This window comes from Triturus cristatus, chromosome 7 (assembly GCF_964204655.1).
Source record: "Triturus cristatus chromosome 7, aTriCri1.1, whole genome shotgun sequence".
NCBI lineage: Eukaryota > Metazoa > Chordata > Amphibia > Caudata > Salamandridae > Triturus > Triturus cristatus.
This window is the reverse complement of record NC_140590.1, coordinates 893,843,045-894,419,760: the sequence shown is the minus strand read 5'-3', so window position 1 is coordinate 894,419,760 and position 576,716 is coordinate 893,843,045.

Here is a 576,716-nt window from a genome sequence, read left to right as displayed (position 1 = left end):
AATCAAAGTCGCGTTGGCCATCCCTGGACACGTGTTTCGAGGTTATTACCTCTCGTCAGCAGGGAATAGGCATGTGTGTAGGGTTGCTGCGTAGGCTGCCAAAAATTGTTCTCAGGTCCGGTACCGCTCGTGGCACACAGGTGCGTAACCGTGAGCTCGTCAGCCCCACCGGCTCAAGGGAGCCTGAATATAAACACAAATCCAATCGGTCGCACACTGCTCGTCCTACCAGCGTGTTATCCCAAAGCATTGTGGTCCATGAAGTCAGCATCAGCGAGTGCACCTCTGCCAGAGTATTAAGCAAAATCAAAGTCGCGTTGGCCATCCCTGGACACGTGTTTCGAGGTTATTACCTCTCGTCAGCATGGAATAGGCATGTGTGTAGGGTTGCTGCGTAGGCTGCCAAAAATTGTTCTCAGATCCGGTACCACTCGTGGCACGCAAGTGCGTAACCGTGAGCTCGTCAGCCCCACCGGCTCAAGGGAGCCTGAATATGAACACAAATCCAATCGGTCGCACACTGCTGGTCCTACCAGCGTGTTATCCCAAAGCATTGTGGTCCATGAAGTCAGCATCAGCGAGTGCGCCTCTGCCAGAGTATTAAGCAAAATCAAAGTCGCGTTGGCCATCCCTGGACACGTGTTTCGATGTTATTACCTCTCGTCAGCAGGGAATAGGCATGTGTGTAGGGTTGCTGCGTAGGCTGCCAAACATTGTTCTCAGGTCCGGTACCGCTCGTTGCACGCAGGTGCGTAACCGTGAGCTCGTCAGCCCCACCGGCTAATGGGAGCCTGAATATACACACAGATCCAATTGGTCGCACACTGCTCGTCCTTCCAGCTTGTTATCCCAAAGCATTGTGGTCCATGAAGTCAGCATCAGCGAGTGCGCCTCTGCCAGAGTATTAAGCAAAATCAAAGTTGCGTTGGCCATCCCTTGACAAGTGTTTCGAGGTTATTACCTCTCGTCAGCAGGGAATAGGCATGCGTGTAGGGTTGCTGCGTAGGCTGCCAAAAATTGTTCTCAGGTCCGGTACTGCTCGTGGCATGCAGGTGCGTAACCGTGAGCTCGTCAGCCCCACCGGCTCAAGGGAGCCTGAATATAAACACAAATCCAATCGGTCGCACTCTGCTCGTCCTACCAGCGTGTTATCCTAAAGCATTGTGGTCCATAAAGTCAGCATCAGCGAGTGCGCCTCTGCCAGAGTATTAAGCAAAATCAAAGTCACGTTGGCCATTCCTGGACATGTGTTTCGAGGTTATTACCTCTCGTCAGCAGGGAATACGCATGTGTGTAGGGTTGCTGCATAGGCTGCCAAAAATTGTTCTCAGGTCCGGTACCGCTCGTGGCACGCAGGTGCGTAACCGTGAGCTCGTCAGCCCCACCGGCTCAAGGGAGCCTGAATATAAACACAAATCCAATCGGTCGCACACTGCTCGTCCTACCAGCGTGTTATCCAAAAGCATTGTGGTCCATGAAGTCAGCATCAGCGAGTGCGCCTCTGCCAGAGTATTAAGCAAAATCAAAGTCGCGTTGGCCATCCCTGGACACGTGTTTCGAGGTTATTACCTCTCGTCAGCAGGGAATAGGCATGTGTGTAGGGTTGCTGCGTACGCTGCCAAAAATTGTTCTCAGGTCCGGTACCGCTCGTGGCACGCAGGTGCGTAACCGTGAGCTCGTCAGCCCCACCGGCTCAAGGGAGCCTGAATATACACACAAATCCAATCGGTCGCACACTTCTCTTCCTACCAGCGTGTTATCCCAAAGCATTGTGGTCCATGAAGTCAGCATCAGCGAGTGCGCCTCTGCCAGAGTATTAAGCAAAATCAAAGTCGCGTTGGCCATCCCTGGACACGTGTTTCGAGGTTATTACCTCTCGTCAGCAGGGAATAGGCATGTGTGTAGGGTTGCTGCGTAGGCTGCCATAAATTGTTCTCAGGTCCGGTACCGTAAGTGGCACGCAGGTGCGTAACTGTGAGCTCGTCAGCCCCACCGGCTCAAGGGAGCCTGAATATAAACACAAATCCAATCGGTCGCACACTGCTCGTCCTTCTAGCTTGTTATCCCAAAGCATTGTGGTCCATGAAGTCAGCATCAGCGAGTGCGCCTCTGCCAGAGTATTAAGTAAAATCAAAGTCGCGTTGGCCATCCCTGGACACGTGTTTCGAGGTTATTACCTCTCGTCAGCAGGGAATAGGCATGTGTGTAGGGTTGCTGCGTAGGCTGCCAAAAATTGTTCTCAGGTCCGGTACCGCTCGTGGCACGCAGATGCGTAACCGTGAGCTCGTCAGCCCCACCGGCTCAAGGGAGCCTGAATATAAACACAAATCCAATCGGTCGCACACTGCTCATCCTACCAGCGTGTTATCCCAAAGCATTGTGGTCCATGAAGTCAGCATCAGCGAGTGCGCCTCTGCCAGAGTATTAAGCAAAATCAGAGTCGCGTTGGCCATCCCTGGACACGTGTTTCGAGGTTATTACCTCTCGTCAGCAGGGAATAGGCATGTGTGTAGGGTTGCTGCGTAGGCTGCCAAAAATTGTTCTCAGGTCCGGTACCGCTCGTGGCATGCAGGTGTGTAACCGTGAGCTCGTCAGTCCCACCGGCTCAAGGGAGCCTGAATATAAACACAAATCCAATCGGTCGCACACTGCTCGTCCTACCAGCGTGTTACCCCAAAGCATTGTGGTCCATGAAGTCAGCATCAGCGAGTTCGCCTCTGCCAGAGTATTAAGCAAAATCAAAGTCCCGTTGGCCATCCCTGGACACGTGTTTCGAGGTTATTACCTCTCGTCAGCAGGGAATAGGCATGTGTGTAGGGTTGCTGCGTAGGCTGCCAAAAATTGTTCTCATGCTGACTTCAAGGACCACAATGCTTTGGGGTAACACGCTGGTAGGACGAGCAGTGTGCAACCAATTGGATTCATGTTTATATTCAGGCTCCCTTGAGTCGGTGGGGTTGACGAGCTTATTGTTACGCACCTGCGTGCCACGAGCGGTACCGGACCTGAGAACAATTTTTGGCAGCCTACGCAGCAACCCTACACACATGCCTATTCCCTGCTGACGAGAGGTAATGACCTCGAAACACGTGTCCAGGGATGGCCAACGCGACTTTGATTCTTGCTCAATACCCTTGCAGAGGCGCACTCGCTGATGCTGACTTCATGGACCACAATGCTTTGGGGTAACACGCTGGTTGGACGAGCAGTGTGCGACCAATTGGATTCCTGTTTATATTCAGGGTCCCTTGAGTCGGTGGGGCTGACGAGCTCATGGTTACGCACCTACGTGCCACGAGCGGTACCGGACCTGAGAACAATTTTTGGCAGCCTATGCAGCAACCCTAAACACATGCCTATTCCCTGCTGACGAGAGGTAATGACCTCGAAACACGTGTCCAGGGATGGCCAACGCGACTTTGATTCTTGCTCAGTACCCTGGCAGAGGCGCACTCGCTGATGCTGACTTCATGGACCACAATGCTTTGGGGTAACACGCTGGTAGGACGAGCCGTGTGCGACCAATTGGATTCATGTTTATATTCAGGCTACCTTGAGTCGGTGGGGCTGACGAGCTCCTGGTTACGCACCTGCGTGCCACGAGCGGTACCGGACCTGAGAACAATTTTTGGCAGGCTATGCAGCAACCCTACACACATGCCTATTCCCTGCTGACGAGAGGTAATGACCTCAAAACACGTGTCCAGGGATGGCCAACGCGACTTTGATTCTTGCTCAATACCCTGGCAGAGGCGCACTCGCTGATGCTGACTTCATGGACCACAATGCTTTGGGGTAACACGCTGGTAGGACGAGCAGTGTGCGACCAATTGGATTCATGTTTATATTCAGGCTCCCTTGAGTCGGTGGGGCTGACAAGCTCATGGTTACGCACCTGTGTGCCACGAGCGGTACCGGACCTGAGAACAATTTTTGGCAGCCTACGCTGCAACCCTACACACATGCCTATTCCCTGCTGACGAGAGGTAATGACCTCGAAACACGTGTCCAGGGATGGCCAACGCGACTTTGATTCTTGCTCAATACCCTGGCAGAGGCGCACTCGCTGATGCTGACTTCATGGACCACAATGCTTTGGGGTAACAAGCTGGTAGGACGAGCAGTGTGCGACCAATTGGATTCATGTTTATATTCAGGCTCCCTTGAGTCGGTGGGGCTGACGAGCTCATAGTTACGCACCTACGTGCCACGAGCGGTACCGGACCTGAGAACAATTATTGGCAGCCTACGCAGCAACCCTACACACATGCCTATTCCCTGCTGACGAGAGGTAATGACCTTGAAACACGTGTCCAGGGATGGCCAACGCGACTTTGATTCTTGCTCAATACCCTGGCAGAGGCGCACTCGCTGATGCTGACTTCATGGACCACAATGCTTTGGTGTAACACGCTGGTAGGACGAGCAGTGTGCGACCAATTGGATTTATGTTTTTATTCAGGCTCCCTTGAGTCGGTGGGGCTGACGAACTCATGGTTACGCACCTGCGTGCCACGAGCGGAACCGGACCTGAGAACAATTTTTGGCAGCCCACGCAGCAACCCTACACACATGCCTATTCCCTGCTGACGAGAGGTAATGACCTCGAAACACGTGTCCAGGAATGGCCAACGCGACTTTGATTCTTGCTCAATACCCTGGCAGAGGTGCACTCGCTGATGCTGACTTCATGGACCACAATGCTTTGGGGTAACAAGCTGGTAGGACGAGCAGTGTGCGACCAATTGGATTCATGTTCATATTTAGGCTCCCTTGAGTCGGTGGGGCTGACGAGCTCATGGTTACGCACGTGCGTGCCACGAGCGGTACCGGACCTGAGAACAATTTTTGGCAGCCTACGCAGCAACCCTACACACATGCCTATTCCTTGCTGATGAGAGGTAATGACTTCGAAACACGTGTCCAGGGATGGCCAACGCGACTTTGATTCTTGCTCAATACCCTGGCAGAGGTGCACTCGCTGATGCTGACTTCATGGACCACAATGCTTTGGGGTAACACGCTGGTAGGACGAGCAGTGTGCGACCAATTGGATTCATGTTTTTATTCAGGCTCCCTTGAGTCGGTGGGGCTGACGAGCTCATGGTTACGCACCTGCGTGCCACGAGTGGTACTGGACCTGAGAACAATTTTTGGCAGCCTATGCAGCAACCATACACACATGCCTATTCCCTGCTGACGAGAAGTAATGACATCGAAACATGTGTCCAGGGATGGCCAACGCGACTTTGATTCTTGCTCAATACCCTGGCAGAGGCGCACTCGCTGATGCTGACTTCATGGACCACAATGCTTTGGGGTAACACGCTGGTAGGACGAGCAGTGTGCGACCAATTGGATTCATGTTTATATTCAGACTCCCTTGAGTCAGTGGGGCTGACGAGCTCATGGTTACGCACCTGCGTGCCATGAGCGGTACCGGACCTGAGAACAATTTTTGGCAGCATACGCAGCAACCCTACACACATGCCTATTCCCTGCTGACGAGAAGTAATGACCTCGAAACACGTGTCCAGGGATGGCCAACGTGACTTTGATTCTTGCTCAATACCCTGGCAGAGGCGCACTCGCTGATGCTGACTTCATGGACCACAATGCTTTGGGGTAACACGCTGGTAGGACGAGCAGTGTGCGACCAATTGGATTCAAGTCTGGCACAAGAATTGGATTTTTTAGTGTTCGACAGAAGACAAACACTGAGGCCGAGACCGCCGCGGAAGCAAAAAACAAACGTACCAGACGGAGAAGGGAAAGGAAAAAGCTCAGAAAAGCCCAAACAAGAAAACAGGAGAAGAGGCAACTGGAGGAGAAGGAAAACATGCTTTCTGACACCAAAACCATTATCAATAACCCTGGGCTTCGTGCTCCGCTTCATCCACGGAGTGCACGTAGCGCTGCCTGCTTCACCGTTTACAAAGTAGGCGTAGCAGGCAGCGCTACGTACACACCGTAGCGAAGCAGAGCTGCCCGCCACCTGCCTCCCGCCCGCTCTAATTTAAAAATAATTTAAAGAAGGGTAAAGGTAAATAAACCTCCTTACCTTGTGCGCGGCGTCCCAGGGCTCCCTCTTCTTGCTGACAGTAACTTCTTCATGCAAATGCGCATGCGCGGACGCCCGCGCAAGCACATTTCTCGCGAGAAATGCGTATGCGCGGGCGTCCGCGCATGCGCATTTGCGTGAAGAAGTTACCATCAGAAAGAAGAGGGAGCCCCGGGACGCCGCGTTCAAGGTAAGGAGGTTTATATTTACTTTTAACCTCCTTTAAATTATTTTTAAATTAGGGCGGGTGGGAGGCAGGCGGCGCGTAGTGGGGCTACGTGGAGCGCGCAAGTGTGCGTAGATTTTGCCACACTACGCGCTGCTCCACGTAGCCCCACTACGCACACTACGCCCAGGCCTGATTATCAACATGAGCAATATATCCCTATCCGAGGCGGAAAAACAGTTACTGGCGCTTGGCCTAACTTACTGTCCTGAGAGCTCCTTCAACTACTGCAACACACGCATTGATGTTTTTAGGTTCATTAAGAAACTAAAACGTATCAAATTCTTTAAACTGAAACAAAACAATGCGGCCTCTCAATCGAATGCTGTCTCCATCCCTGACAATGTGACCAACAGTACTAACACAGGGCTCTGTGTCTCGGACATAGCAACCATACGCACCCTTACTGAGTTACAGGCGCCAGATGGAACAACCACCACACAGCAACTCTTACTAGATGTGGGCATTGACAATGCCACCAAAGTTACCAGCCTATTCAGACCCACCTCCACGTTTACTCCGATGATGCCTAGAGATGCCATAGACATTTTCAGTGACGTCATCACGGATGAACTAAAGACATTGCATCTCAAAACTGCTAGGAACTACAGCAGACGCCACTTACTGAAACACAAAAAATACCAAGACCTCATCACTAAACTACAGAATGAAAACAAGGTAATCATCAATAAGGCAGATAAGGGTGGTAACATCGTCCTATGGCCCCGTGAACTATATTTGGAGGAAGCCAAGAGACACTTGACAGACAGTAATTGCTACGGAACATCAAATCACAACGGGCCCGATTCACAGAACTAACTTAAGACAAAATCCTAAACTTACTACCATTTTCGTATTCACAGAAGGCACTTACTCATTTTGGTATTCACAGAAGACACTTACTCACTTCGGTATTCACAGAAGTTAGGAGTCCTAACTTTAGGACTCCTAAATGCCTTCTGTGAATACCGATAGTAATAAAATTAGGATTTTTCTCAGTTTAGGAGTCCTAAAGTTAGGACTCCTAACTTTACTACAACTAAACTGAGAAAAATCCTAATTTTAAGGCTTTCGGTATTCACAGAAGGCATTTAGGAGTCCTAAAGTTAGGAGTCCTAACTTTACTACTGCTAAATTGGGAAAAATCCTCATTTTAAGACTTTCGGTATTCACAGAAGGCATTTAGGAGTCCTAAAGTTAGGAGTCCTAACTATACTACTGCTAAACTGAGAAAAATCCTAATTTTAAGGCTTTCGGTATTCACAGAAGGCATTTAGGAGTCCTAAAGTTAGGACTCCTAACTTCTGTGAATACCGAAATGAGTAAGTGCCTTCTGTGAATACCAAAATATTTAAGTGCCTTCTGTGAATACCAAAATGGTAGTAAGTTTAGGACTTTGTCTTAAGTTAGTTCTGTGAATCGGGCCCAAAGAGATCAACATCAGCTATAAAGAGCTCAAAAAACACCTAAATTCATTCAGGATGCAAGGTATCATCAATAAAGAGGAACATGCATTTCTTAACATTGAATTCCCAATACTGCCTATACTGTACTTCCTACCAAAGGTGCATAAGAACACCAGCCCAGTACCAGGACGTCCAATAATATCAGCTATAAAAAACGTATGCGAAAATGTTTCTAAATATGTTGATTTTTATCTTCAGGATTATGTGGTTACCCTGCCATCCTACCTTAGAGACACGAGTGTCTTTTTGCTGAAAACCGGAGAAATCAAGTGGCAGAACGATTATGTACTTATGTCTCTTGATATAACTTCACTATACACCAGTATACGCCACGCAGACGGAATCAAAGCTTGTAAACACTTTCGAGACAAAAGACCGATCCACTGCTTCAAACACAATGCCATGCTATTGTTCCTCATTGAGTGGTGCTTAACACATAACTATTTTATGCTCAATAATGCTGTCTACCAACAACTCAGGGGAGTGGCCATGGGTGCTTGCTTCTCCCCCAGCTACTCATGTCTACATGTGGGCTGGTGGGAGGAGTGGGTCCTCAGGGACACCCTCTCCGTGACTTGGATCAACAACATGGTATCCTGGCTAAGGTACATAGATGACCTTTTTGTTATCTGGAGGGGGGATGTGGAAAGTGCTAAGGAATTCATCAATGTACTTAACCATAATCAGTTTAACCTTGAATTCAATGCTAGCATCAGTACCACCTCCATTGATTTTCTTGATGTGACTGTATACATTGCTAATAAGGAAATACATTCTAAACTGCACAGAAAAACCACGGCAGGGAATTCCACACTCCATGCCTCAAGCTTTCACCCACGTCACTTGATTGCCAGTATCCCTTACCGTGAGATGCTGCACTTGCGCAGGATATGCAGCTCAGAGAGTGACCTCAAAATGTCGCAGGAGGAGGTCTTTCAAAGGTTTAGAGCTAGGGGGTACACAAAAGCTTGCATCAAAAAAGCAATCAACAAAGCCAACAACATTCCCAGGGAAGAACTTCTCACAGGGGTACCTACGTCAGATCCCTGAACCGCCACCAGTGAACTTGCTGCACAGGAACACCCAGTAACCACAAGGTTAATAATTACCTATAACACGCAGGAAAGAGCTATAAGATCTGCCATTAACAAGCACTGGGGGATAATTAGATCAGATCCCACACTGGGCTCCATGGTAGCCCAACGCCCCAACATCACGTACAGGCGTGCGGCCTCTATGCATGACGCCCTGGTAAAAAATAGCCCTGAAGTCACTGCTAAAACTAACTGACACTTGAACATCAAATGCTTTACTAAATGCAATAGTTAAAGGGCTTGCAAATTTGGCATGAATAGAACAGAGGTGGACTCAGAGTTCAGAAAACAGCCCCTTGTAATAAAACATAAACTCACATGCAGAACAGAGTTTGCTATTTACCTGCTCGAATGTAAATGTGGCCTGCGATACATCGGAAGCACTAAGCTTCAAGCACACGCACGCATCCTGCAGCACATACGGGCAATTGTAAATAACGACCCAGCCTGTCCTGTAGCCAGGCACTTCAGGGAAAAACATCTGAACAATCTTGATCATTTGTAATACTCTGTTATTGACTGCATACCGATCTCCAAAAGAGGACGCAACAGAGAAAAACTGCTAAGACAGCTTGAAAGTAGATACATCATTGAATTCAATACCAAGGCACCGGCAGGGCTTAATGCCAGTGAGGACTTACACCACTTCCTATGAGACATCCTTGATACCCTAGGCTAATCTAGTTTTTGATACACTGACTACTGGCCTCCTCCTCCCTTCTACTGATTTCTGTGCACATACATATGCTATACTTTACCGCTATCTGTATTCTTCATTGTATATATATGGATTTGTTCACTATTATGTATTCATCTTAGATACCTGTATATACACCCCCTGTGTACTACCAGCTATACCTCTTTTTTGTACCATCTTACAATTTCATTTTGTTGCGTCTTGTAAAGCCATTGCGCACTATCGCTGTGATCTCTACTTTAACGCTATTCTGCTCCTTAGCATGGTAGACCTATTTCCATGCTTAACTAAGGGAGACCTATGTCGATTGCAATCACTTGTTAATGCTTCCAATTCCTTTAAGTTCATTGAGATATGTGACACAACCTTGGTCTCACGTGGGGTGAGCCTTAAACCCCTTCCTTGGATACATAACGTTTTCTTTATTTCTAATATCCCCCGCTTTCTCTTTATATTTATTTTTCATTTATTATTTCTTGCTAGGTAAGGTTGTATATCCGAAACTATAATAGTAAAGACTGGCTCCATTTATCTATAACCCTGACTTTGGTCTTCTTAGGGTTCGTTATCCTGACTTCTTACATTTACATTCACTCATAAATTGAACCACACCCTTCACCTTCCCACTCCCCTCTCTCCCTTTACTACACTTATTTAACACATAATGACTCATTTACTAATCACCATCTATGTGTAACATTACATTTGCCAGCATTAAGTAGACGCTCTTTTTCTAAATAATTAATTAAATATTTTTTTATATATATATATCCTTTTTGACCAGCGCTCGCTCACTATTTTTCACATGCGATTCCCCATACTTTGACTCACACGTGCTATACTAAGATCTCCATCTATACTTAGCTTTGGCCAGGTTAAATAGTACTCATGTTTGCCTGCTATATAGTACATCTCTTTTCATAGTGTAAAAGATCTGAGCTTACCGCAACTGAGCATTATATTGGCAACTTTGCCTCTGGAGCTCCATAGTCCTTAGCCGCAGGCACATAGCATACCTTGTTGCACTGCCATCAATCGTCTAACTCACACTAGTACTTCCTTTATTAGCCTCTAGTGCCACATGGCACAGTTAGTCTTTTTTCCATATCGCTTGATGAGTTACAATCCTGGACTTACCGCAATCTCTGACTGTAAAGCATTTCTTCTGCTGTAAAAACGCACGGTCATGTTGCAAAACATCTACTCACTGCATGAACATAGTAAAGTTACTATTCGTTTTATGTGTCACCATGTATGTGTATAAATGTTACTCACTGCTATGCAGCCCAATGTGTGAACAAGGCCACATGTCTGGCGGCCGAAACGTGTCACTTTTGGATATCTTTATGTTGGAATAAAGACACTTGATTCATCATCGCTTGTGGAGTCTGTGCCTTGGTGTTGCGCCGGTGTTACTGGACCAGCCCTAGGATTTTCTTTGGATATATGTATGTATATATATATATATTCACTGAAAAAACCATAGGCTTCACACACGTTATAGTTAGGAATTAGCATTTAAAAAACCTTGCAAATTCACTGAAAAAACCATAGGTTTCACACATGTTATAGTTAGCTGGACATTTTACTGATAAAAAAACAATGAAATTCCCCCGTTATAGTTAGTGCAGGCAACTATAACTCACGCGACCGCAATCCTCTGCTGATGACATATGTGTCTTTATGAAAAAAAAATATTTGTAATATATGTATAGCTAAAATTTGTCTAAATACAGTACTGTGCGCACCGTGCGCGCACAGTGAGCACGCGGTGCGCTTCGCGCACCGCGCGCCCACTTTACGCAGTTAGTGCCGTGCATGCACGGTGGGCACGCGGTGCGCTACGTGCACCGCGTGCCCACGTTACGCTGGATGGGCCATGTACTCACGATGCGCTTCGCGCACCGTGCGCACATGGAGGACATATTATGCGCATCGTTGTGAAAGGTAATGTTTGATTTTTTAAAAAGCAGTTATATATGCCATGCACAAATGGTGCCCTTCAGGCGCTATTTGCACACGGCGTGTGGGGAGTGTGGATAATTTTTTTTGGTTTATATTTTTTTACCGTACGCGTACGGTAAGCGTAATCGGCGATTTTTCTAAAAAAATTAAAATTGAATTTTTTGCCTTGGGGGTTCCTAGGGGACACCTTCATCATGGCTAGGTGGTTGGGAGCAGTCTTAACAGCCCCTTTATATGTTTTTTGCCTTTGTTTTTCCTCCTCCCCCTCAGAGTGCGAGATAGAAAATGGCGGCCGCCGCTTCCTGGTTTCGACAGATTCGAATGTTTACTAAGATGTAACAGCCAATCAGAATCGCGCTCGCGCACGTCACCGTACGCGTACGGTAAGCTTACCGTAAGCGCACGGTAAGCGCACCGTAAGCTGCCACAGATATATATATTGATTTAAAGGCTTTTTTCTCAGGATCTACTGAACAGATTTACACCAAACCTACAAAAGGCACTTCCTTGACCTGTAGACTACCTCTCTGCCAAATTTCAAGTAACTCTGTTCAGCCGTTCGGTCTGTAGCTGTGTCTAAAGGTCCTATGGAAAAATGCATGGGAAAAACGCGTTTTGGGACCCCCCTTTTTTCTCAGCTCCCGCTTGACGAATCCCCCCGAGACTTTCAGGGTAGGAGCGGAGCATAGCGCCCCACCTATTTTGAAAATTTCGCAAGGATTCGTCGACCGGCGCCACAGTTATTCCAAATAGAATGTTGCGGACTTCCTATGGAAACGTGGTCCTAACTATAACTATCTACTGGCGACCGCCAGTAGATAATATATATATATATATATATATATATATATATATATATATATATATATATATATATATATATATATATTCACTGAAAAAACCATAGGTTTCACACATGTTATAGTTAGCTGGACATTTTACTGATAAAAAACCAATGAAATTCCACCGTTATAGTTACTGTAGGCAACTATAACTCACGCGACCGTAATCCTCTGCTGATGCTAATACTGTATTTAGACACTTATTTGCCCATGTCTTCTTCCATTAAATTTTAGCTATACATATATTACAAATATTTTTTTTTCATAAAGACACATATGTCATCAGCAGAGGATTACGGTTGCGTGAGTTATAGTTGCCTACAGTAACTATAACGGGGGAATTTCATTGGTTTTTTATCAGTAAAATGTCCAGCTAACTATAACATGTGTGAAACCTATGGTTTTTTTCAGTGAATTTGCAAGGTTTTTTAAATGCTAATTCCTAACTATAACGTGTGTGAAACCTATGGTTTTTTCAGTGAATTTGTACGGTTTTTTAAATGCTAAGTTACTTTACGCCATTTGTGGCGTGCGCGCCCACTTAACGCAGTTCGTTCCGTGCGCACACGGTGCGCTTCGCGCACCGTGCGCGCACAGTGAGCATGCGGTGCGCTTCATGGCTAGATGGGCCATGAACGCACGATGCGCTTCGCGCACCGTGCGCACATGGAGGTCATATGATGAGCATCGTTGTGACAGGTAAAATATAGGTTTTGTTTATCTCTGATGAGCCATGCACAAAAGGTGCCCTTCGGGCACCTTTTGCAAACGGGGTGGGGAGAATGTGGATATTTTTTTATTTTTTTATTATTTCTTACCGTACGCGTACGGTAAGCGTGATCGGCGAAATTTTTGAAAAAATTAAAATTGCCTTTTTTCACTTGAGGGATCGTTGGGGACTCCCTCGACATGGCTAGGTGCTTGGGAGCTGTGTAAACAGCCCCTTTACATGATTTGCACTTTGTTTTTCAACCCCCTGTCAGAGTGCGAGAGAGAAAATGGCGGCCGCCGCTTCCTGGTTTCGACCGATTCGAATGTTTACTAAGATCTAAGGGCCAATCAGAATCGCGCTCGCGCACGCCACCGTACGCGTACGGTAAGCGCACCGTAAGCGCACCGTACGCTGGCTCAGATATATATATTGATTTAAAGGCTATTTTCTCAGAATCTACTGAACAGATTTACACCAAACCTACAAAAGGCACTTCCTTGACCTGAGGACTACCTCTCTGCCAAATTTCAAGTAATTCTGTTCAGCCGTTCGGGCTGTAGCTGTGTCTAAAGGTCCTATGGAAAAATGCATGGGAAAAACGCGTTTTGGGACCCCCCTTTTATCTCAGCCCCCGCTTGACGAATCCCCCCGAGACTTTCAGGGTAGGAGTGGAGCGTAGCGCCCCACCTATTTTGAAAAATTCGCGAGGATTCGTCAACCGGCGCCAAAGTTATTCAAAATAGAATGTTGCGGATTTCCTATGGAAACGTGGTCCTAACTATAACTACCTACTGGCGACCGCCAGTAGGTAATATATATATTCTTTCCACCATTTCCACCAGTGCCACTGCCGAACTCCAAAACAGGTGCCTCCTTCAATCGCCAGGGTGAGACTCGCCTGTTACACAACAACTAGTCCAAGTAAGGAGTTCTCATGGGGTAATTCAAGCAAATACGAAATACATGGCAGATGCATTTTGGCGATAAGACTTCATCTGTGCCTTACATTAAATTAAATTAAACAATGTGCCACAGTCTCTGGTTGATTTAAATTCTGTCATCCTCCTTCCTATTGGTGAATATGTGGCCAATGGAAGAGCTTCAATTTTTAGATGACTCCTATTATGATTTATTCAGCCGCCATGGATGTTGTATGTATATTCACTTTGATATTGTGAAAATGTTACCACGTTCACAATTTATTCTATAATGTAGGAAATTCTGTGATTTACGGGCCTTGATTGCCTCCTTATGTCTTTTTAGGTGCTAAGCAGCTCCCGATTTCAATTCTGCAATCACTTCCTGTTGCAGGTCTACTGAAAGTGGAATCAAGCTCGCCAATCTACTGTTGTCATCGAGAACGATAAATGTCTGCATATTTCACCAAGATGCAAATTAGTCTAGTAGAGGATACCAGATTACTTTCTGCCCATTCACAGAGCATCTCTGGATTAGGGTTTTCAAAACGAGGTGCCAGAAGAATTGGTAGACCTCAAGGAATGCTTTCCACTTCAAGGTATTTCGTGAGGGATTTTCCCATCATTTTGTTTGTTCAGCTTTTTTGAGGTTTTTCCACACACATAATTTGTTTTGAATATCATTATTAGTGTTTGTTCTGTCTGCTTCGACTACAGATGCCATCTCTGCAAGTGGTGTTTGATCATCATACATTTTATCTGCAGCAACCTCCCACAGCATTGTGGCAGACATAATGATTAGGAAAATGTAAAACTGACTTCTACTTGAGCGTGATGATGTGTGCCCAAGACAAAGGGAACCCGTATTCCTCCTCTCATTGTGCTGCTCCTTACCTGATCCGTTATTGGATAGTCATGCATGTCCTTGGACTCTCCGTGGCACTCTGTCACAAACCAGTCTTTCTCATACAGGGCGGTCCGCCAACTGCTTCTGAGTGCTGGTGAGTTAGGACTCACTGGATCACCAGTGAGCCCGAATACAGATGCGTAAAAAACAACAAAAGATCTCAACCGGTCTCATTCAGAGGCAATTATATATGCATGTCTATAACATTGCAAGCAAAGAAAAGGAAGACTCTCAAACTGTAAAAGTTGTTTTAGCAAAAAACATCATGTATTAAATACGATTCATACAAAAAGAGAGGTTTAAGGATTTGAACCAATCATAAAAGGAAGAAAGTTACAGTTATATCAGCACTGCAAGCAGGATCAATTAGCATAAAACAACCCGAAATTGTACTTGGTGCTGGGAAGTGTACGTGACACAAAAAGACAGCGACACAAGTTACAAAGTGAAGTCAGTAAGGGGACGGCGCAAGGTGAAGTGAAGGTGAATATATACAATATAATACACTCGATGGTTCTAGTCTCAGTTTAAACCATGAAGTTGAATATGTTTCATTTCTCATACTCCTTCGCACTCCGGCTGATTCAGACGCCCTTCCTATTTAATAGAATTTCCAAAGTTCTGCGTTTCGCTCACACTTGGAACACGCATTGATTCAGAATTCCCCCCCGTCTGGATTCATTCCTGCAATTACACTTCCAGGAGCACATTTATACCGGTTCATTTCCTTCAGCACCGCCTGATTTTCACGACCCGGTCCTGATGATGATCCTAAATCACGTGGATCGAAACGCCGTCGACTTGTCAGCTTAATTGATGGCACTACCTTGTCATATGGTTCTATGAAAAATTATCAATACTGCAACTCCCGTTGGGAGTTGTCCCCCTGCGCACCACATGATATTACCCGTCGGTATATCCAAATAAATACAAACTCCAAACGAAATTTTGAAGAAAATCTTTAGTACTCCATTTCAATTTAAGTTCATTGAAAATGTATTCAACTTATTTTTTCATTCCATCCAAAGGATTAATGCAACATATCCCTATGCATTTTGGGCATAACTTGCCCTTCGTCAGGGGTACATTCTGCGGAAATGTAAAAATATGGGCTAATTAGGATAACATGTCAAGTGTTTCTACATCGGAGTCATATAAAACGGGAAGGGAAATGTGAGAACGCCTCTACTGATAATATCTTCATAGCGTGTGAAAGGATAGTCCCAAATAACCAAAGAAAATAGTCCCAATTAACCAAGACAACAATGTCCGATTACAAACAGAATATACAAGAAACCATAACATGTTCGCCTCGCCGAAATGCGACCGTTAGAGAAAAAACGTGTAATAGTTCTACACGACATCACCATGAATTACACGCAATTTATCGACCTAAGTATTCAAAATGTGCGGGCATGATGTGAGAGCACCCACGCTCCGAGTACTTACAATTAGATGGATCAACCACAGGACGCATACGAACACGCGTTCCGAAAACATGTGCAACTTTCACTCAGTGCTCCTCGAACAAAATCACAGTGATAGTAGAAACAGAAGATGGACTAAACGTGCTGACGCGGAGCGCCATTTTGGATAAGTCATGAGGCTAAACAGTAAAGTAAAGTAGATTGTGATGGTAGACATAATGTAATGAGCAAAACTAATCAAGACAAAACATCATAAAGAAAATATGAATCAAACAGTGATGAATGACACCCATGATGTTCCATGAGACTCAAAGTCAAAAGTTTAGAGATAGCACATAAATTCCATGCGGTCATTAAGCCCTGTAGGCTGCATCGTGCTGAGGAATCTGATCCAGAAGTTTTCACGCTGCAGCAGTCTGTTTTTGGGGTTCACCCCCTCAACGATGTTCACGTTCTCCAGAACAGTAAACTGCAGTTGAGCAACATTGTGTCTACGATCACAAAAATGGGCAGCCACAGTGGATCTCATGTTTGCAGTGCGAATATTACTCTTATGCTCCAAGATTCTTATTCTTAACTTGCGTTCAGTGTGTCCAACATAGCAGAGGCCACATGGACACTTGAGTAAATAGATGACATTCATACTGTTACATGTGGCGTTGACCCTTAGTTTAATGTTGTGACCCTTCATGTGGTGATGTAAAGAGTTTCCTTTGATTGCGTTGTTACAGTTACTACAGTTGAAACACGGTTGCATACCACGGTATTTGGTGACAACACTGCCCTGTTTGGGCTTGGTTAGTAGTTCTTTTATGTTGGGCCCTCTAGTGTGTGCAAAGATGGGAGTTTTTTCAAACAGACCTTTGAAGTCAGGTTCCTTACTGAGTAGATGTCAATGTCGAAGTACAATTTTTTTGTAAGCTTTGCTGATGATGGAATATTTAGAAACAACGATCATGCGCTTGTTATCCGTTTTTGGTCTGGTTATCAACAGTTCTTCCCTTTCCAATGTTTCACATTTCTGTTCAGCAGCCGTCACAACCTCCACTGGGTATCGGCGCTCATGAAATCTTTGGCACATTTCCCTCATGTGTTTCTGACGTTCATTAGGATCAGAGACGATCCGTTTAACCCTCATTAGTTGTGATAAGGGCAAGTTGTTCTTTAAGTTCTGTCTGTGAAAACTATGGTAGTGCAAAGTACTATTGCGGTCAGTTGTTTTTCTGTACAAAGTGGTTTGAATAGAATTGTTCATGATGTTGACCTGTATGTAAGAGAAGGTTTTCCCCAAAAAGACTTTTAGGCTCAAGAGGGGGGAAAAAACAAAATTTTAAAGAGAAGTGACCTCTATGACGGCCTATATTTCTTTCTTATCCTGGCAAATACTCTAATTAAATCTTAATAAACATGCACACCTACAGTGACGACCCATAAATACAATGTATACACACACAATTTTTTACTTTTTATCTTTGTTTATTTTGTTTGATAAGCAAGAGCATTTTTTTGTATCAAAAAGTGATTATAAACATTTCATTTCAGTGTTATAATTTCTAATAATTCCCAAATATACTGAAAAACAAATAAGTGCAATTGGACAAAATATTAGACATATCTAAAATGACATAAACACAAAATATTTAGCCCCTCGATAGGCCAATTAAATCCCTACATTCATATCTTGCATACTAATCTTGCATACAAACACTCATACCACAGACAAATCACTACGAAAGAAAGAAAAACCAATAAGAAAATGTACAACTGGGAAAGTCAATTTGTCTAAAAACAATCCGAAAATTTTCACATTTGACTGTAAAGTTTACAATAACAGACTTGATTTCCTCTTATTCGTTAGTCTGAGTATGTCCAGATAAGCTTTCTTGTCCAGTTGTGGCGAAGCTGATCTACGCACGTTTCGGTGAGAGATAATTTAAATTCACCTTCATCAGGACCAATAAAGAGAGAAAACTTTTCTGTGCACAATCGGGGGGACAGATCTCTGAAATAGTAAATACATTGTATATAAGGTATGGGTCTCACTGATGTACGTCTTTTCTTTAAGAATCTATTTTGTGAATTTCTATTCGGATGGCCTATACATGCACGTCTCAGAGCAAAAAAAGAAACCAGGGAAGGAGACGAAAGAAAAGAGGAAGAAAGTAAAAGAGGAGTGAACTGAGGGTTGAATTACACGCCTTAATGTAAAAAAGGGGAGAGTTACAACTATGTGGCAGAGATACGCTAAGTGTGCAGTTACCCAATTAATGAAGGCACTAAACAATACAGAGCTTCAACAAGGGATAGATATGATGGAAAACTACCTGCTAGGGGTAAGTCATATTTTCAAGCTTTTATAATTCTGTTGCAATCCTCAGCGACTCTTCTTTCAAAGTGAGGTGGATCTCTTGTTGGATTAATCTATTAATTAGAAAGACAAGTAAAACAGCTATCGGACTTAGTTTGAAAAGAGTTTTAGTGTAAAACTAATTAAAGCCCCTAGGTCATTACTGTTGATAGACCCTAGTCTCTTACCATAAAAGACTGTTAGTTTGCCACGAAGTATAGGTATGGACAGGCCTGTATGTGATATCTCCAAATGAAGTTGTTCTGTCCTAGAGGTATGCCTGAAGTGACAAAGATATACATTTATTTATTCTAAGGGAATAGAACATAGATCGCTCACTCTATTTTAGACATCGAATAAATGCTTCTTACCTTCGTAAGAAAATGTATGGACAGAAGATATTTTAATCTTCAATTCTGGCTGAAGTCAAGGCCATAGCATGTGTCAATATCAGGTCCAAAGGAGTTTGTAAACTGTTGATTCTAGGAGTAAATTAAAAGAGGTTCGTTTTATATATGATGTAATTAAACCGACTTACATATATAGATGTAGTATGCAAACACCGGAGTAATTTAAAACGTTGCCGCGTGCTTTAACATGAGCGAGCTCCATTCTCTACGTGGAACCTGTAGTGTGAGTTTTTATGTCTTCAGTGCTATAAGTTATCTAATGTAATATTCCTGAACCTAGACCGAATCTAAGTCTAGCTAAGTCACATGTATAAGGGTGAAATACTATAACTTCATGGACATGTATGTTAACTTGTCTATGCGTGGGACATAAAAGCGATATTTGGGACCAAGATTGTGCCTTCAGTCAGCCGTGTATTATGGCCGTTAAATGCATCTACCGATTTAAGATCGTAAGCGGTATAGTGGCAATGCTACCTGGTATCTAAAAGATAAAGCTGTAATGTCCATAGCCATCGCGAAAGACTAACGTAACTGTCTGGAAGTATTCAGCGCTCTCGCAAGTAACATTACCTTAATTTTCAACAAGCCGCGCCGTATTCTCCATAGTCGTCAGATTCGAGGCTGGGATGAAGCAATAGTTTTAGGCGCGTTTAAATAACACGTCAAAAGTAACGAACTACCGCGATATTTCAAGGTCTGTCATTAAAGACTCACCACTTCAGGAAGTAGCCGGCGACATGTTGGAATGGTGCTGTAACGATATAACATGCCATATCAAGAATCTGTAACGGTATAGTATGCCATATCATAGCGATATCTATATCTCTGATGTGCCGGTAATTATGAGAATTGACTAAAAGACCTACAACAATCTTATCATTCAGTACTGATATATCGTTGAGGTATGACCGTTCTCATATGATTTATGTTCTCAAAAAACCGCGCCATATTGGTATGGGGATAATAGTGTGAAACAGCCAGCGCCATCTTTAAACGACCAAAGATAAAGTCGTGAGTTGAAAATTGGCACGAGGTGTAGAATAGTTAACAATATAAGGAGAATCAAATCTAAATTACGGTTGGATATGATGAAATGATATTTAAGTATGTGTAATTAGATAAAATCCTCATGGATTTCAAGGTCTGTGATTAAAGACTCCCTACTTAAGGAAATAACCGGCGACATGTTGGAATGGTGCTATATCGGTGTACCCTGCCATATTATGGCCCTGTAACGGTATAGCATGCCATATCATAGCAATATCTATGTCTCTGATATGCCGGTAATTATGAGAATTGAATAAAAAAACCTACAACAATATTATCATTCAGTACTGATATATCGTTGGGGTATAACCGTTCTCATGTGATTTATGTTCTCAAAAGACCGCGCCATGTTGGTATGGGGATAATAGAATGAAGCAGCCAGCGCCATCTATAAATGACCAAAGATGAGGTCGTAAGTTAAAAAATGGCACGAAGTGTAGAATAGTTAGCCAAATAAGGAGAATCAAATCTAAATTACGGTGGGATATGATGGAATAATATATAAGTATATGTATTTAGGTAAAGTCCTCATGGCCCTCAAATTGTGATGTAACGCCGTAGGATGTCCGGGCGCTGTATTAGAATGATCAATCCTATTGTAAACGCCATCAGAATATGGTCAATTCAATAATGTTAAGACTAACAAAGTGTTAAATGTGTCAAGGTGTAAGTATGTAATAGTATGTTGTATAGATGCTAACTTGTTTGTTAATGGGATGATATAAATATACAAAGGACCTACCATTCTAGTGGTGATTGTAGAAAGGAAACTAGTTTGTAGGTATTTGTATATTGTTAATAGTGTGGAAACTCTGAATGTTCCTCAACATCTTGGGGAGCATGGAGGTGCCAAAATGAAGATGTAGATTTATAGGGTAGGGTACGGAATAGACCCTAGCTATCAATCATACTGCACCTACAGAAGGTCATCTGATTAAATACACATACAACACTATGTGTAGCAAGTTAGCCACGTTGGGATCAAAGACTGGAGCAGGTGGTTCATATTCTAATCAGAAAACTTCTAAGAAGAGAGATGTTAGCTGGTATGGCCCCGACACGAAATGAAACTCAGGAACAGCCGTTGTGACTAAGTTGGCTTAAGATGTAACAAGCCATACAATTTCTTCATTTAGGCCTTTGTTCACTGTGTCTAAAAGGAAAATCCAAAAAGTTTCTCGCTGTTTGCGGGTTTTGGTGGGATCCCTCCCAGGTGTGGTTGTGACCTGCTCTAGAATGACCCAACGGAGATCTGCTTCTGTGTGTTGACACTCTTCGTAGTGTTTCACTAAAGGTGCTTGTATTTTGCCTGTTCTAATGGCAGATTTGTGTTCGGAGAGACGGATGCGGAATTCTCTAGATGTTTCGCCTATGTACCCAAAATCACATGGACATAGTATCATGAAAACTACATTGGAGCTTCTGCAATTCGTCATGGATTTTAATGTGCCTGTTTTGCCTCTGTATGTCCAGGTCTTTGTTATGATGGCTGATGAACATGCGTGGCAATTGCCACAGCTATAGTTACCTATAGGTAGGGGCAGTCCATCCATGGTCGATTGTCTCAAAGGTGCACGCAATTTATCTCTGCTATGTACTAGCTTGTTTTTAAGATTTCGGTTCCTTCTAAAGGCTACTAGCGGTTTCTGGGTAGGTGCTCAAAAATTGTGTGTGTATACATTGTATTTATGGGTCGTCACTGTAGGTGCGCATGTTTATTAAGATTTAATTAGAGTATTTGCCAGGATAAGAAAGAAATATAGGCCGTCATAGAGGTCACTTCTCTTTAAAATCATGATGTTGACCTGTACATCCAGATAGTTCACTGTCTTGTAGTCGACAGTCCAGGTGAATTGTATCCGATCGTCGATAAAGTTGCAGTGATTCACAAATTCCAACAGTTTATCCTTTGATCCTGACCATAGCAGGAAAATGTCATCAATGTACCTGATATACAGCTTACAGTGTTCCAACCATAAAGGTAAACTCAAAATGTTGCTCTGCTCAAAATAATGCATGAACAAATTAGCGTAGACGGGCGCGGCACATTTGGCCATAGAAGTTCCGTTCAGTTGCAAGTAGCAAGTATCCTGCCAAATGTAATAGCTCTGGTAAAGTGTGAAATCCAGTAGTTCCATGAGAAAAAGTTGTAAATCAGTATCAATTTCTGAATTCAAGATTGCATGTTCAATAGCCTCTATGCTAGATTATGCGGGATGGAAGTATATAACGCTTTGACATCAATCGTGCATAGCAGATAATTCTCCTTGGGTGATATTTGAATTTCAGACAATCTGTTGAGAAAGTGTGTAGTGTCTCTGACGTACGTGGGAGTTTTAACCACCAAAGGTTGTAAATGTTTGTCGAGTAGTTTACCCACAGGCTCGTGTATGCTCCCCCTTGTGGCGTCTATAGGTCTAAATGGAGGTCTTCTTAAATCTTTATGGACCTTCGGAAGCCTGTACAATGTCGGTGTCCTTGGATATTAACTTCCCCCCTTGGTATGTTCCGCCCACCCCTCCCCTTTACCACACCATGGTACAGTCGTGGAATGTTGGAATGAAGTCGACCTTAGAATGTTGACAAGCTTGACTTCTGTTCAGAGAGATGCTGTAACTGACAAGCTGAGGATGCGTCTATGGTTTCAACTAATAAAGAAGTTTAACTTATCCACTTACCTGCGTGGTCACTTGCTACATTTGGCGGCGAGTTACAAGGGATGCTGTGACAGGGACGGCGATGCATCCTCCCCTGTAGTTTTGCAGCTTGCAGTTGGTGATGACAAAGACTTGACAGCATCTGGGACGTGAGTAAAGAGATACAGCAACAGCGGTTAGGCGGATAAAATTTGACCTGTCACCGTGGATGTTGTTGGTGTCGATAGCTGAATTGTGGAAGTGTGTCACAGAAGTACGGCACGTTGGAGGACTTAAGGGTGCTCACAGGGGGTGGAGAAAGAAAACCCTCATGTTAAGCGTTTCGAGGTGGCTTTGAGGCTGAAGAATTAAGAGAGCCCGGGGCGGTTTGAATGGAGTGAAAAGCGGAACTCAAGTGATCGCTTTACCAAGCTGGTGGCAGACGTTCGTGACACCACGAAAAGAAGCATAAAATACAAAGAGCCGGAATTGTGAGTGAGCGTGTCAGTGTAGCGTGATGGCGCAACAGCGGATAAACAGTAATTGAGGTGGCGTGAGGCACGGTGCGTCGGTTAGGTGAGCGACGGACTTTTGCCCACTGTTTAAGCTGATTCAACGGGGCAGTGAATCGGGCTGAGCATACATTAAAAAAATGAGGAGTGAGTAATTCTGAGAGGACGGGGGCATTTACCTCGTGAGGAACGGAGCGAATATCCTTCCCGGCGTGAGGCGGCTTCGATCTCCTGTGAGGTGTTTCCTGTCAGCGGCGGAGGCGACGCCCTTCACAACGCAGGCCAACCAGAATGAGGAGGAGGCGGTGATTCCTCGGAAAGAACACAGTCACAGAAACAGGACTGTTACCGCTCAGAGGTTGTTTTTTTTATTTTCGTTTTTAACGGATTTGAAAGACTACAACCACAGAAAAAGGACTGTTTGTTCTACCGGTATTTACAGTGAGTTAAGCACGAATTCAGTGGGAATAAATGGGAAGAGGTTTTTAAAGGGTGATCTATCTGAGTATATGAAAGGTAAAAAGCATATTGGAACAGTATAAACATTTCCAAGACATTTCAAACTGTCACCTTGGAGAAAATTTGAATTATACAACGGGCTTGCTGAATGAGTGTGGTAACAAATTCAGGGGTATTTAAGAGTGATAAGGCGTATAGATTGTATTCAGGGAGACATGGCGGGAGCTGGAATGAGTCAACCTCCCCCATTTTTGAATGATCTAGGAGAACCAGAAATTCCGTGGAAGAGATGGGTTGGAATTTTTAAGTCATATTTGATTGCAATAGGGGGAGGAAAATTTTCTAACATACGGAAGCAGCATATTTTGTTGCACAACTTGGGCATACAAGGTAGAAAGGTGTATGAGGATGTGACAGGGAGGTCGGTTGAGGATGATCCCCTGGAGGAAGAGGAAGGTGTTGATGTGTATGAGTATACGTTGAGGAAGTTGGAGGCGCACTTCAAAGTAAAAATAAATGTGGTTTTGGAGAGACACAAGTTTTTCAAGCGCAATCAAAAGAAAGATGAGAAAGTGTCCTCCTATGTAGCAGTGTTACGTGGGATGGCTGCCACATGTGAGTTTGGGGCACTCACTGACTCCCTTATAAGGGACCAATTGGTGAGATGTACAAATGACGAGAAGGTGCAAGAAGAACTCACAAGGAATCCGGATCTAGAGGAGGCCATTAATATAGCTAAAGGTCTAGAGCACACGGCACAGTGTATGAGAGAAATGAAAATTGGGGTGGCAGTAAAAGATAAGTTGGAATGCAAAGAAGGAACCAACAGTGAGGCGGTGTGTATAGTGGATGTAAAACAAAAAGAAGGAACAAACAAGAGAACAAGTAATTTACAATGTTTTAGCGAACAATTGGAAGTGTCCAGCAAGAAGTATTGTATGTAGAGAATGCAATAAGAAGGGGCATTATTCAAAAGTTTGTAATGTATTTATGCCAAAAGTACACATGATTGAGCAGAATGAGGATGGAGAAGATACAAATAAGAATTTCATTTTCCAGATAGATGAGGAGGACACGGAGAAAAATACAGGGTATCCCATGTGTGAAATCAAGATGGATGACGAATGTTTTAAAGTGTATGCAGACTCTTGTTCCCCATTCACACTGGTGGATAAGAAATTATTTGATGAGAAATTTGCTAAACATGACATTAATATAGAGAAGGCAGACATTTCTCCGTCAGGGTACAACAAAGTTCCCATACCCTTAGAAGGCATGGTGAGAATGAGGATTTCATTCAAAGACAGACACACGGTGGGGAAGGTATATATTTCTAAAGAGGGGTCAAGCTTGTTGGGTTGGAAACATCAGAAGGAGCTTGGCATAAAGCTTGATCCCAACAACAGGTTCTACTCATGGAGACCCCAGGGGTTGGGGCCACGCTAATTGAGAGTTATCCGGAGGTATTCAATGAGGAGTTAGGGCTGCTCAAGAATTACATGCACAAAATTGTACTTAAAGATGGGGAAAGGCCAGTCATTCACAGGACAAGATCAGTACCCTTATTGATGAGGGAACCATTGAGATTAGAGTTGGAGAAACTGGTGAGACAAGGGGTGATACAAGAAATTTAGAGCTCAGCGTGGTTGGCACCCATCGTGATCACAACTAAGGATGGGGGCAAGAGCATTAGGCTCTGTGTGGATTTGAGAGCGCTTAACGGAAACATTGTGGTAGACAGACACCCCTTGCCAAGAATTCATGAGATGCTGAGCACCTTGCAAGGTGCTAAAGTGTTTAGCGTTCTAGACCTATCGTCAGCATACTATCAAGTGAAACTACATCCAGAGTCACAACCGTTGACGGCATTTACTACCCCTTTTGGCAATTACAAATTCTTAAGAATGACATTTGGACTAGCTTCTGCAGCCTCAGCCTTCCAAAGAGCCATGCAGCATGTGCTCAAAGATTGTAAAAAATCCAGGTGCTTCCAATATGACATACTCATATATGGCACAAGCGAAGAGGAGCATAAGGTTAATGCAGAGAGGGTGTTGGAAAGGTTGAAAGAAGTAGGGTTTACCACTAAAGAGAGTAAGTGTAAGGTAGGAGTCACCTCCGTAGAATATTTGGGGCACATAATCTCGGAAGAGGGAATCAAACCGAAACATAGTCTAGTAGAAGCAGTGATGAAAGCGCCCACACCTACTAGCAAGGAAGAAGTGCTGTCATTTCTAGGCCTAGCAGAGTACATGGCAAAGTTCATTAGGAATTTTGCAATGATGGCTCAACCCTTAAGGGAAATGCTAAAGAAAAAATGTGAATTCACTTGGGGTAGAGAACAGGAAGAGGCAACAGAACGTATAAAAGAAGCCATTTCCAAGGCACCTTACATAGGCAACTTTGATGTTAATAAGGATACCATAATTACCACGGATGCCAGTAGCAAAGGGATTGGGGCAATGCTATCACAGAGTACGGAGGAGGGTATAAATGTGGTAGCGTTTGCTTCAAGAACATTGTCAGCAGCCGAGTCTAATTATTCTACTATTGAGAAAGAGGCTTTGGCGGTGTACTGGGCAATCCAACACTTCAATTTATATGTGTGGGGCATGCCGTTCTCTGTGCACACGGACCACAAACCCTTAGTGGGGTTGTTCGGGAAAAAAGAATTGGAAAATTTGACGCCCCGTATTGCTAAATGGATCCTGGGCTTACAAAGCTTCAACTTTAAAGTGGGTTTTCTACCTGGTCACCAAAACAAGGTGGCAGATTTTCTGTCTAGATCACCATTAGAGAAAGGTTTAGAATCAGAGTCGGAAGAGAAAAAAGTTATGGAAATAAAGATACCTGCAGTTACGAAAGAAGTATGGGATGTGCATTCGGAACAGGATGCAAATCTGGCGGAAGTGAGAAGGAGGGTGGCCAAAGGGTGGCCCAATAAGTGCAAGGATCTGGCGGAAGACATCCAACCGTACTGGAATGTACGCAATGACTTGTCTATAGATGGGAAATTTCTTCTCAAGTCGGGAAAGATCGTACCCCCGGAGATCGAAGATTATTGATCTCACTCATGAGGGTCACATGGGCAGGAGTATGTGTAAGGCACGTTTAAGAGCTGTGTACTGGTTCCCAGGTATGGATCAGCTGATGGAGGACAAAGTGAAGGACTGCTATTCATGCAGTATCAGTGACAAGTCTAGAAGCATAAGACACTCACCGCTCATACCGGTGGAAGTCCCTATGGTCCCATGGGACAAACTAGATTGGACATTACAGGGCCCATCCGGTCGAAAGGACCTCAAGACAGGTACCTTTTGGTTCTAATTGACTATTACTCAAGTTGGATATCTTGCAAATTTGTGAACACAATAAATACAAAGACACTTATAGAGTTCATGAGCGAAATATTCTCGAGAGAAGGAATTCCCTCAACCTTGGTTACTGACAACGGGGTACAGTTCGTGTTGGAGGAGATGAGGGAGTTCCTTAAAGACATGTCCATATCACATGTACGCACACCCCTACATTGTCCTAAAGCTAATGGGAAGGTGGAGAGGGCAAATAGGATGATGAAGGAGTGCATACAACTGGCAAATAAGTCAGGGATAGCGATTGAGCCTGCAATTAGAGACATGCTATGGGCATACCACACAACACCAAGTCTGTCAACGGGACAGTCACCCTTTGAATTATTGAGGGGAAGGAAGGCAGGCACAAAGTTGTCCCCCAACTGGTTGGGTCCGAAGGAGAGGGTATTGGTCAACTTGAGTGAATTCAAAGCTAGGACTGATACCCGGCAGAGGAAGTACCAGGAGTGGTATGACAGGAGGTGGGGGGTACAGGAGAAATCCCTCAGTCCAGGGCAAACAGTGTACATCAGGAAACCTGAGATACAGGGTGGTAGTGGAGGTAAATACTATCCTCCGGGTAGAATCAAGGAGGTCAAAAGAAACGTGGTAATCATGGAGGATGGAAAGAAATGGAGCATGGACAGGGTGGCGTTGGATGAGAGTGGGGGTATCCACAGAGAGGACAACAGGGGTCATGGACAAGGTGCTGGTGTGGTGAAGACACAAATCAGGAGAGGGTACCGCCAAAGGTACACTCCATGCTGGCACAAGGATTTTAGTATGGGAGACCCAAGTCAAGCAGAATGTTCATATACTTAGGTCCACATCAAACATAGGGCACCAAGGGAGGTATGTAGCGTGGTCTTCTCATCCCCGTGGTGAGTTCTTTCCCCCCCGCCCCTCTTCCCTCTATTGACTGTTAGGGAAGGAAGATGTGTTGTAACTTCCCCCCTTGGTATGTTCCGCCCACCCCTCCCCTTTACCACACCATGGTACAGTCGTGGAATGTTGGAATGAAGTCGAACTTAGAATGTTGACAAGCTTGACTTCTGTTCAGAGAGATGCTGTAACTGACAAGCTGAGGATGCGTCTATGGTTTCAACTAATAAAGAAGTTTAACTTATCCACTTACCTGCGTGGTCACTTGCTACAGTTTGGTTTTGTCAGAAATGATTTTGTTCTCCACAGCTCTCATAAGTATCTCATCTAGAGTGGATTTAAATGCTTCTGTTGGATTAGTTGCCAATGGTGCATAGGTGGAAGTATCAGATATGTGCTCGTTGACACTTGTTAAGTAAAAAGTTTGATCCATGATTACTAATGCTCCACCATTGTCCGCTTTCTGACAGACAATCTCCGAGTTCTCAGCTATCTTTTTAAGTATGCATCTTTCTTTCATGGTAAGATTATGATATTTCAATTTCGACTGAAATGGTAGAGCTGCAATATCCTGTTTAACCAAATTTTCGTTGTACATGCTTCCGAATGTCCATAAAGATTTAAGAAGACCTCCATTTAGACCTATAGTCTCCAGAAGGGGGAGCATACACGAGCCTGTGGGTAAACTACTCGACAAACATTTACAACCTTTGGTGGTTAAAACTCCCACGTACGTCAGAGACACTACACACTTTCTCAACAGATTGTCTGAAATTCAAATATCACCCGAGGAGAATTATCTGCTATGCACGATTGATGTCAAAGCGTTATATACTTCCATCCCGCATAATCTAGGCATAGAGGCTATTGAACATGCAATCTTGAATTCAGAAATTGATACTGATTTACAACCTTTTCTCATGGAACTACTGGATTTCACACTTTACCAGAGCTATTTCATTTGGCAGGATACTTGCTACTTGCAACTGAACGGAACTTCTATGGGCAACTGTGCCGCGCCCGTCTACGCTAATTTGTTCATGCATTATTTTGAGCAGAGCAACATTTTGAGTTTACCTTTATGGTTGGAACACGGTAAGCTGTATATCAGGTACATTGACAACATTTTCCTGCTATGGTCAGGATCAAAGGATAAACTGTTGGAATTTTTGAATCACTGCAACACTATCAACGATCGGATACAATTCACTTGGACTGTCGACTACAAGACAGTGAACTATCTGGATGTACAGGTCAACATCATGAACAATTCTATTCAAACCACTTTGTACAGAAAAACAACTGACCGCAATAGTACTTTGCACTACCATAGTTTTCACAGACAGAACTTGAAGAACAACTTGCCCTTATCACAACTAATGAGGGGTAAACGGATCGTCTCTGATCCTAATGAACGTCAGAAACACATGAGGGAAATGTGCCAAAGATTTCATGAGCGCCGATACCCAGTGGAGGTTGTGACGGCTGCTGAACAGAAATGTGAAACATTGAAAAGGGAAGAACTGTTGATATCCAGACCAAAAACGCATAACAAGCGCATGATCGTTGTTTCTAAATATTCCATCATCAGCAAAGCTTACAAAAAAATTGTACTTCGACATTGGCATCTACTCAGTAAGGAACCTGACTTCAAAGGTCTGTTTGAAAAAACTCCCATCTTTGCACACACTAGAGGGCCCAACATAAAAGAACTATTAACCAAGCCCAAACAGGGCAGTGTTTTCACCAGATACCGTGGTATGCAACCGTGTTTCAACTGTAGTAACTGTAACAACGCAATCAAAGGAAACTCTTTACATCACCCCATGAAGGGTCACAACATTAAACTAAGGGTCAACGGCACATGTAACAGTATGAATGTCATCTATTTACTCAAGTGTCCATGTGGCCTCTGCTATGTTGGACACACTGAACGCAAGTTAAGAATAATAATCTTGGAGCATAAGAGTAATATTCGCACTGCAAACATGAGATCCACTGTGGCTGCCCATTTTTGTGATCGTAGACACAATGTTGCTCAACTGCAATTTACTGTTCTGGAGAACGTGAACATCGTTGAGGGGGTGAATCCCAAAAACAGACTGTTGCAGCGTGAAAACTTCTGGATCAGATTCCTCAGCACGATGCAGCCTACAGGGCTTAATGACCACATGGAATTTCTGTGCTATCTCTAAACTTTTGACTTTGAGTCTCATGGAACATCATTGGTATCATTCATCACTGTTTGATTCATATTTTCTGTATGATGTTTTGTCTTGATTAGTTGTGCTCATTACATTATGTATACCATCACAATCTACTTTACTTTACTGTTTAGCCTCATGACTTATGCAAAATGGCGCTCCGCGTCAGCACGTTTAGTCCATCTTCTGTTTCTACTATCACTGTGATTTTGTTCGAGGAGCACTGAGTGAAAGTTGCACATGTTTTCAGAATGCGTGTTCGTATGTGTCCTGTGGTTGATCCATCTAATTGTAAGTACTCGGAGCGTGGGTGCTCTCACATCATGCCCACACGTTTTGAATACTTAGGTCGATAAATTGCGTGTAATTCACGGTGATGTCGTGTAGAACTATTACACGTTTTTTCTCTAACGGTCGCATTTCGGCGAGGCGAACATGTTATGGTTTCTTGTATATTCTGTTTGTAATCGGACATTGTTGTCTTGGTTAATTGGGACTATTTTCTTTGGTTATTTGGGACTATCCTTTCACACGCTATGAAGATATTATCAGTAGAGGCATTCTCACATTTCCCTTCCCGTTTTATATGACTCCGATGTAGACACACTTGACATATTATCCTAATTAGCCCATATTTTTACATTTCCGCAGAATGTACCCCTGACGAAGGGCAAATTATGCCCGAAATGCATAGGGACATGTTGCATTAATCCTTTGGATGGAATGAAAAAATAAGTTGAATACATTTTCAATGAACTTAAATTGAAATGGAGTACTAAAGATTTTCTTCAAAATTTCGTTTGGAGTTTGTATTTATTTGGATATACCGATGGGTAATATCATGTGGTGCACAGAGGGACAACTCCCAACGGGAGTTGCAGTATTGATGTTCATTTGAATCGCTGAGTTGTCTAGACAGCGAAGCCCCAGCTTGCACACAACAACTGTTTGAACTGTTTAAACATTGACTGACCAAGTGGTGGTGCGTGCCCAAAACTTTATTGATCTATGAAAAATTAAACATATTCAACTTCATGGTTTAAACTGAGACTAGAACCATCGCGTGTATTATATTGTATATATTCACCTTCATTTCACCTTGCGCCGTCCCCTTGCTGACTTCACTTTGTCACTTGTGTCGCTGTCTTTTTGTGTCACGTACACTTCCCAGCACCAAGTACAATTTCGAGTTGTTTTATGCTAATTGATCCTGCTTGCAGTGCTGATATAACTGTAACTTTCTTCCTTTGATGATTGGTTCAAATCCTTATACCTCTCTTTTTGTATGAATCGTATTTAATACAGGATGTTTTTTGCAAAACAACTTTTATAGTTTGAGAGTCTTCCTTTTCTTTGCTTGCAATGTTATAGACATGCATATATAATTGCCTCTGAATGAGACCGGTTGAGATCTTTTGTTGTTTTTTACTCACTTACCCTAATCTCTACAAGGTTTATGGGTTTACGCTCCTGTTGTTTGTTACACGAATACAGATGCAGCGGGTCTTCTCGGAGGGGTCTGCATCACGGAGGCAGCTACTCCATCAAACAATGCTTGTTAGTCAATCCTCCGTGCTGCACTTCGTTTCACTGAATTGACACAGACCACCAATGATGCTCCAAAAAAGTTTATTCGGTAACCATGCAAGCCATAATGTTTTTCGGCTCAGCCTTGATCACATGTGTGGGACGGATCCCTACGGTTGAACTTTTCATTGAAAATTCGCATTTACATAGACCAAACACTATGGACAGTTTTTTTCACAAATGTGGAAATGTCGAATCTCAATGCATATTGAAATACAGTGTGAGCAATATAAAATAGCATTCATATATTGTGATATACATTTCTACATGTCATGTTATATAAATACTCCTCACTGTTTAAACCATTGGGCGATCTAGAATCAAGATTCAATATATACATGGTCTCCAATTTTCTAAGGGCTTTAACCCAATCCCACCCCTCTTACTGTGTGGCACTGAGTCAATCACAAAATATGTAATTTGCTCTGAGATATCTCGGCACATTGCCTGGCTACTGCATATGTCAAATCAACATTTTTATATATGTATATGTGTGTGTTTAAGCATATATGTATATATATATAAATATGTATAAATTATCTACTGGCGGTCGCCAATAGATAGTTATAGTTAGGACCGTGTTTCCATAGGAAATCCACAACATTCTATTTGGAATAACTTTAGCGCCGATTGACGAATCCTCGCGAAATTTTCAAAATAGGTGGGGCGTGCCGCTCCTTCCCTGAAAGTCTCGGGGGGATTCGTCAAGCGGTGGCTGAGAAAAAGGGGGGGTCCCAAAACGCATTTTCCCCATGCATTTTTTCATAGGACCTTTAGTCCAAGCTACAGCCCGAACGGCTGCACAGAATTTCTTGAAATTTGGCAGAGAGGTAGTCCTCAGGTCAGGGATGTGCCTTTTGCAGGTCTGGTGTAAATCTGTTTGGTATTTGCTGAGAAAATAGCATTTAAAAGCATATATATATCTATAGGCGCGCTCCGTGCGCGTACGGTAAAACTTACCGTACGCGCACGCTGTCGTGCGCGAGCGCGATTCTGATTGGTTGTTAGATCTTAGTAAACATTCGAATCGGTCGAAACCAGGAAGTGTCGGCTGCCATTTTGTCTCTCGCAGTGTGAGGGGATAAAAAACAAAGGTGGAGAACGTGAAAAGGGGGCAGGGTGGACAGTTCCTGACCCCCTAGCCTTTGTCAGGGGGTCCCAAAAAGACCCCTAAGGGCCAAAATGTTTTTAATGTTTTTTTACGAAAAATCGCGGAGTACGCGTAGCGTGCGCGTACGGTGTAAACGGAAAAATTCCGCAAATCGCGTAACGTGTGCGCTCGGTGCGCAAGGCGCACCGAGCGCACGGAGCGCGCACGGTGAAAAACCTTAAAAAAATACATAACTTAGCATTTCAAAAACCGTACAAATTCACTGAAAAAACCATAGGTTTCACACACGTTATAGTTAGGAATTAGCATTTAAAAAACCTTGCAAATTCACTTAAAAAACCATAGGTTTCACACATGTTATAGTTAGCTGGACATTTCACTCGTGAAAAACCATTGAAATTCCCCCGTTATAGTTAGTGCAGGCAACTATAACTCACGCGACCGCAATCCTCTGCTGATGACGTCAGATATTACATCACTGATGACATATGTGTCTTTCTTAAAAAAAAATATTTGTAATATATGTATAGCTAAAAATTAATGGAAGAAGACATGGGTAAATAAGTGTCTAAATACAGTGATGTAATATCTGACGTCATCAGCAGAGGATTGCGGTCGAGTGAGTTATAGTTGCCTGCACTAACTATAACGGGGCAATTTCAATGGTTTTTCACGAGTGAAATGTCCAGCTAACTATAACATGTGTGAAACCTATGGTTTTTTAAGTGAATTTGCAAGGTTTTTTAAAATGCTAATTCCTAACTATAACGTGTGTGAAACCTATGGTTTTTTCAGTGAATATAAATATGTATATTTGCACATGTACACACACATATATATACATATATATATAAAAACATATATATATATCGATATATATATACATATATATATTCACTAAAAAGACATAGGTTTCAGGGACTTTATGGTTAGAAATTAGCATTTAAAAAACCTTAGAAATTCACTAAAAAAAGCCATAGGTTTCAGAGACGTTATAGTTAGTTGGACATTTGACTCATATAAAACAAGAGAAATTACCCTGGTATAGTTAGTTGAGCTAACTATTACTCGCACGCTCGCAATGCACTGCTGATGATGTCACATATTACATCACTCATGACATGGTCAGTGACATCACTGATGACATCACTGATGACATCCCAAATGACATCACTGATGACATCATCCAGTGAATGTGTTTTTCTGTAAACTGTAAATATTTTTCTTATATATCTATGCCAAGGTCTATTGAAGAATGAGTTGATGTATTAGTGCCTGAATTGATTATTTAGTAGATGCATGACTGACCCTATAAGTCACTGAATGAACGTATGTTACTGAATGCATGGATTAGTGACTAAACTGTGTGAATGTCTCTATTAGTCTCTCAGTTGGTGTGTAAGCAGGTGCATGGGTTGGTGAGTAGCTACATCAGTGTCTACATGGGTTATTGATTGTTTGTATGAGTATCTGTACGGGTGTCTGAGTTTCTATCTGAGTGGGTGGGAGGTGTCTGACTCTGTGCATACATGTCTGAATAGCTGTTTCACTGGTTCTATACATTTAAAACTGCATCTCGGAAGGGCTGTATGAGTAGCTAACTGTGTGTACAGGTGTGTTGATTAGTGAATTTCTATTCCACTTTGATGCGGTTAAGCATAAAATACACTTTCCTTAATAGTTATAGAAAGGTAATGAATCAAAGTGTGGAAGAATGTAAGGATTTGCAGCTACTGGTAATTATTCCCCCACCCCAAAAGAACAATTCTAATGAACAAATGTAAAGATGAAAAGCACACTTTAGGTCTGATTACTTTTAGTTTGGTAGTCCAACCGCCCAAAAACCATGTCTGCAGCCACCTGAATTACAAGATTACCACGGGCCTGTGGTGTACCTGCAGCAGTCTAGCAGCTGTGGGGAATAGCTGTCCGTATCTATCAATGCATGTGTGTACATTTCAACTATACATGTTGAATACCACCTACCCATTTGCCAGAGCCTGGCCCATATATGGCCAGTCCAGCAATTGGTATATGTTGCAAAAAGGACTCACCTGTAAATCCACCCAAGGGTCATATTCTTTAGGGTGAAGATGCTGCTGTAAAGGAGGGACCTAGAGAAAGGGATCCACATCAAACTCTACCTGGAAGAATAGGAGATGGGTGAGTATGCACCCCAAATCCTTTGTTACCGCCAACTCCAAACTGGCAGTGGGACCACTGTGGTCAGTTCATCGGAAAGCAACTCATAAATAATACGGATGGCAGTGGAGCTTTTCAGTACCGCCCTATGGTAGCTGCCTTTCCCCGACCCGATGGTCAGTGGTGTGCTGGTGGTGTCGTAATATGGTGGTCAGACCGCTGAGCTTGCCACTGTCGGACCACCAAAGTTGTAATAAGGCCCTTACTTTAAGTACATTGCTAATTTGCTATGTCAAATGGTGACATATGGCAATGCTCATCTACAGATTCACCAGGACACTTGCAGAAACATATAAACACTTTTTCATTTTGGCAGGTTACCAGTTTTACAGAAATTAAACCTCAACATAAAACACTTACAAACATGAACATAAAAGGTGAACCAGATGAGACATATTTCTGATTCCCCCAAAAATTATTGAATGTAATAAAGGCATTGCATTAATTGCAATCACTTTTGTTTTGGATGTGAGGCCAAAGGGAATATTGTGTTCCCAACTCTTCACCTGATCTGAGTGTTGAGCAGATAGTTCCAACTTTCTGTCCCTTCAGTAAATTGAAGGTTCCTTGATTATCTACAAGACATGCCCTCTTTCCTTGCCATTGTTGTTGCTTTACAGAAGTTTAGAAAAAGCTTTTGATAGGCCAGCAGGTTTCAGGGTCAAACCTATTGGCTTTGCCAATTCTGAATTCCATTCCGTCTGTGCAGCAGGACATAGTGGTTGTATTATCTACTGGTATGCCAAAGTCATAGCTTGCTTCTGATTATTTGCTTTAATGCTTCTACTGGTCACCATTCAAATTAATGTTAATGATCATTATCATGAGGCTGATGCTAAGCTGATATATGTGGGGTCAGTCGTAACTGTTTTTATTTTATTTGAGAGTGTTTTATAAAGCGGGCACATAGTCCAAGGGTATCAGAGTGCTATACATAGGGTTGAATTAACAAAATGATAGGAATGGACAGGTACATCAAAAGCAAAGAGCCACGATAGGCTGTTGCAACAGATATCACATTAAACGACTGTCATTCCATTAATATTCCATTACTCCACATTTATCTAGCAACTTCATGGTGGGTATTTGCTGCTGATCTGAACTATTCAGATCCAGAACTGTTGTACCAGAGTCACACGTCCAAGTATTAAATCAATGAGCACTGCCAGCAAGTCTAGCCCTGCTCCTTTCAAAATGTTGTCATATAAGGGATATATTCCATTTGAAAAGTTCTGGAGCAGTTTTTGCTTCATGACGATGAGCAGGTCGTCCAGTATCTGGATCCTAACAGCTATCTGCTGCTGCCCCTGCAGGTCTGTTGGGCACTGGAGCAGCCTCTCAAGACAAGTCTAACACATCTCTGCGGTCTGAAGCTTGTTATAACTCAGGGACACACACATCTGTGTGAAGCAGGCCAAGTTCAGGGCGTTCATGTTCTAAACATGGGTACAAATACATATTTACTACTACTAAGTGTGGCGCTGAAATTATTTGAGCAGACACTGCAGTTCATTATATTTGTTTATAAAACACAGGTGTCACTGATCACAATGTCATTGTTACCTGTAAGACTGTCTGGACAGTCAGTCTTCTCCCACAGATAAAGCTCATCTTGTTCACTTACATCTTTAGAAACAGCCAGGATTTTATTGCCATTTGATAAGATATTTCTTAATTTTGACTATTGTTTGTCCATGACTATATAGAGGACATCTGTGAACGAAGGTCCTTGATCTTTGCACACTTTCTCTCTGTTTTTCTCCTTACTCCTTACAGTGTGGTATATATGTTTTTCCTACCCAATACAATATATTTTATCAAATGACACACTTCCTTTCAGTAGAGTTTGGCTGAAGTTAGATGGGACGGTTAATTAACAGTTCGTTTTTATATTTTCTTTAAGTTTTAGCCCACCCATAATGGCATGACACTGATGTGAGTTGATGGACTTCAGGGGCTTTGCATCCCCACCCATTACAACACACTTCATTGTATCATTCACGTCTCAACTGTCCTATGAAAATTCCTTGCTTTTGTTCCTAAGCCCTTTTATTTCAAAGCAGCCTGGTGAGAGGTTATATTGTTTACGCTGGGCCTATTTAGGGTTTGCCTGACAGGTATTTACTCTATCACAGCAATGGAGTAAAAATACCCCTCAAAATTCTGAGATTTCCGCCGGCCCAGCAGACATTTCTTACATTTATGGAAATGGCCTATAAATACATTGAAAGTTTGACCGATGGCTCCATCAACATCCATCCATTTATTTTTTTAAATAAAACAAAAACAATTACCCTCTTGCTGTGAGAGTTTTCTCCAATGGTCTAAAGGTCGGTTTACAGTTCTCCCTGTCCCTTTCCATCAGGTTCTACCTGGCAGTGATGGATAGCAAAACTGGCCATTTGTCCACCCATTCTAAATAGAGAGGGTTAACAAATAGCCAAACCTCTGACAGCACTTACTCTGTTGGGTCATCGGAGGATTATATCAGCTGCAAAGACAGAGGATTCTCCGCTGTCATCATACTGACTGTCCAGTTGAGTCTTAATGAGGTGGGCACACTTTCAGTTTGGTGAAGAAGGTACTTTATCTCTATTGTGACTGACTATCCCCTCAGCCAAACTATAACTTCATTTCCCCGGAGACTCACAAAATGTGTTGATCCACCCCCATCCAGCTTTTGGCTGCATCCCAACTAGCTGTAAACTCTGAAGTTCTTTCTGTGAGCCAAGGAAATACAATCTTGTGGTTTTAGGAGATAACAGCTAATGTGTTGGACTATATTAGTGTAAACATAAAAAATGTGGGTCACCGACAATGGTCCAGGCTGAGGGGAAGTTCTGCTTCGTTTCTGCTTGTCAGCAAATTATAAATATTGATGAGAAAGACTTTTATGCAATTTAGGCTGAGGTCAGATGGGCATTTTATACAAGAACTGGAGTGGCTAAAGTATCAGTATAGGCAGTTGATTAAAGAGAAAAAGTCCACTTTCTACCGCAATAAGTGCGATAATATGCTGAATATAGAGTCAGGGGTAAAGCGTGAGTTCTGGTTGAAAGTGAATGAATCTTGCAGTCCTCATGAGGGCACCCTAACATGTAAGATTGCTGGGGATATTTGGGCTACGACCTAGAGGGTCTATATGGTGCTTCATCAAGTTCACCCAGCCCTAAACATGGCCCCTCTAAGAATATGCCCCCCAGCTGGTTTTCTGCGAAAGAAAGAAGTAAGGGCAGTAATTGATCATATTATGTTAGCAAGAGCATCACGCCCTAACAATATGCCAGCAGTTTTAATTAAGTCAAACAGTGGCTGGTGAGCGAAGGTGAATTCTCCTATGTTCTGTTAGATAGCCGCAATGGGCTAATATCCCTTATTATGAAAGGGGTCAATAGTGAAACCCGTATTAAAATGGGAATGGCTCGCATCCATCACATTATAGATTGATCAGACTCCTGGACATCTCAAAGAAGGTGTTCTCAAAATTCTTACTGTCTCATTTGGATGATTGGGTACAAAAGTATGAGATCATACCGTTTGAGCAAGGAGGATTCCGGGAAGGTCTCTCAGCGACAGATCATTGTTTTACTCTTTTGTCCATCATTTGGAAATCCCTGGAAGTGACCCAAAATCTTCGTTGCTGTTTTACTGATTTTCGTACCGCCTTTGATAAAGGAGACAGGGGACTTCCATGGGAGAAACTCAGCTCTTGGAGGATCCCAGTTGACCGTGTTAGTGCAATATAAGCATTACACACTGATAATTGGGCACAGGTTGAACTTTCTAAATCTGACAGACTATCGCAAAAGATCCCAATCCAGAATGGCCTACAACAGGGGTGCAATTCAGCCCCCTTGCTTTTTAGCATATTATTGGCAGACCGTCCAGCAGCCATAAATGTGTCAAATGTATTCTCCCCCACAGTTGGGAAAAGGCATATCCACTGTCTGTTATATGCAGATGATTTGGTTCTGCTAGATTATACTCCTATTGGTCAGCAAAGAAAATTGGATTCCCTGGAGGCTTAAAGAAAATAGAATTTGCTGGAAATAAACTTAGAAGAAACAAAGGTAGTGGTCTTTGGGAAGAAAGTGAATAATTTTAAATGGTTTCTGCATGCCTGACAGGTGAAAGTGGTAAACCCTTATAAATACCTTGGGCTGACCTTCTATAGGAACTTAAATTGGGATTCTAATATGGGGAACGACAAGCAGAGGTCCATGCTGCAAGCAGGTTGTCCTATTAAATTCAACCAAAGATATGGGGACATGGCCTTACTCCTCTAATAAAGGCCTATGAAGGCAAATATCCCTCTGGGGATGTACGAAGCTGAGGTCCTTGCTCTTAACCCATCTTATATTTGGGATTGGTTTGAGGGGGCCATCCTTAGGAGGTTACTATCCCTCCCACCGGGAAAATGAGGGAACTGAATCAGGTACCTTGGAATCTGCTGGCGAACTCCTGTCTTCTGAGAATTCTCAATAAGTTATCGGTTGATTGTGAAGTTTCAAAGGTTTCTAGATTTTATTGGGAAGAAATACTTGGAAGTGAATGTAGGTGGGGTAGAGAAGCTAGTTACAGAATAAGTGACTTCAAGAAATGCATTCTCTCTGGGGTATAACATGGTCTCCTTTTCCAAGTAAAGAAGCTTTGAGAGAACTGTTGGGAAAGGTTGAGGATCCGTTGAACCTGGCCTATCTGAGGGAGAAACCTTCCATCAGCTTCTCATTAAACACTCTTGGCCAGCATACGGTTTTCCCCTATTTGGCCCAGGTTCCTGATCCTAGGCAATCAGAATGACATTTTAAAAGTGAGACTTGGGTGCCCTAAATGGTGTAATGCTGTACCAGATGGTAAAGGATTTTGCATGTCCTCCCTCAAGGTAAAATGCACCTTGTCACACGTCCTTATGGAACGTGTATTTTATATTTCTGTCCGTATCAAGTTTTGAATGACTTTATTTTTAAAATCCCAAACACTTTCAAGGTTGGAGGCATTGGGGCTCCTATTTGAAATGTCCCATTTTGATAATGACTTAGGAATTGCATGCTTTATATCTATGGTTAAGCAGAGTTTTAAGCATTGGTTTGAATAAGCTGCATTACTGGGTGGGTCTGTGGGTTTTAAGCTGATGTTATGCAATTGTTTTCTTGTTTTAGCATATTCTATGGACAAGTCTCCCAATAAACTTTTTTAACTAAACGAGTTTAAAAGGGGCCTTCTGTCTAACATTAATGAATGGTAGGTGTAACAAAAACAAATATGTTAATAGACGGCAGTCAAGTGCAAAGCCTTAACATTGACATTGCTGGTCACCTGTCAAGTCCCTTGGTAATCTCCAGTCACACAATCACACCCCCACTCAAACACAAAACACAAGGATGCACACATATACAACCCTATGATAAATGCACATACACACTGATGATTTGGGTGTAATATGTGGTACGGCTATGCAGCCTTACCGTGGAATACACTCTCAAAAACTATCTTGAGTCTAGTTAGGCTTGTTTGTACAACCTTAAAATCAATCCTGGGTGTTGATTGCTTCAAGCACCAATGCTTGAATGAAAGAACTCATGTAAAGCATTTAACAGTACCAAACAACAAAAAAAGAAAGTCACACAACATGAGAGAAACACAACTTCAATTTATAAAACAGATTAGCAAAATCCACCAGAAGGCTCTCGGAGATACAGGTTTTTAAAGAGAACGTAATCTTTAATCCAACCACAAACAAGCAGTGGTAACCGAAATGTTTTGAAATTTTTAAAAAGTTTGGAAAAATTAATTTGGATACTCTGGCCTGGCTTGGGTGACACAATCTGACAGTGACAAGGTCTTGGGGGCCGATGGGGTAGATCTGGACAGTTATTGGCCACCAGAGCGTTGTCCAGTCTAGTTCCATATTTTACAGCACGACCGCCATAGACTTCGATTGACTGGTCCTGTTGCTGCAGGTTCAGGAGATGAAGATGCTCAAGGATGTTCTGGGTGCTGTGCAGTCGATGAGGGTGCCTTTACAGTTATTCCTCAGTCCACGGGTCAGGTAGGGCGACTTTGGCCACAGAGGTTGGGTTTCCTCTAAGTCCTCTTTGAGACCATAGAATGCCAGCGGCGACTGGGCTACCGGTCTCTTTCCACTGCTGTCCCAGCGATATTATTTAGTGGGGGCTGGTGTCCCTCTTGGGAGACCAATATGGACTCAGACAGAACTCCCAGGTCTAGGTGACTTGGGTGTAACGTTTGGATAGTCGAGGATCTTTCAGTTCGGGTGCCCATCTGTGGCTATAAGCCAATCGTCCATAGTGGTTACTAACTTGTTGATGTGGGCTACTTCAGTTGTGCCGGGGTTAGTCCATTGTTCCTTTGAGGCTGCCATGAAACCTCCCTCCTGGTGATGGATTTCCAGATATGTGTGGCATCTAGCAATTTCAGATTGCACCACTCTGCCCACTCTCCAAATGTCGAGACCCTCCCTCTGATGTTAGGAGCTTGGCCACCCATCCTAGAGGTGTGGTTACATGTGTGCTACATGCCCACAGGAGCACTGATTAGGGCAATTGTCTCATCTCCCTGTCCCTGTCTCCTGCCCGTCTACCTGAAAAAAGTGCAGCCCCTCAGCAGTGTGAATGGCATGTTCCCACCAAAGGTGGCTTTGACTTTGAAGCTCCCCTTGTTGCCAAACACCCTGAGTGACTTCCTGCAAAGGGGAGGTAACACCTAACCCTGCAGCAGGATGCTATTGCTCCTAAGCTTCGGAGTCATTCACAGTACTCCCCAGGAGGGAAGCAAGCTTTCTGATGGCCAGTGACCCTGTGAGGCCACTGGACAAAATTGGTCACAGAATGGCAACTTCCTAAAAATTGCATTTCTTTAACATTCAATTTAACTTATGCGTCAAGTCTGATTTAATGCCGCAATTAATTTGATACCTTACAGTACCCATCTGAGTAGTCCCATTCAGGAGTTACCCGGGCTGAGTGGTCAGCGGGTAGCCTGTGTTAGCCAATAGGGCTACTAACTCTCCCACAGCAAAACGACAATCTGGAAGTGTTGCTGCTAAGACATATATAAAAATATATGTCCTACTTAATATTATAAAGCTCCCTGCCTTACGGGTTGAGAGGCCTTCTTTGGGGGAGACCTACATATATTTTTAAGGGAAGTGGGAGATTTGCAATTATTTTGAACAGCAAAGCCAAACTAGTTGTATGACTACTGCTCTTCCAGGCTGCAGGGGCAGGCTGGGAATCATTTTGTACAATGTCACACACAGGTTGGCAAAGTCAGTACTTCAGGCTAGGGTGGACACTCTCCCTTACATGCCTTGGCTACCCTGTGTACCATATACTAGGGACTTATAAGTGAATCAGTCTTTGCCAATTGGCGATAGTCAATTCAACATACATTTTGTAAAGGGTTAGAACACTGGCACTGAGGTCTGGCTAGAAGGCCTCGGTGCACTCTCAGAGTCCAAAAAACAGCAGCTAGTAGTCCAAATAGGGGCAAAAAGTGAGGGGAAATCTGTAAAAAGCATGTTTCTGTACACAATACATTCACAAACAGCAAAACACACACACATACATACACCATTACATGAATGCACACAAACACAGATACACACATAAGACACCGAAAAGGTAAACAACACACACACACTCAGACACACTTCCTTGGCTTTCATTTAAAACACTGTGCTTGTGAAATCAATATAACAGTATATGTCACTTGTAAAAAAAAAGGTGAAGTTGTAGCAAACATGTAATGGGGAGGGGTGGATGATATGAAGCCATAGTTTCCTTATCTATTGAAAGTTCGATTATAATTTACAATGAAATGTATTTTGGCAATGGGTGAAATCTGTTATACAGGATTTACAGTTACGGGAAGACTGTGATTCAAATAAAAAAACACCAGCCCTGTGCCTGACCATCAGGAGATAAAATGTAAATCAGGGACACAAGCACTACAGAGAGGCCTTTAATCAAACGAGAGATGATGGAAAACTAATGAAAAAGACTGAACGGATCTGAGGCCTGAGAATAGCCATCAAATCTAGATGAGCCTCATCTTCCATTACGCGGAAATTTGCAATTATGGGATTGTGGTAGTAAAAATGTGCTATCATCCGCCTTTTTGCTTAAGCATATCTGAACGGTATGATAAGACCTTTGTGCGCCATCAAGCAAACTTGTAGATTACCACGCACCTTTGACAGTTCTTTATATCAGATCTGATATGTACTGAAGTGAATTCAACCAATGACAATGCACATATCCTCTTTAAAGCATGCAGCATAAATACCTGTAATACATAAATCCCATTTTCATCCTCTCTGCCAGAAGATACCCCCTTGATAATTAGATGTAATTCATAGCAAGTGAAAGTTGATGTGATTAGTTCTGGTAGTTTTGATTGGAGGAGAGTATCCCTTTTCTCACGACATTGGCACATGAAAATCAAGCCGCTCTTCTCTCAAGAGCAATCATCATTACATTATGGGGTTAAGGAGAGATGTGTTTTTTTTGTTTTTCCTCTCATTCACTTATATTGCATTATTGATAGAAAATTCATCATACATTATCACTAGCAAAATGCTGGTGATAGTGGAAGGGTAAAATGCACAAACCAGCATTGTAATTGCATTGCTGTACATTAGGACAATTTTAGAGCAGCTAAATTTAAAATCCAGCGTTAAAGCATAAAATATTCTGAAACAGTCCTTTGTTTTAGGTTCATTGCTCCTTGTCGACACTGCATCCTAAATCCTCATAGGAATGCAGGAAACACCACTGGGCTCAAGTTGTTCCTGCATCGTGATTTTAGCAGATCTTTGGGGTTAAGTCTGTGGCTCATCAGTGTTAGCACTCAAAATCTTTTTCTAGCTTTGGGATCACTACTAGGCTGAGCTGACAAGGTCTGGATCACAGGATATTGTGAGCTCCAAGATGTCTTCAAGGTCTTCTTTGAACTTCTAGTACATTTTACTACACAAGTGATGCCTTGTGATCATTTAGAGATTGTTAAGAATACGTAGGAAATTGATGAACATTGACCACAACCACCTTCTTTCATAGGTGGCGTCATTATCACTTGTTACCTCCTCACACACTGTGTGTTGGTTTGATCCTCTTCCAGTCAGGAAACCTTGCAATATTCCTAAAAATGTTTTTCTAAAATGTATTAGGATTCACTGGTTTCCCATAGATGCAATGACTTCAGGGACAGAATCAGGGCATGTTAAAGCATAGCTGGCAAAACGTACTTAAAGTTACAAAACAAAATTCAGCAGAGAGCCAGAGCTGCATGGTTCAGATGGCCAAGAGCACAACAACAAGCAAAGATATGAGCATTAGCAATGTGTGAGAGGGGTGGCTATAGCCAATGTCGGTTTTGCATCGGTGGTCCTAAGTTTTTATTTATGAAGGCAGAAGCAAGTAAGTGTGAGGTAACTCAGCAAATGTGACAGTGGGTTAGTGCTCAGAGAAGAGAAGGCACATTTAGAGCCATTTTCTCCCCATAACAGTAACAAGCTTAGGCAGACCCTTTCTAGGAAACAGGCAATTCATTATCAGCAGCCATTTTGGAGGTATCCCTGTAAAGGGCTTGTGGGTGAAAAGGAAGATTATTCTTAGACTTTGGAAAGAAGGACTTACCAATGAGTGTTTATTCCAGTCTTTCTTCCTCGGGGAGTAGTCTACTAAAGCAAAACCCATGTGAAACATTCCTCAATAAGGCAACAGGAAGCAGGTGTGTAGATTGAAGTAGGTTTATTCCATAAAGAGATCCCATCCATCCAACTCTTGTCATCAGTAACTCCCAGTTTATTTCTGAATCCCCAACCTAGAATTCAGTGACATCGCAGATGACACTATTAACCTTCTACAGCTTCCAACCAATCCCAGATAAGAAAGTCTAATTGTATGTCATGCTTATTACATACTACACACCTCCCTACGTCACACAAAATTCAGAATACACTGTCAAAATATTACCACATAAAACATTAAGTACTAAATCCCTAGATATAGTCCAACAAATAAAATGTATGCTCTAAACATAGTCCAACAGATAAGATGGCTTCTTACAACTCCTAGTAGAAGCACAAATCTTGCCACTTTCAGATATACTCGGATTAGCCACATCAAGATGGCAGCCATCCACTTTCTTTTTCACCACCACAACCCTGTTCAAATTCCAAATTCTTTGATCTTGTGTCTTCACAGCATTCTTAAAGATCTTAATGACCTTCATAGGTTCCATGAATTTGGAAACAGTACCACCCAACAAACCTGGGCGTTTGATCATGACCAAATCTCCAACCATAACTTTGGTTACCTTTACAGCTTTTTTTTCATCAAAGTAACGCTTCCTCAAGTTACTTTGTTCTTCTTCTCTCTTTTGAATCATTTCACTATCACATTTCCTTTCTTTACCCTTTTCCACTTCATATCTATTAACCCATGCAGGTTTTACTTTAGTATTTGGAACTCTCCCACGGAATAATAGAAAAGGTGTTTTACCAGTAGTGGAATGAGGAGTTAACCTATATTCTTCAACTTTCTTCAACACTTCATCTTTCCAATTCAAGGACATGGATTTGGATAAAGCAATTGTCTCTTTAATCACTCTGTTAAATCTCTCCACCATCCCATTTGCCTCGGGGTGGTATAGAGAGCACATTTTATGTGTAATCCCCTTGGATGCTGGAAAATTCTTCATCTCATTATACACTAGCTGCACCCCATTATCTGTTAATATAGAATCAGGGATTCCCTCTTCAGAGAATAGATTTTTCAAACATTTAATAATGTGAGTTGAGCTAATGCTTGACAAATAGAAAACTACCGGCCAACGTGAGAACATGTCAATTATCACCAAAACAAATATCTGAGATTCATTCGAGTGAATAGGACCAAGGATGTCCAAAGCAATGTCCTGCCAAGGATTCAAAGGACGCCTTCTTATTACCATAGGTTGGACACGCGTGTTTTTAGACTTATCACTCAAAGCACATGGCACACAATCTCGAATTACATGTTCCACTTCTATATCCATGCCCGGCCACCAATACAACATCCTTAAGCGTTCTTTAGACTTAGTAATGCCTGCATGAGAGGAATGAACCAGATCTATAAGTTCCTTCCTAAGAGTACAGGGAGGAATCAATCTCGTTCCCCGAAACAAAAGCATATTCTCTACAGACAATTCATTACGTACCGCCCAGAATTTCTTTGTGTCTAGCGATCCTTGTTTGTTACTGTTCCAACCCCTCCTAAGTAAATCCATAACTTCATTTAGAACAGAATCCATAACCATTTCATTGCCCCATCTCTCTTCGCTAATCATATTTTGATCAATGACACAAACCAATCCTTCTGAACCTTCCCAATCATCCTCTTCAGATGATTTCATGGGAGTAAGCCGTGACAGTACATCCGCCACATTATTCTCAATCCCTGGTATGTACTTTATTTCAAAATTAAATTCTTGCAAGCCTATTACCCACCTGGTAATTCTACTAGATATTGAATCCAGGCCCTTCTTGCTAAATATTTCTACCAACGGTTTATGATCTGTCCTCACCTCGAAATTTATACCCCAAAGAAACTTCTTCAATTTTTTGATAGCCCAATACACTTCAAGAGATTCCCGTTCTACAACAGAATATCTCGTCTCAGGGTCCTTGAGGCTACGTGACAAGCACATAATGGTATGAATGCCATCTTTACCATGTTGTTGCAAGACGGCCCCCAAACCCTTTTCACTGGCATCAGTGATGAGAATTGGTTTGATCATAGGATCAAAGCTAGCAAGAGAAGGGGCTGCTTTAAGTTTATTCTTGATCTCCTTAAATTCTTGTTCACAACTTTCATTCCACTGAAAGTCCACTCCCTTCCTCAGTAAATGTCTCATGCTTGCCGCACAATCTGCAAAATTCCTTACAAATTTAGAGTAATATTCAACTACCCCTAAGAACTTCATCAGTTCGCTTTTGTTCGAGGGCGAGCTCATTTCTTGGATTGTGTTGATTAAATCTTTTTTAGGTTTTACACCATCACAAGTTATGTTATGCTCTAAATAATCTATGGAAATAGTACCAAATCTACATTTTTCCGCCTTAATAGTTAAATTATGTTCAGACAGTCTTCTTAAGGCTGACCTCAAACGAATATTGTGCTGATTAGTATCTTGCCCAAAAATTAAAATATCATCTTGGTAAACATGAATCCCAGGTAAACCTTGAAGTATGTTCTCCATAACTCTTTGAAAGACAGAAGAGGCCGACACTAACCCAAAGGGCATGCGTATAAATCTAAAAGTACCGAATGGTGTTATGAACGAAGTGTAGTCTCTACACGACTCTTCTAACTCTATTTGGTGGTACGCTGAAGTTAAGTCAATCGTACTAAAGACTTTAGTTCCACCCAACAGAGACAGCAACTCATTTATGTTAGGCAGGGGATACTTGTCAATCACTACGCACTTATTCAACTGTCTCAAGTCAATGCAGAGTCTCAGGTCCCCATTAGGTTTGCGTGCAGCTACAACTGGTGCCAACCACTCAGTTCCTTCAACTTTTTCTATGATACCTCCCTTTTTTAACTTCTCAATTTCCTCTTGCATGTCATCCCTTACAGAAATTGGAACATTTCTCACCTTGCAACATACCGGAGTTGAATCCTTTTTAAGTAATATTTTATGCTTGTATCCTTTGGGACAACCTAGCTCCTTTCTGAAAACACCTGGATAATCTCTTTGAGACTATCCATTAGATTCATATCTCCAGCCTTCTCAACGGAGTTCACCTCGCTCCTTAATTGAATGGGAGGGTCAATAAATACACCAAGATCTCCCTGATGAATCCAACTGATGATGCTATCACCCTTCGTAGATACGTAAATCTTACCTGAGATTAATCTCCCTTTATACTCAATAACCCCAATGAAGAATCCATGTAATTTGATGGGCTCCCCACGGTATGCCAAAGGTATTATATCTGGTTTTAAAATCTGAACCTTGCTTTTTAAATTAGACATGTAGAATTCGCTAGAGACAATGGTGATTTTAGCCCCTGAATCAAATAGAACTTTGGTTTTTGCTCCTTCAACTAAGATATCATCAAACGGGGAATTTCTCTTCTTTTCCCCGGTCACAACCTGGACCACAATTTGACCACATTCATATTCGTCCGAGTTTACCATATCATCACTGTCATCATCAACTTGAACTTCTTTAACTTTAGAATTTTTTTTACTATTGCACATAGGAGCAAAATGACCTTTCTTTTTACACTTGGGACACAATGAGCCCAGAGCTGGACACTTTGGATTGTTGGCTAAGTGTCCTAACTTCCCACATCTGAAACACTTGCCATTAAACGATCTCTCACTTAACTTTCCTTTTGTTGACATAGTTTCCTTTTTAGTCATTTCTTTATTCCTCACATCCCCTCTATTCTTACTCTTCACCTCTTGAACCATGCATTCATTCGAAGTATCTTTCTTTCAAACAGCCACACATTTGATAGAATGCTCTATCCTTTTAGCTACGACCAGAACCTTATCTAAAGTGGGTTCATCGCGTAACCACAATTCCTCTCTAACTTTTTCTATATTACACCCAAACATGAACTGATCACAAATGCGTTCATCAGTTTTCCCTTCAAATTTACACGAAGATGCAAGCTTTCTTAAAATGGTTATGTATCCCTCCACCGTTTCTTCACCTGCTTGCATCCTCTTAGCAAAAGTATACCTTTCTAGAATGGTACTTACTTTTGGTAAGTAATGCTTATCTAGTTTCTTAATGCAAATTTCATAGTCATTGAGCCCATTTGCCTCTTCGAGAGATAAATCCGGAAGGTGGTCAAATACGTCTTGTCCTTCTGACCCTAAACAGTGTAGTAACAAAGCAGATCTCCTCTCCGCACTGAGTGAAGGGCCACATACTCAAGCATAACGCTCGAAAACTACTTTCCACTTTTTCCACTTAATATTAGGCTCACCCGGCTCAGATAAGAAAAATGGCGCCGCAGTGACATTTTGCATCTTCACAGAAATAGTATTAATCTTGAAATATATATACAACTTATATATATATATATATATATATAAATTACAAAATGAAGTACAATAAAGCCCTTATATCAATTAAATAAGCACACCAGAAGATAAACACACCTGTAGCATAATTAACTGAAAACTATCACATATATTGAGGAAAACGCTGTGTATCCTAGTGTGAAAGGTTCTAATTTCATGTTAAATCATTGCATCAACCAGTAAACGATGCATGATGCAACTCGAAAGCCGTGTGCATCGGCGAAATATTCTTGGATGCCTGAATATTAGAGCCGTGCGTATCGGCGAATGTATTATGTTGCCAGTATACACAAGTTTTCATAAGGCCCCATATACTTGCCAGGATACGCGAGTTTTAGCAAAGCCCCATTTACTTGCGAGAGTATACTGTTGCCAGGATGCACAAGATTGTCTGGGAAAGCCGTGCGTATCGGCGAGTGTATTCTGTTGCTATGATACGCATCAAAGGTTCAGCGCAACACGTAGAGATCTCTCCGGCACGTAATGACTTCACACGTAAATCAAGATGGTCAGAGAAAGCCGTGCGTATCGGCGAGTGTATTCCGTTGCCAGGATACGCAACAATGCTTCAGCGCAACTATGTAGAGGCTTCAGACATGTGATGACTTCACGCGTACAAAGAGTTCGGAAGAGAAGGACGAGGATTCCTATCCAATGTAGATGGCCGCTCCTTACACGGGCAAGAGGACGAGAATTCCTCACCAGGCAACGCAGCTAGCCGCTCCTCGAGACACTGCTGACAGGTAAAGTTCGTTGAGTAATGGCTTTGTTGTTCCTTGAATGTCTTCGTCAATTTGGAGCGAGGGTTGACGTTATGTGAAAACCATTCAGTTGTTGAGCACCAAGATAAAAGAAGCAATCCACATGAAATTTAAACGATGCACTTTGCACGTGTCCTTCTCCCTTCTTATCTTTTTTTTTTTTAAACGTGAAAAACGAAACGAAATCCACGTGAGGGAGAGTCTTCAGTCTTCAGAAACCTTACAAACAGCCTCATTAATAAAGAGAATGGAATCCAGAAGTAATAAAGCTTTGAATCCAGAAGTAATAAAGCTTTTGGTATCCAACTTGACCCCCTCAATCCAGCTTAGAGATACAATTGGAGAGAGATTCACCCAAAATTACGCAAAATAACGCAAAAAAAACTCTAAAAGTTCCAATTAATGGCACTAAATCCAGATTAGAGATCATTAGTGTTCAAGTGAATTAAAGTTAGCGAGTCACTGTCCAAGAGTTCATTGAAAGTTGGTTAAATTCTCACCAAAGTTCCATGTGTCGTGTTGGGATCTCAAATGGGTATTCTCAGCCGACTACGCCAGTGAAGCATTCCTCAATAAGGCAACAGGAAGCAGGTGTGTAGATTGAAGTAGGTTTATTCCATAAAGAGATCCCATCCATCCAACTCTTGTCATCAGTAACTCCCAGTTTATTTCTGAATCCCCAACCTAGAATTCAGTGACATCGCAGATGACACTATTAACATTCTACAGCTTCCAACCAATCCCAGATAAGACAGTCTAATTGTATGTCATGCTTATGACATACTACACCATGGGAACGTAAATTATAAGACATTTAGCAATGTGTTGAAAACTAAAACGGCGATATGATTAAGCATTCACTGAAGACATGAGTTCTCTACAGTCAAAACGTGTTTCTTGTCTTATGTTGACTAATGTCCGGACTCCATTTTGTATTGTCATGTCTCCACGTGCTTTGCCCGAGAGGAGTCCTACCTTTTCGCTAGTTGCTCTTGTAATCTGCCTAGTGACAGTCTATAAATAGCTCCTTTGTCCGTCTGGCGCATGCCCAGACTTGACCACATCTGTTATCAGTTAGTCCTTGTTTGACCATGTTTTCGCGGGCTCAGGAAATTGTTAACTCCGCCCATATATTGATCCTGTATTGAAAATGTCCATAAATGGTAATGAATTTTGCTATATGTTGTATCCACCCACTTATGAGCCCCTCTGTTGTGTATAAAAGGGGACCGTGTACGCAAGTTCTTTGTGCTACTCTATGCAATACTGAAGAGTGTTGTGTAGGTTGTAGGACCACCCTTAAGGGTTAATAAACTCTGTCTTTGTATTTGCAGTTTCCGTGCCAACTTCCTTCTAGCTTTCGTTACAGGAGGGCGAACCCTTGTATTTTGCAGGCCTAGCTGGGGCCTGTATTCATCAATTGGCGCCCGTCACGTGGGGCTCATTGGCGACTCGGATGCTCGAAGAACTGGTTGTGATGAAGGTGAGGAATTTGGCCGGGGATGTGATCACTGCCAGCGACGTCTTTTAGTCCTGGCATCCCGAGGTTTCTTCCTTCCCTTCCGAGCTGACCATCTGGGTGGCGCCGGTCCTCGACTGAGACCTCTTCTGTCGGTTTGCCGCGTGATAGCCGTTTGGGCGAATTTTCGAACTTGGCAGTTGGAATCTGGACGCTCTTGAATGGTAAGAACCGTTGTACGGTACTTGCTCCGAGTTTTTTGAAGCCTGGGTTGGCTATTTGAGTTTGATTTGTGATGACCGGTCATATTTTGTATTGATTACTGTGGGAATATATGCGTTGCAACACATATAGGCAGGTAATGTGGAGATATTTCTCCGGAGTTGTTTAAATTTGAATGGCGCAACGTTTAAGTGCCATTTTTGATAATACTGCATATTTTGCATTATTTTTGAGCATGCCTGCTTTTAGCGCACTTCGTAAGTGGTGCTGCTGCTTTGGAAACCGGTGAAAACTCGAGGAATCTGCTCCAGCCCCCCCAGAGGTCACTCCTAATAGGGATATGTATGTGAAGCATGGTCTTTCCTCTATAATGTACAGCACAGTGTGGAGGAAATACACCAAAAAGGATCCTGAGTTACGATGGCCTTTGTATGGATCGTTTGATATGCGTAAGATTGAGTATGTGGAACAGTGTATGTGTAAACGGCGTGCTCGGCAAGACATGTTTGAATGTGTACGGTTATGGGTGAAGGAAGTGCGTGAGCGGGAGAAACGTGAGAAAGCGCTGATTGATAAAGAGCAACGGAAAAATGATCATGTGAGAGCGCAGGAAGCGAAGCGTCGGGAGGAAAGAGAACTGGCGGAGAGACAAGAGAAAGAGCGTAGGCTGCAAGTATCGGGTCAATATGCTGTCTGCCAGCCACTTTATCCTGTCCTTACTAATCTTGAAGATGATTTTCATTTATTAGATCGCTCTCCACCCCCTTATGTTGGCGCGTCTGCCCCGAGGTCACAGGATTCTGGATCGGTTTCGGATAAGGTAGACACGCGGTCCATGTTATCAGCTGATCGTATGGGTGAGCTTCGGAAAATTTCTTTTCGTGCGCTTAAGGGCAAGCTATCTCTTACTGAATTATTGGCATCTTTGGACAGTTGGCAGAATAGGGAAAAGTTATATTTTGTTGAAACTTTTTCTGATGAAGTGGTTACTGCCTTTTGGAAATATTCTGATGTTTTTGAGCCTGATGATATAGTATTAGATTCTAAAGCATTACGTAACGGTGTTTTTTCTCCCTCTAAGGTACCCGATGCGGTCCGACGGCTGTTTACATTGCGGGACGCGATGCTTGAACTTAAAGAGAAAGCGCGCCAAAAGACAGGGGAGGAGGAGCAATCGAATCCACATGTCGGCGGGAAACAGTCGTCTACCTCCCATTCAGATAAGAGTGAACTAGTGCATGCTAAACCGAGAGGCGGCACCTTTGTATGTTCCTCCTAAAGGAGCGGGTACTAGTTCAGACATGTCTTCCCCCGATGCTAGGGTATACTTCGTGTATAATTGGGTTTATACTCCCTGGCATCGGACTGATGTCATGGCATTGAAGAATGCATTGCCTGACTCCCGCAAGAATCCAGCGGCCTTTTATGAAGAGGTCGAAGGGGCCTTGAATTCTTGTACTATGACTTTAGCAGATATAGATTTGTTCTTTGGACTTATTTTACCGCCGGATATGTGGTGATCTGTGCGGAAGGTGGATGATCAAGCTGTTTTTAAGGCCAAATGGTCTGAGATTGAGGATGAGGATAGGGAGAGAAAGCCCGCGCAAAAACCGCCCAGCTTATTTTAGATCTTCCTGCTGCTATCTTGACTAAGTTGAAAACGATTATTCCCCCTAAAAAGATTGACTGGAATATGTTAGCCTCGTGTAAACAGAAGGCTGATGAATCAGTTTCAGACTTCTTTACGCGTTTTGGGGAAACATTTCATGATTTCAGTGGTCAGTCACTTACGGATGATACGGGTCGACATCTTTTTGTTGATAAATATGTGGCGAATTTATTACCGGGAATAGCAGCTCGATTAAAAGCGAGTGAAAGTTCTTGGTCCACCTCGTCATCCCTCCTGACTATGGCTCAGTATTATGAGCGTCAGGAACAAGAAGCGAAGGGGCATGAGGAGAAGAAATCGAAAGATTTGTAAACTAAGGTGATGTTAGCGCAGGTGTATGGTCCGCCTCGTCGGGGTGTTGAAAGAGGTAGAGGAGGATTTTATGGTCCCCCTTCGGGTCGGTCGGATGTTAATAGAAATCAATGTGCGTATTGCAAACAGTTGGGTCATTGGGCCAGGGATTGTCCGGTATTACATGCACCCCGTCAGGGACGTGGTCAGGGACCGCCGAGAGGAAGAGGGGGCTTTTCAAATTTTAGAGGGAATTCCAATGATCGTGCTCGCTTTGAGCCTACCGTGCAGCAACGAGATAGACCTAATGTGTTTGATCGGCAAAATCAGTATCAAATGTCTGGGAATGACCGCTCTGGGTACCATGATTCGCAACATGCGTAGGATTGCGTTGGGTGGGGGTTGGAATCAGTTGAAGTGCCAGTTGATCAGGAGGGTCCTTATGTTACAGCAAATGTTCTGGGTTCTACTGATCGGTTCCTAGTTGATACAGGAGCTACTCGCAGTGCGCTGTCCAAACAATTGGTTCCGAGGGCTCCCCCATCTGGCTTAATGGTTACATCGGTAGGGTTTGATGGTACACTCTCTCGAAGCCCTCTATCCCAACCCCTTGCATTTCATGTTGACCAACTTTCTGCACCCTGTCCGTTTTTGCTTGCCCTGAACACGCCTGACAACATTATGGGTCTTGATATGCTTAAGCACTTCAGAGCTACGATCCGCTGCTCCCCTACTGGAGTACGTGTGATATTAAATGACAATCACCCTATGACAGAACGGATGTGTGTGGTTGCAGAGGATACTGTATTGGCTTCTCTCCCTGGTACTTTGTGGGCCACTTCGGATACTGATGTGGGACAGATGGTGATTCCGCCTGTCCACATTAGTGTCCAGGAGGGTGCTGTGTTACCACGCCTCCCTCAATATCGTATTTCCCAGGAGGGGGAGGAGGCACTCATACAGATTGTGCAGGATTTGATCAAGGTGGGAGTAGTGGAGGAAGTTCCCTACAATGTCTGCAACAGTCCTATTTTACCCATTTTGAAGAAAGATACCGATACTAGGGTTTATTGTTTTATTATTGACTTAAGGGAGGTGAATAAGATAGTGATACCTCAGTATCCAGTGGTTTCTGATATCACGACGCTGCTTACTCTGGTCCCGCCAATGGCGACCACATTTTCGGTTATCGATTTGAAAAATGCTTTCTTTTCGATTCCTATTCATCCTGATAGCCGGTATCTTTTCAGCTTCACTTTGAATAATCGGTCCTACAGATTTTGTAGAGTCCCTCAGGGTTATACAGAGAGTCCTAGCATTTACAGTCAAGCATTGAAAAGACAATTGGATTCCTTTGTTCTGCCTGATGGTGTAGCCCTTATACAATATGTCGACGACATCTTGTTGGCGGCCGACACTCCTGAGCTGTGTGAGAAGTGCACGTTATCCTTGCTTTCCTTTTTGGCATCTCACAATCACAAAGTGTCGAAGAAGAAATTGCAATTTTGTAGACCAAAGGTGACTTACTTGGGTCACCTTTTGTCTAAGGAGGGGCGTGCACTCACACCAGATCGTATACAAGCAATTTTGGACACGCCAGTACCTTCCACACAGAAGAACGTGCGTGCATTTTTGGGTCTTGCTTCTTTTTGTAGGCAATGGATATTGGGGTTTTCACATATAGTTAAGCCATTGTTAGCACTAGCAAAAGATACCCCAATTCCTCTTCCCTGATCAAATAGTTGTGAAATTGCCTTTCAGCAATTGCGACAAGCCCTTTGCTCAGCACCAGTGTTAGGTACCCCTGATTATACGAAGCCTTTTACATTGTATGTACATGAGAAAGATGGATGTGCATTATCAGTTTTAGTGCAGATGCACGGCGACAAGCAGCGCCCTTGTGCATATTTTTCGGCCGTACTTGATCCTGTTGCCGGAGCATTGCCTGGTTGTTTTCGCTCTGTTGCGGCGACAGCTGTTTCAATACGCCAAAGTGAGGGAATTGTGTTATCTCATAAGCTGTTGGTATTGGTTCCCCATGCTGTTGATGCCCTGCTTAATCAGACAAAGACGCAGCATTTGACCAGTGCTCGTCTAACGGGATATAAATTGATGCTTTTGGCTCCTCATATTACGTTGAAGAGGTGTGCAACGTTAAATCCAGCCACATTGTTGCCGTTCCCGGAAACTCAGTCTGAAGCACGAAAAGCACATGACTGTATTCTTGTGACTGAGGAACAGACAAAGGGTCGTATTGATCTCCAGGATACGCCCTTTACAGATGTTGATGGAGAACTATGGGTGGACGGATCATGCCTGAAGCTACCAGATGGTACGACTTCAGCAGCGTATGCAATTACCACATTACAAACAATAGTGGAGACAGCACGCATACCGCAGAAATCAGCTCAAGCAGCGGAACTGATAGCATTAACACGAGCATGTGAGCTCAGTGCAGGATTGTGTGTGAATGTTTATACAGATAGCCGCTATGCCTTCGGAGTAGCGCATAACTTTGGCCTGCTCTGGAAGGAGAGAGGGTTTCTAACGTCACATGGAGCACAGATAATGTATGGAGAGTTAGTTCACAACCTTTTGACTGTATTAACATATCCAAAGAAGATTGCTATAGTTAAATGTAGTGCCCATAAAAAGGTGGTTGATAAAGTTGGAGAAGGGAATGCTTTGGCAGACCGGGTGTCACGAGAGACTGCGATGCAGCCTGACTCTACTGCAATGTATGTTGTGAAGTCACAGGCAGAAAGATGGCACGATGCTAGGAGAGAAGTGCTGGAGATACAGAGGACCGCTTTCGATAAGGAACGGGAGCAATGGTCCAATGATGGAGAATTAGATGATGAAGGGTGTTGGAGAAATAAGCAGATGGACAAATGGAAGTTACCCACAGCTTTCGTACAACCTATGGTTCAGATGGCACATGGACTAGCGCATGTCGGAGCTTCCGCAATTGTAAAATTACTCACACGAGTTTGGGAGCATCCGGAGATCGCTAGTACGGCAAAGAGGGTAGTGCAGACTTGCATGATTTGCCTGAAGTATAACCCAGGAAAGGGTACACGAACTCCAGCAGGAGGATTTGCAACACCTACTGCACCCTTTGAGGTTTTGCAGATGGATTACATTCAGCTTGAGCGCTGTAACAATCTGAAGTATGTTCTAGTAGTGGTTTGTGCCTTCAGTAAATGGGTGTGAGGCATACCCTACGAAAGACAATACTGCAATGAATACAGCCAAGATGCTATTGAAGGAGTTCTTCCCTCGATATGGTGTTTGTAGATTGTTGTGGAGTGATAACGGACCTCATTTTATAGCAGACGTTATCAAGTATGTCCTGAAAGGACTGGGAATTACCCAGAAATTTCATGCAGTGTTTCACCCTCAGTCTGCGGGATTGGTTGAGAAATATAACGGTACTTTGAAGCTTAAGATCGCTAAGATCCAAACTTCGACTTCTTTGACTTGGCCAGACGCTTTACCGCTGGCATTATTGTCAATTAGATCGATACCGCATTCTCGGACCGGTCTCACGCCATATGAGATCGTGTTCGGACGCCCAATGAATATTTGGGGTCCACCGAAACCGAAGTCAGTGTATGATGTACCTTGTGTAATGATGAATGATTATCTGGCACAGTTAACGGATAATTTGGTTTCTATTCATCAACAGGTTCGAGAAGCGCTCCCTGATCGGTCCACAGGTGAAGGACATAACCTCCGGCCTGGAGACCATGTTATGATCAAGGTGTTTGAAAGGACGAACAGTCTGGAGCCGAGATGGGTTGGTCCTGAGCAAGTCTTGCTCGCAACGAGGACAGCTGTGCGAGTCTCCAATCGGAAGAACTGGATCCACTCCTTGCACTGTCATAAAGTGCCACCTGGATTAGTGGAGCCTGCTGTATTGACAGACCATCGAGAAATCCTGACTGCAGAGAAAGGCCGTGCTGTGAAACCGAACAACACTGAGGAGCTCTTTCCGGACCAAGCGATTCCTGGAGGAAGAAGATATCATCTCAGACCGAGGAAGTGATTTCTTTCTGTATCAGGACACGTTGTCAGAACGGCCCTTAGGTTAGTGAAATGGAGAGCCAATGAGGCAAGGGGGGGATCAGCCCTGCATTAGTGTAGTGACAACCGTCTTGGCCCGCTGGTGAAGAAATCAACAGCTGCCTAAGGGGAAGAGTTCTGACAACCTTTTAGTTTCAGGAAGATATTGACTTTTACTACAAAATGGAGAAGAAGAAGATTTTTTGTGCGACAAGTTTTATTATCATTATAACTATTGTTGGTATAACCACGTGGTTTGTTGAGGATGTGACTCCTGCCCGTGAGTTGCTTGTTTTGACTACTCCAGTGACTGAGGAGCACTACTTTTACACCCTTCCGTAACAAGAATTGAAGCATCGTCAGTCTTATTTGAATAATACTTTTATCCAGATGTTGCATCATACCCACGTTGCTACAAATGCTACAAACTGTTGGATATGTGGTATGATGCCAGCTCATCAGAAGAAAGGAGGAACGCCGTTTATACCTCTTTCTCTCATAATGGCTCTTGTAGAGCATGGTATACTTTGCTTTTTTGCCACACGGAAACCTACAGTGGGACGACTACTTTTTAGACTTAATAAGGAATGTCATCAAGATGAAGAAGGCTATCCACAAGCGAATGGGACAATATGGGAGTGGGAAGAATATCAACCAGATAATGAATCAATCCCCTACATCTTCACGAACACTAGAGACATTGTCGGAAATGAGAAATTTGTAATTCAAGTGGCACAAGCTCAAGCGGACCTGTGTGTTCAGAGTGTGGGTCATATTCCTGTTGGTGTTAGTGACTGTATTATTGTTTTGAATATAAATGGATTAAATATTAGTACTTTCTTAGCTTCCCATAATACGTACTTCGTATGTGGGAATAAGGGTTATTATCGCTTACCAGCCGGCTGGTCCGGAGTATGTTATGTAGCGTTCTTATTACCCCCTGTATTCTTAGCGCCTGCATCCTATCATAAAGACTTGAAGTTATTGAACAATGTAACTGTAAATAGGTATAAACGTACTCTATCTATTGATAATGTTGACCAAACTGACACTAGCTTACAGCAGTATGTTGATTTTAACTTAGGATTGTTTTTGTTTGTTGGAGCTGCTCTAAATAGTAGGAAGGTTCGACGATTAACGAGAGTTGTAGAGGCTGTAACAAATCAAGCTGCTGCTGCTCTTGGGAATCTTACGGAAGAATTACAAATCACTAGAATTGTTGCGTTACAGAATCGTATGGTATTAGATGTTATGTTAGCAGACAGGGGTGGAGCATGTAGGATTATCGGAAGTAGTTGTTGTGTATTTATTCCTGACCACACACCGTCAGTCTATAACGCTATTAATAAATTGCATAAAATCGCAGCTGAGATTCATACAGAAAATGGCACTTGGACCTTTTCTGGATGGTTTTGGGCATTGATCACTACATGGGGATGGAAAGTTTTAACTAGTCTCTGTATTATTGTGGCAGTTCTGTTTTCCTGCTGCATCTGTGTTCAGTTTGGTCCTTTACTCTGTTCTTTGCGTGTGTCATTTTGTATTCCTGATAAGAAAGCTATTGCCAATGTCACCTATCAGAAACACTTAAACAAGGAGGTGGAAGAGATGATGAAAATTGACATATATGATGATTATCCTAATAAGCCGAATGTCTTCAGTAAATGCTGAAAGGGTCGTCTGTTGAAAACTAAAACGGCGATATGATTAAGCATTCACTGAAGACATGAGTTCTCTACAGTCAAAACGTGTTTCTTGTCTTATGTTGACTAATGTCCGGACTCCATTTTGTATTGTCATGTCTCCACGTGCTTTGCACGAGAAGAGTCCTACCTTTTCACTAGTTGCTCTTGTAATCTGCCCAGTAACAGTCTATAAATAGCTCCTTTGTCCGTCTGGCGCATGCCCAGACTTGACCACATCTGTTATCAGTTAGTCCTTGTTTGACCATGTTTTCGCGGGCTCAGAAAATTGTTAACTCCACCCATATATTGATCCTGTATTGAAAATGTCCATAAATGGTAATGAATTTTGCTATATGTTGTATCCACCCACTTATGAGCCCCTCTGTTGTGTATAAAAGGGGACCGTGTACGCAAGTTCTTTGTGCTACTCTATGCAATACTGAAGAGTGTTGTGTAGGTTGTAGGACCACCCTTAAGGGTTAATAAACTCTGACTTTGTATTTGCAGTTTCCGTGCCAACTTCCTTCTAGCTTTCGTTGCAGGAGGGCGAACCCTTGTATTTTGCAGGCCTAGCTGGGGCCTGTATTCATCAAATGGACAGGACCAACATTTGTCTTGCCGAATGATATGTAACTATTTCTTTCAGTGGGCACAAATGAGGTAGTTCTTAGACTTGAGTAATGTGAGACTCCCATTGCACAAATCCATAATGGAGGTCACACTAAGGGAATGGAAGTTGCCAGAAAAAATGATGCTGCTTGGGTTCATATAACAAATATATCCTTTGCAAGGCACACAACTCTGTCTACTATAGGCAGTGCAGGGGCCCTATTATGTATAGTGTGCACTTTCCCTGTTTGCGCAGGGCGCACCTTAAAACAGGTGCGCTGGGTGCAAATAGAGAAAGTGCACCCTATTACATAGAATGTGCTGCCCCAAGGGCAGTCACGAACATGTGCTGTCCTGGGGCAGCGCATTCAGGTGAAAAACCGAGCAACTTTGAAGCAGCTGCTTTATGTTTCACTGTGCCTGCAACAACCCAGCTGCACTTTTATAGAGGATTAGAGATTGCCTTGCAGGTGGGTGCAGTGTGTGACCGCACCTCCCTGCAAGGGGATATCTGGGGGTCCACAGGACCCTTTTACCTCCTCCAGGGGGCTGCTACCAGGGGGCACATGTGCTAAACCCCCTGTCAGCTTCTTTGCCTCTGCTGCTCCCACATCCATAACATGGCGCAGGCAAAGGGATTCCCTCATTTGCATTGACCCACGCTCCTATGCAAATGAAGAAACACCCTCTTGAGAAATTGCTGTCGCTGTATGTGCTCCAGTGATTTCAGTATTACAGAAGGGGCAGCAGAAGCATCTGAGTCCCCTTCTGTAATAGAAATGTGACCTGGTGGCAGGCAAAGCAGGCGCTAACGTCCATTGCACCCACGAGGAAGAAGTCCAGCCATGTCAGTAGATGAAACTGTTCCATGGGATGCAGTCTACAAAAGGGCTGAAGAGCATTGAAGGAATCCTTTGTTCGTAGGGAAATACCTATTCATCTCATGACCCAGTCCCTGCTGATGGACATAGAGAATAAGTTCAGTCCAGTTTAAGAAGTCTTAGTTTGTAGAGATTTGATAGCGACCACAGAAAAACAGTTGATCAATAATCCAACACAATGGAGTGATAAAATCAACCTTAGTGCCACAATCATGTTGTGAAGCCTAACTAATACCTGCATCAGCAAATTTGGAGAAAACAAATTCAAGACAATGGAATGCTGCCTTTACCCTCCCTACCCAGCCTCCTTGGCCTAAATGAGGTGTTAAAGAAGTATGAAAACTACTCCCAGATTGAAGACAGTGGCTTGAGTGAAGGGAGGTGTTTTCTTCCTCTTTCAGGTAAACCAGTCAGGGTGGACCAAGGAACTTCATTAACTTCAAAGATGCCAGCCTTGTAATAAGCAAATGTAGGGCAGCACACGCAAAGATTCAGCCATTGTCAGACTGGCACCAATGCCAGTGGGAAGAAAGCTACCATCAGAACCAATTTTGAGTGACCACAGATGAGTGGGCACACAGGCTTTGCACAAAAGATAAATATTTTTTCCATAATGAATTTTGAGAGTGTGGGGGACAGTGGGAATATTTGCAGTAGGGCAAACAGGAGCTTCCGAAAAAGTGGGTAGGGTTGCTACTGGGAACATTAACCCAACTGGTTAGAGAATACCCAACCAGTCATAAATGTGGCACCCCCAGGCATAGCCTCAGACTACATTCTGGGCGGACGAAAGATCAGAACAGGACTTGGCCTACTATGTGTGACCTGAGAGGAATTCCCCTGATGGACCGGACATGCTGCCCCTTGTATTTAAGACAAAGAAGTGGACTCCAAGGGTCAGTTGGCTGACCTCCTGTGTGGGTAAAGGGATACACCAAGCTGCAGGAGGCCTTTTCACACAAATGCTTAGCTGACCAGTGGCAACAGGACCAGGAATGGACTTTGCTGTGGCGCTGTGTCTGATACCATGAAAGACTATAACTGCCTTCCTCAGAGGTCCTTGGAGGCCTTAGAATTGTACTCCTGTGATTCTTTGGGCACTAAATAGAAAGTTTTGAAACTTTTGAAAACATTTCCTCCAGAGGTTCAGCTGAACTTCCCAATTAAAGATTCCAACCAATAGATGTCTGGCGCTGGATTTAATTTCAGCTTTGTTTCACTCAAGGGTCCCTCACCTGCCTTTCTGCATTGGGAAAGTTTCAGCTAAAAATCTCCAAATCACTAGATCACCAGCAAGACTAATCTTCTTCAGATATCGAGCCTTCAGTACCTTGGCAGCGTCTACAGTTTCAGTGGGGTTCTGTGCGAGAAGGTCTTTTCTTCTCAAAAAGTGAAAATTCTTAATTGGAACTTGGAAGAAATGCGCTTTTAACTTCCAGACTTTCAACAGGACCATTCACTTGCTTCATGCGATAAGGGCTCCATTGCGATTGGTCTCAAATCGTGCCTAGGTCACAGTCTACTCCTCCCGTGGTCTATCATTATTTATTTGTGCGATTTGGTGCTATCTCTACCTAACACTTTAAAATCTCATATTTCCTGTACATTTTTTTCATTTTGGTGTCATTTTTTTATTACATTTTCCTCTATTTTACTTGTTTGGATTGGAATTTTTATTTCTTAATGTTTTGACTTTATTACTGTTTTGGTATTGCATACATATTTTTACACATTGCCAGATTGTTAGCCTTTCAACTCTGTGTCAGCGCTACCAGAAGGTTGAGCTCAGGTTAAGTTAGTGACTTTGAGGGTTTATACTGACTTGAAGTATTATAATTCTTTGAGGTGGACTGGCACCCACCTCGAATATTAATCTATTTTCCTATAGCTATGTTTGAGCTTGTGCGAGGGGTTAACCAGCAACTATTTTTTAGATGATTTACAGGAGTCCATTACAAAGCTTTAGGTCCGGTAAGAAGTTCAAGGAGTGTATTGAATAGAGTTTGCATCTTAGTCTCTGGAGTGATAACTTATGCAACACCATTCTCTTGGGTCTCAATAAAGTGAGACTATAGCTCTTCAATAGAAGCTGCAATTCACCCAGGCTCCCAAGGCAGAAAGAAGTTGTGGTTGTTACACCCACCTGAATCCGTTGTGCAGAACCTCAATATGCTGCTGATTCCACGAGGGAAGGCAGTTCCTAAATCCCGGCTTGAGAGGCAACTACAACTCCCAGCAGCCTTGAGTGGGGAAACAACAATTACCTCCTCGTCAGCCCTCCCCGTCCCAGTCCTAACTACTTGAGCATAGCTCCTCCCACCAGAAACTCCCAAGCAACTTAAAACCCATCCCTTCCCTCCAGGCCACACCCATACCCTGAGGCATATAACCCTGTGACCCGCCAATCCACATCCTGTTTGTTTTTTCTGCGGAATCCCTTCCGGGCAGACTTCGTCGTGGGGGGTGCTGGAGCTGGCCTCCTTTCTGGTAAGTGTGAAACGGGATGTTAAGCGCCCGTTTAAACCCCTTATGTGCCTGTTTGTAATTATGTGCATATGCTTTGAGTCCCTGCTTTATCGGGACCATGGGGTTGGGGGGTCCGGACCGCTTGGTGTGGAGTGGTGACTCCCTGCTGCGGCCTCCCCTCTTCCGGGTTCGTTCCCTGCTCTAGCGGGAACACCCGTGGAGGGAGGGGAGGTGTGTTGGGCGCAGCAGGCTTTTCTGCGCGCCGAGGGCGTGTCGGTTTGGCTTCTCCATGGATTACCTGTCACGGTGCTCGTTTCGTTTCGAGCCCGCATTTTCCCGTTTTTTGTTTCCTGCTATCCTTAGCGGAATCTTGGGTTTAGTCTGTTCAGTGGCGGCCCGAAGTTTGTGGTTTCAATCCTGCTTCTACTGTTATTATCTGCTGAATAAAATTTCAAGCCGCTGCGTTTATTTTGAGAAGAGCTCATTCTACTTGCGGACCATTATAAGAATTGCCGTGTTGAGTTGCTGGTGGAGAGTTGCTGGGGCTTAATGGTTCAGGTCTTAGACTCTTGCTATCATGGTTAGGTGTTCGACTCCTAGTGATTCAATGTATCTGCTTTTGAGGGCGCCCTGGTCTGTCTCTGCTGACTGTGGGGTTCATGTGGTGTTTTTGTGGCTCTACTCCCCTGCAGATCTGCTGGTGCATTGGGGAGTTTCTTACCTCTGTGTTCGCTGGTTCCTGGGGCGGGGGCTTTTGGGTTCCTTCGTATCCTTACAGTTGGGCCCTGTTCAGTCTTTTCCTTTTGTATATTTGTAGTTGTCTCTGATTGGCCGGTTTGAAGGCTGGCCTTCAGTCCTGTTTGGGGATTGGCTGTGGTTCCGAGTGGCATTCCCTGGTTGGCCCTTGGGGATTTTTTCTTTGATTGGTCTGGGTATTTCTTGGGGTCTGGTTCTCTGTTCCCCTGTTCACAACATGGAGGGTAGAGGTGCGGACGTACGTGAGCTTGGATGTGAGGATGAGGTGGTGTTCGCTGGAACTTTCACTGCTCCTTTCTTGGTGGATATTCAAAAGATGATTGAGGCTGCTGTGGCGGCGGCCTTTGTGGCTCGTGATCCCAAAGGGCCTAAGAAACAGAAATTGGATGCCTCGGCGGAGGTCGATCCAGACATTGACTCTGATGAGGAGGTGAAGGGTCGTTTTGTTCAGGGGACAGACCTTCGCTGTGTTCTGCAGCATGTTCGAGACAATTTGGGGTTCCCTGGTCCCGTGGAGGGTGGAGAGTCTGAAGACTTATTCGCAAATTACCTGAAGAAGGAACCTGAAAGCCTCCCCATTCATTCATCTCTGGGGAGTGTGCTGGAGGGGGAGTGGAAGGATGTTGACAAACATGCCTTTGCCCGGTTTCTGGCTAAGAGATATCCCTTACAGGGATTCACTAAGGAATTTCCAGCCGTGGTGAAGGTGGATTCCCTGCTTGCTGGTATGGCGTCTCAGAGCCTGGTGGTGTCTGAGGATGCGGTTCCTTCTTATCCTGGGGACAAGCGAGTTGAGGGGGCCTTGAAGCAGTCCTTTGCTGCCTCTGATCTTGCAGTTAGGTCTGCAGCTTACACCAGCTATCTTGTTCAGGCACTTCTAAAGGACTGTCAGGGTATTTCTCAGCAGCTCATGCAGGATGAGGATCCCTCAGAGTCTTTGTCCATGTTGGAACAACAGTTGCGTTTCATGGCAGATTTGTCCTTCGACTCCCTTAGCGCTGCGGCGGCAGCTGCTGGTGCCTCTGTTGCTGCTAGGAGGCAGTTGTGGCTTTAGTCTTGGAAGGCGGAGGCTGCTCAGAAGGCGGCCGCGATGAAGATTCCCTTCATGGGCTCTAAGCTGTTTGGGGAGGCATTTCATTCTAAGATGGCTGCCCAGCCCTTTCATGGTAGGGGACGTGGCTGGGGTGTCCCTTCCTTCCACATGTCCCTGGATCAACAGGGTGATTTCTCTTCTGCAGGTCCCTCCAAGTCATGACTATGTGGTGAGTTCCTTGGGGGTCGCCTCACATCTTTTTTTCCTGTCTGGGAGGAGTTTGTTCGGGATCAGTGGGTCCTGCAGGTGGTCCGGCTGGGCTACAGAATAGAATTTGGACCTCCTCCGGTGGATGTGTTCAGGACTACCCCTGTTCCCAGGTCTCAGGCAAGATGTTGTGCTCTGTTGGACAGAGTTCGGCACTTGGGGTCAAAGGGGGCTGTGGTGAAGGTGCCTGTGAGTCAACAGGGTTGGGGGGTTTACTCAATCCTATTTTTGATCCAGAAGCCAAATGGGGACTTCCGTCCTGTCCAGGATCTGAAGGTGGTGAACTTGTGTATCCCTCATCGGTCCTTCAGAATGGTGACTCTACAGTTCATTCCTCCCTTCCTGTCGGTGGGGGATTTCCTGGCTTCTCTCGATATCCGGGATGCCTATTGTCATGTGCCGGTGCACGCGGATTCGCAGAGGTTCCTGCGTTTCTGTGTAGGGGTGGATCATTACCAGTTCCAGGTATTACCGTTTAGCCTGACTGCCTCTCCAAGGGTGTTTACTAAAGTGTTGGCACCCTTGGTGGGTTTGTTGCATGTGATGGAGCGCGTAGTACAAAATTTTGTATACCCCCTATTCTGCATGTATATACTAATAAAATAATCTATTAATTGTAATATTATTAAATGAGTTTGCATGTTATTAATCAATATTACTAATATATGAAATACACGTGGGATTTGCAATTTGCATGGCTAATTAATGTTATAACTAAAAACTGTACGCATACTAACCATAGCATATGTATTGAATAGAATATTGCATGATATATGTGGCTTTTGTGATGTTTTCGTAATTTGCCCCAGATGACATCGAATAGGTGAATATAAATGCTTTAAATGTTGCTATATGCTAGATACTTACAAGCAAATAGAGGGATTAGTAAGGGTTTACATTTTAGTCATTATTGCTATGTATTAATTACTTCTTTGTGTTTGTCTCGCTCAAGTTGTCCTTTGGGCCTAAAAACAAGATGGCCGCCAACGTAACACGACATGAAGGCCACCATACCACGCGGTTTCTGGAGAAGTGCAACTGCGCCATAGTTTGTTCCTGTGGCCTCGTCATGACCCTTGTCACACTGTGCCTGAACAAGGCCACGGTGGGAAGCCAGCCAAGCACCAAACAAAGGACAGTTACAAGAAACCGGAAAGGATTAAAACCGATGACATAACCTCTTGAACTGTGTGAAACCTCACCGGACGATCTCTACCGACCAATCAGGAGAGCCCAAAATGTGAAAATGTTACATCTTGACTTTACTTTTATAATAAAAATGAGGATAGAATAGGGAGGCTTGCTACTTCTTTTTCCCCTTTACCTTTTGCTGATGAAGACGACGGTGACGCTACATGACGAATGACTGCTGCGTTCCTGAGTCCTTGACAATCTGAATGCTGCCCTTTTTTCAATGAACTTCGAACTTTATAAAATTTATGGGCACTGATAGATGCTTGCACGTTTCTGTTCCATGCCCCATCTTTGGGACTGTAGCGTGCTGCATGAAGAACTTTTGATTTCTGATCTACTATTGACTGATTGACGACCATTTGATGACTTAGAGGACGACCTATAGCCAGATTAGGTAAATATGGTGTTCTGTGATTTACATAAAAATTCATATAAACTTTCTAAATGTCAGTCTAATATTCTGCGATGAATAGATAAACAAATATTGATTAACATGAAAGTGCGTCTGTCATTTATTTAGGGAGGAAAGATCTAATCTTAAGTGTGTTTTAGCTGGCTCTAAATCACCATTAAACTGATCCAAATGAATGATCCATCGATCGCGTGGGAGGAGTACCTTAATGATTAGGATTGAGATCTGTAGGTGCCAGAAAATGAATGTATAAATATGTAATATAACTTATTCTCTTAGGTTAAAGGGTATTCCTTTCATGTCAGCGCTTGAACCGCTTATCTCTCCTGTAAGTGCAGACCAGTGTGAAATGACGTGTGAATATTGGTGTAAAGGGCCCCACCAATGACTGTATGTGTGAAAGTGTTAAGGTGATGTTTGGTCTGTAAGTAAGGGAGGATATTTTGTACGGGTCACGTCCATTTCCCTGTTACCCAGGTTTTTGCGCTGCAACAGTTTTTCTGGTAGCAGAGTTATGGTTTTTATTGTTTTGGTTTGGTGATTATTGTTTGTAAATTGCTTATTGATTATTGATTGGTATTGATTTATGTATTAACACTCTATGTTGAGTCACGTCGAGTTCTATGTTGTTTGCACTACTTCTGGGATGTAGGAAGTCAGAAGTTTGTAACGGTTCCATAGTAGATCACAGGTAAGCGCTGCTCTCGGGAAAGACGGAATTGTTGTTGCCCTGTAGGTACACAGGGAAAACGTGTGACGATTGGAGTTGCATGACGCATTGTCTCGGTCCGATTCGGTAGCATCGTCGTGTGTTGCCATTAGAGACATTTTCTGTATGAGAGAGGTGTATGGTAGCGAAGGTCACCTGTGAAATTTTGGTCTTAGGTACCAGGAGTCCAGAAGGTACTCTGTTTACGCTTATCACTGGAAAGGTAATAGGTGTTCCCTAAGCTTGCAAGAAGGATAAAGTAGAGGGAAGTGCTACTTTGCTATCGAGTGTTATAATTCTGTAGTAGAGCAGACTGTTCGCTGCTCTCAGGAAAGACAGAATTATGTGTGAATGAACTACATTTTCCGTGCGACAGTGCGTGAATGAAAGGGCATTCGGGTTAATTGCGAAACGCTGGTTTTATTTCTCAGGAGCATTAGGTCTCCAACCAAGTGTCTTAATTCTGGAGAAACAATTGGCTAATGCTTGCTAGAAGGGTAAGGTAGAGGGATGTGCTACTTTATCAACGGAAGTAACGATTCCGTAGTAGGGCAGAGGTAAGCGCTGCTCTCGAGAAAGACAGAATTCTTGTGAAAAAGGTCATTAACTATTCTTTGGTTAGCGAAGCGGACAATGGTGGTGTTTTAATGTCGTTACTAACAGATTTGTAAGTAGAAAGAAAGTAAGAAAAGTTACCGATAACATTTTGTAAAGGAGGGGCCCGCAGAAGCAGGAGCAGGAGCTGCAAAAGCGAGTAAGGCTGACGTCAGAAAAGCCGCGCTGGGATTGGCTAGCAGTAAAAGAATTCAAACGTTCCTGGTTGGTGCGTTAGTGTACACCACGCTAGGATTCGGGAATTACAGGGTGACGTCAACGCTCCGGATTGGTGCGTTAGTGTGAGTCACACTAGGATTGGAAAATTACAGAAGTGACATAGACGCTCCGGATTGGTGCGTTAGTGTGAGTCGCGCTACGATTGGTTATAACCACAGAATAGTCGTAGGAGAAAACAAGCGATACACAGAATAGACAACATTATGTATTACGATCCACCTGAGAAGGAAAAGAAGTCCTGGTTTGGGAAAATCAAGAAATTGTTTTAAAAGGATAAACCGATTGTGACTAGGGAAGGATAGTTGCTTCACCCACCAAAAACTCCTGCATCCTTTAAGGTTGCGAAATACGGATATCATACTTGTATTTGGTTAGACAATTGGGTAAAATACATGAAGAATGATGGAGTTTTGGCATTTCCAGAGCACGGTTTAATTTAGCGGTTTTGAGAAATTTGAGAGAGAAAATTATGAATCTAGAACCAAGATCTAGACCAACACAGTTTGAAGCACTGACAGAGTGGAAAGATGAGATGCATGACAGAGAGAGACAGAGGAGTGGCAGAAGATATAGATACATGTTTGGTAGATATGGTCGTGAAAATCATGATGACAGAATGAGGAGGTGGCGGAATGCAATCATGACTGAAGGTTTATTTCCTGTAAGAAATGCTGAAGAAGTTGGTGGTAGAAAATGTACGGAAAAAAGACTAGGGTGCCGATTCCGATCCTGGAAAAACCGGGTACGAACCGTCGGTCGGAGGGTTTTCTCCGTCCGACTCGTACCCGGTAAAAAAACATTACAAACATGGAAGTACGATTCGCACGGAAACACCATTTCCGTACGAATCGTAAAAAACACCGACCGACGAAAATATACATACAAATGTGATCCGGGAAAGCGCCGACGTGACGTCGGGACGCAGTCAGGCTCCGTTTCATGAACAAGGAAGTACGATTCGAACCGACACCAGTCCGGCCGGCAACATTTTTACGGCAAAGCGAAGTACGGCGCGATGCGAGTTGAATTGGGGGCCCGATACGCGCCGAACCCCCCCGACCCCATGTATGTATGAGTCGAACCCCCACCCGTGTATGTACACCTGTGTATGTATGAGTCGTACCCCCACCCGTGTATGTACGAGTCGTACCCCCACCCGTGTATGTACGAGTCGTATCCCCACCCGTGTATGTACACCCGTGTATGTACGAGTCAAACCTCCACCCGTGTATGTACACCCGTGTATGTACAAGTCGTACCCCCACCCGTGTATGTACGGTGCGTACCCCCAGCGCTACGACTCATACATACACGGGTGTATTCCTTTTCGTAAAGTACCTCTATGGTAGGCCCAAGGTACCCCCTTGGGCAGGATGTAGTGTATGTGAAAGGTAGGACATGTACTGGTGTGTGTGACATGTCCCTAGTGAAATACTACCAATTTTGTTTCTAACTATTGAAAGGCTAACTTGCCCCATAAGATTGAATGGAAAAAGCTTTGTAACATTTTACAAGTATAAATTCACATTGAGACAAGGTATAGAAATACATTTCAGGCTCTCTGAACTCAGAATTTAATAGCACATATTTTAGTAAATATGTTTTTTAAATTGTGTGTTTAAAAATGCCACTTTTAGAAAGTAGGCATTTTCTTGTTTAAACATTATGGGGCCGATTCCGATCCGTTAAAAATATTCCCCGTACGAATCGTATCCGTTTTTTTTTACGTACGAATCGTACAAGTCCCGTACAAACTGGCAAGTACGATTCGTATGTGAAAAAATCTATACGAATCGCATTGGGAAAATTCCCCGACACGTCCTCGGGTCGGAAAAAGTGTCCGACACGTCCCCGGACAGTTTTACGTACGAATCGGTAAACTGAAGTCCGAGCGCGCAAGTACGATCCGTCCCGTCCGTCCGAATGCACAACCACATGGAAAAAACACCGTAACTCCCATAGCAACCATGGAGATGTACAAACATGTGGCCGCATACGTGCCGAACACCCCCCCAGCCCACCCCGTCCCAAGTACGCGCCGTACCCCCAGCCCCCCCATGTACGCGCTGTACCCCCACCCCACCCCATGTAGGTACGGTGCGTACCCCGTGTATGTACGATGCGTACCCCCACCCCGTGTATGTACAGTGCGGACCCCCACCCTGTGTATGTACGGTGCGTACCCCCACCCCGTGTATGTACGGTGCGTACCCCCACCCCGTGTATGTACGGTGCGTACCCCCACCCCGTGTATGTACGGTGCGGACCCCCACCCTGTGTATGTACGGTGCGGACCCCCACCCCCGCGTATGTACGGTGCGGACCCCCACCCCTGTGTATGTACGGTGCGGACCCCCACCCCGTGTATGTACGGTGCAGACCCCCACCCCCATGTAGGTATGGTGCGGACCCCCACCCCGTGTAGGTACAGTGCGTACCCCCACCCCGTGTATGTACGGTGCAGACCCCCACCCCGTGTAGGTACAGTGCGGACCCCCACCCCGTGCAGGTCCGGTGCGTACCCCCACCCCATGTATGTACGGTGCGGACCACCAGCGTGTAGGATTGCATTTCCAAGGGCTAACAGCCTTCACCTGTGGGCTCCTTCCCCTGTTCCATATCCCAGGTTGCCTATTTCAAAGCGGAATACTCTGCTAAAACAGTTTCCATTGATTTAAGGCTGAAAATGAATGATTATGAGTAAAATAAAGTGCTGCAAAAATGCCGCTAAACTGCCATATTTGTGCCGCTAAATTTCCATATTTGTGCCGCTAAATTTGCTAATCAATGCTGCTATATCCTGAGGGGGCTGAATGAGAACCACTTGTTACCAGTTCAACCCTCATATGTTTATCTTTATGTAAATAAACCTGCAAAAGTGTGCAAATGATGTGCCCCCACATCAATATTCTGAACTAGTAATTACTGACCCCTCCTCCTTAAAACATCCTCGCCCCAAAAGCAAAACAGTTACACAGAAAAAACTGCATGCATAGCGTCGCACTTCTAGCCAATACTCCGTGAATGTGCTTCGTACTACGTATGTGTGAAAACTCACCTTTACGTAAATCAGAGAGTGTGCATGTAGCAAAACAGTGCAGTGCAACAACATAAACATCTTTATAAATGTGTCAGAACTTCAGGAATTAAATAAAACTCCATAAAATATGGAAAACATGCACTCCCAACCATCTGTGCGTGCTCTGAAAATACCACCAAAGTGCTACAGATGCTTGTGAGTGCTGTCACGTGATGAAACCATATTACATGACACGCCATCTGATGAGAACATGAACGAGATACTTTTCATAATGTGTGCCCTGTGACACTAAAACTCAACCATTCGAAAAACATAAATTAATTAACACAACCTTCCTAATTAAAATTCACTATGAAATTAAACCATACAAAATAAAATTGCGCAATTTTAAACAAATGAACACCAATGTCTACAATTCTAAGTAAATGTTGCTGGAAACTTAAAACATGATGAAAAATCCATTGCTTTTCTCAATACATTAAGTTATGACTTAAAAATGAACCTCTAATGCCCTGTATCCATCTATCATATGTTTTCACGAAAACTATCCATGCTGTACATTAATCTTCTAGCGAGGATACAAACTAAACCGTGGATGGAAAAGGGTAATTGCTTCATTTCAAAATTGGTAGAATGCACGCCAACAAAGAGTGTCCTTCAAAATAGTTTTTATAATGCTCAAAGCAACAATTAGTGCGTGCGACCCTGGAACGAGCTCCATCCTTGCAGTGATAATCCATTTGTCAACCAGACGTTTTCATACTCAACTCTTTTACAAAGGTTCAACGAGTGCCTGTACAGGCTTTGCTCATAGACAGTTAGAGGTTCAAAATTCCTCATATTGCAATGTGGAAATTGTAGTCCCAATGCAATGTGGGCAAAATTGCCCTTCCTCAGGGGTAACTGTAATAAAAAGTAAAAAGAGAAACACATGATACCAGCTCAACTCTCAAATGGTTATCTTTATGTAAACAAACCTGCAAAAGTGTGCAAATGCTGTGCCCCCACATCAATAATCTCAACTAGTAATCAGTGACACCTCCTTCTTAAAAAGCCTTGCCCCCAAACAAAAAGAGTTACACAAAAAGCAACTGCAGGCATATCCCCATAACTATTGCCAATACTCTGTGAATGTGCACGGTACTACTTACGCGTGAAATCTCAACTTTACATAAAACAGAGCGCGAACATGTAGCAAAACAGCACTGTGCAACCAAATAAAACATCTTTATAAATGTACCAGAACTTAAAGAATTAAACATACCTCCACGAATAGGTAAACTGCGCACTGGTGAGGGAATGGTAATTTTTACCCCTCCGCTATCTAACAATTTCCCTACCATTGCACTCACTGGAGTGGGAATATAAATGTTTACGCCTCCGCTATCCAACACTTTCCCTACATTTGCACTCAGTGGAGTGGGAATAGTAATTTTTACCCCTCCGCTATCCAACACTTTCTCTACTGTTGCACTCACTGGAGTGGGAATAGTAATTTGTACCCCTGCGCTATCCAACACTTACCCTACTGTTGCACTCACTGGAGTGAGAATAGTAATTTCTACCCATCCTCTATCAAACACTATCCCTACTGTTGCACTCACTGGAGTGGGAAATTTAAGTTTGAATGAAGATTTTTAAATAGTTTAATGCTTTCATAATTATAATAATTGTTTTATTAGATTTTATGTTATTGGCACACACACATATATATACATTTGTAAATCTGTGTATAATTTAAAATTATTAAATCAATTAAAATTAATAGTTTATTTATTGTTTTATAATAAATATAAATGAATTATTATTTATGTGTGTTTAACTTTTTTAATTACACGTATTTTAGTATATTTTAAAAATGTATATTAAATCTACTTTATTCTTTATATTAATTTTATTATTTAACATATTTAATATTTATTATTTTATTTTACATATATTTAACATTGATATTTTGTACAACCATATTTTTTACATCAATATTTTTTCCCCGATATTTTTGTACTTACCAATTTGAGTATAGGGAGTCAATATTTTTGCATTCTATATTTTTTCATCAATGTTTTTTACTTCTGTATTTTTTACATCGATATTTTGTCAGAGAACCCGCTTAAACGGTAATAATGTAGAAATACGAGACAAGAATAATCCCACACCAATTTAGAAAAAACGGAGTACATTTTAATAAATTATTTCACACCAAGATGATTAAAAGATTAAGTGCCAACCACAGACATCTAGTCACGCAATACCATGTCAAAGTAAAAAATATATGGCTAATGGAGCGAAGAGTGAGCGACAATAATTGGATTGGGCCCAGTCAATGCTTACCTTTGGCCTTAGAAGAAATTGTGAAGAAAATGTTCTGACAAACGTCAGTGCTGCAAGGCTGCAGGTGGTGTCCGAGGAGGGGGCATGATCGTCGGGGAGCTGCTCGATGAAGTTGTAGTGAAGCTTTCTACCTTTGGGCTTAGTCACTTTATTTAATTTGAAAATCTCCAGCGGGACTAGGGAGGATGATGTGGCCACCAAGAGTTCCAGGAGGCCTGAAGCCCCTTTGTCAAAAGACCACTATACAGTATATTATGCTGTGGAGAAGAATATAGCGGGAGGTGCTGCATTGTCAGTCCAACAAATGATGCACCTTGGGTGGATAGACAGGCAAATTGGTCCCAATCTTCTAAAGGTTCTGAGAGCAGTTTTTGACCAACATTTTTATAAGTCCCAAGGTGTGGATTTTGGCTATCTGGGCACACTTAACACCACCATCAAGGGTCCAGGACTGGAGAGGCGTCACTTGGGGAATTATGACTCTTTCAGCCAGGGTCCAGGTGTGGGTTCAAGATGGTGGGAGCCTGTTATGTCCCTGTGGCTCTGAACAAAAGGGATATTCTGGTAGTTCTGGGATCAGTTGAAGAAGCCGGGATCAAGAAACAGGGCATGCATCTGAGGCTTACAGGCTCCAGGCATAAAAACACCCCTTCCAGATGCAACAAAGCAGTCTTTTCCAGGCCACAGGCCAAACAGCAGATCGTCCTCTCAAAGATCTTCTGCTGGTCCAGAAAGTGAACTGAAGAGTGGGTCAGAGAACTCTATTTTTATACCTAGTACCTTTGTTGAAGTAGGAGAAGTTTCTATAAGTTTCTCTTTGAAGTTCTTGGAATTTCCTGACTTCCCTGCCCTGGTGCCACGCTGGCTGCAGGAACAATGCAGTGATCACAAGCTCTTTGTGTGACGGCAGAGTACAGCCTATTCAGTTGCAAGTGGGGTTGTGCCCAGCTGCGCCCCCATCCTTCCAGCAGGCCTCCCATTCAGGCACACTCAATCCCTCTATCGCATCAAATTGCAAAGGGCAACAAAATTCCAACATTCTAAAAGTAGCATTCTCTAAATTGTGATTTAAAATCTGACTTTGCCATTCAAAAGGTTTTGTAATTAAAATTTCATTGATACCCAACATGAAATGTATACCTGTCCTCAATTAAAGGTTAACACTTATTAAGGGGCCGGTTCCGACCCTGTATTTTTTTTTCCCGTACGACTCGTATCCGTATTTTTTTCCGTACAAATCGTACAAGTCACGTCCGACCCGTGAAGTACGATTCGTACGGGAAAAAGTACATACGGATCGGCCCGATCCGTACGAATCGTAGTGGGAAAAGTTGTACGAGACGGCCCCGGACACTTTTCCGTACGAATCGTAAAAATACAGTCCGAGCGTACAAGTACGATCCGGACCGGCTTTCCGATTTACGATTCGTACAGAAAACGTCCTGTACATGGGGAATGACTTGTCCATATGCAATGTCGGTGTACGCACCAAACATACGCAATGTCGGTGTACGCATCGTACATATACAATGTCGGCGTACGCACCGTACATACGTAATGTCGGTGTACGCACCGTACATAGCAATGGCGGTGTACGCACCGTACATACGCAATGGCGGTGTACACACCGTACCTAGCAATGTCGCTGCATGCACCGTACATAGCAATGACTCTCACAACACCACAAAACACGTCTACAGTGCACCAAAAATGGAAATGACTGACCTGGACACATCCAAACAGGCAAACAGAGGGGCAAACTCACTACCACCCCTTATAACACACCCACCAAAAATTCAACCTGAGGCCAACCCACAAATGGACCAATAAAAAGGGCCCACACACACAAACCATGAGCCTTTTGCAACAGACTCACTGCAGCTACAGAGCACACACCAACAACTGCACCCATCCACCTTAACATATACACCTTCACACAACCTCCTTCACACATACCCCCTCTTCACATTCACACCCACACCGTCACATTCAGACCCACAAACCCACAACCATCCACACCCTCACCCCACACCATGCCCACAGACAAGAATCCAAGGTTCACAAGGGAGGAGCTAGACATCCTTGTCAAGGAAGTCATCAGAGTCGAGCCACAGCTGTTTGGAACATTGGTCAGACAGACCAGCATAGCCGAAAAAACATGCCTGTGGCAGAGGATCGTCGATAGGGTGAATGCTGTTGCACCCATCCCAATGAATGCCAAGCCAGGTGGTACGATCTGCGGAGGGCGGTAAAGCGCAAAATGAATGATGACTACGCCCAGAGCAACATCACTGGAGGTGGTGCGCCCCGCAGACCAGTACATTTCCATCCCTGGGAGGAGAAGGTGATGGCCCTGCTTCCGCCGGTGGGAGTACATGGACTGCAAAGTTTCCAGAGCCTGGTGAGTACACAAACAACTTAGGTAACATGGGGGTAATGGCATCCACACCCCAACTACACTAAATGCATGCAACTACCCCCAAGCCCTCACCGGCCATAACCACAGTCAAAAACAACGCTAATGCCACTAACATGTGTATGCTCCATTGAGAAAGCAAGGCCATGCTATGTCCCATGCTACAGGAAGCAGCAACCCAAGAATGGATGGCCGTTATGCTGGGAGGGTGGGTGGCACAAAACACATTGTTGAACTTCAAATCAGACACAATTGCCCTCATCCCATATGGCCCAGGTACATACCCATGAGCCATGCGCAATTCACAGGATTGGGAAAGTACTGACAAGATAGCTCACACTCGGCCCGGGTGTAGGCAGCACAAGGCCCTCCTGTGACCAGTGCAAACACAAACACCAAGACAACCAGGTCAGATATCTAGCACAGGAACTCACACTCACTGTCATGGCAGCATGCTCCATGGGGAGACAGCTACATCACCTGGGAGCCCCACTGCCAAATCACACTACACCCACCAGCAGGCCCTGTCACACACACCCCTTACAGAAGCAGACACCCCCGGGACAGGCAATGGATTTGCCCACTGTCACAATGGACATGTAACACAACAACACCAATACATTGCCGACGAAGCATCCAAGCCAAAAATCTACATGTCAAAGACTCGGGAGAACATATCTATCTGTCCCCCGCAACGTACCCATCCACAAGTGAACATTGAGGAGAATGCTAGGTACATACAACTACCTGGAGGAACAGTGCCAACTTGAATGTGTATGATACATGCATGTTGCATGAAACAGCATTAACATTGTCTGTCTCTCACACACAGGGCAACGTGATGAATCAACCCCCAACAATGGGGGTGCAGATTCACAGTCCCTGGCCTGGGAGGAACCTGATCCCACCGGCAGCGACGCCTCTCAACACTCCGCGGATGACCCCGAACGACCTGGACCCTCTGGTGTCCAAGCCCCTGCAGAACCTGTTTCAGGACCATCTGTGCCAACCACCACCCCCATTCCTGCCACAACCCAGGAGACACCGAGGAGCCCTGCCCGCAGTGAACAACAGAGCCAGTCTGACCAGGAGGGACAAGGAGCGCCGGGCAACCAGGAGGAGGCAGACAACACCGCCACTGCCATCCCTCAGGGGTCCCGTAGACCCGATGTGCCCAGAACGGCAGGCCAGGCTCGTGTGGGCTGGGGTGGTGGGAGTGGAGGCAGGCGGAGGCGAGAACCTGACCAGCCAGCTGAAGGGACCGGTATTTCACACATACACTACATCATGGAGGCATACCGGCATGACACCAGGGAGATCAGCCAGGTAGTGGTGACCCTCACAGAGATCAAGAACCAGCAGGCCGAGCAACACGTCAATCAACAAGAACACCAAGGACTGATGGAGGCAAGACTGGTTGAGCTCCTGGCGGTGCAAAGGGACATAAGCCATTCACTCCGTCGGATCGCCGACAACATGGGCAGCCCGCCCTGTGCTACCAGGCGAAGATCACCACCAGCCACAGGGAGGGAGGAGGAGGAGGATTCGTCAGACGGAGCGTCCCAAGTATCATCAAGGCCTGCATCTGAGGGTCCCCCGAGGAAGGTGGGTCTTCCACGGAAAAGACCGTGAGAGGCAGCAGCACATCCACATCTCCCAGGTCACCTGGCCTGGCACCTGGCCTTCATGTGCGACAGCATCACCTCATTGACTGACATCATCTGCCACATGGACCTGCTGGTCACAGTCTGACTAATGATGCCAAACACTGTGGTCTGGACTCTGATGACTTCAAATGGCAAGAATCCCATCTCCCCCTGTGAACTTTGGAGTCTATGGTCCCTGCATTGCACCTTTTTCAGTGCACAAATCACGCCCCAGAGCTATAATTAAATAATTATTTTGTGAACTTTTATGTTGCAGTCATTTAGCATGAGTCCACAACATACGTGTGGGTATATGTCAAAGTATGCCTGAGTGTGGAAATAACTCGAGCCATCCATACATTTGGATGTGAGTCCGGTCGAGGACACACATGTGTCTTAATGTATCACCAAATCCAGACATGGAGGCCAAAACTCACCTGTGATGGCCTCAAGCTGCTGAGGGGGGGCTTGCAATACTGCACAGACAGACCAATTTGAAAGAGTATCATGAAGGTGTAGAGGTCATGGGTCATGTTGATGTGCCCGGGGAGGGAGTCCCAGGTCTGTTTGGCGAGGTGGGAGAACTATCTCCTGCATGCAGTTTTATGTGGATGTGATGAATGGTGGCCAGGGCAAAGGGGGCTGCATGGAGTTGGGCCAACGGGGTGTTGGATGACAGACGTCCAAGGTTTGTTTTGGGTCTAGGGTTGTGGACTGCCTCCTGAGTGTGGCTGAGGAGTCTGAAGGTGATCCTGCAGCAGACAGTGAGCCATTCTAGCTATCTCAGCTGGACGGTGATGGGGCTGGGGCTGGGGATGTTGAAGATGAGGTGTGCGGATGCACCCTGGATGTGGACAAGTTCTCCTGCAGTTTTGCTGTCGTTCTACGTAGAGGCCGGTGCTGTATCTGAGCCGGCTGGTGTCGTCGACCTGGGGGACGGTCTGTCTTGCCTTGGAGTGGATCTATCTGTGGATCATTTGCAGCATGCAGAGGGTGTTGCAGCATGAGGTACAGATGGTGGTGAGTTGCATGGTAATTGTGAGCGATGGGTCCATGATGAACACCAGCTTGCGTGCGTGGCCACTGGGTGCTGGTGCGGTGCCCAGACCAGTGGGACACAAGGAGTTGACCCAGCCATAAAAGGAAAATCCTCAGATGATGACCTCAGTCCTGTCCTAGTCCAGCCTCAGGTGGCTGATGTTCAGCCATTTGTCAACAGATCTCATGCCTTCTTGAAGGTTGGAGATGGCAATGGCTGGCTCTTTGGTGAGTTTGAGGAGCAGCAGGGTGTCAATTGCATACGAGATGATGATGAGGTCGTGTTCGCATGTGATGGTGAAGAGGGGGGTCATGGAGACATTGAAGATCGTCACGCTAAGAGAAGAGCCCTGGGGCATGTGCCGCATGACCCCAGTGTACTACATGCTGCAGGGTGGAGGCCGACTCCCTGGGCCTTGCTGGTGAGCTACTTTCTGATTTAATCCTGGGCCCTCCTCTGGATACCAGTGTTGGAGATGTGTGAGCTGACAGTGTGTTAGCACATGGTGTACAATGCCGTTGAGAGGTCAAGGGGGGTGGGCTTACCATTGTTGAGCAGGGCAAAGTTGTTGTTGGTGGTGGCAATGATGACGGTTACTGTGGAATGTGGTCTGGTGCCGGTTGCCTTGAGCTGGTTGCGTGGAGGAAATTTGTCAGTTGCTTGTTGAGTGTCTTCCGGATGACATTTGCTGGGTAGGGAAGCAGGGTGATGTACCAGGAGATCCTGCGGTACTGCCGTCCGTTGTTTAAGAAGGGCCTGGGTCTCTGCATGCCTCCAGCACCCATGGAATGTGGCTAACTCAAAGGAGACATTCATGACGCGCTGGACGTGGGCTTCAAGGATGGGGAATGATTTGGTTGAGATGTTGTGTGGAAAGGGGCCTGATGGAGAGCCAGAGTGGATGGTGCACATGAGCCAGGTGGTGTACTTGCTGCTGACGGGAGTCCAGAACCTGAGGGGGGTTTGTCCTGCGGATAATAGTGCTGTCTGCCTCTGTGTGCCACGGCTGTTGTGTATGGCCATGAGCTAGCAGTGGTACAAAGTTGCAAAGGATGTGATCTGCCTTGCAAGAGTGGGGTGTCTTGGATGGAGATCTGCTGTCAGTTCACTCACAATGCTGATGAGCTCCTTGATGTTGTGTGTTTTGGTGTCTCAGCACTATCTAAAGGATCTCCACTTGTCCTTGCTGATGATATGGTGATGGCTGTGTGTGGTCTTTTCTAGGCCTGTAAGGTAAATGATGGCTCTTTGGGTTGCAAGGTATGCACAAGAGTCCGGCTAGGTCTGAAGGAGTCCAGTAGGTCTGCCTTGTCCCAGGTGCATTAACTATTGTTGTGCTTCACAGGAAAGTCCGTCAATGTGGCAAGATTGTTGGATCAGTTGCTGATCCAGTGAGTGAGGTTTCAGGGTGTTGGGTTGGTGTTGTTTTGAGTGTCCCACACAGCTTGTCTGTGGTGACTTACATCAAGCATCTTTGGGGGATTGTTAGCAGGGTGTGGGGCACTGTGTTGCTTGTCGGAGACATCGATTAAAATTTTGATGGACCAATGATGGATGGTGGTGTGGTTCTCCTCCAGCCAGAAGTTACTGGCCCCCAGCCACATGTAGCCTGTGGAGGTGAGGGCGTGCGTGCAGATGTACGTGTTGATGGCTTAGCGTAATTGTGGATGTAGGCCTGGATATCTGTAGATGAGTGTTACTCTGAGGGTTGCCTGGGAGTTGCTGCAAACCCGGATTTGTGACACTGAGGGTGTACTTGAGAATAAATTGCAATTCATCCTCCGGGATTGTTGGTGCCGTCCCTGCGAGTGATCCTGTATCCGTCTGAGATGGCAATGAAGAAGTCATGTGCTGAGGATGCTTATGTCCAGGTTACTGTCATGAAGGTGATGTGTGGGGCTGTTGTGTTGAGGAGGTAACAGAGTCCAATGGCGTGCTGGTGGACGGAGCGGGTGTGGAGTAGGAGGCACATGACCTGGTTGTTCTGACAGGGTCTGGTAGGCTGGGCAGCGCTGTGTAGGCAGTTGGAGTTGCACACTCAGCATGCAAAGATGTTGTGTGTGCGCTTAGGGGTTGCCTGATAGCAGGCGGATAATTGTCTGGAGGACATTGCTTGGAGGTTGGCCGCAGCATGAGCCTGTTGTGTGACGTGGGTCATGCAAAGACCAGAGGCTCATGCACTGTGCACGTTGCAGGTGCAGAAGGTCCTGCCTTTGGCACGGCGTTGGCACAACAGTGGTACAGACAAGCTGCTGGCTGCATTAAGAATGGGTGGAGGGGGAAGGGAGGAGCATTTTGTGGCGTTTGGGTTGCAGAATCAGGGCACTCGGCGGGGCGGTGCCGCAGGTGACGCAGCAGCAGGCAAAAGGGGTGAGAAACTAGGCAAAAAGTAGCACACAAAGACAAGGAGGTCAGAAAGGCACAGTGCAACAGGTGTATGTAAAGGAAGGAGTGTCAGGTAACTCATGGGTCACTACGAGAAAATGTATGACCAATCAACAAAAATGACGGTCACAGGGTCAGGCAACAAAATGCAGAGCTGCGCACAGGAGACGCACCATCAGCATGTGTTCACGTCCCGTTGTGGGGAGCAACATGCACAAATACATACACAACCAGGGACTTCATGCACAATAGATATTATTAGCCATGAAGAACTGCATGCATGTTGCCGAAGTACAGATACACATATGCTCAATATTTGACAAGTATGCCATAGATGACGCATGCAAACTGGCAAGAGAGCTGTAGTGACAGAGAAGAGGCAATTTGGATTGTGCTGAACACCTTTATTCCACATACACACACAGAGGGAAATGCATCCATGTGAACAGACTCACAGGTCAGTTGACAGAACATGTGGGACATACGCTGGACCCCCCCTTCACGACACGGATAATGTCAATCCCAATGAACTGGCACACAAGTCAAATGGATGAGCCAAACACATCCTGCTGCACACGGAGAGGCTGCAATTCCCCATAGAGCCTGTTGTTGTGATGTCCCACACTATGTCCACTTGTAGCATCCGCAATGTTTCAGAGGCAAGGTTAACACACATTGATGCCTTCATCAGACGCCACTCTCCACTACAGATGACAGTCAAGAAGGGTGACTATCATGTCATGGGAGTGATGCTACATATTATATGCTCCATGGTGAGAAGACATGTATGCATGGTACCACAACATGCACAGAAGCAGGCCCACACATTCCCAACCCTTTCCACCACCAAAAAGCCTTGCTGCAATCCTTACCCAAACTGACATTTCCACATGTCCGTGCATGGAACGCTGATTCAGCACATGTTGAAATCCTCATGAGGAATGGCCGGAGGACAACGATGACACGAGCAGACAACATGCGCAAAAACCTGGGATGACAGACACACAAGAAGTCACCTAAAACAATTCTCGCCGCACACATGGACATTTACAAAACATGAACAATGTTGGACACATGTAAATTTCAAAGAAAGTCTCTCCGCAAAACTGTGTGGCATGACATCATCACTTGAGTGACACATCAGAACACACATCAAAGTCACTTTGCATTCAGTCAGCTGGACACACACATTGCAACACATTCCACACAATGCTACAAGCTTGCACACTCATACCCAGTGACTCACCATTATGAGAAGTTGCGTATGAGCTGACTCCGGATATCATCCTCCTCCTCCTCATAACTAGTCTCGTGAGCAAGCCCTTGATCCTCCACGGGTGGATGTTCCTGCTCATCCGGATCCAGGATGAGTGGCACTGCCTTCTCAACTGCCATGTTGTGAAGCATGCAGCACACGAGGAAGATTCGGCAGACCTTCCCTGGGTCATAAGGGAGGGACCCGCCTGTCTTGTCCAGGCACCGGAATTGGCTCTTCAGGAGTCCAAACGTCTTCTCAATCACTCGCCTGGTCTACCCGTGTGCATTGTTGTACCGGTGATCTGCAGCTGTTCTTGGGTTGCGGAGAGGTGTCAGCAGCCATGGCATGTTGGGATATCCAGAGTCCCCTACATGGAAACATCATGTAAAAAAGGGGGTCAGGAGATGCCGTAAGAGCCAAAGATACCGCAACACACAGGACAAACAGAGTATACCCACCAACAAGACATGCTCATTCGTTGTGCAGCCACAGCATCATTTGTGGCACCCTGCTACGCCTCATGATGTAGGCATTGTGTGCTGATCCTGGAAAACGTGCACAGACATGGCAAATCAGCATGTTAGCAAGACACACCACAAGGGCATTTATCGAGTGGTAATGTTTTCTATTGCGATAGGCTTGTTCCTGTGCCTGTGGTGGTACCAAAGCCACATGTGTACCATCAATGGACCCAATTACATGGAGCATCCCTCCCAGGGCATAGAAATTACCCTTGACATCTGTCAACTCCTCAGGAGTAGGAAATTGGATGAAATAGTTCGTACCCGTACGTGTGAACTAGTACAAATCCGTACGTGTCTCACGCACTGTACTACTAATGCGTACCTGTACGTGTGAACTAATGCGTACCCGTACGTGTCTAACGCACTGTACTACTAGTGCATACCCGTACGTGTGAACTAGTGCGTACCCATACGTGTCAAACGCACTGTACTACTAGTGCGTACCAATGCATGTGAACTAGTGCGTACCCGTACGTGTGAAAAGCACCGTACACCTGCTATCATCGCGTGTGTACGCTTCGTTTCACAATTGTACTTGTGCCGTAGGGGTACGTGTGAAACGCACCGTACACCCGCTATCATTGCGTGTGTACGCTTCGTTTCACCATTGTACTTGTGCCGTAGGGGTACTTGTGAAACGCACCGTACACCCGCTATCATCGCATGTGTACGGTTCATTTCACCATTGTACTTGTGCTGTAGGGGTACGTGTGAAACGCACCGTACCTGTGTGTGGATTTCAAAATTACATAGGGGACACATAAGGGACAAGTATTAGGCCCTAAATGCATGCTGGTTGTCATGGAGACAGAGGGCCCGATTCACAGAACAAACTTAAGACAAAATCCTAAACTTAGTACCATTTTGGTATTCACAGAATGCACTTACTACTTCTGGTATTCACAGAATGAACTTACTACTTTTGCGATTCACAGAATAAACTTACTACTTTTGCTATTCACAGAATGGATTTACGACTCCTAACTTTACGTCCGCACTCGGGCCGGAAATTCCGGCCCGGAGGCGGAGCTTCCGGCCCGGAGGCGGGGCTTCCGGGCCGGAGGCGGAGCTTCCGGCCCGGAAGGTGGGGATTCCGGGCCGGAGGCGGAGCTTCCGGCCCGGAAGGTGGGGATTCTGGCCAGTGGCGGAGATCCGCCACTGGCCGGAATCCCCCACCTCCGGGCCGGAAGCTCCGCCTCCAGCCTGGAAGCCCCGCCTCCGGCCCGGAAGCCCCGCCTCCGGGCCAGAAGCTCCGCCTCCGGGCCGGAATTTCCGGCCCGAGTGCGGACGTAAAGTTAGGAGTCGTAAATCCATTCTTTGAATAGCAAAAGTAGTAAGTTTATTCTGTGAATCGCAAAAGTAGTAAGTTCATTCTGTGAATACCAGAAGTAGTAAGTGCATTCTGTGAATACCAAAATGGTACTAAGTTTAGGATTTTGTCTTAAGTTTGTTCTGTGAATCGGGCCCAGAGTTTTCAGTTGAAAAGTGTTGATCATGTGTCCTGGAACACTCAGTTGGCCACAAAATACAATGTTGCAAAGTGGTTGTTGACTTGACATGATGCTCAAAATTTGAACGATTTGAATGCTGTCATTGGTGTATGTTTAAAGTCATTGGTGTATGTTTAAAGGGATTGGAGTAAACGTAGGATGCAAATGAGTCTGACCAATCCCTATGTACTCCTCTAAATGAAAGCCCCTCAGCAAGACAGATATAAGGCAGCCAGAACCCATGAGAGGGCACTTGCCTACACAACTTTCCAGTCGACCGCACTGCTGCTGTCTCTGCTTCCTCTGGACCATGTCACATACTGTGGAGAGGGCCCAGCCATTCACCCAGGAGGAGAATGAAGCCTTGCTGGACGTCCTCCTCCCACAGTACACCAAGCTGTATTGGAGACCAGGGGAGCAGGTGAGTGCTGAGTCCACTAACTTTGCCTATGCACCTGTTGTGTGACTGTCAATATTGTGTCCAGGTGGGAGAGACATGCAATGTTGTTTAGAGTGGGTCCCAGGGGGGGACATGCTGATGTCTCTCATGCAGAGCATGATGTAGTTCCTGTGTGCACTCCTCACTTGCATTGTGCTTACTGTGACTTTCACTGCATAGTGCATGACACTTTCAGCCTGGCAAATCCTTGGTGTTTTTTTTTCCTATTGTCATGAGGTGATTCAGTGGTCTCCCCGGTGTGACAGGTGACTGTACCCACAGATGTGTATGAGTTGAGTGGCCCTGTAGTGAGAGTGTCCAAATGATGTGTACGACCTCATGGACAGTGATGTGTGTGAATGTTCCTTGTCATGTGGGTGAGTGTCTATGTGAAGTGTTGCACCACAGCTGCATGGAGGAGGCAACAGATCAACCCATCTGATGTGACAAGTAAGCCGTTCTGTGTGTCTGACTTGCAGAGCTAGCATGACACCTGTGACACCCCACTGGCAAGTGGCACATGTGCAGGGTGAGGGTTGTATCCGCTGTTGTCAATGACAGGTGAGTGATCTGTGCTTGGGTGTGTCTGTCTAGTATGCTGATGGTGCGTCAGTGGAGTGGGACATGTGACTGCTTGGCACGTGCTGGCCTTCAGCCTGCTGTTGCATGTGCTGCACAGTGTGTGGCATGATCAGTGAGTGTGTCGCACCCCTCATGCCAACCTGTGGACTTTCAATGCCATGTAGTGCATTGGGCTTGCACACAGGCCAATTTCTTATTGTGTATGATGTAATTCCTGTCTGCATCCTATGCCCTGTTCAACATTTCAATGATGTTCAAATGTGTGTCTCTGGGACATGGAGCAGGTGTATTGATGTTGTGTCACTTTGTCATCCTGACAGGTAACTGCCTATGAGAAGGGCGTGATCTGGAAAAACATCATCAGGGCCGTGAGATATGAGGGGGAGCGTAGTCGGCAGCTGCCACAGGTCCGCAAGAGGTGGCAGGACATCCGGTGCTAGACCGGGCGGATCGCCCGGGTCCAGCTGGGGCTCAACAGTCCTCGCCCCCACGGCGGCCGCCGACACCTGACCCCCCACATGAAACGTGTCCTGGCGGTGGTATTCCCTAAGCTCAATAGGCAGTTACAGGAGAGACTGCAGCAAGGAGGGGGTAGGTACATGGCTGTTTGTCGTGTTATGTGTCGCCAGCTTTTGGAAGTGCTCTGTAGCCTGGATACACTCCCAGAGTTAATATGTGCAGTGCATTTTTGGTTCCCCAATGTCACCTGGTGCTCTTTTTCATCCCTTCCCCTCCTTGACATGTGTCCCCTGGTCTGTGTGTAATCACATTTGCACATGGTCATCTAGGGTACCAGTAAATCTAAGTGCACATTGCTTTCTGCATCATGTGGGAGGGTGGTCTGTGAATTGTGTTGGTACCTTGCCTGTGCCATGACCTGTTCACTATGTTGGGGGTCCACATTTGTTGGCACTGATGATGATTCTCAACATAGGAGTTGGGGGCGAGTTGAACCAATCTGGGCTGAATAACACGGACAGTGCGCTCTTTTCCCTACCTGATCCTGGTGCAGATAAGACCTCTCCACGTTTCCTGCCGCTGCCGCAGTTACGTTCTTTGCGGCCGCTGTGAGCAGGACTACACTACCCAGGAGCCTTAGCGGCGGAAGTCCGCTCCCATCCCCACCACCGCGCACGGAGGCGCTTAAATTCGAACAGAGCCCCGGCAAAGCGGGCGAGTTGAACCAATCTGGGCTGAATAACACGGACAGTGCGCTCTTTTCCCTACCTGATCCTGGTGCAGATAAGACCTCTCCACGTTTCCTGCCGCTGCCGCAGTTACGTTCTTTGCGGCCGCTTTGAGCAGGACTACACTACCCAGGAGCCTTAGCGGCGGAAGTCCGCTCCCACCACCACCACCGCGCACGGAGGCGCTTAAATTCGAACAGAGCCCCCGCGTCGCGGGACGCGCGCGGGCGGCGCCTGGAGAAGCCCGGGACAAGGGCGGGACCGTTTGTGGCCGTTAGTGGCCGGAAGAGGCTGGGCTGGGCTATCCCTCTGAGCCCTACTCTCTTGAGCATGTACAGTACAAAAGGTCTGTTGAAATCACTCGTAAACTCTGGTTATTGGTGTAGTACCTGTAATTTGTGTTATAGCAAATTGTGATAGTGAAGTGGAAAATACATATTGTAGTTCACTTGCTGTGCATACCTATATGGCTGCCTAGCTGGTCTATAACCCTGTATAATATGCTTTAGGTTTGTATCACCTATTAGAACTCGTAAAATGGGAAAGCGCAATACCCATAAAACCCCACTTGTTCACAACCAAAATGCTATTACACCACAGCTTCCTAGTTTAACAGCGATAGACCGTATGTTACAAAGAACGATTGGCGTGGTGGCAAATGCCATTGAAAGTACGGAACGTCGCTTGTCATTGCCCACGGGTTGTCTCCCTCCCCTCCCAAATCCCGATCTGTCATTGTTTACTACTAATTCTCAGGATTCCACCCTATTACCTTCCTTTGCATTACTTCCAATGATTCGTCAGGCTCCCGACACTATAGTTGTGTCCTCCATGGATAATAATGTGTCCCCTAATCCTCCCCCTCTGCCATCCCATCCAAGGCTTTCCCAGTCGCCGATCATATCATCATCTCCTCCAGATGGTTCCCAATTAATTATTAATTGTTCGAGGCCACTTAATTCGTCTGGGATTTCAGAAGATCCCCAAAACATAAGTTCGCCTCATGTAATCACCCGAGGTCAGTCTGCTAGGCTTAGATCTGAGTTACCTCATAGGGTAAATTCCTTCGACTTAAGATCTAGTGGGGGTAGAGGAATTGCAAAAAACAAAAAGCGCCAAAAATCCAAGAAGCGCAAGATAACTGTTGGACAGGCCACATGAAGGGCTTGATCCCTCCCCGCATGACAGGGCCCGAGCCCCGGCCCTCCAGGTGTTACCCACAGAAGCAACCCGCACCCCGTCTCAAGACGGGACTCCTGCCCCCGGACATCTCTGTATCATGGGGCCGAACCACTACCGGCTCCCTCGCCCGGCCGCCATCTTGGACACTGCACCACGAGGCCGCGTGGCCTCAGCTCGACCCTAACCCTGGGCCTGGCCAGGCCCGACATCCCGGCACCACCATCCACCGAGGAGGTGAACGGACCACTTGGCAGGTCAATGGGAGAAAGAAGTGTCGATGGCTCTCCCCCGCCAGGTGCCGATCGCCCCCCAGCTCCCCCGGGCGCTGGCTCCACCCCCCTGCTGGGTGTCTGGACTCCCTCATCCCGGACCTCCCAACCTCCAAGTGCGAGGGTCCGGACATCAAAGGGCGCCAGACCTATAACTGGGGCAGCTCCAGAGCAGGAAGGCAGTTGTATCCTGGAGTCGAGAGACACCGTGAAGAACTCATCCTTGACGGACTACCGGCGCTGCCGTAGCCCTGCCTTGTGAACTATCGTCCTGCCTGCTGGCGCTGCCGCGGCCTTCTGCATCCTCCATCCTCGTCGGGACCTGCTGGCGCTGCCGCGGACCGTTGTAACGACCACCTTCACCGGGTCCTGCTGGCGCTGCCGCGGACCGTTGTAACGACCACCTTCACCGGGACCTGCTGGCGCTGCCGCGGCCCGTCCATCTAGAACACCGAGCTCGAGGATTGTGAGCTATCCATCATATCATCGCATCTACCAGATTGGTAACAAGACTGTCCCGCTACCCTCTTTCCCAACCAAGAGACTAGAATCGAGGGGACCCCTGAGTCCTGACCTCCTTGTACCATTCTATCGTACCTAAAGATCACTTATAAAGAACGTTAAACCTTATCTTTGTGTGGTGTACATCTGTGGGGGGGAAGTTACTCGTCTGTACGATCGCTGGAGACGGCTCTCCCCGGAGACCTCTCCCCTTGTCCTCGGCCGACCCTCCCGGTTCGTCTAACATTGGTGGCCAGCGGCGTGATCCGAATCAACGCGTAATCGTACAGAGAGTAGCTCACCCCACGACGAAAACCACAATGACAACCAAAGAGAGCGGATCCACCGAGAAATTCCAAATGGAGAAATTGGAAGAGTACAGCCATCGTGAGTTGAAACAATTCTGCATTGAACTAGGCATTGCTACCACCGGTCTGAGTACTAAAGACGATTTCAAGCACGCCATTGAGTCGTGGGCAGAAACCGGGGCCGCCAGACCTCCGGACCAAAACATTGCAGCATCAGAGAGGAACACCACGGCTCCCGAGGAGCGAAGAACGGGCCTCTCGCAGGAAGAGATCCAAGAGAGAGAAAAAAACAGACTACATGAGTTAGAAATGGCACGGCTCAAAATGGACGGTGAACTAAAATTAGCCGAACAAAAACTGAACCTAGAACATCTGCGGCTCCGAGAAGAACGGGAAGAAAAACAGAGACAGAGAGAGCTCGAAGAAAAGAGATTAGCGTACGAACACGAGCGCAAACTGGCAGAAATAGACCTACGGAAGCAGAACAAAGAATTGGAAGTGCCCGAGCGACCGCGCACCCCAGGAGCGACAGAAAAGAAAGTCCACATCCCCAAGGATGTCGTTCGAGAGTATGTCCGAGAGGACGACATACAACAGTGGTTCAAGGCCTACGAGATCGCCATGACCTCCCACCGGATCGATCGAAGTGACTGGGGAGCCGGTCTATGGGGGAGGTTCGTCAATGAAGGCCGCGATGCCCTGTTACAGCTCCCAGACCATCTGATGTCATCTTATGACCACATGAAGGCTGCCCTCCTCACCCGATATGGGCTCACACCCGAAATGTACCGCCAGAGGTTCCGAGACTGCACCCGGATCCCGGGTACAACTTGGGTGGAATATGTCAACTATTTCAGCCGAGCCTTCGAGGGTTGGATCAAGGGAAGCCACGTAACGACCTACGAGCAACTTTTTAATCTCATGGTGTGGGAGCACCTCTCTAACAACTGCTTCGTCGAGCTCAGGCAGCACCTCCTCGACAGTAAATTGACTGACCCACAGCAACTCGCCGCCGAAGCTGACCGGTGGGAAAGCACCCGAGTAGGCCGGAGAGGGCCGCACGAACAGAACCGGAACAATCCAGGTCAGCACCGTCCCCGAGGAGGAGGAGGAGGCCAGGGACGAGGAAGAGACACCGTCCCGGCTGCTCCCGCTGCCAGCACCCCGCCCCCGGCCAGCCGGGGCAACCCCCCGATGCGCCCGGGGTTCCGAGCCAATGTCACGTGTCACCGATGCCAGCGAGTCGGCCACTACGCCAATGACCCGAACTGTCCACAGAACCAAACTCCGAGACCCCGCCAGGTAGCTGCCGCCGCCCTGGGGGGAGAACAAATCTCCGAAGAACAGGAAGAATGCGAACAGGAACAACAAGAGTGGGAACCGGCCGCCATGGTTCTAGCGTGCCTAGGGGGAAGAGACATGGTCCCGCGGGCTCCCCTACCCGCCAACACCAGAAAATATAGTCAGTGGGTGAACATTAATGGACGCCGGGCCGAAGCACTACGTGACACGGGGGCCAGTGTGACGGCCGTCCGCTGTCACCTGGTAAAACCAGAGCAGATCCTGCCGAACATTCTCTGCCCCGTCCGTTCAGCCGACAATTCGGAGAGTCTATGTCGGATGGCCTGCGTCCCCTTCGAATGGGGAGGAGTCTCCGGCATGTTGAAGGTGACGGTCCGAGATGATGCCCCCGTGGACTGTCTCCTGGGGAATGATCTCGAGAGTTCCCCGTGGGCCGCCGTAGAAAGAAGAGAGCACCTGGGGATGTTGGGCCTCCCGGACTGGGCGTGCGTAACCACCCGGTCCATGGCCGCCCGGGCCATCCCCCGACAAGAAGAACCAGAATGGCCAGCACCTCCTCCCCCGATCGCCCCAGTAGAGGACACCGACCATACCGACCCCCCAGAGCAAACCCCCGAAGGGCTCGCTCAGCCCCAGGACCTTCCCGACCTGGCTCAGTGGCGTCAAGAAGGGGGGCCCACCCAGGAACAGTTCCGTCAAGAACAGAAGACCTGTCCCTCCCTCAAGGGACTCCGCCAGCAAGCCCTCGCCCAGAGCGCAGGGGACACCACCGGAGCCCATTGGATCTATTGGGACAACGACCTATTGTACAGTGAACAGAGAATCGCGGAGTTAGGGGCCAGTCGAGTGCTGGTGGTGCCCCTCCGTTTTAGAGACTTCCTGTTAAATTTGGCCCACGATGTCCCTCTGGCTGGACACCTGGGCCAGGACAAAACCTACAGTCGCCTGGTGACCCACTTTTTCTGGCCAAAAATGAGAAACGACGTCCTCAACCACTGCCGGTCCTGCCCCACGTGCCAGGCCAGCGGGAAGAGCGGCCACAAACTCAAAGCACCTCTGCAACCCTTCCCAGTTGTCACCACCCCGTTCGAGAGGGTGGGAATAGACATTGTGGGGCCCCTGGACCCCCGTACAGCACAAGGACATCGGTTCATCCTGGTGGACCACGCCAACCGCTACCCCGAGGCTGTGCCCCTGCGAACTGTAACAGCCCCAGTGGTCGGCCGGGCCTTAATGGGGATCTTCTCCCGGGTGGGCTTCCCCCGAGAAATCGTCAGCGACAGAGGCACAAACTTTATTTCGAAATATATGAAGTCCCTCTGGCAACAGTGCGGGGTCACCTACCGATTCACGACCCCCTATCACCCTCAAGGAAACGGACTAGTCGAGCGGTTCAACCGCACGCTCAAGGGAATGATTGGGGGGTTGGGAGAGCCCCTCCGTCGCCAGTGGGATGTACTACTTCCGTGCCTCCTCTTCGCATATCGAGAAGTCCCCCAGAAGTCCCTCGGCTTTAGCCCTTTCGAACTCTTGTACGGGCACCCTGTGCGAGGGCCCCTCAGCCTAGTCAAAGAAGGTTGGGAGATGGCCCCCCTAAAGACCCCTCCAGACGTCTTCAAGTACCTCCTGACCCTACGCAATCAGACCAGGCGATTCAGAGAAATTGCGAAAGCGAAACTTGAGGCCAGTCAGGAGGACATGAAAAAATGGTACGATCAAAATGCCTCCTCCATCGAATTCGAACCTGGCCAACAAGTGTGGGTGATGTCCCCCACCGAACCATGTGCCTTGCAGGACAAGTGGACGGGGCCCTTCAAAGTGGTCGAGCGCAAGAGCCCCGTCACCTATCTCATCGATATGGAATCTCCACGGAACCCCCTCCGGGTCCTCCACACCAACAGACTCAAACCCCACTTTGTGCGCTCGGAGCTCAGCCTCCTGATGGCTACAGACAGTGGAGCGGAAGAAGACTCCGAGCCTCTCCCTGATCTCCTGAAGACTCGTGAGAAAGATGGTTCCGTGGACGAGGTCCGACTCTCAGATGCCCTCAACCCAGAACAGCGCCAAGACTGCCGGGACGTCCTGCTGCAGTTTGCGACCTTGTTTTCCCTCACCCCAGGGGTCACCCCCTGGTGCTTGCACGACGCGGACACTGGGGACAGTCCCCCTATCAGACACCGGGCGTACCGCGTACCAGATCGGGTACGGGCCTGCATCCAAGAGGAGGTATCAAAGATGCTCACGCTCGGGGTCATGGAGCCCTCGGACAGCCTTGGCCAGCCCGGTCATGCTGGTCCCCAAAGCTGCTGCCCCCGGCACCACTCCTGAGCTCCGATTCTGCGTCGACTATTGGGGCTTGAATGCTGTCACCAGAACCGACGCTCATCCCATTCCCCGAGCGGATGAACTGATCGACCGCATGGGGGCTGCCCGCTACCTCAGCATCTTCGACCTGACAGCGGGCTACTGGCAGATCGGTCTCACACCCCGGGCCCAAGAACGATCCGCCTTTTCTACCCCCGATTGCCACTACCACTTCAAAGTCATGCCATTCGGCATGAAGAATGCCCCAGCTACTTTTCAGCGACTAGTGAACCAGGTCTTGGCGGGACTCGAGGAGTTCAGCGCCGCCTACCTGGACGATATCACTGTGTACAGCCGCCACTGGTCCGACCACCTCCACCACCTCCGAGAGGTCCTGCAGGCCCTCCAACGGGCCGGCCTCACAATCAAGGCCAGCAAGTGCCAAATTGGTCAGGGGTCCGTGACCTATCTCGGACACCAGATGGGAAGCGGTCTGGTGGCCCCTCTACAACTCAAGATCGCTGCCATCCAGTCCTGGCAGCCTCCAGTCACGCAGACCGAGGTCCGAGCCTTCTTGGGGCTCACCGGCTACTACCGGCGGTTCGTGAGGGACTATGGCAGCATTGTGGGGCCCCTCACGGGACTCACATCCAAAAACCACCCGAAGAAGGTCAACTGGACCCCAGACTGTCAAGCGGCCTTCGAGAAGCTGAAAGCCGCCATGTGCACTGCCCCTGTACTCCAGGCCCCCGACTACAGTCGGGAATTCATCGTACAAACAGATGCCTCCGACCATGGCATCGGGGCGGTCCTCTCCCAGTTGAACTCCGAGGGACTTGACCAACCGGTGGCCTTCATCAGCAGACGCCTCCTGGCCCGAGAACAGCGCTGGAGCACCATCGAGAGGGAGGCCTTCGCAGTGGTGTGGGCCCTCAAAAAGCTCCGGCCCTATCTCTTCGGGACCCACTTCCGGGTGCAAACAGATCATCGACCCCTGCAGTGGCTAATGCAGATGCGGGGGGAAAACCCCAAACTATTGCGTTGGTCCATCTCCCTGCAGGGGATGGACTTCACTGTGGAACATCGACCGGGCCAAGACCACGCCAACGCGGATGGCCTGTCACGCTTTTTCCGCCTCGACGAGGAGAGTCCCCAAGAGGATGGGTGACTCTCCCCGCCTTCAGCTGGGGGGGACGCATGTTGGACAGGCCACATGAAAGGCTTGATCCCTCCCCGCATGACAGGGCCCGAGCCCCGGCCCTCCAGGTGTTACCCACAGAAGCAACCCGCACCCCGTCTCAAGACGGGACTCCTGCCCCCGGACATCTCTGTATCATGGGGCCGAACCACTACCGGCTCCCTCGCCCGGCCCGGCCGCCATCTTGGACACTGCACCACGAGGCCACGTGGCCTCAGCTCGACCCTAACCCTGGGCCTGGCCAGGCCCCGACATCCCGGCACCACCATCCACCCAGGAGGTGAACGGACCACTTGGCAGGTCAATGGGAGAAAGAAGTGTCGATGGCTCTCCCCCGCCAGGTGCCGATCGCCCCCCAGCTCCCCCGGGCGCTGGCTCCACCCCCCTGCTGGGTGTCTGGACTCCCTCATCCCGGACCTCCCGACCTCCAAGTGCGAGGGTCCGGACATCAAAGGGCGCCAGACCTATAACTGGGGCAGCTCCAGAGCAGGAAGGCAGTTGTATCCTGGAGTCGAGAGACACCGTGAAGAACTCATCCTTGACGGACTACCGGCGCTGCCGTAGCCCTGCCTTGTGAACTATCGTCCTGCCTGCTGGCGCTGCCGCGGCCTTCTGCATCCTCCATCCTCGTCGGGACCTGCTGGCGCTGCCGCGGACCGTTGTAACGACCACCTTCACCGGGTCCTGCTGGCGCTGCCGCGGACCGTTGTAACGACCACCTTCACTGGGACCTGCTGGCGCTGCCGCGGCCCGTCCATCTAGAACACCGAGCTCGAGGATTGTGAGCTATCCATCATATCATCGCATCTACCAGATTGGTAACAAGACTGTCCCGCTACCCCCTTTCCCAACCAAGAGACTAGAATCGAGGGGACCCCTGAGTCCTGACCTCCTTGTACCATTCTATCGTACCTAAAGATCGCTTATAAAGAACGTTAAACCTTATCTTTGTGTGGTGTACATCCGTGGGGGGGAAGTTACTCGTCTGTACGATCGCTGGAGGCGGCTCTCCCCGGAGACCTCTCCCCTTGTCCTCGGCCGACCCTCCCGGTCCGTCTAACAATAACTCTTGAAAACTCTGATGTTAGTCATTTATTCGACACCTCTGTTATAATATCGGAATCTGGTGGTGCTACTTCTGGAGACTTACCCTCACATAGGCTTGAAGCATTGGCAGGAAGACTCCCGGTACAATCCAATAATGAAACTACTAATACTGGTTCCATATTACCCCAGAGTGACATCTCAAACCAGAAACACTCTTTAAGCCGTGCTCAAGAGATTCCTCTAATTGACTGTATGGAACAAACTATGAAGTCTCTCCTACTTCCGGTCAATGAGAGGCTTAAAGCTTTATCAACTAGGTTGGATAGGCTTGAGCAAGATATCCTCGACAACTTTTTTTCTTTAAAATCTCTTATTAAATTGCACGCAAAAAATAGTTCTATTTCAAAGGAACAGAAGCCGCAAGATCCATTGCCAATGCATACTGTTGCTATTTTAGGAAATAATGATGTCGCCCCTGGGAATGTGGGTAGTGATAATTCTTCTGCATTAAGCTCAAAAAAGGGAAACAAAACGAGCAAAAGTTTAGTAACAAAAACTAGTAAGATGTCAAGAGCCGATCAAGCTTCCCGACCTAAGGCCACTCTTAACATCCCTAATAATGGAGCTATTGCGGGAAGTGAGAGAGCTAGTCTTGCCACATCTCCGCAAAATTCTGGTGATAAATCCACTAATAAGAATGGAATCGAAGATGGGGCAAAGTTGTCAAATGGTGTGAACAGCGGTGACAATGAGCAGTCCAGTCCCCCCAATATTCACCTACCTTCAGCCAGTATGCCCTATGTGATAGTATTGGTAGGAGTACCTCAGCTGCCATCTGGCAAGACTGAAACATACTCGGAACTAAAAAATAAAACCATCTATCACTTGAACAAAACCTGTCCCCTTCCTAGACAGCTAGATGGGAAGGTTTTGTTTGTCAGAAGGGTTGGCTGGATAGGCAATAGACGCAAGGAGGCCCTTGGTGACTGTATTATAGTTAATTTTCGCGATGCACAGGCCGTGAAGTTTATTTGTAACCACCAAAATGAGTCCCCTAGCAGTACAATTAGAGTAGTTGGTTTAGATTTCTTTTATCCCTGTCAAGTTCCCCAAAACCAATGGCTAGCTCAGAGCAATAGATTTTGGGGTAGGCATATGAATGAGTATCACCCTTGTGCTACCTCTACTTATGGCTACAAGGGGGCTTTTCTTGATCACAATCAAGGGTTTTGACGTACCCATTATTGCCCCCTGTATTCTCAAATTAACCCCACTGATCCTTTCTTTTTGGCGCCTCCCTCAGTGGATATAAGAAGCACTCTGGATCTAGAAACATCCTCCCATTATACTACCATTCCTAATCAAATCAATGTAGTGGCTAATCCCCCTAGAGATCAATCTAATTTAACATTGAGTTGTATTCGTCCTATTGTGGAACCACTTAAAATTATTAGTTGGAACTTGGCCGGCATAAATAGGAAGTTGGGCCTGCCAGAATGGAATTCACTGGTAGAGGATCATAAGATCTGTATTTTCCAGGAGACCTGGAGCCTGAAGCCCGTCCATAAAGTCGGGTATGTCACCTTCTCTTTGCCCGCAATACCTTCAAGTATAGGGAAGGGCCGTCCCTCCGGGAGTCTCCTCATATGGGTAAGCATTACGCTTGGATGTAATATCTCGCAAAAAAATACTAATTGCCCTGATATATTGAGAATTTTACTGAGAGGTCCTAATAGGGGGGGAGCCCTGGAAATAATTAATGTTTATGCCAGGGGTTCAAAAAATGGGTCCATCTCCCCTACAGTAACCTTACTCGAAGATGAACTCAGAGCCTGCAGGGATGGGGCTCAGTTTTTGGTTGCGGGAGATTTTAATTGCTCATATGAGCCCCTCGCGACCGAAGACATTTTGGACTTGGTAGAAGATGATCTAAAAAGAGGTATACCACCACTAACAATTAAACCGATTAAAAAGTGGTCCCAAAGGGTGATACAGCTAAATGCATTGACTATGGAGTTTGGATTGAGAGCTGTAAATGGTCGCACTGTTTCAGACCCAATGGGTGCTGACACTTATAACAGGGTGAATTGCTCCTCACGGATCGACTATATCCTTCTTGATTTTTCACTTTGGAAATCGGTTCAGGATATGTCGGTCCTATCCACTATTGAGAGTGATCATAACCCGCTGTCTTTAATCCTTAATGATCTATGGCCAAGTAAGATGAATGGATTAGCTCATAAGCCTGCCCCTAAAGTTATTCTATCCAATTGTGGGCGGCGTTTAAAGTGGAACAAAATAGCTCTAGATGAAATCAAACTCAATTCTATAGATCAAACCCTATTAACCTCTCAATCAGAGTTTGACGCTATCTCTCAAAGTCCCCTTGAAATAGGTAGGGTAACATTAATTTTTGAAGAAGCAATTAAAAATATAGGAGAAGTTTTCCTTGTACAAGTGCACCAAGGTAAACCTATAACGAATTCGCAGCCGAAGGGCACTCATGATTGGTTTACTCCTGCATGTAGGCAGGCAAAAACAGCATTAATTAAAGCAATCAAGGGTAAAACACAATCCCTAATACAGTTCAACAGGATGAATTACAAACGGGTGATAGCCAGTGCTAAAAAGGATTGGGAGGATGAGTATTGGTATACCCTGAAAAAGGCTAGCTCTGCTAAGGACCCCAGACTTTTTTGGGATACCATCAGAGCTAGGAATAGACCTGATAGTAACCATATCACATGCAGTATCACCAGTCAAGCATGGTTTACCCATTTCTCCTAACTGTATACTTGTCCACAGGGGTCTGACATTGGAGCACCATTTGATTACTCTGTTTTAGAGGGTGATATGTCCGAGCCCGATTTCACATTTAAAGAAGTTGAGTCTGCTATCAATACTATCCTGCCCCAAAAAGCGGCTGGGCGTGATGGTATTCCTGGCGACTTACTTCGCCATGATATTCCAAAGTGGGGGAAGTTTATACATTCCCTGCTTGTTGCCATTCATAAAGGTGCGGCAGTCCCCGACTCATGGAAGGGAGCAGAGGTCGTCCCTATTTTTAAAAAGGGTTTAAGGGACGACCCTTCTAACTACCGCCCTATAAGCCTATTGGATACAACCCAGAAGGTAGTTGGGAAGGTCTTATTGGGGAGGATCCAACAATGGATTGAAGATAATGATATCCTCTCCAATTATCAAGCGGGGTTCAGAACAGGCACAGGAACAATTGAGCAAGTTTTTAGATTAATGCTGATCTATTGGAAGGTTGTGGTTATAGGCAAAGGCAGTCTTTATCTCGCTTTCATTGACCTAAAGACTGCCTTTGACCTTGTGCCTAGGGAAATCTTGTGGAAAGTCCTTCATAAAATGGGCCTCCCACGCTATATCCTTTCAATGTTGATGAGGCTTCATGAAGGTAATTTTGCCCAAATTAGATGGGGTACGCAGGGTGAGAAAACAAACAAAATCCCAGTGGATAGAGGAGTCCGTCAGGGATGTGTTCTTGCTCCCACCCTCTTCTCTTTATATGTCAACGGTGTGGTCGAGCACCTGTTAAAGGACCCTTCTGATGAACCATCCCTGGCGGGCCAGCGTGTCCCCACTCTTCTTTTTGCGGATGACACACTTTTGTTATCCAAATCCCCAATGGGCCTCCAGAAGCTCCTCAACAATTTTCAGAACTTTTGTTCCGAACGGGGATTGGTCATTAATACTAACAAAACCAAATACTTGGTGATGAATCCCCCCAAAAAACTTGCCCGACCCCCTGCCTTGAACTTAGTTCCTTTAGGAAGGGAGAGGGTATTTGACTATTTGGGAATACGCATCTCACAAACAATGCAATGGACTCCCCATTTAACCAAAATGCTCCTAAACCATAAGAGGGTGACAGGGGCCCTACTAAAGGAACAACGTCTCTGCTCAATAAGACCAATAGCTCCAGTTGTAGACATCTATAAGGCAAGAGGAGTTAGTTCTGCTCTTTATGGAGCAGAACTATGGGGTACCTACAATATAGACGAACTTTCCAAGTCAGAAAACAAATTTTGCAGATCACTGATGTTGCTCCCCCAGGGCACCCCAACTCTACCGTTGATGCTTGATTTAGGCTGTCGTTCCATAGCTGATCTTGCAAAACTCCGGCCATTGCTTTTATGGGCCCGGATGTGGCGAGTCCCAGAACTCGCCAAATACGCTAAAGGGTTGTCCGAAATAATGGCATCACCGGGATGGCATAAAATAAAGTGGTTGAGAGATGTAAAAGCCTTACTTAGCGCTCTCGGACTAAGTGAAGCATGAGATAATAGATCATCCCCACCAAAGGCAACTCTAAAGATTTTATATTGGAATTGGGTTATGTCCCGAACATATGTTGACCAGTCATTGGGAAAACATACGGAGGACTTCTTGAAGTTCAAGGACTTACCCATACGGGAACTATATCTGGACATTATTGAGAAACCGTTCGATAGAGCTCTCTTTTTCAAGTTTAGAGTTGGGACTCTCCCACTAAGAGCGTTTACAGCACGATGGAAACCTCCGGCACAGACAACTGCCTTTTGTCCTTTTTGTATAACTAGCATCGAGTCCCTAGCGCATTTCTTGTTCCAATGCCCGGAGTATGTAAAACCCAGGAAAAAGTGGCTCAAAGCTCTGTGCCGGCTCTTAGGCACTAGATCACATATTGAGGCCTTGCGTATTTTAAAGTCAGATTCACGCCCACTCTATGTCTGTGGTTTGTCTAAATTTTTATCATGGGCCTGGTATTTACGTAGCAAAAGGCTTAAGTTTAATGTTTAATTCTTTTTTAAATTGTATAAATTGCTTTTAACCAGTGTAGAATGTATTCACTCCTCGCTGAAAATTTATGTAATTTAGTGGTTGTTGCAAATGCTTTTTAAAAAAAAGGAAAATTTATTTATATTCAGCTTTTATGATATGTTTTTATCGAAATAAAGCCTTTTTGACTTGACAACATAGGAGTATGAGCTTTCAACTGAACACCTTTGCAGCATGCATGACCAATTTTGTGGCCTCAGACATGATGTGCATGAGTGGGAGATATGCATATTGCCATGACGGTTGAACATGGTACAGTCAGCTCATTCCAGGACCACGGAGCAGTGTGCCCACTACAGTCCCCTGAGACACCCTGGCCTCCTAATCATGTGTGTCATCCAACACTGTGCACATTCTCTGTGTGTTCAGCATAGGTCTGCCTCTGTGGCATTGTTCCCTGGCCTAGTTAGTATTTTGCAAATGTGTGCTACATGTGTCCACTGGACAGGGATACACAATTTTGCTTGTGCATACTCACACTGGGCAGTGCCTGTGTGGCTATTCACAACAATCTGTTGATGGTTGTTTGTCACAAATATGTGTTGCCAGCCCCACGAGGTGATGTTGTGTAAATGAAGCTATTTTTCCAGCACAGTTATTGTAACCCTGAATAAGAGGTGTCACTTCTTGATCTGTATCAATCACATTGACTCAGGCATCAGGTGGGGTGTGCGGGAGAGGCATACATGTGCAACCCTGATTTTTCATTGCCAGGTCTGACTTGTGTGTGAGACTTGGCTGTACAAAGAATCGCCGTGCAGTGCCCCTGTGATGCTGGCCAGTGCTTAATCGTCCTGCTTTGCAGCCTGTGTCAGTTTTTTAAAAACATGATTCCTGCTCATACATTTTTAGCACCTGTGTGTGGTTCAGATGCAACGCTGTTTGGACTTTGTGTGCTGACATCTGTGTGTACATTCTGGCTTGCCATGAGGGTGTCCCCACAGTACAGCTAGGCTTTTTTTCTAACCAATTGGAGGCCCATTAGCTTATGCATTGTCCTGGGTGTGGACATGTGTGCCACTCAAGGTGACAGGCAGTAGGTCATATGTGTAGCCAACTGTGTAATCAGGTGACGGATGGCCATGTGACAACTGACATAATTCAAGTTGTTACTCTTAAAAAATTGTACCTTGGCACTCACAGCACTTGTCAACAGTTCTTCATGTTTTAAATGTGGAAATTTGATGATTTGTGTTAAGAACACTGATGTGCCTGCATGAAAAAAGTCGCCCAAGGAAGTGCACACCAAACGACATTTCCACTTTCATGGAACACACTGGCACATTTTCTAAGAACCCACTGTTAGAATTAAATGGTGTTGCAGATTCTCCATATACATGTTCCCACAGTGCTCTTGATTTTATGAGACTCCTTTGTTGTTGGTGATACAAACTGACAAGTCTCAAGACATCAAGACCTCCGTGGGCCCATGTATATGTACTTTCTGCAACACCATTAATTTCTAACAGTGGCTTCTTAGAAATGGTGCCAGCTTCTTCAATGACAGTGTAAATGTACTTTTGTGTGCACTGCCTTGTGCGACATATTTCATGCAGGCACATGAGTGTTCTTTTCACAAAATGGCGAATTGGCACATTCAAAACATGTAGATTGTGTAAAGTATTGTGAGTCCCAAGGTAGCAAAATGTTTTCGTTTTGTGTTCCAAAGTACTTACAGGTCTCTGAGTGTGGTGACACCTTGAGTATTGAGGTGTGTCAGTTTACGTTGGGTGCACCACTACTGTTTCTTTCAAGGTAAACAAGAGTTGGCATGACTTCATTGTATTGATGTGCTCACGGGTTCACAGACACTAGCTTCTCAGTGTATTTCTCATTCAAGTTGTGGCCTTTTGTGTTCTTTTTTTCCTGGTGTCCAAGTGGCATAGTGGGTCTACCAACTGGGCAGTACAGGGCTTACATATGTGCGGAGTTATCTAGCTGTTACTCATGATGCATTGCCTGATATGCACTGTGACCAATTGTTCTTGTGTTCATGTGTCAGATGTATACAAGTTACTGATGCATTTTGGTTTCTTCTCCTTGCCCACAGCATCATCATTCGCAACCGAGGGAGACACCTGCATGGACCTGGAGGAGGAACCCAGCGACAGTGCCACCAGTGCTGGGGAGTCAGAAGGAGCCAGTGGCACGGAGGGCGAGGGGAGTCAGTTGGAGGACCTGTCTGGAGGCGAGAGCAGCTATGACGCCGACGGGTCCGAGGCTGAACTCCCTGAGGAGGCGGAGGCTCCAACACCAACTGGCAGCATCCCCACATCTGTCCCCGCCTCCTCTATTACCATCTCCGCCCTCCCAGTTGCTCCCGTCCCTTCTGTCCGTGCAGAGTCCCAACATGTCTCCTTCGGCCCAGGCACCGCACCCCCTGCCCCTGTCACCCCTGCTGCCCTCAGTGAAGAGTCTGTGGACATACTGCGGCAGTTGCAGGTTGGGCAGGCATCGGTGCTGACTGTCCTCCATGGACACACTAAACTGCTCACACAGATGGTGTCGTTCATGGAGGACATGTCAGCAACGATGTCTGACCAACGCAGGTTTCTGCGGTCCATGGACTCTTCCCTGACGGCAGCAGTTTCTCTCCTGCAGCGCTCAATCCCCCCCTACCCCAGCCCCATTCACACTGCCCTCTTCCATGCCTGCCCAACGCACACCCGGACAGTCACGGGCACGCACTCCACCAGACACATCCAGCACACCCCCAAGTAAGGCACAGCGCACACCTCCTGGCAAGCACACTCAGGGGGATGTAGGCACACCCACAGGGGCTGGGGGCAGACGACATACACGCAGCCACAGTTGCAGTCCGCAGTCCTCACAACCCTGTTCCTCCAAAACCACTCCCCTTAGCTCCCCTGCCAAACTCTCACCCAAGGAGACCTATATGGTTGAGCTGGGCCTCGCCCTCACTGAGCCACCACCCCACAAGCGGGCGAGGAAGTCCCCGGGCACGGGAGTTGAGTCCCCCACCATGTCCACCCCCTCCCCCAAGATCGCTGCACCCCATCCCTTGCCCACCACACCCTCCGTTGGCCCTGGGGTATCTTCAGGTGCAGGGGTTATGATGGAGGCCCTAGCAGCAGTGTGCAGCGCCGAGCTCACCTCCACCTTTGGTGCTGCCCCACCCCCTGTGGTGGTGACGTCCACCCCTGCACCCACCACACCTACCCATCCCCCTCATGTCCTTGCGGTGCCTGGTCCTGCCACAGATGATGCCCTCCCCCCCCCCCCGGTTGACAAACCTTGAGGTTCCTTAGTGCAGGCAAGGTAGGGGTGGACGCGGTCCCCTACGTCCACCCTTGGACTTGAGAAATGGACTGGCCATTGGCCTTTGTACATAGTATCTTTTACATTTATTTATTTTTGGTGCTGAATAAAGCCTTTTCTTTTACTTTCAACCCTATTGCATTTCAGGTACTTGATGTTGGTGATGAGGCTCCTGGAGTTGGTGTTCTGGTAATGTGTTAGGGTTCTGAGAAATGTTTTTGTATGATGGTCCTGAGGTGGACCATGGTATCTGTGTGCCATCACAATGTCTCTGCAAAGAATCATTGGTAGTGTTTGTTCATTTAGTTTGGAGACATTGTCCCAAAGAGTGTTCCTTCCTCTGTGGCACCTGACATCTTTCCTGCAAACAGTTGCACAATTGTTGTGCTGACCTGTGTCCACATTTCCTTTGCTGGTGACGGATCCCTTCAACAATGGCCATGCCTGCTCACCGATGTCTCCTGCTGAATTGTCTGTGCCATCCTTGCTAGTCACTGTACTTGTGTTTTTGGTATGTAGGAATGCCTTCAGGGACAAATTGGCCCTTTTCTGCACTATGCATGTGTGTAATCACTGCCTACCACACACATGGTACTTGTTATGCAGGGTATTTGGGCACCTGACTCACAATTGTGGGCATTGTATCTAGTGGAATTGAACCCTATTCCTTCCATGAGAGACATCTTGGTGGCTGGACCAGCACCTGTACATTCCTATCACTCCTGGGATGTGCGTGACAGTGTGTTTCCCTTTGGCTATCTTAGTTTTGTATGCCGTTACATGACTATACAGTCTGTTGACATGAAATCAGGGTGTGTATTGTACTGCATCTGCCACGGGTGGGTATGCATGTGTTATATGTCCTCACACCCACATGTGGTGTGTCATGCAGTGTGTGACAGACATCCATCGTCCTGGGAGTGGGACCCTGCTGTCAGTGATGTGTTGTAATAGCACTAAAATCATAGTCCAAAGTTAGGGATGCGTCCATACCACCATGTAGGTGTGGTCATCTGATGATGATGTACACCCCCCATATCTCTGTCCACTGCTGGGAGTCCTCTGCACCCACCCCTCATAGGTCTGGACACTGCTGGGAGTCATATGCACCCACCCCTCATATGTCTGGACACTACTGGGAGTCATATGCACCCACCCCTCATATGTCTGGACACTGCTGGTAGTCATATGCACCCACCCCTCATATCTCTGACCACTGCTGGGAGTCATATGCACTCACCCCTCATATCTCTGACCACTGCTGTGAGTCATATGCACCCACCCCTCATATTTCTGGACACTGCTGGTAGTCATATGCACCCACCCCTCAACTCTGTCCACTGCTGGGAGTCATATGGACCCACCCCTCATATGTCTGTCCATTGCTGGTAGTCATATGCACCCACCCCTCATATTGCAGGCCACTGCTGGCAGTCATATACACCCACCCCTCATATGTCTGGACACTGCTGGTAGTCATATGCACCCACCCCTCATATTGCAGGCAATTGCTGGTAGTCATATGCACCCACCCCTCATATTTCTGGACACTGCTGGGAGTCATATGCACCCACCCCTCATATGTCTGGACACTGCTGGGAGTCATATGCACCCACCCCTCATATCTCTGACCACTGCTGGTAGTCATATGCACCCACCCCTCATATCTCTGTCCACTGCTGGGAGTCATATGCACCCATCCCTCATATGTCTGTACATTGCTGGTGGTCATATGCACCCACCACTCATATTGCAGGCCACTGCTGGTAGTCATATGCACCCACCCCTCATATTTCTGGACACTGTTGGGAGTCATATGCACCCACCCCTCATATGTCTGGACACTGCTGGGAGTCATATGCACCCACCCCTCATATCTCTGACCACTGCTGGGAGTCATATGCACCCACCCCTCATATGTCTGGACACTGCTGGGAGTCATATGCACCCACCCCTCATATGTCTGGACACTGCTGGTAGTCATATGCACCCACCCCTCATATCTCTGACCACTGCTGGGAGTCATATGCACCCACCCCTCATATCTCTGACCACTGCTGGGAGTCATATGCACCCACCCCTCATATTTCTGGACACTGCTGGTAGTCATATGCACCCACCCCTCATCTCTGTCCACTGCTGGGAGTCATATGGACCCACCCCTCATATGTCTGTCCACTGCTGGTAGTGATATGCACCCACCCCTCATATTGCAGGCCACTGCTGGTAGTCATATGCACTCACCCCTCATATTGCAGGCCACTGCTGGTAGTCATATGCACCCACCCCTCATATTTCTGGACACTGCTGGGAGTCATATGCACCCACCCCACATATGTCTGGACACTGCTGGGAGTCATATGCACCCACCCCTCATATCTCTGACCACTGCTGGTAGTCATATGCACCCATCCCTCATATGTCTGTACATTGCTGGTAGTCATAAGCACCCAGCCCTCATGTTGCAGGCCACTGCTGGTAGTCATATGCACCCACCCCTCATATGTCTGGACACTGCTGGGAGTCATATGCACCCACCCCTCATATGTCTGTCCACTGCTGGGAGTCATATGCACCCACCCCTCATATCTCTGACCACTGCTGGGAGTCATATGCACCCACCCCTCATATGTCTGGACACTGCTGGGAGTCATATGCACCCACCCCTCATATGTCTGGACACTGCTGGTAGTCATATGCACCCACCCCTCATATCTCTGACCACTGCTGGGAGTCATATGCACCCACCCCTCATATCTCTGACCACTGCTGGGAGTCATATGCACCCACCCCTCATATGTCTGGACACTGCTGGTAGTCATATGGACCCACCCCTCATATCTCTGTCCACTGCTGGGAGTCATATGGACCAACCCCTCATATGTCTGTCCACTGCTGGTAGTCATATGCACCCACCCCTCATATTGCAGGCCACTGCTGGTAGTCATATACACCCACCCCTCATATGTCTGACCACTGCTGAAAGTCATATGCACCCACCCCTCAGATGTCTGTACATTGCTGGTAGTCATATGCACCCACCCCTCATATTGCAGGCCACTGCTGGTAGTCATATGCACCCACCCCTCATATTTCTGGACACTGCTGGGAGTCATATGCACCCACCCCTCATATGTCTGGACACTGCTGGGAGTCATATGCACCCACCCCTCATATCTCTGACCACTGCTGGGAGTCATATGCACCCACCCCTCAAATGTCTGGACACTGCAGGGAGTCATATGCACCCACCCCTCATATCTCTGACCACTGCTGGTAGTCATATGCACCCACCCCTCATATGTCTGTCCACTGCTGGTAGTCATATGCACCCACCCCTCATATTGCAGGCCACTGCTGGTAGTCATATTCACCCACCCCTCATATGTCTGGACACTGCTGGGAGTCATATGCACCCACCCCTCATATGTCTGGACACTGCTGGTAGTCATATGCACCCACCCCTCATATCTCTGACCACTGCTGGGAGTCATATGCACCCACCCCTCATATCTCTGACCACTGCTGGGAGTCATATGCACCCACCCCTCATATTTCTGGACACTGCTTGTTAGAAAGGATAGACGGACCGGGAGGGTCGGCCGGGGTCAGGAGGAGAGGTCTCCGGGGAGAGCCGTCTCCAGCGATCGTACAGACAAGTAACTTCCCCCCCACAGACAGATACCACACACGGATAAGGTTCAGTGTTCTTTATAAGCACTTCTTAAGGTACGGTTGAATGGTACAAGGAGGACTGGACTCAGGGGTCCCCTCGATTCAAGTCTCTCAAAGCAGGGTAAGGGGTAGCGGGACAGTCTGTCTACCAGTCAGGTAGTTTGGATGAGATGATGATCAGCTCACAATCCTCGAGCTCAGTTGGTGCGGGCCGCGGCAGCGCCAGCAGGTCCCGGAAAGATGGTCGATGTACGGTCCGCGGCAGCGCCAGCAGGTCCCGGTGAGGATGGTCGTTACAACGGGCCGCGGCAGCGCCAGCAGGTCCCGGAAAGATGGTCGATGTACGGTCCGCGGCAGCGCCAGCAGGTCCCGGTGAGGATGGTCGTTACAACGGGCCGCGGCAGCGCCAGCAGGTCCCGACGAGGATGGATGTTGTAGAAGGCAGCGCCAGCAGGCAGGACGATGGTTCACAAGAGCGGGCTACGGCAGCGCCAGTAGTCCGTCAAGGCTGAGTTCTCTCGGTGTCTCTCGACTCCAGGATACAACTGCCTTCCTGCTCCGGAGTTGCCCCAGTTATAGGGCAGGCGCTCTTTGATGTCCGGACCCTCGCACTTGGAGGTCGGAGGGCCCGGAATGAAGGTGTCCAGACACCCAGCAGGGGGTGGGGCCAGCGCCTGGGGGAGCTGGAGGCGATCGGCACCTGGCGGGGGAAGAGCTCTTGACACTTCGTCCTCCCATTGACCTGCCAAGTGGTCCGCTCACCTCCCGGGTGGATGGTGGTGCCGGGATGTCGGGGCCGGTCAGGCCCGGGGTTAGGGTCGGGGCGAGGCCACGCGGCCTCGTGGTGCAGGGCCCAAGATGGCGGCTTGAACCGGCCGGGGGAGCCGGTGGGGCTGGGCCCCGTGATGAGTAGAGGTCCGAGGGCAGAAGATCCGTCGGGGGACGGGGTACGGGTGCTTTTCGTGGGTTATGCCTGGGGGGCCGGAGCTCGGGCCCTGTCGTGCGGGGAGGGAGCAAGCCCTTCGTGTGGCCTGTCCAACATGCGTCCCCCCCAGCTGAAGGCGGGGAGAGTCACCCATCTCCTTGGGGACTCTCTTCGTCGAGGCGGAAAAAGCGGGACAGGCCATCCGCATTGGCGTGGTCTTGGCCTGGTCGGTGCTCCACAGTGAAGTCCATTCCCTGCAGGGAAATGGACCAGCGCAAGAGTTTTGGGTTCTCCCCCCGCATCTGCATCAGCCACTGCAGGGGTCGATGGTCGGTTTGTGCCCGGAAGTGGGTACCGAAGAGATAGGGCCGGAGCTTTTTGAGGGCCCACACCACTGCGAAGGCCTCCCTCTCGATGGTGCTCCAGCGCTGTTCCCGGGCCAGGAGACGTCGACTGATGAAGGCCACCAGTTGGTCATGACCTTCGGGGTTTAACTGAGAAAGGACGGCTCCGATGCCGTGGTCGGAGGCGTCGGTCTGTACCATGAATTCCCGACTGTAATCGGGGGCCTGGAGCACGGGGGCGGTGCATAGAGCGGCCTTCAGCTTCTCGAAGGCCGCTTGACAATCGGGGGTCCAGTTAATCCGCTTCGGCTGGTTCTTGGACGTGAGACCCGTGAGGGGCCCCACGATGTTGCCGTAGTCCTTCACGAACCGCCGGTAGTAGCCGGTGAGCCCCAAGAAGGCTCGGACCTCGGTCTGGGTGACGGGGGGCTGCCAGGACTGGATGGCAGCAATCTTAAGTTGTAGCGGGGCCACCAGCCCGCTTCCCACTTGGTGCCCAAGGTAGGTCACAGACCCTTGGCCAATTTGGCACTTGCCGGCCTTAATTGTGAGGCCGGCCCGCTGGAGGGCCTGTAGGACTTCTTGGAGGTGACGGAGGTGGTCGGGCCAGTGGTGGCTGTACACAGCGATATCGTCCAGGTAGGCAGCGCTGAACTCTTCGAGCCCCGCCAAGACCTGGTTCACGAGGCGTTGAAACGTGGCGGGGGCATTCTTCATGCCGAAGGGCATGACCTTGAATTGGTAGTGGCCATCGGGGGTAGAGAAGGCTGACCGTTCCTGAGCCCTGGGTGTGAGGCCGATCTGCCAGTAGCCCGCTGTTAGGTCGAAGATACTGAGGTAGCGGGCGGCCCCCAGCCGGTCGATCAGCTCGTCGGCTCGGGGGATCGGATGAGCGTCGGTCCGGGTGACAGCGTTCAAGCCCCGGTAGTCGACGCAGAATCTCAGTTCAGGTGCGGTGCCGGGGGCAGCGGCTTTGGGGACCAATACAACCGGACTGGCCCAGGGACTGTCCGAGGGCTCGATGACCCCGATTGTGAGCATCTTGGCCACCTCCTCCTGTATGCAGGCCCGTACCCGATCTGGTACGCGGTAGGCCCGGTGTCGGACAGGGGGACTGTCCCCGGTGTCCACGTCGTGCAAACACCAAGGGGTGACCCCGGGGGTGAGGGAGAACAGGGTAGCGAACTGCAGCAGGAGGTTCCGGCAGCCCTGGCGTTGCTCCGAAGTGAGGGCTTCAGAGAGCCGGACCCCGTCCACGGAGCCGTCATTCTCCTGAGTCTTCAGAAGATCCGGGAGGGGTTCGGAGTCTTCCTCTGCCCCACTGTCCGTAGCCATCAGGAGGCTGAGTTCTGAGCGCACAAAGTGTGGTTTGAGTCGGTTGGTGTGGAGGACCCGAAGGGGGTTCCGGGAGGTCCCCAGGTCGATGAGGTAAGTGACGGGGCTTTTGCGCTCGACCACTTTGAAGGGCCCCGTCCACTTATCTTGCAAGGCACATGGTTCGGTGGGGGACATCACCCATACTTGTTGTCCAGGCTCGAACTCAACGGAGGAGGCATTGTGATCATACCACTTCTTCATGTCCTCCTGGCTGGCCTCGAGGTTCGTCTTGGCCATCTCTCTGAAGCGCCGGGTCTGATTGCGTAGGGCCAGGAGGTATTTGAAGACGTCTGGAGGGGTCTTTAGGGGGGCCATCTCCCAACCTTCTTTTACTAGGCTGAGGGGCCCTCGCACAGGGTGCCCGTACAGGAGTTCGAAAGGGCTAAAACCGAGGGACTTCTGGGGAACTTCGCGGTAGGCGAAGAGGAGGCACGGGAGTAGTACATCCCACTGGCGACGGAGGGGCTCTTCCAACCCCCCAATCATCCCCTTGAGGGTGCGGTTAAAACGCTCCACTAGTCCGTTCCCTTGGGGGTGATAGGGGGTCGTGAATCTGTAGGTGACCCCGCATTGTTGCCAGAGGGACTTCATGTATTTGGATATAAAGTTCGTGCCTCGGTCGCTGATGACTTCTCGGGGGAAGCCTACCCGGGAGAAGATCCCCATTAGGGCCCGGCCAACCACCGGAGCTGTCACGGTCCGTAGGGGCACCGCCTCGGGGTAGCGGGTGGCATGGTCCACCAGTACTAAGATGAACCTGTGTCCTTGTGCCGTGCGGGGGTCCAAAGGCCCCACGATGTCTATCCCCACCCTCTCGAATGGGGTGGTGACCACAGGGAAGGGTTGCAGAGGGGCTTTCAGCTTCCGACCACTCTTCCCGCTGGCTTGGCATGTGGGGCAAGATCGGCAGTGGTTCAGGACGTCGTTCCTCATCTTCGGCCAGAAAAAGTGGGTCACTAGGCGGCTGTACGTTTTATCTTGGCCCAGGTGTCCAGCCAGGGGGACATCATGGGCCAGGTTGAGCAGAAAGTCTCTGAAGCGGAGAGGTACCACCAGTACTCGACCGGCCCCCAGCTCGGCGATTCTTTGCTCGCTGTATAGCAGGTCGTTATCCCAGTAGACCCAGTGAGTTCCGGTGGAGTCCCCTGCGTTCTGGGCGCTGGCTTGTTGGCGGAGTCCCTCGAGGGAGGGACAGGTCTTTTGTTCCTGGCGGAACTGTGCTTGGGTGGGCCCCCCCTCTTGACGCCACTGAGCCAGGTCAGGAAGGTCCTGGGGTTGCGCGTCCCCTTCGGCCGTCGGGTCTGGGAGGCTGGCCTCGTCGTTGTCTTCTACTGGGGCGACTGGGGGCGGAGGTGCTGGCCATTCTGGTTCTTCTGATCGAGGGACGGCACGGGCGGCCATGGACCGGGTGGTTACGCAGGCCCAGTCCGGGAGGCCCAGCATCCCCAGGTGCTCTCTTCTCTCAACGGTGGCCCACGGGGAACTCTCGAGGTCATTCCCCAGGAGGCAGTCCACGGGGGCATCGTCCCGGACCGTCACCTTCAACAGGCCGGAGACCCCTCCCCATTCGAATGGAACGCAGGCCATTTGACACATACTTTCAGAGTTGTCTGCCGAGCGGACGGGGCAGAGAATGTTCGGCAGGATCTGCTCGGGCTTCACCAGGTGACAGCGGACGGCCGTCACACTGGCGCCTGTGTTACGCAAGGCCTCGGCTCGCTGTCCATTAATGGTCACCCACTGACCGTATTTCCTGGTGTTAGCGGGTAGGGGAGCCCGCGGGACCATGTCTCTTCCCCCTAAGCATGCCAGGACCATGGCGGCCGGTTCCCACTCTTGCTGGGCCGGCTCATACTCCTCTGGTTCCTCCAATGATCGCTCTTCCCCCAGGGCGGCGGCAGCTACCTGGCGGGGCTTTTGTGTTTGGTTCTGCGGGCAGCTCGGGTCATTGGCGTAGTGGCCGACTCGCTGGCATCGGTGGCACGTGACGTTGGCTCGGACCCCAGGACGCCACGGGGGGTTGCCCCGACCGGCCGGAGCCGGGGTGCTGGCCACGGGTGTTGCGGGCAAGGCGTCTCTCCCTCGCCCCTGGCCCCCTCCTCCTCCCCGAGGACGGTGCTGGCCTTGGTTGTTTCTGTTCTGTTCGTGTGGCCCCCTCCGGCCCACTCGGGTGCTTTCCCATCGGTCAGCTTCGGCGGCGAGCTGCCGGGGGTCAGTCAGCTTACTGTCGAGGAGGTGCTGCCTGAGCTTGACGAAGCAGTTGTTCGACAGGTGCTCCCATACCATCAGGTTAAAGAGTTGTTCGTAGGTGGTGACCTGGCTCCCCTTTATCCAACCCTCGAAGGCACGGCTGAAATAGTTCACGTATTCCACCCAAGTTGTACCTGGGATCCGGGTGCAATCTCTGAACCTCTGGCGGTACATCTCGGGTGTGAGGCCGTAGCGGGTGAGGAGGGCAGCCTTCATGTGGTCGTAGGACGACATTTGGTGATCTGGGAGCTGCAGTAGGGCATCGCGCCCCTCGTTGATAAACCTCCCCCAGAGTCCGGCTCCCCAATCACTCCGGTCGATCCGGTGGGAGGTCATGGCGATCTCGTAGGCTTTAAACCACTGTTGTATGTCGTCTTCTCGGACATACTCGCGGACAACATCCTTGGGGATGTGGACTTTTTTCTCGATTGGCCCCGGGGTGTGTGGTCGCTCAGGCACCCCCAGTTCTTTATTCTGTTTCCGAAGTTCTATTTCCGCCAGTTTGCGCTCGTGCTCGAGCGTTATTTTTTTCTCCTCCAGTTCTCTCTGTCTCTGCTTCTCTTCTCGTTCATCTCGGAGCCGCATGTGCTCGAGGTTGAGTTTCTGTTCAGCTAACTTGAGTTCCCCATCCATCTTGAGTCGTGCCATTTCCAACTCGTGCAATCTGGTTCTTTCTCTTTCTCGGATCTCCTCCTGCGAGAGGCCCGTTCCCCGCTCCTCGGGAGCCGTGGCGTTCCCCTCTGGTGTGATGCTGCTTTGGTCGGAGGGTCCGGCGACCCCCGTTTCTGTCCACGACTCTAGGGCGTGCTTTAGATCATCTTTGGTACTCAGGCCGGTGGTGGCAATGCCAAGTTCTATGCAGAATTGTCTCAGTTCGCGGTGGTTGTATTCTTCTAATTTATCCATTTGGAATTTCTCGGTGGAGTTGCTATCTTTGGCTGACATCGTGTTGTTGTCGTGGGGTGAGCTACTCTCTGTACGATTACGCGTTGATTCGGATCGCGCCGCTGGCCACCAATGTTAGAAAGGATAGACGGACCGGGAGGGTCGGCCGGGGTCAGGAGGAGAGGTCTCCGGGGAGAGCCGTCTTCAGCGATCGTACAGACAAGTAACTTCCCCCCCACAGACAGATACCACACACGGATAAGGTTTAGTGTTCTTTATAAGCACTTCTTAAGGTACGGTTGAATGGTACAAGGAGGACTGGACTCAGGGGTCCCCTCGATTCAAGTCTCTCAAAGCAGGGTAAGGGGTAGCGGGACAGTCTGTCTACCAGTCAGGTAGTTTGGATGAGATGATGATCAGCTCACAATCCTCGAGCTCAGTTGGTGCGGGCCGCGGCAGCGCCAGCAGGTCCCGGAAAGATGGTCGATGTACGGTCCGCGGCAGCGCCAGCAGGTCCCGGTGAGGATGGTCGTTACAACGGGCCGCGGCAGCGCCAGCAGGTCCCGGAAAGATGGTCGATGTACGGTCCGCGGCAGCGCCAGCAGGTCCCGGTGAGGATGGTCGTTACAACGGGCCGCGGCAGCGCCAGCAGGTCCCGACGAGGATGGATGTTGTAGAAGGCCGCGGCAGCGCCAGCAGGCAGGACGATGGTTCACAAGAGCGGGCTACGGCAGCGCCAGTAGTCCGTCAAGGCTGAGTTCTCTCGGTGTCTCTCGACTCCAGGATACAACTGCCTTCCTGCTCCGGAGTTGCCCCAGTTATAGGGCAGGCGCTCTTTGATGTCCGGACCCTCGCACTTGGAGGTCGGTGGGCCCGGAATGAAGGTGTCCAGACACCCAGCAGGGGGTGGGGCCAGCGCCTGGGGGAGCTGGAGGCGATCGGCACCTGGCGGGGGAAGAGCTCTTGACACTTCGTCCTCCCATTGACCTGCCAAGTGGTCCGCTCACCTCCCGGGTGGATGGTGGTGCCGGGATGTCGGGGCCGGTCAGGCCCGGGGTTAGGGTCGGGGCGAGGCCACGCGGCCTCGTGGTGCAGGGCCCAAGATGGCGGCTTGAACCGGCCGGGGGAGCCGGTGGGGCTGGGCCCCGTGATGAGTAGAGGTCCGAGGGCAGAAGATCCGTCGGGGGACGGGGTACGGGTGCTTTTCGTGGGTTATGCCTGGGGGGCCGGAGCTCGGGCCCTGTCGTGCGGGGAGGGAGCAAGCCCTTCGTGTGGCCTGTCCAACACTGCTGGTAGTCATATGCACCCACCCCTCATCTCTGTCCACTGCTGGGAGTCATATGGACCCACCCCTCATATGTCTGTCCACTGCTGGTAGTCATATGCACCCACTTCTCATATTGCAGGCCACTGCTGGTAGTCATATACACCCACCCCTCATATGTCTGGACACTGCTGGGAGTCATATGCACCCACCCCTTATATGTCTGGACACTGCTGGGAGTCATATGCACCCACCCCTCATATGTCTGGATACTGCTGGTAGTCATATGCACCCTCCCCTCATATCTCTGACCACTGCTGGGAATCATATGCACCCACCCCTCATATTTCTGGACAATGCTGGTAGTCATATGCACCCACCCCTAATATCTCTGTCCACTGCTTGGAGTCATATGGACCCACCCCTCATATGTCTGTCCACTGCTGGTAGTCATATGCACCCACCCCTCATATTGCAGGCCACTGCTGGTAGTCATATGCACCCACCCCTCATATTTCTGGACACTGCTGGGAGTCATATGCACCCACCCCTCATATGTCTGGACACTGCTGGGAGTCATATGCACCCACCCCTCATATCTCTGACCACTGCTGGTAGTCATATGCACCCACCCCTCATATCTCTGTCCACTGCTGGGAGTCATATGCACCCACCCCTCATATGTCTGTACATTGCTGGTAGTCATATGCACCCACCCCTCATATTGCAGGCCACTGCTGGTAGTCATATGCACCCACCCCTCATAGTTCTGGACACTGCTGGGAGTCATATACACCCAACCCTCATTTTTCTGGACACTGCTGGTAGTCATATGCACCCACCCCTCATCTCTGTCCACTGCTGGGAGTCATATGGACCCACCCCTCATATGTCTGTCCACTGCTGGTAGTCATATGCACCCACCCCTCATATTGCAGGCCACTGTTGGTAGTCATATACACCCACCCCTCATATGTCTGGACACTGCTGGTAGTCATATGCACCCACCCCTCATATTGCAGGCCACTGCTGGTAGTCATATGCACCCATCCCTCATATTTCTGGACACTGCTGGGAGTCATATGCACCCACCCCTCATATGTCTGGACACTGCTGGGAGTCATATGCACCCACCCCTCATATCTCTGACCACTGCTGGTAGTCATATGCACCCACCCCTCATATCTCTGTCCACTGCTGGGAGTCATATGCACCCACCCCTCATATGTCTGTACATTGCTGGTAGTCATATGCACCCACCCCTCATATTGCAGGCCACTGCTGGTAGTGATATGCACCCAACCCTCATATTTCTGGACACTGCTGGGAGTCATATGCACCCACCCCTCATATGTCTGGACACTGCTGGGAGTCATATGCACCCACCCCTCATATCTCAGACCACTGCTGTTAGTCATATGCACCCACCCCTCATATGTCTGTCCACTGCTGGGAGTCATATGCACCCACCCCTCATATCAATGACCACTGCTGGGAGTCATATGCACCCACCCCTCAAATGTCTGGACACTGCAGGGAGTCATATGCACCCACCCCTCATATGTCTGGACACTGCTGGTAGTCATATGCACCCACCCCTCATATCTCTGACCACTGCTGGGAGTCATATGCACCCACCCCTCATATCTCTGACCACTGCTGGGAGTCATATGCACCCACCCCTCATATTTCTAGACACTGCTGGTAGTCATATACACCCACCCCTCATATCTCTGTCCACTGCTGGGAGTCATATGCACCCACCCCTCATATGTCTGTACATTGCTGGTAGTCATTGCAGGCCACTGCTGGTAGTCATATGCACCCACCCCTCATAGTTCTGGACACTTCTGGGAGTCATATGCACCCAACCCTCATATGTCTGGACACTGCTGGGAGTCATATGCACCCACCCCTCATATCTCTGACCACTGCTGGGTCATATGCACCCACCCCTCATATTGCAGGCCACTGCTGGTAGTTATATGCACCTCCCCTCATATGTCTGGACACTGCTGGGAGTCATATGCACCCACCCCTCATTTGTCTTGACACTGCTGGTAGTCATATGCACCCACCCCTCATATCTCTGACCACTGCTGGGAGTCATATGCACCCACCCCTCATATCACTGACCACTGCTGGGAGTCCTATGCACCCACCCCTCATATTTCTGGACACTGCTGGTAGTCATATGCACCCACCCCTCATCTCTGTCCACTGCTGGGAGTCATATAGACCCACCCCTCATATGTCTGTCCACTGCTGGTAGTCATATGCACCCACCCCTCATATTGCAGGCCACTGCTGGTAGTCATATACACCCACCCCTCATATGTCTGGACACTGCTGGTAGTCATATGCACCCACCCCTCATATTGCAGGCCACTGCTGGTAGTCATATGCACCCACCCCTCATATTTCTGGACACAGTTGGGAGTCATATGCACCCACCCCTCATATGTCTGGACACTGCTGGGAGTCATATGCACCCACCCCTCATATCTCTGACCACTGCTGGTAGTCATATGCACCCACCCCTCATATCTCTGTCCACTGCTGGGAGTCATATGCACCCACCCCTCATATGTCTGTACATTGCTGGTAGTCATATGCACCCACCCCTCATATTGCAGGCCACTGCTGGTAGTCATATGCACCCACCCCTCATATTTCTGGACACTGCTGGGAGTCATATGCACCCACCCCTCATATGTCTGGACACTGCTGGGAGTCATATGCACCCACCCCTCATATCTCAGACCACTGCTGTTAGTCATATGCACCCACCCCTCATATGTCTGTCCACTGCTGGGAGTCATATGCACCCACCCCTCATATCTCTGACCACTGCTGGGAGTCATATGCACCCACCCCTCAAATGTCTGGACACTGCAGGGAGTCATAGGCACCCACCCCTCATATGTCTGGACACTGCTGGTAGTCATATGCACCCACCCCTCATATCTCTGACCACTGCTGGGAGTCATATGCACCCACCCCTCATATTTCCGGACACTGCTGGTAGTCATATGCACCCACCCCTCATATCTATGTCCACTGCTGGGAGTCATATGGACCCACCCCTCATATGTCTGTCCACTGCTGGTAGTCATATGCACCCACCCCTCATATTGCAGGCCACTGCTGGTAGTCATATGCACCCACCTCTCATATGTCTGGACACTGCTGGTAGTCATATGCACCCACCCCTCATATTGCAGGCCACTGCTGGTAGTCATATGCACCCACCCCTCATATTTCTGGACACTGCTGGGAGTCATATTCACCCACCCCTCATATGTCTGGACACTGCTGGGAGTCATATGCACCCACCCCTCATATCTCTGACCACTGCTGGTAGTCATATGCACCCACCCCTCATATCTCTGTCCACTGCTGGGAGTCATATGCACCCACCCCTCATATGTCTGTACATTGCTGGTAGTCATATGCACCCACCCCTCATATTGCAGGTCACTGCTGGTAGTCATATGCACCCACCCCTCATATTTCTGGACACTGCTGGGAGTCATATGCACCCACCCCTCATATGTCTGGACACTGCTGGGAGTCATATGCACCCACCCCTCATATCTCTGACCACTGCTGGGAGTCATATGCACCCACCCCTCAAATGTCTGGACACTGCAGGGAGTCATATGCACCCACCCCTCATATGTCTGGACACTGCTGGTAGTCATATGCACCCACCCCTCATATCTCTGACCACTGCTGGGAGTCATATGCACCCACCCCTCATATCTCTGACCACTGCTGGGAGTTATATGCACCCACCCCTCATATTTCTGGACACTGCTGGTAGTCATATGCACCCACCCCTCATATCTATGTCCACTGCTGGGAGTCATATGGACCCACCCCTCATATGTCTGTCCACTGCTGGTAGTCATATGCACCCACCCCTCATATTGCAGGCCACTGCTGGTAGTCATATACACCCACCCCTCATATGTCTGGACACTGCTGGTAGTCATATGCACCCACCCCTCATATCTCTGACCACTGCTGGGAGTCATATGCACCCACCCCTCAAATGTCTGGACACTGCAGGGAGTCATATGCACCCACCCCTCATATGTCTGGACACTGCTGGTAGTCATATGCACCCACCCCTCATATGTCTGACCACTGCTGGGAGTCATATGCACCCACCCCTCATATCTCTGACCACTGCTTGGAGTCATATGCACCCACCCCTCATATTTCTGGACACTGCTGGTAGTCATATGCACCCACCCCTCATATCTATGTCCACTGCTGGGAGTCATATTGACCCACCCCTCATATGTCTGTCCACTGCTGGTAGTCATATGCACCCACCCCTCATATTGCAGGCCACTGCTGGTAGTCATATACACCCACCCCTCATATGTCTGGACACTGCTGGTAGTCATATGCACCCACCCCTCATATTGCAGGCCACTGCTGGTAGTCATATGCACCGACCCCTCATATTTCTGGACACTGCTGGGAGTCATATTCACCCACCCCTCATATGTCTGGACACTGCTGGGAGTCACATGCACCCACCCCTCATATGTCTGGACACTGCTGGTAGTCATATGCACCCACCCCTCATATCTCTGACCACTGCTGGTAGTCATATGCACCCACCCCTCATATCTCTGTCCACTGCTGGGAGTCATATGCACCCACCCCTCATATGTCTGTACATTGCTGGTAGTCATATGCACCCACCCCTCATATTGCAGGTCACTGCTGGTAGTCATATGCACCCACCCCTCATATTTCTGGACACTGCTGGGAGTCATATGCACCCACCCCTCATATGTCTGGACACTGCTGGGAGTCATATGCACCCACCCCTCATATCTCTGACCACTGCTGGTAGTCATATGCACCCACCCCTCATATGTCTGTCCTCTGCTGGTAGTCATATGCACCCACCCCTCATATTGCAGGCCACTGCTGGTAGTCACATGCACCCACCCCTTAAATGTCTGGACACTGCTGGTAGTCATATGCACCCACCCCTCATATTGCAGGCCACTGCTTGTAGTCATATGCACGCACCCCTCATATTTCTGGACACTGCTGGGAGTCATATGCACCCACCCCTCATATGTCTGGACACTGCTGGGGGTCATATGCACCCACCCCTCATATGTCTGGACACTACTGGGAGTCATATGCACCCACCCCTCATATCTCTGTCCACTGCTGGGAGTCATATGCACTAACCCCTCATATCTCTGACCACTGCTGTGAGTCATATGCACCCACCCCTCATATGTCTGGACACTGCTGGGAGTCATATACACCCACCCCTTATATCTCTGACCACTGCTGGGAGTCATATGCACCCACCCCTCATATCTCTGACCACTGCTGGGAGTCATATGCACCCATCCCTCATATTTCTGGACACTGCTGGTAGTCATATGCACCCACCCCTCGTATTGCAGGCCACTGCTTGTAGTCATATGCACGCACCCCTCATATTTCTTGACACTGCTGGGAGTCATATGCACCCACCCCTCATATGTCTGGACACTGCTGGGAGTCATATGCACCCACCCCTCATATGTCTGGACACTACTGGGAGTCATATGCACCCACCTCTCATATCTCTGTCCACTGCTGGGAGTCATATGCACTAACCCCTCATATCTCTGACCACTGCTGGGAGTCATATGCACCCACCCCTCATATCTCTGACCACTGCTGCTAGTCATATGCACCCACCCCTCATATCTCTGTCCACTGCTGGGAGTCATATGCACCCACCCCTCATATGTCTGTAGATTGCTGGTAGTCATATGCACCCACCCCTCATATTGCAGGCCACTGCTGGTAGTCATATGCACCCGCCCCTCATATTTCTGGACACTGCTGGGAGTCATATGCACCCACCTCTCATATGTCTGGACACTGCTGGGAGTCATATGCACCCACCCCTCATATCTCAGACCACTGCTGTTAGTCATATGCACCCACCCCTTATATGTCTGTCCACTGCTGGGAGTCATTATGCACCCACCCCTCATATCTCTGACCACTGCTGGGAGTCATATGCACCCACCCCTCATATCTCTGACCACTGCTGGGAGTCATATGCACCCACCCCTCATATTTCTGGACACTGCTGGTTGCCATATGCACCCACCCCTCATATCTCTGTCCACTGCTGGGAGTCATATGGACCCACCCCTCATATATCTGTCCACTGCTGGTAGTCATATGCACCCACCCCTCATATTGCAGGCCACTGCTGGTAGTCATATGCACCCGCCCCTCATATTTCTGGACACTGCTGGTAGTCATATTCACCCACCCCTCATATGTCTGGACACTGCTGGGAGTCATATGCACCCACCCCTCATATCTCTGACCACTGCGGGTAGTCATATGCACCCAATCCTCATATCTCTGTCCACTGCTGGGAGTCATATGCACCCACCCCTCATATGTCTGTACATTGCTGGTAGTCATATGCACCCACCCCTCATATTGCAGGTCACTGCTGGTAGTCATATGCACCCACCCCTCATATTTCTGGACACTGCTGGGAGTCATATGCACCCACCCCTCATATGTCTGGACACTGCTGGGAGTCATATGCACCCACCCCTCATATCTCTGACCACTGCTGGTAGTCAAAGGCACCCACCCCTCATATGTCTGTCCACTGCTGGTAGTCATATGCACCCACCCCTCATATTGCAGGCCACTGCTGGTAGTCATATGCACCCACCCCTCATATGTCTGGACACTGCTGGTAGTCATATGCACCCACCCCTCATATTGCAGGCCACTGCTTGTAGTCATATGCACGCACCCCTCGTATTTCTGGACACTGCTGGGAGTCATATGCACCCTCCCCTCATATGTCTGGACACTGCTGGGAGTCATATGCACCCACCCCTCATATGTCTGGACACTACTGGGAGTCATATGCACCCACCCCTCATATCTCTGTCCACTGCTGGGAGTCATATGCACTAACCCCTCATATCTCTGACCACTGCTGTGAGTCATATGCACCCACCCCTCATATGTCTGGACACTGCTGGGAGTCATATACACCCACCCCTCATATCTCTGACCACTGCTGGGAGTCATATGCACCCACTCCTCATATCTCTGACCACTGCTGGGAGTCATATGCACCCATCCCTCATATTTCTGGACACTGCTGGTAGTCATATGCACCCACCCCTCATATTGCAGGCCACTGCAGGTAGTCATATGCACCCACCCCTCATATCTCTGACCACTGCTGGTAGTCATATGCACCCACCCCTCATATCTCTGTCCACTGCTGGGAGTCATATGCACCCACCCCTCATATGTCTGTACATTGCTGGTAGTCATATGCACCCACCCCTCATATTGCAGGTCACTGCTGGTAGTCATATGCACCCACCCCTCATATTTCTGGCCACTGCTGGGAGTCATATGCACCCACCCCTCATATGTCTGGACACTGCTGGGAGTCATATGCACCCACCTCTCATATCTCTGACCACTGCTGGTAGTCATATGCACCCACCCCTCATATGTCTGTCCACTGCTGGTAGTCATATGCACCCACCCCATATATTGCAACCCACTGCTGGTAGTCATATGCACCCACCCCTCATATGTCTGGACACTGCTGGTAGTCATATGCACCCACCCCTCATATTGCAGGCCACTGAGTGTAGTCATATGCACGCACCCCTCATATTTCTGGACACTGCTGGGAGTCATATGCACCCACCCCTCATATGTCTGGACACTGCTGGGAGTCACATGCACCCACCCCTCATATGTCTGGACACTACTGGGAGTCATATGCACCCACCCCTCATATCTCTGTCCACTGCTGGGAGTCATATGCACTAACCCCTCATATCTCTGACCACTGCTGTGAGTCATATGCACCCACCCCTCATATGTCTGGACACTGCTGGGAGTCATATACACCCACCCCTCATATCTCTGACCACTGCTGGGAGTCATATGCACCCACCCCTCATATCTCTGACCACTGCTGGGAGTCATATGCACCCATCCCTCATATTTCTGGACACTGCTTGTAGTCATATGCACCCACCCCTCATATTGCAGGCCACTGCAGGTAGTCATATGCACCCACCCCTCATATTTCTGAACACTGCTGGGAGTCATATGCACCCAACCCTCATATCTCTGACCACTGCTGGTAGTCATATGCACCCACCCCTCATATCTCTGTCCACTGCTGGGAGTCATATGCACCCACCCCTCATATCTCTGACCACACCTGGTAGTCATATGCACCCACTCTTCTTATGTCTGGACACTGCTGGGAGTCATATGCACCCACCCTTCATATGTCTGAACACTTCTGGGAGTCATATGCACCCACCCCTCATATCTCTGTCCACTGCTGGGAGTCATATGCACCCACCCCTCATATCTCTGACCACTACTGGGAGTCATATGCTCCCAACCCTCATATGTCTGGACACTGCTGTGAGTCATATGCACCCACCCCTCATATCTCTGACCACTGCTGGGAGTCATATGCACCCACCCCTCATATATCTGACCACTGCTGGGAGTCATATGCACCCACCCCTCAAATGTCTGGACACTGCTGGGAGTCATATGCACCCACCCCTCATATTGCAGGCCACTGCTGGTAGTCATATGCACCCACCCCTCATATTTCTGGACACTGCTGGGAGTCATATGCACCCACCCCACATATGTCTGGACACTGCTGGGAGTATTATGCACCCACCCCTCATATTGCAGGCCACTGCTGGGAGTCATATGCACCCACCCACGCACCCCCTTGGAGCAGTACACTGCTGGCCTGGACCTACACACACACCAATATGAAGGTAACATGCTGGGCCAGTCCTCTAAGCCCACATTCCTGGCGTGTGTACGCCTCGTATCCCAAATGTACTGGTGCCGTAATGGGGTACGTGTGACACGCACCGTACCCACGCATTCATTGCGTCCGTATCACTGTTCTAATGGTGCCATAGGGGTACGTGTGACACGCACCGTACCCACGCATTCATTGCATATGTACAGTCCGTATCACTGTTCTACTGGTGCCGTAGGGGTACGTGTGACACGCACCGTATCCACGCATTCATTGAGTGTGTACGGTCCGTATCACAGTTCTACTGTGCCGTAGGGGTACGTGTGGTACGCACCGTACCCACGCATTCATTGCGTGTGTACGGTCCATATCACTGTTCTAATGGTGCCGTAGGGGTACATGTGACATGCACCGTACCCACGCATTCATTGCGTGTGTACGGTCCGTATCAATGTTCTAATGGTACCGTATGGGTACGTGTGACACGCACTGTACCCATGCATTCATTGCATGTGTATGGCCCATATCACTGTTCTACAGGTGCCGTAGGGGTACGTGTGACATGCACCTTTAACCACACATTCATTGCGTGTGTACGGTCCATATCACAGTTCTACTGTGCCGTAGGTGTACGTGTGGTACGTACCATACCCACGCATTCATTGCGTGTGTACGGTCCATATCAGTGGTCTAATGGTGCCGTAGGGCTACGTGTGACACGCACCGTAACCACACATTCATTGCGTGTGTACGGTCCGTATCACTGTCCTAATGGTGCTGTAGGGGTACATGTGACACGCACCGTACCCACGCATTCATTGCGTGTGTGCGGTCCGTATCACTGTTCGAATGGTGCCATAGGGGTACGTGTGACACGCACCGTACCCATGCATTCATTGCATATGTACGGTCCGTATCACAGTTCTACTGTGCCGTAGGGGTACGTGTGGTACGCACCGTACCCATGCATTCATTGCGTGTGTACGGTCCGTATCACTGTTCTAATGGTGCCTTAGGGGTACATGTGACACGCACCGTACCCACGCATTCATTGCTTGTGTACAGTCCGTACACTTTCGCATTTGCGTTGCCCGAGCGAGTCGTTATTGACGTGGCCTCGGAATCCTATTCTCTCACCAATTTGAGACGATCTTTGAATTTGTACCGTGACCTGCACTCCCGGAACCCCTAACCCGCATTGCCCTACTACCCTTGAAATTAGACACGCGTCCCCTAGGATTAATCTGGTTTTACCACCCGTCCTAGACGCCCCCCTAAGTATCCAGTTCGTACACTGAGGCTTTTGAACATGGGCAATTTGATTGATTAGTCCTGATGATGATCCGTTATCCCCCTGATATGGATCGAAACGCCGTCGACACAGTTGTCTACCTTACACATTGTATTCTTTGTATATAACGTACTGTGAAGGTGACAGTATATGTACCAGATGTTTCGCTATTCTATATATTTTTCAGATAGAAACATCCTTGAAATTGCCTGAACGTCTTTCACATGTTGTCCTTACGATATGTAAGTCTTAGGATACAGGCTTGTATCCCACTAAGACTGTACTTACATTCTCTGGATTATTGTTAAACATTTCAATTTATTAAAGGTGCCTCTGTCCGGCTGGACACTGGCTGCAATATAGTACCAACTTTGGCTATATTCATTGTATTGCTTATCTTTCTGTTTTCAGGGACCATTGTTTCCTGTAATATATAACTTCCCAAGGTCCCTGTCTAATTCCTTTGGGTGCCCTTGTGTTTTTTCACACTGTGTACAGTCCGTATCACTGTTCTAATGGTGCCGTATGGGTACGTGTGCAACGCACCGTACACGTCCACTTCCATTGTTGCAGTATGCAGGCGTTGCTGGCCACGCCCCCCCAAGTGACCAGACCCTGGTGGTAATGTATGGCCTCCATATTATAGGTCTGGCTTTGGGTATGGGGTTTGTTTCCTGCCCCTCACCCCCACCCTGGCCCCTGGGTGTTGTTCTCACCTTCTGCGGCGTGTGCGTCGGGTGCGGTGCACCAGGTCGTAGGCCAAGAGAACCGGGATGACACATACGACGGGGTTCATGGCGTGTACGTGAAGTACCGGGGCTCCGTTGCGTAGGGGTTCGCGTCGGACTCTGCTTTTCCGGCTGTGTTTGACTCCCGTAAAAAAAAGACCCGTACGGAGTGACGTAGGGACGAATCGTACTTGCTGGGCCGGAAACCGCTGCCTGAATACGTCCGGACGTCGCGTACAAGCTGTTCTGGATCAGAATCACAGTTTTTTTTTACCCGTACGGGCTTTTTTACTAAACGTACAGAAATAGGCTTTCTGTACGAATCGTATTTCCTAGGTTGAACGGAAAGTTTACCGGGTACGAGTCGTACGGGTTATACGCTCCATACAACGAATCGTACAGCCCTTTTACAGGATCGGAATCGGCCCCCAAATGTAATAAGGCATCCTAATGTTATCCAATGGCACAGGTAAGCCTCACAGTAGGCAACAACGAATGTAGGAGCTTTTCATTACTAGGACATGTAGATCTTAAACATACATACCCAGCCTTTCAATTACAATGAACCCTGTCCTATTGGCTACCTAGGTCCTAATGTAGAGGTGACTTATATGCAATAAAAGGGGATTTTAAGGTTTGGCAAAGGGGTTATATTACCATGGTTAATCGGCAGTTTATAACTGCATTCAGACTGGAATGGCAGACCTTGGACATGTTTTAAGGGGCTACTTAAGTGGGTGGCATAATAAGTGCTGCTGGCCTACTACCCGCATTTAATTTTCAGGCCCTGTGTATTTGGTATACCACTCTACAAAGACTTATAAGTATATTAACTGTGTCAATCAGGTGTAAGCCAATGTTACCATGTTTAGAGATGTGAGCACAAGCAGTTTACCACTGGTTAGCAATGGTAAAGTGAACAGAGTCCTAAGGTCAGCAAAAATGAATTTAGAAAAAATGGAGGCAAAGGGGCAAAATGTATGTGGGAAGTCCACCCCAAGGCTGACAGACTCCCACTCCAAGAGGACCCAACTGATCGCAGAGGACTAGGCCCTGCAGAACATTTGGCTGTAGGAAGAGCTTGTGCCTAGAAATCTGCTCTGAGGAACCTGGGCTGCAGGACCGACCAGAGGAAATTTGGCTAGCTGTTGGAAAAATGAAGTACTCAGGGCACTTGGTAAAGATACTGAGGCTTGCCCAGGAAATTACACTCTAGGCAAGCAAAACAACTCTGCTCACCCTGATCAAAGCATTTTGACATGATAAAAAACGGGTACAAGGGGACCTCTCAGTAAAGATATCCGGCCTTGTCGAGCCATGTCCAGCTACTACTTTGAGCCTTTTCTCAGCTGGAGAAATTTGATTTCCTAAAAAGTGACTGAGCCGAAAGGGAAAACCTTGGACTGAGAAGAAACAGCAGATTTATCAAACTGGCATAACACCCTCAGTGGCTATGAAATCAAGCTTTTACCTGCTCTTAACTTTTCACATGAAAATCAACAGCTTCAGAGGAAGCTCAATTACAACATATCCAACTTCAAAAGGACTATCAACAGCCACAGCCTTGGATGTTGCCACACTAGAAGGTTTTGATTTCTCTTTTACTTGGTCTATGACAATCCACTTGATGTCTTTGACCAAGGTTACCCTGTGATTCCTGGCTAACTGCAAGCTGCTGTTTTGCAAGGACACCTTTTGTCTCAAAGCTTTAAAAATTCATATTTCCTGTTTCCTTGAGCATATTTTAATGGTCTTAACATCTCTTTGTTCATTACATTTTACATAATGTTATGGTGTTGTGTTATTTACTTGAAAACTGTTGGTACTGGTCGAACTTAAAGCAAGCAGGATTAACGGCGGACTCCAATGACTGCACCTCCTTACTGAGTTCCCAATGTGTATAGAATAGTATTAGTTGACGGTGTGCATACTAACACCCCTGCATCCACCGTTAATGGATGCCAACTGCCAAGCAGATCAATGAGAATTTGAAAGGGGTTTGGGGTGGTGCACCACCAAGTAAGTTTGTCAGTAAATTACACCAAGTGGTCTGTAGTTGATATACAAACAAAGTCACACGGGACACTCCCAGGGGAGAACACGGACTACCGTCTCGTTACAGATACGTGCACAGTGCCCTTATCAAGGTGGTACTGGATGACTGAAAAGGACTGTTTACCCAACACAATTTACAACGGTTTCGTAACCTATTGAGAGACGACTTCTGGTCTACACGAACCCCGGCTTTATTGGATTGCACTTGCATTGTCACTCATGCCCTGACGAAGTTCATTCTGAACGAAACGCGTTGGCTGAGGCTTTGTTTCAACAACTGAATTAAAATAAAGACTTTGTTTGTATATCAACTACAGACCACTTGGTGTAATTTACTGACAAACTTACTTGGTGGTGCACCACCCCAAACCCCTTTCAAATACTGGTCGAACTTAAGGCACACTTTTCTGGAGATTTTCCGCTGTGAGTGCCATAGCTACCAGAGCTTGAGAAGAGATCCTCTCAGAACTATGTTTTGAGCTGAGCAGATTGTGTTTATTTAGTTGGTAAATTAATAACTCAGTGTCTGTCATGAAGCTTTATAGAAGCATGAGGACAAGTAGAGGGGAATACGATCAGGAATGAAATGGTGAAATACATAGCTGGATATCACATAAAGAGAAAACCATAGGTACAAGTTATATCTAAGAATACATCTTAGGGGATTGGAAGTCTTGTTGAAAAAATAGCAGGTGAGGCATTTTCCAAAGACATAGAAACAAACCAAGGGAAAACTGGTAGGTGAGAGGAGGGCAAAGCGCTTTCAGTAGAAGATTGTCAGGAATTCTGAGGCCGGCTCGGTGGGCATCATTATGATCATGAGCAGAAGGGAAATGGTAATGAGGATTAATCATTACAGATGGATTAAGAAGAACAATTGTTCACAGTAATTAGGTTTCAGACATGTTTACACTTGCCTTAACTCCAAATATCTAGTACAAAATAATGATTTACTTCTTAAACTTGGATATATGTGTTATACCAGTAAACACTCTCAAGAGACATGCAGGCATAAAATATTGGAAGAACATTATCCTTATACAACAGGGTGGATATATTATCACAAAATCATGTGAATGGGAATTTAATAATGGCGACTATTTTAAGTGTTTTTAGATGCACCAATATTGAGTTCAAATGCTTCCAATTTTTTTGACTTCTGATCAGCTTTTCACAATTGAATTTAACGGAATTTGAACTGTTGGAACTCATTGTTGTACTCGTTCAGAGTGTTGGATTGATTTCTGTAGTGGCATTGTCATGTCGGTGTCATTAAACATTTCAATGCTTGACTTGAGAGGCTAAAGGATAATTTGCCTACCTAACTACTGAGAATTAGCAGGTGAAAACAGATGCCCTTCTAATTACCTAGATTGCATTGTAGGAAAATTTGATGTATCCGAATTTTATAACATTTTCTTGAGTGGAGTTTATATACTCTTAGCACCTAGTATTTCATTGAGTATCACATTTTTGTAAATGCATTTAGTAACAAAGAGAACGATAACTTGTTGTGTATTACAGTTGATCTATATGTGTACACAGAGAACACTAGGTGAAGAAAGAAAGTTCTAGATAAGATAACACTTTTTTCATTTGCGGCCAGTAATTATTTGCAAAGAAATAGCTGTTATCATAATCTCCCATATGCATTTTTAGGTTATGAGGTTGCTATTGCTAAGCAGCAGTTCAAACCCTCGGTGGTCTAAGTTGAAGCCTATAGCCTCAGCTGATGGTTCTCTTCCTAGTTCCTCGTTACCCCTAGTGTTCTCGCGTGTCAAGAGGGCAAGGTTAGCAAGATGGAGAAGCTTCTGACTCCTGACATTCATGCAGACATAGTTAGTTGTAACAAAAATGAACAGTGGTTTATGTCTCCATACATCATTCTGGTGAAGTAAATACAGGGCCGGACTGGCCTCAGCGGGCACCAGGCATTTCTCCGGTGGGCCACCAGGGTGGAGGCCGGTTTTGGGATGCTGGGGGGTTATTTTTGTTACAGGGCTGTTTTGCAGTATAGCTGCAATATCAGCCCCAGTAACAAAATTGGCTGAAACCGGCACTGGCAAACATCTGGGCTGCACCCCCAACCCCTGAGGGGACAGCCAAGCACTTTGCCAGGGCCAGTTTTGGTTCCCAGTCTGGCCCGGAGTAAATACCCGGAGTGGTCATATTGCAGAAGCAGTGCACCTCTCTGAAAATATTAGAGGAACTAGTATTTTCTGGGTACATCTTACAATGGCAGATTTTGCTGAAACGCTAAAAGGAGGAATGAGCTATACAGGTCATTAAACACAGAGTCCTCTGTTTCTCAATTGAAGGCTTATGCTGACTCTAGTGTGTGGCACTACAACCAGGCCACCAACGTTGATTCACTGGTCACAGCTGGCTGCTTAGCTGTGCTAAAAGTATGCAGGGTACTGTCCACAAGGTCAGTAACTACTGTTTAAGCAACAGAGAGAGGACGAGACCTAGCTCAGGTGTATGTGGCTTTTTTAAATGCAAATAATAGATTAGTCCCTTTCTCATGGTCTCAGTTATCCATACGCATTAAATAAGAAAAGCATATTAAATGTCAGGGAGAGGTTCTTATCAGAGTATAACTTTTGCAGCTATCTTAACAGGGAAACACTTCTATTTGAGATGTGAAAGTGATTTCAGAATAATGGGTGCCACTTTAAAGAAGCGCAAATAATATTCTATAGCAGGAATTTGGTATCTGACATACTAACATTTATTGAGAAAAATAAAATTCTTGTCTTTTTATTCAGACAATGGCTGAAAAGGGCTGACCTAATGAAGCCAAACGCACAAGGTTTTAGGACAAAAGGGCTTGACTGTAGACCTAAATAAACCTAGATGCCCCTTTCTTGGAATGGTTGCTTTCCCTACAAAAACCAACATAAATCACATCTAAAATAAATGTTTTGTGAAAGTGCTGTATCTATATGAATTTAAACTATTATTTATCCATTCATATTTTTCAATAAATTCGTTAATATTTTCGATGAAACATTCTTTTGCACACAAGCCATATGGTTACCAAAAATAACCCTCACAAATATCTTAGTGCATTCGAATTTTCATATCAACTTCAATAAAAAAGGTGGGTAGCATGTAGGCTTTAATATGGGAAGCCTTTTTATGATGGCTTCAGCAGTCAGCAGATAGTTCCGGCCAGTTGCTGCATTTTCTGAAAGCAATGCACCTTATGCACTGCAGTGAAAGCACTCCTCACTTAGGTTGAATAATACACTCACTTGTCAATAGCGTGAGTCATATGTTATGTTTTTGTTTAGAGCAGGCCTTTAACAGTAACAAGACTTGCAGTTTTTTCTGCTTAGTTATGATTTAGTTGTACAGATATTTTCTTAAGAGCGTTCGGAAAGCAACATGCTTGTTGTTCACAAATGATTGTATTTTTGTAAATAAATATTCCTCTGCCTCTATCCAAAATGTGAACAACATTTTGAAAGCAAAAGCAGGAGTGTTACCCAAATAAGCCATTGCTTGAAGGGAGCTGATCTAAAGCTTCTCCTAGATGGAAGACATGAGCTCAGGCAGGTGGCTAAAGCTGACTATAGCTAGATTTGAGAAGAATAGAATTCCAAAGATAGGTGACAAATAGGTCGAACCATTTGCAGGGCATGAAAACAAAAGTCTCATCATATTAAGAGCCTTATTATAAGTATATACTCGTGGAGGTGGTCCGACCACCGCCACACTGACGGTCCACCCGCTGTATTATGAGTTTAGTGGGCAGAGCACCATGAGACTGCCAGCTCCATCTGGATCAAGGATCCCGGTCGACCAATGGTCTGGGAATGCCAGGAAAATGCTGGTGGTACCATGCCGGCACCGCTGAGCATATTCTGATTTGAATGTACCCCGCCCACTGCATGGCAGTGAGCCAGCCTTGAAAAGGGTGGCAAACATTCAAGGAATTGGGCCCTAACAGGGACCCTAGCTGTTTCTGGTCCTGGGGGTGCATGCAGGGGGGCACATGTTGTGCCCCCCATGGAATTGTACCCCTGTTCCTGCACAGTGTGGCATGCATGACATAGTACATTTGACACCATGCAGGAATGTGTTACAGGCACTGTCACAGCAGTGGTCTGCTGTTAAGGCTCTCCTATGAGCCTAGCAGACCACTGCCATGAGACCACCGCAGCACCACTCGCCCGCCATGGATTACACTCGGAATCCAGCAGGAGGGGGCACTACCAGCTTAGCGGTCCTCCTGTCAGCGCAGCGGTGGCAGGCCGATAGCAGGACCACCAAACTTGTAATTAAGCCCTAAATATTACTCAGAAGAAAGTCTTTCATAGAGGACAGTTTTGGAAATGAAATGAGAAAATATGTTGCACCGGACCTAATGCAAAATTCAAAATATAATTTTAATCAATGGTCGATGGTAGTATGGAATCGGAATGATGCCACAGAGGTATTTCATTTTTCCAACCCAAATGTAATGAAATAGTTATGAAACTATTAGCAGCCCATCACCAAACTATTAACTGTTTTCAAACAATTTTATCTACAAGTCTAGTGAAGGTGATTAGAATTTTGATGGAAATATTCAGACTATTGAGAATAGCTTTACTCCAAGGGACATCATAATTCTAACAGGAAGGTGTCCCACCATAATACCATTTCAAAAATATCATATTAAACACACATTGGTGCCGATTAGGATCCTGGAAAAAATTTCCCCAACCGAATTGAATCTGGACTTTTTTCCTTACAAATGGTAAAAGCGCCGTACAAACTGCCAATTACGATTCGTATGGGAAAAAGTCCCTACAAATCGCATTGGGAAAATTCCACCACACGTCCTCGGGTCGGGAAAAGTCTCCGACACGTCCCCGGACATTTTTACGTACAAATGGGAAAACTGAAGTCCCAATGCGCAATTACGATCCGTCCCATCCGTCCGATTGTACAACTGTATGGAAAAAAGACCGTCCGGAGCGAACTCCCATAGCAACCATGGAGATGTCCAAACAAGTGCCTGGTACGCGCCGTACTCCCCCCCGTCCCCCGTATGTTCGCGCCGTACCCCCAGCCCCCCCCGCGGATGGGCGCGCCGTACCCCCAGCCCCCCGTATGTATGGAGCGTACCCCCACCCCCATATGTACGGAGCGTACCCCCCAGCCCCCCGTATGTACGGAGCGTACCCCCACCCCCACCCCATATGTACGGAGCGTACCCCCCAGCCCCCCGTATGTACGGAGCGTACCCCCACCCCCCCGTATGTACGGAGCGTACCCCCACCCCCACCCCATATGTACGGAGCGTACCCCCCAGCCCCCCGTATGTACGGAGCGTACCCCCACCCCCATATGTACGGAGTGTACCCCCCAGCCCCCCGTATGTACGGAGCGTACCCCCACCCCCACCCCCATATGTACGGTGCGGACCCCCAGCGCGTAGCGCTGGGGGTCCACACCGTACATACGGGGGTGGGGGTACGCTCCGTACATACGGGGGGCTGGGGGGTACGGGGGTACGCTCCGTACATACGGGGGGGTACGGGGGTACGCTCCGTACATACGGGGGGGTACGGGGGTACGCTCCGTACATACGGGGGGCTGGGGGGTACGGGGGTACGCTCCATACATATGGGGGGCTGGGGGGTTTGCTCCGTACATACGGGGGGCTGGGGGGTACGGGGGTACGCTCCATACATATGGGGGGCTGGGGGGTACGCTCCGTACATACGGGGGGTACGGGGGTACGCTCCGTACATATGGGGGGCTGGGGGGTACGCTCCATACATACGGGGGGCTGGGGGGTACGCTCCGTACATATGGGGGTGGGGGTACGCTCCGTACATATGGGGGTGGGAGTACGCTCCGTACATACGGGGGGCGGGGGGGGTACGGCGCGTACCGGGCCCCCTAATCAGCTCGCATCGCTGCGTACTTAGCTTTTCCGGCACTTTTTAGGTGCCGTAAAAATTTTCCCTTCCGGACTGCAGTCGGTGCGAATCGTAATTGCTGGTACGTAAAAACATGCCTAACTCCGTCCGGACGTCACGTCCGCGGTGTCCCAGATCACATTTGTATGTATTTTTCTGTCGGTTGGTCTTTTTTCCGAATCGTACGGGAATGGTGTTTCCGAACGAATCGTAATTGCATGTTTGTAAAGTTTTACAACCCGGTACGAGTCGGACGGAGAAAAAGCTCCGACCCACGGTTTGTACCGGGTTTTTCCAGGATCGTAATCGGCCCCATTGTGTGTAAAATATTGTAATGTCAAGAATACTGTAGGATTGGGTATTGCAGGTAAGAATATTATTTTTAAAATCATTTTATTAAAGTTAAATATAATTGAGCTTAATATTCTTGTAATGTATATTGTTATTATATGTATAGTTAGTATATATTTTCAATGCTTTGAAATATTTTTGTATTTTTTGATTGCATGTTATATTTTGTATTTTAATTTTAAGACCATTATGTTGGGTTTGCAGAACAATATGGTGAGGTGGTTTGTATTTTTGTGTTGTTGATGTATTTTCTTTTTAAACAAAAAATGTCGAAATTATTTAAAGATAATTGAATATATCTTTTACATTGTTTATGTTTTTATAAAAAATACTTTGGAAAAAATTTTATGGTAGTGAAGAAAATTAGATATGGTGCTTATATTACGATGCTGTGCTTTTTTGGTATAATTTTTCTTACGTAGTTGTACGTTATTTTTATTTGGCTAATTAATTTATGTTTTTGTATTTTTATGTTTGTTGTAGTAGCACTTCACGAAGCTATGCAAAGTGCAGTTCACACTACGCGAGGTACGCGTAGCACTTCGCGAACTGCGTAGTACCTTGTTTGCACTGTGCCAGATGTCGTTTTCAATGATTGCACAGTGCGGACAAGCAACCGGCACTGTGCAATCATTGAAAATGGCATCTTGCACAGTGCGAGCTGTAGTTTTCTGCTGCTCGAGTAGATTTTTACTCGAGCGTCAGCTTTCTCAACGCGAACTGGTAGTTTCTCATCGCGAGCGGTCGCGAGCATACGCGACCACTCGCAATGAGAAACCTGACCTCCTCGCGTTGGGAATCTCGCCGGGAGGTTTATTTTCCATGCTCGCGATCGCCAACTTGATGTTGCTGATCGCGAACAAGGAAAAAGTCTCGCTGGGATGTCATTTTGCTTGCTCGCGGTCGCCAACAAAAATGTCCGCAGCACTACGCAACACTACGCTACGCGTGTTCGCACTGTGCTACGTGCAATTCGCGTAGTGCGAAGTAGCGCGAACTTCACAAACTACGCGAGCGTAGCGTAGTGCTTTGCCCAGGCTTAATATATAAGCCATGATGGAAACTCAGCTGATTAGCTGTGCTAGGTGATCGTTTGACTCTGCACTCCTCACATATTGAACAATGCTAAATACACAACCAAGCTGTGCGTTTGCCTGTATTATGCACAATTAGGCCTTACAATGGACAAATACACATGTTATGACTACACTGTGTTTGTAGCAGTGTTTTGGAGATGTAATTACTAAAGCAAAAATGCCACACATCTGCACATCTAATGAGGTGACAAAATCTACTACATCTATTGAATTTCTTCACATGTCTAGTAACTAACTTCAACTCAATGCAAATAGATGACAATACTAAGCTCTTTCTATTTTGGTCCATTCTAATTCCCCATTGACACAAACAACATGGATTTAGATAGCTCACTTTCACCAAAAACAGAGGGGGATATTCTCAAGAATGTGTGATAATTACCACAAAATCAGCTTAAAGCAACTCTTCACATCGCAGTCTATTGCCGGAAAATAACTCTGTGTCAACGTGGTATTCTCAACCCAGCGGCACCATGCAATAGTCCAACGATAACGCGTCAAATGACCGTGATAAAGTCAACGCGACGCCGCAAAAATGCGAAACACGAACGCAAAAAAAGCTGCGATGAGGCCAATCGCGATATAGAAATCAGCGAAGCCCAATGGAGGTAGCCGGAGCAAGTTCAGAGGACAACCAAAACCCCACAAGCCCCCCGGAGGACCAGCCTGGGACTTCGGGGTCAGGGAAGGGCAAGTACACGAAGAGTAGGAAGAAAAGGTTCAGTCCGCAGGAAAACAGGATCCTGATAACAGAGGTGATAGAACACCATCAACTACTGTTCGTCACCCCCACCGTGTCACTGGCAACTAAAAAGGGAATATGGCAGACCATTGTGGACAAGGTGAATGCAGAGTGCTGAAGAGGACAATAGAAGAGGTCAAGAGGTGCTGGAATGATGTCAAGCGCAAAACCAAGCAGAAACTTGCAAACAACCGGAAGGCAGCAATGCAGACTGGAGGTGGGAGTCCAGCGCCACAGGAGGAGCTGGACGGGATGGAGGAAATGGTGTCCACAGTCATCAGTGGGGAGATGGTGGCTGGAGTTGGGGGCCCGGCAACAACAGCAACATGGTGAGTAACGACCAGGGACTGGGGGGACGGGGGAGATGGGCACAATGGAACACATGCACAAGTAAGCATAGCACATCTACGGACAAACCATGCCTCAGACCCCCAACTCCCACCAAGAGATCAATGCACCCAATTATGCAACATTCCAGCATTGCAGAAGCACAGCAGCCAGAGGCACACCTCATTTAGGGGCCATGGGGCAGCAAACTTAGAGCTGTAGGGGTGACTCCCCCAAAATGCGGCACACACACATCACATGCAGAGCACATCAACATTGAAAGCGATGTGGCACAATCTGCAACACGTCCACAACAGAACAGAGGACACAACTGGTGCCGCTTGTTTGCAGAAACTGGCCAATCACATATAGCATCGCAGGGAAATGTGAGTTGACAAATGTGCAAGTATAAAAACACATCCGTGATCTTGTCGAAATGTCCACTGTCCCGCATCATATAGGCAGCTCCCCACACTGTCATTCACTCTGAATGTAAACATGTACAATGCATCAACATATATATGAAAACAATGTTAAACTGCATCTCCCCTTCACATTGCAAAGGGAAATTCAACACCTCCTGCAGAGCAGTCCCAACATCTCTTCTCTGATGACGAAGAGGACCACCACACTTTCAACTCCGACACCCTCAAACAGCTCGTGGAGAACCTCCGCAGCCCACTTCCAGGAGCAGGGCAGCCCAGCTGCTATGCGGAGAACCCACCCCCTGCAAAGGACACAAGGCAGGCAGCACCCACCACCATGGCTGCCTCCCAGGACCCCCACGACAAACACATGGCCTTCCAAAGCCGTGTGTTGGAGTGCCAGTCAGGGACCACTCACAGTCCCTAACAGACACCCACAGTCTGCTCCATGCCCTCCAATGAACCATGGCTGAGATCGCCAGAGTCCTGACTCTGAGACAAGAATGACTGTCCAGTCAGAGTGGCTCCAGCGAGCTTGCCTGGGAGTTGGGACTCATGCAGAGGCTCACGGAGAACATGGAGCAGACACGGACAGAAAGAGCGGCTGGCATGGCTGCACACCAGCAAGATGTAGCTGGGTCCCTCAATGCCATAAAGACCCTCCTCATGGCATTGCAGCCACAAGGCCTGGCACTGATGCATGCTGCTGCTACCACTCTATCCACATCTCTGGCCCCTGATGTGTCAATGCCACACAGTGCGGCACACATTCCACCTCTGGCCCCTGATGTGAGAGTGCCACACAGTGCGGCACGCATTCCACCTCCGACCCCTGAGGTGTCACTGCCACACAGTGCTGGAGACAGAACCCCACCACCCACATGTGAGGCACTTGAAACAGCAGAGGACGAAGATGGGGATAAATCTGCCTTTGTGGTGAGAAGGAAGCAGGAGCATTCATCTCCGCCCTATGGCCTGTTTCTGCTTGGTTCTACCCTCTGCATCATCCCCTTTCACTGTCAACCGATGCGCTCTGCGGCACTCACCTTGGACCTTGACATGGACTGCCATATTCTGTTTGGTTACCAATGACACAGCTATTCGACTACAGACTGAACTCGTCCTCTTCTGATGTACCTGTCATTCCCTGAAGGACTCTGGCTGGCCCTACATGGGCCAACAATGTAAAGTGGGGTCTGCATGGCCCTGTACTGCTCCGGCTTCAAACCTCTACTGAATGTGCAATAACCATTCGTGGTCACACCGATGTGTCACGCCTATGATCTTTCAAGTGTGGAAGTATGGATGAATGTAGGGTCAGTGATTCCCCCTTACGTCCATGTTGCTCATGTTGTGGGACTTGGGTCATGGGTGACACATTGCAGATTGCGGCACGGGTGGCACCGACACTACAACGGGGACACACTCATTAGTTACTTCCTTGTCCATCCCAGGACAGAACCACACCCAGCGCCCCAGGGTCATTGTTCGCACCCTTACGCTGGACTGGCATACACCAGGCCAGCCCACTTGGCTTACGCTCACAGGGGGGGACAATGCTACATGTCCCAGGTCTTCACTGTAGGGATCTGCTGCTCACAGGTCTAGTTGTCAGCATGCCAAGGTCACTCCCTCACGGCTGGTTTACACCCCCACCACACCCATCCAGCACAGCCGTCACAGGACTTGTAACCCAGCCAATATAAAGGGCCTGGCGCACTTGCTGGATGCCATTTCCACTCTGTAACGTTATGCCTGAGGGCCTAGGGCCCTGCCACAGCATGTTGGCCAGTGCCGGGGGTGACATGATGGCGTCTGCACCACAAGACTCAATCATAAAGTGTCCATGGCTTGTGGTGCACAGACTTGGTGGCACTGGATACACTGCGACAGGCCCAGGCACACCGCCACGGGATGGTGTCTTGGGGTGCAGTGAGATAGGGGCACCTGAACTACTGAGCGGGTGTGCAGCCTGCAATGATGAGCTGTCCTGACAGTCAGGACTGGTGGGGATAATTGTGCGCCCTGCTGGACCGCAGTGTAGGCCTGAGCCAGCGGGCAGTGCGTGACTCCCACCACGTGGCATTGCCTCATGGTTCACAGAGTTAGTGGCACCTATAGGGCTGAGCGGGTGTGCAGCCTGCGATGATGCCATGTACACTGATATGGTCTCTGCTATTGCGTAATCAAGACCCAGAATCAAGTGTGTGACCTGATGGCCCACGGTGCCGGGATGCATGATGTGGAGGGTGCCATGGTCACGGGCCCCGGGCTTGGTGCTCCCACCGGCACATGGTGGGCCCTCTTGGAGACACGACGATGCCGGAAGGTGAGCAGTGAGGCCTGGTTGAACAGGGGCAGGCAATCCCCGCTTGGTGGTGGGAGGGGCTGGGGTGCAGCAGCCTGTGTGCGCAGGGGCAGGCAAGCGATGATGGCGTGTGCAACTGTATGGACTTTGCCATTCATGTCTCTATGAAGTGTTTCAGATGACGGACCTGGGGGACTGCTGTGTATACCGGCACGTGGTTGGAGACACACCGGTGGCAGCAGGTGAGCAGTGAGGCCTGAGTCCGCTGTGTCGGCACTCTCTCTCCCTCTCTTTGTCTCCCTCTTTCTCTCTCTTTTGTTCTCTTTCTCTCTCCCTCTCTTTCTCTCTCTATCTCTCCCCCTCTCTCTCTCCCTCTCTTTCTCTCTCTTTCTATCTCCCTCTCTCCCCCTCTCTCTCTCTTTCGCTCTCTCTCTCTGTATTTTGATGGGCGCATGACACACCTTCTTATCTGTATTTCTGTCTTGCAGTCTGTAACTTACAGAATGCCCAGAGAAGAGCCGCCGTGCCTCTTGAATTGTTGTTTTTTTTTTGATCTGTATTAAACGTTTTATTTGGATTATATGATATGAATGTATGATTTCCCGTTTTCTGGCCACACCTGTGTGTTATGTGTTGTGATTGTGCGACTTCAGGCGATTTGTTAGGTTCATGGTTTCGTGAAGTTGATGTGCATTCTCTTTGTCCAAAGGGGGTGGGTGGTTGTGGGGGTGATGGCAGTGGGTGTTGTTGCCCTATTTGGGCTGCGGGCGGCATGTTCAGTTGCTCGGGTGCATCTATTGTTCTTTTTGTTTGGCTATGGGCTGTGCTCCCTTGGCTGCTGCAGGTTGTCGTCCGACTTTACACCAGGGCAGAGCAGATGTTAAAATCCTGCTGCAAACGCGCCTTCTCACATGTTTTGTGATCTTATCACCGATCTGGCTGGTCGTTGAGATTGTTGTGGAGTGGTGTTGTCACGGCTTTTTGCTCGGGAACGCCTACTCTGCATATCATTAGCGTTAGTTTCCGGGGTCATCTGTGGCAATGTTTTTTGAGACTGCTATTGCAGGTAAACTGGTGATATGGGCTGATAGCACTAGCTTGTGAATGGGGCGTTACATTTGTTGTGACTTTGGCTGCTCTAAAGTGCCGATAACTCGGCGATAGATCCTTGAGAATATGTCCCTCTGTTCTCTATTTTTCTATAGGTGGATCCAACGCAGCACTTACACAGAGGTTACCTCTCCAACCTAGGATGAAGCCCTCAGTGTGGACAACTCTCCTGAAGAGATGGAAGTGGATGACAGACCTAGCCCATCTGTTCAGCCTGGGCAGACAGCAAGAGTGGGGCTCACTGTGCCCACAACAGAACCTCCCACCACAGCTGCAACAGTACAGCCAACCGCTGCACCCCCAACCTGTGCACCTACCACAGTCAGTACCATCCTGTGCCCCCACTCTTGGTTCTGAGCTATCACTATCCCAGTCACTGAGGAACCAGGATCCAGTGGGAAGGTGCAGTCTGTGCCATTGGCACCAGCCTGTGGGGTAGGCCTAATGGCACTGTAACTGTCAGCCTGAAGAGTGAGCCCACAGGTACCATGGGCACCGAGGCTGCCATCACCAACGTCCTGGGAGTCTACTAGGACTCCCAAAGTGTCATGGGCCAGGTATTGACTGAAATTGGGGAAATGAAGGAGCTACAGGGGGACACATGCTAGGAGACTGCCGGCATACACACATAGTATGCCCAGAATACACACTGAGGTGGCCCGCATCAACACCAACATGGCCTCGCTTGTTGGGGTGCTGCGGGACATCAATACCACCCTCTGCAGGGTTTTTCTACCTGCATCTACCTCTTTCTGTGATCAAAGAATATCCATGCTGTCGACATCTGCCGTAGCCACAGGAAGGAAGGCCCTGTCAGAGGAGGACATGCCTACCCGCGCTCATATTTCACCAGCTTAGGATCCCCCATCTAGCAAAAAGAGGGAACATCTACCCAAAAATCCAGGATGTGGGGATGGCAAGACACCCACCACCACCAGGAAGAAGCCTTACCCCTAATGTCCTCCAGAGTGTGCTACACATTCACTTTGCGGAATATTCCTGCCTATTTTTCCATATCTGTTGGGAGGAATATGTTGGACTTTAGACTCAATAAGGTTTGGCCTCTGATACAATGGTTTCATCCACCATGATGGAAGATTTCGACTTTTGTTTGCAGTGTGTAATTTTTTGTTAATTTCTTGATCTTATCCTTGTTCACTTTATTAAAAACACATAACACTAAATCATTGTCTCCTGTTGTAATTCTCACATATAACAATGTGAATGTACTACCATGTGAACATTGCAATATCAAAACTAGGGACTTCTGGAAGCATGGATATGTTGTATGTAAACAATGTCCAACTCAGGATCACTACCATGTAATGGCAAGACATACATACACGTATCTAGTCCAATAACATCTTTATTACATTGTTCGAATCATAGGCTGACATGATGTCAGAAACATAGCAATGAAGTCAAGACTCAGTTATTCTGTGTCAGTGATCACATAATCAGTTGCAGGGTTTCATAACATGGAAGGAGGGGATACATCTGACAATATCCTACACAAGAGGCAACAATAAAGTAGGTCTATATCATCAGCTGGAACCATATTGCCAACCTCACAAAAGGAATCCTACATCAAATAAACAAATAAACAGAAACATGTTGGTAAAAGCGTTTCTGACCAAAGGATCATTTCAATCCAGTGTTGCTTGCATATGGTGCAATGTCGCAAAAACATCTCCGTGATGTGCCACATCTTTGGCCTGCAATGAGGAGACACATCAACAGCTCCATACAGTTCATTCACAATGTGAAGGGAGACAAGCATAAATTTGGCCCAACACAACATTGTGTTGGATCACATAATGACACACATATTGCATTAGAACCAACACACCACAAGGATCAAGTCAAATGGAAGCTAAGTAACTTCCATCCTATCACTGTGCATGCTATCTTTGTATCAGCTTTATACACCTAACTCTGTGACAGACATTCCCAGAGCCAATTCATGTCCACATTATACCTATGAACAGCATCACATGCCTGCTAAATCACAATTATGAAACCTCCAAATGAAGATGCCATGGTGAAGGTACCTAAAACAGACCAACACAAAGAGATTAGCTTAGAAGCTATACTTATGGCACACATCACATTGTAAACTTCTAGAGAACACATTCCAAGACAACATTTGCACCTGAACAAAGCTACACTTAGAATACAAACACCTTTCCCCAGATATTTCCAGACCTATATATTCCGAGTAGGTAGCATTAACACCCTCCTCACAATATCACTACAAGACTACAATAGTAGTCAAAGTCATCACATCTCACACCATATTTACAATCAGGACAAACAGTTTCATATGAGATCTTGATGCAAGGCAGCCGCTTCCTCTTCTCCACTATCATTATCATAATTTTGTATTTCAGGTTCCTCACCCAGTGACTCTTTATGGCATTCATCCTATGCGATGTAGGGGATGTTGCATTGCAGGGCAATGTTGTGGAGTAACCAGCAGGCCAGGGTGATCCTACACACCTTCCAGGGTGGGGAGAGGAGAGCTCTCCCAGTCTTTCCAAGACTTCTGAGTCTGGCTTTCAGGAGACCAAAAACCCACTCCACTGGCCGCTGTGTACTTCCATGGGCCTCATCGGAGTGTACTTCCACTGGCATAGTAGGATTCCTCAATGGTGTCAACAACCATAGGTAGTTGGGATACACTGAGTCTCCTAGATGGGATAGAGACAGAAGTGCAACCATGAGTTACACATTTTCAGATCATACTACCTGACATCACCCACACAAAGTTATGACAGATCACACTCACCTAGAAGCCAGGTCCTATCTGGAAGTGGATGTGACATCAGCTGAGGTATGGTACTGTTCCACAGTATGAAGGAATCCTAGGCATATCCTAGGCACCAATGTTTGTGATTTACAAATTGCTATGCAGACAACTTACACGTTGATAGAGCGGAAGTGCTTCCTGGTGTGGTACACTTACTCCCTGGCTGGTGGTTCTACTAAGGCAATCTGTGTGCTATCAATGGATCCAATCACATGTGGGATATGACCAAAAGCATAGAAATCTGCATTCAAAGTGGCTAAATCCTGATGTCTGGGGAACTGGATGTAGCTGTCCATGTGTTTCAAAAGTACTGTAAGCACCTCTTGGAGTACTCGACTGAACATATATTGTGACATTCCACCTGAAATAGCAACAGTGAATTAAAACGAACCTGTAGCGAAAAAATGCAACACAGACCTGCCTTTTCACAAGTGGTGGAATTGATTTAGGACAAGTGATATGAGGTATGAGGGCAAACTCCAACTGATGACATATGTCTAGTATTGTTTGACGATTCAAAAGCAACGTCTGGATCACGTGTCGCCCTTACATTGTCTGAAGGTCTGGAAATGGGCAGTACACGGAGACTGGTGTCTCCTCCCTCTTCCAAGGTACCTATGTGAAGAGCAACACAAAAATGTATTTTGGTCACAGTGTGCAAAGTAACATAAGTTAAGATTAAGGCAAAAGTCATGTGTCTGAACATTAATGCTGATGACCGCGTACGTGGTGTACATGTACTGTTGTGGGGATTCTTCACATATACAGAACTATGCACAGGATGACGGGACCGCAGTGAATAGGGGGTGTACCAACCTACCACATTTGTACCCAAAATCCCAAACCGTCTAGCTATAGTCTCTCATTTCTTCTCCATCTACAGCCACAGTTGGAAAAAGAACTTGAAAAAGAACTCGATGGCCTCCTGACACTGCTGCTGTCAACTAACCCTGGGCGGACAACTACCCTACGCTACCAAGGTCTACAAAAACTCCTTTCTCATATGTAAGCCATGGTATATTGAGGCCCTTTTTACATCATAGGCAATCATTAATAATATAATTGTTTAAGCTAGCTTGAGGATTTAGCTGAACTGAAAGACAGAAGATAAAGGGTGCCAATTTAATAAAATCCTATAAAAATCGGTTATCCAATTTCTAGTGACACACATAACTAGGGTAGGAGGGGAAGACACAAAAAATGGCAGATCCTCCTCCAATTGCAGAGTGTTAGCGAACCATAAATTTCAGCCCCATATAAAGCCACTGGCACACACTGCCAGTTATAGATTTCGATCATAGGACAAAGTGGCCTACTACCTATAACCAATGAAATGAAATGTTAAAGAGGGCACACACAGATTGCCTAAACTTTTGACATTGAATAGAATGGTTACTACTCCAAGAATTAGAACCATCGAAAGAAATCCTCAAGTAGGGAAAATTAATATATCCTCTGTAAACTACTGCCTGTGATGGTGAAAGTTCTCAGACTTTTCCAAGTGGAGCTACAAGGCCTGCACACCTTAATTTGAGATTTAAGCACATTAGTTTCCAAATCTAAACCAGACATAAAAACAGAGAAAGTTGGCACCAAGTGTTCCAAGTTCCTCGGGGAAAGCGCAAATAATACTGCATCTTCCACATAGAGAAGAGCTGGAATTGGATTACCATTGACTCTAGATCAGTCCAGGTCACTGTGTACTAGAATCTTATTCAAGTTATTAATGAAGAGCAAGAACAAAATTGCTGCCAATATACGTCCCCTCACTTACTTCACGCTCTAACCTGATAAGAGAAGAATATTGCCCTTCAGCCCATATCGCACACAGGGCTCTAGGGCCCACGTAGGTCCGAAAGGAAGTGCACCAAAGGAGCATCGAGACCCAACTCCAAAAGAATTGTCCATAATTTAGATTGGTTAACCTTGTCAAATGCACAGGATAGGTCCATCTGGTCAGGTATAGGGAACAATGCATGACAACAACATATTTCCCTAAAATTATTTGAGGCATTGTTCCACAGTAACTAGGCCTTCACTGAACCCTTACTGGCAGAGATGGATCATATCATTATCCTTCATCCAGCTTCTAAACCTATTAAAAATGACCCAGCCCAAGATTTTAACCATAGAGTCAATGAGGAAGATAGGCTTATGACAACCTGGTTGTAAAAAGTCCCTCTTTATTAGGAATAGGTATAATTATAGATGAGGACCATGAATTTTGGGACGTGATGCATAGAGATGTTATTAAAAACTCCCGGGTGCTTTGCTGGAAGTACATACCTGCAAAACTTCGAAGAACGTCCTCCACTTGCAAAGTAAGATAGGAGCAAAGACTTCAGACATAGAAGCAATAATGGAAGTATTGTCACTAGGATTCTGGGAAGTGGGTGACTCGATGTTTGGGGGTAATGTGGTACTTATCCAAGTAGCGATTACTTGTGTTTGTTGAGTAATGAAGTGCATGATTTTATAAGAGAACATAATGAAAAAGGAATGAAAATTGTGAGAAATGTGGAAGTACAGAAGGTTTCTTTGGAAAGAAATAAAGGAAGAATAGAGGTTTTCAAGTTTACATCATAGGTTGAAAATGAATCAGGCAAGAAAAATTGAAATGTGTATGATAAAACTTAGTGCTATGGAAGGAGAAATGGTGGAATTTCTGGGTGAAAGTGTGTGTAACAAATTCCTCAACATTAGTGGACATCTTTGTCTGGAAGAGAACCCATTACGAGGGGAATTTGTTATGTTGGTGGAAAAACTGCTTACTTTAACCTGCCAATAAATTGGGTGGGTTCATGTTACTTGGCCTTTGTTTTCCCTATGATTTATAATGTGCAAGAGATGGATGAAGAACATAGTTTGAGGAGAGTGAATGAAGTTTTCAAGTGGTTTTAACTATTTTAGGATCTATTTTCTTCAATGGGAGTAGCAATGAATTATGTGAAGATTAGACGTGTGTTTACAGTAGACAGATTGAATTGCTGTAGATACAGCAGCATCTTTTAAGTTAGTGAATGTAGAGATGATAGCAATAAGAGCAATGGAAACGCAAAACCATCTTGCCATAGATATTCTTTTGGTAAAAGAGGGTGAAGTTTGTAAGGTAAATAAAGCTAAGAGGTGTTGTACTTACATACCAGCGCATAATGGATGAACGGATTCTATCATGACTAATATAACTAAATTAAATCATGAGATAAGATTGTTGGAGGAACCAGGATTGTGAGAGGCTAGAGACTATAAGATCCTGGATAAGGAAGTTAGGAAGTATTTTGGTAAAGTAGGTGAATTGTTAGGCAATATTCTTGGTGTCTTTTAATCAGTTTTACCTCCTGTATTTATTATTATGATGTGTACAATTACTCTATTTATTTTATTAAAATTGATCGATTGCATAATTAGTAAACATAACAGCAAGAGTAAGTGCAACAATAAATTTAGAAAAAGGAAAAGAGCAATGGATTTAGAAATGGACGGCCACAGGGATCGAGTGTATCAACAATTGAAGCAAAAGGAGGAGAGTGTTCAATTATCCAATGAGATGAAGTTTGAACAAACTAATGGCTGATTAATAAAGTTTATTAAGGGGGTTTTAGTGAATATTTAAAAATAATCAGAGGCGGAGGTCGTGAAAGCTTTTTCTGAAGTAAAATTGTGTGTGACATTTTACTTGTGCAAATCCGTCATTTGAATGATGCATGTAGTCGTAACCAATGAATTAATATTGCTGCGCTTGAAACAATTTCATTATTTTGTTCAGAAGAGTGATTAATAATGAAGTCTAGTTATGCCACATTTTCATGTAATGCAAAAACAACAGTTGATTAACAGAATGCAGAACAATGTCATACATTCACCCCAGTACAGAGATCTGGGCCTAAATCCATCATTTTTTTGCTCACCATGCAATTCCAGTTTTAACCCAGCCATATGCAAATCCGTCTTGACCCTGTGCCTCATGGGAACAGTCCAGCCTGAACTGCCAAGCCAGGTCCTCTCTGGACTGGAAACAAGCATCCTAGGACCGGTTTCGGGGTTTCACCCCTCTTCAGCCAGGATAGCTTGATTCCAGTGGCATGGAGAGCACGGGACCCACGTCTGGGCATACCCGTCTCACTCGGGGTGACAAATGCAAAAACAACAGTTGATGGACAGAATGCAGAACAATGTCATACATTCAGCCCAGTACAGAGATCTGGGCCTAAATCCATCGTTTTTTTGCTCACCATGCCATTCCAGTTTGAACCCAGCCATATGCAAATCAGTCTTGACCCTGTGCCTCATGGGAACAGTCAAGCCCGAACTGCCAAGCCAGGTCCTCCCTGGACTGGAAACAAGCATCCTAGGACCGTTTTCGGGGTGTCACCCCTCTTCAGCCAGGATAGCTAGATTCCAGTGGCATGGAGAGCATGGGACCCACGTCTGGGCATACCCGTCTCAATCGGGGTGACAAATGCAAAAACAATAGTTGATGGACAGAATGCAGATCAATGTCCTAAATTCACCCCAGTACAGAGATCTGGGCCTAAATCCATCGTTTTTTGCTCACCATGCCATTCCAGTTTGAACCCAGCCATCTGCAAATCAGTCTTGACCCTATGCCTCATGGGAACAGTCCAGCCCGACCTGCCAAGCCAGGTCCTCTTTGGACTGGAAACAAGCATCCTAGGACCGATTTCGGAGTTTCACCCCTCTACAGCCAGGATAGCTTGATTCCAGTGGTATGGAGAGCACGGGACCCACATCTGGGCATACCCGTCTCACTCGGGGTGACAAATGCAAAAACAACAGTTGATGGACAGAATGCAGAACAATGTCATACATTCACCCCAGTACAGAGATTTGGGCCTAAATCCATCGTTTTTTTGCTCACCATGCCATTCCAGTTTGAACCCAGCCATATGCATGTAAGACACCATTTATTAAAAATGGATGCAGTTTCTGGTGTTTAGCTCACTTTACTCCTGTTATTCCCTTTCCCAATCAGTAACCCACTGCAAGTTATCTCACCCCACAGTATTCGTGGAGCATAATATGCCATAAATCGGGTTGATTACATTAGAAAACATTTAAGTGAATGAGGCTTTCCATTGTATACCTAACGTATTGTTTTAAAAGATTTAAACTGTTATGCATGAATTGTGTATAAAAACTCCTCGTTTTGGGGGTTCCTGGGTGACTTTCAATTTTCCTCCCAAGACTCTGTCAGATTATTTTGAGACTTTTCCCCTCTTAGGATGCTGTCAGGACTCTATCTTAGTTGGACATTGATTTGGATACATTTTTTGCTATGTTTTGTGATTCCTGATTTCTGTATCTGAGCCTTCATCTGAGCAGATGTATATATTCTTTTGTATCATTCTAGATCCTAGCTTCATTCAGACTTCAACTCTGCTAAAATTAATGTTTCATGGATGGGCAGTGCAGTGGCCAGTGCTGTCACAGGAAAGCCGGCAGTAATTAACAGAAATATAAGAGCAGGTGAAAACTTGAGGGGGCATGTTACAGATGACTGACTTTTAAAACATGTGTGATTGAACCTTAGCTTGTTGGCATCATAAACAAAATATTGTCTGACAGAAATATCATGTCCTAAATATAATTTGCGAACATTTCACTGCATTAGAGCTAAGACTTAACCCCTTTGTCCAATGGAACAATACTTTTATAAGCGATATTTAGGCATTTATACTTCTGTAAAACAATACTTTTGCTGACATACGCCCAGTTTCAACATTCATCATTGAAAAGAGCTTTTGAACTCACTATCTGGATACCATTATAGCTGAATCCTGTTGATAAGGCCATCTTAGATCTGCATCGGATTTCTGCTTGTTACTCAGCTCTGAATGGTTTTATATATCTATGGCAAGGCAACATTTTGTTTACGTCAGCATAATCTCATCAGTTTGCATTATTTAGATTTAATTTGGGTCAAAGTCCTACCACAGGAACAGAAGAAGAATGTGCTTTTTTTTTCAAGTGCAAAATGCATCCTCTCATGCAAAATGGACACAGGAATGGATTTTGTGGCAAAAGTTTTTTCGCAGAGTACTAGATCAGCATTTCATGTAATAATGAGTTATTTCCTGTATTTTTTGGCAGTTTCGCTCAATTTTTACAAATAAATTTTGCCCAAGCCCAATAATGTTCTGACCTCCAAATGACTACCATCAGTTGGCCTAAGAAGCTGTCCATTGATGTAAAAAAGAATATTTATGAAGTATTCATTGCTTTTGTGAGGTATGTGAAACCAGATATTCTGCTCATGCAAATCTACTGCACCTTGGCCATATTATATTATACCTTACATTGGATATTTCAACAAAGTTTCATTTTTTTCCTCTTCATGTCTTAAAACTTAAGGTGTGTTTATAGAGAAGCACATTGTGTTCTTTAAATACCCCTCACACACCAAAAGGGCCCTTGGTGTCATGCTTCATCATAGGTGTCTTCGCGCCCCTCTACGGAACGCGGCGTGCTACTAACCAGCGGATACGCGGGAGCACTGATGTAGTGTGAGAGGGGGTGAAGGATAGGGTCAGGAGTGGAAGGTGAGTGAGTGTTAAAAAATACCTAGCAAGTGAGGAGTAAAAGGAATTTTAATAAACTTCAGTGCCGTTTATTAAAATTCCTTTTACTCCTCACTTGCTAGGAATTTTTTATTAACACTTACTCACCATCCACCCATGTAGGAAATACATCCAACCAAAGACCATCTATATTTTTTCGGCTATCTTGTGTGAGTGGATTCAACCTGTTTGTTAGTTATAGCTAGGGGAGATCAAATCCACTCCCTGTGTCTGCCCAGACACACTCTCTCTCCACTCCCTCCTTTGGTATTTATGATGTTTATAGAGAGACAGTTTATTTGAGTTTAGAAAGCTTTATTAAATATCATAATCCAAGTAAAACATCAGTACAGAGAAAAAACAAAGGCAATGTAATAGAACAATAGAAAAAAAAACGAAATCATACAGTCTGAAAAAATGCCAATAGAAAGGTAGGGAATATAGTTAGGTAAAAAGCATTTTAAGGTTTTGATTAATGGGCAGGGAGGGAGAGAAGAGAGGAGGAGAGAAGAAGGGGAAGGGAGGGGGAAATGCAACCATTATACAGGATAAGCATCATATAAATACCTTAAGCTAGTAAATGAATAAATACACTAGATGAAGCTGTATGTAGAACATGAACAAAAAAAAAGAAATAAAAACAGCTATTTAAGGGACAGTTTGAGAGAGAAAATTAGTTAATGGCAACCATAACAAATCTTTTTTGATCAAAAGAGGTACAGTGGTGGCAAAAGCACGATCCAGCCGGTGGTGATGGCATAATAGATTCCACCATGCATTATATGAGATCTTGGAGGTATCTTTCCAATTGGTCGTAATTATCTGTAGAGAAATGGCTATATACAAATCTATAAATTTACGTACATTAGCAGAAACATTCCAAATAGGAGCCAAACCACCCAAAAAGATATGGACAATCTCAAAAGTGTGGTCAGTGGCTAAGATATCGTTCAGTTTAGACCAAATACGGGACCAAAGGGATTTAACCAATGGGCAGTGAAAAAACATATGAAAAAAGTCACTATTGTCAGAGGGGCAAGACCAACATTTTTTAGAGTCAGTTAATTTGAAACTATATAAATCAGAAGGAGTAAAAAAAAGTTTATTGTAAAAAAAATACAAAGTCTGTGTGGTGCTAGCAGAACGTGAAGCAGTGTGCAACTTTGACCACAAGGAATTCCAAACTTGAAGGGGAAACTCTTGGGCTAGATCCGTTTCCCAGGATAGTTCAAGTTTGGATTTGGTTCTTACTACAGGGGAACAGGAAAGTAGCTTGTAGATAGCCGCAGCTTTAAGGGGAATAGAGAAGTCAGGCAGAGGGAAAATGGTTGAGTCAATAGTAGAGAGTGAGGCGCCCTGAGAAATAAAGAGATCTAAAGAGTTTTTGAGCAAGGGATATTGGGAGGAGTGGGCATTGGAGAGGTGAAAAGAGGCACGAATGTCGGAGAAGTCGCGCAGGGAATTATTGCTAAGTAAGGAATCGAAAGTAATGATGCCTTTATCTATCCATTCTTTCCAAAAAAGTGCTCTGTGATTAATCTTAACGGATTTGTTATACCAAATTGGGATTGAGGAATGAAACTCCAACTGCGAGAGGGAAGAGCGAAAGACAGAAAGGGCAAGTGCCTTAGAGTGTCTAAAGATAGGAGTAAGAAAACGTTGTGGAGGATGAGATAGCCGGGCAGCCGTAACAAATGAGAAAGGCGAGAGCTGCGCAAGTTCAATAGCACTCCAGGCTGTTAGAGGGGGGTCAGACAAATCAGATAGAAAAGGCCAAATCTGTTTCAGAGTAAAAGCCGAGTGAAATCGAACAATGTTGGGGAAATTAACTCCACCCAGATCTTTAGGTTGTTGAAGACGGGAGAGAGAAATCCTCGCCTTACGTTTATTCCATAAAAAGGTGGTAAAAATACGGGTTATAGTTTTAAAAAAATAGAGTGGAAGGGAGATTGGAAGCATTGAAAGGTAAAAATTGACTATAGGAAGAAGCATCATTTTAATAGTGGCAAGCCTCCCCCACCAGGATAAGAAAAGGGGGGACCAACGATCTATAAGGGAAGAGAGCTTTTTAACTATATCCTTCTGATTAAGCTTAACAGTATCTCTAATAGTGCTAGCATACAGAATACATAAACATTTAATATTTCTTGAGTTCCATTCAAAACCCGAACCCTGAAACATATGAGGAAGGCAAAATTTGTTAAGTAGTAGAACCTCAGATTTATCTATATTAAGTTTATACCCAGAAACCAGAGAATATTCTTGTAACAAGGAAAAGAGTGTGGGCAAAGAAGTGGACGGGTTAGAAATATAAAGCAAAATATCATTAGCATAGGCCGTAAACTTAATATCAATGTTTTGAAATATGAAGCCAGTATACGATGATGAACGTTGAATTTTTTCCAAAAAGGGTTCTAACGCAAGAATAAAAAGAAGAGGAGAGAGAGGACAACCTTGTCTTGTGCCTCTAGGCAAAGAAAAATAAGAGGATTGAGACCCGTTAACCCAAATAGGAGTGGAGGGAGCAGAATATAACAATTTAACATAATGAATGAAGGGAGGACTAAAGCCATGCCACCGCAAAGCACCAAACATAAAATCCCAACAAACTCTGTCAAACGCTTTCTCAGCATCTAAGGTAATGGCAGCGATTGGGGAGTCCATCTTTGAGGCCAGGTGAATAATGTTAAGGAAGGTTCTCGAGTTTTCAGTAATGGCTCTACCTATAACAAACCCGGATTGATAAATGTTGGTGAGATCAGGAGTAACTTTATTAATACGAGAGGCCAAAACTTTAGCGTAAATTTTACAGTCCGTGTTAATTAAAGAAATGGGTCGATAATTTTTGCAAAGGGAGGGATCTTTATCTTTTTTAGGGATTAAGAATAACATAGACTGAGTGAAAGAACCTTGGGACCTCCCTTGAGCAACAAAGGAATTAATCAAAGAAAATAAATGTGGTAACAGGATATCTTTAAAGTGGAGATAAACACGAACCGTGAAACCATCTGGGCCCGGAGTTTTATCTTTGGGAAGAAGAGTAATAGCATTAAGTAGCTCTTTCTCTGAAAGAGGAACGTCCAGTGATGAGAGATCCACAGAACTATCCGAGGACCTAGGGAGAGACTGAAAGAAGGAGTCAATTTGAGAAGGCGAGGGAACAGATTCGGGCGTATAAAGTGTGGAATAATATTGAACAAAACAATCGAGAATTTTATCATCAGTATGCTGAGGATTCCCATGTGAGTCAGTAATAGTTATTATTTTAGATTTTTGTTTTTTAATTTTTAGATAAGTAGCGAGAGACTTACCAGCCTTATTGCGTCTCCCATACATTTTGGAATGAAAATTGAGAAGAATATTACTCGCAGAGTCCCAAGAGTGCTTGTTATATTGCATTTTTGCTTTGATGAGGGAAGAGAGCGATTCTGAAGAATTAGTGGTATAGTAGAGATGCTCGAGGTCTTTGATTTGTTTAAGAATTTGGGCCGACTTTGATAGAGCTGTTTTCCTTTTCCGTGAGACAAATGCAATAATAAAACCTCTAGCAGCAGCCTTGAAGGAATCCCAAATAGAGTGAAAGTGAGAAGTAGAATGAAGATTATTTATAAAAAAATCCTTTGCAAAAAATATAAATTGCTCAACAAACTGTGAATCTAGGAGGAGCGAATTATTGAAGCGCCACCGCCTAGAGATGGGAGTAGGTGAGGGAAAGTCCAGATCAGTAATAACCAGAGCATGGTCAGATATAAGAATTGAGCCTATTTCTGAATTAGTCATAAATTGGAATGAATGCTGTGTGAGAAAAATATAATCTATACGGAAATGTGAAAAGTGCACTGGAGAAAAAAAGGAAAATTCTAAAGTATCGGGATGAGAAAGTCTCCATGAGTCAATAAGACCTCTAGAGGAGATAGCATTAAAAAAGGACTTTTGCATTTTATTGGGGACATATCTGGTGTGTGATTTACGATCTAAAAATGGGTCCATTAGCTGGTTACAGTCACCACCCACAATCAAATTATCACTCGCATGAGAGGAAAGAAGCTTAGAGAAATCCCTCCAAAAGGATAAATCTACACCGTTAGGGCCATAAACATTACAGAAGGAAAATTGTGTATTATTAACAGTAACATCTAAAAATAGCCACCTACCACAAGTATCATGGAATTCATTGTGCAACTGAACAGATAATGACTTATGAAACAAAATAAGAACACCATTTTTGCTATTTACTGCTGAGAACAAAATGCCTCTCCAACCCATTGTCTACGCAGCGAAGACAAATCTTGAGAGTTAAGGTGGGTTTCTTGTAACAGTGCAACATGACATTTCAACCTTGCTAAATGAGATAAGACACGTTGTTTTTTAACAGGGTTGCGAACGCCTTTAACATTCCAAGAAGTAACACGAAGACCATTCATTTCTGGAAATAAAGTAAAGATAAGCAGAAAGGAGTATGGAATTTAAGACAGGGTAGAGAATGAGAAGTAAACTGAAAATAGAAGTTAAATGAATATGAAACTGAATAAATAGTAGGAAGCAGAGAAATTAAAGGAGGCAACCACCGCAAATACGGTGATAAAGATATAAAAGAGAAGAAAAACAAAGAAGTACCATGATCAGAAAAAGAAAAAAAGGAAGTGTGGTGCGTATCAGATAGTGAAGAGGTTGCCAAAAGAGTAGAGATGACAGGGATAAAAAGGGATGAGGAAAGGGAGGACAAACAGCAAAAAGGGGGAAGAAGCGAAGAGAAAAAGGGGAAAAATAGAGAGAAAGGTGCAGGGGTACAGAAACCCCCAAAAGGCATCCAAAGGAGGGTGACAAAAAGCCAATAGACTTTAGCCACAGAAAGCAATTGAACAAAAAACATTACTGTGAGAGGGGGGCGACGAAGAACAAAACAGCCGCACTAAAAGGAGCATATAGGAGAACAGACTACCACAGAGATAGAAAAAACTGAAAGACGAAAGACTATAAATTGGAAAACTAGAACAATATATCAAGCAAATAGGACAAGTGAAGGAACTTACCAAACAACTAGGGAAAGAAACAGCAACAGAAAGGGGTAAACACTGTAAACAGCAGGATGGTACAAAGGGTGACCTTGACAAGAACACCACATAGGGGAATCCTGCAAAACAAAAGGAAAAACAAGGAATGAGCAAAGGAAGTACAGGAACTATCCAACATATAACAAAATATTTTAGCAGAACAAAGTAGTCATATACTTAAAAAACGAAAAACAACTAGGGTTTGCTCAATTCCATGAGTTCTCCCTTGTGACTATGAATGAACTTCCGCAAGTCAGCAGGATTCTCAAAACTAAAAGTTCTCTCCTTATAGGTCACTTTGAAAAAACAAGGGTGTATTAAACCGTAGCGTGCATTCATAGATCTCAAGGCAGGTCTGAGGTCCAAAAATTCCTTTCGACGGGAAGCCGTAGGCTTGGAAACGTCCTGAGTGAAAAAGACCTTGTGCCCAGACCAGATCATTTGCTTATGTTGCTTGGCGGCCTGGAGAATCGCCATAAGATCTGAGTAGAGGAGGAAATATGCTATGATTCCACGAGGTTTAGATGCAGAAGAAGTATTCCTAGGCCCCAGATGATGAGCACGTTGTATGTTAAAGTCTGAGGATTTAGGGAGGCCAACAATTTGAAGAACTTGAGGTTTTAGGAATTGGATAATATCCGACCCCTCCGAACCTTCCGGAATACCATAAATGCGCAGGTTGTTGCGCCTATTGCGGTTTTCCAAATCCTCCGCTACCTTCTTGAGCTGGCCGACCTCTTTGGTGAGAGTGTCAACTTTAGTAACAGCATCCTGTGCATCACTGATCCTCTGTTCCACCTCAGACAGTCTCGTATCCAAACTAGACCATTTACCATCTAACCTCTGAAGCGTAGCAACAGTGTCTGTCATAAAAGGACGAATAAGGCGCAACTCTTCCATAATATCTTCAAGAGTGAGGGGCAGCGGAGACTTGTTTGGGGAAGGCGGGTCTTTTTTGGTACGCTTGACAGAAGGGTTACTTGAGTCCTTCCTTCCCCCAGTGGAACCACCGTGAGGTTTAGTTGAATGTACGCCCTCCATACTGATGGTATCGCAACCAATTATGACAAAAACAACCAATGGCGGAATGCAGGCAGGACAGCAGTGATACTGCTTAGTCAGCAGCAAGAGGAGGCGTAGCAAACGATGAAAGTGCCAAGATACAACACAGCGAAGGGTACTGGGACGCTGGAAACACAACAGGCTCCCTCTAAAGTAATTGCTAGGGATACAGTCCGAGGAAACCACAAAAGCAGCTAAAGAGACCAACCACTAACAAATACTTGCGCAAAAAGATGGCATAATGTGAACCAACGCATCCACCGCCGTAGTGCCACAAGAGAACAACAGGGAATTGGCAAAAAGACTCAGTGGCAGCAAAAAAATTGAAGAAAAACGCTGCAGAAAAAACAAAATGGCGGCCGCCATCTGAGGGGAGCAGAAAATGCGCAATTAAAGTGACAAAAAGACCGCATTTCGGTCAAAAAAACTTGCCAAAACAGTCTCTGCAGTGTCCCATAACCGAATCCATGCTCGAAGCGAAGCTCCGTTGCATTAATGAGGTGCCTTCACGCTCGAGTCGGCTTTGTTCGAGCGGAGCTCCTCACCCGGCGGCCATCTTGAATCGTCGCGCCGCGCGCTCCCAGAGAGAGACAGTTTATGACTAAATTCTGAGAAAATATTTTCTCCAAGATCAACAGAAGTGGTGGTACTAGGTATTCTATTTTAACTGCTTTTATTGGTATGCTCAGGCTTCAAAACAGTACAAGCCATTCTTGATTAATCCCATGGTTGTGGGCTGTTAGTCAACTTTGTGGATCCATCCGTCAAACTTTTAATACGTTGACAGGAACCACTGTGACTGACCCAGCGGACATCTCTAGTTTCATAGCACAGCTACTCTGCCCTCTAAATCAGTCCCTTAATTATGTGTTAGGTGCCTGCAAGCTCACAAGTTCCTTGGCACTATGATATTCTCGGAGGAACTGAAGCATAGGTCCACTGAATGCTCAGATGAGGTATCAAGACAGCTTTTGTTAAGCCAATTGGCAGAATTGTTTTGCTTCTGGGAACATGGGGACATATTTCCAAGCCCCTTGCGCCACTTTTGCGTCACTTTTAACATGGGAAAAGTGAAGCCAAAGTGACGCAAGGGGCTTGTAAATCTTGCCCCATGGTTACTAACTTCTATTGTAGTTTCACATAACTTACCAAAGTTGTTTTTGGTGTAGATTAATGGCTCTATTATATCTGTGAGGCACAACAACAGGATTATAACGCAGCAATGTCCACTTTTGAACCTGGCATTTTGCTTAAACTTGTAACCGCTCAGAAACGTGAAACAGACCTATGGACAACATATGCTTGTGATAGCTTCCATTAGCCTGGGTAGAAAACATGTCTGCAACTGAAAATACAATGTTGCTGTTCTACCACCTAACAATAAAACACAGCAGTTAGAAGACCAAAAATGTGCTGTTTCTTTGAGGTCGTTTGATTAGTTACACTCATAGATAAATAGAATAATGCATGACCAGAGAGCAAATGCTCCGGTTTCACTCTCTCCCTAAGCTCAATGTCAAAATAGTATATGCCGTCTTTGGAATCTCAGGGGTTTTCACAGTGGCAAAGGGACATTGTTCATTGATTTTTTTCAGCAACACAATTATACAGGAATGTGTCAGGGAATCACAATAATATCATCCTTGGAAGGTATTTTTGTTCTTGAGTCAAAGTGCTCCCTACTTTCACCTTCTGTAATCACTTAAGATGCTTAAAACAAAACCCATTTCCTCATTTTAATCAATTCTACCACTCTGGGCCTGTTTATGACTCAGATGAGGCAATATCCTCAGGTTGGGCATAGCTTTGCCTGACCACGACTGGCTCAGTGTTCCAGCACCTGTTTTTTTCTGGATGCAGCTACACTGGACCCAGGTTTTACTACCAGTAGTTCAAGCCGGAAAAACTGCATGAGGTTTAGCCTACAACAGCCTCATTCCACCGAAAGGGTTTTCTCTGGCAAGGAAGGAGCATTCAGCTCTCCCACCCACCAGCACTAATCTTCCATTTCCCTCCCATATACCTCTGCCCCTTGCAGAAGCCCTCATCTACCACCTGCTCAGAGCAGGTTGTAAATGCTACTGTTAGGCCACTCAGAAAAGGGAATACAGCGAGCACCTCTGTGCAGTAATTCCATGTTTATGCAGGTATTCTCCATTCTGCGGGATTTAACTCGTAAATGCACGCAACCGGCAGGGGGATTGCCAGTCTTCAGCGGTATATATGGGTGCAGTTTGCACCCTGCCAGCACCATGCAACTGGTAATCCGTTCCTCCATCGGCATTTAGCATTCGCAAAATAGCAACACCCTCCTTTTCCCTGAATAGCGCCACCATTAAGTTGTAGATAAGAATGCGCACTGCTGAGTAGTTGCTATGGTAGTTTCGGTAATCTCTTCACTTGTGTGTCTCTCTGTTAGCTGTCTGCTTTTTCGAACTTAAAGTGGTTATGATTCTTCAGAAATTAATTGTATTTAAGCGATGCTGTGGCCCCAGAAATTTGGGTGCATTTCCCCCTCCCCCAGGGACAAGTAATACCATGGTGTGGAAGATCAAGACCATCATGAGCTGCACAATGAGGTTCACCAAGAAAGGTCGAAATATAAAGCGAATCTGTCATTCTGAGTCCAGTTTCCACAATAAATCTTCATTTCCCCCACAATTCCTCCAGAGTTTATTGCTGCTTTCAGCGGAGGAACTCTCAGTGTGAAGGCATTTTTTGTAAACTCTGTTGGGGCTGGTAACTGCTCTTACGGGTCCTATCGGAACTAACAAGACACTGCATAGTGCCGAGGTGTGTTCACTGTGAGAACGTCTTGCTACTTCATGCTTGACTACACTAGAGGCGAGTCAGGTTGTTATCTTAAAATCGGATGCTTTCTCTTAGAATCTTAATAAAATCATTTTGGAAAAAATGATTGTCGGGCTTTTTTGTCACCATCACTAGTATGCAGTGCCCAGTCTGTCTGCTATTGTTGGGCATTGTCTTAGTCACACCTGGAGGACTGCTGTTTTGTATCAGCCTCAGTTACGATTTTTGTCACTAAAATACAAGCATCCATTTTTGCATTCCTACTACCCATCTTCCTCACATCCTTCATGTATTTCAGAAAGTACCCGATGGGGCACGTTTCACATGAGGGGCTTTGTGCGCTGCTTTCTCTACTGTGCATGATGCGGCTGCACATTGTTCACCCATGCAATTTCCAAGAGGACATTCCCATATTGGCATGAAGGTTTGACTCCCATCTAAAAGAGGGAACGCCTTTGACCTTCAGTTCATGCCATATAATAGACAAAGACGCAGGGGTAAAGAGTCCCTCGGGAGGTGCACCGATCAGCACATATAAGATGGCGCACAATGAGTGCCCCTAAGTGCCTCCGTTGGGATAGACTCAAGGGTGTCCAAGGAACCCCAACGTTTCCCTCCTCAAGTGGTTGCACTGCATTGGCCTGTAGGGGGACCCCTACATCCTGTTGAAAATGTGAGTTGGTCCTCTGAGAGTGAAAGGTGAAAGGTGAAGGGTATGCCTTTACTGATACTCCACAGAGCGATGATAAGGAGTCCCAGAGTTTGTGCCGGTGCTGGGGAAAGTGCAGTTCCTTCTGTAATAAGAGTGCAATCTGAAACAGTGATCCTGATAGCTAATAAAATCCCTGTAGCTTCCATCCGGTGTCAATAACGCCCCGGAAACTATACAAACTGAAATTCAGCACTTTATGTTTGATATGATTCTGATACAATAAAATAGCTCCGTAAAGTACACCCATTTTTCTTTAAGCTATATATGACTATATCATACAAAATACCTAAAATAACTTTGTCACCTAGAAAAACATCCTGTTTACGTTGTAATTTGCATTCATTTGAAGAAAAGAACAACTCTGGGGCTGAACCGTGCAGGGCCAGCACTTACTGTGAATGGATGCTTCTGATGACACATGTCCTTCGAATCCTTTGCAACTAAAGCGAGCTTTGTTTAGTCTTTGGTACAAGTGTCCTAGTCCTTTATGCTGTGAGCAACTTTGCAGGTGGTGACATCATGCCTTAAAAGTATTCAGTGCGGGTAAAACATATATTTAAAAAAAAGTATTCAGTGCGGGTATTTCAGCCACAGAAATGCCATCACTTATAAGAAGAAAAACAGATTTTCAGTAAAGAATTAAGTACCAATAACGCACGTCAAAAGAGACAGCCTGTGGAGTTTACCATCTGACCGCCTGCAAAAGGAAGCTCTTAGCGCGGGCCACCTGTGGCGCTACCTTTTCTGCTGTAGAATTTGCTAACCCTGTCGATCTGCTACTTTTGCAAATGAATCTGAAGAAGATTTATGGAGCAACCTCAAGTGCTCAATTAACTTTATCCACAACGAGCATTTTATTGTACAGGCATGAACACCTGTAAAGCCACTGATGATTAATTTGCCTCTGCGGTTACATTTGTATGCATGGAATTGATATTTTCAGATGCTATTTTGGAAGAAAAGGATTCTTAGGGGACTTCAATAATTGAGAAATTGAAGAAACTGTGCCTATTATTTAAATCAAGCACCTTATGTTTGAAAAAATATGCAAAACCACGCTTCTTTCCAGCCTTGTTGAACACTTTTAACAGATTACATTTTTGGAATGCATTTCCTATACATTATTAGCAGCCTTTTTTGTGTTCTTGATTGGTACTCCACTCTGCTTTCGCATGCCTTAAATCCCACACTTACAGTGCTTAAATCAAAACACATTTCTATGTTTTAATTCACTCTACTATTCCATAGGCATACAAAGTTCTCAAAAATAATTTACATTTCTGTTCTTCATAGACTTGATGAAGAGAGTGCTACCTGCATTATGATTCCTTATGTGATGTCACAGTCTGAATCCCAGTGGCCGCTGGTGATCTTTGAAAGAGTTGGGATTTTCTACTTGCGCCAGGCTTCTTCTAGGGTGTTTGTGGGGAGGAGGGGTTCTTACCCTCAGAACATTTTGAAAAAAATAGATAAACTCACAATGTTCACATACATGTGTTCAAAAGCCATTAACTATCTAAACCGATGAAGCCTGGTGCTCACCAGGAGTTGACTCAATTTTTTAAAAATGTGCAGTGTGTGCCCTATATATCAATTGTTGCCTTGCGTATGCCAGGTCCAGCATTTTGTCATGGGAACTAATATGTGCAATTGGTGCCCCCTTATGCCAAGAACCATGAGAGACCTAATTGCCAAAAAGTTTTTCTAGTGATATTAGGAAAAGCATTTTGTCATGTTTGCCAGAGTTCTGTGCCATACCTTCGGCACGCAGGTGCCAGCATTTTGCCAAGGTGTGGTGAATGCCAACAATATTTCCAGTATGCCAGTGCTATTCTTTTTGGCCGGATGGCCAATATCTCAAGTATTACATTCAATATATCAGTTCCAACATTTTTCAATGGGTACACCATGGTACAGGTATGCCAAGAATTACTTCCATAATTCCGGCACAAAGCTATCTCTACTTGAATATGCTAACTCAAAGGGCCAATAGACAATGCTCAAACAACTTACATGGCCCAGGACACCATTGTAGAACATACAAAACACTTACATTGAGATTTGCAATGTAAATAATGAAAAAAATCTATTGAAAGAGTAATAGTCATGCTTTCATTCACATTAGATTACATTAATATTCTGTACATTGGAGTGTCTCGGTGTCTAAAACTCTGCCTGCATTGAGTTCTAAATGCTGCAACTGACCTGCTGTCAGCAATTTCCGGACAGGATCATTTGTCACCTGCTCTCACAATGTGTCTAATATTAGGAGGCCTATAGGATGAATTTCCTGGAGAAGAACGAAAGGCTTTATGCTTCTTTTCCTAGCTTCATTTTTAACAGCAGCCAAGATAACAGAACTACATTTCCCAGTCACCCCTTTAAACGAAAAATGAAAAATACACAGAAATGAAGCTAATTATTTTCCTGCTGCTTCAATTAAGTTCCACAAATATTTTTATGGTTTCATCTTTCAGTTTACACATTAAATGGGTTTGGGCCTATATTTTGTTACATTGTACCTTCGTTTGAAATGTTACCCTAGTTCAAGGCTGATCCATATTCTACTTGTTTTTCACATTGTATTTCATCTTTGCACATTTTCAGTTTGTCCTGTAGGGCTGCTGCTGGGAGGGGCAGGCTGGTATTTCCAGCTACCTTCTTTGGCACAGGCAGCCTATACGACAGGTGCATCTTGGAGTTTGTACTCCTGATGCAGACTTGCCATTCGCAGACACACGTGCAACATTTCTATTATGACATCACTATAGCGCCCGACTCTCTGTGGGGACGCGTGCTTCTTTGTTGCTAGATGTGTTATTGATATAGTATTACCTTATTATTTCTGAAGGTGATACAAAGTATTTGGTCTCATATTTGGGAAATAGAAAGTATATTCTCTGTGGACGCCAGGGTACTTATAATAGGTTGTGAGTGGGGAGTTTCACCAGAGGGCAGCATTGAGTAATCATGCAGAGATGAGTAGGATGAATATGGATTATTGTGGGTGGATTCAAGAAATCAGTATCCTCTTCTTCGAGAAAAGTATATCCTTCAATGTACATTGTTACGAACAGCACCAATGTTTCTGTGGTGCAGGACTTTTTCATTTTTCATTAATGAGCCAAGAACAGCTACTGATTGGATGTCCAAAACCTTTTCCAATTGATACATTTAATTTTACATGGGTTTTTTCTTATGATACTTCGATGGAATGTATCCAAGACCCTGTACATTTCTCTGAAAAGCAAGCTGCATTAGCGTTGGTTCACAAGAAACTGGCCTGCTTTTTCTGAGCCCAACATTCTGGAGAATTGAGATGCATTGAGTCATTGCAGCAACTTAGTCATATTCAACGACACTTGAAGCACCCTTACATAGAGATAGAGAAGAAGGAACATAGAAGAGACATGGAGGTATATTTACAAGGACTTAACACCGATGTAGCAAGTTTTCGATGTTATGGCAGCATTTTTTCATCACTATATTTACATGTCACTGCTAACGACAGTTAGCTGCACTTTTCCGGCGTAAACGTGAATTTTTAAGATCACCACTTCTGTTAGCGGGAGTTATTGAAAATGAGATGCAAGGTGAGCGTTCCTGTGTAAAAACAGCCGCTAACCCCACTGCGCTACATTTACAATGAATTCCTTGAATGGTGAAAACCCCCCAAAACTGCCTCTAACTCCAGTTGGAGGCAGTTTTTTAAGACAAGAAAATAGCTGGTCTTAAAATTGGTGCAATCACTTGGGGCCTCAATTCAGAAAGTTTTGGTGTTCGACAGCACTGCAAGGAATGTTGCTGCGCTGCTCTACGACAAAACAAAAGGGCAGGAATGCACACTATCAAGAAGATAGGGCCCAATTCCTGGACCTCATCCATGAAAAGTGTCGCAGAGCTGCGCCAAAACAGCGTTGCAACACTTGTTATGTTTTCACAGCGCTCTTCTTGCGACACCCTGGATGTGCTGTATTCACTGTACGGTGCTCCGTGTCGCAATTAATGACAGATATGTATGGAATCCTGGAGACATGTTGCTGACCTGTGTGAGAAGTCCACCTAGCGCCCCTTGGAGGTGTGAATGGTAGAGGCGCTCCTGCGCACCAACATATGAAGGTTTGCATTGCATACCACACATCACATCTACACCAGGGTGCATGGAAGAGATTAATAATAGTGGGCCGCCCGTCTCTGAATCACAGGCCAGAGGATATGATGTTGCAAGAAAGCTGTGGAGGGTGATGCCTAAGAGGGCCCTGTTGCATAACCTGCATCAGGAGGTTCCCCAGCGGACTTAGCTGCAACAGCTGTACCTAGGCTTTTGAAATCCCACCTGGGTTAGGCTCCTGCTGGCTGAATCACAGATTTGGAGAGAGAGCAGTGCATTGAGCCCTGGTGTCAATGTCCAGGTGAGGAGAAGGTGGGACGCATAGCGGAGGAGGCCCAGGGGCGAGTCTGGCCCAGGCCTAGCACCTGTGGGTGACTCACACAGTGCCCCGAGAAATCCATGTGCTTCGGCTGACCTACATCACTGAGGGCATCGCACAAGACTTGTGGGGACTCCATTAACTGGCTTGAGTCGCTGACATTGGCAATGGGTGGCAGTGGGTGCCAGGGGCATGGGGCCAGTTCTGGTCCAGGCACTTGGGTATGAAGCTTGATCTGCCGTTACTCGCTGGGGAACACAGAATCTGGTCACCACTGTCAGATCAGAAGAGGCAACTGGGTTGTGATAACTTTACTTGACCCCTGTTAGTTTGTTTTTAAGTGTACAAGTGACTAACCCTTAGTGGACATCCTCTTCCCACAGAACCACACAGTCTGGTTGCTGCTGCTGCTGTCCCCATCTGCTGCTGCTGGTTCCTCTGACACAGAGGTCAGGTGTTCAAGTCCCTCTTCCACCAGCAGGCATGACCCTTTGCCTCATCCCTGGTGGTCCAGTGGTAGAGCATCAATGCTCTGTAGCTTGACTGCCCTACTGTCCCTCTCTTCTGCTGTTCTTGTTCATCTTTCTGTTCTACTCTGTTGCCTTCCTACCTTCTTCTTTTTTTATCTTTGCTGGTTTGGCTTTGTTTTTCCTGTACTTTTTTTGCAGTTCCTTTTTCCCTCCACTCCCCCTCATTGCCACTGCGATCCCCACGTCCCCGCCCTTCCAGTGTCCTTTCCAGCGTTTCCCGCCTCCCAGCTATCCAGACACCCTGCAGCACTACTTAATGGCAGACGCTGTGTGGCCATGCAGAGCCAGCGTGCCACCGGTGCACCGAAGGGAAGCCAAAGGCTAGCCCCTATGTGTCCGTCTGCCCCTGTACCATGCCCAGCACCTGGGACCCTGCCTCTCGGACACTTCACCACTACGACACCAGCACCCTCAGAGCCCTCAGCCCTCGACGATCCTCTGCCTGCAATCTAGCATCATCAAAGAATACCCTTGCACTCTGTGCCTGTCGAAACTGCAAACGCACCTTCTACCACATCAGCACACCAGTGCCTCTTGCTGCCCAGCCGACCAACAGCACACCTGACCAGCTCAACTACATTCTCCTCAATGTGCGGTCCCTCCACACCTCTTCAGACATCACCTTCTTCACAGAAACCTGCAGCAACCTCTGCTCCAGACCGAACATCGCCATTGCCACCCTTGACGGCTACAAAATCAGCCACAATGACCACCCCAACCATCCAGGAGGAGGCATTGCCATCATCTACAAAAGCTCACTCTGACTGACCATGCACTCTAATGACCCAACGGTGACCATGGAACACCTACACTACCAGATCCAGACTAACCCCAACACCACCCTCCATGGCTCCCTCGTCTACAGGCCCCCGGGCCATGAACCCACATTCAATGATGCCATTGTAGACCTCATTGCACCCCAGGCTCTCCCATTCACTGACAAGATTCTACTCGGAGACCTCAAGTTCCAGCTGTACAAGCCCAGTGACCAGAACACCACCCCATCCTGGAGAACCTCACCAACATTGGACTCAAGCAGCTAGTCACTGCACCAACCCACATAGCCGGACACACAATTGAGCCTGTCTTCTTCTCCAGTGGGAATTTCAACTGCAGCCACACCACTGAACTCTCCTGGACCAACCATCATTGTATACATCACGACTTCACCATGCCCACTGCACACCAACACCATCATCGCCCCCGTCACAGCTGGATCAAGGCCACAGAAGAACTTTTTGTCAACTCCCTCAGCACCACGACTCTGCAAATGCTTACAGACGACATCATCGCAGCACGCAACATCCGCCGATGTATCTACAACTATGCTGACACCTTGGTACCCCTCAAGTAAGGAACGGGCAAACAACACTCCAAGAAGGACAACTGAAAACTCCAGCCCTTCACTAGTCCAGACCCACATGCAGACGTCTCGAGAAGAGATGGAGCCACAACAATACCCCTGAAACTCACACAACTTTCAAATCCACCATCAACACACACCACGCAGAGGAAGAGGAAATCCCCTGGATTGATAGGTTTTGTGCAGGTAAGTGTCCTTTCCTGCACAACATCAATCAGCTCTGCTACACCGTGGCGCAAGGGTGTCTGAGTTGATGCATGGTAGCCATTGTGCATCAATGTAGAGGAAAAATACAGGGGGGGCTCATTTATGAGCCCCTGCCGACAGTTTAAAACTGCTGGTGAATATTTTTCTTGACATACTTGCAGCATTAATTTTGCACCACATTGAGCCATATTTACAAAGTGACGCATCTAGGCATATGCGTGACCTTGGGAAGCCATGTGCCACATTATACCTGCGTCAGCTATGATGTATGCAGAGTGGGCGTTCCCACGCAATCAAGCCTCAAAGGAGTGTTGCAGTGTAATACATCAAATTTCAGTGTGAAAATTCTAGGATGCCACTACATCAGAACCAAGGGTTCATAAAGGTGACACAGTGCCACAGAGATAGGCTGGCCCCATGCATTGCTGGTGTTGCATCATGCTTGTGACACAACTGCAGCAATGCGTGACTTTAGCGCTGACAGATACGTCAGGATTCTAGATGTATCTGTTATTAATTGCGACATGGAGCGCTGTACAGGGAATGCAGCACATGCATGGTGTTGTAAGAAGAGGGCAGTGAAAAGTGTTGCAACGCTGTTTCGTCACAGCGCTGCAACACTTTTCATGTATGAGGCCCAGGAATGTGCCCCATCTTAATAATAGTGCACATTCCTGCCCTTTTGTTTTGTCGCAGGGCAACGCAGCAACATTCCTTGCAGTACTGTCCAGCACCAAATCCTTCTGAAATGAGGCCCCAAATCTTTGCACGTATTTAAAGACCAGCTATTTTCTGGTCTTAAAAAACGGCCTCTAACTGGAGTTAGATGCAGTTTTTTGGGGGTTTGTACCATACAAGGAAATCCTTGTAAATATAACGAAGTGGGGATAGCGGCAGTTTTTGCACCGGAATGCCCACCTTCCATCTCTTTTTCGTTAACACCTGCTAACAGAAGTATAGATCTTAAAAATTCACTTTACGACGGAAAAGTGCCGCTAACTACAGTTACCAGCAACTTGTGAATACTGCAATGAAAAAAAAGCCCTGTCAGCTGCACACTCAAGGCATGGGAAGATAATGTCACCTATGGACTACAGCACTATTGCGCCACCCACTAGTGTGGCAAGATGAACTTGACTCGAGCCCACCATTGTAGCCTGGCTGCTGCAGTTTTAAAACTGTGACTTAACCTGTCAAAATAAATCCTTTAAAGAGGTAAACCCCCTTTTCAAATATTAATAGGTCAGCCCTATGTAGGCCTTCTAGGCCATGAGGCAGGGTGCATGATATGTAAAGCAGGACTGAAATGTAAATTTAACATGTCCTCACAGTGACTGGCACTCAAAATCTATTTTCACTGAAGTAAGGCTGGTTGGCCCATTAGGAAACAATGGGTTGAAATATTTTATATTAATTCTGCTATCTTATATTTGGGGTCAACTAGAAAAATGATTCAATTACTATTTTTAATATTTATCTTAAACCCAATTTAAAGTGTGAAGTCAGATTATTAATAAATATTAAGGAAAATGTGCTTTAAGAAAGTTACCTTTTTCATGCCTGAAGACACTGGAGGCTAGTTTACATTAGCCTCCAACTGTCACCCAGCTGGTGAATAGCTCTGATGAGATGTGTATATTTCCCCCAGAGCAGAGACACTGGCCTGGGGGTGGGGAGGTGTTTTGTTCCACAGGAAGACCAGTTGGGCTATGCACAGGAACTTATTTTATAAACCCCCTATTCTCTATTTTTTGTATTTTTTTGTCTCTATACCCAAACAACCGCTGACTAAGTTTCATCTTTTGCAAATTAGTTCATTTGGAAAAATAGCTACTTATACTGAATATACTCACAAAAGATAAAATTGCTATTTGTTGCATCTATTTTGCTAATCTAGAACACATGTGCCTATCTATGTATTTACCTTACTGTTTGAAGTATTGAATAAATACTTTACAGATTGCCTCAAAGTTGAGCCTGACTGCTATGTGCCAAGCTATAAGGGGGGGATCGCAGGTTCATTTGGACTTGCTTGTGCCTTACCGTGACGGGGATTGTGGTTGCTGCTTGACCTGGGCTCACACCTCAGCCAACCAGTAACCCAACTTCTAACAGAGACAAGACTGCCAAGCTGATCCGGCGAAAAAAAGTTGCTATTAGGCTAAAGAAAAAAGCTTCCTCAACTCTGAGCTTATCCACAGCAGCAAATCAGATTCAACATGATTTTGTCCTTGTGGAGCCTATTTCTGAAGATAAAAATCTCGACCAGGCAAAGAAACTAAAAGTATCTGGCTAATGAGAAGACTTCCCTAAGTGCAAAATTGTAATTCCTCCCGCTCTAATCTTTCCTGGTCAGCTTTACCAGGAGCTGTCCAACACCTATCCGACCTTGTGGAGTCCTCTTCGGACACAGCAGCGGCCTTGCTATGTTGAAGAATTTAGATTTTCAGAAAAAAGATAGAGGACCGGATTTATATCTTGGTCAGAACCATACTACTGCCTGATGTACATTTTGGCAGTTTGACAGGCCAAAGTCCGTCAGGGCCCCACCATCTTCATCGCATGCAGGCTCCTCCGTTGATGGAGTCAAAAAGACAAAAAAACAACAAACAGAGGGATAACAGTTATAACTCTACCCTCACAGTCACGATAATGCTTTCCATTTGTCTTACCATTGCCAAGAATTCTCCACACTTGAGCTGGCGGTGTACCACTAATAAAAGCGGAAAAGCAACCACTACAAACTTTTGCTTTGTTCGAGGCACTATGAACCAGCGGTTGGGAGATGCAGCCTATCTGCTCATAGATGACGTTGACTAGCCACCATGTCTGCACCATCATAGGAGGTATGTACATATATATGCATGTAATAAGAGCAGTCCACATTACTATGGTCGTCTGTTTTCTTTTGATAAATCTTCACCAGAAAATGTAAAAATAAAAGCTCACTATCCTTATGTGGCTGTCCCAAAGAAAACTGTAGTGTCCAAAGCAATTTCAATCTAAATGTAGTGTGGATATATGCCAATACATTCTGGACATATCAAATGTACTCAAAACCATGCTTGTTGTACTTCTGTTTGTCATCAAGGAGATACTGAGTGATGGGAAGCTAGTATAGCTTCTAACATTGGCTTCCCATACTATTAAGAAAAAATCTTAAGGAAAACCTAAATGTGATAGACTCCTTCAATTGTAAGTGCATGTCATAAACACCTGACCTTACATTTGTTCTAACAATAGCTTCCATACAATAAAAATGTTTAACACCTCTCAACACATATATGAGGGTGCAGTTCATTGTAATATAAATACTGTTGTCCATATTACAAATTCCTGGCCCCTTCTGAAGACCGAGCAAAATAAAAGATCACAATCACCTATCCTGGCATCTCAACCTGCATGGCATTTGTCAGAAATATTGACCCTTTACCTATATAAATGCAGGATGAAGAATTATTTTACATTATTGGTGCTAACGCCTATCATGAAGCTCACACTGACATTTAAAAGTCAAAGATTTATTAAAATAAATGTAGGTATGGTATATGCATGTGATCTTGAATTGTGTCACAAAAGTTCTGACACGGGCGTGCGCATTTGTGAAAAGAAGTTATCGTCAACGAGGAAGAGGGAGCCCCGGGACGCCGCGCTGCAGGTAAGGCATTTTATTTAATTTTTTTATCATAGTTTACATTATTTTAAAAGGAGGGCGGGCGGGAGGCGGGCGGCAGGCAGCTCTGCTTCGCCCTGGCGTGTGCGTAGCCCTACCAGCTATGCCTACTTCGTAAACCGCGAAGCAGGCAGCGCTACGTACACTCCGTGGGCGAAGCAGAGTACTACGCCCGGTGTTAGTTATTTTAACCACACGCACTATCACCACTTGGCCCCCACACCCTCATGCACAACTGCGGCTACTCCTTAAAAGATCTCCGACAGAGAGCCCTCCAGTAGGGCCCGTGAGGGACTGCAGCGCCACCCTCACGAGGAGCAGTGCCCAATGATGACGGTCTACACCTGAAAAGGTGTGTGAGGGCACAACACATACTGGAGTACTACTCCCCACTCCCACCCATTTCATCTCCTGTGGAGCAACACCAATTACCTTCCCTTTGCTTGCTGCAACCGCAATAGGCTGCTGCCCCTTTACTTCCGTTTAGGAACTGGTACCACCTACATTTTGTTACAGTTTAAAACTGCAACCAGGCTGCAGTGACAGGTCTGGGACAAGTTTTAAGTTGCGCCTTGAGTGGGTGGCTCAATCGATGCTGCAAGACAACTGCAAGCATTTAATTTACAGGTTGTGGGTATGTGATATACCACTCTACAAGGGACTTGTAAATAAATGATATATGCCAATCAGTTGTAAGCCAATCAAACCAGGTTTATGAGAGTGAGCACAAGCACCTGAGTACTGTTCAGCCGTATTAAAGTGCACAGAGTCCTAAGGCCAAAAAAATAGAATTTCTGCTACAAAAATGGAGGCAAATAGGCAAAACATTTGTTGAAGACCACCCTGAGACCGACAGGTCTAACAGTTCTTATATACATATATATCTATATTTTTATATAGTGCAAACTTGACCCGAAGGTATTGGGTATCAGAGCGCTTTACACGAGCACCAGTTGCATTACATGACAACACATTATTTTTGTTAGGCACGGGGAGATTAAGTGATTTGCCCAGAATCACAGGATGTTGCGAGACCTTGCCGAGATTGAACCCGGTTCACCAAATTTGAGGTTGACCGCCCTAGCTGTTAGGCCAACTCCTCTCCTCTTATATATTAAGGAAACACATTTTGGACCACAATGTCAACAGTAAACTCACACTAAAGAGCTGGAATATATCTGTATTGATGGACAAACAAACTCTAAAAATAACTTTGTTTATGGGATGTGGCTTGCACATAACATTTTTAACAGATTTGAACATAAGAAAAAGATAGGGATGGCATACATTGCATGTCAGCCTTTATTCAAAATCAACTGTGTAGACTGCAAAGTCTATATCATGACATCATTAATCATTTTGACAACAGTATGAGTAATCATATATGTATGAAAATAGTGGAATGCTGTTTCTGTTAAATATGCCCTCATGTAAGATAAGTAGTAACACTAATCATAATCAAGGCTACCAGGATATTCCACTACTTCTTTGGATTCTCTATTGCACACTTATACATATATAGCATAAAGCTATTAAATAACACATATTATTTTCAAACCCTCAATAAAATAATTTATTATGATACACAAATTTGGTGCACTTTACCATTGCGCTGATCTGTACATCAACTGTTGAATGCGAATAGGCAATTTCTGCACATTTTAAAAGAGTGAGGTGATGAATAGTAAGAAATGGAAAACAATCACATGTATATGTTGATAGAATTCCCATGTTTTTTGATATACACCCCATTCTCTATGTTTTATATGTTTAGTCTCTATAAGCAAACAATCGGTGACTAAGGTTCATCTTTTGCAAATTAGTTATTTAAGAAAAAGAGCTACTTTTACTCAATGCACTCAATATGCTTCTAAAAGATAAAATTGCTATTTGTAACCTGTATGTTGCTAAGCTAGAACATATGTGTCTACATATGTATTTCACTAACAAGAGTAAACGTCAAGCCAGACAACAGGTCATACACTTAACAGCATACTTACCCCCTTGTTGCTGCTCTCTGGACATCAGCTCTGTATCAAGGAGTGGATAGGCCACCAGCAGTATGCGGGCCATCAGTGGGCTCAGGGTGTGCTGCACCCACTTCCTCCACCAGGAGGACTTGCCCAGTTGGACTTCTACCACCATCTTGGTCCAGTGCCGAAGGTCATCCCAACACTTATGGCAGTGCAGGCTATGGCACCCAATAGACCTCCAAGGCCCGCACTCAAGAAGTGATGGCCCTCCACAAATCCTTCTTCATATGGGGGCTGACCTAAGAAATGAAACATATAAAGTAAGATAATAAATAGTTACATAAATCAGCAGTTAGACATTTCAAATATCGAACACTCATAATGTTATGCTGTTTACGTTTCAAAGAATAATTTTTCAATTATCACCAAACATATCCATTGCACATATTGTGCAATGTGATGTGTAGTACACATTTGTTGTGATATACACCTGTTTATATTTAACCTATTTTTTTTTCATGGTCAACTTTCCTTTTGCACTAATTGCTTCATTCATGATCCATGTTTCAAAATATTGTATGTCTATACAGACATCCTATTAATGTGCATTAGGAACCATAGTTGTCCTAGTAGGTACCTGCATATTTGAATGACTTATGTACATGCAACCATCCTCTGTGACAACACATTACTATTAAGTTACCAGCCCGCCTGAGAGCCAGCAAGGACATTTTTCAACTTAGAAAAGCACCCAAAACTAGGGGTGGGCGGAATTTGCGAAATCCACTTTCGCAAATTATCACGAAAATGTTAAAAATTATCACCAAAACGCGGAAATATTGCGAAGATGCGGAAGTTTTTATCCCGCATGTTCGCGAGATTTTCTGCATGGTTGCGGCTTGCCAACTTACCCATGTGGTTACTCGCGGGCGCGGCCATCTTGTTTTCATTTGTCTCGCGGTGCATGATCGCGAGAAGAAAGACGTGATCGCGCGACGCATGACGTCACTGCGGGCGCGAACTGTCGCGAGACAGCGCAAATGGCTAAAAACAATTCAACATCTCATGGAGAACGCGACCGGATCAAGAAAACTTGTCGGCGAACGCAGGGATTCAGGTAAGGCGATCGCGCGCGCGCGAGAATGTATTATTTTACAGCGCGAGCAAGAAACAAATTATCGCCAAGCTGCGGAATGCGGAAATTTTGACATTTTTGCGCTTTACGCGGAACGCGAAAATGTCAAATTATCGCAATTTCCGCGAATGGAACGAAATTTTAGCCCAGGCCTACCCAAAACATGGCAATTCCGCAAATAATCAAAGTCAGCAGTATCCTTTTTCCTTTCACAGAGCCAAGATACCTTTGAGGTGAAAGGCATGCTTTATAAATGTTTATAATAATAATAATAAATAATAATATAGGTAATTAAAATGAAAAATTGCACCCCCCAGAACAAACCTTTTATCATTAATTTACCAATGAAATCCAATTCTGTGCATAAGTAAATGGCACATCCAATAGAGGCATTAAAATGCTTGTCTGAATCTCAGCGTGATAACATACTTACTACTCACTAATGGAAGCTAGTACCAAGATCCAAGTGTAAGAAACAGATAAAAGGCAGTAAGAAAATTATTTTCAGCATAAATATATATCACCTGTCATGCATATCTGCATTATATGAATGATCGCATATATAGGAAAATGTGTGAATTTAAAAAGGATTTGGCTTGCTCATTACATTAGAGCTATAATGTGCTTACCTGTTGCACCTCATATAGCTGGGTATACTGAGACAGAACCTCCTCCGTCAGAATTTTCAACTCATCAAAATTGAAGTTAGGGCCCTGTCACCAGTATGTTCCACCATGGTTGCCAAAAGTTCATGTGGAGCCACTTAAATTGCAGAAGGTCTGACCTGTATCAAAGATAGGAGGCAAGTGAGAATCTGTTGGAAAATGTGTACATCATTGATGTGTGTACCTTCATCAAAGGACATATTTCAAAACCATTGGACGTTTTAGAAATAATTGCCCCATGTTAACCAAAACAAGTGCCCCATGTTGCTGTATGGGTTGTAATATTTCTGTTTGTCCTGACATCAGACGCTGTAATTTAATAGTTACACTAGTGTAAGAATAATTTAGTAAAATATAGTACCTGTTAATATGCTTAAAATAATATTTTAACCACCGTGGGATCATAGGTGATGAAAATGTTATTTACAAAATATTTTTTATGTAATATGACACCAGTGGATTGTAAACATATACTGTGCATGGTGCAATTTACAGCTCCTTTGACAGATCTCGAAATTGAAATAAAAATAATAATAATTGCACATCCCACTTTTGGATCTAATGTCACAAACTCATTTGTTAGATGTAACAATTAGGTTTCAATATACATATGCAGATGAGTGACTGTTAGTTGATACACTTATTGAACACAGAATATATGTGAGTAGCCCATTGAGTGGGCTTTTTGTTGCAAGTTTAAAAGACCTGTAGATGACTAGTTGGTTAATGTATTTGTTTGCTTTTAGCTTCACGGCTAATGGGTGTGGGTACTTGTTCATATGTGGAGAGGGTATAGAAAACGTTAAAGAAAAGGTGTGGTTAGAATATATGGTTCCAGGGGGATCTTACTTATTTGGAAGTGTTGCCCTCACACCCTATGGAACGCCTCCAGGGTGCAGAGTAAGTTGACACAGCAATTTGTGCTGCCTTACTCAAGATTTATGGGGCCACTCAAAGACACGCAGGGTGGCTTTGTGTGGCTTCATAAATTGGATTGAAAGCCCTGCGTCACGCATGTAACACTTTACGTGGTGCAGGGCTCTCATAAATAAGCCCTTTAGGCAATTATAAAATACACTTGTCCTCATTGCTTGAACATACTTTTTACATCCTTCAATCAACATTTCCTAATATCTCATTCTAGTAGGCAGAAATGCAGGAATTCCTGATTTAAACTGTTAGTACATGACAACAAATGGCATCTGCATCTTCATAAGGGATTTTTAATTCACTGGAATCTTTTGAGTGATGGCAGAACTGTTAACTTTTTTGTCAGAAAAGTAATTATCGAATAAATTGAGTCTAGATAATCCATGTTCTGCATTGTAAAGCCAATGATTTCCCAACCTATTGTTAGTACATGTAATGATTGTTTTTATGTGTTCAGTTTTTTTGCTGCTTGAAGCTGGATACTTATCCCTCCAGTGTCCAGTTAGAGACATTATATATTTGCCCTTTCGTGGCTGTTAGGTGTATAACAACATCTCACATCCAGCACCCATTTATGAGATTCTTTTCATAAGGTACACCATTCTGGAAGTTAATTAATCTATTCGACTTACCCGCGATAATGGTTAGAAAACCAAATTGGGCTGCTTCGTCTTCTATGTTGTCTTTTGAGGAGTTTACCATTGTAATCCTCTTACCAACTTAAATATGGGATGTCACTTGAGAGCCTCAATTTATTTTCAGGATCGTAAGATGATGGCAAGCTTTCACCTGATGCTTTTTTTTAATAGAAACCATTCTCTTGTATTTCTTATCTTTTGGAGTGTAAGATGCAGAAGTGTGAATCCTATTCTATTATCCTTTTTGGGATTATTTTTATTTTGTGCTCAGGGGAACTAAAACTTATTAAGTGAGTACCCTTATTCTTTTTTTCTTTTTCTCCATTATTTCATGTATTCAAAATGTAAATTAAAGCGAGTCTAGAACTTGCAATCTATGCATGTCCTCTATCCCTAAACTTTTACTTGCTTTCCAGAGACCTCCTGCTTTATTTTCTTGAACAATATTGGAGCAACTGTTGACCCGCTGTGTAATATCAGTTCCCTATTGAGTATGCCAATTTGCCTTTGCTAAGCCGCATCAGCATATGTTACAGCGCCTTAAATACATAGAACATGCAATTTCAAGTTAAAGTCCATTGCCTTGAGTTTGTTGGTGTTAAAACCGTAAAAAGAGCAGCACTTCAGCATGATAAATTGTTTATTCTAAAATGTGACTGTTGTATGATAAGGGCACGTAAACAGAGCATCTTTAGACTGAAATTGCAGTTTCGGTGTTCAAAATATGCCACTGCTATGTAGCACTGTCCTCTGTGCACACTTCAAAATATGGCGCAAGAAAGGGGTTGAAGTATAAATTACAGCTGTGCCCAAAAATGTGTGCACAGTGTTTCAGAATTCTCTGCGTTCAAGCAGCTTGGTGCATGTGGGGTCACAGGGAGGCCTTGCATGGGGCGTGAATTACAATATTTAATTTTTTTAATAAAACATACCTTTTGCTGCAGCGGCCGGTCTTCTCCAGCATCGCGTTTGTCGCCACTCCACTACCTGGGTCACAGCAGCCCCTGGGACCCAGACTCCCATCCAATACGCGTGCTGCAGAGCAGCATGGTGATTGGTCTGAGCAGGAAAGAAAGACGCCCTGCTCGGACCAGGGAGTCTGTGGCATTTCTCCAGCCTAGCTGCTCAATGCAGCTGAGCAAAACCTAAGTGCATATGTGTGTTTTGGTCAGTCTGAAACGGCTGGCCAAGATACATATGCGCACTTAGGGAGTGGAGTGCACATAGCACTCCTTGTCCCCCCTCCCATGCCTAAGCCTCACCCCTCCTAAATCGCTGGCTAAGAGCTGGCAAATGTAAAATAAAACGATGCAAAAGCATCTTTTTATTTTACATTTGCTGGCTCTGAGCCAGGCAGTGGGGCAACGCTCCTCCGCCATTGCAGAGGAGCCTCCACTCTGTGCAAGAGTTCTTCCTTCCTTAAAGTACTTTTTTTTTAAAGTGCTGAAAACCTTTCTTTGTATTTTTTTTAACAATGTGCGCCCTTGGATTTAATGTGTGATAATCTGTTTCACCTACAAACATTTTCTGAACCTTGCTTGGGGACTACTTTTTTTATTTTTATATTTATTATTTGCCATATTGCATTGCATTACCAGTGACGTTTTAAGTCATGGACAAAGTGGGCCCCTTGGTAGACCCAGTCTTGCCCTGTTGTGCTTAAATAATTCTTAAACAGATTGCTTAGACGGCTGTTTTCCTTTAATTTATTAAAATGTTGCTGATGTGTGAGTCTATGACAGATATTTTAGGGCTGATTATGATGACGGTGAGTCTGACACCAACGACACTTTGTTGTTTGACCAACCGATATCTAGCCCTGTGGTCCACCCGCTGCATTACGATGCTGCGGGTGGAGGCATCAGGTGGAGAGGCCATCTGCAGCGCTTTTGTCGGGCGCAAGGAGCCCGTTGGTGCATCGGTACCCACCATAATCCCTTAATGATGATGGAGCCTTACTCTGCTCCACCGTCAGGATTATGAGGGCACTTTCCTACAGCCTTTTCATTTTGGCTTTCTGACATGAAAATGCTGTTGGAAAGTGTCTTTGGGGGCCCTTAGCAGGGCCCCCTTCCCCCCTGGCCCTCTGCTATGGGGCCTAGAGTGCAAACATCCCTGCACTGTGTGGCAGGCGCCATGAGGTGCCTTCCACACTGTGCACAGATCTTTTCGAACATCCATTCTACAATGGAAGCTTGTGCTGCAGGCCTATTCTGCCCACCTCACAAGCTTCCATTTTAGAATTAATGATTTTGACCACCCGATCGGCAGTCGCATCCAAATCAGGCAGCCAGAACGGGTGAAATATGGTCGGGCGATTTCAAAGCGATACTGTGTCGGGAGGACACAAGTACACCCAACATCGCCATCAGGGCCTAGGTATTTCATGCAACATTCACAAAAAAAGTTCCTTTTAGATCAAAACAAAATCTCACTTATGGGTAATAGGTGGGTGTCACAGAGATTATTTGCAGTAATATTCGTGAGCTGTCGCTGTGTTATTCTATTAAAAACACACATCCCTATCCCTGAATATTAGATTTAAACGCGTTTACAATTTGGTTAAGTGTGCCTGTGCACTATTAGTGACCTGGCCAAAATTTGAATGAAACAGCTGAGATTGGATAATAAATTCAAAAGCTATTTCGAACCCCAAAAAATACTTTTGCCCCTGGGCCCCAAAATCCTTAAGATGTTCCTGATAGTTTTGTATATTCATAGACCTGGAATTTAGTTGTATTTTAATGAAGCGCAGCACGCTATTAATATTACCCCAAATAATCATTTTTTCTGTTGTAGGAGTGAAGGAAAGATCTGATTTATTTGAAGAAATGCTAGGAATTATTACCAAACCTTGTTTTTGCAGTGGTAAAACACACCTTGACTTTCATTTAATATAAAGACGATTTACCGGCTGAAGTGAAGTTTTTTTAGAACGTGGACATTCGTGTTTGATATTTCTTAGTCTAGTTTGATTGCTTGTTTCCAAGGGATCGATAGAATGTGTTTTTTTATTCTCTGAACTGTCTTCGTTTTAAAATAATGCGCTTAATGTAGAGCTTGGTGGACCCTCCATCCCAAACGTGACGGATATCTTGTACGCCTTATTAAAAGTGCATTTTATCCTATTACACACATTTGAGATGGAGTAACTCTCCACACATTCTAAATCAGAGCCTCAGTTTGGAGAAAAAAGCATGGTACATGCTGGCATTTCTTCAGGAAAACCATAGAACCTCTGCTTTTTAGCATACAAAGCTAGTAAGTGATAGGACTTGTATTTCTGTGAAAAACTGAAATCTCCTGTAGGAAATCTTGTCATTATTTTATGGGTACAAAAAGTCAGATATGAAGGAAGAAAACTCTTGGGGCCTGATTACGATGCTGGTCGGACGAGCTTCCATTACTAGGATGAGACCGCCTCCACGGCGGTCGGAAAGTGTATTTTTCCTATTGCAGCTTGTGCTGCAGACTGCGGCACAAGCAGCATTAGGAAAAAACCCACTTTTGAAACATCCATGCAGTGTGTGGCAGGCACCAGGTCTTTCACAGGTGGAGTGGATTCCCACCACAGGCATCGGTCGGACCGGTTGTACCCTAATATGGCGGTCGGACCAATGCCTCAGATGTTGGGCTGACAATCATCGATGAGCTGTCGTATTGCCTTTCGCCCAACATTGTAATGAGCCCCCTAGTCTCAATACAGTTAAGAGTTTTGTGAGAAGGCTCCAAGTATGGTAGACTCTCAAATAATTGCAAATGACCACTTTAGTGAAGCATGTGTTGCATACCATAACACAAACCTGGCTAACTTGTTACAGTGTAAATGGAATCCCTAGCTCACTAATACAATACCAATATGTATATTAAAAATCTCCCAGATCTTCTGAAAATATCAATAAACCTCCAATAATTCACAATTACCTGTCTGTTTTCATACCTGATTGCACCTAAGTGTCCTCTAGGCACATACTCCAACATTTCTTTATGCCATACTCCTTCCCCTTACTATTTTCCATTTTCCCATCAGCCCTCAAATACGTTGTTTTGTCCAATTGGTGGCAAATCCAGCACTCCAGCTCTCCTCTAATTTGCTACTACCATGCTCTGCATTTAATGACCTGTCTCAATATCAACAAAATCCCTCTTTTTTTTAAATGGTCCTGTTAAAGCGTGCCGCGTTCAACAATATTCCTACCAACCCATATTTTCCTGCCTCTCAAATTCCTTTTTTAAACTACTCTTCATTACAAGTGACTCCCCCTTTTGGCATTCCCTAGAAAGGGCAGGTGGGTGAACCCCTGAATACTTATAGGTGCATACTGAGTAGGCATAGATTGCTACCCCTGCACCGAGTGGTCACAACAGGGGCGTCTCCTCAGCTAAGGCAGAGGAGCTTTGCCCCACTGCTTTAAGGCAGGGCAGAGGATAAAGAAAATGATAACAAAGCATGTTATTATCATTACCTTTTTCCATTCCTAGGTGCAAGGAGGGGCGGGCTGGTCAGAGCAGGGGTCAGGGGAGGAGTGATTTGCCCACTCAAAGTGCGCATGAATGTTTGACAGGATGTCTTGGGCCGGCCAAACGTTTATACGCACTTTGCATGTCCCACACCAGGCTCTATTACACAACCTGGGGTAATCCTGCACATGCTCTCTGTCCCTGTCTGAGCGCCGAACAACGGTGCTCCGACCAATCACAACACTGCAATGCAGCGCTGTAATTGGGTTTGGGGAACTTAGGGGAACCAATCACAATGCTTTATTGCAGCGTTGTCATTGTCTTTTGGAGCCCGGGTGCTTTTCCTGGGACAAAGAGAGGCTGCAGAGAGGCGGCGGCCGGCGCCAATAGTAGCTGGTACGTTTATTTATATTTTTTGTCTATTTTCTTATTTTCTACACTCCCAGCACATCCCCCTGCCCCCCGCCATCATTCCCTACCAGCCGTCACTGGATTACGACACTCTCCAAATTCAATCCATGACCTGTCTAACCTATCCCTTTCTCTCTGTCCCTTAGAAGGGTCCACTCAACTGATAAGATGTTGGGCAGGGGTAGAGAGCAGCCGCGGTCCGTGGAGGGAGTTCCATGGGGTGGAAAGGCGTGGTGGGGAAGGGGCAGGGGGGGTACTAAACACCGGAATATGGATAATTGGAGGTAAGTAAACAATTAAATAAATAAAACGAATTACGAAGCGCGCGATGCATCGCATTTTGTGATGCAGCGCATGCTACGAAATTCGTTTTATTTATTTAATTGTTTACTTACCTCCAATTATCCATATTCCGGTGTTTAGTACCCCCCACCCTGCCCCTCCCCCGCCCCGCCTTTGCGCCTCACGGAACTCCCTCCACGGACTGCGGCTGGTAGAGAGACGCTATCTCCCCCCACGACACCAATTCCTCCGTTTTGAACTGTCTAAGTAGGTGCATTATTGACAATCGCAATCGACCCATTCCCAGCACATAGTTTAGCATGACAGTTAAAGAGGAGGTATGAAGTATTGACCTAGAAACAGCATTGGTTGAAGGTCTCAAAAACGAAAGTCGGAAAATATTCTTCACTAAAGAAATATTGCATTAGTAATTAAGAAATGATTAGGTTGTCTGGAAAATACTCTGTGTATCAATCACTGTGTGTGGAGTTATTACCCACTTTTGCACTTCATATTGGCAGATGTGTGTTTTGACATGGTATCCAGTTTCTCCTTTGTGAGAAGTTTTGGGTGTTAATATGAGAGTTTGTTTAAAGGTTGTGTGCAAAATAAATCTTTTTAAATGTGATTTAAAGTCCCTAGTTAATAAAGACAGCTTCCATTATGGTTAATGAAAAAAACATTTAAATCGATATTAGAAAAAACATTAATTTGATGGAACTTGAAGTAACACAACTGTGGTCACTGTTTTTTTGCGGTTCCAGGATATGCTGAAATCTTAAAAATATTATTATATTTGTTCATAACTTCAGGGCATTGAAGTGTCAGATTTTGAAATCTAATTCTTGTGTGTGGCATTTACGTTTGGTTTAATGGCATTTGATTTTGGTATTGTTATGCCTTTTAAGCCTCGTCAATATTTTTATTTTTCACATTCTAGCTTTCTTCTTCACTAACATACATTTTCCAGATATCCTCACCGGGCACCAGTAATATTTTAGGTAGTGTTTTGCTATTATACCTGAGCTGTTTCATTCTTACCCTGCAGTGTGACGACAACTGCTTTGTTTTTGTCCTTTTCACCTCTTTATGTGTTAATGTATGCTGCTGTGTTTCTCGGTTTATAACTGCTCAGGGAAAGAGGCTGAGGAAAAGTACAGCAGGACAGTTTGAACGTGTTTTGTGTGTTTTACATTTATAATACGTCTGATCATTAAGGACATAACACATCACATATCGACCTGTAATATTCCTCCTCCTGGTTTTTTATGTGTTGAAAAAAGTGTTGTGAAATACACCATTGTCTAAAGAGTGGAATAGATTGTGATCCCATAGCAGGTTGTAAATGTCATGAAGCGTTAGTTGAACCAGGATTTACTCTCAAAGCAATTCACACCTGGTTATCTATCAGAGGACATTGAATCCAACAGTGCTATCAATTCAGTGTTAAATCTATTTTTGATCATCACTCAAGCGGACTTTCCAAAACCTATGGTTTTGGAGATAAAGTCTATAGCATTTCTTTTAAATTTTACTTAGAACCGTGACATGAAATGCTTTGCCATGCTTATCACAACATGCTATCAAAAAGCATTTATCATATTGTAACATAACAGAAAGTGCACAATAATAAGAAATGAAAAGAAAAGAAGACACAGGGAAGCTTCTAGGTGTTAAGGAGTACAAAACGGCCATACTATATTATATAGATACATCTTCATTTACATTTTGTTAGCAGATGTAGGTCTCTCTTGAACTCCAGCACATACTTGAGACACACAAGCACACACACACATTGCTTGCCAGCCCTAGTTCTACACATGCTTTCGCAGCATTATTGTAGATTGTGTTCCAGGCCTTAGTTTAAATAGTTTGTTGTTGCTGACAACACCATTTCTGCTGTGAATCATGTTCCAAGTATTCACGGATCTTTCTATTGAAACAAATATTTTACATACTTACTCCTCCCAGTCTTGCAAATTGCTTGTCTGTGATATCAATTTAACTTTTGAACCACAATATGCATGTTTAATCCATTGATACAGGGCGAGGCTAATTGGAAAAATGATTGGGCAAATGTATTGAACTCCGATACTGAACAAGGCCAACAAAAAAGAGAAGTCAAGGTCCTGACAAATTAAGAGCCTGATTTAGTTTGTTGGCAACAGAAAATTATCAACATTCTGGGGAAAAAGGTTATATCTTATACAAAATTCACTGTCTGGATGGTGTCTTGGCCTACGTTAAAGTCAACCACAATAAGGAGCTCTAGAGGAACAGAATTCAATCAGGTCGGCCTCCACTCACAAGTAACAATAAATCAAAAAAGGAGCAAAATCCAATCTCCTTTGTAGAACTGGTCGTGGGGGGCTGCTGCCTCCACCGAACTGCTGGTTACAACCATTAACCAATCTTATCTAGTCCTAAGTGCCCAGATAATTATAATTATATATTTTACAGATCCACGTTTACCAGTCAACTCCATATAAACATACCCCCTACTAAAAAAGGTATATATCAACAAACAAAAAATTGTGAGAAGGTGAAAAGGTCCCTCATGTGCGCTTCAGCAGAGAAGCTGCTGGAAGGTTCTTGCCAGTTTCCCCACGTTTCTCATTGTCGGTGACCTTCTCACCAGTGAAGAAAGAAAAGGAAAGTGTCCAGTCTGAAAGGAAGAGGTGAAGACACCAACAGTATGTGTGTGTAAAAAAGACCCAGTAATGTGTATAAGAATGAAGTATTTCTCAAAATAAAATTGAGTTAGGACTCACATGTGCAATGATCCAGTTTTATTCAAGTTTGTGAGCCTACTCAAGGTTTAAAAACAAACTGCATGTTGAAGACCACTTCAAAATGGGCCAACATGTTTCATTGCCTGTCTTCTATTGCGGCAATTTCATCAGGGCTTGAGGTCAAAAGTCATCTTACTGGACTCCAACTTTTATATGCAAAGTGACTGATGAACATAAACAAAAAGCACTAGTTAAAACTCCCAACCAGTTAGGACATCCTTCATAACACTTACTAGATGTTAAAGTCAAGAATGACTTATATGGCACAAATATTGATATATATTTACCAAGTGGTAGCCAAGGGCAGTCATACCAGCTTCCCACCATGTCAGGGGGTATTTCCTTCAACTGTAAGTCCCCCACTGGCACACTCCGTTTGCCGATAATATACCTGTGAATACATATACCCTATGTTAAATCCATTAACAAGGGAAATACCTGATCACTCTGTTGCAGTATATCAGAATCACACAGTGTTCCACAAGAGTTGCACATTGTGGACCAGGGGACATTGAAATCTTACTATTGTGCCAACCCGTCCATAATGGACTTCGTAAAAAACCCGACCACATAATCTATTGAAAACAGTGGCGCATCACCCCTCTTTATCCACTTCCATGGGGGAGCCATGTCTCAAGGCTCATTCACCCCGCCTCATAATCACACGCATACTCTTACTGCATCTGTCCGTCTATCAAGCGTTATTTCGTTCCGGCGTGTTTCTGCCCTCAACGTGCTGCACTTTCAACTGCGCGTCCTGGAAGTACAACGTCATGTGACCTTGCCAACGGTCACATCAGGTCGAAGGCCCAGCCTGAGCGCCATATTTGAACAATGTTATATCCCATATTGGGGACCTGGAGGCCATACGACATAGTGTTCAGAAACACAATTCCAGAGGCAGTTCTTAGTTTAAAGAACTTTTTCTTTTGCCTCTAGAAAACCTCTTTCTAAAACATATTTTTTCAAGTTCCATCTATTATATCAATGTGCATAAATACATACATCCGTCTCCTTGTATTCAGTGAAGATACAGATCCCTGAGCCACCACACAAAAAAACAAAGCACAAAATGTACCAGCTCCAATTTTTAGTCTGCTACCTTGGGCCACAGTTCCTAAAGATCATCCAGAGCCACGGTATCCATTTACTATTCTTCAACTACAAGCTCCCATTCCTCTGATCATTCCCACGCTCTTTATAGTTAATGGAACTCATTAAGTGTGAACGCTCATTCTCAACAGTCACAGCAACTAACCCCATTGGTACCGAAGTTGCAATTATAATTTTTCATATGGGGACATGCAGTGTTAATGGAACCAGTGCTCAAACGCCAGTGCCTTATCTGCTGATCTTATTCTACTCAATAACATAATTTAGGCCAGACTGGTCAGCCTTTTCAGAGAAAATCCAATGGACCTCCTTTCTGGCAAGGTTTTCTTCTATGTTACAAGCTTCACAGATTACTCTTTCTAGTATGGTCCATTTCAATGCTCTGTGATCATGACGTAGTTCCTGGAAATGGCGTACCCGAACAGAACACCCAATCAGAACACCCAACACAGCTGTGTGGTTAATTTTCTGGCTTTAATTGTGCTAAGATGTTCTTGAATTCGTACCTTGACTTTTCATGTGGTTAGACCTATATTGTGTAGACCACACTCACAGGTAATCGCTTGTTAATCACACTTTGTTCTTACTCATGCTGCTATCCTTGCCTATTTGCACATTGATATTCTTTGGACCGCATACCCGCATTTAAAATTTTTTAAGAAGCACACGCATTCTCCTTGCCGCTACCTTTGCTCATTTTCACACTGGTTGATTGCAGACCTGTTTTTTAAAAGTTTGTAGGAAGCTCTCATTAGAATTCTTTTTTACTTACTTGTTATTGCCAGCCTATGCGAGGGGTATAGCTGACTTCCTAGTCGATTGCGGGGATGCTAGGTACGCCATTTTGGAAGTTGGCGCGCTAGTGTTTCGGCACTCCAGCGTACTTAATGCACGCTGCCTGGACGTGCAGTGGACTGGGGGCATGTTAATCGCGCTTTGTTCTTACTCATGCTGCTATCCTTGCCTATTTGCACATTGATATTCTTTGGACCGCATACCCACATTTTAAAAATGTTAAGAAGCACACGCATTCTCCTTGCCGCTACCTTTGCTCATTTGCACACTGGTTGATTGCAGACCTGTTTTTTAAAAGTTTGTAGGAAGCTCTCATTAGAATTCTTTTTTACTTACTTGTTATTGCCTGCCAATGCGAGGGGTATAGCCAACTTCCTAGTCGATTGCGGGGATGCTAGGGACGCCATTTTGGAAGTTGGCGCTCTAGTGTTTCGGCACTCCAGCGTACTTAATGCACGCTGCCCGGACGCGCAGCTGACGCGCGCAGCGGGCGCACTGAAGGCACGCCTAAGGCAAGCCTGTCTGCGCCCGTCTGCGGCCGGACGGAGGCCAGGGCCAGAAATGCTGCCCGTTTTTCCAGCAATCGATGATATGTATACAGCAGCTTAGAGTTGATGGCGTATCCACCCCCCTCTTGCTCCCATTTGTCCTGCCTGCCATTACAGGATCCTTGGCAGGTAAATCCTTGCTCGGTTTGTGGATTTTCGATTTATGTCACTAATACCACTAGTTCTCAGAACTTTTCTCCTGCTCCTGTGACGGTGAAATTAAAAGCCGGGCTTATAAACTGTAGATCATTAACAAAGCATGCCCTGGATATTTTCCAATCTATAATGATAACAATTGGGATCTGCTATTTTTGACAGAGACATGGCTGCGGGAGGATACCAATCCTACGATGACTTTAGCCATTCCTGATAATTATGGCATAATTTGGGCCAATAGACAAAAAGGGAAATTGGGTGGGGGAGTAGCCATCATCTATAAAATGAACTGGGAGTTGGTAGCTAGTAATCTTGATCAGCTAGACTCCATTGAAGGCCTCTCTTTCTGTTTTAAACTCTCAGCTTCCTTATCTTGTTCTGGCTTGTTGCTCTATAGACCTCCTAACGCCAGTCTCAATCAAATTCCTATTTTAGTCGACTACATCTCTCAAGCAAGTATACGCTATTCTAACTTTATGGTGCTTGGGGACATGAATTTACATGTGGATAATCCCCTCTGCCCTCATAGCTCCAACTTTATTTCCACACTAGATGGTTGTAATTTATTACAACATGTATCCCACACAACCCACAAGGCTGGCCACATTCTGGATTTGATTTTTGCTAATTTTCCTGGGATTACTGTTGACTCTCCTTTGCCTGCACCATGGTCAGATCATTACTTGATCCCTTTTTCATTTCAGATGACTGGCATTGGAAGAATCACTACGATTCCTAAAGAGTATAGTAGAAACTGGAGGAGATCCTCTCCAGATCATCTAATTCAACATCTTATGAATTCTAAGCCTTGCCCCTCCACGGATCTTGAAAATAGCATTTTAAACTTAAATAAGTGGGTAGCTGATACGCTTGATTTTCTTGCTCCTTCAAAAGTAATAAAGTCACATAGATCTCTTTATTCCACTCCCTGGTTCTCGGAGGAGCTCAGATCCAAGAAATCGGAATGCAAAAAATTAGAGCGCAGTTGGAGACTTAATTATTCCACGGCCAGTAAAGCAGATTATCATGCGGCACTCAAAGAGTACCGTAAACTTCTTATTGGACATAAAAGAGATTTTCTTGCCAATCGCATCCACAGCGCTAAAAACTCTTCGAGAGAAATTTTTAAAATAGTGAAATCTTTTACTGATCCGTCAGCTCTTTCCCTCACTCATCCCCCATCACAGAAGCTTTGTAATAGTCTCTCTCAGTTTTTCGAGGAAAAAATAGGTTTGATCTATGCCTCCTTCCCTGAACGTCGGGAGACGCTCCTGCTACCTGGGGATGACTATTCGAGATCGACCCCCTTCTCTGTCCTATCAGAATTTGCTGAGGTTTCCATTGATGCCTCTCTTCTTGAACTGCAGAAGTGTAAATCTGACTCGCCAAGTGATCCCTGGCCAGCTAAACAATATAGCACTGATATTTGGAACTCTGCACGTAGATAGGGCATTTATCCTGCAGTCTGGAAGCATGCTTTTCTTCTACCTATTCTAAAAATTGCGAATGCAGATCCCAAAATGTATAGTAACTATAGACCCATCTCGTTGCCTCCTGCTCCGGCTAAGGTCTTGGAGAAACTGGTTTATCAACAATTGGCTGGCTATGTTGAGACTAATAGTCTCCTTCATGACTCGCAATCTGGCTTCCGTCCCGGCTATAGCACGGAAACAGCATTGATTGAGATGGCTGATGCTATACACTGGGCGGTGGATGGAGGTTCTAAGGCGGTGTTGGTGCGGCTAGATTTATCTGCAGCATTTGACACCGTCTCCCATCATATTCTTCTGAATCGGCTTAGAGATATTGGCACCCAGGGTGTTGTGTTGAAGTGGATATCATCTTTTTTATCTGATCGCAAACAACAAGTTCGGATGCATCCTTTCACCTCTCCTATTAAACCCCTTAAGTGGGGTGTGCCTCAGGGTTCTGCCCTGAGCCCGCTCCTTTTTAACGTCTATTTGACCCCATTGGCGGAAATGATTGCAAATACTGGGATCAAAATCATATCCTATGCAGATGATACCCAGCTTTTGTTTACTTTTCGGGATGCTCACACCGCCACTTTCGATCCATTAAAAGAATGTTTGAAAAATATTGCGAGCTGGATGGATCAGAATTTTTTAAAACTCAATGCTGACAAGACTGAGATCTTGTTTTTAAATCAATCCTGTCCCCTCTTGTTGAGCCTGTGGTGGCCGGATGAATTGGGCTCTGCTCCCCTTCCCAAGGACTCAATTAAGAACCTAGGTGTTAGATGGGACAAGCATATGTCCTTGTCTTCACAGGTTCAAACGGTGGCAGCCGCTTGTTTCGGCAAAATTAAAATCATTAAAAAATGTATCAATTATCTCCCCAACACTACTCGTAAAACGGTGGTTCATGCTCTGATAACTTCCCATTTGGATTACACAAATGGGCTGTACCTGGGGCTTTCAATTGGCCTGATGCGTAGACTGCAGACAGTTCAAAATGCGGCAGCTCGGCTGATTTGCGGGGCTCCTCTACGTCATCACATCACCCAATTTCTGCGACAGCTTCATTGGTTACCCATTGCCAAACGTATTGAATTCAAGGCTTTGACCTTAGCCTACAGATCTAGTATAGATAAAGGCCCATTATATTTAGGAAAGAGACTTCGTCCCTATCATCAAACCAGATCTCTCCGTTCAAATAATAAGCATCTGCTTGTCATCCCTCGTTTCATAAAATCGAGAATGGGAGGCAAATCCTTTGAGGTGGGAGCTACTCAATATTGGAATAATTTACAGCTTGAGCTCTGCCTGATACAGTCTGATTTGGAGTTTCGCAGGTCCTTAAAAACGTGGTTGTTTAGTCGCTCCGTCTAGATCTTTGCCTTCTTGACTTGCCCTTGTCTACCTCAGCGCCGGGACACCCCTTTTGGGGTAGCTGTGCGCTTAACAAAACTCATTTATTAATATTATTATTATTAACACATTTGTAGTGTTGCAGTTGCTGAATTTATTCTGGTGCCATGTCTTACTATTCAGCTACTGTACACTACTAGTCATTTCTATCAGATCACATACTGAACAACTGCCACAAGGGTAGTGTCCGAGCGGGATAGTTGAACTTTTTATGCTTTGCATCGGACGATGCGCCAATTTGTCTTTTACGTTGCACACTCGCCTGAAAGCAAACCTGGGAGGTGGCATCTTGAACTCAGTTGTGGATAACAATGACCAGTGTTTCCTAATTGCTTGTCCTATCTTAGTCGACAAGGGGTCAAAAGTCATAACCACTCGCAGGCAATCACTACTCTGTCTGTCATTTTGTTCAAGTAGAGCATCTCGAGGTGTATTTAAAGCTCTTTTCTTGGCCCTCTTCACCACCCTCATCGGATGAGCCCTTTGTACCAATTTATCAGCCAGATTCTCTGACTGTTCCATATATGCATCCATAGAATAACAATTCCTGCAGTAGCTGGCCCCCAGGAAGATTATCCAGTAATGACCTTGGATGAAACGATTGGTAGTGGAGCAATGAGTTTCTGTCTGTTGGTCTCTGATGTACAGTGGTACATAGTTTGTTATTAACCACTGAAATGTCCAAATCCAAGTATACTGCCATCTGATTGCTCATTGTCCAAGGGAAATTAAGACAATTGTCTAGTCAATTAAGCCATTTAAAAAATTCCAAAAGACTACTCTCCGGTCCAGACCAGATGAACAACATATCATCAATATACCTCTTCCAGAGGCAAATTTTCCTCTGGAAGGGGTTTGATGTGTGATGAATATAGTTTTCCTCAAACTGGCCTACATAAATGCAGGCCAGGCTCAGTGCAAAAGTTGCACCCATAGATGTTCCTGTCAGGCGCGGATCTAGGGCGCCTACCGCATATACAGTCAAAGGAGGACTACATCCCCAGAATCCCCGGCTGTATGGAGGCGTGGCCAAGAAAGGGTAAATACGAGCGAAGCGAGCCAATCGAGGCGCGTAATACTGGAAGGTGGTTTGATGCTGATCAGGAAGCTCATCGGAGAGAAGGAAGACGCGGGTGTTCGCGTCTAATACCATTGTGGAAGCAAGTACCTGGCCGTGGCAGAGGTTAGCCGCGAGGTACGCGGCTCCGGGAAGTCAGTTCCGACTTCTAAGAAACTTCACGCGGGACGCTGACGTAAGCGTCGCCGCGTTTCTCAATTGCTGGAAGCAAAGAGGTTGGGAGCAGGAGCGTTCCTTCGGACGGCGAAGGAGACGCATTGGAAACCGGGAAGGAATCAGGTATCTCTGGAACCCGGGAAGGGAGGCTCATTGCGGGACAGTATTGTTTGGCCAGAGAAGCGAGGAGGAAATAAGGAATAGGATTACGAGACATTTGGTTATCTATTACTTTCGTTCTGTCGAGAACAGGGGAAGCCCCTATACAACTCTACATGAATTCAATGGTGGAGTAGTGACGTTGGGATTAGAGCTCATGTGTATAAATCAGATTGGCGCTTAGTAGCGTTAAGGGGAAGCTGATAAGGGAACGAAGGGGAGAGAAAGGTCCGACAGAGCATGCTGGTATGTGAGAGGGCTGGTCCTCTCGAGTCTGAGGTTAAGGCTCCAGAAATACAGAGTGCATGGCGTGCCTGAAGAGACACACTTGGTTCAAACACTTAGTGAGACTTAACTGAGAGTAGGTTACCTTGTGATTGGTTGTATTTTCTTTCATGCAATTACTTTGCAGGACTCCCACTAATCAACTATACCCCTTATATTCCTAGTCCCTCGCCTGATTGCCCTGGTACTCTGTGTGTCTTCGGACCAGAGCCGGGGACGTCGGGAGGTGGAACCCTTGTGCTTCATTCGAATCTGCCGGAGCCACAGTGGAACGTGACAGAATTACGCGCCCAAGAAAACACTCCTGTGGGTTCGAATAAAGCACGAGCATGGCGTCGTTAGACGACGTGTTGCAGGCTCTCCTGTTAGTGCAACAGGAATTGGCCGCCTCAAAAGCAGAAACAGCCGCCCTAAGAGACAGGGTGGATCGCCAGGGTAGAAATCCGTTTGACGCCACTCTGTCTTCATCGCCTATACAGGTGAACGTGTCTCCTCCCATACCCCTGGATAGCCCGGAGAGGTTCTCGGGGGATCCCCTCAAGATCCAAACCTTTCTGACGCAAATAGCCTTGCATTTCTCTTGCAAACCCGCTTCCTTTCCCTCTAACCATTCACGAGTGGCTTTTGCAATTTCGTATATGACGGGGGACGCCGCCAATTGGGCGGTGCCCTTGGTCAAATACGACGACCCTCTGTTATCGGATTGGAACGCATTCCGTAGCGAGTTCGAGCGGGTATTTGATCGAAGGGCTACCACTTTCTCGGCTGACCGGAAATTGCTAACTCTCCGCCAGGGTAAACAAGATTTGGTATCATATCTGACCCATTTTAATCGTCTCATAGCTGAAACCACATGGCCCGAGGAAAAAAGGATGTCCCTCTATTACCAAGGCTTGTGCGATGACATGAAGGACGTGTTGGCCCAGATAGATCCGCAGCCCTCCACGTACACGGATTTGATGAATCTCACGCTGCGACTAGATCATAGACTGTTGGAACGAAGGGGAGAGAGAGTGTATGCCCATGTAGAGAGACCAGAGAAGGGCAGCAGACATGCTGGAACCCCTTCTGAGGTCCAGCCGGAACCCATGGAGGTGGGGGCTATCCGGGCCCCATTATCTAGGGCAGAAAGAGAATCCCGCAGACTAGCAGGGTTATGCATGTACTGCGGCAAGAAGGGACACTATGTCAGGGACTGCCCCATAAAACCCAAGAAGAGCGGGTTCGCGGGTATGAAGAAAGTGGCGGTGACCACGATGCAATCCTCCCTCCCAGACGCTCTGGCTCCAGAACAGAGCGTACAGGTATCCGAACCCAGAGCGTTACAGTTGCCTTCTTTGGCGGTCTTGGAATCAGTCGCTTCTGAATCACACGTTCTGTTAGCCATGCGATTGTCGGTGGGAACGCAAGACCATGAGGTCAGAGTGATGGTTGACTCAGGGGCCACCGGGAATTTCGTGGATAGCGGGTTGGTGAAGAGGATGGGGTTGAGGCGCATCCCGAGAATTAGTCCCGAAACGGTATGGGCGGTTGATGGGAAACCTCTCATTTCTGGGCCTATCACGGAGGTTGCAGAAGCTCTGACCCTGACCAAACCGGGACCTCTTTGGGATCATGTGGAAGAAGTAGCCCTGAATATCATCGAGGCTCCCCAGTATGAGGTGATTCTAGGGATGCCTTGGTTAACAACTCATAATCCCAAGATAGATTGGAAGAGAAAAACGGTGGACTTCGAAACAGAGTATTGTAAAGGGGAATGCGCTAACGCTCACCGAACACATCTCCTTGCCCTCACCCATGGGTATCACATTCTCACGGCAGCTGAGAAGGAGACGGAACTTCCCGCAGTATATGCCCAGTTTAGGGACGTATTCAGCGAGAGTAAGGCGGAAGACTTGCCACCACACCGCATTTATGCCAAATAGAGTTAATCCCTGGGGCTATCATGCCCTCGTGTAGGGTGTATGCCTTATCAGAGCCGGAAACAGAACATCTGCGAAAGTACTTAGAACACTTTGCAGAAATAGGGTTCATTAGACCTTCCCGCTCCCCTGCAGCGTCGCCTCTTTTCTTTATCAAGAAGGCTAATGGCGACTTGAGGACGTGCATCGATTATCGCGTCTTGAATAAAAACCCGGTTCGCAACCGTTACCCTCTTCCGCTCATCCCAGTCTTGCTGGACCAGGTGAAGGAGGCAACCATTTATACAAGATTGGACTTGAGGGGGGCCTATCACCTGGTCCGGATACGGGAGGGGGATGAGTGGAAGACAGCATTCAAGAGGCGATACGGTCTCTTTGAGTATAGAGTAATGCCGTTTGGGCTGTGTAACGCCCCGGCGGCATTCCAATTCTTTCTCGATGACGTTCTCAAGGAGTATATCGACAAAACAACTGTGGTATACATAGACGATATACTGATATATTCCACAGAATGAAGAACCCATAGCACACATGTTTCGCAGATACTGCAGAAGTTGAGAGAGAACAATTTGTTTTGCAAGTTGAGCAAATGCGAATTTCATGTTGAGAAAGTGGAGTTCCTGGGAGTGATCCTGAGTCCTTCAGGATTGAGTATGGCTGAGAGGAAGGTGTCCGCTGTACAGGAGTGGCCTATACCAAAGACAGTGAGAGATGTACAGTGTTTCCTGGGCTTTTCTAACTATTACAGGCGATTTATCTCTCACTTCTCACAGCTCGTCTCTCCTCTTACCCGGTTGCTCCGAAAAGGTCACCAGTTTTCATGGAGTCAAGAGGCTATGCAGGCGTTCTGTGAGTTAAAACAAGCATTCACCACCGCACCGATTCTACAGCATCCCAGATCCGATTCACCGTTCATAGTAGAAGCGGACGCTTCTGACATAGCAGTGGGGGCGGTTCTTTCGCAACGGGAAGCGCTGTCCGGCCAACTGCATCCCATAGCATTTCTGTCTCGGAAACTGTCCCCGGCTGAAACACACTACACGATCGCCGAGAAGGAGTTGCTAGCTGTGAGAAAGGCGTTTCAGGAATGGAGGCACTACCTGTGGGGGGCTATGCATCCAGTAACGGTGTATACGGACCATCGCAATTTGCAATACCTGAAAACAGCCCGGCACCTCACGCAAAGGCAGATGCGGTGGATGCTGTTTTTTGCAGGGTTTGACTTTGTCATCACTTTCCGACCGGGTTCGGAGAACCGAAAAGCTGATTCGCTATCTCGTCAAAATGGGGACCATCCGGCACGTAGGGAAGTCCTAGAGGCCATCATTCCCCCAGAAAAGGTGATATGTGGGATCAGAGCGGACACATTCTTGAACACCGTAAGAAAACAACGTACCCTGGTGCATTGCGGGACAGTATTGTTTGGCCAGAGAAGCGAGGAGGAAATAAGGAATAGGATTACGAGACATTTGGTTATCTATTACTTTCGTTCTGTCGAGAACAGGGGAAGCCCCTATACAACTCTACATGAATTCAATGGTGGAGTAGTGACGTTGGGATTAGAGCTCATGTGTATAAATCAGATTGGCGCTTAGTAGCGTTAAGGGGAAGCTGATAAGGGAACGAAGGGGAGAGAAAGGTCCGACAGAGCATGCTGGTATGTGAGAGGGCTGGTCCTCTCGAGTCTGAGGTTAAGGCTCCAGAAATACAGAGTGCATGGCGTGCCTGAAGAGACACACTTGGTTCAAACACTTGTGAGACTTAACTGAGAGTAGGTTACCTTGTGATTGGTTGTATTTTCTTTCATGTAATTACTTTGCAGGACTCCCACTAATCAACTATACCCCTTATATTCCTAGTCCCTCGCCTGATTGCCCTGGTACTCTGTGTGTCTTCGAACTAGAGCCGGGGACGTCGGGAGGTGGAACCCTTGTGCTTCATTCGAATCTGCCGGAGCCACAGTGGAACGTGACAGTTCCAGACAATTGTAAAAACAGCTGATTCTTAAAGCTGAAATAGTTCCTTGTCGAGGCCAACTCTATACATTGAAGTACAAACAACTGGTGTGTGTCATATCTATGGTCACCAAGATATTGTTTGTAGGATCAAACTCCACTTCATTGAGAATATTTAAAATGTCCGTCGTATCTTGGACATAGGAAGGTTGTTTCAGCACTGACTCCCTCAGTAACAAATCTGCAAATTGAGACAATGGTTCAAGGACAGATTGTGGGTTATTCGTGGTGAATAGGTTTGCCATGACTGGTCTTGATTCTGACGTGCCCGACCTCTGTCTATCTGTCCTCCTCCTCATTTTCCTCTATGGTTTTGTCCTAAAAAATACCTCAACAAGGCTCCTATATCTTTGTTGGACTTGATCTGAGGATTAAATTTCACTTGATTCTGATTGGAGGATTGTGCACTTTCTTCTTCCTTGCTGCTGGTGTCTCAAAAGTCCAGTTTTGAGGAGTTCTTCTGGCCTGCTGTCATCCACCCCTTTGATAATTGGACTATTGTGCTTGCTCGTTACCTGATTGGTAATATTTATCTTCCACGTGTGAAAATGCCCACCTGTGGGAATACCGGTCTAGGTTACATTTGAACCCTTTGATTTTCTGGTTGACATATAGTTCTTATAGTCTGCAAGGTCCCCCTGAATCCCGTAGCAACTGCTCCTTGGTTTCAATGAGAGCAGTACAACGTTAAAGTCAGCCATGGTATAACAGCACTCTTCACATTCTCTGTGACAAGCGCTAATTGACCTTGGTCATCCTGCTGAGATTGCATTCTCTGACAGGCTCCACCTTAAAAATGTTTAATCTACCAAGCTATTATGCCAGCAATCCGGATTTAATATTTCCACTGTTGTGTAGTTCCTATAAATCTATATAGGATCTGTACGTTTAGACATCATAAACTGTGGGAGTGGTGTCCAGACTGATTCCAAACACCCCCACCGGTATGTTCACCTCTATTCCAGCTAGCTCACAGTGCCACCATGAACCCCTTTACCAAGGAGAGAATAGTTTCTGGCAACTATCGAACGTGACAACCCTGACCCCTCAGGGATCTTCGAATCAGTACAGTACTTTTCGCTCAGTCATTCGTGCTCACTTTGTTTCAGAGAGATACAAAGATTAAATAATGGGGGCGTTTTCAATAAGCATTTATTGAACCAGCATCATTCTAGTTTAAAATATATGTGCTGCAACAACCATAAGACAACCATAAGACAGAAACAGATATAAATGATTAAAAGCACCGACAGAGTAAATGGATATTATATTAATACCATAGTGCTAACACAATAGATATATCTAGGTGTATAAATACATGACAGGAACAATACGTACTCCTACGATTCTAACCCTAACTAGATGTATCTAAAACTACCTAGAATGTTTGCATGTGTAGAGCCAAGAATCTCCCTAGGATAGAACCAACCCCATTATCTGGTGTGAGAGAATGAAGAATGCCCGTGTTGTAAGATGAACAGATCCGGTTCCATTATGTTTATTGCAGAAGATACAATGTTGCCCAGTGAATAAATCCTGGATGACAGTGTGGTCATACCACTGTCAACCACAACCAAAGCCTTTTCTAAGTTAACTCTGGCAATTTCACGTAATCTTTCTACAGCTTCCTGTTGAGAGATTTTACAAACGTAATTATAGATTGTGTATAAGAAGCGTTTGCAAAGTGGTTTCAGGGGGCCTAGCAACAAATCTCTTAAATCCATGTCATCTAAGAGTAAGGGCAAGTGTTGTTTCAGCTGTGACAGTGTCAAGGTTTTAGCCAATCTAGGCCAAACCAACCATCCCTTCCAATTGGGGTCTGTCAAATTGTATGAAACACCATGCATGATGTCATCTAGTGTACCCTCAACATTTTCTGTATAGTTTTGACATCCCTCAAAGTGTGAAAGCGAGGGAATACAAGGTGTGTTTAAGTACTTAATCATGGCTAACCCAAGACAGGAAGTCTGTTGCACTGTGTCATTCAGGAAGATAATTTAGTTGTGGTATTAGGCATGCTCTAAATAGTGCCTTAGTTCCTCAGATAGTTGAGCAATAAAGGATGTAGAGTATATCTGTTTCGTGTTAGTCTGCATATTTTTCTTGTAATAATATGAGGTGGATCTAATGTAATGAACCCAGAAAATAAGCAAACTTTTGTGCAAATGTTTGTGAACTACCTTTCGGTGGTGTTGGGCAATGTTCCCATTGGTGATATGTGAAAACATTACGTGGTGTACTTGTTTTATGCAACAAATGATGACCATAAAGTTGGTATCAGTACATGGTGCCAAAATCAGATGAATCATCAAACATTTAAGTTTTCGAAAATGCTGCAGACAGTCCTAAATCAGACAGCATACTATTTACAGTTTCAAAATCCCAATCGTCAGAGTATGTACTGGAGGTGATGATATCGTTTAAAGAAATTTTAAATACATGTGGTATTTTTAGAAGCTCAGTTGGACCAAATACATATTATGAAACTCTGTCCCAAACTATTGCATCAGGAACTGGAACTGCTGTAATGTTCACATAAGACAGGTCTCTCTGCTCATGATGAAATGACATGTGAGGTTCAGTACGAAGTTCACATGTGATACTGCGTAGCATTCTGGGAGATAGTGTCCATTCACGAGCAAGAAAAAGACAGTCACTAAACCTATCCAGAAGAATAGGAACAGTATGCCAATTGCTATCCAGAGCTGGAGTCATGGTGAGACTGGGTATGTGTTATGCACCCAAAGGTAGAATACATGAAGTTGTTTGTTGCGGGAAACTGGAGCTGGTGGTGACTCAGGTTCACTTAGATCCAGAGAAAAGGTGTTAAAATCGCTGAAATAGCCAGATGCAGTTCGATCTATCTTTGGTAGCTCAGCAGGTTTTGTTGAACTTGCAGATTTCTCCTGTAGAGGCATATTAATGTAGATGTCGGTGGTAGGCCGAATTGATATCTGTGTTTCGTTTGTGCTTTGATGTTCAATTTCAATAGGTACGAGTTCCATTTCATTGTTGGTAACTCCATTACTGCATATAGAAGACTCTTCAAATGTTATCAGTGTTTCAGTCTGAACCTCCTTTATGGTAGTGAGAGGAGATCAGCAGTTACCCAGGAGCCCACGTGGCCTGCTATTCAGTATCGGCCACATAGTGTGGTTTGATCAAACCAATGGAGACAAATCTCTTTTCTTTCTTGCCGGCAAGAGGCGGAAGAAGTCCTGTTCTTGTTCCTTCAACAGCCAGGACAGGTACAGCCATTCTGTAAGATGACCCAAATTCTTTCTTGACCACAATCTTTTCTCTGACCAGATCCCCGACTTTTGGGATCCAGGCAGGTCTTGCCGTTACTGATTTTACTTGCCCAGTGGCGGTGGGTTTTACTTGGACGTTGCTTTTGTAGTGCTCGGAATTCATTGAGTTCCTGTAAAACAGCCAAACGGTTTTCAATGTCAAATAGTTTTTCATCCACCACTATGCTGCCACAATCGAGGTCAGGTACCCACATTCTCGTCCCAAATAGGACCTCATAAGAAGTGATTCTTCTTAGGAAACTTCTTGGCATGTTATTAAGTGCTTTCTGGACCCCATATAGGTGACTGACCCAACTACCACCCGGAGAGGAGTACTGTAATGCTACTCCCAAACTTCGCATAGCTGCCTTGTAAGCCCGAGAGCTAAAGGCAGGGCCACAGTCAGAATATAATGTGCCAATTGCGTATGTCTCTATGAAGACTCACAAATCCTTTATAACAGTTAAGGCATCAGCCGAGTGCTGAGGCCAAACCAACAGGATCTAGAGCATGAATCCACTGCCACGATATACTTGTAAGCCCCATCAGATTGTAAGGGGCCACAGTGGTCCAAATAGACACAAGCGAGAGGTCTTTCTGATATTAGTAGAGGTGTTTGCGGTGGACGTGCTACGGTGGAACCCTTCCTCTGCTGACAGATGTTGCACCTAAGAACATATGCTTTAGTCTGTTTTGCTAAACCTGGCCACCAATAGCATTGTTTCAATAGTCAAACTGTCACATTAATCCCTGCATGTGCTGAACCCAGACCCTTGTGTGCAGCTAGAATTAAACCTAATCTGCGATCCATGTTTGGTATTACTCTAGCCCACACTCCTGGGATTTGAGCATACAGAATATTTTGTGCATCTAACTTGTAAGAATACTTGAGTGGAAAGCCTTTTGGCAGGGCTGAGCTGTTTTTGCGTGCAGCGATGACAGCTACCATTATCTGTCCATCTATTCTCATGCTAGAATGAGTGATTACAGATACAACAGCAATTCATACTTTCTCCTTGGTGGCTTAATCAGCCAATAAATACCCTTCAACGTGAATGCCATCACGTTAATGACTCAGCATGTGTATCACATGAGCTCTTGGCAAGTCTTTTTTCAGTTCTGCCACTTGTTCCCAAAGCAATTTGTGCTTTACTGTTCAACCTTCTGAGTCTTTAAACCCATTCTGACCCCGGTAGTTAATATATTCATTGTAAGACTGGACACAGTAAAATTAATCGCACACTATAGGTGGGGGGAATTCCTGATCAGTATTTATCAGTGCCAGGGTTTTTAATTGTGCCAGCTGTGCCGTGCAGTCTCCTAGAGACTGCATCTCTGTACTGCTAGGATGGAACTTGCCTCCCTGCATACGCCCTTTTACAATTGCACAAGCTGTGCTGTATTGCTGTTTACTTCCTATGGCAGGCTGAGCAGAACCGTCGGTGTAAATAATGTATTCATACCGAGGCATTATTTCATTCGGAAGAGCACATTCTTGTTCGTATTGCAGAAATGCGTATGCTTTTAATGTAGAATCAAATTTGTAGTCGACGTCTTTTGCAGTGAGAGAATTAGTCCATTGTATCCCTCGTAGATGTAAAGCTTTAGCATTTGGAATGTTTGCCTTTGTAACAGCATCTAAGGCCAGTACTGGGGTTACAACAATTATTTGTTTCCCTGAGCCAGTTTTGTTGCTCTCTATGCCGCTGGAGTCAAGCTATCTTGGCTGATGAGGGGTGACAAAAGAGATGACCCTTATACATAGTTATTATGCAGAAGATGGTAGTCCTGCTGTGATTCTGAGAATCCCCATGCATAATAAATTAAGCTAGTTTTCGGAGAAAGCCATATGACATTTATGGAGCACCTAACTAGGTAAAAGGTCAGCACAAACCTGTTATGTAGTACAATGGCAAAGTAAATGTAGTTGAAAGGTTAGGTGACTACCAAAGTCTATATTGGGGTACATTATAAATCATAACACCACAATGGCATCTAATCACTGTCAGACAACATGCTCATTAATATTATGAAAATATGAATTACGGTGGCGTAATTTGCTTAATTTGGGAAATACCATGTTATTTTTGTTACTTGAAGTTCCTGAAATTACTTCATTACACCACTTAGCGGAATTATACACCATACGCAGTAATAATTTACCACAAACGTACAGAAACAACAGAATGTGAGTGGCTGTTGTTTGCAGCACCATTGTAAACGCATCCATGTGTCAAGAATTTATTTTGAGTAATTATATGTAATTTTATGTAATTCTGCCAAATTACGCTTAATTATGCAAAAGCATATGTGTAAATTATGCCAGACAATTCCACAAAATGACTGTCCACATAGCTACATGGTATGGGTCACTGGTGTATGAGTATGCTTTCCATTCATTGTCAGTGTCGCAGAATCATTAATGGCACAGTATAACGTGTACCTTTGCATAACACTCATACATTGCTCACTATTCTCGTTGTCTCATAAATGTGAGCATTAAGGTTGCAGTATCATCAGTGTATCATTACAATACTTGATATTATCAAAGCCTCAGTTTAATCAATGGCTCAGTATAATTAGTATAACATTATAAATAGCTTTTATTTTCAGTGGATAAATGTTATCAGAAGCCCAGTATGATTTGTGTCTCAAAACTACAAATGGCTTAAGTATATCAGTGTCACTAACAGCTCAGTAGTATCAATCACACTGCATCATCAATGGCACATGTATGTAGGGGTGGGCGGAATTTGCGGAATTAACCTTCGCAAATTATCGCGAGAATGTTTAAAATTATCGCAAACAAGCAGAAATATCGCGAAGATGCGGAAGTTTTTTTCCGGCATGTTCGCGAGATTTTCTGCATGGTTGCGGGTCGCCAACTTACCCATGTGGTTGCTTGCGGGCGCGGCCATCTTGTTTTGAGTTGTTCTCGCGGTGCATGATCGCGAGAAGAAAGACGTGATCGCGCGACGCATGACGTCACTGCGGGCGCGAACTGTCGCGAGACAGCGCAAATGGCTAAAAACAATACAACATCTCATGGAGAACGCGACCGGATCAAGAAAACTTGTCGGCGAACGCAGGGATTCAGGTAAGGCGATCGCGCGCGCGCGAGAATGTATCATTTTACAGCGCGAGCAAGAAACAAATTATCGCCAAGCTGCGGAAACCGGAATTTTTTACATTTTCGCGCTCTCCGCGGAACGCAAAAATGTCAAATTATCGCAATTTCCGCGAACGGAACGAAATTTTTGCCCAGGCCTACATGTATGCTGAAGTTATGGGGCAATCAAAGTGTTAGATGTAGATGTGGAGCATGCAAGTGAAAGCCTCTGGTTTACATCCAGATGCTGAATTAGGAAGGGGCATCACAGTGATGAATATGAGGTCAGAAATTAACAGGTGTCAAAGGAAGGTTGCGAACTGAGGAGGATGCTGAGAGTGCATCACCACACCACTGGGACTAGATCCGGAGCACCAGGATCAACTACTTTCCACCTTGGGAGAGAGCTGACCTTACAGTGGTGATGGGAGCACAGGATCACCTCTGATTGCTGATAGAGCCAGTCTTGCATGCTTGGGGAGGTCCTGCCCCTGCTGGTTGCTGCCACACATCCAATGTGCAGCCTGACTCGACCAAGTAGGACTGGAACATTGTGAGTGACAGTGGTCGGGGTACCCAGTGAGAAGCTTAATGCTTAATTCCTGCTGAAGCACTAAAACGTGTTACGAGCCTACTGGGCACCAGTGGACTCAATATTAAATGTGCGGTGGTACAAAATACACTTTTGACTGCTTTCTAAGTTTTGAAGGGGACTCATGAGTAAGACCTACTAGTGAACATTCCCTGGGTGCAGCCACCAGCAAATGAGAAATAACCCCAACCACATTACGAGAAGCTGGTGAGGCAGAGATATGACAGTGAAACACTAGAGACACGCTCTCAAGGGTATTGTGTTATTGCTAATGAATGACATATTAGTCCTTTGAATTAGAAACCAAATATTTCTTTTGAACATAAAACTAAGTATTTAACTGGACATTGATTTATTGATATTGCTGTGCGCTCTTTGAGCAATTAATCGTTCACTAACATGTATCTACATTTCACCCACTGAGGGAGCCTTTGACTGCTTGCCCACAGCTACCACTCACTTTACGTGCAGAAGGGGAACTAGGCCCAGTTGCTCAGGATTCATAGCAGGCCAGACTAAGGGACATCAGGAGTAAAAGACTTCACACACCATGGTTGGGCCCAGTAACCCTTGCATGCCACATGGACCTCTGAAAGGTGTTCTGACAATATTTATCCAAATCAGGATGCACGGGGTTAAATTATTGTAGTAAGGTAAAACTACATTAAAGAGACCTCATGAATGTTAGGAGAGCTGTTTCTAAGCCGGGCAGGACTCACAGAATTTCACTCTGTGGGATTCCACAGAGTTACCACAAAATTGACGATACAACGAACTTGAATGGCTTGGGCGGGCTGAACCGTGATGCCGAATGGCAGACACACTGTCGAGTGCATCTTGAGAAGCTTTGGCATTTGTTAGATAAAATTATGACACGGGTGCCGCAGCACCCGTGCAAGATACACCATCTCGAAGGAATGAGAGGCTGAGGGAGAGGAACCTTCCTGCTCCGGTCTCCAGCACAGTGCGGCTTGATGAAAATTGCCTCCACACATCACATCCAGATCCTACGAAGGATTCTAACTGACTCTCTGAAACCTGTACGCATTGGAAGCTATTATAGGTGTTCAATGAAAGCTTGATGTGACTACACATCCCAGCATGCTGTATGAAGAAATCAAATACGCAGTTGAACCCATGAGGGGATTTTCAACCATTCAGCATGGAGTATAAAGAGCGTTCCAAAGCGTACAGGAGAAATGCCTCTGATGAAGTTGTACGTTGGCCACAGAAACACTTCAGGCAATACAACAAACTTGAATGCTGGGGCGGGCTGAACCGTGATGCCGAATGCCAGACACACTGTCGAGTGCATCTTAATAAGCTTCGGCGTTTATTGGATAAACTTATGACGGGTGCCATCCTGTGCAAGATGCACCATCTCAAAGGAATGAGAGGCTGAGGGAGAGGAACCTTCCTGCTCCGGTTTCCAGCAAAGTGCGTCTTGATGAAAAGTGCCTGCTCCCATCACATCTAGATCCTACCAAGGATTCTAACTGACTCTGAAATCTGTACGCATTGGAACCTACTATAGGTGTTCAATGAAAGCTTGATGTGACTACACATCCCAGCATGCTTTATTAAAAAATCAAATACGCAGTTGAACCCATGAGGGGTTTTTCAACCAATCAGCATACAGTATAAATAGCGCTACAATGTGTACAGGAGAAATGCCTCTGATGAAGTGGTACGTTGGTCACAGAAAGACGTCAGGCAATACAACAAACTTGGATGGCTGGGGTGGGCTGAACCATGATGCCGAATGGCAGACACACTGTCGAGTGCATCTTGAGAAGCTTCGGTGTTTGTTGGATAAAATAATGCGGGGTGCCGTCCTGTGCAAGATGCACTATCTCGAAGGAATGAGAGGCTGAGGGAGAGGAAGCTTCCTGCTCTGGTTTCCAGCACAGTGCGTCTTGATGAAAAGTACCTTCTCCCATCACATTCAGATCCTACCAAGATTTCTAACTGACTCTCTGAAATCTATACGCATTGGAACCTACTATAGGTGTTCAATGAAAGCTAGTTGTGACTACACATCCCAGCATGCTGTATGAATAAATCAAATACGCAGTTGAATCCATGAGGGGTTTTTCAACCAATCAGCATGCAGTATAAAGAGCGCTCCAATGCGTACAGGAGAAATTCCTCTGATGAAGTGGTACATTGGCCACAGAAACACGTCAGACAATACAACAAACTTGGATGGCTGGGGTGGGATGAACCGCGATGCCGAATTGCAGACACACTGTCGAGTGCATCTTGAGAAGCTTCGGCGTTTGTTGGATAAAATTATGACGGGTGCCGTCCTGTGCAAGATGCACCATCTCGAAGGAATGACAGGCTGAGGGAGAGGAACCTTCCTGCTCCGGTTTCCAGCACAGTGCGTCTTGATGAAAAGTGCCTTCTCCCATCACATCCAGATCCTACCAAGGATTCTAACTGACTCTGAAATCTGTATGCATTGGAACCTTCTATAGGTGTTCAATGAAAGCTTGATGTGACTACACATCCCAGCATGCTGTATGAAGAAATCAAATACGCAGGTGAACCCATGAGGGGTTTTTCAACCAATGAGCATACAGTATAAATAGAGCTCCAATGCGTACAGGAGAAATGCCTCTGATGAAGTGGTACGTTGGCCACAGAAAGACGTCAGGCAATACAGAAAACTTGGATGGCTGGGGTGGGCTGAACCGTGATGCCGAATTGCAGACACACTGTCGAGTGCATCTTGAGAAGCTTCGGCGTTTGTTGGATAAAATTATGACGGGTGCCGTCCTGTGCAAGATGCACCATCTCGAAGGAATGAGAGGCTGAGGGAGAGGAAGCTTCCTGCTCTGGTTTCCAGCACAGTGCGTCTTGATGAAAAGTACCTGCTCCCATCACATTCAGATCCTACCAAGAATTCTAACTGACTCTCTGAAATCTATACGCATTGGAACCTACTATAGGTGTTCAATGAAAGCTCGATGTGACTGCACATCCCAGCATGCTGTATGAAGAAATCAAATACGCAGTTGAACCCATGAGGGGTTTTTCAACCAATCTGCATGCAGTAGAAAGAGCGCTCCAATGCGTACAGGAGAAATTCCTCTGATGAAGTGGTACATTGGCCACAGAAACACGTCAGGCAATACAATAAACTTGGATGGCTGGGGTGGCATGAACCGTGATGCCGAATTGCAGACACACTGTCGAGTGCATCTTGAGAAGCTTCGGTGTTTGTTGGATAAAATTATGACGGGTGCCATCGTGTGCAAGATGCACCATCTCGAAGGAATGACAGGCTGAGGGAGAGGAAGCTTCCTGCTCCGGTTTCCAGCACAGTGCGTCTTGATGAAAAGTGCCTTCTCCCATCACATCCAGATCCTACCAAGATTTCTAACTGACTCTCTGAAATCTATACGCATTGAAACCTACTATAGGTGTTCAATGAAAGCTCGATGTGACTACACATCCCAGCATGCTGTATGAAGAAATCAAATACGCAGTTGAAGCCATGAGGGGTTTTTCAACCAATCAGCATGCAGTATAAAGAGCGCTCCAATGCGTACAGGATAAATGCCTCTGATGAAGTGGTACGTTGGCCACAGAAACACGTCAGGCAATACAACAAACTTGGATGGCTGGGGCGGGCTGAACCATGATGCCGAATTGCAGACACACAGTCGAGTGCATCTTGAGAATCTTCGGCATTCTTTTATATATATATTCACTGAAAAAACCATAGGTTTCATGCACGTTATAGTTAGGAATTGGCATTTAAAAAACCTTAGAAATTCACTGAAAAAACCATAGGATTCAGGGGTGTTATAGTTAGCTGGACATTTCCCTTGTACAAAACCCTAGAAATTCCCCCGTTATAGTTAGTTCAGCTAACTATAACTTGCGTGCCCCCGCAATGCACTGCTGATGACGTCACATATTACATCACTCATGACATGGTCAGTGACATCACTGATGACATCACTGATGACATCTCAAATGACATCACTGGTGACATCACTGATGACGTCATCCAGTGAGTCTGTGTTTTTGTAGAGTTTTAATATGTTTAATATATATAGGGAAAGACCTATGGAAGAATGAGTGGGTGTATAAGTGTGTGAATGGATCATTTTCTAGGTGTGTGACTGACTCTATAAGTGAGTCATTAAATGTATCTTACTGCAGACTAGTGACTAAACTTTGTGAATGTCTGTATCTGTCTGTCTGTTGGTGTATAAGTGGCTGCATGGTTTTGTGAATAGCTATATGAGTGTCTATATGAGTTATTGATTGGTTGTCTGAGTATCTGTATGGGTGCCTGAGTGTTTGTGTGGGTAGGGTGTGTGTGACTCTGTGCATAGATGTGTGAGTGGGTGATTCTATGGGTGCATGGTTTTAAGAGTGCATCTGTGATGGACTGTATGGTTGGGTGAGTGTATGTATGGGTGTGTTAGTGATTGAATGTATATCTCAGTGGTACATGTGTGAGTAACTACATATGTGAAAGGCAGGGTATATGTGTGTAAGAGTATATAACTGGGTATATGTGAGAGTGTGTAATTGTGAGAGTGGCTGTATGGATGAGTGTGTGCTTGTATCAGTAATTGTATAAGAGTGTAAGAATGTGCTAGTATTTTTATGAGTAAGTGAACTTGTGTGTGTATAACTGTATAGGTGAGTAAATTGGAGTGTGATTAATTATTTGCATGATTGACTAGGTGTGTGAGTATGTCTATGGATGATTGGCGGTGTCTGAGTGTCTATATAGGTGTATAAATGCATATGGTAGTCCTGTACTGAGTGACTGTAAGTATGAGTGACTCTGCAGGTGAGTGAGTGGAGGTGTGTGTAGACGTAAGAGTCAAAGAGTGCATATGTAGTTATTGGTATTGAAGTATCTATGGTTTTGAGAATAGCCGTCTGAAATTTTGAGTTGGTATATCAAAGTTTATATTAGGGTGTGAGAAGATGCACTCATTTATTACATGGATGGCGTCATCAGTGATGTCATTTGAGATGTTATCAGTGATGTCATCAGTGATGTCACTGACCATGTCATGAGTGATGTAATATGTGACGTCATCAGCAGTGCATTGCGGGGGCGCACGTGTTATAGTTAGCTGAACTAACTATAACGGGGGAATTTCTAGGGTTTTGTACGAGGGAAATGTCCAGCTAACTATAACACCCCTGAAACGTATGGTTTTTTCAGTGAATTTCTAAGGTTTTTTAAATGCCAATTCCTAACTATAACGTGCATGAAACCTAAGGTTTTTTCAGTGAATTTCAAAGGTTTTTAAAATGCTAATTCCTATCTATAATTTATCTCTAAAGCTATGACGTTTAATGATTTTCATTGAATTTTTAAATTTTTAAATTTCAGTGTGTCAATTCCTTTAATAATGTTTTTTTTAATTCATTTTTATCACCTTTTTTTAAAGTATTTTTTCAATTAAATCTTTTAAAAATTTAAAAATAATATTTGTTTTTATTGGGTTAAAAAAAAAAATTGTTAATGTTTTAAAATATATTTGTATATATTTTTAAAATTTTATTTAAACTATATTTTCAAAACTTTATTTATTTATTTATTTTTCAATTTTTGGGGGATCCGCGCACCCTATGTGCACCCTTCTCGACCCCTACGCGTAAGCATACGCGTACGATAAGCGTTGGGTACGTGTTTGGTGCATGATTGCAATGCGACTGGTCCACGACTCCAAGCCTATACGCGACACGTACGATGCTCGTTACGCGACGCTTGCGATCTTCCGCGATGCGTCATGTGTGTGCAAGATGCGGTGGGTGCGCGAATCCGGCGAAATATTTAACATTTAAAAAAACATATATATATGTATTTTATGTGAATATTAATTGAAGACAAACTGTAAACTACTCATAAAAGTGATATATTTTTACATTTAATCCTATATTCTTTTTAAATTCAATTTCGCGGATGCGCGCTGGGTGCGTGCTGCATAAGCGGATCCCATGTGCGCGGATCCCATGTGACCTGAAAAAAAGAGATTTGATTGGTTCATTACACTTCCTGTTCTAATTATTGAAAGACCCCACCCATTTCAATCATTCTTCTTTGACCTTCTTTGGAGGAGCATCTCTTTGCAGAGAAGAAGCTTTTTTGACTAGGTTTTAAATTAGCTCAAACTTTTTTCTTACCAAACAATGGCTTCAGGGCAGCAGGCATCTCCTGGATCTCCTCATTCATCTGAGGATGATTTTTTGGAAGAGCCACCAAGCACACCACGTTTTTCATCTGTGGTGTGGACATTTTTCACATATCCAGAGGGGCAAACAAAGACCAATGCCACCTTGGTGACCTGCAAGATCTGCCAGAGAGTGCTGTCTCGTGGGGATCCAAACAAAAAATATTCATGCGGAACTGCGAGCATGATGAAACATCTAAGGACCCTTCATCCAGTAAACCTTGCTCGGGAGGAATGCCGAAGGATGAGAGTCGTTCCTGCTTCTACGGATTCATCACAGCCAAGCACTTCAAGAGTGCATCCTTCTGCACAAAATTTGGACATCCGTCCGCAGTTCCAATATTTGAAAGTGCTCTGCATAAAATGCAATGCTACTTTATGCTACGGGGAGCAGTCTATTGATCTGATCTGCCGCAAGCAGAAAGTCACCATTGCTAGTTTTTTTTTACATTTTGTTTTCCCTGAAGTTTCTTGTTTTGTTCCTCCAGTTCTATTTTTTCCTTTTTCTTTCAAGAAAATCTAAAAAAGTTTAAAAATTGTTCAAAAAAACAAAAAAAAACTATAAAAGAAAAAAGAAGGAAAACAAAAAGTTCTTCTAAGAACTAACATTCCTGGTTTAAAAAAGAGCTATATAATTTGTTTGTTGGTGTGTAAAAGGTTAGATGAATGTATGTGTAGAACGTAATTGACTGAATGAATGCATTAATAGCGTATGGTGAATGTATAAGTGCAGAACTATGAGGAAGTGCTGCAGCATCACACAGTAACCTCTTTAACTGCAGTGTGCTGTAGTACTTCCGAAGCACAGGGATGCAACATATGTACATAAATATGTTGCACATCTATGCTTCTCTCTGCATGTCTGCTTAAATTGCAGCCATGTGGTGACACAGGCACCCTTGCACCATAGTGGAAGGATATCTGTGTCATGTGCTGTTTGTTTTCGTGCAGAAATACACACCTTCCTGCACAAAAACAATCAGTAAATGCATTTTTCTCCTTCAATGTATGCTGAACATTTTAGCATGCATTGAAGATTTAAAAATGAGGAGAAAAGAAAACAATTCTCCTTGTTGTGCTTTCGTACACCAATTAGAGAAGGGTGCAGCATTCACACACATATCGAGATTTATGATTTCTGATAAATCTGGAGATGTGTTTTGTTCTATGAGTATTCAGTGCAATCATGCACAACAACACTTATAGAACAACCTTTCAATGCAAAGTGGTGTGTATGATGAGGTTGTATTTACTGGAGTAGAAAAAGTACACAGAGCGCCTTTTCCTCTCTTTGTAAATATGAAAGAGTGTCTTGTGCAATAACTATGTTACAAAAAGTGACATATTTCTGTTTTAAAATTGCTTCCGAATGATAGAAGGTAAGCACAGAGTTTTGTCTGCAAAGATGCTCAAACAAGAATGATAGAAATGATTGCGGTCCTTCAATAGGTACAATGGGAAATATTATGAACCACTCAAATCTGTTTTTTTGGAGGTCACATAATATCCGGTGGATTTCAAAACTACATCGGTATAAACAGAGTGTTTTTAAAAACTTGTTCAATCTTTGTAGGTTCTTGCAGATCTGCCCATTCTGCATATTAATACTTAGTTAAACTTACCTTCACAGTAATAGAAATTAAAAATGGTATACATTTTTTTCAGATTTTTTTGCAAAAAAAATTGATGTAAACTGATTATTTTAGAATTAGGATCTGTAAAGAAAAGAAAAAATAGTTATAACAAGTAATAATAATTTTTTTACAACACAGCATAATTTCAACAAAGTAATTTGTTTGCCTTTTTTGCTGTTCTCAGAATATATTGAATTTCACTAGAAATAGTGATTTCAATCGTACTCATCACTTAACAGCGGGCAAAAAAAAACATTCAAAAAGATTGTTTAAAACAACCCAACATGCTATTCTCAGTAAAATACCACAAGATACAAATCACACATATATGAAATGCTTATGGCTAACAACATTTTAGAAGTTTAACTTATAAAAACTGTAAATGTTGTCGCTTAAAAATATTCACAGAGTCAATGAGCACAAAAAAGTCCATAATTCAAACATATACCTTTCCTTGAGGCCAAATGGTATTTTTGCACTCCTTTTTATGTAAATTGTCCAATGGTAGTCCTATTAAATTATAATAATAAATTCCTCAGAGAATGAATTATCTTCCTAAAACTTTGACTTTAAAAATATTAGGTAGGAATAAGGTAATTACCTAGGCAAATGTTGTTTGAAAACCAACTGGGAATCATTACAAAGTGTCCAGCCTTTGTCACATTTTAGCTAGGCAGTGTAATGTCCAGATGTGGTGGAAGGACCATCATGGAAAATTATTGCAATTGATACAAAAGTCATTCCTGATATTGATAGTTGTGTTGCTAGAAACTGCTTTATTAAAGTATCCAATTTTCTTCAATCAGCTGTACAACGTTGTATCATTTAAATGATGTATTGTCCATATTTCGTTAAAAATAATGTGGATAACATTTCTGATTTACATTGGCTGCACTCCATGTTTTGATTTGCACCTTTAACTAATTTATTGAAAGACACTGATTTACAGTCTGGTAATGTTAAATACAGAAATCTTTCCGTGTCTACATTAGTGGAACATGTATACATGCAATTTTCACACTGATGTTCCCATTTGTAAGAAAGGCCAAAAATATTTTCTATTTCTACACCTTCATTTTCAAAAATGGTAAGAATATACATTAAAAATTCCTGAGCATCTTGTTGGATATTTTGTGTGTAAATTGTGTAGAACCATAACACACATCCAAAAGATTACGAACGTCTGAAACAGATTGTATTTTACTTGTATCTGTTGTCAATTTTTCATAAACAGAATGCAACAGAGAACAAAATCTTTTTTGCCGATTCTGCATAATTTGTTCTTGCAAACCTTCAAGATAAAAAACAACATTGACCACTACATTAGCATAGCAGTTGACACCTGAACTATTTTCAAACTGATAACCAACAACCTCTTCAACAGTGTCCAATTTCTTTTTACTTGCAATCACATCATTATATTGTTCTTTTTCCCTTCTCGACACCTTCAGAACAGATATTCTCAAACCTTCTTTTTCGACCAATCACACGGTTTTCAAATACAGGATATTGACCTAAATTTGGAGCATATACCCTTCTTAACCTATTATGCTCTTTTACACAGTTTGCATCTGCAGTAACCTTTGTCTCATCAAAATCAATCAAAAACAAACCAGATAATGTTCTGACCTGCGACAAAGCAACATATGCCATACCCTCTTTAAATACGTAGATCCGATGTTTACCAATGCACTGTCTACACTTAATCCTTGAGATTTATGAATAGTCACTGCATATGCCAGAGAAAATGGAAATTGTTTCCTACGGACATATAAATCTTTAACAAGCAAAAAACTAACTGAACAACGACCAATTTCTTTAACATCTTCAATCTGATCAAATTTAATTTTTGAAAATTCAATTCCTTCTTTTTTCTGATAATTAACAAAATCCACCACTTTACCCATTGCGCCATTAACTAACCCTTTTTCTACATCCAAATTACGCCTTAAAATTACCCGACAGTTTACACACGCATATAGTGTCTTTTCTAAACCAGCTGTTTTAGATATTTTTTTTCGAAAGAATCCAGTTTTGTTTTCAACTTTCCCGTCAAAATAATAGTGATTCCTTCATGCTCTATTTTATCGATGGCTTCAATTTTTAAAATTTCTTAATTTTCCAGTTTTAATAGGTCTTCGTTTAATATGGAACACTTGCGCAGTGTTGGCATTAAACAGATCACTGATTTATTTTCAGCAATTTTCATGTACACTTTTGCAGGAACTACATTTTCATTTGGAAAGACATTGCAAAGTAATCGACTTTCCAAAGCTTGTTTGCCATGTTTTGTAAGAATTCCAATTGTTATATCTTGATGAATACTTCCATATTCAGTATCATTTGCCTGTCGCATATTTGTTGTCAGTTCTTTGTATTCAAAATTAGTCCAAATGTTCACATTACCAACACTACCCAGAGAATTTCTGGTATCTTCATGTGCAAGTGTTTTAAATACCGGTTGTCCTTTTACCGGAGTCAGTTGCAATAGATCTACAAAAACTATGACGTGCTTTCCTCCAAATAACACGTCATACTCTGTTTTAAGAATTTGCTGCATTCTTAAATGCACAAAGACAAGCATCAAGTTTGACACCATGCTCACCTAATCAATAATGAGAAGTTTAATTTTCTTCAAGACTCTTGAAACTTCACAACAAGCTTCTCCAGATAGCTTGTGGTATTCCGAATTGTTCTCATGCTCTACTGGTAGCATTAGTAAACAATGTAATGTAATTCCTTTAATGTTATGTGCTGCCAACCCAGTTGGAGCAGTGACAACACAAGACAAATGCGACTCAGTTGTTTTTTGCAGATAACTTGTAATTACTTTAATTAAGAAACTTTTTCCTGTTCCAGCTTGACCACTCACATACATTCGGATAGGTTGAAATGATGTACATGAGCACCCTTTCTTTTCATGAAGTAATCCATGGTCAATCTGCTCTTTCACTTGTTGATATATTAGTTTCTGTTCAACATTTAGTTGTTCTTCCAAGTTTCCTAACTTTATTACATCTTCTTGAGCTTGATACATTGCTGTTTCCACCTCATTCACGGCAGTTGCTGCTTCATTTTCAACAATTGGTTGTCCAAGTGGATCTTGACTCGGTGCAGTAGAACTTTGACTGTCTTGAGAACTGTCTCTAGCAATCTCAGCTGCAATTGTAGCTTCTTGATCAATTTCATCATTCAACATTTTCACATAATTTGCAAAAGCACTGCATTGTATGCTATCTTTACAAGCATTAAATTAATCTTCATAGCTCTGAAAATCTCTAAGTAATTCCGGTTCTGAACGCCATGGTTTGAACATTTGCAAAAGGGCTAAATAGTAAAATTCCCTTTTATCAGCAGTATCTCAACTCAGTTTCCTGTGATTAATTACATTTCCTTTCTTTTCTTTCACCAGACATCCTTAGGAACCAATCACTGCATATTTTCCATCATTGATGTTCTCTGTAGTATTCCGTTTAAAAGTGTAGTTTTGCAGCACTTCATAGAGACACATGTTCTCAAGATGATGACTTCTGTTTGGGTAATATGTGTCCAACATATTCGTTTTCAAAATATCTTTACATTCTGGTTCTTTTTCTGCTAAATATTCAATTTCTTGAACAGATTTCAGTAACCGATTTCGCATTCCTGCAAGACCTAGACTCACCCAAATGATTCTTCTACTTTTGGAATATGGACTTGCAGATGATAACCGATCTGAACATTCATATGCTCCAATTTCACGATGCGATAACATCTTCAAACTGAAACTGTATAATTTCTTACTTAGAGTCTTCTCGTGAGAAATCTCTTCCCACATTTCTTTCAATTCCGTCTTTTCTGATTTAGTAATGTAGGACATTACATATCGTGCAACAGCAATGGAATTGTCCGCAACATACTGAATATCCATGTTAGCATTCCACATGGATAAAATAACTGGATTGTAGTCATTTATGTATTTTGATTCCTCACTTCTTAAGTTGTAGGTATTTTTCAGAGACTTTCTTGTGATGGTATGTCGCATAGCTGACATAAAACTGTTCACTCTTCCTTTGGATAATACAGGACGTGGAAATCCAAAACGACATTTGGCATAGAACTTTATCCTTTGACTTGTACTTTCGTCGACAGTATTTTCCACATCGATGGCTTTGGAATCGTAAGACTTGTTGTTTTAAGTCTTTATGTTCTCTGCTATTGGGTACAGCACATGTGGCATAATCTTCAATGAAAGACAAAACAGTTTCATCTGAATCTGTTCCAAATTTAGGGGCGTCCTTGATCCATAACAACATATGTATATGAGGAGCACCTCTTGCTTGATACTCCTTTCTCCAAAAGAAATCCACAACTTCTCCAAGAGGAGGATTCTTTTTATTGCAGATGAAAGACATCATAGCTTCAAATCTATGATTGAAATATCTGCATACATTAACAGGATCCAATGAGCACAATTCTCCAGGTGTCTTGTATTCAATATTTTTTATATTGTAATTTGCCTCTCGAAGAAATTCAAGTAAATCATCCCAAGCATACTCAGCACAGCTTAGTGTAACAAACCATGTAGGAGTTCCCAAGTTCCGTAGCATACATTTCAGTTCTCCATGACGGCGGTACCAATATTCATTAGTCCCACGCTGACATGCCATCAGATTAATCAACTGAGATTCTAAATGATCATCTCTCTGATGCACTTTATCCATAAAATCCTTTGCAGTTACATTGTGCAGATGCATTCTAGTTTTTAAAATGTGATTTACAGCACATGAAAGTCCAGACAAGTCACTTTCAAACAGAAGATGAATCATATAAGGGATACATTGTCGAAATCTTGGATCTTCTGTATATGATCTTGTTGTCCGATAGTCAGATGCAGAAATCTGCACAGGACGTTCATCATATCGTCCACCTTTTCCTGTTGGACACAACTGCGAGAAACAACGAGCTTCCAAGCTCTCTTCCCATACACTCATGGGACTTCCTCTTTCTTTTTTTCATTTGGAACAACTCAATCGTATTCCACATCACCTCTTTTGGAATGAAGTGGATGTACACTGTAATGTTCATAGATTTCTTCACATCTGGACATGTCCACTTTTTCAATTTGTCCACTTAATGTTTCAGTATCTTCTGCTAAATCTATTTTTTCTTCTCCTACAAACACATTTCTATAGTACCCATTATTTTTTAACACATACAATGATGCCTTTTGCACTTTTCTAACATCCACTAACTCTTGCCAGATTTTCTTATTCTTATTCTTAGTAGGATCACCATTAACTAGAATGACTTCTGCATGGTCTACACCAATAGTTTCAATATTTTTCCTTAAATCTAACGGTAAATACACAACTCTTCCTTTCAATCCTCTTTGCAACTCTGATGGAGGTAATTTACCTTTTAGGCTCCATACGAAGGATAGCTTGAAACGGGTGAACACATTGAATGAGAATAGACTCATACATATTTAAATCTATCAGCTCTGGAGGAATGGCAACCAACTCTAGATTATTATGAACAGCTCTAGCAGGCATTTTATTCTCATCTAATTTGTTATAACAATATTTGCAAATACGCTGCTCAGATCCCAAATCAAAACAATACTCTACCAACAAATAAGTTTCAAATTCCATCCACTTATCATTATCTTCTATTTCACTTTTTAAATACAGATTGACACCCCTAGTCTGATTTTTATAGTGAGTTCACCGAAAACAAATACAAGAAACATTTGGTCTTTCACCTGAAATTACCTTAAACTTTGTGATTTCATCTTCAAATTTTTTTGTAATTACGGGTTCTACATTGTCTTCAACATTTTGTTCTACTAATGTGTCAGTTTCTGCACTCTCTTGCTGAGGACCAAGTAACAAAACTCAATATCATCACAAACCTTCTTCACATCTGATACTGAGCCACGCAAAAGAGCACTGTTCAACTCATTTAACTTTAGTGCTGGACTTTTTTCGCATAATTCAATCTTCTCACTAACTTCCGCATTTGAATATGATGTACTGCCAGCATCCTGAAATGGTGTAAAACACTTTGACAAACTTTCCTAGAAAGACAAGCCAGAGAATGACCTTGCAAACCAGTATTTTTTCTCACTCTGCAAGGGTCTAGTCCTTGCAACACCTGATTTTGCCTTCGTTTCGCATACTTTGTCTCCTTTGACTGAACATTTGTTTTTTTGCTTTTCCTCTTCTTTTGAATTTTTTTTCTAGTTGAAACATTCTCAGTGGTTTCAGCATTCTGTACATTCTGTTTTCTCCTACAAACATTTTTAATAAATTGCTTTGTGATCTTACCAGAAGATTTTTTCTTTTTTTTTTTTAAACATAGTTTATTGGTTTTTGCACATTCACATAGAAAACCTTGCACAATTTGTTTCACCATACTGTCTGCAAGATTAACGCACACCTCCCCACCAATTATACAACCTCCTAATACAGGTTCGTAAAATTCCCTCCCGGATTATACAGCGCAGAAAACCAAACATCTACATAATAAACTCTACCCTTAACCCCTAACAACACTCCCAGCTACCCTCCCCCTCCCTCAATCCTCCTCACCAACGCATGCGACAACCTCTGTCCTCTAGTGCCGTACAGCCCAAGGAATACCAATGAGTCAATTTACGTGATGTCCCCAGTTTGCTCCGGTGGGACTCCCTCAGCCCCAGGGCGGTCTTCCTCCTCCGCGCCTGGTTCATAATCTCGCAGTGCCTGCACTAGCACCTCCCACGCACCTGCAGCCTCTAGCGCCTTGTCGTCGTTGCGTCTATGAGCCGATTGATACCGCAGCGCCCCCTCGCTGGTGGCCCATTTAAGAAACTCCCCCTTCCACCGTTTGCTAGTGGGCCCCCCGTTGCCTTCCACCACTTCGTGATTTCTCGTTTCGCTAAAATAAGGCCCATGTCTACGAATTTGCTCGTGATTTTGGTTTTGGGCGTGTGCGGAAACCAGTGCAGTACGCTAGCGGCCATATCAAACTCCAGTCCCCTCTCTGTTACCTCATTCAGGGTATCTCCCACCTCTGACCAGTAAGGCCCCAGCACTGTGCAAGACCACAGCATGTGAGCCAGTTCCACCCCCGTTCTCAGGCATCTGGGACATGCAGCCTCCTCATCTTTAAAATATTTCCGAATTTTTCCCGGCGTCAGGTATGCTCTGTGAAGTATGTAGAAGTGCACCAGTTGGAATCTTGCGTTTCTCGTGCTCTTCCAAGCCCGTCTCACCAACTGTGCCCAGGTCATCTCAGGGATAGCCCTGCCCAGGTCATCCTCCCATTTCCCCCGAAGTTCAGCCAGCGGCTGAAGGTTTTCAAGGAGCATTCTAGAATATAGGCACGTGACCGCCTTAACAATCCCTGCTGCCATCATAGCATCCTGGCAGGCCATCGACATTTTAGGCTCCATCAGGCCCTCCCTCCAATGTGCCTGCATCTCCCTGGTAATCGCTGCATGTAACAGGAAGCCTCCCCTAGGCAGTTCAAACCGCTCCTGAAGAGTCTGGTAGGGCAACAGGACCCCATTTTCATAAAGGTCTCCTATCACCTGCAGACCCGCTTCTTCCCAAAATTGTAGTTGCGACCAGTCTCCCCCATGTGGCAACGCCGTCAGCATCCCCAGGGGCATCTCCGGCGCGTATGGATGTACCACCCCCGCCCGTCTCTGGGAGCGATTCCAGCAGAGTCTAAAGGTTAACTCCTCCGTGAGGAGGTCCCGGGCTTCCAGCCTCTGCTGCAGGGTAATGTAAGAAAGGACGTGGCGTGGCGTTCCCCCCTCTAGTCCGGCCTCTGGGCCGCGGAACACCCTTGCCACATTTTGGGTGAAGGTCTGCAATTGCGCCGCCAAGTAATATAGCTCAAAGTCAGGGACCGCCAGCCCGCCTTCACTCTTGGGCCGTATAAGCGTTGCGTACGCCACTCTACGCCTGCCCATGCCCCACAGAAAAGACACCACCATCGATTTCAGCAACCAGAACGTGGAGTTGGGTATCCACACCGGAAGCGTCCTAAAAAAGTATAAGAAGCGAGGGAGTGCCACCATTTTCAGGAGGGAGATGCGGCCCGTCACTGATAACGGGAGGGTGGCCCAAAAGGCCATACTCCCCTTCAAGGCCCGCACGCCGCGGCCCACATTCCCCTCCAAAATATCTGCCATCTTATGATAAATATGTACCCCTAGATACTTCAGACAGGTGGGCTCCCAGCGGACCACTTGAGCCATCTCCGGCCTTGCCTCCCCCTGTCGCACCGGGAACAGGCACGTCTTAGCCCAGTTAACTCGTAAACCTGATACGTCCCCAAACTCCAATAGTAAGCTCTCCGCCCCCGTCAATGCGTCGCCAGCGTCTTCGAGGAATAACAAAAGGTCGTCAGCATAAAGCGAAATATACTGTCGCCCGTCTCTGCCAGCTAAGCCCCCATAATAGCGGCCCGTCCGGAACCTAGCTGCAAGGGGCTCCACCGCCAAAGCGAAGAGCAGCGGGGATAACGGGCAACCCTGCCTCGTCCCGCGCTCAACTGGATATCTCGGTGAGACCAAGGACCCCGCTCGCACTCTTGCCACTGCCGAAGTATATAATACTTTTGTCCATTGGAGGTAGCCCTCCCCCAATCCGAACCTTCACAATACCTTATACAAATATCCCCATTCTAAGCTGTCAAAAGCCTTCTCGATATCCACCGAGAGTACCATAGGCTGCGGGGCTTCTGGGTGACCATCGTCCAGCACCCGCACCAGTCTCCGGATGTTCGCAGTCGTGTTGCGCTGTGGTATGAAACCGGTTTGGTCCTCATGGACCAGGGCGGGCATATGTTGTAGTAAGCGGGACGCGAGTACACTACTCAATATTTTATAGTCGTGGATAACATCGACAAAGGCCTATATGAGGTCACATTCTCACTCTCCCTACCCGGCTTCAATAACGGGATCACCAGCGCTTCGCGCATCGATTGGGGTAGCCGTCCCAGCTTTCTGGCCTCCCTATAGACCTCCTGGAGCCTTGGAACCAGCAAGTCAGCGTATTTCCCATAAAATTCTACGGGCAACCCATCTAAGCCCGGCGTCTTGTTGCGTGCCATGCGCTTGATGGCAGCTCGTATTTCACCCGGTTCTACGTCCTTACCCAAATCCAAAGCCTGCTCTCGATCCAGGCCCGGCAGCGTGACCTCAGCCAAGCAAGTGTCACCGGCAGGGTCCCCATCCTCTAGTCTGCTCTTATAGAGCGTCTCATAGTAGCGCTGAAAGCACTGCATGACTTCCGTTTGGGTGTAAACCAACTCTCCCTCCGCTCTCTCCAAAGCCAGGATAGGGGAACTCCTTCTAGTGGGGTCGGCTAACCAAGCCAATAGGGACCCCGCTTTATCTCCCTCCGCGTGTGCCCTCATCATGTATCGTCTATGATCAAAGCAGCGCAAACGTTCCACCTCAACCGCCACCGCTTCTTTAGCTGCGGCGACTCTTTCCTGTAGTTCAGGATGGCCGGGTCTCTCCTTTTCTGCCTCCCGCAAAGCCCGCAAAGTCCGCCTTGGTCAAATCGCCCAAAAGCGTCTTTCGTATACCCACGTGTTTCCCTATGCAGAGCCCCCTGATTACGACTTTAAAGGCGTCCCATTCTGTCGCCCTCGTGTCGGCTGTGTTCGCGTTTTCCGCAAAGTACTGCGTAATGCCCTCTTCCAGCGCGGCCTGGAACAGTTGGTCGTCCAGCGCTTCTGGCCTCAGTTTCCAAGTGGGAACACACGAGACCTCAGCCATCCAATCCGTATTGATAAGGAGGGGATTGTGATCGGAGAGCATTCTGGTTAAATATTCAGTGCGTACTACAGCGGGCATTACTGTCGGAGAACACAATATCGCATCTAGGCGTACATGTAGTTCGTGCATGCTAGAAAAGTACGAGTAGTCTCGGTCTCTCGGGTGTTGCGCTCTCCAAGCGTCTATCAGGCCCCAGCGCACCTGCCAGTCTAGCCTACCTTTAGTCAAGCGGTGCACCGGCGAGTCGATCAGGGGGGGATGCGATCTATCTAGAGAGACATCCATAACAGAACTAAAGTCTCCTCCCATCACCAGTGGGCTCGCCAGGTAGGAAGCCAAAGCACCGGACAACTGCGCTAGAAAGCCCAACTGGTCAACATTGGGCGCGTATACACTGCAAAAGGCGATATCCCTCCCCCTGAGCTTCCCCTCCACAGCCACGTACCTACCCTCAGGATCAACCGCTTGCCTAGTGACCTGAAACGGGACACCCGCCCTAACCCAAATCAGCGCCCCCCTAGCAAATGCAGAATATGTGGTGTTGAAAACCTGCCCTCTCCATCTACGCTGCAGCGCCAACCCTTCTACCTTGGTCAGGTGCGTTTCTTGGAGCAGTGCTATGTGGATTCCCCTGCGGATCAGATAAGCATGTACCTTGTGCCGCCTCACCATAGTATGAAGTCCCCACACATTCCAGGTTATACATCTCAGATTTGTTAAATCAGCCATTCTCCCATAGCATCCTTTTGAATCGAAACCGTTCCTCCGCTATGCCGCCAGTGAGGACCCCTCCCCAACAAGTCCCCAACAAACCCAACACCCCCACCCTCCCAAGAACAGGACCTAGTAACACCAATCTAGCTCCCATCCAAACCATAGTATCAGTGAAACAATTGCGAAACCCGACAGCAGACACTGTGGGCAAGCCTTATGGGCAACGAGGGGGGGGATCGGTTACCAGCGGGCAGCCACCTTAAGTCCTCCAAATCGCCGCATCCCGCCCAGCCCCTAACAGCCTAGCACGCCCAGGGTCGCCCCACACGCACCATGTTTTCCGCTGTCCTGCTGTGCGTCCCCTCCCCCCACCCAGCGCAGCAATCACCCATCGCAATCCGCCATCCCAGGAACTCGTGCCATGTCCAGTCTCGCAGTCCGGTCGGCTTCCCCGGGCCATTGTGTCAGCACGGGCACCCGCTTCCTCCCTCTCCCCACCGCCCTTCCCCCTCTCTCCCACATCAAACCTGTAGTGGAAAGTCCAGCGAGGCCAGGATAACCCACAAGATGAAGTCCCGCAGCAGTCCTACGCCTCATCTAGCATGCCATCCGCCGTGGCCAGTGTAACCGCTGGCAGGTGTACACTGTCTGACTCCGAACCCTCATCAGTAGAGCCCTCCCTGCCGGTATCCGAGTCCGTCCGCCCTGGTGTGCGGTGGCCCTGGGATCCTGTCAGTGCCAGTGCTGCGTCCAGCGCATCTTTCCGTTCTGCCTCCGCCTCCCGCAAAAGCGGACCTCTCGTGCTCCCTCTGTTGCGTCGGGGCATCCGCAATCCCCTTCGCTTTAGGGCCCCCACCAGGGTTCGTGCAGAGTTCCCCGCACCACCCTTTCCTGCTCTGTAGAGGTCCAGCCATGCCCAGGCGTCATCAGGCGTCTCAAAAAAATGCGAGGATCCATCCACTATGATGCGCAGCTTGGCCGGGAACAGCAGCGCGTACTGCAGGCCCTCCTCTCGGAATTCTCTTTTAACTGCGAGGAAGGTGGAGCGGCGCCGCTGGGTTTCATAGGTATAGTCCGGGAACAGAGTGACCTTGCTGTTCCCCACTTGGAAGGGGCCATGCGTGCGTGCCCTCTGGAGTAGAAGGTCTCGGTCCCTATAGTGTAATAGCCGCACCACCAACGGGCGAGGGGGTCGGCCCTGCTGAGGTGGTCTAGCAGGCACCCTGTGGGCTCTCTCCAGCGAGTAAAAGGACGACAGGCCCTCCGGAGCCACCACCCTCTGGAACCAATCTTCTAGGTACGCCACCATGTCATCTCCCTCCGTTTTCTCCGGTAGCCCCACAACGCGGACATTGTTCCGGCGGTTGCGTCCTTCCGCCTCCTCCGCTCTCTTCTCCAGCGCCCCAACACGGTCCAGGACCTCCGACATCGTCGCCTGGAGAGTGGATTGCAGTGGACTCACCACCTGGAGCTCCTTTTCCACCTCCGAGACTCTGTCCACCAGCTTGCCATGGTCCGCCCTCGGGAGCCAGAGGCCCGTCGCCACCTGCGCTATGTCCTGCTGTAGTGTTGTTTTGGTGTCCACGATTGCCGCCAGGATGTTATCAAGTTGGAGTTGCAGGCGCGGGTCTCGGAGCTGGCCATGGTCCTCAGGCTCGCCCTGGCCTGAGACCTCACCGTCTGACTGCTGCTGCGCCCCCTCCTTCTTCGCCCTGGGCTTCCCCATACTGCGTCTCTCCGAGGGGAGGTCTCCCACATCTATGGAGCCGCAGAGCCAGCAGAAGTTGTCACTGGGGGGGGCCGCCGACGCCAGTTAAGTCCCACCGTTCTCTGCCACCACTGCTCCCGCACAATCTATCGCGGGCCCGTGAGCCACCTTGGTCCAAATCGTCCCCACCTCTCCAGACCCAACAGGCAGCAGGCAACGCAGGGCAAATCAGCGGGGTGCTTTCTCCCTCCGCAGCGCAGTCCTCGAGGGGGTCCTCCCGCCCTCGTTCGTCGGCGCCCCGTGTCTCTTTGCCAGGGAATGTAATTCGCCGTGTGGGCTCCCGGTTACCTCTCCCAGGCAGCTCCGTACTTCAGGGGCGAGGCGCAAGCCCCCGATACCGCCCCCGCCGAGGCCCCTGTTCTCGCGGACCCACCGCAAAGTTCTCCAATCCGCCGGGCGCCCCTGGCAGCTGTCTCCACTCCCGCATGGGGTCCTGCAAGTTACGGCCGCTTCCGCCTGCTGGGGTCCCGTCACCGGCACCAGTCCCTCCGTCTCTGCTGCACCGTGCCGCCACCTCACTGCAGTTCCCACCGCAGGACCGCCCGTTGATAAGGCTTCCCCCGGTCCCCCAGCTCGGCGCAGGTCAGGCGCCACCAGTTGCGGGAGCCGGGTCCCGGGGAAACGCACCCCCCGCGGCCGGGGGCCACAGCAGTGCAGCGCCCCACTCCTCACTCACCCCCGGCAGGGCTCCGCTAAGTCTTCGGCCTCAGGGCTACACTGGGCCCCCCAGCCCCCTCCAGCGCGCAGTGGGCAGTCCCCGGTGGACCACAGGTCCCCGCAGGCCCGGAGGGCGTCAGAGCTCCAGGCGTCGTCAGGGGCCAGCTCCCCCGCATGCGTCTCCAGGCATCCCGCGGGCGCAGTCTCTCACAGACTTCCTCGGGCTCAGCTCCTCCCGTAAGGCCTCACCACCAGTCAGGCACGGGGCAAAAGGGGCACAGCACCCCCTGGCGGCCGGGGACCAGGTCTCAAGTTCCGGCCCCCCCCGGGCTCCGATCCGCCGCCCCTCGGTCTCCTGCGCTGAGCTCCAGCGCCCATCCGTTCCGGGCAGCTCTGGGTCTCTGCCTCGCTACTGGTCCGCCATCTTAGTCTCCACGCCGCCTTGCAACCTGGCCAGATTCGCCCACGGTAAAGCTCCGTTCAGCGGGCGCCTTAGGTCTCCGGAGCAGCACCGATGGAGCCCCGTCCCCTCCGCCTCCAGTTAAGTTGCACGGGGGCCCCCGGGCAGCCTTTAATCAGGATATAAAAAGGGCTACGATGCGGAGCTCGCGGTCTAAGCGGCCGCCATCCGCGGCTCCAAGCCACGCCCCTTTCTTTTTAGCCACATTATCTTGTACATTCAATACTTGTGGTTGATGCTTCTTCAAGTAATTCTCCTGTCTCTGTTCTTTTCTTTTTCTTTATTTTTCTGGCATGATTTCTCTATTTTAACGTTGAAAAGCAGTATCTGTAAAAAAGAATCACAAATAAAAGTATATTAATAACTTTCAAATTTATACTATTCTATTACTGTAGAAACACATTTTATATAAAAACTGACTAAGAAACTATAGCCCTGAAGCACAAGTGTGACGATGGTTATTCACTGCATGCATAGTGCATACTACTTTGAAGCAGTTCATGCCCTAAAGCCTGCCTCACTAAAAGACTACATGCTAACTGACTGAATGATTACAATACTATATGGAGACACAATGGGTGAGTGACAGGGTGTTTCCTAGAAGTGTATGAATACTGACATGGATATTGATGGTGTGAAAGACAAGTGTGTAGGTGATTAGAGACCTACATGCAGGGTGGACACATATTTGAATCCATCCATATGTTAAGGTCCGTCTCAGTCCAATACTACTTGGATACTGACTGAATGATTAGAGTACTGCAAGGAGAGTGCCTGGGTGAATTTATAAGTGTTTGGGTTTTGGCACAGTGAATGGATTAGTCCATGGTGCTGAATGGGTCACTAGAGGACTGCAAGGGGAGTGACAGGGTGTTTGCTAGAAGTGTATGAATACTGACTAGGGAATTGAAGGTGTGAAAGACAAGTGTGTAGGTGGTTAGAGGACTGCATGCATAGTGGATAGGCATTTGAAGCAATTCATGCGCTAAGGCCTGGCTCACTGCATGAGTACTTGGGTACTGACTGAATGATTAGAGTACTGTAAGGAGAGAGCCTGGGTGAATTTATAAATGGTTGACTTTCGGCGCACTGAATGGATTAGTACATTGTGCTGAATGGGTCACTGGAGGAGTGCAAGGGGAGTGATAGGGTGTTTGCTGCAGTGTATGTATACTGACTGGGGAATTGAAGGTGTGAAAGACAAGTGTGTAGGTGTTTAGAGAACTGCATACATACTGGATAGGCGTTTGAAGCAATGCATGTGCTAAGACCTGGCTCACTGCATGAGTACTTGGGTTCTGACTGAATGATTAGAGTACTGCAAGGAGAGTGCCTGGGTGAATGTATAAGTGGTTGGCTTTCGGCGCAGTGAATGGATTAGTACATGGTGCTGAATGGGTCACTGGAGAAATATAAGGAGAGTGACAGAGTGTTTGCGGGAACTGTATGAATACTGTCTGGGATATTGAAGGTGTGAAAGACAAGTATGTAGGTGGCTAGATACCTACATCCATAGTGGATAGACGTTTGAAACAGTCCATAGAGTAACACTTGGATCACTGCAAAACTACCTGAGTACTGACTGAATCATTAGAGTACCACAAAAAGAGTGACTCGGTGAATCTTTTTAAGATTTTGGATTCTAGTGCAGTGAATAGGTTAGTACTTACTGCCAAATGAGTCAGTGGAGGTGTGCAATTAAAGTGACAGAGTGTTTATTGGAATTTATAGATACTGACAGAGAAATCGAAGGTCTGAAAGGCAATTGTGTTGGTAGTTAAAGCAGCCGCGGTCCGTGGAGGGAGTTCCGTGGGGTGGAAAGGCGGGGCGGGGGAGGGGCAGGGTGGGGGGTACTAAACACCTGAATATGGATAATTGGAGGTAAGTAAATAATTAAATAAATACAACAAATTTTGTAGCGAGCACTGCATCACAAAATGCGATGCAGCGCGCGCTACGAAATTCGTTTTATTTATTTAATTGTTTACTTACCTCCAATTATCCATATTCTGGTGTTTAGTACCCCCCACCCTGCCCCTCCCCGCCGCGCCTTTCCGGCCCACGGAACTCCCTACACGGACTGCGGCTGAGTTAGAGGCCTCCATGCATACTGGAAACACGTTTGAATCAATCCATGTGCTAAGGCCTGCCTCACTCCATTAGTACTTAGGTACTGACTGAATGATTAGACTATTGCAAGAAGCGTACCTGGGTGAATTTACAAGTGTTTCAGTTTTGGCGCAGTGAATGCATCACTACATGGTACTGAATAAGTCACTGGAACACTGCAAGGGGAGTGACAGGATGTTTGCTGAAAGTACATGGATACTGACTGGGGAATTGAAGCTGTTAAAGACAAGTGTATAGTATGTTAGAAGACTGCATGCATACTGCATAGACATTTGTAGCCCTCTATGTGGTAATGCATGGTTCACTACATGATTACCTGGAAACTGACTGAATCATTAGACTACTGCTAGGAGAGTGCCTGGGTAAAACGTTTTAGTTTTTCAGTTTTGGCGCAGTAAAAAGATTAGTACATGGTACTGGATCAGTCACTGGATGAGTGCAAGATGAGTGACAGGATGTTTATTGAAGTATATAGATACTGACTAGTTAATTAAAGAAGTGAAAGACAAGTGTGTAGGTGACTAGAGGCCTGTATGCATACTGGATAGGGGTTTGAAGCAGTCCATTTTGTAAGGCCTGGCTCGCTGCATGAGTACTTGGATACTGACTGAATGATGAGAGTGCTGCTAAGAGAGTGCCTGAGTGAATTTATAAGTGTTTGGGTTTTGGCGAAGTGAATGGTTTAGTATATGCTGCTGAATTGGTCACTAGAGGAGTACATGGGGAGTGACAGGGTGTTTGCTTGAAGTGTATGAATACTAACTGTGGAATTAAAGGTGTGAAAGACAACTGTGTAGATGGTTAGAGAACTGCATGCATAGTGGATAAGCATTTGAATCAATGCATGTGCTAAGGCCTGCCTCACTCCGTTACTACTTGAATATTAACTGAATGTTTACAGTATTGCAAGGACAGTTCCTGGGTGAATACATAAGCGATGACTGCCTTCTAATTCTACCAAAACTTGAGAACAGGAACGTTTTTAAGCAGTTATGTGTATTCAAAGATATGAAGTACCAAAATGCTTCTCTCACAGTGGTTCCCAAATGCACACAGACTCACAGTGTGATTCTAGACGAGCAACACTATCCCTAGGAGTTTACCAAAACTCATTCACTACTGTGGAAGGAGTAGAGGACTGCACATAATCTACATATTTCAGTACTGCACTTTACTGTCAATGCCTGACTCATTTTATCAATGCATAAGCAATGACAGGCTTCTAATGCTACTAAAACTTGACAACATGACAGCATTTAAAACAGTTATCTGTCAGCAAATACATGATGTTACCAAATGCTTCTCTCACAGTGGTTCCCAAATACACACACACTCACAGTGAGATTCTAGACAAGCAACACTATCTCTAGGAGTTTAGCAAAACTCATTCACTACTGTGGAAGGGGTAAGGGGACTGCACATAATCTACATATTTAAGTACTGCACTTTAGTGTCAAAGCCTAACTCATTTTATCAATGCATAAGCAAAGACTGGCTTTTAATGCTACTAAAACTTGACAACATGACATGTTTTTAAAAGGTTGTCAGCAAATACACGATGTTACTAAATGCTTCTCTCACAATCCTTACGCAAATGCACACAGACTCACAGTGTGATTTTAGGCAAGCAACACTATCCTGGGGTTTACCAAAACTCATTCACTAGTCTGGAAGGGGTAAGGGTACGCCACACAATCTACATATTTAAGTACTGCACTTTAGTGTCAAAGCCTGACTTATTTTATCAATGCATAAGCAAAGACTGGCTTCTAATGCTACTAAAACTTGACAACATGACAGGTTTTAAAACAATTGTCTGTCAGCAAATACATAATGTTACCAAATGCTTCTCTCACAGTGGTTCCCAAATGCACACAGGCTCACAGGATGATTCTAGACAAGCAACACTATCCCTAGGAGTTTACCAAAACTCATTCACTACTGTGAAAGGGGTAAGGGTACTGTACACAATCTACATATTTATGTACTGCACTTTAGTGTCAAAGCCTGACTCATTTTATCAATGCATAAGCAAAGACTGGCTTCTAATGCTACTAAATCTTGACAACATGACAGGTTTTAAAACAGTTATCTGTCAGCAAATGCACGATGTTACCAAATGCTTCTCTCACAATCCTTACCTGAAATGAACACAGACTCACAGTGTGATTGTAGACAAGCAACACTATCCTAGGAGTTTACCAAAACTTATTCACTAGTCTGGAAGGGGTAACGGTACTACACACAATCTACATATTAAAGTACTGCACTTTAATGTGCAACCTGACTCATTTTATCAATCCATAAGCAAAGACTGGCTTCTAATGCTACTAAAACTTGACAACATGGCAGGTTTTAAAACAGTTATCTGTCAGTAAATACATGATGTTACCAAGTGCTTCTCTCACAGTGGTTCCCAAATGCACACACACTCACAGTGTGATTCTAGACAAGCAACACTATCACTAGGAGTTTACCAAAACTCATTCACTACTATGGAAGGGGTAAGGGGACTGCACACAATCTACATATTTAAGTACTGCACTGTAGTGTCAAAGCCTGACTCATTTTATCAATGCACAAGCAAAGACTGGCTTCTAATGCTACTAAAACTTGACAGGTTTTAAAACAATTGTCTGTCAGCAAATACATAATGTTACCAAATGCTTCTCTCACAATGCTTATCCAAATACACACAGACTCACAGTGTCATTGTAGACAGACAACTATCCCTTGTACAAAACACATTTACTAGTCTACAAGATCTAAGGTGACTGCACACATTGCAGAAAATCTACTACTACAGATTAGTACCAAAATGTTTCTCTCAAAATGATTCCTAAATGCACAAAGACTCACTTTGTGATTCTAGACAAACAACACTATCCCTTGCACTATACCAAAACACATTTCTTAATCTACGAATACTACATTTTAGTGTAGAAACATGACTCATTTTACAAATGTATAAACAATGACTGATTTCTAATTGTACCAAAATATAAAAACAGCACAGTTATCTTTCTGCAAACACATGAAAAACACAATTGCTTATCACAGAATGATTTCTACATGCACACACACTGTCAATAAGATTGTAGACAAAAAAAAGTACTCCCTGCACTTTACCAGGAGAAATACATTAGTCTGATTAGAATCAAAATACAGCACATACATCCCCTCACAATTAAATAACTCACCTTTCAAGTTGTTTTGTAGATTGGGATGTATATCAGTCACACACCAGATTTTCTTACACAGAATCTCTGCACTGTGCACCTTTCAGCAAAACCAAAGAATGGCAAAGTTTCCCTCTCAGTTTCCACACATATACATTTAAACATCACATCACATTCCTTCCCACATAAATTCAAAAGCAAACACACATTTCTATTGGTTAAACATTTCAACCCTTTCCAAATGACATAAATTTGAACCCTACCCCCAATCTGCCTTCTGCCTGTTTCCATAGGAACAGGCCATGGAACACTGAACTGAGCACACAGGTCACAAGTTCAGCACACAATGTTGCTAATCAAAACAGCAAGTGTGCTTGACTTTTCAACATATCAGCTTATCATATATAATGTTCCTTTCACTCACTTTCTGTTAACCAATAAGAATCATGCGTTTAAAAAACAGAAACATGCACCCTACCTTTCAGTGTAGAAGGTTGTCAAACAACCAATGATTTCTTGTCTTTTTTCAAAACGGCATCTTAGCCACCATTTTAGAAAAATCTTTCTGTACAAACTGCCATTTCATTTATAGAGACCATCTGAGTGCATCCAGACCTCCCTTCAAGATGCTTAGAGTGTGGATTGTGGGACACAGCTATATTTTCTGGAGCCAAAGGTATGCAGAAAACAAAGGCATTCACAAAGACCTGGTTTGCCAAATGTAGACATTAAATGGATTGGACAGAGAGGGTTAAAGTGGCACCAATTGATGCCATTTGGTAACATCCTTTATGCATATCCAACACTCTGACCTCATAATAGTGAACTGTGGTGGCAATGACCTAGGCACTTTGACTGGGGTAGGTCTGAAAATGCTTATGAAGGACACCTTTGCAGAATTGATTTCACTTTTTCCCAAAACTGCCTTTGTGTATTCTAACATATGCCAAAGGCAGAAATGGAACTGGTCCAATAATTTTTGTCCACAAATTGAGAAAGCTAGGAAACATGTGAATACAGCTGTTTCTGCTTTTCTCCGAGACTATAGAATGGGGTCCATTTACAATAACAATCTGCGCTTTCGCATGCAAGAGATGTATAGGAGAGATGGAGTACACTTTACTGATGAAGGAAACAGAGTCTTCCTCAACAACTTTAGACTCTGTATAGGTACTTACTTATAAGTACCAAAAACTCTCAATGAACACAACGGCTCTTTTTCGTGCCGCTCAAGAACAAAACACTTAAGCTTGATGTTTATCTCCCAAAAATTTCAGTTTTATTTCCTTGGATCTGCGCACCCAACGCGTTAGGAACCGCGCACCCTGCACGCATTTTGCCGTTTAAAAAATAAATAAATAAGGGGGCCCCAGGGGGTCCTTCTGGGACCCCCTAAGCAACACTAGAGGGTCATAGTATTTCTACCCTACCCCCTTTACATCTTTCACACACTTATTTACCTTACTTAATCAGCCTCGCTTCTACCGAGGCACAAAATGGCTGCCAACAGTTCCTGCTTTCGAATGTAGACAGACACTTCACAGCCAATTTGCATTCAGCGCGTGATTGGGAGGGTGCGCGCTCAGTTCGGGAAGGGTGCGCTGATCCTCCGAGGCCATAGAGATATCTATTTATTTTAGTCTAATTTTCTCAGGAACTACTGAACGGATTTACACCATTTATGCAAAAGGCACGAGTCTGAACTGAGGACTACCTCTTTGCCAAATTTGGTGTAATTCCGTTCAGCAGTTCGGGCTGTAGCTGCGTCAACAGGTCCTATGGGAAATTGCATGGGAAAACATGTTTTGGGACCCCCCTTTTTTCTCAGCCCCCGCTTGACGAATCACCACAAAACTTTCAGGATAAGAGCGGACCGGAGCTGGCCAAAAGTTTGGAAAATTTTGTGAAAATTCGTCAACCGGCGCCAGACTTATTGGGAATAGAATGTTGCAGATTTCCTATGGAAAATAGGTCCTAACTATAACTACCTACTGGAGACCGTCAGTAGGTAATATATATATATATATATATATATATATATATATATATATATATATATATATATATATATATATATTTATATACTGATGTGAAATTATTGCACAATCCCCTATGACCACATAAATAAATATATACAAAAAAGAGAAACATATTTAGAATATTGCACAGTCAAAATCCACAGATATGTATAACATTTCTTAAAACCATTGTGTTATATCTCTCACATACCAATCCACCAGTTGGGTATGCCACTACATATTCCATAGCTTCTTCATAAACTAACTCTTAGCCCAGATTTTCCCACAATTTCACAAACTTGCTATATGAACTGATCGCAGAGCGTATTTTCTTTTACATTCGATAACTGTATTTAATTTACAAAGTAAATGCTGAAAAGTAGGGATGTCACTAGTCCGCCATCTTTGAAGAATGAGTGACTGAGCTACCTAAACCAAAATATATCATTGTTTTTTTTGCAGTAGATCAGCTATTAGATCTGATGAATTTCCACAGCAATCTGAATATCTAGGGTCTGCTTAACTCTGAATTTATTAATACAGTACCGATTAGTTTCTCCCCTAAATTTGTTTAACTTTGGACATTCCTGGATGATATGTGTCCACTTTCCTCCTCTCTTCATATTGCAACGAAAGCAGTTTGCAGATTTCTGGGGATTTATTTTACATAAAAAGTCTGGCGTTGTAGGAGCCACTGAGTAAAGTATTGAATCCATTGGAAATTGGCCGCTTTCAATAGGGAGTAGTTAAATGTATTAATCTGATCCCAGGCTAAGGTAGTGATCTGGAGCCCTTGCTGGGATTGCCGTTTATTGAGAGTTTCAGATAAAGTTTACCTGCCTCCTGACTTCATAGAAGAGAAACCCAACCCCTGATCGTTTTAAATTTTCTGGGATCTAACAGCTGCCACGTAAGCTCCATTGTTTCATTTATATGTATGGGATTAAGGTCCTGCAGGAAATGTCTAATCCTAATAAAGGACCATTGCAGAATTAGTTTACTATGTTCAATGCTCTGCTCTATTTCAGTCCAATTTTTTCAGGTTTCCAGTTTTTCACCTATTTAACTAAAACCCTGGCTTCTCCATTTAGATATTCCAGTCTTGTCTAACGATCGTTCTTGACCTATATATACATCTGATAGCAGTGTGTCTCCATTAATAATGGGGATCGCATAATGGCTAAAGAGTTGTTTCTTGCGCTTGATATTCCATTATAATGTTTTATATCTAACTTATTTGGGAGTTTTCATGAAGCACATAAAATCCTCAATATGATATTCTTGGTGGATTCAATCTGAAAAGAAATTGTCATATCTGTTAATGTTTAAAACTTTAATTGATCTTTAGCTGATATGTGCAAAATTTGCAAAGTAGTATTCTCTCAAGTCAGGAAGAGCTAAACCTCCTTCTTCCCTAGGTCTATACAATACATGAATAGTTAGTCTTGATACCTTATTTGCCCAGATAAATGTAGAAAACAGGCCTTGCATTTCCATTAAAAACTTCATTTGAACGTGTTTGGAATGGCTAAAAATAAAAAATTACATAAAGGTAAAATCATCATAATTATTAACTGCTACCTGGCCTATTTTTGAAATAGGCAGATCTTTCCATTTCAATAATGTGTTCTTTATCTTACTGATTTGAGGGACATAGTTTAGAATATATAGATCATTGATATTCTCCGTAGCAAATATGCCAAGATACCTCTTAGGCCTAATATCAACCAGCAGACCTAACTCTATTAGGAATGAGTCTGGAGCACAGTTACAAAGCAAAATCTCTGTTTTTGATTTATTTATTCTATACCCTCCAATTGACTGATATTCCTGAAAAATATGAAATATTTGGTTTTTTAAAAAGTGCAACATCATCGGGCGTACAACGTAATGTTTGTCATACTGAGCATTGGAGATGTTGAGCTACAGATGGAGTGAATGGCTATAGCAAGCGGCTCTATAAAACAGGCAAAAGTAACGGAGACAGGGGGCAACCTGTCTTGTTCCTCAAAGAATTTTGGATTTCCTTACACCATTTTTCATGTTCAGCATAAACTCTATTAAATTACCATTTGGAAGATTGTTTGCCCCTACCCAGTCCAGATATTTCACACTTAACTAAAGCATGGTCTGAAAAACTGTTCTGTATATATGTGCAATTAACTAAATTTTGTTTTCTTGAGATTAAAAAATAGTCCAATCTAGTGGCTGTTTTATATTTGGCTGAGAAACATGAATATTCTTTTTTCGTAGGCAATTTAATCTACCAACTGTCTACCTGATCTAGTTTTTCCATTCATTCCAATAGCACCTCACCCATTCGTCGCTTATTCTGTTTCCATACCCCAGAAGATGAATCCAATGTAGGATTCTATAAGAAGCTAAAATCACCCACTATTATTACCATTCCAGGAAGTAACAACAATGCATGATATAGATCCAACAGAGGCGTGGGATTGTCTTCAACAGGAGCATACATTGTAGCTATGGTTAATCTTTTGTTATTAATTACACTATTAACTAACCCCCACCTCCCCTCTTTATCCACATGGGATTATATGATCTGGAAACAAATTAATTTATGAAAAGAAATTGCTATCCCCCTTTGGGCTGTACTTGCTGACAAAAAATCTCTACAACAAGCCCATTTTCAAAACATGTTTAATGTGAATTTCTTCCTATCTACATAGTGCATTTACTGAATCAATAGTATGTCTGAGGTGTTTCCATTCAGCCACTCTTCAATAGCCCAGGCTTTTATCTTGTTATTGAGACCATTGGCATTAAAAGAGAGAATTCTTACAGAGTCCTTAAATATCGGCTGTTGAGGAACCATCAATGGAAACAGATCATATTCAAAGTGCCTGCCCTCAACCTGTATATCTATAAACATTTTGAAACACCAAAAAGTACTCATTTTACAGTACATAATTGAACTATTTAAAGTGTCTTTGTATAAGAAAATGGGGAAAAAAGAAAAAGTAATAAAGCAACAGTGCAAATATCACAAACATCATATAAAGTGCATAGTAATTTTCAGTACAGTACACGTACTGGCTTCTTGAAAGACTAAACAAATGTTCCACCAATACACCTTTCTTAGCTTATAATGATTCATGATTTTTTCCACTGTCATGTGGGTGTGCCAGGATTTAGATGAACTATCCCCTTTTTTTCTCCTGCAAACCCCCCTTCTCTGTGCAGATAACAACCACCCCCTACCCTTGATACCCCATCCTCCTCCCTACTCTGCATCAATTGTTGGAAAATAGCCCACATCTCCTCCCAACCCCCCTTTGGTTCTCCGGGTGCCATGTTGTTGCACCCGATCACCCCTTAGTGCGCCTGCCTGACCAAAGGAAACTAATCCTCCGGGGGACCCTGTCATCCCCCCCCTGAAGCAAGAAGGAATGAATTTGTGAAAATATACTTCGAAATACAACATTCCGGACCTGATATTAAATACTATATTTAGTTAGATATCTGCTGTAGCAGTTCTTGCACCTTGGCTATATTGTCGAACAGATGGAATTTGCCATTTACAAGAATCTTCAACTTTGATTGTTGGACCATCATTGCGTGCATCCCTTTAGACTTAAAGAGATCAATCATTCATATAAACTCTTTTCGTCTTTTTGCTGCCACTGCAGACATATCAGATTTATTTTTTAAATGTGGAATCTCTTGTATTGACACATTTCTTTTCTCCATAGCCTTTGTGTGAGGGATGGGCTAAAAAGAAATCTGTGAGGCCAAATGTGTTTCTTTTGGCGTTTTTATTGTTGGAAGACGATGCAACGAGAGAAAATGAAGAGAAAACAAAAACACAATTGTGTCCATTCTGGGTTTATTGGTTCTGTTCTGCCAGGTCTCTTCCTTTCATTAATAATCTTCTTTTTCTTTTCCTTCTCTTTGGTTCCAGGTCCGGGCTCCAGTGGTGTGTCATCCCCGGGTTGTCAGGAGAACGGACAAGTAAAGCAAGGTAAGTAAATTGACCTGTCTGGTAGGTTTACAAGGGACAGGGACCATCACCTCACCCAGGTATGCGGAAAATAGGATCTCTTTCGCTCTTGGGATATTAATATCTGAACCTTTGGAAGGAAAGAAAGTGCAACTAGCCCAGGTGGCTTATTCAAACTACTTAGGTGCCATTTTACCTACTTATTGGTCGTTTAGAGGGCTTCTGTGACCCATCACCACAAGCCTCTCTTTCTCGGGTTTTCAATGAAGAGACCTTTCTTTATACAACATTCCTCAACAGTGAATGAATATTCAGATGTATCCAATTTTTATTAACAACTTTATAGGTTGTTAGGTAGACTCTTTTCTCCCCCAAAACTAAGAACTGCATTAAGGTAAAGGTAAGGACCCCCATCCCCGTACTGTATTACTGGTTTTAGATCTTTTCTGTGCCTTTGTTTCTCCCTCTGCTCCGTTCAGCCCCTGAAGGTTTCCTCCCCCTCTTAGCTCACGCACCGGGAAATGTCGCAACTCTTGTGAGTTGCTGCGGGAAAGTCTAGCCTCCCAGGGCGACCCCCACTCTTCGCTCCACGTTTCTGGAGCTTTGTTGTCCTCGCTTGTTGGTCTCTGCTCCCCGGCTGTAGGAATCGGGCATCCATCTCCGTCCTCAGGATTGGCGTCTTCGTCCTCTTTCTTTCTGTTGGGCTGCACCTTTGCTCCTCCTTCTGCTCAACTTCATCTTGCGCCCTCCTTTCTAGAGCCTTCCAGGTGCCGCCTCTCTCTCCTGCCTCCTGTCTTTCTTCACCGTCCATACTTGCTGGCAATTGGTCAAGCACGTCCATGAATCTGCCTTCCTTTTTCACCAGCGTTTCTCTGTCGTTCAGCTTAACCCTTTCCTTCTCATCTTTACAGGAAATGGGCTGTTCGTCGGGCTGGGAAGAAAGAGGTGAATGAGGGTATGCTACGGATGTTGGGTTGGAATCCATGAGATGGATTAGGTTATTTTCAGGGGCAAGGTTGGTACTCCCCTACACTGGGAGAGAATTATTTCTTTAATCCGGAAGTCAGCAAAATTCACTAAAATAGTACAAGGATATTTCGCATTGCTAAGGTGCTGGAAAGGTAATCTTTGAGCTCATCTGACTGCAATAGCTTTTCTCAACAAAAACTCAACCCAGTCCTGAACCTGTGGCCGCCTCCATTTCTTCAGGAATCCCCATTAGCCGTAAATTTGACTGCTGATTGTAGTTTTTTATATCTTGTAACTTTGATTCAAGAGCCTGCATATGTTGCTTAATTTGTGTTATTTCCTGTTCACAAATTACTGCCTTGTCCTCAAGGGTAGACACCTGTTGTCTTGCTTGTTCTCTAGGGTAGACACCCATTGTCTACCCTTGAGGACAGTTTCAGCTCACCTCTCTGGGACTTTTGCCATTGTGTCCTCAATTTGCGACAGTCTTCTATGCAGCAAAGTGATCGCTTGTGATTGTATCGTCCGTAGTTCCTTAATCTCAGAAAGAGTACTTTTTGCTATTTGGTGTAAATCCATTCAGTAGTTTTTGAGATATTAAAGGAAACCCAAATTTGTATACATAGGGGTGCAGATCCACCGAGGATCCAAAAGTCCCATTGTTGATCTCTGATTGGCTGCCAACAATTCAACGAGAATGAATACTGTTGGGTGTATAGGGTACAAAGGCACTCATATAGTAATCACACTCAGTTCACTGCAATAAATATTGAATTTTGGTGCATCCAAAGCAGGGGGAAGAGAACACCCTACTTCCCTAAACTCAATCAAAAGATTGAACAAATATTTTAACAATGTTCCTTGGAGCACACAACGTATATAGTTCAATTAAGCATATAATAAACAGAATTCAACAAAATCCAGTTGGGCTCTTATTGTTCTTCTTTAATATCTTCAAAATCCAGATTCCAATCCTCTACGCCAACGCGTTTTGCTGTGGTAGGGATAACCTACTGCTTCCTCAGGGCTGGAAATAATACAGAATAAGCATTTGTAATCATATCATGTAGCACTTTACATTAGTGCCTTAGAGCCCATTTCTTTACAACCTCGTGCAAAGGACTATTCAAACCTACAGTTAATGTCAAAATATTCTACATAAGCCCAAATTAAAGTGGCATATCAAGCAATTCATCATTCTTATAACTTTTTCCTTTTTACATCCAGTTCATTGTGATATTGTGACCATGCTATTAAGTCCATTGACTATATCAACGTATATTCATGCCTATATAACCCATGTGAGAAATATGTAAGAAAATACGTCTTTTGATGCTGGTACCTTGAGTTTCTTGAATACGTTTCTATCAGAATAAAATAAAGCAAAATCTCCTGTCATTCCAGAGTGCTCGAGGCAAGGATTATCAATAATATACTCCATCATTAACCTCCATACTTTTCAACAACTCCTACCTTATTACGGGCATATAACTGTGTTAATTCCAACTATTGTATTGCTTTCAGGGTCGAGATTTTCAAGATAAAATAAGCTCCAAATCTAAATAAACAAGTAACATTTTGTTTAGTGCATATATTATAAAACCCTACTTGTCAGAATAAATCAATTAGACTATTTAGTTATCCTTCCCTTACCTTCCAATATTGATAGTTATGGCGTAACTTGATCCCAAGTCTGCTATGCAATTATCTCGTCAACCAGAATTGTTACAATTTTCTGTCCACTTATGTATAATAATCAAGATCTGAAATACAAATCCAGCGCAGCGAAATTTACAAGCTGCCCTCACTATTTAACATGAGGCAATGCATATTATGAATCAATAATAAACGCGTCCCTACCGTTCTATTGTAAGTCCCAGTGTTGCCTAGTGGTATGGCAGTTCGCCTCCAACGCCTCTCCGTTTCTCAATGTCACTTCACCCAAATATAAGCAAAGACCAGCGTCTTCCGCGTTCGCGGTAAAGTTCTATTACAAATCCTAATATTATCCAGTGTGATGGTAGTTCGCCGCCCAACGCCTCTTCGTTTATCTGAATCACGAGAATGTGTTGGGAGCCGTTTTGGGATTCGCCTTTAGCTGAGTTCCAAAAAAACCATTAAAAACAAAAGGCGGAAGGGTAGAAATACTCTGACCCTCTAGCCCTGGGGTTTCCCTGGGACAGTGCCAGGGCAAAAAAAACATTTTTTTCCTTTTAAATTTTTCCAATAAATCACAATGGAGTTGTGAACAAGCAGTAAAATAAAAGTGCAATCTCCTATGTTTTTTAAAAAAAAGGTGGGCCAGCTCCTGGGGGCATGCACCAACATTTAAAAAATAAAGGAGAAGAGCGCCCTAGGCCCCCCTCCGAGGGCTGTTTTTAGCCCTGGGGGCCCCCACCTCCCCGATCTTTATTTAAATTAGGGTGGTGACTGTGCAAACCGCCCTCCATTGGGCTTATTGAGCCCCAGGGACCTCCACCTCCCCAGAGCTTTTTAAATATAGTGGAGGGGGCTGTGCAGACTCCCCTCCAGAGGCTTTGAAATGCCCCAGGGACCCCAACCTCTCAGGGGTAAATAAATAGGAAATGGGGGCCATGTGGATCCCCTCAGGCCCTCAAACTCCCTGGGGTCAAATAACTTTAAAAATTGGGAAGGGGCTATGCAGCCCCCATTCCAGGGCCATATACGGCCTGGGGACCACAACCTCCCAGGGGCAGGCCCATGCATTCTAAAGAAGAGGGGCCACTCAGCCCCTCTCCTGGAGCCAATAATGGCTCTGGGGACGTCGGCCACATGGTTCCTGCTATATCCCGGAGTGCATACCCCCCGGGACATAGCAGTTTGTTTCACGCAGTCAAGTTCCCCATGGTCTTTATGTTCTTCAAACGATCAGGCAGATGTAAAACACAAATCAGGCAGGATTCATTGGAATTCCAAAGCAATTAACAAAATTAATACTGGAATCTCTTCCTTTTTGCTAAAACCTTATAAGTGAAGAAGACACCCCCATAACCAGATATGAAGATACAGTACAATCAGTCTGTCCACCCTTCAGGCAAACACAATTAGCAAATATAAAAGCAAAATCGAACCTCATGTAAAGCGAACAGACTATTTGTCAGTACACTTAAATAACTTGACTAGAACGCAATTTCTATCTTTCTGAATCACAAGACAAAGAGAAATAAGAAAGCTAAAAAAACACCAACAGCGAAACAAAGAGAAAGAAAAAGAAAGCATCTAAAAGACAAAAACTGGGTTGACATTCAAACCGCAGTAAATTATGGAAATAATAAGGCATTATGGAACATAGTAGCTACACAAATGGGGATGAGAAAGTGAACCCAAGTATTGCCAGTTCCATCACCTGAATGGGAAAAATACATCCTAAAATTATATAAATTTGGCATTCAATATCAAGCCTTACCCAGCCAGTGCTCCAGTCGAAAGAACAGAGCTGATGAAGACATGTTAGCCATTTCATCTATGCAGATCGCTGATTTAAATAAATCTGCCAGATCAACTGCAGCAATGGGTCCAGTTAACATCCCAACCAAAGTCCTCCAATCAAACCCTGAAGACTGGAGCAAGTTTTTAACCCCTCTTTTTCAATACTGTCTTGACACTGGGAAAATACAAAAATCCTGGCTAGGGAGCATCGTGGTCCCCTTCTTATAAAAAGGCTCTAGGTCAAATCCAATTAACTATAGACAAATCGCCCTTCTAGACGCCACTAGAAAGATCTTTGTCAAATGTGTATTGGACCACCTAAAAGACTGGGCATTCTCAATTGATGTGATTCCTTTGGCACAGGCTGGCTTTCGCCCAAAACATTCAGTTACAGACAATATTTATATCCTCCAGACTGTCCTTGATAAGTACGTAGTGCTAAAATATCAAATAGTTTATTGCACTTCTATTGACTTTTCAACCACTTTCGATAATGTGAATAGGCCAAGGTTATGGGAAAAGCTAGAGAGTCTAGGGATTCCCCACGATCTTCCTACAATAATAATTTCTTTGCATACAGCAAAATGGTGTAGAGTCCTAATGGAGGGAGAAAGGGGCCTAACTAGTACAATTCCCATGATGAATGGTCTGAAACAATGATGCCTCCTCGCCCCCTTGCTATTCCAATTTACATAAGCTACCTACCGGGGTGTTTTTCTCAAACTCATAATTTTCCTCCAAAAACTAGCACAAAATTATACCCATAGCCTAATGTACCCAGATGATATTGTTGTATTCAATCGTACCCCAATTGGCCTGCAAAGAATTCTAATCGAACTGAATAGATACGCAAAAGAAAACGTCTTGGTCCCTCACACTTCTCAGAGACTAACATTTTACATTTTAGAGGAAGAAGGAAAGTTCGGCCCTTCACCTGGACACTGGGAGGTAAATCGATTGAGATAGTGAAAGAATATGTTTATTTGGGTCGAATCTTTCCTATAACCTTCAAAATGCTTCCCACCTACAGCACTTTGGGCAAAAGGCAGACCCCATGTTGAGGCATTGAAAAGATTTTATTGCTCAACTGGGAATAGACACTTTAAATCCCTGCTGGAGGTCTACAGTATGAAAATCCCATCCATTTTATCTTATGCCTTGGAATATATACAGATTAAAACCTGTCACCCAGTAAAAGTGAAAGAAGGGATTATCCTACAGAGACTGCTTAAAGGCACCCAATCAGTGCCCGTACAGCCTTACGTCTTCAGCTTTCTTTAATGAGCATATATGCTCGAGCTGTTTACAATATTATACGGTGGGCTTTCAACCTCTCACACGATGGTCCTAGCACACTAAGACACATATTAAAATTAGAGACTTTTAGAGAAGAATCGGCACCACATACTTTTAATAGGAACATTAAAGTACCCCTTGAGGCATCACTATGCAATGTAGCACATTTGCAGGCTTGGTCTCCAGCGCATCTGAAGCTCTTTTTACAACATATGATGCCGAGAATAGGCTTTGAAATAGGTAAGGAGCACAGTATCCAATTAAAGTATTACAAAAAACTTGCGCAAAATATAGTATTTATAACTCCTGAGTACTATTTACAGTTTCGGTTAGAACATAGAGTAAGGTACTGTGGGACATATTTACAAGGGCTTCCTCTCCGCTTTCTTGGCTTACAAAGCCAAAAAAGCAGAGATAAAACCAGTGCCCTATTTACAAGAGGGTGCTAACATGCATAATCACATGTTAGCACCCTTTTTCCCAACGCCTCCATTTGCATCTCTAATGAGATGCAAAGAGGGCGTCACTGGGCGTACCCCAGGTGGACTACCTTGTAAATATCGCTGATGTTTACATCGCGATATTTACAAGGCAGCCCACATGATTTTAGCACACATTAGATTTTGGCGAAAACAGACGTTTTCGCCAAAATCTAACTTCTGCTAAAATCCTGACTTAGCCATCCCTAACATAGGGGGTGGATTATGCTGATACGACCCTGTGGGTCGTATCAGCAAGGTTATCGCCCTATTGCAGGGAACATCGCTGGAAAACCAGCGATGTTCCCTGCAAAACGGCGATAACCTTGCTATCTCTGGAATTTTTATCGCCCTGGAGTAACACGTTGTTAATAACGCGCTACCAGGGCGATAAATGCCAGAGCTAACCTGCGATAATATAATTATCGCTAAGCACGGCCAGCGATGATTACCGCTGTCCGTTGTTAATATGCCCCTTAATTCTTCTTCTGAGACTAGGAATTCTCCCTTTAAAAGTTTATTCCTCCAGATGGAACTCCTCTGAATATACCTCGGGCATTTGTGACTTGTGTAACAGCAGAATACAAGACCTCTTCCATGTATTTTTAACCTGTCCAAATCCGACTTTGGTAGAGGCTCGGCGACGTTTTAAAAAACGTATCTGCTCTAGATATAATGTCATCTTAACTCAACATTTGATTACGTCATGTAAGTCTCCCTCAAATGAATTTGTCTGCTATAATGTGTTTAAGTTTTCAAAGAGTTTTTTAAAGCTGTTTTAAAATTGTATCAATCTAACAGTCAAAAATTAATGTAGTTTATTCATCAACTTTAATTTACTGGGCCTATAATGAGTTTTAAAGCATTTCTAAAAGTATGAATACAACTATTTTATATTATGTAATTGTATTTGTTGACCTCAGTTGAGGTCTGATTCAAATAAATTGAAACTTGACTTGACATAGCAGTTTGCCTTTGCATGGCAGAAGCTGAAGGCTCCCGCCAAACAAAAGCAAACACTATCTCTGCTCCCAGCAAACGGGAGCTGTCAAACTGCTCCTGCTTGCTAGGAGCAGAGATTTCATCTGCTACCCTGGCAGCTGTCCAGCAGGCAAGGAAACAGATGAAAGGATTGCTACCGCATAGAGAGTGCTGCATGCTTAGTAGCTCTCTGCATGCAGGATCAATGCCAGGGACTGCACGGGCATTGAGGTTCCCTCCTGGTCCTACAATGCTGCACCCTTGGTGCTCTGGGCGGGCTCCAGGGCACCCAGGAACAGGAGAAAAATAGACCCTGTGTGGGGGGACACAAGGTCCCCCCTCCCCTTTCAATAATTGGCCAGGCTACAAGGGTATGAGGTCCCTGGGGCCAAAAACAGCCCACAGAGGGAGGTCTGGCCCCCTCTCCTTTTTCCACAAAAGGAAACAATTAGGTCACAAAAACAAGCTTGAAAAAGCAAAACAGAGCAGAAAAGGCAAAACAGAGTGCAGAATAACTAGCAGAAAAGGCAACATTGAGGGCCAAAAAACACGTGAGAAAGGCAAAACAGAGGGCAGCAAAAGGCAAAATACAGGGCAGACCCACTTAGACACTCACACACCCACTCACAGAACTACTCAGAGACATACTCCCACAGACCCACTCAGAGACTCACACACCTACTCACAGACCCCCTCACGCACTCATGCACTCACTCAGAGACAGGCTCACACACTCATGGAGGCACTTGCAAACCCACTCAGACACTCATGCACCCACTCAGACAATTACAAACCCACTCACAGACCCAATCAGACACTCACACACCCATTCACACACCCAGTGTGAAACGTATGCAGCCAGTCCCAGACCCACTCAGACACTCACACACTCACTCACAGACCAACTCAGACACTCATGCACTCACTCACACACTCACTCTCAAAAGTTATAGTTAAGAAATCAAATTAAAAAATAAATCTTAGAAACTCACTTAAAAAAATGCAAAGGTTACAGAGACATTATAGTTAGGATATAGAATTATAAAAACCTTAGTAATTCACTGAAATAACGAAAGGTTACAGAGATGTTATAGTTAGACTTTGATTCCACTTGTACATCAACAGCGAAATTCAGCTGTTACCATTACCTGAGCTAAGTATAATTATGCTCCGCAATGCACTGTTTATGACATCACATATTACTTCACTCATGACATGGTCAGTGACATCACTGGTGACATCCAAAAAGACATATATAATTTATTATCTGAAAGAAGTGGGCATGCACTTTGCTGAATGCATTGGGGCCCAGTTTTTAAAATGTATTTCATGCAGCATAGGGCAGTAAGACAAATCGATGTGCTGAGTAAAAGGGAGAGGGAAGAATGCAACATGTTTATTAATTTATCAAGATATGTTGCATTCCTGCTCTTGCACTACATTGGTGCAACCAAGTACTCCCTACCGCTCCAATACAGGCACCCTTTTGCCATGGTGCAACAGTGCCACATACATTTCACAGCACCCTGGATTTTTTGTGCAGGAAAAAGGGCACCTCCCTGCATAAAAAACAATCCTTATAGGAAGGGCCAGCACAAACAACAAACTCTTGTTAAATCTGGTCCCAAGGCTGGGAGTCATGGTGCATGGTGAAGTGTCAGCCTAACATGGAGTGTGTTGCATCATAGGAGTGGAGTGGATGTCAAATGAATGATACTGTCTGGATTCTGTTCCAGAGTGAGCTATCCAGGTGCTTGTTATTCGCTTTGGCTGATTTAAGAAGTGACACCGATGCCTCCTATCCTGTCACTATTAAGATAGTAGTAGATCAGGTTGTTGGCGTTCTACACTGTGCCTTTACAAAGAAAGGCTGACTTTGCCCATCAAAGTGGTTGGAGAAGCAAAGATCATTCATTGTAAAGCATTAGTAGTTCAAAATATAATTTTAGTTAGTTTTAGGAAATAAGGAATAATGCAATAGGCTATCTGACTTAGAACGGACAATGTTGCTGTGACTGTAAAAATATTTCTTCAGGGAACCCCACTAATTTTTTATTTCTTTCATTACCACCCAAGGGCAAGAGGGCATCAGAGGGTGAAGTAGCTTCCCCCAATATGCCACGGTGGGTGGAACTACCACTAGCACTACCAGTGCCACACCTAGGGAAGCTGGTTCTGCTGGCCCAAGTAAGTCCTGTTGATTATTATTTCTTATTATTTCATCTCCCCACTAGTAAAATATTGTGACTTTATGTATATTTTATACTATCTACTTTTTTTAACTCCCCTATCTAATGTTTGTTAAATCTGCATTACATTGTTTTTTCTATATTTCCTGTTTCTGCATCTAACTTTCTCCTGACTGTAGCTTTCTTCTGCTCTCTTTTTCAGTAAGCTTTCCCTTGCCCCTCTGTTATGTCTGATGGTACTGTAAGACTGAGAACAGATTTTTGGTACAGTGAAGAAAATGACAGGTCCAAGTAGACTATTATTCAGCAAACATCTTGGTTGAGAAGGCTTTTTTCATTGAAAAGTCAAAAAGAGATATAGTGGCCATGGTCATGGACCCCCTAAAGCTGTCTTACTTATAGACTATATCAGCAGTTTCCACGACAGTGCAGCATCGAAGGAAAGGAATGAGATCTCATTACCAACTAATACCATGTGTCCATCATTGATCATTCCCTTCCACTCCTTCATTGTGCTTCTCTCTCATCCTTTCGTTACCTTGTCTCTCAATCAGGAGAAAAGTTTTTGCTTGAATTGACTACCTGGTTGTTTTAACATGTCAGCCAACAAACCCCCCAAAGTCATAGTTCTGATAGAAGATGCTGCTGGTGCTAACAGAACGGTAATGAGTTATTGCTGCTGTTCTTTGTGCAAAATATTTACATAAGTGGTGAATTTGATATCTAAAATGGATAATTTATGGGGTTTTTCCCTAGCCGCACAGACCACCAGTGCAGCAGCGGACCCAGCAGCCAGCAGGGAGTGGGACGGAGGATGCCCAAATGGTTGAAGGGTGAGCAGTCCCAGTGGTAGCAGGAACAAGTGGCAAGTCAGTTTGCTTTCCTATTGACAATACTGTGTTTGTTAAGCGAGGCATATATCTCACCAATAATCACCTCCCTGGCCATTGCATTTAGTAACTTAACTGCAGCATGGTTCAGTTCAGCGCTGCAGTGTAGGTTGTGCAATGTGCTACTGCTTCAATTAACAGTGCTTCAATGCAAAGTTTGCAATGCACTACAAAATGAAAACAATGTGTGTTTCCCAGTGCCCACTCAGTCACCTGCTACTAGTACTACTCTTGTGCCACATTTTTCTGCCCAAGTGACTTTTATTCCATGGCATCCACCACAGGTTTACACCTGTTCCATTTTTTCCTTTCGTCATTCATCAACCAAAGCAATGTTCTGCTTATATGCCACTATAAACAAGTGTTTACACTAATTTCTTGATATGAGTATTCCTGCTGCTGTTGGTCGCCAATCCCAGGAGGAGATAGCCACCCGGCTGCTGTGTCAGAGGATGGAGGTAGTTGTGACCGCTCAGCCCTCCACAGGGCTTGGTCGCCCCACTCACTGCTGCCGCTCCTGCCTGCCTTTGCCGCCTCCTGCCTGCAGATTCCTTCGCTCGCTGCCCGCTGCTCCTGGGAATTTCCCGCTGCTCCTGGGAATTTCCCGCTGCCCGCTGCTTCTTGGAATTTCCCGCCGCTGCCTCCCTGCGGCCCCGCCCCCCTGTGATTCCATTTGCCACCCCGCTCCCGCCACCCAGCTGCTCCTCCCTCCCGGCTCCTTACTTAAGGGGACCGTAGGGGACCACAGAGTGTGACCGCTCAGCCCTCCACAGGGCTTGGTCGCCCCACTCACTGCTGCCGCTCCTGCCTGCCTTTGCCGCCTCCTGCCTGCAGATTCCTTCGCTCGCTGCCCGCTGCTCCTGGGAATTTCCTGCTGCTCCTGGGAATTTCCCGCTGCCCGCAGCTTCTTGGAATTTCCCGCCGCTGCCTCCCTGCGGCCCCGCCCCCTGTGATTCCATTCGCCGCCCCGCTCCCGCCACCCAGCTGCTCCTCCCTCCCGGCTCCTTACTTATGACGCCCCCAGAGCGACCGCGCAGCGGACGCGCGCAGCGGGAGCGCCGATTGAGTGCCGAAGGTGCGCCAAAGGTAAGCCCGTCTGCGCCCGTCCGCACCTGGACCGCGCCCAGCGCCAGACCCCCTGGTCCTCGCCCTCGCCAGCACACCCTGCACATCTACGACGCCAAAACCCTCCACGCACTCAACGCCGGCCGAAACACCGCCTGCTACCGAGCCACCCCGAGACGCACCCACGGACCCTTCACCTGCCTGACCTGCCGCTTCACCGGCCTCCGACCCAACACCGCACCTGCTAAACCGAGCCCCAGCAACAAACACCTGATGTGCATCCTGCTCAACACCCGCTCCGTTCACAGGCATGCCGTCGAACTCTGGAACCTCCTCGACTCGACAGCACCAGACATCGCCTTCCTGACGGAAACCTGGATGAACGTCTCCTCAGCGCCCGACGTCGCCATCGCCGTCCCGGAAGGCTACAAAATCACCAGGAAGGACCGCGTCAACCAGACAGGAGGAGGCATCGCCATCATCCACAAGAACACCATCCGCATCACGACCAACTCCGATGACACCTTCACCTCCGCCGAACACCTCCACTTCCAGATACACACCGACCCCAAGACCACGCTCAGAGGCACCCTCGTCTACAGACCACCGGGACCATGCACACAGTTCAGCGAAGACATCAGAGACTTCGTCAGCCCACACGCCATCAATTCCACCGACTACATCCTCCTGGGGGACCTCAACTTCCACCTGGAGGACAACAAGGACCGCAACACCACTGCTCTGCTGGCCAACCTGGCCAACCTCGGACTCAAGCAACTGGTAACCACCCCCACCCACTACGCCGGCCACACGCTTGACCCAGTCTTCTCATCCAGCAAATACGTCACCTTCAGCCACTCCACCAATCTCCAGTGGACTGACCACAGCTGCGTCCACTACAGCTTCAGTAAAACGACGACCCACCACCACCCTCAACAAGCCCCCCGCAGGAGCTGGAACAAGATCACCGACGACCAGTTCACCACCTTCCTCAGCCAGAACCCCCCCACCAGCTAAACGGACCCCAACGAAGCCGCCAACAACCTCACACAGTGGATCACCAACTGCGCAGACGCCCTCGCACCACTGAAGAAGAACCACCCCAGCAGACGCGGCAGCAAGAAAGCCTCCTGGTTCACCGACGAGCTCATCACCTCCAAGAAGAACTGCCGCTCCCTGGAGAACACCTGGCGCACCAACCAGACCACAGACAACATGACGGCCCTCAAACACGCCACCCGCAAACACCACCAACTGATCGGCGCCACAAAGAAGACAGCCTTCAAGGAACGACTGGACAACAACACCCACAACAGCAAGGAACTCTTCAGCATCGTCAAAGAGCTCTCCAACCCCGACGCCGGAAACAATGACATCACTCCCTCGCAAGACCTCTGCGACTCCCTCGCAGCCTTCTTCCACGACAAGATCGCCAACATTCACAACAGCTTCGGCCCACCAACCATGAACCTCACCACCGAACCGATGCCCCCCACCGCCACCCTCCGCACCTGGACCCCAGTCAGCACCGAAGACACAACACGCACAATGAACACCATCCACTCCGGATCCCCTACGGACCCCTGCCCACACCACATCTTCAACACGGCCGACCACATCATCGCACCCCACCTCCGCGACATCATCAACGCCTCCTTCAACACCGCCACCTTCCCGGAGTGCTGGAAACACGCCAAGATCAGTGCCCTGCTGAAGAAACCAACTGCAGACCCCTCTGACCTCAAGAACTACCGCCCCATCTCGCTCCTCCCGTTTCCTGCCAAAGTCATCGAGAAGACCGTCAACAGACAGCTAGCCGCCTTCCTCGAGACCAACGGATCCCTCGACCACTCGCAATCCGGCTTCCGAGCCAACCACAGCACGGAGACCGCCCTCATCGCAGCCACAGACGACATCAGATCCCTAATGGACAACGGGGAAACTGCGGCCCTCATCCTCCTGGACCTCTCCGCAGCGTTCGACACTGTCTGCCACCGCACCCTGGTACAGCGCCTGAACAAAACCGGCATCCAGGAGAAGGCCCTGGAGTGGATCACCTCATTCCTCGCCGGAAGAACCCAGAGAGTCCGCCTCCCCCCGTTCCGGTCAGCGGCCACCGAAGTCATCTGCGGCGTTCCACAAGGGTCATCGCTCAGCCCCACTCTCTTCAACGTCTACATGAGCCCCCTCGCAACCATCGCACGTCAACACAACCTTAAGATCATCACCTACGCCGATGACACCCAGCTGATCCTCTCCCTCACCAGCGACCCGGACGCCGCCAGAGCCAGCCTACACGAAGGGTTGAAAGACATCGCCGAATGGATGAAGAACAGCCGCCTGAAACTGAACTCAGACAAGACGGAGGTCCTCATCCTGGGATCATCACCCTCCGCCTGGGACGACTCCTGGTGGCCCACCGCCCTGGGAGCCACCCCCAAGCCAACGGACCACGCACGCAACCTAGGCTTCATCCTGGACTCCTCCCTCTCGATGACCAGACAAGTCAACGCCGTCTCGTCTTCATGCTTCAACACCCTGCGCATGCTTCGAAAGATCTTCCGGTGGATCCCCACCGAGACCAGGAAGACGGTCACCCAGGCCCTCGTCACCAGTCGGCTGGACTACGGGAACGCCCTCTATGCCGGCACCGCCGCCAAACTCCAGAAGAAACTCCAACGGATCCAGAACGCCTGAGCACGACTCATCCTGGACATCCCCCGACACAGCCACATCTCCGGACACCTGAGAGACCTGCACTGGCTCCCCATCAACAAAAGAATCACGTTCTGACTCCTCACCCACGCACACAAGGCCCTCCACGACCTGGGCCCCAAGTTCCTCAACAGCCGCCTGACCTTCCACAAGCCCACCCGCCAGCTCCGCTCCGCCAGCCTCGCTCTCGCCACCGTCCCCCGCATCCGCAGAGTCACTGCCGGAGGAAGATCCTTCTCCTACCTGGCAGCCAAGACATGGAACTCCCTCCCCATCCACCTCCGGACAACGCAAGACCATCTCGCCTTCAGGAAGCAACTCAAGATCTGGCTGTTCGAGCAGTAGCGTCCCCCCCCCCCCCAGCGCCTTGAGACCCTCCGGGTGAGCAGTGCGCTATACAAATGCCTATGATTGATGATTGATTGATTGGCCAAATACCGCCGGCTAGCTGCATTGGAGGAGGAGGCATGTGCCTCCAGTTCTTGCCATCAGCCTGGCCTGCTTCCATCTTGGCCCACACCAATGCCAGTGCTACCGGCAGCCGGGGTCCACTTCTCTCCTTTGGAACACCAACCCCCTTCTCGTCATCGACAGACCCCTTTCTCTACCATACCATATGCAAACTGGTGCTGCTTTGGCATGGGCAGCAGAACCTGGGTCACGAAGTGTCCCGCCTAAACACACAAATGGATGCCCTATGAGCCCTTTTTTAAATCACATGTTTGCTGGGATGGACTTTGTTGTTGTGGATGCAGAGGGTGGGAATAAGAAAGGGAAGTTGAGGAAAGGGTTGACATGGCAGGACAATTGTGGGTATTTCCTTGGGGAGGGAGTGGGCCTGTTATAGATGGAGAAGATAAGTTTTGTTTATAAAAATATATTTTTTCTTCTTAATGCACATCACTTGCAATCTGTCTTTTGTCTTTACACTGCTTTTTAGTGCAGCATTGTGGCTTTATTATTGACAAAATGTTGTCCTCTGAAATAGTCACATACTGTGTATCGACCTTTCCATCTAGACTTTCCCCACCTGAAGTCTATTGCTATATATTGTTTTGATAGGTTACTTTACTCAAGTCCTCTTCCTGCAGTCCAGTATACTCAATACCCTGCTGCCAGAGTGGGAACAATAAACTATGTCTGTTTGCCTTACTGCTTGATACGGTTTTGCCACATTTGCAGCACCCAGGCACATATCAAAGTGCATACCAGTTAGTTAATAATGCCCTTGTCCTACTACCCTGTGTAACAATTGACCACTAGGGGGCATGCCTATGCATACACAAAAATCTTAATCTTACTTATCGATCACTGCTTGCCAAAACAAAACTGATTCAGTATAAGTTACTAATTAGTTCACTTCTTAGTTCTCTTATCTGAATAGATGATGTGATATTGTTCAGCTAAGACTCTGCACCATGATGATGTTGTTGATCTATTGTATTGTTCATGTAAGAAGATCCAGCAGTGAGTTGTTTCTTTCACCACACCTGCCCCACCAAGTGTGTGATCCATTTATGGTGTAAATTCATAGTTCACAACTCCGAATATCACACAACCTGGGGGAAGAGGGTTAGGGGTTTGATGAATAGATGAGAACGAGGTGTTTGGGAAAGGTGTGTCAAAGACAAACACAACAACAATGTGCTTCATGTTGATGAGTAGCATCATCATCAAATCTGTTGTAGGAGGAAATGAAGGAATTACATGGTTCAGGAATAAATGAATTGCAAACAGTCCTCCAGCCCCAGAGACCCAAGTTTTTATCTCATTGTCCTGTCACCTTAGTTTGAAAAGTACAAATTAGGGAGGAATCTACTCACACGGTTCTTAAAATTGATTGCTAAAAAAAGAAAATGATGCTGTATATAAATGACAAATTAAATGGTGCATCTGCATTCTTCTCGGAAAGTCTATCTTGGGTGCATGGGTGAACCGGTCTGGTAAGGTAAGCAGGAGTGTTATTAAGCTTGGTGCAGAAGAAGAGAAGGCCTCTGGATTGCAAAACAGAAAATATCAATATTGTGGAGTCAAGGAGAATGTAAGGTCATGAGGATGAAGAGGTAGAGAAAGAGCATATTCTGGTGCACTCATGACTCATGCGCGATTAACTGAGAAGTGAGGACAATTTTACAACAAATCTCAGACCAGTAGCTGCATGTACCTGGCTTATCGATCTCACAACTGTCATTACATTAAGTTGAGTGCATCCATAATATAACATGTCTCTAATTACATTCCCCGCAACCACTTAATTAGAGGAGTTTGACATTTGTGCCATAAAACTACTCTGCATTTTCCAACTCAACACACCTCTCTCCAGTCCATAGGACTGATTAGGCCTCTTTAAGCCATGTTGGTTCCCCTTTGAAGTAGGGAGGCATTGTTCATAACTTTCTTTCTTGTGACTATTAAGGTAGTCCCGCCGTGAGTCCTGACTCCAAATTCCGACTCGCGACCCAAATGAGATTGAGAAAGAGAGACCTATAGTGCACTGCTGTTGATGAGCAAGAAGAGCAACAGAATTTGAGAACTTTTTGTAGTTTAGTTAATTAAACTTACAGGTCTCTAAAGAACCTGAAAGAAAACATATAGGAAGGAGTGGACCATGTAAGTAAATCTAGCTAAGTGTGAACAGGGCAATTACATTCAGGCAGAATCACCCATCAGGTCCCAAACTTTGCATATCATCAAAATGACTGAACTGAATGCAAATTCTTCTGCAGGTGGCGAGGATGTTGCTGATTTTGTCTTCTTTTTTATAAAGTCCTGTAAAATCAGGTTGATACAATCAGGTCCCTGAAATAGCCACCATCTGCCATGGCCTTGACTATGTTACTGTCATTGTCCGTGGCAGCACATACAATTCTGATATCTCTGGGTTGAAGCCATTCAAACACCTTGCTGTTAAAGTTTTCCGCAATGTTTGCAGGTGTATGGGATTTCTCCATGTTGAACATTGCTACTGTTGCATGCCAACAATTGCCCTTAAAGGTTTCTTCAGCACCAAGACCTGCAGATAGATGTTGCCTAATCCCCACAAAAGAGATACAGTGTGCAGTGATACACATGTAATCAGTTGTTTGACAACTGGGCAACATGTTTGTCATCAGGTGGATAGTGTGAACAGCACTCTGCTGCATAACTTGATCAACCAATTGCAGCACACTGTCAATATAGGTCCTGCTGAGAACCTTCCATTTCAGGCAGATGGCCACTTCAAATTTTAAAAAGCCCAATCCTTCCACAAGAGAAAAAGGGAGGAGGTCCTGCACTATTTTCCGATTCTACAAACATACCGTTGGGTGATTGCATTCATAGAGCCCCTCCTGCTTAATCATGCCCATAATAGTAGCATGGATTTTTTTATTTTGTGGTGCCACTGATACAGGCGACTTCCAGTGAGAACCAGGAAATGGAAGACTCAATGTGCATCTTGGGGGAATCACTGTATGCTGTGGTGTCTGCACCTGAATCTTGTGCCATTTGGAGGATGCTGATTCAGGTGATGCTGGCACACTGCAGAAGACAGGACTGCTTTGTGTAAAGCTGTCATCTTCCTTATCACCTCCTTTCACCACCGTTATTGGAGCTGCTTCCCCTCCCTTATCACCACCAGCAGCTAACTTTTTAAGGAGCTACTTCCACTGGATGGCATGATGTTTTTTCATATGGGACATATGGTCTCCAGTAGCATAGTGTGAACATGACGTACCTTGAAGAACACTCATGTGGCAAATGTAGCATATTACAATGTTCTCCTGCTGCTTGACAATCATAAAGAAGTACCAAACTGGGGAGGAGAAAGTTTTTAGTGTGCCACTGCCAGTGCCTGACTAACTGGGGGTAGGTTGGTGTGTCATTTGACTTTTTGCAGTATGTATTTTGAGGTAGTAGTGGATGCAGGTCTCAGTGGGGGCCTTACAAATATGGAAGCTGATGGTGGTGGAGCCAGTACCAGTACCATATCCCTCTAAGCTGGTTGAATAGAAGGGGCATCTCAGTGTCCTTCCAAACTGACAATCACAGACAAAGATGGTGGAACTACCCTTTCCTTTTCTTGCTTTGCTGGAGATCGCGAAGCCAATGGTTAAAAAGTTACATCTTGCTTGATAGGAAGCTCAACCTCCTGTTCTGCTCCTAATCCAGCAAGAACTGTTGCTGGCTGCAGTTCATATTGTAGACTTTGCTCAGTTTCTTGCAACGATTGGGTACTTTGCGGCTGAGACTAATCAAATTCAGACTCACTGCTTATCGCCATGACTGTAGTGGCTGTTTCACTATTAAACATGGGCTTGGGCTTAGGTTGAGTTATGCCATTGATCTAAGAATACTGCTCCCAGCTTGCTACTTGGAAGAAGGTATGGCAGGCACACCACATTTCCTGATAAAGATGTAGGGCTGCACACAATTGGTGGCAATCTGCTTCTTCTTCTCCTCATCACTGACCACTTTCTTGGCATGAACACCTTTCTTTGGTGCCATCTTCAAGCTCTGTCACTTGGCACTTAGCTGTAAAAGCAGAAGAAGAGGAGACTCAGGTGGTGTGGTGCCACTTTGTGCCGTCCTTCTGTCTGGCAGTACTGTGGGTAATGTTTCTTGTGCACCTACAAACAAAAAAGACATTCAGTGAAATGTGGCATATTTGCAGTTTGAAATATTCATACAGACAATATAATTTAGTGAGGTTATCCCAAATAATTAGCAATACTGCATCAACTCCAATCTATACTATAACATATTATTTCAATTAGGATAACAACATACAGATTTCCTTTATGTGCCTCTAGGCCTATGAGACACAGGTGGCAGGCAGGGGGCTGCAGGGGAAAATGGAATAATCCTTCAAAATGATTAATGCTAGTGTGCGCCTATGGCAGGTAGGGTGTGCATAGGAAAATTAAACAATCCTTATAAAATGAATGCTGGTGTAAGCCTATTGCCTAACGGGTCTATGACAGGCAGGGGTGAAAAGGAAAACATATTATTCCTTAAAAATGCTGGTGTGTGCCCATGGCCTAAGAGACCTATGGCAAGCAGGAGGTGCGGAGAAAATGGAACAAACCTTAAAAATGATGGTGTGCGCCTATGACTTAAGAAACCTATGACAGGCTGGAGGTGCAGGGGAAAATGAGATAATCTTGAAAAAAATTAATGCTGCTGTGCGCCTATGGCATAAGAGACCTATGGCAGGCAGAGGGTGCAGGGAAAAATGAAATAATGTAAAAGAAAGTAATTGCTGCTATCTCACTAGGAACTATGAGAAATCCTTTGAGAGGCAAGTAGCTGCAGGGGAAAATAGAAAAAATGTATATGATATTATATAAACAATTTACATGCATACTACAGTGATCCTCATGCACATTAAACTGATTCCAGAGAAAAAGGTAAATGTCTCTAGAAAGTGTCTTTGAAAAGTAGGAATAAAGGATTTAACACACTGGCTGGCTACATATCAAATAACAAGCAGGAAGACATGGCCAACAAAGAACACAAATGCGGGCCTATGGCAAAAGCAACATAGCTAGCTACACAAAATTGCATTGATCTGGACAAACAGAGAAGGGTAGGTTGTTGGCACTCGACTCGATGCTTACAATGTACCTAGCAGGTGTGGGGTAGACATATTGCCTCACTTCATATTTGGTCCTGAAGAAGCTCCAATGATCAGTAGTAGACCATAAGGGCGATAAACATGTTTACCCAGCTACATCAATTTATTTTATATCTACTGAGCTGCCAGTGTACATTATATCCCTAGGGTATCCCTTACCTGTTATGGTTTTAACTCTGTCAGGAGAATCGTGCAAATAAAAATCCTACTGTATCTCCTAGACATTTTTAGTTTACAAAAATATAGAACATAGAACACATGCAGGCCTATGGCAAAAGAGAACTGACTACTACTTAAAATGGACACCGGCCACAATTTCAAACAACAACAAGCAAGGAGACATGGACAACAAAGAACATATGCAGGCCAATGGGCACTAACTACACAAAATAGCTGCCGGCCACGTGACATGGAGAACAAACACAAAGTGGTGGCCTATGGCAAGCACACACACACACTGGCCAGACAAAAATTGGCCCCTTGGTCAGCAAACAAAGGAGACATCATTAACAAAGAAGAAAACACTACCATTAATTCAAAAATACCAAAAACAAAAATTTTCAGCTATAAAAAAAAATCCAACAACACACATTCTCCCAAAGCATTCAAATATTACCCCACGTAAATACACTTTATGCAGAAAAAATCCTGTGAAATACCAAAAAACATATTTTTCATTTAAACCAATGCATCCCTAAATCCTAGATGTTTTAAAACAACATATAACACAGAAACAGTTGTTTCATATACCCAAAGCCTAATACTGGCTGGAAACCCATGGGCACTAGGCCACATGTTAAAAGAAATGAATAGTGAAAATTTCACAAACATGGAGAAAAGGTACTTAACTGTGCAACTTTTTTCCCTTATCAAAGCAACAAAGTAGAATGCAAAAAATAGGCCCAAACTGCAACTTCATGCCAAGCACCACAATCACAATCAAATTTAAAAATTGAATAAAAGGTACAAATATATACTGGTGCAAACCTTCTATCAAACTACACCCTTATCCGAATTGAGTTGTCTCAAAAACAAAGTCCTTAAAATCCAATGATATATGCAGCAGTAATTACAGGTAATGAAAGTGATCATTTCACCTTGACATCCAAATGAAAAGTGATGAGGAGATGGACAAAGCACTGCAAGGAGCCTTCTGGACAGTAAGAGGAAGTTGAAGCCTTGTTGGCCCTTCCTTTCTGTTGAAAAAAAGTACAATAAAAAAAAAGAAATTCACACTTAAAAACGACCTAAACTGTCTGTTCCAGTAGAATATTCACTCTAAAAGGTATTTTCAAGCGGATTTAGATGTTTCTGGAGTAGAAAATCTACTAAGACACGCAGACCGACTGCTTGTGACCGCCAGCATTACAAAATGGCTCTGGGAAGACACTGTGGTGATCGGAAATCTTGCTAGGGTCCAACAAATCTTTCTCACGCTCGCAAACGCTCATTGGTGGAGGATGACGTTGTTCCTATGAACATTGCGAGGCTTGAATAGCATAATAATTCCTCTATGCGCCAATTGGCAGAATTTGGCAGGAACGCTGCATTACAAATGTAAAGCAGAGTTACCAAATTACCCCAGTTCTGTGAGCGGAATTATAATCCCGCCTGGGCCTAGTAGTTTCCCATGTAAGGCAATTGTTTTATGCAATCCCTAGGCAGTAAAATGTATTTTTCATGTTAGTTGTTCTGTATTAGGTTAATAGAAGTAAATGTGACATTTGCACCGTCATAATTAATGTATGAACGTGCAATTATTAGAACAGTTTCTCTAAATAACATGAAAGTGAATTAATTAGTAGTTTTGCTTCAAATAATATGGGAGCACATGTCCTCCTCATAAAAAGGTTTCTCAGTGTGTCACCCACTTAGTAGCAGTGAGGGTGGGAGCCATTGCCTGCCATGAATTTAGGGCCGGAGGTGATAAACAGACACCAAAACAATGAAAACTAGTACAAAGAAAGTAGAACATATGAGAAGGGAAAGGTTAGACTGGAATGGTATGGATGGGACACCTAGCAGGCACTAGAGATGAGTGACAGGCACTAGTCAAATTAGACAGTTACGTTGGTTGAATCACAAGTGATCCCACAGGACCATCTTGTATAAAGTGTTTCCATGTATCCATTTTGGGTCGCAAGATGCTGCTGTTGCATTAGGTGGAATTTCACATAATTTTTCATAATGTTTTGGGAACTTAACAAAAGTTGATCAAACAAATAGACATGAATTACTCACATTGCACCAAACACCCCACAGTGAGCTTAGAAAGAAAATATTTTTCTCCTCCTAACCTTTAGGTTTTCTCTGGTGCACTCAGCTGAGAACATTACCCACAGTGTCTTGTTTGATCGCCAAAGTCCCTTATTTATCTCTTTTCCCTTGAAGATTATCTCAGATTTAAAGTGAATAAGGGTTTTGAAAGTCGGTATGGAAAAGGTTATTAAAAGGGTGGTGAACAGGCACATCACTGAGCTGATTAGAAATGACAAGTTAGTGTACTGAAGGAGTTGTTGGGTCTTATGGTTACTGAGCTAATAAGGCTCTTGATCTTTGCATGTAGGTGTATTAGATTTTAATCTTTGTCATTCATGCAGGTGCCTGTGCATAAAAGTGAAACACAGCTTCGTGTCAGAGCACACTGTAAACTGTGCATCATTCAATTAACTTACATTCTCCTCCATATGTTTTTCTGTCCCTGGCAAGTAGGCAACTTTTCAAAAAGACTTACTTGTACCATGCCCTGTATAATTATGGTTAATTGTTCTCCGGTCACCCTATCATCACCTAAATATTTCTCATAAGAACAAGGAAAGAGGAATAGGCTCATTATAGTGACAAAACTTGAGCATCGGGACCGTGCCCTGTATAATTATGGTTAATTGTTCTCCGGTCACCCTATCATCACCTAAATATTTCTCATAAGAACAAGGAAAGAGGAATAGGCTCATTATAGTGACAAAACTTGAGCATTGGGGAGCTATAGTTACGTGAAGGGGTATTATAATACTGGATCTGTTGGGATATTATGTGTCAAGAGCTTGTAAAAAACTAAACTGTTAATTATTGATAGAACAGAATGAGGCTGCCATAGTTGGTCGGAACTGAACATTTGGGTGCTAAATGGTAGGGACTTCATAGGGGTTCTCAAAAAGATTTCAGGCATTAAGAATGCTGAAGTCTGGAGTTGTTTTTGTGAATGCTGAAGGTAGGCCCCATTTCGCTGCTCCCGTTTCCCGCCAAAGTTCTCAAGAAGACCTTTAACCACCAGCTTACCAAATACCTAGAAAAAACAAACTGCTCGACACCTTCCAATTCAGCTACTGATCCAACCACAGCATTGAGACAGCTCTGATAGCCCTCACCGACAACATCAGATCCATACTCAACAGAGGTGAAACAGCAGCTCTGATCCTCCACGACCTCTAGAGGCATTCAGCACCATATCACACCACACTCTCATTGACAGACTCATCCGTATCTGTGTCCAGATGCATGCCCTCAAATGAATCACATCCTTCCTCACAGGCCAAACGCAGAAAATCCATCTACCTCCCTTTACCTTGGAACCCCAAAAGCATCATCTGCGATATACCTCAAGGATCATCCCTTAGCCCACTCTCTTCAACAGCTAAATGGCATCCCTCACCAATATCATCAGAACCCACGGACTCAACATCATATACTACAATGTTGGCACCCAACTCATCCCCTCACTTATTGAAGACCTTTTTGCCACCAGAATGAACTTTCGAAATGCAATGACCATGGTTGCCGACTGGATGAGGACCAAATGCCTGACACTGAACACTGACATGATGAAGGTGCTGATCTTCAGGAACAACATCTCCTCATGGGACATCTACTGGTGGCCCAAGGAGCTCCGACCCACACTCACTCTGACAGACCACACCCAAAACCTCAACATCAACCTTGACATTAATCTCACCATGAAGCGCCAAGTCAAAGCAGTCTCCTCCTCCTGCTTCCACATCCTCCTCATGCTTTGAGAAATATTCAGATGGATACCCATCAAAACCAGAAAAAATGTCACCCAGGCCCTGTTCACCAGCTGACTGGACTATGGAAACATGCTCTACACAGGCATCAACAACCAACTCCTCAAGAGACTGCAGATCATACAGAACACAGCAGCTTGTTTCATCCTCAACCACCCCAAACGTACCCACATCACCCCTGCCTCAGGAAAATCCACTGACTCCCCTTCCAGAACAGATGCCACTTCAAGATCCTCATGCACACCTACAATTCCCTGCACGACCAGGCACAAGCATACATCAACCACTGTCTGAGATTCCACCAACCCACCAGAGATCTATGCTCCGCCACCATGGCCCTGGCTCACACCCCCCACATCCATCAAAGCTACAATGGTCGTTGTTCCTTCTCCTACCTCACCGCAAAGGCTTGAAATGACCCAACCCTCCTTTGAACATTACCCTCCCTGGTGGATTTCAGAAGGGGACTCAGGACTTGGCTCTTCAACTGAGACTAGCTAAACCTCAACTCCCAGATACCCTCACAGGTGATGAGCTGCTCTTTTAAATGAATAATTGATTGGTTGATTGATTGATTGATTGATTTCTAGGAGTAATTTATCAGAGTACTGAGGATAGCTAGGGTCACAAGGGTTTGAAACTCACCATCAGCGTGCTGACATGATAGATAGATAGATGTGGTATGAGATCTGGTAAATAGATTGAGAAATGTCGGTGCGTCATCATGACAATGGATATGGGTGGAGAAGTGAGATCATAGGGGTACTTAGTAGAACACTAGAATGCTGATCATGGGTAGAGCTAAAAGTACTTATGAGAGGCATACTGGATTTTTTTAACTAGGGATAGGCTTCAAGATACTAAGGTGGTGCTACCAGTGGATCTGCAGGGACAGTCTGCTCCATCTGTTGGTTCATGACCAATAGATTTGACAGATTTACCACATATGGTATATGATGGTAATGCAGCTTGGTTTCCGCGCTGTAATGTTTTGTTGTATTTGCATTCTGGTTATATCCTCTAGGAGTTTGTAAATACCACATTACACTAAAATAGAAAATGTTCTATAACAACTGGGTAACCTCACATTTGTACTCATCAACCCTACCACCCCTTACAAAAATGCTAAATAGGAGCTCTGTAATCACTTACTCAAGGCTAATTGCACATCTTCCCAAACTCCATTCCAATGCTCAATCTGTCTGAGCACTCAGATCGTGAGCATGTTTATTAAACAAGGGATCAACTAAGCTTTGTTTTTACAGTTGGACTTGGTAAATATGTAAATGAGTCAACAGATGAGTATGTAAAAGAATTTGCAACAAACAAAGCTGTAGTTGAGTATTGGTTGCGTACTTAGCCCCGCTGAAAGAGCCCACCAATAGAGACACCGGCAATAGAGCCAGCTGTTTCACCCCGGAACTCCTAGCTTCAAAGCGCACCTCCCAGAAATTGGAGAACAAATGGCACAGCGACAAGACGCTGGACAGCCGTGCTGCCCACAAAAACGCCATCCGCAACCACCACCACCTCATCAGGATCGCCAAAAGGACCTAATTCAAAGACCGCCTTGACAACAACGCACACAACAGCAAGGAGCTCTTCAACATCATGAAGGAACTCTCCAACCCCAGCTCCAACGCCAACGACATCCCGCCATTGCAAGCCCTGTGCGACTCCCTCGCCACCTTCTTTCACCGAAAGATCACCGACATCCATGACAGTTTCAACCCCCGGACGACCCCCACAGGCCTCGACAAGCTGGACCCACCGCACACCACCGACCACGACTCCCTGACAACCTGGGCCAACCTGAGCATCGAGGACACAATCAAGACTATGGGAACAATCCACTCTGGATCCCCGTCTGACCCTCTCCCACACCAAATCTTCAACAAAGCCGGCAGTTCCATCGCACCCCACCTGCGCAACATCATCAACCTCTCCTTCCCTGAGAGCTGGAAGTACGCAGAGATCAACGCCCTTCTGAAGAAACCCAAGGCGGATCCGAGCGACCTCAAGAACTTCCGGCCCATCTCCCTGCTTCCGTTCCCAGCAAAAGTCATCGAAAAGATAGTTAACATCCAGCTCTCCCATAACCTCGAAGACAACAGCATCCTGGACCCCTCCCAATCAGGATTCCGCAGCAACCACAGCACCGAGACCGCCCTCATCGCCGCCACAGACGACATCACGATCCTGCTAGACAACGGCGAGACGGTGGCCCTCATCCTCCTGGATCTCTCCGCCACCTTCAACACCGTCTGCCACCACACACTACGCACGCGCCTCCATGATGCAGGGATCCGAGACAAGGCTCTGGACTGGACCACCTCCTTCCTATCCGGCAGAACACAGAGAGTCCGCCTCCCCCCGTTCCAGTCCGAAACCTCCGAGATCATCTGCGGTGTCCCACAGGGATCCTCCCTCAGCCAGACGCTGTTCAACGTCTACATGGCACCACTAGCACGCATCGCCCGACAGCACGACCTTAAAATAATCTCCTAATCTGACAACACGCAGCTGATCCTCTCCCTCACCAAGAACCCCCTCACCGCCAAATCCAAACTCCACCAGGGAATGAAGGCAGACGGCGACTGGATGAAGGAAAGCCGACTTAAGCTGAACTCAGACAAGACGGAGATCCTCATCCTCGGGCCCAACCCCTCAGCATGGGACGCCACGGCTGGGGGCCCGTATCACTGGGGACAACCTCGGCTCCTACCAACCACGCACGCAACCTGGGAGTCATCCTCGACTCGAAACTCACCATGACCAAACAAGTCAACACAGTCTCCTCCACCTGCTTCAACACCCTCTGTATGCTCCGCAAGATCTACAGATGGATCCTGACAAACATGAGGAAAACAGTCACCCAGGCCCTAGTCAACAGCAGATTCGACTACGGAAACGCCCTCTACGCCGGAGCCTCGTCCAAGCTCATCAACAGACTGCAAAGAATCCAGAACGCCTCAGCACGCCTAATCCTCGACGTCCCGTGCTGCGACCACATCACCCCCACCTGAGGAACCTGCACTGGCTCCCCGTCGACAGAAGAATCTCCTTCAAGCTCCTGGTCTACGCACACAAGACACTCCACAAAACCGGCCCAGCCTCTCTCAACAGCCGACTCTCCTTCTACGTACCCAACAGGAAACTCTGCTCCGCTGACAACGCCCTGGCCACGGTCCCGCGCATCCGTAGAACCACAGCCAGAGGCAGGTCCTTCTTGCGCCGCCAAGACCTGGAACACCCTCCCCCTCAACCTTCAACAAACCGAAGACCTGCTGACCTTTAGGAGACGACTCAAGACCTGGCTCTTCGACCAGTAGCAGCAGCATCCCCCCCACACCCCCTCAGCACCTTGAAACCCTCACGGGTAAGTAGTGCGCTTTACAAATGAACTGATTGATTGATTGATTGATACTTCCAAAGAGTCAATGGCGCTAATTCTTAATCTTTGGAAGTACTCAACCAACGCTCCATTACAAAAATATTCTATGACCACTCAATGAACATGTATTGACTGTTAGAGATGATGTCAGAGATTTGAGGACTTGCATTAAACTAATGCTCAAAGAACAATTGATGGCGGAAATCAAAACATTTTCAAACATTCACCCACAGTAGACAGATCAGGGCCTAAATTAATTTTTGTTTTACTCACAATGCCATTCCAGTTTAGGCCCAGCCATATGCAAATCAGTCTTTACCCTGACTCCTATGGGAACAGGCAAGCCCAAACTGCAAGGCCAGGTCCTCCCCAGACCAAAAACAAGCATCCTGGGACTGGTTTTGAGGGTATGACCCTCATTAGCCAGACTAGGTTGACTCCATTCTCATAGTTCAGCATTCCGTCCATTAATTATTCTTTTTGCATTTGTCACCTCAAGTGAGACAGGTATGCCTAGACGTGGGTCCAGTGCCGGGCATGCCACTTGATTCAATCAAACCTGACTGATGGGGGGTGTTACCCCGAACCCGGTCCTAGGATGCTTGTTTCTGGCCCAAGAAGGACCTGGCCTGGCAGTTTGGTCTTGACTGTTCACATAGGGAGCAGGGTCAAGACTGATTTGCCTATGGCCGGGTCCGAACTGGAATGGCGTGGTGAGCAATTAAACAAAGGATTAAGGGCCAGATCCCTGACTGGGGGTGAGTGGTTAACATTGTCAGCATTTCGTCCATCAATTGCTCTATTTGCATTTGTTACCCCAAGTGCTAAGGGTATGCCCTGACATGAGTCCCATGCTCTCCATACCACTGGATTCAAGCTAACCAGGCTGATGAGGGGTGATAACCCAAACCAGGTCCTAGGATGCTTGTTTCCAATCCAGGGAAGACTTCGCCTGGAAGTTTGGATTGGACTGTTCTGATGGGGAGCAGGGCCAAGACAGATTTGCATATGGCTGGGTCCAAACTGTAATGGTGTGGTGAGCAAAACACAATGAATTTAGGCCCAGATCTCTGCCTGGGGGTGAGTTTCTGTCGTTATGCCAGCATTCCGTTGATCAATTGTTCTTTTTGCATTTGTGTTAAACTAAGGCTCTTCAAAATGCTCAACTAAACTTAGTCTGGGTGGTGAACACCGCTCTGCTCATGGAGTTTGCGGAGATTTCCGCACTCCGAGTTTGCGGAGTTCGGAACAACTTCAGTCCGCATAGCGGAGTTTTTTCCTCGCTCGCGTTCGTCAATGCGAAGTTGGCGAGCGCGAGCGAGGAAAATCCACCTCCTGGTGAGATTTTTCCTCATTCGCAATCATCAACATCAAGTTGGCGAGTGCGAGCATGGAAAATCAATCTCCGGGCAAGATTTCTCAATGCAGGCGGTTACATTTCTCATTGCGAGTGGTTGCGTATGCTTGTGACCGCTCACTTTGAGAAACTGTCCATTCGCGGTGAGAAAGCTGACGCTCGAGTAAAAATCAAAAGGCAGAATGGAAGCCGAGCCTGCTTGCGCTGTCCATGCTGCAGTTTGCGATAATTGCAGAGTGCGGACAAGCAGCTGACACTGAAAATCACCGTGAACAGCATTTATCCAATGCACTCCGCCGCTTGCGGAGCTCCGCGTAGCATGGCAGAGTTTTTTTTTGCACTTCGTGGAGTTCCACGTGGCAGAACTCCGCAAACTTCGCCCAGGCTCCATGACTACAATTGGGGTTTAATATTGCCTATCTCCACATCTTTTAAACAATGAACTGTGATGTTGGTGGTTCACTTTTCAAACATAGGGCTAAATCAATAGAGCATAAAGAAGAGGGTTCCAGCTAAAAACAATGGCCTGCTAAATGAGTTAATTAATAGCAGTAAACACTTTCAATAAACCATCCACTTGTATGCAGTGTTCACATCACAAGATTTATTCATCAAAAAGTCAGACTTTGTCACAGGAAGAAAGTGAGATTTCCTTTAAGAGAATAAGAAATGTGAGCAACAGAACATAATCTCCTCTTTAAATGAAGATCAGGGGTAGGTCGTCAGTATTATGTATCTTTCTAAGAACAAATACATATTTTCATGGTAATAGAGAACACTTAGTAACAAGAACTTAAATAATGCAAGGCGTGTAGAAACAATACTCAAAGGCGGATGGACCGTTCTCAATCTCAATCCAGGGAAGTGAGGTTTTCGCTCTGACTGCTTTGTGAATGGGAATGCAATTTGTGATGTGACCTATGTACTAATAGGACACGATACGAATTGTACATTCATAGCGTTTCTCAAAATGACTTGCCTAATGAATATTAATCCCTCTGCGATTGGCTGTGAATGTAATGATTGAGACCTGCAAAGGACAAGAGACTTCCATCTCTGCATTTGTGTTGCTAAATGGGAAACATTGCTTTTAAAAGCAGCCAATGGCCACTATACAAATAGTGTTTCGCTTTTTGGAAAATATTGGGGGAGCAGGCAGTGATCTCAGTGATTACTGGCTGCTCCTCCTGAGGCCCATGAGGAAAGCTTCCATTTTGTAAATTCGTTTCCAACCCAACTCGGAGGACAGGAACCTAGTCAATGGTTTGAGACTGCTACTTCATTCTAAAACCATTGAAACAGTCAATTTCGAATCCCAAATATGAGTGGGATGCCACTATCATGCCCCTTTCTATTTGTGATTTGTGATGAGTCCAAAACACATGCTATGAGTTGCAGAAATTTTTCTGGCTCAGAAAAGTGATTTGATGCACTCCATAAATGGGGTTGTATGATCACAAAACCTGAGTTTTTGTGAATCGCAGGCTTTGCAGCTGCAAAACACATTTGTACAATATGTCCTTAATGAGTTCAAGGGTTGATTTTAAGTTAATCATTAATCCTCAGTAAAACTGCATTCAGCTTAAAATAAATCTATTGATTCCTTGTAGAAATTACATGTGACCAGTTACAAATAGTTTCTACTGGACTGGCTGGCAACTTATGCGATGTGGACAAAGAGTTACCTTATTAAGAGAAAATTCCACTTGATTGTATTACATTTTGTCCACTGGTCTGTTGGTAAAAGTTGATAGTTGTATGCCACTATTGCAGCTTGCCTTGTTTTCTCGGCAGGACATATATGAATCAAATGTACAAATAACATTTCATAACTGGATTGAGTGGCTACCACTTTTAACAGGTTAACTAGGAGTTTTAGAATTTATATTTATTTATTACAAATAGAATCATGTTCTTAGAAAATATATACATCTACTGTGCTTCCCCATAGGCACCGTAAGGGTAAGACCAGTTGATACAGCTGACCCATGGTTCTTTGCAAAATCTACAATCATTTATGATCTTGAAGATATAAGTACATATGCACAAAATTATAGCATTTTACTTTGTGATTTATGTACATTAATGTTTATGTGCTATAGTTCTCAGAGTTAGGCAATTACAAGTCTAGAAAAGGAATATGGAATTTACTGTTATGATTACTATTAGTATTCCATTATTGTCATTACAAGAGTATATATTCATGTATTTATATATGTTTGTAGGTATTTATGTATTTTTATATGTATGTATATGGTATTTCTATATCACAAACTTAGCCAAAAAGGCAGTGGAGGGCGGCTGTACATAGTCAAAGACAAGCATAAAGTCAGCCATAAAGAGGGGAGTAAATTGGGCTGTAGACAGTCAAATCATTGTGATGTAGTCCTTTGAAGAAAGGAGTCTTCAACTCTTTTCAAAACTGGAGCAGTGTTAGTTCTGAAAGATACAGGGCTGTTGTTACAGATCACTGTTGCATAGATGTAAAATACATTCTGTCTTGTTTTATTTGACTTCACTGCTTAGTCTGGAGTCTGATGTGCTGGCTGTGAGTGTGCTGAGATTAGCCCTAGGTGGAGTACATGGAGTGGCACTCTGCAAAGTTACACGGAGTTAAAAAAACACAGTCAAACTCCGCTCAGCTCCGCCCCAGTCTCACCGACAATTTTTAAAAAAGACAAAAAGCCCCACTTACCTGCTCTCTGGCATCTGCCGGTCACTCTCCACCATGCTGTGGTTTCTCTCCTCCTCTCTGCCGTCCTCGTCTTCGCTGCAAGCCTCTACACTTTACATCTTGAGTGGACTGCATATGCGCTGTCCACGCAAGATGTAAAATGTAGCAGTTTGCAACTGGCAATGAGGGGAAGGAGGATGGCGGCGAGGAGGAGACACCACGGTGAAGAGGAGGGCAGCCTACAGACCCCAGAGAGCAGGTAAGTGGTTATTTATGTTTTTTGGGGGATGTGGCGCAGGGGCTAAGGGGAGTACTCTGCTCCATTACGGAGTCAGAGTTTTACCTTAACTCCGCGTTCCCAATGGAGCGCAGAGTTGTTAAAACACAGCAAACTCCGCTGGCGAAGCGGAGTATGCTTCCCGGGCTTAGCTGAGATCCACACGATAGATATAGTGAGCTTGTCTACATTTAAGAGAGCTTATCATGATAGTTCTGTAAATGATGGAGCTGGTTTGGAAGATGGTGTGGGCAGTTAGGGGAACCATGGTGTTTCCATCAGGTTGGGGGTGATGTGATCATATAATTTCAGTCCCTTGATGAGAAGTGCTGCTGAAAAAGTATGTCACTAAGGGGTGCTTGTGTGGTTTCTGGGAGGCCATGGAGTAGGGAATACCTTCATCCAGATGTAAGGACTAGAATAGCACTTCTGCTGTTTTTTTCTAGACAAAACATTTCAACTTTGTTTAGAAGGGAGAGCTTGTACCAGGCAGTTTATTTTTTTAGGCAATGTGTTACTTGGGGTGTGAGGTCCAAGATGAATCCATGTGACTTGGCATTTGGGGTTTAAAGCCATCAAGAATTATGGTGCCGATTACGATCCGGTAAAAAACATTCCCCGTACGACTCGTATCCGGTCTTTTTACCGTACGAATCGTACAAGTGCCGTACAAACTGCCAATTACGATTCGCATGGTAAAAAGTCCATACGGGAATTATTCCCCACACGTCCTCGGGTCGGAAAATGTGTCCGACACGTCCACGGACGATTTACCGTACAAATGTGAAAAGTGAAGTCCGACCGCGGAATTACGATCCATCCCGTGCGTCCGATGTTACAACCGTATGGAAAAAACACCGTCCGCACCGAACTCCCATAGCAACCATGGAGATATGTGCCCGCATACACGCCGACCCCACCCCAGCCCCCGTACGTTCGAGTCGTACCCCCACCCGTGTCTGTACACCCGTGTACGTGTCGTACCCCCCGTATATGTACACCCATGTACGTTCGAGTCGTACCCCCACCCGTGTATGTACACCCGTGTACGTGTCGTACCCCCCGTGTATGTACACCCGTGTACGTGTCGTACCCCCCCGTGTGTACTCCCGTGTACGTGTCGTACCCCCGTGTATGTACACCCGTGTACGTGTCGTACCCCCCGTGTATGTACACCCGTGTACGTGTCGTACCCCCCGTGTATGTACACCCGTGTACGTTCGAGTCGTACCCCCACCCGTGTATGTACGGTGCGTACCCCCAGCGCGTACATACACGGGTGGGGGTACGACTCGAACGTACACGGGTGTACATACACGGGGGTACGACACGTACACGGGTGTACATACATGGGGGGTTCGACACGTACACGGGTGTACATACACAGGGGTTCGACACGTACACGGGTGTACATACACGGGGGGTACGACACGTACACGGGTGTACATACACGGGTGGGGGTACGACTCGAACGTACATGGGTGTACATACATGGGGGTACGACACGTACACGGGTGTACATACACGGGTGGGGGTACGACTCGAACGTACACGGGTGTACATACATGGGGGTACGACACGTACACGGGTGTACATACACGGGGGGTTCGACACGTACACGGGTGTACATACACGGGGGGTACGACAAGTACACGGGTGTACATACACGGGTGGGGGTACGACTCGAACGTACACGAGTGTACATACACGGGGGGTACGACTCGTACATGGGTGTACATACACGGGGGTTCAACACGTACACGGGTGTACATACATGGGGGTACGAATCGAACGTACGGGGGCTGGGGGGGTCGGCACGTACATACGGGGGCTGGGGGGGTCGGCACGTACATACGGGGGCTGGGGGGGGTCGGCACGTACATACGGGGGCTGGGGGGGGTACGGCGCGTACCGGGCCACCTACTCTGGTCGTTTTGCGCCGTACTTCGCTTTTCCAGCACTTTTTGGGTGCCGTGAAAATATTGCCGTCCGGACTGCTGTCGGTTCGAATCGTAGTTCCTGGGTCGTGAAACGCTGCCTGAAAGCGTCCCGACGTCACGTCGCAGCATTCCCGGATCACATTCGTATGTATATTTTCGTCGGTCGGTGTTTTTTACGATTCGTACGGAAATGGTGTTTCCGTGCGAATCGTCATTCCATGTTTGTAAAGTTTTACGACTGGGTACGAGTCGGACGGAGAAAACGCTCCGACCGACGGTTCGTACCCGGTTTTTACCGGATCGTAATCGGCCCCTATGTCTTTGAGCTAAGTTTGTACTGTATCTAGTTTATTGTTTTTGGCTAATAATTGGAATTCTTTCTTGGTTAAGTTGATTTTCAGGTAGGCGCTAGATATCCTGGTTTGGATGATATACAAGCAGTATTTGAGGCATTGGATGTCTGACGAAGAGGACACTTTTAAGTAGATTAGTGTATCATCAGCATATTGGTGAATTTTGATGCTGGTATCAGTGAGTAGTGCACCAAGTGGCTCAATGTAAAGGCTGACTATTATAGGAGACAGTATGGAGCCCTTGGGGACTCCACAAGTGATAGGGATCTTTTGTGACATAGAGATGCCCACATGAACAAACTGGTGTCAGTTGGAAAGGTAGGTGGAGGCATTGTCAGGTAGTGAAGGCATTGTCAGTAAATACCTTTTGAGATTGCAGGATGCATAGGATGGCAGGAGGATCAACTGCGAGGAAGGCAGCTGAGAGGTTCTGCAAGATTAGAAGGTGGCATCATCTTCGTCTGTGGTCAAGAGGGCATCCCCTACAATCTGTAAGGTTGCAATCTCTGAACTGCAGTGCAATCTGCAGTCTGATGGGTAGTCATGTAGGAAATGGTCAGTACTGATGTGGCCTTAGAGTTGACCATAGACAGCTTTTACAAAGACTTTGCTGATGAATGGTGGGTGACTGATTGGCTAGTAGTTAACAAGGTCATCAGGGTCTAGTGTAGGCCTGGGCTAAAAATCCGTTCCGCTCGCGGAAATTGCGATAATTTGACAATTTCGCATTCCGCGGAGAGCGCGAAAATGTCAAAATTTCCGCAATCCGCATTTAACCGGAAATTCTTTGCTTGCTCTTGCTATAAAATAATACATTCTTGCGTGCGCGCGATCGCCTTACCTGAATCCACGCGTTCGCCAACAAGTTTTCCCGATCCGGTCACGTTCTCCACGAGATGTTGGATTGTTGGTAGCCATTTGCGCTGTCTCGCGACAGTTCGCGCCCGCTTGTAACATCATTCTTCGCGCGATCACGTCTTTCTTCTCGCGATCATGCACCGCGAGACAAGTGAAAACAAGATGGCCGCGCCCGCGAGCAACCGCATGGGTAAGTTGGCGAGCCGCGACCACGCAGAACATACTGCGAATGGGCGGGAAAAAAACTTCTGCATCATCGCGATATTTCCACGTGTTTGCGGAGATTTTTAAAATTTTCGCGATAATTTGCAAAAGTGAATTTCGCAAATTCTGCCCACCCCTAGTCTAGTGTAGATTTCTATAGAAGAGGAAGGATCTGACCTCTCTTGAGAGCTTCTGGGAAGATGCCATGAGTGAGGGAGGAATTGACAATAGTAGTTCTAAGAAAGCATCACTAGCCATAGTGTTGATGAAGAGAATTGGTAAAATATCATCATCTAAAGATGTTGAGTATTTCGACAAGATCTGGGAGAGATTGAGTTTGAAGTCTGACCACTGCAGGATTCCACAGGAAGGGGTGGGTGTAAGAACTGAAGCAAGAAGTTGATGTGCTGTCAGAGCTCCTGTATTGTTTTCACGTAAAAAAAGGTTGATGTATTGAACTTTTCTTTGGAGTGAGGAATAGGTGGGTCCAGCAGGGGATTGATACAGTGCTTCCATGTCTTGAACAGCATTCAGTTTCTAATGGAGGTTTCATGCATGGTGTTGGTATAGTACTTGGCTTTGGTTGATATGATGAGCTGTCTGTGTGTTGAGAAAAGGGACTTAAGTATCAAGAGGTCGTCAGGAGTTCTGTTTTTCTTTCATTTTCTTTCTTGTCTACGCACAAATTCTTTAGAGTCAGCAGTATCCTTTGATTACCATGGTAATGAAGCCTTTGACTTGCACTTTCATGCTGTATGTGTGGCATGGATGTTCACAAGTCTTCACAAAGTAATTGTTTACATTTTTTTAAACATTTTTGAGACGTGAACTGAAGCATTGGGTTGTCTATTTGAGATGTCATCAGTGATGTCATCAGTGATGTCACTGACCATATCATGAGTGATGTAATATATGACATCATCAGCAGTGCATTGCGGGCGTGCAAGTTATAGTTAGCTCAACTAACTATAACAGCCGAATTTCTCTGGTTTTATATGAGTCAAATGTACAACTAACTATAACGTCCCTGAAAGCTACGGTTTTGTCAGTGAATTTCAAAGGTTTTTTAAATGCTAATTACAAACTATAACATCTGTAAAACGTCTGTTTTTTTCAGTGAATTTTGAAGGTTTTTTAAATGCTAATTTCTAAGTATAACGTCTCTGAAACCTATGGTTTTTTCAATGAATTTCAAAGGTTTTTTAACCCCCTCGCTGCAGCGCGAATTCCGCCGCGGCGCTGGGGGGGTGCGGGGTGAGTGCGGCGCCGCCATGCTCGTGACGGAACCACGCCGTCATGAGTCACGGGTGAGCTGTGCTCATGACGGCGTGGTTCCGTCACGACTCCGCCCACTCTCTATTTCGCCCGCACAGGCGGGGAATCAGTGCCGCATGGGAGGAGCGGCTGCAGCATGATGGAACCACGCCGTCATGAGCACACGCTGCCCGTGGCTCATGACGGCGTGGTTCCGTCATGAGCACGCAAGGTGTTAAATATCGAACTACTATTGTGTATTTGTCATTAATACTATTTTTTCTAACTTTTCAATTACATAAAATAAACTGCAAAAGTACTATGTAAGGTAATACATTTCACAAATTACAATGAGTTTTTAAATAATACAAAACAATATAACATTCAGATAACAATTTTTCTCCCTTTTTTTTGCTGTCATCAGCTACTACTTAACTTCACTATTCACAGTGATGCCAGTGTAGTTTCATCATAAACAGCAGTGAAAAAAACACAATCAACTACATTGTTAAAAAAAAAAAAACCTAATTCTCTCAAATATAATACAAAATCAACACAAATAACACATCCAATAGTACTTCAAATGTTCAAATCTTACCTTCACTTCGTAGATTGTCTGCAAATTTACCCAATACGCCAGATAATGTATCAAAAAGTTCGCTTTGAAAGCATCCAGTATGAATTCCTTAAAGATCTTACGTAGTTTCTCTGCACATTTTCCCAATACACCAGATAATGTATTAAAAATTTCACTTTGAAAGCATCCAGTATGAATTCCTTAAAGATCTATACACCTTCCCATTAAAGCCGAATAGTGTATCTAAAATCTTTGTTTCAGAAAAATTAAGTATGAGTTGGGTAATTCATTAGGAAATCTTAGTTTCATTTCCAAGTGTGTATCATTACAGTGACTCCAACCATTATTACACTTTAAATAAACTGTATAATGTCCACTTGTAGTAGTACTTCCAGCATGGAAAACAAGAACAACTGTTGCAAAAGTTCTTCCAGAAATAGATACTTGATTAGCAACAAAATGTTTAATTTTGGTTTTCACTTTTCCTCCATTTGGTCGACAGCATTGCAGCATTATAATCAAATGTTAGAACCGGCGGTCTCTAGTTGGCAGAGGTATACACTTCTGACAAATAGGGACCCACCAACTCTAGTCAGGGCAAGGGGATTACACACTCAGATAACCCCTGCTACCCCCTTGGTAGCTTGGCAGAGCAGACAGGCTTATCTCAGAGGCAGTGTGTTAAGCATTTATGACCACATACAGTAATAAAGTGAAAACACTACAGATGGACACGACACAGAAGTTATTATAAAAATAGTATTTTTATATAAGGCTTAGCACAAGACCAAATAACGACAAAAATATACCACAATCTTAATAAATACTCTTTGGAAGGAAAAATAATAGTTCAAGTAAGGTTTCTTCTTGGCAAATAGTTCTTTAGCAACAAAATTAAGTATTCTTCTGAAACACAGTTCTTTGGCAACAATGTAACCCCCACAGGAGTCACACGACGTCGAGTCTACTATATTCCCAAGGTTCGGCGTCGACCGCGAGGAGCGCTACGTCGAGCCTGGAGTTGTAACAGACCCCACAACACAGTACCTTTGGAAATGAAGAAAACGATGATCCACGGCGTCGAGATGTCGGCATCGAGGTCGGCGTCGATCGTGCCTCGGATTCGGGTCGATCCCCAGCGGCGTCGAGGGCCGGAGCAGCGCTCACGGCGTCGAGATCGGCGTCGATCGTACCTCGGGGTCGGGTCAATCCACAGTGGCGTCGAGGGATGTCGGGCCGGAGCAGCGCTCACGGCGTCGAGAAGGGCGTCGAGTCGATGCGATCAGCAGCGGCGTCGGGACGGGGTCGCTTGGAGGTGGAGCCGATACTCACTCCTCACTGGCGTCGATACCGGCGTCGAGACGGGGTCACTTGGAGCCGGGGCCGATACCCACTGCTCACTGGCGTTGCTGCTGGCGTCGATCGGGCCCGGCGGCCGGCGTCGAAGGCTCAGGACACTGGAGCCGTTACTCACGATGTCGAGCTGGATTCGGCGGCGTCGAGACTGCAGATTTTCCCTTGTGTACTGGAAACAACACTTTCCAGCAATTCAGCAATTCAGTAGATGGAGAAGTCCTTTGGCCCTGTGACTTCAACAGGAGACTGGCACTCTTCCAGCCCTTGGAGATGTTCTAGCAAGCTTTAAGAGAGTACACACCAAGTTCCTCTCTCCTTGTTCCTTGGCAAAAATAAAGAAGCAGCTTTCAGGTTCCTCCACAGCAAAACAGCACTCTGGCAGAAAGGGGAGGCAAGTCCTTAGATCAGCAGGCTTCTTGTCCTTGGTACAGGTTTCCTTGTCAGAAGTGATCTGAGTCTTTGGTTCAGGGGTCCTTCTCTTATACCCCTTTTCTCCTTTGTTCCCTTTGTCCAAGCAGGGAAATTCCCCCCATCTCAGGTTCGTTGTGGGTGTTGCCAGGCAGAGGCACCTGGCCTATTCACTGAGCAGGGCAGAGTCCTCAGCCGCCCAGCAGGAGGCGGAGCCAGTATTGTCACTGGCAGGAGCAGGGCTATCAGTCGCCCAGCAGGAGGTGGAGCCAGTATTGTGTCAGGCAGGGCAGGCTACTCTTCCCTCACTCTATGTGTAAATGCCTCATTCACCCCACACTGACTCATTCAGACCTCTGGAGCCAACCAGCCCCTGACACACACACCAAACCAGCAGAGACCGGTGGATAGTTGGACAAGAAAATAGCCACTTTCTAAAAGGGCTATTTTCAAACACAGAATCTAAAAAACATCCATCCTAAAGGGTGTGTTATTAAATCCTGAGTTCAGGGATACTAAACTCGACCTGCTACCATGCTCCCTGAGTCAGATAGATTATAATGGAGTTAATAATCAGTCTGCCCAGTCTGGCCTATTGGAGGCAGGTAGCCCTTCAATAGTGAAAAACAAAAATGGCTGTAATTCACTATTAGGTCATGCCACACACATCAGGGCCTGACCTACCTTTTACCCACAATGCACCCAGCCCTAGGGCTTACCATAGAGGTGTCTGAAATGTGGCAAAGTGAAGGTTTTAGAGACTGGCAAGTAGGTTTCCTTGCCAAGTCGACATGGCAGTCAGGGACTGCACGCAGGCTCTGCGGTGGCAGGCCTGAGACACATTTTACAAGCTGCTTCTGTGGGTGGCACAACCAGTGCTGCAAGCCCACCAGCAGCAGTTAACTTACATGCCCTTGGCACCCGCAGTGCACTAGACTAGGGACTGAACAGTAAGTCAACCAAGCCAATCATGGTAACGCCAATCAATGTAACAATTTAACATAGGGAGCACTTGCACTGTGGCACTGATCAGCAGTGGCACCGTGCCCAAAGCAATAAACCAGCAAAAACATCGTAAACAGAGGAGGCAAACAGAAAAAAATGGAGGAGAGACTCATGCCAATGATGCCAGGTCTAACATCAAATATTTTCCATTTCTTTGTAGGCATTATGCAGATAGCATTCTTGATTTACAAGGAGAACTCATGATCAGCTTCTTTTACTAATTTGGAAAATGGTACAGATTTGCACTCAGGTATTGTTAAATATAAAAATCGTTTTCTGTCAACTATAGTCCTTGAAGATAATAAACACTCTTCACATTTATGTTCCCATTTCTAACTGAGTCCAAATAAACTCTCAATCTGAATTCCTTCATCTGCTAGTACTCCAAGCATAACCATCAGAAATTCTTGTGCATCTTGCTGTATATTAGCACTGAATGTTAAAGATCCAGTACATGTATCCAACAGTTGGTGAATACCAGAAGCAGAATGAATATTACTTCGATCAGTTCTCAATTCTTGAAATAAAGAGTAGAGTGCAGAACATAAAAATTTTTCCTGACTTTCCATAATTTCACCACAAACATCTTCAAGAAAAAATATAACATTTAGAATGACATTACCATAGCAGTTGACACCAGAACCATTTTCTAATTGGTATCCAACAACATCATCACTTGTTTGTATTTTCTGCTTCTTTACATCTTTTCTTTTTGGTTGATTTTCTTTCTGCTTTTCTACAATAGTTAACTCTTCAACATATTTGCGTTTTGAACACACAACACGTTTCTCATAAATAGGATATTCACCTAAATAGGGAGCATAAAGCCTTCTCAAACGATTAAATTCTCTTACACAATTAACATCAGCATTAACCTTGTTCTCATCAAAATCAATTAAATACAAACCAGACAACGTTCTAACACGAGATAATGCAACATATACCATTCCCTCTTTAAACAGTATTTCCAACATTTACCAAAGCATTATCTACACTAAAACCTTGTGCTTTGTGAATAGTTATTGCATATGCTAAACAAGAAGGAAACTGTTTTCTACGAACATTCAAGTCTTTTACAACCAAAAAATGTGCGGCAGAATGTGCAATCTGTCTTACCTCTGCAATCTGATCAAATTTAACTTTCAAAAATTAAATTCCATTTCTATTTTGACATTTCACAAAATCAACAACTTTCCCCATTGCTCTATTCACTAAACCTTCTTCTACGTTCAGATTACGCTTCAAAATTACCCGACAGTTTAAACATACATCAAAATTCTTTTCTAAGCTAGCAGTTTTTGATACAGACTTTTCCAAAGAATCCAATTTAGTCTGTAGTTTTTCTGAAACAACAATTGTTATACCTTGATGCTCTATTTTATCAATAGCTTCAATGTGAACTATTTCTTCATTTTCCAATTTCATAAGCTCTCTATTAAATGTATAACACTCTTCCACCGTAGGCATTTAGGAAACTATAGACTTTTTTCTTTCATTTTCTTGTACATTACTTCTGCTGGTTTGTTTTCATTTGTAAACAAGATCTTTAGCAGACGACTTTGAAAAGCTTGTTTACCATGTTTGCTTAGAAGTTGAACACCAATTCTTACATCTTTTAGAATATTTCCATAATCTTTATCTCTTGCTTGTCGCATGTTCTTTATATTCAAAATGTAACCACAGATTCACATTTCCAACACTTCCCAAAGATTTCTTAGTGTCTTCATGTAGCAGAGTTTTAAACACTGGTTCTCCTTTTACAGGGGTTTGTTGTAGCAGATCTCCAAATACAATTAAATGTTTCCCCCAAAGAGAACGTCGGAATCTGTTTTTAATACATGTTGCATTCTTAAGTCTACAAAAGCAAGCATTAAGTTTGAGACCATGCTCACTTCATCAATAATTAAAGGTTTCATTTTCTTCAACACTCTTGACACTTCATAAGAAGCTTCTCCAGACAACTTCTGATAGTCTAATTTATTATCATGCTCCACTGGTAACATCAATAATCTATGCAAAGTAACTCCTTTAACATTGTGTGCAGCTAATCCAGTTGGAGCTGTTACCACACAACATAAATGTGAACCAGTCGTTTTTTGAAGATAACTGATCAAAACTTTAACCTGTCCCAGCTTGACCACTGATGTACATCAGAAGAGGTTTAAAAGACGAACACAGACATAATTTTTTTTCATGCAACAAACCATGTTCTATCCGTTCTCTCGCTTGCACATATATTTCTTTCTGTTCAACATTTACTTGTTCTTCTAACTTTTCCAATGTTATATTCTCCTCGTGTGCTTGTTGCATTGCAATTTCGACTTCATGCATAGCAATCGCTGCTTCATTTTCCAGCATTGGTTGTCCAAGAGGATCTTAACTACATGGACCACTACTTTGACTATCTTGAGAACTTTCATGAGCTATTTCGGCTATAATAGTCTTTTCCTGTTCAACTTCATCAGTCAACATTTTTAAATATGTAAGGAAAATTAGACATCGAATGCTATCTTTACAAGCATTAAACAAATCTTCGTAGCAGTCAAACTCTCCAAGTAATTCACTTTCGCTACGCCATGGTTTAAACTGCTTTAGAAGTGCTAAATAGTCACATTCTCGCTTATTTGGAGTTTCACAACTAAGTTTCTTGTGGTTTATAAGATTACCCTTTGCATGTTTTACTAAACAACCTTGACATTCAACTACTACAAACTTTCCTTCTTTTAAATTCTCTTTAGCATTTCTTTTGAAGCTGTAATGTTGAAGTACTTCATACAGACATAGACGCTCCAGATGTTGACTCCATTTCAGATAGTATGTGTCCAACATATTAGTTTTAAGAATATCTGTATTATCTGGCTCATTTGCTGCTAATTGTTCAATTTCTTCCAATGATTTCAACACTCTATTTTGTTTGCAGGCAAGACCTAAACTTACTCAAATGATTCCTTGTGACTTTGAATATAAACTTGAAGAACACAAGCGGTCTGAACATTCATACGATCCAATTTCTTGATGGGAAAGCATTTTCAAACTAAAGCTGTACAATTTTTTGCTAAGACTATTCTCTTGTGCAATTTCTTCTCACATTTGTTTTATCTCTGTTTTTTCAGATTTTGTCATGTACGATGTAACATAACGTGCAACAGCAATTGAGTTATCCGCAACATACTGGATGTCCATGTTCGCATTCCACATTTTTAAAATGACTGCATTGTAGTCATTGATATACTTTGACACTTCTGTTCTTTTTAAGTTGTAGGTATTCTTTGGAGATTTCTGAGTTATTGTGTGCCTCACAGAAGAAAAAAAAGAATTTACTCTTCCTTTACAAATGACTGGACGGGGAAAACCAAACCGACATTTGGTGTAAAATTTGCCTTTAGACTTGTATTTTCTTCGGCAATACTTTTCACAACGGTGACTTTGGAAACGTAAAACTTGCTGTCTCAAGCTTCTATCTCCTCCTTCTCTTGGAATCTCACATGACACATACTGTTCAATGAAAGACAATACTGTTTCATCAGAATCATTTCCAAATTTAGGTGCATCCTTGATCCATACTAGCATATGGATATGAGGTGCACCTGTTGCTTGATACTCCTTTCTCCAAAAGAAATCGGTAACTTCTCCAAGAGGTGGATTCTTTTTATTACAGATAAAAGACATCAAACCTTGAAACTTATGATTAAAATATCTGCACACATTTACAGGATCCAATGAACACAGTTCACCAGGAGTCTTTATTTCAACATTTTTTATATTAGAATTCGCTTCTCTTAAAAACTCAAGCAAATCTTCCCATGCATACTCTGCACAGCTAAGTGTGACAAACCATGTTGGTGTATCTAAGTTCCGTAACATACATTTGAGTTCTCCATGACGACGATACCAATACTCATTTGTTCCACGTTGACATGCCATCAAATTGATTAATTGTGCTTCTAAATTTTCATCTGTTTCTTGAACTTTCTCCACAAATTCTTTCGCAGAAAGAAGTGATTCATGAACTCCAGTTTTAAGTATATGATTCACTGCATATGAGAGAGAAGACAGATCACTTTCAAACAAAAGGTGAAATATGTATGGAATGCACTGTTGAAATCTAGGATCTTCAGAATATAATCTTGATGACGATATTCTGAAGCTGGAATCCGTACAGGTCGGTCATCATATCGTCCACCTTCTCCAGTAGGAAACAACTGTGGAAAACAACAAGCTTCTAAGCTTTTCTCCCATACACTCATTGGAGTTCCCTGTGCTTTTTTCATTTGAAATAACTCAATACTACTTCCTATCACTTCTTTTCAATGCAAAGGACATATTGTATAATGTTCATAAATCTCTTCAGTCCTTGACTTGTCCACTTTCTCGATTTGACCACTTGAAATTTCAAAATCATCTTCTAAACGTATTACCCGTTCATCCACATTTACATTTCTGTAATAAATATTGTTCTCTATAAGATATAAGGTAGCCTTTTCAACTTTATTAACATCCACAAATTCTTGCCATATTTTCCGACTTTTTGTGGGTACACCATTTACTAAAATAACTTCTCTCCAGCAATAGTTTCAATGTTTTTCTTAAAATCCAAAGGTAAGTACACCACTCTTCCTTTCAGCCCTCTTTGCAAGTCTGTTAGTGGCAGATTACCTGTTTTAGGCTCCATCCGAATTATAGTTTGAAAAGGATGAACAGATTGAATTAGAACCGACTCATATGTATTCAATTTGGCCAGCTCCTGCAGAATAGCTACTAACTCCAACTTATTATGCACTGCTCTAACAGGCATTTTCTTCTCTTCTAATTTGTTTTAACAATATTTACATATACGTTGATCACTACCTAACTCAAAGCGATCTTCAACAAACAAGTAAGTTCCAAATTCTTCCCACTTACCACTGTTCTCCTTTTCACTTTTCAAATACAAATCAACATTCCAACTTTGACTTTTATAATGAGTACGTCGACAACAAACACAAACATAGTTTGGTATTTCAGAGCACACTACATTAAACTTTCCAATTTCTTCTTCAAACTGATCAGTGCTAATCACTTTCTCATCTCCTCCAACATCTGTAATTGTTAAACTTTCACTTTCTATGAACTGCTCTTCTGAACCAGAATATCGCATTTCAATATAATCACTCTTTTTTTGATCCTCTGATAAAGAACCATATAAAAGACTTCCATTCAGTTCACTTAAACTTAATGCAGGACTTTTTACATAGTACAGTTTCTTTACAAAGTTCCGCATTTCTGAATGGTGTACTGCTATCATCCTCAAATGATGAAAAACACTTTTACAAACTTTTCTTGAAAGACAAGCTAGAGAATGCCCATACTTCTCAGTATATTTTCTTTCATTACATGGATCTAGTCCTTGTAACAACTTAATCTTCTGTTTTATACTTTTCTGAGTATATTCTCGTAGGAAATTTCACATTATTTCAATGGATTCCTGTTGAATACTACAAATGCTACTACAACTCCACTTATACACAGGAGCTCGTGGACGTTTCCCTTGCACTTCTTCAGCTATTAACTCTTCTGCACTTTTACCAACCATTTCATCCTTTGGAAGAGGAACACCATCCTGAACTTCATAGCAACGACCTCCAGTATCAACTGCAAATGATAAATTATTTTCCTGGAAGTAACTTTCCTCATTAAAAAAGGCTCAGTACTAGAACTATGTCTCCAATGTCCAATAAAGATTTTACAAAAGTTGGTTCTGTTCACTAGTCTTTTTTTCTACTTTTGTCTTTCAATACTTTGACTATTTTATCCAATACTTTCATTCTCTTTAAAATCAAAAGGAACAACTTCTGTTTCAAATTGAAAACAGTATCCACTATACTTTCAATACGCTGCTTCTCTTTGAATTGGAACACTCTTCTTTTATATTTGCAGCATGTTTGTAGTATCCTCAGGTCATGTTATTATGTTCCCTTCATTCTGTACCTAGCTGCTCAGCCAGTGTCAGTGTTCCGCGTAGAATGTTAATGTTTTCAATAAATTCTGAATCACTCTAGATCGAAAAAGTCTCTGACGAATTTCTTGAAATAAGTTTTGTCTCCGAGTACCAGATAGTATTTCTTTATCATCTTTCCTTTTCCTCGTATTTGAAATTGACCTCTGCTTCACCTTACTTGAAAAATTCTTCTTTTTGCTTCGTGTGATGTTTTTCTCATTAAATGTTCGTAATATTTTTGTCAAAAATTGTCTTTTGCATTCACTCAAACAGTTTCTCTGCTAGTCGCATTTTTTTCTACTTCAAGATCTTTCCTTTACGTCAAATATATATTTTTCTTCTCTTTCCGTCTTCTAGGCATTTCCAAATTTCAATCCAAACGAAATAATTTTCTGAAAAACAAAAAATAGATGTAATTATTTTTCACATTTCTTCACTATGTTAAAATAATAACATACAATTGCAAAACTTCCACTAACAACTTCCAGACTAGTGCTGCAACGTGATGGAGCACGACAGATGAGTACTAGGATGACAAGTAGTGCCATAGAACATACAGCATGTATTTATTTAATTATTTACATATTCCTGTACAATTTATATATAACTGCACTACCTCATACTTTTTACCTCTCCGCCACACCCCACAACCCCACCACACCACAGCACTTTCTCTGCAACCCACTGCACACAACTTTATAAATAGTATTTTTAAAATGTTTAATCTATGTACTTAGAATGATATTATCAACCAAACAGCACACATAAAAAATTTCCATTATTACATAACAATTTTATCAACAACTTCGCAAACACAACACTGCACCCAGGGCTTTAACTGGAGGGGGTGTCTGTGGGGATGTGACCACCAGCACTTTATTTTTGGGAGCCTTGAAACAGGTCTTTATAAGGCTCTATTTTCCGACCACACAAATGTAATTCGTTTTTTTTTCTTTATTGCACTGCAGTGACACCGTGAGAGCATTCACATTGCTCACTACTTAGAAGTGCAGACATCATACCAAGTGACTCGCATTGTAGGAGAAGGGTAATCCTTTAAAGAGAGCCATTTTCTCTCAGTATTTCCCTTCTCTTTTTGCAACGTACCAGCAACATCATCGTGGGGTGATTAGCAGACAGACCACCAGACGCACAACACACAGTGCCCCGGACTCTCTGACACAGCTTCCCAGGCGCACACACAGAGCCGCACCCGAGTACTTCAGCGATCTTCAAAACATCATTTTTTTGTAAAGGAGACTCTGTTCTTTTTCATCCCTTTTTACAACTCCTACATGCCCACTCTGCCTATTGCTGAAAGAATTAGGCTCCCCCAAAATTTCCCTCTGGTTGCGCCTCTGCAAACGACCACAACAAGTCAACTCCAGCACGAACCTGCTCTCACCTTACACATGGTCATGTTTTAGTGCTACGAAAACACACACTTTGCATGCCTCACTTGGGGGCATATATATCAAAATCTCCATTTGCGAATCTCAAATAGCGATTTTTCGAGAATCGCTATTTGAGAATTGCAAAACGTGATGTATTTAAAAATTCGCTCATATTTTGCGAATTCTTAATATTCCTTAATTGCGATTAGAAAATTGCGAAATCGCAATTAAGGAATACCTTCCCATTCATTCCTATGGGCCAGGAGGCCCATAGCAATTAATGGGAAGTCATTCTCAAATTGCGAATCGCAATTTGCTAATCGCAAATTGAGAATAATTTCAAAGGTGCAAGGATGTCATGATGACACCCTGATGCACCCCTGAAATTAGCATGTGTGCGCATATGGCGCACATACATGCCCTAAGGGCATGTATGTGCGCCACATGGCACTTTGAAAAATGCCAAGAAGTGCATTTTTCAAAGAAATCGCAAATTACCACCAACTTGAAGTTGGTGGTAATTTGCGACTTCTTAAGGAGAAATCGTACAACTTGGGTGCGTGTTACATAGCATTTAAGGTATCGCGATTTGCGATTCCTTAAATGCTTACGCAAAATTAAGAAATCGCAAAATTAGCGATTCCTTAATAATGCGATGCTAAAATAGCTCATACATCTCATTTTGCGATTTTGTATTCGCAAACGCTGTTTTTTGCGAATCGCAGCGTTTGCGAATACAAAATCATTTGATACATATGCCCCTAAGTTCTCACACCCCCTCTTTAATATGAACATAAAAGCTTTCCAATTACTTTTATATTCCTATACTGTACTTCACATGGAAATATAGAACTCAAGGTTCTCACCACCCCAAATTAGCTCTCTGGTATACTTTCTCAAATATAAAAAGTACAGGTATTCAGTATCTGTCAGTCACGGCCACTTTAAAACAGTGTACCTATAAACAACGTTATGTTTCTAAATTAACGTATTACACTTAAAAGCTCCTTTACATTTCTTTCACTAGATGTACCTTTGTTTAAAACACCACCAGAGAAGGGTGTTGAAGTATGCTCCACAAAGAGTAACTCAAAGCTTTGTTATTCGTTATTAAAAAATCTGCCTGTCAATGCTTTTCGCAAGCCTTTTCAGCGCCTTAAGAGGGTAGCTGGATGAGTATAATACGTCGTATTTAAGATTGGGGGCGGACGATGCACGGAAATAAGAACGTATAGTTGAATAAAGGGTGAGTGGATGCATGGCCAGATGCCACAATGGATAGATACATAGAGCAATGTATAAATGTATGGATGGAATGGAGGATGAATGAATGCAAAGACCAGTACTTACGATAGACGGGGGGGCTGATAAATGCTTAGGATTGATTCTGGGACAGATATATCTATGCATATATAGGCATATCGCTGCATGAATGGCACAGTGCTTACTATAGGCGAGTGCGCTCAAAGATGCTTAAGATAAGCGGACGAACAGATTTATGTATATATATAAGTAGGAATATATGCATACATTAAAAGATGGTTGAATGGCGCAGTGCTTAGGATGCATGGATACTACGCTCTAATTGGGCCGGGTCTGGGGACCGGCACTTATTTCAGGCAGCCTCCAAACGACTCTCTACCAGGCTCTATTGTCAGCCCTCTCAAAGATAGTCAATTTTTCTTTTTTTTAATCACACTGCAGTGACAGCATGCACATCGATGTACGCATGCTTATTTTGCTCACTACTGAGAACTGGAGACATCACACTAGGTTACCCATGTTGTAGAAGAAAGGGAAATCCTTTAAACAATGTTTTTTTCTGAACCTACTATAATTGGAGAGGATTTTCTAAAGCACACAATGATACTTATCTTGATTTAGACCACGCCCCAACTTGCATGGCCCACACCCCTTTAAGTGCTTCGCCCCCCCCCCCCCCTTTTAGAGCACCCCCACTTTTTTTTCTCCCACTTAGAACCTTAACTACACTATACTAACAAACAAACAGTGTAACCTTCCATTAAAATCTACAATGGCCCCGAGTTTCATAATTTTCCATCAACGCTATCAGCCTTCTACCACATTACAAGAGTGTCTTATCCACAGAAATGTTGTGTAATTTCTGTACCTGTCTGCTGGAACACTCATCACCAAAACGTATTAAAACATGGGAATTTACCAGAAAAACATATACCATACCATAAACCGATTCATAAATGGGCACACTGCCACTGCACTACCCTCTTCCCCATCCTTCCTTAACCTCACAAAATTAAAGAAACAGCCACACCAAACCTAGTAAACACACTATACCAATACAAGAACTTAATTTCAACAACTGTCTACCGGAACGCTCATGAGCAAAGCGTATTAAAACACACAAATTTGCGTGTAAAACATATACGATGCCATAGGGCACTTTATAAGTGCTCCCAGTGGTACCACATCACCTTCAGTAGCTCGGCATCTGCACGTTACTAAATTCTGTGTTTTAATCAGAAACATACCCACCTCCCCCAAACACACCCCGCCCTTCCTTAACCGTATGAAATCAAACAGAACCCCCCACCAATCTTAGTAGCGCCACTATACCCATACACAGGCTTAATTTTAACAGGTGTGTACCGGAACACTTATCAGCAAAAAGTATTCAAACATGCAAATTTGCAGGAAAAACATAAACAATATCATAGCACTGTTTATAAATGGGCCCAGTGAAACAACATTACCTTTAGTAACTACACATGCCCACGTTACAAATATCTGTCTTATAATCAGCAACATATGTACCACTCCCACCCATCCCTTGCTTAACCTTACGAAATCAAACAACAAGCCCCTGCACTCCCGTTACCGCCACTATAGCCATACATAGACTTAATGTCAACAGGTGTCTGCCGGAAAGCTCATCAGCAAAACCTATTAAAACCATACCATAAGACGGTTTATAAATAGTCACAGTACCACTACACCACCTCAACATCCACCCTTGCTGAACTTTACGCAATAGAAGAAAGAGCCCCAGCAAACGTAGAAGCACCACTATTGCCAAACAGAGGCTTAATTTCAACAGATGTCTCCCGAAACGCTCATCAGCAAAACGTATTAAAACATGCAAATTTGTGACTAAAACATATCCCATGCCATAGGGCGCTTTATAAGTGCTCCTAGTGGTACTAGATCACCTTTAGTAGCTCGACATCTGCACGTTACTATATTCTGTGTTTCAATCAGCAACATAACCACCTTCCCCAAACCCACCCCCGCCCTTGCTTAACCGTACGAAATCAAACAGAAACCCCCACCATTCCCAGTAGCGCCACTATATACGACATTAGTTTTAACAGGTTTCTGCCGGAACACTTATCAGCAAAAAGTATTCAAACATGCAAATTGGCAGGTAAAACATAAACCATCCCATAAGCACGGTTTATAAATGGGCCCAGTCAACTACACCACCTTTACTAGCTAGACATCTATATGTTACGAAAGTCGTTTAAACACTCTGTAGAGTGTATGGCAGGGCATGGGGAGAGTAAACAAAGTTCTAAGTCCCAAACTTTTGATATACAGCCCCTTTACTATATCTATATTAAAGATATTAAATGGAATGAATAAATTGACGAGTGTCTCAAAAGGGATAGTAAAGCTCACCATCAGTAAAACACGAACCACTTCAACACCTACATATATCCGCCACAGCGACACAGCCTGACAAATAGCATCACTTATAATCACATGTAGTTCTCTAATGTCAACAAAGTCATACAGAAAATATACCGCACGTTTACTTTTTTTTATCTCTCACACATTTATAAAACATCTCTTCTTAAGAAGCACTCCCCAACTACTTCTATTCCATAAGAACAGACAATAATTAATACGTTTACTACCATATATATTAGTATATTTACCTTTTTAGTATTCACTAGTCAGAAACTACAAAAACTATTCACTATACCCAAATGCAAACCAGAAACCATATTCATATTTATCTGAACTTAGGATCACATGATTCAAACTATGCGTACGTATAAAAGGAACGTATCACTTTTCCTATCTCCATCTCCTCTCCATGTAATCTCCAAACACTGTACACGACCCCACTGTACAACAACCTACCCTGACTTACATTCAAACCTACCTCTCAGTGTAAAAATTAAGACCACAACCTGCCCACATAACATTTCTGCATTTCGTTTTATCGCTTTTAACTTAATAGCACATACGTCTCCTACCACCACCCCCCACCCTATTATTTCCACAAAAAGTATCAGTTGCTAACGTGCAACATTTTCTTTATCTCCCCAAATACATTACAAACTCAAATTAACACTGTACCTCATTTTCAAAACAATACAGTCCTATAAGGATGACAAACTATACTTCTTCTCTGTGAAAAATTCCTAAACATATATAAAATACTTATATAACAACAGCTCAAATTGTATGCATATTTCATAACCAATATCAAACACCACACTTTACTAACACTATGTTACTTTGAAATAAAAAATACTTTCAAAATTAAAAACATCACCTCAAATACTTAATCAATACTATAAAACACATAACACACTTTGTTCATTTCTAACTCACCTTTGTAGTTGTTATCCAGATTTCAAATGACACACGCATACAATTTTCTCTTTCTCACATAGTACATGTAAAGCTCCAACTTCATCAAGAATGAAACCAGGAATGGCACAATTTCTCTGTTGCTCTACACATAAATACATGTAAAGAACAAATCAGAATACTTAATTCCTTCAACGACATTCCAAAACTTACCTCCATTGGGTAATTTAGAATTTTCCCTCCGAAGAGCTATTTATTATTCCGCGCCACATACAGGTCACGAGTTCAACTGATTTTATCACCACACTTTCTGGAAACTTTTACGACACCTGCAGGTTAAAAGTTCATCTTTTTTTTTTAACCTAACAATATACTTTTGCAACATTTTATCGAACATTTAATGGCACGTACACGTTAAAAGTTCACAATAGGGGTCAGTAGTTCATCAGCTTTATTCCCCACTCCAGCAGCACCTCACCTTATGCCCCCAGCACCATCAGACCCGTAGGAGTCAGTGCTTTCCACTTTCCACTTTCCAAATACCAAATTCATTTCATACACACAAATTTACCTTCGCACTCCCTATATAACACCCCCTAAGCACCATACACGAGTTACAATGTTCGAAACAAAAGTTCCTCCAAGTAGCTATAACTACATGCTGACATTACTTGCACAGATGTGGCACAGTGGCCAGAGCACATGACTTCACAGCATATGACACACAGTTTGGGCTCCCGCTTTCATTCCCGCGTCCGGCAGCAGCTCAGCTTAGCAGCATGACCTACCTCACATATTTTCCGTACCCCAGAACTTTCCAACCAGTACGGGTCAGTAGTTTGTCCTAGTAGTTATAAACACATGCTGACACTACTTCCACAGCTGTAATGCAGCAGCCACAGCACAAGACTTCACAGCATAAAACACACAATTTAGACTCACACTCTAATCCCCGAGTTCCGCACCACCTCACCTTAGCAGCATCACACTCTAGGCAATACCTCACTTAATTTTTGTAGCCTAGCACTTTCACACCAGTAGGTATGATTAGTTCACTTCGCACCCCCTCTATAGCACACCCTAAACACCCCACAGAGGTTACAGGGCTCCTAACCTCATGTTTTCCACTTTTTTCGCCCTTTTTTCCCCTTACTCGCTTCAACGGAATAACAAAATGGCAGCCAACACTTCCTAGTTGCAAATGCTCGCAGTGCTCGCAGCCAATCAGCAGCAAGCTCGTGTTCGTAAAGCCTCAGCCAATCAGATGGCTGAATTCCCAAATATCGATATCTGTAAATTTTTATATTTCTCAAAAACTACTGAACGGATTTCCACCAAATAAACAAATGCGTGTCTTCTAAAACCAAGACCCTTCTCCCTGCCAAATTTGGGGTAATTCCATTCACCTGTTCGACCTGTAGCCTTGTCTAAAGTTTCCTATGGAAATTAACATTGAAAAAACATGTTTTGGGACCCCCCTTTTTTCTCGGACCCCCCTTGAGGAATCACCCCCAAACTTACAACATAGGAGCTGATCTCAACAAAGAATTTGCTTTGAAAATGTCACGAAGATTCATCAATCGGCGCCAAAGTTATTGCGAATAGAATGTTGTCATTTTCCTATAGTAACTAGTCCCTAACTATAACTACCTACTGGAGACCGCCAGTAGGTAGTATCTATCCATCTATCTATCTATCTATCTATCTATCTATCTATCTATCTATCTATCTATCTATCTATCTATCTATCTATCTATCTATCTATCTATCTATCTATCTATCTATCTATCTATCTATCTGTCTATCTGTCTATCTGTCTATCTGTCTGTCTATCTATCTATCTATCTATCTATCTATCTATCTATCTATCTATCTATCTATCTATCTATCTATCTATCTATCTATCTATCTATCTATCTATCTATCTATCTATCTATCTATCTATCTATCTATCTATCTATCTAGCTATCTAGCTATCTATCTATCTATCTATCTATCTATCTATCTATCTATCTATCTATCTATCTATCTATCTATCTATCTATCTATCTATCTATCTATCTATCTGTCTGTCTGTCTGTCTGTCTGTCTGTCTGTCTGTCTATCTATCTATCTATCTATCTATCTATCTATCTATCTATCTATCTATCTATCTATCTATCTATCTATCTATCTATCTATCTCTCTATCTATCTATCTATCTATCTATATATATAGTGATATTAGTGCAAGATCTCAACATAATAGTACTCTTTCTATGTTTATGCCTGCATTTGGTGGGAAGGGCTTTAAATACCTACACACTTTTGGCGCCAATTAGATTGAGAAAGCCTTCTGCGAAGGCGAAACGCGTCTCTCTGAGCTCGGGGTCGAGGGAGACCTATGCAAATAAATGAGCCATATCCTGACAGCTTCGTGTGCGTGCCTTCTTCTTTGGGAGCAGGATTGGGTATTCATTGAATACATCGTTAGCGGTCTAACGCCGATCACGCAACACCTCAGCTAGAAATGCCTTTTCTGAGATTCTGGGGCACTCTGGTGGCTGGGCACCACGGACACCGATGTGGAAGTGGTGAGGACTGTCTGGCGTACACTACTTTATCAATTTGGTCTCCTTCTACCTCGAGTTTTTGTGCCTGGTTGGAATAGACAATATGCGCTGTCTGTCATCGTTTATTTTTGAGACACTCAATTTGATGGTCCTTTGGTATTTGGCCACCGGATAAATGGAACTTTGATACTGATTCACAATTGGGATATATGTCATAGCATTGAGTTTTATTCACGTGGTCTCCACTAACATTCATAGAATTGCCAAGATGCATTATGGGAGTGGGAGTCCCACGGCAAGCGTAGTACGCACCTGGAGGCAGTTATTCATGATGATAATTCAGTCTGGGCTCAATCTGGCCCCGAGGTGCGAGTGTCATCACCATGCTGCTTTTGCTGCTGGAGGCTTAAAATATTGACCAGCGTGAATATTTCGGAACACATGTTAATGTTGTAATCTCAATTTCTGATGTATGTTGATTTCCGTGGACTCATTTCTTTGAAATATGAAGTGATAACACTTTGTCTCATTGCAGCAATACATGAGCATTTAGCAGCACATTTTTATTAATTGTCATTATATTTTATTATATATATTTTTTATATATACTAAACATGCAGGTGATATGATGTGAGAGATTGGTGCCGTTTTTGTAATTGCCTGACACGTTACCATCATGGCAGGTGACGTTGAGTTCATGTTTAAGTGCACGTTTTATGCCTATCAATTATAAAATAGAAGCTGGTTTAGCATTGGGCTGCGAAACGTATATTTATCTGCTAACGCATTTGTACATTTGTTTACCAGTAATATCATCTGTGTTCATAGGCATTCAATATACTGCATTTATGCTGATATTAGTGCAAGATCTCAACGTAATAGTACTCTATCTATGTTTATGCCTGCATTAGGTGTGAAGGGCTTTTATTACCTAAACACTTTTGGCGCCAATTAGATTGAGAAAGCCTTCTGCGAAGGCGAAACACGTCTCTCTGAGCTCGGGGTCAAGGGAGACCTATGCAAATAAATTAGCCGTATTCTGACAGCTTCGTGTGCGTGCCTTCTTCTTTGGGAGCAGGATTGGGTATTCATATATATATATATATATATATATATATATATATATATATATATATATATATATATATATATATATATATATATATATATATATATATATTATCTACTGGCGGTCGCCAGTAGATAGTTATAGTTACAACCTAGTTTCCATAGGAAACCTCAAAATTCTATTTTGAATAACTTTGGCGCCGGTTGACGAATCCTCGCGAAATTTTCAAAACTAATGGGGCGCTCCGTTCAGCTCCTATCCTGAAAGTCTCAGGGTGATTCGTCAAGCGGGGGCCGAGAAAAAAGGGGGGTCCCAAAACGCGTTTTCCCCATGCATTTTTCCATAGGACCTTTAGACACAGCTACAGCCAGAACGGCTGAACAGAATTACTTGAAATTTGGCAAAGTGGTAGTCCTCAGGTCAGGCATGTGCCTTTTGCTATATGGTGTAAATCCGTTCAGTAGTTCCTGAGAAAATCAAAAGTAAAATCATATACATATCTGGGCGGAGCCTAACCACACATCTCATTGTGAGATCTGATTGGCTGTCAGCACTTCATCCAAGAAGTGTTGGCAGCCATCTTGGGACCAATATACATGATAGCACCTCATTAAAAATCATTGCAGTTAATAGAGGGTTTTAAGACTTTAGTTACATTATAAATCATTTGTTGATGGTACCATACTCATTTTAGGAATTGTAGTATGTTCTAAGGTGATTTTGCCATGTGAAAAAGCCTTCTGCTGTGTTATCATGAATCATGTTTGAGAGAAAACTATTTTCACATGCTTTTCCCACAGAGGTTTGGAAGGTGATCTATAAGCTAAACTGAGAGCATATTTTCTGTAAATTCACATTATCTTTCTCAGTCATGTGAGAAAGAAGTCTGACATTCTCAGTAAAACATGTACATCCAACAAGGGCAGAGACTGTCAGTTGATTCCTTTGTGTTCTACTGCAGCTTCCCAGAGTGTTCCAAAGAACAACTAGAGCGCTAACAGTCTTACTTATGACAAAGGTATGGCACACCTGAAGCCATCTTGATTGGAATAAAGTGGTAACATTTAAAACATTTAATTTAAAAAGGAACAAAATGAGAGGGTTCATTTTGCCATAGAATGTATGATTAGTGCTGCAGAAAGAAAAATCAGGGCACATTTTGAGTGACTTCTCAAATCCTCTTCTATTTCATTAAAGAATTCTGACATGCAGACTGAAACATGCAATGTCAATACCAGCAGCAGACTTCCCTGGTGAGCAGTAGCATTACTACAGTGATCTAATGAGCAACTAGAGTGCTAACATTCTGAATTTATGGCAAATGTGTGACACATCTGAATGCCTTCTTCATTGAATCAAAGTAAAAAACTGACAGTATGCCTACTGAGGAGACCGCAGTAAATGAGGAAATTAGGAAACTTCATAACAAGTCTCCCAAGATGGCCACCAGAGACAAAAGAGCCCAAATGTAGCACAAATATAACCGAGATGTAGCCCAAGTATAGCCTAATGACAGAAATCCCAGAGTGTTTTAAAGAACAACTAGAGCGCTAACAGTCTTACTTATGACAAAGGTATGGCACACCTGCAGCCATCTTGATTGGAATAAAGTGGTAACATTTAAAACATTTAATTTGCAAAGGAACAAAATGAGGGGGTTCATTTTGCCATAGAAATTATGACTAGTGCTGCAGAAAGAAAACTTAGGGCACATTTTGACTATTAGAGAGTATTAGAGAGTGAGTAGTAGAGAGTAGTAGAGAGTGAGTAGTGGAGACTGAGTAGCAGAGAGAGAGTAGTAGAGAATGAGTAGTAGAGAATGAGTAGTAGAGTGAGTAGTAGAGAGTAGTAGAGAGTGAGTAGTAGAGAGTAGTAGAGAGTGAGTAGTAGAGATTAGTAGAGAGTGAGTAGTAGAGAGTAGTAGAGAGAGAGTAGTAGAGAGTGAGTAGTAGAGAGTGAGTAGTAGAGAGAGAGTAGTAGAGAGAGTGAGTAGTAGAGAGTAGTAGAGAGAGTAGTAGAGAGTAGTACAGAGTGAGTATTAGAGAGCGATTAGTAGAGAGTAGTGGAGAAGTAGAGAGTGAGTAGTAGAGAGTAGTAGAGAGTGAGTAGTAGAGTGAGTAGTAGGGAGTAGTAGGAAGTAGTAGAGAGTGAGTAGTATAGTGAGTAGTAGAGTGAGTAGTAGAGAGCAAGTATTAGAGAGTGTGTAGTAGAGAGAGAGTAGTAGAGAGTAGTAGAGGGTGAGTAGTAGAGAGTGAGTAGTAGAGAGAGTAGTAGAGAGTAGTAGAGTAGTAGAGAGTGAGTAGTAGAGAGTAGTAGAAAGTGAGTAGCAGAGAGAGTAGTAGAGAGTAGTAGAGAGTAGTAGAGTGGGTAGTAGAGTGAGTAGTAGAGAGAGAGAGGAGTAGAGAGTGAGTGGTAGAGAGTAGTAGAGTGAGTAGTAGAGTGAGTAGTAGAGAGAGTAGTAGAGTGAGTAGTTTAGAGTGAGTAGTAGAGAGTAGTAGAGAGTAGTAGAGAGTAGTAGAGAGTGGTAGAGAGTAGTAGAGAGTGAGTAGTAGAGAGAGTAGTAGAGAGAGAGTAGTAGAGAGTAGTAGTGAGTGAGTAGTAGAGAGTGAGTGGTAGAGAGTAGTAGAGAGTAGTAGAGAGTGAGTAGTAGAGAGTGAGTAGTAGAGAGTAGTAGAGTAGTAGAGAGTAGTAGAAAGTGAGTAGTAGAGAGTGAGTAGTAGAAAGTAGTAGCGAGTGAGTAGTAGAGAGTGAGTAGTTTAATTTAAAAGGAACACAATGAGGAGGTTCATTTTGCCATAGAAATTATGATTAGTGAGGAAAAAAGAAAAATTAGGGCACATTTTGAGTGACTTATCAAATCCTCTTCTATTTCATTAAAAAATTCTGACATGCAGACTGAAACATGCACTTTCAATACCAGCAGCAGACTTCCCTGGTGAGCAGTAGCTTTACTACAGTGATCTAATGAGCAACTAGAGTGCTACCATTCAGAATTTATGGAAAATGTGGGACACATCTGAATGCCTTCTTGATGGAATCAAAGTAAACAAGCATTGAAAATGCAATAGGTCTCACCCTCGTTTAAGTTAAAGCAATTCTGTTTGTAATTAGGTGGATTTTTAGCTTTGCTTGTATTAGAGTTTTTCAAACTTTCATGTACATACCATGCATATGTATGCGTATATGTATATGTTTGCATGAATTTATATTTATATAGATATGCAGATTATATTTATATGTTTATATATTCACTGAAAAAATCATAGGTTTCACACACGTTATAGTTACGAATTGGCATTTAAAAAACCTTGCAAATTCACTTAAAAAACCATAGGTTTCACACATGTTATAGTTAGCTGGACATTTCACTCGTAAAAAACCAATGAAATTCCCCCGTTATAGTTAGTGCAGGCAACTATAACACACGCGACCGCAATCCTCTGCTGATGACGTCAGATATTACATCACTGTATTTGGACACTTATTTACCCATGTCTTCTTCCACTAATCTTTAGCTATACATATATTACAAATATTTATTTTTCATAAAGACACATATGTCATCAGTGATGTAATATCTGACGTCATCAGCAGAGGATTGCGGTCGCGTGAGTTATAGTTGCCTGCACTAACTATAACGGGGGAATTTCATTGGTTTTTTACGAGTGAAATGTCCAGCTAACTATAACATGTGTGAAACCTATGGTTTTTTAAGTGAATATATATATATATATATATATATATATATATATATATATATATATATATATATATATATATATATATATTATTTATTTATTTATATATATATCTATCTATCTATATATATATATATATATATATATATATATATATATATGCAAAATGTAGTGGGTTTTCCTGGGACCAGTCCCGAGTCAGGTGGAGCGTCAACCGGCAAAAGCCCTAAGCCGGAAGTGAATAATCCAAAAATCCATCAAGTAATAGACGCACTCTCGGAGGTCAAGTTGCTACACCAAGTTTAATTCTTGTTTAACCGCTACGCGTTTCGACACCAACAATGTGTCTTGATCACACGACAATACAGTTTCAAAGAAAGTGCATAAATAAGCATTGAACATAGAAGAAGGACCAACAAATACACAAGTATGCAAGGTAAGAGTAGCGGCCATTTTGTAAGAGGTTAAGTTTCACCAATTCGCAAATGTTATCACTTAGTGTGTCTCATAGCGAATTATTGTCAAAGACACCAGAAAATTCATTATGGGAATTTTGAAACTCACGTATTGTAAACGCGTGACAAAAACAATTTAAAGCAAAAAATAGCGTGATTAATGGCATTTCAATTCTCCAAGTGGATAAAATAATTTAAGACACTCCTAGATTAATCTAACTCTGAATCAGTTGACTAACTACATGAAATGAAGAGGAGCTCATGTAATGGTACACCATAAGTATAGTGTATACAGCCCATCAAAAATGCATCAGTGGCAACTCTTAGGCGCGTTAATCAATAATACGCTACTGTACAATGAGAGAAAAATAAGTCCATCTAGTCGACAAGTGTCCATGGCCTGAAAACAATGATTGCTTTTAAGTTGGTTATCTCCAAGTTCAATCAAAAAGTCATATATCATACAGAAAAAACTACCGACAGTTAGCATGTGAGAACCATTGTAAATAGAAAAAAATATATCTTTTTTTTAAAAATAGAAAATATTAATTTTTATCCTTATCTCACAGTGAGTGCAGAGAATCATGTTGAAGAAAAGGGTGGGGAACCCATGCAGAGTCCTGGAACATGATGGGTCCCTTCCTTTTCTCCTGTGATAAAATGAAAAGAGAAAGGTATTTACAATTTTAAAAAAACATGAAGCAGATATACTATAAGAAATGAATTCAGTTAGTATATCAACACAGTCACAACTCTCACGAGAAAAGCTAAATGGAAAGATAAAGTGAATTAATCGTTATGCAGATGTGTGGCCAGTTCTTCATCCAAGTTGTGTCCTCCCGGAATTCGGGTCTCGAGATCCATAATCCATTTGGATTCTTTTTTCCTCAACTCGAGTTCTCTGTTTCCACCCCATCTACCCAGGACAATTTGCTCGATTGCAAAAAATCTCAAAAGAAGGTTGTTAGATTGGTGTTTTTCTTGGAAATGTCTGGCAATGGGATAATGAAGATCTACATGAGTAATCGCTCTAAGATGTTCCTGAACACGTTTTTTTACCATGCAGATGGCGCTCCCAACATACCTAAGCCTGCATGGACATTCCAAAACATATATTACATAGTTAGAGCTACAAGTAAGGAACTGTGAGATAGTTCTTTTGGGGCACCCAGGTACTTCAAACTCTTTAACCATATGACTAGACCTACTGGCCCGGCAGTGTCCACAAGGATAGAATCCTTTGAGATTGTGAATATTTCTGTTGCTGTTTACAGTTATGTCACCCTTAACTAACATGTCCCTAAGGTTTCTGCCTCTTCTGTATATGATAAGAGTTCTATCGCTTATTTTTTCTCCTATGATGTTATCTGATTGGAGAATTTTCCAATTATCCGCTAAGACCTTGTTGATTTTTTTGGAATCATATGTAAAGGTTGTAATAACCCTTAAGCAGGCTTCTTCTTCCTGATCCTTCCTAGTGTAATCTAGACTCATGGGCCTCGTAACTTCCTTGATTTTATTCAAAGCTTGAGTCAATACTCCCTCAGGGTAACCTCGTGCCCGGAATCTTGCAAGTATCTTAGTCTGTTCATTGTAAAAAATTTCATCAGTACCACAGTTTCTCCGTGCTCTCAAAAGTTCCCCATAAGGAATGCTCGCTTTCAACGATTCAGGATGGGCACTAAGGGCATGGAGGAGGCTGTTACCAGCTGTTTCCTTACGGTGAAGGCTGGTGATCAGAGTATTATTGTGCACAGTTATGAGTACATCTAGAAATTCAGTTGCAGTCCTACTTATGTTGTAAGTCAATTTGATATTGTACAGGTTGTTATTAAGTTTGCCAATGAAATCAATGGCTTCATTTTCTGTGCCACCCCATACAATAAAAAGGTGGTCGATGTACCTCATCCAGACTTTAACCTGCACAAGTTCAGATTGAAGCAAAGTATTGCTTTGAATTTCTTCCTCCCATTTGCCAAGAAAAAGATTTGCGAAACTCGGCGCGAAGCACGAACCCTTCGCGGTACCTCGTGTTTGTTTAAAGAGGTCACCGTTGAACATAAAAATGTTATTAACAAGACAAATCCTTATCATTTCCAAGAGCATCTGTGTGTGGTCAAAAAGGCTCATGTTTCTGTCTTCCAAAAAATGTTGACAAGCTCTAATTCCTTGTTCATGATCTATGATGGTATATAGTGAGCAAACATCTAATGTGATCATGATGAAATTATTTTCCACTTGATTTTATCAATCCTATTAAGGAAATCTTTAGTGTCCTCTATGTGCGATGGTAGCTGGGTCACATAGTCTCTAAGAAAGTGATCCACATATATGGACAAGTTTTCATTGACATTCCCTATTGATGAGACAATGGGTCTCCCAGGTGGTTTGTTACTATTTTTGTGAACTTTGGGAAGTAAATAGAGTATAGGGAGTTTAGGGTAATCTTTTTTAAGAAAACAGTACTCCTGCCACGTGATGAGACCTGTTTCCTGCCATGTGGATAACATTTCCCAGGTTGTGGTTATGCTCTGGTTGTATTCTGTGGTGTTGCTTTTACAATAAAATTCACCATCACTCAGTTGTCTGTTTGCTTCCTCTATGTACAAGTCCCTCCCCCATAACACCACATTACCACCTTTGTCTGAAGGGCGTATTATGACATTTTCATCATTGGCTAAAGACACAATAAAATCCCTTTGTTTTTTAGACAAATTGAATTGTACTTTGTTAGCTCTTGATATTCTATGCTTGTACTGGGTAAGCTCTTTGGTCACTACTTCGTCAAAAGTGTCAATGGAGTCGTGGGGAAGAAGAGGGCAGAAAATAGATTTTGGTTTGAATTGCGTACAAGCCGCTCTATCCGTTGGAATATTAGCTTGATTAGTCATAGACCTAATGTCATCATCTTCTGTGGCTATCCCACCCAATGTGTACATTGTCTGTAGTAGATTAGCATCTCTCATGGTGACCATAGATTGTGTATTGTGTTCTGCACTAATATTGGTATTATCAGGGGGTCTGTTGTTCATCAAAGTGTGCCATTTCTGTAGTTTTAGTTTGCGCACAAATTTGAAGATGTCCACCCTGGTATTAGCGTAATTGAACAATTCTGTGGGGCAAAACGTGAGACCTAGACATAAGGTGGTTTTCTCTGCTTTCGACAATGTTCTTGATGATAAATTAATGATAGTTTTGTTTACCATTTCGTCATCCATGATTACTTCATGTTTCTGTAGCCACCTCGTCTGGTTCCCATGGGCCCTCTGCTTCCTCCTTTGTTTATATTTGAGTCTCCTTTGCTTTGAGCGGCTCTGCCTCTTCCTCGCCCCCGTTTCTGGCCCCGGCCTCTCTGCGGTGTTATTCCCGATGATTGCTCCGGTTGGCGGCGAGTTCGAAGAACTCGGAACTCGTCTAAAAAAGTTGCTTGTCTGGTGATTATTTCCACATCAGAGGAAGTACTAGTTGTTTTAACTGAGATGTCAGTATCAGAGTCACTGGTTACTGTATTAACGGTCATTCCACTTGCATTCACAATATCTTCAGGTCTGTTGGTTGTGATAGTTTCTTGGTTATACAGGTGATCGTATTTAGGACTGTAAATGAGAATGCGACCAGACTCGTAGTCTGCACAGTCTCTATGCAATTTCCTTTGTTTCCGTAATTTTATGTCCTCTTCGTATTTCTTTAGTCTTCCTTTCAGTTCATCCTTGAACTTTTTGATACTGTCCTGTTCATTCCTCTTTTTGAAATCTTCCTCTATCTCCTCTAGTTCTTTAATTATTTTATCTCTGTCCTCCCACGCGTATTTGATCAATATGCCCAGCATATTCTTGGAACTAGATGCTGAATTCACCGCCCATTCTTCGAGCATGCGTGGGTTGGGGGATTCGTGTGATGGGGTCACATAGATTCTTAAACCCCTCGGTACCATGTCCTTATCTACATAGTCCTGGAGGGAGATCGCCTCCCACCATTTTGATGACTCTTGTTTTTTCAACTTTTTGTATCTTCTGAGGATAACATACAAGGCATTGTCTTTAGGTTTCTCTGTCAATGATATTGTCGTAGCGCCCTTCCCTGGAGCACGGGCAAAAAGGACTTGCGCTTCCTTCCGTCTTTCGCTTTCCTCCGACATTGTGTTGTGACTGTGTTCAGGTAGTTCTAAGTAATGCGTGCTGCTGCACGCATACACTTTCTATTGAAACGCGAGGAAACCACACAGTGGTATTGATTCCTCCCGCTGTCCCTCTTCGCTGCTTGGTAAGGTCTTGACCCCCCGCCTAGTATTAGGCATTTCCTGATGCCATTGCATATGCGGATGAGGCTACGTGGAGAATCGCTACTGTTGATTAGAGTGAGGCAGCGAATTAATCACCAATTGGCGACCAGTGGCAAACACTCGAGTAGCTTGTTGTTTGTAATTCTGCCCATGCACACGAGAAAGGCACAGCCCAACCCCTAGCATCAAACCCGGAGGGGAAGCCCGCCCAGACACACTGTGTACGTACGTCTCCCCCAAACCCAAGCGACACCCGGGGCCAAACCTACCTTCGTGTTCAGGGCTAGCGTCCTCCAACGTCACCGATATCCCGATTAGTTCTTCTCCGCTCTCGTATGGCCGGCATGCAGTCCCTCCATGAAATGCAAAATGTAGTGGGTTTTCCTGGGACCAGTCCCGAGTCAGGTGGAGCGTCAACCGGCAAAAGCCCTAAGCCGGAAGTGAATAATCCAAAAATCCATCAAGTAATAGACGCACTCTCGGAGGTCAAGTTGCTACACCAAGTTTAATTCTTGTTTAACCGCTACGCGTTTCGACACCAACAATGTGTCTTGATCACACGACAATACAGTTTCAAAGAAAGTGCATAAATAAGCATTGAACATAGAAGAAGGACCAACAAATACACAAGTATGCAAGGTAAGAGTAGCGGCTATTTTGTAAGAGGTTCAGTTTCATCAATTCGCAAATGTTATCACTTAGTGTGTCTCATAGCGAATTATTGTCAAAGACACCAGAAAATTCATTTCGGGAATTTTGAAACTCACGTATTGTAAACGCGTGACAAAAACAATTTAAAGCAAAAAATAGCGTGATTAATGGCATTTCAATTCTCCAAGTGGATAAAATAATTTAAGACACTCCTAGATTAATCTAACTCTGAATCAGTTGACTAACTACATGAAATGAAGAGGAGCTCATGTAATGGTACACCATAAGTATAGTGTATACAGCCCATCAAAAATGCATCAGTGGCAACTCTTAGGCGCGTTAATCAATAATACGCTACTGTACAATGAGAGAAAAATAAAATATATATTTTTTTCTATTTACAATGGTTCTCACATGCTAACTGTCGGTAGTTTTTTCTGTATGATATATCACTTTTTGATTGAACTTGGAGATAACAAACTTAAAAGCAATCAATGTTTTCAGGCCATGGACACTTGTCGACTAGATGGACTTATTTTTCTCTCATTGTACAGTAGCGTATTATTGATTAACGCGCCTAAGAGTTGCCACTGATGCATTTTTGATGGTCTGTATACACTATACTTATGGTGTACCATTACATGAGCTCCTCTTCATTTCAAGTAGTTAGTCAACTGATTCAGAGTTAGATTAATCTAGGAGTGTCTTAAATTATTTTATCCACTTGGAGAATTGAAATGCCATTAATCACGCTATTTTTTGCTTTAAATTGTTTTTGTCACGCGTTTACAATACGTGAGTTTCAAAATTCCTGAAATGAATTTTCTGGTGTCTTTGACAATAATTCGCTATGAGACACACTAAGTGATAACATTTGCGAATTGGTGAAACTTAACCTCTTACAAAATGGCCGCTACTCTTACCTTGCATACTTGTGTATTTGTTGGTCCTTCTTCTATGTTCAATGCTTATTTATGCACTTTCTTTGAAACTGTATTGTCTTGTGATCAAGACACATTGTTGGTGTCGAAATGCGTAGCGGTTAAACAAGAATTAAACTTGGTGTAGCAACTTGACCTCCGAGAGTGCGTGCATTACTTGATGGATTTTTGGATATATATATATATATGAGTTAAGCAAAGCGTCCTTGCGGGGGGAGCACTCAAAGCTGGTGCCGGCCGTGAGGTAGGACAGCCTCACAAATATTTCACAAAGCAAAAACGGAGCCGCACTCTTCCTGGGTGTGAAAAAGGTAAATTTTAATGACCTCCTCTTTACCAACGCGTTTCGAACTCCAAGTTCGAAACGCGTTGGTAAAGAGGAGGTCATTAAAATTTACCTTTTTCACACCCAGGAAGAGTGCGGCTCCGTTTTTGCTTTGTGATATATATATATATATATATATACCTCCAATCAAAATATATAAGTAAATATAAAAATGAACATAACATTATCAAGCGTTCACACTTCAAATGAAACAAACAAAATAAAACTTGTAATATATAAACATAGATACATATTCAAAAGATACAAAAAAGTACAAATTAAAAACAGCTAAAAATATTATTATCCTCAAACATATATTAAAACATTTATACAAAAATATTAAATAAATAAAGAGATACATCAATTGTAAATAAATTACATTTAAAAGAAGATTCTCCTAAAATAATTAATAAATACGTATAATATAAAAAACAAGAGCAAAATAAATTAGTATAATTAATAATTTACAATCATTACACAAAGAAATATGTATCTTGAAACACCTCGATTCAGTATTCTAACTCCATCATATAAAACAGTAGGGAGAGCATTGGACTACAGAGGGGTTAGATCTACTATTACCACTCCAGTCTAAGCAACAGCATGAAAGTGTTGGACTTCAGAGGGGTTAGATGTTCTATTCCCACTCAGATTAAAACAACAGTAGGGAAAGTATTGAACTTTCAAATGCTGTATAACAAAAATACATTTCAAATTCATTTATATTGAAAACACTTACCAATAAATTATTACAAAATTTAAAAAATGAGAACATAATATCAAACAAATATATATTTAACAATTAATCAATTAAACACTCCTACCAATTATTAAAGCCTAATAACTTCCCATTCTGTTTGCCTGAAAACAAACCATCCACTACTGGAATACCAACTACTTATTAAAAGTCAGAATATAAATATACTATTAAAAGAAATAAAACAACAAATGTTAAAACTAAAAATCAACATCATTAATTGTCAATTACATAACTAAAAAAAATAATTAAAATTAAATTAACATTCATAAGAAAATATTTAGTTTAAATATCCTGTCCACCCTATTCCCCTATAAACACAACAACCCTCTGTTAATATAAATATAAAAATGTAAAAATGTAAAATGTAATATACATTAAAAATAACAAATTACACATACATACATGACATCACAATTAAACAATAAATCAATTTACATATTTTTTAAGAAATAAAAAAACTTGCATTGCAAAATTACCAATAACAAATGTATTATAATTTAATTTACTTCCCATCCTATTCTACCAGAAGCCCAACAACCCCCTCCTGCATTATAGATTATAGTTTAATTAAAAAAAACGAATTCAGATTTTAAAAATTCAAATGTTGATTTAAAACAATAATAACAATTATACTAACAATATTAATATGTCAACTAAAATATATTAAAACAATGTAAAAACAATATAATATACAACTACTTTTAAGTAAACTATATTAAAGAGAAATTATTATTTAAAATGATATTAAACACCTTAACAACGATATTCTTGACAACGATATTATGTTACACAATATTTTTGTTTTTGCAATATTCTTTTTTTTAACAATACATTTTTATTGAGTTTCCATCGTACCAAAAGGGGGAAGCCCAGCAGGGATAATACATCCAAAATGCATGTGATAAAGTACGTAGATAAAACCCGTATGGTCTGCAGAACAAAAGACCAAAAACAATTTAAACAGCACCAAACACCCTTGTGAAGCATTACACATGCAATGTAAATCAATTTCCATCCATATAAATACAAGATCAGTACACTACGCAGGTGAGTTGCTAACCACCAATCGTTCAATGGGGTCATGGGAGGCAGACTGTGACATTGGGCTGAGATCTATACCTCTGTATGTGGCCCAGCAGGCCCATATCTTCACGGGCTTCTGTGGGCACCCTCTCGCCTGAAACACCACAACTTTGGCCATCATACATCTGTCCAAAGCCTTTTTCCTTGTAGTCACACTGGGCAGGGAGGGGTCTTTCCAGTGCTGCACTATGTCCCTTTGGCTAAAGTAAGGCCAAGAAATAAAAGGTGTTGTTGATAGCGATTCCCTCCAATGTCATCCATCCCATTTACGGAAACCGCAGAGCAACGCAACAGGCCGAAGAATGGTGCCATACCATAGGGGAGTGGAGTGAGTCAGTCTACCCCACGATCCCATGGACTGAACTACCTGCCTCCAGATTTGTATAACTGTCCGGCAAGCCGGAGGCAGAGTGCCTAGAGATGCATTACTGTACAAGAGGTGCAGCAAGGGGGTGCCGGACAATGCGATTAGCTCGACTGCATAGGCCGGGTCCGACTGAGGCCCATACCACCACTCGTTTATCACTAAGAGGTGTGAGGCGGAATATTATGCTTGGACATCTGCCACTGCAATGCCCCCGCAATACGTAGATTGCGTACACGTGGAGAGCGCTACCCGAATCGCACCTCCCTGCCATAGGAACCTGTTCAGAAGAGCATTAAGCTGTGTAAACCATAATGGAGGGATGGAGCATGGAATGTTTTGGAGCCAATATAGTAGGCGCGGTAAGGACACCATCTTGAAAATGGCAGACCTTCCATATAGAGACAGAGGTAGCTGGGACCAGACCGTTGCCTCGTTATGGACAGCAGGAAGCAGTGGAGTGATATTGTGTGTCCAGGAGACTGTGGGACACGGTGAAATGAAAACCCCCAGGTATTTGAAGCCAGAATCGGCAATGCGCAGTTCTGAGGCCTAAGTTTGACTCCTCTTGTCCCCGCAAATAGGAAAAAGTGTGGATCTGGATGGATTGGTGCACAACTCAGTGGTTTCTCCGAACATTCGAAGAATTTGGAGGACGCGTGGCCCCGAGAACCATTGGTCTGAGGAAGAGAGCGTCTTCTTCGTAAAGTGCGATTCTATCAGAGAGCACCTGTGTCCAATCCATCCCTGAATCAGCGCGACCTAATGCACCCATGCCGCACGGGGCTCTATCGCAAGGGCAAACAGATGAGGGGACGGGGGCAACCCTGCCTCGTGCCCCGACGGATGGGAAAGGGAGCAGTACAATGTCCCGTGGCATCAACCGACACGGTGAGGTCTGTGTACAGCAGCCGCGTATGGGCTATAAACCTAGGGCCCAGATTCACAGCATCTAAGAGCTTGAAGAGGTAAGTCTAACTCAGGGAGTCGAATGCCTTGTCAATATCGTTGAGTAAGACAGCCGCTGGGCGACCCAAGCTGGGCGCTCCTGCGATGGCATTGTGGACACGCCTGATGTTATGCCTGGTGGAGCGCTGCGGCATAAAGCCCGCCTGGTCAAGGTGTATTAGGTCGTGGATGCAAGACCAGAGGCAGTCCGCCACATAAGACACTACTCTTACCTCCATATTCGCTTGCACCACCACTTCCTCAAACAATTTATCGACCTCAAATCATAATCTTTCATAAACTCATTTGTCCGAATTACTGTACACTATCCACCACAGCTACCTAGAGAATCCTTCACTTAATCACCTGAATCACTCATTATCATTCACCTACACTCCACAAGTAATTACTCTTTCCATCACTGTATGAAAATGCCTCTTTTTGCATGATCATCTTCATTTTGTTTGGACTGATGCTGCAGTATTTATTAATACTGTGCACTAGAGCTCAGCTACCAAGGCCCCAGTTCATGTGCTCTGACCCCCAAAACATGATGAAATTGGCTGTTCTCCTAAGTAGCAAATTGGCTGTTCTCCTAAGTAGCAAAATTGTCTTACCTATAAGTGCCTAGTATTTGGTATAAGGTATACTCAGGGCCCTTAAATTAAATGTCAAAGTGGACTGCAGCATCCATTGTGTCACCCTCTACAGTGACAGTGCAAACATGACTGCAAACCTACCCCTGTAGCCTGTCTGTACAGTTATAAACTTCAAATTCACTCTGCAAAACGAACCCCTTTTTGACAATTCTAAGCCCTTATTAAGTCACCCCTTAGTAGGCCGTAATGCCGCCAGGCAGCATGTACGATATTTAAAAGTAAGATGTGTAAACATTTATTGTTAACTATGTCCTTACAATCAAAAGGCTCTAAATGGCAATTTTAATTTTAACAGGGTTAGCAAATCATGGGAAAGCATTGGGATGCAATGTAAAATATAATATTGCTATCTCTGGCCAGGTAATAGCTGCAACATTTCTTCCGAGACTTTTTAAAATATTTATGACAAGCCCAATACACTGGTAAAGGCAGGTTTGTTAAACGCATTTTGGAAAAGGTACTTATAGAAATGTACCTTTAACCTGTCTAGAAGTCCATTTGACTGATCTCCATTGTCACTGAGGAGCGAATTGCCCCCTTGATGAGTTGTGACAAAGCTGAGACAAAGGCTTTGGATGTGTGGAGGTATTTTGTTCCTCTGGTACCATGACCATCTGGACTGTGCGCAGGAATTTGATTAAACCTAAAGAGGACTACCCTGTCACTGGCAAATATTAGCTGACAGCTGGGCAGGTTCCTTTTTTGTCCACCTAGTCAGGCAGACACCAATCCCAGTTAGAGAAGACCTGCCCTCAACACTGGTTTAAAGTGACCGCATGGTAGGGGTTGTTTATTTCCATGGCCACACCTTTGATGTAGGTACAGAAGCTCTGCACAGGGGAAGAAAGCTTCTACCATTTTGGATTTGGGCAGAGTGGGGCACTGTGAGATTGTTTGCATTAGGGCACAGAGGGAACTGATGCAAAAGTAAGTAGAGTTAACTCTGGGAACTTTTTTACAATTAGTTATGGAGGGTTAGGAGTTGTCCCCACCCACAGATTAGTGCTGGGCATAAATGTGGCACCCCTACGCACCCGCTTAAGAACACAACTGAATCTGTGGAAGAGAGAGGAGGGAATTGACCTGCTGTTGAGACTCAGTTAGACCTTAAAGACTGAAACTGCCCCCACTTGTACCCAGTAAAAAGAAGTTGAATCATGTTGGTGACCTCCTGTTAAGCTACATGACATAAGGTGTTATAAATCATTTTCCTCAAGAACCCAGCTGACCAGTTTCAACTGGGTCAACCCAGGACCCTGCTGGTGGCTTGTGCTTGAGTGAGACTTTTAACTTTAAAAACAGCTAAGTACATATTGTCAGAATGTGAGTATTACAGTTTCATGTAATAAGGTACATCTCTTTCACAGCATTAGATGGTTCTCTATCTTTACAATGATGCAGAATGAGGTTAAGATTGAAAAAAAATGTATTTAATCAAATAAAGACATGGCAAGACAAATTGAGATGTCAGCTAGCAATATGAGTTACAGGCAGTGAGTCCTCTAAAAGTAAACAATAAGAACTTTGACCTTCAGCGTCAGAACATTACAGTCTAAAGTTTCATATCCATTCCTGAGGAATGGGGGAGGACTGCAAGCAGCCAATTCCCAAAGTTCCCCCTATCAAGGAAACTCTGTCTTAACCGTTGCATCTTTCAAAGGATTGGAGCACTTCACTCCAGAGGCCCGCTATTGATCGTCTACAGAATCAGCATACTTCCTCTCTATGCAGGGCCTCCTCCTCCACCCACACCCATTGTAACACCTCTTTCATCCATCTGTCATCAACAGGTTCCTCTGCAACCTTCCAATAGATGACAACTAAACATTCAGCTAAAATGAACTTTAAAAATAAGAACCTATTATCCACTTTCTTGGGTTTGGGACTTGGGAAAGTTCCTAGCAGATATACCCCTGGTGTGCCCTTCACTTCTCTGCCTAGGGTTCATTGCAGCTGTTGAGTGACCCATGACCAATAAGCCCTCATCAGGGGGAAGGTCCAAACCATATGAAAAAAGTCAGTGGACAAAGCATTGTACCTAGGTCAAATCCTTGGGTCTCCTTCATACATATAAGTGATCTTACAGGGAGTGAGGTATATTTGATGTATATAATAAAATGCATATAGTTCAATCTAGTACTTCAAGATAGTCTCTGTGAAGATACTAGTATCCTATCCCACTCTCTTTCCTCAATTTTAGTAAACAAGTTCACCTCACACTTTGTCTTACTTCTTTTAAGGGCCTGATTATGAGTTTGGCAATGTAGGAGTGGGGTGGCATGCCACCGCCCCGTTCCCACACCACCAAACTCCACCGCTGTCTGCCCCCCAGATTACAAGTTGTTAATCCAGGCAAGTAGTCCTACTGTGGCTGTCATGTTGTGCTGCCTTTCCAAGGCTCATAGGAGAATGGCTGCGCTGTGGGACAGCCACAGTACATTTCAGCACAGCATGGACTATAAAGCTCATGCCATGCAGGAACTGGGACTGCAGAAAGTGAGGAGGGCACATCATGTGCTTCCCAGCATACACCCCTATGCAGCAAGGCACCAGGTGGCCCTGTAGGGTCCCCTATGTTTCCTCACCACCTCCCTTTTCATGACAGGCTCACTGCCATGAAAAGGAGGGCAGTGAAGAAACTTATAATATGCTTGACGGTGCCACAGTGGCCCCACCAGCATATTGTGGCCTCAGATTACCACGCCACCACATTGTGGCAGTTCTCCTGAGGTTCAACTGCTGTACTTGTAATACGGCGGTCGGACCGCTGGTGCAGTGGTACCCGGCCACCACTGCACCTCCACCACAATTTTGGCGATCTATGCATAATCAGGCCCTAAATCTTTACATACCATTTAGTTTAGTACCTTATAGAACTATGTCACCAGATAAAGTCCAGCCTCCAACATCACTATTAACTACAATACCTCATGTCAATAAAGCTACTCCATTCCTGCTCTCCATAAGGCCTAAAATCTATGAACCAAGGCCCTAAATGTCAAGAACTGCCCTGAAGGCAGACCATACTCCTCAATGAAGGTTTTTAGTGAGCTAATCGGCCCAGCCAAAAAGCAGTTCCCTACCTTCACAATTCCTTATTTGGACTCCGGAGAGAGCTGACACACAGTGGAGAAAGTAGAGCGTCATCATGTGGGAGCCGAGGCATATAGGTTATCTCAATGTCTTTCTATGGCATATTCTTCCAACAATGTATAGCTGTCAACTGTAGCAGTGTATGTTTGCCTGTTTGAATTTTAGCTTCCATTAGAAATGCAATTAAGTCACCCTGATAGGTTCCTTCCCCATCTTGTCCATCCCCTCTGTACTCACCCTGTCCAACCACTTTGTGACATATTGAAGTTACACTGCCAGGTAGCACTGCTCATAATCTAGTGCTGATAGGCCCCCTCCTGTAATTGGTCTCAAAAGGTCTTCTAAGGAAACCTGTTAATGGCTTCCATATCAAACAATTTCTCTGGTCAGCAAGTCCACCTACATCAGCCAGTAGATCAGAACCCACATGGGTATATTAGTAAAGTGATAGTCTATGTAGGATGACCATCTTGGTTAAGGCCATGTGTGCCGTACTCGGCAGGCGTAATAAATATCAGAAGAACACTGAACCCTTTAGTGAATGCAACAACTTCACTCAGACCAATTCCCCTTGAGGATTCCCTTCTCTAAGGTCATCTATTTATGTTAGATATGTACTCCCAGATATTTAGAAGTGTGGGGGACCCAGCCAACTCACAGTGCAGTAGACTCCTTTGGCCTCCCTGTTGGTGACATTGGGAAAACACACGTTTTTGACATGTTAATTTTGAGCAGAGAAAAGGAATACCATCAATAATTGTAACATCGGTGCAATATCCAATTTCCCATTCTTGGCATATAGCAGTATGTCATCTGCATATAACGATTTTGCATGCACACCCTCTGCCAACAGTATTTCCCTCTCCCACCCCTCCACCCTCCACCCATACCTGCTGGTCAGTGGTCACTGTCACTTACCTGGGAATATACGGTACTGTTGGGAGATATAATGACTAGCCCTAACCCTTGGTCCTGGATTAGGGTATAGAAAGTTAATCCAACTGATCCTTTACTGCCTCAGGCCCATCCGCCGTATTACTGTCTCCAGATAATGCCATTGAATGGTGTCAATGGACTTCAGCAGATCGACAGAAATCACCATTGCATCAAGGTATGTTTCAGTTTCAGTTTTATGTAAAACCCTTTAGAGCCTCCAGAGAGAAGCACTGCATGCAAGAATTTTCCTATTGTGATCCATATGAATCAGGGTGGTAAGGTATGGGGACAAGCTGGTAGCCAATACTTTGTTGACAATTTTAAAATCCATTTTTAGAATATACAGTGTCCCGTATGAGGAAGCCCTATCTCCCAGTGACCTGGACTTGGGCAATTGCACTACCAAGGCTTCTTTGTTGATATGAAGAGTACCCCTTTCTCCATAAGTTTGATCAAATTTGGCCAGTAGGCCATCAGACATCAGAGTCTACCCTCTAGCTAAAGCCTCAATAGCCCCTGGTATCTCAGTAGCAGTGATGAGACTCTAATACTCTCTACCTCTTCTGAACCCAGAGCAACCAGGGACACCCAGTCCAGGAAGGACCCCAACCACCTCTGCTGCCACTTCTATAGGGACTCCATTAAGCTGTGTGCAACACTCCCTGAATGCATTATAAATATCATGTTGAGAGTGCGCTGCCTTTCCTGCGTCAAAATGTTAGTAATCGGGTTACCACTGCTCTCAGGCAGATCAGCCATGCCAATATTCTCCCTGGTTTTCCCTACCCCATCTGTACCCTTGGAATGTATTTCTTGTGATTATGGCAGCATAGCTTCTCAATGATCCTTGTGCATGGTTCTCTACAGTCTACCAGTTTTGTTTTCGGAGCAGGGTCTTAGCAGGCATCTAGTTCCAAATCATGCATGGGTTTGTAAAGAGTGACTGACTTGGAATCCATCTCTTTCCTAATACCCACACACTTACCCATACGGTAGCCTTACACCACCACCCAACATGCCTACCATTCTACTAGAACAATAGAGGGAGAGACCTGATTTTTATCTAAACACCCCAAAACCTCATCACTCAGTGTATTAGGCTGCTGTTTCCAGTTTGGTATGGGGGTGCGGCACCCTTAGTTGCTTAGGGACAAAACAAGTGTTGTGATCCCATAGTGTCAAGTCAACGTGCATCTTGTATTGCTACCTCGGTACTTAACACCCAATCCAATAGTACATGTACACATCATGTAGGCTAGAAAAAAATGAGTGGCCCCTTTCTTGACCAATGTTAGAAATGAGGTCACTAGTTGGCAAAAGTATCCACTCTGTCCAAGTCAGTACCTAAATCCTAGTCAGGGTAAACTTGATACACACTAAAAGATAGCCTATGCTCCCCCTCTGGTAGATTGGCCCATAGAAGTCAGGCTTATCTAAAGAGGCAATGTGTAAAGTATTTGCGCAACATTCACACACAGTCCAATAAGTAGAACCAGAGTTATGAATTTTTGAAGAATACATAAAAAAATAGTGCTTAGAAGTCAATATCGCTAAGGGGTTAAATAAGGTCACGCTGGACCAGAATAAATCCAAAGTTCTGATTGACTGTGATGTAGGGCAGACCGGCTTCAGGACTAGAGTAGGTCCTGCTGACAAAGCACCTTGGATGGAGCAAGTGTCGGCATTAAGGATTGGAGGCGAGGAGTCGAGAAGGTGCCGAGTCATCGCTGCTCATGTGGACAGAGGTGAAGCATCAGCGCTGATCCATGCAGTCGATTAAGGCTTCTGCATTGAACCCCTTTACGATGCAGGTGCTGTGCCAATGTCGAGCTGCACTGTCCATCAGTGTTGAGCCGCGCAGTCCGTCTACACAATATTGTTGATTGACGTCAGCATCAAAGGGTATTGCATCGGTTCTGATCTTACACAAAATCATCATTGCAATTTTGATGGTTTTTGGACAGCAAAAAAATATTTGGGGGGGTCCCATGATTGGATTTGCACCGCTTGGCAGGGCAGAACTCACAGATGTTGCTGTTGCAGAGTTTAAAGAAGTCTATGATAGCCCTGAGACTTCAAAACAGGGGGCAAGCCCTTGAAGTCAATCTGGGTTCAAGTAAGATGAGTCCAGTCCTTATCCTCAGCAGGGCAGAGATCAGCAGGCAGCAGGGCAGCTCGGGAACACAGAAAGAGGTTCCTTCAGAGCAGCAGTCAGGCAAAGTTGCAATACTTGTGGCAGAGCAGTCTTTACTCCTGGCAGAGTTCTTCACAGGTCCAGTAGTGTACTCCTGGCAGAGTTCTTCACAGGTCCAGTAGTGTATTGTCTTGGTAGGGTCAGAGCCCCAGTACTTACACCCAAATGTACCTTTGAAATGGGGGTGACTTCAAAGCAGGCCCATGAAGTGCACAGGTTCCCTTTCATCCCAACTCTGTCTGCCAGGCTTTCTGTAGGGGGTAATCAGCTCACTGTGTGGGACTCAGGTCACTGCCTATTCATGTGTAAGTGTAAGCTCCCCCTTCCTCTTCCTGCCCTGGAAGAGCTCTCAGAATATAGATAAATGCAGATGAGTCATCTGTCACACCCACACTTTCTGTGTTTGTGACTGTTGAGAGGGAATGCACAAAATGTAGCTAACACCCACCACAGACATGTATCGGAGGCAGGCTGGCAGGCACACAGAGCAGTAAGTGCAGAACAATATTTACTTTCTTAAAGTGGCATTTTGAAAACAGTAAATATTAAATCCAACTTCGCCAGTAGGAAGGATTTATCATTACCATTCCAAAGACATATAAACATGAAGTAACTACTCCTTTCTGATCAGGAATTGCCACTTCAATGTGTATAGGGGTTTCCCAGTGCTAACCTATGAGAGGAGTAGGCCTCATAGTAGAGAAAACAAATGTAACATTTTGTCACTACCAGGACATAAAAAACATAAAAGTACATGTCCTACATTTTACTTTCATAGCACGCTGCCATTAGGACTACCTCGGGCCTACTTTAGGGGTAAAGCATGTAATAAAAGGGGAATTTAAGGCTTGGCAAATGGTTTTAAATGCCAAGCTGAAGTGGCAGCAAACTGCACACTCAGGCCTTGCAATGGCAGGCCTGAGACAAGTTTGAAAAGCTACTTGGGTGGGTGGTACAAGTAGTGCTGCAGACCTACTAGTAGCATTTAGATTCCATGTCCTGGGTATATGGTGTACCACTTCACAAGGGACTTATAAGCAAATTGAATATTCCTAAAAGGTGTAAACCAACTATACAATGTTTAGAGAAGAGAGCACATGCACTCTAGCACTTGTTAACAGTGAAAAAAGGCTCAGAGTCCTAAAGTCAACAAAAAGAAGGTCAGAAAAAGAGGAGGAGGAGGGCAAAAAGTTTAGGGTGATCCTTGAAAAGGGTCCATTTTCCAACAGACTCAGGGAGGAGGGCTCTACTGATGCTCCTTCACCCAATTGTTTTTTTATGGTGTGCCGCCAATTTCTTTTTGCCACAATCCCACAGGAGCACAACAGGATCTTGGCAAAAAGGGCAGATTGTTTTTTAAAATATTGGCCCCATGGGGAGGGTCCCTTTGTGTCTCCCCACAGGGCATGGGGGGGCAGAGCATCCCTACCCATCCCCTTACATTATTTTTATTTTAAAACTTCAGGACAGGGACTAATGCATCAAGCCAAAATGTGGTCGCAAAATTAGCGATTAGCAATTTGCGAGCGCATTGTAGCGTTTCCCAATGCATCAACCAAATAACCTATAATCGCAAAAATACCGACTCGCAAATACCGGGAATCCAGAAATAGTGAATCCTTATCAGTGAAAATATTAAAAGCGTGAGCAAATAAAGAATCGCAATAATTATTCGCTAAACGATGCATCAAAGATCGCAAATAGCGATTTCACAAAAAATCGCATTTTTGCAAGTGCAGATTAAGGAGAATCAGAAGCAGGTGGTAAAAAAATATATATATTTTTACACTACAGCCGGTGAGGGGTATTGCAACTGACCAATGAGTCCATAGAGGACGCACACAATGGCGGCACACTACGTGTTTGAGAGGAGGATGAGGATCCATGCAGCAGGCCAGGGCAGAAGGAGATTCCAGGAGAGGATATTCTGCCTGCGCATCACTCTGTTGTGACAAACTGATGAGGACATATATGATTAGTACAGGATCAATGCTGCCATGAAACTTTACCTCATAGCTGAATTCGAAACAGTAATGTAGCGCAAGACACGTAGGACCCATGCCATCCCTCCCCATGTCCAGGTGTAATGTTGCCTGCACCTACTTGCATCAGGAGGTTTCCAGGGGGCAGTGGCAGTAGCGGGAGGGGTATCACAAGGCTCCCTCTCACGTTTCTTTACATCCTTCCTGGCTGCCATGATGACTCTGATCCACAACCACATCAGCCTCCCCACAACCCAAAGGGAATTGAACCCACCCAAACTCCATTCATATTGAATTGCACAGTTCCCTAATGTGATATGATGCATAGATTGCAGCCACGAGCCATATGTCCACCAGCAGTCAATGAGTAGATCTTCCGTAACTGGAAATCGTATCACTCCATCAATGTCCAAGCAATGTGCAATGTGAATAACATCATGACAGACATCGTAGCGCAATATCCTGGGAGCATCCATGATTCATACATCTTCCGATACATTGGCATACACACACGCCTGCTCAGGGGGGATATGGCGAGGGACACCTGCTAGGTCAGACAATATACTTATGCACACAAAATCATTCTGTAATGGCAATGCATACCTGACACAAACACATTCCACACTACTCTGTAGGTGACAGCGCATACGCCGTGCGGAACTATAACATGACTCCATAGTTGAACCCAGGCTCCCAACAGGAGCAGCGGTACAACGCAGCACACACCAGGACAGTTTATGTGATTGAAAGGACATTTGGATAGCTCAAGAGTCGCCTCCACATCCTGCACAGACCTGGTGGTGTGATGCTGTACCAGCCGGTGACCTGCTGTAGGATAGTGGCAGCATGTGCAATGTAGCACAACATAGCTACCACGAGACGCATACCCATTGATGCCTATGGCACTGCGGACAACCAGCCCCCTGTACACCCACGACACCCGCATCCTGCAAGCTCAGCGGAGGGGCAGTGGAAACGTGCACACGTCACCCAAATTCACTTCAAAGGTACGTAATCATGAGACAGAAACTATCATTCTTTACATGCAAAGTTTTTATTTGCACGTGAACATGGACTGTTGTGTGTCTAAACATACACGTAGCTTAAGGGTACATTCAAGGCATGTACCAAGGCACTAATCAAATAAGTCCCTCTGTATGTCCTGACCATGGTTACGCCACCATGGCTAATTGTCTGGAGGTATGTGTGTGCTCAGCGCTTCCTCCCACGCACACTGAGGCACCTTTCTCCTGCATCGGCATCCCCACCCATTGGTGCAAGTGTAGGTGTCGAACGACATGTACTACACCTTCTGCCAGTGCTGACTGGCGCAGACATGCTGCTCAGGCTCGATGCCCCCTCACTCCCCTCATCTCCAGTGGCATTGCTGAGGCCAACTGCACCAGCCTGGAGCTGTTCAACAGCAGTGGTAACTTGGCCAAGGGCCCTGGCCATGTCCCCACAACAATTCCCCATGTCAATCTGCATTGCCACCGACCTTCGTGACAGCAGTGCAGTAGCGTTGCACAACTTATTGTTGTATCTTGTATATCCAGCCAGGGGCGCCATGAATTGCCGATGCCTCCTCCTCTCGGTGTTGTGTCCCTCCTGCATCACACGCACGAGCTCGTGCAATGTGGCATTGGTGTGCCTGTTGCCTTCCACAACTGCTTGTGTGAGTTCACTCACGCGATCTGCCATGGTGGAGAAGTTCTTGTTTAATTTAGACATTTGCAGGTTGATGGCTCCCATGTGTCGTGCCTGCTGGCGCTGCACCCTCATCATCTGCAACTCGACACCTCCCCGGACATTTGGAGTCGATGCCTCCTGTGCTGATATGTGGCCCCTTGCCCTGCGTCTTCGCGTCATCTGGACTGGTGGCTGCGGTGTGGTGGTGGGGGACCTGACACTAGGCAGGCTTTGTGCAGGTGCCCTTTCAGGTTCCGGAATGCTCTCCTTTGGCTGAAGGGGAGGGACTGTAGCCCTGCGTCTTGTGGGTGCCTGGGATGTGCTGGGAGGTGTGACTGGTATGGCAACGGCAGTCTCTGCAGTGGTCTGTGTGCTCTCCCTGCATTCACTTTCATCAGTGTCTCCTTCCTCTGCACCTGTGGTGTGAAACAGTGCAAGATTAATATTTGTTTGGGCTAATGTTTTGCAACATGGTGATTTTGTTAACTCTTACGTTCTCAATGTCTGTAATCACTGTCTGTAAATCATTTTTGGCACAATGGCCACACAAAGTGCAATGTGACTCACTAATTGGTTCAGGGGACTACGAATCCCATGATGCATTAGCAGCTGTATATGAACTGTGGCCTGGGGTTGATTACAGCTGCTTGCCTTCTTATTACTGTATGGGCGCTATTATTATTTACATTGACGGGTATATTATAGTGCCTCTTACCTTGTGTACTGCAGGCTGCGCCGGATGTATCCATCTGCGTCACTCCCACTGCAGCTTCTGGCAGGATTGTGCCCTCCACCAGGTCCTCCAGGGCTGTGTTGTCCGGGACTGTTAAGGGTCATCCTCCAGTGCACTTTGCCTCCTTCAGCCTCTGTGCAATTCGCTCCTTGGCACGGCTCCGCAGATCATACCAGCTTTTTTTTAACTCTTCAATGCTGCGGTGTGTCACACCCACAGCATTGACTTTTGTTTTTATCCGGTTCCAGATACGTCTTTTCTCAGCCTCTGGGACTTTTAGGGAGAGCTTCCCAAAGAGCTTGTCATGGCTCTTTACAACCTCTTCAATGAGGTACTCGAGTTCCCTCTCACTGAATTTGATCTTTCTTTTTCTGGCCCCTGCCCCCTCCTCTGCTGATGTGTGGGCCATTTCTGGTGTTAGCAGTAGTCTGGATGCCAAGTCTTCCTTTGCACAGCTCTCCACAGGCACTCTGCTTCCTGCTCTGGCTTCCTATGGGCACAGACTGCAACATGGGAAGAGTTACTTCCTGTTTGTGAGGTCATCAGGCTGATCCCAATGCGACTCAGTAAAATTGCGACATCTCAATTAGCGATTTCTCTAATAGCGATCTCGCTAATAGCGATCTCGCAGCTTGCGAGATCGCAATTTGTGTGTTTTCAGCGATTAGCGAATTTTTTTGTTTTCTCGCTATTGCGTTTAGCGATTTTTTGCGATTCGGTAATTTTTCGGTATCTGCGTCATGCATAGGAGATACCGAATCCTTATTTGCGATTCCTTAAAAATCGCAAATAAGGACTCGCTATTTCTTAGCTTGATGCATGTGCCTGTAAGTCCCTAAGTCTTGGCCCCAGGGGCCCTAAGAGCAATCCTATGCTGCAGACACCAAAGGCTGTTCATGGCATGGGTTTGGCAACCTGCTGGGGGTTTGGCCATACGGCCTGGCAACAGACCAAGCCCTGTGCCCAACCCCCCATCAAAAGCTGTGTGCTGCATGGTATTGGCTGCCTGGGGGTAGTTAGATGCAGGGCCTGTCTGCAAGCCAGGCCCAGTGGCCAGCTCAGGCAACACATGAACAAAAGCTGTGTGAGGAGTGCTGTTGGGTACCTGCAGGGGAGTTGGATGCCTCCGGGTGGTTTGGCAACCCTATTGCCAACCCCCAGCTGTGCACAGCAAGCATTGCCTGCACACAGGTGTTCTGCGACTAAGCCCTGTGGCTAACCTCCTGCTGCGCATTGCCAAAGGCTGTGCACGGCGGGGGTGTTGGCTTTACTTATGGTAATAAAATATTACTTTGCCATAGAAATTCAGTGACAAAAATTAAACATTGTAGCTAGGTTTGATAAAAAGATCTGATCTTGTTTTAAAATACCTTAGAAATTAATTGAACAAACCAAGGGTTAAAGTGATGATCTAGTTAGGTAATCATCTCAGTGACAACATTGATGTTTTGAACTAAAAAAATCACAGAAATTCCTCAGTTATAGTTAGCAGAGCTAATTATAACTTGTGCCCTACCATGAATTGCTTATGACCTCACATATTACATCACTCATGACATGTTCTATGACATCATTTATGACATCACTGATGACTTCTCAAATATCATCATTGATGACAGAATATGGGAGCCACGAAGGCTCACAATACAATGGTGCTCGGAAAGGGGTTGGAGCATGGTGCAGAAAGCCCATCAGGGATCCCCCCTGTGGTGTCTCCCTAAGTGACAGGGGAAATAACGAAGACGGGATGGGCTCGGTGAATTGCAGATTTGATAAGAAAATCAATGTGTGAACAGGACCAAGATACAATGGAGCAGAAGGATCATCCTGCATTCCACCCCCTCAGCTGAGCCCCGCATTAAGGTCAATGGAAGGGGAAAGGAGTTTGAGGGTTTCAGAACAAGTGCTATCCTGCCCAGAAAGTATATTAACAGAAGCAGCGGAAGGTCAGGAGGACACACCACTGACTATGAATAAGGAGTTCCAGATAGGTCTTTTCAACAACACAGGACAACAGGTCAGTGAAGGTGTGGGGATCATGGAGGGGATCCAAGGCCAGGAGCCGAAGACTAGGGGAGGCAATAAAAGCTGCATGGGAGTAGCTGCAGCAGTGGCTAGTGGCTAGTGAAAATCAAGGAGAGACAGACTCTACCAGCAGGTTGGGTTCCCCAGGCCATGAGACAGCCAACTGGAGGAGAATTGTGAAGGGTAACGACAAGAAGGGCAGCATATCTGCTGCCAAAAATGGCTCAGACACTGAGGCTGTAGAATGCTTTTTTCCATTGGCAGACAGGTCAGAGAGGTCAAGGGATGACTCCAATCCCTCGGGAGAACACTCCAAGGGTAGCTTACTGAGCTAGGAGAGTGATCCTTCTTTGGGTGACTGTGGACAGTAATGCTTGGTCAACAGTTAAAAAAGTGCCATCAACTGCAGCATGCAAGCCCGGCACTGGAGGTGACCTGAAGGGGGATTATTCATCAACACAGTATGCTCTGGAGAGTTTAACAGAGACTAGAGATCACACAACCCAGGAGTTGTCAGCTCAGGCAACAACTCTAGTAGCCATTTATTAAGGGATTCATTCTGATAGAGAAGAGGCTCACGCAGGCAGTCGGAGAGCCCAGGCTACCAGCAGAAAATAGCAAGGGGCAATACGGAAGATCATGAGAACATGCTCAGACATTTTGGAAAAGATGCTAGCAGTAGAGAGCCGGGCTGCAAAGCTAGAGGAGAATGTGGCCTTTATAAATTGGAAGAGTTTCAGAGCTGGCAATGCCGCAACAACTTAAGAATCCTGGGGGTAGAGGAGGGTGCTGAGGGTGGCGATATTAGGAGGTTCGTTGTCAACCTATTCTGGAACACATTTCTAGAGCTGGAAGAATGGAACTGGGATCATGAAGTCCAAAGGGCACAAAGATTTCCACCTATGAGGAAATTAGTGAATCATAGAATGGTTAATTCAAGGATTAGCCTGGTCTTTTTTTGGAATTTCATTCTTAGACAGGCGGTGTATGAAAATGCACGCCCAGATGTCGATGGGTGTTCCTTTTTTGTCAGACCAGACTTTTGTCATATTACAGTTGAGAGATGATGGAGATTGGAGCAATTAATTCAACCATTTCACAGTAAGGGGGTGCAGGCCTTTTAAATAAACCATGCAAGCCTTAAGGAAATTAATAATGGTAAAAGCAGTGTGTTTACATCTGAGATTGAAGCAAAATAGTTTTTAGAGAGCATGAATTAGAGTACGGTAACATAGATATCAGTCTGGTTTCATGGTTTGTGGAATTCAAGGTGCCGCTCTTTTTCTTTCTCTTTTCTGTTAATCTAATTGCTTTTCTTTATGTTTTTTCTCATTGATTTACTTTACATATGGGAGATTGAATGATAAGGGTCTGGGAGGGGGTGGAGGGAGCACAAACCATCAACAAACCAGATATGTCTAAGTGCTTCACTAGGGTGGAATGGGGAGGTAGGGAGGGGTTTCAGGGGAGGGTAACCATTGGGGGGGAGAAAAGGGAGATAAAATAAGGACCTTAGATGTCAAGAGTAGGATGGGACATTCAATTTTAGGTGCTCCGATCTTGTGAAGGGAGGGAATATGTGCAGTTAAATAAAGGAAGGGGGAGTCCATTGAGCTTGGAACAGAATGTTGTGTTGCCAGTTTTCTATATTAGTTAGGCTATGGAAATCTTATAGATGATATGAAACTTTGATACTATGATGTAAACAAAAAAAATGTGTATTTGCACTGTAAATTCCTGTGGCCTAAATGATAGGTACAAGGTGTGCCAGGGTGGCGGAGGGACTCAGAACTATGGGGGGGATATTATTTGTGTACAAAAAACTCACATAGCAAGAGATAAGAAAGGATAGTTGGAGACTTTGGAGTATACTCTTTTGGCACATACATTGCAAGGGACTGCTACGAGGCAGGGGGCAAATCGAGCCAGAAGAAATGTCTGCATGGTGAAGCAGAGCCTCATGGACAAACTTGTGACATGGGCAATAGCTGAATGCCAAGTTAGGGGGTTAAACTTCACTATGTGCTCTATTTACGGATCTAACCTAAGTGAATTTGTGGTTATTGAGTCTTTGGATGTGGAATTAGCCTTGTGGCCAACACACTCATTGTTTGAGGTGACCTTAACTTTTACATGGACGTAACTAACAACATGTCACAGCCGGAGCAACACAGGCAGGAAACCAATGGTGTATAGAGCAGTTCATCTGGGGTTATAGACATATGCGCTAGGCTAAAATCATCCAAACCAAGGTATACATATTTCTCATACCCTGACAAGAAATGTGTGCGTTGGGATTATTTTCTGATATCAGCCAGACTAGCGGGGAAGGTCAGAATAGAGAGATCCCCCAGGCATCTTCACAAATCATAATCCCTTGATTTTACAAAGGCAGTCTTTGACAGGAATCAGGCTGGCACAGGCATGGAAGTTATATAAAACATAGCCCCTAAATCAGAATTCATGATCACATTAGAGAATGGTTTACAGATTTTATGGCACCAAATAGAAGTAATGCCTATGGAGTGGCAGTCTTGGACATGCTAAAAGCTGGGATAAGGGGCGAGACAAGCAGTTTTAGCATTATAATCAAAGGAAGCAGGCTAAAATATCCGGGATTATCACAAAAAAATTGGCTGAATTAGAAGCTCAGAATATTAAAATGATCGCTGAAGGATGTGGAGATCAGGAGATACAGCAAAGGAGTGTATTTGCCAAGGCTAATATCAATAACTGTCATAGCCAGGAAAATAGCAGAGAAATGCCAGACTTGTAGAACAGAAAGTTATGAGTATAGCGATAGCTTGGGTAGGCTCCTGCCTCTGTGCACACAACAGAAAGAGGTAAACAAGTATTGATCGCATAATCCAATAGGACCGATTCTTAGTCAGCACCCCAAAGGCTATTGTTAGAGTCTTTAAACAATTTATGATGATATCTGCCAAGAATAAATATTGCCTTCACTCGAAAAGCTTAAAGAATACTTAGCTGTAATGGGTTGGGAGAAAGTAGAAGAATAAAAACAGGAAGCTTTGGAACTACCGATATCAATTACTCTGGAAGAAGTGAAGTTAGCCCTCATGTCACTGGCTGCAGGAAAGCCAGCAGGACCATTGTGTATTCAATTCAGAACTAGCTAAGGAGATTGTTAATACTTTCCTCGAAGTACAGCAGGGGGCCTATCCCCAGCATTATGGGTATGCACAACTACTGAAGACTTTAGGAATAAGGGAACACCCCTTGAATCGTATAGGCAAATTTTGCGGATCAATAGCGGCACAAAAATCTACTTGAAGAATCTCGCAACACATCTGGGGAGGGTCGTATCCAAATTGGTTTCACTCTGGCAACATGGATTTATCCTGCGTGTGGACCACTGACCCTATTAGGCAAATGTGTCCACTTTTCAATATAGTAAAAGTAATAGGTGATCCCATAGCTATGATCCTGCTTGACGCTGAAGAAGCTTTTGATTGGGTCCCATGGGCTTGTTTCTGGGAGACAGTTAAGTGAAGGTACTAGGCCCTGGCACAATAACAGCGATACCGGCATTATATCATAATCTGACCGCTATCCTGCAAATATTGGGGATGGAATCAGATAAGATCTTAATTTCAAAAGGGACGAGACAGGGCTTTCCATGTTCACCCCTTTTATTTGCATTATATATAGATTCCTGTATAACTCAGCTAGGGAGGAATGTCTTAGTTAGGCCAGTAAGAAAAAACAATTACGACACAAAAATATTAACATATACATATACAGATGGCATAGCGCTCGTTACATCAGATCCCGGAAGTGTTATGGTTGAAGCAGAATGGGAAGCGAAAAATGTTGGCGAAATAGCGGTTTATCATTTAAATGAAAGGAAAACACAAATAGCTTGCTCTCAAGAAATCAACATGAGCGATGAACGAATAGTTGATATCAGTCGTCTACTTCTGTGAGGCCAAATCAGACATCAGACACGCCTGAGATTTCATCAGTCAGAGAACCCCTCACACCTCTACCGGGACTGGAGGGGCAGATGTAAGCCATTCTTTGGTTGGACACCAGATGCTGCCACATCAAATGACTCCTTTCTCGACCGATGAGGCGAATCAAAGGAGAATTTCTATCGCTGTCAGGGTATTTTGGCAACATGCACCACTGGAAAAACTTTTCTACATTCTTCTGGAATGTAGTTGTTTTACCTCTTCCCTATCACTGTGTAGTCCTCAGCGACTGATGGGCCAGTGAGATGCACCTGGATAAACCCCAACTACTCTCTAACATTAATAATAAATACAAACCACAAATATGAAGTTGAGATGATTTTGAATCTGCACATCTTCACTGAGGTGATGTGGACGCATTTCCTTCTATTTCAAATGAAAGTCTCTTTGCTTTGAAACTCCTGGTAAAAGTGTAAAAATATTCTCAACACTTTTTCCATTTAGACCACACTTATATATCGCATTTCCCACCTTCATTGCAATATCATATATTTAAAAAAACATCTCATGCGGTATAAGTCTAATATTGAAATGCGTGCATCCAGTGTGATACAAGATTGCTTTCCTTCTCCCCGGACGGTACGGTGGATGAGGGTTCACACTCCTCTCCCGCCGTGGTCTCCTGAGATATCCTGCCCATCCTCGCCTGTGAATTTTGAAAACAAAATCTATATTTCTGTGGAAATTGGTGAAGTGATATTAAAGTATAAGTACAGATGACTCAAAAGTAAGGCTAAAGGTTGCTTATTTTGAAGCTCAACTTAAGTCAAGTTTGTGAATGTTCAAGCCCACGATCTCTAAATATTAAATCAATTCTCATGCAATGGAAATGAATGCGAGCTCCCCTTTGATTGTGTTCCAAGGGCTCTGCAAGGGCTCGGATTTTGTTCTCTGTTTCCCACAGCAGGACAGTGCTTAATATTAATGGGATTCTTTTTATTGTAAGCAACTTGTTTTGAAGGCATGGGCAGCTCTAAGGCTGAGGTCTGGCTTGCCATCTAGTTTCACATCCCTGGAAGCTGCCTTCCCACGTTAGGGGAAACAGCGAACACCGGAATCTGGCTTTGGGTCAAAATGTGAGCTCTGCTCGGATGCTGAAACTAGATGGTGAAAACCTTTACTCGTGATGTGAACACAATGTTGTACGTGCCTCTCCGGTGACTGAGACAATCTCTGGGAAATGGTAGCCGATTGTTACTGTAAAAATGATGGCAAGTGATACTGAAGAAAACACCAGTCACAAAACCTTTAGCATACCCACGTTGAATTTATTTTAAATGTGTAAAGTACCACTTTGCAATAAAAAAATACTTCAGCGTTCATGGTTTTTATTTTTAAATAACAGTGAATTTGAGAAGGTGGACACTTCTATGTATGTGGATTTTCAAATTACCTTTGCAGATACTTTCTCCCCCTAGAAATAGTGATTTATCTATTCTGGTGTTTATCGATGGTTTGGAACGAAATTAATTTTTGGGGAATGGGGCTTATTTTTCGTCACCAGGCTTTGAAACAGGGCAAAAGAGATAAAAGCAGAAAAGGGAGAAGGGAGCAACAGAAAATAGTAAAGCAGAGGAAAATTGGAGAGAGCACAGATGAAAGAGAAACAACAAGAATGTATTAAAGAGACAGAAAGTGTACGGTTGGGGAGAGAAAAGAGGCATGAAGTGGAATCAAGAATAGGCAACCATGGCATTCAGCGACCCGGTCATCCAGAAGCATTTATACTGGGTTGCTAAGAAAAACTTTGCCACCCTGCACCACTTCTTCTTTTCTTTCACAGATACAGGGGCATATTTACAAGCTCCTTGTGCCGGTGGTGCGTCACTTTTTGTAATGCACCGACAGCGCAGTGTGCTGCGTGGCTTTTTGTGTCCTTATAAATACAGCCCCTTTTCACGCAGCACTTTGCTTGATAGGGGCATTCCGTAGGTGTTGCTGTGGGGGTTCCCATTCAACACCCATAGATTCTACCGCATTCCTAGATTTACAATGTTTAGTAAACCTGGGAATGCGTCAGAAACTTACGGCTCCCCAGAGGAGGCGAAAGGAGGCGCTTCAAGGAGAAATACTTTTACTTCTCCTTGTTTTTCCTCTTTCTAGAGGAAAACACCACTCGAGATTGCTTTTGTGCCGGAAGGTGTCCCTTCCTGCACAAAAAACAATCATCCCTGCAACACAGGCACCCTTGCATCTTAGTGCAAGGGTGCCTGCTTTGGGGCATGGCAGCCAATTGTGAGCCAGTACAGGGGAGAGCTCAGGGATACATCATATTGTTGTACATATGACGTGTCGCTTTGCTTCTGAAGTAACGCAGCGCGGCACAGCCAAATGGCTTGCGGCACCACGCTGCATTACTTCATTGTAAATATGGCCCTAATTACTTCTTGGAAACACATAGGTATTTGCTCCTGTCAGGCACAGATAATTTTCCAGGATGGGAGTATAGAGGTAATATACTAATACTTAAAGGGAAAATGAGGAAAGGTATCTCTCCAAGGGGAAAAAGCTTTGGGAGATTAAAAAAAACCTAGCGTGCTGTAGCACATTTGCACCAGATTTATGTATGCAGAATTTTCTACCTTCTGGGAGTCCAAAAAGGAGTAAATATGACACAATGGAGGGTCTCTACATATTCAACGACGGTTGTAGATTTCCTAGAGCTCTGTAGTGAATCTCCAATGAGTCAAAGTGCTTCCCAAATCTAGCAACAACCGATCCAAAGAACGTTTGAAAATCATGCCCATAAGATCTGTGGCCCGTCATGATGCCCATTCACATATTCACAACAGTATCCTATTGGTGTAAGCAGGCACCGGTGGTACAGTTTATGCACAGAGCTGTGCTTCACTTCCATGTATGTAATAGGATCTTTATAGCATCATCACACTTCAAATGCCTGCAAAACGAAAACAAAATATGGAGATAGGTACAGGCATTGCAGTATCTGACAGTGCGAAATTTAGATGGGATTAACACAAACAATGTTTGCGAATGCAGGGGCACATCAACGCACCTTCAAAGCACACTGGTCTGGTGCATAGCCGTCGTGCAGGGGAAGGATTTCATGCACTTAAAAAGAGAAAGCTTCATTTTCTCTCCTTGCGATGCTTCTTTGTGCATTCGGTTTCAGATCAATACCTCTGGATATGGAGGGTAATTTCATGCTCTCCCTCTTATGGTAATCCAATATGCTTGTTGTAATCAAGCCATTGGGAGCCCCTCTGTGGGAAAAGGGCTGCTGAGAAGAGACAGGCATAACACGGGATTCAGAAGGCGGTCCCCCTGGAGAGCTCTGGGGTAGAGGAATGGACTCAGCGCTTCTAAGGAGATGCAATCACAGGCAGTCTAGAGCACGAAAGAGGAGAGGTAAGTAACAATGCGGTAAAGGAAATACATGGGCAGCACTGTGACCTTTCCTCCAAGACAGGGCACCCACTGTAATGAATCCCTCAGCTACCTGGAATCCATTAGAGGACCGAACAAGATGAAGGTGGGCTGCAGTTGAAAGTGAGAACTGGAGTACTGCTTCTGAGCTGCCCCATAAAAGGAGAGCTAATTCCAACCTATTCAACAAGATGCTGATCAGAGACCTGAGGCCTGTATAGGATGGTAAGGGGCAAGGGAACCTTAACGCGCCAATTGCCCCTAAGGAAAAAAAACAAACTTTTAAGAAAAACCCATCAAGTGCTGTTGCCAGGCACCAGGCTTATGAGAGTGTGACTTCTCATTGTGTCTGAGATCTTTCTGCCCAAACACTCTGCCCGACTCACCCAGAAGTGACTGGCATAAGCACCCTGTAAATCAGCCTTGTACCAAGCATATGTACGCCCAACTCCCTTTAACCATAACAGCTATGATGGAAACGTGTTTCTTCTCCAGAGACACATTGTGCACAGTGAGATTCTGAAATATTTCCTCACAGAAGTGTTAGGAAATTCGGTGATTTTACCAAAAGTTTGACATTTGCTGGGCATTGTGAATAAGAAGAAATAACAGGATCTAATCAACCCACATCTCCCTGGACTTCTCCATGTGTCTAGTTTTCTGAAACAGGTGTTTCCCTTTGTGCAAAAAACGGTGAAAAAATGAAAAAGGAAAGGAAGATATAAGAAATAAAAGCAAGATAGAATGGAAGGAGAAATAAAGGAGCAGAGCAGTTAAAGGAGGAAAGTACATAGAAAAAAATAATAAAATAATAAAATTGCTCGTCGAGATTCGTATGATAAGCTTTAATCAGTTTGAAATTGTCAAATTCTCATGTGCACCGGGTGCCTGTTGCCCACAGGACGGATTATTGATTCCAAGCAGGTCATTTGCTTCACAATCCCACGATTATTGGACAAAGCTTTCTGTGCAATTATTTTTCTGTTTTATTTCTCTATCTCATCTCTAATCTCATGCTTAGCTCCAAGAGAAGGCTATCTAATCTTCTATAGCTGTGAGCAGAATGATTCTTAACAGTGGTGGCATCACAGTTAGGCATGCAGTGCTATCTAATATCTTTCATGTGTGAAGGGGTTGGAAAGAATAACTATAGCAAGAAACATTGCGCTGTGTGTTATTGTGATGGCTCTTTTATTCAGACCCTGGGTCAGCAGGACTTCCGTGTGCAGAGTTTAAAATGGATGCGAAATAAAATAAGTGACGGTAGCCTTTTGCTACATTTTTGTGGAGGGATGCGGATAATGATACCCTCTAAAACAGGGGAAACAAACAGAGAGAGAGAAGGTTAATGCATCAGCTTTTTATTTACAGTTATTAGCAGTGGGATTACATAAAATGATACTACTCCTTCCCCCACACCTCTCTGCAAAATGCAGTAAAGGTCCTATGAGACTTAAAAAGAGTGAGAACTAGTGAGAACTGAGCAGGGTATACAAATGTTTTAGGGTGAGTAGGTCTACTCTGAATAGTGCACGCTTCCTAAATCCAGGTTAGCTATAGGAGCTGTAAGGTCCTACTTTATGCAGTAGCAAATATCCGTGCATTATATTACTAGGCAAAAATGAAATGCGAAACATAGAAAACAAGAGACTGGAAAATAAACAACATTTTAATTCCAATAAAACTATAGATTTTGCACCTAAAGACAAATCTTGGGAAGAAAGAAACATTTGCAATTGTTTCTTATGAAAATTCAATAGAAACGATAATACGAATCACTGTCGAAATTCAGCAATTTAACTTATCAGCGCTTTAACTTAAATAAAGTTTATTAGGAAACGTTAATATTTTGCTCTTTCCAATGTTCAGTCTCACAGTTTCCAAACTGTTAGAGCTTGCCCTGTAGGAATAGCACGCTGGGCTCAAGGAAGTTTATTGTACGCCTCTGAGCAGAGAAAAGCACAGTAGCAAAAGCACAGTAGCAAAAGCACAGTAGCAAAAGCACAGTAGCAAAAGCACAGTAGCAATGCCAACATGTGTCTAATGGTTGTGGAGTAGCGCAATATGATAGTCTGCATAATTAATCCTTTTATTAGCGAAGTGTGATTTACATTTTTGAATAACGTGTGCATAATAAGCATATGATTTGTAGTAAGTGACCACATTTAGTCTTTATGAACAGCACCTGAGCTAACAAGCTATGTAACTTAAGGTTAGCCGATTTTTTTTGTCATGTTGAATGTCGTATTTTAAACATTTAAGGCTAAGAGACCTGCACACTTAATTCTGTTGCTTTGCACTGTTAGACCTGGCATTCTTGGTGTGGTTTAACCTAACTCTTTGCCTTCAGACCTGCTATTTTCTAGCTTCGTTTTTGCTGGCCTTAGGATTCGGCCACGTTATCACTGCTAACCAGTGCTAAATTACTTATAATTCCATAAAAGGTGGTAATATTGGCTTATCCAAAATAGGCAAATTTGATTTAATTATACATCCCTGGTATTGTGCACTACTTGTGCCCAGTGCCTGTAAATTAAATGCTACTATTGAGCTTGCAACCCTGATTGTACCACCCCCTTAAGTAGCCCTCTAAACATCTCAGGCCTGGCACTGCAGAGCCTGTGTGGGAAGTTTTAAACCGCCATGTCAACGTGGAAAGTTAAACTTCTTTCCAGGCCCAAACCTTTCTTTTTAATACATACAAGTCACTAGGGGAGACACTGGACAGCCCAGAGGGCACGGTGCAATGCATTTAAAAAGCAGAATATCTGCCCTTTAGTTTTACACGTCTTGGTAGAGAAAAAACTCTTAAATTTGGTAATTACTACTGCAAGGGCTATATCTCCCAAAGGATAACATTGGGATTACCATATTACATTTTAAGAGTAATTTTCAAAAGGGAAGATATGACTGGCTCATCTTTGGTGCCTTTGGAATTCAAATCCTAAATTATGTTGATGTTGGATTTTAAATTACAGTTGTAAAATGACACTTTTAGAAAGTTAGCATTTTCTTGCTTGAGCCATTTGGTGTCTACAGCCTGTCACTGGTCACATGACTAAGTGTAGTTGGCAGTTGGGCTTTTAGTATTCCACCTAGACAGCTGCACACAATGGGTGCTAAGGTGTGATTGAGTGGGCTATCCCTGACAGGATGGGAGGAAGGAGCCGGACCCAGCCTCACCCTGAATATGCTGTGCCATCTTCTCACACAAAGGGCTGCACACCCCCTGCAGATAATCCGTAACCAGGGCTGGCAGGGCATCTGTGCACTCCAAAAGTAGGTCTCTAGAAGTTCCTCCCCACTTCAAAGGAACATTTTTGTATAAAATTAGGACCACCACTTCAATACGCTTCTGGACCTTTGAATACTCTGCCACAAAGGAGTGGTGTGCTACTAAACAGACTACCACTCTTCTGGACTCTTGCTTTGCTGTGCTGACCTGATGCCTGTTGCCCTATTGGGCTACTTGGCCTGCCTCCTGATCTGAAGCTTCAGGGATATAACAGGCATCCAACAACCTTGCATCTGCATCTGGACTCTGCCATCTGTGAGTCTACCCTGCCAAGTGATGCCACCCGAGTCCTAGACCTTTGGAAATGGGCATAAGGTGCTTACCAGGGGAACCGATGCATCTACGATTGCCGAGCAGCACATCCTCGAGACGAACTGACACATCTCCTCGACTTAACGGTGCATCTTCAAGCCACATCGCCACTGCTGCATCGCCCTCCCTGTCTTCAGGGCTGATGCATCGCTGATGATGCAGCACATCTCCGACCCAGGTCCTTGCATCGTGCATCAATGGCAGCTTAACGCTGGCCTCCGCATCACATCTCCTGGGGACCAAAGCATCAAGAAGTGCGCACCACTTCCATGATGCCGGACTTTGCATCGCAAGAACCGTTGATGGGCTCCTCAGCAACGATGCAACAGGACCTCGCTTCACAGCCTCGCCGTATCAAGGAATTGGCGCATCGCTTTGTTTGAGCAGCGCTTCTTCGACCCAGACCTGCACAATGGTCCGCAATCAGAATTTAGGGTACTTCACTCAACAGACCTAACTGGGTCCCTGTAGCTGACCGATACTCCATTTCAATGATCCTGAACTTGAGACTTTGTCCCTGTCCAGCATGATCAGATATCTCTTGTTGGCACTTTGTGCTTTTCAGTTCTATTTTACCTTAAAACTTTAAAGTTCAATATCTCCAGTTACCCTGATTGAGTTTTTTCATTTTGGTTGTGTTTTATTTACTAAAATCTACTGTATTTGGGAACTGTTTGTGTGGTGTTTTCACTGTTTTGCTGCTTGAAGTGTTGCACAAATCCTTTACACATTGCCTCCCAGTGAAGCCTGACTCCTCTGTGCCAAGCTATCTGAGGGTGTGCACAGGTTAATTTGAGGTTTGTTTGTGTCTTACTCTTACTAGGATTGTGGTTGCTGCTTGACCACGGCTCACACCCTAGTCAAGCAGTAACCCGATTTCCGACATGCACATTATTTGTTTTTCAACAGCAGATGCTGTTTTTCCAGATGCCGTTTGTTAGCTAGGGAATAGTTTATTGCTATGCATTAGTCAACTGACAATAAGGTTCCTATGTCAGGAAGAAGGTGCCAAGATGGGAAACCAACTTGTGGGAATAGCAGACTGTGCTCCACAGTCTGTCCAGTGTAACTATCAAGGACATAGACATGCATGGACCACTGTATTGCCCGGGGAAAAAGGGGAGTTTACCTGTTCCCAGATTCTGGAGGAATATGATGGGCTCCCGAGAGTGAGAACAAGCTGTAATGGTGCAAACTAGTGCCTTGTTGAATAATAACAATAGTGTGTATTCTTCTGACTAGAGAGGAGATATTTGCTGACTCTGAACGGAGAAGTCCTTTCTCACCACTGCTGATCTCAACTGTTCGAGAACAAAGGCTTTATGCCTAATCATTCACAATCTCTCATCAGAGACCTTTGTTAGTTTTCTGGAGCTGACACCTTACCTTGTTTGATTAGCCAAACGCCCTTTCCAATCTATACCTGCTTAATTTAGATTAGAGGTTTCCTTAATGAAACAAACTTTTTAGATATGTCGTATTCTTTATGAAGGTTTTGTTAATGTTCCATTCCATTCTTGGATCATTTAAACTTAGAGAATGATGCGTAAATCTGAATTGTTATTAAATTAATGACCTAAGATTAACTAAATTGGTTATGTTAATAAATACTTTTTTAACTTACTATAATTTTCTTTGTCATTTGTTGGGGAGCCCCATTGGTCTTCACTGTAATGGAAATGTGTCTAAATATTGTTCCTAGATCTTTTCCTACTTAGATGAAAAAAGGGTCATACGTCCAGTGGGCAGGCTTGTGTGATGATTAAACCAATCATTTGAGGTTTAAGAATCACTACTCCATCAGTTGTATGCAAGAATACTGAGAGCAAAAACATTAATCTGACAAAATATCATGGCCAAAATATAGACTACCAGAACATCATGAATGTAAGTATGTATAGATAAGTGTAGATCTAGTATTCATAGCTCCACATCTACATACCTTAATGATTTATATTAGGGGTGGGTGGATTTTGCGAAATCCACTTTCGCAAATTATCGCGAAAATGTTAAAAATTATCGCAAACATGCGGAAATATCGCGAAGATGCGAAATTTTTTTCCCACATGTTCGCGAGATTTTCTGCATGGTTGCGGCTCGCCAACTTACCCATGTGGTTGCTCGCGGGCGCGGCCATCTTGTTTTCAGTTGTCTCGCGGTGCATGATCGCGAGAAGAAAGACGTGATCGCGCGACGCATGACGTTGTCGTACTTTAATATTCGGGACCGCGTAGGGGACAGGGCCCTACCCCTGTCTATCTTGGTATTAGCGAACCGCAAATGGTAAATGCGGCATGTACGAGTGTTTTATATACCGTTCTAGCTATGAATGCACTATGTACACGTTATTCAGCTTCACTACGCGGGTTCCATTTTGGAAGCAGTGGCCATCTTGTCATTGCCCTCACATAGGCTATAATGGAGTAAATACGGGCCTCACAGTACATGGGCTTTCCCTCTGACTTCTCTGTGACCTGGGCAGCTGGCTCTGCTGCCCCAGGCCAAACCGGTCTCACGAGCTCCCCTTCCTCCGTCCACCTGTGATTAGCATCAGGGCTTGACCCGTCATAAAACCCTTTCATTCTACACAATCCTCCGGCTAATCTCTTCCACACCTGCTTGTTCCTGCTTTATGACTTGTTTCCCAAAACAGGAGATGCTCATGTTTATTGGGGGGTCTATTGACATACGATGTGGGATCTGAACCTTACTGTGTAAATCATTGTGGGCTGGCCGAACTGGAATGTGGGATGGTCATCATGACTCTGCTTTTTCGTTTGTAATGTATACCTTTATATGGCCATATCGTAAACCAAGGAATGTGTGCCTGGAGCATGATATTTTGTACTTAAGGAGAAGTCCGTTCCTATGATTTTCAGCAGTCTCCTGAGAACATACACGCTGTTGTACTTCTAGGATACCTGTCATTGGTCTGCAGCCAATAAACGATTCTTTGACTTCACCCAGAAGACTCTGTGTTTCTGTAGGTCCGGAACAGGGTGAAACCCAGAAGTCATAGGGTGTGTGCCCCTGCACCGCTGGGTCTAAAATACCCAGTACTTCAGTTTGGCGCCCAACTCGGGACGATTTCAGCGGTACCAGTCCAAGCCAGAGGTTCGTGAGGAGCTTTGTGTGGAAATTCCGGAGGAAGGCCGCCACTTCATTGACCCCTGCATGTCGACGTGGTCCGAAAGTCTTTTCTGCGAGGTTCTCCGCGTCCCGACGGCTACGAAGGACTGCTGCCCTGATTAATCGACCTGTTTTGGACCCTTGACGAGTTTTGAGAGAGCGAAACAATCGAGAGAGTCATCTGGTGACGCCATCGATCAACAATATTCAGTTAAGTATAAGTGGAGCGTCTCCCATTTGTTTTTGGTATCCTTCGGGATCGTTTGATTTGGTAATTTGGTACTTTGGAGTTTGCAAACGCCAAAACCAGAGGACTCGTGTATTCACGAGAATATCGTAATCGATAATCCTCTGACGTTTGGATCTAGACTAGTGAGCAAAGATGCCTGGTTCTGGACTATTTGGTAGATTATTCTGTTTGGGTTGTGGAAAAGATTTCCAGCTAGAGGAATCATGTCCGGTTCCTCCGGTTGGAACTCCAACTTATGAGCTCTATGTAAAACATGGCGTAGGCCCCATTGCATATAACGAAGTGTGGATCCACTACACCAGGAAAGATGGTGTTTTAAAATGGCCCCAAAATGGTAGTTTTGATACCGATATTTTAGATAATTTAGAAATTAAATTGTTTAAGAAGAAAGCCCGGCCGGCGATGTTTGACTCTTTCCGCTTATGGCGAAAGGAAGCCAAACAAAAGGAAATTAAGCTAGCAAAAAAGAATAAGAGAGAGAGAGGTATGTCAGTAATGCAAGCAGCTGTACAATTTAAAGACAATGAGGAGGAACAGATGAGCGAGCAATTGCACAGGCAGCGTAAGTTAGGAATTGACAAATGTTACCCAGCTTTACCGCATTCTAAGCAGAATGAGTCCGAAGAAAAGGAGAAAGATCCCCTGATGTCACATTTGTTGAGTTCGCCACCCCCGTATGCTCAAACTGCCACGGCGCCTCCCCAGCTTGTAAATATGCCGCCTCCAGTACATATACTGCAAGCCTTGCCGCAACCGCCAGTTGCTTTGCAGCCGGTTCCTATCCCTGTAGCGCAGCCCTCTCAAGGACCGCCAGTTGTGCTTCCAACTGCCCCCGCACTTCCTGCGACTTTGTCTAATACAGCAACTGCCTCCCCTAACACTCTTCCTTCCACCACTCCAGTACCTGTCTCTACATCCTCTTTTCTTCCCTCTGTTTTTCCCCCGGTTCTCGCCTCAGCTTCTCCTTCAGCGCGACAGCGCTTAGCTAATGTGGTTACTACATTAATGTCCCCTCTCTTTGAGTCATCTGGTGCGACTCCTGGTTTACAGCGTAAGCAGTTGCGCAGCCAATTGCCTAACCCCGATGAGAAAAAGGTAATAGATAACATGGCGCGTAGATGGATCGTTTTTCCTTCACTGTATAATGTGGAATCAGTTGTCAACGTTTTACATCAATGGGATGCCCCGAAACAGAGATATGTGTTTGAGAAAATGTGCGAAATTCTCTGTGAAGAATTGGAGGATAGTGGTAAAAATCCGAACCCGCAGGAGTTGTGTAGAGTGAGGTTCGATTTTGGAACTGGTATAATTGTGGACCGCGAAGTAGATAAAGCAGTTGCGGTTGTATTGTCCTTCAGGAATGATGATTGCCAACAATCATTGTTTGAACAAGATGTCCTTGTGGGGAAAAAGGCAAAAGCGCGACAATACCCTATGAGAGAAGTTCCCCCGGTATGGAAGGAAGCGGTTGCAGCTGCCGGTGGTAACCCCGCTGTGGCAGCGCATTTCCAGCGTGTTTGGGTGCATGTTCCATGGAAGCGCTCTGAGGTGTTAGCGCTTAAGCAGTCCTTGCCTGATCCCCGTAAAAACCCAGCAGGTTATTATAAAGAGTTGTCACAGACTGCAGGGTCATGCATTATGAATCTGGCCGACATAGACATGTTGTTTGGTAATGTTGTTCCACAGCCTCTATGGGGATCAATTCGTAATGTAGATCACAATGCAGAACTAGGGGATACATGGGCTAGCATTGTTGCTGCTGATGCTAGACAAACGGGTGGTGCGAAACCAGAACCATTGGTAGCTGAATTGCCTGGTAGAATCATCACGTATATGAAGACAATAATGCCTGCGATGCGTGTAAATTGGGACAAGTTATCTGCATGCAAGCAGAAGAAAGATGAGACAGTGTCAGACTTCTTTACTAGGTTTGAAGAAACATTTATTGACCACAGTGGGCAGGATATGAGTACTGAGGGTGGCCAACGGCTGTTTGTGGATAAGTTTGTGCAGAATTTACTTCCTGACCTGTGTAAAAAGTTAAAAGATTCAGAAAGTTCTTGGGCTGTTTCTTCTTCAGCGCAAATACTGGCTACTGCACAGTATTATGAAAATAGAGATAAAGACGAGAAAGATAGAACAGAAAAGAAAACGAAGGAACTGAAGACAAAAGTCCTTTTACAGCAGGCCTATCCGCCACGTGGAGGTCAGAATAATTATAGGCAACCCCAAGGTGTCTATCACCAACCCCAACAGTTTCAAAACAATCAGCAAATGAACGGGTATTATCAACCACGTGTCCCTGTAGGTCCCAACCAATGTTCATACTGCAAAGAGGAAGGTCATTTTAAATACAGTTGCCCTAAATTAATGCAGCGGAACGGTAATGCGTATGGCGCAAGAGGTAGGGGTGGTCAGCAAGCTCCTAGAGGCAGAGGGCGTGGAAGTGTTCCCCAGAACGCGCGTCCTCTGCCGCCTCAAAGTACCATCAATAGCTTTGATCAGCAAGCTAACGCGATTAGTAATACGTCCCAGTATTATAATAATGATTATTATGCAGAGGACGGTGATGCAGAGAGTAATGATTACTAGGACAGCCGTAGACAGAGAGAGGGAGTTGTTTCAGTGCCAGTGGATCAGAGTGGACCGTATGTTGAGGTGACTACAGCAAATATAACGGAGCCTTTTCTGCTAGACACAGGTGCTGCAAAGAGTTCAATCATGCATTCAAAACTCCCTGGCGCACCTTTGTCTGGCGATATAAATGTTTCAGTAGGTTTTTCTGGCGCCCCAGTTAGGAACCCGATTTCTAGTCCCATGTCACTTTCTGTTGGACCTTGCGAGCTGAAAGCACCCCTAATTCTGACAACGGGTTGTGGTGAGAATTTGCTGGGATTAGATTTGTTGAAAAGATTGCACGCTACACTGTATTGTTCTCCTTCAGGAGTACAACTTACATTAGGCAAGAAAGTGATTTCCCCAATGTATTTGTCTAAAAATACAATGCCGCCTGAATTGTCATCCCTTCCGGATGCCCTTTGGGCTACTGGTCCCAATGATGTGGGCCTCTTGGAGATACCGCCATATGTGGTGACTCTAAAGGCTAATGTCAGACTGCCACGTATTCCCCAGTACAAGATCTCTAATGAAGGGCAGAAAGCATTGTTAGACATTGTCAGCGACTTGATTAATAAGGGTGTGATAGAAGAGACAAGAGGCAACGTTTGCAATAGTCCGATTTTACCTGTCTTAAAACGAACGGACCCTTCACAGCCACCTGTTTACAGATTTGTGATTGATCTTAGAGAGGTTAATAAGATTGTTGTGCCACAGTTTCCGGTTGTCCCCGATATAACTGCCTTGTTAACAATGATTCCAGCCTCTGCTGCATGGTTTTCAGTGATTGATTTAAAGAATGCTTTCTTTAGTATCCCAATTGCAGAAGAGAGCAGGGACATTTTTGGTTTTAGTCTGGGAGGCCGAAGCTTCCGCTTCAAACGCGCTCCCCAGGGCTACTGTGAGAGTCCATCCATATACAGTCAGGCTTTGAAAGCGCAGCTTGATGCACTTGTTTTACCTAGTGGCGCTATCCTGATTCAGTACGTGGACGATTTACTGATCGCCGCGGATACTGAAAAGATTTGTAAAGAAGCCACATTGTCACTGTTGCGCCATTTATCCGCTTTTCATCACAAAGTGTCTCTCTCTAAGCTGCAATATTGTCGACAAGAGGTGACCTACTTAGGTCATCTCTTATCGAAGGAGGGAAGGAAACTGACCCCAGAAAGAATTCAAGCCATTGCACAGTTGAGTGTGCCAAAAACACAGAGAGAAGTACGTGCTTTCTTGGGCATCACTTCATACTGTAGGCATTGGATCCCTAGTTTTTCTTTATTGGCAAAACCTTTGTTAGCCTTAACATGCAAAGACACACCGAATCCTATCCCATGGTCTGAAGAGTGCCAGAAAAGCTTTGTGGAATTGCGTAATGCATTATGTTCAGCACCTGTGTTGGGTACTCCTGACTACAGTAAGCCTTTTACATTGTATGTTCACGAGAAAGATGGATGTGCGTTGTCAGTGTTAACACAGCCTTTTGGCGACAGACCGCGCCCATGCGCATATTTTTCATCAACCTTGGACCCTGTAGCGAGGGCATTGCCAAGCTGTCTGAGAGCGACAGCTGCTGCAGCAATGTCTATCCGACAATCTGCTGGTTTGGTAATGGACAACACATTGATTGTTATGGTTCCACACGCTGTAGACACATTATTAAATAGGACCAAGACACAACACTTGACTAGTGCGCGGCTATCAGGTTATGAACTTACACTGTTAGCTAATCACATACACATAAAGAGATGCAATACGCTGAATCCAGCCACATTGTTGCCAATTCCAGCAGACTCAGATGAGATTGAGCAACATGACTGTCTGTTCAGAACAGAAGAAGAGACGAAAGGGAGAGTAGATCTAAAAGATACTCCCCTGACTGAGTGTGATGGCACTTTATGGGTAGATGGGTCATGTTTCAAGCTCCCTAATGGTGACACGACTGCCGCATATGCTATCACGACTTTACACACGGTCGTGGAAACTGCACGAGTGCCACATAATTCGGCTCAAGCAGCAGAATTAATCGCCCTCACGAGAGCATGTGTGTTGTCTGAAGGAATGAGAGTGAATATATACACAGATAGCCAGTACGCCTTTGGCGTGGCTCATAATTTTGGGCGTTTGTGGAAAGAGCGTGGGTTCCTGACGTCACATGGAGCTAAAATTCAGAATGGCAAGTTGGTGAATGATCTCCTTGAGTCACTGACCCTACCGTTGCAAGTTGCGATCATGAAATGCAGTGCGCACAGGAAAGTCACAGATGATGTTGGACGTGGGAATGCGTTTGCTGATGAGACCGCGAAAGAAACAGCACAGAATGTGAAGACTAGAATGTATGTTGCAGGCCCCGCAAGATGGGTTAATGATGTGGGAATGTGTGAGAACACAATAGAGAGTGTGAAGTCGCTTCAAGCTGAAGCCACAGAGGAAGAGTTAAGCAAGTGGAGAGAAAGTATGGGTAAGTTGGATGAGAATGGTTGTTGGATTGATCTGACAGAACATAGGCGATGGTTGTTGCCTGACGCATATGTGCTTCCAGTGGTCACTATGGCACATGGAATGGCACATATCAGTACGAAAGGTATATGCAAGTTGTTGGCTCCAGTATGGCAGAATGCTGGGATTCCCAAGTGTGCAGAGAATGTGGTCAAGAATTGCATAGTATGCTTGAAGTACAACCCTGGTAGGGGAACCCCAACTCCAGCTGGTCACTTTGCACCCCCATCATGTCCATTTGAAGTTTTGCAGTTGGACTTTATTCACATGGAAAGATGCAACAACCTGAAATATGTACTAGTGGTTGTTTGTGCTTTCTCAAAATGGATAGAGGCTTATCCTCTGAAAGATAACACTGCCCTATCCACAGCCAAAGCCCTTGTGAAAGAGTTTTTCCCTAGGTTTGGGATGCCAAGAATGGTGTGGTGTGATAATGGAAGTGAGTTTGTGGGTAAAGTGATGAAGAATGTATGTGAAGGGCTAGGGATAAAGCAGAAGTTCCATGCTGCAAATCACCCCCAATCAGCTGGATTAGTAGAACGCTACAATGGAGCCTTAAAGCTCAAGCTGGCCAAAATCCAGGCGAGCACCGGTCTTAAATGGCCTGACGCTCTGCCTCTAGCACTCCTGTCCACCAGAATGACCATACACTCACGAGTGGGGCTTAGCCCCTATGAGGTCGTCTTTGTCCGCCCGGCTAATGTATGGGGCGTGCCAAGACCGGCGAAATTTAGTGAGATAGAACATCCAGGACTGCTCGATTACCTGTATGATTTGACTGTTAAACTGCGTGTTTTGCACCAACAGGTACATGATACTCTTCCCCAAGCCTCTGAACCTCCTGGACACCCTATCAACCCTGGTACGTGGGTGCTAGTCCGAAATTTCCAGCGCAAGGGCAACGACAAGCCTCGCTGGATCGGCCCTCATCTTGTTCTCCTTTCGACAAGATCAGCAGTGCGAGTGAAAGGGAAGAAACACTGGATTCATGGTACCCACTGTAAGGTAGTCCCCTTGCCTCTGCCATATGACCAGTGGGTCAAGGAGGGTATCGCCGACTCAGAGACAGACACTGTACCTCGTTCCATACCATTCAGTGACGCACGCTTAAGAGGCACAGTTTCAGACCAAGAGAGTGACAATATTCTGCAGGAAGCTGTGCCACCATCAAGTCGACTGGACACCACTGAGCCTGAACTTTTGTTTCAAGACCAAACAGCACCTGGCCGTCTCCGCTATAATTTGAGACCTAGGCCCATGGACAAATAAAGATTTCCTCACTATTTTCCTTTTGACATTTTTTGCTCTCCCATCTGAAGGACTTTCTTGATTTTTGTTTTTCGAACCACCATCCGGGTTCTGCCGCAGGGTCGCGGTGTCAAGACTTTGGGGTACAGGCCGAAGACGCTAGGTCAACGGTTCTGGTTGGTCTAGGGCGTTTCCCTGGACTGACAGGCGTACTCCTTAGCAGAAGAAACTCATCCGCCGCGAGCGGCCCGAGTAGAGGATGGAGTTTTTTAAGATGGAGAGACCGATTGAGGAAATGAACTTTAACGCAAGGATGTGTAGAATTGTAAATAGTAAATGTTTTGTCTTTTTGTGCCTTTTTACACTGTGTAGTATCATAATGTTTATTGTAGGATTTGTGTTTTTCTCCGCTCAAAAGCCCATTGCACCCACTGAACAGCCTATACCTCTTTCTACTGCCTCCTCTCACTCCTTTCACCCTTTGCCTGAGCACGAACAGACCAGACGATCAGAGTTCGTAAATAACTCGTTTATCCAGCTCTTGCACCAGCACCAACTGGTAATGAATACGACCAATTGCTGGGTGTGTGGGTTAATGCCCCATACCATTAACAAGGGTATTCCCTACCTGGTGCTGCCGTATAGTTACAATGGATCGTCATGGGCATTCCAAACCATGTTTCTCTATGCTCTAGATACATACTCCCCTCGCCAACCGCGTTCCATCAGACCTATCACCAATAATAAGGCTTTGATGAAAGGAGTTGCCGATATGAGTAGGGATATCGATGCCTACTCATCCATTCCCAAAGAAGAGTTGAGACCTTATGTAGGATGGAACGCGACGGGGTATAGTATTAGTTTGGGTGAAAGACAGCGAAAAATCTCATCTCCAATCTGGGTCGTACCCCACATGGGTCGGTTCTGCTTACAGGGTAATGGTCAGAATCCTAGAGCTCAACTGGGAAGGAGTGACTGTACTGAAACGTACACTTTCCCGTCACAGTTTTCCCCTGCGTTTTTGGCTGCCAAGGGCACATATTTCATCTGTAATGACCGAGCATATACATGGCTGCCCCCTGATTTCTCGGGCACATGTTATATTGCGAACTTGCTACCGCCGACATTTACTGCTGCCTCTGACTATCACAAGACCAGAGTTGTGAGAGGTGTGATTAGTAAGGAGGATACTGCCGGTCAGGAAGCAGGAGACTTCTTCTTGGGTTTCCTGCCGTTTTGGGGACCTATGGTCAATAGTCGGAACCTGAGACAGCTGACTCGTGTGGTTGAATCCACTGTTAATGTAACGGCTGGTGCCCTTAGTAATCTGACAGCTGAGCTCCAAGCGGATCGCCTTATGACTTTGCAGAACCGCATGGTTCTAGACGTTATTCTTGCAGACCGCGGTGGGGTATGCAAGGTCATCCAATCCAGTTGCTGCATTTTCATACCAGATAATGCTCCAACAGTGTATCAAGCCATCTCCAAACTCCATAAAATATCTGAAGCCATACACGTGGATAAGGGAGATTGGTCACTGGTGGGGTGGTTCTGGGAATTGATATCTGCCTGGGGTTGGAAAGTTCTGATGGTCATTGGAATGATCTTAGCCATTCTTTTCCTGTTCTGTCTGTGTATACAGTGTGCTCCCGCGATATGTGGCCTCTGTACTACCTTATGTGTAAAGAAACCTGTATCGAGGGACGAACTAAGTAATAGGATGATGCTACAGCAACATCTCCATGACTTTGTGAACATTGACCTAGACTCGGATTAAGACGAGCATAGTGATTGCCTATGTAAGGGCAAAAGGAGGGTCTGTCGTACTTTAATATTCGGGACCGCGTAGGGGACAGGGCCCTACCCCTGTCTATCTTGGTATTAGCGAACCGCAAATGGTAAATGCGGCATGTACGAGTGTTTTATATACCGTTCTAGCTATGAATGCACTATGTACACGTTATTCAGCTTCACTACGCGGGTTCCATTTTGGAAGCAGTGGCCATCTTGTCATTGCCCTCACATAGGCTATAATGGAGTAAATACGGGCCTCACAGTACATGGGCTTTCCCTCTGACTTCTCTGTGACCTGGGCAGCTGGCTCTGCTGCCCCAGGCCAAACCGGTCTCACGAGCTCCCCTTCCTCCGTCCACCTGTGATTAGCATCAGGGCTTGACCCGTCATAAAACCCTTTCATTCTACACAATCCTCCGGCTAATCTCTTCCACACCTGCTTGTTCCTGCTTTATGACTTGTTTCCCAAAACAGGAGATGCTCATGTTTATTGGGGGGTCTATTGACATACGATGTGGGATCTGAACCTTACTGTGTAAATCATTGTGGGCTGGCCGAACTGGAATGTGGGATGGTCATCATGACTCTGCTTTTTCGTTTGTAATGTATACCTTTATATGGCCATATCGTAAACCAAGGAATGTGTGCCTGGAGCATGATATTTTGTACTTAAGGAGAAGTCCGTTCCTATGATTTTCAGCAGTCTCCTGAGAACATACACGCTGTTGTACTTCTAGGATACCTGTCATTGGTCTGCAGCCAATAAACGATTCTTTGACTTCACCCAGAAGACTCTGTGTTTCTGTAGGTCCGGAACAGGGTGAAACCCAGAAGTCATAGGGTGTGTGCCCCTGCACCGCTGGGTCTAAAATACCCAGTACTTCAACGTCACTGCGGGCGCGAACTGTCGCGAGACAGCGCAAATGTCTAAAAACAATACAACATCTCATGGAGAACGCGAGCGGATCAAGAAAACTTGTCGGCGAACGCAGTGATTCAGGTAAGGCGATCGCGCGCGCGCGAGAATGTATTATTTTACAGCGCGAGCAGGAACCAAATTATCGCTAAGCTGCGGAATGCGGAAATTCTGACATTTTCGCTCTTTCCGCGAAAATGTCAAATTATCGCAATTTCCGCGAACGGAACAAAATTTTAGCCCAGGCCTAATTTATATAATGGCAAGGTGCATGTAAACTGTTGTGATTACTGGGGCATACATTAATACAGCAAATTATGTTTATTCATACTCAGTAGTTCAACGTAGATGATTTAAGTGACCTGACAGAATGATCATAACCTTTTAGAATAAGCATAATACTTAGAATAGAGAACCAGACACTGTTCCACTGTTCCTTAAGGATTGCAGGGACCTATATGTACATCTATATATATTCACCCATATTAAATTGTATAATATATTTGCTACAATATTTTAGCAGGTCAGTACTAAATTCTTGAAGTAACCATTTCTAATAGCCCACAAGCAATTCAGCAGAATGGAAAACTTGAGACAGGGAGATATAATTTGATAGTGTTTAATCTAACCAACCTGGAGAGCACCAAAGCCTGAACGGAAGACAAACGGGAGAAGAGTTAAAAAGGTGTTTGACTACACAAAGTAAAAAAGTAAACTTCAATGTACAAGATTGTGTACTGTGATGAAACCTCAGAATGAGTGGCAAACCCTAGACTACAACTGCCTTTATAAAACAACAATTAGAAACATAGTGTTGAGTTAGTTACTAAAGTAAGCATAATGAACCCTCGTCTAAGGAATTGTCAGACGGACTCGGGAGAAGAGTACTTCAGTAGAATGCATGGGCCGTAGATTGTGTAAAAAAGTGCACACATAAATAAATCTCTGCACTATGATGTTGCTTTCATACCTGCATAGGAGGTGTGGCACCCCACCAAATGTGAGATCCGTTTATTGCGTAAATTAACACACAACTCAATTAATCACAAATCCTTGGAGAAGAGTTTAGGGGTTTCCTGAATGGAGGGTAGGGGGGATTAGGAAAAGGTCAGAGATGGACAAACACAACATTGATCAAGTTAATGAGCCTATCACATCTGTTGTGGAAGGAAGTTGACAGTTCATTCACCAAATGCAAACAGTCCTTCACTCCCTAGACTCCTAAATGACCTAATTGATTTGTTATTAAGCCTGGGTAGAGTTCGTGAACTCCATGAAGTGCAAAAAAACTCAGCAGCACTACGCGGAGCTCTGCGAGCAGCAGAGTGCTTTAAATGAATGCCATTTGCGGTGATTCTCAGTGCCAGTACCTTGTCTGTACTGTGCAATCATCGCAAACAGCACAATGCACAGCGCAAGTGGGCGCTGATTCCTTTCCGCCACTCGAATAGATTTTTACTCGAGGTGCAGCTTTCTGAACACGAACAGACGGTTTCTCAATGTGAGCGGTCGTGAGAATATGCAACCCCTGGAAATGAGAACTCTGACCGTGCACATTGAGAAATCATGCTGGAAGGTTGATTTTCCATGCTCGAACTTGCCAACTTGATGTTGACGATCACGAATAGGGAAAAATCTCGCCGTTCTCGCTTGTGTTCGCCAACTTGACGTTGTCGAACGCAAGTGAGAAAAAAACCTCTGCTCTGCGAAGCAGAGTTTTTCGAAACTCCATGAGCTCCACGTAACGGGGAGTGTGGAAAACTCTGCTAACTCCGTGAGCAGAGCGGAGTTCATCGCCCAGACTTATTTGTTATCTTGACCTAAAAAATGCAAAATACATTGGGCCCAAACAGTAAAAAAAAATTGTTATAGTTGGGAACAGAAAAATTATACTGTATGCAAATGGACTGTATGCAATTCTGGCATTGTTTGCATTGGGTGCATGCCTGAACCACCGAGCTGGAATGCTGTGGAGCATACTTTATACAATCGAGATGGTCCATGGGTGCAAAAATAAAATGTCAATATTGGGGAGTTAAGGTATGTCTGATGGTCCCTGGGAAACAGGAGGGCGTAGGCTGGATCAGGGGTGTGCTACTAAGAAGTGATAAGAGCCAGTCTCATAAAACTAATCCCACACTGTTAGATTCATGTACCCAGCTAATCACTTAAACAATAATAGCATTTTGATGTGTCCAGTCTGTGGTAAATATTTCATTACCGGTACTATTTTTTATGCGGTAAAGTCTAGGAAGAATAACTCAGTAAATATAAGAGGCAGAATCCGTGGTATTAGAGGTTTAAAAAGGCTTTATTCCTATACAAAGGAATGTAATTCGAATTACAGGCTTCTATTCCATCACCACGAAAGTTCAGGAAGGAAGGGCATACATTATTGACAGATAAAAGGCTTTATAGGAAAATGCATTTACAGTGAAACAGATGCAAGAGGCGTAACAGCTGATAAGAGAGATAAAATATGCATACGTAACCAAAAAAGGCGTAAACATGGGTGTAACTAAAATACGTCATTAAACATGATGTCACAAATGGGTGGATCCATAAGAGAATCCTGCAATGTCAGCAGAAATATTTGGCAGAGATGCGTGCGCAGCCGCATGACGTGTGATTGACGTGCAACTAGAGGGTGAAGGGGACTTGACATTTAGCTCTACATGTGGAGACAGAAGTCTGAGGGTCATGTCAACCTAATCCAAAATCATATCTAGTATCCTATGTTTAAAGAACTGTATTATCCAAAAGGAAAGGTCTCTCGGACGGAATCTATTCTATACTGACTGTTAGTGCGTGTACGGGCGTCTAAGTGTCTACATGAGATGCGAGGGGGCAGGAATCTTCCATGGTAACGGGGCTATGAATTACTTGCACGAGGACAGTGAGGCCTGGCCCCTTGCACGGTAGCTGGAGGAATGTTTACCTAAACTGCTAGACAGGAATGCATCGGATGAGGAGCGAAACAGATAATCTTGAAGGTGAAATACAGTTTTTGGCAGGCAACAGGCTGGATCAGGCACCGTTAGCCGCGCAGGGAGTAGGACAAAGTTCATGGATACAGATGCAGGCTCAGACTGGAGCTTTCAGAGGCAGAAGGCAGAAAAAGGCTTGATGACAGAATTCAGGGCCTACTCGCCTGAATCTGTAAAATGTGGAAAGTGAACCACATAAAGTCGGTGGCCTTTCATACTTAGGAATGGAATATCTGACCCATTTATGGCGGATCTGAAAGAGGACATGTTGACGGTGGACGCATATGTATTTGCGTCTTCAGAGCTGGAACTGGAGGGAACATACATGTACTTGTAGCATGCACATGGAGCCGTTGGGGTCTACGATAGGGGACATAACTGATCACAAAATTCATAGTTCCTCATTCCCTCCTTGTCCCCTACGGACCCTCAGGAGATATCGATCTTCATCAATCCATCGATCTGTTCATATAGCATCATTTGTTCTTCTTTCTTCTTCCGGGATTTTGAATGAAAACTTGGAGGTGGAATACACGATGTGGCACACAGGCCACAAATCGCTGGCCCACATTGTAGACATAAGCAGCAACTGAATAGTATGAGAAAGCCAATACCTAGGAAGGATAGGATTCTCCATCCCCAGGCCGACAACACGCCCCAGAACCAACCGGACCAAGTCCAGGTGCCTGGACTCTGGTGTATCTGGCTTATAATCTTATGAAGGCGGGTTATGGCTTTATATACTGACGGCGAATTTTCTGGTATGAAAATGCAGCAACTTGATCCGATGACCCTACAAGCTCCGCCCCTATCGGCCAGGATGACGTCAAGGACAAGACGATTTTGAAGCACAACAATCCGCATAGCAGACTGCTCTTCTGTTAAATTGCCTAAGGCGGAAATAGTCTCGTTCACTACTGCTTCAAGGGTTCTGGTTAATCTACGTATCAGCTTACTATTAGTGACTGTACCTATATAGGGAAAGAACCCTTTATTGAAATCTGTGTATTTTTCCCATGCTGTTTCAGTGTAATCGACAATTGGGAGATCTCTCTGTTGTCTATTGTGTACTAAATGGGTATTTCTGTGATAATCAGGAGGAGCTAGGAAAACAGGTGGCAGAAGGAATGCTATGTAACAGGTACCATCCCAATCTAAAGGTAAACATATATATGCGGTCTGGCCACATATGAAGTAGGAATGATGGGAAGCTCTAAATGTAGACTTGCCTTGATCACTGAATTTTATTACAGTGGTGCATTTACTATGGCCCATGTGTATGGAACCATTCTTTTGTACACATAATTCCCCTTTTACTGGGAATACTGACATGGCGGGCAAGATTGGTGTAGCTTCAGATTCAACGTTCAGGATCATGAGGTTAAGCGTAAAATTACCTAATCCATATACTTCATTTTCTAGATCAGTTCCTGTTCTTCTGGGAAGTCCCTCCTTGTTAGGGTAGCAGACTTTAAGCAAAACTAGGTTCAGGTTTCCCCACACCCAGTTGTCTTGGTAAACTGCGGAATTTGAATCTAAGGAATTAATCAAACTAAACCATGCTCCACAGGAGCCATTGTGTGTGAACGGATATGGAAAGAGGGGCAAAACTCCCTTATAGTTTTGATAGGGAGGGAGTCGGCCACATATCCAACAATTTGGGGCATTGCTGGTCTGATGGGAATGATGTAACATACTAATGAATGTGTTGTTGCGCAGCGCAAATCTATAGGACAACTCATGCAGAGGTAATTCGCTAAAAGAATGTTCTGCAGTTACATTGTAAGCACGCTTAAGAATAGGATAATACATATGCAATAGTATGCTGAAAACGATGATCAGAAGACTTAGAAAAAACAAAATTAATAGTGTTACTGTGCAGTGACTACGAAGTGATTTACAATACGCATGCTTTTTAAGCTGCATCTGCTGATTTCTTTCTCTATTCCGGTCTAGAGGATACATGTCAGAGACAAATTCAACCGATTCACCTTGGAGAGGACTTAAACAATCAAATTGTCTGACTTGCTAGACCTCAATTTTAGTTTATAAAGTTCTGGTTTGGACTGCTCAACCAAGGGGAGCTTTGAGTCTGTCTGTGAGGGGATACAAGGTTGAGTATTCACACTGGATGGTAGTCCATAAAATTTCTTGATATGACTCGAGTGCAACCACCCTTTGCGACCCTCAATCTTCACGGCTGTCCTTGTAGTGAGTAGAACCAACTTAGGCGACTTCCACCTAGGCTCCAGTTGGGTCTTCCGATCGAAATTCCTGACCAAAACCAGGTCACCAGGAACCACGTCATGGGGCTTCACCTCAGTATTATCGGGAATAGCTGCGGTTACCTGTGAACGACAAGATTGTAGTGCAGACATCAAGGAAGCCAGGTAATCTGTCAGCATATTACAGTCAACATCAGTGATTTTGCGAGGTATAGGCGTCCCCCACATATTTGGTGGTCTACCGAAGATCACCTCATACGGGGATAGCCCTGTTCGAGAATGTGCTACCATTCTCATGTAAAAGAGCGCAACTGGTAAGGCTACTATCCAATCGACACCTTTTTCTCTACATATTTTGGACTATCTAATTTTCAGAGTTTGATTATGACGTTCCACGAGACCTGCTGCCTCGGGATGTCGGACACAGTGGAATTTCCATTGGTAGCCTAACAAAAGGGAAACGTGTTTCATTAGTTCGGATGAGAACGGCTGGCCGTTATCTGAGTAGACAACACGTGGTAAACCGTATCGTGGGAAAAATTCTCGAACTAACTGTTTGGCAGTAGTCGGGGCGGTGTAATCTGAAACCGGGTAGGCTTCTGTCCAACGGGAAAGAGCACAGACAACTACGAGAACATATTTGAATCCTCGACATCGTTCCATCTGGATATAATCCATCTGGAGGACTTCAAAAGCATGATCGGGAGGTTGAAATCCACCCTGCTCTACGGGGATACTTTTACCTGGATTAAACTGACAACATATCATACAGGTACGAACTTTTTGTTTAGCTGCTGCTCGCAAGTGTTTGTTGAACCAAATGTGTTGAATGCTGTCTAGCATAGCTTTCTCTCGTGGGTGCGCTGGACTATGTATTGTATTAATGATGACTTGAACCATGGAGTCGGGAAGAAACCATATAGATTTTTCCTTCGTCATCCATCCTTGATCCGTTTGGATCCCTCCTAATTCAGTCCATTTCTTTATTTCTTCTGGTGTAGCATGTGTCTGTATGTCAATTACATCAAGGGCGGGATCCTTAACTGTCATGCAATGTGTTAGTGTCGGAACTATTGTCTTTGTCATGTCAGTTGTGTGAGTCTGATTCTGAGCAGTCTGTTTAGCTGTTCTGTCAGCTAGGTCATTACCCTGAGAAATGATATCGGTAACTTTTGTGTGGGCTTTGCATTTCATAATCGATATTGCAGTAGGTAGATGAATCGCGTCTAATAGGGCTTGAATGAGGGGTCCGTGTTGGATGTGGGCACCGTGAGAAGTTAAATAACCTCTCTCTCGCCATAGTACGCCGAAGTCATGGACGACTCCGAATGCATAACGTGAATCTGTGTATATGTTGACTTTCTTATTCTTGGCTTGAATACAGGCTTGTGTCAGAGCGATGAGCTCTGCTGCTTGAGCTGACAAAATGTTAATACAGTTTGTTTCAATGACTTCAGTGTCTGTTGTGACTGCGTAAGCGGCCACTAACTCTCCTGTACTTGTTCTCATACATGACCCATCTACATACAATGTCAAGTCTGGATCTGACAAAGGGATATCTGTCAAGTCTTGTCTGGGTTTCGTCTCGATAGTAATGACTTCGACACAATCATGTGCCAATGGATCTGTTCCGCCCACTGGTAACAGTGTGGCAGGGTTTAATGTATTACAACGTCTGATTTCTATGTGTGGCTGAAATAATGTCAGTTCGTAACCAGTGAGTCTCGCTATAGTCAAGTGTTGTGTTTGTGTGCGGTTCAAGAGAACCTCTACTGCGTGTGGTACTTGTACTGTCAATTGATGTCCTAACACTATGGCATCGCTTTGTCTGATAGCTAAAGCTGTTGCTGCCACCGATTTCAGGCACGCAGGAAGAGCCTGAGCTACTGGATCTAATGTACTAGAGAAATAAGCACATGGTTTGTGTGATCCTGCTTGTTCCTGAGTGAGTACTGACAAGGCAGTACCTTCGCGTTCTGTAACAAAGAGTGTAAACCGTTTACTGTAACATGGTGTTGTTAAAACAGGTGCTTGGCATAAAGCTTTCTTTAAGCTTTCAAAGGCATGTGTATGTTCTTGAGTCCAAGGGAGGACAGTCGATGTGGCTGCCTCCTGTGTTGTTAACTGGATGAGTGGTTTTGCTAGAAATGCATATTGAGGGATCCACTGCCTACAGTATGAAGTGAGGCCTATAAAAGCTCGTACCTCTTTTTGTGTCTTGGGTGGTGGCATGTTAGCGATTAACTGGATACGGTCGGGTGTAAGCTGCCTTCCCTCCTTGGACAGCGAGTGCCCAAGGTAAACAACTCGCTGGACACAGAATTGCAGCTTAGAAGGGGACACCTTGTGTCCCTTGTCAGCCAAGAATTTTAAAACCGTCAGTGACGCTGTTTCACATTCAGGTTCGCTTCGAGCGGTGATCAGCAGATCATCGACGTATTGAAGCAAGGCAGTGTTAACCGGCATGTGGATACTGTCAAGTTCTCGTTTCAGTGCTTGGCTATAGATGCTAGGGCTTTCTGTAAATCCTTGAGGTGCGCGTGTGAATTTAAAGCTTCGTCCATTTAAACTGAATCCGAACAGATATTGACTTTCCGGATCTATTGGGACGCTAAAGAAAGCATTCTTGAGATCAATTACAGTGAAGAACGTTGCTTCTGAATCAATAGCTGTTAGTAATGACGAGATATCTGGGACCACAGGGTATTGTGGTACAATACATTTATTTAATTCGCGCAGATCAATAACTAATCGATATACTGGTGGTGCTTTTGGATCCGTTCTTTTAAGAATCGGAATTATCGGGGAATTACATACATTGGAGTCAGTTTCGACAACCACTCCTTGTGCAATGAGCTCGTCAATGATTTGCAGCAAAGCCACAACAGCATCGGGTGGTAATTTGTATTGTCGTATTCGTGGTAGTATTACTCCTGTTTTTAGTGTGACACGATATGGTGTAATATTCATGCAACCAACATCAGTAGGGCCTTGTGCCCATAAATGTGTAGGTAAATTCTGCAGTCGGTGATCCATGTCTCTGGACACGTAGTGACCTTTGAAGTCACGTAGAAATAGTCGTACTCCTTCCGGAGAACAACATATTATAGCTCCTAGAGCTTTCAATGTTTTTATACCTAACAAGTTTTCTGGACAGGATTTAGTAAGCAATAAATCTGTAGTACATTTCAATGGACCAATCGTAAGTGGAAGAGGTTGTGTTACGTCATTTATTATAGGTTTTCCTGAAAATCCAAGGGAAATATTTTGTGAGCCTGAGAGGGGTGCCCCTGGAACTTCACTGCGTCTTATAGTTGTTCTGCTTGCCCCTGTATCAAGTAAAAACTTTCTGTCTTCCCCTAATAGTTCACTATGTACATAAGGTCCCTCTTGGTCTACAGGAACCTCTATAAGGGGTAAGCCAAATTCCCTCTCTAGGCTATTTCATGTGTATCGCCGATAATCGGGATAATCTGCTTGTGCATACTGATACATCTGTTGTGTTGTTGCTTGTGTTGCAGCAATAGGCTGCGCTTGTGGTGGTGCTACGGTCTGTTGTGGAGTTCCTTGTTGCGTAGCTAGTTGTTGCGGAGCTAACCTAGGTTGTGCATGCTGAGGGATTGGTTGTTGATTCTGATCCTGTCTAGGTGGACGTGGTCTCTCCTGGGTTCTACCTGTAGCAATATTATGTTTCAGGACTGGACAATCGTGTATATAATGACCTGGTTGTTTACAATAGTTGCATGTCCCTTTTGTAGGACCTGCGGAATCACCCTTTTGATGACCATTAACTGGGACTGACTGAGCAACAAGCATTTTCATTTTTGTATCTTTCATACGTCTTTGTTCGTGTTCTTGTTCTTCCTTTATTCTGTTGTGGTGATATTGTAACATCTGTAACATCTGTGATGGGGTATTACCTTGCCAGGTACTTTCGAATTTCAATACTCTATTCTTGACTTGCAGCAGGGAATTTTCAACTAATTTTGTCACAAACAGATGTGGATATGACTCACTACTGGCTTTTATGCCACTATTTATACCAAAACATTTTTCAAATCGGGAATAGAAATCACTAGTGTCTTCATCTGGTTTTTGTTTACAGGCTGAGATTGCACCCCAGTCTTCCTTTTTCGTAGTTAATAAACGTGGCAGTACCTGCACTAGTAGTCCTGCTAGTGCTGTAGTCTTTTCCCCAAGTCCTGCTCCTGCAGCTCGGGCCCTTTCTTCGTTTTCTAATGCTGTCCAATCTATCTTTTGGTCTCCCACCTCCCATTCCTTTTCTTTAAGTTTCTCATAAACACCAGCTGGTAATAGGATTTTTAATATTTTCATAATGTCGGGATAGGTATACTCTCCCATGAGTAACATGTCCTTTATTTCACGGTGGAAACCTGCTGGATCCTTGTCATGGCTGGGTACTACTTTCTTCATTTCTAATAATTCTAGTTTAGTTATAGGCATGTACACAAACACGCGTGTAAAGTTATTACCGTCACCTCTGATTGGGTGTACTTCGCGTAACGGGTTCTGTCTATCTATGTGATACATTTTTCTTCCTATGATGGGAACTGGAACGTGTTCTGGACATACGAAAGTTAAATATTGGTTTCGGAATTCTAGAATCTCTTTAATCAAATCAGTACCTGACCCTCTCCATATATTCGTGAGTAGTTCTGTCAATATGTCAGGTAAGGGTCCTGGATCGGAGTGTTGGCTTTTATATAATATAAGGAGGTGTTGAATCATGTATATACTAGCTAAACGCTGTTCGTATGGGTCAAGATTCAGAAACGTGTGTGCAAGTACATCATCATTATAGTCGCTGGGACTGTCAGCCCATTGTACTGCTGACCTAGCTAATTCTTGTTCGTCCATGGAATCGAGCATATGGTACCCCCTTCGATCTCGGAGTAATTTATCAACGGCTTGGAATAGGTGTTCAGGGGATTTTGTATTTAACATAGGATTTGGAAAATGCCTATTATATTCTGGACGTATTGGACGTATCTGATCATTAAAGCCTCTAGTATTATTATGGGGTCTTCCTCTACCTACGTAAGCTATCGTCTCCACTTGTTCTGAATCTTGCTCCTCCTCTTCTTCTGATTCTACTCTGTCTGTTTCTCGTCTTTCTTTATGTATACGTTCTACTTCCTTGCGGATTTTTCGACACATGGCGATTATACACGCCTGTCTATCATGTTTCTCTTCTGATATATTCTGACCCCATTTGACAAGTTTTTGCATGGTATCATGATCTGCCCCGGGCCTGTCTTGATTCCTAATTACACAATTTATGAAAAAACGTATTAGTTGTCTTTGTACATCCACTTTCTGGTATTCCATAGCTTCGTTAATACTTTCTGAACCTCGCCCTGTTTGGACAAAGCGATATATATTGTCTTAGGTGTTCAACCATTCCTGGTATCGTCATTAAATATAATGTAGCTCGTCGTATACGTAGTGATGATATGAGCAATTTGTCCTGTCTACCTGGCACTGGATCGTATCTACAATCCACAAGTTGTTCTTTAAACATGTCGGATGTCGCTAATTGGGGGGTACGTTGGAGTGCTAAATCTCTAAGGGTCTGTTTATTTCTCGGCGGGGTAGCAAACATGTCTGTCGTACCTCCTGTAGCACCATCTGAGGCGCTAGGCACGAAAGGATTCGTTGGACGTAGGATAGAGATTGTGGATGTGGGAAAGACTGTAGAAACGGACGGACCTGTGGGAACTTGTGTAGGAATTTGTAGTTGCGGGGATACAGACGGATGCTCTTGGTGTTGAACACCATCGGCAAGCGGTGTGGGTGGCATAGCATTAGCATACTCGGGAGCTACGTCATCTAAATAGGAGGAAAGGAAAACGTCCTTTGCTGTTTTGGGATGTATTTTGGGATGTACTTTTATCGGGAGTAATGGAGAAGTTAAGTCTTCTGGTATTTCCGGGATAGCCTTAGGTAACCCTTCGGCCAGAAGAGGATACATACCATTCATAAGAGTATTTCTTTGTCTATCTATTTGCTCTGAGTTTACTCGGGTACCTTCCTCAAGTAATAGATTTTCTCGGGTTTTATTTGAATTCTCTCTACCTTTCTCTTCCTGTCTGAGCGCTTTTTCTGTACGTCTATATGATTCTTTACGCCATAATTCAATGGCATCTTTCTGTGACTGTCTGGCTTTCTTTTTCCATAATTCTTCTTCTACTCTCATGATGCAATCTGCATCCCAGGTCCCCGCTGCGGGCCATCTCTGACTTTCTGGTAATTCTTTGGTGTAGTCCACCCATAAATCAAGAAATAATACGGCATCTAGGCCATGCTTATGATACATAAAATACCCTGGAGTGTCCCTAGGTGGAATGGGAACAGCTTCTTCGAGTACCCCTTTTCTGGTTTTGATCTGTCTTAGTTTCGAAAAGAGCGGCATTTTTAGATCTTATTATTAGAACACACTTAATACAGTAAACACAATAATGAACAGTCATTCACACCACAATGTATAGAACGTATTAAAACATTTAACATTTAACAGTTTTTAACGAACAATGATAACTAATAGAAAACTAGTTACTGACATAATACTGACACTAGGTAATACTTATTTATATGCAAGACATACTATATATACTGCTAAACAGTACAGATACACTGCTGAAACAGTGCAGACCGGATTTGTGTACCCAAACCCGTCTTGACCGGCACAGACTATGTGCACGTTAAGTGCCTCCCCGGTAATGGTACTCACCGGGTAGCTCGGAACGGAAGGCCTCGGAACGGAACTGAAACTGGACCGGACTGGACTCGACTCGACTGGACTCGGAACTTCGGAACCTGCTGGGCCTCTGTATACCTCGGATCTTGCTCTCTCAGCTAGGCTCTGGTAGGGATACTTCGCACTTCTCACCGCCTCGTCTGGGTGTTGATCGCAGCCTCAGTCACCCCCGCTTGGCCGGAGGGAGATACAGGAAATCCTGCAGGTACGCGTTTTTGTCCGTTCAGCTGTGGCAGGAGACCGGGCCTGCAACGCACCTCCGGCGCGTGAGATGAGAAAGTGTCCCTGTTCGGGCGCCAATTTATGTGGTAAATATTTCATTACCGGTACTATTTTTTATGCGGTAAAGTCTAGGAAGAATAACTCAGTAAATATAAGAGGCAGAATCCGTGGTATTAGAGGTTTAAAAAGGCTTTATTCCTATACAAAGGAATGTAATTCGAATTACAGGCTTCTATTCCATCACCATGAAAGTTCAGGAAGGAAGGGCATACATTATTGACAGATAAAAGGCTTTATAGGAAAATGCATTTACAGTGAAACAGATGCAAGAGGCGTAACAGCTGATAAGAGAGATAAAATATGCATACGTAACCAAAAAAGGCGTAAACATGGGTGTAACTAAAATACGTCATTAAACATGATGTCACAAATGGGTGGATCCATAAGAGAATCCTGCAATGTCAGCAGAAATATTTGGCAGAGATGCGTGCGCAGCCGCATGACGTGTGATTGACGTGCAACTAGAGGGTGAAGGGGACTTGACATTTAGCTCTACATGTGGAGACAGAAGTCTGAGGGTCATGTCAACCTAATCCCAAATCATATCTAGTATCCTATGTTTAAAGAACTGTATTATCCAAAAGGAAAGGTCTCTCGGACGGAATCTATTCTATACTGACTGTTAGTGCGTGTACGGGCGTCTAAGTGTCTACATGAGATGCGAGGGGGCAGGAATCTTCCATGGTAACGGGGCTATGAATTACTTGCACGAGGACAGTGAGGCCTGGCCCCTTGCACGGTAGCTGGAGGAATGTTTACCTAAACTGCTAGACAGGAATGCATCGGATGAGGAGCGAAACAGATAATCTTGAAGGTGAAATACAGTTTTTGGCAGGCAACAGGCTGGATCAGGCACCGTTAGCCGCGCAGGGAGTAGGACAAAGTTCATGGATACAGATGCAGGCTCAGACTGGAGCTTTCAGAGGCAGAAGGCAGAAAAAGGCTTGATGACAGAATTCAGGGCCTACTCGCCTGAATCTGTAAAATGTGGAAAGTGAACCACATAAAGTCGGTGGCCTTTCATACTTAGGAATGGAATATCTGACCCATTTATGGCGGATCTGAAAGAGGACATGTTGACGGTGGACGCATATGTATTTGCGTCTTCAGAGCTGGAACTGGAGGGAACATACATGTACTTGTAGCATGCACATGGAGCCGTTGGGGTCTACGATAGGGGACATAACTGATCACAAAATTCATAGTTCCTCAAGTCAAGTGCCCAGAAGTCAACCACTGAATTAGATCTTGCCAATTGATGTACTGCTCTGCATTTTCTTAAGTGTTGACAAGAACATTAAAAAGATTTGACAATTATTCTTGTCTTTGTAAATACACAAACTGTTCTCAGAAGAACCTCGAGCAGTTGGACTTCAGTTAAGGAAGTACAAATTAAAGTATATATTCCATTATGTGAAAGGCAAGCATTGATGCAGAATTATCCCCTCAAACATTACATTATCAGGTGTAGTTTACTAGAACCTCCCGTCCACCACAACATGATTCATTCCCATATATAGAAAAGGGGGATAAGGGCAAACCAAAACAATACAGACCGATATCTCTGATCGATAGTACGGCTATAATGATGAGTCAATTACTACTAAACAGATTGAAGGAGTGGGTAGAGGAGAGAAATGGTCTGATATTTGTCCAGTATGGGTTTAAGAAGGGAGAGGGGTCCATTGATCAATGTCTAAATTGAAGTATTATGGTTGCAATTTATACAGTGGCGAAAAAGGGCCATCTCTATATGGCATTTATGGACCTCTCGGTCTTGGATTCGGTGCCTATTAGTGAAATCTTACATATTTATACGGCAAAAACAAAGGCTATTGCGCCATATGGAGTCGCAGTGTGGAGTATGGTAGACACAGACCCCTTACAATGAGTGGAGGATGCCTTTGCCATGATATTTCTTTCAGTGCCCCAAAGTTGCTCAAATTACATCTGCCATAGTGAGTTAGGCCTCTTGTATTTTGATGATGCATTTCACCAAGCACATCTGTCATTGTGGCACTCCAATGGGGTGGTGGGGTGGTACTGCTAAATCAGGCAGTGTTAAGAGACTGTCTTAAAGTGGATCTTGTTAAAACATTAGCTTGGTTAAGATACGTTGATTCCACACCAGAAAGGTTGTTTTTATTTGAACTATTTGATACCCGCTAGATTGTGCCAGTTTTCCCAAGTCATACTGAAACTGATTATTCTGGCAGATGTGGCTGCCACTAGATGGATGGAAAACAAAAATAAATGTAGTGTTAGTTTATATTCTGTCTCCCACAGTAAAATCTGAAGCGCAGTTCAATTTGACCATTGTGAATTATTTGCAGCACCGTTTATTCCGGTTATGTTTTGCTTAAATTTTATACTACTTATGTTGGGATTTCCAGCACATACCCACACATATACAAATATTTCCCTTTGCCCTTGTGATGGTGTGTCTGTCCAGTCAGTTCAGCACATATTCCTTTGATTACTTTATTTCCATGAAATGAAAAGATGAAGAGCTCCCTATTTGCACAATGCTTACTGTGCTCATTATTGGATAGCACTGTTACTTTTTCAAGACCTTGAGGATCCTCTGGTGTGTTATGTACTTTCTACTTTTCTTTGGACAGCTGTGAAATGCAGGAAGTAACTTTAAATTTATGGAATTGAGCATGTGTGTCCTAAGAATATGTCTTTTTATTGGTTTCCTGGTTAGATGGATCAATTGTTTCCCATTGATTAGTACTTTTTCTCATGTTTGAAAGGCTAGGCAAAAATAAGATGTTGAAAGTGGCTCTAACAAGTGAGTATATGTCTTAGTTAACATGTTTTAATGTATCCTATAGGGTTTTTGTAAATTAGTCCCTAAGCATTAGATTATGGTTTTATGAGGAGTAATGATCTATATACGAATTGCAAAAGTAATTAGGTAATTAGGTGTTGTATTTTTATACTTTTTAAAAGGTTTTATTACATAGTACGCTTTTTAACTTAATAGTTTTAAGATATCTGGTTATTGTAAATTGTTTCTATAGACTGTGATGTATGATATTTTTTTGTGTATCTGCAATGATGCTAAATAAAGTTTGTAAAGAAAGAATAAACAAATTATTATTTGATAATACTCATTAATACAAATAAGGTACCTGTTCCTAATGTGATGTCCCAATTTATCTGCCTTCTCCATGGAAGTGACATGTAATATAGGGCAGTCTTTTAAATCTTCACTGGTAGCCCAGCAAGTTAATGAAATAAAGGAAGAAGATAGGAGACATCTTCTTGTTTTCTAGCTTCTTTTTAGGAACCAAAGGCTTTCTTTTGCAGTAGACTGTGAGCATTTTCTCATTTTAAGGTCAACAGTTAATCTAAAGGTTGAATTAGTATTTCTCAGGACTCAGCCAAATATTTGCAGTGTCCTACTTGATTAACCATCTCTGCCATGCACACTGGTCCAACCTATCTCATTTATTACTCACAGTAGGTGGTGTAAACCTCACACCAAATGTAAATTATATATATATATATATATATATATATATATATATATATATATATATATATATATATATATATATATATATATATATATATATTATCTACTGGCAGTCGCCAGTAGATAGTTATAGTTAGGATCGTGTTTCCATAGGAAATCTCAAAATTCTATTTTGAATAACTTTGGCGCCGGTTGACGGATCTTCGCGAAATTTTCAAAATTAATGGGGCGCTCCGCTCAGCTCCTACCCTGAAAGTCTCGGGGGGATTCGTCAAGCGGGGGCCGAGAAAAAAGGGGGGTCCCAAAACACATTTTCCGCATGCATTTTCCCATAGGACCTTTAGTCGAAGGTACAGCCCGAACGGCTGAACAGAATTACTTGAAATTTGGCAGAGAGGTAGTCCTCAGGTCAGGGATGTGCCTTTTGCATATATGGAGTCAATCTGTTCAGCAGTTCCTGAGAAAATTGCAGTTAAAAGCACATACATATCAATAGCCGCGCACCGTCCGTGCACCGTGCGCCCACCGTGCGCGCACCCTGTCGTGCGCGAGCGTAATTCTGATTGGTTGTTACATGTCAGTCAACGTTTGAATCGGTCGAAATCAGGAAGTGTCGGCTGCCATTTTGTTTGTTTTCAGTGCGAGAGTGGAAAAGGAAGGTGGCGAACAGGAAAAGGGGGCAGGGTAGAGAGTTCCTGACCCCCTAGCCTTTGTCAGGGGGTCCCTGAAGGACACCGAAGGCAGAAAAATACATGTAATGTTTTTTTTTTAAATCGCGGGGGTGCGTGCACCGTGCGCGCATGGTGAAAAACCATTAAAAAAAATACATTTTTAATACGTAGTTTATTGAAAAATAAATATATATAAAAAATAATAATACATACATAACTTAGCATTTAAAAAAACTTACAAATTCACTGAAAAAAACATAGGTTTCACACACGTTATAGTTAGGAATTAGCATTTAAAAAACCTTGCAAATTCACTTAAAAAACCATAGGTTGCACACATGTTATAGTTATAGGATATTTCACTCGTAAAAAACCAATGAAATTCCACTGTTATAGTTAGTTCAGATAACTATAACTCGCGCGACCGCCACTCTATCACAAGGATGATGTCATCAGTGATGTCAAGAGTGATACCACTGACCATGTCATGAGTGATGTAATATATGACGTCATGAGCAGAGGATTGCGGGCGCGCGAGTTATAGTTATCTGAACTAACTATAACGGTATAACTTCATTGGTTTTTTATGAGTGAAATATCCACCTAACTATAACATGTGTGAAACCTATGGTTTTTTAAGTGAATATTAGGCCTGGGCGGTAAATTCCGTTCCGTTCACGGAATTTGCGGAATTTGCGTAATTTCGCGTTCCGCGGAGAACGCGAAATTACCCAAAAATCTGCGTTCCGCGACTTCGCGAAATTTTTTGCTTGTTCGCGTTCTCAATATGCGTGTTTGCGAGATATTTCACCCCGAGCACGCAAACAGCGATCGCGAACAAGAAAAAAGTATCGCGAACAAGCAATTCTGCGTGTTCGCGGAATTTCTGCGTGTTCGCGGAGATTTTTTACCGTTTCGCGGAGATTTGCGTAACGCGATTACGCAAATTCCGCCCACCCCTAGTGAATATATATATATATATGTTACAAAATCCCAATGAAGGAGAGTCGACGCCGTGTCGTTCAGTCAATCTGATTTATTGTCAGCTGTTAATGTCAGACGCGTTTTGCCTGCCCAACAGGCTTGCTCACTAACATTTCAATAAAGTTTTTCCATCAATTTAACTGAAAATGTTGCCGTGTCATGTGAGGACTACAAAACAAAAAAGGTGAAGACAGACTTGTAGTTTAACTCAGAATTCATCATTTTAGCCAAGCCAGTGCCGTACCTTGTGCAATAGTTAAATTAATTATTCACAATACAAATGCAAGTGCAATATGTATTTTGACATTGATACACCAAAACTGATGAATATTAAATTATTAATTATTATTATTGCCAACATTGAACGGTCACATGACCAAATCACCGATGTTTCTTAAATTATAAACGCCTGATACCATTGATTTGCTGCCCAACAACCTTACATATTGAAGGTATTGATGTAGCCCCAGTGGGCTATTATTCAAATCCATATCTAATCCCACCACCCCAGTGTTCTATCTAATCTCCAAGGTCCACAAGAACAAATCCCCCAGGTCGCCCCATTATTTCAGCGATCAATAGTGCATTTGAGCATACATCGAAGTTTGTTGACTCCTTTTTGTGTCCTCTGGTCAGTAAGCTTCCTTTTTTTATCCAGAACACAGGGGACTTTTTACGAAGAGTCTATGATGTGCCATGGGAACCTGATTTCCTTCTAATGACTGTTGACGTTACAACCTTGTACACCAGTATTCGGCACAAAGATGGACTGAATGCTGTCAAATATTTCCTGGGTAGCAGACCAGCAGAATTTTGGCACCACACACAAATGTTGCCAGCCATGATCACTATGTGCCTGGAAAATTCCCCCGTTATAGTTAGTTCAGCTAACTATAACTCGCGCCCCCGCAATGCACTGCTGATATTACATCACTCATGACATGGTCAGTGACATCACTGATGACATCACTGATGACATCTCAAATGACATCACTGATGACATCACTGATGACATCATCCAGTGACTGTGTGTTTCTGTAAAGTTTAAATATGTTTTATATATATAGGCCTATGGAAGAATGAGTGGGTGTATAAGTGTGTGAATGGATTATTTAGTAGGTGTATGACTGACTCTATAAGTGAGTGATTAAATCTATGTAACTGCGGACTAGTGACTAAACTGTGTGAATGTCTGTATCTGTCTGTCTGTTGGTGTGTAAGCAGCTGCATGGGTTTGTAAACAGCTACTTGAGTGTCTATATGGGTTATTGATTGGTTGTCTGAGTATCTGTATGGGTGCCTGAGTGTTTGTGTGGGTGGAGTGTGTGTGACTCTGTGCATAGATGTGTGAGTGGGTGATTCAGTGGGTGTATGGTTTTAAGAGTGCATCTATGTGGGACTATATGGATGGGTGCGTGTCTGTATGGTTGTGTTAGTGAGTGAATATATATTTCATTAGTACATGTGTAATTTACTACATATGTGAATGGCAGTATATATGTACGTTGGAGTACAGAAATACCTATAACTGAGAGTGTGTGATAGTGTGAGTGGCTGTATGGATGAATGTATGCTTGTATCATTGATTATATAAGACCATAAGAATTTGCTAGTATTTGTATGAGTAATTGAGCTTGTACGCGTACAATTGTGTAGGTGAGTAAATGGCAGTGTGATTAATTACTTACATGACTGAGTATATGTGTGAGTAACTCTATGGATGAGTAGCGTTGTGGGAGTGTCTATATAGGTCTATGAGTGCATATGATAGTCATGTACTGAGTGACCATAAGTATGAGTGACTGTACGGGTGAGTGAGTGGATGAGTGTTTAGACCTAAGAGTCAGTGATGGGTATATACTTATTGGTGTTGGAGTGTCTATGGTTTTGAGAGTGGCAGTATGTAATTTAGAGTGGGTGTATCAAAGGTTATATTAGGGTGTGACAAGAAGCATCAAATGATCACATGAATGACATCATCAGTGATGTCATCAGTGATGTCATTTGAGATGTCATCAGTGATGTCATCAGTGATGTCACTGACCATGTCATGAGTGATGTAATATGTGACGTCATCAGCAGTGCATTGCGGGGGTGCGAGTTATAGTTAGCTGAACTAGCTATAACAGGGGAATTTCTATGGTTTTGTACGAGGGAAATGTCTAGCTAACTATAACACCCCTTTTTTCAGTGAATTTCTAAGGCTTTTTAAATGCCAATTCCTAACTATAACGTGCATGAAACCTATGGTTTTTTCAGTAAATTTCAAAGGTTTTTTAAATGCTAATTCCTATCTATAACTCATCTGTAAAGCTATGATGTTTAATTATTTTCATTGGATATGTAAATTTTTCTATTTTACTCTGTCAATTCCTTTAATTATGTTTTTTTAAATATTTTTTTTCACCATTTTTTAAACTTATTTTTTCAATTAAGTCTTTAATTTTTTTTGGATACGCGCACCCTATGCGCACCTTTCTCGATCCCTGCGCAAAAGCATCAGCGTACGGTATGCGTTGGATACGTAGTTTTTGTGCGCGATTGCTATGTGACCGGTATGCGACTCCAAGCCTGTACGCGACATGTACAAAGCACGTTACACGACGCTTGCGCGCTTCCGTGATACGTCATATGTGTGATGTTTATCTCCCAAAAATTTCAGTTTTCTTCCCTAGGAGTCGCGCACCCAACGCGTTAGGAACCGTGCACCCTACGCAAGAGAAATCGTGCACCCAACGCGTTAGGATGCGCGACTCCTAATTTTACCGTAAAAATAAAAATAACCCCTATCACAAATTTTTATTATCCCCGGGAACCCATCCCCCGGGTTTATTAAAAACGTTGGGGACTGTGGGGGGAGCCCCAACACCCCCACGGTTCCAGCCGGCTCCCCGCGTCCTTCGGGAGCCGGCATTGCTTTTCCACTTCGCGATTTTTCGAAACAAAATTAAAAGAAATTTTGGCCCTTGGGGTCCATCTGGGACCCCCTGACAAAGGCTAGGGGGTCAGGAATTGTCCACCCTGCCCCCTTTTCACGTTCTCCACCTTTGTTTTTCACCCCCTCAGACTGCGAGAGACAAAATGGCGGCCGACACTTCCTGGTTTCGACCGATTCGAATGTTTACTAAGATCTAACAACCAATCAGAATTGCGCGCGCGCGTACGGTAAGTTTTACCGTACGCGCACGGTGCGCGCTTATAGATATATATATGCTTTTAAATTCTATTTTCTCAGGAAATACTGAACAGATTTACACCAGAAGGCACATCCCTGACCTGAGGACTACCTCTCTGTCAAATTTCAAGTAATTCTGTTCAGCCGTTCGGGCTGTAGCTTGGACTAAAGGTCCTATGGAAAAATGCATGGGGAAACGCGTTTTGTGACCCCCCTTTTTCTCAGCCCCCGCTTGACGAATCCCCCCGAGACTTTTAGGGAAGGAGCGGAGCGGAGCGCCCCACCTATTTTGAAAATTTCGCGAGGATTCGTCAATCGGCGCCAAAGTTATTCCAAATAGAATGTTGGGGATTTCCTATGGAAACACGATCCTAACTATAACTATCTACTGGCGACCGCCAGTAGATAATATATATATATATATGCAGTGTTTCCAGATCCTTTCAGAAATGCCTGTGAACAAGAATCGTGGGATTCGAAACGCGTAAGGCCAATGAATTTCTGAAATGCTAAATGCTGTTTCCAAATAAAGGACTCTGCAGAGTTTATCTGCCTTGAGAGTGCGTCTTTAATTGAGGGCAACCTTATGATGATATATATATATATTATATATATATATATATATATATATATATATATATATATATATATATATATATATATATATATATATATATATATATATATATATATATATATATATATAAAAATATATATACACTGAAAGAAACTTAGGTTTCAGGGAAGTTATAGTTAGAAATGAGCATTTAAAAAACCTTAGAAATTCACTGAAAAAAGCCACAGGTTTCAGGGAGGTTATAGTTAGTTGGACATTTCACTCATACAAAACCAGAGAAATTTGTCCATTATAGTGAGTTGAGCTAACTATTACTTGCGCCCCCGAAATGCACTGCTAATGACGTCACATATTACATCACACATGACATGGTCAGTGACATCACTGATGACATCACTCATGACATCTCAAATGACATCACTCATGACATCATCCAATGACTGAGTGTTTCTGAAAAGTTTAGGAATGTTATCTCTATATACACCAAGGTGTATTGAAGAATGAGTGGGTGTATGAGTGTCTGGGTGGCTGATTTTGTGGATGAGTGAAGTGAGTGATTAAACGTGTCTTATTGAATGTATGAGTGTAGGAATGTGGGCTTCTGTTGCACTAACCCCCCACTTTTTGCCAGACTACTGAGGCACTTTTCCTTGGTGTGCCCTGGGTCCCTGCCAATCAGGTTCCCAGGAGTTGTGTTCTTTTCTAAGCCTGGGCAAAGCACTACGCTACGCTCACGTAGTTTGCGAAGTTCGCGCTACTTCGCACTACGCAAACTGCACGTAGCACAGTGGGAACATGCGTAGCGTAGTGTTGTGTAGTGCTGCGGTCATTTTTTGCTTGCTCGCGGTCCTCAACGTCAAGTTGGCGACCGCGAGCAAGCAAAATGACATCCCGGCGAGACTTTTTCCTTGTTCGCGATCAGCACCATCAAGTTGGCGATCACGAGCATGGAAAATAAACCTCCCGGCAAGATTCCCAACGCGAGGAGGTCAGGTTTCTCATTGCGAGTGGTCGCGTATGCTCGCGACCGCTCGCGATGAGAAACTACCAGTTCGCGTTGAGAAAGCTGCCGCTCGAGTAAAAATCTACTTGAGCAGCAGAAAACTACAGCTCGCACTGTTCAAGATGCCATTTTCAATGATTGCACAGTGCCGGTTGCTTGTCCGCACTGTGCAATCATTGAAAACGACATCTGGCACAGTGCGAACAAGGTACTACGCAGTTCGCGAAGTGCTACGCGTAGCTCACGTAGTGCGAACTGCACTTTGCGTAGCTTCGCGAACTACGCCCTATGGTTATTCTTTTCCCAAAACTAAACTCAAGTGGCATCTCTTGCCACAGGTCAGCCCCTAGTAAATGGTACCACAGGTACCCAGGGCACTGTGACCAGAGAAGGCCTCTAAGGGCTGCAGCATGTATTATGCCACCCTCAGAGGTCCTGTAGCACTACACTCACATACTGCCTTTGCAGGCTGCGTGTTTTGGTGCAGAACAAAGTGAAGAGTCGACATGGCACACATCCCTGTGTGCCATGCCTACAACCCACTGCTCTGGCATAGATCAGTCACCCCTCTAGTTGGGTGCACTATACCAATGGTGAGGGTACATGTGAATGAACCCTGTACCCCCACAGTGTCTAAGTCCATTCTTAGACATTGTAAGTGCACTGCTGCCATTAAGAGTATATGGTGCTGGGAGTTTGTCATTACGAACTCCACAGCCCAATAATGGCTACACTGAAAACTGAGATGTTTGGTATCAAACTTTTCAGCACATTAAATCCACACTGATGCCAGTGTGGGATTTAATGAAACATGCACACAGAGGGCATCTCAGAGATGGCCCCTGAAAACTAACCCACCTTTAGTGTCCCGAGTGAGTGGCTGCTTAGGCTGCCATCAACAGACATGTTTCTGGACCCCAGGATCAAGAGCCTGCTGCTCTCAGGGGGCCTGAAACAATGCACATCCTGGGACGAGGTGCCAATTCTCCTCCCCCAGGATGGGTAGGGTACACGAAGGGGAAGCTTCAAAGGCATGCTGCCTTTGTGAGCTTCCCTAGACCACTTGCTGATTTCAGCAATTGCACGCCACTGGTTCTGCCCCCCACTTTGGCCAGGAGAACCGGTGGGAAAAACAAGTGAGGGAGAGAGGTGTGCCCACCTCTGCCAACTCCACCCCTCAGGTGGGGGAGGCAAGGTGAAGCACAACTCCGAGTCCCCACCTTCTTGAGGATGGGGGACCCAATCAACCAGGGACAGGCTCATGCCCCCTCCCACTGGAGGGTGGCACAAAAGGGGGTGTGCCCATCCCAGGGAAGGGACCAATTGGTCCCTGCCATCTACCTACCTGTAACTCCCTAAATCTAGTATTTAGGGGGTACCCTGAACCTTACTTCCGCAGATCCAGAAATAACAAGAAGGAAAGAAGAAGAAGGACCGAACAGCCGTGCAGCCAGCGAACAAGAGGAAGACGTCCACTGACTTGGTCCCAGCCCTACAGGCCTGTCTCCCCATCGAACCTGCTCCTGCGAAATCCCAGTGTGTCCTGCAGCCAGCAACCTCAAAAACCTCGGAGGACCTGCCTGCCTTTACTTTCAAAGACTGCTTCTCCCGTGAACACCAGATTTGTTCAACTGCAACCTCTGGCAGCCGCCGGAGACCGCGAATCCAGCCCACTCTGCACCTGCCAAACCCAGTCCGAGCTCGAGTGGAAAAACATCACGCAGAGGTCACCCCGGCGATCCTGACCCAAGATCCGGTGGCCCCTGACCTGCCTCAAGCCTCCAGCCGATACCTGCAGCCTAAATCCAGGAGGCCCCCCTAACTGCGACCCAGAGCTGGTAAGAGGACATGACCACCAAAAGGCGCGCCTGCACCCAACGCTCCACAGAATTGTGTGCACAAACCGACGGTGCCTAAATAACCCCTAACTTCCCAACTTACCTCTCGAAGTGGTGGTCACACCCAGAAGTCCTTCTTCTCCCTGCCTGCAGTGTTTTTGCAAACTGGTTGTTCTCCATTGAAAACAACTGGGCACCCGATCTCGAAAAAGCACCCTGCACCCGGCCGCCCTAGTGCCGCTAAGGGTGCACCTTTTGTGCTACTTCGTTTCCCCATTTGCCCTGCGCTAAACCCTAGGAGCTTTGCTCCCACAACTCAGTGGCCTGCTTGCCAGCAGCCACCAACCGGAGGCCCCTATCCCCCATTGGATAACATTGGGCCTCAACACTCCGCACCCGGCTGCCCTAGTGCCACTGGGGGTGCAACAAGAGTGCATCACTGATCCCGGGTGACCCCTAAGTCTAACCCCAGAGCCTTAACTCCCACAGGCGATAACTTACCTGTGAACCGATAACCTATTTTTCCTCCATGGGATAAGATTGACAATTTTCTTCCAAAAAGTTTCTAAGCGTGGATTTCTGAAATCTAAGAAAATTCTTTAAAAATAGCACAAATAAGCAAAACGTATTTACTTACCTGTTTGCAGGAAATGTCCCAGTGCTGAATCTAGGTATCCAGCACTGAGTTAGAAAAGTAACGGACAAAGTAACTTACCTGTAATTTACTGAAAAAGCCTATTAATTTCAATGTACTTTATTTGCTAAGTATTGCAACCTACTGAATCTCCTGTAAGTCAAACAAAGTATCATTACTATTGCATTTTCAAACTGTTCTACAATCAGCAACCTATTACTGTAAAGTATTTAATGCTTACCTGTGCCAGGCTTGCTTGGTTTTAAAAATAAAACAACAGTATATTTTTTATACAAACACAATTGGCCTAGATTACAGTTTCTTAGTGTGTGAATTCATTTGCTGACTGAGTGTGTACATCAAATGCTTAACACTGTCCTCTGATACTGCCTTATTGTAAGGTTCTATCTAACTTTAACCTCTGCCTACCTCTGGGATCACCTGGACTCTATACACACTATACCTCATTTTGGTGTAGTGTATATAGAGCCAGTTTCCTACAATAGGTGAATGACTAATCTGTGTGAATATCTGTATCAGCCTGTCAGTTGGTGTCTAAGTGGCTACATGAGTTGGTGAGTAGCTACATGAGTGTCTATATGGATAAATTATTGGTTGTCTGAGAACCTGTATGATGCCTGAGTGTCTCTGGGAGTGGGTGGGGAGGTGTGAGACTCCTTGCATGGACGCCACCACAAGACTGGTTCTCAACCTGCCAAGACACTGCCACATCTCCCAGCACCTGTGCACACTCCACTGGCTTCCCATAGAGGCTAGAGTCACCTACAAGATACTCACCCACGCGGTAAACTAACATTACAACACGGCCAATAATACGCATTACCATTACCACGCATCTTTTTCTTCGCAGGTTCTATTACTACGCATGCTTTAACAACGCATGCTATTACAACACAATTACTGATACAACGCAAATAGTATCTAATGTGTATCAATGTAGCAAAGTAATACATATAGAAAATACTATTTTAATACCAGAGTATTAATTGAGTATTTAAATACCAGAGTATTAGTTAGTGTTGGAGAAAAATCGTTTTACCTGTTCCACCTTTAATCCATGGTTCTCGTACTTTCCGCCACAATCTAAGAGATTACGTAAATACATTCTAACTAAGAACCCGCAAACCACCTTCCATCTAACTATAGCTCGACTAACATTTATATTAAATAACTAGTTTGTCTAACTGGTTCTCCTGTAATCCAAGCTTCACATCCTTTCCGTGAAGATCTTCCATAAAAAGATTGTGTGTTAAAAAAAGATGATTAACATTCTTTCAGACGGAATAACATTGTAATGAATTAACACATTTGTCCTTTTTCAATTTTTATTGCCAAAAGAAGTACGTAGACGCATGAACGTAATAACGACATACGTCATAAGGAAGATCATCGCGGAAAGGACAAGAGGTAAAGAGGAAAGGTGACCAGGTAAGAGGAATTAAAAATTGAATGTAAAAGAAACTTGAGGTACAGATAAAGGGAAGGAGTGTTGCGGGAGGGTAGTTAGAACGTTATAACTTCAAATGGAAGATCGAGGCGGAAAGGACGGGAAGAATGGAGGAAAGATAAACAGGTAAAACACAGTTAATATGAACCAAAAATGCTTTGTAAAAGTGTCCATTGTATAAGAGTACATTCTAATAGTATTTTAAATGCATTTCTATGCAGATACGAACAAACTGTATGCAAACTTAAAAATTGCGTTGTAATGGTATTTGCGTAAAAAAACTATGTTGTAAAAGTATACATAGTAATGGTATGTGTTGTATCGACATATTTCCACCCACGCACACAAGGCCCTCCACGAAACCGGACCGGCATACCTGAACAGCAGACTCAAATTCCACGCACCCAAAAGGACCCTACGATCAGCCAAGCTCACCTACGCCGTGGTCCCCCTCACCAGAAAATCCAGATCGGGAGGCCGCTCCTTCTCCTTCCTTGCAGCCAAGGCCTGGAATGACCTTCCGCTCCACCTCAGACAGACAACATCGCTTCCCAAGAAACCTCAAAACCTGGCTCTTCGACATACCCCTCCTTGATGGACTGGAACCTGCATCCCAACACCCCTAGCACCTTGAGATCCCCATGGGTGAGTAGTAGCGCTTAACAAATGCCTGATTGATTGATGTGTGAGTGGGTGATTCACTGGGTGTATAGGTTCCTGAGTGCATGTGCGAAGGACTGTATGGGTGAGTGAGTGTTCATATGGCTGTGTTCACGAGTGAGTAGATATCTCAGTGGTATATGTGTGAGTACCTACATATGTGAAAGGCAGTATCTAGAAGTATTGGAGTATATAAGTGACTATATTTGAGAGTAAGGATAGTGAGAGTGACTGTACAGATGACTGTATACCTGTGTCAGTGATTGTATAAGAGAGTAAGTGTATGTTAGTATCTGTATGAATAAGTGAGGTGGTGTGTGTATACCTCTAAGGTAATAGGATTAATTCTTTGTGTGACTGACTAGGTGTGTGTATAACTCTATGGGTGGGTGGCAGTGTGGGAGTGTCTATATAGGTATATGATTGCATTTATCAGTGGCTGTATAGATGAGTGACTGTGTGAATGAGTGACTATATGGGTAAATGTGTGGATGTGTGTATCCCTATGACTCAGTGAATGGGTATATACTAACTGGTATTGGTGTGTATATTGTTTCAAGAATGCTACTCTATATTTTATAGTGACTGTATCAAAGGTTAGTTATGTGTGAAGAGATGCATCAGATATTAAGTGAATGATGTTATCAGTGTTGTCATGAGTGATGTCATTTGAGATGTCATCAGTGATGTCTCTGACCATGTCATGAGTGATATAATATGTGACGTCATCAGCAGTGCACTGTGGAAGCACGAGTTATAGTTAGCTCAACTAACTACAACGGCCGAATTTCTCTGGTTTTGCATGAGTGAAATGTCCAACTAACTATAACGTCCCCGAAATTTGTATTTTTTTCAGTGAATTTCTAAGGTTTTATTAAATGCTAATTTCTAACTATAACGTCCCAGAAACCTATGGTTTTTTCAGTGAATTTCAAAGGTTTTTTAACTGCTAATTCGTAACTATAACGTCCCTGGAACCACTGTTTTTTTCAGTGAATTTCTAAGGTTTTCTAAATTGTAATTTTTAAATATGCCTACATAGGTAGGACATGTGCAGAAAGAGGAAGAAAGGTGCAGAAAGAAGCAAGAGAAGTGCAGAAAGAGGCAACAGAAGTCCAGAAGGAAGAAGAAAGGTAGAAAAAGAAGCAAGAAAAGTGCAGAAAGAAGCAACAGGGGTGCAGAAAGAGGCCTACTTCAACTGTACCTTTCCACAGACTCATACAAAGTAGCCTAATCACTAATCCTTCTCCCAAGATGTCTTAAACCTCACTTTTCTCTTGAATGTTCACTATTCATCAACTGTTCAGAATGTTAGGCCTACTAAATGTAAAACAGCAATTCTAACATATCACTGCTCTAAGTCTGACCAAGTTTGGGAAGGTATGCATGCGTGCATATCTGCTTTTACCTGGTGACGTTATATAAAAATTAAACATACAAAAACTTGTATATCCGTGTTTCAAACAGCATACTCCGTAAATTTGTGTACAAGAAGATGCATGTATTTCTTTCTGCTCCTAATACAGGCCACATGCATATACAATAGTACATTTGAGGGGCTCTATAACACTTATATACATAACAAATGTCTACCTGTGCAACCGAATGACAGCAGAACGAACAAGATTTGACCACCTGTAAAAGAAGCTAAATGCTTTTTAAGCTACCATAGCTACCATCTTCAGATCCATAACACATGTGAGAATACATGTACAAGTAGATATTTACCTCGGTCACAAGAGCATGCAGACCTTTAAACTTAAAAGCTTTCACTTCCCATTTCAATATAGAAACAGGCGAGAGAAGTTCAGAAAGAGGCAAGAGAAGTGTAGAAAGAGACAACAAAAGTGCAGAAACAGGCAAGAGAGGAGCAGAAACAGGCAAGGGAGGTGCAGAAAGAGGGGCCAGAGGTGCAGAAAGAGGCAAGCGAAGTGCTGAAAGAAGCAGCAGAGGTACAGAAAGAAGCAAGAGAAGTGCAGAAAGAGGCAAAGATATACAAAAAGAGACAACAGAGGTGCAGAAAGAGACAATAGAGGGTCAGAAAGAGGGACGACAAGTGCAGAAAGAGGCAAGAGAAGTGCAGAAATAGACAAGAGAGGTACAGAAAGAGGCAAGAGCAGTGCAGAAAGAACCAAAAGAGGTACAGAAAGAGGCAAGAGAACTGTAGAAAGAGGAAAGAGAGGTATAGAAAAAGGGAAGAGATGTGCTGAAAGACACAAGAGGGGTGCAGAAAGAGGCAAGAGAGGTACAGAAACAAGCAAGAGCAACACAGAAAGAAGCAAGAAAAGCACAGAGAGAGGCAAGAGATACACAGAAAGAGGCAAGAGAGGTACAGAAAGAAGCAAAAGAACTGCAGAAACAACCAAAATTGGTGCAGACAGAGGGAAGAGGGGTGCTGAAAGAGGCAAGAGAAGTGCAGAAAGAAGCAACAGAGGTGCAGAAAGAGGTAAGAGAACTAGAACTACAGAAAGAGGCAATAGAGGTACAGAAAGAGGGAAGAGGGGTGCAGAAAGATGCAAGAGATGCAGAAAGAGGCAAGAGAAGTTCAGAAACAGGCAACAGAAATATAGAAAGAGGCAAGAGAAGTGCAGAAATAGGCAAGAGAGGTGTAGAAAGTGGAAGGAGGGGTGCAGTAAGAGGGAAGAGGGGTGAAGAAAGAGGCAACACGGGTGCAGAAACAGGCAGGAGAGGTGCAGAAAGAGGGAACAGGGGTGCAAAAAGAGGCAAGAGAGGTACAGAAAGATGAAAGAGGGGTGCAGAAATAGGCAAGAGGGGTGCAGAAAGAAGCAACCAAGGAACAGAAAGAGGCACAAGAGGTGCAGAAGAAGGAAGAAAGGTGCAGAAAGAAGCAAGAGAGGTGCAGAAAGAAGGGAGGTACAGAAAGTGGAAGAGATGTGCAGAAAAAGGAAGAACGGTGCATAAAGAAGCAAGAGAAATGCAGAAAGATGCAAGAGAGGCGCAGAAGAGTGGTTTGCGCAACATTAGTACCAATGTAATACCCACATTTAGCAATAAGTAACAGGTGACAATTCCAGGTTTGCAAAGTGCCTTCCACCATATTGTATCACTTTTTCCTGCATTTCTGGTAACGTTTGAGCCGTTTGAGCTAGAAACAAGTTTTTTTTGTTCAAATCTGCAGATTATGCAGCAGATGATGGATAATGTGGCAAATGCGAAAAATGTATATTTATGAAAAAATCGGTGCAGCCGAACAGTCGCATAATTCCAGTGGCCCTGCTCATTCCTCCGACTACGTCCAGAAGTGCTCCTCCGTGGTTCCTTCTTTTCTTTGTCTCATTGAGTTTATAGTTTAGCCTCTATGGAAAAGAGGAAGACTACACCTGAGGTTACCACTCCACAATACAGACTACCATACCACATAATTACTCTCCCTAACACATAATCTCACTCTACATAATTCCTATACACTAAATACCACCTACTTTCAAACTACATAATTTCACTGCCCAACTTACTGCATAATTCCACTACACACAACGCACATTCACTCCACTCCAAAAAACATTAGTAAAAAAGTTTACATTTACAACACCATTATCCATAACGTTCGCAAATGCGGGACCAATTACATTCCAAATAATTATTTAACTAGTAGTTGCATTTGCAGAGCGGTGGAGAAAAGGGGCTGGGCCTCTGACCAGCGCTCAGGAATTCCGCTGCGTAGGAATTACAGGAGGTATCAGGAAGGCCTCAGGAGTAAAGTGGACTTCATCCCCCAACCAGTAGTGTGCCGGGAGGTGTGTTTGCAGAGTGGCGGAGAAAGAGGTGTGTGTCCTTGAAAGACTATTTAGCAATCCCACTGTATGGGACTTACTGGAGGTAACAGGAGGGGTATTTGGCCCCCAAGGACATCCTTTGGGGCCATCTACCGCTTCTATTACCTCCAGTAAGTGTCCCACACAGAAGGATTGCTAAGTTCTCATAGCAGGCCATTCCCCTTTGCCCACCACTCTGTAAACACGCTACCTGGGGCGCTCTTGCTTGGGGATAGAAGTCCCCTTCTCTACTGGGGTCCTTAGGGGCCAACAAGCCTACCTGTTACCTCCAGTAAGCCCCACACAGGCCATGCCCCCATTCTCCACCACTCTGTAAACGTGCCTCCTGGAGTACTGCTGTTTGCGAATGAAGTCGACTTTAGTTCTGAAGTCCTCAGAACATAAGGGGACCTCATTGCCCTACCAGCAGTTCTGCAAGAGGCCCGTTTCCAGAGTGGTGTAAAAATGGCGTGGCCTCGTACCACCTCTCAGCAATCCCACTGTTTGGGGCTTACTGGAGGTCCCTGGTGGCCTAGTTGGCCCCCTGGGACCCTCAGTAGCGATGGGGACTTAATCCCCCAACGCACAGCATGCCAGGAGGTACAGGGGGGCCTGGGGCCTCCGGTGAGTTGCCGGTTTATTTTTATTTTAGGGAGAGGGTCTGCATGGCCCCCCTTCCCTAGAACCTTTTGGGCCCCGGGGACCTCATCCCCTGGGGCCTGAGTCAATTTAGATTTTTTATTTGATAAGGGAGGTGGGTTGCAAGGCCCCCTACCTAAGGCCGATTACAGCCCCGGGAACCCCATCCCCCGGGGTTAGGCCTTTCTTCATTTTTGTATCTTAAAAGGGAGAGGGGCTATGTGGCCCCCCCGGCCACTTTAGGCCCCGCGGAGCCATTCCCCCATGGCCTGCCTAGCGTTTATTTTTTTTAATTTTGGAGGGGAACCCAATCCCCATGGGCCTGGGCTTATTATAACTTTTTTTAAATTTAATTTGAAGGGGGAAGGGGGCCGCATGGCCCCCCTTCCCTGGGCCACTTTTGGCCCCAGAGACCCCATCCCCTGGGGCCAGCCCTCATATTGGGGACCCCGGGGGAGCCCCAATGCCCCTGTGGTCCCTGCTGGCTACCCACCTCCTACGGGAGCCGGCATTGCTTCTGGGCAAAGGGAGCTGCTAACATGCAGCTCCGTTTGCCCAAAAGCAATTCTGCTTTGCTTCATGGAAGCGAGAGCAGGATTCCTGCTCTCGCTTCCACAAAGCAAAGCAGAGTTTGCAATGACAGGGCGGGAGCATGGCTCCTGCCCTGTAATTGCAAACAGCAATGTCCTTGGGGTGGGCACCCCGGGGCATTGCTGGAGCTGGCCCTGTGGAGGTGGCGGTCCCCAGGGCAATCTAGGGTTCAAGGGGGTGGGCCCTGCAGCCCCGATCCATCTTATTTAAAGCCCCAGGAAGGTGGTGGTCCCTGGGGCCCGCAACCGACCCCATCATTTAAATAATTAGTGCCCCAGGGAGTTGGTGGTCCCCGTGACCGTGTGGGTGGCCTGCATGGGCCCCCTTCCCTTAATTTAAGTGTGGTTCGGGGAGGTGGTTGTCCCCGGGGCCGTGTGGAGCCCCCCCACAGTTGTTCATTTAAGTTGAAGCCCCAGGGAGGTGGTGGTCCCTGGGGCATGCAGGGGCCTGCAAGGCCCCCTGCATGTAATTTAAATTATGCCCCAGGGAGGTGGCAGTCTCTGGGGCAGTGTGGGGGGGCAGGATCCCCCCACACATTTTTGAATAAGAACCCTGGGGAGGTGGAGGACCCCAGGGCTGCGGAGGCCCCTGCAGGCCCCCTCATGATAATTTTGCATTGCCACAGGTTCTGGCACACCCGGGGTCTTCTAGCAAATGAAGCGCAGGAGCCCACTTTTAGTTTTTTTAATTTTTATCGTACGGATTCACGCACCCAGCACGAATCCCTCCAAATTAAAAAAAAAATCTTTTTTGGGCCCTGGGTGTCCCTGTGGGACCCCTGAGCTCGCCTAGGTGGTCCGGGTGTTTCTACCCTGCCCCCTTTTCTTAATTTGTAACTGTTTTTCTAATGATTCAGTTCTACCGAGTCACAAGATGGCTGCCAACACTTTCTGGTTTGTAGTGTTGGCAGCCAATCAAAATCAAGCACGTGATCGGGAGGGATCGCAAATCCTCCTCGGTCAACAGATATCGATATATTTTTATTTCTGTACTTCTCAGGAACAGATTTACACCATTTAAAAAAAGAACAATTTCTAAACCTAGAGCTTCCTTTTTGCCAAATTTGGTGTAATTCCGTTCAGCAGTTCGGGCTAAAGTTTCCTATGGAAATCAACATGGAGAAAATGCGTTTGGGGACCCCCTTTATTCTCAGCCCCCGCTCGACGAATGACTCTGAAACTGTCAAGACAGGACCTGACCTGAGTGAACCATTAGTTTTGACAATTTCGCGAAGATTCGTCAAACGGCTCTAAAGATATTGGCAAATCCAAATAAACATTTCCTATGGAAACTAGGTGCTAACTATAATTACCTACTGGTGACCGTCAGTAGATAATATATATATATATACCTGAGTTAACTATAACATGTGCCCCAGCAATGCACTGCTTATGACCTCACATATGACATCACTCATGATGTAACGTGGCCCCCCTCATTTCAAATATTTAGCCCCGGGGAGGTGGCAGTCCCCAGGGCTGCGTTGGGGAGGCTGGAGTCCCCCCACGTATTGTATTATAATTAAAAATAGACCCAAAAGGTGGTTGTCCCAGGGGCTGCACGGGGGCCACATGGCCCCCCACTTAGCCTCTGGGAGGTGGCGGTCCCCTGGGCTGTTGGCCCCCACATTTTCTTATTGCCCCGGGACCTCGCTCACTCGGCGGCCTAAATTAAACAAAGCGTGGGAGGACACACTTTGATTTTTTATCTCGGCGGGATTCGCGAATCCAACGCGACTCCCCTCAAAAATATACAGGCTGAACAGGCATGGGGGTCAGGGTGTTTCTACCCTGCCCCCTTTTCTTTTTTTAATCTTTTTGCTTGTGACTCGATTCAACCAAGTCACAAGATGGCCTCCAGCACTTCCTGGTTTGAAGTGTTGGCAGCCAATCGGATCTCAGGCACGAGATCAGGAGGGTTAGGTTGTGGTACCCACTTCCCGTAGCAATAACAATAGATCAATGGGTCTTGTACCAAGTACACCTCTGTTGGGACATACAGATAGTCTTGGGTCATCTTTAGAACTGTCATTGATGTTGCCTCTTGCTGTGCCTGCACCTCTGCACTTGATGTATTAAATCAACCGATTATGGAGGTTGGCACTAAACAAGACATGGTTGTTGCTGTTGATTTTGGAGTAGCAGGCAATGCTGCTGGCTGCTGCTGCAAAGACTCTGCATTGTGGTCTCCCATTGGCTGGGCATTAGGTTGAAGTAGTAAATTGGTTGTTTTGATTAGTTATTCTCCAGAAGCTCACTTGGGGTGATCCTACGGTTGTGTTTGTTTTTATTTCGTTTTTCAGGACTCATTGGCAGGAATTGTTGTGTTGTACCTAGCTTCCTAACAAGCAATAAAATGTGAGCAATAAGTTCATGTGGCAGTGTTGTAAAAGCAGTAGCATGCTGTCCTAATATAAAGGACAGACAAATATGTAGCTTGTAATCCAATTGCACAAGCACCTTTTGTTTTGCCATCTTCTCTGAGGGACTCCCGGCTAATATGTACCTCTTCCTAGCAGTGTCCTGTTTCTACTATAGGCTCTCTCCAGCACTCACAGTTTGGTAAATTTATCTGGTACGCCTGTAAATCCTCATGAAGTTAGCTCTTTACTTATTCATAGATTACCCGTCATCATAATGTCCTCATAGAGCAACACAATTGTGTTCATAATGAACCCCACCAAGCCCTATTACACCCTTGCAATGGTTTCAAATGTTTGTTTTAGCTATAGTTCAGAGTTATGGCAATCTGTTGTTGAGAAAGATCCTGTGGATTCCAATCGCATCTTGGAACCAATCATTTATGTCTCCTGGTTAAAATTCTCTACCCATGTGCCACAGCTCGACCCAGTAGAAACCTTTGCGAATGAGTAACTTCAATTTGTACTAGTAATAGAGAGCATTCATTATCACTGTGCAAAATGGTCCAGACAGCACACATTGTCTATTATACCCTTGACTCAGTGTGCAAACATCACCATGTTCCATAACCCATCTCCATACCTAGTTAAACAGTTTCCATAAAGTATTCCTATAATATACATTATTTGCATGACGGACAGTTTGCCAACATTTTTTGTTTCCATTTTGAAACAGTTAACATGCAGTGAATGAATGAAAGGAAATTTGTAAACGCGCTACTTAGCCCGAAGGCATCAAAGCGCCTAACCAAAAGCAATTAAAAAAAAAGGCAGAAATCAAATCTAAGAGTAGGCATTGGCAAATAGCCACGTCTTAAGGGCCTTCTTAAAAGCATGCACGGAGGGAAGAGATTTGATCTCCAAAGGCAGAATGTTCCACAGCTTAGGGGCCAGAGTTGAGAAAGCTCTGCCACCCCACTTGGCTTTACGGATCCGGGGAACTAATAGCAAGGATTTATTGGCCGACCGGAGGGTTCTGGAAGGTGTATAAGGGACCAACAGGTCCCTCAAGCCTCCGGACCTATTAGTGGCCAGAGCCCTGTAAATCAAAGACAGGGACTTAAAGGATATCCTGGCCTCAATTGGAAGCCAGTGTAATGTCCTTCTAGCAGTATGGGCAGAGGCCCGTTTGGGCAGGTCCAAAACCAGTTTGGCAGCAGCATTCTGCACCATTTGGAGACGGGTTAACAGGCCCTTGTTAATGCCTAAATAAAGAGCATTACAATAATCGAGTCTGGAACCTATCAGTGCCAAGACAATTTGTTTCCTGGCCTGAAAGGACAGATAGTGCCTGATCTTCCGTAGGATGTTTATAAGGCCCCAGCAAGTGGAAATGGTCCTCTTTACCTGTTGGTACATCCTCAAGAGGGGGTCGATCAAGACTCCTAAGTTTTTGGCCAGGATCGTCGGTGTCGGGCACACGCCCATAGTGGAAGGCCACCAATCAGCCGACCAGATATCCTCCTTTCCACCAAACACCAGAATCTCTGTCTTTTCCCATTTAAGCTTCAATGAATTACAGACCATCCATTGAGCGACTGCCTCCATACAGTTCTTAAAATTGGAGGCAGCAGAGATGACAGGTTGGGCAAAAGACAGCAGTATCTGTGTATCATCGGCATATGAGATTACCTCCATCCCAAAAGATCTAATAAGCCTGGCAAGTGGGGTCACATAGATGTTAAAAAGGGTCGGACTTAATGCCGACCCTTGAGGAACCCCACAAAGCACAGGAAGGGATGGAGACAAAAACTCCCCCAGCTTTACTCTCTGTTCCCTCTGATTCAGGAAAGATGCCAGCAAACTAAGTGCCGGCCCTTCCACCCCTATCTCTCTCAGCCTCGATGTTAGGACTGAGGGAGACAGGGTATCAAACGCAGCCGAAAGATCCAACAGGATAAGGAGAGTGGTCTGTCCCTTATCAACTCTGGTGCGGATGGTGTCAAGCACAATGGTAAGGGCAGATTCGGTACTATGTTCTCTCCTAAAACCATGCTGCGAATGATCTAACCGATCAAATGTTTCCAGAAAGTCGACAAGATGCTGATTAAGATGAATTTCCAGCATCTTGGCAGGAGCTGGGAGCAGCGAGATAGGGCGAAAGTTTTTAAGCACGCCCGGATCAAGTGTGGATTCTTTTAAAAGAGGTTTGACCACCGCTTTCTTCCATTGAGAGGGGAAGGTCCCTTCCTTCATTGCCCCATTCATAATACCCAATAAGGGAGGCAGAAGACAGTCCTTACACTGTTTAAGAAGTTTCAGAGGGCAGGGGTCTAAAGGGGACCCCGACCTAATCTTAGACAGGAGGACTTCAAGTTCCGATAAGGAAAGGGATGGAAAACTGGACAAACATCCCGGGGACACCTCCTCGGGTAATGGTAACAGGGTAACAGGAGAACATGTGGAGGTAGATAGAGTTACCTTTTGTAGCTCTAGCGCTGAGTGAATATCCACAATCTTAGAATTAAAGAATTGTGCAATATCGTTACAGAGCTGCTGTGAGCTGACCACAGGGTCTGGCATCTTTAGTGAAATGAGCGTGTCTACGATTTTAAAAAGGTCTTTCGGTGAAGAAAGAGAGGAGGTAAGAGAGGTGAAATACTCTTGTTTAGTTCCTATTACCTTCTTCTTATATTTCTTCAGAAGGATTTTATGTCTATCCCTCTCACGCAAGTCCCAGCTGGACCTCCAAAGACGTTCCTGTCTCCGTAATCCCTGCCTGAGAAGTCTTAATGATTCAGAGAACCAGGGAGCCGAGGGGGTTCTTCTAGCGGAATAGCACAGAGTGGCCGGTGCCAGTTCATCAAGAGCTATTTTGAAACCGTTCTCCAACCTCTCCACTGCCGAGGTTACATCCTCCCCAGGGGAGATCAATAATCCTGTGAGTCTGGGGGCGAGCACGTTATTCGTTAGATTTTTTAAATTGCGTCTCAGTTCCAACTTGCTAGTCTTATTTCCCTTATTGCTAGCCAAAGTGGTCGTTAAAACCAGAGGGATTGCATAGTGGTCGGACCATGAAAGAGGAAAAGGCACTTCAGTGGCCAACCGAGTGTCATTGGAGAATACCCCATCAAGCGTATGGCCAGCCGTGTGGGTGGGGCCTTTAACTAACTGTATCAACCCACACCCAGAGAAGATATCCAGAAGAGATTGAGTTTCAGTTAACTCCAAATTCTCCAGATGAAAGTTTACATCCCCCAGGACGGTGAAGTGGTCGCAACCAAAATGTGACTCTAAGATCTTAAGCACCTGATGGCCAAAATCAGTTTTGGTCCCTGGGGGTCTGTAAATAAGAAGGCCCTTGAACGACACTCCATATGCTCCATTAATGGAGAATTGGAGAGCCTGAAATGACTCCTGGAGATCCTCTAAGGGAGTAATATGGCAGGACAGATGGTCCCTATGAAGAATGCCGATCCCTCCCCCATCCGACCCACTCTATCCATCCTCACTAAGGTGTAGCCTTCCGGGACTGCCTCCACAAGATCCGGGCCTGAGGAATCCTTTGCCCAGGTTTCAGTTATAAAAACCCAGTCCGGGACTCTAGTCAGTACAAAATCCTTAAAGGCGAGATTGTTTTTAATTAGGGACCTTGCGTTTAAAAGAAAACCCTTATTGCTCCTTACCTTAGTATCGAATTTAGGCCTTGAATCAGCAGCTGAAAAGATCGGTCCCCGAGCAGGAGACCGGAAACATTGACAACTGGGGGAGGTCAGGAACCCCTCCGGAGCAAATCCGTGATGGCATGAAAGTGTGGGCGGTTTTAAAGCAAAGAACTCCTGCCTCGTATAAACTATCCTAGTATTCTCCCGGTCATTGTAGTCTATCCTTCCGCCGTCCAGCCCGTCCTTAGCGCGGACGGGCGCAGACGGGCTGGACTCTGGCGTGACTCCGGCGTGAGTACGGCGCACACGCTGCGCGAACACGCTGCGCGTCAGCATGACAGAGATATATAGGGCTCTAACCAGAACCACCTGCCAGCTGGAGCGCTACGTCGCGTCTGTTCCTGCCAGCCTCCCCTATCCAAAATGGCGCCGAGAATGCAAGAGAGGGCGCAGAACGCGCTGGGGGTAACCCGCTAAAGCAGCGGTGAGGGCCCGATTTAGAATGCAGGTGAGAGTGACATTTAAAAACAGGGAAGAATAACCAAATAATTAATAAACAAATACTAAATGGGGTACTTTTAAAAATACAATCCGCGCCTAAATATCCAAGCGCAGCGCTTAGTAATGAGCAGCCTTGAAGTGCTGTCGTACCTTTGAGAGCCCCTTATGAAGGCTTCCCCCGGTAATTGCCTCTAACCAGAACCACCTGCCAGCTGGAGCGCTACGTCGCGTCTGTTTCTGCCAGCCTCCCCTATCCAAAATGGCGCCGAGAATGCAACAGAGGGCGCAGAACGCGCTGGGGGTAACCCGCTAAAGCAGCGGTGAGGGCCCGATTTAGAATGCAGGTGAGAGTGACATTTAAAAACAGGGAAGAATAACCAAATAATTAATAAACAAATACTAAATGGGGTACTTTTAAAAATACAATCGGCGCCTAAATATCCAAGCGCAGCGCTTAGAAATGAGCAGCCTTGAAGTGCTGTCGTACCTTTGAGAGACCCTTATGAAGGCTTCCCCCGGTAATTGCCTCTAACCAGAACCACCTGCCAGCTGGAGCGCTACGTCGCGTCTGTTCCTGCCAGCCTCCCCTATCCAAAATGGCGCCAAGAATGCAAGAGAGTGCGCAGAACGCGCTGGGGGTAACCCGCTAAAGCAGCGGTGAGGGCCCGATTTAGAATGCAGGTGAGAGTGACATTTAAAAACAAGGAAGAATAACCAAATAATTAATAAACAAATACTAAATGGGGTACTTTTAAAAATACAATCCGCGCCTAAATATCCAAGCGCAGCGCTTAGAAATGAGCAGCCTTGAAGTGCTGTCGTACCTTTGAGAGCCCCTTATGAAGGCTTCCCCCGGTAATTGCCTCTAACCAGAACCACCTGCCAGCTGGAGCGCTACGTCGCGTCTGTTCCTGCCAGCCTCCCCTATCCAAAATGGCGCCGAGAATGCAAGAGAGGGCGCAGAACGCGCTGGGGGTAACCCGCTAAAGCAGCGGTGAGGGCCCGATTTAGAATGCAGGTGAGAGTGACATTTAAAAACAGGGAAGAATAACCAAATAATTAATAAAAAAATACTAAATGGGGTACTTTTAAAAATACAATCCGCGCCTAAATATCCAAGCGCAGCGCTTAGAAATGAGCAGCCTTGAAGTGCTGTCGTACCTTTGAGAGCCCCTTATGAAGGCTTCCCCCGGTAATTGCCTCTAACCAGAACCACCTGCCAGCTGGAGCGCTACGTCGCGTCTGTTCCTGCCAGCCTCCCCTATCCAAAATGGCGCCGAGAATGCAAGAGAGTGCGCAGAACGCGCTGGGGGTAACCCGCTAAAGCAGCGGTGAGGGCCCGATTTAGAATGCAGGTGAGAGTGACATTTAAAAACAGGGAAGAATAACCAAATAATTAATAAACAAATACTAAATGGGGTACTTTTAAAAATACAATCCGCGCCTAAATATCCAAGCGCAGCGCTTAGAAATGAGCAGCCTTGTCGGATTGAGAACTGCATTGTACTGCATATATTAATAGCTTTAGTTATGAAAAATGTAATGCAGTTTGCATTTAACATGACTATATGTACCTAGTACTCATGCATACGATGCACCAATACATGTATTAGCAGTTTCAATAAAATCCCAATGCATACAGTTTGTGCAGCTGCTGATACAGGAGTGCCAAAGTCCCTCTTCATCACCTGAAAAGGTGGAATTGCAGAGTGCGAGGAAAGTTAAGGGAACCCCCAATCACACATAATGCAAAAGGGATGAGGCAATGTAAAATTAAGGCGAGGAACATTGGTAAAGGAGAATTTTAATGTGTGTGGTGCATTATTAAACATGTTAATGTGGATGTGCATGTACTATATGTGCAAACAAGCATGCAAATATATAAGTTAAGTGTTAAACCTAAACATAGAAAGTTTATACTTATAATAAAACTTACTAATGATTCAAACCTAAAGAATCATCAATTGGTTTCCAAAATGTTTGATAATTTGGAGTATTATGTATGATACCAGATAACGTCAAATTAGCACCTCTCCTAGTAAAAATTATCCAAGCCCACCACGCATGAACTGATAATAATGAGGTATCTTTCCAATTAGTAGTAACTGATTTTAAAGCTGCAGATTTTAAGAAATCAAAAAGTGTGTTCTTTATCAGAGACATTTTACTAGAGAGTGAAGAGGATTTACAAATAAAGATAGTATATGATAAAGTGTGTGTGACATTCAATATTTCAGTAATTACTTGCCAAACTTCAGTCCAGAACTTCGTAACAATATGACCATCCTATAACATATGTCTTAACAAACCTATATTTAAAGAACAGTTGCAACAAGTAGAAGAAATTGAAAAGTTTTGCATTATATAATTCTAAGTGTGCCCATAGACAATTAAAAAATAGAAGGAATAAAAGGACGTAGAAAGAAAATGTATATTACCCCCTCAGAATTATTTATTTTTTATACAACAATGACAATACATTGGCTGAAGACGCTATTATTTGGATATACAATTCTAAATCAGAAGAAAAAATTGGAGGAAATTCATTCGGGAATGAATCATGTAATTCATCAAAACCTAAAAAGGCATTATAGTAATCCATGAAAGCCAAAAATGTGTGTGGTGAGCTAATTTTAATAATGGATTATGCCACAACGTTTTCAAAATAAAAGCTTTATGACACGCAAGTAAATCCGGTAAACTAAACCCACCATTGTTTTGAGACAGTTTCAGTTTTTTATAACTTAACTGAGGAAATTTATTATTCCAAATAAATTTACAAAAATGGCCTGGGCGGTAAATTCCGTTCCGCTTGCGGAATTTAGGTAATTTCGCGTTCTGTGGAGAATGCGGAATTGCCCAAAATTCTGCATTCCGCGGCTTCGCGAAATCTTTTGCTTGTTCGCGTTCTCAAAATGCTTGTTCGCAAGATATTTCCTTCCGAGCATGCAAACAGCGTTCGTAAACAGGAAAAAAGCATTGCGAACAAGCAATTCCACATGTTCGCAGAATTTCTGCATCCTCGCAGGGATTTTTTACCGTTTCGCTGAGCTTTGCGTAGAACGACTACGCAAATTCAGCCCACCCCTACTTATAACATTTATGAGGGAGTTGAATAAGTATCATTAAAAAAGATAAAACAGTTTTGGAGCCATAATCACTTTAATTGCATCTAATCTTCACCACCAAGATAAACGCAAGGAGGACCATTTTTTAAATGTATCTTTAATATAAGGCAAAGTAGATTCAAAATTCAATGACAGAGATTATTCTATGTTGCTAACAAATAATATGCCTAGATATTTAGGCTTATCTTTGTGCCAAACAATTTCTTTATTTGTAAGTATATCAGATGAACAACGAACATTTAAGGACAAAAATTCTGTTTTGTTAGTGTTAGGCTTATAACCTGAAATCTTAGAATACATATCAATTAAAGTCAATAGTGAAGGGATGGAAGATTCTGGATTAGCAATATAGAGAAGAGAATATCATCAGCATATGCTGATGTTTTTAAAGGGACTCTGTTCATCTGATGGACTTTGATTTCTATACAATTTCTAGGAGCAATTAATACAGGTTCAGTTGCAAGAAGAAAAAGTATAATGGGCAACCCTGTCTAGTTCCCCTAAAGAGGAAAAATTCATGGGAAAGTTGACCATTAATAAAACGTTTGGCAGACGGGCTAGAGTATAAAGCTGAAATCATACGAACAAACAATGTACCAAAATTGAATGCAGACAAGGTGCGAAAAAGGTATTGCCAATGTATTTTATCAAAAGCATTTTCTACATCTAATGCTAAAACCTCTGCTGGAAATGGAAGTGATGATCCAGCATTAATTGAATGAAATAATAATCTCATATTATTTGATGAATGCCTGTTTTTCATAAAGGCAGTCTGTCCACATGTATAGTGTGATGGAGCACAAGAGCTAATCAAGTCACAATAATTTTAGCATAAAGTTTACAATCTTGATTTAATAAAGAAATAGGGCGAACATTTTTAACTAGAGAACGGTCTTTGGGGCGCTTGCATCAAGATAAGGAATTGCGATTCCTTAATAGCGATTTTTAAGGAATCGCTTTTTAGGAGTCGCAATTCCTTATGCATGTAGCAATCACAAAAAAAGAATGGGAAAGCATTCGCAGTTTGCGATTATCAAATCGGTAATCGCAAATTTCAAATGCAATTTCAAGGGTGCTAAGGGGCCACGGCCCCCCTGTGCGGCCCCAAAACAGGTTAGTGTGCACACGTGGCGCATTCGCCACAAGGCACTTTGAAAAATGCAATTTTGTGCATTTTTGTAAGGATTTGGAAGTTACCATCAACTTGAAGTTGATGGTAATTTGCAAATCCTTAATTCAAAGTTGCATTTTTCAAATGCTTCATGCATTGCATTTAGGGAATCGCAAAGTAAGATTCCCTAAATGCATTAGCAAAATAGGTAATGTAATTACCTATTTTGCGAATGCATTTTGGCTTGATGCATCGAAAATGCCTTTTTACCGGTCGCAAACAGGCCAATTCTGCAAATTGGCCCGTTTGCCACCGTTAAAAAGCTTGATGCATGCGCCCCTTTATCCGGTTTTGGGGGGACTATAATCAACGCTTCAGAGAACGACCCAGAAGTAGATCCAGTGCTACTAAAATAAGAAAACAACAAAAGCAAATGCAATGTAAGGTGATGTGAAAATTCCTTATAACATTCTGCAGGAATACCATCAGGACCTGGAGATTTATGTAAATTCAGAGATTTAATTGTAGAAAGTATTTCATCTAAAGTAATTGAAAGATCAAATTTAGTTCTATCTGCTAGTGACATTTTAGGTAAATTACATCCTTCCAAAAATGTATCAATATGCAATATATCATTAGGAGGTGGTTTATTAGCTGAATCAAAATAATATCTCATGAATTCATTAATTATGTCTTTGTGGTATAAAGCGATTGAACCATTTATATTGTGAATAGCATTCATTTGCTTTTTATCTTTTTCTATACGGAGATCGTTAGTCAGAAGTCTACCAGATCTATTAGCACTAAAACAAAATGTAGCTTTGTTATTAGGGATGTGTATGCCTGCTCTGTTGCTTAATATAGAGTTCAATTCATAAAGGAGTTTTTGCAATTGTACCTTTCATGTGATGGGATTAGAAGTAATATATAGGCGTTCATATTTAGCTATAATTTATTTTCATGTGCCATCATGGATGTAGTTTCTCCTCTGATATATGTGTTAAATGCATTCCATCAATTAATGAAAGATGAAGAACCTTCGAGCTTGAATGAAAAATAATCATGAATTGTGGACAAAAGCTTTGGCTTATTTTTGTCACTAAGAGCAATATTGGTATTCATGGGACAATGACCTTGACCATGCTGACGGGAATTGAAACATAAAATGCATGATATGAGAAATATCTATATTCCGAATAATGGGATTCAAAATTGAGGATATTAGACTATGAGATATTAAAAAATAATCAAGTTGAGAATAAGAATTATACAGATTAGAAAAAAATTTAAACTGCTTGTCTGTAAAGTTATATAGATGCCAAACAACTACCATTTTGGTGGTTTCAAAGAAGGATTTAAGAGTGAAAAAAGCTTTTTGTGGACGGTATTTGGTTTGGGAGATTCTATACAACAATGGATCTGAAATAAGTTTAAAATCCTCTCCAATAATCAGAGGATCATTACCCAATGTGAGAACTACTGAAGTAAATCAGGATCATCATTTGTGGGCCCATATACATTAATTAGGTATAAAACTTTACTGTCGATTTTATTTTTGTCTATAATGAAACGACCATCAGAATCAGAACATTTCTGCAAAATCTGAAAATATAAATTTTTGCGAAAAGAATAGCAACTCGATTTTTCCTATTAAGAGCCAGAGAATAAATAATTGAACCCACCTATTTTTTATTCATGTAAGATACAACTGAATCATCTACATGAGTCTCCTAAAGAAAAACCATATCTGCATTATCCCTAGTTAAATAATCTAAAACCTTAGTACGTTTAATAGGGTGCCATAAACATTTAACATTTAATGAAACAATTTTAATACAGTTAATATTCGACATTCTGAGAGAAGGAAAAAGCTAGATAAAAGAATTGATGATTCAGATAGAATTTAAAAAGAAATGTAGATCTAATATATAAAGAGAAGAAAAGAAAGACATAAACTGACACAAAAAAAGACGACAACAGAGAAATATAAATATTGCTCTTGAATTGCAAACACGCATGTCAAGAAGGACCTTACTCTACATGCCCTTATAAAATACTTTAATCAACAGGCTAGCAATACAGAAATTCAAATATCATTGAGATCAGACATCTGTCTCATTTGTTTTCATGGAGGACTGTGTCTGTTGGTCCAAAAAGTGATGAGGATCATCTGAATGCTGAAAAGACTTAATGGACCCATCTTTAAATATTCTGATAGTGGACGGATCAAATAAACCATACATATACAGTCTGGGTCGGAGATCAGCAAATTCTCTGTGAATGTTGATTGTTTCCTTAGCGAAGTTTGGATGAATACAAAGTTTATTACCATTGACCATTAAGGAAGAAATGTCTGACTGCCTTTTGTATCAAAACTACGGAGGTCATTACGATGTTGGGTAGAATCACTTTCACCCGACACCCAGTCGGCAGTCCCAACCGCCTCATTAGGATGCGGACAAACACTGTTCGGTCGCATTCCTACATTTTACCATGGCAGCATGCATGCCTCCATAGTGCAATGTGCGGTGCGGTTCATCCCTGCACCCTGTGGCAGGCACCTCAAGGTGCCGGCCACAAGATGTAGAAATCAACTCAGGGGCACATATGTGACCTCTCCGTCTCCAACCAGAGGCTGTGCACCCAAGGGGGAACTACTGGGAGCCCCAAAGATGCTTTTGGATATGGTTTCCATGTTGGACTGGCCGGCATGGAAACCATTTTGAAAATCGCTATCATAATCTCAAGGGTGTAAAGGCCCCCCTTGAGATTACAGGCTGGATTCCGGCTAGCAGATAGGCTCTCTGAGCCCATCGGAAGCCAGTCAGAATGACCGGCCAGTTTCCTTTCCGGCCACCTCCATCGTAATAAGGCGATTGTAAATGAGCCGCATAGTCATCGGTCCCTAAATGGTGATGATGCAAAACTTTAAATATCATTAGATGAGTTTTATACTGTCTTGGATTATGATGAGAAGAAATTCTATGTGCCTTATCAATCTTACATTTTTCAAGAGATTTTATATAAAAAAGACCAGGCAATTAGTTTTCTAAATATAACATGCAATCATTACCTTCCATATCCTCTGGTAAATTAAAACTTTACAGATTATATTGCCGATTGCGGTTTTCTAAGTCCAGTTATAACCTATTCATTGGTACTTTTTTAGCTGCAATAGCCATAAGATGGTTAATTTTAGATATATTATCCTGAATTTTAATAGCATTGTCAGAAAATGCCATATCCTTTTGCACATTTTTTAATTTCAGACACAATGGGGCCCATTAGGATGGCAGTAGGAAAACCACCCCGACCGCCATGGAAGCGGAAAACAAATGCCCGCCCGCACCGTGGAAAAACCGGCGGCCAAATTAGGATCATCCGCCAAAAAACACCAACGTGGCAGAACAGGGCCAAGAGAAACCGCCCGTATCGGACGGTGATGGTTAAAATCCATCCGTGGCGGTCGGATATGCAGCGAAAAAACACCAACCCGCCACAAGTATAGCGAAGACACCACACGGAAAATTAGGATATCAATGATGGTCCTGCTGTTTCTGACCGCCGGGTCGCACAATGGGATGAATGGAAGAGCCAGCGGAAGAGCTTCAGCATAGCCACCGCTGCGGACGATCTATGAAAAATATCGCGGACGAGGCAAAAAAAACGCAAAAGCCCAAAAAGTGCACACAGCAAACTAGCCATGCCCCCCAATACACAAAACACACCCCAATGACACAACCACATGGCAAAAAGTAAAATACAATTCCCAGGACAACAAACCTGACAGAAATACCTCATTTGGACACCCCCTGAGTATAAAACCAGCCCCTTCCCTGACCACAATCCTTTGCAATACTCCAGGAGAGAAGGGACACACACCCCAGCTTAAAGGAGAGGCAAAGAACACAACATCACTAGCCACACCACACACAGCACCACCACCACTTCCACACCTGCACTACTACCCCCCCTGCACATCACACACCATATACATCACTATCACACCCACCACTCACACTCCTGCACCCACAACCACTTTGCACACCACACACCATGGCAACACATAAAATGCCCAAATTCGCAGAGAGTGAGTTGACAGTCATGGTAGATGAGATAGTCAGAGTGGAACCACAGCTGTTTGGTAGCCTGGTCCAACAGACGCCACAAGGACACAAATGTGGGCAAGGATAGCCCAAATGGTCAATGCAGTAGGGACCACCCCAAGATCCAAAAAGGAGATCATGAAGCGGTGGCATGATCTGAAGAGGGTTGTCAAGGAGAGGAGAAGCAAGAACTGTGAGCTGGCTCAGAGGACTGGCGGTGGCCCTCCTATTCCACCAAAACCATTCACACCATGGGAGGAGAAGGTGCTTGCCATACTGCATCCAGAGAGTCTCACAGGAGTAGCCGGGGGAGTGGATGCTGGTAAATACAAACAAATGACTACCACCACACTGCTATGTACTGTCTTGCGCAACTACAAAGCTACACCACCTAGGACAAATTCCATCCATCTGCACCACGCACCCACAAAAGCATGTCCCACAGATCCAAGATTCACCCACTCCCATTCACCCCAAACGTAGCTACCAACATTACCATGGGGGCATGTGTACAGGCAGCCAGCACTACAACTCGCACCATGCCCCCTGCCCCACAGCCTAGCAAGATGGAACCCTCCCCCACCCCACTCAGAAGCATGTGTCAGCCATTACATTACCCTCATCAAACTAACAGGTAGGTAGCCATCTTTCCTGGGAGGGTGTTTGTGGGCGGGAGGCCTGTACCACTACTCCCACCATGCCCTCTGCCCCAGCCCTCATCAGGATGGAGCACTCCCCCACCCCACCCAGAAGCAGTTGGAAGCCATTACATTACCCTCATCAAACTAACAGGTGGGTTAGCCATCTTCCCTGAGAGGGTGTTTGTGGGTGGGAGGCCTGCACTACTACTCCCACGATTCCCTCTGTCCCACACCTGAGCAGGATGGAGCACACCCCCACCCAGAAGCAGTTGGAAGCCATTGCAGTACACAAAACAAACTTACAGGTAGGTAGCCATCTTCCCCGGGAGGGTGTTTGTGGGTGGGAGGCCTGTACCACTACTCCCACCATGCCCCCTGCCCCATACCTGAGCAGGATGGAGCGCTCTCCCACCCAGAAGCAGTTGGAAGCCATTGCAGTACCCCAAACAAACTTACAGGTAGGTTGCCATCTTCCCTGGGAGGGCGTTTGTGGGTGGGAGGCCTGTACCACTACTCCCACTATGCCCCCTGCCCCACACCTCAGCAGGATGGAGCGCTCCCCCCACACCACCCAGAAACAGTTGGAAGCCATTACATTATCCTCATCAAACTTACAGGTGGGTAGCCATCTTCCATTGGAGGGTGTTTGTGGGTGGGAGGCCTGCACTACTACTCCCACCATTCCCTCTGTCCCACACCTGAGCAGAATGGAGCACTCCCCCACCCAGAAGCAGTTGGAAGCCATTGCAGTACACCAAACAAACTTACAGGTAGGTAGACATATCATTCTGTCTTATGACACCACTGAGCATGATATAAGCCTCTACCACATACACACAGATGTGCCACATTCCAAACCCAAAGGCAAGCATGTAACAGACTCGTAGCTAGTACGTCCACCCACACATTTGTCACAAAAGAAATGGTACCATATGACAACAACAGTCCTCCCATTGCACGAATATGCGCACCGACCCCATTGCCATGCACCGTGTGCACACAGGTAAGCTAAGGAAACTGTCACAGCTACCAAAGTGTGACACACCAATGCACATGTAGAAGAAAGTCTGGGCACAATCATGCACAGCACCTATTGACATGTGCATCACCATGGGGCCAGTGCAACAAGGACCATTCCAAAAATAATAAAGCATGTGTGATGGTACAAATCAGGATATGCACATGACAGGACAAAGGTATGCAGGAGATGACAATGGCCAGTCCATGGCCAGATGTGACGCCTGCCAGGTCAGACAAATCAACTAAGAGCCCTCAATGAAAAACATGTTGTGCCAGTCCCTAGATGGCATAACAGGTCCCTGTAATGAAAAATTATGCACGGGCCGCATGGTATGCCTTGACACCTCACACCATGGACAAGTATTCCATGTACCACTGCATCATGTCAGGAAGCACAGTAGTGCACATAGGAAACAATGTGATGATCAGTCAAGTGTGCAATGTACAAACAGTGAATGACACAAAGCTAACACAAAGCTTGCGGGGTGCACTACAATGACCATTTCCCATCTGATCAACTGGTGACCAAGAACTCACTACAGAGGACGACACCAGCAACCTGCAGAGCCAGTATCCCCCCTCCCTGGTACATGGACTCTCAGATGTACTACCAGGATTCTACGGATGATGAGCTCGAAGCCGGCCCATCTGGGGTGCCAGGGAGCAATAGGTCCCAGGACCCCATCGCTCCCCCCACCACATCTGCGGCAACAACAATTACACTGCAGACCTCTGCTGTTATGGCCTGTGCGGCCACCGCCACCACCACCACCACCACCAGTGCTGCCTGCAACACCCTCCCTGTCCCAGAGGATGACCACCCGTCACCACTGACAGAGGAGGGCAGGGAGAGGATGCAGGTGCCCACAGTGGTGAGGCAACAGGTCCATGGCAGCAGGGGAGGTGGGAGGGGCAGGGTCACCCACAGACACCAGGAGGCTGGGACCCAATCCCTGGAACACATCACCAAAGTCCTTGACGCATATGAACAGGCCCAGGGACGAACGGGCCAGTCGGACGAACTGTTACACAAGTTCATCCTGCTGATGAGGTCCATCGACACCCGCATGGGACAAATTGGGCCTGCAAGTGGCGGTACTGAGGGACAGGCCTGTGCCACAACCAACACCTCTCTCTGGTGGGCCGCAGGATGACAGTTCACCATCCTCCCCTGCGCCAACAGAGAGGGGTGAGTCCTCAGACCCCACTGCCAAAAGACGAAGGGGCTGTCCGAAGAAGGCCCTGGAGTATCTGGAGGCAAAGCACCTGCCAAACGCCAGTCATGGAGCCAGCCCTGATGGCAACCCTCTTCACCACTGCATTGACTTTTTGGACTGTTCTTCCCCACACTGCCTTGTGAATGGCATCTGTCTATTAGACTGGGTCACCACATCAATGTGGTAACTACTTGATTATCTCATTTATCATAACTGTCAACTCACTGCTCCACCACCACCTCAATGGAAATGTGCTCCCCCCTCACATGTCACCATTGCAAATAAAAATGCCTTACACACATTTTGTTGTATCTGCTCCGTCTTTATTGCAGGATGTATGTCTTCAACATGATCACAATGTACCCGGAGTATGGGCTGTATGTAGGCAAGGAGAAGTTGAAGGCACCTAGGGAAACACAACAGAACAACATTCACTGGTCTGGGTGTGGTATCACAGACATCACACAACACCTACCATTAAGATAACCCAACATGCACACGTCACAATGGGCAGCAAGTGTCAACATACACGTCCTGTAGATGTTCCCAAATGACCTGTCCCAGAAACATTGCCAACCACTGCTGAGTCTACAAGTGGCTATTGTGACAATTCTCACATACCCCTTCATGACAGCAGCAACATCAGCAGACAATGGGTATGTTGTACATTGTCACCCACCTTCAAGTGAAGTAGCGGATGATGAGCTGTTCATGCAGGTCAACACCTACCTCCTCTCCACTGTCCTCATCACTGGACACGGGTTGGTTTGCAGGCTGGGGCCTTGGGTCCTCACCATCATCCTGGAGCGGGGAAATACCCTTGCGAATGGCTAGGTTGTGGAGCATGCAGCATGCCACTACAATCTGACACACCTTCCCGGATGAGTATGCCAGTGCACCTCCGGTCTTGTCCAGGCAGCGTAAACGTGATTTTAGCAGACCAAAAGTACGCTCCACCACACAACGTGTCCTCCCATGGGCCTCATTGTAGCAGACTTCAACCGGGGTCCTGGGATTCCGCAGTGGGCTCAGCTACCACAGACAGTTGGGATATGCAGAGTCACCTAGGTATGACAAACAAAAATAGACATTGCAATGTCGCTGAGGCAGAGGGCAGCAGGTCACACACCCAGCAAGCCATACGACTAGGCATACTCACCCACAACCCATGCACGCTCAGGAAGCAGATTAGTCATCAGCTGGGGCACAATGCTGTTCCGCAGGATGTAAGAGTCATGGGCCGAGCCTGGGAATTTTGCACACATGTGAGAGATGATCATTTCTGCCAGGCACACCACTTGCACATTTATGGAGTGGTAATGTTTGCGATTCCTGTAAATGTGCTCACTTGCCTGTGGTGGCACAAGCCCGACATGGGTGCAATCAATGGCACCAACAACATTGGGGATGTGTCCAAGGGGATAGAAGTCTCCCTTCACAGCTGGCAATTCATTACCCCTGGGGAAATGAATGTATCTGTCCCCGTATATCATCATGGCGGACAGTGCATCAAGCAGCACCATGCTGAACATCGGTTGTAACATCCCACCAGCGCTGGCCACTGTCTCTTGGAATGATCCAGTGGCAAAAAAGTGCAGGGCTGCCATCACCTTATAAGTAGTGGTGAAAGCTGTTGGATATGTCCGGCAAAGCTGCAGGGGGGGGATCCAACAGATCACAAAGGGTTTTTAGGGTGGCTCTATCCAGACGGCATTTCCGGATGATCACCACACCCTCCATGTCCTCCAGCACCGTCAAGTGACAAATCAGATTTGGCCTCCTCCTATTTGAGATGTAAGTGGACACATGTCAATGCAATACATCATGGGATGGGCACAGCATCTCACGTTCTGGATGACACAACAACAACAATGACTGCCATCAATATTGAGTTACAGACCAGCTTACAAATAGGGACACCTTCAGCTACACAAAGGTCACACCTGTCAACTTACACAAAACAAGTACCTCAAACACCACCTTGGTCAATGTGAATACACATAGGGATATGGCCACATTTCACATGGGCACACCAGGGAGTATAGCATCCAGCATATGTGTAACAAATCAAGCCCACTGTCTCCTACCTAGCTGCTGTACCTGTCACACTTTCATGTGTCATTTCAACCTGGCACACATCCACAACACAATGACCAGAGTCGGCGCAGCAATGATGATTGTGTGCATGAGCAGACATAAGAGGCCATGCAAAATAGACCATCATTCGTTAAGACGAGCATTGCTGTGATTGTCACTGCACCTCAACACATTGACATATGTACACATTGTAGAGTCCAGAACAACACTATCCTGCCTACATGACCATCAAATTCATAAGTGACATGTGAGGGAGTACAGGCCAATCTATGAAATCACACACACAAACATGGCATGTGTAGTCACCAGTGGAGTATATGGAACATTGGCATTGTGTGCACAATGATGTGCCATTGACCATGTGGGACTGTGCACTGTTGATGTTTGCCAGATGGCCATTGCCATTGTATGGCAGCCATATCGTGGTAGCTACCGCCTGACCCCAGCGGTGTGTCACCAGCACCCCCATTCACACAAGTGCGGTAGTGATTGGCATGGAGACATGGGGAAATGGCGGTGGGCATGCTTCGCAAATTGAATCGCGGTGCCTCGTGTCAATGTATGGCACCCATATCGCGGTAGCTACCGCCTGGCCCCAGTGGTGTGTCACTAGCACCCCCATTCACGCAAGTGCGGTAGTGATTGGCATGGACACATGCCCAAATGGCGGTGGGCATGCTCCGCCGCCTGAATCACGGTGCCTCGTGTCAATGTATGGCACCCATATCGTGGTAGCTACCGCCTGGCCCCAGAGGTGTGTCACCAGCACCCCTATTCACACAAGTGCTGTAGTGATTGGCATGGAGACATGCCCAAAAGCGGTGGGCATGCTCCGCCGCCTGAATCGCGATGCCTTGTGTCAATATATGGCACCGATATCGCGGTAGCTACCGCCTGGCCCCAGCGGTGTGTCACCAGCACCCCTATTCACACACGTGCAATAGTGGTTGCCATGGAGACATGCCCAAATGGAGGTGGGCATGCTCCACCGCAAAACTCGCGGTAGCACACACTGGGTCCCAGCGGTGTGTCACCGCCATGGAGCATGCCCATACAGCCAATGGGAACCTTGATTGCTGTGGCATGATGCAATTTTGAAGATCGAGGTAGGCGTGCTCTGCCACTGCAGAGCTGGTCATTGGATGCATTTGAAAGATGCACCAACGCGGTAGCACCCACCTGGCCCCTGCAGTGTGTCACCGCCATGGAGCATGCCCATACAGCCAATGGGAACCTTGATTGCGGTGGCATGATGCAAATTTGAAGATCGCGGTAGGCATGCTCCGTCACCGCGGAGGTGGTCATTGGATGCATTTGAAAGATGCACCATCGTGGTAGCGCCCGCCTGGCCCCTGCGGTGTGTCACCGCCATGGAGCATGCCCTTATGGCCAATGGGAACCTTAATCGTGGTAGCAGGATGCAATTTTAAAAAACGCGGTAGGCGTGCTCCGCCACCACGAAGACGGTCATTGGATGCATTTGAAAGAGGCAGACCTGGACCACCAATTGATGCAGCTTGGCACCTTTGAAATTACCCCAGGGGGATATATATGTGTGGGAGTGAGCCTCACATTTCCACTGCTCCCAGAGCCTGCTGCCTGAGACCCCTCACCTGCTGCTGCCTCCAAGGACTGCTGCCTGAGACCCCTCTCCTGCTGCTGCCTCCAGGGACGGCTGCCTGAGACCCCTCACCTGCTGCTGCCTCCAGGGACTGCTGCCAGAGACCCCTCACCTGCTGCTGCCTCCAGGGACTGCTGCCTGAGACCCCTCTCCTGCTGCTGCCTCCAGGGACTGCTGCCTGAGACCCCTCACCTGCTGCTGCCTCCAGGGACTGCTGCCTGAGACCCCTCTCCTGCTGCTGCCACCAGGGACTGTTGCCTGAGACCCCTCACCTGCTGCTGCCTCCAGGGACTGCTGGCAGAGACCCCTCACCACCCAATTCTGCCGCTGTTGTCTCATGTCCACAGTGATGGCAAGGACAGAGAAGAGGGGCACTGTTCCTGTATGCGGGGTGCAAAAAGTCACCCACGCATAGGGGTGCAAATAGTCACCCGTGCATTGAAGATCGAAAAAGTGAACAGATAGAAAGAGACAGGAATTCCTAGGAAAGAAGGACCCAGATGGTGAAGTGGAACAAACACTTATTGTCCTCTGTTGCCCTCACACACCCCAAGAGGTGTCATGCTTCATCATTGGGCAGGTGCTCCTCGTAGGGCCGGCGCTGCAATTCCCTATGGGTCCCCCGAAGGGTCTCTTTATCGGAGATCTTTTTAAGGACTGCCGGATGGTGCATGTGGGTATGTGGGGTTAGGGTCCAAAAGAGAGTGAAAAAAGTGCATGCTAGGTAGTGAAAAAAGTTAATAAAGGGTAAACATGCAGCCAATGTGTGAATTGTAAACCCTTGGCAGATAATCTGCTAGTTAAAATCTAGCCCCGGAGGCACACTATGTCCGGGTATCAAAGAGGTCATAGGTCAACATGTTTCGCGCCTTGTGTCGCCTTAAGGGTCGTTGGCGCTTCTTCAGGACCAGAGCAAAAATATAAAGTGCACGTGATGAAAATTATTGAACCCTCTAACTCAACAGGGCGAGGCAGTAACCTGTATACCTATAGTGTGGCTACAGCTGCATGATGAACGAACGCTCCTGATGAAAACCTAGGAAAGAGAGCACAGAGTAAACAACAGATCAGAGCATCAGTGACAACTTGATGCTTCATAACGTGTCACATCTGTGTTCGCAGCAATATTTAGAGACAAAAAACAGGCACAGGAGGCATAAAAATGCGATCAATGGGGCAATGGCCCGGTGCGGTATTGCTGTTACACCATGCCATTCAGTCTTGTGGATTGTGGTACCACTCGTAGCCCCGCTTATATCCTATATGGAAGATTATGCCCAAAAGTGACAGCAGTTGATAGTATATGAATGTTGCTACGCCTATTAACGGTACCGGGAGGTTGTTAGTTTAAAGGATGCTTACCTCATAGCGTTATGAGGATACCTCCACCGGCGAGAGCAAGGAATGCCCGCACATTACTGGGCTGTAAAAACATTAAACACAGAGATGCAGGAACAAACACCAGACACAGGTTGTGCTGAGCAAATTACTTGCCATGTCCGACTCTCTGCCACAGTGATCTACTTACAATTTTGCCGGGGTGTTATCTCCTCTACACCTACCCCTTCCAAGTCTCTGCCGGGAGTGGAAAAGTGGCAGCAAACGTTGTGCTAATCATGTAATGAGATCAGGTGTGGGAGTTAACCATTTCCGGGTTGTCCCTGTTAATTAACTAGCGCGAGCATGCGCAATAGCAAGGGTAAAGAGCGCATGTGCGTTGTTAGGGAGAAGTACTCTCCAGTGCATGCGCAAAGGTTAGAGTGGGTAAATTTAAATTTTTCATTTTTTATAGGGTTCACAGAAATACCCACATGTTACATTACTGGAAACCCCCTACCTAACTTACTCGTGCTAAAGTATTTGTCGCATGAGCGCCGCTCTCACTTAGTAGATCCGGGACCCTACCCCGTGCTGAAAGGAGTGAGAAGAAAGTCTGTGTTTGATAGTGCCTGTACCTTAGTGTGTGAATCATCCAACTCTTAGAAATTAAGACCGTCGGAGGACGGGGGGGAAAATGAAGGGATGTCCGTGGGGCGGTGACCCTTACATACCCTCAGGACTACTGTTTCCTCAATATCATATTCGAAGAGGAGGGGGAGGGGGAAGGGGGGGGGGGTTTGGCTTTTTAAGGGTTGAATTCACATTCCGAAAATAATAAGACCCCAAATAAGAATAGTAATGCCTCATGTGCCCGTGAACAAGAAAAATAGACATACTAATGGCCCTCGGCTGAACCGCCGTACATAATTTAACACAACAAAAAAGAGGGGGGGCCATGGAGCTATTAAAGGTCCAGTGTCCATGCTCCAAAAGACTATGTTAATTTTAACAAGGGGGGCACTGTTCCTGTATGCGGGGTGCAAAAAGTCACCCACGCATAGGGGTGCAAATAGTCACCCGTGCATTGAAGATCGAAAAAGTGAACAGAGAGAAAGAGACAGGAATTCCTAGGAAAGAAGGACCCAGATGGTGAAGTGGAACAAACACTTATTGTCCTCTGTTGCCCTCACACACCCCAAGAGGTGTCATGCTTCATCATTGGGCAGTTGCTCCTCGTAGGGCCGGCGCTGCAATTCCCAACGGGGTCCCCCGAAGGGTCTCTTTATCGGAGATCTTTTTAAGGACTGCCGGATGGTGCATGTGGGTATGTGGGGTTAGGGTCCAAAAGAGAGTGAAAAAAGTGCGTGCTAGGTAGTGAAAAAAGTTAATAAAGGGTAAACATGCAGCCAATGTGTGAATTGTAAACCCTTGGCAGATAATCTGCTAGTTAAAATCTAGCCCCGGAGGCACACTATGTCCGGGTATCAAAGAGGTCATAGGTCAACATGTTTCGCGCCTTGTGTCGCCTTAAGGGTCGTTGGCGCTTCTTCAGGACCAGAGCAAAAATATAAAGTGCACGTGATGAAAATTATTGAACCCTCTAACTCAACAGGGCGAGGCAGTAACCTGTATACCTATAGTGTGGCTACAGCTGCATGATGAACGAACGCTCCTGATGAAAACCTAGGAAAGAGAGCACAGAGTAAACAACAGATCAGTGCATCAGTGACAACTTGATGCTTCATAACGTGTCACATCTGTGTTCGCAGCAATATTTAGAGACAAAAAACAGGCACAGGAGGCATAAAAATGCGATCAATGGGGCAATGGCCCGGTGCGGTATTGCTGTTACACCATGCCATTCAGTCTTGTGGATTGTGGTACCACTCGTAGCCCCGCTTATATCCTATATGGAAGATTATGCCCAAAAGTGACAGCAGTTGATAGTATATGAATGTTGCTACGCCTATTAACGGTACCGGGAGGTTGTTAGTTTAAAGGATGCTTACCTCATAGCGTTATGAGGATACCTCCACCGGCGAGAGCAAGGAATGCCCGCACATTACTGGGCTGTAAAAACATTAAACACAGAGATGCAGGAACAAAAACCAGACACAGGTTGTGCTGAGCAAATTACTTGCCATGTCCGACTCTCTGCCACAGTGATCTACTTACAATTTTGCCGGGGTGTTATCTCCTCTACACCTACCCCTTCCAAGTCTCTGCCGGGAGTGGAAAAGTGGCAGCAAACGTTGTGCTAATCATGTAATGAGATCAGGTGTGGGAGTTAACCATTTCCGGGTTGTCCCTGTTAATTAACTAGCGCGAGCATGCGCAATAGCAAGGGTAAAGAGCGCATGTGCGTTGTTAGGGAGAAGTACTCTCCAGTGCATGCGCAAAGGTTAGAGTGGGTAAATTTAAATTTTTCATTTTTTATAGGGTTCACAGAAATACCCACATGTTACATTACTGGAAACCCACTACCTAACTTACTCGTGCTAAAGTATTTGTCGCATGAGCGCCGCTCTCACTTAGTAGATCCGGGACCCTACCCCGTGCTGAAAGGAGTGAGAAGAAAGTCTGTGTTTGATAGTGCCTGTACCTTAGTGTGTGAATCATCCAACTCTTAGAAATTAAGACCGTCGGAGGACGGGGGGGAAAATGAAGGGATGTCCGTGGGGCTGTGACCCTTACATACCCTCAGGACTACTGTTTCCTCAATATCATATTCGAAGAGGAGGGTGGGGGGAAGGGGGGGGGGGGTTTGGCTTTTTAAGGGTTGAATTCACATTCCGAAAATAATAAGACCCCAAATAAGAATAGTAATGCCCCATGTGCCCGTGAACAAGAAAAATAGACATACTAATGGCCCTCGGCTGAACCGCCGTACATAATTTAACACAACAAAAAAGAGGGGGGGCCATGGAGCTATTAAAGGTCCAGTGTCCATGCTCCAAAAGACTATGTTAATTTTAACAAGGGGGGCACTGTTCCTGTATGCGGGGTGCAAAAAGTCACCCACGCATAGGGGTGCAAATAGTCACCCGTGCATTGAAGATCGAAAAAGTGAACAGAGAGAAAGAGACAGGAATTCCTAGGAAAGAAGGACCCAGATGGTGAAGTGGAACAAACACTTATTGTCCTCTGTTGCCCTCACACACCCCAAGAGGTGTCATGCTTCATCATTGGGCAGTTGCTCCTCGTAGGGCCGGCGCTGCAATTCCCTACGGGTCCCCCGAAGGGTCTCTTTATCGGAGATCTTTTTAAGGACTGCCGGATGGTGCATGTGGGTATGTGGGGTTAGGGTCCAAAAGAGAGTGAAAAAAGTGCGTGCTAGGTAGTGAAAAAAGTTAATAAAGGGTAAACATGCAGCCAATGTGTGAATTGTAAACCCTTGGCAGATAATCTGCTAGTTAAAATCTAGCCCCGGAGGCACACTATGTCCGGGTATCAAAGAGATCATAGGTCAACATGTTTCGCGCCTTGTGTCGCCTTAAGGGTCGTTGGCGCTTCTTCAGGACCAGAGCAAAAATATATAAAGTGCACGTGATGAAAATTATTGAACCCTCTAACTCAACAGGGCGAGGCAGTAACCTGTATACCTATAGTGTGGCTACAGCTGCATGATGAACGAACGCTCCTGATGAAAACCTAGGAAAGAGAGCACAGAGTAAACAACAGATCAGTGCATCAGTGACAACTTGATGCTTCATAACGTGTCACATCTGTGTTCGCAGCAATATTTAGAGACAAAAAACAGGCACAGGAGGCATAAAAATGCGATCAATGGGGCAATGGCCCGGTGCGGTATTGCTGTTACACCATGCCATTCAGTCTTGTGGATTGTGGTACCACTCGTAGCCCCGCTTATATCCTATATGGAAGATTATGCCCAAAAGTGACAGCAGTTGATAGTATATGAATGTTGCTATGCCTATTAACGGTACCGGGAGGTTGTTAGTTTAAAGGATGCTTACCTCATAGCGTTATGAGGATACCTCCACCGGCGAGAGCAAGGAATGCCCGCACATTACTGGGCTGTAAAAACATTAAACACAGAGATGCAGGAACAAAAACCAGACACAGGTTGTGCTGAGCAAATTACTTGCCATGTCCGACTCTCTGCCACAGTGATCTACTTACAATTTTGCCGGGGTGTTATCTCCTCTACACCTACCCCTTCCAAGTCTCTGCCGGGAGTGGAAAAGTGGCAGCAAACGTTGTGCTAATCATGTAATGAGATCAGGTGTGGGAGTTAACCATTTCCGGGTTGTCCCTGTTAATTAACTAGCGCGAGCATGCGCAATAGCAAGGGTAAAGAGCGCATGTGCGTTGTTAGGGAGAAGTACTCTCCAGTGCATGCGCAAAGGTTAGAGTGGGTAAATTTTAATTTTTCATTTTTTATAGGGTTCACAGAAATACCCACATGTTACATTACTGGAAACCCACTACCTAACTTACTCGTGCTAAAGTATTTGTCGCATGAGCGCCGCTCTCACTTAGTAGATCCGGGACCCTACCCCGTGCTGAAAGGAGCGAGAAGAAAGTCTGTGTTAGATAGTGCCTGTACCTTAGTGTGTGAATCATCCAACTCTTAGAAATTAAGACCGTCGGAGGACGGGGGGGGAAATGAAGGGATGTCCGTGGGGCTGTGACCCTTACATACCCTCAGGACTACTGTTTCCTCAATATCATATTCGAAGAGGAGGGGGGGGGGAAGGGGGGGGGGTTTGGCTTTTTAAGGGTTGAATTCACATTCCGAAAATAATAAGACCCCAAATAAGAATAGTAATGCCTCATGTGCCCGTGAACAAGAAAAATAGACATACTAATGGCCCTCGGCTGAACCGCCGTACATAATTTAACACAACAAAAAAGAGGGGGGGCCATGGAGCTATTAAAGGTCCAGTGTCCATGCTCCAAAAGACTATGTTAATTTTAACAAGGGGGGCACTGTTCCTGTATGCGGGGTGCAAAAAGTCACCCACGCATAGGGGTGCAAATAGTCACCCGTGCATTGAAGATCGAAAAAGTGAACAGAGAGAAAGAGACAGGAATTCCTAGGAAAGAAGGACCCAGATGGTGAAGTGGAACAAACACTTATTGTCCTCTGTTGCCCTCACACACCCCAAGAGGTGTCATGCTTCATCATTGGGCAGTTGCTCCTCGGAGGGCCGGCGCTGCAATTCCCTACGGGTCCCCCGAAGGGTCTCTTTATCGGAGATCTTTTTAAGGACTGCCGGATGGTGCATGTGGGTATGTGGGGTTAGGGTCCAAAAGAGAGTGAAAAAAGTGCGTGCTAGGTAGTGAAAAAAGTTAATAAAGGGTAAACATGCAGCCAATGTGTGAATTGTAAACCCTTGGCAGATAATCTGCTAGTTAAAATCTAGCCCCGGAGGCACACTATGTCCGGGTATCAAAGAGGTCATAGGTCAACATGTTTCGCGCCTTGTGTCGCCTTAAGGGTCGTTGGCGCTTCTTCAGGACCAGAGCAAAAATATAAAGTGCACGTGATGAAAATTATTGAACCCTCTAACTCAACAGGGCGAGGCAGTAACCTGTATACCTATAGTGTGGCTACAGCTGCATGATGAACGAACGCTCCTGATGAAAACCTAGGAAAGAGAGCACAGAGTAAACAACAGATCAGTGCATCAGTGACAACTTGATGCTTCATAACGTGTCACATCTGTGTTCGCAGCAATATTTAGAGACAAAAAACAGGCACAGGAGGCATAAAAATGCGATCAATGGGGCAATGGCCCGGTGCGGTATTGCTGTTACACCATGCCATTCAGTCTTGTGGATTGTGGTACCACTCGTAGCCCCGCTTATATCCTATATGGAAGATTATGCCCAAAAGTGACAGCAGTTGATAGTATATGAATGTTGCTACGCCTATTAACGGTACCGGGAGGTTGTTAGTTTAAAGGATGCTTACCTCATAGCGTTATGAGGATACCTCCACCGGCGAGAGCAAGGAATGCCCGCACATTACTGGGCTGTAAAAACATTAAACACAGAGATGCAGGAACAAAAACCAGACACAGGTTGTGCTGAGCAAATGACTTGCCATGTCCGACTCTCTGCCACAGTGATCTACTTACAATTTTGCCGGGGTGTTATCTCCTCTACACCTACCCCTTCCAAGTCTCTGCCGGGAGTGGAAAAGTGGCAGCAAACGTTGTGCTAATCATGTAATGAGATCAGGTGTGGGAGTTAACCATTTCCGGGTTGTCCCTGTTAATTAACTAGCGCGAGCATGCGCAATAGCAAGGGTAAAGAGCGCATGTGCGTTGTTAGGGAGAAGTACTTTCCAGTGCATGCGCAAAGGTTAGAGTGGGTAAATTTTAATTTTTCATTTTTTATAGGGTTCACAGAAATACCCACATGTTACATTACTGGAAACCCACTACCTAACTTACTCGTGCTAAAGTATTTGTCGCATGAGCGCCGCTCTCACTTAGTAGATCCGGGACCCTACCCCGTGCTGAAAGGAGCGAGAAGAAAGTCTGGGTCCTTCTTTCCTAGGAATTCCTGTCTCTTTCTATCTGTTCACTTTTTCGATCTTCAATCCACGGGTGACTATTTGCACCCCTATGCGTGGGTGACTTTTTGCACCCCGCATACAGGAACAGTGCCCCCCTTGTTAAAACTAACATAGTCTTTTGGAGCATGGACACTGGACCTTTAATAGCTCCATGGCCCCCCCTCTTTTTTGTTGTGTTAAATTATGTACGGCGGTTCAGCCGAGGGCCATTAGTATGTCTATTTTTCTTGTTCACGGGCACATGAGGCATTACTATTCTTATTTGGGGTCTTATTATTTTCGGAATGTGAATTCAACCCTTAAAAAGCCAAACCCCCCCCCCCTTCCCCCCCCTCCTCCTCTTCGAATATGATATTGAGGAAACAGTAGTCCTGAGGGTATGTAAGGGTCACAGCCCCACGGACATCCCTTCATTTTCCCCCCCGTCCTCCGACGGTCTTAATTTCTAAGAGTTGGATGATTCACACACTAAGGTACAGGCACTATCAAACACAGACTTTCTTCTCGCTCCTTTCAGCACGGGGTAGGGTCCCGGATCTACTAAGTGAGAGCGGCGCTCATGCGACAAATACTTTAGCACGAGTAAGTTAGGTAGTGGGTTTCCAGTAATGTAACATGTGGGTATTTCTGTGAACCCTATAAAAAATGAAAAATTAAAATTTACCCACTCTAACCTTTGCGCATGCACTGGAGAGTACTTCTCCCTAACAACGCACATGCGCTCTTTACCCTTGCTATTGCGCATGCTCGCGCTAGTTAATTAACAGGGACAACCCGGAAATGGTTAACTCCCACACCTGATCTCATTACATGATTAGCACAACGTTTGCTGCCACTTTTCCACTCCCGGCAGAGACTTGGAAGGGGTAGGTGTAGAGGAGATAACACCCCGGCAAAATTGTAAGTAGATCACTGTGGCAGAGAGTCGGACATGGCAAGTAATTTGCTCAGCACAACCTGTGTCTGGTTTTTGTTCCTGCATCTCTGTGTTTAATGTTTTTACAGCCCAGTAATGTGCGGGCATTCCTTGCTCTCGCCGGTGGAGGTATCCTCATAACGCTATGAGGTAAGCATCCTTTAAACTAACAACCTCCCGATACCGTTAATAGGCGTAGCAACATTCATATACTATCAACTGCTGTCACTTTTGGGCATAATCTTCCATATAGGATATAAGCGGGGCTACGAGTGGTACCACAATCCACAAGACTGAATGGCATGGTGTAACAGCAATACCGCACCGGGCCATTGCCCCATTGATCGCATTTTTATGCCTCCTGTGCCTGTTTTTTTTCTCTAAATATTGCTGCGAACACAGATGTGACACGTTATGAAGCATCAAGTTGTCACTGATGCTCTGATCTGTTGTTTACTCTGTGCTCTCTTTCCTAGGTTTTCATCAGGAGCGTTCGTTCATCATGCAGCTGTAGCCACACTATAGGTATACAGGTTACTGCCTCGCCCTGTTGAGTTAGAGGGTTCAATAATTTTCATCACGTGCACTTTATATTTTTGCTCTGGTCCTGAAGAAGCGCCAACGACCCTTAAGGCGACACAAGGCGCGAAACATGTTGACCTATGACCTCTTTCATACCCGGACATAGTGTGCCTCCGGGGCTAGATTTTAACTAGCAGATTATTTGCCAAGGGTTTACAATTCACACATTGGCTGCATGTTTACCCTTTATTAACTTTTTTCACTACCTAGCACGCACTTTTTTCACTCTCTTTTGGACCCTAACCCCACATACCCACATGCACCATCCGGCAGTCCTTAAAAAGATCTCCGATAAAGAGACCCTTCGGGGGACCCGTAGGGAATTGCAGCGCCGGCCCTACGAGGAGCAACTGCCCAATGATGAAGCATGACACCTCTTGGGGTGTGTGAGGGCAACAGAGGACAATAAGTGTTTGTTCCACTTCACCATCTGGGTCCTTCTTTCCTAGGAATTCCTGTCTCTTTCTATCTGTTCACTTTTTCGATCTTCAATGCACGGGTGACTATTTGCACCCCTATGCGTGGGTGACTTTTTGCACCCCGCATACAGGAACAGTGCCCCCCTTGTTAAAACTAACATAGTCTTTTGGAGCATGGACACTGGACCTTTAATAGCTCCATGGCCCCCCCTCTTTTTTGTTGTGTTAAATTATGTACGGCAGTTCAGCCGAGGGCCATTAGTATGTCTATTTTTCTTGTTCACGGGCACATGAGGCATTACTATTCTTATTTGGGGTCTTATAATTTTCGGAATGTGAATTCAACCCTTAAAAAGCCAAACCCCCCCTTCCCCCCCCCCCTCCTCTTCGAATATGATATTGAGGAAACAGTAGTCCTGAGGGTATGTAAGGGTCACAGCCCCACGGACATCCCTTCATTTTCCCCCCCCCGTCCTCCGACGGTCTTAATTTCTAAGAGTTGGATGATTCACACACTAAGGTACAGGCACTATCAAACACAGACTTTCTTTTCGCTCCTTTCAGCACGGGGTAGGGTCCCGGATCTACTAAGTGAGAGCGGCGCTCATGCGACAAATACTTTAGCACGAGTAAGTTAGGTAGTGGGTTTCCAGTAATGTAACATGTGGGTATTTCTGTGAACCCTATAAAAAATGAAAAATGAAAATTTACCCACTCTAACCTTTGCGCATGCACTGGAGAGTACTTCTCCCTAACAACGCACATGCGCTCTTTACCCTTGCTATTGCGCATGCTCGCGCTAGTTAATTAACAGGGACAACCCGGAAATGGTTAACTCCCACACCTGATCTCATTACATGATTAGCACAACGTTTGCTGCCACTTTTCCACTCCCGGCAGAGACTTGGAAGGGGTAGGTGTAGAGGAGATAACACCCCGGCAAAATTGTAAGTAGATCACTGTGGCAGAGAGTCGGACATGGCAAGTAATTTGCTCAGCACAACCTGTGTCTGGTTTTTGTTCCTGCATCTCTGTGTTTAATGTTTTTACAGCCCAGTAATGTGCGGGCATTCCTTGCTCTCGCCGGTGGAGGCATCCTCATAACGCTATGAGGTAAGCATCCTTTAAATTAACAACCTCCCGGTACCGTTAATAGGCGTAGCAACATTCATATACTATCAACTGCTGTCACTTTTGGGCATAATCTTCCATATAGGATATAAGCGGGGCTACGAGTGGTACCACAATCCACAAGACTGAATGGCATGGTGTAACAGCAATACCGCACCGGGCCATTGCCCCATTGATCGCATTTTTATGCCTCCTGTGCCTGTTGTTTGTCTCTAAATATTGCTGCGAACACAGATGTGACACGTTATGAAGCATCAAGTTGTCACTGATGCTCTGATCTGTTGTTTACTCTGTGCTCTCTTTCCTAGGTTTTCATCAGGAGCGTTCGTTCATCATGCAGCTGTAGCCACACTATAGGTATACAGGTTACTGCCTCGCCCTGTTGAGTTAGAGGGTTCAATAATTTTCATCACGTGCACTTTATATTTTTGCTCTGGTCCTGAAGAAGCGCCAACGACCCTTAAGGCGTCACAAGGCGTGAAACATGCTGACCTATGACCTCTTTGATACCCGGACATAGTGTGCCTCCGGGGCTAGATTTTAACTAGCAGATTATCTGCCAAGGGTTTACAATTCACACATTGGATGCATGTTTACCCTTTATTAACTTTTTTCACTACCTAGCACGCACTTTTTTCACTCTCTTTTGGACCCTAACCCCACATACCCACATGCACCATCCGGCAGTCCTTAAAAAGATCTCCGATAAAGAGACCCTTCGGGGGACCCGTAGGGAATTGCAGCGCCGGCCCTACGAGGAGCAACTGCCCAATGATGAAGCATGACACCTCTTGGGGTGTGTGAGGGCAACAGAGGACAATAAGTGTTTGTTCCACTTCACCATCTGGGTCCTTCTTTCCTAGGAATTCCTGTCTCTTTCTATCTGTTCACTTTTTCGATCTTCAATGCACGGGTGACTATTTGCACCCCTATGCGTGGGTGACTTTTTGCACCCCGCATACAGGAACAGTGCCCCCCTTGTTAAAACTAACATAGTCTTTTGGAGCATGGACACTGGAACTTTAATAGCTCCATGGCCCCCCTCTTTTTTGTTGTGTTAAATTATGTACGGCGGTTCAGCCGAGGGCCATTAGTATGTCTATTTTTCTTGTTCACAGGCACATGAGGCATTACTATTCTTATTTGGGGTCTTATTATTTTCGGAATGTGAATTCAACCCTTAAAAAGCCAAACCCCCCCCCCCTTCCCCCCCCTCCTCTTTGAATTTGATATTGAGGAAACAGTAGTCCTGAGGGTATGTGAGGGTCACAGCCCCACGGACATCCCTTCATTTCCCCCCCCGTCCTCCGACGGTCTTAATTTCTAAGAGTTGGATGATTCACACACTAAGGTACAGGCACTATCAAACACAGACTTTCTTCTCGCTCCTTTCAGCACGGGGTAGGGTCCCGGATCCACTAAGTGAGAGCGGCGCTCATGCGACAAATACTTTAGCACGAGTAAGTTAGGTAGTGGGTTTCCAGTAATGTAACATGTGGGTATTTCTGTGAACCCTATAAAAAATGAAAAATTAAAATTTACCCACTCTAACCTTTGCGCATGCACTGGAAAGTACTTCTCCCTAACAACGCACATGCGCTCTTTACCCTTGCTATTGCGCATGCTCGCGCTAGTTAATTAACAGGGACAACCCGGAAATGGTTAACTCCCACACCTGATCTCATTACATGATTAGCACAACGTTTGCTGCCACTTTTCCACTCCCGGCAGAGACTTGGAAGGGGTAGGTGTAGAGGAGATAACACCCCGGCAAAATTGTAAGTAGATCACTGTGGCAGAGAGTCGGACATGGCAAGTCATTTGCTCAGCACAACCTGTGTCTGGTTTTTGTTCCTGCATCTCTGTGTTTAATGTTTTTACAGCCCAGTAATGTGCGGGCATTCCTTGCTCTCGCCGGTGGAGGTATCCTCATAACGCTATGAGGTAAGCATCCTTTAAACTAACAACCTCCCGGTACCGTTAATAGGCGTAGCAACATTCATATACTATCAACTGCTGTCACTTTTGGGCATAATCTTCCATATAGGATATAAGCGGGGCTACGAGTGGTACCACAATCCACAAGACTGAATGGCATGGTGTAACAGCAATACCGCACCGGGCCATTGCCCCATTGATCGCATTTTTATGCCTCCTGTGCCTGTTTTTTGTCTCTAAATATTGCTGCGAACACAGATGTGACACGTTATGAAGCATCAAGTTGTCACTGATGCTCTGATCTGTTGTTTACTCTGTGCTCTCTTTCCTAGGTTTTCATCAGGAGTGTTCGTTCATCATGCAGCTGTAGCCACACTATAGGTATACAGGTTACTGCCTCGCCCTGTTGAGTTAGAGGGTTCAATAATTTTCATCTTGTGCACTTTATATTTTTGCTCTGGTCCTGAAGAAGCGCCAACGACCCTTAAGGCGACACAAGGCGCGAAACATGTTGACCTATGACCTCTTTGATACCCGGACATAGTGTGCCTCCGGTGCTAGATTTTAACTAGCAGATTATCTGCCAAGGGTTTACAATTCACACATTGGCTGCATGTTTACCCTTTATTAACTTTTTTCACTACCTAGCATGCACTTTTTTCACTCTTTTTTGGACCCTAACCCCACATACCCACATGCACCATCCGGCAGTCCTTAAAAAGATCTCCGATAAAGAGACCCTTCGGGGGACCCGTAGGGAATTGCAGCGCCGGCCCTACGAGGAGCAACTGCCCAATGATGAAGCATGACACCTCTTGGGGTGTGTGAGGGCAACAGAGGACAATAAGTGTTTGTTCAACTTCACCATCTGGGTCCTTCTTTCCTAGGAATTCCTGTCTCTTTCTATCTGTTCACTTTTTCGATCTTCAATGCACGGGTGACTATTTGCACCCCTATGCGTGGGTGACTTTTTGCACCCCGCATACAGGAACAGTGCCCCCCTTGTTAAAACTAACATAGTCTTTTGGAGCATGGACACTGGACCTTTAATAGCTCCATGGCCCCCCCCTCTTTTTTGTTGTGTTAAGGACAGAGAAGATCCATGCCAGTCCCTTCACAAGCAAGGAGCTGGAGGTCCTGGTGGATGAGGTGCTCACACAGTACCCAAGGCTATATGGTTCCCCAAATGTCGTGGTAAGTCCTCAACAGTGGGGGGGGGGGGGCACACATGTGGTTGGACTGATGCAGTATGTTCCTGGGATTGTGGGGTTGGGCCATGCACTGCCTAACATGCTGTCTCCAGGGGAAAGGTGTGTGTACCTAATGCCACAGTTTTCCTGCCTGCACGTCTGTATGAGTGACCTGTGTCATGTTATCAGCCATACAGTGACACAGAATGTTGTTTATGCAGGAGTCAGGACAGTGATTGCTTGGCTGAATGGCTGTGTGTGCCGCAGTAGTTCATCTCAGTGTGAGCCCACATGGCCAGCACAGTCCCCGCCCACAGAGACAAGGAGACATCACTCCACTTACAGAGTATTTTATCAGTCTTTTATCATTGCACTCCAGCTATGGGCCATCTCAGCACTGTAGGTTGCACAGGACCGGCCTTGTGATGAGGATTTTGGATTTGTGAGATCATGTCCCTCAATGTTACAATCATGACACAGTTATCTATTCACAGGGCAGGTACATTGGGGGCTGCGCAGTCTTGGACACAGTGAGTCCACCCCCAGACACAGGTCGATATGTGATGTATGTGTTGCTCAAACCAACAATGGACTGGAGATGTGGGCAGGCTACATAGGTGTTTCGGTGCTGGCATCCTTCATGTATGTGAGATGTGCAGGGACTGTGTTCCCCCTCACACCTGCATGTATTTTCATCAGATTTTCCCATGCAGATGTACCATGTGAGATATACTCTAATCTCTGATTGACATATCGTTGGATTTGTGATGAGTTTGTATCTTGCTGCTATACTGATAGATGTCGGTACATAACACTGTGTCACTGATCATTTCCCCCTCTTGTCTCCCATGCCTGCAGCTCAAGGTCCACCAGCGTAAGGCAGTGTGGAGGGCCATTGCAGCCAAGGTGCGAGCTCTGGTGGTCTCAAACCGACGGCGTACCCACTGCCCAAGAGGTGGGACGACATCAGCCGGCTGGCAAAGAATGTGGCGGAGATGACCTTGGGGCTGCTTCCTCACACTGGCTGTTTGGCACGGTGCAGAATGACATCACTAATGGGGTGCATCTTGGTGGTGACACAGCCTGAGCTGGCTGCACGTTTGAAGGAGTATCAGCAGCAAGCCAGGGGTGAGCATTTGGGGAGGGTGACTATGGCTGGGAGTGGCTGCATGTGTATAGAGCCTGTGCCAGCGCTGGCCTATGTGATGTTGGTAGTGTGATTCAGTGGCATATAAGTGGCTGCTGGGCTGGGTGCTGGTGTCATGCATTTGCCATTGCTGTACTTACGAAGATGATTTGAATGCTGTGCATTCTCATTGCATTCTGAGTTGTGCTCTTCAGGTTTCTTCTGCATTGGGGTAGTCTTGGGGTAGTCAATGTGCAAAAGTCCTTGGGGCCCAAAGTACAACATGGTGGGTGGCATGGGCTAATGGCCATTGTGGACTGCCATGTTGTAGTCTGTGTCTGTGTTGTACCCTCCTGATCCATTCAGATCTGTCAGTGGCAACAAGTGGTGTGCCCACATCATGTCCCTAGGTGTGCTCAGATCTAATTGTGTGTCTGGTTGAACAGAGCCACAACTAGGGTGTTGTGCTGTGTGTTCATCACATGGCTCACTCATGCCTGAATTTCCAGTTTCCACACACAGTTTGAGTCTATATTAGTGAGTTGGCACAATGTGATTGCACAGGTTGCTTGCATATGTTTGTTCTGTTGCTGCCACTGACCTGACCCTACATCTATCTCTCTCTCATGCAGCATCTCCTGTGGTCACGGAGGGACAAGAGATGGACACCAGTGGGGGTGAAACTAGCACGACAGCTGCACATGAGCACAGTGACACAGATGTCACCAGCGCCTCAGAGGGGGACAGGAGTCTGCTGGAGGAATCCGCAGCCTGAGACGCTAAGTACCACATCATCTGATGCCAGCGGGGATGAATCCATGCTGTCGGTCACAGGGAACGAGGACTCTGAATCATCTTTCACCATACAGCGGCCCATGCCCACCCTCCCAGCCACTTCCTCTGGTGCTGCCTATGTCCGGCTCAGTAAGAGGGTAAGTGTGTCCTGCACCACTGCCCCTGCCGCTGTCCCCCCTGCTGCCGTCAGTGCTGAGTCTCTGGACCTTTTGCACCAGCTGTGTGTAGGCCAGACAGCTCTCCTCAATGCCTTCATTGACCACGACAAAATATTGGCACAGGTGGTTGCTTTCATGGAGGGCATACATTCTGACGTGGGTGGGCTGCACCGGACTGTCCAGGCTTTGTCCTCCACAGTTGCACATACTCACAGTACAGCTCCAATCCCTTTGTCCACCCCCCTGGCATTGGCCACATCTGATGATAGTGACCACGGTCCACATACAAGTCACGATAGGGCACACGAAGCGCACAGCAGCAGCAACCCAAGCGGTCCCAGGCGCAGACACCATCCCCACAGAAGACCAAATCCACCCCAGAGTGCAGAGAGAAAAGCCCGTCAGGCGACACCAGGGGACAAAACGCAATGCAGCAGACCTCAGGCACACATGCCTCAGAGGCATCCCCATCCAAACTCTCCTGTTCCTAAAGCATCTCGCAAAGAGAAGCATACAGTTTCTGTGCCTACCGAGGAGGTGGTCCATGCCATGGGTACACCTAGGAAGGGCTCCAAGGCAGATTCACCCACCACCTCGACTCCCATTCCAAGCCCAGTGAAGCAGGGGAAGGAGGGCACTGTAGGGGTGACACCTAGTAAACAGGGGAAGGGGGCAGAGGCGAAGCCAGGCAAAGCATTCTGCTGGATCCAGCACATCATCAGAGGGGGTGCCAGCGTCTGCACCTGATGCAGCTTTGGTGGTGAGTGTTCCTGTTGTGCCCACACCACTTCCCATTGATCCAAAGTCAGGCAGGCCATTTAGGATCCCCAAGAAGTGGAAAGGCACCCCTGCACAATCTCCAAGCCACACTGTGTCTCCCGTCTGCATGACTGCGCCTCCACGTGCCACTACACCACCTGGTCCAAGGAGCCCACCAGCTTGCCAAACCACTGATAGCTCTACCTCAGCTGGTCTGCTCTCTCCCCGGCCAAGTGCCCCAACAGTCCCAGAGACACAGCCAGCTCCCAGTCCACCTGACAGCCAAGTCTGAGTGGTAGTCAACCTCACACACCTGTCTCTCATACAGGTGGGCCTGTACTGCACATTGTTACCCCCTGACTGTGTTGCTGACCATGGAAAGGTACAGTCGCACACATTCCCTGTGCAGCTTCTCATGGACATGTTCTGCACCCTGGACTGGCCACTGGCCTTGTTGTTCACTGCTGTTTCCCCCTTGCCTGTGCAGCTTCTCATGGACATGCTCTGCACTTTGCCCTGGCCACTGGCCTTGTCGCTCACTACTGTTTTGCCCTTGCCTGTGCAGCTTCTCATGGACATACTCTGCACTTAGCCCTGGCCACTGGCCTTGTGGTTCACTGCTGTTTCCCCCTTGCCTGTGCAGCTTCTAATGTACATACTCTGCACTTAGCCCTGGCCACTAGCGTTGTTGTTCACTGCTGTTTTGCCCTTGCCTATGCAGCTTCTCATGGACATGCTCTGCACTTAGCCCTGGCCACTGGCCTTGTTGTTCACTGCTGTTTCCCCCTTGCCTGTGCAGCTTCTCATGGACATGCTCTGCACCCTGGACTGGCCACTGGCTTTGTTGTTCACTGCTGTTTTGCCCTTGCCTGTGCAGATTCTCATCGACATGCTCTGCTCTTAGCCCTGGCCACTGGCCTTGTTGTTCACTGCTGTTTTGCCCTTGCCTGTGCAGCTTCTCGTGGACATGCTCTGCACTTAGCCCTGGCCACTGGCCTTGTCATTCCCTGCTGTTTTGCCCTTGCCTATGCAGCTTCTCATGGACATACTCTGCACTTAGCCCTGGCCACTGGCCTTGTTGTTCACTGCTGTTTTGCCCTTGCCTGTGCCTTACTCTTCTCTTCTCATTGTGGCTATCTGTGCAATATGTGAATAAAGACAGTTGTTTCTGTTGTCTATTTTGTCAGTGCTTACTGAATAAAGTTCTTTTGCTGTGTGTATATGGTTTACTGTGCCACATGGTCTGTGTGCCACTTCAACATAGTCAATGTTTGGGCTCACTTACTCTATTTTTTACAGGGGTGACAGTGTCTTCAGGACTTCCTGACCCAGATACTTGTGTGGGCAATGGTGTCTATTTTCAATGGGAAGCAGTTGTCATTTTCTTTTTTTGTTCATGTTGGCTATAATGTACATGTGTCAGGTTGGGGGGCACTGCCAGCACAGAGTGGGTTTCTGCACACAGTATTGCAGGCAGGCTGTCCAGGGCCATCATGTATGGGTATTCTTCCTTAATGTGTGCACAGTGGTGTATGTGTGTGGTCATCTTGTGACGGCCAGTCATCCTAGTCCCATGGATTACTTTCCATGTGTGCTCTTGGATGGTTAGTAAGTGTGCAGTGTGAAGGGGGTGAGTTTGTGGGGAGTGTTGATGTGTGCATGTCCCTGCAATGTCAACTACACACGTGTCACCCAGGAGTTGTATGCCTGTTGCTTTGATTGTTCAGCCCTGTGGATGTGGTTGTATGCACATGTGTGAGTTGTGTGTTGTGCACTGTGCAGTGCGTTGGTGTGTCCTTGCAGTTCTGTCTGACTCCTACTTGTTGTTTTGTCACTAGTGAGTTTGCAGAGTGTGTGACTGGCAAGTCAGTGTTGTGTGTTGTTGCACATCCATGTGTCTTGTTACTGTTTGTGGAGATTGTGCAGACCTGCTGTTCCACACTGCAATTGTGGTTGTGTTTTCTCATGCATTGCTATTACATGGTACCTTTTTGCCTCCAGTATGGCATGTTGTGTGTGTTGTCATACCATCCCCTATCTGTGCTTCAGATGCCTACCCATTGTGGGTCTGCACGCCCTCTCTTTGTGTATGGTACACTCTTGCCATGTCCCCTACTGACATGCAGTACACTTCACTTTGGTGTCAGCTGTTCCCTTGGTTTACATGTGTATGTGCCTCCCCATCATTTCATTTGAGACACAGTGCTTTGCGGTCCAGTTCTTTGGCCAGGATCAATGTGTCACTCAGGACATTTCCCCAATGGGTTGTATGTGATGTTCTTGTGCTGTGCTCCCATTGCCTTTCCACAGTTTAGCTGCACAGGGCATGTCTGTTCTTGTTGTGGTTCTGTGTGTGTTATGTGTTTGTCTGTTGTTTTTGTGCAGACATTTGTTGTGGCATCCCTGTGTGTGTGTGATGTTTTTGGCTACCCCCAGGGTGCATGATTGTTTGTGTGTGTATTGACTGGCAAATATTGCCAGCCTTCAGTGTGTTATACACTGGTGTTGTGTCCTGCTGGTGTGAGGGGGGGTATGTGTGTAGATTCCTACTGGTGTTTGTCAGTCATGGGGTGTGTCAATGGGCCCTGTGTGTAGTGCTGCTGGTGTACTCCTGTGTAGTAGTTGTATAGATGTGTGGCTGTTCACAGTTTGACTTCAGGGCATTCCTTTCGTGCTTGTGCCTATACATGGTTTGCCTTGCTGTCTCCCTGTGTTGTTGCACTGTGATGTCTGTGGTTTGACCTCACTGACTCTACCAGCCATGTGTGCTTTGATGGTCTGTGGGTGTTGTTCTCTGTTCCTTGTCTTGCATGTGATGTACACATGCTTGTTGTGTGTCTCCATGGCCTTCCATTAGTGTGCAGCCCACTTTGGACTTCCTATTTGTTGTGCTCCATTGCTGTTGGCATGTGGGGGTGTGTATGTGTATGTGTGTCAGTCTGTGGTATGTATGTGTGACTATGCAGGCTGTGTGTCCATTTGGATGTTTGTTCCTTGTATGTGTTTATTTGGTGCTTGCACTCATTTTTGTTTCTCTGAGTGTGGTCTTTTGGTTGTGTGTGTGTTTCCCTGGCCCTGTGCTACTGTGCTGTGTGTTGTGTGTTCCTGTGCAGCCACTCCTGCAGTGCCTGTCTCCCTGGTTGTTTGTTGTGTGGTGCAGGGTGTGTATTCACCTGGCTTTTTGTGCATGGGTTGCACAGGGGTGGCACATGGCATGTGCCTTCATGGGGTGTGCTAGTGTGTGGTGGGAGGGGGTGTGGCCCTGTGGTCTTTGTGCCCGGCTCATGCCTGGCACTGGCCCTGCCTTCTGCATTGTGCGCATGTATATCCTTGTGTTCACCGCTGCGGTGACGTGACCGGGACATTGCTGCATGGTCACGGGAGATGTGTGTCCAGGATGCAGAGGGGTGACTTGGCGGCAGGTGGGTGGTGATGTGTGGGTGCCCTTGTGGATGTGTTCCTGTCCGCACCAGGGTGTCTGATGTGGATTTTGACCCTGTGTCAGCCCATGTGTTGTGTGTTGTGTTTGTGTTATTGCGTTCCTGCGGCAGCATCCGCGGCGGTCCATGAGTTGCTGGTGATGTAGCAGGTACAGCACCGGAAAAACGTGTAGATCTGGATCCATGCCGCTCCTGACCGGGTGGTGTGGGCCGGGACTCTGGTTTTGCGCTCCGCTGTCAAGCTTCCGCCGTCTCCGGTTGGGCGGTTTCTCCTCTGCAGTGCGTCTGCTTGTTTGGGGCATCCTAATTTGTGGAGTGGGGCGGACGTCATTCCGCACGGCAGTGAGTCTCCATTGGCTTCCTCCGCCGTGGTAGCAGGTGCACTTTGATGGCGGTGCACGTCGCACGTCGCACCGCAGCGGACGGGGAATGGGCTATGTTTGGCCATACTCATATGGCAGACGTGAGGACTGCTGCTCACGGGCGGAAAAATTCATTTTTCCGCACCGCCAACACCTAATGGACCCCAACGTTATCTGTTTTGGAGCGCACAGCTTGTAATTCTTCAAGTAATGTGGATAATGAAGGCTTATTAATATACACTAATTTAGACTTAATTGGTGGAGGAAAAATATTTTGTTTGTGTTTAGCAGTCATAGCTTGTGTCACAATATCACTTGAAAACCAAGTAAGCAAGAATAAATACTACCTTAAAATGGGCTGTGAAGCGCTAAAACTAACTATTGGAGTGGCCTATGCCACAGCTGCGCCCTTTTCTGGGAGTTACTCCACCCTCCTGACAGGAAGTGTCGGCAGCTCCAGTACAGAAAACACCGGAGAGCAGTCCACCTCAAGTTGCTCCACACAGCAGACAGGGAAAGGCACAATAAGCAAACAGCAAACAGCCAGAAAGTTCTGTATAAGAGAAGACTCCTTGTTTCCTCAAAAGCGGTAGGACTAGCCTGATTATGCTAATAAATCATCGATAACAGTCAAACTCTGCTGCAGCTCAGCGGGAAGCAGACATCTTGGTCGGCACACTTGCGCAACTCCAACACACTGATAATTTTTGGGGTTAAACTGCCTTATAACATCTGAATCAGGACCTCTATTCAGCCAATTTTGTTGGCTTGGGATTAGTGGATCAAGGACATCTACCTCAAACTAAATTGCTGTAAAACACATCTGGTATGGATTGTCTCTAAGAATGTTCAGGAAGTGCACTAACCATGAAAAAATAAAAACCGGTATGCTCATAGACTGTGCTCTTAGTTCAGCACCTTGAATTGGAGCTACTTAAAAGAACGGGCTATTTCACTTTGAATTGTTGATGAAGATCTTCTGTGCCTGGAAGCATTCAAGCTCTAATTGCCGAGGTTGAACTCAGTCTGGAATTTGCCAATGGTATTAACTGTAGTCTTCCAGATTTTCTGGTTAAATGTATACAGTGACTCCAGAATGCAGACACAACAACCATCTTAGGAACAGCCTGATGAGTCCATATCACTCTAATACTCCACACATTCTGGTATCTTTCTCTACTTACTCTTTATATGATAATATGAGCCTGATTTACAGTTTGTACAGTTAGTGGAATTCTGTCTAAACGTGGTGGAATACCCTGTTTGTCAAACCCTCTCTTTGCCCACTCTCTTATGAAGCGAAGTGACAATCAACATGCTGATGGCAGTGCTCTCTCTGGTTCTGCTGTTGGAAAGATTTTCCACTGGCTCAATGGAGCAGGGGCTGTTTCTCCATTAGGGCTGTGGGGCCGTGCCCCTCTAAAATGACTAAACATTTACTTAAAATATATTAAATAGATCAATCAATTTGGAGAAACAATCGTATCTCTAAGTACATCGATGCATTTAAGTCTGGGCTACCTGTTTCAGGCTCCTTGCCCGCCTCACTCTGAAGCAGGAGAGAGAATTCAGGCTGTAAATCAACTTTCCGAACTGTGATGCAGGACGCAGGGCTTTCTGTTTAAAAGTCCTTAATTGCCATTGGGTGTATGGTAGCATGCACTGTGTGGGCCAGTGACACAATTAGCATCATGGTTTCAGGCATCAGAGACTTCATCCCTGCGTGACTTCAGACATCTGTCTTTCAAAGTCGTAGAACCAACCCTTTCGTCATACGAGACAGTGGATGCAAGCTCGTCTGATCCGGTGCCTTGTTCTCGGTAATAGGAACTGTTTTCATGCTAAAGTTGTATAATGTTTGTTGTGCTGAGACAACTCATCACGCTAACCTCCCCCATTGTGACACCCCAGGCCCTGACTGCACATCGCTGGCTCCATTAGAAGTGGAGCTGCAGCATTTGTTCCAAAGCGAAATGGGTCCAAATAACGAGCAGGGTTTGTTCTTGTTCCTTTGCGAAGTTGATCCAAACATCTGAGTCAAGAAATATGTGCTTACATGCAATGGACAGTTCTCTTATGTGTGACGTTAAAACTGCCCATGGCTTCATACCCCTAAGTTTAACACTGATGCTAAAAACTGATTAACTTGCAAACAATGAATGTTAAAAATGTTGAGGCAATACATTTCAGTGATTTAGTTCCACTATTATTTCTCATACTTTACTTAATCTTACATTCCCCAAGAGTTACCTATTTTATAATGTTGTTGTTTATATGTTTTTACTTCTGTATATACTTTGAGGCTTGAGCCATGCCAGGTGTTTATGAGGAGCTTTGATTGAGTGGGCAGGCACTAAGGCTGAAGCCAAACAAAGTGTGTGTCAGTGGGTTGGCCTCTCAGTAGAGCACATAGCACAATGTTTATGTATTCCATTTGCAATTGAAATTCTGTGGATGTGTGTGTGTGAAGGGGTACACAGATGTCAAAATAGTTGCAAGGCAAAAGTAAGAGAAAATAAAGTGCTTACATTTGAGGGAGTGCAGGGAGCAGTGAACTGACAGGGATGCAAGGAAGTGCATTGAGGGAAGGATGAAAAGTGGATGTTGAAGATGAAAGAGAGGGGGTTGAAGATGTGCAGATGTACAAGATATGCAGAGAAAAAGAGGACACATTTCCAACATAAAGTACACATAACTGAAGTCCAAAACTCCCTCCACAGGCCTCCATGCTATTTAATTTACAAACTTACTATTTCAGAATTGAAACATTTCCAATGGTAATTATTTATAACGAATCATTGTTGTTACTCATTTAATTTTAAACAGCTAACACCTGCTGGCAAAGCCAATCATAGTGAAAGGTTTTAAGTGTAGATAAGTTGTTATGTCCTTTATTTGGATGCAATTACATCTCAGAGTCAAACCAGTAAACCAAAATACTGGTCGGTTGGCACACTATGGGAATCACAAAAATGTATTTGAAATGTTCCCTTATAGAGAGCACCTACTTTTTTCATCCCATTTAAAGACCTGTCTGCAGCGAGCAGCTGTGGGTGCTTTCCGAAGGCTGGTGGTTACACCATTTCTTTTCAAAGTTAATGCTGCATGCAGTGCAAGACAGTGGGCAAGCAGACATTTTAAAGTGCAAAAGTTGTCACGCTGAACAATATACACATTACATCACCTGCTCAACATATTAATGCAGTAGGATATGGGACAGTTTTTAATGTTTTAATATTTCAAGACTATACTTTCACACTGTTTTATAAGCCTTGCTTTATCGCTACATTCATTTACTTCAAAATTTACCATTTGACAGTCTTTTTTTCATTTCTTTCTTGGAGAGGGATCCACCCTGGATTCCAGGTTTGTCCATTAAACCTGTTCACGTCACTCACTGTATATAACTAATGCTCAATGTTTATGCCTCACCTCGCCATGGCAGCAGCAGTGATCTCTAGATATGGTGCGCGGTAGTCCGTCAGACTGGTGGATGTACTATCATCGGTCAACTGCCAAACTTAAAATCCAGCCCTATTTATGTTACAACATTCTTTCCATAACCCCATAACCTGCATTCTTGTAGAAGTTAGGAAATGACAGGCATTCCAACCTAACAGAAGCTTACTCTCCTCTTCTGCAGCCAAATTAAAATAGGAACCACACAAGAGTGAGACCTATATAAAGAAAAGTAGCAGTGATTACCCAATGTATGTGCAATTCTTACCTAATGTTGGAGATAAGTGTATCTCTGGCAGGAATGCAGCATTAGCCCCATGTATGTTCAAGTAAGCAAAAAGTCTCCTTGATTTATAAGAATCATTTAGTTCCTGAACAATCAAATTTATGAATCGCTAAAGTGTTTTCTGAGTGACATCACTTGTGAATAGCTATTATTTCATTTGCCTGAGTATTTACCACAGAGTGTTCCTTTACATGTCAGAGATTAAACTTCACTAAAAATCCACCTAGAAAATTCATTACAAAGACACATCAACAACAAACTCAACATTACAAAAAATACATAACAAAGTAAGTATATGAATTGACCAACAAATAAAGTAAAAGAGATAAAACTAAATAATGTAATAAAAAAACAAAACATAGCTAGCAAATACTTTTCTTTTAACAGCTTCTACAGAAGTAAACTAAACTACAACATCACTGAAAGAAACTTCATCAACTAAAAATAGTAATTATATTTTTTATAACAAAATTAAAATAGTAAATAATCGAAATAATCAAATTAACTAAAACTATAAGGTTTTCTTTTATGTTTCACAGATTACACTTCACTAAAACTCCACCTAAAAAACTCAAATCAGGATTAGCTTTGAAAACAAGGACAAAATCATCATTAAATAAACATATAGAAATAAGTAAGTATATAAATTAACCAACAAACAGAGCAAACTAATAAAAAAACAATACATTAACTAAAAAAGCAAAATATAACTAACAAATACTCTTCACAGCTTTTACAACCTATAACATACAACATATATATATATTCACAGATAGACAAAAAATGGTAGAGGGAGCAAAATTCATCACATCACATACTTCTGTGTTTCATGGGCTACACTTATACGCAAGAGAAAATAAGTGGAAACAAAACCCATTGGAAATGTAGCACATACTACTCCAATTCTTGCTATAGGAGAGCCACAACACTAGAAACAAATGTAGTTAATGTCAGGGAACACAACCATCCCCCTATTGTGACAGAAATCGAAACAGAGATGTTCTAGAAACACTCAAAGAAGCAAGCACCAGCTCCTAACAGACCAGTACCCAAATAATAAAAAGCGTATTAACTAGGGACCCTGAACATGTCACAGGACAACTACCATCCATCCCCACTCTAAAATGATTAACAGCCAGAACTAAAAGGGTTACTGCTCAAACACCACCCACCCTCCAAACTTTTGCAGAAATAGAAATCTTACTGGAATACTTTGTCACCCACAAAGATGAGAAATTAATTCTTCATGACAATAAGAGTCATGAAAAACTAATTATCATCTTTGCCACCAACAACAAAATACAACAACGAAAAAACTGTGAAACGTGGATGATGGATGCCACATTTAAATTTGCCTCAAGCCTTTTTAGCAACTATATACCATTCACAGTGAATATGAAGACACTATCATCCTCTTTATATATGCACTACTCCATAATAAGCAAAATACCACCTACATAGAGGTCCTTACAATAACAATACAACACACCAACTACTTTCAACAAAAAATAATCATTGACTTTGAAAATGCAATGATTCAGTCCATTTTAAAAATATACGCACACTCTGCAATACAAGGTTGCTGTTATCACTCCAACCAAAGTATCTGGAGACACTGACAAAAATCTTCTCTAAGTATAGATTACGCCACCAATAGCAACTTTGCCTATCAAATAACAAAAATAATAGCCGTGGCCTATGTACCAACAAATGAAGTAGCCAACCACTATAAGATACTTCTTGAAAGCCCTTTCTCCCAAGCAAATGCAACAAAACTAACTCCCTTCCTAGATTACTTTGAAAACACTTGGGTGGGAAGGCTACATAGGCCAGGGCACCATAGACAACCAAAGTCCCAAATCCCCTTGTGGAACGTCTACAATAGCACTCTAGTTCAAAAAGCTAAAACTAATAACGCAATGAAAGGATAGCACAATGCCTTCCAAGCCATAATAGGAAGATGACAACCAACCTTACACAAACTAATAGAAGCCATAAAAAGGAACAGAGCTATCAAGAGCTAAGACTAGAGCAATCCTCAACTAAAATTGACCCTAAATTCAGTAAACAAACAAAAACAATGTATGAATACCTACAACATAAAACTCGACTATTTCCAAACACCAAAGGGCTTGAATACGTAGACATGATTGCTAAATCGATACTATAAACAAAAAACAATCCAACACATCATAAGAATTTTAAAATCACAAAACATTTAAACTACACAATTGTACTTATTTTTGAATGAATAATTACAATTACGTCATTTAAAAATTAGAAACATACATATAAATATATGAAATAATATAATTAATAAAATAAGAAAGAAACAAACAAACCAAATGTAACCAAAAACATTTCCCATCCATAATAATAAAAAATAACTTAGGGGGTCATTACGATGGCGGGTGGACCTGAGTTCGCCCGCCATTGTTGCGGTGTAGGGACTGCCCGCCAGACATGCAGCGGCCCCACCAATGCAATTAGGATGCGCCTGCCATACTGGTGTGCGCATCCAGGGCCTTTAACATTGCAGACGGTGCTGCTGGCTGCAACACCGTACGCAATGTTAAAATGGCATGCACTGCATTTCCTTGCCCTATGTGGCAGGCACCACGTGGTGCCTACCATGCAGTGCAGGGAAATGCAGGGGGTACCATGGGTACCCCCCACCCCCGACACAGAGGGGGCCCGCAATGGGCCCCCGAATACAGCCATCGCCTGTCCTTACGCAGTGGGATGACTGCCCCAAAAATACAGGCTGAAAGGGATATCGTAATCCTTCCACCGCAATGCTGCCCTGTGTTTTGGTTCCGCAAGGTGGAAAGAAAAGGACCACATTGCAGAACTGTGGTGGACAGACTTTCCATCCACCGCGGACAGATTGGGATTTCCACCGCCATCCTAATTCAGTGGTGGGAATTTCCTGAGTGATGGCAGAAGGACCGGCGGTGGCGGTTCTTCCTCCATCCTAATGACCCCCTTAGTTATGTTGCAGTAGATATCCTGAAAAACAAACTAATCCATACTAGATAAATCAAAAGACAAATCCACAATGCAAAAATACAACTGTAGAAAAAAAATCCAATGACGCAATCCTCTCAATAACGAAACCCACAAAAACCCCAAAATTAGCTTAACGAACAAAAAAGCTCTAACAAACCCAGAAAATAAAAAGGAAATGTAAAAAATTCACGTGTTTCAAAGAAACAAAATACATTTATGTCTTTTTTAATAATCTTGTCATCTGCACCCTCCGTTCACAAAACAGAAAACCTGTAAAGAAAAAAAACAACACCCTCCCACAATAACATGTACAAATCCACGAGCATTATTATCAACATTAAAAGCATCATAAAATAACTAACAACACATAACTAACACTACATAACACTCTACTTCTATCCAACACTACGTCAAACACATGAAACACTAAACTACCAAAACAACACCTACCTACACCAAACACGAACAGTTAACGTCCTAACAAAACTACACTACAACTACCTCGCCCTTACCCAAAAAAGGACCTTAAAAGTAAAATAAATCAAACTTTCCTTAAATGACTAAATACAGCTCCCAACCGCAAGGTTTCATCTTGCAAAATGATCTAAAAACTAAACAGATAGACAGAAAAGTAAGAAAAAGGAAAACAAATTGGTGCGTAGTAAAAATGAAAAAAAGACTGACTCCCCATAGATAATAATGGGGAAATAATAAAAAAAATCCAAAAAATTACAGGTATTTTTGTATTTATTGTAATTTTTTTTTACAAATGTTCAAAAAACTGTACACATTTAAAAAAAAATATACATTAAATATTATAGCACCAAAAAACTAAAAATATAATATTTAATATATATTAAAATGTATGATTGTTTCATGTACTCACCTTCAAAATATAAAATTACAATAAGACTATTGTAAATGTGCAACCAATATAAAGTTTTATCAAAAAATGTGACACAAAAATATATTTGTTAAAAAATTGTACATGATTTAATATATTAAATCTTATTTTCTTAATAATAATAATTCATATATTAAATAATAAATTAATGCACAAAATATAAATTTGTAAAATACATACTATATAATTTTGCAACACAAATAAAATTATATCAAATGTATTTAAAATAATTGTGAACAGAAATGTATTAAAATGTTTACTTTTTCTCATAAAAAATGATAAATAATATTAAAGTGTTTATAACTGAAGAACTAAAAATATATTTACTTTACTATTACATGACTATACTTCAGAAAATTTACCATTTTTCAAAACTGTTAAAAAAATATGAATGTAAAAATATATTTTTAATTTTGCAAATATATATAAAAATATGTTAAAAATAAGTTATACTTCATAATAAATTCTGAATAATATCAACATTTCTGAATCATGTTTTTAATATTGTCAAAACATGTATAACTAAATTAAATAAAAACAACTTAACTGTGAAGAAAAATAAACACATTTTTGCAAATAAAAACGTTAAAAATAAAAACTAACATACATCTCCTTTTTTATTTGAATGTACATATAAACTCTTTAAAAAGCTTCATAATAAACAATAAAAATGTATTATTCCTAACTACAAAACCAACTAAACTCAGGGAAAATGCTAGATAATAAACCATAATAAATTACTATTCCAACTCCACAACCTACTAAACTCAGGGAAAGTGCTGGATAACAAATCCATAAAAATTACTATTCCAACTCCAAAACCAACTAAACTCAGGGAAAGTGCTGGATAATAAGCCCCAAAAACATTACTATTCCAACTCCAAAACCAATTAAACTCAGGGAAAGGGCTGGATAATAAACCACCTATAAATTACTATTCCAACTTCAAAACCAACTAGACTCAGGCAAAGTGCTGCATAATAAACCATAATAAATTACTATTCCAATTTCAAAACCAACTAAACTCAAAGGAAGTGCTGGATAATAAACCATAATAAATTACTATTCCTAACTCCAAAACAAACAAACTAATAGAAAATGCTACATATTTTAAAATTTACAAATATGTAAAAATATAAAATATTTAAAAACTATGAAAAAAACAGTTTAAAATGTATTTCTTTAATCAAAATTAGACATTTAACACACTTTTTTTAATATGTTCCAAAATATTTTAATTAACAAATTTAAAACAAATACATGATTAAAAAATACAAATACTACAAAAATTATTATGAAAAATGTGAGATCCCCTTTCTCACAAAAATGAAAAAAAAAATATTTTATTAAAACTATGAGGTCCAGCCTGAGGTGGAGGGTGTTTCCCATTGTCCACATTGCCCACTCGCCAAAAATATTAGGTACCGCCGTGGCACATATTCAGACAGGGCACATGAGCATAGTCAACAGCCCATTCAGCGGTCTCTCACATGTGCACTAGATGAAGCAATTGAGAATAGAAGTGAGGGTGAACAGATTACCACAAGGGATGGGCAAGGAATACGGGTTATTCTGACAATAGATCGGCTATACAACATACTCCTGCATTAAATATAATAAAATATGGGCCCAGGGATGTTACATCTGCAATGGGGAATTTGCCCAGAGTAATAGAGGGATACATAATAGAGGGCCAGGTCGCCCAAACTCGGATGTGCTTAATCTACTGCCTTTATGTTGCCCTATGTGGTTAGTATGGCAAATGCCCCCCCACCCCCACCTGAGGTCTCCACTGAATCATCTATCCAGCTAAGGAACTAAGTCCTGCACTGATCATGCCAGATTTTATATTCCCAGTAACAGAAGCAGATTAAATTATATTGACATGGAGAGTAGGATGGATTGGGCACTTCAGGAGACTGTGTCATTATTACTTTTAGATATCCTAGGTGTGTGGGGAGGATCTTATATGATACTCATACAACCCTGCTGCCAGAGGGTAAGATATCACTTCTCCCCCTAGGCTTTTTTTATAGACACTTATCTTATGGAAGAGTAGGCCAAACCCCCAAACCTGCCTACTGCCCATCAGCGGGCAGTAAGGACTCTCAAATTACTCTTTCCAGTAGACTTGAGCAACTGAGTGAACTGCAGGACATACCCTAATCCATGTCCTAGGTAGCTGTAGGGACCCAGCAGCAGTGTTAGTCAAGATGACATAACAAAACCCCCTGCCCCAATAAGCTTATGATGGAATCTGTGGTATAGTATCATTGAACATTTCTGGGCTAAAGAATCAAGTAAACGCCAATGACTGGCTGAATATCACCTGGGCCTCACAAATAATTTGCATCCAAGAGACCTGGCAGGTGGACCCCATGCACATTGAGGGTTTTTACTCAGTGTTTACCCCTGCCACTCTGTTTCCAGCTGGGCGAGCAAACGGTGGGCTTCAGCTGCTGGTTTCCAAGTCATGACACATATTCCCCCATTATCAGTTTGTGTGGTTGACATTTAACACGGGGTCTGATGTAACCATTTTTAATTACTATAATAATGTATTTAATTCTACGCGGGGGATGTTGTGAGATACTTGGAGTCGGACTTTGATGTATTCCTCAGTCAATTCAATAGTGAACAGGGTTCCATCCGAAGCACGGAACCGAGACTGCCCTCCTCGCAGTAACGGAGGAGGCCAGACGTATTCTTGACCAGGGAGGTAACGCGGCGATTATTCTCTTAGATCTAAGTGCCGCGTTCGACACTGTAAACCACAATATACTGCTTCACCGACTTACCAACTTAGGTGTCTCGGGAAAAGCAATTACTTGGCTTCGGTCCTTTTTAGCAGATCGCTCCTTCCAGGTCTTTGAGGCCAACTCTGTTTCCTCCAGCCTCCCGCTCAGATGTGGCGTTCCTCAGGGCTCCTCCCTGAGCCCTACTCTATTCAACGTATATATGAGCCCCCTACCTGAGATTGTCCGTCCTTTTGGCATACAAATTATCACCTATGCCGATGATACACAGCTAGTGGTGGCTCTCAACCAGCTAAACGTCGTATCACCCAATCTGAGCGGCTGTCTTGAGAAGGTGGCTAATTGGATGACCCTTTCCTGCTTAAAACTGAACGGAGTAAAAACTGAGCTGATGCTCCTGGGACACACTCCTTTGTTCAATACTAACTTACTGTGGCCTGCCCGTCTCGGACCCCCCCCCCCACCCCAAATAGCAAAATAAAAAGTCTGGGCATTTGGCTGGACCAATCACTCAACTTCACTCACCAAACAGTTAAGCTATCTGCCTCCTGTTATGGCTTGATCAGACTATTACGCAAAATCCTTCCCCTGCTCCCATTTCAGGCGAGACAAATCATGGTCCAGGGCCTCCACATGTCCCGCCTAGACTACGGGAATGCCTTATACCTGGGGGCTCCTAAATCCACTGTCCACAAGCTTCAGATCATTCAAAATTGTGCCGCCCGAACCCTTCTTCAAATTCCCCGCTGACTCTCTACCAAACCTGGACTGAAAAACCTCCACTGGCTCCCAGTCAAGGAACATATTCAGTTCACGGCCCTGTGCATTGCTCCCAGAACCCTCTGGAAAACCGGCGCGTACATCTGCCATTCACTGATCTCCCCCTATCACCCTCCCAAACAGCTCCGATCGGCTACAGCCCATCTCGCCCTCGTCCAGAAAGTCAAGAGAGCTAGATGTGGCGGTCGCTCCTTTTCCTATAATTCAGCCAAGTTGTGGAACTCTCTTCAACTCCCGCTGCGAGTGGAGTCCAACATGCTGTCTTTCCGCAAACTTTTCAAAACTTCCCTTTTCAATTAAATCTTCTACTTGGCCTTTTTTTCTCACACACGTCTTGTCTATAGCGCTGGGAAGCCTCAGGGTAGCTATCGCGCTCTTCAAAAACTATTTTCATTTAATTTCTTTTCAATGTCCTATTATATGGGTTGGGGATTTCAATATTCAGAGGTGTTGTTACCCAGCAAAGCAGGTCTGTGGTTTTATGAATGAGGCTGCTGGGGGGTCTTTGCATTTTCTGCATATTGAGTATGGGGACCTTTTAAATAATTTGTTTCCATAGGTATGATTTATCACTGCTGGAAGGATCCAGTAACATTGGGAGTTCACAGACACACACATTTATACGGTGGGGGAGGCACACTTCAATTGACCACAGACTGAGTAGTGAATCTCTTGATCAGTTGGCCACTAGTTCTAGGCTTATATCAATGGAAGTCAGTGATCATAACCCTTTAGTTCTTTCCCTCCTAATGTCCTAATGGGAGCTCATTGCTCCACAGCCCCTACTAAGATCTCACCAATTACCCCAAGTAGACCAAATGGAAGAGTCTGCATTAAATGGGCAGAAATAGACCCTGAGTGTATTCTCCACAAGCTTTTGACCCAAACGTCTAATGAGTTTGAAATATGACTAGCCCCCAATGTGGGGAATTACATTTTGGTTCGAGCTTTTGAGGAGATCACTGTGGCTCTTAACCGTCTTTTGGTTCACCCGGTAAAATCAGGGCCATCATGAATGCACCCAGATCTTGAAAAAGCTGAGGACTGCCAGGAAAACAGGGTCCAAGATATTATACCCTTGTCAATCAGCTAAGGAAACAGTATAATGATGCCTCGACTGCTAGGAAGGTGGAGTTTGGGGAAAGGGCATGGTCAAACATGGAAAAGGCTGTAGAATGAACAACACCTCACTGTTTTGGAGCACCGTAAATATTTTGAAGTCCATTCCTGGCCCAGACTTGACATCGTTTGTCCCCCAGCATGCTTAGGTTCATCATTTTGAGTTTTGTTTGACCCAGTACAAATTAAGAAATCAATTTCTTTCTTACTAGTTTCTTATAATTCTCATGAGAACCCTTTTAATAATTTGTTTCTGGTATTTACCCTGGATGAAGTGTTTGATGCACTGGGTAAGTGAGTGAAAGGGAAATCCCCTGGATCCAATGGTGTACCGGTGAATGCGTTCCTAGGTTTGGGCAAACTATGGGCCCTAATACACACATGCATCTTTCATTTTCCTTCCTCCCGTGCTAAGTCACTTATAGTGCCTATATTTAAGAAAGCCAATAAAGCAGATCCAAAATGCTACCGCCCAATTTCCCTCCTAGACTCCTCAGCAAAACTCCTGGGAAGGGTTGCAATAAATGGATTAGAGGACTGGGCTCCTTATAAATCTATACTGTCTAAGGCCCAGTATGGATTCATGAACGAACTTGGGATGGTGCAGCAATGCCTAAACCTTTAACTCCTGATTGGGAAGTATACAAGAACCAAGGCAGGATAACTCAATTTGTGCTTCGCAGATCTTTCTAATGCATTGGACATAGTAGACCACTCAATTTTATGGCACGTACTGCTGTCTTATGAGGCCCCCATAAATATTGTTAGCCTCCTTGCACACTTATATGAGAACCTTTCAGCAAAAGTGCCGTTTGGCCCTCATGGGGAATTAACACTCCCTTTCATAAATAGGGGAGGCGTCCACCAGCTATTTGTATTGGCTCTCTTTTTATTTATTTTTTTCATAGTAAACAGGGTCGATGACACTTTACAGTCTTTGCAGGCCGATGTTCCGATAGATGCTGCCCACCCAATACTTGAACTTTTCTATGCAGACGATGCAGTAGTTATTTCAAGGACTGCTGTCAGACTCCAGAGCTTATTGGATTACTTTCCAGACTTCATGGCCTCCAGGAAATTAGTAAATCCAAACCTTTTATAATGAGCTGTGGGAAAACACCCAAGAATGTAAGATCTTTCTATCTTGAGCAAAGGTTATGTCCTTTTGCTCTTTGGGTATGTTGTTTACTTCTAAGTCTTCCTGGATAGATCTCGTAGCTACTGCCAGGCTGCAGATGAAAAGAACCTGTGAGGGAGTTTTTAGATTCTCCAGTATTAGGGCTGTCTACCCATTAATGAGATGGTCATAATTTTGCAGATTGAGGAAAATACCTTTCTGAAACATTTGCTGTGTACCCCACCCATGGCACAGGTTAACATGCTGCACAGAGAAGAATGTTTGGACCACTTGGATGATATTCTGGGAGTCAAACCTCTATCCTTGAGGAGGTCAACATGGGCCACAATGGAAATCGAACTAACAAAGACAATCATACAGGAATGTCTTACCCTAGACCACGCCCTAAAAATTCCATGGTTGTCTTTCATTGTCAAAACACTTAAAACAGTACTAAGTCTCTCAGGACTTGTAGACCCGACCAAGAAACTAACACTGGAGAAGGCAGCAATAATGGCTATTATGCTTGATGTCAGGACAAGACAAAGAGTAGCAGGTGATGAAAAGAAAGAGACAGTGGTAACATATAGGGCTCTCATATTTTACCTTTAGGCTCTCAACCCGATCTTACCCTGGTGACGAATTATCAGCATTGGAGCATCCTGACTACATTACGGTTGAATAATGTACTTCACTTGCCTCAGGGATCCTCCTTGTCCCCTCTACTTTTCAATCTTTACCTCACTCCCCTGATCAGCTCTCTCCGAGACAAAAATGTATCTGCATTTAATTATGCAGACGACATTCAATTAGTTTTCAATATCGACTCCTCGGACCAGTCAATTACCGATTTTCAAACCACCCTCTGTCACATCAGCAACTGGATGGGGGCTAACCATTTGAAACTGAATCCCGACAAGACCGAACTGGTTCTTGTCGGAGGCCCTTCCAATCCTTGGAACTCTAACTTCTGGCCCATCAGTCTGGGTTCGCCTCCCCGTCCTTCCACCTCGGCAAAAAGTCTGGGAGTCATCATCAGTAACGACCTCTCAATGAAACCTCAGATTAACGCCACTGTCTCTGCCTGTTTTTTTCAGCTGCGTAAAATCCGCAAAATTGCTCGCTTTCTCACTACGGAAGCCCTCACTCTGGCCCTCTTAGCTCTAGTGATTTCCAGAATCGACTACGCCAATTCCCTATATGTAGGCATCCCTGACTATCAGCAAAAGCGCTTGCAACTCGTCCAGAATCAGGCAGCCCGCCTCATTTTCCATCAACCTAGGCACTGTCACACTCGCCCTTTGTTAAAATCCTTGCATTGGCTCCCTGTCTCAGAACGTTGCAAATTCAAGCTGGGGTGCCTCATCTTCAAATCCTTGGCTGGTCTCAGCCCTGTGTTTATCTCTTCTCTCATCCACCCCTATGTTCCTACTCGCAATCTGCGCTCGGCCCATCTGGCCCTCCTCAAAGTTCCCAGAATTATGCGCAAGAAATGGGGCGGTCTTAGATTTTCGTTTCTCGCCCCGTCTTTTTGGAACATTCTCCCCTTGGATATAAGATTGGCCCCATCTTATCCCCACTTTAGATCTCTTCTCAAGACTCACTTCTTTCGTTTCGCTTATAACTAACTTCTCACCCTTCTTTTTCTCCCACCCCTTCCTCCCCAGGTAGCTGCTTACCCTAGCGCCAAGAAACCGCATGGTGAACGTTGCGCTTTACAAGTTTCTTTTACATTACATTACATTACATTACATTACATTCACTTGGTAGCATACCCTAAAGTAAATCAATGGGATTCAAGTACAACCCCTTGTCCCTGAGATGGAGCCTCCAAACAATGCATCGTTCATTTTATGCTTTTTTGTCAGTTTTACGCAAGCCCAAGGAAACAATTTTTAATACCAATTTTTACTGCACATAACATTAGAGATTTTCAAGCTGCTATGAGTTATCTGTTTAGCTTAGAATCCCCAGGTATCTGTTTTAATGTGACTTTCTCTATATGGAAAGCAATTTGCTTAGGGGAAAGAATGTTTTCAGAAGGAGGAAAATGCATGTGAATGAAGACTTGTCTGCTAAATTATTGAATCTGTCTAATTATATGTAATGGATTATGAATATTTATTTTTTACATGGATTTTTAGACAAAATGGTCTGTATTGTTTCATTATGTGCTTTTATGGTCTATGTTGATAGTGCCAAAATAAATCTTTATAGTTCTAATTCGACTGAGGGGGTAAGGTGAATGCTTTTTAGTGATTGTAGTCACATGGACAGTTGCCATGGGGAGGCGTGTAGGAGCGAGGAAAAACATAGAACATACCGAGATCCAGGCTTTTTCTTATAAAAGTGAGGATTTCCAAAATTAAATAAAAATATCCCTATGGATGCTCTCTTCTCTACAACTATGACTGGTCAGGAGGAGCACTCTCCCTGGGAGTGGGTATTCTAGCCAATTATCTATTTGCAAAGGTCTTTAAATCAATGTCACAAACTGCAGTACCTCAGCAAGTCTGCTGTAGGCCCTAATGCAAAGAAAATATGCCTGCTAGCCCCCGAATGAGTAGTAACAGGAATTTACCATAAACTTTTTCACAACCTTACTTTTCCCAAAGAAGCCATGTATAATATTAGGAATTTGCCTCACTAAAATCGACATCTGTAATGTAGGATTGTCTGTTTTCACTAGTAAGTGCATTTGACGCTTAAACTTTTATGCATATTCACTATGAATATTACATGTGCTTGATATTAAAAGTAAAAAAATTATGATTTTTTTTAGCACCTTCAGAGTTTTAAAATGACCCCCAGGTACTCCCTGTTTTAAATACCGTAGCAAAAATATCAAGTCCTGATTACAAATTAGGCAATTAATTGCGTCCCGTGCATAGACTCTTGTTTACGCACTGGACAGAATTATGAGTTTGATAATTATCAGACGCCTTAAATAACCCAACATTTGTTACATTTTGTCAAAACTGCTGAAATTTGACAGGGGAAATATGTATGGTGCAGGGGCATTACACAGGGGCCCTTGAGCTCAGTAGTGAGGCCTGAGAGCTTCGGATTAATTCCGGAGCGTGGCCCCTCCGTGTAACTTGCAGGGTGTGCCCTCAACTTTCATTACGCCACTGTTACGGTGTATACCGTATTTATGCGGATAAACATCAAAATTCACGTTATTCTCCAATAGCTCGTAATATCTGCTATTTATCGCACCCTGTAAATGACGAACCGTAGGGTTAATTACAAGATGCGATAAATAGCCCCTTTACTTGTAATCAAGCCCTAAGTATACCCCCAGGTGTGCAGAGCTGTTTCTGCTCCATGCAAATAGAACCCGATTGCAACCAAAGCGTTCTTAAAAAACTGGCAAACCTGCAAAAGCACGAAAACAAGAATTCCTTGTGTGCCTTTATCGCCTGATGTTCAAAGAGAGCTTGAGTTCGGCCGCAGGCCCAAAATTTACTCCGCTGTCAGTTTCTCTCTTTAAAAAAAAAAATATCTGTACTTGAAATGTAACAAAGGCACGTTGATAAAAGAGAAGGTATATTTACGAATTCTTGCAATCCCTTTAAAGTTTTTCAATAGTTCTAAATCAAATCCCTTTTGCCCTTATCTCTGTATCCGTCAGAAAATCCGGAGGGGATTCGGATCCAGACATCTATTGCGGCAAAGATCTTTCATTACACAACACAAACAAGCACTTTCGTTGAACAAGAACCCAATTACTTAACCCAGATGCAGGTTTCATTCGGCCCCGCTGCGTCCACCTTGACGCGGGGCCGCTAATCTCCTCTGACGGGCGTTGCTGCATATCACTTCTGATACCGATGATTCCTAACCTCCACAGCAGAGAGCCACTGATTAAATGAGGCGCGATGCCCATCTCAGCTTCCCTGGACCAATGAATAACAATGAGAGAGTTCGTAGATATAGACTTTTTGCTTTAATAAGGCTCTCATTGTGAAGTGTCAAGGAAATCAGCTGAGCTTTCACACTGATCCGGGAAGCAGTTAGCCGTCTCTTTTGCCATCTGCAGCATCACTTATTTAATAGTGCCATTTCGTGTCTGGCCGGTACTTACATTGCTGTATCGTGTTTTTTCCTGTGGTTACCTTTATGGAGTATCCGCACATCCTTGGTTATGCAGCAGCGCGATAGACAATTATAGCGTATTCCGACTGATTACACATCAATGCTGCCATCCTTTTGACATTGTTTAGCGCTATCCTAAGGAATATATACCCACCAAGTCGGTGCACGTAGAATTATTTGTCAGCAGGTGTGCAGTATTTTAAAAATAATGTGTAATAATAATATTAATATATAGAGGAATATATAATAATATAATGTATGTTTTCATATCAAATCTTTTATCTCGAATAGATAGTGCTGCAAGGGATGCTGGGCATAAGCAAACAATGTACGTGGGACATTGTTGAGGGGTACTACGTTTTATTCTAATATTCTTTTGTGGTCAAGGTTCGTGGTTTTCATTATGAGCATGCTCCCAGATCCTTCTAGTAACCAAAAAAGGCAGACATTGGGGGTAACTCACTAAGAAAGCAGTAAATCTGTTGCAGAAGGAGTTAGAATGAAACTCGTATTGCCTGACCTCAAGTTACCAAAGGACCTGGACTTGTGGCACGAACTAACCAGGGCCCTGAGTCCCCCCAGACGAGCGTCCACACTGAGCAGCTATGAAATAGGCACACTGAAAAACACGACCTCTGTATGGAGCGGAACAGATGGGTAACAGCTGCACAAGCATGGTACTCCCACAGACAAGACACGTCAAACCTGCTGCCCACACTACATCTCAGACCCTGCTGAAAGGAGGATTCTGTATACATTATATTCCGAATCCACACTTTTAACATTTTGTAATTTTTTTAATGTTAAAAATAAGAAAGAGATGAAAGTGCTTTGGTAACACTTTTCAGGTCTTCAGGGGGCGCCCGGTAAACACCAGAAGGGCCGTCACACAGGCCCTCATCACCAGCAGATTGAACTGTGGAGACATGCCCTACGTAAGAATCACTGTACGCTTCCTGAAGAGACTTCAAACAATATGGAACTCAGGGGCAAGACTCATACTCGGCCTCCCCAGAAGGACCCACAACACACCCTAGCTCAAGAAACTACATTGGATCCTGATTCAGAACAGATGCCAGATCAAGATGCTGATCCATGTCTACAAGGCCTTGCACACAAAGGACCAGCATTCACCAACAAATGCCTAACCTTCCGCCAACCGTCCAGACACCTCTGATCAGCCTCCCTCTCCATTGCAGACACCCCACGTATCTGTTGAGCTAACCGTAGAGGATGCTCCTTCTCGCACCTGTGACCCAAGGCTTGAAACACCTCCCCCTGCACCTAAGGAACGCACCGTCACTCCAACAATTCAGACTAGATCCAGAGACCTGGTTGTTTGAATAAACAACCTCAACGCAACGGCGAACATCTCCAGCACCTCGAGATCCTCACGGGTGATTTGCCCTGCCATATAAATGATTGATTGTTTGATTGAATGCATACAAGAACACTTGCATTCTACAGAATATAACAGTATGAATGTATAATATGTGACTGTGTAATAAAAACATTAAAAAACAAAGTAATAGATCTGTACCAGTAAAAGTACTCCCATAAAAGGGTGAAGTTTATTACTTTTTGGAATTCACAAACCTTCCCTGAAGGACTTCTGGAAAGCTGTGTCTGCGAACTACTAGTAACCTCATGAGACACATCAAGTATGTTCCTAATGCATACATCTATATAGCATAGATATAAATACTGGGAAATAGTGTTGGATATACAAATACAATGTAAGTTTGGAGTTGATGCACTACCCTTTACCATCATGTGATCATGAATTGTTGGGCAGCTGTAGATTACGGACATGTTGTTTCTCACTATTTTAGAAGGACATAGGTGATTCAATTGTTTCCTGTGCACAGACCTATTTGTGATTGCAAGTTTTTGATAAGTATCACAACACTTTTGCAAGAATGTGAAAACACCAGTATGATAGCTTTACACATGCCAGTAACTATAGTTTTAAAATACTTTTGCAATATTTTTCAGTTGATTCACTTGCAGTGACCCTCAAATGAGGTACTTGGGGCATTGTTTCACTTATTCAAGACGTGTAAATGATTATATTTCACTACGTGGCATGAAACTTGGAGCATACTGGTGTCACGTAGAATGGCATAAATGGGAAAGGTGATTATAACTTGGCATCATATGTGAAAGGTAGCGACCCGCCCTCTGCTGGAATGGAGGATTTGAGCTTAAGTGATTTTCACCCTGACTTCTATCACCATCATTATCACATGCATGTGGCACTTTGTCGGTGGTTGACATGTTTACGGTATGATGCCAGTATAATGCATTCACTGCATGGCTTTCGGAGTTAACAGACATGGTGGTATACCTATTACCTGGATATGATGGTAGCTGGATTTTGTGCCATGGATTGGAGTAATTCTGAGCATCCTTGAGTATTATTATCTCTATATTGTGCTGGCTTTGGATTTAATCTATGTTTGTTTGATCTCTTAGGTGTGATTGATGGAAAGCAGCATACTGAGGAGACCTCTCTAATAGTTTGGTGTTGAAACGTCAACAATATTCACCCATATGGTTAGGGACTTATTTTGACATGAGGGATTAGCCTAATGTACAGACTACCCAACAGACGTATTACAGTGATATAACCATTGGTGAATGTACAGTATGCTATTATTGTGCATTGTTTGTATTCCTTTTTATGTGAGGAGTCCATCATTTGTACCATCATTTCACTCTTTCACACTTGATATGTTGATCTTTTTTACAGTGATGTATGAATACATATTGATAAAGAAATCAATTATGTGTCCAAGCACGTGCATGTGTATAAGAGCATTATTATGATTCCAATTATTGAATACCAAAATATCCAAACATGTACAGTATTTTCTCCAATTAACTTGACTCTAAGGAATTTTAAAGTTTATTACAGAAGCTCGCAGACCTAAGTGGTTGTCAACTCTGGTTAAGTACGTCCCTCGTGACACTTGCTGTGATTTTGATTGCACAGCTTTTCCATCACTATTCCAATAACTTTCTGAGTTGCAGATTGATGAAGCCCATAGAAATAGTATAACCCGCCAGTGGTGTTGAAGTACCCTTAGCCTATAATGATAAGTTCCCAAACTTGGACCTTGGTCAACCTTAGCCAAACAGCCTCACAAAGTACTGTTACAGAAGTTTTCAAGTTTAATGGAGGGACTCTGTCAGGAGACAGCATGGACTAATGCTGTTGGTCCTACAGCAGCAATGTTAATCCACCCCTCCAAACTCACAACCACTCAAGCAAAATATCTCAGGGCAAGTGGCCAGAAAAGCAGGAAGGGAGATGTCAGGAATTGGGTCATTAGTTGAAAGGGGTGGAAGTCCTACTCAAATAATAAACACTGTCCTTGTCAAGGTGAACCATAAAAGTCACTAACTAAACCTGTGCATAGCCCTTTGTAGCACCACACAAAGCAGTCAGGGTTCACTTAGAGGCATTGTGTAAAGTATTTATGTGGCACACAAACAGTAATAAAGGGAGAACACAGCACATGAAAAATTCCAAACCAATTTAGGAACATAGCCAGAAATGTAATAAATAAAATGACACTAAATCTGTAGAACAGGAGATATGTTTTTTAAAGATTTAGGTGTGAATAGTGCCAGAAAAGCACAAAGTGCCACATGTGGTTATCTGGTTGTGCCAGACTGGAGCAAAGTCATAGGTTTAGGCAGACACAATGGAGTGGGGTCAGATACAGAGACCAGGTAGGTCCTGCTGAATAGTTATCTTCTCAACTCTAATGCAAAGAACATTTGTTCACATTGTCAGGCACACAAGAAGGTCATTGTTGGCGCAAGAAGCTGGTCGGGTGTTGTTGTAGAGCAAAAACCTAGTCATCGCTGGATCTTTGCTTTGGCAGTCATCGTAGGCAATCGCTGTCAGCATTGTGTTGGCAGTCATCAGGGACGGTCACTGATGGAGCAGGGAGCAGGTCCTACTGGAGCTTTTCACTGGAAGCCGTGATGGGCAGTTGATTCTTGGCATAAAGAGGTCATTTTGCAGGCACGCGGAGCCCAAAACTTCTGTATCTTCACCTTTTTTTCAGAAGGATTCTACTCTGATGCAAGCTTAGGGTCCAGGATCTGAGGAGCCTTCTTGAAGCCACCACCACCCTGACATGGCTGCTGCATTTCCGAGCAGCGCAACACAAGCCACCCGCTACAGTTGCTAGTGTGGGCTACACCAGGGTGGCACAAATAAACATCAAAGCTCTCTTATGTCAGAGTCCTCTTTTAGAATATTCATCATAGGTGACAATCTTTTCTTGCCACGTTTTACACAGGAGTGATTATCTTGAACTGCTCAGCTCTTTCTCTAGACATACGCCACAAGTGTAGCAATCCAAGTAAAAATCCATGTATACATAATTCCAAAAAACAAAAACCCTTCATTGTCAAGTAAGCTACTCAATTAGTAGTAAATCAAATAAGGGAAAAAGTCTGTGAAGATAGCTGACAGTACAATTCTGTCAGTGTGACACCCATATCTTTGATTCCCCACACTCAAACCTCAAACACTGGTCTGGGTTTGCAGTGGTGCATCTCTGCTAAAACAGTTATAGATTCTAAAATTGGCCCTGAACAAAGCTATTTTCCCCTGGATAAGTTAACATTTTTTGTCACTACACTCTTTTCTGTGAATATTCGATCCACAAAATAGTGAAGGAAAGACAATGTCATGTCTTCTTGATGCAACCAAAGTCTTGACATGGGTGCCTCATTTTATAGCAGCTGCGATGCTAGCCACCTGCTGCAATTGCCAGCTGTTGCTACACCAGGATGGCGAAAATGCCCAGCAAAGCTCGCTCACATCAGAGTCCCCTTTTGAAATATTTGTCATGGGTGACAATCCGTGTTGGGCACATGTTCTACACTGGAGCGATTAGCTTGCACTGTTCAGCTCTTTAGCACTTACTCTAAACACATGCCACAAGTGTGGCAATTCAAGTAAGACGCCATATATATGTAATTCCCAAAAACAATTACAGTTCATTTCCAAATAAGCTACACATTTAGGGGCCGATTCCGATTTCGGTCGATTGTGTCTGCCGGATTCCTTTCCGACCGAGCCATTCTGATGGGCTCGGTCGGAAAGGAATCCGACACGGATTTCCGGATTACGGATGACAGGCTCGGAGAGCCCGTCCGCCATCCGGAAATCCCTCAGTACTCCCCGGCCGCCTCTTTGCGACCGAGGGAGTACGATGGCAGTTTTACACTGCCTATTCGTGCTGGTTTTTCCGGCATGAAAAGGCAGTCGGAAACTGTCTATGGGGGCCCCCAGTAGGGCCCCCATGGATGCGAGGCTGCCGTTTGACGGCCTGGGGGCACTTATGGTGCCCCTCTGTGGATCCCTGCACCCGGTGGCAGGCACCTTGGGGTGCCGCCCACAGGGTGCAGGGATGAACTGCACCACTGGTTTCCACGATGCAGGCATGCATTCCGCTTGTGTTGCATACGAGTGTGACCGAACCCTGCTTGGTCGCATCGTACTAGCAGGGCCGTAACCGACGACAGCAGGTCGGTCGGTTACGGCTCCTAACTCCTAACCGATGTCGGACGGACCTGAGTCCATCCGACATCAGAATCTTCGCCTTAGTAGTAAACAAAATAAAGGTAAAATGCATGTGAAGATAGCTGACAGTACATTTCTGTCTGTGACATACCCATATCTTTGATTCCTAGCGTTATTGTGAAAGCAACTTCTACTTGCACTCATGTGGGGCCGAGTTAATGAAAGGAAAAGCCATTTATTAAAAAATATTCAAAACATCTATGTCCGTTGTGCCACATTAGCTCTTACTGGCCTTTCAGAACTGATTGAATACATTGTATTACAGCTCTGGAAACACGTACACACATACATCTCTTACAGACGAACAACCAAATCAACTGTAAACTCTTATATGGGCAACAGGTTCTAGTGGATGAAGGAGAGCTTACTATGTTTGAACAGAATCCAAAGATGCTTTTGCTAGAATATACAGAAAGTAAGACACCATTATTGGAATAGCCAGACATTTTTGGTGCATTGCCTCCATTGACATTGAAAGCAAAGAGCCTGAGAGTCTTTCTCATTACTGCACTCTCCTTCCTCCCCCAAGTCTCTGCTGTGTTCAATGGAATCAAGCTGCAACTTTCCATTCTTCAGCAAATTCTTCCACTCTTCTTTCAGGGCTAGTATGTGGAGTTATTGAAAGCCTTGGTGATATAATGGTTAAACTACTGCTCTATAGTACCGTGTACTATAAAGCCCAAAACATTTCGTTACCAGGTTGCAGCAGCTCCACAAAATCTGAAAAGGTAAGACCACAGTAGGCCAGACTTGGAGGTGCTTCACAAGCTTCTGGCACATTCTATGTTAAAAATATAAAAGTCACCACCCACTTCTCAAGACATACTGGGATAAAGTCTGAAGACACCAAAAAAGAAACACACAACGTTACAGGCCAAGTGAGATAATGCACAATAGATTCACACACCCAATTACCCAATAGCATTCAATTGAATTAAAAATTATGGCAGGACCCTGAGAATACAAGATTGTAGACTGTAGAATGTACTCTACCCAAGTGTGAGAGAGAGAGACAAACTACTTGTACGTTAGGAATGGCCTGTAAGCTGAGATGTTCTAGTTTGTGTATAATATTTTGAACTGTGGTATAAAAATGATTAAAGTTGGATTGCGATCACCAACACAATTAGTACAACCTACCCTATGCACTAACTATGCTACTCTTGAAGCGCGCTGAAGAAACATAAAGATAACACACAGCGATCTAATAAACTATAATATTTAAACAAGTATCTAATAATAAAAGATAGAAAATGATGTATATGATGTTTTCACAGATTGTTGTATATTAAGCGCAATCAAGATCTTATTAAAGCTTCATAATTGGGGGCATGGCTAAGACGCTGCGCAAGATGGCCGCCTAGGGATTCCACTCCGTCACAATGGGACCTTCTCAGACAGTGCTGATGCGGTTTCTCTTCAGCCTCAGTCTATGAGCTGCCCGTATTCTGTTCCGGAATGCTTCGTGCATCCGGTGAGGCTATTTCTGGAATTTAGCGCTTAGCGCTTCATGATGTTCTCTTCGCCGCATTTGTTCCCTGAGAGCGCCCGCCATTTTGAATATGCGCGCCTCATAATCGGGAACTGCCGCTTTTGCTGAGATGCTTTTTACAGGATGCTTTCTACAATGACTCCCTGTTTCTCCTCTCAATATCTGTTTAAACGCTGCAACCAAGGTGAATAATTCCTGCTCCTCTTGTCCCAGGCTGCTTTATTGCTGAGTTTGCTTCCTCACTCTGCCTGCCACTTTGTGTGTGACTCTCCTCAGATTTCTGACATATGGATGGGTTTGCTGCCTCTACTCCTTTGGTGTTCCCAGATGTCTTTGCATTTTTTCTACTGCTGAGGGATATATGAATACTTCTTTTGGGACATTTATTTACCTCAACTGCCCTCTTCGCTACATAGGAGACTCTACCTGTGAATGGTGTATACCCTTGACTACCCCATCTGCGTCTAAGCTCTACTCCATCAACTAAAACACCGTGCATTTTGCCCCCAGGAGGTTGGATATTTATGGGAAAGTTGCGTAGTCCAAAGTTTGTTTTTATCCCTTCTAAGCGTGTTCCTTTGGCAGAATCTTCATCCTACTCAGCATCAGACTCTTCTTCTAACACAGGCCACATGGCTAGAGTTTCTTCCAATCGTCCTCCTTCTGCGCAGTCCTCCGCAGGCAAATCCTCTTCACCTGCTGCGTCCTCTAAGCGCCTGAAGCAGGATCCTCCCTCTCCTGATAAGGCTCCATCTCCCATTTCTATGGAACTTCTTCTGGATGAGATACGCGCTTTGCGGCCATTTGTAGAAGAAACCAATAACAAGATGCAATTTCTTGAGGAGAAATGGTCTGCTATGGAGAACAGAGTGTCGTCGGTGGAGCAACAAGTCTCAGTGTTTCCAGCTAACTCACAACGAATATCCTCTTTGGAGAAGTCGGTTCTCGCTCTTCAGCAACATGCTGAGGATTTAGAAAATAGGAATAGGAGGAATAACCTGCGTGTTTATGGATTACCAGAACCCTTGGAAGGAGATGACCCTATTTCATTCTTCACCTCTTTTCTTCCGAAACTCTTAGATATGCCATCTACCACTTCTCTCAGCATCCAGAGAGCTCACAGACTTGGTCCTCACACATCTACTTCTACAAAACCTCGGGGAGTCATCATTTTTTCCTGAAGTTTACAGATCTTCTCTCAGTCCTCTCTGCAGCTAGATCTAAACGTCAAATTTCCTGTATGGGTCAGAAGGTGTTTCTTTCACAAGACGTCTTCAATGCTACTGCGGCCAGAAGAAAATAATTCCTCAACCTTCGTGCTCCTTTGCGCTCTCTTGGCGCTAGATATGGTCTATTCCACCCATGTCTCTTTAAAGTCACATATCAAAACCAAACATGGACTTTTCAAAATCCTGCGGAACTTAAAAACTTTATTCATATTCATACTCCCAATGGCATGGAGACCTCCACTTCTTCTAATGGTTGATCATTTAACCTTCTTTTTTCCTTACAGGTTTTGTGTTCCTATATTCGCACTTCTTGTTCTTGTTCTTTGTTATACTGCAGTTTGGGATTTTTGATGTTCTATAAGCTGTTTTAGTGTAGTTCTCCTCTTTTCATGTTTTTGCTCTTTGGATAATATTAGTCTTAAGATTTGTTATCTTTCGTGTTGTTTGGTAGTTGGTTATTTCTCTTCTTTTATATTCATAGTGTCCCTTTGTCAATTGCTTTCTTTATTTTTTCATATAGATTGGTTGGTTTCTTTTTCTTCAATACGTGTGGCTCTTCTCCTACGTTCACGCATCCTGGTTCGGTTCGGACTCCCAATCATGGGAGGCTCATCTTGTTGAGTGTCGCCACTGTCCCGTTGTTCTCCTTTCTCATCTCCCCCTCAGGTATGTTGTCCTCAGTCATCCTTTTTGGACATGTACTGTCTCTTCTTGTATTTTTTCTTCCTTTTTCTTCCCCTCTTTTCCTTCTTTTTCCATTTTACTTATTGGTTAGACTTTTTTCTTTTCTTTTGTCCCTATCTATTTTTTCCCGTTCTATATATACTTTTTTCAATTTCTTTTCCTTGTACCTTTTCAATGCCTTCTCCACATTCCCTCTGTTTTCTCATCCTCTTTTGTTATTGGCATTCTTCTCTCTCTTTTTGTCGTCATCGCTGTTGTTTCTTTTACATTTTTACTGTTTTTACATTCAAAGTTATCTCCTGGAATGTAAAAGGTTTTATTAATCCTATTAAACCACAGAGAATACTCTCCCACCTGGCTTCTTATAACCCAGATATACTTCTTTTACGAGAGACTCATCTTACTGAAGCCGAATCGCTTAAGTTGAGGAGAAGCTGGGTGGGTACAGTCTTATTCTCCCCATCCTCCATTAAAAAAAATGGTGTTGCTATTCTGTGTCACAAGAAATTAAAATGTAAGATTGTATTCCAAGATAATGATACTGATGGTCGATGGGTATTAGCTAAATTATTAATTAATTCTGTACCTTTAACTGTCTTTAATGTTTATGGTCCTACACAACCTGATTATTCTTTTTGGCCTTTAATCACTTCAAAATGTGTGCAATACCGTGATGCTATGTTTATTTTAGGTGGTGATTGTAACCAGATAATTGATCCGTTTCTTGATCGCAAGTCATCTGTTCGTTTCACACCTCATAAGTCCCACAAACAATTTCTTGATACTATCTCCCAATCACATCTCATTGATTCATGGAGACTCTCACACCCTGATAACCTTGATTACTCCTTTTTCTCTCCCCCTCATGCTTCTCTTTCTCGTCTTGATTATATTTTTCTCTCTCAATCCCTATCCCAAAATCTCTTATCTTCTTCTATTGAACCCATAGTTATTTCGGACCATGCTCCAATTGTAACAGACCTTGATCTACTCCCTCCACATCCTAAATCTTCACGCTGGCGGTTTAATAACTCTCTTCTTACTGATCCTCTTTTTTCTTCTTCTTTTCGTTCCTTTGCTTACAAATTCTTTTTGCTCAATAATGACCCTACTTTGTCCCCTTATCTTCGTTGGGATTCCTTTAAAGCTACAGCAAGAGGGTCCGTTATAGATTTTGTTTCTAAGAAAAAGAAACACTTTCTTCACAATCGGAAAACTTTATTAGCTCATATAATGTCTTTAGAACATGAATTTTACACCTCTTCCACTAACTCCATTTCACCAGATCTCATACGAGCTAAACTTGAATTTAACAAATCCACTACTGATAATGCTTCTTCAATACTCCTTTGTAGTAGCGCTCGTTATTATGGCGGTCGGAATAAGTCAGGCAAGCTCTTGGCTAATTACCTTAAATCGCGTAAAGAGCGTACTTTTATAGATTCTATCTACACCAGAATCTCCTCCCACCCCCTCTCTTATTCAATCGTATTTTGAGAAACTTCCTACTCCCTCTACCTCTCATTTTAATGTTCTTGACCTTGAACATGATCTTTCACTTGCTGAACTCTCTAAAACCTTGAACACTCTCACTAAAGGGAAATCACCTGGGCCCGATGGTTTTTCTGTTGAATTTTATATGCACTTTTCTGATCTCTTACTTCCTATACTCTTAGTCCTCTTTCAATCATTCTGCCTATCCGGTAAGACAACTGGGACTTTCCAAGAGGCCACCATATGTCTTATTCCCAAGGAAGGCCGTGATCTCCAATTTTGTAAAAATTCTCGACCGATATCTTTAGTCAATGTGGATTCTAAATTATTCGTCAAGTTGCTTGCTCTACGCCTGGATCCTCTTATACCCCATCTTATTGGTAAGGAACAATGTGGCTTTGTTAAAGGTAGACTCACTTCTGATAACTCTCGTCTTTTCCTCAATGTTTTAAATAAAGCCTCATCCCTTTCCATTCCTCTAGCTGCTATCTCTGTTGATGCGGAGAAGGCATTTGGCAGAGTGGATTGGTCTTTTTTGTTTGCTTCATTGCGCTGGCATGGCTTTGGCCCCAAATTCATATCTCTTATCTCCCTGCTATATTCTGCTCCTAAAGCTTCGGTCCTAGTTACCGGTCAAGTTACCTCTTATTTTTCTCTTCAGCGTGGTGTTCATCAAGGCTGTCCTTTATCCCCACTTCTCTTTGTTCTAGCTCTTGAACCCTTTTTGACCGCTATTCGTAACAATGTTTCCATCTCTGGTTTTCCTTATGGTGATAGTCAGTTGAAACTTTCTGCGTATGCAGATGATATTCTTTTATTTATTTCTGCCCCCGAAACGTCTATTCCTGCCTTATTACTTGAATTTGATTCCTTTTCACAGGTTTCCGGGTATAAAATTAATTCCGATAAGACTGAGATTCTCCCTCTTACAAAATTCTGCCTCCCTCATCTCTTCTCCTCCACTGGGTTTGCCTGGAATGGTTCGAAAATTAAATATCTGGGTATATGGTTCTCTAATTCCATTGCCTCTTCCATTCAACTAAATATGTCTGCAGTTCTTTCCCCTATTGACAAGTCACTTTCCTCTTGGAATCCTCTCTTTCTTTCTTGGTGGGGGCGGCTGGACTCAATTAAGATGATGATAGCCCCTGTTCTAATATACATCTTTTCCATGCTTCCTGTTCATATCCCCAATATTCATTTTAAACGTCTAGACTCCTGTCTTTCCAGATTTCTTTGGAAAAATAAAAAATCTAGAATCGCTTTAGCATCTCTTCGCAAGCCAAAATCGAATGGTGGAGTCAATTTCCCAGATTTTCGTCTATATCATAAATCTTTCTCGCTACGTCAGGCCTCCAGATGGCTTGCATCAGATTCCTCTCCTTTTTCTTCCCTTTGGCTCTCTTTAGAGGAAACGCTGTTGTTACCCTTTTCTCTTAACGAAGTTATACGTTTTTACGCCAAGAATTCTTATACCCCCCCCCTTATTTAGACATACCTCTTCACTCTTGAAATCTTTGGTACACTCTAACCCTATTACCCGTGAATCCTTTTTAGAGACCCCCATTTGGCATAATTCGCTTATTCTCCTAAACAACAGACTCATTTGTTGGAATTATTGGAGATTGAAAGGTCTCATGTGGGTTAATCAGCTCTTTGATGTTCTCTCGCCTTGTTCATTTCCTCATTTTCAACTCTTATTTCATTGTCCCCGCTCCTTTTCACACAAATTCACCATTCTTTTGGCAATTATTTTCGACGTTTATTATTCCCTTCCTTCCTCATCTTCCTCTACTTCTCAATCTCCTCTCCTTAAAATTCTTTTTACCTTTCCTAAAGCTTCTCTTATCTATAAATTATTCCTATCTCTCAATCCAGATCGCTTGAAGTCTAAACTAGAACTTGCTTGGGAGTCGGATTTGGGGTGTGATTGGTCTGTTGCTCTTTGCAATAAAATTTGCCCCAGATCTCTAAAAATTTCCCGCTCCGCTTCTCTTACCCAGTCTTTGTTCTTTCTATATCATAGACTCTACTTTTCTCCAGTTTCTTTATTTCATTTCTCTATTTCTCCTGATTCTAATTGTTGGACTTGTGGCCTTCCTGATTCTGATCTTCCTCATCTCCTCTTTCTCTGTCCTCCTGTTGCTAAATTCTGGGATGAGGTCTGGTCATATATCTCTCGTCTCTTTACAATTTCTATTCCCTACTCTATACCTCTTCTATTCATGGGTAGTCTCTCAGATTCTTTAGACCTGCCCACACATTGTCTTCGTTTATTTGACCTCATGCTTGCTCTTGCATTTCAACACATATCTTTCAACTGGAACACCCTCACTAACGCTTCTATACAATGTTGGTGGAACTCCCTTCGTCATTTTCATAGACTTGATGTTTCATTTGCCTCTTCCTGCACTCCCACTCTTAACAGAGATCTCTTCTGGTTACCCCTTACCATGTACCTTGATCGTATGGTCTTGAAAAAAAATTCTCATATCACTTCTGAAAATTTTAAACCTCCTTGAATGATATTTGCTCTGTCCTCCTCTCCTCTCTCTTTTTATGCTCCTTATATTATATCTAATCTAATACTGAATAATATGTTTTGAATTTCTTGCAGTTGCTTACTAGTAGGCCTTATTTTTTATTCATATATATATAGCAATGTTAACATTCCCTCTCTTCCCTTTATTTATCCCTTTTTCTGTTTCTGTTTTTTTTCCTCTCTCTCTCCTTTCCCTCTCATTTGTAAAACTTTACAAAATGCTTTTGCCTTTCTCTAGATGGTATTAGCCTTACCTTTATTTCATTTTCGTATTTGATATTATTATCTGTACTTGCTGATATCTTTCTGTATTAACAAAATACTCAATAAAGCATTTCAAACCAAAAAAAGCTTCATAATTACTTGGTGCAGAATAGGCTGATATATAAGAAAAAAATATGTCTTTAAATGATTTCCTTTTGTATGGTTGGCAAAATGTATATGAAACAGTAAAAAACTGAGGACCTGTTTTATGGCATTTTGGCTTAGGACAGAGCAGCAAGGTGCCTTGTTGTGCCGCCCTATGCCAAAGTGAAAGGGTAGGAATGCACTGTATTTATGCAATACGGTGCATGCCTGTCCTTTCTGTCTGTGCTGGCGGCCCTTTGACAGCCTAGCGCCAACTTAGACAGTCTTGCACCATGGTGCATGGGTGCCTCTGTTGAAGGCAGGATTGTTTTTGTGGAGGAGGCGGGTCCTTCCTGCACAAAAACAATCCTAAAAGGTGTTTTTCTCTTTCTATGTGTGCTGCAGAATGCAGCACACATGGAAAGAGGAGAAAACAAAGAGAAATAAATATATTCCTCCTCTTTACACCTCACCTCAGGATGCATAGGGTATTGACACTTTTCCAGGTTAACATCACTTTGTAAATCTGGGGCAGCATCAAATTCCATAGGTGTTGCGTGGAAAAACCCACTGCAATGCCCAAGGAATGTCCTCCATGTTCAGATTAAGGCAACAAGTGATTTGCGCGTGTCATCTTACTCATGATTTATGAGGCAATTCAAAGCCATGCAGGGTGACTTTGTGAGGCGTCATTAATCTTTGAGAGTCCTTCATCACCCATGTACCACTTTGCATGGTTCAAAAGTGACGCAGGGCTCTCATGAGCCTCTTAATTTTTTTATTATTTATCTTTTAATGGTCTTGCCTTGTTTGACAGTTGTAAATGGAAGTTTTAGTCTAGCCACACTAAAACCACTCACAATGTGTATCAAACAATATGACATTGCAAAATGAGTGAGCATCACAACTATTGAGTGCTACAAATTGTCTTACACCCTAATGTCTGTATACTACAGATGCAGTATTACTTCTAAAAATAATAGAAAATGTGCATGGAGGCCATAAATGTGCATTTCCCCCATAAGTCTCCGTTCAAAGTAGTTAACTACAAGTCATTCACCATTTGAGCTATTGCATAAGCTAATTGTCATCTTGAAAGAAACACGCACATCGCTCAGCACAGAGAATGTGCACATCTATCATATTCCTGCCAGAACTGAATTCGTATTTTGAATAGCTTCAGCGCAGAGGAATCATTGCTAGATTTGTTTACAATGACAATGGCTTTGCCATCGTCTTTGTCACTGAGGAAAACAAAAAAGCGATAGCTGGAATGCTTGAATTAATCTCAGCCACAGGTAATTACTCACGACTGGATTGTGGCCCAGTATATTTACCAGTGGCTGAGATTAAATCAAGCCTTCCAGGCATCACCTTTCTGTTTTTTTCATTCTCTTTTCTAGTGTATGTGGCAAATAATCCTGGGTGTTCCATTTAACATGTTGTTTGAATCTCATTTTGCAGGACTTCCTCAGAAAGGAAAAAGAAAAAACAGATAATGTGTTGCAGAATGTCTACTGATGATAGTCAACTATTTATAGCCAGAAACAAATGCAGGAGCTGCAGAGAGCTAAATGCCCTCCCCTCATTCTCTTCTAAAGCAAGTGCCAAACCAAAGAAGCTTTACCGTCTTAATGTGTCAATGGTTGGACCAATACAAGGTCCTCAATGACATTGCAATTCAGAAGAAAGAGATGTGTCTGCATTTGCTGTCAGCACCTTGGGGTCGGGTATAATCGAGCACTTATTACATTGTTATTGCCCTTAGGTTATTTTCCGCAGACATAAAGGGCCTGATTCAGATCTTGGCATTAATGGTCCTGTCGTCACTTTTGCAGCTCATTCCCCGTCCATCAACTAGTTGATCCCCTCCATTTACATGCAGATGGCTCAATGGAGGAAAGACTGTTGCAGTGCTGCCGACTCCGCCACGTATGTTCACCCATGTTGATTGCACAATAGGCAAAAGCAACTATAGGATGGAGGACAGGCAGTTTGTCCACCAGTCCAATCACGATCTGCCTTCCCACTGATGTGACTGTGGTGGTAAAATCTTCACACCTGATTTGGCAGATTGGAAGAGATATAAGGCATAAACTCACCTTCTCTCACTTTCACACTTCCTTTACCGCCATGGACCTGATCTTCCAAGTGCTGTCCCTGCTGCTGCGAGATATCCAACAAAATAAGATTGAACAAAATCAATGGTAAGCTCCACTTTTACATGTTAACCTTTTGATTTGTCCGTTAACATTTGCACTGGACTCGTGCATTTTCAAATCTCTCTCACAAGTAATAGGATACCAATGTGAAATGGATATGTGTGTGTGTAATGTTGACGTTTAAGAAATTTGAAAGAAACATACCTTCATGACTACATTGTATTTAAAAATTTGGTGCAAGCTGCCTTACAAAAATGGACAATTGCACAAAAAAAGATATCAATCAAAAATTCAAAAAGTCACCATACAGGTGTGTATACAAACATTTAGCAAATTGTCAAATTGAAAACATATGCATTGCACATCAATTGGATACATACAACGTAACATGATGTAGAAATTGCAGTAGAAAAGGCGTAATTTTACCTTATTAATTAATTACCTGTAAAATCAATGACAGATCCAAATTTGAAGCATTCAACATATCTAGCCATGTAACATTTCCCCTTGTCTAGTGCAAGCCCTGTGTTGTAAAGGAATTCGCAGAGAAACTGACACCATACCTATTAGAAATGTACGCGTAAGCCTACGAGATGGGAAAACTACCTCCAACGCTTAGAGAAGCACTAATAATCACCCTACTGAAAAAAGATAAGCCACCATCTCTCTGTGACTCCTATCGGCCATTGTCATTTATTAATATAGATGCAAAAGTACTAGCAAAGATCTTGGCCACCAGACTCCAACCTTTGAAGCAAAACCTGGTACTCCCCTACCAATCTGGCAATATCCTAGATAGGTCAACATTGCACAACCTGCGTACGCTATTTACGATGTTCCAGATACTTGATCCCGATTTAAAGCGGCGGCCGTGATGCTTGATGCGGCCAAAGCCTTCGATTCCATTGAATGATGCTATTTATTTGACATATTACAATGAATGGGATTCCCTCCAAGCTTTACCAATTGGGTGAGGTTACTCTACACTAATCCCACAGCACGTACCCTTCGGACCCTATATTGAATGGCAGAGGGACTAGACAGGGATGCTCCCTTTCCCTGTTCCTCTTTGCGCTGGTGCTGGAGCCTCTGGCATGCATCATCAGACAATGCCACAGAGCGGCGGCACTCCGTTTTGTTCACCGCCCAGTGAGCATATCACTCTATGCAGATGATATGCTGCTTTTTATTAGAGAACTGCACACCTTTATGGTGCCACTACTGCAAGAATATATCCGGTTTGGACTGTTCTCGGGCTTAACCATTAACTTGTCCAAATCTGTGATGGTGCCGCTCACTGAGAGTACCTCTCCGCATGATCTCGAATTTCCTCTCATATGGTCAGTGGAGCCCGTAAAATATCTATGGATGTGGGTCCATCGAGATCCTGACCAGGTCATACGTGCAAACTATGGTACAGCCTACACGGTGTTGGATGAACAGCTGGATAGATGGGTGAAATTGCCTCTGTTGTTGGCTGACCACATAGCCCTCATAAAAATGGTCGTGTTGCCCAAATTTTTATATCTGTTTAGCAACATACGTATACCGTTGTCTCACACCTTTTTTAAAACAGTGCGGTCGCTGCTTATCCGGCTGGTTTGGGGAGGCAAGCAGGCCCGAGTGAGCTGGGAGACCCTTGTCTTGGACTACAAGAAGGGGGGCTTTAACGTGCCTGATATGTACCTGTCTTACCTATGTGCTCATGCGCAATATGCACATTAGTGGTGTAATAATGGTTTCATCCCCATGTTGCACTGGAGGATGGTGACGCGCATCCCATCCCCCTGAGATCCATATTAACACACACACGTAGAGATACACCTAAAAATTAAATCAACACAATTGACACCACGATTGCGGCCTGGCAGGTGCTCGGCCGCATGGCTGCGAAGCTGGCAATCTACTCCCCTCTGCTACCCATTCCATATCACGCGGAAGTGTCAGTGACGCAGGAAACAGGTGCTATGCGCGTTTTAACATTAGCTGGGATTGGCAAAATGCGGGACGTATTCCCCAATGGCGCTTTTCTTACGGAATATGATTTAAAGTACATGCAGAATAAGACACCACTGTTCACTTTGATCTTCCACAGACTGAAAAAGGTGATGCAAGCGCACTACACCACATTTCCACTTGAACCCCCGTCGCTGCAGGCCCTCCAAGCTGTGCTTGTTAGCCCAACAAGACATAAACTGGTCACCAACCTTTACCAAGTCGCTAAAATCACGCCTCAAAATAAAAAAATGGAACAGCGGAATATGAAGCTCATCCCACAGATCACGCAGAAAGAGTGGGAGCGCTGCTGTCAGCTTACCAACGCCCTTACATCGAATGGAAACCTGCGAATATTCCACTTCAAGTACATACACCAGGTCTGTCACACACCACATAAACTGTTCAAATATGGCCTCAGAGATAACAATGCATGTGAACGGTGTGGAACAGTGGGTGCTGACTTTTGGCATTTGGCCTGGGAGTGCAGACGGGTGGCTGTTTTCTGGGCTGATGTGATTTTCAGATTGCACAATATGATGAACACTGACTTACTGTGCACTCCACAACTATGGTGCCGATCACGATCCGGTAAAAAATTCCCCCGTGCGACTCGTATCGGGTCTTTTTACCGTACGAATCGTACAAATGCCGTACGAACTGGCAATCACGATTCGCATGGTAAAAAGTCCATACGACCCGCACCGGGAATCATTCCCCACACGTCCTCGGGTCGGAAAATGTGTCCGACACGTCCTCGGACGATTTACCTTACAAACGTAAAAATCCAAGTCCGACCGAGGAATCACGATCCATCCCGTGCGTCCGAGCCTACAACCGTATGGAAAAAACACCGTCCGCACCGAACACCAATAGCAACCATGGAGACATGTGCCCGCATACGCGCCCAACACTCCCCCCAGCCCCCGTACGTCCGACACGTACCCCCCGTATATGTATACCCCCACCCGTCTATGTACACCCCAGTACGTTCCAGTCGTACCCCCACCCCAGTACGTGTCGTACCACCGTCAATGTAAACCCCCCCACCCCTGTACGTGTCGTACCACCGTCTATGTACACCCCAGTACGTTCCAGTCGCACCCCCACCCCAGTACGTGTCGTACCCCCCGTGTACCTACACCCCAGTACGTTCGAGCCACACCCCCACCCCAGTACGTGTCACAGCCCCGTCTACCTACACCCCAGTACGTTCCAGTCGTACCCCCACCCCAGTACGTGTCGTACCACCGTCAATGTAAACCCCCCCACCCCTGTACGTGTCGTACCACCGTCTATGTACACCCCAGTACGTTCCAGTCGCACCCCCACCCCAGTACGTGTCGTACCCCCCGTGTACCTACACCCCAGTACGTTCGAGCCACACCCCCACCCCAGTACGTGTCACAGCCCCGTCTACCTACACCCCAGTACGTTCCAGTCGTACCCCCACCCCAGTACGTGTCGTACCACCGTCAATGTACACCCCCCCACCCCTGTACGTGTCGTACCACCGTCAATGTACACCCCCCCACCCCTGTACGTGTCGTACCACCGTCAATGTACACCCCCCCACCCCTGTACGTGTCGTACCACCGTCCATGTACACCCCAGTACGTTCCAGTCGTACCCCCACCCCAGTACGTGTCGTACCACCGTCAATGTACACCCCCCCACCCCTGTACGTGTCGTACCACCGTCAATGTACACCCCCCACCCCTGTACGTGTCGTACCACCGTCTATGTCCACCCCCCCACCCCTGTACGTGTCGTACCACCGTCCATGTACACCCCAGTACGTTCCAGTCGTACCCCCACCCCTGTACGTGTCGTACCACCGTCAATGTACACCCCCCCACCCCTGTACGTGTCGTACCACCGTCTATGTACACCCCCCCACCCCTGTACGTGTCGTACCACCGTCAATGTACACCCCCCCACCCCTGTACGTGTCGTACCACCGTCCATGTACACCCCAGTACGTTCCAGTCGTACCCCCACCCCAGTACGTGTCGTACCACCGTCAATGTACACCCCCCCACCCCTGTACGTGTCGTACCACCGTCAATGTACACCCCCCCACCCCTGTACGTGTCGTACCACCGTCAATGTACACCCCCCACCCCTGTACGTGTCGTACCACCGTCTATGTACACCCCCCCACCCCTGTACGTGTCGTACCACCGTCTATGTACACCCCAGTACGTTCCAGTCGTACCCCCACCCCAGTACGTTCCTGGCGCACCCCCAACACAACCTCCTAAGTACGGAGCGCACCCCATGCCCCAACATCACAACCGCATGTACGAGTCGTACAAAGCCACACACAAGGACCAAATCGTACAACCAAATGGCCCATGTACACACCGTACACACGCTCAAAACGCACGTACACAACAAGGACAAAACAAAACAACTCAACAATACACCATTCGAAAGGCACACAGCCACTAAACATGGCCAACAACCACTAAAATAACACAATCACTGACCTGCAACTGTCAAAAACAAACAGAGGCCCAATACACCACCACTCCTTATAACACACCCACCCAAAATTCAAACACTGCCACACCCACCCATGGACCAATAAAAAGGGCCCACACACACAAACCATGAGCCTTTGCAACAGACCCACTGCTGCCAGACACCACAGAACCAGACTACAAGCGACACCACATCTTACACTTGCACACCTTCACACGACCAACCTCACAAACACCCTCTCATCACATTCACACACACACACAACCATCCACACCCCCCCCAACATCCACACACCCCCCACACCCACACCATCCCCACCCACACCCCTCACCATGCCCACTACCAAGAATCCAAAGTTCAGTCACCGAGAGTTGGAGGTCCTTGTTGATCAAATCCTCAGAGTCGAGCCACAGATCTTTGGAACATTGGTCAGAAGCACCAGCCAGGCAGCCAAAACAGCCATGTGGCAGACCATCGTCGATGCTGTGAATGCTGTTGCGGACACCAGGAGGACCAAGCAGGATTGCCAGAACAGGTGGTACGATCTGCGGAGGAGGGTCAGAGCCAAGAGACAGGAGGAACACGACCAGGCCAACGCCACTGGAGGAGGGCCCTCCCGCAGACCCGTACAGTACCATCCCTGGGAGGAGAGGGTGATGGCCATACTGCCGGTGGAGGCAGTTGAAGGAGTAGAAGGACTCCGAGACCCGGGTGAGTACACAAACAACGCACCTCACATGGGGGGAACTGCAACCACAAACAAAATTACTAACAGGCACGCAACCACCACAAGCCATCGCATTACTCAACCACACTCCATGAGCAGGCACATGCCACTGCTGCCACCATGCCCCATGCACCCAGCTGGACAATGTCAAGTCACAGGCCACAGAAGACAACAACACATGACACGGTAACCCGGATGGCGGGAGTGTGGGCACCAAGAATCACATAGTGCGACTCCAAAGCAGACAACAATGCCCTCTGCCCATATGGCCTAGGTCACAGCCAGACAAACACTGTGTCCCAACACAGGAATGACTTGCCAGCAAATGGCGGATGCCTTGCATCAACACATGGGGGTGAAGGCACTGTTTTGCACATGCCAGCAGCTAATGAACAGCCAACAGTGTGAAAGAGTGGCAGCACACACCACCACAGCAGCAGCGCACAGACACACAGCAGACAAAATGGGTGCCTGGAGATCAGAAACAAACTCACATCAACAGGCCAAGGGCCACTCAAAGATCTGCTAACAGTGTGTGCCCAGGAAGCTGGGCCAAGGTGACAGAGGGTGACACACGGAGGGAGGGAGAGGGGGACACAGAGGGAGGGAGAGGGGGACTGAGAGGGAGGGAGACACAGGAAGATGGACAGAGGGAGGAGGCTGACACACAGAGGGAGGGAGAGGGGGACACAGAGGGAGGGAGACACAGGAAGATGGACAGAGGGAGGAGGCTGACACACAGAGGGAGGGAGAGGGGGACACAGAGGGAGGGAGAGGGGGACACAGAGGGAGGGAGAGGGGGACACAGAGGGAGGGAGAGGGGGACTGAGAGGGAGGGAGACACAGGAAGATGGACAGAGGGAGGAGGCTGACACACAGAGGGAGGGAGAGGGGGACAGAGAGGGAGGGAGAGGGGGACAGAGAGGGAGGGGGACACAGGAAGATGGACAGAGGGAGGAGGCTGACACACAGAGGGAGGGAGAGGGGGACAGAGAGGGAGGGAGAGGGGGACAGAGAGGGAGGGAGAGGGGGACAGAGAGGGAGGGAGACACAGGAAGATGGACAGAGGGAGGAGGCTGACACACAGAGGGAGGGAGAGGGGGACACAGAGGGAGGGAGACACAGGAAGATGGACAGAGGGAGGAGGCTGACACACAGAGGGAGGGAGAGGGGGACACAGAGGGAGGGAGACACAGGAAGATGGACAGAGGGAGGAGGCTGACACACAGAGGGAGGGAGAGGGGGACACAGAGGGAGGGAGAGGGGGACACAGAGGGAGGGAGAGGGGGACACAGAGGGAGGGAGAGGGGGACAGAGAGGGAGGGAGAGGGGGACAGAGAAGGAGGGAGACACAGGGAGAGCAAATCAGTCCTTTGGTGTGTGGGAATGTCTGCTCGTCAGCAGGTGGACTGCGTGCATGTAGACAAGGGTGCCCAGTGCCAGAACCCCCCCTCTTCATCATGGCAAAACGCAGGGCCATGTTACAACCTGTACACGAGCACAAGGACAGCCACCTGCATCATATGAGTGTGTGGATCCACTCCATGTGCACATGTACAGTGCTACAAGGAAGGCGCAAACGCATAGCTCGGCACACATGCACACTCCACTGCTGACTGCAGTCACACTTGACGCAGAAAGTAAGACTGTGCCACACATAGTTAAAGGGGCCAAATTGGTGCCCAAGGGACACACACATGCACAAGTGCACTGTGAGTGGAATGCAAGACAGATCCTAATTCCAAGAGGAAATGTGCCAACTTTGTAACGGATGCAACATGGATGTTGCATGGATCAAAAGTAACATTGTCTCTCTCACACACAGGTCAACGTCGTGCTGCACCCCCCAACACTGGGGGGGAACACTCACAGGACCCGGATCTGCAGGAGACCGATCCCACCGGCAGCGACCACTCTCACCACTCTGCGGACGACCCCGACCGACCTGGCCCCTCTGGTGTCCAACCACCTGCAGCACCTGCGTCAGGTACAACCGTGCCAACCACCACCCCCACTCCTGCCACATCCCAGGAGACACCCAGGATCCCTGCCCCAACACCACAATGCAGCCAGGCTCGCCAGGAGGGACACGGTGTCCCGGGCACCCAGGAGGAGGCAGGCGACAACGCCAATGCCACCCCTCAGGGGTCCCGGAGACCCCATGTGCCCACAAGTGCAGGCCAGACGCAAGTGGGCAGGGGTGGTGGGAGTGGAGAGCGGCGGAGGCGCGAGCCTGACCAGTTGGCTGGGGATCCGGTATTTTCCCATGTCCGTAACATCCTGGACTCATACCGGCAGGACACCACGGGCATGGCCCAGGTTGTGTCCGTCCTCGAGGGGATCAAGGTCCAGCAGGCCCAGCAACATGCGGAGCTAATAGCCTGTCTACAGCTACACCAACGGAGGATGGAGGACAGACAGGCTGAGCAAGTGACGGCGTCCCATGGGATTCACGCTGAACTCCGTCGGATGGCCGACACCATGGCCGACCCTCCCTGTGCCAGAAGGCGGAGAACATCACCACCCACAGGGAGGGATCATGAGGAGGAGGAGGAAACATCCGACGGAGCATCCCAGACGTCGTCACGGCCTGCTGCTGAGGTTCCCCGCAGGAAGCCGGGTCGTCCACGGAAAGGACCGTGAGGGTGGCTGCTACATCACCATCTCCCAGGACACCTGGCCTGGCACCTGGCCCACTGGAGCAACAGCATCACAGCATCAAGAGACATTCTCTGCCACATGGCCCTGCTGGTCACTGGCTGACCAATGTTGACAAAGACTGTGGCATGGACTCTGAGGATTTCCAATGGCAAGGACACCAACTCCCCTACTGAACTTTGGATTCCCTAATCCCGGAAAGGCCCTCTCTTGGCCCCCCCCCCCCCAATAATAAATCACACTATTAAGAGTAGATGCCTGCTGGTAGCATTATTACCTAACATGTGTCTTGTACAGTCTAAACATGCCTGAGTCATCTGTTCACTTCAACCATCCACACCCTGGGGCCTGAGTCTGGCACAGGACACATGGGTCACAGTTTTCTAGGCAAGACAGACATGGAGCACCATACACACCCGTGATGGTCAGAACCAGCTGAGGGGGTGGCCGAACAACCGTGCTGACAGACACATTGAGTACAGCAACAGTCATGCGCAGAGGTCAGGGATCCTGGCCCGTGTCCTGGGGGGCACCCAGGTACGTGTAGACAGGTGGCAGAACCATGTCCTGCAAGCTTGAGTCCGGTGGATGCAGAGAATGGGGTCATGGACAACGTTGGATGCATGGGGATGGCACATGTCACAATACCCACACAGTCATGGACATCATGCCCATTACACAGTCTCAGCACACACACACAGCTTGCATCTTGCCACTCGACACATTGACACATAGCCACAATCAGGGAATACCATGCCAGACATGCAGGATGCACCGTGCCAACACACCAGCATTGACTGAGAAGAGGCACCTTGGAGGCATAGGGACACCTTTAATAGTCATGTGTTTGGGATTGCAGAGGCAACTTGAAGTACACATGAACACATCATGTGGAGTAACATGTGGCTCCAACACTGGCACCCCCCTTCTGCAGCACAAATGCGTGATAGCCATGGAACTGGCACACAAGTGTCGGATAATAGCTAAATACCCACAGCTGCTCACGGAGAGCCTGCCATACACCATACTTCCGCTGATGTGGAAGTCCCACGCCATGTCAAGACAATGTTAACCGTATGTGTCCGAGGGCAGTGTCACACACATTGATGCCTTCATCACAATCCACCATCCCATCACTGATGACTGACAACCAGGCAGCCCATCTATTCAGGTGTACCCAGCTGCATGTCGTGTCCCATGGGGATGCCACATGTCTGCAGAGGACCCAAACCCCGACCGGGGCAGTGTGCACACATCGTGAACAACTGCCACACCCAATACACCCCAGATGCATCCCTTACCCCATGGAGACTTCCAAACGTGTCCGTGCCTGTAACGCTGAGTCAGCCCACGATGCCATGTCCATGAGGAATAGCAGTGCCACAACAATGCAACCAGCAAACGGCATGCGCAGGTACCTGGGGAAGAGAGACACACAAGAAGTCAGCCACAAGAAGCACAGCCACTTGCATGTGCATGTACTCGACACATGTATGTATGACAACATGCTAGGTCACAATTATGTCTGGGGAAATACTACCATCACTGCCACCATCACTCCAGTGACACACCCACACACACCTCTGACCCACGTGCCATACATGCAGGTGGAGACACACATCACAACGCATGCCACACGGGGACCAATGCGTGCACACTCAGACCCTGGTACTCACCACTAAGCAAAGAAGTCGCGTATGAGCCGAGTCCGGATGTCCTCTTGCGGCTCCAAATCCTCCACATCACTAGCCCCATTGCCAAGCCCTTCGTCCTCCACGGGTGGATGGTCCTCGTCATCTTGATCCAGGATGAGGGGCACAGCTCTTTCAACTGCCATGTTGTGCAGCATGCAGCAGACCATGAAGATCTTGCAGACCTTCGCCGGGGCATATGGGAGTGCGCCGCCGGTCTTGTGGAGGCACCGGAATCGGCTCTTCAGCATGCCAAACGTCCTCTCTATCACTCGCCTTGTCCGGCCATGGGCGGTGTTGTAGCGGAGCTGGGCCGGCGTGATGGGGTTGCGGAGAGGTGTCAGCAGCCAAGGCATGTTGGGATAGCCAGCGTCCCCTAAATGGAAAGCACATGGATATCGTTAGAACAGGCGAAGCGGTAGTGCTGCTCGGCCAAACAGAATACAGGACAGACAGACTGTACCCACCAACAACACATGCACGTTCGTTGCGCAGCTGCATCATCATATCAGGCATCCCGCTACGCCTCATGATGTAGGCATCGTGTGCTGATCCTGGAAAACGAGCACAGACATGTGAAATCACCATGTTGGACAGACACACCACAAGGGCATTGATGGAGTGGTAGTGCTTCCGATTGCGGTACGCCACCTCCCGTGTGTGTGGTGGTACCAAACCTACATGTGTCCCATCTATGGACCCAATGACATGGGGCATCCCTCCCAGGGCATAGAAACCACGTTTGACCTCAGTCATCTGTTCAGGGGTTGGGAACTTGATGAAGTCATCCAGGTGAATCAACATGGCCTCCAAGAAATCATGCAGCACACCGCTGAACATGCTCTGGGACATGCCACCAACATGAGCTATGGTATATTGGAAGGTACCCGTGGCAAGGAAATGTAGGGCAGCCATTACCTTCAGCTGGGGTGTCAGTGCCGTAGGATACCTGTGCTGCGGTTGCAGGTGTGGTGCCAGTCTCGCCGTCAGCTCCAGAATCAACGGTTGGGTGAAGCGGTAGAGCCGGATCCTGTCATTCTCCTGCATGGTGGCCAAGTCTGGAATTCTTCGGGCAACAGGAGGCGCTCTGCAGTAATTTGGAAGTGACAAGGAAGAGTGAGTGCACTACGAGAACAACGCATGTCTACTGAGCACATGTAAATCTGCCAATACACACATGCCACATAGGGAGTCAGGCATGTGCTACATGCCCAGGACACGTATGGATGCAAGGTGACACTCCTTCCAAGACCCAGCCACACACGGTGATTGAGAACCTCCCCATGCCACGCCATGGGAATAGCTGTGTCCCAGTGCAAGTGAACAGCCCGACGCAAGACAGAAGTGACATACACCCACACATCAGCAGAAGTAGGATGCCGATTGTAGAGACTGGTAGCGGAACACCGGAGCCACAGGTCACATGACATTACACTAGGCCTGCCCACACACCTTGCCATGAAGGTGCACATGTCATGACTCACCACACATTCCTTGTGAGGATGCTGACATGGCCTTGTCACGCTACTCCGTGTCCCATGCATACATGTGCACCTCACATCAGATACCACATGTGGCATGGTGTGCGGAACAGTGTTCAATGATAATCTACACACAGACACATGTTGGTTGCTGCAACGGCTGCAGCTTTTGAGGGTGCTACAACATCAACCTGATGTAAATCCCGGACACATAAATGACATAGTCACATTGTGCACTGTGGGTAGTGACAAGTCAGGTGTCATGACCCCTGTACCGGGCATCATGGGACACTTCCGTGTGTTGGTGTCCGTGCCATGCCAGTGACGCTCACCCCAAGTGCGCAGTACGACATGCACACATGTCAAAGGAGTCAAGGGCATGCCTGGCACACATTGCACCCTCACACAGTACACCTGTACACATCTCATCATACATCTGGTGCCTCCTCCACTCAGGAGGCATGTTCCACATCACAGCCTGTCACACCTGTGCCCCACACATGTAGTAATGCACAGACGATGCCTTGATGTCCATTCCTGGACAAGTATGTCCATCCATGGACAAGTATGTCCGCCCTATTCCTACCTGTGTGTCGACTATCACCACAGTGATGTGTACAAACCGGCGTACTGCTGCTAAGAGGGCCTGTGTATGTTCCCCAATCACTGTGGGAGTGCTGCCGTATGTGTACCCATCGTGATGGCGAGCGTACAGGCATTTGTACGGTCCGTACCACAACGAGTACGCATACGCGTGCAGACCCATAGTGATAGTGAGCGTACATGCGAGTGTACGGCCCTCTCACTATGGGTCTGCACGCGTATGCGTACTCGTTGTGGTACGGACCGTACAAATGCCTGTACGCTCACTATCACTATGGTTCTGCACGCGTATGCGTACACGTAGTGGTACGGACCGTACACTCGCATGTACGCTCACTATCACTACGGGTACACAGACCCATAGTGATAGTGAGCGTACAGGCATTTGTACGGTCCGTACCACAACGAGTACGCATACGCGTGCAGAACCATAGTGATAGTGAGCGTACAGGCATTTGTACGGTCCGTACCACTACGTGTACGCATACGCGTGCAGACCCATAGTGATAGTGAGCGTACATGCGTGTGTACGGTCCGTACCACTACGTGTACGCATACGCGTGCAGACCCATAGTGATTTTGAACGTAGGCATGCATGTACGGGCCGTTGCCATGCATTTGGGGTGCCCTAGGGCCCGGAAACGCACCGTACCTGTGTGTGATTCTCCTAATTACATAGGGGACAAGTATTAAGGCCTACATGCATGCTGGTTGTCATGGCGACCAGGTTCAAATTTCGATTTTGTTCTGGAAGGTGCACAGCAGAAGTCAGTTGGAATTCTTCTACTTTGTTGCAATGTGTTTGTGGGGCTGACATCATGCAGGAGAATGAAACCGATAGAGAACCCACAGACTGCTAGGTTTGAAGGGATTGGTGGAAACATAGGATGCAAATGTGAGTGACCAATCACTCTGTACTCCTGTGCATGAGACTGGGCAGAAGGCCACATATAAGGCAGCCAGGTCCCATGAGGGATTACTTGCCTGCACATCTTTGCATTTGTCGACCAAGCTGCTGCTACTGATTCCCTGGAACCATGTCAAGGGCTGTGGAGAGGACACAGCCATTCACCCTGGAGGAGAACATGGCTCTGCTGGATGTGATCCTCCCACAGTACCCCATGCTGTATGGGCGACCAGGGTATCAGGTGAGTGCATAGGCCACTGCCACAGACTGTCCCTATGTTGTGACTGTGTCTTCAGGCATTGTGACCCGGTGTGACACACATGCCATGTACTGTCGGGGGGGTACCAGGGGGGGGGTGCCTGATGTCTCCCAGCAGTGCCCTGAGACAGGAGGGGTGTGTGCAGAGTCCTCCCAGCAGTGCCCTGAGACAGGAGGTGTGTGTGCAGAGTCCACCCAGCAGTGCCCTGAGACAGGAGGGGTGGGGGCCTATAACTCACAGCAGTGCCCTGAGACAGGAGGGGTGGGTGTGGAGTCCTTCCAGCAGTGCCCTGAGACAGGAGGGGTGGGTGTGGAGTCCTCCCAGCAGTGCCCTGAGACAGGAGGGGTGGGGGCCTATAACTCACAGCAGTGCCCTGAGACAGGAGGGGTGGGTGTGGAGTCCTTCCAGCAGTGCCCTGAGACAGGAGGGGTGGGTGTGGAGTCCTCCCAGCAGTGCCCTGAGACAGGAGGGGTGGGGACCTATCACTAACAGCAGTGCCCAGAGACAGGAGGGGTGGGTGTGGAGTCCTCCCAGCAGTGCCCTGAGACAGGAGGGGTGGGTGTGATGCACAGTGTGAGCCTTGATCATTGATTGTGACATTGCCATCATTCCACCTGAGTACCCACTATGGCACGTACTGCCTTTTCCCTCACCAGAGGATGATGTCCCTATGACAGAGGTGCAATGCGTTGGCTGCATTACATGCCATGTAGTAACCAGCTATTATGTTCACATATGTCTCTCTGTGACATGTGGCTGGTGTATTGATGTGGTGTCACTTGTACTTCCTCACAGGTAGGCGCCTCTGCCAAGGAGCAGATCTGGCTGACCGCCGTCAGTGCCGTGAGGCGTGTGGATGGTCGGAGGCGGAGCCTGTCCCAGGTGAGGAAACGCTGGCAGGATATCCGGTGCTGGACGCGGAGGATTGCACGGCTCCTGCTGGGGGACTCACCTGAGAGCCACAAGAACCGCGGCCGCCGCCGTCTGACCCACCTCCACAGGCGTGTGCTGCCGGTGGTCTTTCCAGACCTGGAGAGGCGCTTACAGGCGATGCAGCAGGCGGAAGGGGGTAGGTACATGTGCGTTTGTTGTGTGTCACCGGCATTTGTAAGGGCACAGTGGCATTAATTCACTGGCAGGGTTTAAAGGTGCTGTGCCCATCCAGTTTGCCCAAGTGTAGCGCTGCGCCCCTGCCACCCTTCCCCTCCTTGCAATGTGTTCCCTGGTCTGTGTGTAGTCACTCCTTCACAAGGTAATGTAGGCTGGCGCTTTGTCCACGAGAACAATGACTGTAGCATCATGGGTGGTGGTGGTGGGTAACAGGTTGTGGGACCTTGCCTGTGAACTGTCAAGTTCACTGCATGTGGGTTCCATGTCAGTTGGCACTGATGCTGGCTCCAGACATGGGAGTTGGTCTCTCATGTGTCATGCCTTACAGCGCGCATGTCCTATGTAGTGGCCTGTGACATGATGTGCATGAGTGTGCGCTACGCATAGTGCAGGGATGGTGACGTGTGTAGCAGTCATTCCCATTCAGCCATTCAGTAGCATGTAGTTGCGTGCCCAATACTGTCCCCTGGGGCACCTTATCCTCAGTGTTGTTTGTGTCATCATCAACGTGGACACTCTCACTGTCTACAGCGTAGGTTGTGCTCTGTGCCATTGTCCCCTGTCACCATGTATATAGACGTGCTATTATGTACAGGTGTCCACTGTGCAGCCTGACCTGATTGTCCCTCTTCATACTCACAGTTGCCAGTGCCTGTGTGTCTTGTTATACTCATCTGAGGATGGGCACTGGTACCTCATTATTTGTACAGGCGCACCTTTGCTGTTTTGCGTCCAATCTTGCCTTTTGCCTGCCACTGTGTTTATCACCCAGACTATGAGATGTTGGTGCCACCTGTGTCTCAGCAATTAGCATCGTGTGGGGGTTGCTTGGGGCGGGCAATGCCTATGTGTCAAATCCTGATTCCTAATTGCTGGGTCTGGACAGTGTGTGATGTTACTGGACACACACGCAAGGTGCAGTGACCGAGTTATGTTGGGCATGTTTGCAGCATTACCTATGCAGCATGTGTCTCAAGTTCATGGATATTGTCCCTGGTCATAGGTATTTTCACAAACGCTGTGTGGTGCAGAGGCAGTGCAGGATTGTCCCCAGGGCCTGGGTGCTATGTCAGACTCCGTTTCCTGTCATCAGCTATTGTCTCATGCTCTCCATGGTATTTCAGTGGCATGGTGGCTCAACCAACTGTGTTTCATGCCCTACATCGGTACCTTGTTTTGCAGATGTTAGGGATCTGCCTCTTCAGGCTATGCAATGTTGACTATGTAGATTGGACTCATGTGACAGATGTGTACAGGTCTCTGATTAATTTCTGTCTCTCCACCCTGCCCACAGCATCGTCGGGGGACACAGAGGGAGACATGGACACGGACCAGGCGGAGGGACCGAGCACCAGTGGCAGCCGTGACATCGGGGCTGGCACATCGAGTGGGACAGAGGCGGAGGATAGTGTGGCCGAGGACCTGTCGACTGGCACATCAGACTACGAAGCTGACAGGTCCGAGGAGGATGTCTCAGGGTTGGCGGAGGCTGCACCAGCAGCTGACAGTGGAACAACACCTGCCACCGCCCCCTCAGTTCCCACCAACCGCCTCCCACTTGCTCGTGTCCCTTCCCAGCGTGCCCGGTCACCGCATGTCTCCTTCCTGCCAGGCACCGCACCCCCTGCCCCTGTCTCCACTGCTGCCGCCAATGCTGAGTCTATGGACATCCAGCGGCAAATGCAGGTTGGTCAGGCTGCGATCCTGAATGTCCTCCATTCCCACGGGAAAACCCTCACCAACATCGAGGCATTCTTGGAGGGCATTCATTCTTTGCAGGCTGACCAACGCAACTTGCTGAGGTCCCTAGACTCCACACTGACTGCAGCAGTGGGTCTCCTGCAGCGCGACCTCCCCCCACCTACCCCTGCCCCATCCACACTTCCCACTTCCATGCCTGTCCCACGTACACCCAGACGTCGGCATGCACCCACCACAACAGACACAGGCACCACACCAGCAGGGAAGGTCCACCGCACTCCTCCTGACACGCACACACAGGGTGAGATAGGCACACCCACTGGGTCGGGGGGCAAACGTGTGACACGCAGCCAGAGTGGGAGTCCGCATTCCACACAATCCACTCCCTCCAAATCCCCTCCCCTCAGCTCTCCTGGCCACATCTCCCCCAAGGACTCCTTCATGGCCGCTCTGTCCCTGAGCCCCACAGTTACGCCACCACGCAAGCGGTCAAGGAAGTCCTCGGTCAGGGTGGTTGAGTCTCCCCCCCTGTCTCCACCCTCCCCCGGTGGCGCTGCAACCCATCCCTCTGAACCCCCCCCCTCCTTGGGGCCTGAGGTCACTTCGGGTGCAGGGGACTCCCTGGAGGACCTTGCTAAGGTGTGTAGTGCCATCCTGGCCTCCGCCTTTGGCCATGACACACCCCCTGTGGTTGAGTCCTCCATCCCTGCACCCACAACGCCGCCCCTTTGCCCTGATGTCCCTGCGGTGCCTGTTGCTTCCCCCCCCCCTGATGCCCTCACCAGTATGGAAGACGATGGCATTTGACTGTGCAGGCAAGGTAGGGGACACACATCCCACTGTGTCCCCCATGCAGCTGGGAATAATTGACTGCCCTATGGCCTTTGTTGACTTTGAACTGCCGTTGATCCACGGACATTGTGCTCATGCTGATTAAAGCTTATTTTTTTTTTCATTATCACACTCCTGCTATGGTGGTATTGGTGTTGGTGGGGCTGCTACATTGTTTTGGGTGGTGTTTAAGGCTTTGGGTGTGTGGGATTTGTAGTAGTGTTCTGCTCTTTGGGGCCACCCTAGGATCTGTGTGCCATCACAAGGTGTTGGCTAACTTCCTTAGGTCATGTCAGCAGTTACTGCATGGTTCAATTGTCCCAGGGTGTATTCCTTCCTCTGTGTACCCAGTTTCTTCCCTGCAGGGTGTTCCCAATGTTTAGCGCAGAGCTGTGTGTACATGAGCTGTGTGTGTGACGGAGCCCTTCTACTTTGGCCATGCATGCATGGCCATGTCTCCACCTGCAACAATCGTGGCATCCTTGGTGATCACTGTACTTGTGTGTGGAGTCAGTTGACATGAGTTCATGGGGACATGTTCCCTTGTAGGCAGTATGGATGTGGGTAATTGTGGCATCACACACATGTGTTACACCCCTCCTGGGTGTGGACACTGCTGGGAGGACTCTGCACCCACCCCTCCTGTGTCTGGGCACTGCTGTGAGTGTTAGGCACCCACCCCTCCTGTGTCTGGGCACTGCTGGGAGGACTCTGCACCCACCCCTCCTGTGTCAGGGCACTGCTGGGAGGACTCTGCACCCACCCCTCCTGTCTCAGGGCACTGCTGGGAGGACTCCACACCCACCCCTCCTGTCTCAGGGCACTGCTGGGAGGACTCTGCACCCACCCCTCCTGTCTCAGGGCACTGCTGGGAGGACTCTGCACACACCCCTCCTGTCTCTGGGCACTGCTGGGAGTGATGGGCACCCACCCCTCCTGTCTCAGGGCACTGCTGGGTGGACTCTGCACACACACCTCCGATTTCTGGATATGTGCGCTTGGCACATACACGGTGGGGTTACGCACACTGCATTAGAGGTGAGGGTACGAGTCTACTGACACTGGTGTGGTGGGGGTACGCTCCGTACGTCCGCGGGTGGGGGTACGGGTCGTACTTACACTGTTGGGCTGGGGGTACGCTCCGTGCGTCCGCGGGTGGGGGTACGGGTCGTACTTACACTGTTGGGCTGGGGGTACGCTCCGTGCGTCCGCGGGTGGGGGTACGGGTCGTACTTACACTGTTGGGCTGGGGGTACGCTCCGTACGTCCGCGGGTGGGGGTACGGGTCGTACTTACACTGTTGGGCTGGGGGTACGCTCCGTACGTCCGCGGGTGGGGGTACGGGTCGTACTTACACTGTTGGGCTGGGGGTACGCTCCGTGCGTCCGCGGGTGGGGGTACGGGTCGTACTTACACTGTTGGGCTGGGGGTACGCTCCGTGCGTCCGCGGGTGGGGGTACGGGTCGTACTTACACTGTTGGGCTGGGGGTACGCTCCGTACATCCGCGGGTGGGGGTACGGGTCGTACTTACACTGTTGGGCTGGGGGTACGCTCCGTGCGTCCGCGGGTGGGGGTACGGGTCGTACTTACACTGTTGGGCTGGGGGTACGCTCCGTACGTCCGCGGGTGGGGGTACGGGTCGTACTTACACTGTTGGGCTGGGGGTACGCTCCGTGCGTCCGCGGGTGGGGGTACGGGTCGTACTTACACTGTTGGGCTGGGGGTACGCTCCGTACGTCCGCGGGTGTGGGTACGGGTCGTACTTACACTGTTGGGCAGGGGGGTACGCTCCTTGCATTCGTGGGTGGGGGTTCGAGTCGTACTTACACTGTTGGCATGGGGGGTACGCTCCATGCATACGCGGGTGGGGGTACGGGTCGTACTTACACTGTTGGGCTGGGGGTACGCTCCGTACGTCCGCGGGTGGGGGTACGGGTCGTACTTGCACTGTTGGGCTGGGGGGTACGCTCCTTGCATACGGGGTGGGGGTAGGGTCCGTACATATCCGTCCCCACGCTATGTGATGTTTGTGCGGCCCGTACCCAGGCCTTTGCCACGTGGGTGCGATCCGTCCCGCCATTGTTGGGGTGACGTGTGTGGGCGTGGTCCGACTCGTACCCACGCTCTTCAGGCGTGGGTACGGGACGTACCTGTCTGGTTGTGTTGCCGGTTCGCGTGGTGACGGACTTCCGTTGTGGCGGTCGCTGGATTATCAGGACACGCCCCCACCCCCTCGTGGTGACCAGGGCATGGGAGTCAGGTATGTCCAGGCCATGTGTAGTGTGTCACTCATGTGGTTGTTTTGTGGCCTGCCCTGGTCGTGCCACCCCCACCCCACCCCACTTTCCCCCCTCCCTTAGTTATTCTGACCTTCTGCGGCGTCTGCGTCGTAACCTGTAGAGGAGGTGTACTGCTATGAGGGCAGGGATGACTCGTAGGTTCGGGTCCATGTCTGTCCGTCGCGTACTGGTACTCCTTGCTCGCGTCGTCCTGTCGCGTACGGGTCCTCCTTGATCGCGTCGTCCTGTCGCGTACGGGTCCTCCTTGGTGGCGTCGTCCTGTGTGTCCGTCACGTACTGGTCCTCCTTGTTCGCGTCGCCGTCTGTCCGTCGCGTACTGGTGGTCCTTGTTCGCGTCGTCCTGATTTCCCGGCAGTTTTTGGCTGCCGCAAAATATTCACCGTGCGGGGTGACGTCGGTGCGAATCGTGATTCCTGGGTCGTGAATGGCTGGCTGCGTGCGTCCCGACGTCAGGTCGGCGCTTTCCCGGATCGCATTGGTAGGTGTTTTTTGTTCGGTCGGTCTTTTTTACGATTCGTACGGTAATGGTGTACCCGTGCGAATCGTAATTCCATGTTTGTATATTTTGACGACCGGGTACGCGTCGGACGGAGAATATGCTCCGTCCGACGGTTCGTACCCGGTTTTTGCCGGATCGTGATCGGCACCCTAGTCTATTGAGCATGGATCCGCTCCTGAAAGGTAGCATGGGTAAATTTGTGAGAATAGCTCTACTACTAGCCAAGAGGTGGGTGGCGATGACATGGGAGAGTACAGCTGGCCCGTCTTCTATTCAGTGGATAAGAGACCTAGTATATTGTCGTGAAAATCTGGCACTGTATGCAGATGAGCTCCCTGCCCCCTCTAGACCTAAAGACATTTGGGAACCTCTGTTGCAATACTTACGGTCAAGAGAGCTTAGTGTAATAGTGTTTAAGTCAGCCATGTGTATGGCATTTCATTATACTGCACAACAGGATATCTGAGGATAAAAATGTCCGTGTAATGTATAGTCACAGGTTGTTTATATTGTTAAAGAATCACATGCGATGTTTTGATGCTGTGTATGTAACATGCTTAAGAATAAGCCTGGGCAAAGCACTACGCTACGCTCGCGTAGTTTGCGAAGTTCGCGCTACTTCGCACTACGCGAACTGCACGTAGCACAGTGCGAACACGCGTAGCGTAGTGTTGCGTAGTGCGGCGTTCATTTTTTGCTTGCTCGCGGTCCTCAACGTCAAGTTGGCGACCGCGAGCAAGCAAAATGACATCCCGGCGACACTTTTTCCTTGTTCGCGATCAGCAACTTCAAGTTGGCGATCGCGAGCATGGAAAATAAACCTCCCGGCGAGATTCCCAACGCGAGGAGGTCAGGTTTCTCATTGCGAGTGGTCGCGTATGCTCGCGACCGCTCGCGATGAGAAACTACCAGTTCGCATTGAGAAAGCTGAAGCTCGAGTAAAAATCTACTCGAGCAGCAGAAAACTACAGCTCGCACTGTGCAAGATGCCATTTTCAATGATTGCACAGTGCCGGTTGCTTGTTCGCACTGTGCAATCATTGAAAACGACATCTGGCACAGTGCGAACAAGGTACTACGCAGTTCGCGAAGTGCTACGCGTAGCTCGCGTAGTGCGAACTTCACTTTGCGTAGCTTCGCGAAGTGCTACTTCGCGAACTACGCCCAGGCCTACTTAAGAATCAATAAAAACGTATTAAAAAAAAAGTCCCGTGTTGTATCCAAATGCAATAGTTACATTATGTTTTAAAGGTGGAATGTGTTTATTCTTATTAATAATCAAGATGAAATAAACACACCTGAAATAACACTTCAAAACATAATTTCAAATATCTATTTGTTTGTGCAAGTGTGCATTATCATGATGAATGACTGCACTTAAATACAAATGACCACCACATACTATTTTAACCAGTGTATGTACTTAACAAAGTAAACATTAAAAAATATGGGTTTTTATGCTGCCATAATGTTAAATAAAAATATGACAATTTTTGTCAGAAACATTGCTAGGAATCGAACAATTGCAAAGGAAAATTAATGTCAGGGAAAACTTGGTGAATTTAAAATAGTGGTTTATTAAATCAATGAGATACCTCTCTCAAAAAATAAATGAATACAATAATTATAATTGTATTTACTCCAATAGAACGTTGAAATGCACTGTTGTGCTGTAGCACTAAACTTGCCTCCTATTGAACTGCCAAGGAGAACCTTCTCAGGTAGGGGCATCTGGTGGGCACAGAGCAGGCACCTCGATGATCTTTCTTGGGAGGGGGGGATTTGGGTTTGGGAGGGGTGGTTGTGCCGTAGAGATGGGTGGTCTTGGGTGTGGGATGGGTGGCTTGGGTTTTAGAAGTGTGGTTTGTCATTTGGTAAGAGTTGGTTGGACTTTGGAAGGGGTCAAGGCAAGGGCAAATAATACATCTTCAGTGGGAAAATGGGTAGTATAGTTGTGAGGGAGTTTGGTTTGGGTGGTACAGGAAGTGACAATGGGTGATGTGTGTGTGTCTGTTGAGATTGCAGGTGAATTTGGTTCTGATGTATGTTGTGTACATTTGAGTATGTATTTTCTCCTAGGTTTATGTTGTTTGCGTGAGTGTGGGTATTTGTGTTTTGTAGGTGTTGTTTCCAATGTATGTGTGTGTGTGTGTGTGTGTGTGTTTACGTGTGCTGTTGAGGTGCTGTGGGTGGTTGTGGTGCTTGTGGAAGTTGTGGTGCATGTGAGTGTTGTCACAGGTTTGGTATCTGTGGGTGTGCTGGTGGTGGTGCATGTGGGTGGGTTGTCTTTGGGTGTGCTGGCAGTGGTGCATCTGGGTGTGAGATGGGGCAGCGTCTGTTGGTGTGCCTGTGGTGGTGGGTTTGGTGTCTGGGCTGGTGGTGGTGCCTGTGGGTGTGCTGGTGGTGGTGGTTGTGGGAGGTGGGGTGGGGTAGTGGGTAGTGCTAAGGAAGGCATGATAAAACAATCTTTTATGTTGAAAGTATACTAAAAAGCACCTAAAAATGTCCATAAAAGCAAGGTCTATAAAAATGTATTCTTCACTAAAAAGCATTTATATAAGGTCCTCTATATTTTGAATACAATGCCATTTATTTTCTGAGCACCTTGAAAGTCACTGCTTCATAAATTGAGCAGAGAGAAAAAACTAAGTTTGTTCGACCTCCAATTTGGTACATGTTTTAAAATTGCCCAAATTGTTCCCAGCACAGGAAAGGCCAGATTGTTTAATAATCCTTCCCTGAAGAATCAACATCACTGTACATGGCATCCGCAGGAGGCAGTCCCTCCAATACTTCTAGTATGATATCAAGTGCGCAGAGGTGGTCATAATCATTATTTCCCACAGCAGCCGTTGGGGAAGAAGTAGATGCCTGCTTGCCTGAGACTGATGCTTGCACTTCCATTGCAGAGTTGTTCTCCGGTCCAACAGGAGCTGAAGCATCCCATGGAGGCTGTAGGAATGCCATCATCAACATGGGAATACGCTGTGAACAACTGTGCACATGGGCCCGTAAAGGCGCCTGTCTATGTCCGGCAGCGCAACTGATGGAAGTGTTAGACAGAGGTGCAACAGCGTTCAAATCCGCAAAAGATGCAGCAGAATACTGGTAGGATGTAGTCAAGCCAGGCCGGTCTGAAAGACAGGAACCAATGCTCACTCCTCTCTTGAAGCCGAGGTATCCCCATTAAGAACACCAATCGCTCATGACAATGTTGCTACAGCAGCGCTCTCTCCATGTCTTGAGTGATGCTGACATCCATTTACTATGATGCATCAAGGCAAACTGAGTGCTGGGATGTGAGGCAGTGTGCGCCCAACCTCCTCCTGTTTGAAAAGGCTTCCTTGAGCTAATGAGCTGACAAGCTCTGGTTGATCCATCTGTGCCCAGCCAGTGTTAGAAACCTGAGAAGTCTTTGGACAGCATTTCCAGCACCCCCAAAAAGAATGTGTTACTCTCTACTGAAGAAGGACAACTATCCTGAAACACGTGTCTGGAGATACACAGCACTGGCTGCACCAACAGCGGTGAAAAACTAAAGCCTGGCACTGAAATAAGAGGGTCATTAGGATGGCTGATTGACAAAGTCCGCCCGCCATCCTGTCGAAGACTGGGACCACCCGCCATCGGTGCGGGGGTCCCGTTGCAGACATTAGGATGCGCCCACCACACTGGCGGGCACATCCTGCATTCCTAACATTGCAGCGGGCGGTGCATTCAGCACAGCCTGCCACAATGCCAGGAAGGCATGTCATGCACTTCCCTGCAAAACGTGGCAGGCACTGCGCGGTGCCTGCCATGTTGTGCATGGAAGTGCAGGTGGGTACCATAGGTACCCCCCATGTGCATCCCCACCCCCCAGAATCCCGGGGGCCCGCTACGGGTCCCCAATGGCAAATACCGCCTGCATTTCTGTGGCGGCGTTGCCACCACAGAAAGGCACTTCCCCGCATGTATGCTAATATGGATGGCGGTGTCTCCCTGACACCGCCACCATGTTATCTACTTTTCCGCCCGGTGGACTCTGCGACCGGGCGGGAAACCGGTGAGCAGTCTTTTCGTCCGCAGGGGTCCCCCCGCCATGGTAATGTGGCGGGGAAATTTTGAAGCGGGCAGTGTTTTTTAGCGGGCGGATCACCACCGCCATACGGGCAGTGGCGATCTGCCGGCTATACTAATGGGCCTCTAAGTGTTATCATGCACTGCATTTACTATGATGCATTTCGTCAAACTTAGTGCTGGAATGTGAGGCAGTGTAGATCCAACCTCCTGATGTTTGAAATCAGGATGCCCGCACCGGAAAGCAGGACCAAAGGAAGCCATCGAAAACGCTTCCAAGTACGGAGTGTATAAATGATGAAATCACTCCGAAAATGGTTTGAAAGGTGGTTAGAAAACCTGATCTAATGCTCTTAAATAGGTGTACTACCACTCGTATCAGACATTTTAAAGATACGATGGACCATTTCTCCTAAATGGAAAGGGAAGTTCATACAGACCAACACCTGTATCTCTGCCAAAGAACTTGCAACTTGGAGATCAAAAGACTCTCGAGCTGAAGTTAAGGCCACATTATGCTGAAACAGCTTGGCATTAAGTCTGCTCAGTGAATCATACCCTATGTTGGATACATTCAGTAAAGGCCACAGTGGGGCTTCCCTAACTGTGCGAGCTGGGGGAAACAATACCTGCTTACAACAAATAACCCTGGAGTTGACGGTCACTAGATAAGCAATGTCGGTCATCATACCACAGCAGCCTTGGTCATTCAGCATCAAGTAACTCCCATTTAAAAAGTAACTTGAAAACCGGATGAATTGTGGCAGCTGGAGAACTCTTCAGGTAGCAGGACAAGTTCACTATTGACGCATTACATGCACCGGGCAGTGATATTTCCTTTCACTCTAAAGACCCACTCAAGGCTTTTTCGCAGTTAGAACAACTCAGAAAAACCTCCTCGTCTTTATTCCTGTACCTATATGTGTACGGTAACTCCCAGGTTTCTCGTATGTACCCTTCGCCCAACACTTCATACCTGCCTACTGGGTAATATTTCAGGCAGTACTGAAATTGGAATGTTGTGATTGGCAGTGTGATATAGCCGTGGATTAACCATTTCGTAGATGGTGATTCTGCTACAGTAAAAGGTAACTTCTCTTGTTTTCCAATGAGCAGCATGGTGTACTTCGTATCTCTGTGAGCCATGGTCGTTTGTCAGTTGGTCAGATTGTAAGCCGAGAACAGATTTGTGCCTTTAATGTGTTGCTATGGAACGTGGCCAGAATGCAATGATTGATGCGTCCAGCTTAGAAGCATAATAGCGCATAACTGTGAAAGGTTATTAGTCTTTCCATCTGAACTTCCTGTATAGTAGCAAGAGGAGGTCTGTCGCTACTCAGAACCCCACGCGGCCTACTGTTGCGAATTGGCCACATGATGCGGTTTGATCAGATCAATGGAGACGAATCATTTTTTTTTTTTGCCAGCAAAAGGCGGAAGAACTGCTGTTCTTGTTCCCACGACCGCCAGGACAGGTACAACTGTTCTGTAAGATGGCTCAAATTCTCTTCTGTCTACAATCTTTTCCCTGACCAGGTCCCCAATCTTCGGGACCCAGGTAGATCGACTCTCGAATGAAATTGTTGCAGGGACTCCTGCATGTGCTGAGCCCAGACCCTCGTGTGCAGCTAGTATTAAACCTAATCTGCAAACTTTATTTGGTATTACTCTATCCCTCTCTCCTGGAATTTGAGCATGTGGTGTGTTATGCACATCCTACTTGTAGGAGTTCTTGAGTGGAAAGCCTTTTGGCTGGACGGGTGACCCGTTCTTTGAAGCATTGATAGCTACTAGTATATCTCCGTCTATTCTTGTGTGCGAATGAGTGATTGCGGCAACAACAGCAGTTCGCACTGTCGCCTTGGTGGCTTCATCAGTGTATGCCAACATGCTGATGGCTCAAGGTGTGAATAACGTGAGCCTGTGGCAAGCATGCTTTCAGCTTTGCCACTTGTTCCCATAACAATGTAAGTTTTATCGTGCCACCCTAGGTGTCTTTAAACCCATTCTTGCCCCAGTAGTGAAGATATTCATTGTAAGATTGCACACAGTAAAACAAATCACTCAGATCAGTGAGGGGCAGTCCCAATCCGTATACTGTAGTGCTAGTATCAGGGCTTTCAGTTCTGCCACTGCGCTGTACAATCTCCCAGAGATTGTGTAGTCGTATTGCTTGGGTGGAACTTACTATCCCGTTTCTGACCTTTCACTATAGCGCATGCAGCACTATACTGCTGTTTACTTCTTATGACAGGTTGCGCAGAACCATCAGTATAAATGATGTATTCGTACTGATCAAGAGGCAAGATTTCATTTGGTAGAAGGTATTCTTGTTCATATTGCAGAAATGCTTGTGCTTGTGTTCTAAGTCTTGGATCATATGTGTATTCTACATCCGTTGCAGTAAGAGAATTAGCCCATTGTATCCAATGTGGATGCAATGCATTTGCATTTGGAATGCTTGCTTTAGTTACCGCTTCTAAAGTTGGTATCTTAGTTACAACAATGATGTGTTTCCCCTGTGCTAGTGCTCTTTCTCCTACTACAGCAGTCTGTACTGCTGTCAGGATTTTTTCTGTTGCTGCAAATATATTTTCACTTATGGAATCCAAACACTGGCTCAAGTACAGCATTAAAAGTGAGAAAGGATTTGAAACATAAGGAACTAAATCCTGAGACGTTTAGTTGAAAAGGAAAGGAAAAGGAAAGACAAAAAGCAAGTGCTGACCAACTAGTAAACCACACAAAACCCATGCACAGATAATCACTTTAAATTTGTAAAATGTATTATCAAAATGTCATACACAAAACAATAATGGTGCTCACAAGGTTACATGAACAGTGTTACAATTCTAAACAATGACATGTGTAAACAAAGAAAACTTGGCTGAGGGAAGCTACAAAAACATGGTTCAAAACAAAACTGGGACACACAACAAAAAATGTATCCTCATCATTTAGAGCCACATGTTAGCGTTGATGGCGTTTCGACCCGTAATTAATTAAAGGGTCATCATGAGGACAAAACATCAGACATGAGAGCGTCCACTGGATATCAATAAAATATCTGTAATAAAATATATACACGGGTATCAGAAGATTAAGATTGTTCATGAACAAAAGCAAGGTAAAGGAGTCACTCATATGGCCCAAAGAAGGGGAAAGTTTAATATGTGATACAACCAAAGAGTAAATGAGTGTCAAAAAGGAAAAAAATAAGAAGACTATACCACCTAGAAGTGCAATAGTGAAATAAGAGATAATAAAAATGGTGCTCATTATGATGGCGGGCGGACATTAGTCTGCCCACCATCATAACGGTGACGGGACCGCCTGCCAGACGTGCGGCGGACCCTCCAGTGCAATTAGGATGCGCCTGCCATACTGGTGGGTGCATCCTGACTTTTTACCATTGGGGACGGTGCTGCTGGCTGCAGCACCGTCCACAATGGTAAAAGAGCATGCACAGCATTTCCCTGCACCACGTGGCAGGCAACTCGCGGTGCCTGTCACCTGGTGCAGGGAACTGCAGGGGGGTACCATGGGTACCCCCCAGTGCACCTGCATTGAAAATCTGTCTTCCAATTTGTTTTGCCTCCCAAACTTTGTCACATGACTGTAGCTTGATTGTGACATGGTTATCTGGATGGTTGCTATACTGTTTGTTATGAGCTTATGTTCATTATAATCATGATTGTATCTCTTTGTATATTGATTTTGAATAATAATATGTTTTCCACTATACTCATCTGCAATAATGACAATACCAGAATAGAGGTATTATATTTGCATGTAAACCAATTGATTTGGTTCTAACCCATATTCACCTTGAAAGGGCATGTTATGCTTTGATTCCGATTATTGCTCTCATGGATTAGAAAAATATTTAGCAAATTGACTGCTTGTATGATATGCATTTCTTGACTTTCGTTAGCGCATATCCGCTTTAAAAGTGTTTTTCTCAGGTTGTACAACTTGTAAATCATAACATTTTGTATGAACTGTATACGAAACTTCTATCAGTTAAATGGATGTTTATTAGCACACATATGCTTTACACTATCTTATGAGTTGGATTTATTCATAATTCTATTATGAAATTGTCCACAGCCTGATGTTGTTTATTTTAAAGGAACCATTTCAATGGTGTTCTTTCACATTCTTCTCTTGGGCTTTATGTACTTTATTCATGATTGATAATTTCTTCTTTCTCTGTTTTCATGTATACATAAACTCTCTGACATTTTTCGAACACGTCAAATATCGATTTTATTGCAACACATGCCGGGACAATATTATCGTATTTCTTGCGGGACTCCTCTATGAACTATTTGGTTATTTTTCTCTTGGTTTAGATAGCCTTATTACTCTAATATGGCATCTATAATTTTGGTTCCCAATAGTCTGGTCCTCCTTATTGTAGTGACTATTTTAATAGGCTGTCACTATTCAGATTTTTTCAGTTTGTCATTCTGCCCTTTATGTTCCATTACTAACTTAATATGTTTTTTTCTAATTTGTTTTGGATTTTTCGGTGGCATAATCCTTCGTTTCTTTAAAGTCCTAGTCATTACTCATTTCATCTCACAAAAGGGCTTGAATGTCCTGTCATAAGCTGTAGTTATTGAGTGATACACTCGTAACACATTCCTCTTTCCATGTCCATTCGTGGGACGCTATAAGTGTGTCGTGCCGGTGCCGTTTTCTATCTTTCGATTTCAGTGTAGGCTGTTATCCAGACCGGGATGCTGGTGGAACGATGCGGCGTAAATTTGGCAGTAAGTGGTTCCCCTTGGCCCTCCCGAGTACTCCTTTATTGTGAGTTTAATTTTCCCAATTGTTTTAGTTCTAGTCAAATCTATAGTTTGCAATGCTCTGTCGACTTTTCCATGCAATACATTTTTGCACTAGTTTAGCACCTCTAGAATGTTGGCATTAATATTACCCCTTGAAGTGCTGTTCTGGCTTGGTTGCACACAATTGTCCCATCTAATATATCACGCTCAATATTAGTCATTTTCATTTCTGTACCTCACTTGTAATTTTTTGTATGTTGCCCTTGCTGGCCACTATGTAGGCTGTTTCATGGGAGTTTAACTCCTGCTGATAACTGTTTCAATTTCAGTTGACCTTATAGACTGCAGGGCCTTCCTGACCTTTTCACCCCATACAAATATATTGCATAGTTTAGTGCCTTGTAACATTGGCATTAATGTTATCCAATTCACCATTGCACTGGGGTACTTTGCACACAGTTGCTTCTTTTAATATATCATATTCAATACCAGTCACTCTCTAGTTGTATTTCTGTATGTGACCTTGCTGGTCATTATAACTGTTGCCTTGCGTGAGTTGTGAACATGCCTTTATTGGCCTCTTTTTACATCTACAGCTTAAATGAGCACACCGACTGGTTTTACATTACCAGCATGACCGTTAGACTCTCTGAACTTGTGATTAGGTACCGCATGTAGTCTTTACATCCAATGTACTCATTAGTTGAGAATCTTTCATATTTACTTCTTTTTCATTCCCCTTTTTCTTGTTCCCTTGTCCCAATTACATCATAATAATTTTTCTATAAGCCCTGGGAATGAAGGATTCCAGTAGAAGTATTGATTACTCCTAATCTGGCAAGCTACTGCTTATAGGTATGTCTACAAATAGTTGATTTTAGGTTTTGTTTCTCTTTTTCCCTTCCTCCTCTTTCCCTTTACATCGTGATATAGTTTTTTGCTTTGCAATTGCTGCTTTGGAGGTTGTGTGCTTAATGCACCTTCTAATTGGAGGACTTCCTCTTGAAGATAAATGTCATTTCATCCTTTTTTCTCCAAAAATCTTTTGGGATACCTTTTACAGCACTTAGCGGCTCCTTACAATGGTGTAACGATCGCCACCGCCGAGCCGGAGCAATTGTAAATGCCAGGATTCTCCGGCCAGTATAGTAGGCGCATCCTAATTGGGCTGGTGGGACCGCTGCAAGTCTGGCGCGCGGTCCCATCACCGTTATGATGGCGGTGAGACTGCTGTCCGCCCATCATCATAATGAGCCCCTTATTTCTTATCTCTTATTTCACTATTGCACTTCTTGGTGGTATATTCTTATCTTTTTCCTTTTTCACACTCATTTACTCTTTGGTTGTATCACATATTCAACTTTTCACTTCTTCGGGCCATATGAGTGACTCCTTTACCTTGCTTTTGTTCACGAACAATCTCAGTCTTCTGATACCCGTGTATATATTTTATTACAGATATTTCATTGGTATCCAATGGACGCTCTCATGTCTGATGTTTTGTCCTGAGGATGACCCTTTAATTAATTATGGGTCGAAACGCTGGCAACACTAACATGTGGCTCTAAAGGAAGAGGATACATTTTTTGTTATGTGTCTCAGTTTGTTTTGAGCCATGTTTTTGTAGTCTCCCTCAGCCATGTTTTGTTTGTTTACACATGTCATTGTTTATAATTGTAACACTGTTTGTGTAACCTTGTGAGCGCCAATTATTGTTTTTTGTATGACATTTTGATAATAAATGTTACAAATCTAAAGTGATTATCTGTGCATGGGTTTTAGGTGGTTTACTAGTTGGTCAGCACTAGATTTTTGTCTAGAATTTTCCTTTCCTTTTCAACTAAACATCTCAGGATTTAGTTCCTTATGTTTCAAATCCTTTCTCACTTTTAATGCTGTACTTGAACCACTGTTTGAATTCCAGTATTGTTTAGCCCCTGGTTCAGGTTCTCGGGTTGCCCCTGTTGCTCGTAACTGCAAATCTATTTTCAGCATTTGGGTACAGATGAGGTTTGTATGCAATTTATTCAATGGGCAAGTTGTCTGCTTATCATTTTCCTGGATCAACCCCTGGATTCTTTGTACTATGGATCAGTAGCATACCCCTGCAAATGTCACAACTTGGTCATGAGAGGGCTTGTTGGTAAGTACTATCTGTCATTATGTTGTTTGGTTATTGTAAAGTGTAATGATCTAAAAATGTGTTAACATTTTATGCTAATTTATTTTTCATCCGATATAGGATACTTGGCTTATCCTAACTTATCATAGTTGTAAGCATTGCTGAGGACTCTAACAACACCATGAGAAGTCCATTTCAATGAGGCTCATGGAAGAACATGGAGGCCATTGAAGCAGGCGTTTGTGCTCCTAAAGGCCAGATTTCAATGTCTGGACAAGACTGGTGGAGCCCTTCTCCACTCACCCGAGAATAGCTTTCTGTGTAATGAGGAAAAATCTCTGTGCTGGACGTTTGTTTGAAAGGCTAAGTTAAGTGACATTCAGGGCAAAGATTGTTGTTGATCAAAGTCTTGACACATTGACTACTGTGATTGTTTGCATTCTTTATCTTTGATTGTTCTTGGAAAATGTGTCCTTTAATATGTTCGATTGTAAGGTGTCTATTTATATTTTAATTTAATAAACCTTTTTGTTTATCACTGTTTTAGGACCCTTCACCATGTCATTTTCAGGTGGTCATTTCAAGGTTGTGACATTTGCAGTTATATTTTCCTGTTGCAAAGTACAAAGGGAACATGGGTTGATCCTGTGGAAGACATACACAGACTCTGTGTGTATATATCTTGTACTGAGACAACTTGCACAGTGATTGAATGGAAGTTTGTAAAATTGCATTACACTTGTTTTCTGTTGAATGTTGGTGCAAAGCCAACATGTGATGCTTGATTTTTTCTAACTATATGTACTAGTTGACCCAATCCATGCTAATCTCCCTTCACATTGGCAAAATGCTCCTTTTGTGTTAAGTGTACGAAACTGTTGATGTGTCTCGCCATTGTAGAACTGACATATTGTAGCACACCACTTATAGTAGGTTGCAGCCATTAAAATGAGTACTGCCAGGATGTATGACTATTGGTGGGGTTGTTTTGCGATTTCTATTGTCAGGCAGAATATCTGGGTCCAGCTGATGACATAACTAATAATATTTTTCCTATTGAATCTGATTGTTTTGATTATATCCCCCTTCTTCCACGGTGGCAAGTTGTGGGACTGGAAATGTAAAAATGGCACTGAGTATTTATGTAATGTATGGTTTGTTGTGTTCAAGAAACATTTGATACACCAAACTATTTCAAATATAGCAAAATACTAGTTTTTGATTTGTTGTTTTTTGTATTTTGTTGTCATGGTTGAAAGTTCTGAGAAACATTACAATTCATTCATAAATAAACAATCATTTGATTGTTTACATTTTAAAATGTGCGATGGATAAAAACAAGGATCACTGACATAACATCGACACTCAAAATATTGATATACAAAATTATCGACACACAAATATCGATAACAGAAATATCAATACTCCATACTTATTTTTAAAATATACACAAATATAGATACAAAATTATCGACAATCATTAACATTGATATAACTAATATCGATCACAAAACTATCGTAATAACTAATATCGAAATCATTAAACAAAATGACACAAGTATCGAAAACAAAAATATAGATCACACTAATATCACCCCAAAAAAAAATCAAAACGTTAAAAATATTTTTACAACATCTTATATACAAAAATAATATAAACAATATCACAAACACACACAACTCATTAAATAAATACATTTAACACTAAACACATTTTAAGTTAAAAAAACGTTACCCTTTTTTAACTCAACAAATTGAACAAACAATTGAAGCCCGTGTTAGATGTGAAGGACATCTAACATGGGCTTTAATTGGAATTCCATAGAGCATATTATCAAGCCCATTATCGCCGTTTTAGCGGTAGTTTGCTGCTGCTAAAGCGGCAATAATTTTATCAACTGTCTTGATAATATGCCCCCAAGTTCCTAACTTCCCAGAAAGTAACATTTTTGTTATGTTATATGGGATTTGTCTACACCGAGGAGAAACAGACAGGGAACACATTTAGGGGCCGATTCCGATCCTGGAAAAACGCTGTACAAATTGTGGTATGGAGCGTTTTCCCCATACAACTCGTACTTGTAGGGATTCCCCTACAACCTAGGAAGTACGATCCGTACAAATAGACGCTCTCCATACAAATTGTAAAAAAGACCATACAACTCTTATATAAAAGCGATTCCGATTCGGATTGCCCTGTACGCGACGTTCACATGTATTCCCGGCAGCAGTTTACAACCCGTCAAGTACGATTCGTACAAACGGCACTACGCACGGGTCTTTTTTTACAGGAGCCAAAAAGTGCCGGGAAAACATTGTACATCCCGAAAACAGTACGAGACGGACCCCCCAAAATCGCTTGTGTACGCACCGTACCCCAAAAGTGCGTATGTACGGTGCGGACCCCAAAATAGCGTATGTACGGTGCGTACATGCGCGATGTTGGGGTACGCTCCATACACACGCCTCGCATGTGGGGGGACCCCTGTACGCCTCATACCACTATATGACCCGTACCCCGGTACGAGTCGTACCCCCAGAATGAGTCATACCAGGGTACGAGGCGTATAGGGGTTCGCTTCGTAGCCCGCATGCTGACAACCCGGTACAAATCGTACTTGACGGGTTGTACAGCCTTTGTACAAATTGTATGGTCTTTTTTACAAGTCCGTGTCGTACAGCTTTTCCCGATCCGATTTGTAAGGATCGGGCCGATCTGTATGTATTTTTCCCATACGAATCGTACTACACGGGTTGGAAGGGACTTGTACGATTTGTAAGGAAAAAAATACAGATCCGATTTGTATGTAAGATAAAAGTCCAGGATCAGAATCGGCCCCTAAATTGTAAATGCAGCAAATATTATTCAAATGCATGTTATGGGAGGGCTACAACTAAATAAATGACTATAATACATGTTAAGGAATATAACCACCCCTCTAACATTGCTAAAATAGAAGCGAGAGACGCTTTAGACACTGTGAAAGAAGTTAGCACTAGCTCTAAAAGACCTACTACTGAAATATTAAAAGATGTACTCCCCAGAGTTCCACAACATGTAACTGGCCAATTACCCACTGTCTCCACATTGAAAAGGCTAATAGCTAGACCAAAGAAACAACTGCTAACACTGCTAACACCCCACCTACCCACAAAATATTCAGTGAAATACAAATACTACCTGAACTCACTGTAAGTCATAATGAAGAGCAATTTCTACTTTATGACAATAAACCTAATGACAAAATAATTATTATATATGCAACTCCCACAAATGTACTTAAACTACAGAACTGTGATACATGGATGATGGACGGAACATTTAAAATATATCCCAAACCATTTACCAATTATATACAATCCATGGGCTATATCACAATAACAACATCCCCTTTATATATGCCCTGTTACTAAACAAACAAACCCCCACCTATATAGAACTCTTAACAAAAGTAAAGCAAGAATAATTACTACCCTCAAAAAATTATCGTAGACTTTGAACAGTCAATGATACAAGCCATCCTGAAAAACTACCCTCCAACAGCAATCCAAGGTTGCTATTACCACTTTAACCAATGCATTTGGAGGCACCTTCAAAAATCTACACTCAGTGTGGAGTGCAACTAATAGCAATTTTGCATATGAAATCAAAAAACTAATAGCACTAGCATTCATCTCAATAACTGATGTAGCAGAACACTACAATTTCTTAATAGAAAGCCCCTACTACCAAACAAATGAACAAAAAACTAAGGGGCTCATTAGGATGATGGACGGACTCAAGTCCGTCCGCCATCCTGGTGTAAACAGGACCGTCTGCCATGCATGCGGCGGTCCCGCACACCCGATCACGATGCGACTGCCACCATGGTGGTCGGATCTTGATCATTAACATTGCGGCAGGTGCTGCTGAGAGCAGCACCCACCGCAATGTCAATATGCCATGTTGCGCATTTCACAGCACTACGTGGCAGGCACCACACGGGGCCTGCCACGTAATGCTGTGAAATGTAGGGGATACCATGGGTACCCCCAAGTGCACCCTCACCTCCCCCAGCACAAGGGAAACCCAATCCCTGCCAGCCTTTCAATGGCCATTCCAGCGCCATGAAAAGGCTGGCTACAGCCAACATTGTAATTTGGCTGATGATGCCTGCTAGGCACCACTGCAGTTCTATTGATGAGGACCGCTCTGCCAGGCAATCGTAAGAATTGCCTGTGGTGGTTCCGTGGCGGATGGTCTTTGTGACCACCACGGTCACAGATAGATTCCCCCCGCCATCCTAATTTGGCGGGGGAACATTGTGGTTGGAAGACAGAAGGACCGCCACTACATGGCTAGCGGTGGCGGTCCTTTTGCCATCCCATTGAGGCCCTAAGTCCCCTACTCGACTATTTCCAGGAGACCTGGGTGGGAAGGCTACACAATTCTGGACACAGAAGACAGCCCAAATACCACATACCGTGGTGGAATGTATATAACTGTACCCTAACCAAAGAAGAAAAAACTAATAACGCTGTGGAAGGATGGCATAATGCTTTTCAAGCCACAACAGGCAGAACCCAACCAACTCTACATAAATCACTACAATGCTTCAAAAAGGAACAAAGCTACCAACTACATAAGACTTGAACAGTCTGTAACACAGCTAGGTCCAAAACTAACAGACTAAAACAATGTTCGAGCACCTAAAATACAATGTAAGACTCTACCCAAACACTAAAGGGCTCGAATAACTAGATACAATAGCTAGATGTCTACTTCAGAACAGTACTACAAAAACATAGCAATATCGTAATTCTGCGTTCAATTCCCAAATAAAAATTTCTCTGCAAACATACAAAATATAAAAATGATGTCAATTAACTTTAACTTACTTTGAAAAATTATTTGACATAATAAATATATTTTATATATTTACAAATGTCAATAAAAAGGACAAAAATTAAATTTCCCTCCCATAATAAATGATTGAAAATGTCTTACTTTTTTGTTGCTGAAGAATTGAATCCAACCTGCCATTAATAAATCCAAATGTGTAAAGATCCCCAAACTTACTTAAAACTCCGCCCCAAAAACGGAAAATTACAACTGTAAAAAATATAACATTTTTGACAACGTATCCGTAGACTCCAATCCATTAAAAACCCAAAAAATATAATTAAAATAAGAAACGTTCCAGGAAAACACGAAAAGTAAAGGAACTGGAAAATAAGTATTAGCTTACTAGAAATTAATACACAGTTCCTTTTAAAACATCATGCTTCTCTCAACTGCAACTTCCAAATCACAAAAACCTGTAAAAAAACACACAATCTCTCCTGCACTAATACACAATAAAATCATTAAAAAGCAAACATAAACACACTAATAATAACACTATATTCTAAACATATTTAAACATTTAATACATATATATATATATATATATATATATATATATATATATATATATATATATATATATATATATATATATATATATATATATATATATTACCTACTGGCGGTCGCCAGTAGGTAGTTATAGTTAGGACCCTGTTTCCATAGGAAAACCGCAACATTCTATTTTGAATAACTTTGGCGCCGGTCGACGAATCCTTGCGAAATTTTCAAAACTAATGGGGCGCTACGCTCCGCTCCTACCCTGAAAGTCTCGGGGGGATTCGTCAAGCGGGGGCTGAGATAAAAGGGGGGTCCCAAAACGCGTTTTTCCCATGCATTTTTCCATAGGACCTTTAGACACAGCTACAGCCCGAACGGCTGAACAGAGTTCCTTGAAATTTGGCAGAGAGGTAGTCTACAGGTCAAGGAAGTGCCTTTTGTAGGTTTGGTGTAAATCTGTTCAGTAGATTCTGAGAAAATAGCCTTTAAATCAATATATATATCTGAGCCAGCTTACGGTGCGCTTACGGTGCGCTTACCGTACGCGTACGGTGACGTGCGCGAGCGCGATTCTGATTGGCTGTTAGATCTTAGTAAACATTCGAATCGGTCAAAACCAGGAAGTGGCGGCCGCCATTTTCTCTCTCGCACTCTGAGAGGGGTTAAAAAACAAAGAGCAAAAACATGTAAAGGGGCTGTTTAGACAGCTCCTAAGCACCTAGCCATGTTGAGGGAGTCCCCAAAGTTCCCCTAAAGCCAAAAACGGAATTTTCATTTTTTCGATAATTTCGCGGATTACGCTTACCGTACGCGTACGTTAAAATTTTTTTTAAAAAAACAATATCCACACTCTCCCCACCCCATGTGCAAATGGTGCCCGAAGGGCACCATATGCGCATGGCTTTTGTCATATAGTGTAAAATTAAAATATTACCTTTCACAACGAAGCGCATCATATGTCCTCCATGTGCGCACGGTGCGCGAAGCGCATCGTGCGTACATGGCCCATCTAGCGTAACGTGGGCACGCGGTGCGCGTAGCGCACCGCGTGCCCACCGTGCGTGCACGGCACTAACTGCGTAAAGTGGGCGCACGGTGCGCGAAGCGCACCGCGTGCTCACTGTGCACGCACGGTGCGCGAAGCGCACCGTGCGCGCACGGAACGAACTGCGTTAAGTGGGCGCGCACGCCACGAATGGCGTAAAGTTACTTAGCATTTAAAAAAACGCACAAATTCACTGAAAAAACCATAGGTTTCACACACGTTATAGTTAGGAATTAGCATTTAAAAAACCTTGCAAATTCACTGAAAAAACCATAGGTTTCACACATGTTATAGTTAGCGGAAATTTTACTGATAAAAAACCAATGAAATTCCCCCGTTATAGTTAGTGCAGGCAACTATAACTCACGCGACCGCAATCCTCTGCTGATGCTAATACTGTATTTAGACACTTATTTGCCCATGTCTTCTTCCATAAATTTTTAGCTATACATATATTACAAATATTTTTTTTTCATAAAGACACATATGTCATCAGCAGAGGATTGCGGTCGCGTGAGTTATAGTTGCCTGCACTAACTATAACGGGGGAATTTCATTGGTTTTTTTATCAGTAAAATTTCCGCTAACTATAACATGTGTGAAACCTATGGTTTTTTCAGTGAATATATATATATATATAACACCTACCTATCAACGAACTAACTGCATTTTGCAAGTGCAAAACAACTAACAAAACCACACCAAAAACATAAAATTCAAACTACACATACACTATACAGTACTTAACTACCTTCAAACTGCACCTAAATTAAGCCTAAAAGTAATCAAATTAAACTTACCTTGAGCGATGCGACGCAGCTTCCAACCGCGAGCTTCTCCCCTCAGAACTGATGTTAAATAACACACATAGCCTACAAAATACAACTTAGTTTGGAAAATAGCTACCTAAATGAAGTTACAAAATACTTTTTTACATTAAAATCAATGTACATTACTAATACAATACTAAAACATTTTTGAAAAATTATAATTAATATTACTAATGTACTATATGCTTTTTCTTTATTGTTAAAACATGCTAACTATAATTTATATATTAGAAAATAAATAATAATATTGTACATTTGCAAAAAATATGAGCTGTGAAATGTAGGGGGATACCATGGGTACCTCCCAGTGCACCCTCACCTCCCTTCAACACAAGGGGGGCCCACAACGGGCCCCCATCTCGTGGGCCCCCATCTCAAATCCCCACCAGCCTTTCCATGGCGGCATCGCCACCATAGAAATGCCAGCTGTAGCCAGCATCATGATTTGGTGGACGGTGCCTGCTAGGCACCGCCACCATTTTTGGCTATAGGGTCCATCCATCAGGCAATCTGTAATATTGCTTTTGGTGGACTCGTGGTGGACGGTCTTTGCGCCCTCCACGGTCCGAGTGTGATTCCCTCCGCCATCATAATGTGACTGGTGGAAAATCGTGGTACGATTACGGAAGGACCGCAACCGCATGGCTGGTGGTGACTGGCTTTCGCAATCGTAATCGCCACCTATGTTATAAAAAAAATTATAAAAACCAGGGAACAACTACATCTTTAGTTGTAAAAAATGTACATATTTACCAAGTCTACATTATACATTTGTTTTTTAAATGTTTCATACTGACTATACTTAAAAATGATATGTTTATGTTTAAATATGTACTAAATATGTCTCCAAAAATAACAAATGTATTATTATTTATCTTTATGCCAATGTATATATTAAAAGAAATTTATAAAACAAAGTGAATATTATCTATTTGTTTTGCTCTTTCAATGAAAATAAAAACTTAAATAAAATATAAATATTGTGTTGTATTTAAGTTTTATATTAATTATTGTTTTCTGTATTTACTATCAAATAATTATCTTAAATAACAAACATATTTATTTTCTTAAACACATAGATAAAATATTATTACCACTTAAACATAGATTTGTATCATTAACATTACTACAAATTAAAGAACTACTATTTTGCTATTCCTACACTATATCAACTCAGGGAAACAGCTGAAGACTAAACATATATAATTTACTATTCCCACTCCAAACTGCAACAACTCAGGGTGGGTGCTGGATACTAAACTTATATAATTTACTATTCCCATTCCTAATACATTCAGTCAGGGAAGGTGCAGGAAACTAAACATATATAATTTATTATTCCCGCTCCAAACAACATTAAGTCAGGGAAGATGCTGGACACTAAACATATAATTTACTATTCCCACTCCAAACTATATTAAGTCAGGGAAGGTGCTGGACACTAAGGGGCTTATTAGGATGGCAGGCTGATTTGGTCTGCCCGCCAACCGCCATGCGTCCTACCCATCCAATTATGATGGGACAGCCACCGCTGTGATCGGATTCCACACCCTTAAAATTGCGGCGCTGGCTGCTGACAGCAGCACCGCCGGAATGTCAAAAAGAGCATGTTGTGCATTTCACTGCACTACTTGGCAGGCACTACACTGTGCCTGCCAATTGGTGCAGTGAAATGGTACCCCCCAGTGCATCCACACACCCCCAACACAAGGGGGCCCGCAACGGACCCTGGAAGACATTCTCCGCTAGCCTTTCAACCGCCACGGAAAGGCTGGCTTCCGCCGGCATCATATTTGTGCCAGCAGAGCCTGCTTGGCTCCACCGCCAAGCAGGCTTAGATGGATTTAGGCCCAGATCTCTGTACTGGGGTGAATGTATGACATTGTTCTACATTCTGTCCATCAATTGTTGTTTTTGCATTTGTCACCCCGAGTGGGAAGGGTATGCTCAGACGTGAGTCCCTTGCTCTCCATGCCACTGGAATCAGGCTATCCTGGCTGACGAGGGCTGAAAGCCCGAAACCGGTCCTAGGATGCTTGTTTCCAGTCCAGGGAGGACCTGGCTTGGCAGTTCGGGCTGGACTGTTCCCATGGGGCACAGGGTCAAGACTGATTTGCATATGGCTGGGTTCAAACTGGAATGGCATGGTGAGCAAAAAAAAGATGGATTTAGGCCCAGATCTCTGTACTGGGGTGAATGTATGACATTGTTCTACATTCTGTCCATCAATTGTTGTTTTTGCATTTGTCACCCCGAGTGGGAAGGGTATGCTCAGACGTGAGTCCCTTGCTCTCCATGCCACTGGAATCTGGCTATCCTGGCTGACGAGGGCTGAAAGCCCGAAACCGGTCCTAGGATGCTTGTTTCCAGTCCAGGGAGGACCTGGCTTGGCAGTTCGGGCTGGACTGTTCCCATGGGGCACAGGGTCAAGACTGATTTGCATATGGCTGGGTTCAAACTGGAATGGCATGGTGAGCAAAAAAACGATGGATTTAGGCCCAGATCTCTGTACTGGGGTGAATGTATGACATTGTTCTACATTCTGTCCATCAATTGTTGTTTTTGCATTTGTCACCCCGAGTGGGAAGGGTATGCTCAGACGTGAGTCCCTTGCTCTCCATGCCACTGGAATCAGGCTATCCTGGCTGACGAGGGCTGAAAGCCCGAAACCGGTCCCAGGATGCTTGTTTCCAGTCCAGGGAGGACCTGGCTTGGCAGTTCGGGCTGGACTGTTCCCATGGGGCACAGGGTCAAGACTGATTTGCATATGGCTGGGTTCAAACTGGAGTGGCATGGTGAGCAAAAAAACGATGGATTTAGGCCCAGATCTCTGTACTGGGGTGAATTTATGACATTGTTCTACATTCTGTCCATCAATTGTTGTTTTTGCATTTGTCACCCCGAGTGGGAAGGGTATGCTCAGACGTGAGTCCCTTGCTCTCCATGCCACTGGAATCAGGCTATCCTGGCTGACGAGGGCTGAAAGCCCGAAACCGGTCCTAGGATGCTTGTTTCCAGTCCAGGGAGGACCTGGCTTGGCAGTTCGGGCTGGACTGTTCCCATGGGGCACAGGGTCAAGACTGATTTGCATATGGCTGGGTTCAAACTGGAATGGCATGGTGAGCAAAAAAAAGATGGATTTAGGCCCAGATCTCTGTACTGGGGTGAATGTATGACATTGTTCTACATTCTGTCCATCAATTGTTGTTTTTGCATTTGTCACCCCGAGTGGGAAGGGTATGCTCAGACGTGAGTCCCTTGCTCTCCATGCCACTGGAATCTGGCTATCCTGGCTGACGAGGGCTGAAAGCCCGAAACCGGTCCTAGGATGCTTGTTTCCAGTCCAGGGAGGACCTGGCTTGGCAGTTCGGGCTGGACTGTTCCCATGGGGCACAGGGTCAAGACTGATTTGCATATGGCTGGGTTCAAACTGGAATGGCATGGTGAGCAAAAAAACGATGGATTTAGGCCCAGATCTCTGTACTGGGGTGAATGTATGACATTGTTCTACATTCTGTCCATCAATTGTTGTTTTTGCATTTGTCACCCCGAGTGGGAAGGGTATGCTCAGACGTGAGTCCCTTGCTCTCCATGCCACTGGAATCAGGCTATCCTGGCTGACGAGGGCTGAAAGCCCGAAACCGGTCCCAGGATGCTTGTTTCCAGTCCAGGGAGGACCTGGCTTGGCAGTTCGGGCTGGACTGTTCCCATGGGGCACAGGGTCAAGACTGATTTGCATATGGCTGGGTTCAAACTGGAATGGCATGGTGAGCAAAAAAACGATGGATTTAGGCCCAGATCTCTGTACTGGGGTGAATTTATGACATTGTTCTACATTCTGTCCATCAATTGTTGTTTTTGCATTTGTCACCCCGAGTGGGAAGGGTATGCTCAGACGTGAGTCCCTTGCTCTCCATGCCACTGGAATCAGGCTATCCTGGCTGACGAGGGCTGAAAGCCCGAAACCGGTCCTAGGATGCTTGTTTCCAGTCCAGGGAGGACCTGGCTTGGCAGTTCGGGCTGGACTGTTCCCATGGGGCACAGGGTCAAGACTGATTTGCATATGGCTGGGTTCAAACTGGAATGGCATGGTGAGCAAAAAAACGATGGATTTAGGCCCAGATCTCTGTACTGGGGTGAATGTATGACATTGTTCTACATTCTGTCCATCAATTGTTGTTTTTGCCACCGCCATTGTGAGCATGCTGACCGCTCCATCGGGCAATCGTGATGATTGCTACTGGTGGAAAAGCGGCAGATGGACCCTCCTTCCGCCGCGGTACCCACCGCCATCCTAATTGGGCGTTGGAAAAATCCTGTGTGATTGCGGAAGGACTGCCACCGCCAACATCACACACCTAAAATCCAATTAAATTTAAATATTTGTTAGATTAAAGCACTCCCCACCCTTATCACCTATAACCACAACATCCCGCTCCTAATAAAAAATAATATTTTTAAAAATGTTTTTCTAAATTTTTTAAAACATTTTTTTATTTCAAAACACTCCCAAACATTATCCCCCATAAACACAAAATCCTGCTCATAATTGTTTTTAAAAATTTCCTAAATATTTATTTAAAAAAATTAATATTTAAAAAAAAAATGTAAACCACTCCCCACCCTTATCCCCTATAGATCCAACATCCCACAACTAAAACACAATTTAAAATGTCATTAATATTTATAAATATTTTTAATATTATTGTTTCATATTGTTTTTAATTTAGGGGAACATATTTTCAAAACATTCCTCCCCACCCTTATCCCCTATAACCCAGCATCCTGCTCCTAAAACATAATTTAAAATTTAATTAATATTTTAAAAAATGTTAAATATTTAAATAACGTTTTTTAAACTCTCCCCACCCTTATCCCCTATAAACCCAACATCCTGCTCCTACAACACAAAAAAATTATTTACATTTAAAAAAAAAAATTCAAATATTTTTTAAAACACTCCCCACCCTTATCCCCTATAAACCCAACATCCCGCTCCTAAAACATTGTTTATATATCACATATACAATTTATTAAATATTATTAATACATTTAAAATTATATACTATATTACAAAAAGCCCATTTACAAAATCAGTATTTTTAATAAAGATATTTTATAAATCAATATTCTTAACATCGATTTTATATACAATGATATTTCTGACTTTCGACATTTAAAACTTGATATTATTGCACAACGATATTTAAAACTCAATATTTTGTCTAGCTATCTAAAAACAATAATAAATACAGAAAAAGAATACAACACTAATCTTTTACATTGTTAATTTTGATTTTAATAAAACCAAATAAACTAAAAAAGGATGTAATCCAAAAAGCAAACAAAAAAGGAAAAAGTCAGTCATGGTGAATAAATCCATTATTAAAGAGCCAAAATAGTTTGAAGTTCGGTATCCAAAATACAACTGGCATCAGAAAGGTAAATGTGTCCAGAAAATAGTAACCAAAGTGAATGTTAGTCCCACACGGAAGGAAATTAGGTTCGCCGTCTCTTGGTGGTGGTCATGCCATCCTCTCCTGCTGGTCCGGATGAACGTGTTCTCCTGCGGATGGCTGGTGGATCCACTGTTGCCGGGACTGAGGCTGCTGCATGTGGTGCTTCTTGTGGTAGGGCCTCCCTTTTTGTGGCTGAGGCAGATGTAGTTGTACCTCAGAAAGGGGAAGATGATGTTGGTAAACCCCTGCTTATATGGGTGTAAATGTCCTGCAGCACACCAGTCACGGAGCCCAAGTTAGAGTTCAGATTCTCCAGCTGTACATTGTGCTCTCTCTGCAACTGCTTCATGTCCTGGAGTTCAGTGAGGACCTGGCCCATCATGTCTTGGTACTGATGGATTGATCCCAAGACTTGGCTGAGAGTGGAGGGGGTGACAGTCAAAGCAGTGGCCTCACTATGCTGGCTCACAGTTTCCCTCCAACTATGCCTATCCCCAATACCCTGTGGCCTTCACTGAGTGTGCCCCATCCCGATGGTTCCTGGCTGAGCTGGAGGTTGTGGTGAGTCAATAGCAACCTGGACTGAGGGCACAAGATTGAAATGGTATTGGTTTGGGCACAGGAAGTGGATGTATCCATGAGCTGAGGTGTTGTAACAGTTGGGATGGGAGGTGTAGGTGTGGGCTGAGAGAGATCCACTGGGGCCATCTGCCCATGCAATCCAGATGGACCAAGACGTTCATCTTCATCTGGACTTTCAGGAGTGGCATCATCCCTGGATGCTTGTTTCTGGGCTCCTCGGTTTTCCCCCTGCAGTTTTACAATGTAGTAGGACAGACAATGGGAGCGTCATGGCTTGACAATAATCAGGAATATACCATATCTAGGTCAACTACTTCCTTTTAACATTCTACAAGAAAGGTATGGCATCCCGGAAACTCAGCATTTTAAATACGTACAAATCAGTGAGTTTCTGAATAAAATCAGGGAAGGTATAAGTACTGATTAGGTAACTTTGATGGATGCAATTATTGGTGGTGATAGTAAAATTAAAAATATATACTGTCATATCTTAGAAAAACTCCCGGATGACCTTGAAAAAACAGAGGCAAGCTGGGCTGGGAATCTTAGCGATCTGGATGCCAATATAGATAACTCACTGGCACTAGCTGCAAAATACTTTTATCGGCAAGCTTGAAAGCTCAGCATTTTAAAACAGTATTTAATTTCTATTACACACCGGCTAAACTCTTTGAATGGGGGAAAGGATAGATGACATGTGTCCTAGGTATTTGGAAGGTCCAGCTACCCTGACAGCAGCAGCTTTTACACGGGGTGGGCACCCGCCGCGGTGACAAACCGGGGTCGGCAGGCAGGCAGACACGCTCCGCGGGGTGTCTTTCTCGGTGGCACACGCCATGGTCACAGCACCAGAAACAGGCGCATGGGTGAGACCCGCCTCATCGCCAGTGTGGTTTCCTGATACACTGGGATACCCACGATGTGTGGTAGGCCGCAGACTGGGTTGGGTTACAAATGAGGGAACACTGACAAACTAGCGTAGTACTGGGACAAGACCCCGAGCGGTCGAGAGCCCCTTTATTTAAGCCCTCGGGCGAGCCCGCCCTCAGGGTGCGTGCATGCATGTGTAGCGTACGTGAACAGCCCGGGTGGCTCCGTCACTACACTGTCATATATTTACAATGTCAGTGCTCATATTTATTTATTACCTTCAGTAGATGTCACTCCCAAATGGTTATGGGCAAACATTTTCATTATGTGGCCTCTTTTACCCAGCGGTGATACTCAATTAGGCCAATGTTGCCATAGCTGAAGCCATATCTACATGGGCGCTTGTTTAGTAGAAGGCACCCATCCGTTTCATAATGAACTGATTCCATGTCTGCTGGACTTGCATACTCTATAACTGCGATGGTTCAAGCAGTCCTATTTACAACATTTGTACCAAATGCCACTCCTTGCTGCTGAACACCGTTTAAGAACGGGTGCACTCTGCGGATTTTAGCCATATCATTTATTCACCAAGAAGGCATGTGACTTTCTCAATGCAGGTGAAATAACCAAGTAGCACGGCATGAGTCATTTTGAATTGTTCCATAGTTCACTCCTATTGGAGGATGGACCGCCAATGACAGGAGAAATATATTTGCAAGGTCAGTGCTCGTGTTCAATTATTACCTTCAGTAGATGTTACAAGCCTGACGTAAATATATGAAAGGAGATCTTTTCAACAATGGCAGACATTTTTTTTTTCAAAACAAGAAGTAGCGCAAATGCTCTCCACACACGTCGCACTGCTGAAAAAGTATAGAGAAATCCTTTATTCCTCAGATATACCACTTTTATTCCTTTCTTTGTCTATGTTATATTCCACTAGTTTATCACACCACTTTCCATTGTTTAAATTGAGAAAACATGAATCTCATATTTTTCCAATGCTGGTGACATGCCTAACCAAGACTGACTCGCCAGAACGTGGGGTTCCGCAGCCAGAGGCAGTCTTGTCAAAGGTACCCAATGCATTTCTGGCTACTACCAGCCCTTCCTCAGGGGTAGCTGCAAAGTTGAAAACAAACATCAGTATGACGTATCTTGCAGCAGTTGTACTATCAGTTGTACTATCAAAATCTTTATGCCCCATTGTGCTCGGTACAATCCTTATTTATATGTCCCTCATATTCTGTTGTCCCACTATTATTGCGCCTGACCCGTGAAAAATGTGTAAAAATGTGTAAAACCACACTGCATTATCCAACTCATACTCCCCATCTCACCCCAACCAAAAAAAACGTTCACAATTACTACAAACTAAAATAATGGATAATCAACAGTATAACCATCCACACTCCCCTATCACTCACATTATGGTCCACGAGTAACATTGTACCTGCTATTTTGAAACAAATACTCTGCGAAACTGCCATCTCCCTCAGAACTTCCCAACACGCCTGTGCCTCCGCTGTTCTCCTCGTCATTCGACCGTTACAACCCCCCAAGTAATGCGTCTATTTCAACCCGCCGTAATGTTTAAACCACCCACACGATCGGGAAAACATTAAACATAGAAAAAAGTCTCTAGTGTCTTAAACTCAAATTGACCCTCCATATATATCAATGCGAATTTGTGAAACCATGCCATAAATAATGTAGAACATATTAAAACGCTGTACATGTCAAAATATCAACATAACAATAACGTTAACAATGGTTCATTAGTTATGAGTCCTTGGTGGAATTTCTGTTGTTCCTCTAGTTCTTTATGTGTCAATAGGATCTTTCCAAGCTGCCTTAGGGCTGAATATCCAATTACTTCTTTCTTTTTAAACCACTTTTCTTTTTTCTTGGGTGCAACCCATCGGAAGGGGTACAATATTTAATATCATCATAGAAATTATAGAATGCTAACCATTATCATTACCATTACCAATTGCAGCCAACATTATGCCATGCACGGCAGAGGACCCTGCACAGTGTGGGGTTGGCTGCTTTTAGGGGTTGGCCACAGGACCTGGCTGCAAGCCAGCCCCTGCAGCTGACCCCATCGCATGCCAAGGCCATGTACGGTGGCGGGGTAGTTTATAGGTATGGTAACAAAATATTATTTTATGTTAAAATACCCTAGAAAATCATTTAAGAAACAAAGGTTAAAGTAATGCTATAGTTAGGTATAACTCTCTGTGACAACGTAACGTATTAACATACAAGAAAAACTGAAATTCACCAGTTATAGTTATCTCAAGTAACTATATCTTGCACCCTCACTGTTTATTACCCCACATCTTACATCTCTCATTCCATCTTCTATGACTTCACTGATATCACTGCAACATTTGCATTGAAATTATTTATGAGAAAACTGTACATGGCGGGGGTGCGAGTGATAGCCCGAGCAAGACTCATGGACTGTGATTTGTATAATTCATCTGCTGCATCAGAATTCACGACCAAACTATCTGCAAAAATATTCGTCTGTAAACCGAACCTTTTGATACTGATACAGATCAGGGTATCAGAAATATGCCCACTACCACAGATAGAGTAATATTACAGTTACACGCACATACATTCATCATACGCTAGGGCCCATTTCACTAACATACGCTCCAATACTCTACCAGCAGCAAACATGTGGGAAGAAAACTCCTAAAGCACCCTGCATCTGTATCTAGGCGATAGGACCAGTTTAGTGGTTGCCTAACATAATATAAACAATCTATAAACAATAATCATAAGTCTTCAATAAACGACAAGGAAAGAAACAACCAACACCATGTTTAAAAGTTATATTGCTTTATCTAAAATTAGTCAGAGTAAATCAGAATAAATCATTTCTCATAGTTACCTATTCTAACTAGTGTCAGAACGGGTCAGGACCAGTCTCTCAAAATTCTTTTCAGGATAAGGTCCTCAGCATCAGTCCTCAGCAACGCAAGTTCACGCAGCAAGGCGACGAAAGAAAGTGTGGGGAGAGCCCTCCCTAAGCTAACATTTTATAATGCAAAATACAATGAAAACCCACATGAATTCAACAAGTAAAATTGTAGCACTGAGCGGAACGAGAAGGAAGGGATGTAACTTTGCAACATCTTGAAATCTCTGCTTAGGAAAAGTCATAATACGCAAGCCTCAGAACAGGAACCAAAGATTAGAAACTATTAAAGTTCATTTCCCTCGGCAAACCGGCTTTAGCACAGCGTTCTTTCTGAGGCTCTTTGTTTACCAAGGACAAATCATTTCTTTTGGAGATCCTCCAAACTTGCTGATGTCCTCCCGGAAATTTCCATATAAGGACTACGGTCAGTTGTCTGTAACCGAATTCCAGCAGGGGTCTCCCTTGTCACATCACAGATTTCGCCTGCACCACAGCTCAGCCAGGCTTCAAATCATTCTCAGTCATTTCACAAAGGCCTCCATAGGCCACAATAGACCATCTTTAATTAAAGAGACAAAATAAAGATTACTACATCATAATGATTAAACAGTGTTAACCCCACTAACACCCTTATGTGTATGCATTTATCTAGCTTTGCGACATATAGAGCATTAATTCAGACAGCGTTTTGTGCTCAAAATAAATAGCACACAGCAACGTTTAAACATGAAAACTTGCACGTTATTGTAAATACAAAAACAGCACACGCATGCTAACCCTCGTGTAACCTTCTCTTGTGTTAGGACAAACAGGTTGATTAATAGAACGCACTTGCACAAGACAAATAATTAGTTGTTAATTATTAATAAATTAATAAAACGCATAGACATGCCAGAGCTTCAAAAGCCCCAGAATTTTCTAACAGAAAACTCTGCTCCAGCAATCCCCCCTTTGGTGATTTTATCACCAAATAAACCCCAAAAAAAATTAGTGAAAATTTAGTCCCATTTTAGGAGAAATCAGAAATGTCTTTTCCCCTTACACAACATTAAACACCAGTCACTCTTTCATCATCTCTCTTAGTCTCTAAATAAACACTCTCCCTCAATTCTTCTAGTTCAATCTCTTCTGGTTCTCTTTTCGAATATTTTGAATTCTTATTTTTCTTTTCATTTTTCAATTTCTCTTTCCCTCTCCTGTTTTTACAACACACACACACTAATCTCAGTATCAGCAAAGCAACAATCATACAAGACAAGGGAAACAATATTCTACCTATAATAGTACTACCTATTTTTGCAATAAAATCCTTAACAGCTATCATCTTATTAACTAGTTTAGTCCATAAACTCCCAGTTTCAAGTGGTACTAAATCTTCATGCAAATCAGTAATATTTTTGATATAGACCTTCAGGTCTCTACTTTCATCAGGAATGTAAGTGCAACAATGTTGAACTTTCAAAATTCCACAAACTCCACCCTCCTTAGCCAAAAGAATATCAAGGGCAAGTCGATTTTGCATAGACATGGCACGTACGGCACTTAATTCCGTATTTACCAAAAGAAATCCTCCTGCGGTATTTGTCGATAAACGATCAACCACTGTGGACAATTTCCGAATTCCATAAGCATTTAAAGAAATTCCCACTGCTGGAATCAAAACCCCAAAAATATCACCCACAATTTCAGACCAAGTTTCTCTCTTAAAACGTTTTAATAGGTTAATATCTTCTACATCACTTATTTTATCTGTATGAAAAATCTTAGGAAAAACCAAACCCACATAACATGTGCCATACCAATGGTCAGGCAACTTGTAATAAGCCTTGTTCCCACACACATAGTACACTCCTGGAAAAATAGTATCTTCTCCACCTCTGAAACCCCAACCAGTCGCAACGAAGTATGTATCATGGCACTCACTAGTCCCCACAAAATACGTATCATATTGGGATCTCCTTCTGGTAATGCATAGTTTACCCTTCTGCGGTGCATCTAGAGCCAAAGTTGGACTAGCCCCATTTCTCAACTCTTTTCCCATCTCAATGTCCCAAATAGTCTCACTCACTTCATATTTTCCCCCTTTCTCATGCATGTTCACTCTCCTTTCCTCTACCATATCCAGGAAAGCTTTCTCCTCTTCTTTCAAACTGCAAGTTAAATTATTCTTAAAAATGTAATCTAATGTTAGTCCTTTTTCTTCAATAAAAATCTCACCAAAAGTGTTAGCTTCTTTAGCTGGATTCAGTTCTTTGTTCATTGGCAAATGCCCAAAAATACTATCTCTGTTAGACATCTTATAATCTATTTTCCCTAACAAATAAAAAACACTACTTAAAATACTACAAGAAATACCATATGTAGCTGGTAAATGGTGATAAGTAACACCCTCTGAAACGGATGCAGGTAACTGCATGCAGACATAGCAATCCCTTACTTCCATTGTCTTCACATATTCATATAACAGTTTAGAAAAAGCATTACTAGAAAAATTGTTAATTGACCTATCTTTGTGTATGTAATTATTTCTAATTGGAACTACTTTTTGTGAATTCTTCTCTATATTAGTCATATTTTCTGTATCCATCCCAAATTCAACCTTAAAAGTAACTAATAAAACTAAAACGCCCCATAGAAGCATTAATATTCCAGTACAACAGCAGCACATCTTGCACCACCTTCTAAAGAAGGCACATCTATTTTGATTATTCTCTATGTTAGCCATTCTGTTTTAATTTCTACTACTCCACTACTGTAATTAGAACTTTTCAAATCTCCAACGTTTGTTCCAAACTCTTCAACTTCTTCAAAGATCCTTCTGTTCACTTAGTCCAAGTGAATCCTTCTTTTACTCAGTTTGGATACTCATCATTTTTCACTCCAATTTCTTCAACATCAAATTGTATCAGATCTCCAACGTCAGAATCCTCAGTATCTGACTCTTCTCTGATGTCAGTCAAGAGTACTTTCAGAATTTCACCAGTATTTTCCTCAACCACTTCTCTCAAGACCACTTCCGGATTATCTTGAGTCACTGTTTCTTCTTTTCCTTCTTCAGACAGTGTCACATAAGACCATTCCGGTGATCTGTACTTTTGGTTGGGTCTTTTAACTCTTTTTATTTCTACTGGTTCTTTTGTTCTTCTTGATTCTTCTTCTTCAGCCTTTGAAGTTTGACTGGATACCTCATTCACTTGTTCAGCTCCCGATGTATTTGCTCTTATTATCCTGTATCTCAGTCTTTTCACTCTGTTGTTAGGCCAACGATCTCCTTTCACAACCTTTTTCAGCTTTTCTTTAACACTCCTTTCTCCAATCGAAGTTCTCTTTCTCAGAACTCGACCTTCTGTTTGTTCATTCTCATCATCCGATTCTGTTTCAATTGCCTTTTGCTTTCGTTTCTTAGCAGTTTTCTTTTCTTTCACAGATTCCTTCACCACTATTTGAGACTTCCCTATTTCTGTCCCTCCTCGGGTCTCCGACACGCAATCTTCTTGCTGTCTATTTGTCCCTTTACCTAGCTCCTCATCAATATTCCCTACACCTCCTCGGGGGTCTTCCGCAATCTGTCCCTCTCTATCTTCTTCTGACCCTGTTTCTTCAAGAATAATGTCAAGTGGCTCTTCAATCTCCTCCTCTTCTGATTCAGGAGTAGTCTCAATGTGTTTTCTCTTTTCTTTTCTTTTTCCTCCACTGCTACTCGAAACTTCAGGCTCTTTCACAGAATCAGAATCTGATCTCCCTTCTAATACTCGCAGTGAATCTCTTGAAGCTTTCTCTGCTTCTTTTCTCACTGATTCTGTATCTTCAGGATCTTCACCATCACTGGAATCTGACTCTTCATAATACTCTTCACCAGTCCCCTCTCTCGGACTTGGAATTCTCAGAGTATGACTTGCATGTACCCAGTGTCTTACTCCAGCACACTTTACTGCAGTCGTTGTAGTCAGAATAACTTGTCTCGGCCTTCCCCACCTTGGAATCAAGCAATTTCTTCTTCTGTGCACCTTAATCCTCACCCAGTCTCCTGGACTTAGATCATGGGCTTGCTTCTTCTCAAGTGTGGTAGCTTCTTCTCCAACCTGGTGAAACACAGAATGAACTGCGTCAGCCAGGCCTTTACAGTAATCCAAAATCATGTCATCAGTTATTGTCATCAACTTATTCACAGGCACGAATGCATGGCGCATTGCACGTCCCATAATGATTTCATGCGGACTCAATCCTGTAGTTCTGTCTGGAGTAGATCTCATAGTCATCAAGACTAGAGGCAGAACATCTGGCCATTTCATGCCAGTGGCTAAGCACATTTTTCCAATTCTGTTTTTGATTGTGCCATTAATCTGCTCAACCACACCAGAAGCCTCTGGTCGGTATGCACAATGTAGCTTCTGCTGTATTTTTAATGCTTCACAAATCAAACTAATGAGTTCATTTTGAAAGTGTCTACCTCTGTCAGATTCAACTGTAACTGGAAACCCAAACCTAGGAATCAACTCCCTCAACAGTAATTTTGCCACTGTTAATCCATCATTCCTCCTTGTCGGGTAAGCTTCCACCCACCTTGAAAACAAACAGACTACCACTAGGACATACCTCAGTCTGTTCACTTGGGGCATTTCAATGAAATCAATTTGCATTCTTGTGAAAGGACCTCCTTCTCTGCCAATTGTCCCTAAACTCACCACTGTCTTTTTCCCGGTATTAAACTGCTGACAAATTAAACACCTTTGACAGATGCTTTCCGCAATTGTCCTAAACTTTACATTATACCAGGTCTGTTTAAAGGACCTAATCATCGCGTCCCTCCCCAGATGTCCCTGACCATGATACATCCTTGCCATTGACGACAAAATTGAGTTTGGCATCACTGGTCTGCCATCTCTGTAGACCCAAACATGGTCTGTTTCTCTTGGAGCACATCCTGCCTTAACCCAATCTCGTTTCTCTTCTTCTCCTGCCTCATCTTGTAACTGTTTCACTTCATCCCACGTTTCTAGGACATTAGTAAACATCACAGAAGGGAAAGACATTTCCTTTTTTTCTCTTTCCCTGTTAATTGATTGGTTTAGTTTCGCACAATACTGTGCCACATCGTTAGCATATCTATTGCCAACAGTGATAAAATCCTCTCCTGAAACATGTGCTGCACATTTTACAACTGCTAACTCCTTAGGCAGCTGTATCGCCTCAAGCAATTTTCCAATCAGCTCAGCATTCTTTATCGGAGTTCCACCCGATGTCAAGAAACCTCTTTGTAGCCACAGTTGGCCAAAATCATGCACCACTCCAAACCCATACTGACTATCAGTCAACACAGTTGTTCTCAAATCTTTCCCAATCTCACAAGCTCTTGTCAATGCCACTAATTCAGCAACTTGCGCAGATTTTACTCCTTTCAATGGTGATGCTTCCATAACCTCTGAAACTTTGCACACTGCATATGCTGCACATAGCACACCATTATCATTTCTCAGGCATGATCCATCCACAAACAACACATGATCATTCTCAGGCAAGGGAACATCCTTGATATCTGGTCTTGGTTTCGTACAGTACTCAAGCACATCCAAACAATCATGATCATCTTCCATCTTTATACCCACATTCTCAATATCCGGCAAAAGTGTCGCTGGATTCACATTCGTACATCTTTCAAGAGTCACATTTGATGCTCCCAAAATCACTTTCTCATACTTAGTCAACCGACTATTTGACATATGCTGAGTTCTGCTTCTTGTCAAAAGAATTGCCACATTGTGAGGTACGAATACCCTTACAGGATACCCCATTATGATCCCCTCACTCTGTTCCAGGCTTCTGCATGTTGCAGCCACAGATTTTAGACAACCTGGTAAACCCACAGCTACAGGGTCAAGTGTCGATGAGAAGTACGCAATAGGCCTTCTCAATTGTCCATGTTTCTGGATTAACACTGAAAGTGCACATCCATTTCTCTCACTGCAGTACAGTTCAAATTCTTTTTCATAGTCTGGCATACCCAGAGCTGGAGCTTCACACATTTTTGTTTTGAGCTCTTCAAATGCTGCCAATTGTTCTGCATCTAGATCCAATGGATCTGTCATGTCACTTTTTGTCAATTTAATCAATGGCTTTGCTATCAGGGAAAAATTAATTATCCACTGACGACAATATCCCACCATACCCAGGAACATTCTCACTTCTCTCTGGGTTTTTGGAGCTTTCATTTCTCTGATTATTTTGATCCTGTCAGTAGTCACTTTTCTCAGACCTTTCTCAATATTATGTCCAAGATAATGCACCTCTTTCTTACAAAACTGCAATTTGGCTGGGGATACCTTTAACCCTCCATCTGCCAGATGATTCAGTAAAGCTATGGTATCCACTTCACAAGCTTCACGTGTCTTTGATGCCACCAGTAGGTCATCAATGTATTGTACTAGCACTGAGCTTTCAGGCATGATCAGACTTTCCAACGATCTTTTCAATAACTGATTGAATATCGAAGGACTCTCCGTATACCCCTGTGGGATACGACACCATGCTAAAATACGCTGGCCAAACCTAAATGCAAAAATTGGCTGACTGTCATGATGCAATGGAATTGAAAAGAATGCATGACACAAATCAATCACTGTATACCACTCAGCATCATGTGGAATTTGATACAGAATCACCGATGGATTCGGCACGATGGGACAACATGCCACCACAATCCGATTAACCTTTCTCAGGTCCTGCACGATCCTGAACTTGCCATTAGGCTTTTTCAGTCCCATTATCGGTGAATTACACGGACTACTCAGTAGTTCTCTTAGGACTCCCTGCTGAATCATTTTCTCAATTATAGGAGTTATCCCTTCAATTATCTCTGGTGTCATTTTGTACTGAGGAATGTTAGGATATGCAATTCCCTCTTTCACTGCAATTTTCACTGGATCTACATTATTCATCAATCCCACATCCTCTCCTGTAAAATCCCAAACTGCTCTTTTCACTGTGTCTCTCAGCACCTGAGGCAAATCCTCCGGATTGAACACTGGAAATGTACCAATTAATTCACTTTCTCTATTTTCTAAAGTCATCCGGTAGAAAACATCATCATCTGGTGTCTCAAAAGCTATTCCATCTGGTGTACAGAAAATTGTGCAGTTCATCTTGCATAATAAGTCCCTACCTAACAGGTTCACTGGGCTTGTGTCACAGACAATAAATCTGTGCATGTCTGAAAATTTCCCTATCTGTACTTTCACTGGTTCAGTAAGACGTGTTCTGATTTGTGTATTGGCTACACCAACTACTTGGATTGCTTCATCCGAGAGAGGAAGATTTCTAACATCTGTTGACCTGACAGTTGATCTTGTCGCACCTGTGTCTACTAAAAAAGTAACACCTTCTTCATTTATTTTCCCATCCACAAATGGTCCTGCCTGGTCTATTTCTAGAGTTGCACCAAGTATGCACTCCTCTTCCTCTCCTCGGCACCGTCAATAATCACCTTCAGACTCACTCCCTTCACTCTTTAACAAGTACTGTTGTACCTTGTTAGTACGTCTTGGTTTGTTTACCTGCTCATCATTGTAGAATCCCGAATCCTGACTGTACTTTTGTACCCCTCTATTCTGCGGTAAAGGTGGTTTTGGCTCTTGACTCTGCTGCTGTCTCACAACTTTCTGCTGTTGTTGCTGTTGCTGCTGGTTATTCCCTTCATTCTGCACCTGTTGATTTAAGGATTTACCCTCATTTAATGGTGGATTAGGACATTCCGACCTCCAATGTCCCAGTTGGCCACAGTTGTGACACGGGAACTTTTCCTTTGCTTCCTCAAGACTTCCTCTTCCTTTACCTGCAAATCTTGGTCTATTTCCTGTATTATTTCCTGGATTATTTGCCTGTTCCACCAACTGTGCTTCCTGTCTTTCTGCAACTTTCACTTGTGCCCACATTGCTTTTTCCTTCAGCTTTCTTTGTTTTGCTTCAATTTCATCACTGAAATATTTTGCATGTCTCAGAATCTCATCTACTTTCTTACTCTGCCAATCCACTGTGTGTTCACGAATTCTCTCACTAATTTCAGGTCTAAGACCATATACAAATCTGTATACAAAATGACTCAAATCTTTGTCACCCAGATGTTCATCTCCACTGAATTGTTTAAAAGCCAGTATCAGCCTTTCGTAAAAAGCATGAACTGATTCTTTTGCTTCCTGTTGTGTTCGATCTATCAATGGCATTTGCACTGAGAATATTGAAATGTTGTGATACTTGCCACGGTTGCCAGAAACATTCGTGAAAGGTACCACAAGAGCAAACAAAAAATACACACAAAAAATGTGTGAGTTACTAGTTCACTCACTTAACAAAGGAAACACCATCAAAAAGAAAACTCTTGCTTGATGTGAAAGATGACCACTCTCAGGGCTCTATTAGGATGGCGGGCGGCGGTGATTGGGTCCACCCACCATGCATGCGGCGGTCCTGTCTATTCAATTATGATGGGACCGCCCCCGCTGCAGTCGGCTTCTGTACCTTTAACATTGCGGCGGTGGCTGCTGACAGCAGCACCGCCGCGATGTTGAAAGGAGCATGTTGTACATTTTTTTTTTTTTTGCATAGTTTTATATAGCGTGAACTTGACCCGAATCCAATCAGGTATCAGAGCGCTTTACATAGCACCAGTTACGTTACATGAGGACACACATTCATTTTTTTTTTGTTAGGCACGGGGAGATTAAGTGATTTGCCCAGAATCACAGGATGTTCAGTGTCATTACCGAGACTCGAACCCAGTTCCCAGGTCCGAGGTCGAGCGCCCTAGCCGTTAGGCCAACTCCTCTCCCCAACATTTCACTGCACTACATGGCAGGCACTACACTGTGCCTGCCACTTGGTGCAGTGAAATGTAGGGGGGTACCATGGGTATCCCCCCGTGCACCTACACTTCCCACTAACACAAGGGGTGCCCGCAACAGGCCCCGGAAGACATTCTCCGCCAGCCTTTCAATGGCAGTCCAACCGCCACGGAAAAGCTGGCTTCCGCCGACATCATAATTGTGCCGACAGAGCCTGCTGAGCTCTGCCGCCGTTGTGAGCATGCTAACCGCTCTGCCGTGCAATTGTGATGATTGATACCGGCGGAAAAGCGGCAGACGGAATTTCCCTCCGCCGCGGTTCCCACCGCCATTCTAATTGGGCGGTGGGAAAATCCTGTGCGATTGCGGAAGGACTGCCACCGCCGGCTGGGTGGTGGCGCTCCTTCCACCATCCTAATCGACCCCTTAATTCGGTTACGCAGTCATACACATGTAAATCTAAATAGCACTCACCATATAATATCTACACAGCTAAAAGGCTTAATGCTCTTTATGGACAGTTATATCACAAAAACTAAGCGGATTAAAATTGTTTTATACAGGAAATTTGTACTTTCACTCATGTCCCAAGCACGTTTCGTTTCAAAAGCTTAATGTACTACTGTTTGCAAAATCACAATTTTTTCATGACATTTTGTGAAAAATGAATTGAAAATGTGTGAAAATTAGCTAAATTAACGTACTCGAATCTTGCATTAAATGCGAGTGCATACCTCCAAATCTTGCAACATTTTAATAAATTGACATATTCTGAAATTTGGGACTTCACTATCATAAAAACATTTTTGCACAGCTCAGCACTTCTGCATATTTCTGCGTTTAGAGAGTGGTGGAAATATTTGGTTGATGTTTGTCTTCAAGCAGAAGCTAAATGAACATGTAATACCTTTTTTTTTCAAATGTACTTTCCATTGCAAAACTTGTTTTGCACTGGAAAGTCACTGTTTGTCTTGCTTACAGCCAAGGGAGCATTACTTGGGTGGTGCATGGGCATTCCCATGTAACCACCCATGGTTTTTGAGGAAAACTCGTTCTACTAAAAAAAGTAGACCGAGTTTTGCAACAAAATATTATACCCTTTTGCAATAAATGCAATCAAGAAGAAAAGCTTTTATTTCTCCTTTTTTTTCTAACTTTGCATGTGTGCTGTACTTTACAGCACACATACAAGTAGGACAAGTCGTAAAGTCTAAGCATTGTATTTTGTACCAGAAGGGTACCGGTTCAGTACAAAGCCTATACTTGGCTCACGCAGATACCTTTGCACTATGGTGCAAAGTTGCGTTCGAGGTCCTTTGCAGCCTGATTGTGCACCAGTGCTAGGGAGAGGGGATGAGAGTGCCACATCTTTGTATCTATGGCACTGTCCAGATCTCTCCTTCTCGTACAATGAGGCATTTTTGGCTGCAGCTCTTCACTGAGTGAGAACTTAGTAAATAGATCCCATACACATATATCCAGACATGTGAGAGTGCGAGACTGAGTTGTTGATACATAGCCTTCAATTTAGAATGCATAGGCTGGTGTTGCAAAGGTGGAGGTGACAGGGGAAGAAAATAGAAATGTAACAAAAATGCATCTAGCTGTTTGACAGAACACCCCAAGCAGAAGGTAGCAAATAATGTATTAAAATCATTATCATGGCAAATTGGAATCTCGGCTGAGTGCCTACATGCCATTTTTCATTATATGGGGGTCTATGCACAGCCCTTCAGCCATTTCTGTCTCAGTCCACCTCATCAGTTCTGTGCTCTTGTTGTGAATCAAAAACAATTGTACGATCAGAAGCCGGCAAACTATATGACCAAAAGAAAATCATGCGAAGTACCCAACACCTTTCTAACATTCAAAAGGTACATGCATTATGCACGTTTTCATCAGTCAATTTTAAGATGGCAAATGGTTTTTTGATAGAAGCATTGCGCCAAATTTAGAGTTCAGATTGTAATTTACTTCTATGTGGGAGTTGAATGTATGAAAGAGTTCTTCCTTCATTTTTCAAGAGTATTTATTAACCCATTGCCTCATATTTTTATACAATAGTGTAGTAAATTGGGCTATTGGTTGAGAGGGGTGGAAGCTCTATTTAGGCCATAAGTGCAATTCTTGTGAGTATGAACCACAAAAAGTCACTAAATGAACCTCTGCTTCACCCACTAGTAGATTGGCGCAAAAGCAGTCAGGCTTAATTCAGAGGTTACATGTATAGTATTTATGCAGCACACAAACATTAATAACGTGAGAATACAACACGAGAAAAATGTAAACGAATTTAGATTTGTATGTTTTAATAAATAGAATTATAGCAGAATAACAAAAATACCATCAGTAGAACTTGAGATGTTTTAAAGTTTTAGTCACAATTATTAAATGCCACTTTTAGAAAGTCCATTGTCACCCTAGGTCTCTTGGAGCCTGGGTAAGGAAGTCTAGATGTTTTTCCCACTTTCCCACTTCAAGACTTGCACCGGGTATAAATATTTGACCCTCAAGCCAACTCTTAAGAATGCTCCTGGACCTGTGGAAGGCTTCAGAAGGGTTGCCTTGAACTTAAAGGTCTTCCTTGCATCTCAGGGTGCTGCCTTACTGCTATCAGAGGGCTGCCCAGCTACTGGAGGCTTGCTTTTTTTCAGAGGACTGCCCTGCTGCTTGAGGCCTGCCTTGTGAGTTGAAGGAGATTGGGCTATCTCCTTCTGCCCAGAAAGACCAGAGTAACTCCAAGGGTCAGTTGGCTGACCTCCTGTTCTGAGCTACAGGAAGACAACAAGTTCCAGAAGCCTCATAACAACTGCCAAGCTGACCTGCTGAAACTGAACCAGCTTGGACCTGGAACAGAACCTGTGTGAACGCTGCCTGACCCCCAAGAGATTTGGCCCCAAATCATGGACCCTTGGTTGGCATAGAGTGCAGTACTCTGGAAGTCAAGGGGAGATTCTGAAGTTTTGGGTTCTTCGTAACTCCAAACAGGCCATTTCACGGCAACACTCTGCAGCCTGTGATGACCGCCAACAAAAAATTCCGGTGAACTTGACTCTTCACATTACAGCAACTTCCAGCTATGACTGGCAACGCAAGATCTGCACTTCGCACTACAGCAGCGACAGCCCGTGGTAACCACCTACAAAGCCCGATCGGAGCTTCGCTCTACAGTTTTTTGCGTTACAGTGATGACCTTCAGCGACACTCACTTCACTCCCACAAGCCGCCTGTACTGTAAAATGGACTCTTCGCTCCAGACTTTGAGAAGGAAACTTTACATTGGGGCTAACTTGTTTCCTGTATCTGGCCAACACTCCATCGTGGACGGCCTTAATTTGTGAATTTCCTCCAATCTAGCATGACCCTACTCAAGAAACAACCACAATCTTTTTCAGGCTGAACAACAAAAAGTCACTAAATTAACCTGTGCTTAACCCTCTGGTAGCTTGGCACAAAAGTAGTCTGTCTTAACTTAAAGGCAATTTGTAAAGTATTTATGCAGCACTCAATAAGTAACAAAGTGAAAGCACAAGAAAAATCCCACACCAATCCAGAAATAAGGAGAGAATTTTAATAAATAAAATATATCAAAATGACAACAATGCAATTGGTCTAACTGGAGATATGCAATTTCAAAATCTTAGGTAAAAGGGCAAAGCACCAAATGGGTTATCTGGTAGTGCCAAACCAGGACTAAGTCATAATTTCAAGCTGACTGCAATGGTGCATGACCTGGATGCAGGACCGGGTTTAGCCCACTGGGCAATGTACCTGTATGTACTTGGACTGAGATGCAAGGTTTTACATTGTGTTCCATTGAGTTACATTGGTTTTGATGGGACCGTTGATCTGGAGCTTCAAGGTTCTGCATCAAGTTGCATCTTGCTGTGTCAGTAATTTTAATGCTACTGATCGTGAGCTGTGATGCAAAGTCCTGCATTGAGGTATGTTGCGCTGTGTTGGTTCCGAAGAGCCACTGATCAGGCACTGTGAGGCACTGCAATTTAAGGTCCTGCTTCTCTCTGCAAAGAGTTGTGGTGCGTCGGTTCAGAGGGAACCCATAGTTGGGCCAAGAGGAGTACACTCTGATGCTAGCCTGAACTTGAGGGGCACCTCTTGGCGATCAGGACTAACTGGAGGTAGAGACCATCAACAGCATACATGCAGTTCTAGTTTTGTTCGGGCAGATGGGCGATAGTGGGACTGGTCTCCAGAGCTTGTTATGTCCCTATAGCTCAGAAAAGTAGGCCAGTCAAGTGACCCTTGGAGTCACTCTGTTGTTTCTGGGTGCAAGGAACAGGTTTAGTCTTCCTTCCTTAGGCAGCAGGGTAGTCCGTCTTGCAGCAGGAAAGTCCTTACAGCAGCAGGGCAGCAGAGCACTCCTTCTTCTGAGTCTTCCAGAGGTCCAGAAGTGATCTTAAGAGTGGGGGTGGTCAGTAAACTCCTCTCCTCTGACTGAGCTTGCAGAGTTATGCCCACTCTGAGCTCCACAGAGTTTTGGAAAATCTGCATCAACTGTCACATAGCAGAGTTTTTTTTATCATGGCTTGCCAATAATAAATTGGAGAGTGGGAGCAATAACATAAATCGCTAGATCACCAGCTGCTGACATTTCCCAACTCAGATGGTTGCCGCAGGTCGCTACCACTCACATAGAGAGAGCTGCCACTCATGGTGAGCAAACTGCTGCTTGAGTAGAAAATCTACTGGAGAGGCAGAAATAAGCAGCACCCTCTAATACGATGTGTGGTGCCATTAGCACAGATTTTAGAGTGTGGGACAGGCTATAGGCACTAAAAAATCATTACGAGGAGGGTGACGAACCAAAACTATGCCGCTTGCGGAACTCCTGAGTTTTTGGGGAATGCCACGGAGTAAAACTCTGCAGAGTGAAACTCCATGCATTCCACCCAGGCCTACATAAGAGTTGGACTGAGGGTCCAATATTATATCTGGTGCCAGCCACAAAGTGGGAGAAACCACTATCCTTCCCTCTCTGGCTGTGAGGGGTCTGGGTTGGCAATAGACTAGTGTGAAGTCCTTTGTTAGAGTGCTGAGGCAGCCCCTTTACAGCGCAAGTGTGTCAGGTGGCAGCTCCGCCCCTCCCATCAGGTCAGACAGACAGTCCCCCTCTGTGATACTGCCTGGAAGGAATACACAAAGGCCAACTGCCAGCTGCATCTATTCATGTGACCCAGGATACATGTACCAAATGGTTAGGACAAGAAAATACTAACTTTTTAAAAGTGGCTTTTTCAGAATTGTGACTTAAAATCAGATTTTACCAATAAAGAGGGTTCAATTATGATTCATTTGACTAAATTTGACAGTCCTACCTATCCTCAATCAAATGTTATCACTTATTTTATCCTATGGGAGAGGTAGTTAAAAAGGAAGGTAGATGAAAACAAAAATCCGGGTGACACTGCAGAAAGGTCCGGAGACAATAAATATGATAACATTGCATTTTGCTACTTCCAAAGTGAATACAGGTGATTTAATATCTATTTTTTTATAAATATTATTTCTCCTTTGGTGTAATGGCACTTAGCAAGTTGGTGTCTGGGTGTGTTGAGATTTTGAGTGGTGTGGTAATGTGGAGGCAGGCTGGATGGTGCCACGAATTGTGCTTATATTTGCATATTCTGTATATATAGCAAATATTTGGATATCTAGATATATGAATTTCTAAACTATGATGAATATGACTTGTGTATAACGCCCGACCACCTGCCTCCAAATCATTACAGATACTGTTTCTAGTTTGTGTGATAGTCTAATGTATTCTAGATGTTGTGAGCTTGGTTTGTTTCAATTGAGCTAATTAGACTTGCCCACCTGTAATCTGTGATTAGTATGTGCAAGTTTCATAACTTGAGACCTGGATTGGCTTAGTCACTCCTATGTTTACGGTCGTTTGGGGTAGTGTGAGAAAATACAAGCACTTGCAATGTGGCATTTATATATAACAAGTCCTAACAATCAAAACACAACCTGGTGTGAGAGCACAGTGGGTGAAGAAACATAGCATTGCAACATGGTTCCTCTTACCATAAGGACTCTCATGTGCAACTGATTTTCATTCTTTCCGATCATTCTCTGATTATTTGTTCTTATCCTAACCCGCTATTGGAACTGATGACTCCAATCCTTGAGGGATGGACTTTATTTTCCTCACTAAAGCTTTGCACTTGTAGTTTTTCTCTTACTTTTCTTATCTTTTCCGTTTTTCTGGTTTTTCTGTTCCTCTTCTATTTCTTTCAAAATAGGCGTTTGGGGATATTCTCCTATAAACTATGTATGCAAACCAAATATTGGGATTTTGAGTAACATAATGTCAAATTTCATGTGCTTTAATAGGCTCTCGCCGTTTAACTGTCTGTATGTTTTTTCACCTTAAGTGCTGTCCTGGTGGATTATTATTATCATTGGATGTTATGTCATCCCTGTTGAAGGTTTCATGTGGAATAGGTTTTTCTGTCACATCTGATTCCTAAGAGTATGTACTTAAACAAAGTCAGTCCTGTCATAATGTATCTGTTCTTCTTGTATGTATTGTACATAATGTGTTTTTTTTTTTAAATTTTAAATGGTTTTTGGACTGATATATATGTATATATTTGTTATTCTACAGCCCTGAAGAAGCCCAATCTCTTTGGATGAAACGCGTTGGCTGATTGACTTGAAAAAGTTGTTGCTGTTTAATGAAATAATAAAGGATAATGTAAAGAACAACTCTGGATATAGTTTTCATATTTGTGTGATATTACTTGTAAAGTGGTGCACCACTTGCTTTGTTTGTGTTTGACATTGTAAAGTCCAGTTGTTTGGACTGCACCGCCGCAGTGGGTGCATATAGCGTGTGCACACAGCTCTGGGATATTTCACATCCCTTATATAAATCTGGTGATAGCAGGTTAGGTGCTAGTTCTCATTGGGTTTCACTGTCAACGATTGTACAAACATAGCATAGCACTTTCACATTTACACTTTGGTATGCACAAAACTCTACATACCAAATAGTCAGTGTACTGGGAGATTGGGTAAATGGTTCTATGGGTGGACAGCCAGATGACGGCATGAATGGAATTAATGCAACTTTAAATTTAGATGGCACAATCACCACCATGGCTATCAGTGAGTAGAGTAAACAAGTGGGCTCTTAAATACATAACTTCCCAAGAAAAAAATAAATGAGAACTAGGGCCATGCATCAATCAGGATGCTGATGAAATACAGATTGTACCTGCTGCTCTGATTCTTTAACACATCAAACAAAAGGTCCTGGAAGCTGAAGAAGATAGCCAGAGCATGATCAATCTGGCAACTATACAGCATGGTCACCCTGCGGGCTACTTCTCTCCTGTGCATTCCTTTCTCAGATTGTCTGTGGCGAAGGTTGTGTAGCCCACCCAGTAGACGCCACAAAAGTCTAATAAAGTGCTTTAACAGCAAAGTTTGCAGATGACTATAAAATCTTAAGTTGCAAGTTGCAGGGAAAGAGTTGAAATAATTAATATGTATAGCAGTGTCAAGAGAATGACTCCCAGGATGTTCTGCTCAACAGGCTTCAAGCAGGCATAAGGGTTTGATGCAGCGGCATCGTAAAACTGACTCAGTGAAATCTTTCAGATTTCACTGCGTCAGTTTTACGAGGCTTTCCTGCGACGGAACGCCCACCATTCGAAGGAACGCCCACATGAAACCTGACACAGGTTTCATGTGGCGCAGTGCTTTACAACGTGATGCATCTGCCTAGAATAACATACATATTAATTCTTTACCTACAGGGTGAGGGCAAATTGAGGGGTTTACGTTGAATTAGCCCTCAGCATGGGGCATGAAATGAAGTAGCCAGTGAGTACATATCACAGAATATGTCCTGGGGGTGCATAGGGCATGTGCACCTGTGGGGCCCTCAAGGCTACATTGCAGAATATGTCCTTGGGGTGCATTGAGTGTCTGCACCTATGGGGAACTGTGTGATTACAAAATTGGTTGCAGATAATAGTGGTGGTCTTTCTATAATATGTACTGTGTAAGGGCAATCATGAAGCTGGAACCCTATATGAATGAGCAATCACTTTTCCTTTGTGCATGCACTCGATTCAGATGCAAACAACCTATGAGGACATGCACTGACTGCACCACATATTGGGGATGCCGCTGAAGGCATCTCTCTGTAGGTGAGTCCAGTTGTGTTCTTCATCCGCACTCTCTTAAAAGTGTGACCAGTCCCTCTCTGTGAAAGAAGGATCCACTGTGTCAAACCATGGACCTGTCTTTCAGTAATGTGCTCTCACCGGTTCAGGTGCAAATTGACAGAGTCCAAACCTGCACTGACAAACGGTGTATGTTTTTGTAAATCAGCTGCACTATAGAGTTTCACCTAATTGATGGTGTACTGCGGCCCAGTTGTGCTGGAACAATTTTCATAGGGGAGTACTGGCACCGGGATTACATCACCTAAGTCATGGTGATATTGAAAAATCCAAGAATCACACAAAGAATAAGTATAACAAATGAGCCACGCCCATTGAAAAGGAGAGTGGTAATGGTGTGGGATATAGCATTTTCAGAGCACACTCATGTAAATGGTGTGGTAGCTTACCGTCATTTACAGACCGCACAAAGGGGGGAACCCATTCTAAACATCTCCAAAAAATGTTAACGCAACTTTACACATCGCAGCCTGTCGCTGGTAAATAACTCAGTGTCAACGTGGAATTCACAACACGGCAGTACCATGCGATAGTCCGCCCAAAACTCAGACAATGTCCGTGATACAAGCACCTCGACGGCGATATAAACACAAACCCCAACACAAAAAATCATGCGATGGGCCAAAGCGCGAAGAGGAAATCAGCGAAAAGCTGCGCCAGGCCTGCAATACACACAAGGCAGGCGGAAAAAATCACTATATAAGTAGAAAAAACACTCAAACACAAACTGACCAACACCCAAGCACCATGGAGGCAGCCGGAGCGTATGCAGAGGACGAGCACAACCCCAGAAGCACCCCGGACGACCAGCCTGGGACCTCGGGGACAGGGAAGGGCAAGGACAAGAAGAGGAAGACGCAGTTCAGTCTGCAGGAAATCAGGATCCTAGTCACGGAGGTGATTGAACACCATCAACAACTGTTCGTCACCTCCAACGTGTCATCGGGCACCAAAAATGGAATATGGAGGGACATTGTGGACAAGGTGAATGCCGTCGAAGAGCACAAGAGGTCAATGGACAAGGCCAAGAGGTGATGGATTGACATCAAGCGGAAGACCAAGGAGAAACTCGCAGCCAACCAGAAGGCAGCAATGCAGACTGGAGATGGGAGCCCAGCACCACAGCTGGTGCTGGATGACATGGAGGAGCTGGTGTCGACACTCATCAGTATGGAGACTGTGGCCGGAGTTGGGGGACCGAACACTGCTCGACAGGACCCAACACAACTGCAAGAGGGTGAGTGACCACCAGGTCCTGGGGGGATGGGTGGAGATGGTCACAATGGCATACATGCACAATCAAGCAGACCACTCTGCACACCCACAATGATTTTGGGTCATGGCCCTGATCCACAGACTGGCACAATGCCATGCTGTCTAAATATCAACATGTACCATGCGGCTACATACATATGGACACATTGTAATACACCATCTCCCCTTCACATTGCAGGAGCTCTGTCAACACCTCCTGCAGAGCAGTCCCAGCCACTCTTCACTGATGACAAGCAGGAAACCCCCAGCATCAACACCCAAGCCCTCCAAGACATCTTTGACATCATCCGCAAGTCACCTCCAGGATCAGGGCAGCTCAGCTGCATCGAGGAGACCCCACCCACTACCCAAACCACCCAGAAGGAGGCACCCACAGCCCTGGCAGTCTCCCAAGACCCCAGGAACAACACATGGCCTTCCAACGCCGTGTGCTGGAGACGGCTGAGCAGGTGCGGGTGGGGTTCAGCATCATGGCTACCAAACTGGACACCATCCATGGGTGTATAGGCTCGCTCCATGGTCTCCAACGAGCCCTGACTGACATCACTGGGGAACACCTGTCTGCTCAGAGTGGCTCCAGCGATGCCAGCCGTGAGCTGGCACACATGCGGAGGCTCATGGAGGACATGGTGCTGATGGAGGCAGAAAGGATGGCGGCCACCGCTGCACATCAACGAAATTTAGCTGAGATCTACCATGCCCTGCAGATCCTCATCATGGCATTGCTGCGACAAGGCGTGGCACTGATTAATGCTGCTGCGCCCACACCATCCACAAATCCGCCCCCTGGTGTGTCAGTGCCTCACGGTGCGGCAGGCGTATCCACTCCGGCACCTGATGTGTCACTGCCACACAGTGCGGCCGATAATCCTTTTACAGCCCCTGATGTGTCACTGGCGCACAGTGTCGCAGCCGGTACTGCAACACCCACAGGTGGGGCAGAGCACACATCCGAGGATGAGGACGTGAATGGGTTTGAGTTCAGACTAGCATTAATTTCCGCCACCTGGCCTGTTTCTGCTTGGTGCCGGGCATGGCCCCATGACCTTCCACTGACCCCCGATACACTGCGCTGCACTCACCTTTGACCGTGACATGGACTGCCATTTCCTGTACGATGAACAATGACACAGCGACCATACTGTGGACTGTGCCTTTCCTCTTCCGCAGTACTTGTCATCCCTGGATGGACTCTGGCCGACCATCCATGGGCCCATATTGTGTGGTGTGCTTGGCATGGTGCTGTACCGCTCCAGCTGCAAAACTCCTCTGGATGTGCAATAAACATCCCGTAACGCACTGCTGTGTCATGTCTTTCATCATCCATGTATGAATGCGTGGATGGATGTAGGGACAGGGATTCGACTTACGTCAATTATGCTCATCTAGTGGAATGCCAGTCACAGTGTGCTACATTGCATATTGTGTTCCGGGTGCCGTGGACACTAGAGCAGGGACACATGCATTAGTCACTTCCTTGTCCAGACATGGACTGAACCACGCCCAGAGCCCCCGAGTCATTGTTGCAAGCCCTGCACTGGTCCGACGTACGCCAGGCCAGACCACTCCGCTCACGCTCCGAGGGGAGCCCACATAGCTACCTGTCGCAGGCGTACTCGCTGGTCGTTTGCAGGTCACTGGTCTAGTTGTCAGCATGTAACAGCCACTCCCTGAGGGCAGGTTTGCACACACACCACACCCATCTGGCACAAGCGTCACAGGCCATGTGACCTCACAAATATAAGAGGCCGACAACGTTACATTTCCCTCTGCCGGTGGTGGCTGGATTACGGACGCTCCAGGGTTCTAAATCATAATGGGCCCACAGGGTTAGTGGCACTCGAAGCCTTGCGGTCGTCATGGGCCTACCACCAGGTGGCGCTGACTGGGGTTACAGAGGGTTAGTGGCACCCAAAGCCTTGTGGCTGTCACTGGCCTACCACTAGGTGACGCTGGCTGGTGGTTGCACAGGGTTAGTGGCACCGGAATAGATGAGCAGGTGTGCAGCCTGTGATGATGACGTGTGCACTAATGTGGTCTCTGCCATTGATGACTCAGGACTCAGCATCATATGTGGGACCTGCTGGCCAGGGGGAGCGGGTACACAGAATGTGGGCCATGCCATGGTGGGGGGACCGGGGCCTGGAGCTTGCATGGGCACGTGGTGTGCCCACTGATGGACACACCATTGGCAGCAGGTGAGCAGTGGGGTCTGGGTGCGAAGGGGCGGCAGGGTCTTTCTCTCTCTCCCTTCCCTTTCTCTCTCTCTCTCTCTCTCTCTCTCTCTCCCTTCCTTTCCTTCCCTCTTTTTCTCTCTCTGGCTTTCTTTCCTTCTCTGTTTCTCTGTGTCTTGCTCCTTTGATGTGCGCATGACCCACGTCCTGATTTTGTGCTTTATTTTCCAGGCTGTGATGTCGATATGGTCCCAGACGGACCTGACATGAGTCTTCCGCAGTGGTGTTTTGTGTTATATTTCAATAAAGTTTTTGGTTGTCTCTTCAGTGCTGTGTGACTGTTTCTCATTCTTCTGGGCACACGTGTATTTTTTTGGCAATGTGCGTCATCATGCTCTTTTTGTGGCCCTTGTGTCGTGCACAGTATGTGTATGTCCGGGGGGGGAAGCTGGGGGTGGTTGCGATGGTTGTTGTGGCCCTCATGGGTATCCGTGTTGCATGATCATTGTCACTATGGCATCTGTGGGTCTTCCGGTGTGGCTCTTGGCTGGGCCTCCTTTTATGCTGCAGGTAGTCGTCCTGCTTAGCACCAGCAAAAGGCAGGTGTTAATTCCCTGCTGCTACCATGGCTTATCACCTGTTTTTGGTTCACATTGCAGATCTGGCAGTTCGTTGTGAAAGTGGTGTTGTGGTTTTTTCGTGTGTTTTTGCACGGGAACGCCTACTCTGCATCACATTAGGGTTAGTTGGTGGTGTCCGCCATGGAGGTAAATATTGGGGCAGTTATAGCAGGAATACTGGCGATGTCTGCAGTTTGCACCGGCTTGTGAATGGGGTGTTACATCTATCTCCACTTTTGATGCGTTAAGGTGGGGATAAATCGGAGATAAGTCCTTGTGAATATCCCTCAATGTTCATTAGAATAGCCATCAAATGTGCAAGGACTTGCAGTTTTGTTGATAAAACTTCATAGCGCCTGTTGGAAAGTGGGTTATTGGTAGGGGCAAATGTAGGTCTGCCACTGGTAATAAGGCCAATCACATATGGTAGGACTCAGCATAGGTCTTAAAAAATTATTCCTATGCTCAACCCTTGGTAACGTGGCTGCGAGCAGACAAGCTTAACTTCAAAGACAGTTATGTAAAGCATTTAAAAACACCATTTCAGTAAATAATTAAGATACAACGCATAATAAAAATCCAGCACTAATATATAACAATAGGAAATATTTTCATTAAAATGACACCAATATGACAAAAATCTAATGTAGGGAACCGGAGATATGAATTTTCAAAGATTTAATAAAATATAGCACTTAGAAGGTTATAGCACCATATTGTGATACCTGCTCGCGATAAACCGGGGCAAAGTCAAAGTTTCAGGCCGGGCGCAATGGAGCCCTGAGCGGCTACAGCTCCCGGCAGGTCTCGGTCTCAGTCTCTACCTTCACACTTAAAAACTTTCTGGAGCTTTTTCTCTCAAGGGTCCTCAAAGCTCCCAGCCAGTCCTGATCCGGTGAGGGTTTGCCGGCTTGACTTGTCACGAGGTCCTGATCAACTTCCCTGGAGCGGACTTAGTAAATATTTCAAGATTTCTTCAGTGGGAGAACCCAGGAATCCAGGCTTACACACGATGGAAGGCAGGCGGCTTGGCTCTTGTGGTTGCTCCCGGTCACCTTTGATGGAGGTTTTTCTCGCAGGGTCTCTCGATGCTCCTCATGTAGCCAGATCTTGTAAGGGTTCACCAGCTTCAGTTTTCTTCTAGTCCCGGTCAAACTCTGGAAGTTGGACCCATGGAGCTTTCAGCAGGATGAACCTGGATGGCTTGGCCGGCTTGTGGTTGAAGGCAGGCGGACTGGCTGACCAGGGTGAGTCGGTCCCTCTATGGAGCTTTTTTTCAAAGTTGCTTCAAAGTTCTCCAAACTTCTTGAACTTCTTTCTGAAGTTCCTCGAGGGGTCACATAGTATCTCAAACTTGCTCCAAGGGTCTTGAAGCTCCAAGATGGTCCTTGAAAGTTGACAACGTCAGTTCCCACAATCCACTGATACAAAACCCTTACAAATCCACTGATGGTTCTCCAAGGTGTAGATTTAGTTGGTGATGTTCCAGAAGAGCTCTTTTCACCTGTAGCTTTCATGGAGTCCACTCTTTAGTTCTTTTTCAGCAAGATAATCCACAGGGTTGGAGTTTTCAGATGGTGCAGTCTTCAGAGGTCAGGCCTTAGAAATATTTGCACAGCAAAACTTCTCAACAGGGCACTTCTTGCTTCAGTAAGTTTCAAGCAGCAGACCTGGAGGGCTCTGCCCCTCTCAGATACTTATTCAAAGTTCTCTGGGTCATGCAGGAGGTCACTTCTGACCAATGGGAGCAGGGTAACTCCTCAAAGTTATGACACACATCCTGTAGAGTGTGGCATTATTTTGTCCCAGAGTGCATCAAATCTTCCAAATCCATAATGGCTGATTTTCCAGCAAGGAGGTAAGAGCTGTCTAAACACACCCCTAGGATGGCTAATTTATTTAGACTCTCCCCTCTGCATCTGCTCATTCCATCCGTAATCCTACCATCTGCCTGAGATGGTAAGTTCAGAGCTGTAAATGACAATGGTCTCTACTCTCCCCTTTGAAGAGCATAGTTTACGACTCCTCCACCTGGCCTAGCATTCCTATGGAACAGCACGCTGCCCTGTCAGCAGAGCGGATTAACCCCAGGGGCTCTTTATCACCTCTTCAAGGCAGCCTGGCTAATCCACTTAACTCTGACCAATCAGGGCAGACCACTGGAAGGTTGAATTTGGATTTTCAAACAAGAAAATCTTATAACTTCTTGTATGTAAACTTAAGGAGAAATTCAACAATATGATATTGTTGGATTTAATTATACCAGTCTGGGAAGTCTTTGAATGGCATTTCTATCCCTCTCCTACCCAAGTTATTAATCAATAACTTCCTACCATGTTAACCTATGTAACAGGGGGTTTGCAATGGGAAAAATGACTTTGGCCATTCTTCCAGCACCAGGACTTAGAAAAACAAATTTTATAAGTACTTGTCTTATATCTATCGGAACCCCGCCCCATGTGGAACTAGGGGAGACTTTAGGGGTTCTGAATCTGTAGAAATATTGCAGATTCTCCCTTTACAGTGTTCCTAGCATCAAATTCAAATTTAAATAGCACTGTACCACAATGTGGGGAGGGAAATGTGAAATTTCACTTTACCCAGGTACATAAAAACTAATTTTAGGGCATACCTTATAAATACCTGATCCCCCACCCCTGGGATACCTGGGGGAGACCCTGGGGTCCCTAATATGCCAAACCATTCTGGTTATCCATGTTTAAGTGCCCCAAACACCAAAGTCGAGTTCTGTCACAATTGACTTTGTAAAAGCGGTCCTGGCACCCAGTGCTGCTTTTAAACTGACCTCAGGGTACAGCAGTGCACATGCAAGTGCAAAAAGAGCTGCTCGCCTTTAAACTGCTATGCCCCAGGGTACTAGGGACATCTAGGTAGTTTCAATCTTCCTGCCCTATTATATACTAGGGGCTTATAGGGTAGGTCATGCCAATCACAGCGGTACCCCACCATACCATTGTGTACTCTAGTATATGTAGGTGTTTTAACTGTATTCTAATGTGTTACTTTCACCATAGTACTGGCCCTGGGCCTAGTTAGGCAGAGCCCAGAGTCAGACAGAGTCAGTTACCACCAGCATCAGTCAGCAAAAAGTTGGGGGGCGCCCAGGGCACAGGATGACTTTGCAACAGCGCACAAACGATAATGTATGGAAATCAGTTTTCAGAAAATCTTTACTATTTGCACGCCATCGAGTAAAGTGTCTTGATTTGCTTTGATCCTATTAACATATTTGTTTCCATTGCACTTCAGAATTAGAATACAAATTTCCTCCATTTGTGCTTTCCTAACTGCTGATATATTTTTGAATGTTTGTATAGTCATTTTACAGCTATTTACATTATGTTCTCTGTGAGAAAAACACCTGGCATCCTGTAGTCTTTCTTTTTGTTCCCTACACCCCACCAAGATTATCAGATAGTTCACTTTACAATTTTTTTTAACTTTGCATTCAGAGAAAGAAAAGTAAACAACAGTTTCCATGTTAGTGGAATAAACAGCAATGTGCCAGAAGACATGACCTGACATTCGACGCACAGCAAAGGAGATACGATGAAAATAAATGTAAAGCCATCTTAATTGCTCATTCACCTTATGAACTCCAGCATGGTTATTTTGGGGGTGCTGCAGCACCCCCCACACCCATAATTCCAGCACCTCTGCTGCAGCGCAACGAAGTATAGTGTCCCTGAAGTGTAAATCGGGCCCAAGGATTGGTTTTTTTTACGTAAGGAGATGGTTTTGTATTATTAAAAATGTTTGCAATCGGTCCTTCTAACTGGAGAAGAAGAAGGTGCAATAGACACCAGGGAATGTTTTGCTAAAGAAAGAGGTGGCTGCCATCCCAATGGCAAATGAGAGGAAAATGTGATTCCTTTGGGTGTAGTTCTGACATATGAGCAGATAGAGAGGGGGTAGCTTCCCTGAGTCTGCTTCCATTGGGGGACAGATAACTTGTGACAAGGAATAATAGGGCCAGCACAAGGCCAGGACCAGCAAGCCCTGCACCTCTTTCTGTTTCTCATTTTTTTCAGTGGTGGTCTGGTGGGATTTCCATCCTCTGGGATGGGCAGATATGAGGTACGTGCCCCAACCTGCCCTTCCTGGGGGGCAGTGAGCCACAAGACCACCATGGCAAAACAGATAACAAAGATATCAGAGGGGGGTTTTCCAATCCTGGCATTGGGTCCCCACAAATTTTCCAGGCCCAACAATATATCTGTCCCCCGTTGGAGGTCAGATTGGGGCATTAGCTACTATTATGCACTGCTCAGGGAGCAGAAAACCATACTACAAGCTCAGGAAAAATAGTGAAAAGGAATGAGGCGAAGTACTGTACTCTCTTGGCACCAGGCCCACCCCTCGAAATCAGACAGTATTTCTGACCCTAAGTGGAGGCAGAACAGATGTTTTACCCCTTCTCAGGCAGTACATATGTCAAAACTGCAACCAAAGAAATAGTCCCAACACTTTCTCATTTGCTATGGTGAATAGCTGCAGTATGCAGGCTCTGGGTCAGTGGACACCTTAGGAACCTTCGCATTCATGAGTATTTATGAAACATAGTGACCCAGGAAAATCCAGGTGGGTTGGCCTGCATGAATGCTCCCATTTCTGGATGGTTCAAATGTCTTCCAGGGTCAGCCAGTAACTAGGAAAGCTACCAACCCTCCATATTTCTGAAATATAAAGACCTAGAATAATCTGGGTGATTTGCCCTGTGTGATTCCATAATGCCCTGCAAGCATTAAGGCTTAGATAAAGAAATACAATTGTTCACATATGTGTTTCAAAATCACTTTATGAAAATGCAAATGCATCATCACCCTGCATTTTCAACACTTGTCTTGACGAAAATAGCCTCCCCACATGTGAGTGTATTATAGGGGTGGGCGGAATTTGCGTAGTCGCGTTACGCAAAGTTCAGTGTAATGGTAAAACATCTCCGCGAGCTACGCAGAATTCCGTGAGCACGCAAAATTGCATGTTCCGCCCGTTCGCGATGCATTTTCACTGTTCGGTGACGCTGTTTGCATGCTCTGAGGGAAAAATCTTGCGAAATTGCCCATGCAGTCGCCAATTGGCGTGGCCATCTTGTTTCACGTTTCCCGCCCGTTGGTGATGCGTTTTTCCTGTTCGCAAGCGAGCATGTCCGATGGTGCGTCCGAATTAGGTGTTCGCGATCGCACCCACTTGCGGGATCATGTGGCCGGCTACCTAAATCTCGTGGCTCAGGCGAACGGATATGAAAACTTGTCGGCGAACGCAGGGATCCAGGTAAGTCGCTACCGCGTGCATGAACACCCATTTTGAAAGCGCGAAGAAAGAAAAAATTCCGCTACGCCGCGGATCACGGTATTTTCGGCAATTCCGCGTTCTCCGTTGAATGCGGAATTGCCAAAATTCCACAAATTCTGCAAGCAGAGATGATTTTACCGCCCAGTCCTAGTGTATTAACCATATATCATAGGAACAGACCAAAACTCCAACTATATGAGTTTGATATTGACATTAGCTTAAGGCAGTCCAGATGTTAACCAGTGGCATACCTTTTTTGTCGTGAGAAGTGCTGGAATGCTGGAATGCTTGTTGGTAGGATGTTTGGTAACAGACTTTGGAACCTTCCCACACAGAAACGTGAGTCATTTCTGTGATTTTAGCTGAAAAAAGAGGTTTATGGAGTATTTTCTGAAAGAAAAAGCAGAGATCCACTCAAGCCACTCTGCCCTGGATTCAACTTAGTAGTTTCACTGAGAACCGGCCAACCCAGGATTTAAATTCTGCATCTATCGACACTCCGTGAATAATTGAAATTTAATGAAAAAATCTTGCTGTTTTTACATAGATATTTTGGAACTTTCTTCGTATCATGATCCAACCCACAAAAGTGAGGTACAGTGAAATGTGGGAACATTAAGTGGTAGAATATTTGTTAATCCTAAGTGATTTCTGAATTTTCTTTTGTGACACCTGAAACAATTCTGCAATTTTAGCCACAGTTTGTTTTCAGAGCATACTGGGTAAGAAAATCCACAAGCCACACCACCCGAAGGGGGTATGCATCACCCCTATTGCTATACTTAGGTCCTTAGGCACATGTAAAAAGTGCATAGCTTTTCTTCATAGTCATTCTTAGTGATTAGATCCTACCTTAGGAACTACAGATTAAAACATTGTCACTTATTTCTACATTGTTCTCCTTTCTTTTTCTTTTATTACAACAAATAATTTAACCGGGAAACCCTGATGGAAAGCAACAGAGTGCTGCACATTCATGCGATTGGGGGTGGGAGTGATACAAGATCACGTACATCAAATGGTGTGCTCCTCTAATGGGGGGGGGGGTATCTTTATTTAGATGTTTAGTTCAAGTAAATCCATTATAATATGACCACACCTGATTTGTAAATAGAACCCCCAGAACTGGAAGGGAATGCCACCAAAATATGATGTTAATTTACTAGGCTATCCTGTTTTACATTTTAACCTGCAATAACTGATAGAACCCTATCGAAAGAGAGCCACTTTCACAAGTGTTCACATATAAACACTGATAAACAGGTGCCCAACCACAAATTGAAATGCCATTCAAAGAAAGGAAAGTGATACAGAATAAGTAATTGTGGGGCATATTATCAAGCACGGCGTTAAAATTATCGCCGCTTTAGTGGCAGAAAACTGCAGCTAAAACGGCGATAAGGGGCTTGATAATATGCCGTAGAGAATTCCCATAGAAGCCCATGTTGACACCAGAACATGGGCTTCTATGGAAATTCTCAAAGGCATTTTATCAAACCCATTATCGCCGCTTTAGCTGCAATTTTCTGCTGCTAAAGCGGCAATAGTTTTAACGCCTTTTCTTGATAATATGCCCCTTAATCTCTTCCTGTGAAGGCTAACACAATGTACCTTTGTTATGCAGGGTAGCAACAAGAAAGACTGGCATAACATTATTATGTTTGAGTGTTGTTTATGGATGGCACTAAAATATTGTTTCTTCTTTCTTTTGTTTCCTCCAGTTTTTTCCAGAGATACAAACACAACTATCATACAGGAAAAACAAATCCTAAAAGGTTATGTGCACACAAAAACAGATCACATTCATAGGCACTCATTGACTTAACAGCAGATATCAACAGGTAATATTGGTAGTTAATTTCACAAAATAAATTGGGTACTGATTACAATCACACAAATTACACTTTCTTTTGCACTAGATGACATGGGGTTACTGGACAGTAATGTACTGTTCGCAATGTTTTTTTGCTGGTCAACATTTGGTTTGGTGTAAAATGATTAAAAGATGGCTGAATTTTATCTGCATGCTGGGCTCGGACTTTACAGTTTCACATGTGCCCAATTAGACAAAAGTCTGTATCTCATCAGCTGTTCGATAAACCCACAACAGTGACGCTGTACGTTACCACAAAAGTGGGGGATCCCTGAATGAATAATCTACGTCACATAGCTCTAAAGGAGCACCAGCAGTCAGACTCACTCTTTTAGTTGATAAGTGGACAGATGATGCCCAGTACTCCATATAACGCTTTCTTTACACATATTTGTGTGTACTCTTAGTGACATCTGTTTATGTGACTGTCATGAAGATAAGATCTGTCAATGTTTCATTTGCTTTTAGTGGTCAATTGGTATACTAGGTCTGGACATTTCAAAAATAAATTGATTAAAATCACAGCAGTCTTTTTTGGGATGGTAAGTCTGGTTATTGTTCTGGATACCCACTTATCTTCAGAAAGTTATGCAGGGTAGCAACAAGAAAGACTGGTGTAACATTAATATGCTTGAGTGTTGTTTATGGATGGTGCTAAAATATTGTTTCTTCTTTCTTTTGTTTCCTCCAGTTTTTTCCAGAGATACAAGCACAATTATCATACAGGAAAAACAAATCCTAAAAGGTTACATGCACACAAAAACAGATCACATTCATAGGCACACATTGACTTAACAGCAGATATCAACAGGTAATATTGGAAGATAATTTCACAAAATAAATTGGTTACTGATTACAATCACACAAATTACACTTTCTTTTGCACTAGATGACATGGGGCTACTGGACAGTAATGTGCTGTTCGCAATGCTTTTTTGGTGGTCATCATTTGGTTTGGTGTAAAATGATAAAAAATGGCTGTATTTTGTCTTCATGCTAGACTCCGTCTTTACAGCTTCACATGTGCCCAATTAGACAAAAGTCTGTATCTCATCAGCTGTTCGATAAACCCACAACAGTAACACTATATGTTACCACAAAAGTGGGGGATTCCTGAATGAATAATCTACGTCACATAACTCTAAAGAAGCACCAGCAGTCAGACTCACTCTTTTAGTTGATAAGTGGACAGATGATGACCAGTACTCCATATAACTCTTTCTTTACACATATTTGTGTGTACTATTAGTGACATCTGTTTATGTGACTGTCATGAAGATAAGATCTGTCAATGTTTCATTTGCTTTTAGTGGTCAATTGTTATACTAGGACTGGACTTTTCAAAAATAAATGAATTAAAATCACAGCAGTCTTTTCTGGGATAATAAGTCTGGTTATTGTTCTGGATACCCACTTATCTTCAGCAAGTGTTCTCCTCAGCTTGTTGTCCACTCGAGAAGCACACCTTTTACATACTTTTTGGGAGTGCACCACGTACGATTGCCCTTGCAATTAGGCAAACCAAACTACTAAATGCCATTTGAGTTATTTTATCTATATTATTAGAATTTAACCCTGGGCGTAGGACTACGCTACACTCGCGTAGTTTGCATAGTTTGCGCAACTAAGCGCTCCGCGAATTGCACGTAGCACGTAGCACAGTGCAAAAACGCATAGCGTAGCGGGCATTTTTTGCTTGCTCGTGGCCCTCAACATGAAGTTGCCGATCGTGAGCATGGAAAATAAACCTCCCAGCGAGATTCTCAACGCGGGGAGGTCAGGTTTCTCATGCGAGTGGTCGCATATGCTCGCTACCAGTCCGCATTGAGAAAGCTGCCGCTCGAGTACAAATCTACTTGAGCGGCAGAAAATGACTGCTTTCACTGTGCAAGATGCCGTTTGCAATGATTGCACAGTGTGGACATGCATCCGGCACTATGCAATCAGTGCGAACAGCATTTTGCACAGTGCACTATGCATTTCACGTAGCTACGCGTAGCTGGCGTAGTGCGAAGTGCACTTTGCGTAGCTATGCGTAGTGCTACAACACGAACTACACCCAGGGTTAATTGCCATGGATTACCCATTGAGGCATGATGTAAAGAGAATGAATATGTTTTGCCGAGAGTGGCATTTACACACATAGACACACACATTTGCCTGGTCTAAGGAGGGAACATTTGACAAAAATATAATTGGACAAAATAAAACACACACAAAAATCTAATTTGCAGGACAAAAGAGAGACAAAAAAGAGCCAGTGGTAGGATTAAGGGCCATCTATGAAGAAGTTCACACCAATAACCCCACAGTGCTGATAGGGAGCAAGGCGTCTGCACCTTCCCCACCATATGCAGGGATGGATGCACTCACACCAGCTCCCCCTACATTAGGATATTCAAACCCAATAATAGTTGAAGCCACAAGCCCCTCCACAAAAAGAAGGTCAGTAAGGTCCAAACCAGAGAAATCCAAAAGCATTCAAGCCCAGATGCCTCCAGTGCAGCCCAAGTCCCTAGGGAAGATTCCTAAAAGCTTGACTCCCCGTCCACCACACTCCATATGTGACACCTCAAAGGTGGGTAAAATACACATTCCTACTGGTTTAGGCCAGCGTAAATGAGTGTCAGGAAAGTATGTCTCGGATCGCACTAATGACTCAGCAAGCTCGGAAGGTGATAAAAGCTCAAGTCCCCAGGAACCAATGCCAAGGGTGGGACTTCAGGGGCTGCCCTGGTAGCTGAGGAGGAAATGGAAAGCAAAACCAGGCTAATGAAACCAGAACATAGCTCAAATCAAAAGTAGAGAGGCGTGAATTGATGCCAGAAAAAAAGAAAGAGTATGCAACTGAGTTAGAGCAAGGGTACATGACAGCGGACTATTTTCATGATGAAAGCGGGGCCAGGTACAGGGCCCAGCACTGGAAAGTGTCAGAGGTAGATAAAAGGTTACTAGCAGGGCTCAGAGCTATACAGTTCGGTCGACAAAGGAGAGGGGCTGACCAAGAGATAAAGGAACAAGGCAGCTTGGTGCTTACCCAACCCAAGATGCAGGAAAAACAAAATGGCACTTGTGCGTACACATGAGGGAAGCAGCAACAAAGATATGCGCTGCCCCTCATGGGTGCACAACAAAGATAAACTAACCCCGAGGGAGATAATAGCCAAAAAGGGAGGTAGGACATTTGCATACCCATTATGCGACTTGTTAGCAGATTGGACTGAGGAGAAGGAACAATATTAATGGTCATAGCAAAGGGAAGGATCATTTGAGCCAGAAGACATGGCAATATTGGAGGATTGCATCAGACAAGAAGGAGGAAACTTTGGACTTTCTCTACATGCAGCGATGCCTCGCAAGATGGGAACACTATGTTGAGGAGAAACCCGTAGAGTGACCAAGACTGAGTGTGCCCATTACTACAGAAGGGTGCGGCAGGGATTGTGAACATGCCATGAGCTCAGATGAATAAAGAGGGATTGAGGACAAAGTTACCATCAGTGCTGGATGGGGCAGGGAAATGGATGACATGCTTTGAGAAAACACCACAGGTATCAACCTAACGATAGGAGATATTCAGAGTCTGCTACACAGCCTAATTGGGGAACACACTAACATGATGTTCACCCAAGCTTGCATTCCAGCAATCATGCTAACAAATACCCAGCATAACTAGGCCACATTTATTATGCACAGGCACTGGATCTGAACCTCCCTCAGAGATATAGTCCTTAACTGCCCAGATGTAGGAGGGCTATTGGAAGAGACCATGACGCCAGAGGAAACTATAAACAATTTCTTAAATAGAATGAGGGAAAGATGGGGACAAGAATCCAGACAGCCATGGATCGATACTGGCCCACACGTCACATTTCTCTCCCATATCCTAAGAAAAGATTACCCGCCTAGATACATATTGGACTGGACAGCGTGGCTGGTTTAGATACCAAACCCTGCGGGTGATACCAGCTCTATACTACCCGACCATAAGAAAAAGCAAGATACGGATATAGAGAATCAGGAGCAGATCCAAAGAGACCACAAAATGAGTGCAGCATTAATTAAAAAAGACTGCCCTCGATGGGGCAGCGATGGCCGCAGCCATGGCATCTGGCACCTGTCACAGCCATTCAGATGGCACCAGTCACAATGGGAGCTCCACCGCAAAACTTTAGAGGGTTCCATACAGGTAATCCAGGAACATAAACAGGTTATGGTAGTGGACGTGAGGGAGGATGGTTGCAACCAGACATTAGAGAGTACTACTATTGCTGAAGGTGGGGTCACCTGGTAGAGGCATGGTGAACAAAAGCATACCACAAGCAGCAGAAACAGCAGAGGATAGAAAGCCAGGGCCAGCTGCCACACAACCACATGCAGCAGGATGTGATTAACATTCCCTCTCAATACTAAGCACAGGATAATTAGAACATATCATACACTCAGTCACAGGGAGGCCTACCGGTCACCACACAACTGCAGCAGGGATCAAGTAATTGGACAATGACGTGGCAGCAGTAACCGCAGATAGGCAACCCAACACCGCAGGGCCACAACCCCTGCAAGAAGGGATGACACTATTGGGAGGTAGCGCCTTCACACAATCACAGAACCAGAATCCACAGTAAAGTAGACCCCCAGTAGAAGAAGACAGGTAGTAATAACCCCAGCATCGCATCCCCCATTAGTTATAACCAACACCCCCTACCCCCTTTTCCAAAAATTGTATAAGAACAGAAAGGACTACAGACAGGATATATGGTCCATAAAGTTTTTTCTTGCTTCCAGGACGTCAGGGCTGCTGTCCGCTGTGTCAATCAGATGTGCACACTTGGTTCGGCATCAATGGTGAATCCATGGAACTACAGAATAACCTGGTTGCCTAGAGTGCTTACAGAAACAAAACTCCACTCTGCTGCTGATCACCCAGGTCAGGGTTCACTCTCTACACTCCAGGGGCAGGGCAGTGGCAGGGCTGGAAAGGAAAACTGGATAAAAAGCAAACACCCAAATCCAGTATCCAAAGTCTAATAGGACGCATTCCAATCACCACGTCAAAAGGTATCTATTTTCGGGTATCACGCCCATGCTTAATAATTCCTTTATGGTCTTTAGTTCTAACAGCAAACCAAAATGCTCTAAAAGACTCTGAATCAATGAAGGCCCCCATTTTAGTTAAAAATGAAGCCATCTTTAATGACTGGAGCAATGTTCTTCTTCTGCCTGCGATGGTAGGACCCTAAAACTTCACAGCACCCACACATGAGGGTCAGTAAGCTAAGAGACTTTAGTGTAGTGTGACCAGATGTCTCAAATTTGCCATGACAGTCACGTTTTTTGGGTTATCTGTCCCAGCAGATTTTTCTTTGTTTTTTGGAGAGGTTCCATTGAACTAGCTTCTGAGCTTCTACCCCTGCTTCAGACGGAACACAGGACACCAGTGCTCCCCTTCCAGGCTCACCTCCATTTCAAGCATAGTCCACTCACAATGCCCCAACCTTGCAGACACCATCCAGGAAACAGTTGCGCTGGCTGCCAACCACACGGGGCGGTATAGGGTAGGGGGGAAAAACCTCAAAGAATCCTCTCATCTAAACGCCTTAAAGATGCTAACCGATGGTTTTCTGACGATCTGAAGATCCAAAAACTTCAGCTCCGTCAAGCGGAACGCCAGTGGAGGCGGAACTACTGTCCTGCGGTTAAAACCCGCTACACTGCCCTTCTAGTACAATACAAGAAATCCATACTGGAAACCAAAAAAAATTACTTTTCATCTAAAATCCAGCTTGCAGAGAATCGGCCAAGAGAAATATTCTCCATCGTTCAGGATCTCGCTTATTCCGATAGAGCTTCACTTAAACCTTCCCCATCACAACCACTATGCGATTCCCTCAACTCCTTCTTTCTCGATAAAATTAGTAAAATTAAAGCTAAGATCCCCCCCCCCTTCCCCGGCCTTTTCTGGTCCTTGCTGTCCTCCAACTACAGCACGCCTTGACTCTATTCCCCCCCTCACGAATGATTCACTTTCCTCAATTCTTCCGCTAGTTAAATCTGGCTCCCCGTTGGACCCCTGCCCTGCTCATATTCTGAAGCGGATCTACTCTCACTGCCCCTCACCGCCCCTTACCTTTCTTAACAGCTCGCTATCTCAGGGTTTTGTTACTCCTGTACTCAAATCGGCAGTGATCGTTCCGATCTTAAAAAAACCCGGGGCGGACCCTTCGGATCCAGCCAATTACCGCCCCATTTCTCTTTTACCTTTCTTGGCTAAGGTATTGGAACGTCATGTAGTCAAAACCCTAAGTGAGTTTGTGGAAAGAAATAGTGTTTTGGCTCCGAGACAGGCCGGTTTCCGTCCAGCTCACTCAACTGAGTCTGTAATTATATCTGTCCTGGATGACCTACGTCAGGGAATGGATTCTAATCAACCACAGGCCCTGGTCCTTTTGGATCTTTCCGCCGCTTTCGACACGGTGGACCATACCATCTTACTCTCACGTGTCGAGGCGGCAGGAATTGGAGGGACGGCCTTGTTATGGCTATCCTCCTTCATGAATGGTCGGACTCAGGCGGTTCGTCTGGGTGATTACTCAGCTGATTTTCGGCCTGTCCAGTGCAGGGTCCCCCAAGGATCCTCTTTGTCTCCCATTTTATTTAATCTTTACATTGCCCCCCTCATTTTTGCCCTACAGCAGTTGGAGGTCTCTGTGTATAACTACGCAGACGATCTCCAGCTCATCTTTCCTCTCTCTTCCTCTCCCGAGTCAATATCCAATTTCCAGTCCGTCATGACTTTTATCCAGGACTGGATGAACTTCAACCACCTGAAACTCAATCCCGATAAAACGGAATTGGTGTTGACAGGTGGTTGCACCAGTCCCTGGTCCTCTTCCTTCTGGCCCTCCTCCTTAGGTTCCCCACCTATTCCGGTCCCTTCTGTCAAAACTCTTGGGTTCAAAATTAACAATCAACTTTCCCTACACTTTCAAGTTTCTGCCGTTGTATCCTCAGCCTTCCTCTCCCTCAGGACAATTCGTAAAGTCTCACGTTTCTTTTCCCCTGACGCGCTTAAGCTAATACTTCTGGCCATGGTAATATCTCGCCTAGATTATGGCAATGCCCTTTTTCACGGCATGCCTGCATATCTCATGAGACGTCTTCAATTGGTCCAAAACCAAGCCGCTCGACTGGTCTTCAATTTACCAAAATCACACCACGTCACTCCCCTCCTGGTCTCCCTGCACTGGCTCCCTGTCCGGCATCGCACCTTATTTAAGCTTGCATGTACCATCTTCAAAGCCCGGACAGGCTCTGCCCCTGCTTTAATTAACACAGCCATTCAAGACTATATTCCCTCGCGAGAACTTCTTTCTTCCTCTCATCACCTCCTTGTGGTCCCTCGTTTCAAACGTAAGAAGTGGGGGGGCTCCAAATTTTCGACCACGGCTCCAGCTTTTTGGAACTCCCTTCCTATCTACTTGAGAACCTGCTCCCAGTACCCTCTGTTCCGTAGGGGCCTCAAGACCTTTCTCTTCACCCAAGCCTTTTCCTCTTGAACGATCACTTTCCCATACTCTCCTGCCCCCCGAGCAGTAGTAGTCATTTAGCGCCAAGAAACCGCTGGGTGTATGAGCGCTCTACAAAACCCTTAAACTCAAACTCAAACTCCCCACAGGACAAAGCTAACATTGAATGGTGCAGCTCAAGGAAAATACCCAAAGCTAAAAGGAAAACCACCAAAATTTGCCCAAAAGGAAGATCCGAGTTAGTAAAGCGGGGTCAAGATCTGCCAAAGCCAGGTATCTGAGGCCACAAGGGAGGTCCACGTTATACACCACGTGCAGGGAACATTGAGATGCACAATATAAAAACATATTTCCAGAGCATGTGGCAAGCAGCAGCAACACCAAACGGCAGCACACCCCCTCATCCAACACTTTCCCTCACATACAACGATCATAAAGACTAAAATACCCAACTCATAGCAAGCACAACTGGAGGCAAAAACAGGTAGCCCCCGGTAGAGAACTAGTCTTGGAAAGGGGCCGCACAGCAACCACACACCGGGAGAGACGCCTTGGATAAAGCTAGTGACGCCCATGGAACTCCTGCTAAAGCCACAGATCTATCTCTCCCTGCACTCATGCGACCAATTCATAGACATACCTAACAATGATCTGACCACCCAGAACCAAAATATTGGAGAAGGTCCAAAAACACCAGGGTAGGGTAAGGGGAAGAGGGAGCTAAATGGCTCATAAATAAGATGGGCCCGATTCACAGAACTAACTAAAGACAAAATCCAAAACTTACTACCATTTTGGTATTCACAGAAGGCACTTACTCATTTTGGTATTCACAGAAGGCACTTACTCATTTCGGTATTCACAGAAGTTAGACTTAGGACTACTAAATTGAGAAAAATCCTAATTTTAAGACTTTCGGTATTCACAGAAGGCATTTAGGAGTCCTAAAGTTAGGAGTCCTAACTATACTACTACTAAACTGAGAAAAATCCTAATTTTAAGACTTTCGGTATTCACAGAAGGCATTTAGGAGTCCTAAAGTTAGGACTCCTAACTTCTGTGAATACCGAAAGTTTAGGATTTTGTCTTAAGTTAGTTCTGTGAATCGGGCCCGATATGTCTAGTAAATACTGTTATAGTAATCATACTTACTCCCCTAATGCCTGAACTGATTATTCAACAGGAGTCACCTTCTGATACCTCACTAATTTAAGACTAGTAGGTTGATGAGATCACCCCACTGTGGTAAAATACAGGTCCCCCAAGACCATTGACAATGTATACCAAATTAATGGTTCCCTCGGAGTGACATCTACCTCAAAACAGTTGGTTTGGGTTAGCAAAAATTGGGAAAAGTCGATGCAACCATGTCTTAGCTGTTACATCAATTGGTGCATTGTCACTGAAGAAACAGTAAGTTCAAGCCCTAACTCTGTGAGCATGCCTGCAAAAAAACACAAGGACGGGTATACTAAACCCATATAACCATACCTTTAGAGGACCGATGCTCTGGACACAAAATTGTGACAGGAAAAGTACTGGCTTTTCTCTTCCTGGTTACTGAAGCCGGCTCCGCCTATCCTCAAGCCTCGAGTCACGGGTGGGTGGAGCCGGCTTCAGTAACCAGGAAGAGAAAAGCTAGTACTCTTCCAGTCACAGGCACCCTTTCCTAGGCACGATTTTATATACCCGTCTTTGTGTTTTTTCGCAGTCCCGCTTACAGAGTTAGGAGTATGTGACCAAGGTAGATGTTACGAGAACAACATGCCGCAATATTACGTATGACTACTATGTACATGTATAAACTCGAGGTTATTTTTGCTTTTTGATCTTGTAAAATAACTTTCGTTGTTTGATAGCCTTTAGTTGCCAAACTGCGGGGGATATTATCAAGAACGGTGTTAAAATTATCGCCGCTTTAGCGGCAGGAAACTGCCGCTAAAGCGGCGATAATGGGCTTGGTGATATGCCCTAGAGAATGCCAATAGAAGCCCAGGTTCACACCATTCCTTGGATCTTCTATTGGAATTCTCAAGGGCATATTATCAAACCTATTATCGCCACTTTAACGGCAGTTTCCTGCCACTAAAGCGGCGATAATTTTAATGTCATTCTTGATAATATGCCCCTATATGTTTAAGTTAGACACATTCAGTCGGCCCACAGAAACGTGCTTGAAATGTTTCTCTGCCCCACTCGCACAACTGATTACATAAATGGTATTTTAAATGAAATACGGTACAATTAATCTTACTGTTTCTTCAGCAACAATGCACTAATTGATGTCACAGCTAAAGCACGCTTGCATCTTTCTTTCCCAATTTTTACTAACCCAAACCAACTGTTTTGAGGTAGATGTCACTCCGAGGGAACCATTAATTTGGTATACATTGTCATCCAAACCCAGGACTCCTTCAGTCAATAGTTACTTTGTCAATCAACATCAATAGAATGGTTATTTTGTCAAATTAACATTTGTAGACTGCTTTTCAGTTTCACACTATTATGATTTCAGTCAACTGCTTACACTGTGTGTTTTGTTCAAGTTAACAATAAAGTGGCTTGAAAATTAAATCCCACCTGTATTTTTCAAACAGGATTTGGATACCACCTTGAGTAAATGTGCCACTTGCCTACCCAGAGGAATGGGTAAGCCATATCCACAGCTAAACTAATAAAGCACAGCATAATAATCTTTTTTTTTGCAAGGAGCGCTTAGGGGGTTCACTAATGTTGTCTTTTATAAAAACACATTTTGGTGATGTTTGCAATTGCAGAGTGCGTTTTAACTCTGTATTATAATTTAACATATTATCTCTTCACAGGCAGTGCACTGACCAGGGTTCTCACGCTAGAGTGATTTTCACTCCAACCACTGGTTTTGCATATACTCCATTCATTTTACTTTGTGGTATTTGCCCTATAATCACTTTTTGTACTTTGGTCCTGATGAAAGCCACCACACCTGTGAGGAGGGATTAAGACTGAAACATTTCGACCTTCACCGTTCTATGACAGGTTAAATAACCCCCTGTCATTGTTTATGCTCCTAATCCTGACCTCATAAAATAAAAGAAAGTTTGTTAGGCATACCTGAGAGTTAGTTTTAGCCCACACACTGTCTTTTCTTTTTGCCCCTCACCACACCCTGCTCATCCACAGGTTTTAGTATACCTCTCTTACTTGACAAAAAAAACCATCCCTGAACTCCTCCCTCATAGAGATGGGGTTGTAGGTCGCACTGTGACTAGGTTGGTAGTGCGAGGAGGTTACCCTATGATGAAGCATGCCACCTTCGGGTGAGTGAGGGAAAGGGTCCTGTAAAAGGGATACTCCAGCACTCTTCTTTTTTCTTGAACACTGAGACCCAGGGGACCTTTTTGTGATTTTCTAGTTGTAATGGAGGGGAGTCGTCCCTCTCTGGTCTGTAAATCTCCTCAGGCCCTTTTTGTGTGTTGTGTTACACAGTGATGTGTACCATGTCGACTCTTCAGTCTGGTCTGCACCAAAACATGCAGCCTGCAATGGCAATGTGTGGGTATTAAGGTGAGCGGTCTCTGAGGGTGGCATAATACAAGCTGCAGCCTTCAGAGACCCTCTCTGGTCACAAGGCCCTTGGTACCAGGGGTACCTTTTGCAAGGGACTTTCAGGTGCCCTGGGGTTGTGCCAATTGTGGAGACAAAGGCACAGTGTTTTAAGAGAACACAGGCCTTGGGAGCCTGATTGACAGGGACCCAGGGCACAATCAGTCAAATTGGCATCATGTATCTGGCAAAGAGTTAGGGGGTAATCATGCAAAAAGGGGCACTTTCATACACTTGGAATCAGGCACTCAGACTACTGGGGAAGGGGCCACTTAAATGTACCTATTCGAAACCCCAGAATGGCCATCATACAAACATACCACCAACCAAAGTTCAGGTGAAACGGAAGGTCTCACTGAACCAATGAAATAAGGCTTTGGTATACACTCATCTTAATCACCAAAGTACAACAAAATGATCCCCTGTTGTTGGACTTGGCCCTTTTCGCAGGGTCGTCCCTAAACATTTTGCATTTCTCCTAGCCTTTTTTCTGCCATGGTGTTGGTGGTTTTATGCCTCTGGGCACTTTAGCACTGCTGTCCAGTGTAAAGTGCGTGTGCTCTGTGTGTTACACATGGTAAGATTGGTCAACACCTGTTTGGCCTATTTAATTTACCTGTCAGCCCCTTGTAAAGTGGTATCCCATATACCCAGGGCTGGTAAGTTAAATGCTACTGGTGGGCTTGCAGCGCTGATTGCGCCACCCACCAAAGTAGCCTTTCAAACCTATCTCAAGCCTCTGCCATTGCAGGGCCTGTGCGCGCAGTGTTACTGCCACTGTGACCTGGCACATAAAGTGTGTGTCATGTCCGTGACCCCCCTTTTACTACATATCAGTCACCCCTAAGGTAGGCCCTAGCTAGCCCTATGGGCAGGGTGCATTGTAGGTAAAAGATAGGACATGTACCTTAAGTGTGTGACATGTCCTGGTAGTGCTAAACAGCCATTTTGGTTTCCCACTACTGTGGGGCTGCCCTCCCATAGGAATGCATTGGGGATTCCCTGATAAGTGTTTCAGTGGTAATTCCTGATGTGAGAGGTGCAAGTTTGGTATGTTTGAAATAGTAATAATTAATGCTATGCAATAGTGTGCGCAGATTTATTATCACTATTTTAGAAATGGCACTTTTAGAAGTTGGCGTTTCTGAGTGCTATGTGTCTGCCTGCCTGATGTGAATTGCATGTCTGGCTTTTGAATGCCAGGGGCTGGTGAGGTGTGTGTGGCTCCAGGAGGGGCAGGGTGAGTCAGCACAAGGCTGAATGGGACATCTGCATTTGGAGTAGTGGGTGGAGTAGTCCCTGGTCCCTAAATAGGCCTGTGCCTAGTCTGTACAATGTTGGCTCCGCCCCCTGTGGTGTGTCGGATGATGAGCCCCCACCTGACAAAGGGGAAGAGGAGCCTTGTAAACAAAGTGTTCCAATTCCCCCTGAACCAGTTGCATCTGGTTCCCCTAAAGCCCTGTACTGCAGACAAAGGAAAATGTACTATAAAAATAGGGTCTGTGACCCCATGAAGGTGGTTGTTCCTCTGCTTGTTCTGAGGCTGGGGGCTGCTGCTGCTGGGCTCCAGTAGGAACCGCCACAAGGGACTGCCTCCCTGCTGGAGGGCACTGTGTGCTGGTCTGCCTGAGCCCAGCCTTGTGGCCCCCCCGACTCTCACCTAGGACCTAGCGCCGCATGTAGCGCTTCTATTGGGAATTTGCAGCACTGGGCAGTGACCTGGAGCTTCCCCTGCATAGCGTAGGGAGCAGGAGCCTACCCTGCGTTTTTGCCGCGGTTTTTGTGTGCTTGTGGCGGGTGCCCCCCCCCACAATCGTCTTTATTTAAAGAGCGAGTGCCCACCCCACATTGCCGCTGTTTTTGTGTGCTTGCTGGCGGGTGCCCACCCAGCATTGAAGCCTCCGTGAGCGGGTGCCCACCCCGCATTTGCCCAGTTCTGGGGAGCGGGTGCCCACCCCGCGATTGCCTTTATTTCAACGGGAACCTACCCTGTATTGCCACGAGAACAGAGAAGTGAGCCGCCACCGCTGTTAGCAGCAAAAACAGAAGCCAGGCACCCCCGCCTGACAGTGTGCAGAAGTGGCCTCGGAAGCAGGAAGAAGCTGAGCACCGGCAGGAAGCCCGGGAGGAGTAATGCCTGCGGACAGCGAGGAAAGCAGTCCACATGCTGCCGGAAGGAGAGACCACCAGGCAAGGTGAGACTTGCCCCATGGAGACCGGAGGAGGCACGGTGAGCAGCAAAGCAGACCCTGGTGAGTAGCTGTGCCCGAACTGAGGCTGCTAGGGGGAGCTCCGGCCGGGAGTGGGCCAGCCTGAGGAGTCCTGAGATGCCCCGGTGAGTGGGGGCTTCCAAGGCACAGGGGTGCCGAGTCGAGGACACAGCTGCTCCGCGAGATAGAGTGGGCAGTTGCAACGTGGTAGTAATTAGTTAGGAGACCCAGTGGGGCTCCACTTTTGCACGTTAGTGCCATTCATCTTTGGGGGTCTTTTTTTAGCAGTCCCTGAGTGGGACTGAGAGGCCGTTGTGGCCAGTGCCTCCGCTAATCTTCACAGCTGTACCGCAGTGGCGGACAGCTGCACCGTGGTGCAATCATTTTGTGTAGCTCTCTGAGTCCCAGAGCATGACCAGGGAGGCACTGTGAGCGCCAGTGTCTTTGCTGATCTTCACAGCTGCACCACAGTTGCGGGCAGCTGCAAAGATTGGGCACATTTGTCTAGAGGGCACAGTGAGTGCCAGTGCCCCCAGTTTTCAACACAGCTACACAGCAATTAGAAGCAGCTACAATGTTTAGGCCTGCGCCATTGCGCACTTTGGAGTACGCTGCATTGGCAGCCCAGCCCTGACATTTTGGACAAAAGGCGTTTAGGGCCCAAGTGAAAGGCCAGATGGCCTGGGGTCATTGTGGGTGAGATTGGTAGAGCGCCAGGCTCTACAAAGCTACATAATATGTTTTATGCCTAACGTGAGTGCGTAATGTGTTTATGCTTGTGATGCCTATGACATCATGTGATTATGTTTAGGATGTTTATGCATAATGTGTTTATTCTGGTGAGGCCTAGTGCGTAATGTGTTTGTGCTAATGAGGTTTGGGCCTAATGTGATTTATTGCCTAATGTCATGCTATGATATTTTAGGATGGTGTCTCATGCTAATGTGAAAATACTTAGGTCATTATGGTACCAGTGGTTACTGATTGTGTTTTGCATTTACTTACCTGTCCTGAGGGTTCTGACCATGACCGATTGGCCTGGTCCTGTAAATAATCCCCTGTGAATATTGCCAGTGCCAGTTGGCACAGTGTATATTGTATGATTATGTTTCTAATGTGGTTATGATAATACAAAGGCTACTTTTGATATAACCTTGTATGGATTTTTTTGTAGTGTGCCTAGTGTGTTGCTGCTGTGTGTGTGTGTTGCTTTACACATTGCCTCTGAGATAAGCATGACTGCTCGTGCCATGCTACCAAGGGGGTGAGCAGGGGTTATCTTCAGCGTGTAACTCCCTTGACCTGACTAGAGTGTTGGTTTGTGTCTGGCTTTGGCGCAAGCCTTAGCCAACCAGAAATCCCATTTCCTACACCTGTCATAAGCTTTCTGAACTCCAAATAGTTCAAGCATAACTTCTAATCAAAATAGGGAGCTTAGAAGACAGCAATTGATAAACACCTTTTAGAATACAGATCATAGAACAAGCAGCTTGGCAAGACTCCATTAACTTTGGAATTTCAAGAGATATTGTGCCTGATTGAGAGTTTGGCAGATGAGTACGACTTCAGGTATAACACACTTGTAATACAGCAGGCATGATATGCGTCACATTTGTGACAGAGTATTCCATCTGCCAACCATTAAATCAGGCCTGTGAAGCCAGCTTAACCAGAACTCACTAAATACATTCTCTCCCACACCCATGATCATAGAGCCATGCTTGCACTATATCCACAAGCAATTATGACCAGAAAAACAAGGGAGGCAGCCCGTCCGTGCAAAGATTAAAACTCTGCACAAGGTTCAACCTGGTTTACCTAGCAGGATACTAAATAATTTTTCATCTATCCACGATCATTTGTCGTTAGGAGTGTTTAAACGGACCGTGATGCTTTTTGATACAAAATAATAGATACAGGAATAAACAGAAATGTGTGGAGGTGGAAAAATTATATAATCAACCTCCCAGAATTAAAAAAGTAACTTTGTATTATAAAAACCAACTTGAGATTCTTAGTCATAGTTGAGTCTTACATTTCTCATGTTATTTTTATGGAAATAGATGTAATAGTTCAACTGAGAAAACCTTTTCACATGCTTTCAATATGGTTGGTGGATTTTGCAGGCATAAAGTCAATACATTTTGCTTTTTATAATTTTATTTCTGCACTTAATGATGCGAGAGAATAAACTGTGCAGTCAAAGCAGCAACAGACGTTTACACGCATATTAAGGGTCAGTGAGCAGTAGTAATTCAGTATGACAAAATGCCAATAACATGAATATACCAGAAGGATCTTTGTCTAATAAAATATTGAAGGTATGTATTTACCCTTCTCCAATATGTCAATAGTCTTGGTCTTAATATGTACCTATGGTTACTTTTTAATAAGTATTTCAGTGTAAAACAATTTTCAATATTCTCCTTTAAAAAGCAAAAAAGTAAAATGATTTGCTAAGTTACAACTAACTACATAGGCAAACCTAAGGACACGTTTAACGTCTATGAGAAAAATATGGCAGAAATCGAACGAAAAAGCATGCACAATTCTTTGAAGAATAAAGAAGAATCAGCGATAGAATATGCTATGGCGTCAAGTTCACAATCAATTAGATATGAAATAAGTATTCTGTGTAAACATTAAAAATTTGCCCATTATGTACCCCTATGAGCATATGTTTAACCTATATTTATTATCCTATGTTGTAAGTTATGGGATCTGATGACAAACTAAAATATGAGGCCTAATTCCAATTAAATTGTAAAGATCTTCATAGATAGCCCAAGATGGAAATTTAGGATCATATAAAACATCTTGTTGCTCAATATTTTTTTTACATTAAACATTTATTTTGGACTAGTTAACTTGAAGAAAGTGTTTTTCCTTTCAAAAAGTGAAAAATAATTCAAAACAAGACATAAAATGCAGAGCAGCACTCTTTTGTTGTCTGTAGAAAATACCTGCTTACTGATGTGGAGAAATGTGCAGAATTGTTGGAGAAATAACCATAGCTTTGTTAAAAACATATTACAGTTGCAGAGGGCAGAGGCAGAGACTGTTAAAGATGTTCATAGCAGTCGCAATTGCTGGCAAATAAATGTTGTGTGGTGGCGGGGCAGTAGCGTAGGGGGAATTAATATTTTTTTTAAATGTAGCTATCCGTTTCCCCATCGGCTACGATTGCTCTTGATGCCGAAAAGGCTTTTGATAAAGTTTATTGGCCCTTTTTAAAAGCAGTGCTTCAATCTCATAACTTAGGCGATTCTTTTATCAACAGGTAATGTCCTTGTATGCGCAAACAAAAGCTAACATCAGAGTCAATGGGGCTACGTCCTCCTTTTTTAATCTATGCCAGGGTACTAGACAGGGGTGCCCGCTATCACCCCTTCTTTTTCTTTTATCTATAGATCCACTCCTTCGGTTACTCAATCTGAATGAGAATATCAAAGGCTTCTAATTTGGTCCGCATATAATTAAAACGGCTGAGTACGCAGATAAGGTTCTCATCTTTTCTGAAGACATCGCTACTGCCACTCCTGCTATCTCTAATACCATTAAAGAATTTTCACAAGTTTCAGGATATACTCTGAACAGAGATAAGACGGAAATGTTCCTTCTTAATGCATTTTGCTTCCCATCTCACATGGGTGAAGCCGGCTTTAAATGGCAGTCGACTCGAATTAAATACTTAGGAATTTGGTTTTGTGATAACCTTTTAGATACTATTTCTTATAATGAATTCATATACTAGCTAAGGTTAAGGATCTCTTATCCTCCTGGTCTCTGAAATTCATCTCGTGGTGGAGACGACTTCAAACTCTTAAGATGATGATAACCTTGATTATTAACTTCTTATCCTCCATGCTGCCTGTGAAACTCTCCTCATCCTTTTTCCGGGAGATTGATCTATTACGTCAACATTTTTATGGAGTTATAAGCGTGCAAGAATTGCATATAAACATCTTAGAAAACCAGTTGTTTTGGGTGGATGCAATCTTCCAGATTGGAACTTGTATCAAATTGCCTTTTTATCATCTCAGGGTGCTCTTTGGTTTTTATCAGATTTTCTCCATACCCCCCCATGGCTATATATTGAACGCGAGCTGTGTTCTCCTCTTTCTACCCCTTCCTTTTTAACTGCTTCTAATCTGGTGCTACCCCATTCAAGCCGTATTATTTTAGACACTGTTAGTGCTCTAAAATATATTTATAAAAAAGTTTCCAAACCCATTTATAAATCAAGATGGTCTTCATTATGGTATAATCCTAAAATTGATACTGATATTGATCCTGTTACGATGGCTTCCGGGGCTAGTAGAGGTCTGACGTTGGTCAAACATCTTTATGATTCCAATCATAATCCTCTTCCCTTTTCTTCTTTAGCCAGCACATATAATCTTAATAATAGGGATTTGTATTACTTTTTCAAATTAAAGGTTGCTCTCTCTAGAATTGCCATTTGTAAAGACTCGACTACTATTTCACTTTTGTCTATGTGGTCTCGTCAAGGTCATATTGCATCGAAGATATACACATTTTTATCTGCACCACTTCCCTCTCAGGCTACTATTACAAAAGATAAATGGTCCCATCATTTTGATAGTGAGCTTTTCAATCATATCTCACAAGAGTCATGGCAATTAATTGGGAAGGTTTCATTAAAAAATAAGATTGTTCCCTCTCTTATGCAATCTAAATTCTTCTCTATGAATCTTCTGCATTGGACCCCTGTTCGCCTATTCAAGATGAAACTAAGAGATAATGATCTTTGTTGGAATTGCAATTTGGTCTCATGCACTCACCAACATATGTTTTTTGAATGCTTGTAACTACATTCCTTTTGTAATTTGATTCAGAAACATCTATCACTAATCTTTGATACTCCAGTGGAGCTTTCGTTACCTATGATTTTTTGGGGTCCGTGGGTGGCATGCACTCCTCTCCACTTGGATGATACTGATATGTAATTGTTAGATCTCCTCCTATCCATTGCTGTTAAAGTTATTTTAACCGACTGGAAATCCTTTAATCTCCTGTCCTATCATACTTGGTGGGCCTGGGTATCGTTTCTTCGTGGGGCTCATTCTTCTGTTGAAGAGAAACATTGTACTCCTTCCATCTCTAATACTATTTGGAGGTCTTCAGACAAGTATATGAAACTGTCCTCTCAAGGGTTGGTAGCCCAATATCCTTTTGTCTCTACTTCTTAATTTCTTTTCTTTTCCACTGCAGCGGGTGCCCCAATTTTTCAGTTTATCATTGTTTTATTTATCTATCTATTTATTTATCATGCCAGTTATCCATCATTTCATTGTTTTTATCTATATATTATTCCCTCTATCTCTTCTCTCCTGCTTTCCCTGTTCTTCCTTCTTCCTATAATATCTTTCTCTCTTCTTCTTCTTCTCCTTCTGATATTTTATGGACTATTTGCAATACAGCTACGTTTTTGCTATCATTCCAATATGGAATATTTTTTTATATTGTTTACTTTGATTTGGTAATATTTAAGATTTCGTTATTTTTCTGACATGGATGTTATATTAGTGTTTATATTCTCCTAAAAAATGTTTAATTACTTATTGATTACTTTGCCCTGATGTATTCATTACCATTGTATGAACTTTTACTTTTTAAAATAATAAAGATATTGAACAAAAACCAAAACTACAAAAAAAAAAAAAAGTACCTGATGCTGCCGGCCACCTCTCGCCTTGGTGCTTCTCTGCTTCCTGCTCCCAGAAGTCCATGGGACACCATCAGAGACTCCCCGTACAATCCCCATTCTGCTCTCATGCTGCATGAGAGTAACACAGAGATTGGCCTTAGCGGGCTGATTTAACCCTCCCTCAGGCACAGGGAGACTGTGCTGTTTCTTTACCCGGCTATGGAATACAGCTGGGTTAGAGGAACCTAACCGTGCATGTCTGTTCGGCTGGCCTAAGACAGCCAGCCAAACTGACATGCACACTTATAAGTGCACTGCACTCCACTCCTCCTCCCTCCCATGGACCCGTCCCGGCTCTACCTGCACACGCTTGGCTCAGTCAGTATCTGAAAATAAAATGATGATAAAATATTATTTCATTTTTCAGCTACTGGCTCTGAGCCAGTGGGGCCATACTCTGGTACCATTGCGGAGGATCTGCCATTGGTTCAAAGGCTGAGGGAACTGGCCTCCTGTTTGTCAGCGGCCGTTGTCGGCACTGGGCCACAGAGGCTGCAACTGCCGAATGGCTGATAAGAGTGTATCACCTACTGTGTGCCATTTTCTTGTTATGGAAGCTTAAGTTCAGCAATCCAGCCATGACATATGGGGTTTTCATTGTTGGAGGGAGGAGGGTTTGGGGATTTGGTTGTTTTATGTTTAAGTGGTTGTGTCTAATGTATAGCAATAGCTATCCGGCCCACTCTCCGGCTTATACTTTTTTCTTTTACTACAAAACAGAACAAAAGTGACATGCCATCTGCATTTTCATATCCGTTACACACTGTATGTTCAAGACATATAAATATCTTTCTCCACATTACACATTACTGTACATTACATTGCATCCTCTAGGCATAACAGCAAGTTATAGGGCATTGGTAAGATCATATTTGATATTAGTATGATAGGACAGGAGATTTTGCTACTTGAAAAGCGTTTAGCTCGCGCTGCACTTGCAACCGCCTGCTATATTGACTACGTCTGGTACCTTTTTAAAATATCCAGTTTTTCATCTGTGTTAGTTGTTATTTTACATTTACCCTGATTTTAAAATTGCGCCCTCTTACCTGCACATTAAAATTGTTGTCACCGCTGTTGAGCGGGTCCATTCCCTGGGATTTCTAGCGGTTGCCAGCCATATTGGGGGAAACTCCGGGACGCCTGGCGGCGCCATTTTGGAGGTTGACGCTCTAGCTGTCATAAGGACGCTAGACGGCTATTTAAGGGGAATAATGTAGGTGGAGTGTCTTGCTACTTGAAAAGCGTTTAGCTCGCGCTGCGCTTGCAACCGCCTGCTATATTGACTACTTCTGGTACCTTTTTAAAATATCCCGTTTTTCATCTGTGTTAGTTGTTATTTTACATTTACCCTGATTTTAAAATTGCGCCTTCTTACCTGCACATTAAAATTGTTGTCACCGCTGTTGAGCGGGTCCATTCCCTGGGATTTCTAGCGGTTGCCGGCCATATTGGGGGGAACTCCGGGACGCCTGGCGGCACCATTTTGGAGGTCGACGCTCTAGCTGTCATAAGGACGCTAGACCGCTATTTAAGGGGGTCATGACATCGCGCAGCGGATTCGCGCAGCGGGATCGCCGGATTTTCACCGGAATTACGCCTGAGTTCAGCCCGTCTGCGCCCGTCCGCGCTGCGGCCGCGCTGCAGGACAGGCTGGTTACCGAGAATATTCAATCATCACCTCAGGTATGTGGGTCCTATTCATTGCAGGAGCTGATTACTCTTAAACCTCCTCCGTTACCATGTCACCATAGGTTTTCACCTGAGGGCCTTCTACGCGCTACTGTTTGTCATACCTGTAACAATAGTCTTTGGCCCTCGCTTGTTAGGGAGGAGGCGATTCATGCTCCTATTATTAAAGCGAATGATATTCAACATCGAAAGGGTTTCCTAGTTAATGCTAGGTCCCTAATTAAAAACAATGTGGCTTTCCATGACTTTGTAACTGCAAGGAAACCCTCTTGGGTTTTTGTTACCGAAACCTGGGCGTTGGACTCTTCTGATCATGACTTAAGGTTGGCTGTCCCTGATGGCTATGCTTTACAGAGACTTGATAGAACAAGATGTAGGGGAGGTGGGCTGGCTATTCTTTATGACACGTCATTGGTCTGTTGTACTAAAGCCTTATCGGTGTCTTCGGACCTGTTTGAGGCTATGTACTTCTGTATCTCCTGCTCTCCGTCGGTATCTTTTACAGGAGTTCTTATTTACAGACCCCCTGGTCCTAGATCTAATTTTAGGGGTGAGTTGTTTAGAATCCTGGAACCGTATTTTGGTAAGCCCCATCTGACCATCCTGGGAGACCTTAACTATCATTTAGAAGATTTGGGCTCCAATGATACATTCTCATTGATCGACTCACTGTATGCGTGTGGTTTTGGTCAATTGGTAAGGGTTCCAACCCATCAAGCGGGTCATATTTTAGATGGGGTGTTTTCAAACGATCCGAGACTGTCAGTCGGTTCCCCTGTTAGGCTGATCTGGTCCGACCATTTGGCAGTGCCTTTGGACTTAGCAGTTCCCTCTGCAGGGCCACCCAAATTGAGCTCTTTCAATAGAGTATCTAAGAGGTGCTATAAGAACATCACCAATGAGTCTCTTATTCCTTTCATTGGGGCTTTTTCATATTCCCCTTCGAAAGATGTAGGGGTGGCTGCGCAGGAGTTTGCTAATTCCATATCTAGAGCCGTTGATGCATTGGCCCCCTCTTCTTTACGATATGCAGCAAGACTCAAACCTTCTGCTCCGTGGTTCTCTGAACCCCTAAGGCTTTTGAGGCAGGGCGTTAGAAGACAGGAAAGAAAATGGCGGAAACGTTGGGATCCTATGGAAAGAGAGGCATATAAACATCTGTTGCGAGTGTATAAGGCTAGGGTGATTGAGGAAAAACAGGAGTTTTTTTCCAATCTTACCTCATCCCTTTCCTCTTCTAAGGAGCTTTTTAAGATCGTAGACTCCTTGTGCTCTCTTCAAATGCCTGATCCTGTGGTAGGGTCGCAAGAGTTGTGCAATAAAATCTCGGAGTTCTTCCATAACAAAATCGAGGACATTTACCTCACTTTGGAATTACAGAAGAGCACTTTGGGATTGCATCTCTCTTCAAATTGGCTAAAATGGAGCTGTGGAATAGGGATCCTTCTAAGACCCTCACCCACTTTCCTCCGCTGTCCCTTGAAAAGCTCGGCCTGTTGTTGGAAAAGACCAAATCCGCCTCTCCCTTGGATTCCTGCCCTCTGAAGGTTTTGAAATCGTGTCAGGATACGCTATTACCTCCTACGATGAAGGTTATGAATGATGCCATGGCACAGGGAATTTTCCCAGCTGCCTGGAAAAAGGCGATAGTGAGGCCCTTGCTTAAGAAGCCCAGCTTGGACCCAGAAATATTGAAAAATTTCCGTCCTATATCCCTGTTGCCCGCCCCAGCTAAAATGCTTGAGTCCTACCTTAACTTTCATCTGTCAAACTTTCTGAATTCCTCTGGTTATCTAGACAATTCCCAGCACAGTTTCAGAAAGTACCATAGTACGGAGTCAGCTCTAACTATGGTGATGAATAACATCCGAATGAAGGTGGATCAAGGTCAGACCACAGTTCTGGTCCTACTGGACCTTACGGCAGCTTTCGATACCCTATCTCCCTCAACTTTAACATCTCGTTTGGGGGAACTAGGTGTATCTGGTCCGGCTCTAAGCCTTCTGTCCTCTTTTTTAGAGCTTAGAGAACAGAGGGTTAAGCTTGGAGAGTTTCTCTCCCCTGCTAAATCCTTGCAATGTGGAGTCCCACAGGGGTCGGCCTTGAGTCCGACCCTGTTTAATATCTATGTGGCTCCACTGGCTAGGCTGGTGAAATCTCAGGGGATGGAAGTGGTGTCATACGCCGATGATACCCAAATCATGGTGTCCTTAGCTCATTCGGCCTGCACCTCCGCGCTCAGCTTCAGAAACTGCATGCAAGCAGTTGCAGATTGGATGATTTTAAACTCCCTGAAGCTGAACGGCGAAAAAACAGAGGTGCTGATCTTTGGTAAAAACCAGGATGTGTGGTCGAGTGAGTGGTGGCCCCCATCGTTGGGTATCTGCCCTACGCCTGTTGGCTCGGCTAGAAATCTCGGCGTGATCTTTGACAGCTCACTGAATATGACTCTGCAGGTTAACAGAACTGTGGCCACCTGCTGGGGGGTCATCAAGATCCTGAGGAGGATTACTCACTATCTCTCCCCTCAGGCTCGTAAGCAGACGGTGGTTGCTCTGGTGGGTTCAAGACTGGACTACTGTAATGTTTTGTATGCTGACATCAACAAGGGTCTCATATCGCGCCTCCAGGTAGTACAGAATGCTGCGGCAAGATTTGTTATTGCTGCTCCCATTCAGTCCTCCGCTACTTTAGCCAGGAAAAGTCTCCACTGGCTTCCGATTCAGCAGAGGATTTCTTTCAAACTCCTTTGTTTGGTGTTTGGAGCTCTCTTCTCTGGATCCTCTAATGCTCTGCGTTCTTTACTAACTCCTTATTTGCCCAGCAGGAGCCTGCGCTCTTCTGAGAAGAAATTACTTGTAGTTCCTCGTGTGAAGAAAGTTAGATGGGGTGGCAGAGCTTTTTCGAATCTGGCACCTCGTCTTTGGAATTCACTTCCCGCAGAAATTAAGGCCCAACCATCATTGGTTCAATTTAAAAAGGCGCTTAAAACATGGTGTTTTTTTCAGGCATACCAGTAAGTAATTATTTTTGATCTATTTTAGCTTTTTGGTTAGGCGCCTTGATGCCCTTTGGGCTTAGTTGCGCTTTATAAATCGGATATCATTTCATTTCATTTAATTTCATATGGATTTTCCAGTAAATTAGCTGTTAGAGGGGCCCATATGTCTCTCGGGAGTGAAGAAACTGGCAGCTCCTCCTCATATGTCTCCAAGGTGTCACTACAATAAACCATATTCAGCAGTCATCTTTTGTGTGTGGGCATTAAACATTGTCCCAAGTGCTTAGCCACCTTCCTCCTGGACAACAAAAGTGCCACAGCAACAAATTTGCGACTTCGGGCTTTCACCTTCTTAACCAGACCCGGTAAACACATCTGAATAGTGCTGTCAACTGAATCTGTGGTCATAGAACCCAGATCCTGTGCCACTTTAAGCCAAAATTCCTGGTCCGGGTCACAGTGGAAATCTGCATCAGTCACCCCGCATCTTTTACAACTTGAATCTTCCCACGGCCCATATCTACATAGTCTGGCTGGTGTGTAGGACATTTTCTGTAAGTACTTAAAGTGTATGATGCATAGGTTTCAGTTTGGGGTTAGCAGTCCCCTCTATGTGCAGCAGAATTTCTATTCTTCCTGTGTCAAGGGTGTGTCTAATGTGGTGTTCCACCTCTCCAGCACTTTGTTTGTAAGCGGTGGTCTGTCTTCCTGTGCAACATTGTACAGTTTTATAACCAGGTGTGTGCGTGGAGTGCTAGCGATCAGACTCTGTCAAGTGCACAGTGTGTAGGGCTCTTCTGGAAACAATGGGTAGAAGGCTGTGATAGCCAAACATAGACAGTAGTATGTAAATGCAATAGCGGTGTCTCATTACTTATAAATGTCAGGTCGATAGGGGCAATTTTTTTTCCCTCTGGGTACATGTCTCCCATTGGCGTGATTCCTACTTGTTTATGAAGGGCAATAGTCACGTCCTCTAGCGTTACTGAGATTGCTGGATGATTTCCCATTGGTAGTGCTGTGGCGTACAGAGGGAGCTTGCAGGCTTTCACGCTCAGAGCATTCCATGCTGCTGTTCAGCAGTTTAATTCTCTGCAGTTTATTGTGTTTATTTCAGTGCATGGTATGTCCTTATGTGTGTGAGGCAGAATATTTCTTAGTGGGGTGGGTTGGGCATCTTCTGCTTCAACTGCTAAATGGGACGTATAGGCGTGAGGCTGATCCCAGTAGTCCACAAATTGTGCTTGGGCACATAGGTAGAATACATAGAAGTCAAAGCCGCCCCTCGCATATACAGTGTCATTATATTCTACTCTGGTCTGGGTTGTTTATCCAGCCATGCCAGTTTTTAGCCAGTGCGTGTGAAGCGTTTTAAAAAACATGTAGGTAGCACTATAGGGATATTACTGAAACATGCAAAATTATCATTTTCCTTATAGCCACTCTGTCACCTCTCTAACTGATCCTTCAGTTTGGATATCTCTTTGCCATAATTGTTGCACATCACAACTTTGCGTTTCTTTGTATCCTCAGCCCCAGTTATTTCACTAGACCGGTGCACCATACCAGAGGGTATTCTAGTTTATGCAGTGTGGTGCAGAAGGTCAGTGGGAGTACCAGCAATGTCCCCCTGTTTATGCTGAGGCCAGAGTGTGTCTCAGAGCAGATATATTTACTAAAAACAGGCACTATGTGCAATGTGGGGTGTCTTACATAAAGACCATGACATCTGCATATCGCGATATGCCATTGGGGCGCTGCCAGAATTGAAGTGCTGCTCCAGCATGTCATTGTCCGGTCACGCAGGCAAGCAGCTCCAGGGCCCGTGTAAAATGGATTGGGGAAAGTGGGCAGCCTTGTCTCGTGCACCGGTGTTTCTGCAGTGGTGTTGATGTGTGCCCGTTGATACAGACCCTCACCACTGGGTCTGTGTACATCAGTTTCAACCATTGCAGAAAGCTATCTGGTACTCTCATGCTCCCCAGTATAGTGAACATATAGTTCCACTCTATAGAGTTGAAGTCCTTGGCTGCTTCAAGTAGTACCGCCACTGCCTCCAGCTCTGCGTTCAGTTGATGTTCGAGCGCAAATATTGTGCACAGATTGTGTGTGGTGGAACGAGTTAGGACAAAGCCTGATTGGTCTGGTAGTATTACATTCGGCAGTAGGTGCTGGAGCTTGACAGATAAAACCTTCGCTAGAATCTTAGTGTCATTGTTGATAAGCAAGAGGGGATATTACTGGTCACATCTCTCCAGCTGTTTGTCTGGTTTCAAGAGTGCTATGATAAGGGCCTCACGCAGTGTTGGTGGAAGGGTTTGTTTAGTATAGGCCTCTTCACACATGACTTGGAAGTAAGGTGAACCCAGGTCCACCTAGTCCTTATAGAATTCACTGGTTACCCCATCTGGTCCTCCTGCTGCCTTCCCATTGGGCAAGGACCATATAGCTTTGCACACGTCCTCTATCTCTTTGGGTTGAAACAGGTATTCTCTTTGTCCCTCTGAGAGCCATGCAAGGGCTATGTCATCGAAGCATGCAGTTATCTCTGCTGCTTCAGCCTTCACGCGAGAAGTGTAGAGAAATCAGTAGAAGTCCCAAAACACACCTAAGATCCCCAGCATGTCATTGTGGTCAACTCCCCTACTGTCTGTGATTTTCACCACATGCTTTGGTCCTCCATTTGGTCGCAGTTTAGTGGCTAAATTGTGCCCGGGTCTCTCTCTTACTCCATATGCTTTCCCCATATATCGACGCAACATGTAATGCAATTCCCACTCCACCATGTCAGTGTAGTTAGTGAGGTGGTCTCTAATGTTGGCTACGGTGGCGGCCTGGTGCAATGTGTTTATACTCTTTTTCCAGTTGCCATAGTGTTTTCTCTAGGTTTTGTAGCTGTGTCCATATATCTTTTAGTATGCCTCTGTTTGTGCTGATACATATTTCCGTTAGTGTCATAGGACTCCTGCCTCAGATACTGAGTCCTTCTTTATGTCACAGTATTCACCTATGGCTTGCTCGATGGTCTCCCTGTATAACAGATGTCATGTAATGTAATATGTTCTTATATAGCGCTCTGTCACCCTACAGATATCCTGGCGCTGAGAGAGTTACCTTGGTGTTAACTACATACTAGTCATGCAGGTATAGATACTAGGCAGGGGAGGAAGAGATAGAACTGCATGTTACTCCTTTCTCGGGAACAGCCAAGTTTTCAGTTTTTTCCTGAAATACCTGAGATTGTCAGACTATCTGATATCCATCGGGAGGTTGTTCCATAACCTGGAGGCCACCGTACTGAAGGCTCTCCCTCCTGTTCTAGATCTTTTGAATTTTATGGTATTTACTAGATAGGCTGAGGAGGAACGGAGATTTCTCGCTGGCAAGTACCACGAGAATTTTCTCGGTAATCGTTTAGGGCCCAATTCATGAAGAGCTTTAAAAACAATGCAGAGAGACTTAAATTGTATTCTTTGCTGCATAGGCAGCCAATGTAAGTCTCTCAGTGCCAAAGATGCAGATGACCTGCGTTGTCGATTTAACGCCAGTTTGGCTGCTATGGTTTGGATCCTTTGCAACTTTCCTATCAAGGAGTTTGGAGCTCCAAGGTACAGGGAGTTACAATAGTCCAGCCTGCTCATGATGGCACTCCTCACTATTTCTATTCTAGCTGAATTGGGAAGTAGTAGGCGGATCTTTCTTAGTGCTCTAATTAAGGAGCAGCAGGTACCCACAGTTTTATTCACCTGCAAGTCCAGCTGAAGATTGTTGTCCATCATTACCCCTAGGTTACGCACCAATTTAGTTGGAATTAATGGTGTGCCTGTGGGGGTCAGCTGGAATTCCGTACGGAGTGGGCGGGTTATCTTACTTGAGGTACAATAGACAACCTCTGTCTTGTTTCCATTAAATTGAAGGTAGTTCTTCCTAAGCCAATTGGTAGTGCATTGCATGCACTCATGGAACTTATCCATAGACACTGATTGGTTCCCTTCCACTGAGAACACTAGCTGCGTGTCATCAGCATAGTTGATCACTTCCACTCCAAAAGATCTAATAAGGGGAATAAGTGCTTTTAAGTAGATATTGAATAGAATCGGGCTGATGGCAGACCCTGCTGGATGCCATGTTGAAAGGATGTCTTTAGAGATGAAAAAGGCAGGATGCTCACTGCATGTGTCCTATCTGTCAGATATGACTAAAGCCATTTGAACACCTGACCCTTAACTCCAATACTCCTAAGTCTTTCAAGCAGTATGCCATGGTTCACTGTGTTGAATGTGGCTGACGTGTCCAGCAGTACTAAAATAACTGATTGGCCATTGTCAGCCCGCATTTTCATATCATCCAGTACTATTACCAGGGCCGTTTCCATACTGTGTTTGGGGCAGAAACCGAACTGCAGTTCATCCAGTAAATGATGGTCCTCCAAGTACTGGGATAGAGACTTTATAACCACTCACTCCAGAATCTTTACCGGATACGGAAGTAAAGAACTGGGTCTGTAGTTAGACAGACAGCCCAAATCGAGTGTTGGTTTTTTGAGGAGTGGGGTTACCACAGTCTGTTTCCAGCATTTTGGGACTTTCCCCTGATTTAAGGATTGGCAACAGATTTGGCGGAGAGGAAAAAGCTCTGCCCTAATTCTTTCCAGGTTTTTTGAGGGAGAGGGTCCAGTGGAGATCCAGATGAAACCCCCAACGCTAATTTTGAAAATAATTCTTCAGTGGGGATTTGAACATTCTCAAAGGTGGCTTGACAGCTACCGTCTAAGTCCACCTTCTGTTCCTCTACCCATGCTGATGATAGAGGTGTGTTCTCTTCATTCGTAGATAAAATATTTTCAACGCTCTCCTCGATATGATTATGTGGGGCAAGGTCCCTGATGGTTTTGTTGATTTTTTCCACAAAAAAGGATGCGAGGTCATCGCATAACTTTTGCGTGGCTGGAATCTGATTGCCAACACACTCTGGTTTGGCTAGATCCAAAAGTAGCTCTGGTACTGTTGGATGCTTGCAGGATGACTTTGGCGAAGTATTCCACCTTGGTTTTAACAGATCTAATAGTACAGTGGCTTTGAGTTTCCAGGTGAATTGTGTGGGAGTGTGTGTTGGGTCAGCAAGAATGGTTTTACCTGCTTGTGGTCTGATAGAGTCCTCGCGAGATGGCATATGTCCAATGCCCAGGTATTCACCCCTCTAATCATCAGCCAGTAGTCTAGACGGGACCAGGTGGAATGCACCACCGAAATTAAGGTGCTCTCCCGCATTTCTGGGTTACACAACCTCTACATGTCTACCATAGGGAATTCCTCCATACTTTCCAGGAGTGATTGCCTACCTTGGCCGGGTGCCTGGGTCATCTGCCTTGTGGTAAATCGAGTGTCGTGTTCATATTGCTCCCAAAATTATTTCGGAGTGGGGCAGGGTATGAAATTTGTTCCATATGTTGTTGTAAAAGGAGGGTCACCTATGCTGGGGTCAAGCACATTTACCAAAATAACCAGGGAGCTGTAGATTGTGCCCTTTAGTATTACTTATCGTGATTGATCATCAGTGAGTGTGTGGACGATGTTGAATGGCACTCCTCTTTTGATCAATATCATCACTCCTCTGAAGTACGAATAGTATGATGTGGCTAGCCTCACTTCAGCCCTCCTCATTCCTATAGTGCCCTCTGTTTATTTTGATAAATGTGTCTCCTGGAGGAGAGTGATCTGTGTGCGGTGCCAGTCCAAAAAAGGCCAACTCCTGGTGCGTCTTACAGGAAATATTCAGCTCCCGTATGTTCCAGGTTATCAGATATACAGACCCAGACTGCTGGGGTCTAGTCACCTGTTCTATCTTGGAGAATGCAGAGACAGTGTGGTATTGATGCTGGGGTGTGCAGTGGTTGCGTGAAAGTTTGCAAAGCTGTAGTAGGTACATGATACAATGAGAGGCTGTGGTCCTGAACTCCTCAACCTCTCTGCAGCGTTCAACTCTGTCTCTCACAACACCCTCATCATAAGACTCAACAACTTAGGCATACAGCAAGATGCCTTCAAGTGGGTCACCTCCTACCTCAAAGGATGCACACAGAGCATACAACTTCCTCCCTTCACCTTCGCACCCAAAGACATCATATGCGGCATGCCACAGGGACCATCCCTCTTCCCCACCCTGTTGAATATCTACATGACCCCCCTCGCAGATGTTGTCAGATCCCATGGACTAAACATAATCTCCTACGCAGACAACACTCAATTGATCCTCTCACTCACCGAGGACCCATCCAACACCCAGCACAACTTTTGAGACGCCATGACCAACGTAGCCAAATGGATGTGAGGCAAGCACCTCCAACATAATTCTGACAAAATTGATGTACTGATCTTCAGGAAGAACAGCTGTGTATGGGACCACAGCTGGTGGCCTGCAGAACTCAGACCTACACCCACACTGACCGACCATGCATGCAACATCAGCATTGTCCTCAACAGCCAACTGACCATGAAATGACAAGTCAACGCAGTCGCCTCCTTCAGCTTCCACACATTTCACATGCTCAGCAGAAGCTTCAGATGAATCCCAACCAACACCAGAAAGACCATCAATCACTCAAGCCCTTGTTAACAGCCATCTTGACTACGCCAACGTCCTCTATGCCTGCATCTCCACCCAGCTCCTCAGAAGACTCCAGACCACACAGAAAACTGCAGCCAGACCCATCCTAGAATTCCCCAAATGAACCACGTCACCTCCCATCTCAGAGACCTCCAATGGCTGCCCATCCAGAAGTGATGCCAGTTCAAGACTCTAATGCACGCCTACAAAGCTCTCCATGACCTGGGACCTGCCTACTTCAACCATCAGCTGAACTTTCATAAAACCTCAAGACACCTGTTCTCCTATTCACTCATCCTCGCGCACACACACCCGGCATCCATTGCAGTGGGGGCTGCTCCTCCTACATCGCTGCCAAGACCTGGAACGATCTTCCCCTCCAGCTCTGTACAGCACGCTTGCATGCAGACTTTGGACAGACTCAAATCCTGACTCTCCAAAGGAGACTTAGCGCCCAGATACCCCTAGGGGTGACAGTTTTGCACTTTAGAAATGTTGCTTGATTGATTGATTGATGATGGCTCAAACATCCCTCCCCTCCCACTTTAGCATCCCAAACATGCTAAAGGTCTCCTTACATAACTCAACAGCTGTGAACTGTAGCTTTGATGTCAGCGACTGTTAGATTAAATAATCTGTGTGGGGTATACCTGTAGGTGGCAGTTAGAATCCCATTTCCCACCCAGTGGACAGGGGTTGCCGAGATACTCAGTCGTGTGTGGCTTCTGGGGCAGTTTAAATGTTGAAAGCAGAGGCAGCATATGCATGTATACCTTACATTCCCAAACAGAAGTGCTACAAGTAGGTTCTGCAGTTAAGACATTGCAATATCTCATATTTTTATCAATCAAATGTGGTGGCACAGAAGGCCTCTCACCACAGCCAGCCAGGCCTGCCATGCAGTTCATGGACTTCTCCCCCGTTGCATTAGCATGGTGACCTATGGTGTGGAAAATTGTAAGATTAATCACGGCAGTCGGCCGGCTGCTGTTCATCCTCTGTGTCTCCCTCTGCTGACAGTCCTCGGTCATATTTGCGAAGAGAGAGTTTATTGATGTAGTCTATCTCAGCTTGAGGTGTTTGGACAACCTTTGTTTTGCCTTGATGGTCGATCCTTAGTCTTGCTGGATGCAGCATAGCATACGCAACCTCTGCTTTTTGCAGCTTTTATTTGAGTGGTAAACATTCTTTGCTTGAGGCTTGCACCATCACTGTAAATTCTGGGCAAAGGGACACACATTCCCTTGGTAATTGGCATCTCTTTTTCTCACGTGCCATTCGTAGCACCATGTCTCAGTGCCTATAGTTTGAGTGCTTGCCTATTATTGGCCATGGAAGCAACTCCGGGGGCGGGCACGGCACCAGGGACCTATGTGCCCATTCCACTACTAGAATTTGTGACAGTCGACACCGAATATGTTAGTCAGCATGCGCTCAACATACACCTCCATTTTCCCAGTGGTTTTCAACTCAGGAAGTTGCCGTGGGAGCTTGCCTCCAAATCTTAATTTTTTTGCCTGGATTAGAGCAAGCAATTTCTTTCCATTATGAGGCATTTACTGTTCAAAGAGTGCATAATCTCCTCTAACTTAGAGAGCCTTTGTTTTTCTTCTGTCCGTCCGGATGCATGCTGGTTAATCTTGGCAGTGAGGTGACCCATTCTTGAGTTGAGATGGTCAATTTTACCATCTATCGACTGCAGACTCTGCTGCATCGTCAACAGGGTGCTTTCGGGGGACACAGTCTCCTGGGATGGGCTCTCCATGTCTAATATAGCCCCTGTCTCAGGCGAGCTTTGCATGCTTTTTCTGGATTCGTATGTCAGTTTGGGCAGAGATTTATCTGTTTTCCCCACTGGGGCCATCAATCATGCCAGCTGTCTCACAGCTTAGGTTAGTGGTACTTGCTATTCCCAACCAGGCTTCCCTAGAGTATGGGGGCGAGAAGTGGTTTACTGGGCACCATCATCTGAGCAATGTGGTCCCCACCTGTAGGCGGTCCAGCCCTTTTCGGCTACACCACTTTTTCGGCTACATAACTTCACCATTATTGCTAAGCAGGATCTCAACCTCCGCCAAGCTCCAGCACTATCCTCAGTATTGTTACCCAGGAAGGTCACGTCACCTCGTCTACCCTACCCAAGGGTATGTTCTTTGGTGCTGATATGCCAGTTACGGATTGTAGGCTCCAGATAAAGAGAGCACCACTCCAAAGTGTTTTCTACCTGTTACCGGCCCAGTTCTCCTTTTATTCACTTGGCATGTGGGCTGCAATGCTTAGGTGTGGTTCAGAAGTGGCATGCCACCCAGTACCTCATCGCTTCATACCCTCACGTTCAGGGTACTGTTGGCCGTCTAAATTTTGGTGTGGGCCTAAATACACGCTCAGTTTTCAGCATTATAGGCTAAGCTGGGGGAAAGTAGGCTAAGGCCCCCTCTCACTCTGGTGTTGGGCATGTGTCTGGGGACCTCAGGGTCAGCCCCAGTTGAGGGGATCTACAGGCTATTCCAGTTTTGCTCCCTCAAGCCTGCTCTTTAATGCTTGTGGTGTTCCACGCTTGACAGATCTTTTAACGTTTCCTTGTGGTTCTGTCTCCTCTCGCTGGGGCCCCACTCTGCATTGCACTGGTCCCTTACTTCATTTAGGCCCCTTGGGTCACCTTCAATGCTTCTTGTGGCTGTGACAGCACACCGCAGCTCATCCCTGAGCCTCGCTTTTCTCAGCTAGACCACCAACTTGAGCCACTGCAGCCACGCCAACACTGCATCCCTAAGAACTTCACCGGCCCCTTCAGCTTTCAAACTTCGGAGCTGAATTTGCCTGGCTCAGCCTATCAAGGGGGCTCTACTCAGGGTTGCTTGCAAATGTACGAGCTGCCCGCATCAGGGCTCCACCAGGTGCACTATGTTTCCCCTGCACTGTCTCCAGCTCGGGTCAGCCATGTCGGCTGCACATGACCCTCAGATTCAGCTGGCTTGAGGTATTTTTAACTGGGGTGTCTGCGACCCGCACAGCTCTATCACAGATCCAACTTCAGCTGCTGCTATTTTGTCTGTCGCAGCCCTTCAACTTGACCCTCTGTCTCAGAAGCTTATCAATCTCCATGCCGCCTGGAATTCTACATTTCACCAGCAGAGCCCTCTGCTGCTCTTCATCAGTCCATATTTGATGGTTGTTCTTTCCTGGGTAGCCAGATTGCAGGATCCTGCCATCTTGCCGTGGGCTCTCTAGTGCCCCCTCTCCGGCTTACACTTATGCATTACCCTGCCGTTCACTATCACTGCCCTGCCTCATAACCCTCCATAGGCACACCTTTGAACAGCTCACTTCAAATGTTCATGGGCTCAGCAATCGCTGCAGAACTAGTAGGATGTTGGAGTACCAACTAGTACGGTGTAGGAAACAGCTCGCTCTGACCCTTCAATGAGCATTTGCTTCCAAGTGGTCCCCACGATGGTACTTCTCCTTCTACACCACCTACTCTAGGGGAGAGTGCTTTCTTATGCTTTGTCATGCTTCATCATCGGGCGGGTGCTCTTCGTCGGGCCGGTGCTGCAATGCCTATGGGTCCCCCGAAGGGTCACTTTAGTGGATATCTTTTTGGTTTTTTGACATTTGATGAATGTGAGGTTGTCCTAGTGGGTGGGGAAGAGTGAGTGCAAAAGTGAGTTAAAACTGGCTAGGGTATATCAGACTGGTTTTAATAAAAAGATTCCCTTGTCAGATTAAAAAACCTGAAGGTTGGCGCTACTATGGAGGTAACAATGTCCCCTAGTGGCTGAAAGAGAGTTCAACATGTTTTGCACCTCTATTGGTCAAAATGATCCATGGCACTTCATCAGAACCAAAAACTGTGGGAAGATGGTGATCCAACCCCACATATAATCTCAAGGTGAGCGGTCCCCCTCTAATTGGGTGGTACCTACTTGTGACTAATATCACTAGTGGTTCGACCTAGAGGACAAGGAGAAAGGAGAGAGGCCATAGACAAACATATAGTACAGCAGTGTTCTTTTTTCCAGAAGATCCCTTAATGTGGAACGCTGTATGCGTCTGGAGCCGGGATAGTCACCGGACATTAGAGACAGATATTTAAGAATCCCACAAACAAACAGACAGAATTATTGTTGCAATCAGTTTGGCACCAGTCAAGTATCTGTTTTTTGTCTAGTCATGGTAACATAATTACATTCACCACAAGTCCCCTGATTGATTGTTAGTATTGCTTGCGCACTGTGGCAAGTTAGTAATGAATCTAATGATGTGAACAATCATGGCAACATACGGTATAGAGGAGACTATATGATCTTATCTAATCGTCACGGTAATCAAATTTTATGGGTTCACGCAAGTCAGAATGCACAGTTGCAGGCTACAAAAGATAAAAATGTCAAAGAAAAGAAAGGCCATGCTTGATTACATATGTTATCGCTAGCATGGGTGGTGGTGGCTGATCAAGACTGTCATGCGTGATATTGGAAACCGACAGTTTTACTCACGGTTTTGCCAAGTGCGCTCCATGCAGCACCTACCCTCGACCCTGTGTATCCGGATGGTCTCTGTGTGGTCGAGCAGAGCTCGTAATGCAGGCTTTTGTCAGTTTGATGTATTCTGGGATGGTTCTCCAGGCTACGGCACATGTCTCACCGCCATCTGGAGTGGTCAAATTGAGTGTGAATACGTGAAGTAACTAATGCTAAAGAGTGCTAGGAGGTATATAAGTTCATCCTCGTACTATGTATTACATAGTAATAGGGTGGAATTTGCCAATGTTGTGTGATTGTAAATCAAAATGGTTTCAATTCATAGGAACAAGGGGATGTTAGCTCCCTTGTGTTAGGGTGTCTGTTTGGAATCGTGGATGTGAACTAGTAGTGAATAAATCAATAAAAATGGATACACCTGATGAGTGTGCAATATTTATCTTTGTATAGGTCACAGGAATATACCCCATTGGGGTCCATATAGGTCACAAGGATGTGCATATCACTGGTTAGGCTCTTTATATGGTAGACCATATTTTGGAGTCAATGTGGTCTTGTGCTTTTAGGTTATACTTAGTGACCACAAAAGGGTCTTGCGTATTGTCTGTTATAATAAATTAATGGAGTCCAAGTACAAAAAAATTGGATTAGAGTTCAATCCAAGGGATGTCGTCATTCATTCCCCTCTTATGTGTTTGAAACAGAATGGGGATGGCGGAACACCCAGCGTTGTACCCGTTCTGAATAGCATGGTGGTGATCCATGAAGGGTGTGCCTCTTGAACAGTGTAACTAATATCATCTGCAGATTGTTTAGATTCCGTGAAATGGTTGCACATCCTTGTGTTGATATGTCTGCATCGGATGGTGCTTTTGTGCTCCCATATATCGATCTTGACAGGTCTAGATTTCATACCTATGTAGAGGAGTTTGCAGGCGCACGTAATTAGATAGACACAGATTCTAGTGTTACAATTGGTGTGCTGTCTCTGTGTCCAAGTGAAAGTGCTTGGATCTAATGAATCCAATAAATGCCATTACTTTCACAATCATCTCTTTCAGAGTGTTTAAGATAATTTGGTATATAGCTTATCTGTGAGATTATTCACAATTTTTTTTATTGCATGCCAAGTTAAAACTGAGATCATGATCATTGTATTTGATGTGTGAGTTATAATGTGCATGGATGTTCAATAAATTATTGATTGTGGTGCTAATCATAATATGAGAAAGTATTTAATATTTGGGATGATTGGTAGTCCATCACAAGTAATAATGACCCTATTCTTGTTAGGTCCAGTAAAGGTTTCAGTAATTTAATGACTGTCTGACTGTCTAAAGGTTGAACTAGAGAAACTGCACATGCCTCCCACCAACTTGGTGGCCCAGGTACACTACAGACCCCTGTCCCAAGTGGTACTTGCTGGCCCTGATAGTCAGACCGACCTGCTGCAGGCCCTGATGCACTTCCGTGAGATGGGTCAGGTGTTCAATCAACAGTGATGTCATCAAGATGGTGCCCGGCACATGTAAGAGTGGTAGGAAGTTGGGGCGAGGGCGGGGGGTCTTTGAGGGGCATTGACAGATGACGGGGTATGTAAAATAAATTAATAAAACCACTTACCTTGCTTCCGCCTCATTGCCGAGTAGATAGGAGACCACTGCTGCCTTCTTTGCTGGCTAACAGTACTCCATCGCCCGCATGCTGGCGGGAGTGCGCCAAGCCGATTTACATGTTCTTATTGTGCTTTTGGTGTCCTGGTGGTGGAGGCCATGGTGGTGTGGAGAGAGGTAAGTACTATTCATTTTCATTTCAATATACATATATGTTGTGAATATGTCAAAATGTACATGTAGGTAATGTGTACAGCCCATTTTTGTTACATATAGTATTGCACACCTTCAACATTTATATACCATTGAATGTACGCCCACACCCAACACAAAAGCCTACCTTAGACGCCAGTGGCAACAGGGTGGCTAAGCATTGTGGTCAAGTAGCAGCAGAACAAGAAGGACCTGGACAATGGCGTTCAAGACAGATTCAGTGGGGGGACCCCAAGAAAAGGTTTCATTTTTTATTGATTCCGCCAACTCGTGCTTGGAGGTTCTTCACCACAGTTGCCTCAACGGAAAGGCACATCGTAATCTAGACGGAGGGAATCTTAGTGGGACTCCTTCTGACAGAAGCTTCTGTCTCTGACACTGTCAAAGCTGGAGAAAGATTCTGACAGAGGCAGCGAAACTGCAGCTGTCTTTCCTATAGTGTATGGCCAACATCTAAATCGAGTAGACGGACTGCCAAGGTGGCCGGCAGGAAGACCGCCAAAAAAGAAATCATGGGACCAGTCCACCAAGATCTTGATGAGGCCCTGAGTCTCCCTTTTAATGTCCTGACTTGCAGCAGTCCAGTAGCACCCATGACTTCACAGTGCCAAAAGGTTTCTTCACCCTTGTGCCCTCTCCACTTAGGTTTGGAAAACCTTTGGGCTCCCCCACTTGAGTAGACTTTTGCAACCCTCCAGCCAACTCCTTTTTATCCTTGTTGCTCCCTTCTTTCTGTTGAGGGAGGCTGAACCCCCTTTCTTGGGATCATTCCACTGGGGCATCCTAGTGCTCACCCATGTGTTTTCTGCCTTACCAAGCTGCCTGGGGTCACGCACCTTGCACTAGATTCCTGTTTATCTCCGAGTAACAAGTACTCCAGATGTGCTCCTGCATAATCAAATTAAAAAGCCCATCTTAAATTGTGACTCTGTGCCTTTCACCCTTTCTCTCTTTTAGTGAGTGCTGGACCTCGCCCTTTTTGCAGGATCACCTTCAGGTTTTTGCCTTCTGTTGCTGAATCCATTTTTGTTACCAGAAGGACTCTGTGCACTTTGCCCCTGTCAACCAGTGGTAATGTGTTTATACTCTCTCCGTAAAACATGGTATAAATGGAATACACCTAAATTGCACATTCAATTTACTTGAAAGTCCCTAGTTCAGGGCTACTATATTAAAGTCTAGTAGATGACCAGCAGCCCTCATTGTGCCACTCATGAAAGAAGTCTATTAGAACATGTCTCGGGTCTGCCCTGGCAGCCTGCAGCGAAGTTTTAAACTGCCATTTTGATCTGGAAAAGTAAACCTTTTGCCAGGCCAAGATCTTCCTGTTTAGTACCTCTAAGGTAGGTCAAAAAAGTTCAAATGGCTGCATTGAGTTTAAAAAGTAGGACATGTGTACTTATGTTTTACATATCTTGACAGAGAAAATCTCCTAATGTTGTTTTTTACTGTAGTGCTTATTTCTCGTATTGACTAACACTGGGTTACCTTATTATATTTATTAGGTGCTAAATTTAGATTGCGATCTGATAGAGATTTGCCATTTACATTCAAATAAACTGTAATTAAAATCATCTTTCATGGTAAAGTCAGATTGTAACTGAGAATTATGAAAATGCCACCTTTAGAAAGCTACAAAAAGAACAATCGATGGATGGAATGCTAAACAATGTTAAACACTCACCCCAGTCAGAGATCTGGGCCAAAATCTATTGCTTTTCTTCTCACCACTCCACTTCAGTTTGGACACAGCCATACGTAAATCATCATCATCAATCAGTTTTATTTCGACTATACATGACATAAAAGCATTCTTAGATAAAATTTTAATATATAAGAATAAAATAATAAAATATTGTTCATACATGTGCAAATAGGCGTACGACATCAACTCAGATAATAATACAATAGGAGGAAAAAACATGTCATGAAAAACATTGTAGTGTATAAATAAGAATAAGTAAAAGCATTAGAATAACGCGCCAGAACCTGTGCACGGGGATAATAAACTGGTTCCACATCGTGGAACGGACGAATTCCACAACATATTTTAAGCAAACAGAATGATTTCAATTAGGTTTCAGTATTGTTTCATTACTGTTTCGCTAGGGAAGACAACAATTTTGATCTTATGGTCCATATCCATCTTTAAAACTTAGCGACAGGAATTGAATATCGAGGAGAGGGATCTGTACACAAAATACTCAGGGCAACTTTCCTATGTCTGGTACCTAAGTTATTGCAGATTTGTGAGAACCATTTCTTGCAGGGGCCTACATAGGCTGGACAGATAAACAGCACATGGGGATAGGCTTCAACATGCTCTATGCAATGGGGGCATTCATTGTCATCAGGCGAGGACCAATTAGAAGTAAATGATTTTGATGGGAGAGAGCCCCCTCTGAATTTAAAATAAAGTTTCTGATCAAGGGGCTTTGAGATTGTGTCCCAATAGAGCTCAAAGCTTGGGCAGCGACTGAATATCCCTGTCAGAGTAGTGCTGTCACTTGTTCTGAAAGACATTTGCCCAACCATTTCTCAATAGCTTTCCTTAATTTCTTCTTTAGTGGGAAACTGATTTCTATATGGGTTTTCCCATGGATTCAGCATTCCCATGCTGGTCCAAACACCTTTGATGTCACGTAGCCAGACGATTTTATGAGAACGGTCAGCCTCGATGACATCCCCAAGAGCATTAGCATAGGTGGCCTGCTCAGGTGTAGACCAGATTCTAGGGCATAGTCTAGCAATGTTTACCAGCGATTTCCTTCATAGGTCATTAAGCATAGGTGTCAGTGGGGTAATTTGCAGTAAGCTAGTGATCATTTGGAGATACCTAATCTCTCATGTAACGAGTTGGGTCATTTTCTCAAAGCCCCATAATTCTGACCCACATAGTACCGAACTCAACAGTTTTGTGTTGTAGATCTGCAACACAGGGCTAGCTGGCTTCATTAGAGATGTTTTGAATTTGTTGTGTAATGCACCAGCTAGCTGGTGATGTTTCAATGCCATAATTTCAATGTGAAGCCTCCAGCTCATTTTTTTTTCAGTATGATTCCTAAATATGTGAAAGCACCTACCTGTTCTAGGGGCTACCCATCCAAAAAATTCTACCCCTGAATGCTCTGTGCTGAATAAAAGCCATAAATGTAGTTTTTGTTGCGTTAATTTCTAGCCTTCATATGTTGCAGAAATCTTCAAATCTAGATAGTGCACGCTGTAACCCACTAGGAGTTTTTGAGATGATAAGCGTGTCGTCTGCAAACATTAGGAGCGGAATGTTTATGCCTGCTAAGACCGGAGCGTCTGTAATTAATGTAGCTAAAAATTCAGAAACTCCATTTATATAAAGGGAAAATAGTGTACAGGACATTACACACCTTTGGCGAACTTCCTTTTCTACTGGAAAGGGATTAGTTACATTCCCCGGTGAGCCCCAATGAATTTGTGCAAAATTATTCTCATTTAGTAGAATAATATGAGATAGCAAGTTTGTAGGCATTCCCAGCTCCTGGAGAACCAACCATAGCTTATTAAGTGAGACTAAGTCGAAAGCTGAGTTAAGGTCTAAAAAAGCAGCTAAATGCCCAAAATCTCATCCTGCACCTAAATCAATATATTTAATCTGCATATACTTACCTCCTTAATGCATCTATATACTTTCAATATACTTATGGATCCATATGTTTATCTCTTTCTTCTAATTTAGCATTTCCAATGCATTACCCTATTTCTCAGCCTATACTTCTCTCAATATATCTTCTAGCCCAACTTTCTGACTCATCTCAAACTTCTTTCTACTGCTCTTTCCAATACACTACCCTGTCTCTCACCCTATACATCTATCAATATCACCAAAATAACCCTTTCTAGACTCTCCCCTACTCTACCCCTCCTTGTATCATCTGACACCTATTTTACTATACCGATCCTGCAAAACAAACCTTTCTAAACTCTTTCCTCTGACTCTTCCCCTCCAAAACCCCTTTTTACTCTCATCCAAGGGCCTCCTCCTACGGCTATGACCTCCAAAAAAAAGAAAAAAAAATTCAAATCCTTAATTCTTCTATCCCTCCACTATCCTTTTCAATCAAAATAACAGACTAACATGTTCACTTCTCAAATTCCATATTCCACTATACTAACTCACCACTAATCCTTTATGGGTTCCATAGTAGCATACTACTCACCAATAAAGCTTTTCAACACCCCATCAGGGTTACAAACCCTATATAAATGTAAACCTTTTTCCTTTTTTTACCCCTCCCCAACCCTTCTCAATCCGAATAACTGACTAACATATCCACCACTCAAATTACTTTCATGTTTCACCATACTAATTTAACACTATTCCTTATGGGTTCCAGAGTAGCGTGCTACTTGCCAAAAAAGCACTTCAAACACCCCATCAGGGGTATCAAGCGCTATATAAATACAAACCTCTTTCCCTCTTCTATCCCGCCACCTACACTTCTCTATCCAAATAACTGAATAAAATATCCACCACTCAAATTACTTCATATTTCACTATACTCATTTTCAACACTAATCCTTTATGTGTTCCGTAGTAGCGTGCTGCTCGCCAGAAAAGCGCTTCAACACCCATCAGGGGTAACAGGTGCTATATGAATGCAAACCTGTGTTCCCCTTCTATCCCTCAGCTATCCTTCTCATGCCAAATAACTGACTAATATCCACCACTCAAATTACTTTCATATTTCACCATACTAATTCACCACTAATCTTTTCTGAGTTTCTAGAGTAGTGTGCTACTCGCCCAAAAAAAAAAAAAAAGCGCTTCAACACCCCACCAGGGTAACAAGCGATATATAAATAGAAACCTTTTATCCTCTTCTATCCTTCTGCTATCCTTCCCAATCCAAATAACTAACTAACCTATCCACCACTTAAATTACTTTCATGTTTCACTATACTAATTCAACACTAATCCTCTATGGGTCCCGGAGTAGCATGCTACTCGCCGAAAAAGCGCTTCAACGCCTCGTCAGGGGTAGTAAGCGCTATATAAATGCAATTACAACACAATGCAATACAATACCTAACACAACAGTTTGCCAGTATATTAGCAGAAAGAGGAAGGCTTTGTCTATTGCACTGATATGTGCTCGAAAACCCTCCTGAAAAGGGGTTACGATGTCATTAATATCGATCCAATCCTGGACTTTTGCCAGGACAAGGCAGGCTAACACATTTTGAATTAAGTCGATTAGGCTTATGGGCCTATAGTTTCCTGGCAGACAAAAATCTCCCTTATTATATATTGGTATGATCTCTGCACCCCTCAGAAATGAGAGCACCATGGGCAATAGCATTTGCTCACAACATAATGCTCCTGACCTAATTATCCTTTACATACAAAAAGACATCAGATGGGACAGTGTCATTGTCAGGGGCTCTGCCCCCGTAATTGCACTGAGGGCAGCTCTCACTTCTGCTAGCTCAAAGACCAGTTCAATTGTATATGGATGGATAGCAAAGGTCTCGCCTTCATGTTCGCCATTGTGGGCATATTGTTTAGCAAAATGTTTAACCCAGGCACATGGGGCTTCATAGTTTTGCAGAGGAAGAGGATGTCCACCCCTACCCCATTTGACTAAATTTCTAAAATATTTGAGAATATTTCTTGTGCACGCCAATTTAAGGTCTTGCCATCTATTTTCATCCCAGTCCGTTTTAGCACTATCCTGAGCTTCCTTATAACATTTCCTAGCTTTCTGTACACTGCTCAGGTTTTTCGATCTAATAGCTTCCACTAGAAGCCTGCGAGCTTGCTTGCATTCTTTATTAAAGCAATGAGGCTGTGTCTTAGCGCAATTATCCTTAGCACTATGGGGTCTAAGGAAATAGGTTCGCATTTTAACAAAAATAATTTGTTATGAGTAGCTGTTATGGCATCAGACGACTGTGTATTAAGGAGGTGCATCTCCATTTCAGCTGATGCATGCTCAATGTCCCTGGTAATATTGGACAACATATCTGTTTTTTCCATTATCTTTGGCCATTTAACTCGTCCCATATCATTGGAGGTTAACAAATCTCTAGTAGAGAGCAAATCAGTCTTAACCCTGCTCCCCATGGGAACAGTTCAGCCCGAACTGCCAGGCCAGGTCCACCCTGAACTGGAAACAAACATCCAAGGATCTGTTTCGGGTGATCCACTCCTGGGCATCCCCGCCCAACTTTGAGTGACAAATGTAAAAGAACAATTAACGGAGGGAATGCTGAACAATCTCAAACACTCACCCCTAGTCAGAATTCTGGGCCTACATATATTGGGGTTTTTTGGCTCTCCACACCACCCCAGTTTGGACCCAGCTAAACGCAAATCCGACTTGACGCTGCTTCCCATGTAAACAGCCCAGCCGAACTGCTAGGCCAGATCATCCCTGGACAGGAAACAAGCATTGTAGAATTGGTTTTGGCGTATTACCCCTCACCAACCAGGGTAGCTTAAATCTAGTGGCATGGCAAGCACAAGACCCATTTCTGGGCATCCCCATCCCACTTGTGTTGACAGAAGAAAAAAGGAAAACTGATGGACGGTAGGCTGATTAATGTCAAACACTCCAACATTTTTATGCTCACGACACCAGGCCAGTTTGGACCCAGCCATATGCAAGTCAGACTTGACCCTGCTCCCCATTGTTCTTTTTGCATTTGCCACCTTTAGAAAGTTGATATTTTCTTATCCCAACCAATTGAACCTTCTGCCAGTGTCTCAGGTCACATGACTGTGACTGCCTCCATGGTTGGGGTTAGTGTATTGCTTCCAGACAGTAACACAAGGGATACTAAGTGTGGACATGATGGAGTACCCAGGCAGGATGACTTGGACCAGGCTGATGTACCCAGCCCCACTTACACTTCAAAGGGCTTTGCCCCTTGCACACACAAAGGGCCATTCCACCTGGTCTGCCCTGCCTTTTATCACCCCAGACAGAACCAGAACGACTCATAACTACACTCTTAGTACTGTGGAAATTACAGAGGGATGCAGAGGACTGCCCTGATGCTTATAGGACTGCCCTGCTGTCTCCGAAGGAAGCCTAAACCTGCTTTGCCCTTTACCCTAGACTAACCGGAATGACTCCAAGTGTCAATTGGCTGACCTCCTGTGTGACCTACAGGGAAACAACACTTTTTTGAATCCTCCCTGCAACTGCCCAGCTGACCAGTTTGTACCTGCAAATGGACCTTCCTGAGCCCAGCTGACCTCTTTTAGAGTGAGTCCCTGATCCTCAACAGGGGACTTTGCTGGCATCAGAGTAGAAGTGAAAAGCCTGCAATTTGGACTCCACACAACTGCAAACAAGCCCTTTTGTGCCAAGACTTTTCTGTCTGCGATGACTTTTGACGAGAAGTACCGGTGAGACCTGCTCTTCATGCCAAAAACAACTGTCTGCCACGGCCGGCAGCACAAGCCCTCCACTCCGTAGTACAGCAATAGCAACCTGCGACAACTGCCAAAGCAAAGTTACAGCAATGGTCATCCATGAAGCTCAACCAGCTCTTCCTGGTATGGACATCCGGGACACCTGACCAGCTCTTTGCTCAACTGCAACGACCATCCACGATGCTCAGCCTCCCCCTCCCTATCTCCTCCAATGCAAATGGGACTAAACACACAAGGCTCAGATAGTAACTTTTCAGCAAGACTGACCTTGTAACTTTTCCCTGGTCTAGCGCAACCAGATGACAAAAAGAGGTGGATTTTGATTGAATGTGCTATTTTCACTAAAAATGTTTATATTGCATTTCTCTGGGCCTAATGATAGGATTTTTGTCATTCTGGTATCATTTTATTTATTCTAAATTGCTTTGGGATTTTTCTTGCATTGTATTTTCACTATATTGCTGTTTGAGTGCCACATAAATACATTACAATTTTAAATTAAACGTGACTATTTTTGTGCCAAGATACCAGAGGGCTAAGAACAAGTAAATTTGATATTTGCTTGTGTTTCACCCTGACAGAGATTGTGGTTGCTGCTTGAAAGATGTAAGCCAATGTTACCATGTTTAAGGAAGAGAGCACAAGCACTATAGCACTGGTTAGCAGTGGAAAAGTGTGCAGAGTCCTAAAGTCAACAAAAAGAAATTCAGCAAAAAAAGGAGAATGGAAGGCAAAACGTTGGTGGAAAAGCAGGTCAAGGATGTCAAGTAACAGGAATCATTCATGTGAGTGTAGAAATCAGCTACCCGCTCACCACAGGCGTGTATCCCTCTCCATTGATAGTACTAACTCCCATATGAGGGATCAATTTGTTATTTACTTCAGAAAATAGAGTTTATTAATTCCTCCACATTGTTGTTTGCATTTACAAGGTTTCTGTGCCCGGATGCAGTAGGATTAACAGGGCAAACCCCTATTCTTAGTGAGAGGTACTAACTACCACAGTATGGCTCCCCAGTGCTATTGACCTACACTTTGAGTTCCTATTTCTGATTTATAGGAGGCAAACCATTTGTCAATGTTGTCTCCAACCACAAAGCTAGGCTCAATACTTTTAGGAGTGTGAGGTGTATGTACCTCCCGCAGATACCTCATGTTCGCTGCCATCATCTTCAATGGGCCTGAAGCCCAGCCTGGCCTAATTTCCCTCTATTTTCTTTCTTCTACTATTAGTTTCTTCTTCTTCATGGCTATGGCTGCCAGTTTGGCCAGCAGCTCCCTTGCTAATTTCCTGTCATTCTGCTCCAACTGGCCATGGCTAGTGCTGGCAGAGCCCACTTCACTTCCACCCCTGGATAATGCACCAAAGAATCCTTGTTCAGACATGTTGTCGCACTCTTCTACATCTACTGGAGTTGCCTCTTCCTCAGAACGGTCAATGCCTCCCTTACCTGAGGACCTTCTCAAAATCCCCTTTCTTGGCATTGTGGCCCAGTTTCAGTTTTTTTTCTTTTTATAGTGCCTTCAACTCCACCACTGTAAGAGTTGTCAAGGTATCATGATACAACTCTTTGTTCCCTTAGACTTTGTGTTTTAAAGGTGTAAAAAAGAAATCCAAAATAATTTTGAAAAATCAAAAATGACCCAATCAAAGACCTGACACCAATTTAAAATAGAAAGTAATTGTTATTTTCAGTTCAATTTAGGGATTTGCCAACTTGATAGTTAAGTGTTACTGCTTAACAGAGGTTTTGGATCTCTAAGCTAAACCCCAATCTGGGAAAGTGGGCTATTAGATGGGGTGGATTGTACCTCACTGCACATGTTAATGTCACTGTTCTTTTTAGACCAGTAAAGCTTTCAGTAATTAAAACCTGAGCTCTGTCCCTGGTGCCTTAGCTACCAGCAGACAGTCTTATCTTAAGAAAATGTGTAAAGCATTAAAAAAAAACCTGTTAAAAGTCAAAAACACTACATAATAAAAATCCCACCCCAATGTTGGAAAATAGAAAATATTTTTAATGAAACAAAGTACACCAAACTGTAAAAAATCCAATAAGGGAAACTGTAGGAATGATTTTTTAATGTTTTAAATAGCACCATAAGGTGCAAATCCTTAACTGCGGGCAGCTGGTTGCACTAGACTGGGACTAGAATATGTTTTGAGGTTAACTGAGATGGTGCAATGTTCAGGTATGAGGAAGAGTTTGGTACCGGCCAAAGAGTTACTTTTGGATTTAAAACTTTTATGGAGAAAAGGCTGTTGTTAAGTCATGGGGGGCAAGCTGACAGCTGGATACAAACAGGGGATCAACAATGGTGAGTTGCTGAAGCACGGGGTCCTGGTGTGGTTGACAATAAAAATGCGAAAGCATTGCGATGGCAACATCAGAACTCCGTGCCTAGGAGGTTCTCAAAGTCAATCGGATGCTGCTCGGCATCAGTCCCATTGAAGCCTTCAAGTTTGAACATAGAAACATTTCTGGAAATTGGATTTTCTTCAGCGGTTCAAATTAGCAAGTTGAGTTGACTAGTGATCCGATGGCTGGGGCTTCAACAGTGACCATAGTTTCCACTGGTTCTCTGGACAGAAAGATGGCAAAATGTTCCTAAGGCTCAGTCTTTGCACTTTGACAGTATGAGTACTCTCTAACAACAGTTAAGGGTTCAAGGACCTCAGGGACTGCACTTGGGGGTAAGGACTTATGCCAACAGAAGCCACCAGCAGGGTCCAAGGTCAGGATTTGTTGTAACGGGTCAGCTGGAATCTTTCATAGAATAGCCAGGTTACTAGTGACACGTGCAGTCATGCTTTGCATTGTCATTGTAGTGGTGGCACAATATGTGCTGCAGTCACTGGTGACATTTAAGGATTCAACTTAGAGGTCCTGGCGACACTGTGTGCCATATACTAGCGACCTATAAGTAGGTTAGAGATGCCAATTTGGAGTATGGCCAACATGATTTAGGGGTCAGAGCACATGCACTGGAGCGTGGTTAGTAGAGTGAAGTGCAGAGTCAAAAAGCCAAGAACTTCTGTCCAAAAGATATGGGGATGATCATGCAAATGAGGCATAACCTTCACTGCACTTCAACTGTGCACACATGCATGTTGCTCTTTGTGACTCTACGGCATAATGACAGTAAAACGTTCCAAAAAAGCTTCATTCTGTTACTACTTTCCCAATATGGTTATTGGGATATTCATATCGTTGGTAAAAATTGTTGTTCAGAAATATTTGTATTATTTTATCTGGGGTTACCAAACAGAAACATGGACTATTGACAGAGTTTGCCTCTCATTGCCATCTTTGCTCAGCTCCAGGTGAGTCAACGAATTGTCATGTGTGCAGAGCGCATTAGAGACACTAGCGGCTCATATTTTGACTGTCAATTGTAAGAAAACTATGACGTGTGAGAAACTATTCACACAGGTCACACAGTCACCTCAGCCCATCCCATTTGGCCTGATGCAGCTCTGTATTAGAACCTGAACCTTTCAATCCTGTGGGCGCTTTATCATCCCTGTCCTGCATGCTGGTTATGTCCGTGGAGAGCGGGCCATTATGTCAGCACAACAATTTGAAACATGAATTGCTTGACCTGGTTGGCCCTAGGAGGCAAAGTGCTCTGGCCTCTCAAATGGTTTTGTAATAGGAGAACTTGTACATCCACTTGCAAGCACAGTTGGATGTCCTAATCTGTTGGTTGTGCATGAAATGATTCTTGAAGGACACCAACAGTCCCCTAATTGCCCAATATCATTTGTGCATGTGGTGTCATGCCCATGGCATCGCAAATGCTTATCTTATAATTGGGTTAAAAGTTGTGAAAACTGAAGACGAGAGCATGCATCTACTAACATGGGTCATGTTGATATAACATATGAAAAAGATGGTATATTGAGGGCTACACAAAAATATTCAAGTTAAATAATTTAATAATCATATTCAAACTTCCACTTTGATAGCGTATTGCCAGACAGAATCAGCTCTTGTTACTACTCTGAAAGGGAAAGTATTTTAGTAAAGGTCTAGAAACTAGAGTGCCTTCTATTTATTTCAAATATCTTGTAAAGGGTTCCATAATCATGACAAACTTGATGCTAATGTCTGCACATTTCCTTTGATGATGCACAGTGGAAACCAACACACCGCCTACAAATATCTATGCTATTCTCCCCTTTCAACTTACTCATTCCTTACGTCATACAGACATATCAATATAGGAAAAGTCTTTATGGTATATTTCTTATATGTGTATTAGTTGACTCGTTACTTCCAAATTTTCTACTTTCTTTATTCAGTGAAAAAAACTTGTTATAAAATATCTGAAATAGTAGACTGAGGCAATTAAATAAAATACCATGCGATACTAAAATGCAACTGCAACTCACAACCATATTTGTAAGATACGAAGTGAGGGTGCGCCTTGGGCTTGTAAGAGTTACACACGGATTGCACTCTTTTTCTTATGTTGCTGCAAAAAGCTACAACTCTTTGTGTAAATACAGCAGAAACATCCCCAGCCATCTTGCCATTTGTAAGGCTTTAAAAACCTAGGGGCAGATTTATAAGCCCTGTGCGTCACTTTTGCGCCGCCGTTGCGTCACTTTTGTGACGCAGCGGCGGCGTAAAGCCAGCGCCATGCTGCGGCAGATTTACAACGTGTAAACATTGTAAAGCTTGCGCGACATGTGGGCGTACTTTCACAGGGGGGGGGGCGTTCCGGCACAGGAACGCCTCCGAAAAGTGGCTGAGTGAAATCTACAAGATTTCACTCAGACACTTTTCCGGCCATGCTGCGTCAAATCCCTGCGCCTGCTTGAAGCAGGCGTAAGGATTGACGCAGCATTGTACCGATAGGGCACCCCCGAGCCTTGCTGGAGCTGCGTCGCGCTTGCGACGCAACTCCAGCAATGCGCCGCCATTCCGCCATCAGATGCGTCACGCATCTGTTTATCCTTGCGCCACGATGCGCTGCATTGTAAATGCGGCGCATCTATTGTGGCGCAAGGGTAAACTTGTGTGACGCATCTTCCCTGGCGCATCCATGCTGATTTGCAGGGATGCACCAGGGAATATAAATCTCCCCCCCTAGAGAGAGAGTAGGTACAGGGAGTACAGGAAGGCGCTGTAACAATTTCAGTATTAAAGTATTACTAAGAGAGGCCGCCCACAAAACAGAATAAGGCCACCACTTACCTGGGTCTATTTTGGGTGGTGTTCTGGAAGCCAGTATTGGCCAAGCGCACTGAAACCTCCTGGGGTACAGGGAGCCATACCGACACTGAATAAGCCCATCACTTACCTGGGCTGATATACCGCGGGAGGGATCCACAGGCCCCTCCCCACACTACTCAACAGAAAGGATCCGGTGGCTCGTAAACTAGCCTGATTTACAAACCATGAAAGGGCTGTGTGTGGACTTGTTACATAATCATTCTCAATCTATTACCGTCGGGGAAATTGTAGGTACCCGTATGACAAATATTCTATAAATCCATTATGATATAATGTGGTAACCCACAATTGTCCACGAACCTGGGTATCGATCGATATAGAAAAACAATGGTCCCAGATTTATTATTCGTTACAGTCTAGTTAAAAAAACTTTCATTATTCAAAACAACACATCAGATATGTTTATGATTAGCATAGGATAGTACACACCTAGCTCTCCAATCTGTACATCCTCTAATGACTCAACGGCATCCAGTATAGCTACAATAGTGATTGTTTATTATTTTTCAATTGCCATTATAACATATCACTATAAATAAATACTTCAACCGAAAGGTTGCTCCAATGGGAGTGTGAAAAAGGGGAACAAATGTGCTCTTGAATAGGACAGAAATGAAAGAGGGGAATCAAGTCTGTATATTTCCAAAAACACGGGCAAATAATTCTTTGCTATCTACTAGCAAACTGGCTATGGTTCACAATGACGCCAGATCACAATTATGCCTGTCCCTCATATATAGTTCCAGTAGCTATACTGGATGCCGTTGTGTCATTTCAATAAGTCTGCGACCATAGTTTTTCTATATCAAATGTTCTATAAAAGCATGACCTTTACAACCTGAACCGTGCGCAGCGCGGCGGGGCCTGTGTCGCAGTTCAGCAGCAGCGTGTGAGGAAAGGACACAGGGACACCACTTAGACCTCGTGGCCGGAAGACCCCGAGCAGTCTCCGACCCATTTATTTATACCCTCGGGGCGAGCCCGCCCCGAGGGGTGTAGGAGTGCGTGAGTGTGACTGATACGTTGTATGAGAGAGTCCGGATGGCTCTCTACATCCCTCCTTTCTTTTAGTTGAAAACCACCAAGGTCCTTCCGTCATGGAGACATATATACAAAGTCCTTCAGCCTCTGACTCGGGACTGGATTCGGCCGGAGACCATACTTCTGGCTTCAGACACAGGGTTCCGGGGAGATGCCCACCGGGACACTCCCGCCCCCCTCGGTAGCGGGGTTCGGGCTGGTTGGCTGGATATTGTCCTCATGGTCCTGACGGACTGGCGACGGGGTGAGCGTTGAGGCGCTCCCCTCTCCGGGCGACGCATGGGCAGGAAGGTGTACGGTAAGTCTGGATAACTAGAGCCATCTCGATTTGTATCCGCCTCCGAGATCTTCTTGAAGCTCGATACGTTCCTTGTGATGGATTGCAGTCCCTGTTTGGCCGTGACCATGGTCCCTTGAACACTGACCACTCCCCACACCTCAGGCTCATAGGGAGTTCGGAACTTCCACCCTGGGTGGCGGTCCTTGATCACCACGTGGGCTCCCACTCTTAGCTGTGGCTCTTGGGCTCTGCGGGCCTCGCTGGCCTTCTTATTAGTGGTCTTCCTTCTCTCCTGAATTGCCGCGTCATCCCGCACAGCCGGTACCCACCGCGGGTCTGACGGAATGCTATCCCGTGGAGCTCTCTTGAACAGAATGTGAGCCGGAGCACACTTGGTGGTGCTGTGAGGCATCTGGTGGTACGCGCCTAGGAACTGGTCCAGAGCGGCTTCTGGGTCTTCTCCTTTCTCCACAGCGACGCGCAGGGCTCGGTTGATCGTCCTCATGAGCCGCTCCACTTCTCTGTTTGCTTGGGGCCATAGGGGGGTAATCTTCTGGTGGCGGACCGCTAAACTTGCAAGGTAGTCCTGGAATTCTCGCCCCTGGAAGGGGGGTCCGTTTTCCGACTTGACCTCTTCAGGCAGCCCCATCGTTGCAAACACTCGATCCAGGACCTTCCGTACATGGGGGAAAGCAGTGGACGCTATCACTTCAACGATGGGGAATTTCAAGAACGAGTTGACCACGACCAGCATGTGACGACCATCTTGAAAACTCCCAAAGTCCATGCTGAGATGCGTCCACGGTGTCTTGCTCGCTTCTTCTGTGATTACCGGGGCTGGCGCAGGGTCTCCTCCGGTGATGGTGCAGGCGTGGCATTGTCGGACCATCTCCTTCACTTTGGATTCCATCGCTGTGAACCAGACCTTATCGCGCAGCCTGGCTTTGGTTTTGGCCATCCCTTGGTGGCCCACATGCGCCAGCGCCAGGATTCTTCTCTGTAGGCTTTCCGGGACCACTATGAGGCGTGCCCTCAGAATGACTCCTTCTTCCCCCACACTGAGTTTGCTCCGGACGTGCCACAACTGTTGGCGAGCAGGGCTGACTTCTTGTCATAACGCACGAGCTCCATCCATGAAATGGGCCCACCAATTACTGTCAAGCGCTTTACGAACGCGAGAGAGGGTGGGGTCCTCTCGAGTGGCGTGACCCATCTCCTCCAGCGTCATGGCCTTGGGACATGCCCCTTGCGACACCATGCTGACAAACGCTTCGGTGTTGCAGGTGTCGTCCGATGAAACTGGTAGCCCCGGCGACTCCGGGTGACGGGACAGATAGTCTGCTGGGTTGTGAGCTCCGGGACGGTAGATCACTTTGAAATTGTATGCTTGCAACTGCACTGCCCATCGCTCGATCCTCGTTGGCGCCAGCCTCGACAATCCAGCAAACAGTGGGAGCAGCGGCTTGTGGTCCATCACAACACTAAAGTCTTGCCCACACAGGTACAAATGGAAATATTGGCATGCCCATTTGATGGCCAGCGCTTCCCTTTCAATCTGTGCGTACCTCATCTCAGTGTCTGTGAGAGCTTTGCTGGCATATGCGACAGGCTTCCACACTTCGGGGCCATGTTCCTGCATGAGGACCGCCCCTAGGAACACCGGGCTGGTGTCTACGACCAGTTCTGTTCGCCGTCGGGGGTGAAAGTACGCCATGACCATCTTGTCTAACAGCCCTGCTTTGATATCTTGAAACGCCTTGTTGGCCGCTGGCGTCCATTCCCACTGGTGTTCGTGGCACGTGAGGGCACGTAACGGCTCGGACATGGCTGCAAGATTGGGGATGAACCGCCCACAGTATGTGGCCATCCCAAGGAAACTCCTTACTTCGGTGGGACTCTGGGGTGTGCTGGCCGCCCTGATTGCTTCAGCCTTCTTCGGGTCCACCAGGAGCCCTTCACGGGTGAACGTGTATCCAAAGAAGTCCACTCTGTCTTGGTAGAAGGAGCCCTTGGCTTGGTGTAGTCAGTCCACACTCCGCCAGCCTCTTCAGCGTGGCCCGGAGGTGAGAGTGATGTTCCTCGAGCGTGGCGGAGAATACCAGAATGTCATCACTGAGGTTGATCACCCCTTGCAGCCCTGACAGTGTTTCACAGATTGCATTCAGGAAGACCTCTGCGGCTGAAGACACACCGAAGCTGAGCCTTTTGTATCTCCGGAGGCCAACATGGGTTGAAAAGGTGGTAATGTACCGGCTCTCTGGGTCCAGTTACAGCTGTTGGTAGCCGGCGTTCAGGTCTAGATTCGAGAACCATTTTGCCCTGTTGAAGTCCGCCACAATGTCTCCATCGTGGGGGTGATGTGCCGTTCCCTCTTCATGGCTGTGTTGGGCAGTCGCATGTCAACACAGAGTCTGATGGCCCATGGTTGTTTGGGCTTGGGCGCCACGACCAGCGGGGACACCCAGGGAGTGGGGCCTGAGACCTTCTCGATGACGTCAAGCTCTTCGAGCTTTCGCAGCTCCTCTTCTACTTGTGGGCGTAGATTGAATGGCACCCTCCGATGTCTGAGGGCCACCGGTCGTACTGACGGCTCTATGTGGAGCTTGAACTTCTTGCCCTTGAGTTTCCCCAGGCCGGTGAAGATTGCCGGGAACTCCCTCAGTATTGTCTCCGCATGTGAGTCGTGAACCTGGTTCGCAAAGAACACAAGCCCTAGGTCCTCTGCTGTGTGGCAGCTGAGAAGAGTCCCTTTCTTGCCTTCAGTGACGTGGAACTGGGTGTAGGTCGAGTAGCTTCCGCTCGCGATGGTGGCATGAATGACGCCACGGAGGGAAAGAGGATCCGTGCCTCCATACGTGTATTTTTGTGCCTTGGACGGCGTCAGGGGGGGTCGCAGTGACAGGCGGTCACACTGGTCAGAGTCCATCACATTGACAGACACCCCTGTGTCAATGAGGGCGTGTACTTACGTGCCCGCTACTGAGACTGAGCACATGGGAGGCGGTCTTCTCCGGGAGCCTGTCCAACTGACATATGACACCACAAACACATCGTCGTCTTCGTCTTCATATACCGGGTGTCGTGCCTGTGGCTGGTCTTCCGAGCTTGGTGGTGGGTCAGCAAGCGAGACTTGGCGAACCTGCGGTGGCCCGGACCTGGGTCTCGACGACGGCTGCCAGAACCGCCCTCCGCAGCACACTCTGGCGTAATAATTTAGCCTTCCACAGCGGGAGCACGTTTTCCCTTTCGCTCCACAGGTGGCCATTGCCGGGTGATCTTCGCCACAGTACTCACACGACCCACCTGGTGGTGGTTTGGACGCCTGTCGAGCCACAGCGGGACGTCTTTGGATGGCCTCCACCTTTTCTTCCTCGACATGCGGGGTCCTGGGCACCGATCCCGTGGCAACCGGAGTGTGTAAGGCCGCTTCCATCTCTTCTGCCCGGGCGTCAGATAGTTCATGAGAGCAAGCCAGGACCAGGATCTCGTCCAGCGAGATCCCTGGCTGTCGGAGGATCAGTTTTCGCAGGAGCTTTGAGCGGCAGCCTAGGATGATCTGGTCCTGGATCTCCACCCTCTGGGCTGTGAAGGGGCACATGCTAGCCAGCCGACGTAGCCGCGCATAGAACATGTCGACTGAATCGGTCTCGGTCTGCCACGCCCTCCGGAACTTGAATTTTTCGAAGTCGGGGTTGAGCAGTGGATCGAAATGTCTATTGAGCGCGGCGACTGCCGCATCGTAGTCGTCATCATTCCCAGTGTTGGGGAGCGTTTCGAACAGGTCGTAAATCTCTGCTCCTCCGTAGTAGATAAGGAGTGATAGTTTTACAGTTTCATCGGTTTCACGCATCCCCTTGAAGTAATGATTTAGCCGCCCTACCCAGGCCTTCCATCTTGGTGCAGCAGTGACGGGATCCGACGCCTCTCTGAATGGGGGTAGCGGTGCGACTGCAGTGTGGGTGACCACCGATGGGGCCCCAGCAGCCGGAACTTGCCCTCCGCCTTGCTGGGCTGCCGCGCCTGCGGCAGGTGCGACGTTCATCTCAACCAGGCAGGGGTGCACCGGTGTGGGGGCGCAGCTTGCTCGTCCCTGTGCAGTTCTGGGGCGTGTGCCCTCACCCTTCTCCTAATTGTGTTGGCGGTGCCGGGATCCCGGTGACCGCAGGCGGGGGTGTAGCTGACGTTGCGGCGCCGTACTGCGCGTGGGGGTGTGCGCCAGCCAATCCACACTGTCAGAGCCCTTTAAATTGAGGCTGCCAATGCAGTTGATATGCAGTGCCCCAGCTAGGCTTAGGATTTAATTGCTTTTGCCAGTGTATGTTGTCCTTGGGGTAGCCTTTCCCCTTCTCATGCCTTTTGTATCTCTTTCCCTCCTTGTGGTTTTTTGAGTTATAAAAACCCCAGGCAGGCAGTAGAGGGGGCAGCCGGTGGAAACAAGGCCCTCAAGCACACCGGTTGAAACAGGTGGGGTGAGCGCCAGTCAGAGCCGGAGCGGGGACGGCCCTCGCTGAGTCGCTGCAGCGCTGTCGATGCCTCCCCACTCACCATCTTCAGCGCGCGCAGGGGCGCCACCAGCTGAACGCGCTCCCCAAGGCAGAGGAGACGAGTGGGTGGGCGCCGCGCGATCTCTCAGCGGCCACAAGAGGCAGAGACAGCTCAGCGCTCAGCCAGGCAGCCACGTGGAGCGGTGCGGGTGGGCTCCGCGAGCTCCGGAGGCAGGTGAGAAGGCAGGCAAGTGGCGGGAGAGCAGGCAATGCGGGTGGGCTCCGCGCACTCCCAGGACCGGAAAGCACGCGTGGGGTGCGACCGGCCTCGTCGCCAATGTTGCGCGGCGGGGCCTGTGTCGCAGTTCGGCAGCAACGTGCGAGGAAAGGACACAGGGACACCACTTAGACCTCGTGGCCGGAAGACCCCGAGCTGTCTCCGACCCATTTATTTATACCCTCGGGGCGAGCCCGCCCCGAGGGGTGTAAGAGTGCGTGTGTGACTGATACATTGTATGAGAGAGTCTGGATGGCTCTCTACACCGTGTTCATGAATTCAGTGATAAAGTGATTACAGAAGCTGCCACAACCACAGCACCTCACAGATTCTTGCATTCAGCCAGTGACAATAGTAATATCCAAGGCTCACAAGCCTGACTCATGGGCAGGTGCTTTGAGTCTAGAGCACACCCGACACCCCTGAATGCTCGCTTTTTTGGAAGGAACAGACAACAGTATGGTGCCAGGAGATGTTCACACCCCTCAATGTTCAGAGACCCAGATCACCATCGGTAGCTTATATTGCGAGTCATTTAGTTACAGCACTGATGGACTACATTACCCACACTACATTACACTTTCTCTTATATAAGTTATTGTTATACTTCCAATTGCTTGTCCTAACAATGTCAAATAGCTCACACAGCCTAAAATTAAAAACATAATAATAATGGAATAGGCTCGCCTATAAGAGACCGTTCTCTTTGATTCTGTTATTCCGTGATTGTTCATTATAACTAAGTGTTTTTGCTGACATTTCTTTTGTCAAAAAATGTTGTGGTTTGTCGAAAAGGCAGTATGTTAGGTGTATTTTTTTTTTTTAAATAACCAAATCAGAATATACGTTGAATGAAGGTTTTTACTAATTTGTGCGAGGCAAATTATGTACACAATGCACATTTTCGGAAGCTTGTTACCAAGATGGATAACTTTAAACTTGGATGTTAGGCAGTACAATTGCATCTTTGCACAGGACGTCAGTCTGCATTTTTCAATAAGTGATCATTGCTTCAGTTCTACGGTGATTTATTTAATTGTCACGATTATTCCATCGATGTGAATGACTACCGGCGCACGCATAACGACGAGCAATAATATGGGTGTGCGCTGATTGTGTTGCACCTTGTGGAAACTAACTTCTACACATGGGCGCTGAGTCCCCATATATCACTACATTGCTTCTGGCTATCACAGTTCATGGTGATAATTAGGGCGGTGCGACTAGTGTAGTTGCAGCTGCACCTGGCACTGAGCTGGGGGATGCCAGGGGGTGCTGTGCTCAGGGCCGGACTGACTTCCGGGCGTTTTGGAATTCCGCCTGAGCAGGGGGCTGATTTGATTTCACTGCGGTGGGGGCTGATTTTGTTCATGGACCTGCCTGTACTTCGAAATA